We start from the raw sequence: 415,000 nt of genomic DNA, 5'->3' as shown, positions 1-415,000 counted from the left end.
CTAAAATTAAAGGTTTCTGCCACAAAACCTGAAAGACGTGTCAACTACAGTAAGAATTAGAACTGTTATAACGACAATCATAGCAAGTCTCTGGACTCCTCACATTTTTGTGAGGGATAAAATCTTGCTCTTTATTTGCTTTTAAATCTTAAAAGTCTCTCTTCAGCCTATTTTTTTATTTGGTTCCTCTTCCATGTGTTAATCTTTCAGCTACTCAAACTTAGCTTTGTATAAATCACTAATTCAGCTGAAATGGGGTGGGGAGGTGGCACATGCCTGTGATGCTATTGTATTGGAGGTGGATGCAGGAGGCGTGCAAGTTCAAGGTCATCTTCAGCTACATAGAAACTTTGAGGCAAATCTGGATTATATAATACTCTGTCTTCAAAGTATCACTAATTGGGAGACATTTTGTTCTCCTTTCTTCTTTTCCTTTCTTCCTTTGCCTAACCAAGTTCAGCCTACAAAAGTTAATTGTAGTCTCATAGTGCATCCCAGAGCCTCCTTATTTATCTTTCCTATCATATCAAGAGAAATGATGTCAATATGTCAAAATTAGAATCAGTCACATCTGTATGTAAATCCTAGCTCTGTCACAGATTTATTTTACTTGTAATTATGTGTATTTCTGTGTGTGGGTCTGTGCAACAGAGTGAAGGTGCCAGCGGAGGCCAGTAGAGGACATCAGATCCCCTCGAGCTAGAATTACCTGTGGTTGCGGGCTACCCCACATGGGCTATGGGAACTGAACTGACTTCTTTTTAAGAATACTCTTCACTGCTGAGCCATTTCCAAAGCTCCAACTGTGTGTCTTCTCTCCCATGAGAAGGGAAAATGATGCCTATGAACTAGAACAGGCATTATTGGGAAAATAGTGGGTGTTCTTTAGTGGTTTTTAGTTTCATTTTATCCTATTTATGACTGTCCAAAGACCCTAGGTAATTGTCAATACATCATTCTATTGAACCAGATGTGGCAGTGGAGCTTTATCAGCAGCTAGGGTTAAACTCTGTCCCCATTTAAAAACCTTAGACTCTTTCATTTGACTTGGTGCCTGTGGTGGGTAGAGTAATGTCACACCCCAAAGTCCACACCTTAGTCCCTAGAAACTGTGAATATATGTCTTCCATAGTAAATGAAACTTCGTATTAAGATGAAATCAAAGGTTCTAGAGAGATGGCTCTGTGGTTAAGAGTGTGTAATTCTCTAGCAGAGAGCCCAAGGTCAGTTCCCAGAAATTATACTGGGTAGCCTTCTTTCTTCTTTTTTCTTTTTTCTTTTTTCCTTTTTAAAAAAATATTGGGTAGCTTTCATCTGTCTGTAATTCCAGCTCCAGGGGATCTGATACCATCTTTTGTCCTCAAGCAATTGCTTTCAATGCGCACCCATCTCACACAGACACACATGCAGTCGCATAATTTGAAAGAAAAATAAGTCTTATTTATAAAAAGATGAAACCAAAGATTTTGAGACCTAAGGTTCATTCTAGTGAGCTCATCAAAATGACTATCATGCCCATAAATAGAAAGAGTGAGAAGAGGGACAGTGTGAGGAGATGTGACAATGGATACAGAATTTGGATTGGCATGGTACTGGCCTTCAACACAGAAACAAGGGATGCTGGAAGCCTTAGATGCTGGAAAGTGCAAGCAAATGAACTCTTCCCTACAGCCTCCAATAAGGAACATACCCCTGCTAATGACAGAATTTTAGATGAATGAGAACTATTTGGGCACTTCTAACCTCAAAACCTATGAAATACTAAATTTGTATTCTTTGAAACTACCAGGCTTGGGGTAATTTGAAGCTATAGGAAAGTAATATAGTGTTATGCTATATTTAGAATCTGAAATATGGGGCTTGCCTCTGAGGAGTCTCTGTGAGCCAAGCTACAAAATACATGTGGGATCATGATGACATTTCCACTTCCAATTCAAGTGCAGTTGTTCTCTCTTCATTTGTATGCAGAAGGTAACATAGACAAATGTATACATGAAATCTGGCTTTATATGTTTGAACTGGAATTGAGAATTATGCCTCCCCTATCAGTGAAATTTGCTACATCACTGGGAAAGAAAGATTTAAAATCCTACCTCACCAAGGAAGAAATACTGATTGATGCAATAATTTTAAAGTGAATGTCTCTGTGCTAGTTAGTTTTTGTTAACTTGACAAACTAGAGTCATCTGTTATGGTCTTGCTTTAGTTTGCATATGAATTCATAAGTTTTAGACTGTTATGAATGCTTCTTCACTCATTCTATTGTGTAGTCTGTACTAGAACTTTCTATAGATGAAATAATCTTTAAACATTATGAACATGAAAAATGAAGGTGGTATTATCTGTCTCTCCAAATATAAATCCCATAGTGATGGATAGCAATAAGTGATTAGATGAATGAAATCTCAAACAAAGAATTCAAAAGAATATCTCTGAAAATATTTAGTGAAATCAAAGAAGATATAAACAATCTTAAAAAGGAATTATAAGAGAATAAAAATAAACAACTGAGTGAAAAAGGAAGTCAATACAAGGACTTGAGGTAGGAATTAAACAAAGAAAAGTTTTACTGAAAAAAACCAAATTGAAGATTAGAAATTAAAAACTCAGTTAATCAAGTTAAAAACGCAGTAGAGGATCAAGTGGAAGTCAGAGGTCAGGAACGGGAGACAAAATAGATGAATTAGACATTCAACACTGACAAAGGTAAAACAAAAAGTATGACCACATGAGGTCTATGAAACAGTATTAAACGACCAAGTGTATAAATCATAGGGATAGAAGGAGGAGAGGAATTTAGGGCTAAACACATAAACAACATTCAATAAAATTGTAGCAGAAGAAGCCTCAAATCTTGCAAGGTCACAGTCCAGATTCATGGGACATTAGATCACCAGACAAGACTAGAAAGACACCTTCTAGATCATATTGTAACACTAAAGAGACTACCCTCTGAACCTAGAGGGAAAACCAGATGGTTGTAAGCCACTATCTGGTTGCTGGGAATTGAACTCAAGACCACTGAGCCATCTCTCCAACCCCTTATATCAGATTTTTAATGAAGAACCAATGATTCTTGAACTAGTTCATAAAATAAAAAGGGAAGGGATGCTACCAAATGCTTTTTAAAAATGAACTCATTATCACTCTGATATAACAGCCAGATGATAGAGCAATAATAAAAAAAGGAAATTATAAGCCAATCTCCCTGATGAACACAGACACAAAATTGTCTATAAGATACTTGCAAAATTAAATTTACAAACATTTCAAAAAGATCATTAACCAGAATGGAATTGTCTTGATTCGAGAGATAAAGGGATGATTCAACATATGCAAATCAGTAAATGTCACACATCATATAAATGGATTCAAGGATGATATCACATGATCATTTCAGTACATGTAGCCAACGCTTTTGATAAAATCCAACACCCTTTCATATAAAAGCCTTGAAGATACTACGAATAGAAAGAATGTACTTCAGTGTAATAAAAGCTATATATACCAAACCTATAGCTAATACCTGACAAGGAAACTCAAAGCATCTCCACTAAGATCAGTAGCAAGACAAAGATGTCCACTAATATTCAATATGGTACTGGAGGCCTTAGCTATACCAATAAGACAAGAGAATGAAATAAAAAGTATACAAATAGGAAAGGAAGATGTCAAAATACCCTTATTTGAAAATGATATGATTTTATACATGATACCCTAAAGACTCCACCAGAAAACAAATTTGATAAACAATAGAAAGATATAAAATTTGCTTGCAAAAAATTAGCAGCCTTTTTATACACCAACATCAAATATGGCAAGAAAGAAGTCAGAAAAACAAGCACATTCATAATTGCCTCAAAATACCCCATCAAAACTAGTGTAGCCAATACCATGAAAAGCTGCTATAATGAAAACTTTAAAACACTAAGGAAAGCAGTAGCTGTAATCTCAAGCTGTACCACAGAGTCATGGGAACAAAGCCACTATGCTACTGGCACAAAACAGATTCATAGACCAATGGAATAGAGTAGAACACAAGACCAGATATGAACACCACAGCTATAGCCACCAGATTTTTCCAAAGAAGTCAAAATGCGAATTGGAGGAAAGACAGCCTCTTCAACAAATAGTGCAGGGAGAACTGATTGTCCTTATGCAGAGGAATGAAACCAGATTCTTATCGCTCACTAAGTACAGGAAATCAATTTCAAAAGGAGCAAAGTTTTAAAGTAAGATCTGAAATTTGGAAAATGTTAGAAAGGAAAAAACACCGTAAGAATTGCGCACATACAAGGACTTTCTGAATAAGACTCTAGATGCTCAAAAATTAATACCAACTATTGGCAGATATGACTCCATGAAATTAAAAGCTTTCGTGCATAAAGAAAATGACCAGTATAGAGAAAACCTATAGAATTGAAGAAAAAAAATCTTTGCTGCTATACCACTGACAAAATATAACTAGTATATATAAAGAACTGAAAAAAACACAAAACATTGAGAAATTAGATAACCCAACCAATAAATGTCCCAATGAAATGAACAGACATTTTTTAACAGATAAAGTTCAAATGGTCAATAAGTATATAGAAAGTTCAATCTCACTAGCCAATAGAGAATTGAAAAGTAAAACAAAACTGAGAATGCATCTAACTGTAGTCAGTATCCCAGTCATCAAGAGAACGAAATATAACAAACTCGTGGAGCATACAGACAAAGGAAAATATATGGCTGGTGGGAATATAAACAAATTTAGCCACTATGGAGATCTGTGAAGCTGTTTCTCAGAAAACTAAAAAGCAAAATAAAACAAAACAACCCCCCCCCCAAAAAAACCCCACAGAACTACGATATGACCTAGCTATACTATGCCTGGCTGTTTTCCTAAAGGGATATAAATCAACACAGTACAGATTTGCACATCAATGCTTATTATAACACTATTCAGAATAGGTAAATTATGGAACCAACCTACACATCCACCAACAAGGGAATGGATAAGGAAAATGTGATTACAGGATAGAAGGTTTTCAGCCATGAAGGAGAAAGTGGTTTATGTCATTTGCAGGAAAATGGATGCAAAGGTAGACAGTTATAAGGCGAGTTAAACAGTCTTAGGAAGACATTTGTTGTTCCTAGATATTATGTAGGTAGATATAATCAGACATGTACATGTGACATGAAAGTAGACGCAAAACTGCCAAGGCGAACAAAGAAAGTAATGGGAGGCAGAAGGTGAGAATGGAGTTGGTGCTGAGTAGGGGCTATGCTGAATGTACAATATACACCTGCAGGAAAATGACCTTATGGCACTCAATAGAATAAAACTTTATAATTTAACAAGACATTTTATATTGGCCAGATAAAACTATTATCATTTCCTGTTACTCGTCATCCTAGTTTTTATTATTTTGATCAGTGTTTTATTCTGTTGATTTTAATAATAATAAACCATTACTGACAGTCACATGCAAGTGGGTTTCCTGGTACCTGGAAAAGTAGAGTCAGATGTTTATTGTAAACTTGACCAAGATTTGCAGAGCACCCTACTCACACCACTGATAAGACTTCCAGTGAAGAACTAATGTGTAACTCAAGACATACAGGAGGAGGTCCAGGCAGCTAGATCGTCCTAAATATTCCCTAACAAGAACTGGTCTTATTAGAGAGCGTGCAAAAGCCACATCCAAACAAACCATCTCCAAGTACCCAGACAGCAATAAGAAATTTACCACACAGAACTTAATCCATTGTAAAGAGACCAGTTGGTTTTTCTTTTTCTGTTTTCTTTTTTAAAGATTTTCTTATTATGTTTTGTTGTTGTTGTTATTGTTTGGTTTTTTGGAGACAAGAGTTTCTCTGTGTAGTCTTGGCTGTCCTGGACTCACTTGTAGGCCAGGCTGGCCTTGAACTCACAGAGATTCACCTGCCTCTGCTTTCCTGAGTGCTGGATTACCGGTGTGTGCCACTGCGCCCAGCTTGGTTTTTTTTTTTTTATTATGTTTGTGGGGGGCAGGGAGGGCGGTATGTGTATATATGAATTCAGTGGCTTGAGGAGACCAGAAGAGGGCGTTAGCTGGAGTTACAGGTGGCTATGAAATTCCTGATGTGGGTGCTGGGGTCCAGCCTCTAGTTTGGTGCAAGAGCAGTAAGTATATGCTCTTAACTTCTGAGCCAACTCTTCAGCCCCAGTTGATATTTCTTGATCAGCTAGACCATAAACCAGAGCAGAAGCCCATAGGTAATGTAGGGAAGGGGATATTAGACTATACTGATATTATTATGAATAATTGACAAACATATTTGAAAGCAGCAAGTGTAGGCCATAGGTTGAAGTGTGTTGTCGGCGAGATCAGGTTACTCAAGCTGGCAGAGTACAGAGGTTTTAAAGTCACAGTCCAAAGGGTTAGGGCCATTATTGGCAGCGTTCCGGTAAGTTGAGATAGAGCTGCCTAGTGACAGAATGCAGCTGTATTGGAGGACAAAGCTTTGGGAGGGTGTGATCAGCGTTGCCAGTTAGTAGAATACAAGCCAGAGTCCGGAGAACATCCCAGGGTCGGCTGGCGGTTAGAGTGAAGCAAGGCTGAATTCAAAAGGTCACAGGGCAGAGTCAGAGCAAGCAAAGGGAAGTCAATGTGCTCTCCTCTCCTTTCGCTCCTCCCCTACCTTAGGGCATGCCTACAGGAGGCAGAGCCCTCCCTCGCAGCTGAGCAGCGAGACATGGGGGAAAATCATCCAAAGGAAATCAGAGAGCCTTTCAGAAATGATATAAAGATGGGGTCAGATAATATTCTGTGACTGTTCATATACATGTATGAAAATGAAGAATAATAGGGCCTGAAGCAAATTCAAATGATGTTTTACCATGGCTTCCAATGGTTTAAGACCAGATATCCAGTTAGAATGTTACAGTAGGGAATATCTTGGGACTTGCTATTTTCAGCTTCCCATTACTGTTCATGTTGGATTGGAAAATAGAGATTTCTAGGGGCCGAATGGTGTCTAACGTCTATTTAGTGCTCACTGTATGCCAGGCAATATGGTAAGCATATTACAGATTTATAGCTGCATTTAATCTTTCTGGTGTCAGTATGATATAGGAATTACAGGCCCACTTTATAGATCCGCTAAGGTCAAAACGACTTAAGTAGCTTGTACCAAGAAGGAGTCTCTAAAGAGGCATAACTCTAATTACAGAGAAGGTAGATGGAAGTAAGGGTTCTAATTAAATATCTTCTTGTATCAATGTTAACTTTTATTGAACTTGTGTTTGTTCAGTCAGACATGAAAACAATACCCTGAGAGAAGTAGGTGTGCAGGTAAAGGATATGGAGAATTTGGCAGTGCAAGTTGGTGAAGACAGGGATGAAGCTAACACCGAGAATATCCAAGCGTGACAGAGATTAAAGAAACAGAACTAGACAAAGAGGCTGACTTCCTTGTTTACCGTCCAAAGGGCACATGGCGTTCAGCCTGCCGTTGGCACCAGTGTGGCCTGACCCAGGGGAATGAGTTAGCGGTGGTGCGTGGTGACTCGTTTACTAGCCTGAAGCAGCCTTACCCAGTGAAGTATGGTTAAGTCGAAACTGGAGCTGGTGAAAAAAAAAAATCCCATGAAATTGCATGCTACCTGTGCACTGGCTGGGAGTTTCGAAAAAGGTCACAGTTTTGTTTAGGAAAGGAAGCTGAAGAAATCCGGTGTCACACACAGAGCAGGCATTAGGCAGATGGGTGAGCAGCGGAGCTCAAAGGCTACTGTCCTGAGCTCAGCCCAGAGGCTTCAGGCAGAACACGCATGGGAACGGATGGGACACCTGGGCTTGCTCAGGTTTTGGCTCCTGAGCTCTTACAGGCTCCTGAGGTGACTGTAGGAAGATAGCATTCCGGAATCATAGCAGATAGGAGGAGGTGGAGCAGGGATAAATGATTAAGACCATCCAGAGAAGCTAGGATTCATGTATTACCCAGAATTCAAGCTATCCTGGAAACCATTAAGAAAACAAGCAAGCAAACAAACAAAAACAAAAATCTAAAACCAGTTCTAGCTAACTCTTCTATTTCTCACAAAACAATATTCTCTGAAGAGACAATCTTCCTTAAAAAGCTGCCAAAATTTAAGTCTCCTAGCTGGGGAAAAAAGAAAACTAAATTGGGCAGCAGGAGACTTAGCCACTCTTTTTGTCAAGATTTGGTTTTTTTGTTTTTTGTTTTTTAGACTTCTGTGGCGTTTACAGATTTTCTTTATTGAAATTCTTTCTCTTATGCACACATTTTTTCCTTGAAGTTTTGACGTGGTTGTCCAGATGTTACTGCTCCTGATTTATAATGTGTCTGCCCTTTAGCTTTGCTTTTATTTTATAGATGAACCATTTCCTACATGAAATGTATTAATGGAGGGGTGCTTTGGGACTGAATTCTGTCTTCCCCAAGTTTATGTGCTCTAACTTTGAATCCTAACATGATGGTATTTGAACGTGGAGCCTTTGGGAGGAAACCAAGTCCAGTTAAAGTCAGGGTATGCGGACTTCAGGATGGGTTTAAGCTGAGGGCGGGAGAGATCACTGTCCACGTCCACACACACAGGCGAGAACAGATGAGGACACACAAAGGCAATAGCCACAAAGCCTAGACAAGAGCTCTCTCCAGAACTTTACCTCCCTGACATTTTAATGTTGGACTTCCTGCCTCCAAAAATGTGAGAAAATAAAGTCATAGTTTTTAAACATTCAACTTGTTATATTTGGTTGTGGCAGCCTGCCTCAGTCCACTTCCATTGACTAACATAGCACAGAGTTTGAGTAATTTATAAAGAAAAGGGATTTATTTGGTGTCTTAGTCAGGGTTACTATTGCATGTGATTAAGCACCATGATCAAAAACAGTTTTGGGAGAAAAGGGCTTTTTTCACTCAGAGTGTTCCATGTAACATCATCAAAAGCAGAGATGGCAGAAACCTGGAGGAAGGAGCTGATGCAGAGGTCAGGGAGGGGTGCTGCTTACAGACTTGCTCAGTCTGCTTTCTTATAGAAGCCCAGGACCACTGGCCCAGGGATGGCACCATCCTCAATGGGCTGGGCCCTCCCACACTCTTCACTAATAAAGTGCCTTACAGTTAGAACTTATGGAGGCATTGTCTCAATTCAGGCTTGCCCCATCTCTGATGACTCTAGCTTGTGTCAGCTTGACATAAATTTAGTCAGTACATTTGGGTTCATAGTTCTGGAATCTGGGAACTCCAAGTTCAGGTGGCTGAATGGCAGAGGGCAGAAGGGCCGAGGGGCATGTTAAAGACAGCATGAGGAATGGACTTGCTTTATAACATAACTCATCTGGTCCTATGAGAGGATTAGCTCATGTACAAAAGGCCTTGATTTACTCTTGAGAGCTCTGCTCAAACGTCTCCCACCAGACTCCACTTCCAGTGCTTCTGTAGAGAGGAATTGAAAGTTCCAATCCCTGACCTTTTGGCGGACCCACCCGAACCATGCTGCAGCTTGAATTAAGAGAAGCCCTCAAACTGGGATTTTAGTGAACATTTTTGAAGATCATTGTTATAAGCTGTTAATGAAGTCTCATGCAAGTTTTGTGGTGGTTGTATATACATCTTTCCACCTTCAAAATACTTTAAAAATCCTACCAAGAGTGGTATAAATTAGCATGTTGACTCTAGCAATAGCCACATAACAGTTGGTGTTTTGTGAAACCTGGGGACACTTGAAGCAATGTTTACTTACTGCACACAGGCACTAGGAGAGACTAAATGTTCCAGTCTGGTGAACCAATGACCTTACTGGGCTCATTTATAGAGCATGGCTAACAGACTACTTAACAGGTGTGTGGGTAACTGCTCCCCAAAAAGTGTCACCCCAGCATAGGTGATAATTTCTTCACCCCATTCATCCCTCCATTTAACTTACCAATATATTCTGAGGCCCACTGAGAACATGAGAGCACATGCAGCTTGGGCAGAATGACACACAGTAGGAAGGAGTGACTGGAAGCTTTGCTGAAGGTCTAATGACCTTTCTAACTCTTTTCTTCTGGTAGGGAATATCAGGCCAATCAGTTTAAAAATTTATACTTTGAGAATTCTATATGTGTACTTTGATCATATTCCATCCTTGTTACCTACCCTCTCTTATCTTTCCATTCCCTTTGGACCCCCTCTCCTCAAAAAAGTCCCTTTTCCACTTCCAATTTTTCCCTATGATCCACTGAACTTAATTAGGGCCTTTTGCCACAAGTGCTTATTGGAACACGGACCACTTACTATGCCACCGAAGGGGAGTAAAAACTGAGTCTTCTTTCCTTGGGAGTCATTCCCTACAGATAACTCCTCTGCAAGGGAGGTTGCTGCATGAGCCCCTCCCCCATCTGTGATGGCATGTTTATAGGCTTGGTCAGGGGCAGGTCCTGTGCGAATGACCCAGCTGCTCTGGGTTCACGAGTGCAATGACCACGCGATGTGCAGGACACAGTGTTTCACAGCGTTCCTCTGCATCCACCAGCTCTCACATTGTTTATGCTCCTTCTGTAATGTATCCTAAGCCTTGGACACGGTATAGAAGTGTGTCAGTGTGTCAGTGTGTGTGTGTGTGTGTGTGTGTGTGTGTGTGTGTGTGTGTGTGTGATATTGATCGTTCATTTAGGGCCAAACAGTTAACAATCACTTCTTCTCAACACTTTCACCGGTTATGAGTCAGCATTAACCTCAATTTACTGAAAAAGAAGCGTCTCTGACCAAGACTGAAAGTAGTACATCTATGGCTATAAACATCAATATTTAGAGGGCGATTTGACACTGTTTCCATTTAGCAACATGAAGGTGGGAGGTAGGTTCCTTCTTAGAGCCTATGGCTAGGTTTATAGTACCCAGCATGGATTCCCTCCAGTGCAAAAGGCCTTGAACCTAAGAAGAAACTCTGCTTATTCTCCTTACAGTCATGCCACTATTGCCTGGAAGGTCATTCTCGTAGTATGCAGGATCCGCCCCTGGGGATGACTTGATGAATCTTCTCTTTCAGCAGCTTACATAGCACTTCCTGGCTCTGTGAAAAGTAGCCGGGAGGCAGGAAGCTTTCTGCTCAGTGCCAACATTTCTTTATGTCCTGCAACCAACGTGCGTGGTAGCCTCATGCAATAGCTTCTTACCTTATAGACTGGGGAACAATCCAAAGCAATGGAAATAGGCTGTATTGTTTTGGGGGGCGGGTCTCTGGACCCGCACAGAGTGAGTGGGTGAAGCTTATGGACGACCTGTACACAGTCACGTAATGATGAAGATAGGATAACATTCTACAACAATTGGAAAAAAAAAAAAAGCTTGCTACGCAATACTTTCCCATAACTAGAGGTAGCTGCTGGATGTGACTGACATTGTCACGGAACCCCTTCCCTTCCTTTTGCACCTCTTGAACGCAGGGTTCCCTCCAGATGACGTGACTAAGATGTGCTGCTCGGCTCTTGTTCCAATCCCTGGCTATTTGTTAGTGTCTCCTTTCTCTTTTTCTTTGACTATTTGCCTTTTCTGAGTTACATCTCTGCCACGGGTACTTGACCTTAACGATACTACTGGAAAAGAAACCAACCAGTTTAGTTTGGTAATGCCTCAGGTTTTCCCCTAGGTCAAGCAGCAAATCACCACAGCGGGGCTTCGGGTTAGAGGTAACATGTGCAAGACGAAAATGAATGTGTTGCCTTGTTTTTCTCTGTAAGGTTTTAATAAATCTCATAATTTCCTGCTTATAATTAACTGAGTTCCTTCTTTTTCCTGCTTGAAACTTCATGTCTTAGGGAAGGAGAGACCTGGCCAGCTTTGCTCTCCTTAGTATACCTACGATTCCCTCTCTCCCACACAGCAAAGAACTGGTAGAAAACAAGAGTTTTTCACAAAAGAGAAACTTGACAAATGAATGTTTTCAGTGTGTTATAAAGAGCACAACCACCTGCGCACACAGACTGACACTACAGGAGAAACAAAAACTATCAGTAGAGTATGTGTGCCTGAAGAGCGGCAGTGTCAGGGCGAGTGACACAAGCAAACTGCATTTGCTTGCAAAGTAGCCGACTGGAAAGCTCGGGCTCTCTGCTGGGTTGAGACATGACACTCCAGAGAGTTTTACCGAGATGTCTTTGGTTTGGCTTTTCCTCTGTTGATATAAACCATTTCCATATTGACTTTTTCTTGCTGGTTTGTATTCATGAGTTTCCAGCCAAATATCAATGAAAACTACTTACTGAAGTATTAGAAATATAAGCATTCTCACTAATTAGAATATATTTAATCCAGGTATTTGTATTTGTGCTTTAAAGAGTTTGCATGATTTATTGAAACTTGGCCAGGCCTGGTGGCCCAAGCCTATAATTCCAACCACGTAGAACGTTGAGGCAGGAGGGCTACAAATTCAAAGTCTGCCTTGGCTACAGAGTGCGTTCAATGCTAGCCTAGGCAATTTAGTGAGACTGTCCCAAAATAAAATAATATGAGGGCTGTAGATGTCTCAGTGACAGAACATTGGCCTTACTCACCTGAGGTAGATGGCATACAATGGTTGGGAGTGAAGAACAGTGTGTCTTGTAGCCACATGTCTTCCTTTTATTAAGCTTAACTTCATTTATTTTCTTGTACTTGGTCCTTGGAAGATTAGCTTTTTAGATCAGAGCCTTTGCGATATGTTGCTTGAAGAGAGATACGTGACTACCTAAGACTGAACAAGTATAAATCATATCTGTCTCCCCAACACACCCGGCCCCATCCCTCTAACTGTGGACTGACCTTAAGACCTCCCGAATGCTGGGTTAGTATTCTATCACTGAGTTTCAAGCCAGCCCTAGCTCCCTTAGCTCCAACCTTTCTCAGCCTCGCCAATAGCTGGGATTACAGGCCTGCGGCTGTGGTGCCTGGCTTGACTGGTTTACACAACGCTGGTGTTGTTACTCATGAACCAGTGCTTAATGAAGAATATAGTCTTCTACTCGTTCAAGGTGGCCTGGGAAGCAGATTCCGAAACCACTGATTCCAGCTTGAACTTTACAACTTAATGACTTGAGTCTTGTTTTGTGTCCGGACTCCAAGCGCATCACTAGAAAAATTGCAATAATATCGATGACACAGTATGAGCTCAGGGGATGATGACCTGAGCTCACAAAACGTGAACCAGAAGCCATTTTCTAAGCATCCTGAATCCGTGGTGTATAGCTCTAGGGGTCAGAAGGAGAACATGTCAACCTGGTCCTGATTTGTTGGCACCAGGAGGACCATCCAGACACTGTTCAAGAAGGCCTCGGCATCCTGGCTGAGCAACGACACCCTGACCGCTCTGTCCTCTTGATTCTTAGCAGCCTTTCTAAAGCTTTCCCAGTTCTCTGCAGACCTCGCTCAGACTGCCTCCCACGGCCTCGGCCAGAAACCACCAGAGACCTACAACCGCTCCCCTCTCGCGCGCAGCTAATGCGAAGGCGGGACGGGGCGGGACTTAGACTTTCTAGGTCCTGGCAGCCAATGAGCGCGCGGCCTCCTTTCCAGCCGGCGAGTCGACCAATCCGAGTCGGCCGGTGTCATCTTCGGCTCCACTCGGCTCTTTTCGCTGATGCGGGCAGCTTGGGGGCCCCTGCCGCTGGAGAGACTAGACGCTTTCCTTTTTTTTTTTTCTCTTTTTTTTCTTTTTAAAAAAAAATCCCCTATTTTCTTTCTTTCTCCCTCCCGCCCCCTCCTTTCATGTGTTCACTTCCGGGTCCGGCGCCGCTCCGGATGCTCGAGGCCGAAGGATGTTTGACCTCCGGATAAGCGAGGCGCCGCCGTGCATTCATTCCCGGTTGCATCGGTGGCCACAGCCGCGGCCGGGACGGCGACTCGGCGCTCAGGGGCGGCAGTAGGAGGCGCCTGCAGCGGCGGCGGCGGCGCGCAGAGCCAGTAGACGCGGGCCGGTCCTTCCCTCCTTCGCGCCTCCCTTCCCGGGCCTCGTTCATCTTCTGCGGCCGCCGGCGGCGGGGATGTGCCGGCGCTGACGGGCGGACGCGCGCGCCGGGCCGAGCCCGCTGCCCGCGGCCGCGCCTCTGAGGTAAATTCCGGTCGGCGGAGGCCCGCGGGCTCGCTGGCTGGCTGGCGGGCGGGCGGGCCAGGGGTGCGGGCGGCGGGCGAGGCCGGGGCGGGAGGCGCGGGGGCTGCGGCCCGGGCTTGGGGAGGGGCCCGGCGGCCGCGCGGCTGCCCGAGCTCCGGGGCGGCGGGCAGTAACTTCCCTCCACCGAGGCGGCGGCGGCGGCGGCGGACCGGTGTGCCGAGCCTTCCGCCGACTCCGAACTTGGCCGAGCCGTTCGGGGAAAGCGGCGACGTGGGTCGGGCTGGTGTGTTTATCGGCTCGCGGGGGAGGTGGCACCACATTTCTCGGGTGCAGGGTGGTGATGGAGATCCTGTGTGCCTCTGGGGTTGCGGGGACTTAGGCCTGTGCCATCCTCCTGCTCGCCCACCTCGTGTTTCAGGACGAAAAGTTAAAAAAGCCTGAGGGAGAAGTCTGAGTAGCAGCCAGCTACTGCTGCTACAGGCTGGGGTTGAGTTTTAACTGTTGTGATGAGTACCCAGGCTTAGGTCAGTGCCCCCGCTGAGCATTCTGTTCAACATGTACTTGATAGTAGAAGATGAAATACCTTTAAAAAAATAAATTTACGAAAATACACTGTTTCTGTTCTTGCAGTCACTTCTTGCGATTATACGTGACGTTGGGTCACGGGTAGAAATATGGAACTATGAAATCAAACAATTTAAAATATACGTTTCTTTGAAGAATATGGGCTGTCCCTGTAAATGCAACGCGGAAGAGAAATAGTGAAAAAGTTGTATAAGAATTATTAAGAATTAGACGTGAGACTGGTTTTGGAAAATAATATTCTGTTGCTAAAAGTCAAATGCTTTGCTACATTCTTAGTTGCTTATTTTTGAGAGGTGCTATGGTGGTTTGTAATGGTTACCCAACTTTGCTTTCAGCTGTGATTCTGACCTAAGATATATTGTTACTATTTTGTATTTTAGCTTTCCTAGCTGCACAAAGATTAATATTATAGGCCTTGGAAGAAAAGTGTTACCAAGTACATTGTGTTCTTTTCACATATATTCTTATTCTTAATAAAATGTATAGTTTTGCATTAAGTGAGTTTGCATATTTGGAGATGTATGCATCAGGTAGACGGAATTCATATAGAACTTGGTGACAGAAAGGTTTTTTTTTTTTTTTTTGGGTGTTTTGTTTTACTCATTTTGGAATTTTGAGACAGGGTCTGACTACATGGCCTGGGGTTGGGCTTGAATTCTTTATCCTCCTGTTCTAGTCTCTTGAGTATTAGGATAACCAGCTAGTAGTGTTCCATCTTGCCTTTTAATATTGATATAGGTGAGACTTTGAGATTGTGGGGAATCTTGAGTGATTATTGATGATTTATCGTACTCCATGACACCCTCATTTGTCAGATCAGAAATTAAGGAATTATACAGTTATTGACATTTTCATTTGACTTGTAGATGTTAATAATGTACAACACAAATCCTCTAAAAACAGGAAAGTCGTTTGTTAACTCTTTTCAAAATAAAGTATTGGGACTAGAATCAAGGGATAGTTTAGTGAGCTCATACCTTTACCTCTTGATGCTGTTAGAAAGTCGAGTGGAAGCATGAAGATGAAGGAGACTGCAGCTGCCTTCAAGGGAGAAGCAGGCATGCTCACAACTAATTGCATCACAGGCCTCCTGCAGGCTTTATTAGAGGTGGATGGAAGTCTGTGTGGGGAAGGTACTAATTTGAAGGGAGTTATGAATGAGCGTGGAGCTGTGATGCTGTGTTTGGGCCCTAAATATTCTCTTAGGCACAGGGGGCTGGGGACAGTGCTTTTCTCAGGGAAGGGAGTGGGCTGAACACTGTCAGGGCTGCGTGCTAGAGCACCTGTTGAGCTGGATGCAAAGCTGCTGTGGAAGAGGAAGCTGTGTCCAAGTAGGTGGAGAGCAGACTGTGAAGGGTCAGAATGCCTTGTATTTAGAAATGAGTCAGTTTGAGGTGTGAGGGTTCAAATGTATCTCTTCTGGGGTGACAGGAGGTGGACAAATAAGAATGGCATGTTAAAGGAAGCGAATTGTAGCCCAATAGTTAGCTGGCTGTCACCCATGCTACTGGGGAAAACAGACATATACAATGGAAAAGAGTTAATACGTGGCTTTATAATTTTTCTCCTCTTACATTTGATTATGGGTGTGCCTGGCAATCTGGTAATTGGTTTTACGTGAAATAAATCAGAATTGTAAAAATGACTCAGGGAGAAATGGGAAGCTCTCCAATTATTTCTCTGTTCCCTCTGATCCATCCTGTAATCTTTTCCCTGCTGGGAACAGAACAGATCATTATTATGGTATAGTTTTTGGTTAGTCCCTCCCCCAACCCCCACCCCCAAAAGAACAAGAATTGGTTTAACAAAAGGAGTGCTGAAATATTAAACAAAATGCAGGCTATTGCATAATCTGTTACTGTGAATACATTTGAAGGTGAAATAATGGTGTGGATAAAGTGTAATGTGAGGAAATCTACACAGGGAGAAAATTAACTGTAATAGTAAGATGGTAAAATGAGAATAACCAGTTATAGGTAAACACGTGAGGTTTTAGTCATCTTAGGTATCATTTAACTCTCAATAAATCACTATCAAAGTAATGTTAGAAAAATGTCACCCTCATATCATCAGTTTCTGAGTGTGTGTGAAATCGCAAATCATGTTATAGTGAGCGTTTTCTTTCCTCTTTCTGATTTGCCTCTTAATACTAAAAAGACCTTAGATTGTAACCAAATTTGTATTATATTGAAATCTCTCCCTAAAAACAAAAGTAAGAACAATTTACTTTTCAGTAAACTTTGAATAAGACTTTGAACTCTACTGGGGGATTCAGTTAAATTATGAGACTCCCATTTTGGGAAGAGAGAAGTCTAAGTGACTTTGAGTTAGCTGTTGAAATATATCTTGAGAATAACAATATATATCTGAATCTTCTTTTTCCTCACATAATAGTCCTCAGTATTTTTCTTCAACTTTCATATTCCTTTTGTCTTTATTCAAACAGTTGGCATTTAGCAGTATTATTTGATACTGTTAGTGTGTGCCAGTGTTGACTCTTTAAGAAGAAAGTTGGCACTGTCTTTGCACTTGGCAATTTTGGGTTATGTGTCTTTTTCCAGTTGCAAAGAATGTATAGGCTTGGAAAACAGAGTTTCAGTGATAAGTATTTCCTTCGTGTTGATCCACAAGACAGAATTATACTTGGGGTCTTATTTTTGGAATCAAGTATACATTATCTGTTAATATAAAATGACTCTGGAGGGCCTGGGAACTTCTTAGAAAATATGTAATAAGGCCCAAGGATAAGGCTCGGTGGTAGAAGGCTCGCATAGAAAATAGTGAAGGAGAGAAGTATGTGGAGATTATTTTTAGATACTCGCTGTTAGACGTGTTTTCCTATCTCCCTCCTCACAGTTGAGATTTAGAGACTGCATGTGTCTGAAGTTCCCTTATATTATGGGACCTGGCGCATACTGATTATGTTCTTAGGCTGTAAGTTGTTATATTTTCTTCATCCATTTCCTGCCTACCACCTTAGCATTCCTAACAATGAAGGATTTAGTAGAAAGAAATACTTCTTGGCCATTTTCTTTACTAATGATATATATAACCGAGTTATAAGCTTAATAAGTTTGTGGCTGAATCTTGTCGTCTTTTATTTTTATAGCTTTCTGTGGTTTAAGACAGAAATCTACATCAGTTATGTTAAATACACACACATATGCATGCTACTTAATGCTTTTTTCCTCTATTATAGTAATGTCAGACTTGAAGTTGTGTTCAGGTTTTTTAGATGCATTTATCCAGTTCTGGATTGCCTAGAAGTACTTTCTTTAGCTTATAGCTACATTTGGTGTGTGTGTGTGTGTGTGTGTGTGTGTGTGTGTGTGTGTGTGTGTGTGTGTGTGTGTATTGGGGGGAGAGGAGGGGAGATTGAGGATTGAGGTTGATTCTGCCATTACACTCTTCATCAAGATTCAGTAAAGGGATGTCAAAGTGCCAAGGTGTGATGCTATATAAATCCCCATTTCAGAAAGTGCTGATTGCCATCGGTTGTTAGAGGCCTGATTGGTATGTAGAATAACCAAAGACTCCGGGGAAGACTCATTATAGGAGAAGGCCTCTTAAGTGACCGCTGCTTAAACCCACTCATGAGCTTAAATTGTACTCTCTCTTCTCCCTGTAGAATTAAAGAGTAAGGCCCAGGCTGCTCGGCGTGGCAGTAAGCTACTCTCTAGTTTCCTCTTGAACTTTCATTCCTACCAGTTGTTCCTACCAAGAGTCATTTGTGTTTCTTCTCCACAAACTGTCAGTGGCAGTTACACCTGATTTTGTAGTCATGTATTGCAGTAAAACCTTGTTCAGCAAATTCTGAGGTCAGAAAAATGTTTGTATGAGAACCATTTGGCTGCTTTGGAAACAAGAATGTAACAAAGCCACTTACAGTTGAAATATGGAGGACAGTGAGATGATTTTAATCCAGAGCAATGTATAAAGACCCCATAGTAAGGCTGCTTAAGTGTTGTGAGATGCCTTTTCACATTTAAGGAGCAGAAACTGGCAATGAGAGGTGATGTACCATGGGTGTGGCTTTTGGAAGAAAAACAACGTGGAACTCTCAGCAATGAGCTCCTGCTTGAAGAAAGGAGCCTGGCTGTGCAGTCCAAGACTGCCCTGTAAATGGACCTTGTGTTTTAGCTGCACGAAATTATTTAGGGCCTGTGGTCTTTTCTTGGTGGCGTTCTGCAGATTAAAGAATTTTTTTTCTCTTTAAAGCTAACTCGCAACTGTTAATAAATAAACTAAGAGATATCTGCTAAAATCTAATCACCTAGTTACACCTCCTTTGACATTTACTTGGTAGTATCTCTTAATGACTTACTGCTTTGGTTTTTTGAGTTGATTCACTCTGTAGTGCAGGCTAGCTGGGAGTTGACTGTGTAGCTCAGGCAGATCTTGAACTTTAAACTTTCCTGTCAGCTTTCCAAGTGCTAGGATTATAGGTTTGGGCCACTCTACCAGGCTGCATCTTCTTTTGAGACAAGAAGGAAATTCTGATATTCCTGACCCTCCCACAAGGTCATTTCTCAGAGTAAATTGTTTAAATATCCAGCCAAATTATTAATGTTAGTCTCATATAGCTTGCATTACAGCCCTTGACCAGATTTCCTGTGCTATTTTATACAGCATCAACACTGGAGTAGAACCTTATCATTTCTGTAGCTCCTCAAGTTAAGTAGGGACTGCTGGGGTGAATTGGTAGGTGAGGTTGTTCTTAGAAAGTAAAAATACCACTCCCTTGATGTGTATCAGGAACACTTGAACATGGTGCAAAGCATGCTGGTCTGATAGCTTAAGATTGCTATGCTGACCTGCCTAATTTAGCTCAAGCTGTAAAGGAGACTTTGCAGCTGAAAACCTAACAAGGTCCACGTTGGGAAAGATACAGGGATATGTTATGCATGTGGGTTCCACTACTTAGAAGGCTGAAATGCAGTGTGTCCTGAAGTGCAGCATTGCACTGGGAAGGCTCAAGGCTGAGTCTTTAGTGGTTTGCTTTTCTGTGGCTTTGTGGCTGTGCTGTCTGTACTCGCATCTCAGTTCATCCTTAGGCTGTTATCAGATCACGTTGTCAGCATGTATTGGGAGAAGAAGGAGCGGGGCTTACCTGTCTGCCCCCGGCCCCATTTTGTCCCCCACTCCCAAATTAAAGAGATCTTAGCATTGGCCTAACAGCTTACTTTTCCCTTCATATTTTCTTGATCAGAGTTAGGTGATGAACCTGTTTTATCTAGTTAGGACAAGTGAAGTACTTTGGTGTCTACTAGTGAGGGTATAATATCCCTGTCCTGCGTTTACATAGTGGAGAGAGGATTTTGAAAATAGTGAAGGAAGAATGGGTGAAGTGAGTATTTGAGATGTAATCAATAGTGACCATTATATCTACTTGTTTTGAGAATGAAATAAATAATGCATGTAAATGAACCTTGAACTCCACAGTGTTATACAGATGCAGTGGATGAAAGGTTAGAAAGCTTCCATGGTGATGTCTTAAGTATGCTCATGTCTGAATATTTTCAACACTAAAAATATTGCTAGTTTTTAAATTGACTAACTTTGAGTCACTAAAATAGGTTATCTAAGTAGTAAGATTCTGTTTTTACATGGCATTCTTGATGATATTCTAATTTCAAATAAAAATATTGCATGAATATGTTTACTTACCAAAAATTTGCCCTCTGGTCTTTGTTCAAAATGCTGCCTACACCTTTGACCTCAGTGGATTATTTTGTTTCTCACACAAATGGAGAGTAAACTGAGGAAATAAAAATTGCCAGACAAACTTGGATTGTGGAGTCTCAATGACAGGAGGAAAAGTTTTTTTTTTTTTTTTTAAACCAAATTTGAGAACAGGAGTAAGTTGTGGTGTGGTGGGAAGGCTTGGGAGAATCACATAATTTTAAAATGGAATGAGCCATGGGAAGGTTGAGGGAAATATTGATGTCATGTACTTGATTAGTAGAACTCTCACAGCCAAATTACTAGCATCATACACCTCTGACCAACTGGTGGGAGGCCATAAAAGTATTCTCGTTCGCATTGCAGCTTTGGGCTGTGACTCGACTGTAAGGGAGTTAGCCAAGCATTTCTAGGACAGGTACTGTGTTCTTAGTCTTCGCAGGCATTCAGCCAGAGGTTTTTTTAAGGTAACAGATTTTTAATTTTCCTTCAAATAGCAGCAGTAACAAAACACTGAAGTGCACACCTGTGTGTCATACACTCACTGAATAATCTCAGGTTTGACTGGCTTCAGTGCGCATGCAAAGCAGAATGAGTGTACAGCCACTTATGCATTTTCATTCCGAAGAAGGTTATAGTAGACATTTCCTACCCTCATTATATGTAAAGGAAAGGCATAGCTATGTACAGATGTACGTAAATATACTTGCTATTTATCTTCCAAAAGAATATGTTAATGGCAGTTATTTATAAGTGACATAATTTAGAATTATTTACTTTTCAACTTTTGGTATTTTTCTGTATTTGAATTTTCAATTATGTCTGTGTAATACTTCATTAGAAAAAGTACCTTTTTTATTTTTGTTTTTGTTTTGAGTAAAGAGAATAGATGTCTACTGAGGGATGTTTAGGTTTTTTCACATTTAATTTATTTCCATTGTGTAATACCTTGGAATAAATGCTTTTTAAATGTATCTGCACATTTAATTTTTTTTTAAAAAAATTGAATACATTGAGATTATCTTAAAGTTTTGAGTTGATTGTTGTGAGAGTATGTGTGTATGCGTGTGTTCATATGTGTAGGTGTGTGTGTGAGTACATTTGCCCGTGAGTGCACTTGCAGAGGCCAGGTTCTCCTTCCTCTCTCTTCACCATATTTTTTGAGGTGATTGTCTCTCAGTAGACCTGGAGCTAGACTGCCTGGCTAGGAGCTCTGGGCTCTGCCTGTCTCTGTCATGTTCCCTTCACTGCCACCGGGGAGTAGGGGAAAGTGGGAGGGAGGAAGGAATGGGAGGATACAAGGGATGGGCTAACAATTGAGATGTAATATGAATAAATTAATAAAATATTTTAAAAAATTGGCCATGTGATACATGTTGGAATAAACTTATTTTATAGAAGTAATGGTTTCTCAATATTCTGAAATGATTGTATTGTGTATTTTTTTAGAATGTGATATATTTAGAGTTAAGATTAGGTTCAGAATTTTCTTTGTGAAAAGGGAAGTGAAAAATGTGTTTTTCCTGTACATCCAGTCTGTTATGTTTATTTTTTATTTCTGTAAAATACTAATTCTAACATTGAATACTGTACTTTGATATGTTTGATAATGTAATGGAGAAGAGAGAACATTCATCCTGTCCCTCTAGTCTTATGTATGCCTTATGCTGTGCAAACATATGACTCATGAGTCCTTACAATGAAATTGTAACCAGGGATTACCTAGCACTAATTTTCAAGTGTAACTACTAGATACTAGTTGTTGGGTAGGTGGCATTTGTTGGTACAGAGTTTTATAAAGCATTTTATATTTTATATTCATTCCTGAGATCTGAAAGCAATATTCCTAAGATACTTCCTAAATCTTCAAGACATGGACTTCTGTGATACCAGTTTTAACTCATGCAAATGGATTGTTTTCTGAGTTCTTTTCTAGCATGTGAATGTCATGGTACAGTGGGGCTAAAACACCTGTATGTAATGAGATTCTGTAAATGCTTATTGCTAAGGTACTACATGTTGCCAGTTTAAAAAGTCATTCTTTGTTTCTGATCCATTGAAAGCTAGTTGATCACATGGGATACCTATTGTATGCTTTGCTAATTACCTTAATTCTCTATTTATAAAAGGTAAATTTTTGAAGACTGGAAAATGATTTATGAGTATTTGGAATGAGAGAAAGAAAATACATGAAAGTGAACTTTATTCTACATGCTTTTAAACATACTTTGAGTAAAATATTACTCCATATATTCCCCCCATAGTAGAAGATAGAAGAATCTATCTATCTATCTATCTATCAATCACATTGTTCTCGTAGACTTGATTGAGAGTTCTAACACTTTGGTGTTGGAGAACATTTCCTTCTAGTGGCTCTTGGCCCGTATTCCTGTTAACATTTTCGTAGGATGTTACCTGACTAATTTATATTTGAATGTGGTTATTGGGCTGATATGTTTTAGATTTCTGTGGGCTATTCCAATTGGCTGCAATGTTGACAATCTGATTTCCTCCTTTATACACACCTTTTACCATTAAAAATTGATGACTTCACACTGTCATCATTTTACTGGGGGTGAGGTGTGAAAATGATAAAAGAAATGCATGGGGAAGGCATGGTGGATCAGCACCTATAGTCTTAATACTCAGGAGGCTGATACAGGTGGACTGCCATGAGTTTGTGGCCGACCTGGTCTACAAAATGAGACCAAATAAATAAACACACACACACACACCCAGCTATTATTCAGAGTACTAGGTTTTAAAAAGTCACCTCATAAGATCTGACCCAGCTTCCTTGGTGAGGGCCTATTCATTATGCATAAGTAAGCTTTGGCATAGTATCAAGGCTAGAACAGATTGTTAATGGCAAATTTATCAAAAAGATATTACAGGATCAACTAGGGAGTAACAAAAACAATTTCATCTAAGTCACTCATTTTATGTTATATTGATCATGTTGCTTTTTTTTTTTTTTTTTGAGATGGGTTTTGGCATGTAATCCAGACTGACCTCAGACCTTTGAATTTCTTTTTTAGCTCCTAAGTTTCAAAATGACAGGACAGGAGACGTAAGTGATCATGTAGTAGACTGCACTTCTTCATTCTCTTATGTATCATGGTGACAGGCACCTCTGCTTTTTTTCCTTAGAAATATTTTTTATCTTCAGTAATTGTATATTTATAGTATGTATTGAATATAGTTAAGAAATGTATACAGAGTAACACACTATAGGATTTTTTTTGTAGTTGATGACTACTTGAGGTTCTTTACTGTGTCTCATTTGATGCTAATTCTTGGCTCAGGGTAGCCTCAGTGATTACAGCACTTTCGGTCCCACAGAATAGGAGCAAGCCATTTTGGGTTCAATTCAGTTCTAGCACACACACACACACACAAACACACACACACACACACACACACACACACACACACACACCACACATACACATGCATGCACTGCATGGTTTAAGTTTGGATTTGGCATTATTCTATAAACCGTAAGATAAAGATTTCTAAAAACTACCCTGGTATTTGAGAATTTGTAGTAGAGAGCTTTAACATTGCGAACATAGGATTTGAGGAACATGTTGTTTGTGAATGGTATGGATGACTTTCAGGGATTATTTTTAGTTTAGGAAAATACCACAGTACCACAGTAAAAATCAACAGGCAGTAAAGAGTAATGAGCACTGTGTCTTAGGACTGCAGTTTGTTATTAATAATTTTACCATGGAAAATGTTCTGAAATACCAATTTTTTATTTTTGGCATGGATAGCCTGGTTTTAAAAATACAAAATCTGTTCTGAGATGTAATAATATTAAAATTGTTAACTGTGTTTATATGTGGTGTATGTGCAGGTTTGTGTGGTGTACGTGTGTGTGTGTGTGTGTGTGTGTGTGTGGTGTGCATGTGCTGAGGCATGTGTGTAGAGTTATGTCTCCTTCCAGCTTTTGTGTAGATTCTGGAGACTCAGTTCAGATTGCCATTCCTACACGGCAGTGTCCGTTATGTGCTGAGCCATTTTGCTAGCCCTTTAGGTTTCCTTTTTTCTTTCTTTCTTTCTTTTTTTTTTAGTGTTGGGGTGTTAAGACAGGGTCTTGTGCATGCTAGGCAAGCAGTCTACCAACTGAGGTATATATCTGATCCCTAAACTGTTACCATTATTTTATGTATTTATAGGTTTCATTAGGCCAAATGCTTGATCTCTCTTTCCTCCCTCCCTCCCTCTTTCTCTCAAGTGTGCTGTCTCAGACTTCCCTGCATCATCCCAGTCCTTACTCAGATGTCTGCAGACTCTATACCACCTGTCAAAAATCTTGAGACTTTCTGAAAACTTAAAAGGGTGACTGCAGGAACTTTGTGAAGGAATTGGATTTGTCCTGTGCTGTGTGGACTTGGATGGGTTTGCATCTGCTCCTTAACTGAAATTACCTAATAGGAACATTTGTATCTTACTTTTCTGCATAGTTTCAGTAGATGGTAGTTAACTTTCTTATAAGTTTATGCACATCAAGAGGACTTCATTTTACTCTGCATTAGTTTCTCTAACAGTTACTGAAAGTCCCACCCTTCACTGCATGTCTACTTTTTCCTCCTTTCTTTAGTCTTTTTACTGAGTAGCAGCTAACCCTGGATCTTGGGCCTGACTGAGACCCAACAAGCGTAGTGTAGTTAGGATGGAACCATTCAAGGAGTCTGGGCTTAGCTGAGTATTCAGGTGCTCTTTTCAATAGCCAGGGTTATACCAAGGGAAATAGTGTGCGTGCTAACTTGAGGTCAAAGCACCCGCAGGTAGCCCTCTTTTTATGCATTTTGTCTCTGCCCCTGCCCCACTTAATGACAAAGTCAGGGGTGCGGCTATAATGTCTCTGTTTTCGTTTCCCTGAACTTCCTTTATTTGTTTTTAAGACTTTACTGTAAATTTCTTTATACCTACTTTGGCTCCATTCCCTTTACTTCCTAATCCTTATCTTTTCTCTTGACTTGCTTTTTTCTTTCTCTCCTGTTCTTTGTACTCTCCTCATTCCTTCCTCAAAATAATGTTCCTTAAGAAACTTAAAATTGTGGCATTCTGTATCAGATTTTTCTCCTGTTATAAAGGTACAGAAACAAATCTGCATTTAATAATTCAGTAGGAACGTGCTGGGAAGGGAAGGGACGGTATCGTCAGGGAAGGACACACTGCCTGATTTGTGAGGTGTGGTGTTCTGGGTTTTGTTCTTTGTGTTTTCTTTCTCATCTCGAAGGGGATGGATCAGCCAGCACGGCTGACACCTGTTTTCTTAGCTGTGTTTTTGAATGTACCAAGATACCAGGCACTTGAAGGTGCACATCCTAGAGTGAGCATGTTGAACCTCATAGATAGCCAACTTCTCCACTTAAATGGCAAGACCTAGAACTTATAGTGGAGTTCTGTGCACTTGGCATGAGTGCAGAAAGCACTGTACTTGCACACACACACACACACATACACATATACACACACTCACAAACTCACACACATACATACATACTTTTTTTTTTTTTTTTTTAAGACATAGTCTCTCTGTGATAGCTGCCTTGGCTGTCCTGGACTTGCTTTGTAGATTAGGCTGTCCTTGAACTCACAGTGATCCACCTGCCTCTACCTCCCGAGTGCTGGGATTAAAGGCGTGCACCACCATGCCTGGTTGTACTTACTATATGTTAATAATTATATATTATTACTGTATATTACTGCAGGTAAACCTATCATGTCAAAAACTGTGTGTGTTGTTTTCACACTACCTTATTTAAACAACAAAAACTCTTGAATGTTACTTTTTAAAAAATAATTTTAATAAGCTTACTCTAGAAATAAAAATTTAAAAGTAAAATCTGAAGGGCTGGAAAGATGGCTCAGTAAGTAAGAGTGTTTGCACTCTTCATGCACAAGGATGAAGACCTGAATATGAATTCCTAATACCCACGTAAAAAGCTGGTGTAACTTCATGTACCTGTGACTGTAGTTAGTGTTGTGGGAGGTGTAGTCAGGATAGTTTAGGCTCAGAGAAACCTTGTCTTAAAGGAATAATACAGAGAGTGATAGGACCTCCCCACCTATGTGTGTGTAGGCATTTGTGCATTCATGCACACACATATAATTTTAAAAATACAAATCTTCCCAATAAAATAATGAAACAACCCACCCAGCCAGCTACATGTAAGCAAGTGTTCTAACACTGAGCCATGGCCCCTGTCTTCTTTTTACTTGTATTTTGTAGTGGGGCTCATTAAATTAACCAGGTTTCCTTGAACTTGTAACTCTCTATTCATCTGTTCACGTTGTAGGGATTTATAGGTTTAGACTAATAGTTCTAGGCCCAGCTGAAGGTCCAGCTCCCTTTTGAATCATAACATTTTGGAGAGTCAAAATTAGAGTATAAGTCACCTTGGGTTCATGAGATATTATTTCATTTCTTTTGGTATGTCTTGTCTTGGAACTGTAAATTTCCATACAGCTTTAAGATCATCATATTCCCTTTATTCAGAAAAGAAACGGCTATATCAATTAATACTACCAAATTTCTAAGAGTTTCATTGATCATTGATTATTCTTTTAAGTAGTTTGTAATGTATTTTGTTATTGGGAAGAAGAGCTGAGTAGCATGACTTGTGCCTTTGAGGACATCCGGTTAACAAATTGGAGTATCTCAATACCAAATGAAAGAGTAAAGCAGTGTTCTCTATGCTTCCTAACAGTGACAATGAAATGCAGAGGTTTGATTGGATTCAGTTTCAGATCTTTTGCTTCCATTGGAAGGATTTCAACATTCTTCTTGTGATACTGGCAGTCATTCCTCATTCTTGTTTGGTTTCATTATAATCACCAAGAGTTACGTCTTGCTGATATTTAATTCTCATTCCTTATTCATTTATAGATGAAAGTAAGTGTGAGTGCGTGTGTACACATGTACATACACCAGAGATTGACATCTGCTGTCTTCCTTAATTGGTCTCCCTCTTGTTTTTTGAGAGAGTCTCTCACTTATTCTGGGGCTTTAGGATTTGGCTAGCTGGAATGGATGGCCAACAAGTCCTAGAGATCTGCCTGCCTTCCTCCCCAGTGCTGGGATCACAGCCACAGACTGTAGTGCCTGGCTATAGTTCCAAGAGGGTAATGCGGCTTAAATTTACCATAGCAAGCACTTTAGCACCTGAGCTGTCTCTCCAGCTCTGGAATACTCTGTCTCTCTGTCTCTCTGTCTGTCTGCCTCTGTCTCTCTCTCTCTCTCTTTCGCCAAGGTTTCTCTCACTGTGTTGCCCATGTTGGTCTCCAATTTAAGATTCTCCTACCTCAGCCTAGGATTACAGATGCATGCTGCAGTGCTTTTAGCTTTTTATGTGTGTGCTGGAGGTGTGACTGCATAGTCTCCCCAGCATGAGGAGGAGTACTTTCAATGAGAAAGTTTTTGTCAGTTAGAGGAGATTTTTACTATTTGTGGCTTAAATATTTGCAAATTTTCCTACTTACTAACATTTATTTGTAACCTCAAAATTAATACTCCTCATGTTGTTCGACTGAATCACAAACACAGGAGCATACAGAAGGTAGAAAAAAAGTTTGATTTAGTTAGTGTGTTCTCCCAGCTGAGGTTAAGTGAGGTGACTCGGTCTCCTGGTTTTGCTTTTCACCGTGAGACCTTTCCTTTCTTTTGCCTTTGTGGCTTTGAGTAAAATGACCCCAGACCTAGTGCTCAATGCTGCATGATGTTCCTGAGGGTGTGTTGTGAGGAAATGCATTTTATGTAAGGCTTGTTCTGGTGCAGGTACAGTGTTTTAAAATATAAAAATACATAAAATAAGGTTGTATATTGGTTGTTGATTAAACTTTGTTATCAAAGAAAGAGTCTGGACAAAACCTTAAATGTATTTTTCTTAGGAGCAGTGGTTTAGTGTTTGATTATTGTGTATTTGCACTGACCTGAAAAAACATAACGATTGTGAATCAGATGTTTTTGACTTTCCTGATGAACAGAAAAAAATAATTTTTAATGACTATAAAAGATCTACTTGAAAAGTTGTAGGTCATGCTAGTTTGGGTCATATTCACCCCAACCCTCTGCTTGTTTCCCAAATATTCACCTCATCCCTTTCCAATTTTATGTCTTTTTTTTTTTCCCAGTAGCTTACCAAGTCCAACTTGTGCTGCCCTCATCCCTCATCATGTTCCCAAAGACAGTTTCACTCCTGCCCTCCCCAACCTGTGCTTCTACAATCTTCCCACCCAGGCTTTCTTCCTTGATCTTCCCAGAGCCTTTGGGGCTTGAGTAGCAGTGTGATGTACATTTCTCTGCTGACGCGTATTCTCTATACTTTGCTCATTTGTGAGCTTTGTGTTTACCACTGTCTACTGCAGGAAGAGACATCTCTGATGAGGCAGAAAGACGAATTCAGAGGACAGTTTGATACTGTGTCTGTTTAGCAGGATAATAGTAATAAATGCGCCACTGGGCCTATGAGCTCTGGAGCCATGGGTTCATAGCCAGATTTATGGTACTTGGCATGAGTTTTCTCTTGTGGAGCAGGCCTTAAAGCCAATTAGAACTTTGTAACAGTGCTGCTGCTATTGCACCCCTGGACATGTCTTGCCAGACTAGTTGTTGTTGTAATTCAGAGTGCTCCACTATAGAAGAGGTTCCTGTTTCATTTCTAAACTGTAATCAGCCAGTGGCTCTTACAGCTTCTAGCTCCATCTTACCTGGAAAGACAATTCTTAATGAGTCAGGTATGATTTTGAGCTGCAGTTCTCTGTATTCACAAATAGTAAATGCTTGGAGACTCTGTATTTCATACTTCTGTTCAGACATGTGGGCTTCAGTAAAGATGTATTAATACTGAGTGTTCATAGTCACTCATGGGGAGGGCTGAAGAGGTGGCTCGGTGATTAAGGAGTTAAGAGCACTTGTTGCCTTTTCAGAGACCCACATTTGATTCCCAGCTCCCATGTCAGGTGACTTACAAACTGCCTGTAACGTCACCTTCAGAAAAGCTGTCACCTTCTTCTGCCCTCTGCAGGCATCTGCACATATGTGGCACATAAGTAAATATGAAAATAAATTCACTTGTGAAATTGAAAAGAAGACAAAGAGTATACTGTGTGGACCTATGCACATGTGCATCCTAGTGTATTGGTCTGTTCCTTTTAGTATTCTTGAAGTAGGGTGCCTTTATAAAGAAAAGTTGCGCTGATGAAATGATGGAGTGCTAGCTGTGCAGCCATAAGAACCTGAGTTCATAGCCCCCAAATTCTTGGAAAAGAGCCAGGTGAGGTTGTAGCATATGTCCATAACCTTAATGCAGGCAGCTGGGTTTCTGGAACTTGCTGGTCTAGTCAATCAGTGAACATTAGTTTGTTTCTCTCCTCCCGCCCCCTAACTCCCCTCTCTCTTCTTTGGTTTTTCAAGATAGAATTTCACTGTGTAGCCTTGGCTACACTTTGTAGACCAGGCTGTCCTGGAACTCTGCCTCCCGAGTGCTTGAATTACAGGTGTGTACCCACGCAAGCTGTGAGTGAAGCACTAGTTTCAATCCATCTCAAAAAGATAAGGTGGAAAACGATTGAGGAAGATCGCCACAACCTCTGCCTCCCAAACCTGTGCACGTATGTGCATACACACATGCATAAATGTGCCCACACAGACACTACATGCTCACATATATAGTTTACCTCCACCCCAATAAAAGAAGTTGATTTAGTCTTAATTCTGGACATTCAAGGCATGGTGGTGACATTGGCTTGGTTCTGGTGAGGAATTCATTTTGAGTGGCCTTGTGGTTGTAGATGGAGAAATCACAAGGTGAGAAAGGAAGCCAGGGGGCAGGGGAGGCTCTTTTATAACAAGAATTTGTCCCAGTGACCTATGATTTTTTTCTAGGACTCTTAAAAATCAGATCATCTTTAAAAAAATATTTATTAATTATGTGTACTGTGTTCTTTCTTTCTGCATATAGACCTGCAGGCCAGAAGAGGGCACCAGGTCTCATTATAGATGGTTGTGAGCCACCATGTGGTTGCTGGGAATTGAACTCATGACCTTTGGAAGAGTGGTCAGTTCTCTTATCCTCTGAGCCACCTCTCCAGCCCCCAGATCATCTTTTAATATCACACTAGGGACCCAGTTTTCAACATGTGATCCCTTGGGGACATGATTGAACTGTATATATCATAGTATCTACTTATGTGAGAATAGTTAGACCTGGTTGACTAGAAAATTCATTCAATTAGACTTAGAAAATTTTTTCAACTGAGAAAGTTTAGAATTTAATAAAGTTTCACATTTAAAAATTGCCTTAGTTGTATTTGATTCTAAAGTACTATGATTATAAAGTACTATGTTACTGTATAGTAGCTTTAACTCTAGAAATACTTTTGACTACAACCTATGTATTTTACTTAGAATCAATCACACACACACACACACACACACACACACACACACACACACAAGCACATACACATGCACACACACACATACCCTTCACTTATAGAACTGAAGGCCTCATTAAAACGAGTTTTTGATTGGACATGATGGTGCATTCCTTTAATTCCAGCAATTGAGAGGCAGAGAGTAGTGAGTCTCTGTGAGTTCAAGGCCAGCCTGGTCTATATAGTTCTAGGATAATCAGGTCGATGTAAGACAGACCATGTATCAAAATAAAAAAAGCAAAAAAAAAAACCAGACAGACAATAACAAAGAGCAATATGGTTTTTCCTTATTACATATGTGCACTCCATTTTTTTCCTCTTAGATCATGTACCTTAAATAGCTGCTAGTTAACATGACCCATTAAATTAGTTTCATGAGCGACTAGTAGGTCTGATCCAGTTCAGAGGATGTAAAATCTAGTTCTCTTTTTCTTTTACATTTCTTGTCCTTTCTCCTTTCTTTCTCTTCTTCCTCTTCCTCCTCCTTTTTGATATTCTTTTAGGTGGTAAGATTTGAAGGCTAGACAGCCCTGGGTTTTCTTCCTAGGAATGTACAGGGACATCATTGAAATAAAATTTCAGAAATGTTAAGTAATTTTAAATGATAAGTTATAAATCTTTTTTTTTTTTTTTTACTTTATTAGCAGAAAAGATGACACTTTACCTCACTTTCTACAACTGAGAAGACTCTTAAACACACTGCACTGTCTGACAGTGACTGACATAGGACTGTTTCCTGCATGGTTTGCCTCCTCAGTCATTGTCCACAGGACTCTGAGAAGTTGTAGGAATATGCAGGTGCGGACACAAAGCCCAGCTTTCTCTCCAACGTTGTGGAAGTTATAAATCTTTTGAGGCAGAATTTTTTGTAGTATGTAAGCGAAGAAATTTATGTCCATATTTTGACATTATGGTTAATGATTTAGCTTTAAAAATAAGTGTTTATTCGTTTCTTAGACAACTGCAGTTGGAGTAATGCCATAAACCAGTAACTGGGACACTTGCTGCTAACAGAAGCATGTGATGTAGTGGCTAGCCATCACATCGCAAATGTCTTCACTCATTTAAATTTTAGAGAGGCTTCAAGACACATAATTAGTACATTTTAAAAAAGAGACTTAATAAAGCATTTAATATCCCAAATGAGCCTTTTTTTATAATAATATGTAGTTTTAATTTTCTATTTTTTGAGAATTTTATACATTAATACTTTATATCATTTCCGACCTTCTCTTCCCCTCCATTACCTCCTATGTTTCCCATACTCCATTTCAAATTCAAGGCCTCTTTATTATTGTTATATTTATGAACATTCACACACGTACATACACGTGCACACATACACATGTGCGCGCGCGCGCAGACACACACACACACACACACACACACACACACACACACCCCTACTGAGTCCATTTATTGCTGCTTGTATAAATATGTATATTTTTATTTCATGTAACAAACCTGTTGGGAAATAACACTCATAAATAAGATTTAAATATAAAATTTAATATTCACCTTATGTATTATAATTATGAACTTATTAAGAATTATTTATTATAGATGCATGAAATAATTCTTTTTCTTTTATGACAACAATATTTTTAAAGTTAGTGTATTATTTTTAAAATCTAAAATTTCTTATTCAAGTGTTGATTTGGTTGACATAAGAAGCAGAACATAACTGCACAGATGCACTTTCAGACTGTTTTTCTGTTTTATACAGTTGTGTCTTTAAAGAGGTCAGTCCTCTGTGTAAGGTCTTAAATAATTAAACCATGCAGATTATAAAATCTGATTCTGTTTTGAAGACTTATCAGTGATCATAAAATTAGAGTATACCCGTTGCTGTATGTGTACTCACAGTCAGGTTATGCCAGAGTTCTCCAAATCTAGAAGCTCTTTTATTAGTGGATGTCACTATATCAGAGTTGAAGCTGTTTATGAAAATAAGGTAATTTTTTATTCATATTTTTACCTTTGTAAAGACAATTTGCCAAAACATTCTTTTGGCCTATTCCTTGTCTTTTAACACACACACGTGTGTGTGTGTGTTTACCATTTATACACACATAGATAACTATGTTTATTATTTTTAGGTAGTAGAAGGATTAAGATTTCAGTTAAAGGGAAAACATCTGTTGTAAAAATTACAATATCCTCAAGCATTACAAATACTTTGTGTTATGAAACATTGCGAACAGGGTGTATTTCTGTGACACACCTAGTAGTAGTTGCCAGGCCTTATCTTACGATCTACCTGTTAGTTATCCTTCTTGTATTCTTTGCCGTGACTGTCTCTGTGAGCAGTCTCTCTCTGACTGTGTCTGTAGGCACAGTGCAGTGCTACAGTACTACACTTCTTTTCTTAGCTGGTTTTTTTTTTAAGCAACTGGAATTTAATTGGACACACTGAGTCACATCTACTGAGATTTGTGCTTTTTGTTTGACGACTAGAAAATGCAGAGATGAATTTATTTTGTGTGGGTGCTAAACTGAACAGTATCTAATAGTATGTAACATTCCTTTCTTATTGCCTTAAATATTTTTAGGCCTTTTATAGTGTGTCTATTGAAACTGTTTTAGATACTTAAAAAAAATAGTTAAAACCACAGATGTTACTTAGTGTTCAGAATAGATTGTTTCTGAGATTTATTTATTTATTTTTCAGTTGGGAGGTTGGGACCCAGGGCCTTTGCATGCACTATGCAATTACTTTATGAAAGAACTACATGCACCATTGTTTCCAAGAAGATGTTTATATAACAGTTCAGTGAGGAAATGAGAATATACCTTTTTAGTTGCTTTTTTCTTTTTAAATATTAGGTCATTATTTAAAAATGGTGGATTCTTGTCAGAAAAAATGCTGGAGGGGTCATAGATTTCAGATGAAGAGTTCCCAGCTCTTTCCACTGTCAGATTTTGTGTTATCTTTTAAAGTATCCACTAAGAGTAATGAGTTTTTAGCACATCTATGCTGGCTTCCTATTACTCTTTAGTCTTTACTTTATCCTCATATAGTCCTTTCCTCTGATGTTTTGAATAGTACTTTCCTTGTAAACTTTTACTTTACCTTTTCACTTTATACTATGCAAGAAACAGAAATTCTTGTCCCCCAGCAGACCAAACTTCTGCTAATTGTGGCATAACTTTAAAAGGGTTAGGGGTCATACATTATTTTATTTCGTTACATTATTTTTGTAAAATTAATTCTGAGGGTTGAACATCATTGACCTTGGCTTGTACTCTTTAAGACTAACTTTGTATCTATGCAGTTTGCTAGGTTTACCTTTCCCCTGTTTAGCATTTTTTGGATGATTCCCTTTGCTTTCCTTTCCTTTCCTCTTCTCTTTCCCTCCCTCCATTTCTCCTTTCTTTCCCTCTTTTCCTTCCCTCCCTCCCTTCCTTCCTCCTTTCCCTCACTCCCTACCTGCCTCCCTCCATCCCTCTGTTCTTTAGACAAGTTACAGTCTGTAACCTAGGCTGCCTAGAACAGTGCTTCTCAACCTTTGGGTCAGGATCCCTTTGGCAACTGTATATCTCCAAAAATGTTTATGTTATGATTCATAACAGTAACAAAACTACAATTATGAAGTATCAACCGAAGAATTTTATGGTTGGAGGTCAGCACAATGGGAGGAACTGTATTAAAGAGTCACAGCATTAGAAAGACTGAAAACCAGGCAGGGCTCAAACTCATGGTGATTGCTCTGTCTCCGTTTCCTGAGCACTGAGGTTGTGGTTGTGAGCCATCCCATCCAGTGCTCCTTTATTTCTTTTTCTTCATTCTCTCTGCCCTTCCTATTAGTAGCTATTGGTAGCTATAGACTGGAAGCATTGAAGTTTGTTGTTGGTGTTGCTTTTTATTCCTTTAAAAAAATGATAGTTTTAGCCAGGTGATGGTGGCACACACCTTTAATTCCAGCACTCGGAAGGCAGAGCAAGGCAGATCTCTATGAGTTTGAGGCCAGCATGGACTACAGAGTGAGTTCTAGGACAGCCAAGGCTACACAGAGAAACCCTTGGGGAAAAAATAAGTAGTTTTGGCTTACACAATAGGATTGTTCCCTAGTTTGTCTTTTAAAATTCTATTTACTCTAGTGTGTGTGTGTGTGTGTGTGTGTGTGTGTGTGTGTGTATGAACTGTACTTCCATTAGCTCTGAGGAGGTTTTTTCTGATTCTAAATATCTCTTTTGTTGATTAGATAATTTACTAACCAGGAGGTTTTTGGTAGGGAGAGCATTTTTCACATAGTTTTCCTTAGATGTCTAATGATTCTTGATTGTCACTTCATGTTTCTGAATGAGGGGATTAGGGTATCCATTTAGGTTTTCTTTATAAAGCTTGTAAGAGCCTGTGTACAAGTAAAGCCTAAACTTTATAGAAAAAAAACTTCACTTATTCATGTATAATATGTATAACTGTCCTAGCTCCAAGCATAGTGTTAAGGTCAGGGGTCACAGAGTTACATATAAGAAACTATATCATCAAATACTAATATTGCCTCATGAATGCTGTCATAGAGAAAATTCTATCACTGTTTAGGTCTAGCCTAGAACTTGGCAATGCTCTTTAGTCCCCCAAATGATAGAATTGCAGACAGGTGCCGTTATGCCTTCTACTGGAGATTTTGTGTATGTTAAGAGTGTGTATGTATGATGTTTCTCGGTGTGTGGCCTTGGTGCCTGTGTGGAGGTCAGAGCTCACCTTCTAGTGTTGGCCCCTTGTCATTCTACCTTATTGAAGACAAGCTCTCTTTTCCTTAGCATAAACCAGATAAGTTGGCACCCTGGAGCTTCTGGAGATTCCTATTTCTGCCTCCCTTTTCCCTATAAGGGCCTGGCTGGGATTGCAGGTAATACAGCCTTTTACATAGGTTCTGGGGAATCCAAACTCAGGTCATAAGGCTTGTGCGCAAATGCTTTTACTCGCTGAGCCATCTCTCCAGTGCCTACACGTGAATCTTAGTTTTAAACTGTTTCAGTTTTCAAAAAAGTTTTAAAAGTAAGAATTCTGTGTTACAAGTTGATGAATAGTAATAGTTTCGTGAATGTTGTAAACTGAATGAGGTAAAATAGGACATGTCTTAGTTTCTTAGTGATTATTGTTGTCATTTAAGTTCTTTACTTGGTCTCCTTAATGCCGTGGATGGTTTCCTAGTCAGTTTCCATTGCTTTATTTTTATCTATCAGAAAGTTCAGTTTGGGAATGTACTTATTTTCAGCTACTAAAAAGTCGTTGTTGTTGTTGTTGTTGTTTTTGTTTTTAGAGACAGGGTTTCTCTGTATAATAGTCTGGCTGTCCTGGACACTTTGTAATCCAGGCTGGCCTAGAACTCACAGGGATCCACCTGCCTCAGCCTCCTGAGTGCTGGGATTAAAGGCCTGCGATGCCACGCCCAGTTAAGTCTGTATATTTTTTTTAGGCTCTATTTAAAGCGACTTCACTGCTTCTTCCTGCTTCTCTCCTAACTTGGCAGGTCCGGGTGAGGGCCTTGGTTCTGGGTCTCCACCAGGGAAGGAACTCAGGGCAGCCTCTTGTCTCTGCTCCTCCTCCATCGCGCTGCCATGCTCCCCCTCTTCTAGGGTTCACGTAGGATGGAAGGGCGAGAAAGGGAGAGGGTAAAAGCTCTTAAATTTAATGCTATTTCTTTACTTTCTGTTTCTGTTATGGGACAGTTTGCATTCTTGGAAGACTTCCTATGCACCTCTTAGACAGACAGTGCAGTCTACAAGCATTTCTGTACGCAAATACGCATGCACAGGCTTTACCAAAAAGAAGCACACCCAGTAAACTGAGACTGTGAGGAGTGAGAAGTACATAAATAGCTGTGGGACATTTTTACTTCATTTATGGGTTATTTGGATTCTTATATTTAGAATATGCTTTTGGATATCTCACTACTTAAAGATAAATGAAAATCTGTACATTGAAAATGCAAAAGAATTTCTGAAAAACCTTCAATTTTCTTCTAAATGGAAAAAAGCCGAGAAGGAATTTAAAAAATGTTTAAAAATATTGCTATGTTCATTAATTATTTAGAAGAACACATTTTAAAGCTAAGCTTTATGCAAAAATAAGGGAGATATGATATACTTTTAGATATTGTGCTAAATTTTGTTGTGAGTGGGTAATATTTTATAATAATTTAATTGTATTTACATATATTTGTATGAATACATGTGTGTGTGTGGAGGTCAGAGGATAATTTTGGAACTGGAGTACTATGCCTTTACCCTCTGAGCCATCCAACCAGCCCAGCTATTATTTTAAAAGTTATATTTTGAGGTGCAATGTCCATATAATACAATGTGCAAGTTTAAATATTAAACTTTAATATTTAATATTAAATTAAATTAAATTAATATTTAATAATAAAATTAAAAATGAAATATAGTTTTATGCATTGACAGATCTATAGCTGCCTATAGCTCCTGTTAATAAAGGTACAGGACATATGTGTCCACCAGACAGTCCCTCCACACTATTTCCCAGAGGACACCCTGCATCCTAGTAAACCACTGCTCTGATTTCCTCTCCTGTAGCTTAATTATTCTGGTTCTGGATTTCAAAGACCAGAACTCAGTTATGTCTGATGTCTTTCTACCTGCTCCCGATTCACATAGCATCCTGTTATGTGAACATACCAATTTGTTTATTCTTCTATTGAGAACACATCGATTGTCCAGTTTTTGGTTATTATAAATAAGGTACAATAAAAATGGGTGACAAATCTTTCTGAGTACATTGTCATCCTATTTTATGCTTACAGCAGCAATTAATGACAGGCCTACTTTTTAAATTGCTGTTAGTATTGCCATTGCTAGTCTTTTTTGTTTTGTATTGTTTTGCTTGTTGAGTTGTTCCTTTAAAAAAATTTATTCATCTCACATCCTGATTGAAGCCCCGCTTCTCCTCCTAGTCCCCCTTTGCACACCCCTACCCCTTCTCCAGTGCTCTGATTCTCTCTTAAGATAAGGGGGAGGCCCCCATAGGAACTAGGCACCTCCTCTCCCACTGGGGCCAGACAAGGCAGCCTGGTTAGGGAAATAGGATCCTAAGAGAGGCATCAGAGTCAGAGAGGGCCCTGCTCCAGTTGCTGGTGGACCCACATGAAGACCAAGCTTAGCATCTGCTGCATATGTGTAGGGGGCCTAGGACCAGTCCATGCATGTTCTTTGTTGTTGGTTCAGTCTCTGTGAGCACCCATGGGCCCAGGCCAGCTGACTTTGTAGGTCTTTTTGTGAAGTTGTTGTTAGTCTTTTAAAGTTTTGCTTTACTTACGAGTATGAAATGATACTTTTATGGTTTTGTATTTCCTTGGTAAGTGATATTAAACAAGACTATATATTTATTGGCTATTTGCCTACATTCTTGGTGGAAGATATCTTCAATTTTTCACATAAAAATAAAGTTTACTATTTAATTGCACTATATTAATGCATATTCATAAATATATGAAATGATTTCCCTCAAATTTTGGTGTTTTTATTCAGTTCTATTAAATTTTTATCTTTAAAAATTATACCACAAGCTTACAAAGCTATTTTCCTTTATGGTTCTAATATTTGTGTTTATTCTTATGATTCATTATATAATGTTCTTTCATGGGTGGCAGCATGGTTCATTTTTTTTCTCACACAGATGTATAGTTATTTACTGACCTGTTGCTTGGGATTGTTCTATGTATAATATCAAAAATCATATTTTGAAGTATTCTGTTCCTTCTTCTTTATTTCTTTGTGTTGCCCAGTCAGGGTTTGTGTCCTGTAGGCATGTGTGACCACAGCCTAGCTTGAAGCTGTTGTTACAAGGAATGGACTGTTTAGATAAGTAGGCGTTCATGTAATAAGGCTGCTGAACTAACCATGGAATTCACGTATATTTGATAGCTGACAATGGAAATGAGTGATTACTCTTTGCAAAGCCTTTTTAGTGTTTTAGAGTTTTCATCTGTAGATTAGAAACGTCAGTACATGTGGCTAGGCATGGTAGTATATGGCTATAATCTTACACCTTGGGAGTCTGAGTCAGAAGATTTTGCATGGTTGACATCAGCATGTGATACATAAGAAGACCCCGTGTCCAAGAAACTTTCATACCCATCGCCTCCAACATTTCTTAGTTTGGTGAAATTACTTTTTTTAGTTAGTTTGAGTGTTACAAATTGTTTTCCTTGAGAGATAGGAAGACTATGTTATATTATCAGTTTTGTGACTCTTATTAATATATAAAGATTAATAAATATTTAAGTAAATGAAGATAAAATGAGAATATACTTTTGAAAAGTATTTTTAGGCTCAACTTTCATAAATAGTGAAGAAAATACTTTTAGATTTAAATATTTCAAAACATGTTCTGTGCCTCTGCTTTAAAATAGAATGTCTGTATTGATTTCCCAGACTTTGAGTACTTTTTCTAATTGCAATAACTTTTAAATTGAAATGTCTAGGCCTATCAGTGTGTATAGTTTTATGAAGCACGTTTTTCTCCTTTGTTATTTTAAGACAACCAAATCCCTGACTGTCAGGTGTTTGTGGGGCATAGGGAGACACCTCAGGTGGCAGAGTACCTCCTGCTCAGGCTGGAGGACGTGAGTTTGGATCCCAGCACTCATGTAGAGCTCCACAGGATGAGTGCCTCTCTAGCCCTATCACTGGAAGGGGCACAGGCAGGGGAGTCCTTAGAGCTTGCTAGGCTGGGAGCACTTGGTTTATTAAGAGACATCCTCTGAAAAACAAAAGTGGAGATGATTACGGAAAACAGCTGTGGCGATTTAAATGAGAACGTCCCCATAGGCACATAGATTTGAGCACTTGGTCCCCAAATGGTGCTGTTGTTTGCAGAGGTTACATAATCTTCTGGAGGCGGAGCCTTGCTGGAGGAAGTGTGCCACTGGGGGTAGGCTTACCCTACTCCTAACTTGCTTTCTCTGCTTCCTGTGTGTGGCTGAGAAATGATCTCTCAGCCTCCTGCTTGGGCTGCCTGTTGCCATGCCGTCCTCATCCCATGGCAGAAGACTCTTCTATGAGCTGATTTTGATTATGGTGTTTTATCACAGCAATAAAAACTGATAAAACACCTGTTTTTTTTTTTTTTTTTTTTTTTACCATGCTCATGGTCATATAAACATATACACACATATACCACACATAAACAATTTTTTAAAGTTAAGTTTTGTTTTTGTAATGTTTGGTATCAGGCATAGACATAAAAAATAATTGTTAATTTAAGAGTCTACTGTACTTTGGTGTCGATGGCCTCAACAAATAACCCAAGCTTTTGTCATTCAGTTTCCTAAATGTATTTGTTATCTTTGTTGACGACGATTTTCTCTTCTTAATGTTACAGCTCTCTATCAACATCAGCTTATATTGCAGAGAAGATAATTTTGAAGACATACTTTACTGAGAAGACAACTGAGAACAGTTGTACGAATGGGATGAACACGTGTCACGTGACTATCTGCTGAAGTTTGAATGCTAACGTTGCGCATTGGGTACTGCTACCTAGTGATGCACCTACTCTTACAGTACCCCATTTCATCGTGCTTGTCTTGATTAAAGAATTCAAAGTGGAGTACCGCAAACTTGATATGGATAATAAAAAGAAAGACAAGGACAAATCAGATGATAGAATGGCACGGCCCAGTGGTCGGTCAGGGCACAGCACACGAGGAACTGGGTCTTCTTCATCTGGAGTTTTAATGGTTGGACCTAACTTTAGAGTTGGGAAAAAAATTGGATGTGGCAATTTTGGAGAATTACGGTTAGGTAAGACTGTTTCATTTGTTCCCTTATATGAAGAACATTTTTTAAATGAATACACTTGTAAAAGCACTTTCTTTTTTTAGATGCTATGTTCTTTAAGTTTATATTTAGGAGCTTAAGTTAACTACTGTTTCCCAAAACACTGGTTATAAAGAATGCAGATGTTGAAAATTTCTTATTTATTTGTACTTTCATTTGTAAGGAATTTCCAAGTATCTGATTGTCTGTTTGTTTGAGGTTAACTATTCTTATTTCTTAAGAATGAGAGAAAATAAGAAAAAGTAATTTAAAACATCAAGCATCGAGAGGTTGCTCAGTGGTCCAGAGCACTGGCTGGTCTTCCAGAGCACTCAGGCTTGATTCCCAGTACCCAGGACCCAGTACCCAGTACCCAGTACACATGGCAGCTTACAACCACTTGTAACTCTACTTGAAGAGGATTCTGTACCTTCTTCTGACCTTCTTGAGTAGTAGGCTAAAGTGCATAGTGTACACACACACACACACACACACACACACACACATATGTGCGTATGTATATATGTATGTAAAACACCCATACATGTAAAAATGAGTAAATAAAATTTTACAAAGGCCATAGCTTCTAGTAAGTCTTTTGTTGTATAGTATGTTTTGGGGGAATATGTAGGTTCCATTTTCATATTTTAAAACCTTTAGTAACTGATTTAGAATCATATGAAGCTTAAAGTCAAGTTAAGATACTATGTAAAATTATTGATATTTGCATTGTTATAATTGCTTGTTTTTCTGTGTCATTCTCCCCTGCTGTGTCTGGGATAAGGTGCAGGATTGCTTTTTTTAACAAGCATCTCAGAGCAACTGCTCAAGCCGTAGTTTGGGAAATTCTGGGCTCACTGAAGCTCCTAACTGTCCATCCACTTCAGGAAACTGAGGCTCCACAGGGAAGGCACTTGCTAGATGCTACAGAGCAGTTCAGTGGCAGATTTAGACTTGAGATGTCAATCTTCTTACTCCTAGTGCAGTAGAGAAGCTGTCTCAATTGAAAAAAAGTGAGGAATGTGGCATGGTGACACAGAAATCAGTCCTTAGGTAATTAGATACATTAAGGGCTCTCCTCATTGGACTACCAAGACTATGAACTTGAGGTGAAAAAAAAAACAAAAAACAGCAACAACAATTGTTTTACAGTTCATTGGGTTCCACCTGCTGTTGAAAATAAAAGAATTAGTATGTTTCTGCTGAGAGCTATCTCTTATCATCTTGTAAAACACTCTAATTTGTAGTGTCTCTTCTATTTCATTTGTTTTGTATTGCTAATGTACATTAAATATGAATGAATGAAGAAGCAAGCTAATAAAAAGCCACTGACATTCTTTGCCCATAGCTATAAAGATGTAGCTGGAAGATTCTTTTGCATTTGGTAGGTACTAAAATATGTGAAAGGGCAAATATTTTATGGCTTATTTTTGAAACATAGTGAATTAATTTGAAATTTCTAAACTGTTTCTTATTTGAGAGTTAGAGAAATTAGATTATTTACTTTCTGTCAAATTTTGAGACCATCCCTTGAATTCTTAACATTGATCATATACTGAAAGATGTTTATGAACCACTTTTTAGGTTATTGTAAATAATAGATTTATGAATATAATATAAAAGACTAATAGAGTATCAATTAGGGTTTGGTCGTTTTTATTATAGTTCTCCACATAATTTAGAAATAAATATTTTTATAATATACACTGTGTGTGTGTGTGTGTGTGTGTGTGTGTGTGTGTGTATGTGTGTATTCACACAAAACAATTCTAGTGGGCCAACTTAACCAGAACATTATAAGACATAATGTCTCATGAGCCATATACTGAAATTATACTATATGTTGTGGAGCATTCCTTTCTTTGTATCTTGAATGTTCCACAATGTAACTACTCAGTATCTCTAATCTTAACCCATCAAATGATCATGTAGACTCTAAGTATGTTTTATATATGCATATGATGCTTAAATATTTAAAAAAATGTATTACCTATGGATATCTTGAAAAGTCAAATTAATATACTATAATAATATATGAGACTTTTCCTTCAAAGACATGATTCTACCAAAAGTGAACTTGGTAGTTTGTTGTAGTTAATATCAGTAGTCTAGGTGTGGGATTACTCAAAGGGATCTCTGAAGAACCCACCCTAGCTGGGTGCCAGCTCAGGAAAAGTTTTGTTTCTGGAGCTCCCTGCCTGACTTATAGGCGGCTTGGCGTGTTGGAGAGTGTCTTCCTTATTGGCCTCGTGGGTGGGAGAGTCTCTTCTTGAAGCAGCTGTTTATTGCTTCTATAAACTTACCCTGTGAAATTTCAGCTCTCTAGGATTTAGAAGATCATTTACTTCCTAAGCCTCATGCTTCCTTCCCCCTCTCCAAGAGGGAGTGTTTCCACATGCAACACATAAATATATCCTCTCCATTTATACGTGCCATTGTTTTATAGATATTTAAGTACCTTACATATGTACACTTATATCCATATATATAAACATACAAAGCTAAATTAGTTATTTTAATTTTTCTTATTCATAGATGAAATAAGGGGCCATTTCATTACTTTCTTTTCAAAGCCCTCTAGTTTCTCTGTTTAGAAAAAGTTATTATAAGACATTTTTTTTTCCTGGTTTGGGTTCTTTCTAACATTTTTTTAAATTAACCTTTTATTTTATGTGTGTGAGTGTTTTTTCAGGCATGTGTGTTTTAGTGCCATTTGCGTACTTACTTGCAGTACTTGGAGAGACTAGAAAACAGTGTCAGCTCCTCTGGGCCTGGCATTAGAGATGGTTGTGAGCTCTATATGCATGCTGGGAATTGAACCCGGGTGCTCTGGAAGAACAAGGAGCGCTCTTTACTGCTGAGCCATCTCTCCAGGCCTGCTTTGGATCCTTAACCTATTTTTACTAAATTCACATTAATAACAACATCCCGAGTATTGATTTTCTATATTGATTGTGTGTGTGTGTGTGTGTGTGTGTGTGTGTGTGTGTGTGTGTGAGATTTGAGTAAGAAATAATATGAGGTTTACTTTTCATAGGTAAGTGTTTTTCAACAAGGGTGCTTATTTTCCACAAAGATGCCGAGTTTTAGGCTGGAAAGTTATTTTGTAGAAAGTTGTCTCATAATTGTGGGGCACATTAAATGCTTCATATTTCTTCAGTACCTGGCTGTTATAACCTTACATACAGCTCAAAGATAACCCTACCAACCATGCCTAGTTGCCCCAAGGAGAGACAGTGCTGTCCACTGCTAGAGACTAGTCTACCAGGTTATTACTAGGTTTAAAACAACGACAACAACAACAACAAATGGGTAAAACATTAAATTTAAATTTTATTTTAATGAAGATGTTAAACACTTAAATTTTATTTTATATTTTGGTTTTTTTGAGACAGGGTTTCTCTGTGTAGCTATGATTGTCTTGGACTCGCTTTGTAGACCAGGCTAGCCTTGAACTCACAGCGATCCGACTGCCTCTGCCTCCAGAGTGCTGGGATTAAAAGCATGCGCCACCATGCCCAACTAACACTTAAAATTAAAATGATAGGTTGATAGGTTGATTTGTGGCTTTCTTTTGTGTGTTGTCAGTAAAGCTTTTGTTTTCACCTGTTGGTAGATATATTTCAAGTTCAAACAATTCAGAATCCTTAGAACTGTTTTTGACATATACTGAGTAACTTCAGACATAGATAACCAAAAAATAGAGTTATATTGTATACTTAAAACATCTTTATTTGTATGGTCTTTGGACAGTTTTTAAACATATTTTAAAATCTTCTCAATCTCATGCATATATGTAAGGTATTCTGAGTTTCCCCCCTCCCCGATCTTCTTTCCAAGTGCCTCTGTGCTCTTATTCCCAACAACTTCCCCGCCTACTTTCATGTTTTATTTTTAGAAAATGACCCTACTGAGTTTAAATTTAAACAGGACTGCCTGCCTGGGCAACTTACCAGTGCATACATCTCATTAAAGAAATGCTTTCCCTTACTCTTGCAACTGCCAGCAGTTCCTAATCTACAGGGGCCTCATGAGTCGCCCCACCCATGTTATAATGGTGATGGGCTCAGTCTTGTGAAGCCCGCCTCAGTTTGCTGGGAGGTCCTGAGGTTAGTAGTCATGTCATGTCCAGAAGACAGCATTCATAGAGCTCACCCTCATTCTTAGGCTCCTAAATTCTTTCTGTTTTTCTTCCTTTATTTATATTCTGTGAGCCTTGAGGGTTAGGGGAGTCATATTCAACAGTTACTTAATTGCAGTGCTTCAGCCAACTGGCATTAAATACAGCTCACTGCAAAAGAAGCTTCTCTGGCTAAGGTTAGTATTGGCATTACTTTATGGAGTGAATTGGGCTAAATTGAAAGGTGAAGTACCTGAGAGTCTTCTGGCTCTAGCAGTCTCGGCTTGGTGCTCTGGAGGGGAGGAGAGGTGAGAGTCCTAGTGTCTGGCGTGGTTCTTGTATTGTACATTATCTTGCCGTCTGTCTCACCGCGTTTTAGTGATGAGGCTTCTTCCTTCCCTCCCCCTTTATTTTGTGTAGGTGTCTTGCATTTACACATATCTCTGCACCATGTATGTGCAGTGCCCATGGAGGCCAGAAGAGAGTGTCAGATACCCTGGACTGAGTTACAAACGGTTGGGAGCTGCCATTTGGGTGCTGGGAATTGAACCTAAGTCCTCTGGAATACCTAGAACTTTCCTTGGACATCTTTAAAAACACAGACACACACACACACAGACACACAGACACACACACACACACACAGACACACACACAAACCCACAAACCCATTTTGTTTGAGAAGAGCCAGTTCTTAGAAAAAGAGCAGTGACTAGAGACTTAGGTAGGGGTATGGCTTGGGTATGTGAATTATCCAGTCTTCAGCCTTACTATCTTTATATTCCTGCATACCCAGGAACAGTGTTCTGTGTCATGCAATTAGAGGAACTGTGGAGACACACCAGTCCTAAGTGATTTATTTTACCCTGCTTCTCTGCCCAGAGCGCTAAGAAAGGCCTTTGCTTAAGCTTTTCTTGTGCTCTTGTCTTCTGGTACCTAGCCCAGACAAGGTGGTTCTACAATTCTCCATGGCCGTGTTTCTCAACCTTCCTAAGGCTGTGACCCTTTAATATAGTTCCTCATGTTGCAGTGACCCCCCCAATGATAAAACTGTTTTCATTGATACTCCATAGCTATAATATTGCTACTGTTATGAATCATAATGTAAATATCTTGTGTTTTCTGATGGTCTTAGTTGAGCCCTGTGAAAGGGTGGTTCAACACCCAAAGGGGTCACACACGACCTACAGGTTGAGGACTGCTGCTTTATAACATTCTGTATAATCTCTTCAGACTGGTGAATATAACAAACTTTATTTCCCCGAGCTTCATTTCTATTCTTGTTCCTGTGCTTGATTGACTTTTCATTAAAAACAAAATAAACACACAAACAAACAAACCCACAAAAACTCACAACAAAGGTATTATATATTGATTTATGAATTGCCATATCTAAAGTAAGATACTGTGCTCTTTGACATAATTAACTTTTCCGCAGGAGTTTCTATAGCTTCTTGTATTGCTCACAACTCCTTATTTTGATGCTTGTCCTTGAAATTTATAGTGCTGAAAATTCCATATCCTTATATCTCTGTGACATCAAGATTTGTGTAAATTCATCCTTTTTATGGTTATTAAGTCTTTCTTCTGCAGAAACATTCTAAAATACTTGAAAATGTAAAAATAAAGAGTAAATGGTGGGGGCGGCAAGATGAGTTAGTGTACAGAGGGACTTGTCTCCACCCTGACGAGTTTAAGTCTTGGTACTTCTATGATGACAAGTGAGACTGATGTCTCAGAGTTATCCTCTGTGCACTACATGCACTCCATGGTACATGCATACCTTGACAACGTAAAAAGTTAAAAATTGACAGTGATGCTATGACAACAAATTTAAACATTTCCAAATATAGTAATTGTAATCAAATTACTTCCTTTTCTTCCAAATAATACAGACCCGCGGAGTGCACACAGGGTATCTCTGTGTTGTCAGTGTGTGGATTTAGTGTCTGTAGGGTGATCTCACATGCTGTTACTCCTTTCCAGTCAGCCAAACAGAAGAAGGAAGAAGAATCAGGAACATATTCTATTCCTGGAAATTGGAAGTGTCATACTTCATGTCCGCTGGTGTGAAGTTAGTCACTTGACCACATTAAGCTGAAAGTGCCTGGAAAATGTAGTTTGTAGCTGAACAACCATTTTAAAACTTGAACATTCTTTGTTGTGGGAAGTGCAGAGTTAATATTGGTAGACAGCTGGTAGTTCCTGCTATAGATATATATGTCACATCTGAAGCCCGTAGTTTCCCCTAATATCTCCAATTCCCAATGTTCTTAAAACTTCTTCAGGTTCAATACAGGAGAAAACCAAACTGGAAATGTCATTTGAAATAGTGATGATACCAGTGAACTAGCTCCAGTGCTCTTGGAGGCTTACTGGGATCTCTGTATTTTCCTCATCTCACTCAGACCATATAGACAGACACACTGTGCACCATTTGGCTTCGTGTCGAACACATATTGATTAAAATCTAATGAAGGACTATGGCTGTACGCAGTGACAAGACTGTGTGTTGTTTAATCTTTGTTCATATTTATGACTGGAATCCCCACAGTTCAGCCTGACGTCTAATATTTATAAAGATGATGGTCTTTAGGGTTCAACTTTCTTTTGTTGTTTGTTTGCTGTGACATAAAAGATTAGACTATATGAACGCCTACAAAAATGTTGGTATGTTTTGGTTCTGTGGGATTTATATTTTTAACTACTCATCTTTTGAATTTTTCTGTATTTAGTTCAGAGTAAAAATTATATAAAGATAGTTATGAGAGATTATAGTGCTCTGGGAGGAAATATGTATTTTTCATCTTTAAACTTAGTTAGGAATTAGATGCTAGACCCTTAAAATCAGGTTCCTCATTGTTAGAAGCACTTTTCATTTATGTTTCATAGAAGACACCTAGATTCTCATATGTGATGGGTTCAAAAATGTGCATGAAAACATTTCTAAATGTTAAACTAGTTGCTTAAACATATAAAATATTGTCTAAACTTTGAGAACTATATAGGTTTGCTTAATGAATTTCAGAATAGAACTTAATTTGTAACACTTAGTATTTCTATTGAGTTAAATCTTTCAAATATGTTGAGTTCATGAGATCTATGCTACCCAGCATTACTACTAATGTTTCCCCCCTTTTACTACTCTTCTCTATAGAAATGCCAGGACATCTGAGGCTGAAGTTAGGAGCTGTATGAAAGATGAAAGAGTGCTGTACAGAGAAGTGCCATGCGTGAAAATTGATAAACTGCCCATTTTGTTTTTAGTAGTCATTGTAACCAGTGCCACTTTCTTGGCTTAAAAATAAGCCATTTGATTTTTAAGTAGAATAGTCACTTATGCTAATTTAAAATAGAAATTCAGAAATAATGTGCCATTTTTATTTCACTCTTTTTGATGTGCTTGTAAGGATACATATTAATTTATATCTAAAATTGTCCTTCTTTCTTTATTAGCTGTCATTTTCCATAGTATTTTCCTGGGGCTGCAGATTCTAACCATTGGAATTTTCTTGGCTTAAAGCCAACAGAAAGATAATTGTAGTTTATTTAAGCTCTTTGCATGTTAGTGACGTTAAACCTGTGTTCTTATCTGTCATTTACAGGCCTTTATATTCAACATTATTTTCAGTATTTAGAATTTTAAAGTATTTCATGTGGCCATATATGTATAAAACTCTCTGTGCATGTTTTCTTATGCCTACAGTGGTCTTCATATATTGACATGATAGGTTTTTTTTGTTTCATTTCTTATATTTAACTTTAAATAATTATAATTAATTTGGTTGTAAGTTGAGATATTAATAACTCTTTTCTCAAAGAAGTTAATGAGTTTTCTTTTTTATTAGCTTTCTTTCTCTCTTTCTTTCTTTTCATTTCTTTTTTCTTTTTGGTTTTTGAGCCAACATATCTCTGTGTATCCTTGGCTGTCCTGGAAATAGCTCTGTAGAGGAGGCTGGCCTCGGTTTTCCTCCCTCTACCTCCCGAGTGGTGGGGTTAAAGGCATGTGCCACCATTTCCCAGCTTTAATAGTTTTTTACTTACTTTTATTTTAAACACAGCCCAGAGTTTTTATATGTCTGTTACATACATCAGATTAAATATGTGGCCTAATAAGACTGTATTCTGTAATGATTTAAAAGGGAACAGTGGACGGGTGAGGAGTTTTATGTCGTTTTTTAGTACAGGTGTTCTGGCTTCAAGTGTAGCCACTGTTTACTTGAATGTTGATTACTCTTTAAGTTGCATATGGTATTATAACAAAGTAAGTTATAATTAGTAACTTAGTATTGAGTTGATAGTAAATTTAGCAATTTCTTTTTACAAGTTGGAAGTAAAAGCTTTTGCTTTATTTAAATGTCTTATGTACTTTTTTTGTTTTAAACAGTCAAAAGTTATATAAGTTAAATTTAAAAGTATTAGCAGAATCTGACTTATTTCTTCCTTTTTCAAGGGAAAAATTTATACACAAATGAATATGTGGCAATTAAACTGGTAAGTTCATACTGATTATTCTACAATTCTTTCTTTTAATTATTGGCTTATTAGTTTGTCATCTTTACATTTATAACTTGGGTGTCCATTCAAGAGGAAGAATGCTTGCATGACTAGCCTTTTGTTACAATAGCCCCAATACCATCATGTCTCTGAAGCATGTGATATTGTGCAGAGTGTCAATCAATGCTTTCTCTCATAAAAACTTTGGAAGTAAAAGTTCATAATTTGGCAGTATTTTTAATGTATAAAGGTATTTTAAAATGGATAAAAGCAAAATTTCTCTTTCAGATTCAAGCATGTAGACAAAATAAATATGTTTTTTAGCATTCAGGACCATATTGGAACACACACTTCCAATGATCTTTTAAATAAAGTTTTTTCTATTGGTGTTTTATACATTTGGTAAAGCTGGTGGATGCTTGACCAGGCTGGCTTGGTGTCCTCATTTTCCTCACCCTTGTTACCCTTGTCTGACAGTGTGACCTGTGTCATTAGGGTGATATGAGTCAGACTATTAGAGGAAGAGGCAATGGGAGGAACTTAAAAAAAAAAAAAAAAGAAGAAGAAGAAGAAGAAAGAAAGAAAGCCTTTGAACTGTAGTGGAAAGTCCCTACAGCTTAAAGTACATTTGTGAATATAAGTCCATTTCCCTTCCTTTCCCTGAAATGAAGACAGGCAGTCAGGCTGTGGCACCACAGAGATACATAGGACTGACTCTAGCATTTTCCAGATGAGTTGTCCCTGGTTTCAAGGTTTAGTCTTTGGCTTTATACTATGAAGCCTGCTAAGTAATGTCAAAATTATCAGTTGTTTTTAATTGGATTTGTGGTAATCAGTAGTGAGAGTCAGTTAATATAATCAAGCTTTTAGAGATGTCAAAACTGAGAAACCAATTTCTACTTTCTGATAAGATTTTTTAATATTAAGATTTTTAAGTGCTCAAATTAGTATATTGTTTTATTTTTTAAAATACTAGTTCAGTTTCCCTTCTTCAGCAGCCATCAACTGTCAGTAGCTCATTAGCAAGGGAGAATGCCTCGTTTATCCTTCCCCTTCATCCGTGCTGAGCTGTTGATGGGCTAGGGCTTGTGTGGGTAGCCTTAGCTGTTCTGAGTCTGTGCATAGTTGCCGTGTCCGGCCCAGAAGGCAGTGTTTTATAGCATTCCTTGCCCTCCTCTGACTCTAAAATCTTTCTGTCCCTTCTTCAAGAAGGGCATATTCCTTGAGATTGCAGAGATGGAGGGAAATATGGGGGGATTGAAATAGATGTCCCATTTATGGCTGAACACTCAGTAGTCATTTATTCTCAGCACTTTGACCTGTTGAGAATCACTACATTGAATAATTTCAAAAGGCATCTTAGAAAGCTAATTTAAAGCAGGCAAGGGAAGTTAGTATCTAAGAGTCATAGCAGAGGGACTCAGCATACAGGAAGTGTACAGTATCTGAACGGGCATTCTGATTTTGTTCAGAATTGTTCTTTTTACCCATGTTCTAGCCCATTGTATGCCATTGTCTGGGTTGGAGGTGGTGTGCCAGGGTAGAAATGGGTGGTGCTCCGTGCTAGTGGTGAAGCAGAGGGTGTGTCCTGTGTGAGACAGCAACCACTGCCAGGTTGGCTGCTTCCTAGCCATATAATTCATCAGGTGTGGCCCCTAAGTCCTGTTATTTTCAGATTTAGAACTTGTTTGTCCTGTCCCTACCTCTGGTGCCTTAGTAGATACAGATCATGCCATCTTCCAGCCTCTTTTTCATTACTCATAGCATTTTTATTTAGTTTATTTGTATATTTTTCTTTTCTGCCCTTTTATGGGGAGAAGTGGGACAGGGCACCCTTCCTTTAATCTGACTGGCTTTTTAGGTAGGGTTTCTTATAGCCCAGGCTGGCCTAGAGTTTGCTATGCTGCTGCAAATGACCTTGAATTCTGGATCCTCTTGCTGCCACTTTTGAAGTGCTAGGGTTACAGGTGTGTACCTCCACATTCAGCCTGTTTTTCTTTTTCTTTTTAAGTGCAGTGATCAGCATTACATATAAAAGTTACTATTACATATAACTTCGGGTAATTTTTACTTTTGTATTTTGAGGTAAATATTGCCCATAGCCATATTATCCTTATTTTATTTGAAGGTCAGAAATGTTTACATTTTGGTCCTTAATAACTTTTCCATGTGTTGGTTTGTTGTGTTTATTGCATCTGAGTGCAGTAGGTGAGGTATAATTTTATTTAGAACCACCCATAAAGATATTACTTGGAAATACTGTGTTTGAGCCAGTGGTGATTTAATCCCAGCACTCAGAGAGGCAGAGGCAGGCAGAGCTCTGTGAGTTGGAGATCAGCCTGGTCTACAAAGTTAGTCCAGGACAGCCAAGGCTTCACAGGGAAACCTGTCTCAAAAGAAACAAAAAACAAAAACAAAAATTAAAAAAATTAAAAATATTATGTTTATATATTTAGACATACCTTATTTCTGTATTTTGGTGAAATAAAGGCACTGTTTTAAACTTTGAGAGCAGGTCTCAGTAGCTACTTGCGGTTTTGTCGCAGCTTACAAGATGTTCGTATTTGTCTACTACTACCCTACTTCGAATGGGTGTCTTGTCTCAGTGTTTCTACTCACATAATAACCGCGATTGCTGAAAATGTCATCCTTTGGTGATATGACTGTAGCTACATGGTAGTACAGTAACATCGCTATTGCTGGTGAAGCACTGGAGTCCAGCTGAAATTACTAGACTAAGACAGGACTACTCCTCCCGCCCCCCCCCCTTTTTTTTTTTTTTTGCCTGGAGGACGTCAGGCAACGTAGATATATGTTTAACTTCAGTGTAAGGGATAGTGTTTCACATCTTAAGATCGTGTATTTTTAGATGGTTAACAAAAATTTATGAATAATATGCTATGTTGAAGACACCACTTTAATTACTTTATATATTAAGTTTTATATTACAGTCACATATACATAGACACATGCGTGCCTATATTGAGAGAAGGAGGAAACAAAAGGTTTTAGTCTATTACACAGATGAGGAACTGCAATATATGGGAAGATTAGTTAACTTTGCAATGTCACATAGCTAGTGAAGTGGGAAATTGAGGGTTTAAACTAGTGTAATTTGGTTTCAATCTCCGTTTTTAACTGCTCTATATTGCCCCTCAAAATTTAAGCTTAGTGTTTTCTATAAATAATCCTTACGACTCTAAATTTCCAGTGAGGTGTGTGTGTGTGTGTGTGTGTGTGTGTGTGTGTGTGTGTGTGTGTGTATGTATTTGGGCTTCTCAAATTTGAATCTGGGTTTTGCTTGTGATCATCACTGACCTCTCATCCAGTGTCTATCAGGGCTTCTCCACATATTGTCCAGATCTCTAGTGATGTACAGTTTCTTCTTACCCCCACTGCGCATCTGCATAGGTTTTGTGTTAACTTTTACTTCCGTTAGTCTCTGTTCTTTCGTTGTGTTTATCTTTTGTTGCAGAAAACTATGTTTTTAATTTAATTACTTTTTAAAAATTCTGTTTGTTTTTCTGATAGTATTCTGGCCAAATACTTATATGTATTTGCAGATGTTACAATGTTGACTTTTATATGGATCTAGAGACATAGGGATATCTAGTAGACTATATTATAGTGTATATGAATTAATACTATAGTTTGAAACATTTGAATTTATAACCTAGTGATTGTCTTAGAAGTGAAATGTCTTTTGTTTATTCATTTGTTTGCCTAGGAGCCCATGAAATCCAGAGCACCACAGCTACATTTGGAATACAGATTCTATAAACAGTTAGGATCTGGAGGTAAGTTATATGAATTTTAAATTTTGTAGTAACACAGATTAGCATAGCAGTAATTCTTTAGTTTCAAGAAAAATATTAAAAACTTGTGACAGAGTCATTTCTTTAATTTTTTTTTTAACTGGACCTGAAAAGATGCCTCAGTTGTTGAGAGTACTTTTTTACCCTGAGGTAATGTCTATTCTTGATGTTAAGGTGTCTTTTTTGGAGGCAGCAGAAAAATGGATCCTGTCTTTAAATACAGTCTGTTAGTCTGTATCTTTTCCTTTGGAGAATTATTAGTGTTTTCATGGTCTTGATTAAGGCATTTATTCATATCCTGTTTAATATTGTTGAGCATATTTTTTCTACTGGCCATTTTCTAGTTGTCTTAAGCTTACCATTACTTGTATGAGGCTATTATTTTCACATCTGAATTCTTGTACATGGAATGCAGTGTTTCCCAGTGAATGCACTAGTGATGCCCCAGCTAAATGTAGCTGCTTTGCAGTGCATTTCTTGCCACCAGTTGGCTCCTCTCTAGAAGAGAGGTTTCTATGCTTATCACATTATTAATCTATAACTTGAAATATTTCCAGTATTCATATGGGAAACATTGCCTTTCAAGTGAGTGATTTGGCTTTTTGCAGTTCTTTGAATTATGCATATCTAAACAATATTTTGGTGATAGCAACAGTGGCTGTTACTAAAATTATAACTTCATAGCATTGTCTTTTAAGAAGTTAGAAAAACCTCCCTTACTTTTTCGTGCTGCCCCCTCTGCCTTCTTGATCTGTGCCTTGTGAAAAAGTTAGGACGTATCTATTTTTTACATGTTTCCATATAAATGTTTGGGGCTAATTATAACCACCAGCTACCAAATATTGACATGGAGACTTTTTATTAATTTATAAAAGCTTGGTCTTAGTTTAAGCTTGTTCCCTAACTAGCTCTTCAGTTATCCCATTTATGTTAATCTACATGGCTTGTTACCTTTCCAGGGAGCTCTTAGTCCTGGCACCCTGTTTCTTCCTCCACATCTGGCTGGTGAATCTTTTCGTCTGTGATTCTTTTCTAGAGTTGCTGTCTCTGCCAGAAGTCCTGCCTCCCTGTACTGCCTTTGCTATTCAGCTCTTCATTAAACAAATCAGAGGTGTTGGTGGGGGTGTTTACACAATGTGATACAGTCAAAGAATAACAATACCGAGGTGCAGCCTGTACTCAGCTCTCTGTTGTTATAGAAATCAGCATCTGTATAATACAGTGCACAGAACGACCACCCCAACATTTCCTCCTGGTTATCGACACTTCTATTATACCATCCTTTAAAAATGATTTAGCTCTGTTGTGAAATGAATGTGAAAGATTTTATAATGTATGGACATTTTATTTTATTTTATTTTTTTATTAAATTTTATTTATTTATTATTATGTATACAGTGCTCTGTCTGCATGTATATCTGCAGGCTAGACGAGGGCATCAGATCACATTATAGATGGTTGTGAGGCACCATGTGGTTGCTGGGAATTGAACTCAGGACCTCTGGAAGAGCAGTCACTGCCCTTAACCTCTGAGCCATCTCTCCAGCCCGGACATTTTAATTATAGTTTTTGAGAAGAATTTTAGTTATTGTCTAAGTCCTATAAACATCATTGATATCCAGAATTCATCTTTTTAATAGCTTCCTGATCATGCTTTTCAGAATCATGTTTTAACAAACTTAAGAAATTATTCAAGTATATCAACACATGGCTATGATCCTACCACTCAGAAGTCTGTTAAGTTTGAACTCATCTTGTACAACACATGAGACCTCATAAGACAACAAGAAGAAGAAATTTAAGAAAATCTTTCTCTCTTCTCTCACACATTGTGCTGTACTTACAGGATTTACAGTACCAAGTTTCTTAAGGAGGCACATCTCTGACATTTTGGGCTAAGGGTCCTTTTTAGTACCAAAACTGTTGGGTGGCATATTCCAGATACTTGAAGTTGAGGGTCCTTTTATGTCTTGAAGGTTTTTGATGATCTCAGAGATCTTGTGTTATGGATTGGACCAACTGATGTATCCTATAACAAAATTTCAAATAAATAATAAAAAGTTCCAAAATTGTCAATTAAAATAATAATACAAACATTTAAAAAATCAAATTGAACTTTACATTTCAATATAAATAAATACATTTCAATATAAATAAATTTCCAGTTCAATAGAAATCAGCGAGCTGCTCATGTCTTCAGTTCATCATGATAGCATGTGTCCAGGAAAACTTACTATTAAATCAGGGCAGGATTTTTTCTGTTGTCTAAGCCTTTCTATAGTCTGATGGGTTTATTTTATAGTCTGGCAGGTTTATTTGTGGGCAGCTCTCAGGCAGGTTCACTGATCTCACAGGAGGAGGTTAGGGAAGTGGTCATGCAGATGGAGACATAAAAGTGGGGTGGGATGGGGCAGAAGAAGAAAGTACATGTAGGAGGAGGAAGAGGAGAGGAGGGGAGAGAGAGGGGCGGGGCGGGAGGGAGAGAACGAGAGAACACACACCAGAATGTCTGGATGATACACGCGCGCGCGCGCGCACACACACACACACACACACACACACACACACAGTTTGATAGTGAAGAGCGTTCAGGGTAGCAGGCCGGTATGCCGGCCATACTCTGTACTGTGTAGGGTCTGAGGGGAGCTGGGACAACCTGGAGGCCAAGAGACCAGGTCTGCTTTGGTATGTTAAATAAGCACATCAGCCACTTGTCCCAGGTCTGAAACCCAAAATAGTTTATAGAAGTATAAGACTAAAGCTTAGTAGATGAAGTTATAGAGAGATAATAAGATAGTCTTTATATGATGTACACGTTTGTACATGTTTGTAACTGGGCTACTGTGTGAACATTTGAAGTGTTAGTGTATTTCTGGAAAATATAAACTTACTGTTAAAGTGCTTAAAACTAGAAAAATTAAAATATTGTGTATTGATTTTCTAGGAAAAGGCTTAATATTTAAAATGATAACATTATTAACTTTTTGCCCCCTAGATGGTATACCTCAAGTTTACTATTTTGGCCCTTGTGGTAAATACAACGCTATGGTGCTGGAACTGCTGGGACCTAGTTTGGAAGATTTGTTTGACCTCTGTGATAGAACATTTTCTCTTAAAACAGTTCTCATGATAGCTATACAACTGGTAAGTGAAGCAGGGCGTGGGAAGTTGCTTGAAAAACTACATAGTTCTTTGGTGACAAGTTCCCTCCCTTCATCTCTTCCCCTTCCTTCCCTCTCTTGTCCATTCCTCAGTCTCTGTATATCTTAGATTTTTTGAGACAATGTCTCATGTCACTATGTAGTGTATGCAGGTCTTAAAGTGCTGATCCTCCTGCCTCTCCTCCTGACTGCTGGTTTTACTGGTGTCCACCATCTTTCTTGGTTTTCATAATTTTTTTTATTGTTTAATTAATTTATTCAGATTACATCTCAGTTGTTATCCCATCCCTTGTATCTTCCCGTTAAAGTTAAAGTTAAGTTAAAAATTTCAAAAGTTTTTTGACCTTTTCATGTGAAACATTTGAACAATATAATAGAAATTGCTTTCCCTTTTTATATTGTCTGTCTAGTATGCATAGAATATAAAATTACCAAGTAAAGTTCAATTTAATTGTAGTTAAATTAATAATTTAATTGCTGTAAGGACAGACTGCTCACTTCAAGGGGTTAAGGTTCTTCTAATACTCTTTTCGTGTATAAAATGAGAACTTTGAAACCTCAGAAACCAAGTTCTTAATCTTGGAAGTTGACTTTAGTGACCTAATAAAAGAATAAATAAACTTATGAGAGGTATACATCAGTATTTTAATTTCAGGGAACCTATGAGAAAACAATTGAGATGATTTTTAGACAGCTTTGTCATAAATGCCAATAAAAGTATGCTGCAGAAGTCTGAAATTGGTTTTATTCACTTAGTCATTAATTCTACTTCTACGGGTTTATATTGGAATATTTAGATTACTTACAGTCCTATGTACAGGGGCAGATAAAATTGTAAAGTAATGTGAAAGAACCCCCATGGTGTAGAGCTGATAGGGTAAATTTGATAGATATGAATTATTATAAAATAATATACAACTATTAAAAACTGTATTAACATTTTTTGTGACCTTGAAAATGCTCATGAGATATTGTTAATTAAGACATGGGTCTGTGAGGCACAGTTTGTTAATAAACAGACTAAAATGGCCAATGTTGCCATAGCATTTTAAACCAGGATTGTCACAAATGCAACAGTTACCTTATATCTAATGTTCTGCTTAGTTATTTTGTATGGTAAACATTATTTGAGAATCTGAAAAATGGTCAATATAATTATACTGTGTTATTACTATAGTTGGAATTTAAAATTTTCCATTTTCAAGATTGTAAAGTGCTTAATACCTAGAGGTGGAGGGAGATCCATTCTGGAAAAAAATATTGAATGATGTTAAGTTTTTGATGCTAATTTTTTAAACAGGTAAAATTACATCCTCAAGTTTCTTTTTTGGAAAATGCTTTATTGATGAACTGAGGAAGAATAATGCTAACTTTATGAGTATTTCTTTAATTTTGAGCTTGAGCTTTTTATTTTTAATCCTTTAAAGTTTTTCATCTTTATAATCTAGTGTCCTCAGAAAATGGTGATGAGAAATGCATTCCTAAAATTCAGACACTTTCATTTATCTGTGGCTGTAACAGCAAAGAAAAACATTTTAAGTCATAAATGAGTGTATGTTCTTTGAGGAACTAAAGATTGACTGACATCATGTTAACTTTAAAGGGTTAAAACAATTTCTAATTGTTGCCTTTATTATGTTCTTTTTATTGTGAAAGTTCTATCTTGGTTTTATCATGATTTTGTTTCCTAGAGAAAATGTGAAATAAAAATCTTTTTTCCCCACTAAGATTTCTCGCATGGAGTATGTTCACTCTAAGAACTTGATATACAGAGACGTGAAGCCGGAGAACTTCTTGATAGGACGGCCGGGAAACAAAGCCCAGCAAGTCATTCATATCATAGATTTTGGTTTGGCAAAGGAATATATTGATCCAGAGACAAAGAAACATATACCATACAGAGAACACAAAAGCCTTACAGGAACAGCCAGATACATGAGCATAAACACACATCTAGGCAAAGGTATGTGAACGTGTTATAAGTGTGGATGCTTGGATTCTGTGGCTGTGTCAACAGTGTAAGTTTGGTTGCTACTGTGATTCAGTGTTTGCAAATTAAAATGGCATATATTGTAACATTCATTCACCATATACCTACAGTTTCCTTTCATTTGCATTATGATAATACTGTGAAAGTAAGATCCTGCATAGTCCTATGTTAACTTGGAATGCCCGATCTTGATACAATTGAGGGATCCATTTGAGTATTTCTATTAAGTAATATGAGGTGATACCCTAACTGAATTCAGTGCATGTGAATATTTGTAATTGAGATTGTAGCTCTCTTATACAGCAAGCCAGTTACTAGCAATCTGACTGAGTATAAAGGCAGGCAGAGCTGGCTTCTAATGCTGGCTAGAGTGGTTTTCCTAGCAGTACAACTTTGGAAAAGTTATTAACTTTAAAAATATATTTTCTGTGTGTATAAAGAGTAAAAAAAAAATCAACCATTAAACATTTTAAGGGTTGTTATTTTTTTGTTTTGGTTCAGGATCTAATTGGGACAGTGTATTATTTGTTGCATAGCTTTAGTCTTTTTCTTTCTTTTTTTCTTTCTTTCTTTCTTTCTTTCTTTCTTTCTTTCTTTCTTTCTTTCTTTCTTTCTTTCTTTCTTTTCCTAACCAGGACCACTTCCTCTCCTTAGGTCTTAATCTTAGTAATTTTTAGGAGCAGAAGCATTTCTTTTAGAATGTTCTCGGTTTGGGTCTTATATTTTTTTTCATGATTAGATATTGGTATGCATGTTTAATGACGTCATGAAAAAGCAAAGCAGTCTTGTGTCAGGAGTCAGTTGGTGTAACTAGTTCAGCTGGATCTAGTTGCTTACTTAGAGGATGTCTGCTGAGTTTCTCCAGGAAAGTGTATGTTCCCTTGGTAACTAAAACGTATGATGAAGGTAGATCTTTGAAATTATGTAAGCATATTATTCTTTAAATTTGAGATAAGATCTAGCTTCATAGCTTAGACTGCCCTTGAGCTTGAAATCCTCTTTGCTTGGCCTCTCACACTCTGAGATTGCAGGCATTTGTCACCAGGAAAGGCTCTTTATTTATTTATTTATTTATTTATTTATTTGGTTTTTTGAGACAGGGTTTCTCTGTGTAGCCTTGGCTGTCCTGGACTCACTTTGTAGTCCAGGCTGGCCTCGAACTCAGAACGATCCACCCGCCTCTGCTCCCGAGTGCTGGGATTAAAGGTGTGCGCCACCACGCCCGGCTTTGGAAAGGCTCTTTAATAAATTTTTACCTAGTAGATTTAACAACTATTGATTATTCTCTCTCTGATATGCTAATATCACAACCTTTGTTTTTTACCCAATTATTGACATATCTGTGTAGACAGTAAGCTTTTATTTATTGAATTATTCAATAAATACATTGCTACTATTGCTTATTTTGATGCCCGAGGGTCTCACATTTGGCCACTGGTTGCTCCTTCAAAGCTGGCTCCTCCTCCTGACAATGTTCATAGCACTTTCTGGTTCTGTAGTTTCTCTATTCCAGGTGTGTAGCCAGTCATGCCTATAAGATATCCCGGGTCCCTTTACTTGATAATGAAGGCCCCTGGGTATGCTTTAGTATTATCACCAGGGTCTGGAAAATGTGTTAAGTTTATGTATTCACACACACAGAAGTAGCCTATACATGTGTGCATATGTACACACACACCCCAATACATTCTTAGTAAAGCTTCAAGGTTATACTGATACTTAATGAGTTTTCACTCTCTTTACTACAAAGTAGTACTCCCCTACCTCTGTTTGTTTACCTTTTTGTCTTCCTGTGCTAACACTGAGAAGTCTGCCATCACTACTTATGTACTCAGTTTCTGAAAACTAGGCTACTTAGAAAATAGAGTTGCTAAATGACATTTTTGTGAAACAAAAATTATGTTGGCATAAGGAATAACTTTTTAGGTATATAATGTATCAACAAATATCCACATCATATAACTTGCAGCTCCATCTATTTTATGTTTCTTCTAGAAGCCTTATGATTTTTGGTTTCTTATATCTGTGATTTACCTAGAATTATTATCTTTCTTGTTTTTTGTTTTTGTTTTTATTTGAGGAGAGATAGGGGATGAGGTTTCATTCATGTTATTCATTCACACTGAATTGTTTGTCTTTCTTTTAGAAATCCTTTTTACAGTGTGTTTGCAGCAAGTTTTTCTTACACCATGCTTTGTGCTTATATTATATTGATTTCCTGCTTTTAGATTCTGTTTCTAGCATCTTAATCACAAGGAGTAATAGCCAGGAATGTAAAACAATCGCATGTTGGTCATCATTGCTTAGAGCCTTAGAGTATAACATCAGATATGCACAGGTCCCCAAGAGCTGCCTAATCCAACTGCTAGCTTCTGGGCCTCTGCTCTCCAACAGCTCTCTGCATTGTTTGTCTCGCCTCTGCTGCTCAGTGAGAGTGAGGCGGCCCTTGGTATTGTTGCTGACAGCTGGCCTGATACCAGGCTCATGGCGCTTTCTCTATTACACATCTGAAATCTGTGAAAAAATGTGATCTGCCTTTAAGTACAGTTTCAGACATAAAATGAAAAGACAAGTTTTATTCAGATAATATTTTTTGGTGAATCCTTTCCATAGTAAACTCTCCTGACAGATTTAAAACACAGTTGAGTAGATGGTGTCTTCTTTTAAAGCCAGCCACACCCATATTGCATGTGCATTGTCTGTGAGAAATTTTCATTTCATGGGAGTTGTTAGAAACTATTTCAAAATAACTAACAAAATTTCACAACTATTTTTTTTTTGTAAGACATGAGGTCACAGCTTCCTTATGGGCTAATGTTTTTTTGTCTGAACAATGGTATACGTAACAGCTTTCTATTTGTAGAAAAGGCTGAGTGAGTTATTTATCATTGTTGAGAAAGGCCTTCAGAGCTTGGGAAGTGGCATTTAACTGTTATAGCAATCTACAAACAACAAAAGCTATAAGATTTACTTTTCAAAGACCTACTTATCAAGTCTAATACAGATGGATAATATTGACAGAGGGAGTGTTTGTTTGACAGACTACATGAAGTCCTAATGTGAAATAATAAAAGTGGTATGTGTTTGGGTGCATTCGTACGTTCTGTCAGTTTGTGTTACGGTGGACCTGGCTATCTCATGTTTGTTATTAAATTACATGACATGGTGAAGAATGGGGGAACTCATAAAAAAGAAAGAAGAACAGAGAAAGTATGATTTTTACTTTATATGACTCTGACTGAAGCTGACACAGTTTTACCTGGTTCTTAACAATCCCTCTTCCTTCCTTCCTTCCCTCCTTCCTTCCTTATCCCTTCTTCTTTCTTTCTTTTCCAACCTGTTCTTTCCTTCTGTCTTTTTTTATTTTTTCCAATGCTAGAGGATCAAACCCAGGGCCTTGTTTTTGCTAGGCAGGCAATTGGTAAACTGTATATTCAGTTCTTTGGTGATTACTTTTAAGGCATCAGTAATTACTTCATTCATTTATTTGCACTTCTTTATTTACATGAAAATTCAAATTTGAGAATTGGTTACTGCACCATTATATAAACTGAACAGACCATCCAATTTAATCACTAAAAGATGTTTCCAGTATATTATAGATGAATAGTGTAAAAATCACATTGCATAGCTTTTCATTTTTATTTTTATAATATCTACCAATCTTAACATGATATAAGGTCATTTATACTCAGAAGACAAATGTAGTGGTTTGGTTATATTTTTGCTTATATTACTGTCCAAAGGGAAATCTTCATAAACTAAGTGACAGGTAGGGATTTCCACTGTCCACATAATGAAACTACCACCTGCTGCTGCTTGTATTTTTATGCTGAATTGTTTTATGTCAGCTCTAATTAGATGTCTGCTTTTGAATGTTTTTTTTTTTTAAACTATTGCCAGTGCCTTTGTGGCTCATTTTTTAATCCTTGAACCATTTTTCTGCCATTTTTATCTTTTTTTTTTTATTGAAGTTAAGCGTTCTCTCTCTCTCTCTCTCTCTCTCTCTCTCTCTGTTCCTCTGTTTCAATCTCTCTCTCTCTCTCTCTTGCTCTCTCTCTCTCTCTCTCTCTCGCGCACACACACACACACACACACACACACGCGTGCGTGGGTGCGCATACCCACACATGCACATTAATAAGCTTAGAGAAAATAGATTCTTTTTATATTTTAGAGGTTTAAAATTTTTGTTTATCAACTTTATTTTGTCTTTCTATGTTCTATGCCATGTTCTATGTATGTGGTTCCTTGTGGCAGCACCTGGCTTTTCCCTTATTTTGATTTTTTTCTATTAACTTGGAAGCCAAACTTACTAAATTATATCTAAATTCAGAGGAATTTTAATAAAGAATTTGAATATTTAAGTGATTATGCACTGGGTTCTTTCTCAGAAATCTCCATGTTTTAGATATTTGTGATAGTGTTGGTTTACGTCTAGATGAGAGAGCTGTTAACTGCGCATTGGTCTACCTAATTATTGTTTCTTTTGTGTTGAAGCAGTCTTTCTATGTAGCCAGTGTGGTGTGGAATTCACCTAGTAGCCCAGGATGGCTTGGAGCTCAGTTGTATTTATAAAGCTGGGCTTGAATTAAGCATTCTCCTGCCTTAGCCTTCTGAGTGCTGGGATTACAAGCATGCTTTGCCCCTGTATTGTCATTGGAAAGACACTAAAACTCATCTTTATTATGTAATTTGAAAAAGTATGAGCTCAGTGAATTTTGTGGCAAATGTATTTTGGGATATTATGGAGTTGAGAAAACTACTAAAACATTTTATAAGGAAATATTAAATAAAACCATCTAAAAAGGTTTAACTTTATTTTTAATTATATATATGTATGTGTATTTATATAGGAGTATCTACATATGAGTAAGTTGTTTGTGGGGCCAGAAGAGGTTTTGGGAGCTGAAATTACAGGTGGTTGTGAGTTACCTAATGTGGTGCTAGGTCATTTAGGAGAACAGCAAGCTCTCTTAACCATTGATCCATCTCTCCAGCCTCTAAATATAACCTTTACTTCTATATAGTAGTTTTTAAAAATATTTATTTACAGAGAATAATTTATATTATTTTGGGGAGTTTTTAGTCTTTGAGTTCTCTTACCAGTCTCCACTTGTGTTTTGTCCTTGTTGTTTTTTGGTAAGAAATGTAGTAATCAGTTTATTTTTTATAATATATACATATATAATAGAAAGTTTCCTGCTTTGTATAATGTGTTGAAAGAGATAAATTTGAGTTCATGAAAAAAAAAAGAATGTTTTTCTGGCCAAAATTAAACTTATTTGATATGGCAATTCCAGATAATTGAATAACACTATCAAAACTAAATAGAGAATGGCAATAGTGGATTTTTAATAGAAAAGCATTGCAGAAAGTTTGAGGTAAACTTGATCTTATTGATAGGTCGTTTTCCAGATGGGCAGAGTGTACAAAGGTGTGTAGAATTGCTGCCCTGTTAAGTACTTAACCTGTTTGAACCTACACTCCAGATTTGAGATAACAATTTCTACTTTTAGTGAAGTTATAACTTTGAAATATCTGATATATGGCACATGGATATATCTGAGGCTCTTAAAATTTGTTGTGTTTATGTAACATATATTTCTAATGGGTAAAAGTTTTAACTATATAACTTAAATTGCTTTGAATTTATTTAAATAATTTCTAACTGTACTTAAATCTCCACTTCTATTTCTTTAAAAGTTACCTAATCATGACTTTGAGGGAAATGCCCATTTTCAAACAGACCTATTGAGTTAAATGCTTTAGGAAAAATGTCAACAGGTCTTAATAGGGGCCTGATAACCTGTGAGAGATCTTTTTTCATGTAACAGAACTCCTACAGACTAAGTGTGTTCCTTAGTTACTCTATTTCAAAGAGAAAGCTTTCTTGTGACTTATATTACTTCCCACTTAGTAACATTTATTTCCAGGTATCAGTTGGTAAAAGAACACAAAGAAAGCAATTATGAAGGTAAAAGGGGTTTTGGATTGAATTTTAGTTAGTAGGCTTACTTTACTAGTGTCTATTTATGGCTTGAATTTATAATGCCTTGTAGATTATGAATCTAATACTGTCCTTTGGAGTGATACAGATGAGATCAGGTTATGATCGTTTTTTGTTGACAGTGTGGTAGCTAAAATGCTCTCTGATAGAGTAGAAATAGCTTTTTCTGCTGTTCTTTCCTTAACAAGAATGCTATTGTAAGGCTAAAATTATACACACACACACACACACACATATACACACACATACACACATACATATATATGTATATATATTGTATATATGTGTATCATATATTTATCTTTTTGGGGGTTTTGAGGTTGAAATGCTCACACTACTGCCTGCATTTGGAAGGCCAGAGGACAACTTGAGGGAGTCAGGTCTTTCAGGTCTTTATAATCCCATGCTATTTTACTTATATTTACACATACGTATCCGCACACATATACACACACACTCACACTCATGTATTGGTAAAATTGTCTTTGTGTATTTTCTGCATTTTGATACTGTTTAAAGATGTTGGTTTTTAAATTTAATTTCTGATTGCTCATTGCTAGTATAGAAATATGTTTGATTTACATATAGATCTTGTATTCTGAAACCTTGATAAACTCACTAGTTTGAATATCTTTCAGTTTACTTAAAATTTTCTACATTGCAGAAAATAGATCTTTAAAAAATTTTTATGCTTACTATTTTATGCATGTGTGGGGGGGGGTTGCACATGTCATGGTGCTCATGTGGAGGACAGAGGACATCTTTATGGAGGTCTTTCTCATCCTTTTATGTAGGTGCTAGAGTCACCAGGATTGTTCCGTTGAGCTCAGTCACCAGGGCTGCTCCATTGGGCTGTCTTGCTGGCCCCCTGAGTACATTTCCATAATTAAATGGCATTCTCTCTCTCTTTTTGCTTTGTTATACTGGCAAGATGTTTTCATACTGGATAAAAAGAATAAAATTAATAGATATTTTTATTTTTTGACCTGACCCTTAGGTCTTGTTGTTTAGAATTTAAAATTTATGTTAGGCCTGGTTTAGGGGCTTCAGGAGTAGAATCCTAGCTGCTATGGAGTCTGAGGTAGCAAGGGCACAAAGTCAAAGCCTAGCTAGGCTAATGAGTGAAAATTCAAGGCCATTTTGGAAAAGCTCATGAGAACTGGTCTTAAGTAAAAAACAAAAAAGGAAAATTTTTAAAAAAAAATGAAAAAAGAGAGCTGGAAGTTTAGTCCAGACATAGAGTGCTTTTCTGGTATTCCTGAGGCCCTGTTGCAGATTTTTTGTTGTTTTTTTCTTAGGATAGAAATTTTATAACTTATTTTGTTGAGTTTTTATTTAAAATAGTATCTTGTGGTGCAGAGAATCAAGCTGAGAGTCTTATGCAAACTAGGAAATGCTCAGCCATTGAGACACTCCCGCAGTCCTTGCTGAGAACTTTTATGATGAATGCATTCTAAATTTTCTCTAATACTTTTTATATCTCTGAGATGATTGTACAATTTATATCTTTTAAATTTTAATTAGTAGTGAATGTATGTGTGTGTTACATGGGTGTGAGTGTACAAGTATGCAACACATGTGGAGGCCAGAGCTAGACATCAGGATTTTCCTTTGTTGCTCAAGACAACATCCTCGTGGAATTGTGTGCTTGCCTTTTTATCTAGCAAGCTCTTGGGAACTGCTTGTTTTTGCCTCCAAGCCTTGGAGTTACAGGCATTGGCAGCCATTTCTGGCTTCTTATATACTTGTTGGGATTTCAAACTCAGAGCAAGCACTCTCACCCACTGAGCTATCTCCCCAGTTCCCATGGAGTCACCTTTGAAAGTTAAATCAACCTTGTATTCTAAGGGTAATGATTACTTATTCAGGGAACATTACCTAATGAAGGATTGATTGTATGCCTGCTTATGAGAGATAGCCCCATAGTCTTTGTTACTTGCAGTGACTGTGCTTAACAACAGGATGATAGGATGAGTTGAGAACTCCTATTTTAAGAGATTTGTTGAATTGATACTTCTTGGCCTTTAATAGAATTTGCTGGGTATGTCTTATCTTTAGGTAAGGTTTTAAGTTGTGTGAAAATTAGTTTTTTTGGAGAGATTTAACATTCACACCATCTGCTCATCCCAGAAAGCAAACCTACAACATACCAAAGTTTACAGATGCACTGGAGTCTGAGTTTTTATTGGTGCAACTAACAGGAGTTTGGATGAGGAATTACTTTTAGAAGCAGGATGACTCAAAAGCAGCTATATTACCAAAAAGAACACCCAAACACAGATGATAACTCATGTAAGCTGTATCCCTGGACCTTTCTGCATAGCTTCCAGGCTGCTCAACAGCCTTGGCGACTTAGCTGATCAGGTCTCTTCCATAAGTTGTTTATTGTTTCCATAAGTCTAGAGGGACTCTTGTAACTCTTGCAAATGTCAGCTTTGTCAGACATGTCAGGTTTGCTTAACTCCCAAGTCTCATGAATTCCCCTCTTCTCTCATGGAAGGTTTCAGTTTAGAAACTGCTACATACAGCACATGTGTGGTAGGTACCACATGTATGTGAAGGTCAGACAGTACAAACAACGTCAGGTGTCCACCTTTGACTTCATCAGGCTTGAGATAGGGTTTCTAGTTGTTCTCTATTGGATAACATCAACTGAGTTGGCCTGGGAACGTCAGGGTTCTTCTCTGTTCATTCCGTTTCATCATTGGTTGGTATTACAAATGCATGTTATGGCATCCATTTGGGTTTTGGGGAGCTGAACTCTGATCTTTATACTTGCATGGAAAGTACTTTATCCACTGAGCCATCTCCCCAGCTCATGGTTTAAAATTTAAAGTTCTTCTATTGGTATAGAGCTATTTACGTTGTCTTGTGGCAGTTTAGTAATTAGTAAATCTTACAAGGCATTTGTCTGTTTCACCTCAATTGAGTTAGTGTATGTTGGCTTCTTTTTTTTTTCGAGACGGGTTTCTCTATGTGTGTAGCCCTGGCTGTCATTCTGTAGACCAGGTTGGCCTCAAACTCACAGAGATACCTGCCTCTGCCTTCTGAGTGCTGGGACTAAAGGTGTACACTACCACTGCCCAGCAAATTCATAATTTTTAAAATAATTTTTCAAGGTTTGTAAGATCTAATGTCCCCTTTGTTGCTCCTATTATTAGTAATTTGTGCTTTTTTCAGTCTAGAAAGAGGATTAATGATTTTATTGAAGTTTTCAAATAATTAACTTTTTCTTTTGTTTTTCTGTTGAATTTCTGTTTTCTAGTCAGTGACCTGTTTATATATCAGCCCCCTGCCATACTTATTTTGGGCAGTATTGATATGAGGACAGATGAGTGGTTAGAGTCCAGCATTTGCACACTGATGGTCAGCTGAGCTTTGAGAATAATGCAAAATCAGTTTGAGGGGGCAGGAACAATCTTGTCAAAAAGCAGTATAGCCAGATATCATTATTAACAACAGCAACAACAAAAATGAACTAGTTTTTTTATTCTATACCTAAAGCAAAAATAGATTTACTTCAACTATTCAGTAAATTTAAATAGAAGAACCCATGGCCGGGCGTGGAGGCGCACGCCTATAATCCCAGCACTCAGGAGGCAGAGGCAGGCGGATTGCTGTGAGTTCAAGGGCAGCCTGGTCTACGTAGTGAGTCCAGGACAGTCAAGACTGCATAGAGAAACCCTGTCTGGAAAAAAAACCAAAAACACAAAACAAAAAAGCCCCCACAAAAAACAACAAAACAAAACAAACAAGCAAAAAGAACCCAGACTATCTATAGTTAGGAAAAGAGAAGAAAGTCTGTGGTGTCAGGGATAGTCAGTTTTTTTAATGTGGAAATAAGTCAACATGAAGACTAAGAGAAATTGGTAATAAATTAGACCTCTTGAAAATTCAACCCCCACACAAAGTTCATGAATGATGTTCATGTTCAAGTAACACTTGAAATTCATGAGCATTAGCTTTTAGTAGGATATTGTTAATCCACAGTAAGTTTACTGTGTTTAGATATTGACTTGAGTAAAATGTAAAAGACTGACAATACTAAATTTTGAAATAACTGGCAATCTAATATTGCTGGTGGAGATCTGACATGGTGCAATCTCGCCAGAATAGATCTTAGAAGTGTCTTACGAAGTTGGGTACACCACTGCCGTATGACGATATGATGGTCTCCTAAGTATTTCCTTAAGATGAATAAGAAGGGGTGGTCGCACAAAGTCTCGGAATGTTCATGATGCTTTGCCTCCCACAATAGCCCCACACTAGAATCTACTTGGTGAATTAGGTGGACTTGTTGTGGTTGTCCTCATGACAAGCAGTGAGCTCTTGATGCATGGAGCTATACGGGTGAATCATCAAAACATACCGAGTGAAAGAATCTAGATATGAATTTGTACTGTATAATTCATACTGTATGAAAAATGAAGTCTAATCTATAATGACAGATCAGTTAAGTGGGATCCTGAGGCTAGAGTTGGAGATGGAAAGGGACATTAATAGCAGAGCTACTTGGAGTCTCCGGGAAACTTGTTGATCGTGGTGATAGTTATGCAGGTGTGGTGTCAAGGGTGTATTTTATTACAGTGAGCAAAGCTTTTCCCTCCAGTAATTATCAGCCCCATCTGTACTTCAGTAGCACCCACTAAGCTTTTAAAATGCACATAGCACTGCTCCACCATATCAAAGGAGTCAGTTCCCAGCAGGAGGCTATTTCTCTGAGCTTTTAAAAGTTTCTAAAATCCTTCCAATTCTCATCTGGAGTTTGTAGATAATGTTTTTTTACATTCCCCTTTTTAAGACTTCCAGAACCTAAGCGTCCAGAGCTTGTTCTCTGCTGACCATTTTACTGGGTTGTGAGGATAATGAGCTCTTATAACACACAGTCTAGATGACAGACACTGAGTAATAGTGTAAGCAGTATGTGTAAACTGAAGCAAGTGCTATGGGAAACAGGGTTTCCTGACCTTTCATCTTATTGCAGATCAGTCCTCTGGAAAGTTTGCTTTTCTGGAAGCACTGAGCATTGTTTAGAATAATAAAAAGTAAGGAAACACAGTTTGCATGCTGTACTTTCTTAAAGTATTTTTTCTTTTTATTTGCTAGCATCTTTGTATTATTAAAAAAAAAAACAAACCACAAAGCCTAGAATTCTCAATTTAATGTCAGTGACAAAATACTGAAATACTTATGTGCCTCCCAGAGTCGTAGTCTGTTACTGTCAGTCATTTACATACTACATATTTTGTGTTCCTCTGTGATTAGGAAATTCAGAGTAAAGGATTACTGCTAAGCACTTTAAACTCTAGGGTTTCTTGGAACCTTTAGCGTTTTCCTGTCTGACTCTTTAAGATGGAGTTATAGGGTTCAGAGGGATTCAGTTTGACCATTAAACCTCTTTCCCATTGGCCTTTATTTTCATGAATAGGTATCTGAGCAGGTAAGTAAATTTTCATTTAGCACTGAAGATATCATATGGCATGTTTTAAAGATGACAATCTGTAAAAAGTTTATGCTTTTTGTTACTTATATATGGCAAACTCATTTTACATGTATGTAAAAAACTTAGAAGTAGTTATTCTCATTTGTGCATCTTCCTGGTAGGTGAAAGTGAAATGTCATATTCGTCTTCTGTTTCAGAACAGAGCAGAAGAGATGATTTAGAAGCATTAGGCCATATGTTCATGTACTTTCTGAGAGGCAGTCTTCCTTGGCAAGGCTTAAAGGTAATTGTTTTCTCTGTTTCTTTATTGGAGTAGTTCACATAACCATAATGTGTACTAAGGCCTTCTGCTACAACTAAATAGTTTTTAAAACAACATATTCTTGTATTCCTCTTTCCTACTTCAGGCTGACACATTAAAGGAGAGGTATCAGAAAATTGGAGACACGAAACGAGCCACACCAATAGAAGTATTGTGTGAAAACTTTCCAGGTAATAGACAGTGATAAATTTCATAAATTGAAACATGTGCCTAACCAGAGAAAGGATTTATAAATACTTTTTTTTTTGTGTGTGTGTGTGCTTTGAAAAATATGAGCACTATAAAAATGTGATAAAAGTTGCCAACAATTACTGCCTAGACCACAGGAGCAGTTTGTTCATTTGCTCTACAAGATGACATTGAGTGAAGAAAATTCCACCTTTCAATTATGTTAAGACTAGCTTAAGTCATGTTTCCATTAATGATTCATTTTAAACAGGTTGAAATATATGCTAAAGACTATAAGTGACACCATTTAGTTCACTGCTAGTTATTTGAGTCTCAATGTCAGGTTTAACAGAATTTGTTAAAAATAATAATTTTATTTTCAGAGTACTAGAAAATCTTACAGGCTTTTCTAACTTAAGGGGAATTTTCATATTAAAGAGCTGTGTGCACTTAAAAATAACTCTCCTTTAAGCATTTATGGCAACTTATAAGCAAAAATTTACTTAAATAAGGTTCCTTAATCCTAAATTTACCTAAAATGGTAATGATTTGTTAATTAAAAAGGTGTATTTGAGAAAGTGGCTGTTAAGTTACCTGGGCTGTCTGTAGCCTTGTTCTATACCCAGATTGGCCTGGGATGTGCTGTCTTCCTGCTTCAGCCTCCTGAGTGTCCTGTGTTACCAAGCGCAGCTGTGGGTAGTTAGTAAACATCTGTTGTGGTTTCACAGCAACATGAAGTGCAAAGATTGACTTCCTTCAAGATTGAGGTCTTATATAATTTTGTATTCACTGATTCTTTTGTGTAATGGCATCATAATAACCGTAGAATCAGTGCTCTTAAACAGCATTTATTTCCTTATTTACTGTTAGTAAACTTTATTTTCTTTCTTGCTATAACTCTATAAAGGGAAAATTAAACAGTATTGGTAACAGTCCTAGAAGTTTCTGTGTAGGCAGATTGAGTTGCTATATTATGAAGCCTATAAGCAATTCTTCAGGAAAAATGGAGGTGCCAAGGTACTTGGCCCTGTAATTAGACAGCAGGTAGACTAGCAAGACAATCTCTCTGTAAGGAAAGTCACAGGGCACTGTTGCACTGTGAATGAACAGGAGCAGAGGGGCAGCGAAGTCTCCATGTCTGAGATTGCAGCATTGGTAACCTACCGTTTCTTTCTATCTATCCTTCATGCCTGATGGTAGAATACTCTAGTTAACAACTTTACCTATTAGATTTTTGTTTTTATTTTTCCTTTCTTTTAGAAAGTATAAACTTAAAAAAATGTGGCATGTAGAAGTTTGCATATTATGAAGTAACTGTTTGATTAGAAGTTAAAAGAAGGCTTCTATTTATTCCTGTGTCAGATTTTTGAGATGATTTTGGTTATTTCACCAGCTCAGTTAATTAAAATGCTGCTTGTGGTGAAGAGTAGAACTTTTGTCCCATGTTGGTAAGTCAGTGTACGTTGCTGAAGGAAACACAGCAAACTAATGCAAATGCTTTCATAGGAACCAGCTCCAGCAGAGTTTTGAGTACATATTAAAATGTGCATAAAGTTCACCTTGTGATTAAACAGTCATGTATCATGAGCCATTAATTCAACCTCTACTATACTCAAGGTATCTATTAAAAAATTATAAAAAGTTTTAACCTTGGGTAGTAAATGTTATAAACATAATGATTAAACTTAATGTCTCACTTCTTTTTGTTTTCATTGTCTCCTTTCCCTCATTTTTAGTTTTGCTATAATTGAAAAATCTTTAATTGACATGGAATTCTGTTAGTTTTTTATTCAGTATTATAGTGATGTGTAGTCAGAATAACTTTTATTTCCTTTCTAGAAGAAATGGCAACATACCTTCGTTATGTACGAAGGCTAGATTTTTTTGAAAAGCCAGACTATGATTACTTAAGAAAGCTTTTTACCGACTTATTTGATCGCAAAGGATATATGTTTGATTATGAGTATGACTGGATTGGTAAACAGTTGGTAAGTACTTTATGCTGTAATAGTAGAAGACTGTTTATAGTATTTTTAATAATACAGAATACTTTCATTGAATATTGTTGGAGTTTTTAAGAAGTTCCTTTTAGTTTCCTGTTTGGGAACATTTCTTCAGGGGCACCATACTGGAATTTTATACAAGTTGTATTACTGGATTTCCTTTTGGATTTTCTGTCCTAATTTGCTTCTTAGAATCAACTATGATATCTTTATATAGTATCCTTATGCTATTATGGTATTGATATTTCTCTGTAGTAACATTATGTTCTGCTTTGATCACAATTAAGACTTTTAGAAGCCTCTCTGAGTCGAGATACTAAATATATAATTTTGTTATTTAAGACATTTTTTAATTTTGTAAGAATGTTTTTTATTTATATATTAACTTTGGATATAAAATTTCTAAATAAATTTTTAATATGAAAAAGTAACTTAAAATTATTAAGAACATTAGGAGACCTTTTTTGTTTTGATTTAGTTATTTTAAGACATGGTTTCTCTGTGTAGCCTTCACTGTCCTGGATTTGCTTTGTAGACCAGGCTGGCGTTGAACTCACAGCAATCCACCTGCCTCTGCCTCTGAGTGCTGCAATTAAAGGCGTGCACCATGATAAGAGACCCTTTAAACAGTGGTTCTCATCCTGTGAGTCACAATCCCTTTGAGGGTCAGATGATCCTTTCAGAGGGATCACACCACTTTTTCACAGGAATCACATATCCTGTATATCAGATATTTACATTATGATTCATAACAATAGCAAAATTACAGTTGTGGAAGTTGTGAAGTAGTAGTGAAAATAATATGATTGGGGGTCACCACAACATGAGGAACTGTATTAAAGGGTCACAGTATAGGAATTTTGAGAACCACTGCTTTATACACATAAAAGTTAGTACACTGAAAAAAATGTTTAAATATCTTAAAAACTAGTTTGAAATTTATTTCTGCTCTCATTGATTTACCCTGGTAGCTTTTTATCAGTGTGCTTGAGAGTAATGTTTCTTGAAGACATAATTTACCTAGCAATATCATTTATTGATTTATTGATTCTCTTAAGCTCTAGTAAAACTTTTACATGGGAATTTTAAAGCAGGCCATTCCAGCACTAATTTTTTTCCCCCTTGTAGCCTACTCCAGTGGGTGCAGTTCAGCAAGACCCTGCTCTGTCGTCGAACAGAGAAGCACACCAACACCGAGATAAGATGCAGCAGTCTAAAAATCAGGTTTGATGCCTTTATGGATATGAAGTCTTTCCATTACTTTAATTATTCAGATGTGCATTTTCTTCAGTGGGTAGCATATTATACACACATATGAAAGGTCTTAAAGTACACATATTTTCATGAAACCTTGAGTTTTTGTCATTAGTTTCAGAATAATTATCAGTTCCTAAGTTATGATATGATTCGTCAAACCAAGCAGTATTTGCTGTTGTTAGAATGGAAGTGTTAGAATTATTATCACTTTTTCTTTCTCTCTATAGTTAATTCAATAAGTTAATTATTGAATTTTTATTGTTTAATATGATTTTTACACATATGTTTAGAAATATATAACAAATACAGAAATACAGAAACATAGAAACAAAGAAGACAGTGTATAAGAAGTGATTTGAAGTGTCCAATTAAGAGCCCACTCATCCCTGAAAGTAGACAACATACATGAATGTAGTTTCATCCTATAGAAGTTAACTTCTCAAGGCCTATTTTCTCACTTATAAAGTAGGGATAACGCATGCTTACTTCTACAATATAATATGCTCTCAGTAGTTCTGAACTCATGGATACTATTGCTCGCTCATGTTTTTTTGCAACAAATACACAAATAACTACATTTTGAAGTAAGTTGTACCACTTGGAATATATTAGTAAAGTGGCATATATTTGTACATTTAAAACAGAAAAGGCTATGTTTTTGTTTTGTTTTGTTTTTTGTGGTGAGCCTGCAGTATAAATGGACTTCTTTTAGGCAAATAATGGAATTAAGTCACTTTAAGAGTAATGAGCAGGAGACAGAGAAAGATGAGAAAGGAAGACAGAAGGGTTGGGGAGAGAGAAGAAAGAAAACAAAAGCAGGAAATAAGAATCACAGAATATTTGTTTGAGAAATATCAGTCAGTGTAGTTGGTTGGAACAGAGTATAAGTTGGAGGTAAGACATGTAATACTGATTGAGAGTAAAATGTTCATGTTTCCTGGGGAAGGGAGTGGACAGCTGTTGAAAACTTCAGTGATGTTTTCATGTCTCTTTTTACAGGAGGATTTTCTTTTTGATTTAGAATTCTACTATTTTCCTGAATCAGAGTGTCTAGAAATTCTTGGTTTTAGACCTGCTTATATTTTAACTTTCTGCTTTTTATTTTAACTTTTTTTTTTATCCAATTAAAGTTCAAGTGCTGGTTAAAACAAAATGGAAACTAAAAGAACACCATTTACTAAAAGCGTATAGCTAAACAAAATGCTACATATATTTAACAGTATGTAAGATTTAGCCAATTTAGAAAGATTTGTTCTTAAAATTTGGCACAGAAATAATGGCACAGTCAAAGTTCTCATGAATTAATTTAGCTATAAAATATAATTAGTTGATAACTTGAATGATCTGAAAGATAACTATTAAGTGTAGGGCTTAGAAGTTGAGATTAGGTATTACATTTTCTACACTAGAGTTTATTTCTTGGATGTTCCTGGAAGAATGTTAGTGATTGACACTCTAAACGTCTGTTCACTGTTGATACTGTAGGAAGGGAAGCCTTTAGTGTTAAATTGTGTCATAACTTCAATACTTTTAGGCTTCTAACTTTCTACTTATTTCAGACATAGCCTTTTGGATGTTAACTCTCTAAGGGGGGTGGTCTGTGTTTTATTTGTAGTTCTTTTTGCATTAATGCAGGGTAGATCTTTATGTGTGTGTGTGTAATGTGTCAGTGAATCCTTTGGGATAGAGCTATGCCTGGGATTTTAAACCTGAGTCATTAATCCCCTCATTAAAGAAAAGAAAAAGTTCTTAAATATCCATACATCAGTGAACAGTTTTTTTGTTTGTTTGGTTTTGGTTTTATTTGTTTTGTTTTGTTTTTAATGACAGCCCCTATGGTTCAGAGTCCAAAAGAGGAAACATGAATTTCTTAAAAAGGCTGGACACTTTAGTCTCTGCAGACAGAGAACAGAGTCCATGGTTGACTTCAGGGGAACTACAGTTACATGTAAAACATTAGGCACATCTTAGTATTTATGCAGAAGGAGGGTGCATAATTTTTATTACTTTCTTCCAGAGATCTGCTATCAGTTGCTAGTTGCTGCAGGTATCTGTCTCAATTTTAGCATCTTTTTTGTTTTTAGATTTGATTTCTATAATTTATTTTGATGTCAGCTATAAATATACTAAGCCTGGCTAGGCAGTTAGAGAGTGATGAAAAGACAGAACTCTCACAGTGATTTTGATGGCAGCCTTCATGCCATGAACTATGGAATTGATACAGCTTAATTTAGGAAACTTACTCCGAGAGCATTTTTTTTCTTTAATGTCCTTTTACTTACATTTAACATCTGTTCCACAAAGGTTACTCTGGCCTCCCTCTAGCCAAGCATACTTGGCACTTTTTGCAGGATTTTGTGGAATTTGGTTGAAAAAGAAAAAGCACCAGAGACTTTAGAATAATTGTAGTTAATGTCAGGAGTCAGTGGCATTGTTGAAGCCGGCTCTGGTTGGAATCCCTATTGTGCCCTTTGCTAGGTCTGTGACCCCAGGAGAGTGCTCCATGTCAGGGTCTGTCTGTGAACTGAGGATGGTTCTGTGGAAAGCTACACTTCAGAACCAGGCTTTAGGAACTCTCCCTTCTGTTGGGGCTTCTGTTAGGGCTTGCTGCATGGCCCTGAAGTAGAGAACTTGAGTGCATTTAGAAGCCATTCTAAATTCTACTAGTCGAATGCAGGTAGCCTGTGCTTATTACTTACCATGCAGATTCACCAAGGGATGCTTTTAAACATCCAGAATTTTCAGTCTGATTCTTAAAAGAAGGCTCTTTACTTAGAACCAAATTTGGGCGAAGGGGAAGGAGCAAAGAAATTCATAATTGTGGAATAGTCACTTTTAAAAAGGTTTGTTTTGTTACATTTTCATTGTAATTGTACAGTACATTGTAATACTGCTTTTGGGCACTCAAGTCAGTTTTATTTTCCGGGTTTGTTAGTTTTTTTTCTTTGAGGCAGACTTTCTCTCTGTGTGGCTTTGCCTGTCCTAGACCAGGCTGGCCTCAAACTCACAGAGATCCACCTGCCCCTGCCTCCCAAGTGCTGGGATTAAAGGTATACACCACCACCACCCAGCTTACTTTCCTGGTTCTTGATTGCAAGGAAAAATGAGCACCAGAGACTTTAGAATATTTGTAGTTAGTATCTATGGAATCTGTGGTGGAATCTATGACTTCCTAAATCCTTCTACTTCTAAAATTTTATGGTTCTAACTTACTTTTATTACTGATCATTACTCAATTTAACAATAAAAATTATCTTTTATCTTCAGAGATATAACTGTATATATTCTTAACTATTAAGAATAGTAAGGGTATTTTAATTTTCCTTTTATACATTTGTCTTGTAAATTATAAGAATGAGATGTTTAACATATTGGGTTTTTCTTCTTCCATGCATGCCACATGCATTAAATAAATGGCAGTCGGCAGACCACAGGGCAGCTTGGGACTCTCAGCAGGCAAATCCCCACCATTTGAGAGCTCACCTTGCAGCAGACAGACATGGTGGCTCGGTACAGGTATTTTCTGATTTTTGCATGAGTGATTATTCCCCAGATTTATACAACTAACCTTTTTTTTTGAGCTCATGGCATGATACTCTATCCTTATGAAAGCTTGTTGCTGAATTCTATCCATAATTCTATTCCTTTGTTACTTAACCAAAACCCAAAAATATGGTCCAGAAAGACCACCAAGGATACTACAATTTTGCCTTGGTTATTTTTGCAAGTACATGCAACAATATTTAAGTCATACTTGTGGCAAGTTAGGAAAAGTGAACTGGAAAACAGTAAGAAAAAGTGGACTGTAGTATGAGTGAAGCTTGCTTTCCAAATAGTAAGCTAAATTCCTTTATTAGTGCTTTATGTAATAGAGCACTTGCACAACCTTTTCCCCTGTCACTGACTTTGCTTCTTTCAAGTTTCACTCATAGATATTTAAACTTTTTCATCTGTACTACGTGAAAACATGGCCCTGTTTGTACTTATAGAAAATAGCTGTTGTGCTATACCTTTGTAAGTAAGCTGTGGTTTCTACACATTTAAAGCAGGTCTTTAGTTATGGCTTGCTTCTTCTCTGGAATAGCTAGCTGCAGTTAGCTAAGCCTAACTATTAGGTGTGATTATAGAGACAGAAAGCTGAAGCCTTGCAAATGTCTCTTAGGCAGCCATCTAAATGCCAGCTTAAAGTAGCTAACACACGTTAGCTTAACCTGTTTCAGTTTGAAATCCTTATGTTTTATTTTTGTTCCTTAACATATTTCCACTTGAATTATTTTTATTATAGTTTTATTAATTTGCATTCTTTCTTAATACGTTATTAATCAGCTGCATTGAATTTTTTAGCTTAAATTCTAAAAGTCAGTTCAAAATTAAGTCTTATGAGCATCCTTGTTTTTATCACCATTTCATCTTAGAAATAAATTCTTTTTTTTGAAGATTTGTTTATTTATTACGTATACAGTGCACATCAGATCACATTATAGATGGTTTTGAGCTACCATGTGGTTGCTGGGAATTGAACTCAGGACCTCTGAAAGAGCAGTCGGTGCTCTTAACCACTGAGCCATCTCTCCAGCCCCTAGAAATAAATTCTTAGCCACCCATTTTTATATATAAAAGTCTATGGATTTTTAGTAATATGTAGTAGAAATATTTGAATAGTTATATTAATTCTGGAGTGACAAGACTCAGAGGATACCTGAATTCATATCATTGGGAAAACTAGTGAGCAAGTATGTTTAATTTGCATTAAAATGCTTGTATATATTTTTACTTGCTTCTGAGTTCTCTTGCTTGTGTTGTGCTACGTGTTTTGTTAATGTCAGCGAGATCTGCAGCAGCTGAGGCTCTAATAGAAATCTGTTCTACCACTTATAGCATCATTTCGAGTCTGTTTTCCTCTCCTATTATTTGTCTCATATGTTTCCTAGGATGAATTAATTTGATGTTGTGTCATCAGTTGAGTAGTTCATGCTCTATTTATTTTCCCCATAGAGTACTTGTACTTTTTTTCCTTTCTCTAAGACTTTTCTGTCTGCTGAGACTCCATCCAGCTTCGTTCTGATGCTCACTGTGTGATCTGTTTACCCAGTAGAATTATAGGGACAAAGTAAATACATAGGTAAAATGAGAAATTGTGCTCAGTCTGTTGCTTTTATGAATGTGTTTTCAGTCTTCAATTGACTTAATACAGTGAACGTTTTAAAAAAAATTAATGAGTAATTTACTAATACCTCCAGGCTGGAGAGATGGCTCAGCGGTTAAGAACACTGTGTGCTCTTCTAGAGGTCTTGAGTTCAGTTCCTAGCAACCACATGGTGGCTCAGAACCATATATAGTGGGATCTGATGTCCTCTTTGGGCATGCAGGTGTATTTGTAGATAGAGTACTCATACATTAAATAAATAAATCTTAAGCAAATCAAAACAAAGCAAAAAACCTAATCCCTTGTGTAGCAATGCCTGAATTTTATCCCATTGTAAAATAAAGACTGACTTTATTTAATTCATTTGAAAATTATCTTATACACATTCAGAATTACTTGACTGCTGTGATTATGTATACTTAGACTAATGAAAGTATAAATTAAAGCTAATAATAATGAAAGGAAAGTACCTAAGAGCTAACTACTGTGATTGTTATAATTGATCCTAAATGAAGGTAGAAAGGGAAGTAATGTAGTATGTTATTTTCACGGTCTTATAAAGGGAAGTGGTATAGTTTTTAACAGTTCATTTTTGTTTTGGCCTTTCTGGGGGATCAAATTGCATGTGCGCGCATGCATACGTGTGTGTGTGTGTGTGTGTGTGTGTGTGTGTGTGTGTGTGTGTGTGTGTGTGTTTTCTAACGTGAAGGAGCATGGTCAGCCTTAACAGTACCTTCTATAGACTTTTCTAGTCAATGGTACACTCCTGTACTGTCTCATCCCTCATCACTGCAGTTTTTTCTGTAGAACAGTGAAGCATGGTTAAACATTTGATGCTACTTAAAAATTGACCATGATGGAATTTCTTGAACTTTTTGACTTAAAGACATATAAGATACCTCTTATTTCAGGTATGCTGTGTGGGTAGTATATGTATATGTTCAAGTGTACACATGTGCATGTATGTGGAAGCTGGAGGCCTATAACAGGTATCTTCATTTGCTTCCCACTTTTTTCCTGAAAAGGGGGTCTCTCCCAAAACCTATAGTTTAGTGACTGGCTAGGCTGACTGGTCAAGGAGCTCGAAGGGATCTGCTTGTCTATTTCAGTGATGCTGGAGGCACAGATGTTTATTGGCTGTACCTGTGCTTTTATGTGCCTCTTCCTGCTTGCATGGGGGCAACTTTACTGACTGAGCCGTGTTTTCACCCCCCTGAGGAGCTTTTAATAGACACTGTGTAGCAGAGTTGAAACTTGACCTGCCTCTCCTGAATAATAATGATTTAACAGACCAGATGTACATGCTACCAAATTGATGATTTTATGGCTAAGAGTACAATAGATTTTGTTCAAATTTTGTATCCTATATTATTTATCAGTAAAAGAGGGATATTAAAAGTATTTTTACTTCTTGGTTTTACTTTACAAATTTTATAAAAAATGTTTTGCATAAAGACTGAGGATTTCGTAGCTACCTAAATAGAATCAGTTGCTTTTGTAAATCAACAATCAACTGTATTTTATTCATTTCCTAAAAGTGAAGCATAAAGACATAACTAAGAGGAGACATTGTTAAGTTCAATTTTTTCTTTTTCTGTTCTTTAGTTAAATAATATAAATATGTAGCTGTACATCTGATAAACTCTTTCTGCTAGAAAAATGAACCAATGAGTATATCTGAAGAAATCTATTCTTGTCTGTGTATGTTTTGGAGAGCCTTTGATGAATTTAGTGTGCCTATCTCTGCTAGCCTGTAGGATCATTGTGATGAGTATGGAGAGGAAAGAGACCTACCCATTCATATTTTTGGGTATTCGTTTTTCAGAAGTATCTCTGTAAGTGATTCTTAGGTGCTAGGCCTTGTTCTGTCCTCTTGGAATGAATAGGAGAACGGAGAGATAGAAGGCTGTAGTAGTAAAAGTAGTCCAGTGCTAAGAGAGCTAGGTAGGAAATACACCTAAAAATGGCCGGATTGATGATGCAAATTTTTACGTAAAAAGTGCTGTGAGTACAAAAGAATTAGTCACAATTATTAGCTGGATATGGCAATAGGGGAAAGAGGACTGTCCTAGGCAAAGAAGATGCCATGCGTAAAGCTGTTCAGGAGAGGGATACACTGAAGAATTGAATTCAGCCGACATGGATGTGTGAAAAATGAAACCAAGAAGTATGAAGTTTGTAATTTGTGAAGGACATAATAGCCTTGTTAAATTTGAATTTTATTCAGAAGATGCTTGTTAAACATAAAGAGGATGTGTAAAGCTGGTCATGGTGGTGTATGCTTGTAACCCAGCACCCAGGAGGCAGAGACAGGTTCCCCCAGGAAAGCTGGCCAGCTAGAGTACCTGGCATGAGTAAGCTTTGCATTCATCAAGAGAACCCCTTTTCAAAGAAGAAATCAGTAATAAAACAAGATACCTGAGGTCAACTTCTGGCCTTCATACATATGTGAAAACACACATACATGCTACCCACATACATGTGCACCACACACACATATGCATTGCTTATGTCGATCTCATTTTCCTTGTTTGTTCATCTGTTAATATGCCTGTGAGTACGTAGCTGGTCAGCATGGATGTTCAGGTGTGTGGTGTCCTGGCTTATATTCTTGGGAATGTACTTACGAGTGGTACCATTGGATGGTATGGAGATTCTGCTTTTGATTTTTGAAGAAAATTCATCTTATTTCCACAGGAATTGTGCTACTTTACTGGCCCACTAGAAGAGTATAAGGATTCCTTCCTCCCCTACCTATCCTTCCTAGCTATTACTGTTGGAGGTTTTGTTTTGTTTTGCTTTTTTCAAGACAGGTCTCACTATGTAGACACAGGCTGGCATTTTCAAACTCCCAGACATCTGCCTCCTTTTGCCTCCCAGTGCTGGGATGAAAGGAGCATGCATGCTACCATGCCTGCCTTTTTTGTTTATTTGATGCTAGCTGGGGCAGCTCAAGATACGATGGAGTATTGATGTGGCTTGCGTTCACTATTCTCTGACAGCTAAGGACTTTGGATAGTTTTCTCATTTACTAGTCATTTGTATTTCTTATTTTCAGAAAGGCATTAAATTAATTTACCAGTTTATTGTTAGGATGCTTTGAACTTTTGAGATATATATATCTCAAACTATATATATATAGTTTTAAAATATAGATTCTAGACAGTTACCTTCATTCAGATGCATAATTGACAAACATTTTCTCCAGTAGGCTGTCTTTTCACTCTGCCAGTTTCCTTTTCTATGCAGAAGCTTTCTAATTTCATCTAGTCACAGTTGTCAGTTCTTGGAGGCTTTTCCAGAAATATTCTTGCTGATGTAGATACCTTGAAATGTTTTTATTTCCTTTCCTTGTTCAGATTCAGGGCTTCAGATTTGACATCAGGGCTTTGAATCCGTTTTAAATGATTGTATTGCAGAAGGGTTGGTAGAGATCTAGTCTTGTTCTTCAACATGCAGATATCCAGTTTCCAAGCACAGTTTGTTGAAGAGGTTATCTTTACTCCAAGTGTATGTTGGAGTTATCTATGTGCGTTTATTTCATTGGTTTGTGTGTCCGTTTTGTGCCAGTATACTGCTGTTTTTATTATTAAAGTTTTGTACTACAATTTGCCATCTGACCCCTACTGCTGCTCTTAATGCTTGTGATTGCTGTGGCCGTTTGAGGTCTTTGTACTTCCATATGAGTTTTATGGATGTTTTCTAGTTCTGTAGAGAATGCCATTTAAATTTTAGTAGTGTTACATTGAACTTGTAACCTATTTGGTCAGATAGCTATTTTCATAATACTGTTTCTGTGAATTCATGATTATGGGAATTCTTTTTATTGTCTATTTATTCTTAAGTTTCTCTTTTTGAAGTTTTAAATTTTTTCTTGTATTCTTTCACTTCTTCGCTTAGTTTTATTACTGGGTATTTGTGTTTGGAGTTCTTGTGAATGAGGTGTTTCCTCTGGTATCTTTCTCAGCAAATTTTTATTGGTATGACAACTACTGATTTTTGAGTATGAATTATATACCCAGGTACTTAGTTGAATTTGTGTCATAGATGTAAGAGATTTCTACTAGAAATTTTAAGGTCTTCTGAAATACAGAACTCTGTTGTCAGAAAATGGGAATAATGTCTTCCTTTCCTGTTTGTATGTCTTTTATTTCTTTCTATTGCTGTACTGATCTAGCCAAAACTGTAAGCACTGTATTGACTAGAATTTAAAGACATCTTTATATCATTCATGATGTTAGGGGCAATGTGTTTTTTCTAACTTGGTATAATGTTTGTTATTTATAGTTTTTGTGATGTAGAGGCATGCTTTTTCTAGTCCTTGTTCTTTCGGAGCTTTTATTATGAAGAGATGTAGAACTTTGTTAAAGTCCTTTTCTACATCTTGTGAGATATTCATGTGATTTTTGCACCAAGTATAGCATTACATTTATTTATTATATATATTATATAATAAATTATGAATAATGTATTTATTATTTATATGTATATAGTAAATCTCTTGTGATTCTCTGTAATGATATAAGTTTAATCATGGAGTATGATTCTTCTTAATGTTTTTCAATACAGCTAGAGAATTTTTGCATCTATATTCATCATCTTTGTTTCCTTACCTAGCTTTGGTATTGCTAACATTTTCTTCAAATATTGAATTTGGTGTGGTATCCATTTTCTGTTTTAAAAAAAGTATTTGAAAAACATCAGTGTTTAGTTCTTTTTGATTTGGTTTTTTGTTTTCTCCTTGATTAATTTTATTAATTTATTCAGATTACAACTCAATTGTTATCCTATCACTTGTATCCTCCCGTTCCTCCCACCCTCCTGCTTTCACTTTATGCCCTTCCCCTAGGTCTGTGACCAAGGGGGACCCCCTCACCCACTATATGGTCATAGGCTATCAAGTCTCATCTTGGTAGCCTGCTTATTCTTTCTTTGAGTGACCTCAGGCCTCCCCATCCAGAGGAGGTGGTCAAATATGGAGCACCAGAGTTCATGTCAGAGTCAGTCCCTGCTCTCCACATAACTGTGGAGAATGTCCTGTCCATTGGGTAGATCAGAGTAGGAGTTTGATGTTTACTACTTGTATTGTCCTTGGTTAGTGCAATAGTTTGAGCAAACCCCCCGGGCCCTGATCCAACCATAATAATGTTCTTATTGTAGGTTTCTAGGACCCTCTGGGTCCTTCTATTTCCCCATCTCTTATATTTGTCTTACCTAGAGTGTATATACTCACTTATAAGTGGGCACCAGCCTAAAAGGCATTTCCCACGGAAGTCTTCACTTACCACTAGATGGGGATAGATGTGAGGACATCCCAGTGTTCAGTTCTTAAAATTCTGGGAGAATTCAGCAGTCCAATCGTAGGCTTTTCTTTGGTAGGAGACTGTTACTGCTTCCATCTTGTTGCTTATATATGTTGCTTAAATCTTCCAGATTAAATTTTTATAGATGATACTATATACATATAATTTATTCATTTCCTTTAGATCTATCATTTAAAAATACATGCTTTAAGAACATTCCCTAAGGATCCTCTAGATTTCATCTATTGTAATACCCACCTTTTCACCTCTAATTTTATAGTTTTGGTCTTCTGCTTCATTATTTTGGTTAATTTGGCTAAAGGTTTGTCAATCTTGTTTACGTTTTCAAAGAACCAGCCCCTTTGTTTCATTGATACTTTGTATCACCCTAGTCTTATTTTATAAATGTGTCCTCTTAGCTACTTCTTCTACCCGTTGGAGTCTTAGTTTGTTTTGTTGAACATGTCTCAGAGTTCTATCATGTTGTTGTCATGCTTGTTTATTATTTTTCTGTTTATGCTTGAATATAGTATTTTTTTCCACTTTAAATCCCTGATATCCTTTCTTCTGCTTTACCTGGTCTGTTGGTGATATTTTCCACCCTTTTACGGAGTTTTTCATTTCCAAAGTCCACCCCCACCACCCCCCTCCTCAGGCTCTGTGTTCTTGCTGTCTTTATGTTCTACCTTGCTGAATTTTGTATCTGTTCCCTGAGTTAATTTTCTTATTGTAGACTTGTCCTTCTGGGAACCAGTGGTTGTTTTTAGATGAGACTTGGATTGTTTGACATTTCAGCTGTTTCACTGGCTTATGGTGTCTTGGATACACTGTGCTGCCTTGCCTTTTCCTGTTTCTGTCTCGTGAGTTTTGTGTCTGCTGCTTATCTCTCTTTTGTATTTCAGGTTGTTCTTAATGAGCAGCCTTCTCTGAGCTCAGCTCTAGCACTGCTCGGGGAGAACAGAACATGCTGATATAACAGAGGAAATTTAAAAACATACATGATAGAGATGTGCACTTAATGTCAGCGCAGCCCAGTAGTGTGAGGAAAATAGCAAGAATAATACAATGTTCTGTAAAAGTAAAGGAAGAGAACAGGGAAAGAAGAAAACAAAGGAGAAGTAGGGTTAAAATAAGAAACGTGGAGAAGAATATTATGAAGAAAGAAAAGAGCTAAACAATCTGATTTCTAATAATGAGAAAATGTATAAAAACTAGACAAATATAAGAACTGTTATAAAAATAAAAACTAGCGCCTTCTCTTAAACACAGAAAGTAAAATTCAGATATTGCTAAACGCATAAAAGGAGAACAGTGGAGATGCAGAGAGAGAAGAAGGTGGAATGTTGGAGCACTTTATGAGTCCTAAACGTGGAGTCTTACATTTAGTGGTGTAGACATTTGTAACTTACCCATGCTCTTGTAAATAACCTGTAACCCATGTTCCCATCGTCCTCTAGTTACTAATCCCATGCGGAAAGACAGGAATGTAGGAAGACTAGCTGGGAAGATTCAGCAGAAGTGGGAGTGGACGAGAGAATAATGGGGGTGAATATGATTAAATTATATACCTGGTGAAAGTGGCACAATGAAACCTATCATGCCTGATTAATATATGATAATAAAACCTTTTAAAATATAGATTAAGATATACAGAATACTGCACAGTCTGTAAGAATAGAAGTTTCATCAGAGAATACAACATTAAACCTAGACTTAATTTGGTTATTGGGAGAATGGAAGTGACAGACATTGAGGTTATTGTTAAGTAAGTACCTTCTTGTAGACGTGGCCAATCAATAAAATGCTATCCCACGTAAAAATAATAGAATTGATATCTTCAGGTAGAGGAAGGCTGGTAGGTGGGGGCGTCTCTTGAAGCTGTTGAGTCCTGTTTGTTTGTTTGTTTTTAACTCTTCAGATTGGTGCTGAGTCTGGACTGGTCAAGTGTAAGGTTCCCAACAAAACTGTCTTTCTTTTTAGTAGCTTCTATTCTTTATATAGCAGAAAACTGTTAGTCATCCTTAGCTTCACAGTTTTTGTACCACAAAGATTCTTTCCTGATCACATCTGTTTTGTACACTCTGGGATGTCTAAATGTTCTAGCCAGAGATGAAGCAAGCACAGCAGTCAGACCTATACAGCTGGACCAGCCTTCTACTAGTTGTTTGTTTTTGAGACCTGGTCTCTCTATGTAGCCCTAGCTGTCATGGAGCTGATATTACCTAGACAGTCCTTGAACCTACAAAGAATCATCCTGCCACTGCCCCTGTAGGCTGGCATTAAAGGCATGCATCACCATACCTGGCCAGCATTAAATTCTGCTGGAGGCTGCAGATACCAAGTAGTCACTGATTTTTAAGAGTTCTCAGTCCTTGTGGCAGTGAACCTTGTGGCAGATACGTGATTTCAGAGGCTGGCCTATCAGCTGATGAGTGGCTTGGGCTTCTTGGAATCCACAGTAATGCTTAAGTGATAGGCCACGCTCTTAGAGATTGAGGGTGGGGCTACTGGCCACCTTACCCTTTACTGCTCAAGCTGAGGCTGCTGATTCTGTCTCTCTCTGTGACTGCCTGCTGTAATTATCTCTCACTTAAAGCTGTGTGTTGGGTTGGTTCCAGGCTCCTGGGCCTGTGATTGCTCCTTGTTATCAGGCTCCCAGGGTAATTTAGTCTTAAACACTAGGTTCCCTCTCAAGCTGATACCTGGCGACAGCACTTTGAGGCATGGGGAGTGGCAGAAAGGACCTCTACTGATGACTTGTTACACCAGAGAAATCACTAGCTAACTACAACTCTGAGCTACTTTTGGGGTTTGTGTAAACTGTGTGTTGGTTCTTTGGGCAGGATTGCTGGTTTCCTTTAACCAAGGTGTGCTTGCTTAACTTTGGATGGCACTGATGTACCCCTCCTCCCTGGGAAAGCTGTTCAGGGGCTTTGACCCTCCTCCCTGGACTCTGTAGGATTTTCTTTTTGCTGCATCTGTGCCATTGGCCCCATCACTTTGTGATTTCAGTATTCTTCCACTCTATCTCTTTGGAATGGAGTCTAAATTTTGTTTTCTTGACCCTTCTGCAGGGAGTCACAAAGAAGCAGTTAAAATCTGTCATTTTACCCTGGAAGCTTAAAGATTACTTTGATAAAGACTTGATTAATGAGGGAGAAGTATTAGTCAGAGACAAATTATTAAAAGTTTATACATGAAGCTGGCTCTGTTAGCTCTTGTCTAAAGTTGTAACACTTAGAAGGCAGAAGGAGGATTGCCCCAATTTCAAGGCTTATAGTCTGAGCTACAGTGTCTTTAAAAAAAAAAAAAGTCTGTAGCTGAGTTGCATGAATGGGTAATGGAGATGAATGAGTAATAGAGATAAGAAAAATGAAACAATTTATAAGTAAAAAGTAGAGTTTGGTTGGGTCTGGAGGCTAGGAAAGGAAGAGTGCAGTTGCCATCCCAGTTTGATGTGTTTGTGCCTGCCTGACCATATCTCTAAAATTAGGTTTTAAAATGTCCCAGTCTTAATAGATAGTAGTGACCTCCAGTTCCACTGCAGCTGTGCGTCCATTGTAGTACAACTCCCTGAGCTCACCATCATTAAAAATGGGTTCTATAATGATAGTTGGCCACTGTAAGCAAAAGGAAAAAAATTAAAGATACTAGTGTGCTGAATGACTTCCTAATTGTTCCAAAATCCTTTATGGTTGGGAAGTTTTTATTTGAGCCTTAGGAATGATGTTATTTTGAAAACCTGGGTCAAGACAGGTATGGAATCACAAATCATGCAAAAGACGAATGAAGCCTGGTATTGTTAAGGAAAATGAAAAGAATAATAGAAATTGTTGTAATAAGTAGTGTGATGTCTTTGCATGCATAGTGTCAGATTCAAATGTAGATAATACTGACAGAAAAAAAAAAGTATGTAAACAGAAGTGTCTTGCAGTGTTAGCAAATGACCATGGTTAAATGGCAGAACAGTAATGTTCACTTCACAGACAGGTCTCAGTGATATTGTCTGTGTGTGTGACCTTTCTAAAACTAGTCTCAGTCTTCTGTATCAGGTCTTTAACAATGAAAAGTTAATAACGAACATAATTGAATGACTATTATAATTCCATCTTTTCTCTATAGTTTTCTGAGGTGCTGACATCTGCAAAAAGAGCATTTGTAGAAGGCTGTTCTGATTGTTTCTATTAAGTAAATAATTCCACCCTCATTAGTTTAGGAAGTTTCCTGGTGAGTTGCATTGGTATGAATCAGTATGATTCATTTATTGTGATCTTCTGTATTAACAATACAATTTCAGTAACCTCTCCAAAGATTTTAATACTCAGAGAAAATGTGATACAAGTAATGTCTCTATTAGTGAAAATTAAATTGAAAATCTACTTTATCTTGGTTAAAAGACAACAAAAGCTGGTTGTGGTGAATCATATCTGTGGTCCACAAGAATACTGTTTTAGTGTGGGGTTTTATGACACCTATCAAGTATATTCTACTTAGAGTTTTTAGAGTATGTAGTCAATTATGTATTTACTAGCTTAGGCTCAATAAACTCTGACAAAATACTCTTTCACCTGTATGTGTGTGCTTCTTAATGAATGTCTTTGAGAAAGCTGGTATATATGTGTTTTGGTATTTCTGGTATATTTATTCTTATGTATATTTATTGGATAGTTGGCTATCTAGTATTATGAGCCTGTGATGTACTTTCAGTAATCATGCATTTGATAAATAAAATAGAGATCTGAAAGGTAGCAGTATAAGTAGTTTTATGAATTTTTTTATTTGGAAAATATTAATTTGTTTTTTAAAATCATTGTCTGTGAGCTGGGCTAGTGATGCAGAGAGAGCCACGACTGTATGACAGACTCCTGTCCCAACCCCCTTCCCCACAATTCCTTGATGATGTAGGTGCTGCTACTTTGAGGCCTGTTCTGTCTTATCTGACTATAGGATGGCTTCTTTTGGAAGGTGCTGTAGCCTTTCTCCTCCTGTCTTCTGAAACTTGGTAGTGAAATTATAGTCAACTTAATTTCTTAAAATATTAACTAAGATAAGGATTTTTTTCTTACAAGTTAGAATGTCAGAGCAAATGTTTTGTAAGCATTTTAACAGTAAACTGTAAGACATTGGATTATGTTCTGAAATGCGAAACTTGAGATTATCTGTCATTTTTATAAATTTTCTTGTAAAGATGTTAGCCTAAAGAGCACTGATATTTCAGTCTTCTAGTTTGGCTATAGTTCTAGAAATGCCAGTTGAATAGACCCAAGCTTTAGAATTTGACTTGTGAAATTTGAAAAAAAAAATGTATTTGCTTAGTTGATTGATTCGGGCTTCTCTATAGCATTGTGCCTCATTTTTCCTTTGTAAATTACCTCTGCAAAAGGCTGGCTACAGTGGTGATAGCTACCACTCCTAATCTCTGACTATATGTATTGATTCTGTTTCAGCCTGATAGTTAAAGAGACAGTGCCATTTTCCATTTCATAGTTGAGGATGCTGAGATTTAGCAAGATGAGGGTGTGGTCCTCATGCACATGCTGTTCACAGTGCTATAGCTGGTTTTGGGGTTGGATCCATCTTAGTATGGAGTGACCAGCTGATGCCACAGGTGGAGAAATTGTGTAGGAACATGGGGAGTGAGGTAAGCTTACAGAATACAGCTTTTCAGTGTCACCAGCTGTTTTCAAAGGAATTCTCAGTTTGAAAGCAGACACAGAAAAGATGGAGTTATGATAAAGAGGAAATGAATATAAGAACCTTAGGAACAAGGAAAGTGTGGGATATGTGTATCTTTTCTAGTTTAGAATTAAGAGGAAATAAAAGAATAGGGCAATTAAATGAGTTTGTAGGACCATCAATAGTTTAGGAATTTTTGTTATTTTTATCTGTAAAGTTTTAGAATTTCACTGATTCATAGCTATATTTATTTATTCTGACAAGTAGGTAGAGTGCCTGTTCCGTGTCAGGTGTATCAGAGAGCAAGATGAGATTCCAACTCTTATGAAGCAGTTTTAGTGGAGGCAGAGTATTAAGAACACAACAGATAAATCAGGAAATAAAAACTAAAATTACACCAAGAAGCCAGATGTAGTTGTGTGCCTTTAATTCTAGCACTTGGAAGCAGAGGTAAGCAGATCTCTGTAATTTCATTCCAGGATAGCCAGCACTACACATGGCTACTGTGTCTTAAAAATAAAAACAAATTAAACGCAACACAAACAACTTATGTAAAAAATAAAAAATAAAATACAACATAAAAATTGTTTCTGCATGGAAACTTTAGATGAGTGATAGGAAAAGTGTGTCTAGAGGAGCTCTCTGGGAATCTGAGAAGGAAGAAGACAACCACAGGTGAAGTAGCGTCCTAGCCAGTGCCAGTGGATGGTGCAGAGGCCTGCTGTGTAGGAGCTGTGAGCTGAGGGGTAGGAATAAGAGATTAGTGAGCTAGGCAGACATTAGGTTATGTGGGGCTTTAGCATATGGGGAAGGAATATAGCTTTTTGTTCTAAGTTAAAGGAGAAGCCAAGAGTTGGACTTTTTCAGAAGGGAATTATCACAGCCAGGTTTATATCTTGAAAGGAGTTCTCTGGATGCTGGGTGGATAATGTAATTTACTTGTGATGCAAGTCAAAGCAGAAGACTAACAGGTTTTTGCTCCTAGGAGAGGTCATGTTGTTTTGCTGCTGGAGTCCTACTACTAATAGAGGTAGTGAGAACTGATGAGGTGGGGACATATTTGGGGAGTTTCTCAAAGGACTTACTTACAGATTAGATGTGGGGTCTAAGCAACTAGGTGAGTAAATGGTACTGTTGCTCCTTAGAATGGGCAGTGTAAGGTGGAAGTCTCAGTGATTACAAATTGGAGGAGGGAAGAAAGTCATGTGTAATGTGCCAAAGAAGGTGGGTGCACAGGAGGAACAGATGGAACTGATGGAAACCTCAGGGTAGGAATTAGTTTCTAGAAAGAAGCAGAAAATAGAAGCTACAAGATGGGAAGGAAATCAAAAACACATGTTGGATGGCTTTGATCTACTAATTGTTTTATGTTCCTCATATTAACTTTCTAATTTAAATACCTTAATCTTTACTTAGTATATATGATCCTGTATGTGTGTTTGATAGATGTATATTCTTTCTTTCTCTTTATAAAACAGGTTGTAAGTTCTACAAATGGAGAGCTAAACACGGATGACCCCACGGCAGGACGTTCAAATGCACCCATCACAGCCCCTACAGAAGTAGAAGTGATGGATGAAACCAAGTACGTTTTTGTTCTGGTTATTTTGATAATTTTTTTGGTTCATAATTTGCATGTTTGGACCTTATAGTCATATTCAGTTATTCCACACACCTCCCTCACTGTAGAGAATAGAGCACACAAAAGAAATGATGTAATTGATTATCTTAATCACTATTTAAAATAGTACTACTTTAGTAAATACCTTCTTAATACAAACATTGTTATTTAGGAACTATGCTCCAATTTTCATTTAAAATTAATAGAGTGTCAGGTTTTGATATTTAGGAACATTGCATGGATATTATTGCTGTATTATTACTTTTTAAAGTTAGTATAAGCACTTGGCATTGTAGGATGCTGCATGTTTAATGTTACTTTAAGATTAATTTTTAAGAAGTAAATTACAGTAATGGTGCTTGGAAAAATTAAGCATGAAAAACAATGTGATCATTTAATTATGGGCTATTTTTGATGACTTCTCTCTTTCTTCCTCTCTCCCTTTTTCTTTTCTTTTTGTTTTTCTGTGTATAGCTGCCAGAAAGTATTGAATATGTGGTGAGTTCTCAAGTGTAGGCAGGCAGAAATAGCTCCATTGACTATAATTGTAAATTGCAAAGATTTAGCATTATTTAATATAAACAAAGAAACAAAAATCTTTCTAACTTAGAAATTACAATTGGTAAAACAAAATTAATTGATGATAATAACATTAGCTTTGAAAAGCAAGAAATAATTGTTGAGGAGCTGTTTTGCCTGCTGCAGCTTTTTTTGCTTTAAGTGACATAGTTTGGGGCAATTCCTAACTGCGTAGATGGTATGCCAGCCTGCTTGTGCTTATGCATTTGTTTTGTAACATGGACGTTTTTGTTACTTTTTAAACAGAATGCTAAGTTTTTGAGTTAAACTTTATATTTTTTTGTTTTCAACTTTTGAATACATAATCCTCCCCCTACAGTGTCACTAAAATTTTATATCATTTACTAACCAGTACTTTAAAAATCCTAATAGTTCTTAATAATATTCTCCCTTGGAGAAGTGATACTAAATTTTTGTTACTTTTTGGTGTTTGCCTTCCACTGCAATTCTGTATTTAGATGCTTTTCTCGATTTCAAGACAAATTTTGAGTCAGCTCTGCAGTGAATAAAGTCATAGATGAGTTAGTTTTAAAATCCATCAGTCATCTCTCTTATATCTTTTTTTTAAAAACCCTCATTTACTAGTTTAAAACTGAGAAAATGCGGTGGGTATTTCTTCTCAGCAAGAAGTGATCCATTTCAATCAGTTTTCATTTTAGAATTTATTGACAATCTGACCAAATTTAGTATATTTCAAGACATAATTAGTCTGCTATTTACTTGCTTGTTATTAAATAAAAAATTGACCACAATGGCTTGTGTTTGTGAATTTTAGGTACAGTGCCAAGGGCTGTTATTACATAGGGTGGCAGTGTAGCAAGTCCGTGTGTACACGTGGCAAGTCGGAGTGCACACTCTACTGCGGTTGAGTGTTGCTTGTCTCGTTCTGCTTCTGCTGTGTGGTACTTCTTAAAGGCTTGTTTCCCTTTTTGTAAAATGCTGCTACTAGTATCCACCTCATAGGGAGTTGAGAAAAACAGTGGACGTGGTAAGACTCAGTTGTTTTGTCTATCATGTACAGGGCTCTGTAGTTATTGCCCACACCTATTTATTTCTTCTTCATTAGCTGCCAGTGACCTTGCTCATTTTGTGCTCTTCACAGGAGTATGCTCGTTCCATCACTGTTCCACAGTCATTGTTAGGCCTGGCTATCTGTGTTCACATCATTTAGAGAATAGCCTTTGATCTAGTCTATCCATTCCTTATATTTTCATTCAGTGCTTACACTGTTGAGATTTCAGAAATACCTGGTATCACAAACTAGCAGGAGGGATTGCAGTTGCATTAGTAGATAGTAGTACATGGTAAAGCTTTCAGTTTGTAAAGAAGAGGATTGCTTTCTGACTGAATAATCAGAGAATGTTTCATAGAGGTGCCTTTCCAGAATGACGTAAGTTCTACTTAGTAGTGATGCCTTTGGTATGTGTGCAGATAGGCTGGCTCTCCTCTCCAGGGGCATTGGAGGTCAGTGGTGAAGACAGTGATGGGATTGCTGTTCCTGAAGGGATTTTCCTTCACTGTTTGGAGGATTATGTCCAGATTTCTTTCTTGTTCTTTTTTAATTTATTTATTTGTGTTTTATGTACATTAGTGTTTTGCCTGCATGATTGTTTGTGGAAGGGTATCAGATTTCCCTGAACAGGAGTCACGGATAGTTATGAGCTGCCATGTGGGTGCTGTTAACTGAACTCAGGTCCTCTGGAAGCGCATCCAGTACTCTTAACTGCTAAGCCATCTCTCAAGCCCTGTGTTCAGATTTCTTGACATGACATCAAGGCTTACTTAGTCTTGTCACTTCCTGTTTTTTCCCAGCTCCAATTTAATTCTGATGCTATACATTTTACTACTGTTTGTTAATCTGCCTATTGTTTTCTTTATACATCTCTTACATCATGATGTCTTTCTCAGTGTATAGAAAATAAAGCCTTTTTTTAATCTATGGATTCCCAGTGGTTAATATAGGAATCCACAATAGGTTATCACTAAATAATTCACTAAAGCAATTTACCATACCATGAAATAAATGCATTATTATATCATACAAAGTAGTGAGTTTGAAAATATATGCCAGGTGAAAGAAACAATATTGTTACTTATTACACAGCTCCACTTACAAGCTTTGGACAGGGCAGTAGTAAGGTGCAGAAAACATACTAGTGCTTGTCTGTGGTGTAGGAGAAAATGGGAGAGACTGCAGAGAGACAGCAGGGCTCCTTTAAGAAATGACAAGACTTTGAAGTTAGGGAGTGGTGATGTTTTACAATTCTATATACAATATACTATTAATCTCTGCATTGTACACCTTATGAGGACAAATTTATGACATGTAAATTATACCTAGGTAGATTAGTGTTAAAAGGAAGCAGCAACCTTTTGTGTTCAGTAAAACTTTGTTCTAGTTGGGTTACAAGAGTCTTCAGAACTTCTCTTCATTTAAACTCTGCATTTGAACTCTCTTTAAACATTTTTTTTTTTGCCTTTCTTTTAATCAGATTTATTCTTAGCATTTCTGCTATGTATTGTTCATATCTTCTGAGACCTAGGAATATGACATAACTTCTTTTTCTGGATTGCACCCTTTTCCCTTCTAATATTTGCTGGACAAATTATTGTATGTTTGGTCGTTGAGTGATTATGAAGATGTTTCAAAGCTTACATACCATTAGAACAGACTTGAGGTACACCTTTAGTGTTTTCAGCCCTACATATGTAAGATTTTGTGTGTGCTTGTCCGTGTCCATGTGTGTTTGTGTGGGGTGTTGAATCTAGTGCTTTGTACATAGAAGGCAACTGCCTTATTACTGAGCTATACCCAGCCACTGTAACCAGTATAGAAGAGAAAAAAGGGTCATAACGGGATTTGAAAAGACCGTGTGCTGTGCCCTAGTGGGAGGTCATGCTTGCCCTCCTTCCCTGACTTGAGCTCTTGATCTTCTTGATTTAGCTTACATGGTGAGATTAGAGATGTGGTCATCATAAAAGAAAACTTGTTGAAAAGTTTTAAGTGATGGTATAGGCAAGGTGAAAATTTCTAAACTAACCTAGCTTGAAAAAGACGAGAGAAGGTTGTGTCATTTTAGATAGACAAATTAATTGCAAGTGGATAGAAAGGAAAACATAGGAGACGGGATTCTAGGTGTCTCCTTGAAAGATTTACATACATAGTCTCTCTCTGATCTGAACTCCTGCCCAGATGACAATTTGTCCCTTACGAAAATCAAGAAATGCAAAGATAAGGAATTTCACATATGTATTAATTTTAATATAGAATACTTATTCACCAAAATAACCATTAGTTGCCTTAGATGGTGTTTTTCTACATGCTCATTGAGCCAGGCCTAGAGCCTGCTTTCCGGAGCTGTGAGTGGGTGGCATAGGCTGGATGCAGGAATGGTCTCTACCAGACTTGATGCTGACGAGTCACTGTAGAGGGGTAGGCAAGACCCTCCGATCCAGCCGGGAGTCAGGCTGCGCTTTGATTGAGAGAAGGAAGTGCTGACTATAGGTCCAGGAAACAAAGCATGCAGTAGGTGACAGGCCAGTGAGGGAGGTGAGTGGAGAGGTGATGGCAGCAGCGAGGCGGAGGCTCACCGCCATGTGCAGATGAATTGTGACGGCCTGCATGTCCACATGGTGCTGTGTTCACATCTCCTCACTTGTTTCTCTTCCCATTTGTTAAATGTCCATTCTTTCCACTGTAAGTATTACTGGCCACAGCAACTATGCGAAGTGTCTTAACATTTAAAGAATGTGTTCCCAGTCAGTTTTTTTCAAGAAAAGCATCATAGTAGTCTGAAGTAGTCATTTTGTAGTCTATGGTAGTTTGTGCCTCCTGGATAATTCTGTAGATTTAGAACATTAACGACAGTTTTAATGTTCTAATGAACTCGGAAATACATTAACTTCATTCTAGTGTGAAGGGAAGTAGTAAGCCAAAATCACTTTAAAGTACATGCAGACAAAAGACAGTGATATGAGAACAGTACTGTTTCAGATTGGGTGCTTGGAGACAGGAGATAAATGCGATGACAATTTCTTCATCATCAAGACTATGAATCAGCTGGTTTTGAAGTGACTTTTATCATAAAACCCAGCAGGGGTAAAGTGTCAGTTTACTTCTTTAATACCCTTGCTTTGTGGGCTGTTGTACTCATACAGCACACGTCAATGCTGCCCTCTAGTGGTAGTTGCTTTAATAGCATGCCATCCTTTTTAGTGGGATTTATTTTAAAAGTTATGTGGATAACTCTTTAACATTGTTTTTGAACTTAAAGGACCCGTGCCATTAGAATTCATCTTAAATTTGTATTTAAATTCAAATAAATGTTTGGACATAGTATCCTATTCAGTGATACTTACATTAGAAAGAAAGGTTATTTAACAAATGGGAAGAACTTTGCTTGCATAACTAAAAGCAAAACCAAAGAAATAAGTGAGGGCAATGTGGCTACAGCACAGTGTAGACAAGTTGGCAATTAAGAGCCTATTTATCAAAACTAGTATTGCATTATTTTTTCCATTGTAAAGGCTTATATAACTTATTAGTAGAAAAATTTAGAAGCAATATTCTTTGGAGCTTGCTTGAAATGACAAATGAAAATAGATAGGAACATTTAATACCGTGACCTGGATCTTTATATTAAACAACCTGAATTTTCACTGAAATATCACTAGGTTTGTAAATTTAAGTTTAAATATTTGGTCTATTTCTTTTAAATAATTTTGTTTTTTGTTTTTTGTTTTTCATTTTGCCTTTTACCCTATGGATATTTTCTAGTAATTGAAAGGTTTACTTGGATAATATTTTACCCTCTCTATTTGAGACAGGGTCTCATGTATTCCAGGCTGAACCCAAACTCTGTGTATTGGAGGATGCCCTTGAACTCCTGACCCTTCTGTCCCTACCTCCTGCTCAGTTTAAGTGGCACTGGAGACTGAATCCAGAGCTCTGCCCACTGAGTAGTATCCTTTTTACATTTAAATTTTTGAAAATTTATGTATCTGAGATTTGAAAAAGCATTAGGCTTATATAGTTGAAAGTAAACATGGCTGATTTTTCAAACTTCTACAATCTGTGATACTTAACTGTTATTTTATGGCAGTGGCTCTGATTTAGGCCCATGAGTATTTCATCACACACAGACACAGACACACATGCACTCACGTGCGTACGTACACACACACACACACACACAGAGGCACGCGATCATTTCAATTTTTTCCATTTACCTCAGTGAGATAAAGTTCATATCTAGATACTTTTTACCTAGGGAAAAAGACAAGGACTGAATTTTTGGTTTTTGAATTATTTTTAAATACTATATATTTAAAATAAATTTTCGACATATAGTTTTTTTTAATTATACAATGGATTTGCTTGGCTGTAAAAACTTACAAGCTTTGACTTGTAAGTGCTAAAAAATAAAAAAAGGTAAGGCTAGAGGATCAAGAATTCAAAGTTATCTTCAGGTACATTGTGAGTTTGAGGCCAGTCTGTCTCTAAAATCTTAAAGTAAGTGCCAGTCTTAGTGTTGTACTTAGTCTTTTTCTATTTCTGTTTCATAAATATGGTAGAACATACTTGCTGGTCAATATTTGCCTTATTTTAGAATCTAAACTGATTTGTATTCAATTTAAATCCCTAGAAATAGGTTCATTATTGCAGTGGCCTCAGGAATCAAAACTATTAGAAATAAAGGGAGAACCCATGTAAATGAACTTTATAAAAACACGCCACAGAGAAACTGTTCAATACCCTGAGTAAAGGGTGGCAGATCAGTGGAGAGTCATAGTGCTGTGGTTTTTAGTTCTTGGAACAAAGCCTTTTGGACTTACTGACTCCTTTTTATGTTGCACAGAATGCCCTGCTGTACCCAGAAGGCATGCTAGTAGGACGTAGCCATAACTGCCATGGGGTCACTAACACCAACGCTTTGCTGATGCGCTCACTGTCTATTCTGCACGAGCCTGTTGCTTTTGATCACCACCTCAATTACTATGATAAAGTCAATCTCTGATAGCTTTAGTGTTTTTATAATAAAAGCATGCTTTCTTTATCTACAGGTGCTGCTGTTTTTTCAAACGAAGGAAAAGGAAAACCATACAACGTCACAAATGACTGGACACAAAAGATCCTGGGGAGTTACTTACATGTTCATATGCTGTCTCATGATTAAAATCATCTCTCTAGTGACCACATACATTTTCAAGGACTCACTCTTGAAACAAAATGTCACTTTTCCATATTTCATTTTGTGGTTGTCTTACATTCATTTTCTCCCCTAATTTAACTTTATGGAAGCTTTAAGATTTCATCAAAACTTGAGTGCTTTGGCCGCCGTTGACTGGAATGGACCAGTGAAGTGGTGTTGATGAACACAGTCCCACAGGACATCTTCCAGAAGCGTTTCTGCTCTAGAAACCAATACGGGTGTCCACCTGTCAATTAGTTGCACCTAATTTGACTTTTTATGTTTTCTATAAAAGCATAATCAAACAAGAAATTTCTTCCCTATGAATAATGCAGCAGAGAAAACAATTGCCCAAATATTAAAAACAACTTTCTTGAACAGTTCCTATTTTGTGACATCTGCATTGATTTCAGTAAGACTGATGGTACTGTTATTCATGAATCATATAGCCATTCTCTGTGACGTCATGGTACAGTCACTGCCCAGAGGTACCAAGGAAAAAGCATTATGGGATTGGCAAGCAGTGGCGATAGATTAATCAGAAGTGTGGGAAATAGGAGCTCAGCTTCTATTGCGCCACTGTGTGAAGTACAGTTGCAGAAGTGGAGAAGTACTAATACCATCTGTATAACATCACTTTGTGCTTCCAGATGATATATGCTAGATGGCAAGAAGTGATTTCTGGAGATGTATGTTGGAGTTTAAAAAACACACTAAGGAAGGGAAATAAATGTGAAATTTGTTGTAATGCATAAGGCTGGAGCCCTTAAGCCTACCACCGAATGGCCACATTCTCCCAGAAGCAGAAGCCTGGGGATGTGCTGTCAGTGCTGGCTGTTTGTTATGTTGCTGTTCTAGTAAAGAAAAGAAACATACTCCCGGCAATAAACACTGGGTCACTCTGGTGCCCTCTGTGCACATTAGTCTCTTGTATTCAGCTTTGCTAGCTCTATGAAATTTCCTGTCTTGATCATCGTGTCGATGACTGCAGAGTGTTTGGGAGAGAATGGGCTGGGCGCTTTGCCTCCATAGCTTTCACAGTGCCTGCATACAAACAACGTAACAGTTCTGTTATTAGCCAAGTCCATTCCACTTTGCAAGTGTGCTTTGTTTTAAGCCATAAGGATACAGGCATATATATTATTTATCACATTCTGTTAGCCAGACTGTCAAGAGTTAAAACAAAAAGACTGGCTAGAAAGATGTTGTTGATGACATCACATGCTCATCTTTCACTGGTAAAGCTGTTGCTCCTTCCATGCACTCTCTTCTCTGTCTTACATGTGAGCCTTCAGGTATGCTTATTTATTGTTTTCTTTTTTCTTTTTTTTTTCCCTTTTGTCTCAAGGTAACATTGAAAAGATATATTAAAGGAAATGAATCCACATTTTTTTACTTCATTATTGAATTTATAGGTATTTAATTGTATTTTGTAATTTATTTTTCTTATTAGCCAAAAGTTCAATGTGTTGCTTTTGATGAATTGGGCACCTATATAAACATCACAAATCAGGACATTGTTTATCTTTTTCTTTTTTAATTTTATGAGTGATCTTTTTTCTTGATTTTAAAGACCTATACTCAACCTAGAAAATATTTGTTGTATAATTTGGTCAACAGTTTTCATTCTGTTTGTATACTGTCATGATGCCTAAACTGCAGGAGTTAAATACTGAGTTTTTGGTTTTGTTTGCTTTGAGCAAGGTAGATGGATGTTTTGGCCATTTATAATGTGAAACCACTTCTTTACAGTATTTGACCAAATTTGTGTGTCTATGATATTTGTAAATACATGCAATACCTGTATTTCTTATCATAAGCCTATTTAGTTTTATTCTCAGTAGGGATTTTTGGACTGTACAGTGTTTATATGATCTGAACTCCTTATACATAAGAAGGTGTGTATATTAATCCAATTATGGACTTAAATATTTTAAAGTATGAATACCCTTATTTGCTGCAAAGGCCAGTGTGTAGACATTTGCTTTTTAGCAATATTTTTAAGTGCTCCATTTTAGTGCCAGAGAACAAGTCTTTGGTGCACAGACTGGTCAGTAATAGGTAAGGCAGGTATGTTCAGGTTAAGCCAACAATGGTTTGCATTTTTATGCTTCTTTTCTGTCAACACTAATGAAGTCAACATTGCCTGAATGTCTGAATACTGAAACACAGCCCTGTTTAAAAGTATGTAACTGAAAAAGAAATAAATAAAGGTAGTTTTTTTAAACTCGCTCTTTCCCCTTTCCTCTAACCATGAGTGAACTAATGCTATTCAGTGCTGCACAGTGATTTAAAAATTAACTTCTCTTGGTTTACTACTGTAAGAGGCAGAGCAGAAGGATCCTACTTTTGTCATTTGTTTCTGTTTTTGTTCTATTGGAGCACAGTTGTAAGGAGCACATAACAGGAAGGATCCAAGCTTGCTTTGTTTTCATTGTTTTAATGTATATTTTTTTCTGAGTTTCTTAATAGAGCAATTAGTTAAAGATGTCTTCTAATAACTTAAGGGAATAAACAATAATTTTATTTCTTTTTTGAAAATGAAGTCATGCTATTTATAGAAGTTCGCTGTTAATTAATTTTAAGTGAGTAAAGTCATTGCAGATAGGGAACATATATTTGCAACAGTAATTTGACTCCTCATTATGGTAGGTCCTTTAAGCACTTTTACCAAATGGTGTTAATGGAGTCGTTTTAAAAATAATTTATTCAGATTCCATCTTGATTGTTTTCCCCTCACTTGTATCTTCCTGTTCCACCCTCTTTCACCCTATTCCCCTCCCCTAGATCTGTGACAAAAGGGGACCTCCTCCTCCACCAATGGAGTCTTGTTTATTGAAGGATGCTGTAGGCAAGATAAGGCAAGGAGAACCATTTAGCCTGTGACTAGTATGCACATTGTGCACCAGAGATGTTATGACACAGAATGGAAGAGTGTGGACTAGGGAAATGTCTCGGCAGGTAAGAGTGCTTCCTATATCAGTGTGAGAGTGTAAGTTCAAATCCCAGGAACCCTTGTAAAAAGCCAATGTAATTAAGCATGCACCTTTTTGCCTGGCATTGTGTCCTGCTGTGACTGGAGGATCATTGGACTGGCTGGCTGCCAGTCTAGCTCTACTTTCAACAAGAGACCCTGCCTCAAATGGATGTGGGAAGTGACAGATGACCTCTTTTAGTGTGTATGACTTAGTTAGGGTTTCTTTCTATTGCTGTCATGAAACACCATAACCAAAGCGACCAGGGGAGGAAAGGCTTTATTTGACTTACAGTGCCACAGCACACCGTTCATCATAGAAGGAAGTCAGGACAAAAACCAAAACAGGGCATGAACCTGGAGGTAGGAGCTAATGCAGAGACCGTAGAGGAGTGCTGCTTACTGGCTTGCTCTTCATGACTTGCTTTCTTATAGAACTCAGGACCACCAGCTAAGAGGTGGGCTTACCTGTGGGGCTCAGAACCACAGTGGGCGGGGTCCTCCCACATCAGGCACTAATTAAGAAAATGCCTTACAGGCTTGCCTAAAACCAGATCTTACAGAGGCATTTCCTTAACTGAGGTTCCCTTCTCTCAGATAACTTTAGCATGTATCAAATTAACATAAAACTATCCACCACAGTGTGTGTAGACGACACGCACGCACGCGTGCACGCACGCAGGGGAGTGATCTGAGGATGACACAATCTTCAGACTTCATCTAGAAAAAGCAATCTGACTCTACAGTGGATTCTAGACACTGTGACTGTATTTGCATTAAAAGACCTTTTCAAATGCAAATGATAACCTGATTTAAGCAATAAAAAGCAATATTTCAGTTAATTGTAAAGCCAAGTGCTAAAACTGAGTTTTGATGCTAATCTTGGTGTTTAAGCAGGCATCTGCTCTTCTCTTGTGTCATCTCTTGGCTCTACTTTCATCTTACTGTTTTTACTTTGAGTGTGAGGGTCAAGTGGCTGTGCAGTAACATGCAGTTTTGATGGTATTGTCTTGGTAACCAAGGGAAACCAAAGAGCAGTTTCTCAGGTCCAGCAACTTCACATGTCCACTGGAGTCGTCATGGATCCATGCTTTAGAAAACTCCTTGAGAAATGACACATAAAAGGACATTTATTTAACCAGGGCACATCTGATGGCTGTAAAAACAACAACAACAACAAACAAACCCAACCAAACAACAGAACTGCTGTGTTTAAGTAGGAAAGTAGATACGCCCTAGATGCTCTAGGAATGCTTAAGAGTAGGTTAAAGGAGAAATGTGATGATTTGGACTAGGGAGTTTGCCAGCAGGGAGACGAAAGGTAATTAGCAAATTAACTCTGCTATTGTATATGAAATGAATTAATTTTAGCATTAACTCTGCTATTGTATATGAAATGAAAGTGTAAAAATCATAGACAATTAGCTCTTAAGTGTCTCATTTGGGCATTTTAAAGGATGGTGACATACTTTGTTTAGATAGAACATGGGAGGGGAAAAGATGAGAAAGACCCCAAAATTGAGTGTAGGATATGGTAAATTTGAGGTGCATTTAGTATATTCAGTGAAATATGTACTAAAAAGGTACAGGATGTTCATCTAAAGCCCAAAAGAGAGATGAATATAAAATGCATCTGCAGAAATGGTTATTGAAGGCATGATCTAGATCTGATCTATAGGGCAGTAAGCTAGGTTGGATCAGCTATGAAACATCTCAGTAAATAATGTAATAGTCAACATGTTATGCATTCTTATTTGTGTGATACCATTTTGGGCAGGCCTCAAGTGACTTACAGATGTGCATTGCCATGTTTAGATGAGACACTTAGAATTAGAAAGTATTAGTTAGTTTTGAAGGGGCAAAATTAAAAGACTGTACTTTGGGGAAGAAGTGATTCAGCTGAACATAAAAAGAACCATGCAGACTTGCTGCTATTTAACCTACCATTTGGCCTCCAATAGCAAGTGTTTGCTATTTTTTGTTTGTTTTGTTGGTTTGGCTTGGTTTTTAGCTTTTAGCTTGATGGCCATCTTATACCAATAGTTTGTCAAAAACCTTTGAACTTGTAGTATTCATTTATCTAGCACTGCTGTGGATTGAAATACTTCCTTGAAGTTTTTACTATTTTGTTACAAATTTTGTACTCCAGTGTTGAAACTTTGCAGTGCCTTTATATCACTGGCATAGTATATTTCCTAGACTGGCTGACATTCATCTTGGGCTGTGACCAGTTATTATCTTATTAAGTGGGAAAAAAAAACTAATGGGTGAAAAGATATTGTAATCATAAGGAATATTAATAACTACTAAGCAGTGAAATACAGATATCCTCTCTAATCTGAGAAAAGCAAAATATGGCATAAAGGTACAAACTCAGTTTTTAAACTTAGCATTATTGATTTTCAGAATTTTATAAATACAATTTTAGATGTTGTTAGCAGTGAATGGTTACATTTGGCTTCAGGTAAAAAGTAAGTCTCAAGTACCTGATCCAGTATGTTCTTATTCAGCCTGTCAAGACTTCGGTGATGTGTTACAAGAGTTAAAAGCTTATTTTCCCTCATACTCAAGTGAGCATGAGTATAAAGCTTTATTAATATTGAAAATCAGTAATGACTTTGTGTCTGCCTAGCTTCTTAACAGATTGACAAGTTAATAAATTAACTTCCTTATAAGAAGATATAGATTATAACCCAAGAAAAGGACTGTAAAACTCTTATCAGATAATAGTGCTAGAATATGATTTTTTTCTTTAAAGCCTTGTTCTCAGTTTATAGACTAAGCTGGCCTTGAACTCGTGATCTTCTTGCCTCTGCCTCCTAAACACTGGGTTTGTAGGAATATGCTAGCATGCCAAGTGTGAAACGGTTTTTGTTAAAACAATTGTTCAGATGGTGTTTGTTAGGTTATAATTTTTCTTAATTGGAAATTTGAGGCAAATTTGACTCTGGCCATATGCACTCCTCCTGATTGTATTGTGACATTGGTTCGAGTTACAGAGTGTGTGTGCCTCAGACATAAAGGTGCAACTGGTTGAGTTTGGAAACTGCAAACACTAACATCATCAAAGAGACAAATTTGAGGCTTTTTAAAAATACTTAACTCAATTTTAAAAACTACTGTTGATGAAACAGAATAATTAAGACTTGGCTACAGTGTTGTGTGTAATACAGGTCTGCGAGTGCTAAGCATTTGGTTATTTTTTGAGATGCTACTTCACTTAGTTGGAGTTTAAAGTTGGTCATAAATATTTACCTATTTGTTGATGCTCTTTGATATTTCATGTTATCTAAAAGTGTCTTCACATATAGATGTTAACAATTACTCTTCATCAGTCTTTGTGGCCATTTGGAAAGAGTTTGTAGAATTCTAGCAGATTCACTCTTAATGTTTGCTTTTAAACATACAGTCTCTGTAGATGAGTCATTTCCTAACACATCTGTCCATGTGCTCCAATTGATTGTACTGTGATGTATTAGGTTACAGTGTGTGCCTCAGACATATAGCTGTAATTGGTTGAGTTTGGAAACTACAAACACTACCATCAAATGGCTGTGTAGTTGGAAACGTCACCATACTAAGTTTCCCTTCCTGACAGAATGTCCAGATCTGGTAAGAAGGAACTCTTTACTAGTTAAACACAATGCTTCCATTAAATACATGCTAAGTATAAAATAACCATCAACATCCACCATTCTTGAGCTTGGTAAATTTATCAGTAGCTTTTTCCCGCCTAACAAAGTTCTGCATTCTCCATTGAAACATACCAGTGTACTTCAGGTTGTGCCGAATTGGTGTTTTCTGTATTCACAAACTGTATTATTGAGTCACTTTGATCACACTATCAAGTTCGTAGGTAAAAAACAAAACAAACAAACAAACAAAAAAAAACCTGGGCAATATTGGTAACACCTATTGACTTACAAGAAGCCAAGGAAAACTACTCAAAATCAGTTGCCTTGTCTTTGAATCAGTTATGGGTGACCATAGTGTCTTCACATCTTACTCACGCAAAGCTTAGGCACAAACAGGTTCGTTTTCTTTGGCTGTAGCAGTCAAATGCAATTAACTCCATCCCATCACTAGTAAGCAGCTTTCGTTGTTTAACTTACAAATGAGCCACTCAGGAAGCTCTTTGTCGTCCCTGTATGTGTATTCATTCATTCATTCGTTCATTCATTCTCTCTCTCTCTCTCTCTCTCTCTCTCTCTCTCTGTGTGTGTGTGTGTGTGTGTGTGTGTGTGTGTGTGTACACGCATGCTCATGGGAGTGGATAAATTCTGAGATGAAATACTCTGCTCTAGTTTCCTGATTGTCCTGGTTATTGCTTTCCTTGAAAACATTGTGATGAGTGCTTACTCTGGTAATATGGAAATATATTCTTTTAGTACTGCTAAAGGATCATTGCATAATGAACACAGCAGTGCTTTGCCATGTAATTGTATTACAATCCATATTCTACAGTGCCTTAAAAGTGCAATACTTAAAGATTACCTTTTTTTTTTTACATGATGAATATGCACTGGTAATAAAAAATAAATGTCTGTTTGACAATATGTGTGGCACTTGAAGTACTTTGAATTATAGTCATTACTGAGATTTATAGTGTTTTGAACAGCAGTGTGAAGCAATGAAAGTGCCACATATGGTCTCTGTCACAACTATTCAGTTCTGCTTTTGTGGCATGAAAGCAGCCATATACAATATGTAAATGAATGGGCAAGGCTGTGTTCCAATAAAATTTTATTTATGGACACTATAATTTGAATTTCATATAATTTTTATGTGTTTTGAGACATTCTTGTGATGTTTTTCAACCATTTAAGAATGTAAATATCATTCTTATCTCATGAGCTAACCAAATGCAGGAGATGGGCTCGATGGCCTTGCAGACCACATTCAAAGGATTTGGATGTTTGAGGAATTTTGTTTTATCTAATTGAAAGACATTACTTCCCCCCAAAATGACCATGTTTTACACAAAAGATGAAAGAATATTGGATGTGTTACCAAGAATTACAATATAAAGAACCGTTCCATGTTGGAGCTAAGAGAAGCAGACACGATAAGCCAGGCTCTTGAGTAAACTTAGATGGAGAGGCAGTGCATGATCTTGAAAAGAGAGTGGGCTTTGGGGTTAGACAAATGTAATTTATGGCCTTAGAAATCAAGCAGATGGCCTCTCCTGTTAAGCAAATGCCTCTAAGCCTCATTCCCAGTCATAGGTAAATGTAATTTGGATTCAAAGTTCTTTCAAGTTTTAAGACTGCCAGTTTGTTTGTTTATTAGCTTTAGTTTTCTGTGCATATTGGAAATGACAGCTCCTTTGTATCGTGATTCTGAAGATCACCAATGCTTACTATTATGTTCTTAATGCTGAGTTCACAGTGCTGTTGCTCTTTGGATCGAGAATAAAGTTTGCTATTTGTTAAGTGTTACTTGGATAAAGTCATCATGCCTATCTGCGTATTCTATTGCTCATTGGCATGTCATACTTCTCATTTAGTGACACTTAAAAATTATTAATTTTATACCTTGCTTAAATGGCAAGCAGAAAAGGCCCCAGGCAAAGCCCTGGGTAGACAACAGGAATCGTACTATAAGGCGCTGTCTACCCACTAAACCACTAAGGTGTCAGTGTTCTTTTGAAACAGAGGGGACCCTTCATACCTTGGGCACCAATATGTGCTGAAACTCAGACAAATGCGTGATTTCCTTGCCCTATTGTTATTATTCCGTCTATGCAGAGAAAACTAAAGCTAAAAAAGATTACTTTCTTGTTCCATGTTTATTCCTAAAGATTACCATTTCTATTTCTGACATGGATAAATGGTAAGATGCAATAGCACCTGAGCCCCCACAGACTCATAATTTGCCTGTCTGGCTGTACAGCATCTTTTCCTTCTAAAGAGATGGCTGTATTTCCTTCTGTCTTTTTTCTGTGTTCCAGTTGCCACTTGAAGGTCTCTCGTGGTGAATTTGTTGAGGTGGGTCTGGAGACTTCATTGTCTTGAAGTTTGGCACCTATGAAAATCTTTTCTTCTCATCCCTCACCTCACCCCTTAGGTGGAATATTGTTCATAATTTAAATAAAACCTATAGAAGAAAACAAAAGCCAAGTGTTAACATTTTCTCTGCCAATCCTTAGCCTTTTCTTTACATCTGGTGCTATGCATAGCTTATAAAATCCTGTATTAAATGCTTAGATAATTGGAAACTAAAAATCACATCACTTGTCATTAATTTGCCACATAGACCATTACTTTTTATTTTTGTATGTATTTTAAAATCTGAGCTTGGAGAGATGGATGTGTTTCTTTTTGCAAACACTCTTTTTTCCCCTTTTGGACTCATTCTTGAATTTTAGGATTGGAATCAGTTGTGCTTTTCACTGAGAATCATTTAAGTGTAAAGATGAGGCACTAGCATTGTCTCAGGAGCAAACACTTCATCAGTCAGTTCCTCTTACTGTGTGCGAGTGTGTGTGTGTGTGTGTGTGTGTGTGTGTTCCAGTAACTTTATCTTTTCCTTTCTGTATTCTCTGGGAGGCTGTAGTTTCAACATGGTCAGATTCCCAATTTTCTGGGAAATTAAAGGTTGGAGATATCTGGATTGGTGCAGTTTTCTTTCACTAACACATTTGGTAATTTGTGTTTTGGTGTTTTTTTTTTTTTTTTAAGAATACTTTGTGCTAGATAATGGCTTCTACTAAGTTTGATTTTCTTGGGTCTAGGATTTTGAAATATGTTTTCACAATACTGTCCCAGTTTTCTCTCCTCTCATTTGCTCAGATGCTGTGGTGTGCTCTGCCTTGGGGAATGTATTTTCCTGGTATGCTTGCTGGCTCCTTCCTCCTCAATGTGCATTCCAATCAGAAGCCAACTCTGATAGCACATTTCTGGCGCCACCAGCTCCCTACTTAACAACAACAACAATTAAAAGAATGGTTTTTTTTTTCACTATTGTGAGGACTTATTGTCACACTTTCTTGCTTAGTTTGCTTGAGCGAAGCCCTTGGTCCCCTCCAGCATGGCAGGGTCATAGCAGCTCTTGTGGTATTTTTAGCTAATATTCTCACCTCCATTTGCATTTGTTGTAGAAATCACTTTAAATGCCCCTTCACTCTTGTCAAGACTTCATGAGACTACATACATTCTAACTGTATCACTTTGGAACCATATGCTGACCTCTCTAGGCTTTGCTTTTTGTAATTAATATTGATAACATAATATTTCTCCCCCTGCAGTGTTCACACCTATATTTCAAATTTGGAAATGTGTATTTGCAAGCAGCAGTACAAACATTCATGAAGTATGCATAATTTCTGAAAGTTACGAAAACATTACTGCTACCCATACATTTCTAAATACAAAATTGACTAACATATTTTTTTACTTCTGTGTAGCTAGAGAATTTAAGTTTGTTTTCAAAACAGATAAAATTCAGTCTTTAGGTATAAAGGGTATGTTAGGGATCTTTAAGCATGCAGAAGTTTTGAACAGGAAGGCCCACAAACCAGCATTGTATTATGGCACCCAGTTAGGCCAGAGCTGGGAATGCCTCTGGGTCATCTGTATCAGGAGCAGAAGCACTTGACTTACCAGTCCTGCTGCCGTGGGTGGATATCTCCCATGTTCTCCATGTGTAATATTTGTTAAAGGTTAGTGTGATATCCTTGAATTGGTTTGAATGCTTTGCAGCACTTTCAAATAAAAATAAAACCAATGTAGTGAACAGATGAAAAGGGAGCAGCACAGCCTGAGCATAGATTCCTTCACAAAACCTTGAGGGGGCAGGGGTGGGGTCTGGTAGGGGTAGCACCATGGGGAGAGAGAGGTTCAAGAAGGATGCTCTGGTTTTAGGATCAGTGGAGCCAGCTGTGTGTTATTGAGGGGGAGGATCAGTGAGCCTAAGCCCAATACCAAGAGAGTGATGTGGAAGAAAGGAGGTCTGGGGTCAGGATAGGTGCCTGGGCTGGGTTTCCAAACTCAGGAGAAAAGGCTTCTTAGGCTCTGGAGACCTGTCTCTTAAGGGCGGGGTGGGGGGTGGGGAGGTGCTTCAGTGGCTGCCAGTCATGTATGAGGATCTAAAGGAAAGCAAACCCTAGGGAAGGCTGTCCACAATGTTATCTGCGACAGAACCATCAGGAGCATGGAGTTTATGCATTAAAATATCAAAGCACACATACAATTCAAGTGGTTTTGTTTTAATACTTGCCATTTTTAGCCTTCATTTCTTCCTTAGGCAGTATATAAAATTACCAACAGAAAGAGGATTGGATTATAATCTTCTGTTAAAAGGAAAAAATATTTCTCCTTCTGTTCTGAGAATCTACTTATATCTTTTTATATGAGAAGTGTTTCATAAGCCAATTATTCTTGTGTCGGGTCCTCAGCATTACAAGATGCATTATGCATCTAGCTGGCACTATGTGATGTTCCAAATTAATCATCCCATGTTCTTTCCAGCATCAGTGTGGTGATATGATCAGCCCAAGTTCAGTGCTAATGCAACTCTGTATTTCATTTCCAGATGTGTAGACTGTAGATCACTCTGTGTGTGTCTGTGTGTACGCATATGCACGCGTGTGTGCATGCATACATAAATACATGCTGTGCTACCATACATGTGGAAGTCAGAGAACAGCTTGTGGGAGTGTGTTCTCTCTACCAACCAAGTGGATTCTAGTGACTAAACTCAGATTTCAAGACGTGATTTCATCCATTGTCTCACAGGCCCAAATTTTTTTTTATGGAACAATTAATAATAAACAATGAAATTATAATAATATACAATATAAAAATAATAAACAAAAATTCCTGTTGACCCATCATGACAAGTATATGGATTTAAATTTTTATAGCCAGTCATATTTACTAGCTTAGACACAGATGAAAGTTACTATTTGTATATTTGTCTATATGGTAATGCCATAGGGAAGCTTCCCTGGGGAAAAGTCTGGCTTTATGTGATTTTTTTTTCTTTTTGTTTCTGTAATGTGTGTATAGTGAATTAGAGGTGTGATGTTAAATAGAAAATATAGTTTAAGGCCAAAAAGAAAGGTCAGATCAGTGACATCTCTTCATTGCTGATCTGAAGAGTGCCTCCCTTGAGACATTTTAAGTTAGAAGATACTATTCTCTATGAACAATTGGAATAGGCAAACTTATATGTGCTTCCTAACCCTTTGACCTATGTATTAGTGAGCACATTATTACTATCTAGCCATCTGTGACAGTCAAAAGTTACTCGTCATTACCAATTGGAAGAGATCTAGAATCACCCAGAGGGCAAATATCCGGGCATACCTCGGGGTATGCCTTGAAAGATGATCTAGATTACATTAAGTGAGGTTGAGCACTTAACTGTTGACAGCACCTTTCCTTGGGGGGGGGGGGTCCAGCTGAATAAAAAGGAGGAAATGAGCCAAGCACTGGCATTCACTGCCCTCTGCTTCCTGGTTGTGAAGACAACATGACCAATTTCTTCGGTCTTGAGTCAGACCATGAACCAAATAAGCCTTCCTCTCTTAACTTGCTTTGGTCAGGTGCTTGCATGTTTTGTTTTTATGGCAGCAATGAGGTAAGACACTCTCCTTTGAGATCACACCTAACAACTATTTATTTTGGTTTTTCAAGACAGGATTTTTCTTTTAACCTAGACGGTCTTGGAACTTTCTCTGTAGACCAGGCTGGCCTCAAACTCAGAGATCTGCCTGCCTTTGCCTCCTGAATGCTGGAATTAAAGGCATGTGCTACCACTACCCAGCTCAAATGTTTATCTTTTAAACTATTTTAAATTGTACAGTTCAATGGCATTAAATGGATTTACAGTGTTGTAGGATTAACACTGCTCTCTAATTCCAGAACATTTTTTATCAACTTCCTCAAACTGCCTATTCAACAGTGATTCCCATTTTACTCCTTTGACTCCCACTCCTGACAAAAGTATTTCAATCTCAGTTATTTGCTTTTTCTGGACATTGCTTGTACAGATGCCCATGTAGCATATGACTATTGGGCCTCACCCTTTACAATTAGAATGTATTCAAGGTTCATTCATCATAAACATGATGTCATTTTATGCCTGAAAAACATTCTGATTTATAAATATGCCACATTTTGTTTATTCATGTATTGATTGAAGTGGACATGGTTTGCTTCCATCCGTTGCCTCTTCTCCATGCTGCTAATGTTTGTGTACTAGTTTTTACTCTGCATATACTTTTAATTCTCTGAAAGGGGGCTTGCCAAGATAGGTGATTTCTCTTGTTTTTGTTTTGTTGTTGTTGTTTGTTTTTAATTGTGGAACTTTCAACATTTTCCATAACAGTAACAACTATTTTATATTCTCAAGCACAACATAGGAAGGTTCTAATTTGTCTGTGTTGTTTTTAATATTTAATTTATATATTAATTTAAAAGTTCTTTTCAGACATGATTTCTACCCATAGCCTAGGCTGGCATGATACTTAACTGTATAACCCAGTCTAGCCTTGAACTCATGGCAGCCTCCCTGCCTTAGCCTTCTGAGTGCTAGAAATATAGACATGAGCCACCATACTTGGCTTTAAAATATTTATTCATTTATTTATTTATTTATTTATTTATAGAAACCTTCGTGTGTATGAAATGGTATCTCGCTTTAGTTTGTATTCCTATAATGACTGATGATATTGAATATCTTTTCATCTGTTAATTGGTTATTTGTCTGTTTGAGTTCTTTGAATGTTTTGAAATTGTTTGTCTTTTTGTTAATAAGTTGAATTGATTTTTTAATTTGGGATTTTATACCCTTCTCCATTATATGATTTGCCAATTTTTAAAATCATTGGTGGATTTTCTCTTTTTTAAGTTTTATTTTATTTTAAATTATTTGTATATGTATGTGCACCAGAATGCAGGTACCCACAGAGGCCAGAAGAGAGGGTGTTGAATCTCCTGGTACTGGAGTTACCAGGCAGCTCTGAGCTACCTAAGAGCTACTTGGCTGAACCTATCAAATAGCTCTAGTAGTGTGTGCATTCTTTAGGATATATATATTAGATGCCTTGTTTTTCATGATTAGGATCATAAATTTCTTATTTGTTCAAATGGTATGTTACATTGATTTAATATCATACCCATCTTGACACAGAATCTTTTAATATGCTCTTGAGGATTAGTTTGCAAGTGTTTTGTTCATGTTTTTGGATTCATAAAAATATTAATCTGTGATTTACTCGGGGCTCTTTTTTTCTGGTGTTATCAGAATCGTACTGACCTCAAAATGAGTTAGTAAGCATTATTTGTTTTGAAAGATTTGAGAAAGTTGGTATTCATTTGAATCCATCTGGTCCAGGGCTTTTGTTGTTTGCTTTTTTAGTGGGATATGTGTAGGGATATGTTTTTTTTCTCTTCATTAATGATTTACTCATATTACTTATAGGTGTGTCACTCCATTGGGAGAAAAAACTATTTTTACCCTCTCAGAAGCTATCAATTAAAAATTTGAAATATACTCGCTATATAAGACTACCCTTCTTCTAACGCGCACCCTGTGTGGCAGAAAGGAAAGAGATCCTTGAATACGCTCAAGGGGGTGGCATTATCCTTAGACTACTTTCTGCAGATAAGGGGCATTACATTCCGTGGGGCAAGTTTGATCTTCACCATCAGGGTATCTAGTTTCTTCTTCTTGTTTCTTCTTTACGCATGACTACTCAAACCACAACCAACCCCCTGAAGGAACAACAACAACCAACAGCCAACTAACAATGCAAACACTTCTCTGGGCCCGAGCATTTATTTATTTATATATGCTCTGAAAAGTCTCCAAAATTCCAAACATCAAAAAGTAGCAAAACTATCTCCAGCTGGCAAAAGCCACACCTCTGCTAGAGCACCGGGCAAATTGTAGTCAGTTGCTGTGAAGCAGCCCCATATACCCATACCTGAGATTAAAACTAAAACATATTCTTATACCATTTCTGTGACTTTTAAAAAAAGAAAAATCTCAGTTTTCTCAGCACAGGTATACAGGACTCTTTTGGCCAATGACTACAAAAGGTATAGCATTCCTGATATTGAGGATATTTTCATTGGAACATATGTCTAGTTGAGGCATTTTATCCCCTGATAAATGGTAGCTCCATTTAAACTATATACCCATAATATATGTAATATATATATACATATATATAACTTCATTATAGAAGTTTATATATATATATATATTAGAATGTTACATATATACATATATGGAAATATCTATTTATTGACATGTAGAACTATTCCTGCACTTCTGGAATGAAGATAACTCAATGGTGGATGATACGTTCTTTAATTTGGTTTGCAAGTATCTTATTGAGAATTTTTGCATCTGTGTTCATAAAGGCTATTGACCGATGATTTGTTTGTTTTGTTTTTTGAGACAGGGTTTCTTTGTGTAGCTTTAGCTGTCCCGGACTCACTTTGTAGACCAGGCTGGCCTCCAGCTCATAGCGATCCAGCCTGCCTCTGTCTCTGCCTTCCCCGAGTACTGGGATTACAGGCTTGTGCCACCAAGCCCAGTTTAAGAGGGATTGGTTGGTTGTTTTGGTCTTTCGAGGCAGTGTTTCTCTATGTAGCCTTGGCTGTCCTAGAATTTGCTCTACAGACTGGCCTCTAACTCAGAGATCTGCCTGCCTCTGCCTCCAACTGATGGGATTAAAGGTGTATGCCACTCCTTCCTTTGATGTATGATTTTATTTTTTTATTTTGTTTTATTTTATTTTTTTTATTAGTCTTTGTGTGATTTTTGGTATCAGTAATAGTGACTTTGAAAAAGTCACTTTTGCAAAAATTCTTTGCAAAAAGAATTTGAAATGTCCATTTACTTTCTATTTTGAGGAATGATATGAAGAGCATTGACATTAATTCTTTGAAAGTTTGGTAGGATTCTATGGTAAATCTCTTTGTCCCTGGGCTTTTTTTTTTTTTTTTAAAGTTGGGAGACTTTTAATTACTTGCTTCTATTTCACTGGAGGTTGTGGATCTGCTTAGATTGTTTATTCTTCTTGATTTAACTTTGGTATGGACATATATTGATAAATTCATCCATTTCTTTTAGGCTTCTTTTTCTAAAAAACTATTTTGTAGTGTCCTTTTCTATCTCCTCAGAGTAGTTTTGAGTTGAAGTCTATTTTGTCAATTATAAACAGCTATGCCTGCTTGGTTTTTGGCTCTCTTTGCTTGGAATGCCTTTTCCCATCCTTTTACCTTGAGATGAGATCTGCACTTACCATAGAATTGTGCGTTTTGGAGACTGTAAAAAGATGGATTCCATTTCCAAGGTTACTCTGGTAGTCTGTGTGTTTATTAGAGGAATTGATATATTAACATTGGAAATATTAATGAAAGTACTAATTAATTCTTGGTATTTTGCTGTGGTGTTTTTGTGTTAGACCTTTGATTGACTGATTATCCCTTGTATTCTCTTGGCTGTATGTAACTTTCTCTTTAGGCTGAATTTTTTCTTCTAGTGTCCTCTGTGGAGTTAAATTGGTGGACATCTCCACTTCACCATGCAAACAAATAGCTTACACTAACACCTCCAAATGACCAGGACAAATGCTTTGTGATGCCAGAGCTGTACTTGAGTTGGTCATTTTAGGAATTCTAGCTCTCTCACTATCCAAAATTGTCACAGATAAATGCCAGAAGTCTGAAAAAAAGTCCTTCTGAATAACTTCTATTTGCCTTCATAGTCGCGGTGCTTGGATATATTAGGTAAGCCTGAGAGAATAGTGACTCTATTCATCTGCTTAAAAAAAAAATCTTTATGAGGAGGCCAAGACGATGTCTTGGTGAGTAATGCAATTGTTATTCAAGTGTGAGAACCTGAGTTCAAATTCCCAGCACCCAAATAAATGCCCATCTATAATTGTGGCACTCATGATGGGGAGACAGGGCATCCCTGAGGTATGCTTGTTATCTACATTGGCTGAAAGGGCAAGCTCTGGGTCCAGTGGAAAACGCTGCCTCAAATTATAAGGCGGAGAGCCATTGAGGAAGACACTCAATGTCAGTCAGCCTCTGGCCTCCATATGTATACATGCACATGTAAACTCCCCACACATGCAAATACTAACACCACACACACACACACACACACACACACACACACACACACACACGCTGTATAAGTTTGATGGCTCTTTTTAAATGTAACAAAAATTTAACATTCATTTTATTTTTACCAAATGCATCTAATTAAATAATCTAAATAAAAATGGTGTTTGTGTAGTAATCCTTCAACAACATCATATGATAGCAAGATGTGACAGTTTCAACTTTGCTTCAGAGTGCTCATAAGGTAAGTTTTGTAAAGCTGTTAAAGAGATTATTGTAACTCTTGATATTTAATTTAAACCTTTATTTGAAGTGGAATCCTTGAGTTCTGCTTTTGATATGGCTGAATGAACCCTGGAAAAACAAAGCAAACAAACAAAAACCAAAACAAGCGTAGCTAGATAAGGGCATACATAAGCCTCAAACAAAGGGTAAGTCAGGCTGCCATAGTGACAAGAGACTGGAGTCTCCCCTGCCCATAGGACAAGCCCACACCTCTCACAAGCCTCACATCCAGTGGTGGGTCTTACTGAGAAAGACTGCTCTGGAAAGATGGGTCAACATATGCAAATAAATAATGTAAGTGCTTCAGGATGATAGGGAACCCAAAACACCAATAACATTTTCTGTATTCTTTGAAAAATTCACACACACACACACACCTTCATAAGTAATGCATTTGGATCATATTTACCATCTCCCTCCAACTCACCCACCTGAAACACTTCCCCAGCATGTCCTCCTCTCACCTTCCTTTTTTTCAATAATCAACAGAGGCCAGCTAATGCTGCCCATGTGTGCATGGTTATGGGTCATCTACTAGAGCATGGACAACTTAGCAAATGGCTATATTTCCAAAGGAAAAGAACTCTCCTTCCCTCAGGAGCCACTGACTGCCAGAAGTACCCATATCTCTCTCTCTCTCTCTCTCTCTCTCTCTCTCTCTCTCTCTCTCTCTCTCTCTCTCTCTCTCTCTCTCTCTCTCTCTCTGTGTGTGTGTGTGTGTCGTAACTAGGGCTGGGCACTCACATTCATTTTTTTTCAGTACTTTGACCAGCCAAGAGTCTCTATAGTTAATAAACTGACTAATGCAGAAAGAAGTTTCTCTGACCAAGGTTGAGACTGGCACAAACCTATGAAAAATCAATGCCTTTTATGTACATCAATAGCAAACTTGCTGAAAAAGAAATCAGGAAAAAATTACATTTTAATTTTTTTAAATAACAAGAAATAAACCTAAGCAAAGAGGTGAAAAAGACAGATGAAAATATTAAATCACTTAACAAAGATATTGAATAAGACACTAGAAAATAGGAATGGAAGAAGAATTTATGGATAAGCAGATCTAATATTGTGAAAACAACTGCATGACAGAAAATCTAGAGAGCAGTATAATTCTTCTCAAAATTCCAGTGAAATTCTTTATAGACCTAGAGAAAAATCCTAAAATTCACATGGAAACAAAAATCCCAGCTAGCAAATGTATTCCTAAGCAGAAAGAGCAATGGTTGCAGCATCACAACACACAATCTCAAATATTACCATAAAGCCATAGTAACAAAAACAGGACCAGTTTATATGAAAACAGGCTCATTAGAAAAACTGCCTATACATCTCTACCTACCTACTCTTTGACAAAGGTATCCAAAGCACAGTGGTGATAAGCCTCTTCATCAAATAGCATTGGGGAATCTAGATATCCACATACACAGAGAAAAACCATAGATAAAGCATTCCCAATACACAGGCACAAAGATTTTCTGAAAAGGACTCAGCATGGAAAGTAGACCCAGGAATTGACAAATGAGATCTCATCATATTAAGATGCTTTTGGACAACAAAAGAAACAAGTGAAGACAGTAAACAATAGGAGAAAATCTTTGCCAGCTACACAGTAAGCAGGGGATTAGTACCTAAAATCTATAAAGAACTCTAATAATTACATAAGTAAAATGTAATTATTTGTTTAATAAGTAGGCATATAAATCGAATAGATAATTCTCAGAGGAAGGTGAATGTATTCTTGAATGCTTGAAAAAGTACTCAACATCCTTAGCCATCAGAAAAACATAGGTTAAAGTGTTATGAGTGGAGAGATAGCTCAGAACTTAAGAGCACTGGCTGCTCTTCCAGACAACCCAGATTCCATTCCCAGTACTCACATACTAGCACATAACTGTTATTCCAGCTTAAGGACCTGATGTCTTCTGGCCTCTGATGGCCAGGCATGCATGTGGTACACAGACATGCATGTGGACAAGACACTCCCCGCCACTCCCCTCTTTTCCCCTCTCCCTCCAAGACAGGAAAATAGAAAAGGGTCCTTAAGCAAGGACAGAAAGCAGGAAGGTATAAGGAAGGGAGTGAAATGGATACTATATTCTATATCTATTCTATATCATAAAAGACAAGTGTCATAATTAATGTCATTTTTATGTATGCTACCAAAATTTAACAACAAAAAGAAACCAAAAAATATGTTTGCATCTCAGAGCCTAGTATAGGGATGATATCAATAAACTATTGTCTGTTCTATTTTATTGGAGAAGCTTAATGAAAAAGAATGTTTTTTCAATTTATATGGGGAGCAGATAAAATTGGATTTTGTTAGAAAAGAGAAAAGAGAAAGAGAAAAAGATGATTGACAGAAGCCCATTAAACTAGAAATGTGATTTTTACATCACTGTATGAAGTGGGTAGTTGCTAGATTTTAATATATTGTGATAGTCTGCTTCTTTATAATTATATACATATTCTCTAATATTATCTTAGGATTTCATTGCTGGGAAAAGATACCATGACTAAAGAAACTCTTATAAAGGAAAACATTTCATGGGGGCTGGCTTACAGTTTCAGAGATTTAGTCCATTATCATCACGATGGGAAGCATGGTGGCGTGCAGACAGGTATGGCACTGGAGGAGCAGAGAGGTTTATGTCTTAATCTGCAGGCAGCAGAAGGGGACTGTGTGAGTTTCCCACTGGGCAGAGTTTAATAATTTTAAGACCTAAAGGACCTGTCTCCACAGTGACACACTTACTCTAATAAGGCCACACCTACTCCAATAAGGCTACACCTCCTAATAATGCTACTTCTTATGACCAAACAGTCAAACACATGGATCTATGGGAGCCAAAGCTATTCAAATGACCACATTCCACTCTCTGGCCCCCTTAGGCTTGTAGTCTTATCATAATGCAAAATGCATGTAGTCCAATTTCAAAACCCCCTAAAGTCTATCAGTTTCAACCACATTTAAAAGCCCAAAGTTCAAAGTCTCCTCTGAGATTCATGCAGTCTCATAACTGTCATCCCCTTTAATATCAAAGTAAAAAACAGATTCCATACACTTCTAACATACAATGGCATAGGATATACATTGCTGTTCCAAAACGTAGGGAAGGGAGCATAGTGAGGAAATACTGGACCAAAGCAAGATTGAATACCATGAGATAAACACCAAACTGCATCTCCATGTCTGATGTCAAAATGCTCTTCAGGTCTCTAACTCCTTTCTCTTGGGCTGATTCCACTCCCTGTTAGCAGCTTTCCTTGGCAGTTATCTCAGGGTTCTGGCATCTCTACCCTCTTGGGGGTCTGCAAGGCAATCCAGGCTTCAGCTTCATACAATGACCTTTCACAGCTTTGTACAGTGGCCTCTCTGAGCCTTCATGCAGGGACACCCCCGCCACACACCTGGCCTCAGCCGCTTTCCCTTCTTAACTCTGAAGCCAGAACCACATGGCTGAAGCTGCCAAGTTCTGCTGCTGCTGGGGCTGGAAATGGCCCGTTTGTTCAATTACATCTTCACCAGCTTTCTGTTTTTGATGGTTTTTCTTCCCTGCTTAAGCTTGGCTGTCAGGGAACTTGCTCTGTAAACCAGGCTGACCCTGAAACTCAGAAATCTGCATGCCTCTGTCTTAATATCCACATCATAATGTACTTACCATTTCTGGACTGTAGTTTATTCCAGATATAGCTAAGTTGACAACTGAAAATAGCCATCACAAATATATAACTGAAAATATGTATTATGGTTATCTTTAAAGTACATAGCAAACCTGGCACTCGTTAGTAAAATATATACAGATTTTACATTGATTTTCTACCATCTATCACTAGAATTGTCTCTGAAACTCCTGTTTCAGTTTTGTTGAGCTCATAAGGAACCTGTAGTCCAGCTAGAAAGTGACAGGTTCTTAACCTTTGAGAGATTTTCAAGAGCTTTTTTGATAAATAAACTACATCTAAATTGCAACCACACCCAGAATGTCTCTGTATCTTTTACCATGTGCAATGAACTATCATCTGCCCTAAGTGTGCCATCGTATTCAGCTGTAAAATACCTCCAGACTATGGAATATTTAGCTCACAAATTTGCATGACTGGGTGATTATGTCATTCTCATGTAGGCTACACTACAACTTAACTTCTTTTGGCTTAAATTAAATGTATGAAATTATAACTCTGGATTAATTTTTGTAAGCCTGAAACTTAAAGACAACACAAAGAATATACAAAGAAAGTTGTTTTATATGTGGATACTGTGCACAAAGAAGGGAATCTTCAAGCTGCAGAATCACTAACAATGGACACTCAGAAGGACATTCAACCCCAAAGCAGCAGCCAATGATATATATTTGTGAAGAGTGTCATGCCAAGAATGAAATAAAACCCTGGGGTCCAATCAGATTCAGAGAAAAGTAGATACAGAGTAATATAGAAGAAAAGGACTAAAAGATTGGTGGTTTTTGATGCCCCATGAAATGGGAATTTAGGAGTGTCTTCATTCATACATTTGCCCCATTGATGTTTCTCTTTATTGTATAGCTTTTGACTTAGCTTACTTAATGAATACAACTGTATATCTATGGCTTCATTTTAGAAATGCAATTGTATTTTAATACTTTGTATAAAGGAATTTTTGGTTCAACATAAAAAAAAGTAAGTGGATACTTAATTTCCATGCAATATGTGTACACTGATTGGGAAAAAACTTTATTTAAAAACTTGACCACCAAAGAATTATCTTGATTATGGACCTGTATTTAGGGCCTCAGACAACACTAGATAGTTTCCATTGTTTTAACTATGCCTTGAAAGTCAAGCATCTGTTCTCAAGTAAAAGGGACCAAACTTGCTAATGACATCAAGTTCTATAATTTTCCTAAGACATATCATATATTTTAGAATGTAAATAAGGAATATGATGCTCCTATCTTCACAGTCCAATATGAAGATGGTTAGGTCAGTGATTGTGAGTGAACTGTGGATAGATGATGTTATGACTGTGGTAACAAGCACTCTGATTATGCACTGTGAAAACAGAGGTTCCAGGTAACCAAAATTTTTGTGTACTTTTTGGTTTGTTTGTTTGTTTGTCTCTTGAGACAGAGCCTTAACCATGTGGCTCTGCTGGCCTGAACTCATGGTGTAGACTAGCTGGCCTCAAACATAGATCTATCTCACTTTGCTTCCTGAGTGCTGGGATTAAAGGCTCATGCCACCATTCCTGCACCAATCAAATATTTTGTAACTTGCATCAAGACTGTTTGTAGTTTGTGTAGTGAGTCTGTGTGGCTACAATCCCAGCGCCCTAGGATGTACAGTACATGCCTACTTTCTCCATCCATTAGGGCTATCTGGGTCTTCCAAGTATCTTTTTGTTAATCCAAAGAGCAATATATGCCAAGGAGGGAAATCTAAGCAGTATCCACAAGTATACAATGAAAAGGGTGATGTGATGTCAGTTGTGCAGTTAAATGACAGTTTTTTTGGTGGAGGTAACCATTGGTTGACTTCTCCCAGGAAATGTTTGGTGGCATGTAAGCTGTGTTCATATGCATATATATAAATGTTTCCTCATATGATTGCATGCACATTGGGTATACTCTTAGGTACTTTGCCTCTTAATTAAAAATACATTCTGTATATTGTTCTGTATTAATATATACATTACTGGCAAGCACATAAACAGAATTTTTCTAAAATTAGAATTGCTAGTTAAAAGAAACTATGTATTTACAACTTTTAAAAATTGTTGCTCTGTTTAGGATTAATTTTTCCAAGACTGAGGACAGAATCTAAGATGATCTCTTTCTATCCACATGGCATCTGGTTTCCTCAAAATGTCATTGTTATTGCACAATGTGGTACATTTTTGCATCCTATGTAAAAATATTTTTATTACATTGTCTATGTGTATATTATACAGATTCACTTTACAAATTTTAAACAATCTTGGTGCAAATAATAAAATATTTGATCCAAGAATGGTGGCATGAGCCTTTAATCCCAGCACTCAGGAGGCAGAGTGAGATGGATCTCTGAGTTTGAGGCCAGCTGGTCTACACCATGAATTCCAGGCCAGCAGAGCCAAATGGTTAAGACTTTGTCTCAAAAAAGTACATAAAATATTTTTACTGAATATTTTATGTACTGAAACTTTATTATTATTCCCATTGTGTATGAATGTGTGTGTGGTGTGTGTGTGTGTGTGTGTGTGTGTGTGTGTGTGTGTGTGTGTGTGTGTATTACTGTATTTCATTCTGTTTAGCAGATTTACTTTGGATTTTTAAATTACCACAGGTTTAGAATATAATTTGATACCCAACTAGGTCATTCATTTAGGTTTGTAGAGTTAGCTTGGTTTTCTTTTCTTTCTTTTTTCTTTTCTTTTCTTTTCTTTTTTTTTTTTGAGACAGGGTCTTTCTGTGTAGCCCGGGCTATCCTGTTTTTGACTCCTGAGTGCTGAGATTACAAGTGTGAATCATGTCTCTTTTTGACATAATTCTTACAAATCAATTTTGTTCTGAGTTTAGCAAAAATGATTTTCCTGTGATCATATTGGGTGGAATGGTTAATGGAAATTAATATCATTACAATCATATAGTCTCATGTGATAAATTTAACTTACCTGGTTGTGTTCTGTTTGTTTTTATTTCTGAGTTTGAGATACGTAGTGATAGTTCATGTTTTGGCTACAAGATGATAAACTGGGAAGCAACTGGATATTAAGGGAATGGGACATGATGAATGCATCAATCCTTTGATGTTTCCTATAATGTGATGGCGTTGTTGGGAGGTGATGAAGTGGATCATTTGGGATGTGATTGAAAGGATGTCTTTTTGACAGCAGTGCCTTCCTCTCTCTGTTTCTCCTCTGCTATGATGTGGACAACTTGGCTACAACTCGCGCTGCCACAGGGCCCAAGATAGGGCTACCAAAGTTCCAGCATTGATACAAGTGATACTCTCAAGGCCCCACCTCTTAATGAGGAATTTTTGGCACTTGATAATTACTTGGGGAAAGAGAATTGTTTTGTTTTATGGTTATGTTCCTACTAGTATATTTTCTGTGCTCCAGTAAGTGGCCCACAGCCATGCACGTAAGGTTAGTACTAATTGTATGTGGGGGATTAGCAGAAAAAGCTTAATGGAAGCCCAATGAGTAGTTCCTGTGGGATCATCTGACTCTTCAAAATAACATAGAGTATGAAAAAAGTTATTTTACCCAAGAGATTAATTTCTTGATTAAAGAAACATACACAGTCTTTTTTTCTGAGACATGTTTTATGCTTGTCCTGGAACTCACTGTATAGACCAGGGTAGCCTCAAACTCAAAGATCCGCCTGCCTCTGCTTCCTAAGTGCTGGGATTAAAGTTGAACACCACTACCGCCCGGCATAACCACTTTATTAATATGACTTTCTTAATGGTTTTTAAAAGGCTACTTTGGAATTAAAATTTAAATGGCTGTACACATTACAAATTTTTATAAGTTGTAGAGCATGAGAAATAATATCAGTCAGTTTAAATGACACAGATGAGAGGGTAGGGAGAACAAGTTGAAAAACAGAAAAATGACAAATAGGGAAAGGCGCCAACACAATCGGCCAGGAGCATGTTTAAATTACACTGGATGGCCTGAAGACACAAAACATTTCATTTCTTTTTGCATGAAGCTGGTCTGACCTTCACAATTCTGACATAACAGGACGTGTTACTACCTTGGCTTACTGCATTTGTGACTAGCAGTTAAGCAAGTACTCGCCTTGAATAAATATAGTTAAGAGATTGTCCAGGAAGAGTCTGTGTTAACGAGTAACAGCAACATGAGCACTTACAGCAAAATGGGACTCATAATGTAAAGGTCAAATCCGCCTAAGAGACACTTTCAGGTAGACTATTAGGTTGAAAAACCAATTCTCATTTTGTCTTAATAGTGACGTATGGTAGCCGAGGTGATGGGTTTTGGTTGAATGCAACATGCAGCAGTATTTCATGCTTGATTCAGCAGAAATGTGGATGACTTCTGTAGGACCATGATAAATGCCTGATTTCCCCTTTCCTGAAAGTGAAATGAATGACTAAAAACATCATCAACAAGATAGGTTGTCAAAAAATACCGAAGGTAATTTTTAGCAAAGATGTTTTTCCTTAAACACCAAGGATATTGTGTGGTACATAAGTTAACTTAGAAAAGATCCAGAAATGTTTATTTTTTAAAACTCTGTCACCCGACACTTTGAATTGATTCCACAAAAGAGCTTTAACTTAAGGCAGAACTTGGAGGAAGGTTTTAGGAGGACCTACAGTTTGAGGAGGGGTGCTTGCCAATCTCTGGGCCTGTTTTTAATTTCGCAAAAGATAGGAAACTATCACCTGTTCTTTGGGCTCATGGAAAGAGTTTCCCTGGGTCATGCATGTGAGCGCTTGGAGCATGAAAAGCACACTGAGGCCATCCACATAGTGTTTTGCTTGCTTGTTGTGTGTTGCCTTCTATTGTGTGGATTCTAGAATCTGAGTAGGAAAGGTAACAAAGGTTAGACCAGTTTAAGTCTGGCTAGCTGTAGGATTTATTCTTTCTGATTACAGTGGATTAGAACTCTGACATCTGAAGTCAGCTTTGCAAGGCTGCAGTCCTGGAGGTTCAGGCTGGTTTCTACTGTGGGGGCCTAAGAGAGAATATTCCTCTTCCTTTCTTCCACATCTGGAAGGTGATGACATTTCGGTGTATGTCACTACATTATGGCCAGTGCTTCTATGACCATGCTAGCTTTTCCTCCCTCTGAATTATTTTTTAAAAATAATTTATTTATTTTTATTTTACGTGCATTGGTGTTTTGCCTGCATGTGTGTCTGAGGGTGTTTAGTTCCTGGAGGGACAGACAGTTGTGAGCTGCCATGTGGGTGCTAGAAACTAAACCCAGGTCCTCTGGAAGAGCAGCCAGTGCTCTTAACTGCTGAGCCATCTCTCTAGCACCCCCCAGTCTGAAATTTTAACTTGTTCTTTTGAAGGATTCTTGGGATCACAGGCGTCTCAGCTACTTTTCTACTGCCATGTTAAAACACATGGCCAAAGAAAAACAACTAAGGGAGGAAAGGGGTTATTTCGGTTTACAACTCTTAGGTCATACCCAATCTCTGAGGACATTCAGGACAGGGACCCAAAGTAGGAACCTAGAGGCAGGAAGTGAAACTGAAGCCATGGAGCAGTGCTTGGCAACACCTACCGCTCTGCTGGATAGAGAGGCTGCCTGAGGGCTCCACAGCTTCTGTGTTAAGACCCAGCTGGGCACTCAAGTGAAGGGTGGATATTTTTGTCATATGTTTCCTACCCACAGAGATGCATGTCTCACTCAGCTCAGGCCCTGCAGAGACTATGTCTCTCATAGAGCTCTCCTGTCCTTGTACCATTTCCCCTTCACTTGTCACATGTGGTTTAGTGTTGTGGTTGTTTTTCATGTGTTGTGGTTTAGGGTTGGGGTTGTCTTGTAGCGTGTTAATTATACATTGTTAAGTAGCAAAGCACCCCCCTCCCCAACCTGCTGAGTTAGCCATAACTTACTACTTCCTTGAATCGGTGAGCGGATGGGCGGTTCTCCCAGCTAGCCTCCTTGGGTTGTTACACGGCTGTGGTGAGCTGAGAAAGCTGAGACAGGTGTGTGCTGGCATCTTTGATTATGTTGCCATTCATCCTGAATGTCTCCCTGGAGTGATAACTGTCAGCGTTCCAAGTGGGTGAAAAGCCACAAGGGATGCAGCATCAGTTTTGCGTTTTGCTGTTCAAAGCAAGGCTGATGAGCAGGTCAGATTCGAGGGATGGCAAAGTCACATCATCAGAATGTGTTCATCCAGCAGCAGCGGAAGGAATTGCGCCTTTCTTTCGGCTAACCATCTAGCACTCGTTGCTTCATCACTTACGTTTCTTGAACTTGTTTTATTTGGTCTACAGTAAAGAAAAGAAGAAAACTGACTCTGCTGCCGTCGACAAGAGGTTAACTGGCGACACACACAGAAGGCAACTCTGCTGATTAATAACACAGAACCACTTCCCTTTTACGTTTCAAAGCCCATAGAGCTAGGTAGTGACTCTATTGAGTGTGGGAAATGGCTCCAGCCTCAGCGTCAGGGCGCTGAGACCTTAAAGAGGAAACCACAGCATTAGCATACTATGAGAAGATGGAGGTTGCACTAGAGGCCAGGAAGGCTCACTTGTTTCGATCCTAGCTTTGGAACAGTAAAAATGGTACTCACCCCAGACTCTCACTCAGTTGAGGTAGTTCTTAAATGATAATCTGAGAGAAGGTTTCTCAAGGGATTTTGTAGACATTTACATTCCTGGTAATTTTGGTAAATTTACCAAGAACTTGATAAATTCTTATACAGGCAAGAGAAGGACTTGAGAATCTAACTCTGAGGGACCTTGTTGTGGGTGTCCTGTTGACTATACTTTGACACGTCCTATCGGGAAACTTCAGAACCTGCTCAACTTCCTAAAATTCTATAGATAATGTATATCTAAAGTGTTCATTGAGCAGCAATGAGCTGTTTCATTACCTGCATCATATAGAATGTCCTTAAGAATAAGCCTTCTAGTACGCCTTTAATCCCAGCCCTCAGGAGACAGAGGCAGGTGGATCTCTGTGAGTTTGAGGCAAGCCTGGTCTACAAAGCAAGATCCAGGAGGCCAGGGTGCGTGCGCGCGCGCGCGCGCACACACACGCACACCCACACGCACACGCGCGCACACACACACACACACACACACACACACACGCACGTACGCACATGAAAAAAACCACTAGTTTTTCAAGAGCACCATTAAAATCTATTGACTAAGAAATATTGCATAGGGTCTGGGGAAGATGGCTTGGTGATTAAGAGCAGTTGCTGCTTTTGCAAAGGACCTGGGTTCCCACAATCCACAGGGAAGCTTACAACCATCTGTGTGTAACTCAAGTTCCAGGGGATCTGAAGTTCCCTTCAGGCCTCTACAGGCATTGGGCACACATATACAGGCAAACATTCATATAAATAAAATACACCTTTTCAAAGTATTACTTTTTGTGATTCTTTTTCCTATGTATCATACTTTTCTTTCCTGTTATGAAAAGTAGAAGTGAATAATATAATTAATCTTTAAGACATACAGTCCTATGTTTAGTAAGCTGGAAACCTGCATCCTGGGAAATGTTTTTCACTCAAACATAACCCATACGTCAGAGTTCTGAGAAATGAATGGTGAAAGTGATAAAGACCAAATTTGTATAAATTCAGTGCTGAGACTGTCACAGAAATTTATTTTTAATATCAGAAAATAGAGTTCAACAATGTCAGCAACATATGACCATGTCATAGACAAGCTTGAGATGCAAACAGCATTTATTATTAAACAGTTTGCCGAGTTTTATTACTGTTAGTTTTACTTAATCTTTTGTGGGTCACTTAGTAACATGCAGGCCATATGAAAAAAGACTAGTGGCTGCGTTTGGTCCTCATTTATGATTTAAAAATATGTGAAACTACAAATAATATTCATTGTAAAATTTAAAGGTCTTAGCAATTTAGTTGATAGCTTTATTTTTGTCAGGACAACTCTCGGCTTGACCACTTGATGGCAGCATGTACTATGTGCTAGCATTGAACTTTTTCTTTCTTTCTTTTTTTTCCCCCCTCCTTTTTCTTTCCTTTATGTTGTTCAGCCTCGTTTAACATTGGTGGTGGAAAAGATTGATAGCAATGCAAATGTATTTATAACCACGAGAGATAGTCACCTTCCACCCCAATTAGCCTTTGCATTGATTTACTGAGGAAAAACATCTATTACTGAAAAAGTCTTACAGATTAGTGTTGCATTATTTCGTTACAGTTGAAATATCTGCAGGAAAAGTGATCTCACAGATCTCACTTTAATCTAACCAAAACGTACTTTCCCAATAATTAAAAAAATAAAGAGATCCATCACCGAGAATGCTGCTCCAGTTCAGACTTCTGCACCACAATGTTTCCCCTTAAAGCCACATACTCAGTTATTTGAATATATTTTTAATAATGAGCTTGTGACATATTTTAGATCTTTAAAAAGAGATTTATTCATGAGCTGTTGCTTGCATAAAGCCATTGATCTACCAAAAAAATAAAAAAGAAAGAAAGAAAGGAAAAAAAAATCTCATTTCTCAACTTCTTTGTGAGAATATAATTATGATCTGAACTAAAGTCTTTTTATTTTTTAATATAAAAAAGCTTCTGCCTTTTGAAATACCCTTTTGTACCCCCAAAAGAATGGAGCCGAAGCTGAGATGTTTCCCGTGGAGAAAAACCTGCCAGTGAGGATTCCATAAACATGCTGGCAACTGCCTTCTAAGGGAGGGGTCACTAGAACCCCCATTTGAGATGTACATGGAGCAAATTGGGAGAGATTTACAAGGCAGTTACCATTTAGTGCTTTTGGCTTGGAAGAAGGGAATAGGGTTTTGTTTGTTTTTTAAACCAGCCCCTCTTCTCTCCTGGCCCCTATTTGTCTTAAAAAATAATGGGGCTTGGAAAACTTTGGTGGCTTTCTGTTTCTCAAGCTGTTAGGGAGGAAGATTCCTATAATTATAATTCATTGCCATTTGAATTTATGTGTCAGAGCAAGCTGAAGATACTCAACAGTGGGGTTGTAAAGGAAGCGCTGCTGAGGCCACCAGGGCTGCATAAATGGCAGGAAAGTAACATGGGAAGCCTCAGACAGCCAGCTTATATAAATACCTTCCGGGCTGTATATAAATATTCTGGGGGAGGAGATTCCGGTGCTGCTGTTTTTGCAGGCTCTACTCTGTTTTTCCTGAGCTTGTATATATTTACTTACACACAATTGTACATTTCCTGCTGTTTATATATTCTTGGGTATTCTGGGCCTGTGTGAGGGAGACTTATGTTCCACACATATTCTTCCTACAGCTCATCTCATGCTAGTTTTTAAAAAAAGTCTTTATAACAAAGGTAATTCAAGATTACTACAGAAAACTTAGAGAATATGAATACAGGATAAAAAAAATACCAGAGCTTAATATGTTATTGTGCTGTTGCTTGAGTCTTACAGGTTTCCAGTATAGGGGTGTGTGAATATCTATCCATGATTACAAATGTTTATTCATTGGATTTCATATTAGTTTTGTATAAGTGTTCCCAATCCATGTGAGCACAATTTCTATCGCTACACCATCTACTTACATTTCTTTTCTAATGCAACATACTTTCATATCTTTTATTATGTGGACTATTATCTGGGTTTGATCCCCTAGAAAACAATCCTGAAAATGATGCTGCTACAGCCAACCACTGGGCCTGATTGTATACATACAGGAATTTATGCAGAGGACCTGACTCCAGATGGCCTGATGACAACAGGGGACTATTTTCAAACTTGTACAGGAAGTTTAAATCTTGACTTGACAGGCATAATTGTTGATATGTTCAGTCTCAGATGAAATCAATATGGAAAAGCAAAAGGAAATAACAGCCTTGACAGGTCTTCCAATCTAGAGCAGTGGCTGTCTGTGGAGTTCTGTTAAAGTCAACAGCACAGGAAAGGAAGCTTACAAGGACACCATGAAGAGGATCTGCCTCTTTGTGGAGGGCTTTGTTTTCAGTGTTCTTGGTGCTCTGGATATAGAGTCCTACAGAAAAGGCTTCTTCACTGGCAATGAAAGAAACTAAGAATTTATACAAATGGCAACTGCAAAGTAGAAGCAAAGCAGGAGAGTCAACACGGCCCTTTCATCAGGTACTCGGGTGCGTGGGTGTGTGCACGTGTGTGCACAGCCATGGGCATTCATGAATCCCAGGGTCTCTGATTAGCACAGTGCAGTCAAAGCCTGGCTCTGGGAACTTGATTCTATGTACTGGGCTTCCTGGTGTGGGGCACCTCATCTTACTGTAGCAAAGCATACTCCATTATGCTCATCTGGGTCTCATTTAAGGCAGAACAAAAAAGTCTCAGAAAAGAGAAGGAAGCAAAGATTTGTTAGTGGTTTGATCTGGTGTTAGGCAAAGAGAAAAATGTTGAAATGATTAAGGGGTTCGTACCTAGCATAATATTTTGGAACTGTCCCTAAACTCTGAAGCAACTTTAAGGTCAATTAAATCCTGCACCCTGCAGAACCTCCCCGTGTTTGGAACAACTGAGAGCTGTGCTAGATTTGTGCTTCCTTTGTCTGTTCCATGTGCCATTTTATTATCTGCACAGGCCCATCCCCGGTCACATTTTTTTATTTGTTCAATAAAAAATTACCTAGAAAGCTGAAATCAACATTGATTTTTAATTTATACAGAAGTTATTACAAATATTTATCAGTGTCAATTAAAACAGTTGCATTGCCTACAACATATAGGAAATCAAATTCCATAATTGCATTTCACACATGGGGAGCAGTGCTGGCTTTGGACCTTCAAGGCCAGGTGATTAGGCTCTAGGTGTAAGTGAAATTGTGCTCCATCCTCTTCCTCCTCCCAAAAGACTGAAAATGTGATGGTACGATGGACAGAAAATACTGACATGAGGTTAACATTAATCAGTCAAATTAATTAATTAATTAATAATGGATGTCCATTTTTGCTTGCTTATGTTTGTGCACCATGTCACCCAGAATTGCCAAAATAGGCTTGAATGACCAATGCAAACAGAAATGCTGTAGTCACCAATGTGAGTGGTAACACACAAGTGGGACCGACATTGGCTCCCATTCACAAAAATCGCGTGAATGACTTATTTTACATGTGGCAGTTTAGACAGTGTTCTCAAATTCATGTTTCTCTCATCCGGCTTGTGCTGTGAGATTCTGCCTCTAAACTCCGCTTCTCTCTTGATTTCCTCATTCTCTTTATCGTTGCTATCCCAAGTTAGTTGGAAATGTTTTTTTTTTTTCTTTCTATCTTTGTGAACTTTCCACAGTACATGCAGAATTGGCTCACTCAGCAGTCTGAGAGAGCTCCGGCACTCGCTGCATCATCTCCCACACGTGCAAGCTCTGGACTACAGATCCCTCAATTGCAACATTACAGTAATTGAATGGCTTGGTTTCTGTAGTGACTTTTAACACTAAGTCTTATGGGTTTCCACGTAGTTTTCATTGTCTCTATCAAATGAATTTCACAAATTTTGCTCAGTGATCCTTTTCTCTTTCTCTCCCTCCCTCTTCCTCTTCTTCTGCCTCCTTAGCTCTCTTTCTCCCCCATCCTTCCTCCTTCTCTCTCAAAATATGGTAAGAAAAACTCCACCTGTTAAGTACAGAGATTTTTCCCACAGAATGTGTTTTATCAACAGGCATAGAAATGTTTTCATTTTCTTAGGGGACATGGGAGTATGACTTATAATGAAAAGAATGCTCTTTGTCATGATGTGGTGACTTTTCACTACACATACTGCTTTGGGAACTTTGATATTTCAACTGTTCAAGAAGAATAATAGTTTGCTTTCTGTTGCTACCACAAAATGCCCACAATGGTGAGAACATGTGTGAGTATGATGAGACAGAATGTAAGAGATATTCCTGGCCAAACCTACTCTTTTTATAATGATCTATTCTAACTAACTGAGGTTTCATGAGCACTATATTAATTCCTTTTGGAGGTGATGTGTTAAGGACTTAATTGCCTCATGAGGACTTGCCTTTTAAAGTTGTCACCATGATTGTTTCAGTAGGGACCAAGCCTCTAAGAGAGGAGTCATTGGAGACATGCTTGACCCACACCCAAACTGCAGCAAGTGGTTTGTTTATTATAACATGGGATGATAAAAACGGCATCATCTAGCGAGCAAAGTAGGCGTGTGAGGTTATTAGATAAATGAAGTCAATGATCATAATAGCAAAGTGACCATAATCCACTGGGGCTTCCAGTGAACATACATTCTTGCTTTGCTTTATTGGATTTTGAATTTTATCACTGTAGAAGACATCTTTCTAAACAAAGTATCTAGAGGGTGTTGATGTTGTTATTTGATATCTAAAGCCCCAGAGAACAAATGCAAGAGTAGATTTGAAAATATTCCAGAGAGCAAGTAATTACAAACTGCATGATTTAAAACAGTAGTAATGGGGCTGGAGATATGGCTTTGGGAGTAAGCATATATACTGCTCTTACAGAGGTCCTGGGTTTGGTTCCCAGCATCCATGTCACAGTGAGTGAGTCACCACTTCAGTTTCAGGAGATCCAACACCTTCAGGGTTCTGCAGACACTGCACTAGTGTGCACTAACCCACATATAGGTACACAAAATTTTTTAAAAAATCCTTTAAACAATAATATCATTATGAAGAAATGCATACATGTAATTGGAAACATAGATGAGATAATTGATTTTTGAAAATGTCAAAATTGGTGTTAAGAGAGAAAAAATCCTTAAGATAGCACCAGTGAAGACCAAAGACCAAAGATCCTCTCCTTAGATCCAGAATATTGCTATTAGTATTTTGAACAATGAAATACCTCTGTATTATGTGGCTTGTTCTAGAAAATAGAAAAGTATGAGAGTCACCAAATTGATGAATTCAAAGCCAAATGGAGCCCAGCAGTGGTGACAGATGTCTTTAATCCTAGTACTTGGGAAGCAGAACCAGGAGGAGCTCTGTGAGTTCAAGGCCAGCCTGATCTAGGACAGCCAGTGCTACACAGAGAAACCCTATTTCAAAACAGAAACAGAAACAAATGAAAGGAATAACAACAACAAAACCAAAACCAAAACACAAACTAAAACAAAGAAGCAAAAACTCTAAACCAAATGGAAAGTATATTATGAGCCTGTTTAGGATGAAGATGACAAATTCTAAGTGAAATAATTTAAGAGAACTTAGCAACCTAAGAAAGCCAGTAATAGCTAGCATTTCATCTCTCTAAAATATGGTGAAAACCATCCTACGACAAAATACGTTGGAAAATAATGTATCTAATTTATGCATAAGTAAGCTTTGAAAAACTGAATGGAAACCAGTAGAGACCTGGATTGGAAGTAGCCAAGATGTTGAAAGACAAAAGAACAAGCATGGTTGCACGTGTAGCTGACCTAGAGATGGGCACTGTTCTCCGCATCTAAACTATTTGGTGCTGGTGGCCACACATGACAGACCATGTGAGATGAGCAACTGGAGGGCACAGATGGTGAAAGCAAATCTTCAAATGGCATACCCAAGGCTTCTCCAATGCAGAGAACAAAATTACCTTTTTCACAGGGGGGGGGGGACATTTTTCCATAAATATGCCCAAATACACAAATACATTTGTAATTGACATAAAAACATCAGCCCTAATATATATCTGCCATGCTTGGTGGGAAAGTATAAGCACACAGACCAGGCACATTGCATTCTAGCTACTCAAACATCTTGGAAAGAGGAGAGTATAGCCTCGAAAGTAGAAACATACGTAGAAGTAGTTAACCATAGGTAAGATTCAGTGGTCAATATAATGAAAGCCCTTAAAAAATTCATATATGCTTTTTAAAGAGGCTTAACTTATAAAACAGTATACTTTAGATTCTTAAGAACTTAAATGTATGAAAAATGGGAAGAAAAAGGAAGTGATTAAGCAAACTGTACATTGTAAATTAAGAATGTAGTCATTAAATTATGACAGCTGGAAGGAGTGTAAAATAGTGAATCACTGTAGAAGACTTGTGAGGGCTATGAAAATTAGAAGTAAGCCAGAACACAATGCAATGTAAACAAATAGAACCTAAAATAGAGAGGAACTAAGAGCTACAAAATAAATGTAATTAGAGAGTTCAAAGAGAGCTAAAACGATAAAATAAATATTTTTGTGGCCTCAAATATCGTAATTTTAATATGGGTAGATATAAACATCATAAAACTGTATGGCATGTAAACTATATAACATATACATTATAAAATGAAAAATAGAAAGTAGCCTGATATATAAAAGCAATTACACTTTGATAAGCAACATTAACATAATGAACATTTAGAATAAAAGGTTATAGTTTGTGTGTTTTACTTCTAAAATCGGCATAGTTCAATCTGTATGTGGGAATGCCACTCCATGCACCATTGAAAATAGCAGCTTTGGGCTGGAGAGATGGCTTAGAGGTTAAGAGCACTGTCTGCTCTTCCAGAGGTACTGAGTTCAATTCCCAGCAACCACATGGTGGTTCACAACCATCTATCATGTGACCTGATGCCCTCTTCTGGCCCTCAGGTGTACATGCAGGCAAAACACTGTAATAATAATAATAATAATAATAATAATAATAATAATAATAATAATAATAATAATAATAATAATAAAAATAATCGTTTAAAAAAGAAAATAGCAGCTTTAAGAGCAGAAAAGTGAAGAACAGAAGTTCATGTAGAGAAATTGTGCCTGTTAGCTCAGCACCACATGGAATCCCCTGAGGAGAGAGGAGACTCGCTACACGGACTGCCTAGATAACATTGCTCTGTATACCTGTCTGCGGGGTTGTCTTCATTGCTCTAACTGCTATGGGAAATCCCAGGTTAAGAGCAGGCAGCACCATTCCCTGGTTTGCAGTTCTGGTCTAGGAAGCCAGCTGAGTACACATGCGCACATTCATTCCTTGCTGCTCTTGACTGGACGTGACCAACTGTGTCAGGTTCCTGCACAGTGATGGCCTGTAGTATGGAATTGTGAGGTAAAATAAACCCTTTCTTCCTTAAGCTGTTTTTTCCTGAGTATTTTATCACAGCAACAGAATGGAATAAGTGCAGATATTATTCTGCAAAATATTGGTGTATGAATAGTTTGGAACATTAACAAGCTCAAGGGAGTATGCCTTTGAAAGAAAATATCTTATCCAATTGAGACATAGCTGCAATGCATATTACATATATTCTGTTGCAGAAACAAATATGTAGACTAGCATAGCAACACACACAAACATACGCGCACGCACACACACACACACACACACACACACTTTAACAATGTTGGGATGACACAAGTAGCAAAAGTTGAAGGGGAAATAGAGAAGAGGTAACCTGAGAAATGACTATGCAATAACATCTGTCTGTAACTGCTGAAAGTTACAGCTGAGCACATGAAGTCCATAAATGAAGTAGGACTCTTCTGTGCACTTGATAGATGAACATGTGACATGTACACGAGGAAAGCTGTGATGAGTTTTGAAAACATATATAATGGAGTAACCGTCTGTGCGTATGCAGTCTGTGTTGTGATGCACAGTACCTCTTCCAAAGAGATCTATAGAAGGGACCCAGTGCCTGCCCGTGTTTCTGCAGGCTTTGATGTGCAGCGGTGGCTGAGCATGGGGTGGGCAATAAGTGGATTAGCTGCTACTAAAACTCATGCGCAATTGGAAGTGGCTCTGAACTGCCAAAGCAACCTTGAAAGCTGAGAACAATTTGTGGGACTCAGGTGGAAGATTCAGTGTTTATGTTCCTGGAGGCCTGACGTGAGCCAAGAAAGGAAACAGTAGCTCCAGGAGCTCTGGAGCATCAGTAAGAAAGAAAGAATATGGGTGTGCATCAGGCTACCATCCTTTGTTTCTCAGGTAATGCTTGATGGTGACGGAGGACAAGCTATAACACCACCTAGGAAGTTCTAAGTAAGAAGGAGGTAACATGAGGTGAGGTGAACTGGTGAAATTAATTCTCTCCGTCTCTGTCTCTGTCTCTGTCTCTGTCTCTGTCTCTGTCTCTGTCTCTGTCTCTGTCTCTCTCTGTCTCTCTCTGTCTCTCTGTCTCTGTCTCTGTCTCTGTCTCTCTCTGTCTCTGTCTCTGTCTCTGTCTCTGTCTGTCTCTGTCTCTGTCTCTGTCTGTCTCTGTCTCTGTCTCTGTCTCTGTCTCTGTCTCTCTCTCTCTCTCTCTCTCTCTCTCTCTCTCTCTCTCTCTCTCTCTCTCTCTCTCTGTGTGTGTGTGTGTGTGTGTGTCTGTGTGTGTCTGTGTGTGTCTCCAAGGTTATAGAAAAACTAAAACAAGAATGGCAAATAACACTATTTGGTCAATATATAGACAACACTTGCCTAACAGCAGCAGAAAATGTAAAGTTTTTCCAAGTGCTGATAGAACATACACCAGCATATACCATACCCTACCATACCAAGCAGAGATTCCAATGCATTTAAATAATTGAAAATTTCTAGATTGCGTTCTCCAATCCCAATGGGTTAAAGTGTAGATAAGTTTGTCAAAAAGAAAATTCTTTCAAACACTTAGAAACTGAAAGGTGTTTCCTAAATAATCCTTGACCCAATGGAGCAGTCTCAAGAAAGAACACATGGAAATGAATGAAAAGAAAGTAACAGCTGTAGGAAAACGAGGACATTGAGAAGGAGTGAAGTCTTGAGTCAGTGTATGCTGTTGACTTTCGCATGCCATGTCAAGGATCTCAGAGCCTCAGACTCATGGAGGAATGACAAAGCCTTCCACCCAGGAATGAGTCTCAGACAGAAATGGCAAAGCCTTCCCTTCTGGTCCAAGTGAGGATGTTGACCTTGAGTGCAGAAAATACAACAGCTACTCCCCAGCGTGTTTACAGCCTGAAGATAGCTCCCTTACAGAGACTTCTTCCATGGAGGTTAGCTGAACTTGTGTCCTGAGCCAGCTGTACACCATAAGCCCTGCCTTTTTGTTTACCTGTATATAGTAACCCTACCTCCTTGTTGAGCTGGGTGCAGTGTCCCTATGTCTTGGTTTAGCTGTATATGATAAACATGCCAAGCTTCCTACGGGTTGAGAGTCCAGACCACGTGGTTCCAGATTCCTGCCTGTGTCTTTTCTTCACTCCTTCATTGTCATGTCAAAGTCCCTGGAGCTGGGCAAGGATATGGCATATACTGTATCACAAATGGGTCCACAGTTAAATGAGTGTGAAACTGACCACACTAAGCCAAGTGTCACAGGAGTCACCTAAGCTCTTACATGAAAAGCAAGAAGAAGAAGAAGAGAGATCAACCGCAAGTAGGAAGGAAGGATGCAGATATGGCTAGAAACCAATGATACTGCCAGCAGAAAAATAATAGAGAAAAATCAATGAAATGGAGACTTACTTCTTTGGAAAGATCAAGAAAATGGGATACTTTTAGCAAGGCCAACTGTTTTAGTGATGGTTTTCCAGAGAAACAGAGCCACTGAAATGTATATTAAGGAAGGGAAAATAAGAAATTGATTTTAAGAGGACTGACTTACTACATGTTATAGAAAACAATGACTGTAAAACCTGCTGAGTAGGCTGGCAGGCTGAGACTAATAGAAGTGTTGCCTGCTGTAGTTCAAGTGTGAAGAGTACCCATCTGCAGAATTCCCCAGGGGTCATCTTTTATTCTCTTTGGCCTTTGCTTGGTTGACAAATTTGATTATTTTTTATTGCAATCTGATATATTCAAAGTCCACCCATTTAAATTCTACTTCCACCCCAAAATACCACCACAGAAACATCCAGAATAACATTTCACTGAATTTTGGGATATTGAGGGTCAGTAATGTTGACACATAACATTAACCACCACATTGATAAAACAAACAAACATTTGTGTAGACAAGTGGTCATAATTAGGAATGAAAAATGGATAGATGTCACTGTCAACTCTATAGACATTAAAAAGATGGCAAAAAGGATCTTAGGAAGAACTTGGTGCAAATTGGACAAAATTGATGACATGAAGCACTTCTTTGGCAACCAGGACTCTCCCCTTGTGAAACAAATGATTTCAGCAGTCCTGTAACTATTAAGGAAATTGAATTCATAATTGTACCCTTCTAAATCACTAAGACCAGATGTTTTCACTAGTGACTTTACCAAACATTTAGAAAATAATTAAAATGAATTCTACATAATCTGCAACAGAAAACAGCAGAAGTGCAAACATGTCCCAGTTCATCTTATAAAACTACAAAACCAGAGGCAATAGAAAAGGAAAACCACATGACAATATCTCTCATAACTATAGATGTGAAAATACTCAACAAAAATATTAGAAATGATAATACTGCAATGTAAAAAGGGATCGTACCTCATAACACCTTGGCTGTATTTTGGGAACAAGGCTAGCTCAGTATTTGAAAGCAAAATCTGCAGTGTAGCATTTTTTATCATATTAAAAAAACCCCATGGGATTATATCAATCATGCAGAAAATACTTCATAAAGTAATTTTTATGATTAAAACTTAGAAAAATAGAAATGAAATAGACCATTCTCAATTTGATGAGCATGCATGTATAAAAACTCTGTCACTGACATTATACTTAATGTTGAACTATTTAGGTTTATCCTCTCAAAATCTCATGGTTAATGCAAGTGTACTGAGGTTTCAGCCACCAGAGTAAGGGAATCCTAGGAGATCAAAAGCATGCAGATCAGAACAGAAGACACTAGACTATTCCTGGTTCTTGGGGATGTAATTGTCTATGCAGAAACTCTATGACATAACAAAAATAAAATGGGTCAAAGCAGAAAACAAGCTTGGGACTCATAACTAAGTCCAGCAAGGCTGTAAGATAAAAGATAAATACACAATTAAAGAAAATTAACTGTATTTTCACACACTGTCCACAAATATAGATATTTTTGTTACAGTTTGTAATTGCTTTAAAAAATGAAACATTTCAATGTAGATCTAAGAAATCTTGTACCAGGATTGTATGCTGATAAGTATACAACAGTGATTCTCAAAATAAAAGGTCTTCATAAGTGGAGATGTGTGGATATGAATTCTAAATCTTAAAAACATTATGAGAATGTCAATTCTCTTGGACTTGATCAACAGATTTAATGCAAGTGCTATAAAAATCCAGGAATATATTTCTGCAGATACAGATAAGATAATTTTAAATTTTATGCAGAAAAGAGGATATATGATAGTAATAGTAATTTTGGAAATACAACGACAAAGTAGGAGTAATTTTCCCAATGCAAGAGTGATATTCTCCTAATACCTCACACTGTGTGGTATTTATTCACACAGGAGCAAATGGGTGAATAAAGCAGAGAACTGAGAAACACACCGACATAAAAAGGCTTGGCTGAATTCTGACAAAGTGTCTGAGGCAGTTAACTAATGTAGAGTTTTCAACAATGGTTCAGGTACAATTTCTCATCTATAGGTTGAAATAAAAACGCAACCCACTCAGCCTAGTCCTCGTGCCCAAGAAAAGAGAAAATGAATCTCAGGGTTAAGTGCAAGGCACAAAACTCTAAAACTTTTAGAAGAAAATGCGAGAAAATCTTTAGGATCTGGGACTGAGCAAACACTGTTAGGCTTTTCACTGAAGTACACCACACAAAAGGAAGAACGGGTGGATGGGGTTTTATCACTATAAAATGCCTTTGCTCTATGAGAGAGAGAGACTCAGAGATGCAGGTAGGCTACAGAGTGAGAAAGAACCCAAAACACCACACATAGTTGACACAGGACAGGCTACAGAGCAAGACTAGCAATACACACACAGACATATTAGTAGTATTTAGAATATATGAAGAATTCTCAAAATTCACTGTAAAAGAACTCACAATTCATTTCACGTCGTGGGGGGAAACTGTAAATAGATATTTTACCAAAAAAAAAAAAAAAAGATGGAAAACAAGCATGTGAAAAACTTAGCCTGTATTAGTAGCCAACAGAAAAAAATTAAAACAAAAGCTGCCACGGTGCTCACTGCTCGGGTTTCAGAATGCTTAAACATGACAGCTGGGAAGGCAGAGAACTAAGGCCTTCTCCGCTGCGGCTGAGAATGTGAAATGTTAGAATCCTTCTGGAAAATACTTTGACAGTTTATTTAAGGAATTAAAAGTGCAAACAGCACAGCAATGACGCTTTTGGAAATTTCAACCAGAAAAATGAAGACAAGTTCACAGGAAACAGCTTGGCTTGTGACTATTTATACTGAAAGGTCATAAACTGGAAATGAACCACGTGACTGACTTAGAAAACACAGCGCTCAGTACAGCCATGGCACAAAGTAGTGTGCGCTGAGGGAGGATCTTCCACCGTAACCTGGCAGTGTTTCCAGAGAGTGGTGCTGCAGGAGAAACCCTTGCCAACAGGTGACAGGTGACAGGTGACATGGACCCGTTGATATGTGCCTCACGGAAATGACAAAATTGTGGCTATGAGCTGAGGGTTAGCCACAGAGTGGAGGCAGTTGCTGCTGTAAAAGATGACACGAGAGACACTTATGGTGCAACAAGTCACAATGTAGCTGAGTCAATGCTGTGATATTGTACTATAGTTTTATAAAATATCGTATTGGGAACAGAGGTGTGGGATGCCTCTTGGCTCCTCCAAAGAGTGCATGGCTTTGCACTGGAGCTTTTGCTTTCAGTTGAGTTTTGTATACAGTGAAAGGCAGAGCTTGTCTTTCCTCCTTCTTCATGTGCAACCTGTGTCCCAGCACTATTTAATGAGGCTGCTTCCTTTTTCTCTATGTGTATGCTGAGAACACACATGTTCCGGGTGCATGTTTCCTAGGCTGTGGATGCATGGGCTTACCTTTAGGCTCTCTAGTCCTTTTGCTGTTTTGTTTTGTTTTTTTTAATTTAATACTGTTTTGGTTATTATAGCTCCCTAGTCATCTATCTTGTTATGGCTTGCCCATTGATTTGTCTGGTTTTATCCAGTGTCTCACTATTTTAATTAATTCTGCTCTATATCAGTTGCTTGACTTTTCCTGTTCTTTGTGTGTGTGAGTGTGTGTGTGTGTGTGTGTGTGTATGCGCGCGTGCATGTGTGCATATGTGTGTACATGCGTGTGTGTGTGTGCATGTGCATGTATGTGTGTGTGTGTGTCTTTTAGTTACTATGGATTCTTTTATTTCCATATATAATTTAAGTTAGTGGGCTTTTTTCCCCTTTATTAATTTATTCTTGTTACATCTCAATGTAAGAGTTATCCCATCCCTTGTATCCTCCCATTCTTCCCTCCCTCCCATTTTCCCCTTATTCCCCTCCCCTATTTTCTGGGACTTATACGTATGTGTGTGGTATATGTGAGCATGCATGTGCATGTGTATTACGAGTGCTTGTCTATGCGGCTGTGCAGGGAGGCCAAGGTTGACCTTGGAAATGTCCCTGTCTATCACTTGCCACAGGTATCTTACTGAACCTGCATCTTACTGGCTAGATCAGTTGACCAATGAGCCTCCTGGGATCTGCCTGTCTCCTGCTCCACAAGCACTGGGGTCATAGATTCACAGTGCTATGGCAGACGTTGTGTGGGCGCTGGGGATCCTAACTCAGCTCTTCATGCTTGCACAGCAAGTGATTTACCAAGTGAGCTATCCCCAGCCTGGTTTGTTGGGGCTTTGCATGCAATATGACTAAATCTATAAATCTATCACGGAAACACACATTTTCAGAATAGTAATCTTACTGAATCTCTCCATACTCTCTTTGAGTTTAAAATTTTTCCTTTAAGTGATAATTTGTGGCTGTTTTTGTTTTTATTAGTTTTTTTTTCACTCAAAACTTTTAAATTTGAAAAATAGTATGTTTTCAGGCAGGGGCTCATGTATCCTAGGCTGGCCCTGAACTTGCTTTGTAGCCAAAAAACACCCTTCTGGTTCTCCTGCCTCGACTTTCCAAGTGTGGGATTATGGGTGTGTGCTGTCGTGCCTAGTTTGTGTGGTACAGGGGCTTTATGCATGCAAGGCAGGCACAGCTGGGCTGCATTCTCAGGCTTGATATTTTTTAATAATTCTTAAATTTTGAAAAATTTAATTCTATTTGTTGACTGCTGTCAAATGGACAGTTTTATGATTTTTTTCTTTTAAACTTTTATTTTCATCTTGCCCTTGCCAGGACTATTGTAATCACTAGTGGTGATAGTCCTCTGTTGTTAAAATAAAAACTTTCAGTGTTTTACCATTAGTCATAGTATTGGCAGGAGTCATGGGCACCTTTCTAAAATACAACAAGTTGTCCTTATCTATTTCTAGTGTTGCTATATTTTTTATTATGAATAAACACTTAATTTAATAAAATCATTTTCTTGAGTCTACCAAAGTGATCATATGGGTTTTTTTTTTTTAGTTTAATCTTTTTGCATAGTCAATTACATTGATTTTCAACTGTTAAATCGGCCTTGCGTTCCTAGAATAGGCCCAGTTTCATCTAGGAAAGGAAGAAAGAGATATAAGCCTTTTGTCCTTTTTGAGATTATTTATTTCTAAAGGAAGAGGACATTAAGATCCAAAGCCCAGTTGTCTATTGTCTTCCTTTGGTCAGAACCGGGTTACACCCGGAATCCCAGAACAAGCACTAGGAGAAGAGGGTAGACTGCACATGACCTGGTTAGACTAATCCCAATTCAACTCTTGAGGTTTGTGGCTTGGGAACCACTTTCCCCAGAAAACACCAAGTTCATACTTGCTACACAGTTTGTGTTCCATTGGCCAGTGAAATCAGGGAAGTGATCAAAACTATGAACAGTTTTAATAAGACACGACTAGACTGTCACAAATATAGATACAAAAGCATTATATGTTAGGAAGCTAAACCCAGCAGCAACAATAGCAAAAAACATGGTGCAGGTTATCTGAAAAGTGTCCGTCAGAAATTGAGACCATGCTTGAAATACAAAGCCACAAAAATGGAGAATTGGCTGCCCAGAACCAAGTCTACGTGTGCATAGGATCCTGACATTTCATAGACATGGGCTTAATCACACTCATCCTAAGAAAAGTTTTCCTTGTGTGTGTGAGATGATATTGGGAAAGCAAGCCAGTTTATAGAGACAAGTAAGGTTAATTCTTTAAAATAATTAATTAAGTAATTAATTAATTCACTTTACATCCTGATCCTAGCCGCCTCCCTTCTCTCTTCCCAGTCCTACTCTCACCCCTTTTTCTCCTATCCACATCCCCTCTTCCTCAGAGAAGGGGAACCCCCTAACCAACCTACCTCAGCTCATCAAGTGGCATCTGAACTGAGCATGGATGGCCTCTTCCCCCGTGGCCTGGCGAGGCAGCTCTGCCAGGGAGAAATAATAGAAAACCCAGTAACAGAGTTCATGTCGGAGACATCCCCTGCTCCCCTTACTAGGAGACCCACATCTGCTACATCTGTGTTGGGGGGACCAGTCTATGAATGGTCCTTGGTTGGTGCTTTGTCTCCACAAGCCCCTCTGGGCCCTGGTTGGCTCTCTTGGTCTTCTTGTGGAGCTCCTGTCACCTCCAGGTTCTTTCATTTCCCCCACTCCCAACTTTTCCACAAGACTCCCCATACTTTGCCCAGTGTTTGGCTGTGAGTCTCAACATGTGTATTTTCAAGGCGCTGCTGGGTGGAGCCTCTCAGAGGACAGCTCTGTTTGGTTCCTGTCTGAGAGCATAGAAGAGTATCGTCAATAGTGTCAGGGGTTGGCTCTCTCCCATGGCTGGGTCTCAGGTTGGGCCAGGCATTGGTTGGACACTCCATCAATCTCTGCTCCATCTCTCTCCCTGGATATCTTGTAGACAGGGTAAATTTTGGGTCAAAGTTGGTGGTCCCCCTCCTTCACTAGAAAGCCTGTCTAGTTAGAGGGTGTCCTCTTCAGTCTCCATGATCCCTGCTACTAGGAGTCTCAGCTAGAGTCACCCCCATATCCTCCCAGAAGCTGATCCTGTCTTAGGTCGATAGCTTGTCACAGAGATGCATCTGCCTGTGGTTTCTCCTCTTTCTGCAGGCCCTCTGTCCTCTCATGCCTGATCTCCCCAGGTCTGATCTGCACCCTTATTTCTCTCTGTGCTTTTTCTTCTACCCTGTTCCCCCTCTTCAACTGCTGCTGCTGTCTGTTCTATTTCCCCTTCTGAGTGAGATTTAACTATCCCTCCCTTGGGTTTTCCTTGTTACTTACTGTCTTTGGGTTTGCAAATTGTAGTACGGTTAAACTGTACTATATGGCTGAAATCCACTTAGGAGTACATACCGTGTGTGTCTTTCTGGGTCTGGGTTACCTCCCTCAGAATATTTCCTAGTTACATCCATTTGCCTGCAAATTTCAAGATTTCCTTGTTTTTAACAGCTAAGTAATATTCCATTGTGTAAATGTACCACCGTTTTTTTTTTTAAATCCATTCTTCAGTTGAGAGGCATCTAGGTTGTTTCCAGATTCTGACTATTATGAATAAACCTGCTAGGAACATAATTGAACAAGTGTCCTTGCTGTATGGTGGAGCATCTTTTGAGTATATGCTGGGAGTGGTACAGCTGGATCTTGAAGAGAGCAATTTTCAATTTTCTGAGAAAGCACCAGATTGATTTCCAAAGTGGTTGTGCAAGTTTCCACTCCCACCAGCAAGGGAGGAGTGTTCCCCTTTCTCTGTATCCTCGCCGGCATGTGCTGTTTCTTCAGATTTTTATTTTAGCCATTCTGATAGGTATAAGATGGAATCTCAGAGATGTTTTGATCTGCATTTCTCTGATGACTAAGGACTTTGAGCATTTCTTTAAGTGCTTCTTGATAGTCCTCTGTTGAGAATTCTGTTTCACTCTGTATTCCGTTTTTTAAAAAATAAGTTGGATTATTTGGTTTGTAGGTGTTTAGATTTTTTAGTTATTTATATATTTTGGCTCTATAAAGGATGTAGGATTGGTGAAAATCTTTTTTCAATTTGTAGACTGCTGTTCTGTTCTATTGACAATGTCCTTTGCCTAACAGAAGCTTTTCAGCTTCAAGAGGTCCCATTTATTAATTGCTGATCTTAGAGCCTGAGCTATTGGTGTTCTGTTCAGGATATTGTCTTGTGTGCCAATGAGTCTATTCCCCACTTTCTCTTCTAATAGCTTTAGTATATCTAGTTTTATGTTGAGATCTTTGATCCACTTGGATTGAGTTTTGTGCATGATGATAATTATGGATCTATTTGCATTTTTCTACATGTAGACATCCAGTTAGGCCAGTACCATTTGTTGAAGATACTTTCTCTTTTTTTTTCTATTCTATTGTTTTGACTCCTTTGTCAAAAATCAAGTATCCTGAGGTGTGTAGGTATGTTTCTGAGTCTTCAATTAGATTTCATTGATTAATCAGTCCATGTTTATGCCAGTACCATGAAGTTTTTATTACTATTGCTCTGGAATATAGCTTGAAGTCAGGGATGGAGATACCTCCAGACAATAGGACAAACCTATTATATAGGATTGTCTTAGGTATTCTGGGTTTTTTGTTTTTCCATATGAAGTTCAGAATTGTTCTGTCAAGGTCTATAAAGAATTGTGTTGGTATTTCGATGGGAATTCTATTGAATCTGTAAATTGCTCTGGTAAAATAGCCATATTTACTATGTTAATCTTACTGATCCATGAGCATGGAACTATCTTCTGATATCTTTTTCAACTTCTTTCTTCAGAGAGTTGAAGTTCTTCTTATACAGTGTTTTGACTTGCTTAGTTAGAGTTACAACAAGATGTTTTATATTGTTTGTGGTTATTGTTGAGTGCGATTTCCCTAATTTCTTTCTCAGCCCATTTTTTTATTTGTAAACAGGAGGGCTACTGATTTTTTTAAAATTAATTTTTTATCTAGTCAATTTGCTGAGGTGTTTATTGGCTATAGGATTTCTCAGATGGAATTTTGAGGTCACTTATGTATACTATCATATCATCTGTGAATAGTGATACTTTGATTTTTTTTTCCTTTCCAATTTGTATCCCCTTAATCTTCTTTAGATATTTTATTGCTCTGGCTAGGATGTCAAGTACTATATTGAAGAGCTACAGTGAGAGTGGGCAGCCTTTTCTTGTCCTTGATTTTAGTGGGATTGCTTTAAGTTTCTCTCCAATTTTGTGTTGGCTATAGACTTGTTGTATATTGCCTTTACTATGTTTAGGTATGTGCCTTATATCCTGATCTTTCCAGGACTTTTAACATGAAGGTGTACTGAATTTTGTAAAAAGTTTTTTCATCATCTAATGAGATGATCATGTGGCTTTTTTCTTTCAGTTTGCTTATATGGTGGATTACATTAATGGATTTCCATATATTGAACCACTCCTGCATGCCTGGAATGAAGCCTACTTGGTCATGGTGGATGATGTTTTCAATGTGTTCTTGGATTCAGTTTGTGAGTATTTTACTGAGTGCTTTTGCACCAATATTCATAAGGGAAATTTGTCTGTCTTAAATTCTTTTCTTTGTTGGGTCTTTGTGTGGTTTAGGTATCAAGGTGACTATGGCCTTCTAGAACGAGTTTGGTAATGTTCCTTCTGTTTCTATTTTGGAGAATAATTGGAAGAGTATTAGGACTAGGTCTTCTTTGAAAGTCTGGTAGAATTATGCACTAAAACCATCTGTCCCTGCGTTTGTTTGGTTGGGTGACTTTTGGTGACTGCTGCTATTTCCTTAAGGGATATACGACTATTTACTTTGCTTACTTGATTTTGGTTTAACTTCAGTAAGTAGTATCTATCAAGGAAAATGTGCATTTCATTTAGATTTTCAATTTTTATGGCATATAGGCTTTTGAAGTAAGACCTAATGATTCCTTGGATTTCCTCAGTGTCTGTTGTTATATTCCCCCTTTCATAATGTTAGTTCTTAAGTACACAGCTTTGATGACAAAAATTAAAACCTTTAGGAAAATTAAAACATATCAGAAAACATCTCTATGATTTGAATTGCTGAGGAATTACTGAGATGCCAATGTATAAGACAAAATATAAAATAATGAATTTGATTGTAGGAGATTTTAAATTCTATTCAATGAAAAGTAGCATCAGTGAATAAGCTATCAGATAATAGATTGGGATAAGTTATTTGAGAAATAGAAAAACTGACAAAGGACCAATGTTTAGAATATAATAAGATTACATTGCATATATATTACTAATATAATAATAACCCTTAGAGAAACACAGGGAGGCAAGAAAGACATGGTGAAAGCAGATATGTAGACTCAATGTATCAAAACAGTCAATCTGAGAGTGATCTAGTTGAATTTAATAGGTGTAGGTCCTTAGAGCCACCCATCACTTTCTTATGGACCTGTGTTAGGGCTCGTAATGGGGTATGGGTAGGAATATTTGATTAAGTGCTATTTGTGCAGCTAGGTGTAGAGGCTAACGTAGATTTCCATCGTAAAGGAATACAGCCTCGTAACTTTTGGTTACTTCCTGAGTCTTATGTGCTTCTCTCCTTCCTTGAGGAAGGAGTGTCTCTATTTAGAGGGGAAGAGCTACATGACAAATAAGTGGGACTTTATCATGAACTCTAGAGTACGGCCAATTCAATACTCTGTATTTTAGGCTATACGTTTATTACCCAAGTCCAGTAAAAGAATCAGAGTAAAAATAAATAAACATTAAAATAATAAAATCAAACAATAGAAAGTAAAAAAATTAAAAAATATTAGCAGAGTTCTAGTGATTCTAACTTGTATGCTGGATTCTAGTTAAACATGAATAGCAGTTCAAATAAATGAGAGACTTCTATATAATTATTTAATTAGTCAAAATCACTGAAGAATCAGCCCTAGAACTACTGGAAACAAATGAATATCTTCTTCCAAATCACATTTTGAAATTATCTGTGGCAATGTTACTGGGGGTTGGTGTCTGGGCTGAGGTTTCCCATGTTCTTGGCCTCTTACTCAAAGACTTGAAATAAAGCCTTATACAGATTGCACAGTAGCAAAATAGTTTTATTCAAAGCAAAGAGTTAGCATAGACCAAAAAAACCCTAGGCTGTTAAGAATGATGGCAGGCACATGAATGACTGTATTCAAAAGCCATGATGTTTGTTTGGGGCTTTCTTTCATGGGGGTTCATGAGGGATAGTCTGATTGCCAAGGAACACAGTGTAAATGACTCTCTATTTGACTGAGAGATGATATATAACTAGTTCTCTATGTGCATGCTTTTCCCATAATGCATCTGATTTCAGTCATATGCACACCCAGTTACGCACAGCATTAAAATAGTAAATGTGATATACCCCATAAAAGCTTATTTTGGGGCCACATTTTCCTTTATTGTGCATGAACCCCAAACCAGTCTAGACTGGACTGGCATATTGCCTACCATTCCTCAATGTTATTTGGGGTGCATCTGAATAGAAATGGGGGTATTATCGAAGGGTTGCTTAGGAGACTAAGCTATTTCCAGTCTTTAAAATGGGTGTGCATAAAGCTCCATGCCTGTAAGCTTACATGCATGTACATGTATGTGTTCTAGATTGCTAACAACGCTAGGAGCATTGTTCGGAGGGTGTGTGTGTGTGTGTGTGTGTGTGTGTGTGTTTGTGTGTGTGTGTGTGTGTGTGTGTGTGTGTGTGTGTGTGTGTGTGTAGTATATTCAGGTAAAGGCCTCAAGCTTCCAAGTGCACTAATAGAAAAGGGGTATGCATACCAAGTATAGTCCCAGGATGCTAAGCTATTCCTATGCTTCCTGCCCCAGCAATCCTTGTTATTTGTTCTGGTTTCAAGGCTTTGGTTTCTGGAAAACTACAAGCAACTTCAGTTTTATTCTGTTTATTTAGTTTTCATTTTTACTCTTCATTCATTTACTCTTTATTAACAACCAAAAAAAAAAAAAAAAGAAAGAAAAGAAAAAAAGAAAGAAAAAAAAAGAAACATTAAAAACCTTTTTGGTCTGTCTGAGAGTATCCTGACATAGGTTAAAAACAAGAGGACATATTTGATACATTTTACAAAATAGAATTTAAAATGATAATGGTATGAGTTCACAGGGTTATGGTACTGAGAAGTCTCAGGGTTTTCTACCTGCCAGATGAACACCTAGGTAGACTGGAAGATTGAGAGCCAGAGGTGTAGACTGAGCCTCAACCTGAAGATCTGAGAACCAAGAGCAGGATGATGTCTTGTCTGACCTCAGTTTCCGGCAGAGAGAGTAGGTCGCCAACCATAGTAGACTGGGTAATGGTCACCACACAGGGGCAAGCCTTCTTCCTTCAGTCTGCCAGTTCAACATTGGGCTTTTTCTAGAATCACTTGATCTATACATGCTAAGAAAGTACTTAGTCAGACACCTGGGAGTCTTCTGGGTCAGATAAATTAAAACATAAAGCCAGTTGCTATTATACAGTCTAGTGACTGTGTTGAAACTATTTCCCCTCATTTTTGTTGAGAAAAAAGTTAGTAGAAAAGTTTGAAGAATTGTGCTGTGGTCTGAATACTCTTTATAACTGAAGACTTAGTTGGTGACTCCAAGTCATACTGCAGTGGCTTTCATGGACCCTGCCAAGGTCCGTTCTGACATTAAAAAAAAGGAGACAGCCTTTTATTGATTTATGCAAATCAAGTTCATTCCCTTCTTGCTTAAAATCCCATTTTAATGTTTATTTAGCCATTTTGTATGATATCAAGTATGATATCTGCTTATTGTTTATTTGTCATGCGCTGACACAAATAGGATTTTATTATCAGTGGGTAAGTTTTGAGGACTTGAGAACTTCGCCAATATTCTTTTAAGTTTTATTTTTAGTTTTAATTAGGTGTGTCTGTATGAGGGTATGTGCACATGCGTCGGTATCTGTGGAAGCCAGAAGAGAGTGTTGGATCCCTTGGGAATGGGGTGGTTATAGTTGAGAGCCGCGGGGCATGAGTGCTGGAAACCCAATTGGAGGCCACTGCCCGAGCAGCGTGCACCCTTGGCAATGAGTGGTCTCTCCATCTCCATTCACTGAAACTGTAATGAAAAGGGAAAGCAGATGTCAGAGGCGAGCAGGACTTTGCCGTTCACAATGTGATGTCAGCCAACAGCATCATTTGGGAGTTGTAAACACAGGCAGAACCTCAGGCCTAGCCATCCGCTGAATTAAAGCTTGCATTCTGGCAATCCTCAGGTGACTCTTACATACCTCATCTAGGGAGCAGTGAGAACCATTTCCTGGGATTCACATAGTGGGGTCGAGGGAAGAGCAAAGCTCTTTCAAAACTGAATCTATTACATGGATGTCTGTGATTTGCAATAAGCCTATTTTACTTACTCACTGATGGACACATATTAGGGTTTGGTGTATGGAGTACAGAAAGCAAACAGGACAGGCTAAGGCATTGCTGATTTTGAATGAACAAGAGACATAGAAGCTGAAGTTTGAGTGAAATATGCTTCTGGTCCCCTGGGAAAAGTCCCAGCTGCCCAGCAGCTGGACAACGGCAGCACAAGTCACAGAGGAAACCAACACACACCCACACAGAGGTGATGGCCTGAACGTATCAGAAACAATCAGGCACGAGCCAGGCTTGCTGAGTGATGGGGGACACGTTTTCTGGGTTTCCAATCAGGCCTGGCCTAACTCCGGTTCCTGTTCTCGGAGTCGACAGCTGTACTCATGTTACTGTCTGAGAGTTGTGGAGTCTGTCCTGCTGTGAGCCTGTGCTGTCTGATGATAGCGCTGCAGGAGAGGCTTCAGGTGTGGGGAACAAGGGAGATGATTTGGTGTATTCCCACTGTTTAAAGCTGTGTCTAAGCCTGCCCTCTAGGGATGCTGACAAAGGAAGGGCCCTGGGCAAAATCTTTTTTTTTTTTTTAATAATTAAAGTTTTTTTAAATTAATTTTTTGTTTCATACCTCATTATTGTATTTACTTCATTTCCATTTCTTCTACTCCCCCTTTGACTTCTCCAGTGTCACCCACACCCTCTCAATTTTGTGACATCCTCTTTTTAAGTGATTATTCTTACAAATGTACACAAATGCGTGCACAAACACACACATGCACACACACGCACATGCACAGACACACTTTAAATCTTTTAATTCAGGTTCACATATGACAGAAAGCATGCTGTGTTTGTCTTTCTGAGTCTGGTTTGTTTCTGTTTCACATAATGACTTCCAGTTTCATTTTTTTCTGCAAATGTCATTATTTCATTTTTCTTTCAACTTGTTTGAATTTTATCTCAGTGTTCTATCCTGTGAAAAGACAACATGTCTATGGTAATTCTTATGAGAGAAAGCATTTAATTGGGGCTGGCTTACAGTTCAGAGGATTAGCCTATTATCATTACGGTGGGAAGCATGGCGTCGCACAGGCAGACATGGTGCCGGAGAAGGAGCTGAGAGTTCTACATCTACAGGAAGCACTAGGAGAGAGTCTTCATGACTGGCTTAGGCTTTTGAAACCTCAAGGCTGACCCCCCAGTGACACGCTTCCTTCAACAAGGCCACACCTATCCAATAAGGCCTTACCTCCCAATTCTTCTCAAACAGTGTGCCACTTCCTGATGACTAAGCATTTAAATGCGTGAGCCTATGGGGGACATTCCTATTCAAACCAGGACAAGATCCCACTGTGTACATGCACCATTTCTTTATCCATTCATTTGTTGATCGACGTGTAGGCTGGTTCTATTTCCTGGTTATTGTGAATAGAGCAGCTATATGCATGGGTATGCAAATATCTCCATGGTATGTTAACTTAGAGTCCTTGAGGTGCCCAACAATGATATCACTGTGCCATATAGAACTTCTGTTTTTAGTTTTCTGAGGGACCCAGCACTGGTTTCAACAGTGACCACCATAGTTTATATTCTCACCAGCGGTGAAGAAGGAAATTCTTGATGGTTCTTCCTAAGTTCCATGGCTGCTCCGACAACCCCCTGTAGGCAGCTGTTTCAACTCTACTTCCTGGTGCACATATCATCATGCTAAATGCGAGGTTTTGTAGGAGGCTTCCTATCTGTGTGAGGGGAGAAGAATACTGCACTTTCTATTTACCAGTGCAAGTCTGAACTGTTTAGATTCTCCCTCACTTCACAGGCTTTTGTTTTTCCTTCTGAACTGTGAGTCAGGAACCTCAAGTCTGAACAGTTTTCTTTATCTTTCTGCTCAGTCCTCTTGCCCTGACGCAAAGGAAGGTTTATTGTGCCCTGTGCGGCAGGCACTTCTTTATGTCACCCAACACGTTTTGTTCTATGGATCACTGTAAAAATTCTATGGCAGTTGTTCATGCTTAGGTAGTCTATCTAAAGCTTTAAATGTCTCCAAAAAATTCCTTTCTCTTGCCTGTCTATTGTAAACAAACAAACAAAGAAACAAAAAAGGAAAAAATCTGTGAAGAAAAAGTCATTCAGAAATTCATATACTAATTATGCAGTATATAGTAATTAGTGCTATAATCAAAAGATCAAGTCAAAGCTGGGGTTACTGGTGTGTTTACCATGCAGACCTCACCCTCCAGTATATGTTTGCTGTAGACATGAGCAGGCCCATTCTATGAACCCTGAATGTGCTGGGCCTTGCTTCTTGGCATTCATGTGCTAAAGAACAGACATTGTACCCTTCATTTCTATAGCAGAAACAGTTGAACTTTTCAGAGTTGAGGGCAGCCTCATGACAAAGCAACACAAGCCACGACCTGGTTTCCTATTACTGGGCAGCAATGTCCTCTGAATTGAAACATTCCATCTGGGAGGGAAGCAACCAGCACCCAGGAAGTTATAAAGGGAAATTCATTTGTACTCGGGGAGTTAAAAATTCACACGTCCTAGGGGATTCCGTACCAGATTCACAAGACCGGCCTCTCCCTAAGTGGAAGAGAGAAGACTCTTACCCGTTGAGTCACCTGGAAGTCCTGCAGAGAGCTCCAGAGTTCCAGCTCTGTAAGTCACCATCTTTCCTGGGATGGGCTTTTGGTGACACATGGGACTTTGAGTCATCTGAGCTTCTGTAATTAGCTCCAAGAAACTCACTGGTGTCCGAAGTTGAATTTTGGTGGTATTGTTATTTTGGTCTCTTGTCAGTGCCCTACCCGAGGTGGGTAGATATTCATTCCCGTTTCCCCAACAATGCTGTCACACAACACACATATCCTTCCTATATCACAGGAGATGGTACAAGCTTGGCAGAGACTAGCTTGGTGGGTAGAGCTTGTGCTGTACTGGATGCTAGAGCAGAGTCGTGAGCTGTCAGCCTTTACTGTGAGGTGTATTTCACAGGGTCTGGCTGGAGATGGGAGGGAACTGAAAAACGTTACCACAGGAGGAAAGATCAGATGTCTCTGTGAGCAGGAAGGGAGGCAGGCAGAACTCGTGTTTGAAGTTGATGTTTTGAAAACATTTGCCACTTAGGTTTATTTCAGATTTTATTTCCCTGAAAGGTAGCACTTGCATAAATGTTCATGAGTATAAGCTTTTGGATTACCATCAGGAGCAAATCTCACTCGAAGTCAAACAGCTGTGGTCACCTGGTCTCTGGCGAGTAGCTTTTCCTTTTATTTAAGCCTCAGATGTTGACTAATTGTCATTTCATTCCATGAGCGTTTAGGGTCTATGTACTGTGGTAAGACATTTTGGTTAATAGCAAGAGGGTTTATGTGCGTTCCACTGTACTTACCAAGTCATGAGACTCTATACTAGCTAAGAAACTTAAGAGAAAGAAATGTATTATTTACAAAACGTCTAGGAAGGAGCATAAAAACAATGCCCCCAGCGAACAGCATGCTTGTGAGAACTGACAGGAAGGCCCACTGCGCTGTGAGCACGTGACGCTGGGGTTCCGTTTTCCATCCCCACACTTGTTGTGCTACAAGCTCCATCCTACTAGCTCTTCAGATTATCCACACCATTTCCCACAGCTGACCGGAAACTTCGTCCACTCTCTGCCATCTGACTTATATGAAGTTGGGATTTTCTTGCCTATTTATGACTCACCTCCGCCAGGAGAGCCAGCCATGTCCACTTGACTCTTCACACACAACCATATCACTTTGTTTTCTGGCACTCAGGAGAAGCATCTCTTCTTCTGTCAGAAACCCTGGCCTTACCTATAGCATTTACTCCACCACGCAGGACGAGGATGTGTGTTGGATTCAATGAACAAAGTAGGTTGGCTATGTGTGGCATCTTGTCACGCAGCAAGCTGAGGTGCGTATTCTAATGTGAGTTAACACATGTACCGAATTTCCTGGACCCATCAAATCTCTCTCTGGTTAGTATGTGCTTCCTGTACTGGGTCGTCACGGCTGTGTGGGCAGGAGAGCTGTTCAGTAGGTGAAGAACCAAAGATTGTACAGACCAAACTCACAAGTCTATTCAAAAAACCAAAAACCCATGGGCTTCAGAGGAAATAAAAATTTCCATGAATAGTTCTTCCTCTTCCATGACAGAGGCCATGCTCTTTGTCCATGGATACCCTTTGAAAAGTCTGCTTTCCTGTGGGGGAGGGGTGGCTTATTGACACCATGAGTCAGTTCTCAAAGTGAAGAGTGCAAAATGGTTGATTTACACAGTTTGTTAGGTACAGAGTACAGTGCTAAACAGCAGAAATATGTCTCAAGACCCTGTGCATCTTAAGGGCACTGGTAACAGCTGGTGCTCTCTAGCCTATCCTGTGATGACTTTGCAATCTGCTTCGATTGCCTTAATTTGTCACCTGAATTATTTTGGTATCTGCAAATTCCCAGAGGACAAAGTTTTGCTGTATAAAGAAGATGGTTTGGTTTCTTAACCTGTTACTTAGATGCATCTTAGACACCGTGAGAGTGTATGACATAAGTAAGACAAGACAAAAACATACCTCTTTGGCCTCATTGCTTTCGATGCCGTTTTCCTGAAGCTTGAATTTCGCTTTAGGTTGTTGTGTTTCATTTGACATCAGTGACATACAGGTTTTGAGCAAATCTGGCACAGCAAAGACCAGTAAATAACTCGATTAATTATTGTGATGGCTCAGGCAGCAGAAAGTGTGTTTTACCTGTCCCCATTTCAAGTTCTACGGACCGAACCCAGGGACTTGCATATGCTAGGCAAGCGCTCTGCCCACTGGTTACTGCCCAGAGCTTTTCGGTTTTGTTTTGAGACAGGGGCTTTTATTGTTCAGGCTGGCTGCTTGAATGGTCAGGATTGTAAGCATGTGCCCAGGCCAGGCTTGCATTTACCTCCTAATGATTGGGTTAGGGATAGATGATTATTGTGGTTAGCCATGTGTGTTGCTGTTAGCCTATTTTGCTTAAGGATCTCCATTGTAAGAGCTAACCTGTGTTTACTTTAACTTTCTAGCATTGTAAAAAAAAACCAAACAAACCCTAGAAACACGTAATAAATGAAATGTCGACACAGAGAGTGAAATGAGGTATTGGATACTGAGGGCTAGCATGGCAGACCATCACCTATATAATCAGAATCCAGTGTAGCTACTGGTCTCTAAGTAGATCCATTTAGCATATGTGTGAACTCAGATTTCTGCACCTTAATGTATTTAAATGAAATCTAGATATTTTTAACATATTTAATTATTTTGGTTAATTTATTTTTAATTTTCACAATTTATTATTTTATGAATATGGTGTTTTACCTGCATGTATTATACCATATGTGTGTGTTGTTGATAATTCAAAAGTATGGTCTAATAATGCTTATTATAAAATTAGCCTATAATTATTACAGTGGTACTAGCCAATCCACCACCACAATTAATAAAGATACATATACCTGTTATATTTTAGAATAGCCTCATTTAACCTGGGACTGGGCAGATATTAACCCTCTAAACTACCCTTATCATTTCCCATCCCCCATTATAGACCACGTTTTAATCATTCCTGTCTGGGCCACGTCTTATCCATAATCCCAAAATACTTGCTAATATTCTTCATCTGGGGTGCTTTCCTCCATCCACATCCATCCTGCCACGTGCTCCTCTCCACACTAACCCATAGTGACCTCTATACTTTCTTTATCCTTCCTGGTCTCTCTCCTTATTCCCAAGATCCTTCTCTCCCCCAAACCCGAGAACCTATCTCATTTCTGCCTTGTCCAGGTGTAGGCATTTTTTATTAACCAATCAGCTTTAAATAGGTAGAGCAAGTTTTACTGAAGGACAGGTGTAGGTGAGACTGCTCATGAGGGCAGCAGCTACATCTCGGGAGCAGGGGGCCAGTAATTAGCATCAGAATCCATAGTACCAGATGAACCTCCACACATGTGCCTGGTGCCTGTGGACTCTAGAAGAGGACTCTGGGTTCCTGAACTGGAGTTATAGATGATCGTGAGTTGAATGGGGCTTTCAAGACCTGAACTGGGTCCCCTGGAAGGTCGAATTGTGCTTTTAACTATAGATCCAATGCTCCAACTCAACTTTAATACTCAGAGCCTTAGTTTTCCTGTTCAGAAGACACAGGTTTTATTTTATTTTATTTTATTTTATTTTTTGTTTGTGTTTTACATGATGAGTGGTCTGAGGATTGGTCCTTAAGTGATGTTTTACTAACCTAAATTCATAATGTGTATTATAGACAAGAATCAGATATAGCAAAAATCTGATCAATAACTAACAATAACACTTCGTACTTTTTATAGGAGCATCTTTTAGATCCTCCTGTAACCCCTGTATAATACTACTCACAATAAGATAGCTTCAACTTTCTAAACTATCATCAATTATAAAGTGTAGTTTTCTTGTTGGTAGGGCTCCTGAGCTCAGACTCACTGGTCATAGCAGTTCCACAAAGGGAGAAACTTACAGTGTTAGAGCTGAAGGTAAGAAATGGGCAAGACTGATACAAAAGTCAGTGTGATCTGGAAAGGAAACCTGGGAGTCTGGGTTCAAGTGGATTTTCCACATTAATTCTTCCTTTATTGGTGGCTTCAGGTTCCCAGGAGAGGGATAGATGCTATCCAGGGGCCTCAGGACTTCTGACCTTCCAACTCTGCCTTCCCCACCAATCTGCCTGTGGCTACCTTAGCAACTGCCTTTATACTCTCCACTTTCTGCAATAAAATATCTTCTCAGGATGAGAATTGGAAGTTTTCATAAAAATAGAAACTCAAGAAATGAATTAACATTTAGCCATTAATCAGGAAGTAGATAGGCATGTGATTTTATCATATACGCATGCAGACTAGACCTCCAAAGTAGAGAAGGTGGGTGAGAGAGACCATGTGCAAATAAATAATCCATATTAGAATATACACATGTACACATATGTGCATGCACACATAAAGTCCTAAAGTGACTCTCTAACTATATAAGTATATTTAATTTTTAGCACTTTTGACATGTGTAAAATATAAAAAAATGTGTGTGTGTATGTATGTGTGTCTCATGATCAATAATCATTTTAATGACCAAGCAAACCATAATGACTTAGGAACCCTGGTTCCATACTCTATCACAACAGAGTGTATCTCTCCAAGTGAGGGCTAGTTTGCAAGTGCCTCTGAGCTGGAGTCTGAGGTTCTGAATTTTTGAGACTTCTATCACATCTCAGTTAAGGCTCTAATAAGGGTTTAGTTACATTCCATCGAGTGTGTCCAGGAATTTAAAATACATCACATATATAATAATCCCAGAAAAAGTTGTATTTCAATTATAATAAATTATTTCTCATTATTCTTGTATTTCATCCTAATAGTTAATTAATAAGTTCCTCTTTTTTCTTTTCTTTTTTTTTCTTTTTTTTTTTGGACAGGATTTCTCTGTGTATCCTTACCTGTCCTGTACTCGCTTTGTAGAACAGGCTGGCCTTGAACTCACAGAGATCTGCCCCCTCTGCCTCTTGAATGTTGGGATTACAGGCATGCACCACTGTGCCAGGCCTTCATAAGTTCCTTCTTATTACTCTTATTTTTTTTTAATTCTTAAATACTGTCACCTACTCATCCTTCTAACCAAATTCAGTTTTAATTTTGTTGAGCTCCCAAACAAATTTCTCCTGAGATTTCACTATGTGTAGATTGGTACCAGGACTATATACACTTCTAGGAATATTCTTTATTATTTTCTCCTACACCTCATCAGAGACTTACTCTTTCTCATACATCTAAATTTCATAACCTGTAGTCTTGACACCTATTTATAAGACACAGCTACAAAATTGAACATACTTGAAGATAAACATACATATTCAGTGCTTTATCACCTATTCATTCTTCTGTTAATCCATCAACCTGTAGTTTATTTTTTTAAAAACACATTTCAAGATAAATTACAGATCACAGTGTAACCTTCTTCCAAAGCACCAGCACACCTATCATTTACCAGAATTTAGTATTGTCTATGGCTTGAATTAAAAAAAAAAAGTAGAAGTAGGAGCTGGGGAGATGGCTCATTTGATTGATCCCTCATTTTGAATTGCCAGCATCCATACCAAAAGCCAGTGCTGGCGGGTGGAGACACAGGTGTCCCTGGAACTTACCAGTTAGCCTGCTCTGTTGAATTGATGTGTTCCAATTCAGTGGGTTAGCATGTGTCAACAAATAAGATGGCAAGCAATCAAGGAAGATACCTAAGCCTCACCTCTGACTTCCACACACATGCATGTGTACTCACACAGCACGTACCCTCACATGGAGATGTGCATGCACCAAACATTAGGTCTTTGTTATTAGAGTAGGCAGCTAATATGCTTCCCTTTTGTCCAGGGGAGACACATTGAGTGGGATAGAACTAGGTGGAAGTTATTACAAATGAGTCACACAAGCCAAGGCGACTTTAGCAGGTGAGATAATTTAGTATTAGAGTCCATGCCTCGTCTCATCAAGGGGCAAAGGGAACTCAAGCTGTCACACCTAGAAACGGGGCTCTTGCTTCTCAGAGAGAATATGTTATAGAGTAAATGTGTTTGTTATAAGGTTTCGGGGTGGGGGGGCATGTTTGTCATAAGTTCTAAGGAAAAGGTGATCTAGACATACATGGTGTGATTAAGTTTAATTGCCCATTTAATTGAATTAAGACATGCTTAGGTAAATGCTGGAGAAATGGCTCTGAGGTTAAGGGTGCTCTCTGCTCTTGCAGAAGATTTCAGTCTGATACCCAACACCCATGCTGGAAGGCTCACAACTGTCCGTAGCTCCACATTCATGGGATTTGGCCTCTTTGGGCACCTGAGCATATCCACACACAAATATAGATATATACATATGATTTAAAAACAGGATTTTCCACATGTCTTATGAAGCACAGCGCTGGTAGTGTCCATGAGAGGGTGTCAGCTGTAAGTGAGCTGATGTAATGAATTCATTTATCCTTTGGGGGATCTGCAACATGACAGCATTAGTGGGAGGTGAGGAAAGGGAGGAGGCAAGCGCTAGGTAAAAGGAGCAGGTCACTGGAGATTGGTGGCCCTGATGTCTTGCTGCATTCCCTTTCTCTCTGATTTTAGGCCAGCACACAGTGAAGACTTGTGTAACACATGCTCACACTGCCATGAGGTCCCCATGCAAGCACATGGGGCCGAGTAACCACACACTGACACCTGTGAAACTGTGAGCCCAAATAAGTCCCTTTGTTTCCCTTAAATTATTATGTTTAGTCAGATGTTTAGTCCTAATGACAATAAATAAATAAATAAATAAATAAATAAATAAATAAATAAGTCTGTCACAGAGGAAGAGGCCGGAGAACTCACTTATTCTTTCTTCACATAGAAAGTCCTAAAAATGCAGCAAGAATGAAAATTCATGAATCAGCCTGAAAGCTGTGTTCTCCTTCTGTTTTGGGTCATTGGCTGGAGCAGTCCCAAAGAACTCACATCACTAAGAGCTGCAGAAGCTGACTGAGAACTTCAGCATTTCTTTTTCCAGTTTTCCACCCTCATCATGGATGCTAGTCGATCTCTGATCTGTGCTTTGGGTACTGCCCACCCCCTTTCTGCAATCTTGAGAAATAAATATTTCCTTACAAGTTTTCTTTTGGGTTGTAGAATGTTTGCTTTGATAAGAATAATTGAAGATGTGGGAAACCCTTCATTACCTTGCAGAGTTCCATAAATAAAGCACACATTCCATAAATATTTGTTGAACTGAACGGTGTTTAATCAACATCTGTTTAAGGCAAATAAATGGAAAACATTATTCACTGGTGTCCAAGACATTTCTTTCATTTGACTTTGAATGAGAGTGAGTCATGCTGTAGTCTAAAGAAGAAACTGTATTTAGCAATGACAACATCTTGTGGGTCTCACTTTTTAAAAAAGCATCTCTGAAAAGAGGTTGTATTCAAATAACTCAGTACTTCTAAGTATTAAAAGAGGCGATAAAATCGTAATCTGTACTTGGACTTCTATAGTTAGTTTTTTAAAATATTAATTATTGAAATCATAGTCCATACTTGGATTTATATAGTAAGCTTTTGGGTGGCCGTGGATGGAGAGTAGTAAGAACATGTTGGATTCCCTGGAGCTGGAGATACAGGTGCTGTATCTGAGCTGCTGCAGTGGGTGCTGGAAGTCATGCTTAGGTCATCTGCAAAGATAACACATGCGCTTTGTTTTGAGCCATCCCCTCTGCCCCTTGTTACTCCCTCCTTCCTCTGAGTTTAGAGATGTGAAATACAAGGTGCAGGCTGCATGAGTGTAGAGGTGCTTTGGAACCCTCTTACACGATCAGTGGACATCGTATTAAAGTTTTCTACCCAGCTCTGTCAGTCATTTGGAGCTGATCATGTCGGAGGTCATGTCTATACCATAGAAGTAAGCAAAAGCTGCTGCCCAAACACTAGGATTTCTCCACGTAGAGAGTGTTTGTGACACTTGTCACTGCATAGCTGCAATAGTCTGTACTGAAATAGACTGTCTGATGGGCTAAAGACACACCATGGAGGGTTGATGTTCTTGGCAGGGAAATAAGAACAGCATAATATTTTGACCTTGTAAGTTGGCCATTTGTTATGGTCCATATTTCTTTGTAGGTGTGTGTGTGTGTGTGTGTGTGTGTGTGTGTGTGTGTGTGTGTGTGTGTGTGTGTGCGTGAGCGTGTGCAAAGGCTAGAGGATAACATTGATGGCATTCATTTTTTTCTTTCTCCTCCTCCTCCTCCTCCTCTTCCTCTTTCTCTTCCTCCTCCTCCTCTTCCTCCTCCTCCTCTTCCTCTTCCTCCTCCTCCTCCTTCTCCTCCTCCTCCTCCTCTTCTTCTTCTTCTTCTTCTTCTTCTTCTTCTTCTCTTCTTCTTCTTCTTCTTCTTCTTCTTCTTCTTCTTCTTCTTCTTCTTCTTCTTCTTCTTCTTCTTGTTCTTCTTCTTCTTCTTGAGATACAGTCTTTCACTGTATCTGGAACTTGCCATGAAGGTTAGGCTACCTGGTTGGCAAGCCTGAGGGATCTGTCTGTCTGTCGCTTTCTCCCTAGGGCCTGGTTTATACAATGTATGTGTCACATTGTCTGGCCTTTTCACTTGGGTGCTGGAAATTGAATTCCTGTAACCCATTCTCCTGTGTTAAGTCTTTGACTGGCTGATCTGTCTCCCCAGCCTTCAGGCCTCACATTTGTTGTTGGGTCCTGTGATACAATCTTCACATCTCCAGCATGACGCTGGGTGTGAAGAGACTCTAGCCCCTCTGACTTGACTGGGTTATTGAACTTCAGATCCTTGGTGCTCAGCTTTTTAGCCTCCCAGCTGCTGTTGCCAGCTGTGCCTTCTGTAATACTTTCCTGTACACAGACAGCTGTCAGAAGAAAGATCTGTTTACAGATCTCAGGCTCTTTCCGCTATCGTGCCCTGCTCTTTGAGATTTTGCCTTTACATTTCAGCCTTTTGGCTGCCAAGACGCGGATCTCTGCTGTATTGCTCTATTAGGCCCACTGCTTTTTCTTTCTTTCTTTCTTTCTTTCTTTTTTTTTTTAAAGCTTCATTTATCCCTCATCTCTGCAGCATAGGAAATGTTCTTAGTAAGAAAAAAAAGCCACGATGTCTGGAGACTTTATTTGCTGTCACATAGTTGCTCCCCATTCCCCTGAAATGCCCTGTCATTGGCTCTCTTCAGGGTCTCTAAATAGTTTCCAATGGTGTCCAGCCTCAATAATTGCTTGGAGGAAGAGAATTGATCCAATACCATCTGCACTGCAATAGGCAGACTTAGAAATCCGACAGAAAGATTTTAGGCTAGAAACTGCTGAATTTTTAATGAAACTAATTTCAAAAGCTATTTTGGGGCAGAGACATAACTCACCTGATAGTGCTTGCCTAGCATTCAGGAAGCCCCGAGTTCAATACTTAGCATGGCATAAAACTCAACCTGGTGGCACATGCTTGAGAGCTAGCAGGAGGATTGGAAGTTCAAGGTCATCACCAGCTACATTGTGAGTTTGAAGCCAGCCTGGGATATGAGAATCTGTGTCAAAGGAGGGAAAAAAAAAGCCATTCAGTATTTGTCAGCTATAGTTGAATGTAGTTGTTTAGAATTATTTTTAGTTCCATTTTGGCCGAAGAATGCATGTTAATTTCAAGTCTTTTAAATTTATTTAAGCTTTTTTTCCCTGTGTGATCAAGATTATAGTGTATCCAGGATAAAGTCATCTGTGTGTTCTTGATATAAATCTGTGTTCTTTTGTTGGGTTCTGTGTTCTGTGGATATCTGTTAAAGCTAGCTGCTTCACCATGCAGTTGATCTGTCTGCTTGTTCTATCCATTATTGAAAGTGTGTCATGGAAGTCTCCAGAGACCCATTTTTAAATGCTTCCCTTCAATTATGTCAGTTTTTAAAAACATACTTTGGGTTTGTGTAGTAAGGTAGAAATGTCTTCATAATTTTGACTTACTGATATATGAATCATCTTATCATTATAAAATGTCTTTGTTCAAATGAAAAAATATTTGTTTTAAAACATTTGTTTGATGTTAGAAAAGCCACCATAGTATGTAGTTTATTTTATACAGGTATAATAATATAAATGTATTTGTAAAATATTTTAAAAATTAATTTAAAAAAAAAGAGAGAAAAGCCACCCTAGCTTTCTTTTGGCATCTGGGTTTGTGTGGTACTATTTCTCATCCTGTTCTTTTCAACAGTTTTATTTTATTCTCAAGTGTTTTACACAGTTGAGTACTATTTCTTTTTTATGTATCTAGATGTGGTGCATGTATATTTGTGGTGTGTATGACGTGCATGTGGAGGTCAGCAGTGGACACTGGGTGTCTTGCTTCCCTTTTCACTCCCCTTTTTACTTTCTGAGAAAGGCTCTCACAGTGAACCTGAAGCTCACAGTTTTGTCTGCACTGGCTGGTCAGCGAGCTTCTGGGTCTCTCTGTCTCCCTCTCCCCAGGGCTGGGCTACAGACCTGTGCCCAGGCACGTGTTCACATGGGCACTGGGGATACGAATGCAGGTTTTCGTGCTTGTATAGCGAGTGTTCTACCTACTGAGCCACTTCCTCAGCCCCTGTGTTCCTAAAATTCCATTCTACCAATATGTGCTCCCCGGACTAGAGCATTAATAGTTTCATATAGTTTCTGTATGCAAGTATGCAACTTGGTGGCTCAAAACAAAAAGTTTATTCCATTGTAACATGAAACCAAGAAATCTGAAATCTCGCTGGCTGTAGGGGGAACAACGCATTCTTTGTTTCTCTCAACTGAGGAGCATCATCATTCCTAGTTTAGTAACCATATGGTTTCATCCTCCAGTTTGTTCTCCAGTGGACACCACATTCTCCCCTCCTTTTTATCTGTAGGGACTTTAGCAAAGGATTTTATTAGCCTTATTTGACCTCAAGATCTTTACTTAGTTTTCAAAAATCATTTTTCCAAATGGGGTAACATGCAGTTTCTGAGGATTAAGGCCCGGCCACAAACATTTAGGGTTACCATTCTGGCCACTGTAACTTTCCTATGGATCCCTGAATCCATGAAGCATGGCAGAAGTTAAAATACCATGACCTCATCCCCACTACTCCAGGACTCCCAAGGCACTAATCACACAAAGTCTAAGTCCCACATCTCATTTAGACAATATCATCTTAAAACTTCCAAATTCCTTCTCCTCATCTGTAGTGATCAGCTGAGACCATGAGTATGATCCATCCAGGGGCAGATTTTGCTTATAATTTCCATATATATATATATATTTTGTAGTGTTTTCACTCCTGGTTAAAATGAATAGCTTAAACAAAACAAATCCACTTTGCATTAATGCCAAACTAATTTTAATGGTATGTAGTCTTTGTACAACTCTAAGTCCATTCTTTGCACGCTTCTGTGTGTAATCATTGTACAACAAAATATACCTTTGCATAATCTAAGTCCATGAAGATAGTTTCACAATCATTGCTTTGTACAGTTGTCATATAAATCAGATAGAGGAAGAAAAAGGTTATAAAAAATTTATTTTTATTGTCTGAGATTTACCTGTGTAATCATCTTTTCCAGAGCTCCTTTCTTTTCTTTGTATGGATTTAAATTTCGCTCCTGTGTTTTTTTCATCTAGTTAAAAAAAATCTTCCACCATTTCCTATAGGGTTCCAAGATGGACTGTGCCTGGGAGGCAAAGGCAGGAGGATCAAGAGTTTAAGGCTAACCTCAACTTTATATCAACCTAGAGGACTTCTAGGGATACAGCAATGAGGTGATCTAACAAAGTAAAACAAACAATATCCCTTATTCCCTTCAGTATGTCCATTATGTTGGTCCAATAGCTCGAGGTTTCCAGGTTTCTGATGGGAAATATGCTGTTATTCTTATTGGGAACCCCTTGTCTATCATGAGCCTTTTTTTTTCTATCTTCAAGATTTTTCCTTGGTGTTTGTCTTTAAGAGTTTGACTATGATATATTGAGATGTTAATATCCTTGAGTTAATTTACTTGAAAAATTTTGACCCCCTTGGGGTATATATTAATATTTCAATATTTCTCATTAAAACTGGGAAGTTTTCAGCCATTATTTCTTTCCAGATGTTTTCTGACCCCCTCTGTATTCTGTCTCTGTGACTAGTTAGGCATATGCTGGTTTGTTTGGGGGGTTTCCCCAAAGGTGTGTGACAATCCATTAAGTATTCCTTCTTTTTCTCCTGTTCTTCAGACTAGATATTCTTTTAATCCAACCAACATGCCCTTTTAATTTTCCTTCGCTGGGCACTGAACCTAGCCTTGTGCATGCCAAGCAAGTGTTACATCATTGGTTCAAATCCATCCCTCACATGAAATATTGTAAGGTTTGCTGATTCTGTCTTCTTGTCAGCCACAATGTGCTGTGAAGCCAACCTACTGAAGCTTTTATTTCTACTTACGTCAATAATAGAATATGTGTTTTATTAGATCTTCTTAACAGCTAATCGTTGCTGATATTTGCTGATAATATTGTCGTTTTGCTTTCCATCCCCTTTCTTCCTTCTTCCTCTTCCCTTTCTCCTCCTCCTCCCCTTTCTCCTCTTTTATGCTCATAATCAAATCCAGGCAGGCCCTCATGTATACTAGTCAAACACATTACCCATTGAGCTACACCCTAAGATCAATGTGTTCCTTTTATCTCTTTAATAACTAATTTAATTTTAATTAATTTTTTTTCAGGATCATGGACTGATCCTAGAGCCTCCAGTGTGCAAAGCCACTGCCTCTGAGCTTTGTCCTCAGCTTCCTTTTTAAGTTAGTTTTTTGGGATTATGTCTTTCTGTTTTCCAGGTTGCTTCAACCTTCTCTCTACACTAGTCAAGCTTTAATACTGCAGTTCTCCCTCAGCTTATTGAGTAGGCCAGGGTGTGTATGTGTGTGTGTGTGTGCATGTGTATTTGTGTGTAGTAGTAGTAGTAGTAGATATAGCTACTTTGTTTTCTTGGATTTTTGGTTCATAGTAAAACTGAGCAGAAACCACAGAGAATTCTCTTATACCATATCACCCTTTTTACACACTCTCCTTGACCATCAGCATGCTATACAGTATGGTATAATTGTTAGAGCTCAGTGAACCAATAATGGTGCGTCATTATCACTTACAGCCCACAGTGTATGTTGAGGTTTATATATGGTGTACATTACCTACTCAAGGAGTCAATTACTCAAAGGGGAATTGTTTCAAAATAGCATATAGAAGAGGCCTCAGAAGGCCAGACTGAACCAGAATGGAGTTCTTGTGCCAGTGCCATGTAATGAGATGTAAGTTTGGAATGGGCCAGCGTTCCAAAAAAGGGAGACTATAGCTAACCCGAGTCCACTCTGTTTTAACCCTATAAGGAAAATAACCTTGATACTACCCATCTGTGGTTTTGTTTCTGTTTCTACTTTCTTCAGCCCTTTCTGTTTATGACAAGCTCCTTGGCTCAGGTCATTGGAACCCATACTGTCTAAAATTACACACATACACACACACACACACACACACACACACACACACACACACTTAAGGATTTCTTTCAAGCATGCACTGCATTTTTATCAAATCCACCCCCTTTCCCTCTTCTCCAGTTCCTCCTATAGCCTCTCCACAACTTTCCGCTCCACATCCACATGCTTTTTTATTTCTTAATTTTCTTTAATCCCACCAAGCCCACTTAGTGCAGATAATACGTGCGTAGGTGTAGTGCCATCTAATGGAGCATGGGCAACCGCTCCTCCTGAATACTGATTCTCCTTCCTCAGAAGCCATTGGTTGTCACAGCGTCTGAGCCAGGTACAGGGCTTCCTCAGCCTTTCCCCCAACCCATGCTGAGATTTTGGCTGGTTTGATCTTAGCCACATCTTCTGTCTGCAGGCCTAGACTCTATGAGTTCATGTGTACAATAAGGGCTGTCATGTCAAACAAATACCACTTTACTGTGGAAGTCCGCCACCCCTCTCTTCCACAGTGATACATGAGCCTTGGGGGAGAGGGTATGATATAGATGTCCCATTTATAGCTGAACACCCCACTGTCTCATATTCTCTGCGCTGTGACCAGTTGTGGGTCTCTGTGATAATTGACAACTACTGTGAAACAAATTTCTCTGTTGAGCACGGAGAGATCTGCTTATCTATGAGTATAAGAACAAGTCATTAGGAGTCATTGTAATACTATTTGCACTTAATAAAATGATAAGCATTTGGTTCTTCCCTAGGGCCTATGACCTGGCCCTATGGTCAGACAAGAGTGTTCTGCCCAACCAATAGTAAAAACGTGAGTTCTTTCTTGTGGTACAGTCCTTAAATCCAATCGAAAAATATTTGGTCACACCCATAACATTTCTGACACCATTGCACAGTGGGCATATCTTGTTAGCCAGTCAGAATTGTAGCTCAGGTTGTTGATTATTTTTTCCCTTCAGCAGCATGCATAGCACCTCCCTGCACTATGAGAGCTAGCCAGTAGGGATGAAGCATTGAGATCAGTGTCGTCTTGATTTCGTCATGTCCTATGACTCAGGTATGTGGTGTGTTCAGCAAAAGGATGTTACCATCAAATTCTGGAAGGTAACCATGAGCAATGGCCATAGTATGTTATTTGTGGGGGTCTGTGGGAACCCACGGACAAACAGTTAAAAAATAGGCAACCTATACCTATAGCTGGGCTTTTTACTTAATAGCCTATTGAGGCTGGAGGAGGTGCTATGCTCTGTTATGGGTTAACTTCATTTAAACTCTTTTCATACATACATATTTTTGTGTATATATGGTAGGGAGTGTCTACAGCAGTGGCTTTCCATATGGCGTTTTCAAGGTCGTTAGTATCAGTTATTCCTTCCTCTACACTGTTGTCCTGCCTTCCCATCTCGCTTAACCCTCCTCTTTTTATTGAACAATTGAAACTATTAATAGTCAAATTATTATTGTAATATGTGTGTTACTTGTTGCCATATTGATTTTGTGACATCTCTTTGACCTCTCTTGATTGACTGTCTTGGTATTGTTCATTTTTTTTTCTCCATGACACCTTGGCTGTGTTTATGCAGCAGACTATAGGAGTCCTTCCAGTATTCTCTGTGAAGCTAGCTTAGTGCTTATAAGTTCCTTTGTTCTGTTTTTATCAAAGGAGTTTTTAATTTATCTTTCAGATTTACTAGGTAGTTTTTCTGGGTATAATAGTCTAGCTTGAGACATGTGCTTTTTCAGAACTTGGAATATACCCTTCCATCCCATTCAAGATTGAAAAGTTCCTGTCAGATAATCAGATATTAGTCTGATGACCTTGACCTTGTGAATGATTTGGTCTTCTTTTTCTTGCAGCTTTTAATATCCTTTCTTGATTCTGAGTTCTTAATGTTTTTAGTTTAATATGTAATAAAGAGTTTCTTTTTTGGTCTGTTCCATTTGGAGTTCCTCTATGTTTCTCACACCTGGATGGGCATCTACTTCCCTAGGCTCTGAAAATTTTTCTTCTATGATTTTACTTGAAGTATATTATATGTCTTTGATATGGTATTTCTCTTTCTATGCTCACAATATAAGGCCTTTACATAGTGTCCCAAAGCTTTTGTGGTGTAATTTTTCTACCTTGCCTTCTAGCTCTGATACTCTGTTTTCCCACATGATCCATTCTATTGATAAAGTTTTTGGCCGAAGTTTTATTTGGCTTATAGAGTTTTAAATTTTTTAGCATCATTTCAGGCTTTTCCTTAATAATTCTCTTTATTAAATTCTATTTTTCACACCTTGTATTGACTTGCTTAATTCATTCATCTTTTTGTCTTCTTTGAGTTGTTTGGGCAAAGTTATTACATTTTCTTGAGTTCTTTGTTGGAAAGTTCTTTGAGAGCCTTTTCAAGGCATTCTTCTGTTCCTTTGGGATTAGTAATTTTTAGGTGAGACATGTTGTCTTGAATTATCAGGTTTTGTGTCTAGATTTTCACACTTGGAGTTAGTGGGTTGAGTGGGAGCATGGGCCTGGGGCTGGTGCTCTGGAGACTGCTTACCTCTCAATGCCAGGATCTAAGGAAGTCGTGGAGGTGTGGGCAGGAGGTTTGCAGTTGGAGATTCCTTCCTGGTAAGCACTGGGAGCTAGATAGACCCGGAAGTGTGGGCCAGGTAACCACAGCCTGGTGGGCCCTTACCCATTGACAATGGGAACTGGACTAACTCAGATTCATGAGCCTGATGTATTTTGATGTTAATTACTGCTTGCTGTCTCTGTGTCCCAAGACTGCTATATAATCTTGCCTAACAAACTTCCTGCTTGACTAATAAAGGGCCAACACAACTGGCCGGGGCAAATGGATTAGGTGTGGCCAAGGGTCTGGTCTTTGGAAGACAGAGAATCTTGGGAAAGAGAAAGAGATTGGAGAAGAGCAGGAAGAAGGAGGCTACATCATGGGTTAGGAAGGAAAAAGCACATGCCAGCATGGATGGAGGGTTTGGCCCAGATGAAGAGCTTTAGCAAGTATTTGGGATTATGGATTGGAGGTAGCTTGATAGAAATTATTAGAAGTAGATGACATGGGATTGGGGCTCGGTATGGGATACCTGCCCCAATATGGGAGGTAGTTCAGAGGATTAATATCTGCCCTGCTCCAGGTTAACTAAGGCTATTTTAAGATATAACAGGTCTCTGTGTCTTGATTGATTGCCAGCAGGTTAGAAAATACTGCAGTAATAATAATTATTAGGCTAATACCATACATTACTAGGCCATTCTGATAAATTAGCCACAGCACAAGTGACAGTCTATTTTGTAAATGAAAACCAACCAGATTTTCTCTGTGTAGCTTTGGCTGTCCTGGACTTGCTCTATAGCCCAGGCTGGCCTCAAACTCAGAGATCCACATGCCTCCGCCTCCCAGAGCAATGGGATTACAGACGTGCACCACCATGCCTGGCTGCAATCAAATCCTTAAGTGAAATTTATTTTTTATGTTTTGATAGCTGCATTTCTTTCTTAATCCTATTCATTTGCCTCAAATACAGAAATATTCACCATTACAAATTAATGTCTTTCATTATAATGATTTAAAAATAATTTCAGGCTGGGGAGTGATTGTGTATGCCTTTATTCCCAGCACTTGGGAGGCAGAGGCAGGAAGATTTCTGATCTGAGTTCAAGGCCAGCCTGGTCTACAGAGTGAGTTCCAGGACAGCCAAGGCTACATAGAGAAACCCTGTCTTGAAAAAGCAAATTAATAATGATAACAACAACAACAACAATTCAGTCTAAATTAATTTTTGTATAAATATACAATATTTTTGTAGAATTTGAAAGTGTATGGCACTATACTGGGTATAAGTGTTTCACTCAATTTTAAGGTTCTATGATAACATGGATCCAATTTATTAATTTTCATTATAGAATATGTCATATTCAGTCCTTGATTAATGAGCATTTACTTATTTTCAAGCCTTTGCTCCTACAAGTAATACTGCTAGGGATATTTTTATATAGGTTTCCTGGGGCCTGTGAGCAATTGTCTGCAGAGGACTAGATAGTATAAATCTGACATTTAAAAGCTGAATACATCAAGTATTGCCCACTTTTTTTTATTATATGTTGGTATCAAATCTCCCATCTAGACAGTGTCTAAATCTAATTATTCCACATTATCATCAATCTTTGGGGTTGTCTGACTTCAAAATGCTTGCAATCTAATGGATATAAAATTATATCTTGCTGCTGTTTTAATTTGCATTTGCTTCTAGCTTTGGGGATAAGCTCATTCTTAGAACCTTGCTGGTTACCCACATTTTCTCTTGCTTTTTCATTCTTTGCTCCTTTTTTGGAAAATTTGCTCCTCTCGTCTGTTTATGGGAATGGTCTACGTCTCTCGAATACGAATTCTTTACTGAGCATGTGCCATCCCCCAATTTTGCAACTTGATTATGGTTGTGTTTGCAGAAGCTTTTAATTATTCTGTAGTAAAAATAGCAATACAGATTTAGGGTTGTATACTGTTTAAGAAATTCTTTTCCTCTTTAACCTCCTACAGGCAATCTTCTCTGCTTCATTATTCGACCTGTTACTGATTTTTATTTTTAGTGTGAGGTAAAGAGCTAATTTTCTCTTATCTCAAATTCATGAACGGCGTCTGGATCCATTTATTGACTGGTTCGTCTTTTCCTCTCGTAATGTGTCTTGTCTTCAGCCTAGTGTGACTGTGCTAGACTGTGATGTGTAATGACAAGGATCTTGCTCTGTTTTGGTCACGTACACGTGCCATGCACCGGAGGCAATACCTAGACCCAGAAGCTGTTAACATTTACTAGTGAGTGAAGGAAAATGTGGATGGCATCCTTGCCATAGAGCATAAGCAAGCATGGCTTCTAGGGCATTTTTAGGTGCTCGGTGTTTTTCCTCTATTCTCAGGTGCAGTCAGGTCTCTGAAGGGTCACAGATACTGCAGACTACTTCACCTGAGAGCAATAGCCACAGAAACGCCATCTGGTCTAGTGACAAGAAAAAAAAACTGCTTTATTTAATTAATAGCTATTGTAGAATCCATTACGTAGGCCTTTGCAATAATATCCAGTTCTACAAGAGAGAGGCTAAAGGATGAACTTGGTCAGGTGTGCCAAGTATATTTCACCCTTTCCCCTTTCTTTCCTTTTTGCTTCCTTTTACTTTAAAAATGTGTGTGTGTGTGTGTGTGTGTGTGTGTGTGTGTGTGTGTGTGTGTGTGTGTGTGTGCATACTCACTGCATATGGAGGGACCAGAAGACAACCTTGGGTATCCAAATTCAGGTACCTTTCACCCTTTGCTGATATAGGATCTCTGATTAGCCTAGAATTTGGCCACATAGGCCAGGATAGCTGGTCCACAAGGATCCAAGGAACTGCCTTCTCTACCTCTCCTCCAGCCAGGCCTAGGGTTATAGGTGGGCTCCACTACACTTAGATTAAAAAAAATTAATATGTATATTTTAGGTTTTGAAATTAACATGCAATTACATCATTTTCTTTCTTCTTGTTTCTCCCTCCAAACTCTCCCAAAATTATGGCCTTTTTTTCCCCTAAAAGTGTGTATGTGTATTTCTAAATATATAAATACATTCTTCATTCTTCTCAATCTATACAATGTTACATGTATGTGGCTATACACATAATAAAAATATAAAAATAAATATACACATAATACATAACTACACACACACACACACACACACACACACACACACGCATACACTTTCAGGCCTGACCGCTTGGTATTGGAGAGCCAATTGAGAGACTTTTCTTTGAGGAAGACTGTTTTTTCCTGCTCTCAGCACTCACTAATTGCCTGCAGTTCTTTGTCTATGGTTAGGGCCTTGTGAGGTTTCCCCCTTTCATGTTAGCCTGTCTGTTAGGTGTTGTCCTTGGTCAGGTCTTGTTGAGGCATCCAAGTTGCATTGCTGAAACTCCATGGGGTGTGTAGCATCCCTGACGTATCCCTGGCGTGCCTAGGAGGCTGTGTTTCTCAGGAGATTGGCTTTCCCGGAAGACCTCTTGTTCTTTTTCCTCTTACATCGTTCTGCCCCCATTCTGTACTGTTGCCTGAGCCATGCGTGTCGGAGTTGTGTTGTGGATTGATGAGGTGAGGCTTGGCACCACATGATCACTTATTCTCTGCGTTTTGATCAGTTGTGGTTTTCTGTAATGGTTTCTGTCTGATGCAAAGACAAGCTTCTTTAGCAAGGGGTGAGAGCTACGCTTATCTGTGGGTATAAAGGTAATTAGTATGAAGTTAGGAATTATTCTTGTTTATTAAAGCTGCAGTTGTAGGCTCTTCTCCGAGATTCATGACCCTACTAGCCCTGGCTTGCTGGCTAGGTTTCCAGTACTAGGAAGATTTCGCTCTTGTTGAGTGGGCTGTAAGTCCAGTTAGACAAGGGTTGGTTACCGTCAGGATGTGCGTGCCACTTTTGCAGTGCTAAGACTACCATGCTATGCTGGCCATTGCCATAGTTCAAAGCTGTCACAGCTGGGTAGGGCTGGTGCTTGTTCTCCTCCCTTGGCAGCTTGCACGGCACCTTCTAGCACCATAAAATCTAGTGCTCAGGGAGGATGCTTTTGGGTCAGTCCAGCTTTAATCTTCCAGGTCCTGTGTCCGAAGTGCTGGTATCTTCAGCAATGAGGACTTGTCTTTCTTCCAGGAGGCAACTAAGAGTAACAGCAACCACCCACAGTGTTTTAGGAGTCACGTGCTCTGTTCTGACCAACAACCCAAAAGAGATTTCTTATGGCTCATATTTGGGATTTCTTATGGCTCATATTTGGGGTTAGGGTTAGGGTTAGGTGGAAATTGTTCCTACTTTCTCCTTAATTAAAGTCTCTTTATTGTTTTTCATATTTATCCCTTCAAATCAATATATCTTCCTCTTTGTACTTTCCTGGTTTTTGTGGTTAATCCAATTCATATATTCATATCTGCAGATTTGGAGTTAGGAGCCACAGATAAGAGAGGACATGGGAGTTTTCTTTCTGGGTATAGGTTGCATTGCTCAATATTATCTTTTCTAGATCTATATATCTACCTGCAAATTTCTTGATTTCATTTTTAGAGCTGTACAGTATTTCATAGTGTATATGTGCCCCATTTTTATTATCTATTCATTAGCGGAAGGACATTTAAGTTTTTTTTTCCATTTTCTAGCTATTATGAAAATCTTAGTAATGAATATGGATGATCAACTATCTGTAGAGTATGATGTTGAATCATTTGGGCATATCTGAAGGAGTGGGAGATCTGGGTCATAGGGTAGATTTATTTTTAGCTTTTTAAAGGTTCGCACACTGATTTTCAGAGTGGCTGGAGCAGTTTTCAGTTTTACCAACAGTGAATAAGTGTTCCCTTTCCCTGATGTCTTTTCTAGGATTTGTTCTTTTGGTTTTTTTTGCTGTTCTGAATGAGGTAAGATGAAATCTCAAAGTTGTTTTGATTTACATTTATCTAATTTCTAGGGATAACAAAATTTTTTGAGATATTTCTCTGCCATTTTTATTTCTTCTAGTGAGGACTCTTTGTTTAGATCCATAGACCATTTTTAAAAATGTGTCTTTTGATTCTTTTTACTCTTTGTTTTTTATGTTTTTCATATAGTCAGGATATTACTCCTGTCAGATGTTTAGCTAGCAAAGATTTTCTCCCACACTGTAGGCTTCCTCTTTACATGGTTGATCGTCCATTTTAGCTGTGGAGAATATTTTTAGTTTTATGAAGTCCCACCAAAATTGACAAATTGTTGGTCTTAATTCTTGGACAAATGGAGTTCTATTCAGAAAGTCTTTTCCTACACCTATGTAGGAAGTAGGGTACTTCCTACGTTTTTATTTTTTTTCAAGGAGTTTCAATACTCAAAGTTTCATGTTTAGGTCGTTGATTCATTTGGGTTTAGTTTTTGTGTAAGGTCTAATTTTATTTTTCTGCATATGGACACCTAGTTTTCCTAGCACCATTTGTTGAAGATGGTGCTTTCAGCCATCATATGTTTTTGGCATCTTTATCAAATATTAAATGGCTGAAGTTATATGACCTCATATTTGGGTCTTCAATTTTGTTTCATTTGTCTATGTGTTTATTTTTGTGTCAATAGAGCAAAACATCAGCCTACAGATTGGGAAAAGATCTTCACCACATCTGACAGAGGGCTAATATCCAAAATATATAAAGAACTCAAGAAATCATACACCTGCAAGCTAAATAATCCAATTTTTAAAATGGGGGAACATAGCTAAACAAAGAATTTACAACAGAGGAATCTCAAATGGCATTTAAAGAAATACTCAACATCCTGAGTCATCAGAAAAATGCAAATCAAAATGACCTTGAGATTCCATCTCACACCTGTCAGATGGATAAAATAAAAAACTCAAGTTATAGCACATGCTGGTGAGGATATGGAGCAAGGGGAACACTCCTCAACTGCTGGTGGGGGTGCACACTTGTACAAATCAATTTGGAGGTTTCTCAGAAAATTGGAAATAGTACTACCTCAAGACCCAGCTATACCACTCCTGGGTATATACCTGAAAGATGCTCCATTATACAACAAGGACAGTTGCTCAACTATGTTCATTGTAGCTTTATTTGTAATAGCCAGAAACTGGAAGCAACTTAGATGGCTCTCAACTGAAGAATGGATAAAGAAACTGTGGTATGTTTATACTCTACTATTAAAAACAAGAACATCAGGAAATTTGTAGACAAATGGATGGAACTAGAAAAGATCGTCCTGAGTCAGATAACTCAGACCCAGAAAGACACACTTGATATGTACTCACTTATAAGCTGATATTAACCACATAGGACAGGATAACCACATTACAATTCACAGACCCAAAGAAGCCAAGGAGAGCCCAGGGGAAGATGCTTGATTCTCACTTAGAACAAGAAATGCAATAGACATGAAAAGTAGATGGAGGGAGAGATAGGGTAGAGAGGATAACAGGAGTGGGGTTCAGGTGGGGAACAGAGAGGAGGAGGGTGGGTTAGGAGAACTGGCTGAGAGAACAGAAATTGGGGGGCATCTCTAGGACAGGGAAGGCTCCTGGGAATCTATGAGGGTGATCCTAGATGAGACTCCAAGCAATGAGTGTTAAGGAGCATAAAGTTGGCACCTCTTGTCTCCAGGTGGGACTCCCATCGTTGGGAGGGGTGTAAAAGTAACAATCTCCTGGCTCGATCATTGTCTGAGAGGCTTACTGCCTCTTTCTGCTAACCCAGGCCTAGTGCTGGAAGCTTCTAGCCTCCCTACAATCTTACCTAGGCCTAGAATGTTTTCAGCCTCTGAGATTTACTGCTTAAAAATCTTACCCTTACTTCTTCTTTCTGGGCTGGCTGGTTCAACTCAGCTGTTCTGGCACAAACTCTTCTCTCAGCTGATTAATTTAATCTGGCTCCTGTCTTGGCCCAGAATTTCTCTGCTTGGCCTCAAACTAACTCAGCAATCTGCTCCAATCTTCTGGCTTCTCATTTTCTGGCTCATTCTGTCTTCATCTGAGTTCTCTCTCTGCAACCTATCTCTCTATTACTGTCCTGGTAAAACTGCCTGTTCTCTCTGTAAAACTGCGTCTTAAGTAGCTTCCCTTTCCTCTCTCTTCTCATGAGAGTTGGACATATCCTATTCTGTCTAATCTTCTCTTATTCATTACCTTTTTTTGCTACCCAATTAAACATCACTTTCAAACATGGGTGCTTCCTTATACAAACTAACTTTATCTTTGTTTGGGATTAAAGGCATGCATCACCATGCCTAGGTCTACGCTTTTCTTTCCCCAATACTTGCTCTATACCAGGCTGGCCTTGAACTCAGATCTGCTTGCCTCTGTCTCCTGAATTAAAGGTGTGTTTGTATTCCAGCTGGATCACACAGACCTAGAAGATTTTTGGATGTGATCTCTTGCCAGAACAGCCATGCTATGAATTAACATATCTTTACAGAGGGGGACACTGACCCACACATAGAACCTTCTGCCTAAAATGTGTCCATCCATTCATGGAAAGGATGTCATCCAATTTGCCATGGCTGGGATCTTTGTTTACTCTCTGGCAGGAAAGGTATTGAGTTCCTCTGCTATGAGGCTGTCTTAATTCTTCGCTCCTTTCTCACTTCCTATGGTGGATGAATGAGATTTCCCTCATTCCCCACTCTCAAGTCTTTCCCAACTCCTCAGCCCCTCCTACCTAAGCACACACATGGCAAGTTTCATAAAGCTTTATGGTTTTCTCATTTAACTGACAGAGATGTCTTTGATAGTCCAAATTTAGCTTCCTTTGGCCTGACAACTGTGAGCCTAGGACAGTGCCCCGAGCCAAAGGGAGCAGAGTGTGTCAAGTAGAGTGAGGCAGAAGCATGGTGTGGTCTACTGATCGCTGGTAGCACAACATCAGCTTTCCTGTCATCCACACAGCAGTCTGTGATGAATGTTTCCTTTCATTTCGGTTTGTACATGGACTCTTTCATTCTTGTTTGTTTTTATGTGTCTCCAAAATTTCAAATGTTTATAGAAACTGGTAGACTAGGCATAAATGTCACTTTTAAAGAATGACAATTTATTTAAGGCTCCTTCTAGGCCCTTGCCTGGTCTGAGTCATTGGCTCAGAGTGTCAGGACAATTTATAACTTTAAGCAAGTGCTAGGTTCTAAGTGATAACTCAGAAGGCATGGTGAAGGCACATTGGTACATTGAGGTAGGAGGGCATGGTGAAGGCACATTGGTACATTGAGGTAGGATCAATATCACGGTTAGGTTCTATGACCAGGTTATCAGAATGTGTCTGGGGCTGGAGTGGCAGGTGGAGAGAGCAGTGTGAGAACTCAGCAACATTACACTGAGCCTTTACTATGAGGTGTGACATTGCCTCCAAGTAATGATTTCTTTTGAAAAGATGAGCAGTTAGTTATTAGACATCCGTCAATGTATAAAATGCCAAAAAGGGAACTGTAAACAGGACATTTAATTTTTCTTCCCCCCCCCCCCACTTTGCTGATGTGATATTTTCTTTGATGGATTATATTTCTGGGAGAAAGAAGGTTTTGAGATAAGTAGCATGTTCTTTCAATTTGAAAAATATGAAATGTGTTAAGAGCTCCTGGGGACTGACTGAGTGATCAGTTCTGGGAGCTTTGTCTGTCTATAAGATGCACATTTGCTTCTCTGCAAGAGTGGATTGGTCCTTGGAGCCTACAGGAAGCAAATGTTGACAGCAGCACTTAAATCAGCATGCCGTTCTTTACTGCAGGCATTTTTGCCTTGTAGAGACATCATGGCCATGGCTATTACACCCCCACCCCCACCATAGATTACATTTTCCAGGTGAATGGAACTGGAAGCCCTCAGAAAATATGGCATCCCTGTGAGAAATTATGTAGCCAGTCCAGAGACCTAGTCCCAAACAATTACCAAATACAGCAGCCTTCAGAGGCTTCACCACACTCCTGCTCACTCGGCCAGCTCCTATCACCTGAACAATTTGCTAGACAGGACACACATAGTTTTTAGTGTCATGTTATGGGCTCCCTCACTACCCATTCAGTCAGATGGACTTTAGGTGTTGGGCCTGACAAGATTTCTTTGTTCTTTCCTCCTTCCTTCCTTCCTTCCTTCCTTCCTTCCTTTTTTTCTTCTTCCTTTTTCCCCCCAATAGTTCATCTAACATAAGCCGTTTTACTTTGAAGGAAGGCTGTGAACACTTGTCTCATGGTTCCTCTCCTTCCCTCCTAATTTATAGAGTTAAGAGCCTTAGAAAAGTCAGCCTTCCTGTGTGCTCTAAGTCAGTGCTGACTCTTTCTTTTTCGAGGGCAAGCGCTTCTTGGTTTTTGCTTACCTTGCTACACCATCATTTTTAATGTTCTGGTCACTCTTTCAAATGCCTCAGGGAAGGAAGCTGACAGTTTGTATGGAGAGAGGAAGAAACCTACAGAAATGTTTGCTGGTCTGTATTATTTATGAACACATTGGGGGTATTTATTATTTTCCCAATAGATGGACAGTTTCAATATCTCAAAACTGTCATTTTGATATTTTGTTCTAAGTAACAAGCTCATATTAGAATGTTGTGAACAAATACTGAAAACACTCTAAACTGATATGTAAATAAGCATAGCATTAATTTGCTGATATGAATAAACTTAATACTCTGCATATAACTCAGTAAAGTTATAGGATTTTAGCTCAGTTGAGAAAAATCATATTTGCTCAACACTAATTCCTTTTTAAAATATTTATTTCCAATTATCTCTCAGGATGTGACTTTGTGCACTGTAGTGTGGGTGACCTCAGAGCCCAGGGACATCAGATTCCTTGGAGCTGGAGTTGCAGGTTGTTGTGGGTCACCTAGTATGCAGTGCATGAGCTTAACTGATAAATCATCTCTCTTGTCCCCGAATACCTTTTTAAAAACACTCTTGACACTCTGCCCAGATAGTTATTCAGTTTGAACAGATAAGTGTTAATTAAATTTCAAGGAGATGTGAGTCCTTACTAAATAAAAATAGTTTCATACACTAGTTGGTAATTCAGCCTAGTTTGTGCATTTAGTAACTTGGACGTGGCTTAATACTGGTGGAGCTTTCCACACTGAGCAAACATCCTTAAGTACCCTTGCTATGAGGAGACTTTGCCATGCTGTGGGGAGACACAGCCGTGCAGGAGGAGCAAAGGAGGCCCTCTGAGTTACTCTATGTACATTGCTGGATGTGCACCTTGCCTTTGCAGACATTGCATTTTCTCCCACATACTGTGAGCAAGGTACCAGGACCACCATTTTAGACATGAGGGAATACATCTAACTGCTTGGCTGAAGAATAGAAAGATGAAAAGCAAATAGCCCCAATCTACACTTTTCTCAGACCAAAGCCCTCATCTTTTGCTAACTGCAGCTTTCCGAATCAGTTTCCTAAGGTGAGGCAGCCCTCCTGTGCAGGTCTCACTGCCTTGCCTTTCTGAATTCATTTCTGGTAACATGACAGATACTTTTCCACAGTCCTCAGGACTTGACTGGAGAGTTCAGCCAGGACAAAAAGGAGGAAGACGGTTTTAGAAATGTCTCCTAGGCTATATTACCTAAGAATGTATGTCTCAGATTCATTACCTTTCCAGTAAGTTGAAAGCGTCAGTGTCTCCACTGTTACTTTGAATTTTCTAGGTTAAGAAAAAAAGAAAGAAAGAAAGAAAAAACAAACAAACAAATAAACAAACAAAAAAACCAACGCTCAGCTCAACCTCAGGTGTTCCAAATAATCTGAACATCCCCCACAAGGCAGAACGCATCTCAAGTCTGATCATTCTGCCCTTTTAATTTGGTAGGGAAGCACTAGCCCGGACAGCCTGTGAAATAGTCTGGTCCTTGCTTTGGGTGTGATTCCTCCGTCCCATGTGGTTATCAGCAACTCCTATTAAAACGACTCACCTGTTCTGTGAGCTGACCTTGGGTGGCGAGCATCACAGGTAGAACGGGGGCTGTGGCTATTAGATGACGTGGCGAACTCCATCCGTTCTCTTCCGGCTTTCACAGTCCTGCAGCCAGCGACCTTCAGAAAGGAGGCAGACAATGCACAAAGGCATATTGGCTCAGGAGCAGGGACTGCCTACCAAAGGGCAGTGAGTAAGTGGCAGATGCTCAGGGATATTTTTGTTGTTTCTTACAGGAAAGAATATGAAGCATGTTTGCTCCAATGGAGAGAGCTGCGTCTATTTTGCCTTCTGAGCTGGATGAGTGGAGCTCACCCTGCTGGCAGCTGCAACGCATTCATTTTTAATGCAAGCCTTAAATAAGGATGATTAGTTTTGGCTGGAAGTTAAAACGAGCTTTTAAAATGTATAACTTTCAGATGTTAACTTTTTATTTATTGATTGTGTGGTACCCAGAACTGAGGCCAGGGCCTTTCCTGTATTAGGCAGGTACTGTACTGCTGAGCTACAACTCCAGCTCTCAATGGTAGCTTAAAATTAAAGAAGAAGAAAAAGAAGAAGAAGAAGAAGAAGAAGAAGAAGAAGAAGAAGAAGAAGAAGAAGAGGAAGAAAAAGAAAGAAACCCTACTTTGTTTTTCTAAATATATTGTTTTCCCCAATTCTCTAATCCAAATCTCAGAATCTGAACAGCCTTGCAGACTGTAAATAAGGACATCAAAATCTGGACACAGCCTGGAGACAATGAGAGGCAAATGATTTGATTTCCATGTTCAGCTTGGGGTCAACAGGTATGAATCATCCCAGTAGGACTCTGGTTTACATCGGATGTCTCCACATTCAGTGTGTTAAACTCATGTTTAGACCTACTTTCTTCACTTTAGGCTGGGAACAACTCTAAGTTAACCTTTAAGAAATGTGTCTTGGTGTAATCTAATAGTGTAATGTGACGTAGCAGAAGACACAGGATGCTTTAAAGGGAAGCGTGAGGATTGTCGTCCATGAATTTGTTTTCTTTTGCGGGGAGGGTTGGGGAATCATTTGGTACTTTGTCATTTCCAAATGTTTATGGCTGCACTCACCCCAACATTTTCAGCACATTTCCTGGGAATTCAATATCTCAAAGAAACCTTTGACCTGTACCTAGGGTCACCAGGTAGAAAAAGGGAGATTAGAAATTTGTGTACATATACCTAAAATTTCACCACGGCTTATTATTTTAGTCTTTAATCAATATTTTCTAGATAATAGAAACCAATGCCACAGTTGGTCAGATGTGTCATATTTACTTCTCTTACAACTTGGTATCAAATTGGTATCCTGTGACACTGACACAAGTAACAAGTCAGTGGAAGTTTTATTTAGGTTTTTCTTTGTAAACTTCTTCAAGTGTTTATTTTGGATTCAACTATAACATGGTTCTTGAAAGTTGACTTAAATTTGTTCACAGCCTTAACGTGAGTTCCATTTTAGAGTAAGTAAAATCAGTATGTGAAAATCCAATGGAAAGTTAGTCTGCAGAATGGCCCATTGATGCTTTTATAACTTTGGTTCAGCTAAGTGCTATAGCAATTTCTTTTATGAGTACTGAGATATGTAGATTAGAGAACTCCTACAGGGGCTGATTGTAGACTCTATCAGAAACACTAAGAAAAGTCAGCATGGTTTTCCACTTATAAAACAGATACAAATTGGGGCAGAACAGTAGTAAGCTGCACTATGGGAAGAACATGGGAAGCAGAGCCATCAGCCTCACGCCTTAGGATCCTTTCTGATAGACACTGCACGTGCACGGGCCCGCTCTCACTTGCGACTCTGCTGTTTGGATGACTAATCTCATTTGTCAGCTCCATTGTAATGATAAGACTGGAAATCTAAAGTGTAGTTACCAAAGCATTCAGTTTCCACCTTATGTTCTGTCATAAAATGTTGTAGTTGTAGTCTTCATGTATTTTGTGATTTTACCCACACACTTTTAGCATATAGCATATAAGCATGCTATATTATTTCCCAGTATAATAAAGAATGCTAGTTCACAGTGTATTTGAATTGTTTAAATTTCAAGTGAAGGGGGCTGGAGAGGTTAAAAACCCTGGCGGCTCTTTCAGAGGACTCAGGTTCAATTCCCAGAAGCCATATGGTGGTTCACAAGCATCCATGACTCCAGTTCCAGGGGATCCAATGCTGTCTTCTGACCTCTGCAAGCATGAAGCCCATACATGGTATACATACATACATACATACATACATACATTACACGCGTTCATGCATGCATATATACATACATTCAGGCAAAACATTCATTATATAAAAGTAATAAATCTAATAGATTTATTTTGTCTTAAAAGTATTTTACACGTTAACATAACCCTGGGGCCTGGAGAGATGCCTCCTTGGAAAAGAACTCATGCACTTGTTTTGAGGAATCCAGGTTTGGTTCCCAATACCCATGTCAGACATTCCACAAACATGTGCAACTCCAGCTCCAGAGACTCCAACACCCTCTTCTTGTCTCCCTGGGCACCTGTACACATGGGCACATACCCCAACATGGACACTATAATTAAAAATAATACATATCGTATGATATCATATATATGGAAGAATGTTTGTAATGCTCTGCTGTTGTCCATTAATGTCTTCTGGGTTTAGTAACAGAATATTGCTGGATTAGGAAGGGAGCTGGAATGTCACTTCCTCTTATGTTTTCTATAAGTGTCTGCAAGAAACATTTAGTATTTCTTGTTTAAAAGGTAAGGTGGTGTTTGCTTTGACTGAGTGAGCAGAATAAAGAACAATATCTTCTTTTATGGACTATGCTAAGAGACTTCGAAGCCTCTGTTAAGGCTTGTGCAAGGATCAGAGTGACGGATTGGGAGAATCCAGAGTTTAGGGAGAAGAAGACAAGGTTGTGCGATTCCATTTTTTTTCTTCCAATAACCAGAGGGGTCTTTAGTTTTGAAAAGAGATGGTTGCGCTGATGGTCCAGGCTTACTCTCCACACTGGCTCTCACCAGGAAGGCCAGAGGCTAGCCATCACCACCGCGGCTGCACACAGAAGCACATGGGTATAGTCTAGGGTTGGGCCATCAGGACACTTTGGCCCCGCTGTTCTAATCCCAGTAATAGCTGTTGTATTAAAACACAGTGTCTCACAGCAGTTGTTGGCCCAATAATGTAGCATGCTTCCCCCTACTCCCACAGCTTCTTTATGGAGCTCTCTTCCCATGTTCCCCACGGATGTTGGAAATAATGTCTGAGTTTCCCCCCAGCTTGTATTCTAGTTGTCAAAAAGTCAAAACACAAACACTAACTGAACAGACTCAGTTACATCTTAACATGATAATTGCTAAAGCATTTAGGAGAAAACAAAAAAAAAAATCACACAAGAAGTTAATATTATGCACATGCATTTTTAATGCCTGATTCTCTGTATAACCTTAAATTACAATGCAGGTTAAATTTCCCTTGCTGATTTATACCCGTAATGTAAACTCTAGACACAGTTAATGATATTGCAATGTAAAACTGTTCTGTTGCAGACTAAAGACCTTGCTTAGCACTGCAAAGCTCTGGGTTCATTTCAATGTGATCATTGAGGCACTATGCAGAGATTATGCATTTATTGTATTTTTTTCATGAATACATGAATGAATAATAAGTTCAACAAACAAGAGTTTCCTACTGGGAATGTCAAACAAATCATTCTGCAAAGTGCTCTGAATTTCAATCAATCACCCTCTGTAACACTTGCCCCACTGATTCCTTCAGCTTCAGCAGAGTCAGCAGTTGGAATTAGAGCCGTCTTGGATGGGGAGATACAGGTCACTGGAGCAGGAGCAGCAGCATGTCCTCGGTCTTCTCAGGTCCAGCAGGCTTCCTTGCAGGGCTGGCTCATCCTGGTGACCTCAGTAAATGCCCAAGGAGGTGATGAGTATCTTCTTACCGTTCTGCTTCAGCCATGTCCTCACTGATCCTCAGAGCGTCTTGGAGGAGCTCTAGCAGCTGGTCCACTGGAGGAAAATGTGTCTGCTGGAGGTGAATGCATCCATCAGCAGAGCACCAGGAAACAGGGCCACAGAGGCTTAACCTGGATGGATGGCTTGAGCTAGGCAGCAGTGTGAAGACACCAGTGCAAGATTCAGTGTGGACACTGGAGTCTGAGCGTTAGGAAGAATCTCTCGAGGGTCTGAAGTTGAATTTTAGCATCTGCTGTACGGCATCACTAGTCTCGTCTTGGGAGTTCACTATTAGTGTTATACCAAGCTTTGATCTGCATCAAAGCCAGAGAAGATGAGCCTGGCGGGGACAGACAGTTCTTTATTTAGAGTTGTTTGTGCAGTTGTGGTTTTGGGACAAGCAACTCTCTGGATGAAGTTATTTCTTCCTCCCACTTCTACATACTTTGTGACCTGAGGCAAATTCTAGTGTAAAAGCTCCCTGGTGAGAGATGCCTGTTTGAGGTACATTGTCTATAGCTTGGGGCAGCTTGCTTGGTCTGAAATTGGCCCACCTACCAAGAGTACTTGCTATTCATCACCTACCAGATCAATGAATATGTAACAAATTTTGAGTGGATTCCAGAAGCTGTGATAATCAGATTTCTACTTCAGTATAAATGAATGTCCAAACTCCCCTGGCCAATTAAATGTTACTGAACAATGCAGTTGCTTATGTTTTATTTACAGCCTCCAAAAGAAGAACATTATTCTTTATTAGTTCTAATTAGACCCACCTGGGACAGGACCTATCTTATATCTGCTGTTACTTGTCAGTTTCTGTTGTATATAGCATAGTGGTTATTTAATAAATGCTGGCTGCTCTCCTTCCCGGTCTCACACATTTATCGTAAAAACAAATATTGCAAGTTGCAGATTTATCAAGGTTTGTTATAAAGATGCCATTGCCACTATGGATCTGGTATGAATAGATAACATATTTCATTTTATTTTCTATAGCTACAAGTGACTGAGTAAAATATGGCCATTGTTTTAAGCCTTGAGGGCAGACATAAGCTTATGAATTTGTGGCTGGAGAGTGGTTCCAGTTGGGGAGTGCTTCCAATTTCCACAGTGGGATGACTGTCCTGGCCATGGGCAGATCGATGCTGCCGCCATTGTGAGCCCCAGCTTTCTCTTTTGTAAAATGTAAAATTGTACAGATTGGTTTCAAAGAACCTTCTGGTAATGTGGTGTCGATGTTAGTGCACAAAATCTGCAAAAGGTTGAAGTCCTTGGTAAATTACTTAAGCTGCCTTAAGGTGCCTGGGGAACCTTGTTTATGAAATGACAATTATAAAGAGGAAAGAAGTTCAAAAGCTATCAATATTTGAATATCCCAATTGTGATGGCTGATCTTTACTGTCAACTTGATAGAATTTAGAGTCAGCCTGCAAACACATCTCCAGATCTCTTTGAGGGCATTACTACAGAGGTTGAAGTGAGGAGGGAAGACACACTTTGCATGTTTTTAGAATTATCCCATGGGGTAGCGTTCCAGACTGAGTTGAGAGAGAGAGAGAGAGAGAGAGAGAGAGAGACAGAGAGAGAGAGAGAGAGAGAGAGAGAGAGAGACAGAGAGAGAGAGAGAGAGAGAGAGAGAGAGAGAGAGACACACACACACACACACACACACACACACACACACAGAGAGAGAGAGAGAGAGAGAGAGAGAGAGAGAGAGAGAGAGATAGTGACCTGAGCACAAGCACCCATCTCTCTCTGCTTCCAGACTGTGGCTGCCATGTGACCAGCTGCATAATCCTTCTGTTACCATGACTACCTGTCATGATAGGCTGCGTCCCCAAACTGTAAGCCCATATATACCTTTTCTTAAGCTGTTTGTTGTCATGTATTTGCTCACAGCAAGTAGAAAATTAACACACCAGGTAATCTCTACAAGTTGCTGATCTGTATCTTAGCTATTGGGTAGGTAATCTGTTACTGGCAGGAGTGGATGACTGAATTATTTCTTATAAAATATAATAACAAATATTTGATGATCACACTGTTTGGAGATGTAAGAAGTGAGGTCAAGTGTTAAGATAATTGCCCATGATGTGTATGTTAGTCGGCAACTGAATGGGATTCTAAGTCCAGCACAGCACCGACATGGTTTCAGCCCATCTTCTCCCTGGAGGTCTCCTTTGGAAGCAGGCCAGTGCTGCAGTGTTTCTGAAAGACAAAGGGAAGGAGAAGAGCTCTTTTTAAAATTGTGTGTGTGTGTGTGTGTATGTGTTTACCTGTGTGTATACGTGTGTGTATGTGCGTGTGTTTGCTTATTTGCTCACACATGTGTTGAGATCCTGTTCATTTGTCCATCACTCCATCTTATTTTTTAAAGACATTAATTTTTTATTCAATTGATTATTTGGTGTATATATGTGTGGTTTATGTGCACAGGTGTGAGTGTGTACACGTGTTTCCATGGAGGTCACAGGCAGGTGCGGGGTGCCTTCCTCTGGCTCACTCTCTCCCTTACTCCTTTGAGGCAGGATCTCTCTGCACAGGAGCTTGTGGTTTTGAGTTATGATGGTAGCCAGCAAGGCCCAGGGATCCTTCTATCTTGGCTCCTTCAGTGCTGGGGTTACAGATCTTCATAGGACCACACTGTCTCATTGGCACTGGTATCTGAATCCTCATACTCCTGGCTGCAGAGCAAGTGTCCTGGGCCACCAACCCATCTCTCTGGCCCCTCCTTATTTTTTAGGTCAAGATTTCTCACTAATCCTGAAGGTTAATGATTTTGCTAGACTGGCTGGCTAGCTTCAGGGGTTCCCCACCCTATTAGCACTGGGATTGCAGGCGTGTGTCCCTACATCCTGCTGTTTACGTGGGTCCTTCTGCCTGCACGGCAAACACTTTATACACAAAACCATGTCCCCAGCTTGGAAAGGGATCTTTTGATGTCTCTGCTTCGCTTTATGTCAGTTGATTTCTGTTAGTTTTGCTGCTGACTTTGACACTTGGCTTCTCATTTATCCAGTTATATCTGAATGAGTTCCTTTTTCACGTGGATCCATAATGCTGCTTTGATTCCAAATCCGCTGCTGGTTCAGGTTGCTGATATGGTGACATTCCTCTTGTTTTGCCCCAGTTGCCCTTACTGTACTGTTACCTTTCACCGTGTTTGTCTTTTCTTCTTTGTGGTCTAGGCTGCTTCCTGGGAACAAAGGGGAGAGTGGCTACCTCCCTCTGACTCACATAGAGCACTCAGAATTTCCTGTGTTCCGAGTCCTCTTTATAGTCTCTGTGTGCGAGTTCACATGCTCATGTTGGAGAGAGCCAGAGGCTGCTCAGTTCTCTCTTTAGACCACCCACCAGCACATCCTTAATGCCTCCAATAGGCTTTTGTGATAGGTACCAAAACATCCATTTCTGACCCAGGACTCCAGCAAGCACTGAATTCTGGTAACAAGAGAAAACCTTGGCAGATTTTCTTTCTTGTACATAATCCCTTTGCACCCATATCTTTGAAGTCCATATTTGATGTCTCAGAGGGGTGCCTTACTCTCTGACAGCCAAGCAATGCAGTTGCTCCTGTTAGGTAGTTGACTGACAAAACCAAACAGTTTATTATAGTATTAATTTTAAATAAAATTCTGCAGTCAGTGCCCCATCAGCTCAAGTCTTGTATGATTCTCTTACCTGTTATAGAGAGGCAATTAGCATACTAAAGACCATTATATTATCCAAACTGGGTTGACAGTTGCATGTGTAAACCAAACAGACCTGATATTTTACTCCCTGTCCCAGCTACATAGTGAAGGAGAAATTTATTTCTTTGTCAGAAATTACAACAGGTGTTCATCTCATTTTCCATTTTCTTTTTTTTTTTTTTTTTTTTTATTAATTTATTCTTGTTACATCTCAATGGTTATCCCGTCCCTTGTATCCTCCCATTCTTCCCTCCCTCCCATTTTCCCCTTATTCCCCTCCCCTATGACAGTTCCTGAGGGGGATTACCTCCCCCTCTATATGATCATAGGGTATCAAGTCTCTTCTTGGTAACCTGCTGTCCTTCCTCTGAGTGCCATCAGGTCTCCCCATCCAGGGGACATGGTCAGAGGTGTGGCACCAGAGTGTGTGAGAACGTAATATCCCACTCTCCACTTTACTGTGGAGAGTGTTCTGTCCATTGTCTAGATCTGGGTAGGGGTTTAAGGTTTACCGCCTGTATTGTCCTTGTCTGGTGCCTAGTTTGAGTGGGACCCCTGTGCCCAAATCTGCCTATCATAATGTTCTACTTGTAGGCTCCTAGGACCCTCTGGGTCCTTCTACTTTGCCTTTCTCTCATGAATCTCACATCTAGAGTCCCACTAGAATGTCCTCTCCTCTGTCTCTGTTTCCTGGTAAGTGAAGGCTTTCGTGGGACATGCCCGTTGGGCTAATATGCAGATATAAGTGAGTATATACCATTTGAGTCTTTCTGCTTCTGAGTTAACTCACTCATTATGATCATTTCTAGCTCAATCCATTTATCCACAAATTTTGGGAATTCCTTGTTTTTAATAGCTGAATAGTATTCCATAGTGTATATGTACCACAGTTTCTTTATCCATTCTTCTACTGAGGGACACTTAGGCTGTTTCATTTTCCATTTTCTATACTCATATTTGGTCAGGTCCTTGTGTATTGATATCCAGAAATATGTATATGTGTTAGCATAGTGAGACGCGCTAATGGACAAGAAGGGAACTATTTTAGTTTTTTGCCACTAGGATCGATATCAGAGGGCTCAGTTGATGACCAGTTGGTCCGTGTGCTGGAGCAGAACACCACGGTCTTGGAAGTGGGTGGCAGAGTGCCTTCCTTACTTTATGATGGACTGGAAGCAGAAGGAGAGTATGGTGGTTTGAATGAAAACGGCCCCCATAGGCTCATAGAGAGTGGCATCTTTAGGAGGTGTGGCTTTGTTGGAGGAGGTGTGGCTTTGTTGGAAGAGGTATGTCACAGGGGCTTGGATTTAAGGATTCAGAAGCTCAAGCCAGGCTCAGTGTCTCTCTCTTCATTCCTGCCTCTGGATCCAGATGTAGAACTCTCAGCTCCTTATCCAGCACCATGTCTGCCTGTGCACTCTTATGTTCCCAGTCATGATGATAATGGACTAAACCTCTGAACTCCAATGAAATGTGTTTCTTTATAAGAGTTGCCATGGTCATGGTGTCTCTTCACAGCAATAGAAATCCTATCTGAGATAGAGAAGAACAGTAAGAGCGTTAAGGCAAGATAGTCACAAGGTCCAAGTGACCCACTTCTTGAAGTTTTCAGAATCTTTCCAAATAATGCTTCCATATGGGGATCAAACCCCCAACATATGAGCCTTGTAGACATTTCATACCCAAAGCTTAACAAGGTCTTTATAGAGAACTGGGGCACTGGGAATTGTAAACATATTTTGTTACTTTTTTTTTTTTTTTTTTTTTTTAGTTTTTTCAGACAAGGTTTCTCTGTGTTAGCTGTCCTGGACTGGCCTGGAACTCACAGTGGTCTGCCTGCCTCTGTCTCCTGAGTGCTGGGATAACAGAAGAAGAAAATGTAAGGTAATTTGACTTCACCCAGCTGTAGAGATAAGACACATTGTAATCATCAGCCCCATAAGTTTAGAGATGATGGATGATGGTCATTATCAACCAGAGTCTAGACCCAGGAGAACTTTCTACAAGCCCCTCTATGTCTATGGAACATGTCTTTGTGTCAGTCAGTAGAGTAACTGCTCCCTGCTGCTGCCATTTCTCTACTTTTGATTTCATCACTTCTGTTTCCTCTGTCTTAAAAGTTCATACTTACAGTTAAAATAATCTTGGCCCATTGCACTTGCAATGACCTCTCTGAAGTGCCTGTGCTCATAGACCGTCATCACAAGCCCTCCTTCCTCTGTATGCATCCTACATGATGTCAGCACATTCCATGTAAATCCTAGGGGTTTACTAGTGTGTCCCTCAGCTGTCCTCACATCTGAGGGAGAGATCTTCATTTTGATGTGTCTATTAGTATCATCGTTTTACCATCCTCCTGCTGCTCAAACTCTGTGCTCAAAGTGGGGCTCACTATCTCTTCCTCCAACTTCCTCAATCCCACTATGGCTATAGGCTACCCAGGCTGGTCAGTTGCCCTACTAGAAACTTTTTCCCTCCCTCCCTTCCTCCCTCCCTCCCTCCCTCCCTCCCTCCCTTCCTTCCTCTCCCTCCTTTTAGTTCTCTCCTGTCTTTTACTCTTTCTCCCTCTCCCTCTTTCCTCTCTTGCTTTCTTGCATCTATAATTGCTTTCTTGCAATTATATGAACATCACTTCTACAAATTTAGGACCTTTTAAAAAAGATTCAGTTGCACATTTTTAACTCTATGTCTGTGTGTCCCTGTGTAGGTATGTGTACTTGAGTGCAAGTCAAGTCAAAAGAGCACTTTGAATCCTCTGGGCCTAGAGTTATAAGTGGATGTGTAAATGTTGCTTTTATTTCCTCAGATGAGGAGGGGATGAGGTGAGAGCCATACCCAAAGTTTATGAATACATGGCTTGGGCTAAGCCCAGATCATTTCTTTTCTTTCTTTTTTTAAAATTTATATTTATTTTAAAAAATTATTCCCTTTACGTTCCAATCATAGCCCCCTCTCTCATTTCTTCCTGGTCTCATCCTCCCTCTTTCCTCCCCCCTGTTTCCCTCCTGTAGTCCTCAGAGAAGAGGAGCCCTTCTCTTCTATTAACTGACCCAAGATCATTAAGTCTCATCAGGACTGCCTGCATCCTCTGCCTCTGTGGCATTGTAAGGTACTCTGTCAGGAGGAAGTGATGAAAGTGCCCACAACAGAGTCCACAGCAGGGACAGCCCTTGCTTCCCTTAATAGGGGACCCATATGGGGACTGAGCTGCCTATCAGCTACATCTGAGTGGGGGGCCTAGTCTCACAGTCAAACTTTGGGCAGAGTGCAGGGAGGTCTATGGATGAATTGGGGGATAGAAGGACCCAGAGGGGACAGGAGCTCTACAAGAAGACCAACAAAGCCAACAAATCTGGGCTCAGGGGTCCCAGTGGAGACTGATGCACCAAGCAAGGACCATGCATGGAGATGGCATAGACCTGGATGCTTCTGACCTCCACACAATCTAATCTTCTGCAAGCCTGGACCTTAAAGGCTTTAGCTTCTAGCCTCTGTCTGTTAACCTAGGCCTAGAATGTTTTTAGCCTCTGAGACTTACTGTTGAATAAGCTCACCTTTTCTAGTTCTTTCTGACCTCTGGCAGGCTGGTTCAACTCAGCTGTTCTGGTTCAAAACTCCTCTCCAAACTGACTGATTCAAACTGGCTTCTCTCTGTTTCTCAGTGAATTGCTCTGCTTGGAAAAATTGCTCCTGAATTCCACAAAGTGAATTGCATGAATCAAACTCAACTGTACTCAACTGAATTGTACTGAACTGTGCTATACTCCTGAATTATACTGTACTGTCTCCACAAACTCTTCTGCTCTCTCTGCTCCCCCTCTCTGCGCTGCTCTTAAGTAGCTACTCCTTCCTGTCTGTTCTTATGACAGTTGGACAGACCCATCTCTGACTTATTATGTCAAATCTTTCTCTGCCTCCCGAGTGCTGGGATGAAAGGCTTGTGCCACCACACCCAGCCTGAACTGTATCTGTTTTTCACTTGTATTTCCTTATACATCTGCTAATTTTTTGCTTCAAATGTGTAAATAAGAAGCTAAACTTAAAAGATTATGTCTGTTTTGTCCTGTATTGAATTCCAAAGAACCAAAACAGCATCAAATACAGTAGAGTTCTGAAGAGGTAGACTGGTGTATTAAAGGACACAAAAAATACTAGACAAAAAGAGCTAGTTTTTTAAAATATACAGTATATTCTGATAACAGTTTCCCCTATTCCCCACCTCTCCCAGATCCTCCCCACCTCCTTACCCATCAATCCACACCATTTCTCTCTTTCTTATTAAAAAACAAGCACCTAAAAACATTAGAATAAGATGAATGTATAAAATAAAAACAAACAAACTAGAATAGGACAAAAAAACCAAGAACAACAACAACAACAACAACAGAACAAAGAGGCAAAGAAAAAACACACTAAAGACACAGAGACACACATTCACATATATGGAAATCTCATTAAAATCATAAAATTTCAAACCATAGTATGTAAGCAAGAGACCTGTAAGACTTTTTTAAGAAGGGGAAAGGGAGGGAAACACAAAGCATTATGAGACAAAACCCTCCAGAATTACCACTGAGTTCATTTTGTGTTAGCCACCTGCTGCGGGGCATGGGGCCTGTCCTTGAGAATGGCTTACTCAGGGAGGCCATTGAAGAAAACTAATTTTTCCTTTGCAAGTGGTTGTCAATTAGAGATAGCTTCGGGGTTGGGGATTGGAGCTTGTGTCTGCTTCCTGTATCAACCCTGGGGCCCCTGTGTATCCTGTCACAGTCTCTATGAGTTCGTATGGACATCAGTTCTGTTTTGCCTAGAAGTTCATGCTCCACGGTATCTCCTCTTCCCACGGGCTCTTACAATCATTCTGCCCCCTCGTCCACAGAGTGCTCTGAGTCTCTAGGGGAGGGAGTTGATGGAGACGTCCTATTGAGGAGTGAGTATCCCAGGGTATCTCAGCCTTTACACATTGTCCAGCTGGGTATGTCTGTAATTTTTTTCTATTTGCTGCAGGGGGAAGTTTCTCTGAGCAAGACAATGACCTATGAGTATAGCAGAATGTTGTTAGGAGACATATTGCAATTTTCTTTGAGCAAACTAGTAGTAGTTGTTTTTCTCTAGTCCATAGCTTATCTAATCCCAGATTCTTGGCTACCTGAACAGTACCAGGCATAAGTTCCTTTTCATGGAGTAGGTCTTTAATCCAGTCAGATAGTGGTTGGTTTCTCCCACAAGTTTTGTGTTATTATTGCACCAATGTATCATGAAGATAGGTCACCAGTAGATTGAAGGGTTTGTGGCTGGGTTGGTGTTTAGGTTCTTTCTCCTTTGATAGTGTGCAGAATACCTTACAGTACCTGAACTCATGTTAGTAGGGATGATGGCTCTAGGTAGGTACCAGCTTCACTTCTCCATGTTCAAGAGGTTGTGTCGGTATTGCCTTCAGCAGTATGGCATTACCATCAGTTTGTGGGGGGAACAAATAGCCTTGTAAATAGTCTAGGTTGTTTAGAGGTTTTCATGGGGCCCCTTTGACCGACAACTCAATTAGATATAACTCATTCCCAGCACTTGGGGATCCCATTTGATATTAGGTTGGGGCTTTGTCTCCTTCATTATTTGGTGATTCCACTTAGATTTATTTCATATATGTATAGATTTTAAGAAACTTTTATCGCGTTATGTTTCCATAGAACCTCTTAAATGACTCTTTGTTTAGCTGTCAGTCCCCTTATTCTCTCCTTTACTTCCCTCTTTGCTCCACGTTTCCCATTTGGTTTTCCTGTTCTAGACCACCTTCTCCATCCACCTGCTTCTGTCTGTTCTGTTACCACTCCTAGGGGGATCCTTCCTGCCTCTTACTCCAGCCCTATATTCTACACCTAACTTCTGTGGTTATATCATTTGTGGAATGCTTATCAAAGGCTTAAAAGTTAACATACAACATATAACCTATGAGCAAATATATGTCATATTTGTCTTTTTTGATCAGGATTACTTCACGCAGAATAATTTCTTTCTAACTCCTTTTATCTACCTGTGGCTTTCATAACATCTTTGTTTAATGGATGAGTAATATTCTATGCATACATGTACTACACTTTGTTTATTCACCGTTCATTGGTGAACCTCTCTCTAGGCTGTTTCTATTTTGAGGCTGTTATGAATAGAGTGGCAATGGACATAGTAGCACAAGTGTCTCTGTAGTAGGCTGTAGGAGTGCGTTGGCTCTATTCCCAACTGGTATATCTGTGTCTTGAAATAGATCAATTTCCAGCTTCCTGAAGAGCCATGACACTGATTTCCATAGTGGCTATACAGGTTTTCACACCCACCAGGACTAGGTGACCGTTTCCCTTACTCTAGATCTTCACCAGCATGAGATGCCATTTGTTTTATTGATTTTGGCCATTCTGACTGGTGTAGGATGACGTCTCAATGTTTGGCTTACATTTCTCTGGTGGCTAAGGATATTGAACACTTCTTTTAAGTTTTCACAACCATTAGTCTTTTATCTTTTGAGAACTGTTTGTTTAGATCTCTACCCCAGTTTTTAATTGTTTTATTTGTTTTTTGATGTCCAATTTATAAGTTCTTTATATATTTTAGATATTAGCCATTTATTGGATGTGTAGTTGGTAAAAGTCTGTTTGTGGTCCAAATGATGGTGTCCTTTGCCATATAGAAGCTTTTCAGTTTTATAAGTTTCCATTTATTAATTTTTTTCTTAGTGCCTGTGCCATCAGGGTTCTGTCCAGAAGGTCATTTCCTGTGCCAAGAATTCAAGCCTACTTCCCATCTACTCTTCTATCAGATTAATTATAACTGGCATTATGTTGAGGTCCTTGACCCATTTGGATTTGAGTTTTGTGATAAGTATGGATCTATCTGGATTCTTCTATGTGCAGCCATCCAGTTTGACCAGAACCACTTGTTAAAGGTTCTGTCTTTTTTTCTATTCTAAAATACTTAATGAGCTGGTGATGTAAGAAAACAGATTTCCCAAGTGGTGTCAAGGAGATGGCTTTTACTTGTTCATCCGTGAGACCTAATTAAATATATGCCAAGAGGAAGTTTATGTTTTCTTTGGCCATAGGAAATAATATAGATCTTGTAGAAGGTCTGATTTTTCTGCTTGATTCCAACAGCATTAAAACACAATGCATTAGTGTTTCTCACACGTGTCATCCATACAGACTACCTGTGGGGTCTATTGGCTCATGTGAGTCTGCATTTCCAACACTTTACCAGGGGGTGGTTGTAGTGCTCATCCCTGGGCTTCACTTTACACAGGGAATTGCTAGATGACCACATAGAGCAGTGGCTCTCAACCTTCCTGATGCTGTGACTCTTTTATACAGTTCTTTATATTGTGGTGAACCCCAACAATAAAGTTATAGCTGTACTTTTGCTGTTATGAATCATAATGTAAGTATCTGATATACAGGTTATCTGATATGTGACCCCCTAGAGGCGTTGAGACTCAAGGGTTGAACCACTGGCTTAGAGTGAATGCAGATTCTTTTCTTAGACAATTTGCTGTCTTTTTTTTTCAAACTAATGATTTTATTTCACTATAGTCACCAAAAATAGTCAATTATTATACTAATGTTTAGAATCAGTGGCCTCAGTCTTAATGCAAATCAAACTCTAATACAGATAAACTTGACACTAGCCAGAATTAATATTCAAATATAACATGTATCTTCCGGGGTCTCATTTTAGAGGAGTAAGATAGTTCTAAATTGTTGATCAATGCTTTGTAAAGGATGAACTCAGTAAATACCAACCTACACTTGAAGAATGCACCCCGGGGACATTTGTAAGTGACTTTCAGTGGAGACAAAGCAGCTCAGGGTGTCAGAAGTCAACTTCTAGCTCCATCAGTAGATGGTTTGCACGACTTCCAGAATCTGGAAAGGCTAAATCTAGACTCAGAATCTCCCTGTTATTTCATGGACTTTGAGGCAAAGAATCCAAAGTGTGGCTGAGCACATACCATGTGAGCAGAAGGATGACAGCTGTCATTCAGTGAAAGCGCAGACCCAGGTGTCAGTGTCTTTGCATTTCTGCCCTTACGACAGTGACCAGTGTCTCACTGCTGCTCAACACCACGAAAATTGGCTTATGGAGCCATCACAATGCATCTGTGATAAGATGGGTGCATGCTTTAGTCATGTAATTGTGACACCTGCAGGTTATTGATTTTTGTGTTTTAGGAAGCTGACAAAAAAAAAAGCTGGTAAATGACTTGGATCATAGCTGTTTCTATGCGCTACATTTAATCTGTTTAGAAGTATCGTGTTGGTAGTTCAGAGAACATAGGCCAATTTTCACTGTAATTGGATCAATGGGCATGTGGGGGCTCATTGAGCTGGAAAGAAACTGGGGTGGTCAATCTGGGGCCAGAGTCCCTTTATGTCTCTGGATAATGGCAGCACTCAGAACCCAATGTGCAATGCTGCACGGGGAGTTATTAAATGGGATGGTGGAGAAATAGTTTTAAAATGTAATGAACACACTCTTCTAAGTCTTTTAAAGGACCCCCAACTTCAGCACTCCATAGAAGACCAAACATTTCCATGACTGATATAAACACTGTCTGTTTTGATAGCATTTTAAAAGAGTATCTTTTCCAATCTCCAAGCCTAAGCTGGAGGCTTTTTGGCGTTAGTGTTAATGTTGGAACAAGCAGATCCTCTGAATTCTTCTAATACCATTTCTGAAAGAATGTTCCTAGTTGGCTCTCTGACTCTCTTGAAATGAAAGAGAAGCTATTTAGGGTGAAACAGCTGCCACACTGATTTTCTCTATTAAGAATCTATCTAGATGGTCGACATTTCAACCCCCAAAGCTCCCAGGGTTCTTTTGGGGGAAAGAAGTGCGCCTTGAGTAATTTGCCAGCTTCCTTAGAGCTGGTATTTTTAGGTATAGATCTGGAACTCCCACCGGATGATGTAACACTTCCAGGGTGATGGGGGTGAGAGAGGCACCCCTCTGCAATACTGGGGAGGTGACGGAGGAGGCCGGCAGAATGTTGAGGTGTGGGGTGGAAAGCCAATACATTCTTTGTCAGGCTTCCGGCTCTTGCTCTTCAGTTTCTGCTGGTGGCAGGGGAAAGGCTGCTTTGGCACACATTCATGTGTTTCTCAAAGCACTCTGGAGGCAAAACAAAACATCTTCAAAGGCTTCCTCTGTGGAGTCTATTTCAGGATTAAACACTTCCAACTCTGTGATGACTTTAATGAAGCCATGTCTGTTTTTCTATCAAGGTCAACATCTCCCCGTCCCCCCCCCCCCACCACCACCCTGCTCCCCAGTGGATTCAAGGGAGGTGTGAGTCAGACTCCATGAAACCACACTGAGAATAGAATGGTGTTGTTATACTGTCAGACCCAGGGCAGGCTGTTTCTACAGATGACTGTTGTACTGGGCAACAGAGGAGCTGGTGAGAATTAAAAATACACGCATGTGTGTTTTGAGAAGGAATTGAGTTTTCCCTGGGAGCCTGGCCTGAGAGTCAGGACATCTGAACTCTGCTGCTAATGTCTCAATCATGGGAGAACAACTCAACATTTCTGGACTTCAGTTCTTACATTAAAGAAAATGGTACCACATGATCCTTAATGTCCCTTTTAGCAGGATGGTTCTCTAATTTCCAGAAAATGAGCCAGAAAATTCTCTGAAAATTTGTTTAAAACATAACAACGATCTGATAAAAAGCAACGATGTAAAAATGTAATCACTGATAGATGCATATGGGATTTGGGGTAGTATGTGTTTCTTAAATGCTAATCCTCAGTAAATTGCTTGATCATTTGGTATGCAGCATGCTGTGGTGCATTACATATTGTATTTATATTTTATATTTGGAAGTGCCATTGAACATTGCATATGGCTGCTCTGGCTCTGTCAGTAACATTCCCTGTGCATTCCATATGGGAACAGCATTACAGCCCTTATATGGTAGTATCCCTTTTACTCTTGGTAATGTCATTTTTTGATTTGTACAATTGATGCATATGTATTTCATAGTTTTCTACTTTCCTGCATTATTTCCATAAAAAAGGAAATAGTGTTTGGAGCTGTTCTATATGGCAAAAAAGTCGTTTTTAAACCACCCCTCGCTCTCTCTCATCTCTGTCTCTGTCTCTCTGCATCCTGTCTTTCTATAAATACTTAATAGAATCTGAATAAGATTATTTTTCAGGGGAAAATCTGTAATATTGTTAACTTTCAGGAATAGTTACATATATGCATATATATGTATATATACACACATATAACTCATATTTTAAAAACTCAGTTAAGTATAATTTCGAATACTTTACATTTCAAACGTCTAGTTTTGACAAGGGCACATTTTAATTGTAAATACTTACTTTGCATATTGATAGCACCATATCATAAAGACTTAAAAAAGATTAAAGTTTCTGTTTGTTAATAATCCACATCCTGCTGGCTCCACTCTCTTTGGTGTAATTGAGGTGGAATGTATTAGTCCACGCTCTGCCTTGAGTAAGAGGCTATCGGGTCTTTATTGTTATGAATCAGCCAGGGAGTATCTCATTTTCAAAGAGATACACAGGACATATGCTTGCACATTCTGCTAACAGCTAGCGGTCCAAACGGGGGGGGGGGGGGACATTTCTATGGACACAGAAAGCCATATAAGGCAAAGGACCTTCATCATTGCGGCAGGACGATGCTGCTCACGCTCACTCCAGACTGTCCTCTGGATGCCATGTGTTCTGTAATGCTTTGGATGAGAGGTCTGCTCTTGGCAGAAGGGCGTTTGTCTTTAGCCAATGACCTAACCAGTTTGTCTAGGTTACTTTCTCTAGAAAAATCCTCCCCTGCTCAGGAAAGCATGCTTGCTGGAGACAAAGAGGCCCTTCTCTCTTGCTGTGGGTTGGAGCGTGCTGTATGTGCTTAGCTGATACTTGCGTCTCTTACTCTTTTTTTGCAGGGCAGGGGTGGTTAAAATGCTTATTTGTTTGACTATTTGAAAAAAAAAAACCTTCCAATATTTTTTTCTCATGTCTGAAATGGTTCATATTAAGGTTTTCATAATACCCTTCAGTTTCTGTGTTAAACTGATGTTTAAATTGGAAAGAAAGTGGGAAGCTTGGCAGTTCAGATAATTTGCTTCATCTGGTGGCCAGCTATGCTAACAATCACATCATATGCCAACACTTAGAGGAGATGAAAGGAGCCCCCAGGGCACTGAGGCTACACTTCAGGAGTGGAAGCAGAGTGCAGTTAGAGCTCTTTGTCTCATCGTTTTATTCTATAAAATGGTAAATTATTTTGACCGGGATCCCGAAGTGTTAAAGGAACAATTTAAAGGCTGCACAGTAGCTTAGCTGTGAGGCAGAAGGCTGCTTGGTGATCAGCATGCTGGACGGAGAGCGCTGGGCCCTGTGTCAGCAAATGACGCCTTTTATTCCCTTTGCATTGAGGGCTGGAAGGAAGTGGTGATACTGTTAGCATATGAATAACATCAAAGCCTTCCACTGGAAGATAAACGTCCATCTTCTGACAGAGAGAGCAGCCTCCCCTCACGCACTAACATGCCCACTTTCCTAGCTGTGCACTTTGTCCAACCCCAGCGCAGTCTCATCCAGAACAGGCCGGTTGATATTCAGCAGCAAGTGGCCGATGCAGGACCACACGTACTCTCCCTTAAGAGCAAATATTTTCATTATCAAATTGCCGTTCCACATGGAAGGCAGGGACAATCTTCTTCTGAGTTTATTGGAGGGTGGGTTTATTTGGGCGATGGAAGGCATGGCTTCCTTAGAGGTCCCAGAAGGTGCTCGGAACCTGATGGCTGTTGCCCTAAATCAGAGAGAGTGATCTAACTGGATGACAAGCGAGTGGCTAACTGCCTCTTCAGTGCTGAATGCAGGCATGATTCCCGGGGCTGCTGGATCCCTCAATCAATACTGATGTGCTGGCCAGACACAATTTCAAAGGAACGCACTGCTTCTATTCTTCTCCGCTGGGCGCATTATTTGAGCGTGATAAGCTGCTCTCTTCAAGCGCCCTCTGTTCGCTCCTGTCTGGGTGATCAACAAATGCGACTGCTCACTCAAAATGGAATTCAGTGCAGCGGCGGAATTGCTGGGGCTTTTCTGAGCACCGGCCGCGTCAGATAGGCCCCAGGCTGATGAACTGTATGACAGCCCATAGCCCAGCAAGGAATTCCAGATGCCTTGGATGTTTGGTCTATTAATTCATGAGGACATGTTGGAAATGGTCAGTTTCCATTAATGTTCCATTTATTATTGGCCAAAAATGCTTAGGGTGCGATGATGCTAGTCGTTTGTGTAACAGCTTTATTTACAGGGAAGTCACTTCTGAAAGGTACGTGGCTGGGGCTTCATTTCTGAGCTCATACATTATGCTGACCAAAAACGTCTGTTAAAACCGACATCAGTGTCATGTGCTGTATTTTCATTTTCATGACTCTCGGACTCTTTTTAAAAAAAAATCATGTTGCCAGTTGTTATATTAACATCCAGCAAAGTTTAGGTTAGCTGAATTCCAGCCGACGGCTGAGAAATAAGCAGAGCATAATGTTGACATGATTGACATCCGGTTACTTGGTGTGGTTCCTTTTGTATGCTTAATGGCATATCTGTTTACAAAGGCAGAGAAACAACACACCAGTGTTTATGAAGAGCTGACTGCCCTATTGAACCAAGGCTTCTCCGCCAGGACTGTAGTGGGTTACCTTATCTTCCTTTTAGTCTCCCATCCCTGTACACCGTTAGTGTTCTCAGACCGTCAGTGAGTGACAGCCGTTGGGAATCTGTCTTCATTAGTCACTCAAACTTGTCTGATGGGTTGCTTCCAAATGGGAGGTTGGAGTAAAAAGAAATAACGCTAAGACTTCCAGGGACCCACTAAGACTTCCAAGGCCCAGCTTTTAAAATTAGTTTTCAGAAAAAAATGAGCAGAAGTTACAACAATGTTCCTGATTCAAACAGAATATATTTTTAATAGGAATTAATGTTCTTACTTTCAGATATCTGCATGTTAGGATTTGGCTTATTTCATTTTTATGTTTAAGCTCTAGGTCATTTGAATACTCTCTCTTTCATTTCTCTCTCTCTCTCTCTCTCTCTCTCTCTCTCTCTCTCTCTCCTGACACACATACTTATTGGGAAATGCCTTTTCCTCTGGGCTGGATTCATTTCTCTGAAGAAACAGCTTCTTTTATAGCTATTCAAAGAAAGTGGGAAACATAGCTTATTTCTTTCAGTAATGGCTAGGCATTTATTTATGTAGTGCAAAAGAGCGTGCTTATACTCTATTAATCCTTTTTTATAATATCCCTTGGTAATTCTTTATATATCTAAGAGAATGCCTTTATGAACAAGTTAGGAAAGAGCTATGTAATTTTACTGATTGTGGTGGTTTGAATTAAAATGTCTCCCATGAACTCACAGGGAGTAGCACCGTGGGAGGTGTGGCCTTGTTGGAGGCAGTGTGTCACAGGGGGTGGGATTTGAGGTTTTCAGAAGTTCAGGCTAGGCCCAGTGTCTCTCTCTTCCTGCTGACTTTGGATTTGGATGAAGAGCTCTCAGCTCTCAGCTCCTCCAGCCCCATGTCTGCCTGCATGCCACCATGAGTCCCACGATGATGATGATGATGATGAAGAAGAAGAAGAAGAAGAAGAAGAAGAAGAAGAAGAAGAAGAAGAAGAAGAAGAAGAACTGAATCTCCAAACTGTAAGCCAGCACAAATCAAATGTTTCTTTTATAAGAGTTGCCACTGTCATAGAATATCTTTACAGCAATAGAACTTTGGTTAAGATACTGATCAAAAGGATAGCCTCACTATGCTGAGGCAGGAGGATCACTACAAGTTTGAGATAAGCCTAAATTACATAATGTTACTTAGTGACACTAGACTTCAATGGATTGGTAGTCTTACATGTCAGGGATGTCAAGGCATCTAAATTACTTTGAAGTTGTCACTGGTGATCCTGATTGTTAGCTATTAGCCATCACACGTAGTCAGTAATCTGAATGCCAACAGCAAGATGACCAACGTGACCTCCGAAACTAAGAAATATCATACTAGAAGACTTAAAAAAAATCACTTTGTCACATGTTTCAAGACTACATAAAGTATCAAAATATTGTTTCTAGTACAGTTGTGTGTTGCTTGATTTTATATCAACTTGACACAAGCTAGAATAATTTAGGAGGAGAGACTCTCAATTGAGAAAATGCCTCCATAAAATTGGCGTATGTTGAATTATGCAACTTGGTTTTTATATTAATATAATCTTACAATTATGATATTTAAGATTTTGAAGTATTGGCATTTTTAAGGATTTGAGGAACTTTTTAGTGAATTATATTTCTAGTATAAAATAAACATGAGACTTAGAGGACATAATTATGGTTTTAAGTTTTATTTTAATTACTTTATTTTTAAATTTGCTATTTATTTATTTATTTAGTTTTTTTGAGATATGGCTTCTGTGTGTAGTCTTGACTGTCTGTATTTTAATCACTTTAAATATTTATTAATTTATTCATATATTTAATATATAAGCTTATATGTTCACGTAAGGTTATTTTTCTAAGTATTGTACTTATGTGTTAAGTTAGGAAAGCTTTCCTATTATTTATTATTATTATTATGCTTGGTTTTAAGGTCACCTTGCTGTAAATTAGAGTCACCTGAGCAGGGACCTTCACCTGGAGAACTGTTCTGATGATTGCCTTAATTGATGTGGGAAGGTTCTGGTGCCTGCTCAGATGAAAACCCTGTTTCTGAAGGACTTTTTTTTTCTCCTTCACTCTCTCACTTGGTTTTCCCTCTTGCTGCTGAGTGGATTTGCCCTGTTGTTGCTGCTGCTGACTCCTCCGTCTACAGTAGAACTGGCTTTTCTGTCTTCCATTGTGGGACAGAGACCAGTGGTTCTACAGGAAACGTCTGGGCTTCTGGTGTGGGAGAAGGACTGCTGAAGCACCCTACCTTCAGACTGCGTCTCTACCACTTGGTTGTTGCCCCCGTGAGAGACATGTCGTGGAATTACCCGAGTATTGACGCATTTGCTTCAAGGACCAAGTAACTACCAGGTTCTCAGCTCAGCTCTCAGGTGTGAATTAGTGGCTGTTGCTATATTACCTATAAATCGTACACACATATTATCACATATAGGATATATATGTATACATATATGTCATATATATATATAAAATCCTCTGGGTTCTGTTTCTCTAGCTCAGCAGTTCTCAGCCTTCCTAATACTGTGACCCTTTAATACACTTCCTCAACCATAAAATCATTTTCATTGCTACTTCATAACTGTAATTTTGCTACTGTTATGAATTGTAATGTAAATATCTGATATACAAGATATCTACTGTGTGATTCTCCAACGGGGTCATGACCCACAGGATCTCCCCCCAACCCCCTTACAAGGTCAAAGCAAACCCCTTTTCTTTTTCTTGAATAACAATTGGATAAAATCATCTTTCTGCCCTGGAACTAAGACTTGGGTATTTGATAGTTTGCCAAAGTCTAGTGAATAAGGGAGGATCTCTGATGTAGCAGGCAAAACATCAGCTATAAATTGTAAATTTTACTGATAATCATCTTCCCTAGATTTACCTTATCACCTCATTGACTATGCAAGCATTCTTTGGAAGTCTCTAAGCAAAATTTAAAGTACAGACTCATAAAATGTGTGTGGGTACATATATATGTGCATGTATATTCATGTTTCTGTACATGTATGTGTGTGTGTGTATGTGAGATAGATAGATAGATAGATAGATAGATAGATAGAGAGACTATATTTCCATACCCATAGGGATTAGCAATTATAGTTGAACAGTGATTTCTAAGGAATCTCCTGAGTATATTTTTTATTCAAAATGTTGGCTGTGTTGTTTGTAATTGTCTCACAAAGTATTTCCTTTCAATTTCTACATGTTAGTCTGTAGTGAACACTTGAGAATGAGTCCACTGAATTGCGTGCTAGCAGACTGAGAGGTACAGCTTTTGAGGAGTAGCTGTTTTCCCTGTCTCCACATTTTAAAAGGCATGTGGATTTCTTCCTTATTAGAATTGTGTATTTGGTAAAAATAAATTAATTTAGGAAGTTAATAATTAAGAAATGAGTACATAAATATCTAGATACTTGTGTAAATGTTAATGTTATGTCTATGACTAGAAAATATCCCAAGATTCAAAATGTACATCACATACATTTCCAGTATTGTATTATATGTGTTAAGTATCACTTAAGTAAGTTTTCATTCATAACATGGAAACAAATGTTTCACGTACTGAAATACTTCATAATGATGAAATTGTTTTTTTCTTATTAGATATCTAGGAGGGTCATGAGTGTGGAGAATTACAAACAAGTCTTGGTAAATCGAAGTCGGTAGTCATCCCTTTGTTTATTTGTTCACCTTACCAAGCATTTATCCAAGGTACCATGCATAAAGATGAGGATAAGTCATAAAACATCAAACAGCACAGTGCCTTTAGAAAGAACTAGCAAAGAACTAGCCTCCATTGGGTGGAGGCAGGGCATGGAGCATTAGATGTGAGGGACTTTGTAAGCTATGAGGAGAGAGCCCTGGGCTACAACCCTGACTGTAGGGTCTCCAATCTTCCCCCCAGTTAATGCCAGATATATGTGTCTGAGACAGGTCCCCTAGCTATTTCTGGAAGCAGGGTCCTACTTAAAATGTGCCTGAAAAGAGGCCACTTTAGTTCCTTTCTGGCCCACCCCTGCTAGCTCAGGGTACCCTTCTAAGGTCACTATGCCTCTGGCATAAAAGAGTGGTCTTCCAGCAAACACCAAGTGCTGTCACATGTTGGATATAGAAGAGGTGACATTTTAGACAAGGAAATACACTTTAAACTAAGATATAGTCACAGGCACCTTTCTACTTCACCAGAGTGTGAGAATTTTAGTTACAACACTGAAATTATGTTGCTTGTGAAAAACACAAGGGGAAAAAAAACCACTGTTTTTTGGACAGGGAGTTCCATGTAGCCCAGGCTAGCCCCAAAGTCACTGTTAAGGTGAGGCTAGCTGTGAACTTCTGACCCTCCATCACTTCACACACATTAAAGTTCTAAAAAAGAACCTTACCTTCTTGAATACATTAATGTAGGGGACTCATTTTGAAATAGCATTAATGTTTTTTCCTCTTCTTCGATTCCATATACAAGGTTATTCTCTGATCTCCACATGTGTAGTGTGGCATGTGTAACCCCCCCTACCTCACCCCCAACCCCTACAAGATGCAAAGAGAAGAAATTAAGACTACATTCAGGAAAGGAAGGGCCATGGAGGGAAAGCAGGGTCTCAGGACTGCTCTCTCTGATGCTCCCTGTGGACTGTGGTGAATGGTGGAGGGCGTGGCAGAAAACACTGGCAGCCAGGATGCGACTTGCTTCCTTCTTTCTGAGTCTTTTGGTGTCCTTGGGTAGAAGGAGGCGAGTCAGTAGAGGGATTGCTTGATCTTGGCTGAGGCCTCACTTTCCCTTATTTCAGGTTTCTGCACTCTATGCTATAAGCACGTTGTAAACTCAGCAAAGCAGATGGGAGAGTAAGAGTTCCGTCTCTGACAGCGCTCTGCGGTTTTAACAAAGTCATCTGTCCTCCTGTGTAGAGGCATAGAGCTGTGTTGGCTGCGCCGAGCTCGAAGGTTCTTCTCTGGTTTTGCTCACGTGTTCCTAGGTTATCCTGGCTACAGGCCTAATGCTTTCTTTTTCCAGGTTTGACTCATTTTGTTTCCCAGCCTAGGGATGTGGAGAGGAAAATGCTGTGAGTCTGTGCATACAGGGCTTACACTCCTCTCAGAAGAGAAGGCTGCTGCTACTACAGTCAAAGCTAAAGATAAATGCAGATATCAGATCCTCTGGTGGGTAAATACTAGTTGTTAAGCCTCACATAGTTCTCCATAAGTATGTGCACCTACTATATCAATTACAATAAAATTGACTCACCAACGTGGGTGCAAGAGCAAATCTGCCCTTTGTTGATGTAGAAAGAGACAGAGTGGCTCTTGATGACATCTTTTAAACAGTCCTGTTGCATTAAAATAATGTGGTGGCTACAGTTATAGAATAAGAGAGATGTGGCCCTATTAACTCATGCGTCTAATATGGAAGATCTTCAAGAACATATACCGTATTGCTCATTTGTATTAAGGGAGTACAGTCTTAGACCAGTGCACTTCAAACCTCTTGAAAAATGCCTTCTATGGCCACCTTAGTTGCACACCCATGACTTTTGTAATTAAGCTATCCCCTGAGGTATGAAAGAATCATAAGAATTTTGCTTCCACTTGTCCCTGTCATATGGTATGGTGAGATAATGATATTTCTATCATTATCAGTAAATGCAGTGAATATCAGTCCCATGGAGTCACTAGGGTTATGTCTTTCAGTCACAACTATTTTTTATGTAAACAACCAGAAACTGATAAATGATCATATAACATATTCAATAGTTTATTGTTTTGCTTTTTCAGATGCCCACGTTACTTCCAGTCAGGCAGCCTAAAGATTAGAGATATTGAGTTTGAAATGAGTTGAAAGAGCAACTTGAGAGGGCCTATGTTATGACAAGATCTTATATTCTTTCACACGGAAATGGAAAATCATGCCATATTCAAACTCCAAAGAGTTGCAGAAATACAACATAGTTGGATGATTAATAAGAGAAATGTTCCCCCAGATTATCTGATTGTGGGACAATGCACTGAATTTTATTACCCACGAAGTACTTCAAAAGTCCACCAATAAAAAGAAAACAGAGTGACTGACAATTTTGACTGTGGCTTCTGTTTCGCTATGCCTAGCAACCTTAAAAATAAAGGAGTGTAAATGTTAAAATGAAGAAGTTAATGTATGTAGGGACCCCAGAAATAGTCCTACTATTTTGGAAAATGAAGTTCAGAGTATCTACTGTGGGAATTTAATAAAAAATTTTTGTCTTCACTATAAGATAGACCATAAATCAATGAAATTTAAATAGCTCTGCTCTCTTGAACACCTGCTTATCTGTCTTGAGAAAATTCTGCAGTGTTTTAACCATCATTTTATAACATTAAAAAGTAATGCTTGCTAACGTACTTCTTGAAAAGGCTATTAAAGTTAAGGGTCTGTCAGCCATTCTGTTAGAAACCTGATTTCCAGGAGTTTAATATAAAGCAGACATCACATGTAATAAACTTTAATGCAGGAATCTGAATCTGGGACCATCATTTTCTCTATTTAAAGACCATTTCCCCCACCAAGACTGTCTTTAGCCTTGGAGAATATCTTTTGGATAAGTTGTAATTTTAAAAATTTACCAAATGCTCTTTTTTTTCCTTCCTGTGATATTTTACCTCTGATTTGAGATAAAAGTCCTAAGGAAGAAAGGCTTGCCTAAAATAGCTTTTGAATGGACTTAATCTATGTATTAGGAAAAAAACTCTCAACATAATTTCTTGCTTCTTTCCCCATAGAAGAACCTGTGGTCCCTGTATGGGATCTTGCTTCTAAATTTTTATAACAATGACCACAAATGTAGCAGATTAGACTATTAATTCTTTTGTCATATGGTGCTGGAGCTTAGACATGCAAAGTCAGCCTCACTGGGCTAAAGCCACTGAGTCAGCAAGGGTGGCTCTTTCTGTAGGTTGTGAAAGTGGGTATTTCTGTTTTTGTTTGTTGCTCTTGTTGTTGGGCTTTTTGTTTTTGTTTTTTGTTTTTGACACAGATTCATTCTTCTGGGTCCTTTCCTTCATCTTTAGGTTCTTTACTACAGTTCATGCTTTTACCAGAGGGCAACTGAAGCTAGAGTGAAGGTTCTCAGCCTATGGGTCATGACCCCCTTGGCAAACCTCCATGTCCAAAAATATTTATATTCCTAACAGTAGCAAAATTATACTTATGAAGTTGCTACATGGTTTGGGGTCACCAAAACATGAGGAACTGTATTAAAGGGTCACAGGGTTAGGTAGGTGGAAAACCACTGGCCTAGAGTAATGTGCCCCATTTAAGTAGTCATGTGAAAGGCATTTTAATCATTTAGGAATATCCCTGGGGATATCACAGTCCTCTACCATGGTGCTCCTCCACCATAGTACTCCTGTACCACAATGCTTCTCCATCACATTCCTCCTCAATCTTAGCATCCCTCCATCATAGTGCTCTTGTACCACAGTGCCTATCCTTCAACGTCATCCTCCATCATAGTCCCCTTGATGATAATGGTCCTTCTGCACAGTGCTCAAAACATCAACAGTGTTAGTGCCTGATGTCTGAGATTCACTCATGATCTTCGAGGCTCCAAATGCTTGGGGTCTTTTCCTCTCTCCGGCTCTGGCATCTTTAGGACATACTCATAGGCTTAGGCCAGTTCTATTCCTCATTGGCTGCTGTCTATGGGAGTTGTCCCATGGTCTTGGGGTCACCAATATGCTGGGTTTTTCTCACATAATTGAGGCTGTATTTTCAACCAATGGCCTTCTGGTCTCTCTTTGGAGACTCTGGCCCTGCCACCTGGTGCCTTCTCACCATAATCTTTTCATTCTCACAGCTAACATGCTGTCAAAAGCAATACCCAAATGGAAGATTTATACACTACCAAGTTCTGCCTCTAGCTGGAGATGCAGCCTTGGCCTCCTTTTGACCACAGCTGCTTTGTGCTGACCTGAAGAAATACCTCCCAGAAGATGTTTTCTCAATTATCCTGGTCACTTATTGATCCATCATAGCTGATTTTTTTTTAGCCCCAGATAATCAGCATCGATTACCTTAGGAAGGGTTTAACTGTAGTAGTTCTGGCTTCCTGTTAATTGGTTTTGACTCTGTAGCCCCAGCTGACCAGAAATCACAAGCTTTTTAATAAAAAGTATCACATAATCAGTCTCCACGGGGGTCTTTGCTCCCCTCTGTAACTTCACCTGCCAGGCCGCCATTGCTTATACCTCTCTCGATATTTCTATCGTCCAATTTCCCACAGCAGCTCACTACTCTATGAGCACTCAATGGCTTTTCCAGTTCATTGTACCAGACAATTTCATAATCCTCCAACAAAAGGTCATGGTCAGGTTCCCTCACAGTAATGTTCACTGTTGTGTACCAATTTCCATCCTAGTTTGGTTTCTTCATTGATGCGACAAAAGGCTGAATGTAACCAACTTTGAGGGAGGAAAGGGTTTATATCATCGTACAACTCACAAGTCACAACCCATCACTAAAAAAGTCAGGCCAAGGACTGACGGCAAGAACCCAGAGGCAGGACCTGATGCACAGGCCATGAGGAGTGCTACATACTGGCTTGCTCCACATGGCTTGCTCCGCCTGCTTTCTTATACAACCCAGGACCATCTGCCAGGAGTGACACCGCCCACAGTGGGCACCACTCATCAATGATTAATCAAGAATATGCCCATAGACTTGCCCTCAGGGCAGTCTGATGGAGGTATTTTCTCATCTGATATTCCTCTTCCCAGATGACCCTAGGTTATATCATAGGAAAGTGGGACAGAGGGGAAGACTCCTATTTGGACTCTAGGTGAGAGAAGCAGGGGAGAATGGGGAAATAGAAGGATCCAGAGGGTCCTAGAAACCTTCAAGCAGAACATTATGGTAGACAGATCTGGGCCCAGCGGTCCTGCTCAAACTATGGCACCAGCCAAGGACAATACAGGCCATAAACTTCAAACCCCTACCCAGATTTAGCCAATGGACAGTACTTTCTCCACAGTTGCGTGGAGAATGGGGACTGACTTTCAAACGAACTTTGGTGCTCCATATTTGACCATGTCCCCTAGATGGGGAGGCCTGGCGGCACTCCGAGGAAGGATAGCAGGCTACCAAGAAGAGACTTGATACCCTATGAGCACATACAGGGGGAGGAGGTCCCCTCAGTCACAGTCATAGGGGAGGGGAGTAAGGGGAAAAGGGGAGGGAGGGAAGAATGGGAGGGTACAAGGGATGGGATAACAACTGAGATGTAATATGAATAAATTAACAAAATATATTTAAAAAACTAAACAGCACAGCCAGTGTCCTTTAGATGCTAGGCCACTCTTTTCTTGGTTGTTTGAAGTTGAGAAGCTACTGGATTTGTTGCAGATGGACCCATGTGAAGGTGTCCTATTATTTGCCCTATTATTTCATTTTGGCTAATTATAAAATACATATTGTCAACGAAACCACATTGTTTATCACCGTTTAAAAAGCTTAGAATTCCAGGGATGCTTGCCAACATAGCAATGGTTAATCCCTGTTGTAGCCAAAATATTTTAAGGGATGAAGCATAAGGAACAGAAGGAAGAATAAGACGTAGTGATTGGCAAGTGGTGGCTCAATTCAAGGGGGGGAAGCATCTTTTAACAGTTTGTATTATTGGGTTCTATTTTATGATGATTTAAGTCAGGCTTCTCTATTTTATTTTTTGAGCTGCTGAGAAATAGCCATATACATATCATTGTTTCCTTGAGTAAAGTCTTTTGTAAGCATGAATAACAATCAAATCAATGTTGGGGGTGCCCCCTGTTTGGAATACTTATCATTATGTGAGAACTCTCAGGGGCAGACTTCTATTTCAATATGGCTAGAACATGGAAAGTGACATTCCTAACTCAGCAAAGGGAATGCACTTCGGCAAAGGCCAGGAGTCAGCAGGCACAAGCTTCCTAGTGTCCCACCTCCGCTCCTACCCAACAGAGTCACAGGTAGCCTCAAGGTTTAACTCTTGGGAAAGCAATGACTGTGGGAACACAGGTGGAGGCTGAGCATCCACAGGAGCTCGCTCACCGAAGCTGCTGTTGGAACATGCTGCATTGGGTCCGCTGCACAATCATAGGCATGAATGCCTGTGTGATTGACTCTGATTAGCTACCTTCTATCCACTTGTGGTCACAGTGATTCAGATGGCCTATTGCTCACACACACACACACACACACACACACACACACACACACACACACACACAATCACAGTTTCTAGAAGCCACATTTTTGCATGAACTATTTCACCAAGTGGATAGAAGCCTCAGGCCTATGATTAGAGTATGTCAGGCAAGGTGTTTCAAGGTTTCAGAGGCCATTTCTCTGAAGCCAGTAGAGGCCAGGTCTCCAGAACACCAGGCTTTCCTATGAGTGAAGGGTCTGAACAAATGGAACGTGGTGTGATGCATGTTTATTTCATAGTCCTTTTTGATGGAGCGAGATGAAAACACAGTGATGTTTATAGCAACAAACCTGCCGGGGTCAGCAAAGAGACAGTAAGGCAATAGTTAGCTTTTGTTTTTGTTTTCATAGAGTGAAAATGAATCATTTGGTTTTAGGCTTTGCTTGTTGCAGAAGTTGGGAGAAAGGATTTTGCATAGGACTCTGTAAAGTGAGCACAGGACTGTCGATTGGGATGGGCTTTGTGGCTGCATGCACCACTGACAAACCAGTGATGAAGTATTTCCACATAGTCATTAAATAAACAATATCTTCATTCATTTCTGTTAGACCAGTGAGTCCCAGCCCTGCTTTTATGTTCTTATTACTTAATGTGGGCTTCTGAAGGTCCAGAAGCCATCTTCAGAGGTACTGAGTCATTGGCCTAGGCCATCACTTGAGAACTTGAAAAAATTGGGGGAATGATGCACTAAAGACCATGGAATTGATTTAGAGGGGACAGAATTTGGGAAATACTAACTTTTCAACTTACCAACGGCAACCACAATGTCTTCCTTTCTGTCCACCAGACACAGTAAGTTCTCTCACCTCCTTTGCCATGACACTCCTGGGCTGGCCGTTAGACTTGAGTGAGGTGTGGACTTGGCATATATGAAGACTGACTCCCATGTTCTGCGCATGGGTAAATTTTTTTTTTTAAAAATCTGGGTTTGAGTAATGCCTAGGCAACATTCATTCTAATGTGCAGGCAACACTGAGTCCCATGGTCTAAAAAAAATCATATTCCTGTAGTTTTAATATTCAGTTGAATTAAGAAATTAGGCTATTGTAGTTAGGAATCTCAGGGAATAAGCACCACATCGAATGCTCGTGCTCTCTGTGCTGATAGAAAATGCATAGATAAGAAAACCTAGAAGAAGGGCACACACTGCTGAACGAATGTCCAAGCGAAGCAGGTGAGAGAGATTACCGTGCTGGATGGACAGGAAGGGAGACACTGCTGCTGCTGGTTACATTGGTTTAGAATCCATGTCCTAAGGGAGCTGCAAGGTTAACAGTGGGAGGAGAAACTTTGAGGTGTTGACAAGGAAGGGCCCAGAGCTTAGGTGGCAGGAGTGATTCTTGAAAGGCCGATCTCCCCTCATCTCAGGAGGAACTATAGCAAGAAGCTGCTACACATACCTCACTTAAGTCAGACAGCCACTGTCCTTTTCTAGCCCTTTTTATCTTTGTAAGAATATTTCATGCTTCCTCTTTAAGTTAGGTGCACACGTCTCTAATATCAACTGTAACAGCATTAGGAGTTGCTTTCCCAGCATTACCTTGCCTTTTTTTTTTCCTTTAAAAATAAGAAATTACAATTAAACTGTCCTAGCTACACTTGCCTTGTCTTTCCTTGGCTGATTTTACTTACTTGAAGACCTATCTTCCTCAACTGGAACATTCTCCAAGTTTCTTGTACTGGCCTCCTGCACTGCCCAGCCATTTGGGCCTCCAGAACCTTCTCTCTAGTTCTCTGCAGATCACTAGCCTAGACTCTCTTTTCTGTACCTTGTATTTAACTCACAGCTACTTTATAATATTCTCCAGGCATCCTGGGTTCTGAAGCTCATATCATGTTGCACACATTGATGGTCATCAGGAGAGCAGGAGTTCTCCGTTGGCTTCTCTTAACTCTTTGGCTTAATTGAATCAGCTAACAGAGAGCTGATGGATTTTTAAAATGGAGACATTGTTGGCAATGGGTCACATTTATGTTTATCGTAAGAATTCTTGACTTTTTTTTTTTTAGCACAGCTGTTTTCAGCTTTATTCTCTCTCTCTCTCTCTCTCCCCTTACAGCATTTAGATTTTGTTATTTGAATCCTGAGTGTGAGGTTGCGTAGGTTTTGTTTCAGATGGAAAGACACGTCTATCTTGGCCACAAACAGAAGTCTACACTTTGTGTTTTAAAACATGTAATTGCATCCATCCGAGACTACATTAATGTGACTCAGTGGCTCACTTAGTATCTATTCCGGTTTCTATAATTACATAATTTAAACTCTTAAACTTCTGAAAATCCTGTCTGAGTAGCTACTCTGAAAAAAAAATTCTTTCTTTTCTTCTTTCTTTCTTTCTTTCTTTCTTTCTTTCTTTCTTTCTTTCTTTCTTTTTTTTTAGGTTGGGAAAATAAAGGCATAACCAGAGCTCAAGGGAGACAGAAAAACAAACCTTAGCCCAGTTCTGTCCCTTCTTCCTCATGCCTCCTCCATCCCCTCAACATTCATGATGACTTATTGCCCTGAAAAATGAGGATGCAAAGAAACAATGGCGCAATGTCTGTGTGGCCACAGCACTGTCCATAGTGCTACCATGCACTCTGGAGGAGACGTGTGTGGAATAGTCTTACATGTTTATCAGCCATGTGAATTGCAATGTCTCGGTTTGGTAAAGGAGGTAAGTAGATTAAACTTCGCTGCCTCTAAAGGGGCCCTTGGATGGAAAGCCCTCTGCTCTTAACTTGAAAGTGGCTTGTTTGGGCTGGTAATTCAATTCCTTTGGCTTAGGTTATTATTACAGGATTGGGTTTGTGTGTGAGCCTCGAGCCTTATGGATGTGATCGTACCATTATGTCATGACGTTCGAGCCGTTTGAAGTTAACTGCTTATTTTATTAGAAAAATGTCTGGACTTTTGGAAGAGAGCCAGTGTGTCTCAAATTTCATGTATTGTGAATAATGGATGTCTTTTCTCCCCTGTAAATACACCCAGCATGGATTTTTTTTTTATTGCTAGTCACCAAATTTGCAATCCAGAGAGCTCTACACATTCAGCACAGATGTCTGATTGTGGTCCCTTCTCCATTGTCATGGGAGTCTACCCAGTGGTGTGCTGCATCAGCCTGGAACCCTGAGTTTTTAATGCCCCAGCCCCAAAGGAAAGGGGCCTGCAATGCCCCCTTCCAGGCTCACAGCTACTGTGTCTGGCACTCCCTCAGTCCTGTGGGCCTTCCCTTCCCTCCTCCTCCTCCTCCTCCTCCTCCTCCTCCTCCTCCTCCTCCTCCTCCCTGGGGATCTGGCACTGAAATAGTTTCCATGCCATGCAAGACAGGCAAACGCATTATTCAGGATCAAAACAACCTGCTTCCTTTTATTCCAGGATCCTCTCTGTAAATCACTAACATCTGTCAGCAACATGAAACCTGCAGGCTTTATAAGAAAGCATTTCCGTGAGGACTCTTGTAGCCTTCTGCTTCTCACTGATCTGACATAATTTAACCTGGGCACCGCTCTGCATCTATTTACCTTGAAGTTTCAGTCCCTTGTTTACAGGCTATTTTTGCAACCACCGTGGGGAAATTTCCCATGAGCAGTGCACATCTCAGGAAGACCATGTGTTTCTCGTGAAGCCTCAAACAAAGCCCTGTGATGGATGCTAATGTGAGGACTCTCTTTCTCGCTCTTCCTTTCTTCTCATTCCTTGCACCCTGAACCAGGCTGCTGCCTGGCTTTTCTTTTTCCTTTTCTTTCTTTTTCTTTTCTTTTTTTCTTTTTTCTTTTTTTTTTCTTGCCACACGCTGGAGGCTGAATACTAAGGTTCTCTCTGGCTGCCAGTCAGAACAATAGTAACTGGTGAAACAGCCAAACAGCACACCTGTCGGCTCTTGGCAATCAGGGATGGTAAAATGACTGTTTTCCCAGCTTTCTTTGCCTTGATGAGCATGTCACCTGCTACAATTCTTTCTCCCTTGGTTCCGCAAAGGCTTGTATTCCTCCCTAAAGGTATCAAGGGAACTAAGCCACTTTTACTGCTGGGGCTAATAAAACAGCTTCCTTTAGGGAAGGTAAGTTTTCTTGCAGGGCATGATTCACTGCTGCCTCTCCCCCACCCCTTTTTCTCCACACTGGTCCCCTTCAGCCTCCCTGGCAACTGACACCGAGTCCCTCTTTTTCTAATTCTTGCTTTGCATCTGTAAGCGGTTTCCTTCTGCAGCCACTCTGGTTTCCTAGAGGCAATCCAAAAGCCCTTCAGCTAATGGCTCATTTAGCGATCAATTTGTCAAATAATGTTCACAGATGTTTTTCTGACAGAGCAGCATGCAGGGCAGGTAATGACTGAGTGAGTGATCACTTGTGGTAGGTGACAGGATCAAGGCAGTGCTTCACCACATGGCTCAGAGGTTGAGGTTGCTGGTCAATCCCCAGAGAGGACAAATTTCTTTTTTTTTATTTTTCAGACATTAAAAGAGCCCAGCGATGCCATTTCAATTGAGACTTGGGCTGGCTGCCTAATCAGTTCCACACTGGAAGAGCCGCACTAGCATGATGTGTAGGTGCAATTTAAAGCAGTGTCTCCTTTGACTGAGCTTCCTAGTTTGGGAGCTTTGATCAGAACTCTGGGGCTGGGTGCATAAAAAGCACACAAAATATTATACATGCCATAACATCAGAGTTGCTTCAAACAGTCTTGATACCTGTTGACATATTTCAGCTTCAAACACACTTCAGTATCAGCCCAAAGAGATATGGGTTTTATAAAAAACATGGAAAGCTTTGTAGCTGTTAATCTAGAAGGACGTGTCAAAGGTCTAGAAGAATGGAATCCCGCTGAACTTTGCCTCAGCCAGGCTGGGACTCTGAGCCAAACAGTCCAAGGGTCCCACAGCAGTACTAGCTATGATTGCTTTTGTGGCCTCGAATTGTTTCCATCAGCTTGAAAAGCATTATAAAACCTACAATCAAGTTAGTTTCCGGGGCACTGTGTTTTGAATACTGTTTAATAGGGTGTGACAAAGCCACATACTTTTTCCACATGTTCTTACACTGCGGGCAGGTCTTCCATGGTGCTGGGCAGTGCACCACAAGTATTGTAAACAGTACCGGAAGCATTGGAATCAGAAAGAAAGCAATAGCCACAGACAGCTGGAATGTTCAGAGTATGAGGAGAATTTTAAATTTACGTACTTACCAAGGTCTCAATTCTTTACCTGCAACCCAGTTTGGAATTGGTGGGAGATAAACAAATCTAATTATTTCATATGCAAAAAAGAAAATCTTGTCTCAGAATAAAAAAGATGGGCTTGAATACAGATGGACAGAAGACATTTAATGAGAACATTAATAAGCGGAGATGGGCTGGCGATCCGCAGCTGCGGGCCTTGTAGAGTGAGGATTTCTGTTCCCTTTTGATGAGCAGAAATTGAACGGCTCTTCCAACTTGATGCCCCCACCCCCTCTTTTTTTTTCCTCCTCAAATGAGCAGGCTCATTTATTTTAATGAGAGTTTTTGACTAAGGAGAGAATGCTGCTCAGCCCCGCAACTGCTCTTAATCTATTTAGCCACTGTCTGAATTTTCCCTTTGGTGGGTGTGCTGTCTTCTAAGGCTGTATTGGATGGCTATGGAACAGGTTCGACCAGGGCTTGTTAAAATCGCTAAATTTGCATGCTCTGGACATTGCATTGATCAGCCTGCGCTCGATTAGGGGTATTTTTGGTGACTTACGGGGAAACAGACTGCTCAGCTGTAATAGATTGTGTGCTAGAACAGGTGACCCAGGGATCATCAAGATGTTTGTGCGATGTGCCAGCCCCTAGCACTCTGCTCAGAGCTGGAAACGGTGAACTCTTCTTCCACGATTTGTCTGAAAGTGGTGTGAGAAACAGCCAGGACGCTGTTTCCTTAGCCTGGCCTCTGTGTGCAGGGTACCAGGCAGCTGTAATTTCTTATTAGCCTAGATGTTGAAGTTTTCACTTGGCAATTTATCAAGGATATGTGAATAACTTCGCATAAGCAAATTCATATTGGTGTTCTTTGGAATCATTTATTATGTACTATACTAGCACTTTAAGGATAATTAATTCATTTCTCAAAAATGGGTCTATGTGTTAGGTTAGGGTGCTCTTCTTTTTATTAAGTGAAGTATCTAAAGGTTGGAGAGATTGAAAAACTTGCCAATACAAGCAGTGATCAGAGTTGAAATCTCTGAAATTCATGTTGCTATAATATTTAATTAAAAGTATTTCATTAAATGGAAGGGGGACTCTCAACAGGTCCTACCCACAGAGAAAGACCCACAGGCAGCCAAGGAAGGCTGAGTGGGAGAACTATTTTTCTCAAGTGATGAGCCCACCAACTCGTCATCCAATACCAAATGGCCAGCCCTGACATCATACAAGTACCATCATGTGGACAGAGCAGACTTTATTATTTAAGTGTACATATGCACACATACACATGTGTGGGTTTAACAGTAACAACTTAAAGAGAAAGGCGCCATGGTTTCAAAAGGAAGCCAGGGGAAATACATGTAAGGAAGAAGAAAAAGGAAGCGTGGCAGAGAATGATATAATTAAATTTTAATTAGAAAATAGAATAAATGCTTTAAAAAGTATCTTATTAGAAAGCCAAATAGCCCAAGAATCTCAAAGAAAACTAATTCCCCACTATCATACTCATTTTATTAGATGTATTTTAGACATCTTAACTCTGTACACACATACCAACACCAAGGCCAGGCTTCATATAAGTGAGACTATAATAATTATACTTTATAAACACTTTTCAAGAAATGCTATATTATAGATATATTTTCAATAAGTATTGTGTAACATTGTAAGGTACACATCAAGAAAATCTATCAAATTGACCCCTATCATGGACATATATAAGGTTTCTAGGTTTTGTCTATTTTATTTCATCATTATTTTTTAAATCTGTTTTTAATTTATATATTCACTTTAGATATCCCAGTTACAGCTCCCTCCCTCCTCTCCTCCTAGTTCCACTCTCCCACTTTCTCCTCTATCCCCCTCTGATTCTCCTCCCAAAAGGGAATCCCCCGCCAACCTACCCCAGCACATAAAGTTGCATCAGGACTGAGTTCAGCCTCATTCTCTGAGGCCAGGCAAGGCAGCCCCATTAAGAGGAAGTGAACAAAAAGCAAGAAACAGAGTCCATGTCATAGACAGCACCAGTTCAACTTACTAGGGGACTCATAGGAAGATCAATCTGGCCATTGGTTACATATGTATAAGGGGAGCCTAGGTCCAGTCCATACTTGCTCTTTCATTGGAGCTTTAGGGCCTAAGTTGCCCTAGGCCTACATTAGTTGACTCTGTTGTTGTTCTTGTGGAGTTTTTGTCCCCTCTGGGTCCTTCTAACTCCCTCCAACTCTCTCTAAGCTCCACCTAACGCTTGGCTGTCTCAGCATCTGTTTCTGTCAGCTGCTGAGTGGGGCCTCCCAGTGGACAGTTATGCTAGGCCTCTGTCTATAAACACAACAGAGTATTGTTAATGGTATCAGGAGTTGGCTCTCTCCAATGGGGGGGTGGGGTCTCAGGTTGGGCCAGGCATTGACTGGACATTCCCTCAGTCTCTTCTCTCTATCTTTATTTCTGTGCATCTTGTAAGGAGGGCAAATTTCAGGATGAAGGTGTATTGATGCTCTCCTCCTACCACTGTAAGTCCTGCTTGGCTAGAAGGTGGCCTCCTCAGTCTCCATGTCCCCCACTGCTAGGAAGCTCAGCTAGAGACATCCACATATCTCTTCCTGGAGCCTATCCTGTCACTGGTCTCCAGCTTGTTGCAGAGATGCCCCTGACCTCGGTTTCCCTTTTCTCTCTCAGCCCTCTCCTCTCACTCCCATATTTGATCCCCACCACCTCTTTAACCTCACCACACCCTCTCCTACACCCTCTCTTCATCCACTTCCACTGTCTATTCTATTTTCCCATCTGAGTAAGATTCAAGGAGGGCCTCCCTTGGGCCCCTCTTATTACTTAGTTTATTTGGGTCTATGAATTGTAGTATGGTTATCCTATAATATGTGGCTTATTTATATCCACTTATAAGTGAGCATATACTATGTGTGTCTTTCTCAGTCTGGGTTACCTCACTCAGGATGATCCTATCTAGTTTCATCCATTTGCCTGCAAATGTCATTATTTACTTGTTTTTAATAGCTGAGTATTCCATAGTTTAAATGTATCACAGTTTCTTTATCCATTGTTCAGTTAAGGAACGTCTAGGTTGTTTTCAGTTTCTGACTACTATGCAAAGGCTGCTATGAACATAGTTAAGCAAATGTCCTTGTTGTATGGCAAAGCATCTTTATGGTATTTGCCCAGGAGTGATATAGCTGGGTCTTGAGGTAGCACTAGTCCCAATTTTCTGAGAAAGCCCAGATTGATTTCCAAAGTGGTTGTATAAGTTTTCACTCCCACCAGCAAGGGAAGAGTGTTCTCCTTTCTCTACATCCTCACCAGCATGTGTTGTCACTTGAGTTTTTGATCTTAGCCATTCTGATGGGTGTAAGATGGGATCTCAGAGTCATTTTGATTTATATTTTCCTGATGACTAAGAACCTTGAACATTTCTCTAAGTGCTTCTCAGCCTTTAGAGATCCCTCTGTTGAGAATTCTCGGTTTAGCCCTGTTCTCCATTTTTTTAAATTGGATTATTTGGTTTGTTGGGGTTTAATTTCTTGAGTTCTTTGTATAATTTGAATATTATCCTTCTGTTGGATGTAGGGTTGATGAAGGTCTTTCCTCAATCTTTAGGCTGTTGTTTTGTTCTGTTGATAGTGTCCTATGACTTACAGAAACTTTTCAGTTTCATGAAGTCCATATATTAATTTGTTGATCTTAGAACATGAGGTGTTCGTGTTCTGTTCAGAAAGTTGTCTCCTTTGCCAATGAGTTCAAGGTTGGTCCCCACTTTCTCTCCTAATAGATTTAGTGTATCTGGTTTTATGCTGAGGACTTTGATCCACTTGGACTTGAATTTTGTGCAGGGTGATAAATATGGGTTTATTTGCATTTTCTACATGTAGACATCCATGTAGACTAGCACCATTTGTTGAAGATGTTTCCTTTTTTCCATTGTATGGTTTTGTCTTCTTTGTCAAAAACCAAATGTCCACGGGCATGTGGGTTTATTTCTCGGTCTTTGATTTGATTCCATTGATCTGGCAGCCTGTTTCTGTGCTGGTACCATGCCGTTTTAATTATTGTTGCCCTGTAGTACAGCTTGAGATTGGGATGGAGATTCCTCCAGATGTTCTTTTATTTTACAGGATTGTTTTTAGCTATTCTTGGCTTTTGGGATTTTTTTTATATGAAGTTGAGAATTATTCTTTCAAAGTCCATAAAGAATTGTGTTGGCATTTTGATGGGAATTGCATGAATCTGTAAATTGCTTTTGGTAAGATGGCCATTTTTGCTCTGTTAATCCTACTGATCCACGAGCATGGGAGATCTTTCCATCTTCTGATATCTTACCCATTTTCTTTTTTTAGAGTCTTGAAGTTCTTGTCATACAGGTCTTTTACTTGCTTGGCTAGAGTTACACCAAGATACTTTATATTATTTGTGGCTATCATAAAGGGTGTTGTTTCCTTAATTTGTCTTTTCTATACAGGAAAAGTTTTTTTTTGTGTGTGTGTTAATTTTGTATCTAGCCACATTGCTGAAGATGTTTATTACCCATAGGAGTTCCCTGGTAGAATTTTTTGGATCACTTATATACACTATCATGTCATTTATGAATAGTGATACTTTGACTTCTTCCTCCCCAGTTTATATCCCTTTGATCTCTTTTAGTTGTCTTATTGCTCTAGCTAGGGCCTCAAGTATTATATTGAAGAAATTTGGAGAGAGGGGGTAGCCTTGTCTTGTCCCCTGATTTCAATGGAATAACTTTTAAGTTTCTTTCCATTTGATTTGATGTTGGCTGCAGGCTTGTTGTATGTTACATTTATTGTGTTTAGGTATGGGCCTTGTATCCCTGCTCTCTCCAAGACTTTTAATATGAATGGGTGTTGGATTTTGTCAAATGCTTTTTTGACATCTAAGGAGGTGATCATATGGCTTGTTTATATGATGGATGGCATTGATGGATTTCTGTATAATGAGTCACCCCTGAATGCTTTGAATGAAACCCACTTGGTCATTGTGAATGATATTTTTGATGTGTTCCTGGATTTGGTTTATGAGTGTTTTATTGAATATTTTTGCATGAATGTTCATAACAGAAATTGGCCTGAAATTCTCTTTCTTTGTTGGGTTTTTGTGTGGTTTAGGTACCAGGGTGATTGTGGCCTCATAGAATGAATTTGACATTGTTCCTTCTGTTTCTATTTTGGTGAATAGTTTGAGGGGTATTGGTATTAGTTCTTACTTGAAGCTCTGGTAGAATTCTGCACTGAACTATCTGGCTCTGGGCTTTTTTTTTTGGTTGGGAGACTTTTAATGACTGCTTGTATTTTCTTAGGGGTTATAGGACTATTTAAGTTGTTTACCTGATCTTGATTCAATTTTGGTAAATGGACTCTATCAAGAAAATTGTCCATTTCATTTGGATTTTCCAATTTTGTGGTGTACAGGCTTTTGAAGTAAGACCTAGTGATTCTTTAGATTTCCTCAGTGTCTGTTGTTATATCCCCCTTTTCATTTCTCATTTTGTTGATTTGTATACTGTCTCTCTGCCTTTTAGTTAGTTTGGTTAAAGGTTTGTCTATCTTGATTTTCTCAAAAAACCAGCTATTGGTTTAAATGGGTTTTTTTTGTATTGTTCTCTTTTGAATTTGTTTCTAATTTATTGATTTGATTATTTCTAGCCATCTACTCCTCTCGAGTTGGCTTCTTTTTTATCCTAGGGTTTTTAGGTGTGCTGTTAAGTGGCTAATATGAGATCTCTCCAATTTTTTTTGTAAAGGTATTTAGTGCTATGAATTTTCCTCTTAGCACTGCTTTCTTTGTGTCCCATAAGTTTTGGTATGTTGTACCTTCATTTTCATTGAATTTAGAAAATCTTTAATTTCTTTCTTTATTTCTTCCCTGACCTAGAGTAGGGAGTTGTTCAGTTTCCATCAGTATGTGGGCTTTTTGTTATTTCTGTGGTGCTCTGATAAAATACAAGGGATTATTTCAGTTTTCTTGTATCAGCTGAGGCTTGCCATGTGACTGACTATATGGTCAATTTGGAGAAGGTTCCAGGTTATGCTGAGAAGAAGGTAATTCTTTTGTGTTTGGGTGAAAAGTTCTGTAGATACCTGTTAGGTCCATTTGATCTATGATGTCTGTTAGTTTCATTATTTCTCCATTTAGTTTGTCTCAATGACCTGCCCTTTGGTGAGAGTCAGGTGTTAAAGTATCCACCATTAATGTGTGGGAATTGATGTGTGATTTAAGCTTTAGTAATGTTTCTTTTACAAATGTGGGTGCCCCTATATTTGGAGCATAGATGTTCAGAATTGAGATGCCCTTTTGGTGGATTTTCCCTTTGATAAGTATGAAGTGTCCTTCCCCATCTTTTTTTTTGATTAATTTCGGTTGAAAGTCTATTTTACTAGCTATTAGAATGGCTACTCCATCTTGGTTCTTGGGTCTGTTTGCTTAGAAAACCTTTTTCCAGCCTTTACTCTGAAATAATATTTATCTTTGTTACAGAAGTGTGTTTCTTCTATGCAGAAGAATGATGGGTCTTGTTTATGCATCCATTCTGTTAGCCTCCATCTTTTTATTGGGGAATTAAGTTTCTTGATGTTGAGAGATATTAATGACCAAAGGTTGATAGCTCTTGTTACTTTGATATTGGTGGTTGAAGTGTGTTTGTGTGTTTTTCTTCTTTTGGCTTTGCTGCAATGGAGTTATTTTTTTATTTCCTGAGTTTTCTTGGGTATAATTAGCCTCCTTCGGTTGGTGTTTTTCTTCTAGTATCTTCTGTAAGGCTGGATTTCTGCATAAACAATGTTTAAATTTGGTTTTGTCTTAGAATATCTTGTTTTCTCCATCTATGGTGACTGAAAGTTTTACTGAGTATAGTAGTCTGGGCTGTCATCTGTGGTCTCCTAGGGCCTGCAACACTTCTGCCCAGGCCCTTCTGGCTATTAGAGTCTCTGTTAGGAAGTCAGGTGTGATTCTGATAGTTTTGTCCTTATATGTTACTTGGCCCCTTTCCCTTGCAGACTTTAATAATTTCCTTTGTTCTGTACATTTAGTGTTTTGGTTGTTACGTGGAGGGAGAATTTTCTTTTCTGGTTCAGTGTATTTGATGTTCTGTAGGCCTCTTGTATGTTTATAAGCATCTTTTTCTTTAGGTTTGGGAAATTTTCTTCTATGATTTTGTTGAAAATATTTTGTGGGACTTGGAGCTGGGAATCTTCTATTTCTTCTATTCCTATTGTTCTTATGTTTTGTCTTTTCATAGTGTCCTTAATTTCCTGGATTTTTTGTGTCAGGAATTTTTTAGACTTAACAATTCCTTTTACAGATGTATCAACTTCTTCAGTTGCATCTTGTACACCAGAGATTCTTTCCTCCATCTCTTATATTCTGTTCGTCATGCTTTACCTCTATAGTTCCTGTTTTATTCCATATGTCTTCCTTCTCCAGGATTTCCTCAGTTTGTGCTTTCTTTATCATTTCTATTTCCATATTTCCATTTACAGTTAACCATTTTATTCATTTCCTTTACCTGTTTGTATTTTCCTGTATGCCTTTGCATGATTTATTAATTTTATTTTTAAAGACCTCTATCTGTTTGACTGTATTTTTCTGCACGTCTTTAAGGGATTTATGTTTCCTCTTTAAAGGGCCCCATCATCTCCATAGTCATAGATTTAAGGTCATTTTCTTGTATTTCAGTTGTGTTAGGGTATCCAGGGTTGCTTGCAGTTGGATACCTTGGGCTCTGGTGTTGCAACTTTGCCCAGGATTTTGTTGATTCCATTCTTACCTGGCCTTTAGCCATCTGGTTGTCTCTGGCATTGTTCCTGGTGCCAGCTGGATTTCTCAAGAATGTGGTAATATCCCTATGCAGTAGGCTGGATGTTCCTGGAGCAGCCCTCCTTGGCATGGTGGTATGGTTGTGGACTAGTGGATGGATCTCAGGGAATAGCCCACAGTTCTCCCCAGGTGTTTATATCCCAGTATGACCCATAGGCAGGGGACTGGAGTGGGAGTGTGCATATCTTATACGATGTTGTGTACTGGCAGGTCTCCTCAGGAACCAGGGATCCCTCTTCTCATCTACTGGGGAAACTCTTGGAGACAGCAGCACCATCACTCACTTGCTCAAGCTGTGGTGTCTGAGCTCAAGCTGTCCAGACACCTTGTGCACTAGGCACTGCCATCTTGGATCCTCTCTTTCATTATTATTTTTAAAGATTTATTTTATATATGTGACTGTGTTGCTTGTATCTCTGTCCATATACTGCACATGTGCCTGTGAAGACCAGACCAAGGGCACTGTATCCACTAGAAATGGAGTTATCGATGCTTGTGAGCCTCCCTGTGCATTCTGGGAACTGAACCCTGATCCTCTGGAAGAGCAGCCAGGGCTCTCAATTGCTCAACTATTTCTCCAGGCCATTTCCAGAGTTTAATAAGATGAGTAACACTTTAGTCAAAATTTCCATGAATACTATCTTCCTTTCTCAGTTACGCTACTATCTCTCTGTTTTTTAGTTTCTGTGGCTGGGGTTGAAGATTACATATATTTAAATATTGAGGTAGAACAAAACCCTCCAATGATCAGTGATGTTAGAATCAATTAGAATGGGATTGAATTTAGATTCCTCTACATTGCATGTGTTAAATTATTTCTGGATTTTTAAAATTTTTTTTTCATTTTTATGTAAGACAGGGTCTCTCTGTGTAGCCTATTCTGACCTTGAACTCTGGATCCTATCAGCTCAGAATCTAAGTGGTTGGATTGTTCTTGCATATGAATTCTTAAGCCTTTAGCTCAGCTTTGTCTTTATAATATAGTGATTAGAAAACCAATATTGTGAAGGCTGGAGAGATGGATCAGTGGTGAAAAGTACTTCCTGTTCTTGCAGAGGACCTGGGCTTAGTTTCCAGTATGTACACAAGGTGCCTAACAACTGACCTATAACTCCAGTTTCAGAAGATTTGATAATGTTTAGCCTCTGAAGACATCTGCATGCATGCATTGCAAATAAACTCATATAGGCACACAATACACATTAAAAAAAAAGAACCTCTATTGAAACCAATGAGTATCTTTAAATTTTCTTGGTCATTAAAATCCATGTATTCTTGAGCTGGAGAGATGGCTCAGTGGTTAAGAGCACTGACTGCTCTTCCAGAAGTCCTGCGTGCAATTCCCAGCAACCACAGGGTGGCACACAGCCATCCATAATGTGATCTGATGCCCTCTTCTGGCCTGTGGTTGCATATGCAGGCAGAACACTGTATTCATAATAAATACATAGCTTTAAAAAAATTGGTGTATTCTTAATAATTCGGTAAGAATATCCCTATTGTTTGGCTTATTTTCTTTTAAGCTTGCAAGTGTTTCTTGTTGGGGTACAAAATCATTCATTGCAAACATATTTTCTATTTCCTCTACTTTATTTACTTACTTAAGCATGCTGTTCGTGATGCTGACATTTTTGTGTAAATTGCTAACTGCAGAGGTTCTATTTTCCAGTCATCTTCACTGAGGACTTTCCAATCACTCTATAGAATGTAGCTAAGAATTTATTTTAATATTTCACTGGTTTTGTTTTTATTTAAAATTATTTCCAACCTATAATTAATTTTTTTGTAATAAAAGAAATCATAGAATTAAAAAAAATGGCCAGAAAAATGTTTAGATATTTCTTCACTGTCATGGCATAGAGGATAGCAATGACCTCCCACCATGAAATGTGATATTAGCTGTGATCAGCAATCAAGCTGTGGGCCAACCCTTCAACTTCTGGTTACTGAGTATTTTATCATGACTGGTAGTTGAATCTTGTCATTTTTACCTTTTCAACACTTCATATTTTTATTGTCTTAATACAATGCACTGCAGAGTTTGACTTTTTAAAAGGGTAAACCCTCCTTGCATTCTTGACATCCTTTTGCATTTTAAGTGTATGTGTGTGCCTGTGTGTCTCTGTGTATGTGTGTGTGTGTGTGTGTATTCATGAACCCAAGATACTCATATTAAGGATTTTTTCTATGCTTATGAGATATTTTTGTCTATAGGTCATTTCCTTGAAATTTATTTTGATTTAAGTTACAATACTTTAATTTTATGAAACATGCAAAATTGGCATTAAGGATTTCATAAAAATTACTAGTAAATTTGTATTTGTGAGTTTTTCTTCTGAGAATGTTTCCAGTCACCTAGCTTGGGTATTTTTTTTTCTTCCAAATTCAGTTCTAATCACAAACCTTAGAGCTCAAAGGGACTTGTAACAACAAGCTATGTGGGTCAATATCTTGTGAATCTAGGTGCAAAGAGGCTTATTGCTTTGGGCACTGGATGCAATGTTCAGTTGTTAGCAGCAGCCGGTGGTTCAGCAGTTAGTTCCAACTGGTGCTACAGTAACAAGGCCTTGGGTATTGGTCCATGGTTTCCAGAGGGGTTTCCAACTATTGAGCCAAGGGCCCCGCTTCCTGGCATTTTTTAGAGATAAGGGGCTACAGTTTTTATTTTTTGATATCAGAGTCTTCCACTTCCCAGATAGGTCATTTTCCATATCATCTTGCCTTGTTTACATCATCCTTTGTCTTTCAGTTGCCTTTGCTTCCAGCAGTTTCTGACTCTAATTGCTCTCTGAGACTCTTGAGCCACCGTTTGGCTGTTGCTGCTGCTGTCACTGCTATTGCTACTGCTGCTGCTTTTTGTCATGGCTCCAGGCTCTTCTAAGTTATGCGCTCAGCCCACTCTACCTATGAAAAAGATCACAAATAGACAACAAAAGTACTAGGGAACTTCTCTGGTCCTTGGCTAGCTAGCAATATGTAGTCCAAGACTGTGGAGATAGATAGCTTGGTGGGAGATGTTTGTTGTACAAATAAGAACATTTGTTGTATAGATAATTTGAATGGAAAGTTCCATTATGTATGTAAAATCTAGGGATTATTGACACACCTGTAACACACATGTTGAAGGGGGAGACAAGTAGCCCCTGTGAACTTTTTTGCCACGAGCTTAACTGAAATGGTGAACTCCAGGTTTATGAGAGACACAGTCTCAAAAAATAAGTTGGAAAGCAATAGATAGATACACTCTGAACATCCTCCTTTGGTCTCTAAATGCATGCATTCTGTAAATACCCCACTGACACATACAGAAAGATACATACATACATACATACATACATACATATGTAGTTTATGAATGTTTGAAAACTCATAGTTATTAATTTCTAACTTAGTTTAATAATATTAGATGACACATGCTGCAAGGTTTCAAATGGCATTATTGTGCTATTGATGCTAACCTGTGTTAACTTAATCTTTTATTCGAACATAAAAAAAGTTGTTAAATATGATTTTCTGTAAATGCTAATTAACTTGGTGAGAGTTTTTTATATCCTTATTACTGCTACCAATATTTTTCATATCAATTACTAAAAAATACTTTTTATGTTTCCAACTATAATTGCAGATCTTTTTCCATGCCTTACTTTAATATTGTGATTATTATTTTATGGAGTTTGAGCCTGTGTTATTGGAAGCATATGAATTTATTTTCTTTTCTTGATACATTGATATTAGTATATTTGTGAGATATTAATTATAAATATGAACTACTCCCTCTCCATCTCCAGTAATCCTCTCCTGACATTTGCCTTGTTAATATTAATAGAGGCCCACTGGCTTTTTAATGCTTTCTGTTTACGTGGGCTATCTTTTTGTCATTTTATTTTAAACTGATCTTTGTTTAATAAATTGTAGAATATAGAGTACCCAGACATGCAGGTATTAATCATTCATTAGCAGTCCACAGTTAAACTACGTTACTCTTTAGAAATGCTTTCCAACTTTTATCCTTTAAAACCCACAGCACATCGGCCACATTCTAAGTTGCTACCAAGAAAGAGTGATGAATTGGTTGAAGAGAGGCCATTGCATTTCCTCTGTCATGGTGTTCTGAGAAATGGAGAGAAACACGCTGGCCAGCCATGGTAAAGGCAAAGGAAGCAGTTAAAGAAATGTGCTCTATGAACCTTGGAGAAAGAGAGAAAATCTATGTCAAACACAGCTAAGAGATAAGATTTTGTTTGGGAAGGGGGTCAAATTTATATAAAGTAAATGAATTCAAGAGATAGAACTACTTTTTTTTTTTTTTTTAAAGTAAGGGTCACATTTGAATGTTACTTGAATGCCTCCAGGGACACAGGGAAACACTGCGCATCGATGCTGATGGAGAAGTCAGTTTCTTTGGCTGCGTTAGTGGATTTGTGGTTCTGCGCAGCAGCTCCACACTGTTCCCAGCAGCAGCAGCAGCAGAAGCTGCTTCTGCTCTGGAATGCACAGAGGAGCTTCGGGAGAAAGTCAGAGCTGGGGCTTTGAGTCAACCGATTATGAAAAGTCTTTTTGTACGTCCCAAAAGAAGGCCAAAATGCCCGCATATGGTAACATTTGCTTGGGTTCATGACTTCACTTGGATTTGTATTGCCTGTGATTATTTTCTCTAGGATACTGAGGGAGCATGTTATGATACCCTGAAGAGGCATAAGCAGATAGGTCAGTATCCAGCCAGAGGTGGGCAGAACTAGAAGCGATGACAATGAATGGACAAGCCAGCTCCACAGTCAACAGTGTTCTCCTGGGGTTAGGTGAAAAACTAGAAACAGAGGCAGCATGGGTTAGGAGTAAGACGACTTCAAAAGGTAGACAACGAGCTGCTATTTTCTTCTCTGATATGAGTTGCAAGGTGATCTGTGCAATCTCTTAATGCCTCTGAGCTCTGACTAGTCTTTAGACATTAGAGACATTACTTGGCCCTATTGCATAGACTTTGAATTGTGACTTACATAAAGTCTATGCAGGAAAACTGGGGGCTTTAGGTGCATTCATCCGCTGTGCACTCACCTGTGCTGTGCTTGGTGCTTGAACAAGAAGGAAGGGAAACTCCCACAGTTGAAGGGAAACCCTTGGGGAAGTTAACTATTCAAGACTTACTGGTGTTTAAGGCAGGAAATAGCAGTTCTCTGCTTCTGAAAGTATAATAATAATAATAATAATGCATGTTCTTTTGAAGAAAGACAGGAAAGAATATGAACAGGAAAGGAAGGAATATTAAAACACTTCTCAATCTGAAACAGCCATCTTCTCAGGATGTGAAGCTTGAACTTGTGGCTCATATAATAATACACCGTGTGTGTGTGTGTGTGTGTGTGTGTGTGTGTGTGTGTGTGTGTGTTCATTCTAGTGCTGTGGATAATCCTGACTGGTACACAAATCAATAACTTTCTACTTTCTTATACGTTCCTCCATACAACTGTCAGGCTTAAGATGTCTTGCTTTTGCTGCTGTATTGCTCAGGTATCTTTCTAGTCTATAATCAAAGTTTCCACAATTGCTTAGTCTCAGTTCTATCTATTTCCAAATATATCTCATTCTAAATACATCTCTAGGATAAAGTGCCCGCGCTCGCGTGCCCGCGCGCGTGCACACACACACACACACACACACACACACACACACACACACTTGTTTGGAGGAACCACAAACATGCTTGCACATCAGAGAGAAACCCAGGCAAATGAGTCCTGAAGGACCAGTGTCTTGAAAGCAATCAGCTCTGTGAGACCAGTGTTCCCAAGTGCTTCACTAGATTCTTAAGGCTCAAAGGAGCCAAGAAAGATGCACGTTTTTAAAAATAAAAGAGCAGAATTTTAGTTCATAATATCATGATATGACAAGGAAGAAGGCCTCTAGAAAACACATTAAGAACCCTGCAAAGACTCATCCTAGAAATTAAGGGAAGATAGACACCAAAACCTCCCAAAGACCAAAATGGAGCTTGGTCAGTGCAGTCTCTGCTTAAGCCAAAATAGAAGGGATGTCTTATTGACCTGATCACCAGAGACCAGGGAACGTGCCTGCAGGCAGGCATAGTTGAAGTGGCTATGTTTTCTCACTTGTTCTTCATGTATGTTTTATAAGCAATGCAACTGCCTAGTAAGATAGCCATAAGCATCACAAAGTGTAGCCTGAAAAACATCTGGGAAAAGTAGATTTAGATGTCTTGGATAGGGAGGTGATCAGACACAGGTGATCACATAGCTATGATTAACATATTCAGAAAAACATATCAAGATAAAAATGTTTACCAGAAAAGGGAGCCGTATTATAAAAAAGAGAATCAAATAGAAATTATAACACCAAAGATGTCTCAAACAAAGGGGGCTCTCATCTGTCCACTCCCATCTCTAATGGGAATCCGTGTTTCTTTTAACCGACTTCCTACTTCTTTGTCACAGTGATCTCCTCTGTGAAAAGAATAAACACTCGGAAGAAGATTAATTATCGTCAATTAAGTTTTTTTTTTTTTGGCTTTTCTGCCATCCTTGTCCTTGGATAAGTGCTGTACCCGGTTTTATCCTACAACTGTTTTCATCATGGCAACCGGGCCAGAAAGAAGTGGTCCGATCTCAGAGCAACTGATGACAGACCAGCTCTCCATCGTTGCCTTTTTTAGCTCTGGGACTGAAGGCTCTCTGACCAGTCCTGCAATCAAAACCTTTAGGAGTGCCGAAGGTCATAGTGCTGCCTCACCCTCTGAAAATACAGTTGCAGATGAGTTACAAGATACCCGAAAACAAATTCATGAGATTACAAGGAATGTGAGTAAGGTACTTGCCCAACAAGAGGAACTGACAGAAACGCTCAACAGCAGTCTCAAAGATCTGAAAGCAATAGCAGCCACGGCTGAGATGGTGGAGGGGATCAGAAACTGTCACGCTGAGTTGCTTGCTAAGTATGATTCATTAGTAACGACCACGGGCAGGTTGATGGCTACAATGGCAGCAAGCGAGGCCTCCTTGGAAGAGCAAGGAAGTGCACCCACTGTCCCCTCTTTGTATAAGGTTGCCGTCCTTGAACAACTGTACTGTGACAAAGACTCCAGAGATCCAGATGTCAAGTCCACCTTACATGCCCTGGATGAGGCTTACACCTTAAGAGAGGAGACATTTGCCAAGCCTCAGATGTCAGCCAGGGATTTTGCCAAACGGTTATATGGTCACCTCCCGGGCAACGACACACCATTTCACCAATTGGCCCAGGTTATCGCCAAGATAGCCAAACGGTCAGAGGCTATCGACATCTGCGATGCAGAATTCCAGGCAAGTTTGGCCCACGGTGCCTCCCCTCAAGAAGCCCTGGTACAAATGATTCAACAAATCCCCTGCTTGAAGGAGGCCAGTCCCCCAGAAGTTGAGATCAAGAGCCAAACGGAAATCCCACAAGCCTGCCAGAAGAGCCTGCGTGCACTTCCGCCCCATCTGCGGCTTGGGCAAGGCTGGATCTGTGTTTATTGTCTCCCGGATGGCAAGAAATTGGGTCTGAAGGTTTAGAATAGTCCTGCAGATGGTATCTGTGTTCTTTACCAGGCATAGCTACTTGGCCCCTGATTGCTATCGCGATACTCTGGAATTAGACTAAGAAAATACATCTGTACTAAAGGAAACACTTGCTAATTGGCTTAAGTGAAAATGAGGAAAAGTAAGTTACCCCAAGCTGTCCTCAGACACATTTTTGTAGTATTTCATACTGCTCTGTCACCTGGAGGTGATAATAGCTAACTAGCAACGCTGGTGTAGAAATTCTGCGTCCTCGGGGCAACAAACTGCCTACAGCCACCGCTCCCTCAAGGCCTCTCACCTCTCACTAGCTGCAGGTCCAGTACCCCTAGACCTCTCAGTTAGCACACAACTTTCACGCCTGAAAAACACCTTAGGGCAGTTTATAGGGCTCCACACAGCCTTTCACTTGACTATGAGGCAGTGACAGAAGCATTAAAAGTTGCTGGGGCTTAAAACCATCGATTTTCAACCAGGTTCCACTTAGGGTTGACTGACACAACCGCATGTCCGGCTGCTGAAGCTACTGTAGCCCTCCTGATAATCCCCCCTCCCCCCAACGACATAACTGCATATCAAGGGGCTCCCTCCAATTCGCTCACCACCACATCACATCCCTGACCTCTATGGAGTCCCCTCAACAAGATCCCAAGCCCCACAGGATCGTGAGCTTGAAGAAATGTGTGTATAATTAAAAGTGTGAAGCAATATCTAAGACTAAGGTGAGGAAAATGAATTAAATCTGAGCTCCACTCATGATTACCCCCTGCCCATTCCCTGCATCCAACATTCACCATTGATCTCTATGCACAATTGAAAATACATCCATCTGCCTGCTACGACGAGACACAAAGGCAACCATACTGAGAATCTTGCTCAACCATACACTCCAGCCTATCCCTCAGTGCTGTGGAGAGAAAGCTGTGCAGCCCAGGGCCCAGACTGTCACAACAGCACATCTGACCCAGGACTATGCAAAAAAGATTGACCAAATCAAGGCAGAGGTGCAGCCCGAGAACACCCCAGCTTTCTCAACATGGGTTCCTCCCTGCCCCGGAATGGAAAGGCCGGTCACCAACAGGCCCAAATTCCACCCCACTCTCCCTGAGCTCAATGGCCCTCCTTGGCCCACCTGGATAGGCCATGAGTTAATTGAGTGCCCCCTCAGACTTGTGAAACTTTATTACCTTACAAAAGGAAAATTAGAGATGGCACCTGACTTGATTGAATATATGCTTCCGAGCTGTTTTCCTTAAAAACCATCTTTAGTATTCCTGAAGTGATAGTGGCATTAAGTCTTCTTTAAAAAGAGCCATCTTCCATTTGTGCAATTCTGTGTTTTATTGTTTCTCAAATAAAGGCATAATTTTGACCTAATTAGAGACTGGGCTGGCCAGCCTTAATTTTTGAATATAAACATTTCTATGATGGCAGTACCATATTTAAGAAATTTGCAAAATAGCTAAATTATACATTGTAAGTTTGTTGAAAACCCAACATTACCTTCTGATGTCTACTATGTTTCCCATGTGAAATCTAAAGGAAAAGAAACCTCACTATTATGACATTATATATATATCTCGAAACATCACTGACTTTTATATTACTTTTCTGTTGGTGTGATACAATGTCCATACAAAAACCAAGTTAGGGAGGAATTTTTTGGCTTACAGTTGTAGATGGGATATATTTCACCATGGTGGGAAGCCAGGGCTGGAGGAGTGTGATGCTAGCCTGACAGGAAGCAGACTGTTCACATTTCATCCATACACAAGGGAGAGGAAGGGCCTCTGTATGTGTGTATGTGTGTGTGTGTGTGTGTGTGTGTGTGTGTGAGAGAGAGAGAGAGAGAGAGAGAGAGGGAGAGAGAGAGAGAGAGAGAGAGAGAGAGAGAGAGAGAGAGAGAGAGAGAGAGAACAGGAAGTGGAGGTAAAGTATAAAACCTTAAAGGTCACCGCAGAGGGACATGGTTCTTCCAGCAAGCTTCCACTTCTGTAGGGTTCCAGAACCTTCCCAAACAGTGGTGCCAACTGGGGACAAAGTATGCAAATTCCTGAGCTCGTTGGGAGTGTTTCTCATTCAGGCCACAACAGTGACTTATTTGTAATTCATTCATTGAGTCATCAGGCACAGAGTAACTAAAATGACAAGTGTTCTCACTCCAGAGAAATCAGACGTCTAGAGGTAGAGGCAGACCTTTTTAATTAAAGAGAGAGACAGCAACGGTTGTGTGTCTGAGCTAGAGTTTCTTATCTCATAGAGGTTGAGAAAAGATTTGGGAAAGCAGTCTTTAGAAACAAAGGGAAGGAGTCTTGAAGGTTAATAGGGTGCAATGAAGTAGAAAAATGGAAAGGGACCTGCAAATAGGAGAGTGATGGTGGTCTGTGGGAGGTAGGTGTAGCCTTGACAGTGAAGTAAGAAACTGGCAACTTAAGGGTCTCCCAGAATTCCCCATGGCTCCTTGCTGGCCATCTGCTTCATGAAGGTGAGCTGGCAGTGCTCTGTGTTCTACACTGCCTTTCTCCCAGACCCAAGAGTCCTCCCAGCTCTTGTTCTTTCCTGAGGATGCTCCTCTGTGGTGCTCATCTCGGGGATGAAGAAGGCTGAGTGCAGATATCTCCTCAGCACTGAGCTTTGCACACCAAGGGGAGGAAAAGACAAAGAAGAACTACCCAGGGAAAAGGACACTTCAGATTGAGCGTGCGGACCAATGGGCACTCTCAGGTTTTAGTGCGCACCAAGAATAAGAGAAGGGCTTGATAATGTGCTGATTCGCAGAAACGATAGCTATGCATTTGGGCTGAAGATATGTGCAAGTTTCCATCTGGGTAAATGAAGAGGAAACTGCTTGTCCACTGACTCTGAGAACCTCTGTCCAAGGGTAAATTTTTTTCTTATCGGTTGGAAGAAGTTGGGTTTCAGGAAGGAAACAAATAACGAACAAAACAAATTGCAGTAAAAGAATCAAGCTTTATGGTAGTATCGAAAGACTTCATAATTCCTGAAAAATGTTGTCCTTTATTTGGTAAAGTAGGGTGTTAAAGATATATTTTTTAATAAAACAGTATTTCTTAATCTGGCTATCACATAAATAATTAAGACTCCATTATATTATTTTAACAAGCTTCACAGCTTAAGAACTGAGCAGTTATTACTAATCTATTCTTAGTCCTCTAAGCTAATTTGGTTTCCACCCAGTGTACAACCCAGAGATACTTTCACTTTATTGCTCTCCTACTCTGGCTCCTCTCTCCTGATGTGTTCTGGACCTCTCCCATGGCTGAATCCCTCTACTTCCTCCTCTTCCTCCTCCCTTGGCTGGCCAGGGCTGGCTGGTCCAGCCCTAGTCTCTCCCCTGCTCAGTGATTAGTTGTAAGCTGCTTTATTGGCATAACAAGGGGACAATGGGGGAGCAATGTTTACACAACATGGACACAGATTCTCAGAGCAAGGATTGCAACCAGATATGGGGGCATACAGAAATCAGCATTTGAATCACACAATAAACTTATGTCTGCCTTAGGTTGTGAAGGTAAGAGTTTAGCAGTTTTGGTAGCTGTGAGGGAAGATGGGTGAAAATTTTGATGCTTTCAAACGCGAACTTCTTAAAATACAAAGAAAAGAAAATGTACAATATGAAGAAAAAAACACAACTCAATGACATCCAGCTTAATTCTCCTCCTTTTGGTAGGCAATGTTCTTTCACTGTTGCTTTAAACACTAGTTGAGGGGCTGCAGAGATTGCTCAGCAGCTAAAAGCACTTGTTAATCTTGAAAAGGGACCTGTGTTCAGTTCCCAGGACCCACATGGTGGCTCACAACTGCCTGTGACTCCAGTTCCAGGTTTTCTGGAACCCTCTTCTGGTCTCTGGGCATGTAGTATGGGTATGGTATATGTACTTCCTTGCAGGCACTCACATGAAACAAGATAGAATAAATATTTAAAAAATAGCTCAATTTTAATTTCTATTTCTTTGGATAAAGTAGAAAAATGCTTCATGAATAAATATATACATAAATATGTGCTTGAGTGGAATAGAAAGGATTTAGTAATGACAAATGAGAAAAATTGGTTAAGACAATTTTTGGAAGGTCTTCAATATTAGAATACTAGCATTTGTTAAGTGTCTTTTCCATGATAAACACTATGCTGTGTCTTCACATGCATCACTGTAATTTTTTTAAAAAAAATGACTGTTTTAGCCAGGTGCAGTGGCACATAGACACTCTGGATGCAGAGGCAGGAAGAGCTCTATAAGTTCAAGGCCAGCCAGGTCTACATGGCAAGGCCCTCAGAAAAGAAAAACAAATTGTCTTGAGATGCTTCATGTGGTCTGGGGTGGCCTCAAGCTCCATACAGAGCGGAGGATGCTTTTGAACTTTTGGTTCTCCTGCCCTCTCCTCCAGAGCTCTGGGGTTACAGGCATGTACCACCTCACACAGCTGTTTTGTTTTGAAGCATGTATTTTCCTAATATTGCTCAGTCCCGTTTTCTACAGGTGGTAGCACGGACTTGTAATCCCAGCACTTGGGAGATAGAGGCAGGAGGAAAAGAAGGGAGTTAAGTTTAGTTACATGGGGAGCTCAAGGGAACTGCGCACAGGTCCCCTGCAAGGTCAGCAAGGCAACAGAATCCCGTCATTCCAGATGACAGAACTGGGTGCTAGACTAAGCTTCCCAAGCCACAGTGTGGCCAAGTTATTATTATTATATTTTATGTCTAGTTTCTATTTTTGATGCTCCCAAGTAAAGTAATCTAGATCTTGGGATTATGCAAGTCTGGGGGGGGGGTACTATGAAAAGGAGGCCCACGTCAGGTGGGAGCTGTATGATTTTCCAGACTTGCACCTGTTTGACTTCTTGTGGACTGCTGATTTGGATATTCAACTCTGCCAGACTGATTTGTAAATCCTTAAGTTTTTTATACATCCCTTAACAAATTCATATTTGAATGATTTTTGTTTTCTATTTTTGTTACTAATTGTACATAATTATATACATGCCATGGATAATAATAGCATTATAATTTCATTATGCATATTTCAATAACTTCAATTTCATTATGACCTACTAATGCATATATATATATATGTATACATACATACACATTCATTATATATATATGTATATATAATGGATTTTCATGTTTCCCTCCTGTTTCTCTCTCTTCCTCTCCCACTGATCCCATTTATTCTAGCTCCATCTACTCTCTCTATCACTTCCTCCCTCCTTCCCTTTCTTTCTTTCTATAAACCAACAAGTGTGAATCAGGAGAATGGATGAGGGGCAATTTACAGGGGTATAGACAATTTATCAGAGACTTCATCACTGAAGAAAACTCCGTGTCTCCAAGAACAATGGGATGCCCTTAAGTCCTCAGGGAGTGCCAGGGCCTTATGAGCCCCTCCCTCCTTTGTAACAGGAGTTCAATCTATCCCTTGTAGCACAAACAATCACCCCTGCTGTGGGTTCAAGAGTACAGCAGTACGCTGTGTTCACAAGTCCATGTTACAGGTTTGTTCCCACCCCATCCTCCAGTTCTTGCATGCTTCCCGGTCTCTAAAAATGGTCCCTGAACTTAAGAGGAGGTAAAATAGATGTCCACTTATGCTTGAGAACATCACAGTGCTTTGGCAAGTTATGAGTCTCTGTAGTAACTGCTGGCCCTGGCAAGAAGTTTTGTCTTGCATTTTGTTTTGTGTTGTTTTACCAAAGCTAACCAGAGAACCAGCCTATGAGGATAAACATAAATGCTTAGGACATAATTTGATGGATACATAATGTCCACTTAGAAAAGCAACAGCTGTAACTGTGCCACTAAGACCTAGTGCTTTGCAGCCACAGATTTATCGTACTGGATAGAATCGTTTCCCATGAAGCATGCCTGACATTCAGGGAGAAGTGCTTGGTTACTCACCTCATAGCCACGCCATCATTGTACCAGTGAACACACCTTGCCTTGCATACGAGGTTCATAGCTGAGTAAGACTGGTGATGATAGCTCCTGCTCCGACATTATGAAACTTAGTCAGCAGGTAAGAAGCTTCTAGATCAAGTCCAGTTCAAAATGAGTTCCCTGTCTTCCAACCAAATTGAATGGCATCTTCAGCATTATCTTATTGCTGTATTTTTTTGAAGGAATAGCATAGCTTACACTCATTTTGAACTCCCATATATCCCAGACTGGCCTTGACCTCCCGGAAATTTTCCTGCTTTAGCCCTCAAGTATTAGGATTATAGGCTTGAGATGCCAGAACTAGTTAATGGATATGTTATTAATAAATACTAACTGAGAAGAAGAAATAGTATGATTGCTAGCTCTATTCAGTCTTGGATGTCTCTCTCAAGTTTCTGTTAAACATGCTATTTATTTTCTGGCCTTGTTATTATCTCTGAATGAACATTGGAAGCTCTTTTTGAATCTGGACTCTGTATTTGTTGGTTTTCTGTTTCTGTGATTTAAAAAAAAACTGTGACTAAGGAAACTCATATGATGAAAGGTTTCTTTGACTTACAGTTCAAGAAGAGGAAGAAGAGTCAGCCGTGGCAGAGAGGCACAGCGGCAAGCAAGAGACACAGTGGCTGAGTGGAAGCTGAGGTTGATATCTTAAACCATGAGAAGGAAGCAGAGAGAGCAAACTGGAAATGACCTATGGCTTTGAAACTTTACCACCAGTGGCATCCTTCCTCCAGCAAGGTCACACCTCCTAAGTCTTCTCAAACAGTGCCACCGACTGAGGACCACATATGCAACTGCCAGAAGCTATGGTGATAGTCATGTTCAAAATACCACAGAGTCTGAGCATCATTGTTCATTTAATCTCTCCAGGTGAGTCTAATGTGTATCAAGAGTTGAAGACCCTGGGCATATCTCTGAGCTGGAGCTAACCTTTGTATCACAATTCAAGATTTGATTGACTTTCCTATGAAGCCCATAGGAAGTATATATGAGAGCCTCGATGAACTGTAATTTCTTCAACTTTGGTAAACAACAACAACAAAAAAAATCACAAAATAATGCTGTGTGCCATTTACTGTCAGCTGATACAGGAACTATACTTCTCCTTCTAATGAGTTTCATTAGGTATGCAGATTAGGGACTGGTTTTAAGAGTGACAAGTCATGACTATGGGGAGAGGAGACAGATCACGTTTCAGCAACATGACAGAAATGATGGAAGTTCTCTGAAACTTGCTTGGCAGCCAATGCTTTTGTCGAGAGTCACAGATTAGGCTGATGCCTTGTTAGCTGTCGTCCTGTTATTTAAATCTAAGGGAGCTTCAGATTAGGAGGATGGTCTAAACCACACCAAAGTGGAAGTGGGTCTTGAGAGCTGGGCTCTTCTTCAGAGAGAGGTTGATTAGTTGCTTACAATCTTGACTAACTGTGTGGTACCCTGTAATAGTTCTTCATGTTGTGGTGACACCCTCGGCCCCAAACCATAAAACTATTTTTGTTGCTACTTCATAACTGTTGTTTTGCTACTGTTATAAATCACAACATAAATAAATGTGTCTTCTTATGGTCTTAGGTGACCCCTGTGAAAGGGTCCTTAGCCCTTTAAGGGGGTTGCAACCCACAGGTTGAGAACCAGTCATATAGAGGAGCCTATATTTTTTTTTGTGCCACAGATTGCAGTTTAGAATCCTAGAAGTTATAGGAAGCTTCGCCAATTTATGGTTTGCATGAGCTGCTAAATTTCAGGTTAAGTTGTCTCAGGTTCCCAGGCCTCACAAATGCATATGTAAGGGGCCAAATTAAGTGTGAATTAATGTTGAAAATTAATATAAATAGGTTTTAAATGTAGAATGTCCCCAAATTCTCATTTTTTTTTCAAATCTGAAATTAGCACTTAACCACACTTTATCCGTCAGGTTTTTTTCTTACCCTCTTCTCCTGGGGGATTTTGGCAGAGCTGACTTGTAGGAAATGATTCTGACACTGCTCTCTAAGATCTGTCCTGTAAGGTACAACAGCAAAGCACGTGTCTGTGCTTTACTACTGTAGAGTCAAGAAAGTCATGGGTAGAAGTGAAAAGACACAGCCAATGATCACCCACGTACTTTCTTCCTCATTATCTGTTAAGCTTGTCCTTGACATTTTGTCAAAAGCCCCATGAACATGACCTCGCCATAGTCTCTAAATTTGTAATCCCTTCCCATGTCATTGTCTCCATTTTCCTTCTCAGACTGGATTCCGTGATTCACCTTTTAAACTCTCTTCTCTATCACTCTTTAGCATCTTGATGTTCTCATGATGTGTCTAGTCATGGATCCTGATGAAGGGAATACAGGACCTGGGAATCCTTCGCTGCCTAAGGGTACCTCCCCTTCCTTCCCACTTTCCCTGTACTGAATACCTAGTCCGGTGTTGATGAATGAGAGGTGATGAGCTGTTTTCCTTAAGTCTTCACTGGCAGCAGCTAGCCCTCTTTATTGGCTTTGCCTTGAGCTGTGATTTAAATATGAAATGCTTGCTGCAGGCCCTTTGAACACGTGGTGTCCAGCTGGTGGTGCTGTCTCGGAAGGTTCTAGATCTTTTAGGACACCTAACCTCCCTGGAAGAAGTGGGTCACTGGGAGTGGCTTTGAAACTTTGAAGCTAAAGCCCACTTCCTATTGGCTCTCTGCTTCTGGATTACACATGTGGGTGACCAGCCACCCCCTGTTGCTTAAGCCTCCTCTTTCCCTCCCTGGCCGACTGAATCCTTTGGAACTGTGAGCCATAAACCAACCTTTCCTTTCTTACGTTGCTGTTGTCAGGTGTTTGTCACAGTCACAAGGAAAGTTGACTGCAATACCTCCCCTACCCTCACCCCACCGCACAACAGACTGTGAAGGGTTCTGTCAGCAAATGTGCAGTTCTGATGACCAAGAGGGTTGTGTTAGCTGCTGCTTTCCCGCCATTCTCATGCTTGCCTGCATGCGGCGCTCCACCCATCTCATGATGTTTCCCCGCCATGTCATCTGAGGTGGAGCGACTTCCATAGAGTAGGCTAGTGGGTGCTTATGGAGTGCTCACCTGTCACTAGGCACTGATACAACAGCCCCAGAATTGCCAGTCACCCAGTTGAAATTCATGACGACAGAATGTGAGCTGCCAACCAGATTACCATAGATTTACCATTGGGTAGATACTTGAGATGAAAAAAAAAGTTACAAATTATAGTTTTTAAGGAACAGGATTTCCTTTTTACCTCTTTAACAATGAGGATTATTTGTGAATATTGAAAAGTTAAAAGCCTTTTCAGCACAAGTTAACTAAATTTAGAAGTCATGTAATCATCTGTTTATCGAATGCTATGTTTTATTTACCCTTGATTATTATGTATAACTGTTCCTGTCTTCGTCACATGTGACAGTTCACTCTTAACTGAACTCAAAGCAATTTGGAGTTCAGAAGAATATTTTGCTGTGCTTGTCAGACAAGCAAGTTGTTCATGTAAAAACAAGTTAGAATGCAGGGCTTTTGGTTTGGGGGAATAAAAGAGATAATTGACATTGCTGTCATATTACAAATTCTGGAGTTAGCCATTTGGATGCAGATCAACTCAATCTGAATTTTATTATTATTATTATTATTATTATTATTATTATTATTATTATTATTATTATTATTTACTCACTTTACTTCTTGTTTGTAGCCCCCCTTCTTCCTCTCCTCCTAGTTCTATCCTCCTCCCTCTCCCCCCCCCCCATTTCTCAGAAAAGGGGAGCTGCCCTTCCCCCAGCTCATCAAATAGAATCAGGATGAATGTGTCCTCTTCCCCTGTGGCCTGGCAAGGCAGTCCCAGCAGAGAGAAGTTATAAAAAAGCAGGCCATAGAGACCATGTCAGAGATAGCCCCTCCTTCTCCCCTTACTAGAAGCCTGAGCTGCCCAGCTGCTACATCTTTGTAGGGGGCCTAGGTCTAGTCCGTCATCCTTGGTCGATGCTTCAGTCTCCACAGGCACCTCTGGGCCCTAGTTAGCTGTCTCTGTTGGTCTTCTTGTGGAGCTCTGGTCACCAAGGCCTACTCCATGAAAGAGAGCCGACTCCTGACACTATTAACAACACTCTGCTATGCTTGCAGACAGGAGCCTATCAGAGTTGTTCTCTGAGAGACTCCACCCAGCAGTGATTCAAAACAGATGCTGAGACAGCCAAACATTGGGCAAAACTAGTGAGTCTTGCAGAAAAGTAGGGGAAAGGAACGAAGGACCTAGAGGTGTCAAGCTGAATTCTTGAGAAGCAGTTTTGAAGGTGCCCTGCGGAGCAGTGAGGCCACAGACCTGGACAGGCTGGTCCTGCTGAGTTGACAGTTTAACAGGATGCTTCAGAAAGCACCCAGCCTAGTGGACTTCTTAGAGCAGTGGCTCTCAGCCTGTGGGTCGCACGCAACCCCTCAGGGGAGGTCAAGCAACCCTTTCACAGGGGCTGCTTAAGACCACCCTGCATATCAGATATTATATTACATTATGATTCATAACAGTAGCAAAATTACAGTTGTGAAGTAGCAACAAAACAACGTATGGTCTAGGGGTCACCTACAACATGAGGGCCACAGAATTAGGAAGGCTGAGAGCCACTGCCCTAGAGAATGTGCCCATGCCTTACAGTGAGGGTGAAATTACACCTCCAAATGTGGCATGGCAGTGGCATGACAGGAGTCAGTGTCCCCGAGACACTGACGTCCAGTTCTCAGTTTTCACTGGAGTGCAAAGCATCCCGCGTGAACCTTGCTCACAGCTATCTTGCCGGGGCATGCCGCTGTAAATATGGCACCTTGGCGTTTGTAAAAGCAGGAAGGTCTGCTCTCATCTTTCCCTCCCCTTCTCCTTCTGAAGCAGGACATGGGCTCTCGTGTGACAACACAGAGTACTCTTGAGAGAAGGACCTCATGTAGCCCAGATTGGCCTCCCACTAGCTGAGTAGCTGAGCATGACCTTGACCTTCCCATCCCCCTCTTCCTGCCTCCACCTCACGAGAGCTGGGATTTCAGATGCATGGCACCACGCCAGGCTCATCCGGTGCTGGGTGTGAATCTCAGGCTACGTCCATGCTATGCTACCTCCATGCCAACTGATCTATAGCCCCATGGCATCCCGGAAGACACAGGAGTGCACACACACAGGCTAAGCTAAGATCCCTCTCCGTTTATTGCCATTAGCTGCTTATCTACCTTCTGCCCTTTGTCTGCCATCCTTCTTTCCTGTATTCATCACCTAAGTATATACTATGTGCTGACCTTCTCCTTTGCATTTTCATTTCCTTATAAGAGTTCTTGTGTTGCAGAAAACCTCTTATCAAATAAATGTGCTTGCTTTGCTCTTGTGTTGCTATAAGGTGCCTGACCCAAGAACCTCATTCATGAAAAAGAAACCATCTAGGGTTTCCCCTAGAAACCCACAGAACCCATAATTGCCCCATTGTCACACCAAGGTATTTGCCTGCATCGGCTGCCTGCTTGCAGCAGTTCAGGTGGTAACCCTGCGGATCCTGGGACTTCAGAACTTCCCCTCTAAGTGTGTTACAGAATTCCTGACAGAAACAGCAAGTGGGAGTGGGATGAGTTGCCTGTGGCTGAGAGGCCTGCAGGCAGGCACTGCTCCTGCTGAGCAACACTTTGAACAGGGAGCTTGCTGGAGCCAAGTCGGGGAGTTCTGTGACATGCAGGCTCCTGTGGGTTGCTTGTGCATTTTCACAAAAGCCATTGAGATGAGTCAAAGTGTTGCTCTAGCTTAGAGGTGTTTGTGCCCAAACAAGATGCAAGTAAGCCCTCCAATATACCCAAAGAACATTTGTCCTTGTGTTGGAGATAGCACAGGGTGACCACTATTGCCATAAAAAAAAAAATGCACAGCTGTGTGTACATGTGTCCAAAATGGCTGTCTACAGGGTGGCCCTCTGCAAACCAATCTTGACCTTTGTTGTTGGAAGGACCCTGCTGTTTGAGGTTGCAGTCCTCCTTTCCGGATAGACATTCTGAGCTCCACCTTAAGCTTAGGACTCCCTCTCCCCAGCAGGGCCTCCAGCTCTCTGCCTGACTCCATCTGGAGAGCGTCTTTAGACATAGATGCCCCTAGCCACATTTGATATATGGCCCTTGACACAGCTCCCTGCCAGCTCTCCCCTTGCTGCTCCTATAGGATAATTATGTACTGTGTTGCTGTTCACATGGTAGGACAGTGATAGCAAATGTAAAACAAGCATCATTAAAGCGTCTGGTTTCAACCAATTATGGACAGCTATCCTAGAAGCCCCACCCACTCCTCAAGGGCTATATAGCCTTTTTTCCTCCCTAAGTTGAACTAACTAGTCCTTGGAGTGGTTCCTGAAGTGTTTGATCTCCATCCTGCTTTTGGCCTTCCAAACCCTGTGCCTTCTGCTCCTCTTGCTTTGGTGGGCTGGTGGCTATCAGCTGGCCCCCCAGGGAAGAGGAGAACCATACTTTGAAAAAAAAGCTTTATATTATGGGAAGCCATTTGAGTCTAATTTGTTTAAGTTTTTTAGGGTTAAAAAAATGAATTTAATTCAATGGAGGGGGTAAATTGCAGGAAAGCTAAATATTCATTTCATTAGATAGTGGTTCCAAAGACTCAAATCTGGTGAACTTTGGGGCACGACTATGAAGTGAGACTATAGGTCTTTGTCTACTGAGAAGGAATTCTGTTTATTTAATGCAAATATACATTTTTATGTTACTGATATCAAGTAAGTCTTGTAAGAAAATGGTTTCATGAGAGCTAAGCATATCATTTGCAACAAAAAGGCAAAAGAGAGATCATGCTATAATGTGTTACACACTGTAATTTTTGCAGGGAGGTGGGGAAAACAGGTTCCACTCTGCAGCCCAGTCTGGCCTGGTACTCACTACTCTTGTGTCAGTCTCATAGCTGCTAGGGTCACAGACATGAGCCACCATATTTGTATAACAACACATAATGTATGATCTTTTCCTGTCCTTTAGTGATGGACTACCATGTAGTCATTTTTATCCTAAAATGTAGAGATGTCACTGTAAGTGCCACAATGTTTACCCTTAAGTGGTAGCTTATGTTAGGGCGAAATTCTAAAATCAACAAGCAAATCAGAAATAAAGTCAGAAATAAAAAGCCATAACGCCATAAAAAAATCCCTTAAAAGCTTTTTTTAATTTTTATTTTTTGGTCTTGGAAATCTCTCTGTAGACCAGGTTGGCCTTGAACTCAGAAATCTGTCTGCCTTTGCCTCTTGAATGCTAGGATTAAAGGTATCCACTACCACCACCCGGCTAAACACTTTTTAAAATTAATTTTAAAAGTAGTCTGTACAATTTTTAAAAAACGTGTGTATGTGTCCCTGTGCGTGCGTGCACACACACAGGCGTGTGCACACACACATTCATACACACACACACACACACACACACACACACACACACTGTATGCATTTGTGCTGGAGTCTGTTGGTGTGCTTGCCTGTACAGGTGCATGTGGGAGCCAGAGGTTGATGGGATACCTTCCTCAACTGCATCTCTACCTTTTTATTTTAGACAGTCTCTCATTGAGTCCAACTGGCCAGTGAACTCCTGGGATCTTCCTTCTTACAGTAGGCTTTGTTCAAGTTAAAGTTGAGGTATGTGTAGGAGAGACTGTTGAGTGGATGTTTACAGTCTTCTCATTTGACAGAGATAGCAACCACCAAAGCCAACTCTGAAGTCCCTATAGGGATGGGGTGGGTGGGAAGATAATTTTACAAAATATCTGCCTTTTGGCAAGACTTATCCATTGTATTTTAATATTAGGGTTCTGTACTCAAAGCTGTAAACATGTCTAGATTTTCTTTCATTATGATGAGAAGTGAATGGAACAGGCCTGTTTTGTCTCACAGGGATTGTTCTCCAAAGGTGATGCTGAATGCCACAGAGTTTCCCTCCAGTCTCCTGGTATTTGGGGACACCAGGAAATGGAGACTTTGGTTCCTTTCCCTGTCTCTGTCATTCTACCGTGTGATACCTTCTGCTATGGGATAACAGAGTAAGGATTTCCTCGTCAGATACTAGCCACTTGATCTTGCTTCCCTCCCTCCAAGGCTGTGAGCTGTAACATTTTTATCATTATAAATGATCCAGTCTCAGATAATCTATCATTAGAGCACAGAACATATTTGGTAAAGGGGATGAGAATAGGTTTCAACTTCCTAGGCTGAAAAAGTTGGTTCACCACATTTTCCATGCAACTGGTTTTTATAGATAGTTAAATCATGTTAGTTTGTTCTTATATTTCATTTTGCATATGTGGGATATGTTGGAGTGTGTGTGTGTGTGTGTGTGTGTGTGTGTGTGTGTGTGTGTACGTGTACATGCAAGAGTGTCTGAATTTTCCAAGATACCTGGTATAACCCATTGCTGGTACTTGAGGAGTAGACCCTGCCAAGCCATTCTAGAGCAAGGTAGAGGGACTGGCACTTGGAGTGTGGTCAGGAAGGAAGGCTCAGTTGTGGTGGTGTTGGAGGGGCAAACCTGAGGGCAGTATTGAGTTTTGCACTCCAGCCCAGCCTTTGCTGGACTCTTTTGTGATACCTTTGGAGAATACGGTGAGTGGTTCTGAAAACTCTGAAGACACTGTGATCCTCGAATGGAAGACCTTCCTCAAAGGACAGAATTGGACAGAAGTTGTGACTCTTAGGAGACAAAACACCTGACATAAGTAGATATGCCAGCAGATCAGAATTATTTATGACACATGAGTCCTGTATGTAGACTCGGGAAATGGTGAGCCCATAGAGCACAGACATTTCTGTTATTATTATGGTACCACATCTGTACCCACAGGACGGCGAGGCCAAGAGAGAATCTTGCTTTCATCTCTATTGTTATACACAGAACAGTCCTTATTTGTTGACACATCTGTTCCCCGGCTGTGTTCTAAGACCCTGAAGGCCTTGAGACCACATTTTATTCATGTTTGCATTCTAGAGTGTAGCCTTTGCCTCTGGTGGATAGTAATTGTTCATTAAATATAGTTTATAAGAGTCAGAAGAGAGATAGAAGGGAGATTTTGTATTTGTTCTATTGAGGATTATAGGAATAACCATGGGAAATGTAAAGTTCTTTGGTCAGGTTTGGGCTAGGTTTTGTTTTGTTTTTTCATGACAAGGTTTCTCTGTGTAGCCTCAGCTGTTCTGTATGGGCTAGGTGTTTTCTTTCTTTCTTTCTTTCTTTCTTTCTTTCTTTCTTTCTTTCTTTCTTTCTTTTTTAAACCATTGTAGCATCTTCGCTCCCAGGTTAGTGCTATGGATGGGGGTAAGACTGGTAACTGAGCTCCTCTTTCCTGCCTGATAGAAAACTTCCAAATTAGAAGGAATTCCAAATATCCCATTAGATTAGAGCAATCACTTAAAAAAAATTAGAGAAAGATAAACATATCAACATCTGGCTTTGAAAGCTTACAAATGGGTGTGGAACAATATGAGCCTTGGTTCCTGAACACACTGGGCTCTCTAGACAGTAACCTACACGTCTGCTTTCCTACGGGGAGAGGACCAGTAAGGTTGCCTGGAGAGGAGGTGGCTGGGTTTTTTAAAGTAGAACCAGTGTGAGAGACTGGCGGGAGGTTAGCCATGGCTGGGCTCAGCCACTTACACAGCTCTGCCACATTCCTCAGAACAAACAGCTATTAAAATCCACGCACACAAAGCCTGTAGCTGGCTTAGTAATGACAATCGCTGTCAGCACTCTATAATTAACATGGGGTGGTATAATTTATAAGGAACGCACTATGCAGCTGAACGCCAACACGGGTGTGTATGTGTGTGTGTGTGTGCGCGCGCGCGCGCGCACGTGTGCATATCTGCTGCTAGCCTGCGGAATCCAAAGTAGCCTTCTTTTTAGATGTTAAGAAGCTTTCCTTCCAAACGCTCTTTAATTAATTCTTTTTCACTCCCAGAAGCCTTTTTTTGCACACCGAATTCTGTGCAAGGCTGGAGCGAGCCTTCTAGGTGACCCTTCCCCCGCCCCTCCCCCTCCCATGTTAATCAAGAAGGGACGTCTCAGCAGATTGTCTTTACTGTACATAATTAAGCAATTCTGAATGCTCAGTGAAACTCAAATGGGATGGCACAGAGCCTGGTAATATGACAGTTAATGGGATGAGACTAGCACTTACTCTGCCTCTATAATAAGCACAGGCTTTTTGCTTTCCAACCGAGGGCAGGAAGAGAGGGAAGCAGTCACAAAGGAGACTGCAGTGACGAAGACATGTGCTTGTTGGGCACCTCTCTGCCTCTGAGGATTGGTTCCCGAAAGGAACACATAGCCTAACTGGAACAGATGACCTCCTAATTGTCCTTATTCAGTGGCTACACTAAACGGAGGCTTTTTACTTCTTCAGAGCCATGAGTTGGTGTGAAAATGGTCCCAGAAAATAGCTGTAATGGGAAGGCTTACTCACACCTCTCTGCCTCTTTCTGTCTCTGGCAGACCGTTAAGCTAGCTGAAAAACTGCCTCAATCCCACTTCCCCGATGAGGAGGCTTAAAAAACAAGGATGTTATCTTACTTTCAGAGGATGGTTACCACAAGCATTTGTCATAAAGGATCCTTTGCTGGGTCTGTGCTTTCCTCCCACACAGGCCTACCCCACAACCTCTTTACTCTTCTTAAAGAAGGAAAGGAAGTGGGGGACCTTGCACATGAGAAATACAGTGACACATGTCCCACAAATATTTTCAGCCACATAACCTTGCACTGCAAATTAAACATGCTCATTGGCTTCGTCCATGGAAGGACTTCATGAGAAAACCCAGTGCTTCCTGAGCAGTGGGAATAGCAGGCGTAATGTGCTCTTTAAATAATGCTGCTCAGGAGAAACATCCTAGACATTGATCTGAGACACAACCAGGCAGTGCCCCACATCTGCACTCTGTGTTGGGAGACATCCATGGGAGCAGAGACACAGGGAACACCCCACCCCAACCCACATACACTACCCAACCCTGGGATTCAGGAGCCAATCCTGGTGATGGCTCAGAAATCTTTAGAACTGCCTTCCTAGTTCTGGCACCATTTAATACAGTTTCTCACATTGTGGTGACCTCCACTAACCATAATGTCATTTTCATTGCTCCTTCATAACTATTTTTGATACTGTTGGAATGCAAATATCTGTGTTTTCTCAGGGTCTTGGGAGTGACTCCTGTGAAAGAGTTGGTCCCCAACTCCCCCAAAAGTGACCCCAACCCACGGGTCCAGAGCTGCTGGCTTCGAATGTAACTGTCTGTCCAGAGATGATGGACATCTTAAAAGGACGTCTCAGGTTTAGGTTTCTAGGAGGGAAGGATGGGGGCAGCGGCCCAATGGACTTGGCTTTACAAAAAGGCTGTGGTTTGTGGTTTGGGCTTATATTACAGGCTCTGGCGGCTTCCTTGAGTCAGTCCCATTATTTCTTGAAGAAGAAACCAGAGGGACCATTGAGCATCTCGAAGCTTTCAGATGCAAGGTTGTTGTGAGACGCTTGGTCAGCATCCCAAATTCTGTTTCTTGGGGGGTTATGTTCTTAGATTAAAGATAGCATCTGGCTCCTCGTGTGTTTGCTCTAGATTTCACTGGGAATGCAGGTGTTTTGCTTGGGAAATAGGCTGAAAACAGTGTGAAACCCTCTGTTTTTGAAAGGCAGGGCTTGGAGAGCTGGAAGCCTTCACTTCCTCCCCATAAGGATGAACATAAGTCCTTTCATTTACATCCATCATATTTTATCTCAGAGTCAGAAGCCTTTTAATTTCAGCTGAAATCTCAGCATGTTATCTTGCTCCAAAACAGCAAACGGTGGCTTTAAATATACTCATGCATTTCAAGTGCTCACTATCCAAACAACATACATATGTGTGCGTGTGTGTGTGCACGTGTGTGTGTGTGGGTGTGTGCGTGTGTGTGCACGTGTGTGTGCACACGCATGTGTATTTCCCCCTCCTCATACAGCACATATTTCAGCAATGCCGTCGAAGGTTTTCGTTCTTCTTTCTGTCGCTTTAAAGCATTGAAAGCACAAAGCAAATGTAAAGAGAATCCAAGAGCATTTTGTAATCCTTGAAAGGTTAATTGTACTATTTATAGACCAAACTGCAAAGCAAAAACCCCTCGGCATGACCCTTCAGGGTCACCGTTAGTAATAGCAACCTCAATGGAGGCCTGACCAGTCATGAATTACTGTCTGTGATACTGAGGATGCTGACAGTTCAATCACAGCACTGTTTCAATAGAGAACTCCATATATTTAAAGCGCTGATACTGTTTTCCCTCTAAATGACAGCCTTGACAGATGGGCCGAAAGCACCGCAGACGTTTGAACAAGGAAATAGAGAGGGAGCCTGCTGGAAGCTGAGCTTCATGCAGCCGGGCGAGAATGATGAATAGAGTGTGATTGTGTCTGACAGGTAGTAATATAACTATTCATTCACCACAGAACACCTGGAGCACACTATATTAAATGGTACAAGATGGAGAGATTCTGTGACAAGAATAGGAAGTGTGAATCCCAGGCAGAGTTTAGGCACAGCAATATAAAGGGTCAGGGGTCAAGCAACAGAAACTGCCTGGGAGAAGGCTGTAATTAAATGATTTGCTTACTAAAGTGTTTCTAATGTTTTGCTAACATGTTGCCAGGATCATTACTTCGGCATGTCTGAGCAGTTAAAAAAAAAAAAAAATCAGCTTCCGCCTACTTTTTTCTTTCTCCTTGGCACCTCGGGTTATTTCTTTTTCTCATCTGGCCTCGTTCTCTTTTTCTGCCTATGCGTGGACTGGAGAAGACAAGAGAAAGGTTGAGTGGCCACACGGCCATCCTCCTGATGGGAGCATGGCTCCTGATCCAGTCAGCTTCTGCTTGGAGAACATATGGAATGGGGGCAGGTTATCACTGGGTCACAGCAATGGTGGCTTCCTCCAGGTGTGGGGGCAGGGGAAGGACAGCTGGAGGGGCAGTGGGCTTCAGAGAGGGAAAAGGGCCATGCCTTCTAGTTTTCACTTTCTGTCTCCACTGTCCGTCAAGGCACTGAGATGCTACTGAGCAGAAAAAGAACTGTTTTGAAAGCCCAGGGCAGGGCTGGGGAGGAGCGGGCTGGGAAGGAATACTGGACTGCTTCCAGAACACCCCTCTTCTTTTCTGAGCTTCCAAGGCATGCCTGGCTAAATATTTCTATACCTGCTTTGGAATTAATTTTTAATTGCTCTGTCTGACCCGTCGCATTCTGAAAGCTTTGTTTCTAGAAAGTTACCAGATGAGCTGACACTTTCAGATTTGGCCCTTTCTGATATCTATGTGTGAATGCCTTATGGACCACACATACATGCAAAGGTTAAGAGAATACCAAGTTTCATGTGTGAGAGAAAAATGCACATACATACTTTCTAATCAGAGTCCTCCTACCCAGGAGGTTGTTGTGGGGCCCAGTTTTATTCTAAGACCCTTGGGAAGGAATACACTCGGCAGTGGCTTTTCCGTGGGCACATGTTCATCAGCTGCCACGTTAAATTAGTTTTGCTTGTCACTTTCTTTATTCACAGGATCCTGCGGCAGCTAAGGGAGGTTACAGGGCTTGTATTACTGTACTGTTTGAGGGGTCCCTCTGGGACTGGGAGTCTGGTCCCTTCTGTCTTTTAGAATCCCATGCTTTCCTTCTTGTATTTGAGACTGATTTGCCTGCTACCAGGAAGCTCTGACAGCAAGCTCACTGCTCTGTGAACCTGACTTCACAATTTCAAATCTGCCTGCCTCATGAAAAATACATTGTAAATAGGTGCGTTTCCTGTTTCTCGGCCCGCCACTGAGTTGAGACCGTTTGAGTTAACACTTACAAAGGTTTTTGCGCATGGGAAACAGAATCCAGATAAAGTGCCCACGTGCACTCCCCTCCCCTCCCCTCCCCCCACACCCCGCCACCCTGCCACCCTGTACCTTCCAAATCTAATCCTTCACCTCCAGAACCCTTGTTCGGAGCCTCCTTTATCAATTGGTGCTACCCAGCTGTCTTAATTACCATAGGCTACTGAATTACAGGCACAGCTATGTTGTGTCTATATTCTGTCTTGTGAAGGACTGTTTAACAGCTGATGGCTCTGTTCTTACCTCCAAAGAATAGGCTTTTGAGAATTGGGCCAATGTGCAAACATCTTATTTGGCAAGTGTTTTATTAGACTTGAAACGAAAGTTTATCAGAACAATCTCATATTTTTTCAACCTCAGTTAAGATTTCTCTTCCGCATTAGATTTCTTGTGGGCATTTGGTGCACCAGATTTTTTGCAAGCACACAACCAAACACTTCTTATCCCTGCCTACCTTCTTTGAAAGCAGTCTCTGTCGGCGGAATTGTGCAAGTCCCTATGTAGGCTGGTGTCTAAGGCACACCCTTCACTCCCTCTAGCTGAGAGCCTGGATGTTGCTAGTGTAGCCAAGAAGGGGAAAGGGGCTGTTTTGCAAAATAAGCAAATTGGATTATTCAGTGTGTAAATAGGCACTTGCTCGCTCTTCCCATGTAAATCAGGAGGAGCAATTTGCTTATGTAGGGGAAAAAAAAACCTGCACTGCTGTTCACAACTCCCCTATCTTGGCTGGCATTGGGAGTTCATTATAGGCGAGAAAAAGGAATTTGCTAGCATCCATATGGCTAGAGACAGTAATTAACTAATTTGCTTCCATTTTCTACAGCTTAAACAAGGTACTATGAAAACTATTCTGTTGAGTAATTTGAAATCTTGTGTTGTATTCATAGTAAGAATATGAACAACTAGGTTCTAGACTCTTCAGTGTCCATTGGAAGAATGAAACAACACACAGCTTTGAGCAGTAATTTATGATTTGTGTTTTGAGAGTCAGACAGTGCAGCAGAAGGCCACGTTGAGGTTCAGCTTGCTTTAGGAAGCAGCAGGTCAAGGCAACTGTGGTTAAATCAGGCAGCCTTTGAAATAGGGAGCTGCATCGCTTCATTTGTGCATAGAAGAAAATTGCTAATTTTTAAGAACTGGTTTCATCTCCTGAGAGTAAACCAGAAATGTGGTTAAAATTAATATAAGCAATTTAGCAGTCTCAGACCCATGCTTATTAGGATTCCTTTAATCATCGCTAAGAGTGTGGAATTATAAAACAGGAGAGTTGAAAAGAGTCTTGGTGTGTGTGTGGTTTTTTTTTTTTTTTGTCCTGTTTTCTTATTCTACACACGATCAAGCTCACAGTTATGCTTTTCAGTGCTGCATAGCGGCTGGTAAAGCAAGAACTCACGTTGGCTTCAACTTAAATTAGGGCCTGTTTCCCTCACTGTGGCAGGGAAGAGGCGAGGCGTGAAGGCCGCCTTCCCAGGTGTTGCACAGGGCTGGAAGGGTCCCTGTGGCCTAAGGTTAAAATGGCTGCGAGTGTTTTAAATGTATAATGAGCGTACGTAGGAATGATCCATACATATTCTTACCTACTATTTTCTTTTTAAAATGAGATCAGAGGTGGGTGTGGCTTTTTGTTTTTGTCTTTTAATTCTTGTCTTGTATTTGTCTGGATGCAAGCACTGAATAATTAAACAAAGGAGAATGGAAAAAGCATTCAAAAGCTCTGTGTGTGTGTTGTAGTCTTTAAGTAGGGGAAGAAGGGACAAGGCCGACAAAAAGGAAAAGAGGAGGAGGGAAATAAACAGGGAAAGGTCAGAAAGGAACTAAGCACTGGAATGAGGAGTGTGTGTGTGTGTGTGTGTGTGTCTGTGTGTGTATATGTATGTGTGTGTGAGTCTGTGTGTGTCTCTGTATGTGTGTCTGTGTGTGTATATGTGTGTGTGTATATTTGCATATGTGTGTGTATATGTATGTGTGTATGCATGTATGTGTATGTATGTGTGTATATGTGTGTGTATGTATGTATATGTGTGTGTCTGTGTGTATGTATGTGTGTGTATGTGTGTGTATGTATGTGTGTGTGTGTCTCTGTGTGTGTATATGTGTGTAGGTATGTGTGTGTATATGTGTGTGTACATATGTGCATGTCTGTGTGTATGTATGTGTATGTATATGTGTGTAGGTATGTGTATGTATGTGCATGTGTATGTATGTGTGCATGTGTGTGTGTGTATGTGTATGTATGTGTGCAGGAAGGAGGAGACAGAGAAGACATTGGATTCAGGGGCAAATTCTCATGTACAATGTTCTGAGCAGTATTTGACCAAAGATTATACTTTTGTCACACATTTCTGAACTGCTGGTACTTGCAGCCTTCCTTGACCCAGCTAGGACAGGATGCTCTGAAGCAAACCACAGTGTCCCTAGGCAGAATGAAGTCAGGTCTATAAAAACAAACCAAGCGTACAGTCAGTAAAATGGCAAAATCACATCTTCCCATAGTTTTAATTTATGGGGGCAAATTATAGGGGATCAACTGGCGAAAAAGCAGACCTAATGAAGCATTTTGCTTAACATTGTATTTGAAAGTGCAAATGGCATGCTTACAATGGGGGCGAGAAGTGGAAACACAGGCAGAGATGCTCGGCCAGGGTCCGTGGGTAAATACTAGGCTTGAAGATGAAAAGCTGCATTTTGAAAGTGTTATTGATTGGAATTTTCTCAGCAAGTACCGTTTTAGGACACATCTACAGGATTTATTCCATACAATAGAGGCTTGCAGTAACCATGGCAGGATCTACCTTGCTTGGCCATCGGACGTCAATGAGATAATGACCATGGCAAGGAGAGAATAGTCGGAGAGTCATTCATCTTCCTCTGTACATGATGCAGTGTGGTGGGCGTTCCTGACTCTCCGTACACATCGAATTAGGTCACTGCGGAGTCTGCTGGCCTTTGAGAGTGTGTGTGCATTTTCATGCGGTGGTGTCACCCTCCCTTTCTCTCTCCTTCCTAGCAAACAGTAGCTATTGTTTCAGATCCCATATTGTACTGGGACCTGAATTTATGTCCGTGGATTATAAGCAAGGGACACCGCCACAGTCCATAATCAGCTCATTAGCATTCTGCTCATGTGAACCAGTGTGAGTACAGTTTTCAATAGCCTAATGTGACAGGTAATCATAAATTAGTGTTTGCTTTAGAACAACAGCGGAGCACACAGTCTGCAGCCTGCTGAAGGAGAGCAGGTCTGTAAGCGGCGCAGCTCTGTAATGAAGTGGGAACTCATTAAACAGATGCCACCCTCCTTCCCTGTGCTGCAGAAGCCGCAGACAGACCAAATGGAAATGTTTCCACAGAACACTGCAGTCAACCAGGACAAGTTCAGGTTCATTAGCTGTGGCACAATCTACAGGAATTAGTCAGAGTAATAATTAAATAGTTGCGTGCTAATTTATCATTTTACATTTGTTACTCCATTTGCATAATGTGTGTCCCTACCCCATCTCTGGTTACATTAAAATGCTATCATCTATGTGTGAGAAATGAAAATGCTGTTGCTTCCGCCCCCCCCCCCCCCCCCCCCCGCCTTGTTCTCAAAGACTTACCAAAAGCAGCCTGTCTTTGGCAGTTGGTTGGTGACAGCCGTGTTGTTCAAGCAAACATTTCATTTGGAAGCTGGGTCCCTATTATAATATATTGGCATTGTGTCATTTTGACACACACTACTTAAGAGGCCATCCTGGGAGGAGCTAATAGCCCAGCCTTGTCTTTAAACAACGAGATGGTGCACTGGCTAAAACAGAAACTCAGCCGCCAATATCGCTAATTTAGCCTGCTGTTAAGAATGAGCTTTGCATGCAACTCTGCAATTTTGGTATCCAAACATAGCAGAGCCATAGAGTATGACACGTAATGCTCAACTGAGGTCAGGAATGGGTACTCTGGAGGTTCCCTGGGGTCCCGTTGCATGATCTGCCTTTCTTGAGGGGCGGAGTCAGACCATTTCCTTTTTGCAGGGAAGCAGTTGTGCGTGAAACTGTTGGAAAGCGACAAATGTCGCTTGACTTGGTAGATGCAGGCTTTCAGGAAGGAATTAGGAAAAAAAAAATCATGAGATCTGCGCTAAAATGTCCTTATAGCCAAAGGGTTCAGAAGATGGGGGAGTGGGGATGGTCGAGGGGCAGGACTGGGCAGGCAAAAGCAAATTAAAATTGGAGGGCGACACTCTGCTGCATAAGGGTTCTGGCTGTGTTTGGCTTGGTTAATGATGTGGTGATAAATTATTCAGTGGAACAGCACAGAACAGGGACAATTTTCAGGGTTTTAATTAATTATCTCTTATTGTTATTGATATGAGGTCCCTTTATAATGCAAAACAAGCCAAGGAGTGCATTCTCTGTTTGTTCTTGTTCTTCTCTCAAAGGAAGGGACCTTTGGTGCCAGGAGGAGCCTAGAATCCCCAGTCCTTGAGAGGTGGAAACCAAGTGTGGGGCTAATGCCGAAGGTGACCGCTCCTTGTCTGCTAGCGTTTGGTCAGAGCTAGACCAGAACCGGAGGTCACTCCTCCTTCTCCTTTCTGCATCCTCAGCAAGACCATTTGCGCCCCTCATGCTTTTAGTACCACAGACTGATGAGGTGTTCTGTGACTCCCAAGTCTCGGAGTGTATGTACACATCACTCACCTTCCTGCTATGCTCTGAGAGAAGGTGAAGACAGAAAAACATTAGTGGCCAATTAAAAATGAAGAGGTATAAGCTGAGAAGGGATGTGAAGCGCATTATGTTTATGACGGAGCAAGCAGGCGACGCAGACTGCCATTCAGTGTGTTGGCAGGGGCCATTAAAACTTCCCCAGTAAGTCAAAACAGCTTTGTGTAAGGAGTCACAGAACGTATATATATATATGGCCTCAGCTCTGTCAGCGGGTTTAGGATATTAATTTTTAAAAATGTAAAATAATTCATGCTAGAGCCTGTTCACAGACTTCTATCTGTGCAGTTGCATTTTTTTTTTTCTTTCACTGTCTAGGGAAGCTACAAGTATGGGGAGCCCTATTCTGTGTCCTAGGAGTTAGACGCTACCTGGGCTGTGTAGTGGAGTCTGTCATTCCCCTGACTGCAGTGATTAGGACATGTTTGGGCACAGGACCCAGCAGACTGTTTGCTGGAAGGCTCTGCACCCTGGGCAGTCTTTGACTGGAAAGAGCTTGTGTAAGACAGAACCCAGTGCCGAAAAAAGCTGAAAATGAGAGCGAGCCCGGTTTCCCGTTCTCACCTAAGCCATTTTGCATGCGTTTCCCAGTGCCTCTATCTAAGAGAATATTGCACATTTCAGTTACCTACACCTTCATTTCATGGAGGAAACAGGTACCATTCACAGAGAGGCATAGTCTATTAACTTATAGTCCAAATGTGGCTTTTTTCCCCCTTTTGTAACAAAGCCAACATATCTCAGGTTAGCTCTGCAGTTTGAATGAGCCCTTTTCAATGGTGGTGGCTTACAATAGCGAATACTAGTGTTTTTACAGTAATGCTAACAACTAACCGAATCCACAATAGAAAGCCTGAAAGACAGATTGTTGGGTTCATTTTTGAGAAAACCAAATCTTCACAGTCCTCATCTTCAGTCATTTTAAACATCCCAAATGGCTTCTGTCTGTTGTGCAGTGCCATTCTAAGGACTTTCAAGGCTGATGGAATCAGCTTAAATTCGTCTCCAACTCCACAGACACAGGGAAGCCGTCTCTCTGTCCATGGCTTGTATTTACTTCAGAGTTCTGTTGCCTTTACCCTCAGCCTCAGCTCGTTTGACTCATGTTGTGTTTCTTTGTTACTTGGCTTAAGCTTCTTGGAACAGTAATAGTATTGGTCACTTCCTGTTGTCATCTGTTGGGCACCCAACAGAGACACTAGAACTGCAGATACGTATGGAAAATTATGTATGTATATGTGAAATGAGTATATACATATATCTTGAAGGGATCATCTATTTGTGTTGAACTTCAAGCTTAAATCCATGCAGATGCAGCTGGTGTCTTCTGCAATTTTACATTTGCAACATTACTTGAATTTGCTTGATAACTGCACCGTGTGTCTGGCAAAGCTGGGTTAGTGGGTAGGAGAGTTGCCAGCAAGGTTCATGACTAGAGTTCTGCCCCACATGGTAGGAGTGACCTGACTTCTGAAAATTGTCTTCTGACCTCTACACCTGTGTCCTGGCAGTTGTGCTCCCCTACACAATAAATAAGTGTAATAAAAATAATTCTATAACAATAGTAGTCATAGTCCAATGGAGCATTTAGTTAAGGTGCAGCTGAGGGCTACTGACTGGGCAGTGACAGGGACATGGGTTGAACGCCATCTCAGAAATAAGAGCCATGGAGTAGTACTAACTGAGCCTGAACTAGGGGGACTATTCTAGGAAATATAATTGGTATTGGTCTGGATTTTTTTTTATCAATAAGTACTTTAAGAGATGAATTCTAATAATTCAATTTTGTTGCATAAGAAAAGGTATAATGCTTGAATTAGAGCTAAAGAATGTTTAGTGAACTGGTTGGCTGAAAGAAAGGATAAGTGTGTTTTTAACAGGCTTAACTCCAATAATTCAATAATTCTCAGTCTCTACTTGGAAAATCTCACTAATATTGCTTTTGGTAGCCTGGGGATGTAGCTCAGTTTGTACAGTGCTTGTCTAGCTTGTTCAAGGTCCTGTGTTTCAACCATAGCATGGTATAAGGCAATTGTGGTGGCATGTGCTTATAATCCCAGCATCTGGAGATGGAAGCAGGGGGTTCAGGAGTTCAAGGTCACCCTCAGGTATATTGCAAGTTCATAGCCAGCCTGGAATACTAGACCCTGCCTCATAACCAAAACCAAACACACAAAGCCATTTTATGCCATAATGGAAGTTAGGAATGTAAATCAGTTAGTCTTTAGTAATAATTTTTAACTTCCACTTGGACATAAGCCATGACTACAGACCCTTGTTTTCCTCATACCTGTCTGCCATCAAAGGGAGACTGTTTAATACGAGGCACTCATCTTGTCTCTGTTCTGAAAATGTAACTGGGAATGTGAAGTCCTTGAAAATTGCTCCTGGACTCCTTATTGTGGCTATCTATATTGAATTAACTTGTTAGGTCCCTTATCTTTCTACCTTCTGGACCCACCAAGCCTTGGGTGGGAAAGGACCACAGTAAGAATAGTCTCAGGGATGTGGGTGCCACAGTAGGGGGTAGTGAGTTGGCACACAAAACACACACACACACACACCACCACCACTACCACCACCACCACCACCACCACCACCACCACCACCAGACACAGAGAAATATATTTCATCATCATTGAATGTGAAACATAGCACAACTCATATTGAACAGAATTAAAAAATTATTTTATCCTGAAGGTCAGGGTCTCTCAGTCATTGGCAAGTTTCTCCTTAGTGCTAATTTAGGGCTCCCTTGAAGGCAGGGGAGCAGCAGAGCAAAGGCCAAGATTATTATCTTCAGGAGTTGTAAATTTAGACATGCCTTCATCTTCCTTGGTCTGGTTCTGTATTTTCATTTTTAATCATCTCCACATGCTTTCTGCAGAAATGGCATTTATTAGTCTCATAAATGCTATATAATACAGTGATAAAGACCACCTTTTGACAGATGTAAACATTTAAGTAGCTGCCACTTACTCGGTAAGCTGTGAATGTGGTCATTGTTGCCAAATACAAATTAGGAGAAAGGCAGAGCATCTCTCGTCGCTCAGCAGCACTGAGTCACGGTTACCATTTAATCTTTATTTGTTGGGGTTTGGTCTTACTGAAGGAATTTTATGACTACTTTGTAAACTTTCTAAAGGAGAAATTTTAGGCTTGGCTGACTGAATATATTTGGCAGCTGGTCAAGTGTTTCAGAGCAGGGCTCTGAAACTATTTTTTACTTACAAATCCACCCTTTTTAGTGATGGGAACCCAGGAGAATCTGAAATTACAGTGTACTGGTTTGTGTATCACAGCATATTTCAAAACATGAAAAAAGCCAAATGCAAGATCAACTACTACTGAAGAGTGTTTCTCATGTGCAATCCAACATTTCCTTATGCTACCATGCAGAGGTCACAAGTCACATTTACCTACAATTTGTGTGGTGCCTGGTGTACTTTGTAAGTAGACTATCACTTAGTAAGCAGGTGGCATTCTCTTCTACTTTGAACTGAGCTCTTTCGGATATGACGACTATGCCAGTAGCCTGAATTCCTGATTCTCTAAATTGTAATCATTACAGTTTATGGATTTGCTTCATTTGACAATATTAAGTCTAAAAGAGCAGTTGGAAAAATAGCCAAGACAACAATGCTGTTTAATTACTACCTTATAGTGATTTTTAAGATGAGAAGGGTTATCAATACCAACTCTGATAATTGTGTTTATGGAAGCCATGTGTTGGTCCTCACCTTTAAACACCCATCTGGCAGTGAGAGGTCGATATTGTTGTTCTGTTTGAGTTACACATGTGCAGTAAGAACACTGAAGCCTGCATTATTGCGTTAACTAGCAGCACATCCCACCTTTGCTTTGCTGTTATAATACTGCTCCCTTTGTTTGCTATTGGGTGGTGTCTTATATGTGAATACACGCTAGGGGAAAAAAAAATCAATGTCTCCATTTCTTTCACTCTACACTTTAGTATTGGACAAGTGCTGCAACGTCAATCCTTGTTCCTAAAATAAGCCACAAATTACCTGATGTCCTAGGAAAGAGGATGGGGCTTTTGGTCTTAAGATGTCATCTAAAGGGCCCTAGCCAATCAATTCTGGGCTACCCAATTTATCTGCCTTCAAAGGGTGAAGGACTGAGTTGAAGCTTTTCAGATTGGAATCTGTAGTTCCAGAGAAACTTGAGTATCCTGACCCTGAGGTCTGTACTGCTAAAGCCAGTCTTCTACCATCTGACAGTTCATATTTGTTGAATTTCATAACCTTGCTCCTGGTCCTGTTTCCCAGTGAAATGTGTCATCATTTTTGTTTGCTCCTTAAATGCACAGCATATGTGGCAAAATAGATTTGTTTCTCAATAGGAGGCAAGCCACAGGGATTCTGAAACGTTTTTTTTTCTTTCTTTTTCTTTTTTCTTTTTTTTTCTGCAGTGTCATCTGCAAGCAGCCTACATTAATAGCTTGTACATGAGCAAGCCTGTCTAAGTGCCCATATAGGCAACTGGAGCAACAACAGTTTTTACATTTATGCAGATAGCTAAGGTGCATTTCAGATATGCTAGTCACTTAGTTCATTACTTAACCTCTTCTCTAATTATTTTGACCACTTGCAATTGTTTGAATTTTACACATGCCTTTCAAATTCCCATGTTCAGACTCAAAGCGAAATGCAACAGTGTAGTAGACAGGCCCCTTGGGAAATGGGTAGGCCGTGAGAGTGCTGTTCTTGTGAATGGGACCAGGGTACTATAAAAGCGCCTTACAGAGAGCTTGTCCTTCACTGCTTTTCTGCATTCTAACATGTGAGGACCAAGTATTTGTTCTTTCTAGAGGATGCAGTATCCTGTGCCATCTTGGACGAGGCCAGACCCTTACTGAACCTGTAAGTGATTTAGCCTTAGGCATCTAGAATAACAAACTATGAAAAATTAATTCCCATACTTTATAAATTACCTGTTCTGTGACGTCATCTGAAAACACCACAAACATCACAGGCTGAGACATCATCCTAATTCATCATGCCAATGGTAATTCAGTAGAGATCTGTCAGTGTCAATAATTACACATATTTTGTATCCTCAGCTTGAGGGATCTCCCCCCCGCCCCAGTTATTACCTACAGTCTTTTAAACACCTCCATCTAGCCCCAACTCCAAAATTAATTTCCAACCTACTTACGGCCTACAATCAGTCAACTCCTGCTGTCCTCCAACCCCTTTTGCCATCTCAGTTTTCATCTTCACTAATCTTTAGCTCTGTAATCCACTGGTAATGTTCTAATTTCTTTTCTGTTTCAGAATTATAACACCCCTACCAAAAGAAAAGTAGAGGAGGAATATTTTAAAGTCCGTTATTGAAGGTAGTCAGGATAAGAGCTCAAGCAGATGCATGAAGCAGAAGTCATAGGGGAATGCGGCTTGCAGATCTGCTCAACCTCATGCTTGGCAAGCTTCCTTACATAGCTCAGGGCCAGCTGTACAGGGAATGGTGCTGCCCACAGTGAGATGGTACCTCCTACATCAATGACTAGTCAAGATAATTCCCACAGACATGGCCACAGGCCAATCTTGTTTGAACAATCCTATTCTCTTGTTTTAAGTTGACATTCAAGGCTAAAAAGGGCATATTCTCAACTCCTTTCCTCTTCTCCCTTTGCATGCATGCCTGCTAAAGCCTTATTCTGGGAAATCTAACGCTGACTAATTCACCTCATGCCTGTTCAGAGGAATATGGCAAAACTACAAGACAACAAAACCAGAAAACAAACAAACAAAAAACCCTCAAGGCTTTGCTACTCATCCTTGCTTTACATGCATACCACCGACCTCAGGGTAACTGCACATTCCAAATTCCACCCTCCTGTTGCTTAGATTGTCATTAATGCTCTCTCCATTTCCTCAAAGCTCCAGTGAATTCTCATTTGCCAGCCTCGGTGTGCCTTATTCATCTGAGAACACAGAAACATTACTATGACATCATAGTCATGGCTGCTGTACCTCCGAATTCCTCTTTTCACACCATCCTTATGGATTTCCCTTACCTACTTGGTCATTTATGGACTACACTGGTCATTCACCACATCAATGGTTTCCTACTCTTTGTCATCATTACCGTTTCTTCCATCTTTCTACGGTATTATTTCCTTTAGCACATATATATATATATAGTACATTTTTCCATCTTAAAGAAAAAAGAACCTCAATTATCTATCACCTTCAGGTTTTGACCCTTTCTTTGCTTCTTTGTGCGCTAAAAGTTCTAAAAAACCTATGTCTCTATTCATTTCCAGTCCTTTCATCTTGCTTCCTTGGAGCCCCCATGATTAAGGCATCGTCTCCTGGAATTCCCTCAAAGTCCACCTTTCGATGTCACCGATGGCTGCTTTGCCTAAATTGACTAGAAAGTCGGGCTCTTCACTATATTTGGCCCCTCATCAGTGGCCTCAGAGCTACATGCTATTCAGTTCTTCCTACTTGGTAAGAAAACAGCACCAAGAGGCTAAGACGTCACCTTAGTTCATGCCATTTGTGGTTAGTAGAGATCTTGTCATCATTCCTTTCCGTCTCCACATGCTTACAACTGTCTTGGGCTCCCCATGAGATTACCTGCACCCCATCCCCTCCCCCCCACCCCCCACCCCCCCCATCCCCCGCTTCTCTTTCAGTTGACTTTGTCCTGCTGGGTTTCTTTTTACTTAGCTTTAGACATTGCTAGATTCCATTTTTTTAAGTATAGTTTTATCTTTTCCGAACAAGTGAGCACTTAAGACAGCACTCTGCACACCTGTCATGGCCTCTTCACCGGTACAGTTTCCATATTAATACCTTGCATCGGTAGAATAACGCAATCGATGAGCTGACATGTGAAGAACCGTAGTTTTTAATTTTCTGTCATGTCCACTTTTGGGGCTCTATTCGCACTTAGATGATTTCACTTAGAGGTTTTGTTTTGTTTTTTAATCTTTAAAAACAGTGTGAATGTTTTCTGCATTTCATCAAATGCTACTTTGAATTTCAGTCCGTCAGGGGCACACAACCTGTGACATGGCATGCTCTCTCTGGGTTGGATGGCACAGATGAGCTAAGGTTCCCAACGATCTATCTGATCCCTTGAGTCAACAGTGTATGATTTCCACGTGTACTGTATGTGAGCTGTGATGTTTAGGCTAGGCACATTGATGTAGTTTAAAAAAAATACAATGATGTGTTGTCATTGTGTCATTCTATGAGTAAGGTACTACCCCATACTAAGCTAAGGGTTTTATAATGCCTGATGACATTGAGACAGTCAGTTCTCTTGTCTTAATTTTTACTCCAAGAACGGAGTGAATAGATAATAATTGATGAATGACCAGTGATAGATGAATGAGCTAGAGGGACTTGTGTTTGTTATGTGGGAGTAAGAGTTCCAGCAGTTAAAGGGAAGGCCTAAATTCTTGGTGACTGTGGGAGCTACAGTGTCACAGTGGTGAATTGTCAATGAGCTTTGAGATGCCAACTGAAAGGTTGCCAGGCAGTGTTAGAGTTCTGAGCTCTTGGCAGACTTTGGGTTGCCAACTAAGACACAGCAGGTCCCTGCTGAGGAGCAGCGGAAGTGATGGGGTCTAGAGAGCAGGAACAGTAGACCTGTCTTGATGCAGGAACCAGATACCTGCCAGCGCCAGGAGTGGATCCGAAGGTAGGAAGAAGTTCTCTGCCTGAGCAGCAACTGTCAGAAGTGGGACAGGAATAAGTTCTCCAGTGGGCCAGTCTCTGACGGGTCTCAAAGGCAGTCTTTCCTCTCTTGTGGTCCAATGAGGAAGTCCTCAATCTTTTGTTAGAAGCCAGAAGGCAGGAGGCAGGAGGCAGGAGGCAGGAGGTAGGAGGCAGGAGCCATACTGGTAAATAGGCTGTGCCCAAGGACTTGGGTAGATTCAAGTAGTCTCTGATTGGATGAGTATGTTTGCAAATGAGGCACAGAATAAAGGCCAATCAAGAGAGAGCCATGTTGGGAAGCAGGAAGTAAAACTCTTGCCCAGAATGCTGCTGGGCCTCCACTCTCTCAATGTTACAGCAGAAATAGGGAAAGTAGGAGGAAGACCCTGGGAAAACTTCCCTGTTTTGCAGGTCTGTTCCTGGATCACTTTGTCCCTGGTTAAAGGCAGCCTACTGCAACTTAGGTATTGGTGCCTTTGGAGCCCTGGCTGCTGCTGCTAGCTTCAGTTTTTTTCTGGGTGTTTATGACGGCTAGCTTGTGGGGTGCTGCAGGGTGCTGTGTGTGGGGGCGGGTTGTGCCTTTTTCTGGTTGCCATTCCAATGGGACTTCCTTACTCCTATCATGTGGATCCCTAATTATGATTTTCATAGACGAACTCCTCTGCCAGAACCTATTTACTGTTTTTGCCCTCAGTGCTCATCTTTCTATTGCTCCCATAATATTGCCCTTTCTAGGACGTCACAGATTTGAGGTGATAGAATCCTCTCAGATTACTTTCCTTCGCTTAATAGTGTACCTTTAAATTTCTTCCATCTCACCAATTGCCAGGTTGGTGGCTCATGACTGTAACACCTAAGGAGCTGAGACAGGAGGATTGTCAGATATTAGAGGTTAAGCTGGGCTAGACAATGAGTTCCCAGGCCAGCCTGAGCTTGAGTACAACCCTGTTTTATAAAACAAGACAATTAACAATATCCTCCAAACCAGAATTAATACTGAAAACGTTTCCTCTGTGTCTTTTCATGGATTGAGAACTCATTTTTAAATGTTAAATAGTATTTCATTGTAACACTTTGTTTGCTTTTAATCCACCCAAATCATTTAAAAAATATATCTTAGAGAATGACTCCTATAGAGTCACTTATTTGAATGTCTGGGTCAAAGTTGGTGCAACCATTTGGGAAGGATTAGAAGGTGTGGCCTTGTTGGAGGAGGTCGGCCACTAGAGGTGGACTTTGAGGCTTTAAAAGCCCATACCACTTCCAGTTAGCTATCTTTTTCTCTGCTGTGTACTTATAGATCAGATGTGAGTTCCCACCTATTGCTCCAGTGCCATGCCATGCCTGCTTACTGCCATACTTCCCACCATGAGGGTCGTGGACTCACCCTCTGAAACTGTAAGTCCAAATCAAATGCTTTCTTTTTGGTCATGGTGTTTTGTCATGGCCATAAAACAGTAACTAAGATGTTCCTATTAACAAAAATCTTCTTCTGGTATGTTTCTCATCTTAGCAAATATAAACTGTTATTATACGGCCTCTTCTAAAAGCAATTCTTGGGTCTCCAGTAATGGAGCCCAGGATCATATTCACTAGCATTTCTGTGCTTCTGTGAAATGCTTTAGGGCGGAATTGGCATTGTGGGAGAAGGGCAGGGATACAGAAAAGGCAGAGGCAGATGGTATGCCTGGACTCCAAAACTATTGTACTATGGCATTAACAACTAACAAAAGAGGAACTGTGTAGAGACAGAAGGATTGCAGTATTACAGTCCCCAAGGGAGCATAAAGTTAAAGAATAGTAGTTTCAACCAGAGAGCCAAGAATCTGCTGTACTGTGTGGATTCACTTGACTGCTTTCAGCAGGAATGTTCTGTATGAGACAGCTAGGGAAGGTAGCCTATGGCGAGACAGTTATAATTAAGGAGACCATATGTCTCCTAGGACCATCCCAATTTATACCTACTGCAGATCAACTGCGTATTTATTTATCTGTTTATTTTCAGTACCTTTCATTTTCACCACTGTCCCGATTTGAGTCATATGGTGTTTTTTTTTTTAACTTATTTATAACTCATGGGATATCAGAGAACACTGGATAGCAGCTGAAGATGATATTTGCATATGGGAGATTTGTGGGGAAGACTCAAACCATCTCCTTGCTCACTCTAGGCTCTCAGGCTGGCAGCTTGGAAGAAACAAGGGATTAAAGTTTACTGGACTTTTCCAAGTACTAAAACCTCAAGGGTATTTCAGTGGGTATAGAGTTGCTGTTGGCAAAAGAAGAATAATGACTTACAGGATCAATTAGAGACAGGTACATAATTGGAATGCTACTGACACTGAAAAATTCAACCATATTGTGGAGAACCGAGTAATGGGAAGATGTCCAGCGGAAGCCCAGGCTTCATGCTAAGAATTTACTTGATAAGGATGGGAACGGAGGGACAGCTACAGGAGGTGCTGGTAGTGTTGGGCATTTTTATTTCCTTCTGTGGCCTCTGGAAAGTTGTTCAATCTTCACACATAAATATCATCTGGGAGGTGCAAGGAGCCTAAGAATTTGAGAGCAAAAGCTCCCTGGCCTTTGTGTGTTCAGTTGAATTTGGACAGTGAGAACATACACACCCCCCTTTAAACAGAAGTTTTAAATTCTGGTGCATTTTTGGGCTTCTCTTTATTGTACTATACAATATTCACATAACAGGCATGTGTAAATATAGTATAAAATACACAGTATATTCTGTATGAAATAGAAATACAAATGCAATATGCAGAAAGACAAAAGTATAAATGCATGTGAGGCATTGCTTGCCTATAATCCTGTCACTTGGAGGGAGGGGCAGAATGATCACAAAGTCGGTGGTATTCTTAGCCATATAGCAAGTTCAAGGCCATCTCAGGCTACACATGAGTTCTTGTCTCAAAACAAAACACAAAGCACAAGTGCAAATACACAAATGCATACTGATGTGTACAAAGTACAAGCATCCGCATACTATGTTTACTTTAATAGAGTTACCTTTTCAGTATATTTGATAAGCCTTCTTCTGAAACACCAGCTGTATCATCACTAGACAGCATATACAATATGGGAACATTGACTGACAACATTTCCAGAACAAACTATTTGAGTTTATGTTTGGCTGGGGTCAAGAAGCAGCCATAAGCAGAGACACAGGTGGAACTGCGAAAACTAGTGACAGCTGAGGCATGAGAAGACCCTCCTTTTCCCTGAGCTCTTAGCAATTAAAGGAGGTGAGGGGGCTGGTGTTGAGAAAACCTGGGGAATAGGGCTTAATGGCTTCTCAGCTTTCCTAGCGTGGTAGGTGCCAAGTCTCCCCTCGGAGTGATCAGGTGCACTTTCTCTGAAAAACCGACTCCAGAGACCTCGGAGTTGAAGCTGTGCCTTCAGAACACTTGTCTCAGATAAAGAGACTCATTATACCACAAGCAGAGGAGGATTGTGCCCAGGAAGGGATGATCTTATAATTCAATGTGGGCCCACAAACGCACCCTTATAAGAGAGTATGGAGGAGTTGATTTCTGAGGCAGGACAACCAGCCTGGTGTTTGGACCTGCAGACATCTAAAGATGGCGTCCACTAAGCAGGGTCACGAGAAAATTATGCCTGTGTTCTCGAATCTTTAAATGTGTCTGAGTGGGTGGGTCCCAGCAGGAAGGCAATGAGTAGGAGCTGGCACAGCTGCTGAGAGCCGAATATATTTATCTTCTAGCTTTGCATTTAGTGATGGCATGTTGAAAGCTTGAAGTCAGCCATGGTGGGAGTATTTATGTTATGCAAAGAGGCAAATGATGTAAATCAGAGTTTTGTTTTGTTTTGTTTTTTTTTCCAAGAACTCTTCCTTGGCACTGGTTGCTTTTGTCAGAACACCACTAGGTTCTTGAGCTAGGTATTTGTGCATTGCCGAGAAAAATACTCAAACAGGAGTGGCTTAAACTAGGAAGGTTTTACTTTGCATATGGTTTTAGGAGGCTGTCATGGCAGGGGCGGTGTGGGAAAGTAGCTTATGTCATCACAGACAGGAAGCTAAGAGGCGCAGCAACAGGAAGGGGTCCGGGCAAGATACACACCCACCAGAGTCATGCCCCTCTTTGACCTCCCTCTTCTGCCTTTTTCAGATCACACAATCCACAATCCCACCAGCTCCCAACAGTCTATTCAAATGTAGAATCTACCCACAGGTTAAACTATTCATTAAGCTAGTGGCCTGTTGACTGTTAACTGTCTTTGAAATAATATTCAACAGACACTTTCAAAGGAGTGTCTTATTAATTAATGGCAGAGGCCTCTTTACCTCTAACCAAATTCACAATCAAAATCAACCATCACTGGTCTGTACTTTTTGGTGATAGAAGTAATAAGCTTCCATGATGGATAGTGTTTATCATTTCTAGTGAGCTGGAAATCTTTGCTGTTGGCTTCCTTTGTTGACAGAGACTGGGACGACCTACCCGGAGTAATTGAGGGAGATCTGTCCATCAGACTCCAGGGCCCCAGTGTTTAATTCGGGGCCTGAGTCCAACACTTCTCCTTAGGGGTTAGCTCAAGCTGCAGAATAACCCTGTCATGAACTTAGTGCCCTGGGTATTTTGTTGCTTCTAAACTGCCAAGCTGTGATTCTGGAGGTGAAAGGTTGAAGAAAAACATAGTGTTGCCTTTGTGCATTTCCTTGCCTGTCTCTCCCGGGATAACCTGAATTTCAGAACTATCCAGAGAACCCCAAAGCCCTAAATACTCTCTATGAATCTGATCAAATGAAATTTTTTTTTTTTTTTTTTTTTTTTTTTTTTGTTTTTCGAGACAGAGTCTCTCTGTGTAGCCTTGGCTGTCCTGAACTCACTTTGTAGACCAGGCTGGCCTCGAACTCACAGCGATCTGCCTGCCTCTGCCTCCCAAGTGCTGGGATTAAAGGCGTGCGCCACCACCGCCCGGCGATCAAATGAAATTTGAAGCTGATAAAATCTTGCCAGAACTTCCCAGGGTTTCTGCTCCATCTATGGCACCAACCAAGGACAATACGTGCAATCACCATCAAACCCCTACCCAGATCTAGCCAAGGGACAGAACATTCTCCACAGTTAGGTGGAGACTGAGGACTGACTTTCACACGAACTCTGGTACCCCATATATGGCCATGTCCCCTTGATGGGAGGCCCCATGGCACTCGGAGGAAGGATAGCAGACTACTAAGAAGAAACTTGATACCCTAACATCATATTCTAGGGGAGGAGGTCCCCCTCAGTCACAGTTATAGGGAAGGGGAATGGGGTGAAAGCGGGAGGGAGGGAGGAATGGGAGGATGCATGGGATGGGATAGCAATTGAGATGTAATGTGATGATTTTATTTTTCAAAAAAATTTTTTTTGCCAGGACTTTAATCCCAAAGGATGATTTTGATATTGTTGTTTAAACACTGGAAAAAAAAATACAGGACTGTAATGGTTAGTTGTTTTTTTTGTTTTTGTTTTTGTTATGACACATGCTGGGGTCATTTGGGAAGAGGAAGCATTAGTTGAGGGTTTGCCTTCATCAGAGTGCCTGTAGGTAAGCCTGTGGGACATTGGTGTGGGAGGGCACAGCCTACTGTGGGCGGCGTCTTCCTTGAGTAGGTGCTGCTGGCGTATATAAGAAAGGCAGCCTGGAGAGAAATCCAGTAAGCTGCACTGCTCCATGGTCTCTGCTTCTGTTCCTGCCCCCAGATTCCTTCTTTGAGTTGCTTCCCTGACTTCCCTTATGATGGAGACTGTTATCAGGACATGGAAGCCCAGGAAGCTCTTTCCTCCTCAAGTTGGTTTTGGAGAGTGCTTTTATCACAGCAACAGAAAGCAATGTAGGCAGAGGACCCAGAATAACTCTAGCAGTTCTAATATAATAGGACACTATTGGTGGTTTATCAAAAAGAAGAAAACTATATCTTTTGCTTATGAAAGGTGAAAATCAATGTTGAAATATTTATGTGTCTAAATTGACGCCTGAAGTAATAAGCCTTGTATATGGCCACTCCTGGGGGATGGAAAGTAGCAGGGTGCCTACTTCACTTAAGACCTCAAATTACTTGATGGCTCTTGGATTTTTATGGAACAATTTGATGTAATTTGTTTCTGAATACAGACATTACAACATATAAGTGTTACTGAACACCCCTGGAGCTGTGGAGATGAGACTAGTCATATTTGTCCTTGATTTCACCAACCTGTGTGTTCTTGGCATAGACTGGAAAATAACCAAGGTTCTGTGACTTTTTTTTTTTTTTTTTACTCAATGAGGTCTCCAATGCCAAAGTTGGCACATAGCTATTATTCTTGCCTTCCATTAGTCCATGCGGAGTAGTTCCAAACTGGAAAGGGATGAGGGGACATGGAATCGGAATGAATGGGATCCATGGCCTATTTCAAGTATCTGCAGTTATCTGCATCAAGTCATTTATCTTCTTCCCTACCTGTTGTAAAACATCTTTTAAAAGAGATTTAAAAATGTAAGCTACAACATGTTCAAATTAAGAAGGGTGAAATAAAGCAATAAGAACCAGCAGGGTGAAGACTATTAGTGAGCCATAGCTTCTGTGTGCCCAGGGGAAGTGGAACACACAACTATCTGTTCCCCCAAGAACCAGTACTACAGGCAAAACACAATTGGCTCCATGTTGTAGAATGCCCATAAAACTAACGCAGAAACAACTGCTAAGAAAAAGGCAAGCTCTTCCTGCCAGTAAGAGTGATTTCTCCTCTGGGTGCTTTTACTGAGGATGTTGCAAAGCACTGAGCATCCTCCTCAGCCGAAGGCTTGGAGCAGAAGAGCCATGGTCTGTGTAAGGCCCCAGTGGCATCCTCCCACGTGCACTGATGCCTCACACTGAAATGTCATCTCTGGGGGGAGAGTATTGTGATGCAAACACGCCGAGCTTTTCTGATAATTTGGCTTAATGTGGGGACAGATTGTGGAGTTTTGCGTAAGATGAATAGATGATAGAACGGGTAGACTCCATACCCTTTGGGAAATTATCCATAAATAATGCAAGCGAGCTTCTCTAACACACACTTTGACTACAGAGACTCTTTGAATACAGTATTGCATTTAGTTTTATCTTACCACTAGCCCTTGGAGTTAGATAGTAAATATATGGGTATATGGAATAGTAAATTAGGATTCAAATACATTTGATAATTTGCTTAAGGTTATTTAGCTTACACGTGCTGCAGCAGCCATCTTTATGTTTGAGGCATAACAGCAGGACACAGCAGAATACCCCGTGCCATGCCAACAGCACGCAGACTGTCTTTCAGAGTCATTTATGTATAGAATCAAACTAGAACCCAACAACATGCAAGAAGGACAGTGCCAATGACAACTGCTGTATGTCCACTCTCTATGTGTCATGACACGCGTGCTGAAATGTCAGACTTCCAGGCATTCACTATGGTGATGGCTTACTATGAAACAGCATCATCAAAACTGAAAGACCATGTCAGCTGCATACCATACAGTAATGGATTATGAAGGTAGCTTGTAAAGGAAGAAAAAAAAAATCAAAAGTGTACTCAAGGCCAGTAGAGAAGTTACTGAAAAGAAATTAGTTATTCTACCTGAGATCTTTGACTTTATTCACAAATCCAAAATTACAGGAGATGAAAGTTGAGGCTGCCCTCCGAGGCTGGAAAGAAGGAGGAGGGGAAGAGGGAACTATGGTATTTATTGGTTTAGTTTGTTAAGAGGTCTTTGGAAGAAACACATTGAGTTCTTGAGTTGAATAGTCATGTTAACCAGAGAGGTTGGCATGATGTGGGTCTGCGACATCCTCAAAGAGCCCTGGGGCAGGAACACTGGAATCAAGCAATAAGAAAACAGAGGAAGCCCAACAGCCAGGAGCAATGGGAGGCATGTGCTGAGAACTGAAGTCAGGGGGGCCCTCCCGCAACTGCAAGTATGAGTCACCATCTGCCTGTGGTGGAATCTCTTATCATCAGAAGTGTTGAATGAATTTTGTCTATAAAGGCAGATTAACAGCCAGAGTTATCTGATGGTCACTTGAAAGCAAATTGAATTTAACTGAAATAAGCCCCATTTATACAACATCGTTTTTGAAGAGGAATCAGTAAATAGGAAGAAATAGCTAAATGGGCTGTAGAAACAGGAAACATCAGGGCTAAGGGAGTGTGACAGGAACCTTTCTCCCGACCACTGCCTTTGCTTGGTGAATAGGGACATGAGTGTGGAGAGTGACAGATGGGACAGGAGCAAAGAACTGGGTAGGAGTCAGGCCAGAGCCCCAGGCAGGGAGTTTCTGGAATGCAGTACATGAAGTGAAGGGACTGGCTTGCCCATGTCTTTGTCTGCTCTGGCTCCTATAACAGGCTATCACAGGCTGGAAAGAAATGTATTGCTCACAGTTTTACATGCTAAGAAGTCCAATTTAGAGATCTGATAGATTTCACGTCCCAGTTTACAAGTGGTAATTACGAACCTCAGACCTCAAAAGGAAAGAAGAAAAAGAAAACCCTTTTATAAGGCCTGGGACCCCGTGATCCAACTTCATTATTTTCACATTTGCAGATGCATTTTCAGAATGTGACTTGTGGAGGGACCAGCCTGTAGCATCCATCCATAAAAGCGCATTGAGTAGCTTTGAGGGTTGTGTGTTTCAAGGCTATCCTTGCGAATTTTATCTGCCCCCCCCCCCGCCACCAACTCACAGTTTCAAACTACTAATTTTCAATACTTCAAAATGAAACCACATTTGCAAATAAGGATGTTGCAGATGTAATTGATTAAGATGAGGTCACCATGGGGGGTAGTGTATCCTCCTACTCCTATATAATTGGTGTCTTTATTATTTTTTGTTTAAAGAAAATCTGGACACACACACACACACATACAGAATGGCTTAGAAAGGTCAAAGTTATATTGTCACCAGCCAACTGGAACAGTCCCATCCCTATTTCTTGAAAGAGGGCAGGCCCTGCTGATAATATGTCCTCAGACTTCTAGACTCTTGCGTGGAGGGACAGACCCCATCTGAGGTTAAACTACTCAGTTAATGGTATTTGTTACCACAGCCCAGGAAACAAATACAAGCTCCCATGGAAATTCCTGCTAGAGCCTCCAGCTTCCCAGCTTCCTAAGAGGGCCAGGAGGGGACCTACCGGCACATGTCGGGAAGGTGGCAGGATAGGAGGGGGGTAGTGCAGGGTGAAGCACAACAGGCTGCATATGACAGACCGCGGGGTCCTTGTCTACAAAAGCTTGTCAAGAGGGAAGCAATCAGACACCCAGAGGAAGCCGTGAGAACTGAGGGGTGAGGTTTTGCGGTTCCTCAGAGGTACTGAATAGACAGAGACAGCATTTTTCAGGAAATCTGAAGCTTGATTTAAGTCTTTGGAGTTACTGAAGTATCTTCATTCCACTTTAATATTTGTTTAATTATTGATGTAGAATAAGATAACGAAATTTAATGATTATATACCAAACCCAGAACATGTGCTGATGTGATTTAAAGACAAAGAAGTAAAGACCCAGGGCATTCCTTCTAGCTGTCAGCTCAGCTCAGCAACTTCCATATTACTGGATGTTGTACCTCAAATTGACTTTAGATTTATTTTTGGACATGTTGCCCTTTAATAGGTTTCCACCTCATATCCTCCAGTCCTATCTTTGATAAAATAGAGACTTTGAATTTTTATTTTATTTTAGGGAAGCTGTGTTACCTCTTATTACTGGAATTTTATGCTTATTGCTGTCCTGAAGAGTTATATTTTGGGTTTCCATTGGAATTAAATCCTAACATTGAAAACATGCCTTTTAATTATCAATTTATGGACACCCTAGAAGTATATATGCTAAAATACCAGGGAGGTAGTATAAAGAAGACATGTTAAATGGTCACAGGGGAAATCAGTTGGAGTGTAGTAATTCTCAGAGTTTATGCTACAATACTCCATTTCAGCAAGGCTGCAAAATTTTACTGCAAAAGATAAGACAGGAAGAAATGGGGGTCTGGATGCTTACCTCTGTCTAATATATGCAGGCCTAGTTTAGAGCCTTGAAAGATTAGAATGTTAAAGAGGGAGAAAACAATGAGTAAATAGAGCTTGTTCTCTGGAGATGGAAAAAAAATAATCAGTCAACAGGTCGAAGATTAAAGAAGACTACAGACCATTGAAATTAAGCAAGAAAAAGATGACCTAAAACAAAGCAAAGTGAATATTGTGTTTCAACAGTTGTCAGCCATGTTATTCTGCACTTTGTCTATACATTTAAAAATACCGTCTAGAAAACACTTATTTCCAGCATAAGTTTCAATAGCTGTTTTTAAACACCTACATGACTAGGCAAAGCTTAAAGCTATCCTTGTTTCTTCAAGGTAGGTAAAAAAAAAAAGATGAGGCTAAATGGCTTCTTGATTACTTGTCAATCACAAGTGGCCCAGTGGCAAGACATCCTTCTCTTCCTGCCTAGCTAACTTCTGTTCTGCCCTGCCCCCTCCACTGGACAGTCACAGGGCATACCAGCTCTCCTTACAGTGAGGAAGTAGGCCTGGAGAGCCCTCCCAACCTCACAGAAGTGAAAGGATATATGTCTGTCTTTTACATTTCTCAACCAAATACATCTCACGTTTCCATTGCTGCGACTAATCACCATGACCAAAGAAACCTGGGGAGGAACCGATTTATTCAGCTTACACTTCCATAATTCTGTCCATCATCGAAAGAAGTCAGGACAGGAACAGAAGCAGGACAGGAACTTGGAGGCAGGAGCTGATGCAGAGGTCATGGATGGGTGCTGCTTACTGGCTTGCTCCTTATGGCTTGCTCAGCCTGCTTTGTTATAGGACTCAAGGATAGAACCATCTCCACCATCAACCACTAATTAAGAAAATGCCACACAGTTGGATCTTATGGAGGCATCTTCTCACCGGAGGTTCCCTCCTTTCAGATAACTCTAGCTTGTGTCAAGTTTGACCCAAGACTGGCTGACCTAAGACCCAGCTTCCTTACTCTTCAGGGGTGTACTGTGAGATGTTAGCCTCTGCTGCCACTCTTACAGTATGCATATGCACTGGGTGATTGTAAGGGCTGAAGGAGATCGGGTGCACACAGACCTGAAAATGAGCCACATTATGCTTAACCTTCTAGGCTCACCAAGAAGACGCTAGTTAAGGTCATTTATAACATTTGAAGGAGAAGAAAATTATAGTTGTGACCATCACTTACTTAAATATCCCCACTTTTTTTTCCCCTGGTGTTCAGTTTGGAGTTTGGTCACAGCTCTTTTTATTTATTTATAGTTGCATTTCACTGCAGCAATAATGATTTTTTTGAAGGCATGAAGTCCAAGTTGCAGTTTCAATTTTTAATTCTGATTATAGTTAAAATAGTCAAAGAGGTTTGTTTTTAACTCATTGCCACTTATATGTTAGGTTAGACAGCATTTTTACTACATTTATTATTTATTGTATGTGCGTGTGAGTGTAGGGGCACACATGTCCTGGTACATGCGTGGAAGTCAGAGGACAACCTGGGGGAGTCTCTTCTCTTTCTACCATGGAGACTGAACTCAGGTCATCAGGCTTGCAGGCAAATCCCTTAACTCACTGGGCCTTCTCAAGGACCCAGATAATTTCATAATAAAAAAATTATAAGCTGGGCATCGTGGCACATGCTTTTAATCCTAGTACTCAAAAGGCAGAGGCAGGTGGATCTCTGTGAGTTTGAGGCCAGCCTGGTCTACAAAGAGAGTTCCAGGGCAGTCAGGGATATTATACAGAGAAACCCTGTCTCAACAAAACCCAACCAAACAAAAATTATGTGTGTGTGCCTGCACTTACGTGCTGGAATACACACTTTACAGCATGCATGTGGAGGTCAGAGGACAGCATTTAGGTGTTAATTCTCTCCTCTCACTGTGTTTTCTAGGAGTCAGACTTCTTATTAGGCTTGTATGGAGCATGCTTTTACCTCCAGAACCATCTTGTTGGCTCTGCTTTTATAGCCTTTAATTGACACTCAGTACTTGCACACACTTATGGGATTCCAGGTGATGCCTTGGTTCTTGTATAAAATATACAACGATCAAATCTAAAGAGTGAGCTTGTCCGTATTCCCTTCTTATCAATTCTTTGGTGAAAGGAACAGAAGAGTATTTTGTTAGCAAATCCTGTGTGAGGAGGTCCCCTATCATTGGAAGATGCTTCTGCCCACTACACTTCGGTGGTGCATTCCCCTACCCAACAGTGATGGTCAAAATTCCTTTTAGAATCATTAGTTTTCTCCTCTTTGGGGGTCAGGAGCACCTCTGGTTGAGAAACCCTTATTCACGGAGAACTTTGGAGGGGGGCGTGGTATAGACACCAGACTATTTAGCAATTTGCCAGGAGACTTTAGTTTAGAATCAAACTCGAACTTGGAGGGGTAGAACAGGAAAGCTGAACATTAACTTGCATGGTGCCTTCTTTGTAATTCCGAGCCACAATTCTTTAATAAGTGAGTCAAAAAAGTTGATGAGAGTAACACTGACTTAGGATTGTTTTCATTTTCATGGCCACTGGGATGGAAAATATTAGAAAAAGTATATGAATTAAAAATGACCACAAAGTACATTTGAAAACATAAGCAATGGTGAAGAAGAGACAACGGAGCTACTAAAGAAGTAGGAAAGCAGCTTGCAGACCATTTTTATTTAATAATATTTAAAAATTCATTTGCTACAAATGATCCCAAGTCTGTCTCCCTGAATTAAAAATGTATTTCTCCCCAGCAACCTTGACATGCTTTTCTTTGCAATGGGTCATTTAGTTTAGAAATTTAGACTCGTGGGCACTTAACTGGTATCAGAGTGTTAGGGTACTCTCATTTCTGAAAATAACTATACATCTTAAAAGTAATCAGGACAGGCAAGGCTAAATATGTGATTGTCACTATTACTAAAGTTAGTTTAAATTACACAGTGTTTCCCATTTATCTCTGAGCACACAACCAGGTGAAGTAATGTCCCCCCCCCCCATAAATATGTTCATGGGTTCACCTCCAAAAGCTATGTATGCCATGCTTCATGCAAAAAGGGCTTTCATACGTGACTGAGTTGTGAATCTCAGTTTGAGACATTATCTGGTTATGCCTTGTGTAACCACGTGATCCTAAAAAAGGAAGAAGGAGGCTAAAGAGCCTGAGATGGGATGTAGTGAGAGAAGAGAAACAGCATGACAACGTGAGAATCACCAAGCCTGGCATGGCTGGAGCTGGAAACAAGATGGGTGCTTGCTGGTTTTCCTTCGCTGGAGCAAAATGCCTAACGGCACCCACTTGGGAGAAGGGTAGGTGTCAGAAGTTTGGCCCGTAGTTGCTGGTATTGGAAGGGCAGGGCAAAGGAAAGCTGCTCAGAGTTGTGGCTGGGAAGCTGAGAGAATTATGTCCAAAAGATAGACGCGAGCATGTCCGGGTTCATTCGCCTCCTTTCCCCAGCCATGTTCCTCCTGCTCAGCTTTCAATATTTGAGTTACTGGAGATCAATTCAAATCCAAATCATAACGAGAGTCATGAAATAAGTAATGTGGGAAAAAGAGACGTTAACACTATTGCCCGGCACTCTCAGCGCAAATGAAGCCCCGCCCAAAACCTTAATCTTAACTCAGTGAGCTCCACCTGGGTTTCTGACCTTTAGAAATATAAGACAATAAACTTGTGTCGTTTGCATCTACTAATCTGGTGGAAATTTGTAATGAGAAGTCAATACCAAGTGCATTAGGTCCCCTCCCACACACACGCACTGGAGATACTGAGAACACAGTTGTTGCTCAATCCTTCGGGCTAGATGCGGCAGCAGTCCTAATCTTGCACTAAAGACCTAAAGGATCCCTGGAGCGCTGCTGGTCTTCAGTCCAGGTTGGAAGAAGCCAAAGAAACTGCTGTCTGATGCCAGTGAAAGAGGGATGTGATAGCAGCAAAATTGCGTAGTGGGGCTGGAGAGATGAATCAGTGGTTAAGAGCATTGCCTGTTCTTCCAGACGACCAGAGTTCAATTCTCAGCAGCCACGTTGCGTGACTTAGAACTATCTGTTGCTCTAGCTCCAGGGGATCTGATACCCTATTCTGGCCTCTGTAGTTAACACACACACACACACACACACACACACACACACACACACACACACACACACACACACACAACTAACTAAATGAATGAATACATTTAAAGTAAGAAATTAATTAGAAATATGCATATTTTCCCAGAAAATCATCTTTGTAAACATTTTTAAAAATTGATTTAAAAGACTTATAAGTTACCTAACAACATTGCAACCCAAGATAAAATTATCTCATTTAAAGGATGACCTAAGTTATTAAGAAAACAAACCTAGATATCTATACATATTTGTATGTGATTAAATAAAGGAATTATAAAAGTGCTACAGTGTAACTGTTATTTGCTGATCATAAACTTGTGCATTATATTTATATCATATATCAATAGATCAACTTGATTTTTTTATTTTGTCAAAAATAGCATTCCTTCTTTGACTAAACTAGTGTGCACGCACATTGTTCACAATTATATTTTAATTTCTTATATACTGTGTTAAAGGCAGGAATGAAAGGCTTTCTTTCACTATTAAGCCATATCTTCTTACTCATGAGTAGACGTTACTACTATTTATTAAAAGCACTGTAACTCCTCTTTTCTTTATTATTATTATTTTTTTTAGCTTTAGTGCTTGTCTGTTCTCTCAGGCAGAATCACGTGTTGTTCAACTTGCAGAGTGTTTAGGCCAACTACAAAGTCAGGAGGACCACAAATCAGCCAGTGAGAATTAGTCCTTTAGCACAAAATGGCGAGCAATCCTTTGGGGCTAAGTGATAAAAACTGCTAAGGTTCTGCTTACCACCTCAGAACACCCACTCTTGGTGCCAGCACACAATGTCACTGAGGAAGCCAAGCAGCCATAGATGCAGGTCACACACATGAGTCCTAGCCATAGTCCCAGCTAAGGTAGAGCCAACGGCTGGCACCAACAATCAGATTACAGCGAGTGAGCCTTCCAGCGATCCCAGACTCCAGACTTTGATATATTCCTATTGATACCAACTGGAGCTATACCAAGCTGTCTCTAGCAAGCCTGGACCAAGATACGGATTGGTGAATACAATACATGTCAATGATTTTAGTAACTCTTTTCACCTAGGTGAGATTGAGCACACAACAATAGCAGGACATTTGAATAGTGTCCACGTTTCTCAACCAAACATGAGTCGGTTTTCTTCTTTGGTCCTTCCTGACTCCTGGATTTGGCACACTTTCCTAATCTGATCTCTGCTGCCCTGTCCCTCACACACAGCTGTATCCAAATTAAGCAGCTGTTCATCTTTCTCAGCACTTTCCCTGTAGAGCCTAGCAAGGCTCTGCTCCATCTCTGCTCATCTCAGGCCTTAGAAGCCCATGAAAGCCCGTGTAATGTGCATCTGCTGTCTTTCTTCTGCTGTATTGGAGACCTCTGTTCCGGTTCCAGCAGGCTGATTTTCTTTCTGGCAAACCTCTTTTCATCCTCTGTCCAGAAACTTCAGATACAGGAAACTTAAGCCTGCCTTTAGCCTAAGGTGGGCAGATGCTTAGCCACTTGGAATATTTCAGCATCCTTGCCAGTGTGTTCAATTCAAGGGTGAGAGCCTGCCCTGAGTTGGTCCAATGAGATTCAATCCTGGCCTTCTCCCAGGAAAATCTTCCAATAACATCTCCTGAGCTGTGAAGCTGTCAGCCCAGGTCTGTGAGTGTCCAATCCTGAGAGAAAGCCTGCCTGCAAGTATAACTAACCCAGAGGAAGACAGAGCCAAGCATCCATTCATAGCATCATGACAACACCTGGAGCCAGCCAGGCCAAATGACTGGTCTGTCTCTACCCACAACCTCATAATTTTGTCAACAAAACAATTCCCCTTTTGGATGGAAACTGGGTTGTGCTGATATTACTTTGGTAGCTAAAGATTTGTGGGCCATCTAGATGACATTCTTTCTTGATAGTATATGGCAAAACATGGCTGCCCACGTTACATGATTCTGTACTGTGACTTGGGGGGCGCAATTTGAGTAAAATAAGTTCCATGAAGTTTGACCTTACCTACTACCCCACCACCACCTCAGGGGCATTCCTCATAATGACATTTGGTAGTTCCTAGAGCCATTCTACAGTGTACTAGCTGTGGACATATCATTATGAGCTTTCCACGGACAGGAACTACTTGCTTTAACTGACTTTATAACAAAGGTACCTGGCTTATAGTGAATACACCACGCTATTACTTCCCGTCTTTTCACATTATATCTAGCATGAATCTCCATCCAAATTGCTGAATGAAATGTGTATTTGTCAGTATTTCCAGCTACACAATACTTCTAGAACAATAATTAGGCACCAGGCATAAATGTTGTCTCAACTAATTCTCGTGATAACATGGGGTGTGAATTCTTCTTTTTCTTTTCTACGGGTGTAAAAATTCTGACAAAATGAAACTGGAGAGTCAAGTGAACCATATCCATAACTTCTCTGCTAGTTGGCTGAAAAATAATGCTCAGATCTCTTTGATCCTGACATTTGGTGCACGCTCATAGCATATCTGTCATATGTGGAATTTCCACACTGAGAAATGTTCTACACACCTGTTCTGAAGCAAGGTAAACGTTCCAGGTTAAAAACTTTGAAAGCAGGGGAAATCAGTCCTTGAATTAGTGAAACGACACGGCCAAGGCTATGGAAGCAACTTAGCAGTATTTGGGGACAGGGAGGAAGTGAAGGGAAATTTGGAAGGCATTGCTATCTGCCTTATAGCAGGAACACATGTTCTAAGCTTTGTTCTTCCCACATCAACCGCAGATGTGAAGAAATGACAAGAGTAGAAACTGCAAGGGATTTGCTAAAAAGTGTTGCAAATTTCATGGCTGTCAGCCAGGAGAACACCCCGCCCTCCCCCATCCCGTTGTTACAAGTACAGAACTAAACAAAGAATCCAGGCTGCAGGGGAGAGAAGAGGGCCAGAAAGAAAGCCTGATGGGGGAAGGAAATATCTAAGCAAGGGTGAGTGAACAAGACTGAGCCTTGAAAGTTGCTAGGAGAGCTGTTTAGAGTTTGCCTCTGAAAATGGAGGGCAGTGGGGTATTTGTGGAGCTGCAAGCGAGGGCCTTTCCCCACACCAGGAGGAGTAGGACGGGATCCCTATTTAAATTCCGACAGCTCTTTGGCAGGAAGAAATGCATGCACCCACAAGCAAATTGAAAAGGATGAGCATTATAATCTGATTTGCTCTTCTAATTCAACGAAGAATTAAATATTTATTATAGATTGAAAATACTTATGAAAAAGGCAGTTTTCGAAGTTCCATCTTCATGTCTTCTTGCTGGGTTTTATATAGAGCTCTCGGGACGTACAGATTCTCAGCTTGAACTGGGATAGAGAGTTAGGGTTTGCAAAGGAGGATACACTTCTGGGGTGCTATTAGCTGGGGAGATGGGGCCCAGCATTTGCATTTCAGAACCTTAGGTTTGATCTTAAAAACAAGCCATGAGAACATCTTCCCTCTGGCTCTTCGGCAGGGTTATGTGGGTGGACAACCAAGTGGGAAGTCTGTGCTGTCCTCTCCCATAGAGACCACAGGCCATGTGTCTGTTCATTCCTAAGCCACTATTGTCTGAAAAAGAGGAAAATGCAAAAGTAAGTTTCTCTCTCTAATACATCCACTTAATAGTCATTCATGCCAGTCAGATGCTTTCCCAAGGTTGATAACATTTGCTCCTAAGCAGCCTAGGAGCGTTGAATAGGCATTAAAATGACTTTCATGACAGAAGCCGTGAACAACAGTTCAATGTCTCCTCAGAACTGATGGAATCCTTACTAATTAATACATGGTATTTAGAGACCACACTTAACTGGTAGCCATTTTGTACATGACTCTCGTAAGGGTGACAGGCAGTTAGAAAAACACCTTGCATGTTTGTATTTTCAATGTAATTTCGTAATGTTTGCTTAGATTTGTAATATATAACAATTAACCTTTATATGTTTAGCAAAATGTACACTGTTTAACTTACCACCAAAAACACAAGAAAAATTATAATTTGCTTACTTGTAAATGTATAATGCTGTGTTACATCTGTTTTTTATTGCAATCACAATTATATATAGTTTAAATGTGGGTTATAATATTCATGATGAACAAAAATTGCCTTCATATAATATTTGGAAGTTTTGAATTTCTTATTTAAAACTCAACTGGCTCATTTGATTAATTTCCCCTGTTTTATTTCTAAATAACAGGCTAAGCTGAGAGATGGTAGGTTTCTGTGTACAATTGTTTATACACAGTAAGGTACCATGGATCATGGCAGTTCAAGGAAACAGTGCAGGCCATTTGTGTCCTCACTTGGAAAAGGGGGAGGGATATTCTTCTCATTCTAAGAGTAGCCAACCTTTCCTCAGAGCCTGACTTCATCTCAGCCTAAATACTCTCCAAGGCTCCCATGTCCACATGGGAGGGGCGGGGCTTCAGCATCTGGACTGGATGGATGCCTTACAAACATTCCTCTCCTGTGAGAACTCATGTGTAGACAACAGCCCCGCCCCCCTCTCAGAGGCCAGCTCTGGATTTGTGGAGGATGGGCACCCTCAGAGGCCACACTCTTCTGGGTAACTGCTTTGAACCACATAGCATTCTCTCCCCAACACTCATTGTCTGCTACTGGACAGTGCTCTCCCACCTGAAAGACAGTCAGCTCACCCTTGCTCACAGGCGCTTGGCAGTTTGCAGGCAGGAGAAGCACGGTTTGTTGCTGTGGGGGCCACAGATGGAATGGCAGATGGGATGGAAGAGACGGAAAAGAAAGAGGGGGTTGGCGCTGCGAGTGTTGCCGCTGGACAAAGTGGAGGCATTCCATGTGCAAGCCTGGCTTTCCTGGTCATGCTCTTTCAGGGCAGGAGGAGGGCACGTGTCTTATTTATGTTGGCTAGGTAAATTGTAACTTTTAAATATTTGGATGATTGATGCGTGGGCCCCCGTTGGTACTTTGGTTCCGTTCTTCACAATTATTAAGGCCAGGCCTGACAATCATGAATCGTCGTCAACGTGAGTTGAAATATTTATCATCTTTTCATATCCTCTGCTGAATATTGATACAAATAAGGTGGCAAATGTAAACAACTATATACTGTGTGCTGGTCAAACCTCCATGGCTAGAGGACTTAGCTGGGCCGTGAGCCAGCTGCCATAGTCCAGCTTGCTATTCTGAGTCAGCTGGCCAAGAAGCCAGGAAAACAGCCGCCCCCTGCGTATCACCCAGTTTTGAATCTGTCCTTAGGAGGAAAGAGAACAACACAGCCATTGACATTCTCAAGGCTTTGCTAACGGCCAGGAGGATTCACTTGTTGTGTAGTATGTGCCTCCCAGATCACTCCATTTCAAAAGGAAACTGTGCTATAGTAATTTGGTTCATCAATTATTGAAAGGTTTCTTTTTTAACTCCCACTACTATTGTCTGCCTCCCCCACACCTCATAGGCTGCCCTGCTGAGGAGCTTCTCAGATGTTCTGTGTTCTGTGTATGCTCAGCAAAAGCAGACCCAGTAGGTTGTATTTATATCTTGTGTACACACACACACACACACACACACACACACACACATATATGTGTGTGTGTGTGTATAACACATATGCACATAACAAAAATAATTAAAGAAAGAGTGGCTATCACTTTGAGAGACTGAATCTTACTATGTAGCCCAATTGGGCTTACACAGGCCACCAACCTGAACCTTCTGGGAGTTGGGATTATAGGCGGACACAACTTTACCTGGGCTTAAGGTATTTTAAGATTTGCTGAACTTGAATAAAGTCTACACATAGAAAAGTAATGCCCAAGTGACAAGAATCTTCACCAATTACAGATCATATCTTCCTTGGTTTGCATATTATTTTAATGGTTGTGGAAAACAAATAATATGAATTAAAAATTTTTTAATGTATAACTAATTTAAGGGACTTAGAACTTACATTAAGCCTGTGTGGCCTGCTAGCTTCTCTATTAATATCTACTTGCTGGTTCCATTTTCTTTCTGTTCTCATATAATTATCAGGTTTCCATCTTGCCTATCACCAGCAAGGAACAAATAGGGTTCTTCATTCATCACAGTTATCTTCGAAGTGCTTTTCTTATTAAAAAATACATACATACATACATACACACACACACACACACACACACACACACACACACACACACACCAACACTTACAATAACAACAACAACAAGTAAACACAGACCAGAAGAAGCAAAAAAGTGTAGTCTCATCTTCATTTTTAGATCATCTGATGTAAGTTTATTTTCATGACTGTTGTAAAATAATTTATCTATCTGTTATGTTTTCTTGGGGAAGAAGGAGACAAATGACTTCTCACTGAGGTAGGGGATGAGTGAGGGACCAAGCAACGGTTCCATGAAAGTCCAATGAGTTTATTGGGGTTACTTTCAGAAGTGTGGGTAAGGGGTATTTTCAAGGGCATGGATGACTTCAAGGCCATTGCAGCACTGAAAAGCCTACCCTAGCCTGAGTGCTGATCCAGGAAGCTGCTGTTCAAATTGTAATCAGCTCTACAGATCAGACTATTCTTCTCCGGAAGCCCTTAATGCTTCTATAACCACGGTCAGGGTGAGTTGGGAATCTTGTACATTTTAGGAACTTCTTAAGACTTGTGAATTGTTTGCTTCCTGACCAGAAGCCTCCACTCCCACCAGGATAAATGTTTCAGTTAGAAGGAAATTGCTATACAATGAAATCTATTGATTAATCATGGTAGAATTTCGAATGTCTGGATGAATTAGCAGGACTTGCCTCATACTGCCTAAGAGGATGTGATAGAAGATTGAAATTTGCCCTCTCTCTCCCTGGTGAGTTCCCTGTCCAGCTCTGATCCTGTTAGCTGCCATATGGATCCCGCAATAATATTTTGCTGAATTTGCTAGTCATTTCCATGTAATTGTGAATGTGTTTATCAAACATTTCCTTAAGGGAGAGGCAAAAGGAAAGATAAGCTACACAAAGGTGTTCACTGTAGCTTCCAGAAGAATGAATTCCAGACACACTTCGACCCTCGACCTGGACTAATGGAGCCTTCCATGTTATCTCTTTTCTTTTGCTTGTAAAAGGCCCACGTGGTGTTGCTGGTTATGGAGCCACTAGCCTTTTACTATCTGGGATTCAAGTTTTAACTCTGAACTGATTTGTTGTTTCTTGTTTTACAAAGTTTAAATAATCTTTGTTTCATATAAACTGTCAACATTTGAAAATGTAGTAAGTGGCACCATTAATGATAAATGTGCAAAAATATTTCCCTATTAGTAAAGTTCGGTTTTGGACATAATATTTTCCAGCACAGCGTGTGGAGAGTCCCTTACTCATCCTTTGCGAGGGATCATCTCAAGCTCCCTCTGTCCCTTCTTGTTAGTGTTTTGTCGTGCCTGGTTTTTTGTTTGACAGCACAGAGAACTTGGCTGTTATTGCTTTTCTGCAGTTGCTACTTGTCATGTTTTATGACTTTGTCCGTGACCTATATTAACATGTGTATCCTTACCCATAAATGGATAAGAAGATGAGGCATTCTATATGTGGTGCTTGCATGAACTTCTAGGAATGCAGGAAGGAGATTTTCTTCTGTGTAACTATAATGTCCATAGCACGTCTCTGACATAAGAATTCAGTGGGCATTTTAGGTCAAACTGACTTCCTATTGAAAACTACCATATAAAGCAAACTGAAAGAAAGAAAAAAAAAACCACACGATGATCTCCTTAGATGCTGAAAAAGCATTTGACAAAATCCAACACCGATTCATGTTTAAAGTTTTGGTCAGATCAGGAATACAAGGCACATACCTAAATATAATAAGGGCTATATATAGCAAGCCAATGGCCAACATCAAATAAAATGGGGAGAAACTCAAGGAAATTCCACTAAAATCAGGGATCAGGCAAGGCTGCCCACGTTCTCCATATCCCTTCAACATAGTTCTTGAAGTTCTAGCCAGAGCGATAAGACAAAAGGAGATCAAGGGGATACAAATGGGAAAGGAGGAAGTAAAATTATCCCTATTCACAGATGATATGATAGTGTACATAAGTGACTCCCAAAATTCCACCAGGGAACACCTGCAGCTGATAAACACCTTCAGTAAAGTGGCTGCATACAAAATCAACTCAAAAAAATCAGTAGCCCTCCTGTATACAGGTGACAAGGAGGCTAAGAGAGAAGTTAGGGAAACAACACCCTTCACAATAGCCACAAATAATATGAAGTATCTTGGTGTAACTGTAACCAAGAAAATGAAAGATTTGTATAAAAAAAAAACCTTCAAATCTCTGAAGAAAGAATTTGAAGAAGACTTCAGAAGATGGAAAGATCGCCCATGCTCATGGATTAGGAGAATCAACATAGTAAAAATGGCCATCTTACCAAAAGCAATCTGCAGATTCAATGCCGTTCCCATCAAAACACCCACACAATTCCTTACTGACCTTGAAAGATCAATTCTCAACTTCATATGGAAAAACAGAAAACCGAGAATAGCTAAAACGATCCTGTACAACAAAAGATCTTCTGGAGGAATCTCTATCCTGGATCTCAAGCTGTCCTATAGAGCAACAGTAATAAAAACAGCATGGTACTGGCATAGAAATAGGCTGGTTGATTAACAGAACCAAATCGAAGACCCGGAAATAAACCCATATGCCTACAGACACTTGATTTTTGACAAAGAAGCCAAATCCATACAATGGAAAAAAGATACAATTTTGTAGGTGTTATCAGCAAATGGAATTCAAATTATGAACATGTTATATCCTCTGTTTTCTTTATCTCACTATAATTTTATTCCATCAATCAATCAATCAAGAGTAATTTCTAGATCAAATCCATTTTTTCTCAATTTGTTGGAATGTCTTTCTGAAGAACAAGGGTATTTTCTTAAGCTATCAGGATGCGAATACTAGTCTCAAGAACTTAACACGATGCTATTTTCTAATGTGCAGTCCATCTTAAAATTTTGCCAGTTGTATAATATATCCTATAGGTTTTTATATAGCCAAGAATTCAATCAAGATGGCATACCATGTGCAGTTTTCCCTGCTGTCTTCTGACATCTCAGAACATTTCTTAGGCTATGCACATGTATCTGTGTGAAGTACAGGTAGATGAGCGACTGGGGATTTGGAAGGAAAGACCTTCGACTTTTTAGTGAGTCCAGGCTGCTATTTTGTAGACTATCTCAGGAGACTAGGGTGCGTTTGCTATGCTCTCATGATTAGACTGAAGTTATGCATTTTGGCAGGCCAGCCAGAGCTTTTGATGATACATTTTAATGAAGGCATTAAGAAGAGCAGGAAGCAACATCACTCCAAGACTTGAAGGGCAGCGGTGGGAGAGCTGCCCTGGGGCTTTGGTTGAGAGTTGTACTGGCAGAAGGTTCCCCAGGGCTGTTCAGGAGACCTGCCACTCACTGCCAGAGCACTTGCAAAGTCGGAGGGAGGAGGCAAGAATTCTGATACCCTCTTTCTGCCTCCGCGTATCTCCTGCTTGCTGGCTGACTCCACGAAGAAGCAAAGAACAAACACAATCCAGGTGACTCAGGAACCATCTGCCAGTCCCTCAGGACAATGAGAATGATGCAACAGTACCAAAAAAGGTCCTGAAGGGGGTCTGGGGGAGCAGAAGATAGCGATACGGTCAGTGCAGTGAAGGGAATAGTCATGCAAAGGAATAAAGGGTCAAAAGGTTTTGCAGGATGTGTTAGAATGTTGTCAAAGAGCTTAAGCAGCCAGATGGCCTCTAGTGTGAGAATCTACCTACATGGGTGGGCTCAGGACTGCTTCGGGACTACAGATTATGAAGCAGGGGAGTCCCCTGATCAGATCTGTGCTTTAGAAAACAAAATGGCTAAAGTAGCCACGGGGCAGAACTGTGTCAAGAGAATGGAAGCCAGGACTGAGGGCTGCAGCTTAGGGCAGAGATAAGGAAAGAGCCACTAAATCAGATGCACAAAGGGCAGAGAGCAGGAGACAAAAGAGACATTTGGGACCTTTAAAATCAGAAGGAGGAAGGGGTCAAACATGTGTGAGGCTTAATTAATAATAATTAGTATTATTGATAATGGCAGCTAAACGATAGCAAATAGTTACTATTTAACTCTAAATTAGAGATCGCATTAATCTTCAGGGCAACTCAGTGAGGCAGGTGTAATAGTCACAGATTTAATTACAGGAAATAAAAATGATTGGGTGGCCATCATACCAAGAATTGAGGCCCGATACATGAAGAAGTCACCAATGACACACCCCATGAGCTGTAGCCAGTTAAACTACGGGGAAGCAAAAGATGAAACTAAGGAGACACCTCTCCTGGGGTGTCTCCTGGGGTGAAGCCGTACTGAAGAAGACTCAGAACAACTGAGCCATTTTGTTGTTGTTGTTGTTGTTGTTGATATAATTGGATTTGGCTCGGACAGTCACTGTGTTCCAGCCGGCTTAAACTTGTAGTGGACACACAGCTGATGACTTAGCTGTTGTGATATTCTCTGGGACTGGGACAGTCACTCCAGCTCAGTATGAATGGTGCTGTCAACTTCACATGTGCTTCCTGTCTGGGCTGGGCTGGGTCACTATTTTGTCATGTGACTTCTCACCTACCATTTACCTCCTATTTGGGGGATCAAGCAGTTTTGGAATTCCTAAGGAAAATGTCATTTTTCCCCCGTGAAGAAATTATTCCAGGAAAACATTTTAAAGTCCTCAAATTATGAAGGATGGATTTTGAAAGCATTAATCTTATACAAGATTACCACCAGATCCTTATCAAAATATAATGGTCCCTTCTATTAAATAGTTCCTGAACTAGTGTTTCTTAATAGACTGAAGTAGATGTATTGAACATTTTTCATTTAGGGGAACAAAATTGAAAACATTTGCATGTGGAACAGAATCATTTAGGAAACTATGGAAACCACTAATCTAGCTTAATGCCCTCTATTATTTTGGAAACATTTATTTTATCCCTTGGTTACTGGCAGTTCTATTATGGTTTACAGACAACAATAGAAGGTTTTATGTTTTTATGCTTCGATTGCAGTAAAATGGTTCTCAAATATCTGGCTTCAGATAATTGTGAGTCCCAGTGATGATATGTACTTTCTGAGACTATGATTTTTTTTTTCTCAAACCCACAAGAAAGCTTGTAGCACAATTTATCCTGGGATCTTTTCTCTGGGCTCTACAGTATCTTCTCATGGGCTGTTAATATATACTCTATATGGTTGTATTGTATATTATATCTCTTATTAGCTCTACTGCCATCGCTAATGTTTTAATATATAACTGTATGTGCCTCAAGGGAGCAGTTTATGTGTTTTACTGGCAAGGAGCACAAAAAAAATTCTCCCTGCTGTTTCCCTCTATTATGAATTAATATCCACTACCAGGGGACTACTTATGATATAAACTTGTCATCCTGTGAGTGGTGTAGGTGAAATTACCATGGAGAAAAGCTGAGCAGTAACCAGAGAATGAATATGGCAGCACCTTTTTTGCTCTAAGTGGGAACCCTGGTGTCTTATATTAATTTATGGCAAATAATTTACATTGTTAATTGCTAAGTTTAATAATCTGTAATATCTTCTCAGTCACAGGATTTTTTTTTAACACAAAGCAATCCGCTGTGCTGAAATGGAACATTCTAATAACATGGGATCATTTCTGTTCGCTCCAGAGTCTATTGCAATCTCTGCAAGAAAAGACTTAAGCAAGTAAGAGCACCTAGGGGAGGGAGCCTTTTAAGAGATACTGTTGTCTGCATTGCTTCTTGTTTTGGCAATAAAGGAGTTAAAGGAGAGAGATTGATTCTTAATGACAGTCCTGAGTGTTGTGTGGTGGTTGCCTGGCAACTGTACCTGTAGGAACTAAACATTGGACATGTATCTGTACTAATCCCCTCTTGTCAAGGTTTGGAGGTGTTTAATATCTTAAGCTTGGGAAATACTTAGAAGCAGAAAAGTTTGCTCATTTGACGATCCTTGGAAATTGTGTAAGATCACTGGATGTCAACAAATAAGGGTCGGGAGAGTAAATGATGTACGCTGCTGTGAATAGGTCTTGAATGCATTTGAGCATCTCTTAAGTGAGATTGAGCCCAGTCCTCACACTTCTCCTTTTATCTCTTCCGAGGACGTATCTCTTCACTTAGGGAACATTTATCGACTATCTTTAATGGCTAGCATCTGTGGCAGATACAGCCCGGGGTATTTACGTGAGATAAATGGAGTCTTCAGTCCTTCAGTCTGGAGTGGAGACAATCATCAATGCAGGGGGAGAAGGAAACTTTCTCACTCAACAGCCCTCAGAGCACAGACTCCGAGTATCGGCAGCTCTTTGGGTTCTCCTGTAGATGTTAACGTAAGCTGTGGCTTGTGTCCTATGCTCAATCTACTACTTACAGCCGTGCCCATTCCGAGAGTTCCACAGCACCCGTTATCGCTGTGCCCTACGGCACTTCGCTTGTCATCCCTTAGCTCCAACTTCCAGAACCTTCGCTAATCATGGTCTGATTATGAACTGCTCTCATTTTATCATTGATGTTCCCTCTAATTACACAGAGAAGTCAAGGACAGACAGCTAAACATGACTTAGGTGACTGAGACTATGTTTTATTTTTTTTTTCTCAAACCCACAAGAAAGCTTGTAGCACAATTTATCCTGGGATCTTTTCTCTGGGCTCTACTGTATCTTCTCATGGGTTGTTAATATATACTCCATATGGTTGTATTGTATATTATATCTCTTATTAGCTCTACTGCCATCACTAATGTTTTAATATATAACTGTATGTGCCTCAAGGGAGCAGTTTATGTGTTTTACTAGCAAGGAACACACAAAAAACATTCTCCTTCAGAAATTCTCTTTCAGAGATTGAGGAGTACCTCATGTTTCTAGGAATGGACATAGCCTTAGTATTATTATTAATACATATTATAAGCACGTATTTCTATGAAGGGTTACATTTTATTATGCCAGGCTATTCTACACAAGGACATTTTGTCCTTGGCAAATGCCATCATCTTAGTAGATCTTTCCTACTAAGAAAGATCCCACTTAGAACCTTGTTACAGTAAATTAGTTTCCGATGAGTTGTAAGATGTTTTAGTGACCACCAAAACACCCAAACCTTGGTCAGCTATTTAGCTGGGATTTTTCTCCTTCCCAAATCAGTACATCAAGTCATAAGATTGAGAGAAAACAGAGTCAAACCACAATGTCCCATCTGCCCTACTTCTGTCAATAGCTACAACAGCCAACACTCTGGCTACAGCTCATAGAGAAAGGGCGCACTTAGTAATGTGCGACTGAATCCAGCAGCTATTCAGGAAACAGAAACAACGTATTGTGGAACAACACTTTGGTGTAAGAGTGAGAGCTTGTGTGCTTGGGACATTGGGGGGCTTGGGGATTCAGGAAAGAGAGGTGGCAGAACAGTGAACTCTCTGGAAGTCTCTGTGAAATATGCCAGAGCTTGCAGGCAAATGTAGGAAGGGTGAGTATTAGGGCAAGGCTGCTCAGGGAAGCAGGGCTAAACTCTTTGGAAAGTTGTCATCGTTGGGTCCCATTGCTTCTGTAGGTGTTCAGTCATGTGTGTGGTAGGGAGCTCGGGCACTGCTGGTCAGCACTGCTGGCAGACATGGAAAAGGCTGAGCACCAGCTGGAGCCAATGAGGACAAGCTGGCTTCCATTTGCAGCTTTCGGTGATCTCCACATTTCATTACTGACACCTATGGAGAGAATGGCTCCTGTTTCACTTTTCTTGTTCCTGTATAAAGTTGCCCAGACTTCATGGAAAGGGTATTCTGGGAAATGTAGTTCCAAATCATCGAGTTTCAGTCTGTGTTGAGACTTATCTTCTAGAACAAAGTGGGGTAATGCTGCTGAAATCACTTTGGAAAGCGTGAAACACCAACTAAATAACAGTTGTTAATATCAGTGACAACACAAGTGCTCTATAATAAACCAATATTGATAACTGGACACAAGAAACTTTGATAGATAAGTCTTTAAAACATTGTGTTTGTTTGTTCTCTCTCTCTCTCTCTCTCTCTCTCTCTCTCTCTCTCTCTCTCTCTCTCTCTGTGTGTGTGTGTGTGTGTGTGTGCACCTGTATATGAGAGTGTGCTTGTGTGTGTGTGTGTGTTTGGCGTGTGCAAATGAGCAGACAACTCAACTGACAACTTCCAGGAGTTGGTTCTTTTGTTGTTGTTGTTTTGGGTTTTGGTTGGTTTGGTTTGGTTTGGATTTTTAGAGACAGGGTTTCTCTGTGTAGCCTTGTCTGTCCTGGACTCACTTTGTAGATCAACTTGGCCTTGAACGCACAGAGATCTGCCTGCTTCTGCCTCCCGGAGTTCCGGGATTCCATGCCCAGCTAGGAATTGGTTCTTTACATCTATCAAATAGGTTCCTGGGAACTGAACTCAGCCTTGGCAACAAGCACTTTTACCTGATTAGCCATCTTACAGCCTCCTCTGTAATACTTCTTGGTCAGGAATGGTCACAATGTCACCATAATATTTAAACAATGGCCCTTTGGTAGAACCTTGCAGCTGCAAAAAGTGTAAAAATCTGTACAAGAATTATTGTCTGAATTTCTTGGTGGCATCAGAACTTCCATGCTCTTTAAGGTAATGAAATGTGAGTCCCCTTTATTCTCCTAGGTCTATCTTCTCACCCCTTTGCCTTGAGTTTGTTTCTTTGATTTTTCTGAGCAGCCGTTTATGTTTTCCTAATAGCAGTAAGGGGTTACAGATCATCGCTGGTAACAGCAAGGGGTAGGAACAGAGCCGTGCAGCGTAGCCAACCGCGCTGACAGCCTAACAGTTGACAGGAAGGGAATGCAGCCTCCACTTCAGGTCACAGCTCTGCAGCAAATGGCTCCATGGCTAATAAAGATAAGCTGGATTGCAGGATGATCTGGCAGAAATAGTCCTGTCTTCCTTTAAAAAAAAAAAAATGTGATGTGTGATGGTGGGAGGGGGAGGGGAGGCCCTAAAACTTGGCTCCTATCTGTCAGAAATCATCACTGGAGAGAGTTTTATTATTAGAGGAGTCAGACCTCAAGCCTTTGCTTTGACCGCAGAGGCCAGAGGTGTTTATGTTTCTTTCAAGATATTGAGTCCAGAGTTGAGGTCTGGTATTTGGCTGGTGACTGTTCAAGAGGAGGATTCGGCTTCTGGCAGAACATAAAGCCAAGCGACAACAAAGCCTTCCTTTCAAGCTATCCAAATGAACACATTTCTAATCTGAAATTCAAATACTTGACAACAGAGAGCCTGTGAGCTGGGCTTTGAACAGGAAATTGCTTCATGGTTTTAGCATAATGAATCAGGCAGTTAGACTAAATCCATTTAGTAGGAGAAGAATGCTTTCACATGCTTTGTGAAAGGAAGGGGGAGGGGCGGACCTTTTCCATTCCCCAAATTTCTTAGGACTTACAGACACAGGCGCCCTGTAGAAATTGTGTCCGCTGTGTCCTCTGATTGGTATGTCGGGAACCAGTTTTCAAGAAGCATCTTTGTTAGAAGATGCAGTGTCTTGGGAGGCTCGAGGAAAGGAATGTGATAGATATAGGCCGTCTTCATGTTTCTTGTTTCCCCTGCTGGTGGAGGGCACATTGTACTGTGAAGGCCTGGTTTAGTCCTGCCCCCTCTCCTCCCCACCCCTCACCAGTGTTAAATCAGACAAGTGCAGTGTTCTCAAGGCGCTTGGGAGAGACTCAGGGTGGAGGAAACTGCAGGCTTAGGCCTGGGTTCCAACTCTCAGCCCTAAGTCAGGAGCAGGCTCCTCTGTCAGCTAGGCTTGTGGTGACAACAGAGATTGCAACCAGACTGTCAGCGTGGAGTAGGGCTGAGGAACCAGAGGACTGGTACCAGGAGAAGGAGAGTCAAACTCTAATGCTGTAGAAGGGTGGTCGGTTACGTAGTAAGTCTGACCCCAAGAGATGCTGGCATCCCTGGGGAAGGACAGAGCTAGAGAAAGTGGAAGAAGGAAGTTACAAAAGAAACAAAAAGTAATAGTCACAGGGGTGGTGCAAACAAAAAGACATAGATGGGGAGGTTGTGTCTTGTTCCAAGCAAGAGGAGTGCTCTGCAGCAGCAATAGAAGCCACACGCCCCCAAGCCTGGGCCCTAAGAGCTAAGGCCACGGAAAACATCGGGCCCAACAGTGGACAGATGTGTAACTAAGTGTGCCTTTGCTATATAACGTACCCCTATGCTTTTTCCTTTACTCCCAACTTGGATGGAAAAAATAAGTAAATGCAATTTCTCTTTAATCGTTGTTCTGAACTTTCCTATCAAAAGGAGCAGTAAAGTTCTGAGAGTTCAGATGAAGACCCTTGAGACAGATGTTAGAGATGTTAAAACAAAATGAAACAGCAGCCACAAGCCCCCAACACATGAGTGATGAGCTTCCAATACACGCTCACGGTTAAAGATAAGAAGGGTAACACACCAGCTTTGCAGAGCTGGACAACAGCCTTCCTGGCAGAGTGAAGACTGTGACGCGCAGGTTGGCTTAGTATGGCTGTGCCTACCTGAACAGGCCCATAGTGAACAAAGCTGAGAAGAAGTGATTTCAAGCCACATTAACCTGGTTCTGGAGTGCAGTACTAGTCTTCGCCCCAGGAGCAAAACTCGAGTGTTCAAAAGACACTGCACCTTGTGAATTGTGCTGATGTCCCAACCGGATCTAGTCAAAATGTACTCAGAACATATTTCAGGCCAACGAGTGTGAACTGGCCAGAGAGGAGACCTTTATCAAGGCACGTAGGTCAAATTATCCAGATAAAACGATGCAGAATTCCCAATCTAAGCCTGTTGTCTGGCAATAGATTTTTCCCTTCAGAAGAATATTCCAGAGTCTAGGGAGTGGAGATGGGCAATTCTGATGGAGTGATCTTCACAGAAACAGGTTCAAAGGTAATCTCTCTCCCGTGCACTGGAGATAGGAATTCTTTTCTCTAAGGCACAGCATTTCATTTCATGATAATAAGTATGAGTGAGCTTGGAGGAAGGATCAAAGCTAAAATAAATAACTCATGTTGAAGTAGAAAAGACTTAATGTGTGTTGTGTTACAGGATTCACAGAAAGCTCCCATGGAGAGTTCTTCACTATGGGTCCAGAAGCTGGGGGTATCTCTGCAGACCCCCAAGACTTTTACAGACTCAAGGGGGTCCAAATTCCTAAGAGATGACAGTGACATAGATGAAGGATATCAGGAGCACCAGAGACAGTAGAATTTGGCCACCCAAGTCTTTCTAAGACAAACGGAGGAAAGAATATCTGTGTGTCTAGCGAGGGGGCTTAGGGTTACCTTTAGCTTATGAGGCCTATTTATGGCTCAATAATTCTTTCAGATTCGATGTTTTATCTTTAAATAAAAACTTTCATGGTTTATTTTAAATCCTACTATGTGTTGACATTTGTCTTCATATAAATGTGGTCTGAGGTGATCTTTTATCAAACCCCAATGAGCTTTTGCAAGAGATGTGCACTGACTGGGAGGCTCTGAGGACGCCTGGCTCCCTGGCTGTGACTTTCATCCAAACTGACAAGCGGAGACCCAGGTTCAGCTCTTGACAAAGCTGTTATGGAGCAAGTTGCTCAAGACTCAGCTCTGCCTCAGGCTTTTGTATTCAGTTCTGATTCAAAAATAACTCAAACAAGACAGCCCTGGCTTTCCCATGTTGCCTTTAAAGCATTAAGTGAGCAGAAAGCTCAGGAAGATTGCTTTCCTCTTTGTCCCTATCCCAACTGTTAGGAATTGTGTGCATCCCTTGTGGAGTGATTTGTCCCCCTTCTGGCATATAAAATATAAGTTCAACACAAATTGCTAACAATAAATGCAAAGATTTTGTTTCTTACTACTGCCTCCTTATGAGAATGCATTCAGAAGGGTCAGGCCCCTTAATAGGCAACATATTCACACACACACACTTCCTTTTGTATGATCCTTGGGCTCAGGCTATCATAAATTTTAGAAATAGTTGTCAAAATTAGATCTTCAAGTTGAGATTCTATGTAGATATCTCAATAGTAAAAAAAAAAAAGTAAAAGCTTTAAAATGAACTGTCCATTTTTTAAGTGACATTTAAGGTTTAGTATGAAAATATATCTCATAGCATAGTGCCCGGTGGTTAAGCTACATAGTTCTAGAATCAGACACCTATGGGTTTAAATCTACCCACAGGCTGCGTGACCTGAGGCAAATTATTCCTTAAGCTTCTGTCCCTTCACATATAAAATGGGACCAACACAACACACTTGATGAGATGAGCCATGCAATGGACTCTTTGTACAGTGTAGGTATGCTATAAATACCCAATAAAGGTTAGCGAATGAAGAAATAAACACACATTGTGCAATTTTAATTTATTATAATAAATAAAATTTCATTCAACACAAATATTTATATTAGGAGTCCTTATTCCAGCTCTTCCTCAGAATGCAAGTTCACCAGGTGCTAAATTTGTATCTTAATTTTCAAACTGATAGGTACCTTCTAAACTGTCTAAAATGCACATTTCCTCCATTCCAGCGAATAAAAAGCAGGCACATATCCAGAGTTTATCTTCTCTACCGTGAAAACACTTGTGGCTTAGAGATTGCTGTTTAACATTATTTTTTTTTTTCCTTAACATTTCCACTCCCGCCGTCATCTAATAACTTCGAAGCAGATTAATCCATTAAAAGGTGTGTGCCTGGTGTTCAGTAATTGCCAGTGAAGTCTAATCAGATAGCAAGTGCTATGGAAGAGCCTTCAAGAAAGACTATAAGATAATTAAAACATAAAGGTTATGCAAAAGTAGCAAATCAATAGAGACAGTAAACATGGTTTATCAACAGTCCTGAGAACAATTTTTTTTTTCAATTCTAAAATGCAAATGGACTCGGGATAGAGCACATGATAGGATGATAGATAGGGTTCTTCTAACTGTTTAATTAACTTCAGTTTCCTGCATGTTAAAGGTTGCCTCAGCCCACTGGCTCATGTAACAAACCCTCTTAGGATTTCGTTAGCCGCTGTCTGGTACGAAACCCAGGCCGCCTTCCTTTCTTCCAGGGTTAGGTTTTGCCCTGCTTCTCTGGAGACCTTATCAAAACACAGCCCCCTGTTTCCTCTATAAATACAGATATTTTCAATTTCAGCTAAAATGGTTTGACTTTGTAATCAAGGTTAAAGACACACACATACACACACACACACACACACACACACACACACACACACACACATACACACACAGCCTAACTAATGAGAAGAGGCTGCTGAAGAGAACTGCATAATTAAAATTATGTATTCAAATTCACACAGACAGTGTGCATAGAATTTTAGAAAAACCATGGCAGCTCTCTAGATGACTCATTTGCTGTTTTAATTTTTCTGTAATACAGGCTATTTTATAATTAGCCACCAAATTGTGCCACTTAGTTCAAACCGATGAAAAGAATAATAAGGAATATTTACATTTTTAAACCACCACCCTGGGCACGAAGCAAAGGACAGTGGTATACTGTTCTCAGGTCCTCATTTGAAGTGGAATGTACTTTTATTTTTTCTTTCAATCATATATTAATTCAAACTGTATGAAGAGATTGAGGGGGCTCCTTTGAAGACTTGCAATGTTTATTTTTTAAAAATGTGAGGGCTAAGTATTATTTAAAAGAAAAAAATCTTTTTTTTTCCAACCCAGTAGGATTAGGTTTCACACAATTAACTTTATCATTAGTAAATAAAAGAGTTACTTAACCTTTGCCCCCACAGAGGTTCTTGATATTTTGCTTAGTAAAGGGCAGGAAACCCATTATGGCTTATTTATTCTCTTTGTTAGAAGGTTATTTCTGAAGACTGTGATACAGAAACGCATAATCCACTGTTTGTTAATAAAGATCTATTTACTCCAGTGTTTAAGGAGCTGGAGATTGCGCAATGCTCATTAGCGCCATAAACAGGAGACCTTTCCTCATCTTCCCACGGGAAAGGTTATCAAGCTGTCAGCGAAGGACTCATTTTCTTTAAATTAAAAATCACCGAGGTGTCCTGGGTAGAGGATATTAAAGCCCGTGCAGTCAAGCCATTTTATTCCATGATGAGCTGAAAGGACGCATACATACAGCCCACGCTTCTGAAACCAAAGGTTTAAAGTGACAGACACCTATGGTTTTTTTGTTTGTTTGTTTGTTTTGTTTTATTTTGTTTTGTTTTAAAATGCCTCTTTTCCAAGAGTTAAGGTTTTCATACTTTAGGGGGAGTTGAGCTTGTCTTTTTAAACAATGCTTTAGAGAAGAAATTTTGTGCCCCTGCTCGAAACATCCATTTTTCAATAAATCTCTACCTTGTCTGCCCTCTTCCATGTTATGGGTCATCCATGTCCCAGAGGAAGCACTTCAGGCATGAGGTTAAATTAAGGTCCTGTCTCTGGGGATTCTCTAGGCATTGTCTGGGAAGCTTTCTACATTAAAAAAAAAAAAAAAAAAAAAAAGCAAAAAACAAAACAAAACAACAACCAACCAACCACCAACAACTACAAAAGCCACACACAGAACAAAACAAAAGATAAAACCAAAAACCCAAAAACCAACCAACCAAACAAAAAAAAAAAACCTCCTCAGCATCAGAAGGCTTGATTTTGCTCCCTGTTGATGTCAGTGGTGGGATTACTGCTTGGCGGTTGAAAATGAAAAGAAAACAACAATTACAGTTCACTATAAATTATAAATAGCTTGAACTTCAGTATATTGCCATGGTACTGAGCTCGACGTTGGATGTGAACATCCTACATTCACGCTCCACCCGGAAAGAGGCTAAGGAGAGCATTGTCTGCTTTCCCTGAGAGCCCAGAGACATCCTCTGCGTTCATTTGAGAGAAGCATAACATCTGACAGTCGTATTATGTTACAGCATCTTTCTTAGTATCCATAAAACAGAAAAGAACACATCCATTCTAAATTGGTTTTCTAAATTGATATGTCTTAGATATTAGAATTAACGAAGGCCAAAAGGAACAAAATTATCTGACAGAAGCATTAAATGAACACAGAACACACATACACCATTTTTTTCCTCCCTACATCCTCAAGCTAAGTTAAGTTAAATATTGCTCTATAAAAGTTATATAAAATATTTGTCTTTATTAAGTCTAGTGAGAAGAAAATAATTTCCAGAGGTTTAGGGGTTAAACGAGAACCGATTTTCAAAATGAGAGCAAACCTGAAATCACGTACTATAGGATCTCTGGAGGGGAGAGGTGCAGGAAGGTGTCACAGAGAGCTAACTGGAGGGAGGATACTAGCTTATTCCAATCTGGCCATAGTAGGAGAAGGGCAGTAACATGTCCTTATTTAATAAATATGTATTGGGCATATATTATATGACACATACTTGGGAGCCACATACTTTAGCCACTGGAGTATATAAATTAGTGATGGGACAAATCTATGTCTTAACAAAAGAAAACAGACACGTGTGTAAGTGTATTTGTGTAAGCTAAGGCATCTTGTATATAAGAATGCATGTAGACAGATGTAACATATTCATTTTGTAAACATGCCTCATGGTGGAGTAGGAAGGGTTATGTTGCAGAATGCTCAGATCTTACTAATAAGGTGGGCACTGGGCACAGAGTACTGCAAACAGAGCAAGCAGCCAGCATGAAGTTGCTGGATAACTGCTCAGCAGCACAAGAGATCCCAAGTGCCTGGGTGAGGATAAGGGTGGAAGGGGATGAAGGAAGACGAGCTTTGAGACATATCTGAGGTAGATCACGTGGTACCTTGGAGGTCGTTTGTGAATACTTTGAAGATTATGATCAAAGGAGTATTGTGACTTGTTACCTGCTTTCTAGAGCATAGCTGACTCTGCTGTGTGCAGCCAAGATTAGAAAGCATGTAGGGGAAAGCAGGGTGGAAGACTGGGCACCATTGCAGGCATCTAATGTGGCTTGCACCAGGACACTGAGGACACCAAAGGTGAGAAGAAAATTCAGATATGTTTTGAAATCACATAGTGGTTGAATGACTCGCCCTGAAGGCACATGATGCCAAGGATTTTGGCTGGTAACTTTGGAAAAACCAATTATCCTTTATTTACTGATATTGATGTGATTTTTAGGACGTACAGAGCAGGGTAGATAGACGTAAGTAGCTGCTGGACAGCCTACATTTGTGGTGAGAAATGGCTGTTGGACTCAGCTCCTGGAAGGTCCCTGGTGGTCTTGACAAGAATTAAATCAGTGAAATGATGTGGAGGGATTCCTGGTATATCTATATTTTAAAAAAGGAGTAGCAAATGCATTTTAGAAGTTTGGTAGTCAATATGTATGGGGAAATGGCAGGTATCTGGAGAAGGGTCTTGGTAGAGTTATTTTTAAACTTAGAAGATGGGCTGGAGAGATGGTTCAGAGGTTAAAGGCACTGACTCCTCTTCCAGAGGTCCTGAGTTCAATTCCCAGCAACCACATGGTTCAAGTCTCACAAACATCTATAATGTAATCTGATGCCCTCTTTTGGCCTGCAGGTGTATGTACAGCCAGAGCACTGTATACATAATAATGAATAAAATAAATCTGAAAAAAAAGTTAGAAGATGATGGTGCATTTGTTTATTAATCTGTAGTAGGAATAAGGATTCATGCTTTTACCAGTTGACAGCTGGAACTTTTTTTGTAAATCTTACTGTGTAGGTTGTAAACACATGTGCCAATGATGGTAGGTAGTACTAGGAAATTCCAAGGCTGTCACTCAGCTAGCTGACACCAGGCCATAAATTACATTCATAAATGTAAATATATATCCAAACACAAGGGACTCATTCACTCTGTAAAAGGAAAATGAATACATCAAAAACATCACAGATTTAATACTCTCACTTTTGGTTGGCAAAAACAATTTCAAAGTAAACAAAGATTGCTAGGTGTGCTTGCATAGTGAAAGTATATGTGAGCATTTCAGGCCACCCATCTTTGTGTAAAGATGGCTCAGTGTAAATAGAAGAATGTGAGGACATTAGAAATTTGTATTTCCACAGTGTCATCACAGTACTCTAGTTTCGTGACTCTGTGGGGTGAGATTTCTGAAAAAGTCTAAAGTTTCCAATACATGTGTTAATGAACAGAGTTTGGTATATGGCTCCCGCCAAGCTTCCACCAGAGCTATATAAGTGAGGCCCATTTTCTGTGCTTTTACCAACACAGTCCCATTATGTGCAATGCCCTCTTCTCCCTCAGGGCACCCAACTCACGCTTGTAATTACAGCCCATTTGTGTGACCTTATGTGGAAATTATCTTAATATAATCTTTAAGGTTTGGTCCATACTAAAATGCTGTCTATTCAAAAAAGAAAAGAAAAGAAAAGAAAAAAGCTCTTCGAAGAAAATAAACTCTCATAGTTTTTATAACTGTGCTATTTCTTCACCCAATTAGATTTGAGAACTTACATACATTCTTAAAGAAAGAATTCATTCATGTTGTCTCAGCATTTATAATTGTCGTCTGTTTCTAAAGCTCAGGTAGACTTCCGGACAAGTACAAATCCTCCATGTTTCTGAACTATGATGGGCATGTGATTCTGCTGAGCCTGCCCTTTGTAGACACGGAGCTAGAAAACAGACATGCTTGAGTAACTCTGGCTGAGAGGAATTCAGGGAAAGGATCTGGGAGACACGGAAGAAAAGGTTAACTTAGGCAGTTAGTATCCGGGTGTTGGAAGACTGCAGTGATGTCTGAAAACATGAGCACTGCCTAATACAACCCACTCGCCAGTGTGTACACATCCCAGCCGTGTTTTCTCAGCAGCAAACATGACATGTACCACCCTGGTTTTATGATATCTCTGTCCTTCTTTCTATGGCATCCAGAAAGACCTTCTTGGCACATCTCCCTCTGTAGCCTGTGCTTATACAAGGTGTTCTAGCCACGGACTTTACTTGCTCTCAGGCTCTTCCAACAGTTATCCACTCTCATTGTAAGCAAAACCATGACTTAGTTTATCTCTTTAATTTGCTGCTTCTTGATGGATTCATTTCCAGATTGAGAATGTTTCTTTCTGGCTATTACATGTGCAGTACTGTGAGCATCGGTTTCAGTGTCTATCATTTGCTTCCCAATTTCCCTTTTCAGCAAAGGGTGTTTCAGCAAAGTTCTTGGCTTTGGCTAACACCTATGGCCATATGATCATGCCTACTTAATTGCTTCCCCTCTTTAAGACACCAGCTCGAATATCAACCCAAAGAGCCATATCTAGCCAGACATGTCTTCCCACATGAGTGTTTTCTCAATAATCCCCTGTGACAGCTACATATTTTACCCAATTTGGAAAATAGGTTTTTTCTACTAAATTGTGAACATTGTGAAGGTAGAACATTTATTTGTTTCGATTAAGAACTAGCTTAATCACCTTGCAGAGTGCTTGCTAATTTGTACTTGGTACTTCTCAGGAGCTCAAAAGTTAACTAATGTTGGATTTGTTGAATATTTTATTTAGTTATTTACCATTGAACAAAGTTCTGGCGTTAAACAATCTTAGAGGCAAGGCCGTGATCACTTTATTGGAGAACTAAAGTCGCATTGAGGAAAAATAAATGCACGTTTTCTTTTTCTAGAGTCTGTGGAAGGGATTTAGGAGGTGCTAGACTTAAAGGCAGTTTCTGACATATCAACTCTGTTCAGAACTTAACAATTCTATTTTTTTTCTTTATAAGGCCAAATCAGGAATCAAGCGTATGATGTATATATAGTCTTCACCCTTACCCTTAATAATATAGTCCTGAGAGACCAGGTTACTCAGTGACTGAGTACACCTTATAAGTGTGTTTACTGACGAAAGAAAAGCAAGTGGGTGTCATGAAAAACAGAAGATGGATGGGGGAGACAGGGATGAGGCGGAGATACTTGAGTTTTAGAATCTGGTTTGCTTACATGTCTCTATTCTATTCAAATATGGAAGGGCAGCATAAGAATGTCAATTGCCTGATATTCCTCAACACTCTTACTGTGTGGGAAACATCCCTGTTCACATTGCTGAGTTCTCACATTTTCCCCAAATCTTTTGAGTATAGAATTGGCTTTGTTTCAAACCCACCCTGGTGTTTTGGAAATGATTAGAATTTTAAAAATTGTACTAATCAAAGAAGTACAAATAACTCATAGTTGATGGTTAGAAATAGTGCCTTTTCTTATAATAATAATGTGCTGTATTATTGATTCAACTTTAATTTCCAAGGTCGTATTTTCCCATAGACACTTTTGAATGCCTCAGTTAAGTGTGATACACACATTAAAAAAAGACAAGTGGCTAAATTCTAGATCACTTGCCAGTAGTGTGGAAGACTGCTACTTGAAGACGAAGCTTGTTGACAAACCCAGTGCTGTACTTGAAAAGGCACTTACTACTTGCCTAATTATTACTTTTGTTTTTGTACTTACTTTATTCATGACACGGTATCAACTATACAAAATGATTTTTTTTAACTAACCGGATACAGCCATCTAGATTATATCAGTGGGGTGATCTGATGGACATAGGCACAGACAGATAAAAGCCATATGGAGAAGTGTAAGCAGAGCCTTAGGAAAACAGCAGGTCCCCTGACAGTTTAAAAGAACAAACCACAAGATGAATTTCTTTAATGGAAAACAGAAGTGAATCACAACCACATGCTTTACATGAAGAAGATAAATAATGACATCAGAGTTCATTTTAAAAGTCAACGTCTCCCACTTTAGAGAACAGTTGCCCATGAGCTGCTATGAAAGACTCCTGGACACACGGACTCATTAAAACTTCCCCATCACTCATTTACTGTTGAACTTTGGAGTTTGGCAGTAACATTTACATTCTATTGTGTCATCATCATTTTTGTAAGTCTCCTGGTCCTCCCAATTCAGCATCTCAAATGCTGGGATTACATCATGTACTACCGTGCATGCCTGCCTAGATAAGAGGTTCATTTTTGTTGTCCGTTGATTGTTTATATTGTTCTGGTGCCAAGGACCAAAACCAAGGCCTTGGGTACCATCAAACTTCATTGAGGCTCATTTACTTATTCTCAAGTTTATAGTATGATTGACCTGTATTTATATATAAGCACTCTTTATTTAAAAGACTACAGTTGCTTACTGCCCGAGTTTCTACACTCACAAGAATGCCTATTTCACACACATTCAATTGAAGTCTGTTAGAGAAACAGGGAATTACTGCAGGCACTTCAACAAGGAAGGAACGTGAGGAGCACCTAGGCACTTACCAAGCAGGTGAACTAGTTGAAGAGTTAAAATCATAGAAACCAACACTCAGGAAATAGGTAAGCCCAACCATCACCAATACCCCAGTGGCCTCAGATACCTTAAAGGACAAATTCCAGGAAGATGACTGAAGCACTTTTTGTTCATGCACTGCCAGCATCAAGCCCCAAGAGCTTCTACAGGTCTCCTGCATCCCAAGTCACAAGCAAGTTGCTCTCAATTTGCTGACCCAACCCGAGCTAGAAGAAAAATGGCCTTCCTACTCTTAAATACAGAGTGGAACATAAATGAGATAAAATAATCCATTTACCAACAGGCAGTCTGGACACGACTTGATTCTTTATAAAACCCTTGAGTCATGTCTCCTTTCCCATGGAAATGCTTCTCCTGACTACTGGCAGTAATTGCTGCAATGTAGCCTGATCAGTTTTTTCCCTGTCCCAGTCCGCTGATTCATTTAAAACCTACTGTAGTCCTCACTTTTCTTACTGCACCCGAAGGAAAGCAGAAAGAGTACAGACCATCAAGGCAGAGAAACACGAACACAGATGCTCCGCCCCGTTTCTTCTTTGTTCCTCTTTAATGCAGTCTAGGTCCTAGACTCTAGGACATCAGCCCACGGAATGGCACCACCCCTATTCTGAGTGGGTCTTCTCTTCTCACTTAAACCTCACACTTAAACACTCAGAGAGCTGTCTCTTTTAGGAGGTTTTAAATCCAATCAAATTTAAGGAAGATTAATTATCACGCCTCAGTATTAATGGCCATTTTTTTTCTCCTTCATTTTTGGAATGTGATGATGTCATTTAGGATGCTAGTATTTCTAGCGAATGGCGGTATACCTCCCTGCTACTGCTTTCCCGTGAGAGAAGACGCTTTCTCATTCCTTTTGTTTGGCTGTGTGACTTGTGGCTTTGGTACATGGAATGTAGCGGGGAGACCCGAACAGTTCCGTTCTCACCCGAAGTGTTTACTAACTGGCTTGTTCTTTCTCTTGTCGAAAAGAATTGCTTATCCTAGATCAGGCCTTTCAACCTGGATCCCAGAGCAGAAACAGAGGTGGAAAAGAGCCCAACTCAATCTTGAATTGTGTAGCACGGACTAGGGAAATAAACCTAGTGTTACCGAACACTAGGAAGCTGAAGCAGACGCCCGCGCAGCAGGATTGCAGTGGCTGATCCTCCTGTCTCAGTGTTCATACTGCGGTGCCCAGCTTTTGAATTCTACTCTCCACCGCCAATGCAACAGTCCTTATTTTTCTTTGAGACTGAACACACTGCACTGATGGGGGCTAGGGTGGCACAGAGGGTGGGCTTGTGCCCTGGAAATCTACTCTATCAACTTTCCCACTGGCTTCCCTTTTCTGTTATGGCTCAGGTTTTGTATGTTTGTTCCCTAGGCAGAGTGAATTGTGTTGTTGTACAGGGACTATCTGTCTTTAAATGGGGACACACATTGACTAGTAAAATAATATGTGCAGACAGACGGTTGTTTAGTGAGAGTTAGTAGACTCGTTTCTGAATCTGTTAAGAGTTTCTCAGATGCTGTGTGTTTCTCTTTGGCTATGTGTGTTTTCTTCTAGTTTCTGCCATGAGTTAGTCTTCTTTGGTTAGAAAACTTGTTAGTAGATGATAGCAGAAGACCAGAATCTCTGTGGGCTTTGGGGGCCCGCAACTGTGATTTATTCGGTCTGACAGTTATGAAACTGTACAATGTGTTTTCACTGTTAACACAATAATATCAATATCTAATTTATCTCCAAATTTTGAAGAATTGAAGGCGCGAGGTCTCCATTTATCCTTGATTCGAGAACAGGATTGGAACAGAATAACAGCAGTTTCCACTTCACAGAGAGGAAGTGGTTGGCAGTTGACCCCGGTTCCTACTTTGCTTTATTGTACCACTGAGCTAAACATAATGAGGTGACATCAGCCATGGCCTGTGCACGTGTCTCATAAGTGCAAGTAGCACCTGTGGCTTATTTCTAGAAGTAGGACATGATGCAGGCAATGGAGTATGTATCTCTACTCTTCAGTCACTTTACAGAAATCCCACCTTAGCAGACCTATGACAGAGGTCTCCTCATCCTGAAGAGGGAAGTTGGCGTCTTGTGAGAGGAGTGGTTTAAATGTTTGTGAGAGGGACACTGAGCACAGCTATGGCTGTTAAGAGAAATCCTCAGTTGATTGACAGTAACAAAGTGGGTTCTTAATACCACAGCTGTCAGAAACCGAACTGTACTAACCACTGTATGAATTCCTCAGTTGTATAAAAGAACATGACATGAAAAACACAGTGATCACAGCCTCCCTTGAACAGAGGACTCAGATAAGCCATGCTAAGCCTTCTGGCCCAGCAAAAGGACAAATGTGCATTGTTTTAACTCACTAACTCGGCGATCATTTTTATGTATCCAAAGAAAATATAAATTACCCACACTGAGGTCAAATGTCAGTCATCAGTTGTCATTGGACTTGGATTGGATTTTTGTTCAAACTGGACCAGTAAACTTAGATGGTTTATTTAAAAGGCTTATCTTCTTCTAGAGCAACTAGAAAGGAAAAATCTGATGAGTTTTGTAATGGCATTAAAAATAACTAGAGAGCAGGGGGCTGGAGAGATGGCTCAGCAGTTAAGACTGCTTTGGCTGTTTTTCTAGAGGACCTTGGTTCAGTCTCCCCATGGCAGCTCACAACTGTCTGTAACTCCAGTTCCAGGGGATCCAACACCCTCACACAGATGTACACACAGGCAAACACACCAACATACATGAGCACAAACAAAACCCCAAAGAATTAGAAAGCAGTAAAGTCAAAGGAAAGTGGCTACTATAAAACGCCAGGGAGAGGAGCTGTCCTCTCAGTTCATCTGTCTACTAGCGTGTAACAGCGTCTAACCTGAGCCACAAACAGAGGGTCTTCCCAGCTGGAGCAAAGTCTCTACTGGGAAAGGCCTAACGTTGAGAGGCTCTTACCAGTCATATGTACCGAACTCCAAAGCTAGAACCAGAACAGGACTTTAGGGCATAACGAGTTTCTTCAGGGACTAGTCATTGTACTCTGACTTTGTGTAAGGCGCATTGGCAATTGAGCACAAGTTTGAAGCACTTCATAGCTTTTGTCTTTTCAGCAAGCCCCTAGAATAATAACTATGAAGAAATCACAAATCCTGGGAATATAATGAGAACATTTCTAACTGCCAAAGGCAAAAAAATATAAAAGTAGCTAAAGAGTAAAAATGGCTACCACATTCAAAGCAATAGGTTCGAAGCTTGCAGCTGACTGCTTGACAGAACCGATACAAGTCCAGTAACAGTGGAATACACTTCTAAGCTCTGAGTGAGAAAAATCAATATATGGGATTGTTTACCCAGAGAAAACAACCTTCAAAAATATAGGTTTAAGAAAAGAAGTTACTTTCCAGGAAAATAGAAACAAAGAAAATGTAACACTATTGTGCCTGAATTAAAGAAAGAAAGAAAGAAAGAAAGAAAGAAAGAAAGAAAGAAAGAAAGAAAGAAAAAAGATGTTTACTTGAAAGTGGGGTCGGCCAGAACAGAGTCACTAGTGGGTGGTGAGGAGGGCAGGCTGCCTGGGTCGGGGGCCCTGCTAAATGATGGACCGCAAGCTGCGTGGGCAACAGGACCATAGCCATGGCATCAACTATTTCCCCTAGGTATAAGAATGACAGTTGTGGGGCCCTGTTGCCTGGGTGCAGAGCCTCCCGGGATAATTACTAGTCTGGTACCATGAGGCCTGGACAGACTGGTGCTGTGTAAGCCCTGGTGAGCAGACCATGCCCCAGATGGCCCCTGTCCCTGCCCAGGTGGGAAACTCCTGAGACCACTCCTGAGATGACTTCAGACACAAAGAGGCTCTGGACACCACTAAGAGGAGCAAGTAAGTGCTGGAGAAATAGGAAAGAAGCCGAAGGATGTGTGCACAAGGAAGAGAGGCAGCGCTGGTAGTGAGGAACAGCCAGATGTGAGTAGGCAATGATACCACCTTAGGCCATGGTGACATCCTGGACTGTGCTGCCACTGAGGGTCATGTCTGGGTCTATGGCCCTGTAGCAGCAGGGTTCTGATACCACCAAAGGCTAGGTGGATGTCCCTGGTCTGGGCTGCCACTTGGGGCCATGTTGATGTCTGAGGGCTGTGTAGAACTGGCGTCACCCCTCACCTGGGCATCATGGAAGAGCTGGTCCAGAAAGTGTGAGAGCAGGAGAGGTGACTCTGCCTTTAGCCAGCCGCAGTACTCTAAAGAGCAGTCTCAAAACATTGCCCAGGAAGCACTAGCCAATCCTGAGGCTGCGGGCCTGGGGGAGCTGGCCCTGCCCCCTGCGGCAAGCAGGAGACCTAGCCCTGGGGTCATGAGAACAGAAGCGTTGTCCCTTTCCCTTCTGACTGCAGCACTTGGGAGAGCAAGCTCTTCACCTTCACCTGGGCAGCACAGTACAGCTGAACCTGATGGAGCGGGAGGCATGAAGCAGTCTCTTGAAACCAGGAGAGCTGGCTGTGCTGATTGCTGCTTTGGATGAGCTAGCAGGGCGGGGCTGGGGAGCCCACCTCAGTGGGGTGGGGTGGGGTAGGGTGGGGTGAGCAGGCTGACCAGTGAGCAGGGAGATCCAGGGCTTTGAATTGGCCCACCCTAATGTCTACCCCGTGGATGAACTGCTGGAGAGCATGAAGGCGGCCAGTCCTACAGGTGCAAAAGTGCAGGATCTCCACGACACAAGGCCACAACAGGGTATCCAAGAGGAGTCCCAGTGAGGCTCCCATATTGCTAGTGTAGTACATGCCAGAGGCCTCAAACCAGACCAAAGACTCATTGCAACGAACATTTGCAAGCAAAGAAGAATGGATGGATGAAGGAATATACTCCAGGACACACCGTGACACACTACAACTTCCAAGGAAGATTTTCTTTTCTTTTGGGGGGTGGATTGCAAAGGTGCAGGTAGGGATATGAGGATGGGGAGATGAGAGGGATTGGGGTGGAAGATGGGAAATTCACAAAGACTCAATGAAAAGTTAAAAAAAAATAAGACTGGTAGAAAAATGGCAAGGCAGGAAGGAATGAAGAACACTGAATAGACGCATCCTGAAGGTAAAATGGGATGAGATGCGTACAGACTTTGTAAAAAATAACCACTGTAATGTTCTAAGGAATTTAAACATGCATACACTTAATATTAATGATAATACAGTTTACCTATTTACATAATTGTTATACTCTTACAAATAGAAAAATGAGATGAGCGTAAAAGGAGTTAAAATGTTCAGCTTTAACCAGAAGACCTGAATTGACTGTTATAATTATAATTTGTAAACAATTTGAGACATTACACTTTACTTTCATCTAGGAAATAAAGGAATTTAAACGAGTGACAGAGGCAGCTTTCGTTGTCAACTTGACACAAACCTTAGAGGCATCTGGGCAGAGGGCACCTCAGCTGAGGGTTGTCTCTATTGGACTGACCTATGGGAATGCCTAGGGTATTTTCTTCATTGTTAATTGAAGTAGGAGGGGCCAGCCTATTGTGGGCATTACTGCCCCAGGCAGGTGAATGTGGTTTGTACAATAAATCCAACGGAGAAAGCCAGAGAGCAGGTTTTCTTCACGGTCTTTACTGTAGCTTCAGCTCTAAGCTCCTTCCTTAAGTCTCAGCCTTAGCTTCCCTCAGTGAAAGACTGTTGCCTGTGAGCCAATTAAACCCTTTCCTCCCCAAATTGCTTTTAGCCATGGTTTTTAACCACAGAAATAGAAAGGAAACTAGGATAACGAGGAAAACTATTTTAGAAGGCAACATAATTTTAGTAGTACAAGAATATGGTAACTTTGCCTAAAGTGAAAGGACAGTCAAGAGCAAATTGAAGAGGGCTGTCAAGCAGTCACTAATGTGTGATGGCCACCCGTCCTGTCCTCCCTCCTTGCCACTCTCTAAAGTTCAGCTGTTCGCCATCAGCATCTGTTAGACGTTATAACGCAGTGATGACTATAATGTAGCTCCCTCTGCAAATACTTCATCTTCCGGGATGTGGTGATACATTTGTTTTTTCTTAAAAAAAAAAAAAAAAAAAAAAATATATATATATATATATATATATATATATATATATATATATATATATATATATCTTGTCTTCAAAGAGAAAGAACTTGTGCTTGACCTTGCAGCCAAATTAACAATATGCCTTGAGCTTATTTAAGATTGTGTAGCTAACCCTCTGTCTTACCGTGCAGTCGGCCTGCTTGAAGTTGATCTGCCTTTAAGAGAGCAACTTGCCCAACCTCACTGTGCTTTGGATTTCCCATGTAATCAGATTTTACAACCTAAGCTAAATGCATCAATTTAACCTTAAGTTATGTACTCTTCAGTACCCATGACTCAGAATAATATGTGTGTGTGTGTATGCTGTGGTAATCACTTGTTGAAAGCAAGCCACAGGTTGGAAACAACCTCAAACTAAACAAATATCACATAAATGTTATAAGCAACATGTGGCTATAGGATGACATCACTTGCTTGCAGTTTTGAGGGTTATTCTGGGTCAGTAAAGTAACTTCTTGCATTGTAAGACTCTGTAAAGATTTATGTAATGAATTCTTCATCCCTTTCCTGTATCGTGTTTTCTGTGCTAGTCAATAAATACAGAACAAAGCCTTTTTAGTTGAAGACAGTGACAGATGAAATGCAGGCATAGATTAGGCACGTCATGTAGGCAACAGGGACAGACAGACCATACAACAGATAGACCACAGGCAGGCCAATAACCACACAATTCAAACAAGTGGAAGATCGGGGAAGGAGCAGAGAGTCCAAATGAGGCTTTCTTGGTTAAACTAATCCAAGAGAAAGTCCATCTTTTCTTTTCTTAACGTGCTATCCACACAGTTTGGTGCCTTCTATGTGGTTACCTTTGATGCGTTAACTGATGTACTTACTGTTTTAGATGACTTACCCATGAGATCTAATAGTTTTGACAGGATGTAATATGTGTACCTTTCAAAAAGAAAGAGAGAACGAAAAGCCTTTGCCCTACAAACATAACTTTTCAATGCGTCTTCATTTTCTTCCCAGCTTCATCTCCCTCAGGCCGCTGAAGAACTGGTACAGGCAGAGGAGAGAGGCCTTAGGTTGGCTCAGCAGCTCATAACATTTCTTAGCTGCCAACGACTATTTAAAACTAAGCTGAAAATGTTCTTTTCTGGCATTCCTATTTTATTTATAGCTCACCAAGGATCATTTGGAGGCCTCAATAACAGCAGTTTTATCAATATTATGACATTACCCAAGACCCTTTTACTAAAAATCTCAATAATTTTATTGATTTTGTTATATGCTATTTGTTTATAGTTTTGAGATACTGGTATTTTCTGAAGAAGAGGAAGAGAAAGATTAAGAATATTATGGACTAGGTGTAAGAGCACAAACCTTTAATCTCATCCTTTGGGAGGCAGAAGCAAGTAGATCTCTGTGAGTTCAAGGCCAGCCTGGTCTACATAGTAAGTTCCTGGACAACCAGAGCTACATAGTGAGACTCTATCTTAAGAGAGAAGGGGGAGGGGAAGGGGAAAGGGAAGGAGAGAGAGAATATTATGGGCTATAATTTGAGTGCAAAGGCAGCAAAATACCATGTGTAACTTCTGATTCTTCAGACTAATGTTGTTTATAAATAATGGCTAAATTTGATGCTGAGTTCATAGTTATTTTATCAAAGCTTAACTTGGAATCCACATATAGTAATCAAATATAAGCATAATAATATAAGAGAATATATAATTTGCTATACATCATTAGATTGAAATGCAATAGTTTAATTGAGTCAGAGAGTTGACTGATAGTCTAAGTGAAATATTTCTCTAAGAGAACCAGTTCTGATGCAAATTTTAAAATAATTAATGTTTCTTTTTATTCGAATTAGTGACAAAATTAGATGAAATACTTTATCCTTGCTCCAATATTCTACAGTTTTATTTAACTCTAGTTTTCATATATTTACCATGATGTGAGTATGGTATTTAATCTCTGTTATCTAACTTTTATGTCCAAATTGTATTTTGTTTGCAGTCTCTATGCAAATGACGCATTCATTATAATATATGTGATTAAAAAGACACATATACCTCTTGAACTTCTTCATAAAACCAAGTTGGATATGATGACAACAATTCTATAAAGCATTAAAAAAGATTTAAAATTTTTGATAGAAGAGGAACTAAGAATGTCCCCAACATGATGTTGGTATAAATATGAGAAATGGCTTATTTGGAGGAAGTATCAAAACTTCACTTACTCTGTTAAAGGGCTACCTGAGTAAATGTAGAAATTTTACATTATTAAAAATTTTGATGTATAGTTTTGATCTCTTAGAGAGCTGAAGGAGCTATTTTCAGCTCCTTAACAATAGTAAAAAGTTTAAAGAATTATCTTTTAAAAATCCGTTCAACTCATTACTGAGCAAATTTAAAGACATACTAAAATAAGTTTCACTGAAAAATTCTACTTTGAAAGGAAAGGCTGATTGGAATAATTGACTGTAAGTGCTGTTTTGAGTAGCAAACCAGTGACTTATTAATTGACATTAAACAGGAAAAGTTTGTGAAATGATGTTAACATCTACATTAATTTATAAAGAATAGTTTGGAAGATGAGAAAGAACTTTCCCATTAGTGGGAAATTCCCACGAATAGAGTCGATATTAAATGAGCTCAATAATAGTTGATAAGAAGGAAAGGGTGTCTAGCTGCCTACAAGTGAGAATGAGAGACGGAGGGAGGGAGGGAGGGAAGGGGGACAAAAGGGGGAGGGAGGGAGGGAGAGAGAAATAGGGAGAGAGAGAGGGAGAGAGGGAGGGGGAAGGAGAGAGAGGGCGAGGAAGAGAGGGAAGGAGGTAGAGAGAAAGAAGGAGTGAGACAAACAGAAAGAAACACAGAGAGACAGAGAGGCAGAGACAGAGACAGAGACACAAGGAGAGAAACAGACAGAGAGAGCCTCAGCCAGCAGAGAACTGCTGAAGACAGTGGTAGCCCCAAGGAGACTACATTTGCTAGAGAGGTAGTTGCAGCCATTTGCACAAAATGTGAATGTAAAAATATAACCGACATCTATCTGTTTCAGAGACCGCAGAAGAGTCTTGATAAACTGCATCCTTTAACTTATGGTTGTTGTTGTGCTTTGAAAAGTGTGGATTTTGGGAATCGTTCAACAGGAACTAGAAATGGGTTAATACTTTCGACAGGTGTGGTGTAATGAAACTATTTGTAGATATGGTTTCAATAGAAGTTTCTCAGATTTCCTTACAGGAGTCTCTCATTAAAATATAAAGCCTCAATATTTATCAATCTATGTGTTTGATTATTAAGCCATCAGGTGGCTCTGAATGCGTTTCTAGAGTTACAGAAATGGGATTACCACCAGAAAGAGAGGAAAATAGAACTTAGTTTAAATCACTACCATTCGAGTGCCCGAGCGTGTTTGAGGAGGGCAAACCAGAATTCGCTTTGCAGACTCAATGAAATTAGGTTGAAATTGCTGTTTCCCCACTAGTATCATTAAGATGACATAAGTGATAGGAAGACTGATCATCCCAACGACTGATCATTTTGTCACACTGCCAGATCAAACGCAGGCTTTCATGTGCCAGATTCCAGTCTTGATAGACCAATCAGATCAACTCAAGCATGACTTTCTATCTAAATCCTGTGTCAGAAATAATTACATATGGAAGGACATGTTTTTGGGCTGTGGGGGCAAAGACGTCAGCACCCCTTACCTTAGACTGCAATGCTGCTCGCTTATGAGGGTGGCCTATGTTCTGGAAGAGGGCCTGCTTGGTGATGGTGGCCGCATCTTCAGTGCTCGTGGCCGTCACGTGACTGCCGCAGTACCAGCTGCGTGGATGGTTTCCTCCAATTCTTGGCCAGTTTGTCCAGCATTCTCAACAATTCTACAAATTAGAGTTGTGGCAAGTTCCTTCTATTTTTTTTTAAAAACAACTCTGAATCAGTGTTTGTTGGTCACACACATAAGAACCTTGACTGATTTAAGTCAACCTGGGCCAAATTGCTTTGTTTATGGTGCATGATGGACTCTCAATAAACATTTGCCAAATGAATTGGATACATGAATAAGCCTCTTGGTCCTCAGATTCTGCATCTTGACATTAGTGCCACCGTTAATAGGTGAAAAGTTTCAAAGACATTTACAAATTGCTTTTGAGATACTCCGACCTAAGTTGGTCAGCTTTGAGTGTGTATAATGCTAATGGCACAGAAAGCTACAGTGACACTTCTGTGGGAACAGTCACCTTGAAACTCTTACTATCTGTAACTCGCCTGGTAAGGGATGTGTGGGTAAAAGCAAATTTGGGAGGCAATAAAACGTGTCTCCTTTCATGGCACACCATCTCACTATGAAGGACTATGTTTTAAATGTGGCTTTAGTAACTTTGTTTTAGGAAAACGCCTTATCCACAGCTCTTAATTTTCACCTTGATTTGTTGCAGTTTTATTTATGTTGCCGTGGTAAATTATTCTGACAAAAAGCAGCTAATCAGGGAAAGGGTCTATCTTAGCTAGGTTCCAGCCCATGATGGTGGAAAAATCAAGATGACAGGAGCATAAAGCAGCTGGCCAGACACATCCACAGCCATGAAGGCAGCAGAGAATCAGCGCTTGCTACTTGCCCTGCCAGCTTGCTCTACTCTTACTTAGTCCACAGTTCTAAGACTGGGGTGGAGCCCGCTTTCAGGCTGGATCTTACCACATCAATTAACACAATCACTACCCCCCCCCCCCCACACACACACAGCTGTATCTGCAGGCCAACCCGATCTGGTAGTCTTTTATTGAGACTTCTGATTCTAGGATGCATCAAGTTGACATTGAAAACTAAGCCGGGCGTGGTGGCACACGCCTTTAATCCCAGCACTCGGGAGGCAGAGGCAGGCGGATCTCTGTGAGTTCGAGGCCAGCCTGGTCTACAAAGTGAGTCCAGCATGGCCAAGGCTACCCAGAGAAACTCTGTCTCAAAAAACCAAAAAAATAAAAATAAAAATAAAAAAAGAAAAGAAAAGAAAAAAGACATTGAAAACTAAGCATCATATTTATCAAAGACGCATGTCAGTACAAAGATGACTGCCTTTCTATTGGCAAAGAAATGATGTGATAGAGTTTGCAGTGCACGTGTCCCTTTTCTTTTAAGTTATCTTGTCACTGAAAACATATGAAGTCACTCCCTCATGTAGTAACTGTTAGAATTGTCCTAGCTTAGCACTGTATCCACCTCACCGACGTTTTATTATTTAAAGAACACCTACACTAATGAGCACAAGCCACTGTAGTTTTTACAACTGTTCCTTCTGTAATTTCTGCTGCTGTTACTGATGAGAAAGGACTTTGTCTCTGGAGCTTTTTGTCTCCTCAGAGGGTGAGCAATGGTTCTGTTAGAGATCTCAGAGCCTCCCTGAGAACGCGTTTGCTCGTTACTGACGACTCTCTTCCATTTTAGGAAATACTGTCACCAGGCAGTCAATCTGAAAACTGTGGAGTCAGACACTGCCCTGAAAGACTTAAATGTGGAAGCTGGGAAGGAACAGCACAGCAACCGGTTGTGCCGCAGTGCTGTTGTGAACTACAGCAATGGATGTGAGGAAGAAACCAAGGAGCATTAGAGCAACCAGAAGTCATCTCGACTGAGTGAGAACTGCACTACATGAACTCCTTTAGGGGAGACTCAGCAGTACAGGGGTGCCAGTGTGTGGGGTTATTAGGGAAGGGATGGTCAAAATAAAATTAGAACAAATATCACTGGAATTTCAAATTTCATTTGCCCCCAATTCATTTGCCATTCAGAAAGAAATTTTAGATAGTGGGCTAAAAAAAAAAAAACCCAACCAACCAACCAACCAAACAAAAAAACCTCACCTAATTCTACTAAGAATGCTTTTTTGTAATCCAGTTTTATAGATGAGGAAAAATGGATGTGAAAGAAAATATTTGGGATTCCAGGAAGCAACAGAGTCCCTAGGCGCCTTCGCGCAGAAGGTTCTCAAGGCAGTGTTGCTGAGATAAATGCCAGCAAGTATAGCTGCCGCTGTGAGTCGGTCTGAGGACCCCTGGGAATAGTGGTGGAGGTTGTTTTCAGCCCTTTCCTCTTGGAAAGGTCAACCAATCACAGTTGCTAGAGATTCTTCTGTGGAATCTTTGTTCTGCTTGAGGAGCCCCGGAAAAGGTGGTCCTCTCAAGCCGGGTGTGTTGAGTTAGGAAACAGTTTCAGGTTCGAATCTTACACATCACTTGCTCTCCTGAGATTGATTTTACCGTAATGCTTTTGACATCCATCGGTAACGAAAGGCAGACCAAACAATCGGCATTGGGTTAATCACGCTAAATACATGAACACTCAGAGACCGCAGCCCTCGTGCAAGACCCAGCTTCTCAAATGCTGTTTCGGAAAAACGTTCCGTGAATCTTACTTTCCAATCACCATCAGTCTAAACGATCGCTATTCTGTGCTAAAAAGCAATTTTCGGCTGAGTTTATATGGATATGCGTGTCTGTTTATCTAAAACATAAATTGCAAAGACTTAATTCTTTGCAGAAAAAAAAGAGAGAGATTCAGAGAGAGAGAATGCAGCTGGTGGGCAACTTGAGCACTTACTGAGAGACGGTAGAAACAGATTTCAGAAAATGATTCAAGAGGAAATGGAAGCTTGGAGACTTCCCACCAGCAATTTCGGGCCTCTACTTCTGTTTTCTCAGCAACACTCCCTGTGGCCCCTTCTCTTCTCTCTCGCTGGCCCCTGTTTAGATTGATGCCCCTTTCTGAGCCGCTTTCCAGAGCTCCTCTTTTCACACTGTAATCCTTTATCCCCAGGATATCCTCGCTCCCGCCTCTGACAACATTTCTCCAGAGAACTTAGCAGCGCCTGGCATGCTATCTGTTGTCGTTATTGTCATTCCCAAATGAAGGTGAGGAGTGCTTGGTTTGTTCTTGTTTTATCTTCACATCTTGAAAAGACCGAGTAAATACGTAGGAACACAAGCGCTGACTGAATGCGGAAGGAGAAAGAAGCGGGTTGAAGATTGCGGACTCCATAGCTCTTCTTGGCGTTAGAAGCGGACTGTGAACGTAAATGCGGGCGGAGTTGACGTAGCTATAACCGTGGTGTTGGTAGCCAGAGGGAAGCTGACGTCCTCCAAAGAAAACAATTGTACTGTATCCTGGGACAGCAGAAGGTGGTAGAATGACAAAGAAAAAGCAGCAATCACAGAATACATCCTCTATCCGAGGGCAAAATTCCCATCCTTGAAATTTCCTTTCTTCCGTCTGGCATTATTCCCATGCCTTTCCAAGCTCTAATACAGACAAGAGCTGAGGTTTCTGTCTCTCTCTTCAGGTCTGATTCTTCTGCATCTCCAGTTTATGTGGCAAGTAAAGGGTACTATCTTATGATTCCTCTATCTCAAAATCTAATTTTCAATTTTAAAAATCTTAATTTCAATATTCTAGAGAAGGGTTCTACTTGACTCAAAATGACTATCAGTGAAATGATGGGCTCTACCCAAGAAACCTAAATTAGGGAGATGAGAAAAGCCACTGCCCCAACTGCATCCTAGCATAATTTCAATTATTGAGCCTTTTGAAATACTGTTTATTGACCTATAAATTGGCCTCATTGTGAGGAAACCCATTTAAAAATAATCTTATTCAACACTATCCAAAGGAAAAAACTCAACTTTGCTTTTAAAAGAAAATATAACCTCCCCCAAAAGAGGAAAGAATGACCATCAGTTATTTAAACACTGAAACATACTCAATAAATACTTGTTGGATAACTTGAGAATCTGAATTTCTTTTCCTCTTAACTGATGTGGGACAAATTCATCAAAAGTTATCAGGACTTTTATTTTAACCAAGCTGGTGTGTTGGCCTCAAGAATTTGCTAACATTTCTCTTTTAAACAGTGTGATTGGGAAGCAAGGAAGGCCTTCTTGACACTAGAGTTTAATGTGTCTCTAATTCCTTCAGTGTTAGCTCCTAGGCATCCCATCTTGCAGACCACTGGAAAAACGACAGCTTTTTCTACCTAGATTTTTTTTCTCTCTGTCTAATGTGTGTCCCCATGAAAACTGGCTTTTTCTTTAGTAAAATCTCAATTTAAAAAATTTTAAATATGTCTCTTAGATGTTTTAGGCTTTTGTCAAGTTGCATTACTAAGCTCCCACAATACTCTGCACTTGGCAGCTATTTAATAAATAGACTTTGAAAATAGATTTTGAATCTCTTTCCCCCAAATGGCCACAATATTTACCATATTCACTCTGTGTGTGTGTGTGTGTGTGTGTGTGTGTGTGTGTGTGTGCGCGCACGCTCACACTTTAAAAATATCTTGAACTAATTTATTTCTAAAAGCAGGTAAGAACTTTTTTTTTTTTTACAGAAAACAGGAATTTGTTGCAGTCAACATTTATAATAATGTACACATCTCCTTTACAGGAAGGATCATATGGACAAGTTCACAGATTGTCAAAAGAAATCTACTGGTGAGGCCAGGTAGGGAGGGTGGATCCCATTATAAGCTATGTAGAACACCAACCATACGGCTAAAACCTGCATCATACAAGTTCAGTTCTAGAATTTCTTTGGACTGAAGTGACAAGTGATTTTTTTTTAAAGTTATATTTATCACTTGAGAATATATATGCAATGTATTTGAGAATATCCACTCCTTACTCCTCCTTGTGGTGGTTGAATTGAGAATGTTCCCCATAACCTCATATATTTGAATGTTTGGTCCTCATGTGGTAGAATTGTTTGGGAAGGATTAGGGGGTGTGGCCTTGTTGAAGGAAGTGTGTCATTGGGGGGTTGGCTTTGAGGTTTCAAAAGCCCATCCCAGGCCCAGTCTCTCTCTCTCTCTCTCTCTCTCTCTCTCTCTCTCTCTCTCTCTCTCTCTCTCTCTCTGTCTTCAACTTGCATCTGCTCCAGTGCCGTGCCATGCCTGCCTGCTGCCATGTTCCCTGCCATGGTGGTCATGGACTCACCCTCTGAACCTGTAAGCAAGCCCCCAATTAAATGCTGTATTTTTATAAGATTCCTTTGTTGAAGGACAAAACTATTTCAAGGCTGTACAAATGGCTTGGCTCTTAGAGAACACACCACTCTTCTATAAGCTTGATTCCCAACACTCACGCCAGGTGGCTCACAACTACGTGTAACTCTGGCTCCCAGGGGACCAGACACTCTCTTCTGGCTCCTAAGGGAACCTACACTCACATGCACATACCCCACCCCCATATGTAAGGCAATTAAAATTTAAACACATGTATGTTTTAACAGAACATTTGCATTGAGGCTTTCTATACCGCACGGCCTCTCCTATGTCCTTTCCATTTGCTTTGCTTTTGCAGGTATTGGTTGCGGGTCATTTATCTGATTTTTGTCATGTGCTGAGTGGTAACCTGTCTCTTCATTGGTGGTCCCTTTACAAAATGCTGTGTGGGAACATGGCAGAAAGTCGAAGCCTGAGGAGAAGTTTTCCAAGCTATCCTGGCTTTTTTTTTCAACATGGCTGTTGATAAAGATACCTTATGATCCAGTGGAAAACTCTGGACAAATGATTACCCTAATGATATAACAGAGGTAGGCAAGTCTATCCACAAAGTAGATTTATAGACACCGCAGTTAGGAAGGAGGCCCCTGTGAAAACCATGTGTGTATATGGCAGGGGGGGGCGGGGCGGGTTGGGTCCTGCAATAGACATGATGCTCAAATAATCCCAGGGAACTCACTGGGCATGCTCCTATTAGGAAAGGGACTAGAGGTCAAAACATCAATGCAAATCAGTCCTACTCGAGAAAATCATTTCCAAACAGTGCAATGCTCTGCTGGCAGTTGTTGGGAGGGATGGGGGGGGGGGGGGGTCAGTCGCCATTGATCTTTGAAACGTCTGCCAGGCTTCTCGTGCATTCTTTGTAGAAGTGGTAAAAATATTATGTTGGCACTGTCAGAAATAGATGAAAGATGACAATTTATATGTTGTTACCACTGCTGTAATTCTTTTGTATTCCTGTCTCAGTGGCATTTAGTTTCATTTCTTTCTCTCTCTCTCTTTCTCTCTTGTGAAAATGTGGCAGCAAAATAAGCTGTCAGGTGTCAAATGTGGAAAAGTCTGAGCTTCTAGGGAGATGAAAGATGTCTAAGGCTATGTCCTCACTTATACATTGTAAAATGGAATGGCTACAACCTTGTTTGGGCAACAGCTAAAACAACACCTTCTACAAACTTCATTGCTAAGAAGGACGTTTCACAATCTCTGTCTGCTAGCTGAGACCACGTGTATCATCTGCCTTAGATATGGTCACTTCCCTATTAAAATGCTAGCCTAGAAACACATCAGAAAGCTTGCCTCCTTATTATTTTCACCCAAAATGAGTAATACAAGGATTGCTGCTCCCTCTCACTCCTGTGCTAATTTCAATTATTTTCAGTGCTTTGCCTGTTCCATGCACTGCAGTAAATATTTTACGTATATGATCTCATTTGACCCCTATTTCAACCCTGAGTAGTGGGTGTGGCACTGCTCCCAGTTAAAGAGTAAGAAAATTGACTCTGAGTGGTGGAACATTTACTTATTTCAAACTTAATTAGAGCAAAATGTTGGCGGAACCAAGAACTGATTTTAAATCTATTTGACGCTAAATCTTAAACTAACACCATGACTCAATTTACCTTCTTGGTGGCCTATAGCTTTTATTTTGGCCCTGAAAGATGCATTGAGTGGACTAAAATAATCCTTTGGCAATCATCAGGAGACATGATTTGAGTGACTTTCCAATAGCTGTAGTTGTATTAATTTCAGCAACTCATCTGCTCTGCAGATTTGAACCACAGTTCAGATGCTTCTCTGAACTATAGGTGAGTTTATTTCTAGACTGGTCTACCATTAAAGAACTCAGAGTATGAGGTGAAGTTTTTCTCTTTCAAATTGTTTTATAAGCCCTCAAACCTTTTAAAATTAGTTTCTATCTACTTTCATATATCCATATTTCTTGGAAATTAATAGAAAACACCCAGTTCTTGTCATATTTCTTCTATTCGTTTCTTTTCTATTAAAAAGAAAAGCTCTAGCCATGTATTTTCTCTTCTACTCTGGTGCCAATAAACAAATCTTATTTTCCACCCAGAGAGACAGTTGTTAGAAAGTCAGTTTTGTTTTGTTTTTTTCTTTCTTTCTTTCTTTCTTTCTTTCTTTCTTTCTTTCTTTCTTAAAAATCTGTTCCATTTATGAGATTACAATTCTGGGTCTCCCTGACAGGGATTTCATGTCACATTGCTCTCAGTCCCTTGAGAAGACTTCTTCATTCTTGGTCTGCTTTTAATGAGCTAGAAGGTTTCGGTAAGGCCAAGCTCATGCCTACATATCAGTTTGCTTTCTTGGATACTGTCCACAGCAGGACTCTGTCACCTTTGTTAAGTGGATAAACTCTGGTTATTAAGCTCTCGGCCCTCTCACTTGAGTGATATCATGTGGCGTGGCCCTTTCTACACATATTTTTTCTCCTCTATTACTTAAAATAATCCTCTGAAGTAGACACAATTGCTCTCATTAAGGAAGAAAATATTGAAGGGTACAGTACAACACCCTGGCTGAAGTAAGCCCTCAGTGACTACACTTTCCCTTCCCATCTTCTGGTCTGAACTGCTGTGCACAGCAATGAATTAATTTTCCAGCATCAAGTGATACAGGGCTGAACATCATCTACTAGCTGTGCTTTCAAAACTCTGAATCATTTTTTGAAATTGAGTCATTTGATGCACTCCATGTCCAATACAAATAAAAGTCTCATTTTATAGTTTATGAATTAAACTCACATTTACTGACTTCAAAGTTAGCTACAGAGAACAGAGACTTTGAGACTGAGCACAAAAATGTTGAGCTTGGAGTTGAAAGCATTATTCTTAAATAATATAAAGAAATATCCAACATTGGCTTCCTTCTGAGTTACATAGGACCTTGCCTTCCTGATGCTGCGACCCTTTAAAGCAATTCTTCATTGCTTCATTGTTGTGGTGACCTCCTCCAACCATAAAATTACATCATTGTTGTATCATAACTGCAATTTTGCTACTGTTTTAAATTGAAATGTATATATCTGATGTGCAGGATATCTGATGTGATCCCTAAAGGGGTAGCGACCCACAGGTTGAGAATTGCGGTCTTATAAGTTTAGCTTGTGACTGGAGAATCTTCACCACACTGATGAAGTGACGCCACTGGGACTATCCTCTGTGAAAATTGAGTCACGCAGACTGACAAGTGTGCACAGTGCTGTGCCCTGTAGTCAGCCAGCCAGCCTTCAACTATTACCTCGGGTCTAAGAGTGAGATCTTGGGTGAATTACTTAGATTTTTGTCTTTTCTTATCAGTGAGGTGACTACACTGCTAAGAGTTTATAGACTTCAGGTGTTATTTATACATGTGAATACTGTGTAACACACAGTACAAGCTTCAAAACTGTTAACGACACATAAAAGTATGAAGAGTTAGTCATGACTTGGCGTTGATAAACTCTTGAGGTTACTGGCTGGCTTAATTTATTCCCCAAGCTCATCCCCTTGCGTGCCCCTCTCCCTGCAGGAGGGCATCCGAGATCCAATGTTACAAGTATAAACATGCATTGTTCTGACATCTGAAAGCACAAACTTCCCAACACATTATATATTTGCAAGTTTAAACATGTTCCTTGTATGATGGGTAGAGAGTTTATTAAAATTTGAATAAAAATCAACGTGAAAGTTAATGCATATGTTATAGTTTCAATCTGAAGAATTCCATCAACAGCCACATCGTAGTAAAGGCTTGGGGGGGGGGCGGGTGGTGAGGCCTACTGGAAGGAAGTGAGGCCATTTTGGGGAGTGCGTTTGAAGAGGATAAGAGCCCACCCAGTCTCTTCCTGTCTGGTGTTGCCTCCTGTCCACTTCCTGTCTTACCACATGTTCCCTGTCATGTGCTTCTTCCAGACCCAAGGAAAAAAAAGCCAAGAGACAGTAGAGATCTCTGGAGCCATGAGCAAAGATGCATATTTTCTCTTTATGGGTTGAATATCTCAGGTGTTTTGTTACAGTGACAAAAAGCTGACAAATGCCCTCATATCTTAAAATGAAATAAATGAATATGTATTTTTGTCTAGTATCTTGGTTGATATGTATCTCGTATATGCACACGTAGAGTTTTTACATCAAGTATGTGAGACAGTGGAAGCACCTGTAAAACATAGCTTTTCCTTGTTCATCAAAAATTACCTTTAAAATAAACATATACTTGTTTTTTTCAGCCTCTCCACCTGCCACAAATAGATCACATCTACATTGTTTGATTGGGTGCACCACTAAGTATCTATGAGCTTATTTCGTCATGGATCTTAGAGCCGTTTTGACAAGGTTACAGAAGAGTGTAAGAATAGTATTGTGATAGCTTAAGCATTTACCCACAATGTGGTGAGCATTCACATAATGGTGCCTGTTTTTTTAAATTATTGATTCTGTTTATTTACTCTCTTCTCATATTAGTTATGTTCATGTGTTTGAGTTGTGCAAATTAGATAACGTTGGTCCTAAAAAAGGAGATGAAAAAGGACTCCGCTACTCGGCTGCCTCTTCAGAAGCAAATATAATTAATTTTATTAGCTTACAACTGAACCTTCACAAATTAAGAGAGCCAAATATGGGAAGCTGGCTTCAATTATAAGTAGGCAGATGGTTTTATAATTCAGAATATCACCCATGTGGGAGAATTTGGTAGGTGAATAAAATCAGAATTTTAATGACACGATTGCTTTTTATGTGACCACAGATTTAAGTAATTTAAGATGCTTGGCTCTTGGTGGCTTGATGAGGGTAGAGTAACCACTCTGACTAGAAATCGATTTTGCCTCAGTGGAAAAGCATGGAGAAACATGCTTCGAATGCAAGTATAAAATCCCCCTAGAAGCCCATTTTTACCTGTGACACAGTAATCCTTGCTGGTAAAGGGATCGCCTTTGTCTTTCAAACCATCTCATTTTAAATATTTCAAGCTCACTATTGGTATGCTAAAAACCAGAGCTAAAAAAAAAAAAAAAAGTAACAAGCACTCCTAAATAATAGTGTAGAAAATAATTCAATTACAACATACTTTAATATAATCAGTTTGTACAAAAACATGTATTAAAATAGACAGTCTGTCTCATTAACATTCAGCAGGCATCTCCTTCAGCTGGAACCAAACTTATTTCAGACTTATACACACAGAAATCTCAGATGGATTACAAATACACGGGTGCACACAAAATTAAACAGAAAACGGTTCCTGAGTTTAAGGCATTGATATTATAGTGGATGCATCTGTGTGTATATGTATATATACATGTGTGTGTGTGTGTGTGTGTGTGTGTGTGTGTGTGTGTGACGTTCAGTGGTACTGCTTTTTCGAATTTGAATAAATTATAGTTTTGCAAATCATAATTACATTGGTTCATACTTAATGGTCATGCTTTATATTACTGAGCCAGTATTAATCAAGATTTTGTAAATTTATGCTTCATTCCCTGTGTGGCATGTTACTGCTCATGTGCTTTGGATAATTCCACTCATCTATTGCCTTCTATTATGTGGTCAGGAACCACTGCCTTCCTCCATGGCTTTCACCTCTCTTCCAGTATTCACACTGTGGTTTCAACCCTCCCCCTCCCACGCCCCGCACGACCACCTTTAGCCAATACTTGTTGTTTAACTGAGTGATTCTTTCACTTTTCTGTCCACCATCCTTCCCACTCATCAAAACCAGATTGCGTTTTGATGCAGAAGAAAGATGTGCTCAATAAAACCTGACCAAGGAGATGGTTATTGATAAGTCTTTGAAAGGCAGCTGGTTTGCTTATGCACCACCGGGGACAGGAGTAGTGAGACTCAAATTGCTTGTGGTGCCAAGGAAAAAAGGAAATCAGATTCCTTGCAACGTAAAAATCTGAAGGAAAGTAATCTCTCTGCGTTTTCACATTTGAGAAAAGACTTATAAATAAAGGCATGGTCCTTGGAGATAGCCTAAGGTATTGTCTATTACTATGGAAAGTGATGTGCACAGGACATAGTGAAACATTTCCTAGCCACGCCCTTAAAATGTAATTAGATTTAAGGCTAATACAATAAATTCACCCATAACTGAATTTAAGTTAAAAAAAAATGTCTCCATAAAGATTGGGTTTGAGAGATGGCTCAGTGGTTAAGAAGTGCTGGATGCCCTTCTGGGGATCAGGGTTCAATTCCCACCACCTGCACGGTGGCTCACAATCTTTGCTAGCTCCACTCTCTGCTGAGCCATCTCACTGACCTATGGAACGTTTGATTTTAGAAACATTGAATTCAGATTGGCTTTGGCCAGCCTGCATATGGATTGTTTGAGATTCAAAGAAGGCATGACTAAGCGCATTATTAAAGAAAAGAAAATGAAAGCTTATAGATATGCTGGGAGCCCAATAAAGTTCATTGAGAACATACACAGATCAGTTACATACAGTGTGGCTTGGGACAGAGAGAAGTGGACTGCAAAAGATGCCTTCTTTGGTGGGAGCCTGTGGTATGACAATCACAGAGATTTGCTCCCAGTGACCACTCTAGCATGTAAGGATGCTTTCCTAATGCATAGCGGGGAGATACAGAGGCTATGATGTGGTCATGACCTGAAGAGGTTTCCCTTTTAAATGTGGGAAGTTGTCTTGTAGGTAGATGCTGGTGTTCTTGCCCTGTGATTCCTCCCCCCCCCCCACACACACACCCTTTATAATGTCACTGGACATACAAGTGAAAAATTCCAGGCAACTTGACAGACGGGGTCCAATTGTACATCTTCCTCACCTCTTCTCCAGAGTTAATTAATGTCCAGGGGAATTGCAGAAGGACTCAGCAGAGATAGAACTGGAACAGTCTGGTGAATCCTTTACTCCTGCCATTTGGGAGGCAGAGGTGCGTGAAACTCTGTGAGTTTGAGGCTAACCCGCTCTATACCGGGATAGATAGCTTGTCTCAAAATAAATAAACAAATAAATGTATTTAAAACGAAAAAACAGACAACAGATTGAATTTTTAATCTGCTCTCCTGTGAATCTCGTAGGAATATCCACTGGACAATCTTTAGGTGACAGTTACACAGTGCAAACACCAGAGCAACAGAGGTGGGGAGACAAGTTAAAAACAAAAAGACAGTAATTTCAAAGGTGGGGCCATGACATCAGTGGTTACATATTGCATATAAAACAGATATCACAGGTTTGGACCTGGTAAGTTATCTAAACAAAATGAGATTTTTAAAAAATCTCCTCTAAAAGCCACAATCTGCACTACTTGCAACTTTGGGAAAGAAAATCAAGATGTATTGGTGATGTGATGTATTATTAAAGTATACAGTTTTCAACAACAACAAAACTAAGACTTTGAAGGATGAAGCAATTTATTACAGGGCGGCGGGGGTGGGGGGTGGGGAGGGGAAAGCAGGAAGTGTCTTTACTTGTAAAAGTTAAGTGTGAGCCTTTGACAAACCTAAGAAGAATGCACAAAATCAACCTTAGTTCTGGCAGTGGGGAGGGTGGGGTGTTGTGGGAGTGGGGGCTGAGGTAAGTTTCTGCCCAGGAAGGTCACAGATATTCATAGGACTTCTGCTATTTTTCTCTTTTATCTCAACCTTCTTAATAGCTATTATGATACTCTGCAGTAATAACATATTTGCTATTTTTACTGGTAAATCCAAACCATATTCTGATGACAGAGACAGTTTGTATTTGATGTTATCAATGTGAAGAGTTGATGTGATGGGGTCAGGAGGAATTCTGGCAGCCTCGGTGCCTTGTTCTAATCTTGGAGAAGGTCTGCTGAGACTCCCTACAGGCTGCTCTGTAGGCAGAGGAAGGCAACCAGAGGCAGTCCTTACGGGGCTGGGCGGCAAGAGCTGCAGGCTACAGATTTTGTGTCATGGACTTTTCATCACTTCCTGTGCTCAGAGGTTGTGAGTGTGGTCTTCGAGGTTTTGCAATTTGTATATTTGACTCTTTTAGGCCATGAGGAAAATGATGAAATTAATGTGGTTCCCCCAACCCCAATAAAATTAAATAGGTAACCTGACTTCTTAGGTCAGAAGTAATTTAGGTGTGCTTATTTGTTTTTAAATGGCTACAAGGACATTCTTTATTTCTCTTTCTGTCACCAGGAAGTCATCAACTCTGGCCTGGCGTATCCTTTTCCTTCCCTCAGGAAACTAGGTGCAGGCATCACATGTGTCCTATAGCTAATTTGTGTTGCAGGAAGAAACCAAAGAACTAGTGAATTGTAGCTGCTTAAAAAAAATTGGGGAAAAAAATCAATAATAAATTATCTTCCTCTACAGCAGTTTCGGATCTTTGCGCAGCCCCTCTGACATGTAGATGGGGTTATAAATTGATTTAGTTGAGGACGCTAAAGAATCTCATGTGCTCTGGGCTGCCTGGTGAATGCAGGTTAGCGAAATAAAAATAACCCACCTTGTCAGAGAGCCTTTGTAGGAGCTGCCAAAGCCAGCAAGTTATTTTTACAGTTTAATGAGCGAGGCCCCAGCTTCCACAGGGAGACACAGCAAGTGGAGTATTTCATAATTTACTGCTGTAAAATGATCAGGATTCATGTTGTCTATAAAACATGAAAAACCTTCTTCATTCCTTACCAATTAGATCATAGTTACAACTCACAGTTCCTTTGAGCTTAAAAGAAAAAAAAAATTAACTGCTAGACATAAATGAATGCTGTGGTTAAATTAAACCCTTCAACAGCCCAAACAGGCTTGAAAGAAATGCCTTCTGGATGTTATTAACACGCATATTTAAGTGCTATTTTTAAATTTTAACTGCAAGCCATAGCAAGCACAAATGTTTAGAATAGCTATTTTGGCATCATAGCCTTGCGTTCACAGTTTTTCATCTTTACTAATTCTTTCCAATAATTATTTCACCTTTCACTACTTAATTTTTTTGCAGATATAGCAGAGTCATTTTATGGAAATAATTATATTTGAGGAACAATGATGCCGATGCAGCGCTGTCATCAAAAGTTCTCTTCAATTATCATGTTAGCGGGATCGTGTTTTATTTTCCACGAGTACATTAAAATGTGTAGCGATTGCAATTTGAACTTAATAACTTTAAATGTTTAATATATCTATGCTTATTAAAGTAGGTTCACTATGGAATAATTTAAACACAACAGTCAAGCTACCTGTATCAACCAAAGTAAACCTGGGGAATTTGCTATGAGTATGTGCGAATGTGTGAGCAAGAAGGAGGCAGAGGCAGACATAAAGATGGATAGACAAAGATTTAGCACCGTATTACCTATTCCATTCAGTGTGGCATAGTAATTTGGATATATAGAGAATGAGTTTACTAAGCCTGCTGTACCAAAATACTTCACCGCAAGCAGCTTGTCCAGCAGAGGCTTAAAATCCAAGATCAACATACTGGTGAGTTTGGATGCTCCTGTGCCATCCTCTTGTGTTGCTGAAAAGGAGTGGAAGTTCTACAAGTTCGGGGAATGGTCTGTGTAAGGAGTAGTATTGTAGGGGTAATGATAAAAGTGTGCGGGTTCAAGGTGTTAAGAGGTGGGAAGTGTTCTTTCGTTTGCCTTTCATAGGTCAGTTGTTGTTTTTGTTGTTGTTGTTGTTGACTGGAGAAAGATGGAACGGCGATGTAGATTTGATTTACATAGCCTGATGAGTAAGGATGTTGGCTATCTTTGCATGTATTGATTGGCCATCTGTACATCTTCCTTTGAGGACTGTCTGTTTAATTCATTTGCCATTTACTGCTTGGATGGTTTCCTTTGTATAGCATCAATTTCCAATATGTGGGGATTATTTCTGGAGTCTTGGCTGTATTTTTCTATCTATGTATTTCAATATAACAGAGCATTGTCTTGAATACTGTAGCTTTACATTAAGCCATGGCATAAATTCTTCAAACCCAAACTTAGTTTTCAGGTATTTTAGCATTATCCTAAATCTTTTGCATTTGTATATAAACTTTTGAATGTCTGGGATTCATGTATGTAAAATTTATAGATCTTTAGACTTCATTAAACTTGTTGATCAATTTGGAAAGGTTGTTTTTAGTCTTTTTTAAAAGTTGTTTTTCTATTTACAATTATGCATTCGCTACCAATGGGCTTATGCTCTGAGAGATGTGTGACCATTAAGTGCATTTATAATTTATCAGACTATATAATCTTGTAGTACAGCTGTGGTATATATGGTCAGTTGTTCAGTAAAACACTAATTTTGTTCATGACTGCATTTAGATGTTCCTTACAAATATATGCTGATATTTTACTTTTTTATTTTTATTCTTATTTTGGTTTTTTGAGACAGGGTTTCTCTTTGTAGCCTTCGCTGTGCTGGACTCATTTTGTAGATCAGGCTGGCCTCAAACTCACAAAGATCCACCTGCCTCTGCCTCCCAAGTGCTGGGATTAAAGGCATGTGCCGCCGTGCCCAGCTGATATTTTACATTTTAATATGCACATTTTATTCATACTTTTCTAGAATCATATCTTTTTAAACTGTTTTAGTTATCATTCAAAATGGTGGGCTTCAAGATGGCATTTTTATACCCTTCCCTATAACCTCTTCCCCTCCTCCACTAAACAGCATACTAATCTACTTTCCTCATCAACACAGTTTCCTTTATGCTTTCATGTCATACATAATAACTGTGACATGATATATATGAATTTATAGATTCTGCAAAGGAGACAAAGTGTGATTCTCCGTCTTAGCTATTCTGCCATACCCTTCCCTGTGGACCCTTTCCTCCTTCACAAAACCCCCTTCTACTTACACATCTCTTATTCATCTCTGTGTGGAGAGGGAACACTTAGGTTATAAACGTGAGGACCTAAGTCTCTTACCAGTGCCTACTTCCCCCTCTTTTTTTAAAGATAGCTTCTTTTTTTCATACAATACATTCTGGATACCCTTTCCTTCTTCTACGGCTTCCAGTCCCTCCCCATCTCTTCTCCTACCCAGGTCAACTCCTTTTCTGTCCCTTATTAGAAAACAACAGGCTTCTAAGAGGTAACAACAAAGCATAACAAAATAAAACGTAAGAGGATAAAACAAAACAAAACAAAATATCGAAACTGACAAGCAAACCAACAGGAAAATAAAAGAGCCCCAAGAGAAGGCACAAGAATCAGAGACCCACTTGTTTACACACTCAGGAGTCCTGTAACAGGACTAAACTGAAAGCTACAGTATGCACACAGGGAACCCGGTGCAGACCTGTGCAGGCCCTGTGACTGCGGCGTCAGACTCTGTAAGCTCATATAAGCTCGGATCAGTTGTTTTGAAGGGCCTTCTTCTTGTGTCCTCCATCCCATCTGTCTCCCCAACTCCTGCTTCCTCCTCTTCCATGGGATTCCCTGAGCTCTGGGGGCTCAGGGATTTGATGGAGATATCTCATTTAGAGCTGTGTTTTTAAAGATCCAGACTTAGTAACACGAAGTTGTAATCCTGGCAATGTAGAAATGGGAACTGGCAGACCCCTGGATCACACTGGCCAGCCATCCTAACCTACTTAAGGTCAAGGACAGTGAGAGACCTTGTCTTGAAATTCTGAACAGATGGGGCTAGAAAGTGTAGTTAACAACACTTGCTATCCTTCCAGAGGACCAGAATTTGATTCCCAGCATCTAACCAGGGGGCTCACAGTTGCCTTTAACTTGAGCTCCAGAGGGTCCTCTTCTGGTCCCCTGCAGGAACCCTTTCACATGTGGCATACACACACACATACACACACACACACACACACACACACACACACACAGAGAGAGAGAGAGAGAGAGAGAGAGAGAGATGTACATATACATATATGTTATAGAAATTAAATCTTTTTTTTAAAAAGTGGTTAGAGAATGACTGTAAGAGTCTGAGGGGAAGGAGGACAGCAAGGAATTAAGGTCTTCTAGACACAATAGGTCTGACTCACAAATAAACTCACAAAGTTTGTGGCGACACACACAGGGCCTGCACAGGTCTAAGTCGGATAGTCCCAGTGCTGAGAGAGAAAATGGACATAACCCCTACTCTATCCCTAACCCAAACTTGATTTTCAATTGGTGACCTTTGGCAGAAGAAAAATTAGTTTTCTTCAATGGAGTCTCACTGGGTATACAAACCTCACTTAAGGCCCCATGACCAGCAATAGAGGGCCAACACACTCAAGGAAAAAAAAAATGAACTCAGTGATGTTTTTGAGGGGTTTATTTATTTATTTTTAACTTTCCCTCATAATGCTTTGTCTGTTTTGTTTCTCCATCTCCCCCCCCCCACCCCACCTTGAAGGTCTTTGGTGTTTGTTTATACGTTACAGTTTCCAGTTTTGTGTTTTTGGAGATTTCTCTATGTGTGAATGTGGGTGTCTGTATCCCTGTATATTTCTTGTGCTTGTTCTATGGCTCCCTCACCCCGTTTGTTTGTTTTATAAGAGTCAGGTGCTTTTTTTTAATGTTATCTTATTATTATTAATATTATTTTTTTAGATGCCAATTTTTTTCCTAATGAGAAAGAACAAGAAAAGGGTGTGGACTTGGGGAGATGGGAAGAAGTTGGGAGGAATCGGAGGAGAGGAGACCATGCTTTCAAAAAAGTAGTTAGCTCTCGAGGGATGAATTACACCCAAGAACCTCTGCTCAGTGGACCCAGTATCACCGCATTCAGCCTCACCTAGCTTTCTCTTCACAGCTGCTCATTCTATGAGACTGGGAGTCCCAGTAATTCCAGTATGGCATTTCAGCCTCAAGGGTTTTTGAAGAACAAGTGGTCTTAAGTTCATCTTGGGAGGCTGAAGAAGCTGGTCAGCAAAGACTGATGGCAGTGGTGGCAGCCGCGGCAGCGGCAATGGTAGCAGCAGCAGCAGCAGCAGCAGCAGCAGCAGCAGCAGCAGCAGCAATGTACTTCCTGGTAAGAAATGAAGACAAGCAAGTTAAAAAGCTATAGATTTTCCCAGATCTGCCCTAAGGCTTGGCCACTGCTGGAAGGCTTTCCCCCTTCAGTTAATCCTTCCAGGATATACACTTACCAACCTGGCCAGAGTTATCTCCCTTAGGTGACTGGAGTGACAATGAGAGTGACAATCAAGATTAGCCACCACTTATGCTACTTGATCATTTTGTCAAAAGTTGGTGTCTCAAAATATCTGAATTTAATATCTGAAACATATTCTAGCTCCCATGTAAACTTTTTTTTATAATTTAACTTGGCTCCCATTTTAAACTATTTTTCCCAAACTTTTAAAATATGGTTAAAAATATTTGCTTTCAATGGCATTTTGGTATGTGAAAAATTGAGGGGAAAATCAAATATTTAATAATAATGAATGATTAAATACATCATAATTCTTTTCTGTGTTGAGATATTTAGCAATGAAGAAAATGAATCGTACCGTTGAGGCCTATATAATACAGTTGAAAGTGTTTAGATTCCATTCTTTCTGGAAATATTTATTGAACATTCATCCAGTTCCAAATATTGTAGTGCCAGGGGCTGACTGTGACAAATAAGATACACGTGAGTCCTGCCTGAATGGAACTTAGAATCTCAAGGAATAGCAAATAAATCAATAAATATGACTGCAAAGGTTGATGGAATATGAAGAATATGAAAAGCATACAGATAACCAATATCCAATGGTCCAAAAGGGGATATGGTAGTTCAATAAAAGGCAAGTCAATAGAGCAACGTAGTGTTACAGTGAAGGGCAGGAAGAGCTGTGCAGGCCAGGGTGACAGCATGCGGGAAGAGTCCAGGAAGAGCTAGTCCATGGAAGTGCACGGAACTGAAGCAACCTCACCACACTGGGGATCTGAGCCATCGGAGGCTTCACTGTGTAACTGCGAATTCACAGCATTAATGGTCCTCTGCAGGGCCTTGACTTGAAAGCATTGAGATTTGGTTTCTGTTATTCATACAGATTTTTTTTTTTTTAGAACAATGTTGCTCATGTGATTGCCAAAAGTTATATCTCTCTTGAGGAGAAAAAAAAACAATCCATGGAAAACAGGCATAAAAAAGTAAACAGAACAGACTCTCAAAATACCCAGCGGTCCAGATGAAATAGAAATTGGAGTTCTGGAGATTGACTCTGTTTCTACATGCCAGCCATTTCAAAATTTGACTGTAGGTCCTCCACAGACTCGGAGTTTCAACACTTGCTCTCCCACTGGTGTACTTGGGGAGGCAATGCCAGATGAAGAAGTGAGGCCTCACAGAGGGGGCGAGGCTTGAGGAGAGGGCCTTTGAAGGTGCGAGTCAGACCCTCGTTCCTGTCAGTGTGTTCAGTCTGGTCTCCTCTGCTGTGAACAGCCTCCGCCACATATTCCTGCTGCCGCATGCCGGAGCTGTTGCGCCACACCTTCCGCAACTTGAAGGACTGAACCCTCAGAAACCGGGAGCTCAACCGAGACTTTGCACTCCAATTGTTCCGTCAGGCGTGTTCCCAGCTACAGGGGAGTAGCTAGTACAGCCAACAGCTGAGATGTATTTTGGGTTAGCTACAGATTTTTCATCATTTGGACGGTCTCAGGAATGGGAGGGGAAACAGTGAGTCAAGTGCAGAGTGACGCTTAACAAAAAAGCCAGTGTGTGTGTATGTGTGTGTGTGTGTGTGTGTGTGTGTGTGTGTGTGTGTGTGTGTGTGTTACTAATTTCAGAGAGAAAAGATGGGAGGAGGAGGAGGAGGAGGAGGAGGAGGAGGAGGAGGAGGAGGAGGAGGAGGAGGGCTGTCTATGTAGATCAGGTCCTTCGTTTAGGCATTTTCATCTTCCTTTCCCTGTGGGGACGCCAGGCAGGAAGTTGGGTTTGAAGCTGGTGGGGAGGTCTAGACTGAGGCTAATTTAGGAAGCTGTTGGAGCATTCATGTAAGTGGTGAAAGCAAAGCATAATGAACTATATGTTCTGGCATCTTAATTACAGGGAAGGCATATGGGACTCCACGCAAAATACAATGCTACTGGCAGTTGCCTCCTGAGGAAGTATGCGATTATGACTGGGTTTATTTATTTGTGACCTTAAATATTTACTGAACATAAGAACAAATATCACATTTTAAAGGTAACATCTTAGGGCTGAGGATGTAACTGAGCAGTAGAGTACCTGTCTAGCATGCTTAAGTCCTTACATTGTTTCTTTCCTGTCATCTCCATCTCTCTCTCTCTCTCTCTCTCTCTCTCTCTCTCTCTCTCTCTCTCTCTCTCTCACACACACACACACACACACACTAATTTAAAAATATTCAGAGACCACTCAGAGTTCAAGCAAAGTTATTTCTTTAAATAATTATTTCTTTTTGGTCATTCTAAGTATTGTACTTTAATATGGAAAATTGGGGCTGGGGATATGACTCAGTGGTAGACTGTTTGCCTGGCATGTACACATCCTGGATTTGGCTCTCAGCATTGCAGTGTGTGTGTGTGTGTGTGTGTGTGTGTGTGTGTGTGACTTAGGAACACAATAGGGACTGAGAGATGCCTCAGAGAGTAATAGTACTTGCTAGGAAGGGATGAGGACCTGATTTCAGACCCTTAGGACCCACATTAAAAACTAGGGTGTGGCCATGGCCATGTGTATGTCACCTCTGCCCTGGGGGACTGAGGGTGTGGATGGGGATGGGGATGCAGGGAGGAAGATTACTGAAACTTCTGGGCATCAACCTTACCATGGACTATGAGCTCTGGGTCTAGTAAGAGACCTTGTGTCAAGCAAATAAGGCAGAAAACTAGCTAGACCAGCTACCTGAAAACAATGACACAAATATGTCCACAAACACACAACACTCACATATACACACACATGTACACACACACACACACACACACACACACACACACACACACACTTTGGTCTCTCCTCGACGTTTTTTAAGTTTTAAAAATTATGTTACTGCTTTTTTTTCCCCTCTCTGTGTATTCACATCAGACTTTCCTTTTCCTTTTTGCTGCCCAGGACGTTTCCCCCATCTCTCACTATTGAAATTATGTCTTAAGCTTTGCAATAGACTTTTTATATCTTTGCAATCTCTTCTCATCAGAGCTGATTTCTCCCTTATCACTCTGTCATTTTAATTTTAGAAAATGAATCAAATTGAAAAGAAGAGCCCTTCTGGGGCTTAAATGGCCAAGAGGCTTTTGTTCCCTTCCTGCTGTGTTTGTTTCTTTAGGAGAGACCCCATCCTCATCCCTCCTGGTGCCGAACCCGTCTTTGTCTCTTGCCTTTCCTTCTGAAGGAAGCCACTAACACTCCTGGTGATATTTTGCTCCATTGGGAGATCAGTTTTCAGTGTCTTCAGTTGCAGTGGTCATTCCCCTAACTCATGAGGTGTGGCCACCTGTATTAGATACTTTTCCTGTAGCCGTGCTAACATTTCCTTGACAGATAAGTGCAGCTTTCATACCTCATCAAAGAAGCCTGGTTTTGCTGTAGAAGAAGACTATTGCAAAAAGCCACAGCTAGTCAAATGGAACAACAGCTGATGACAATAGGGCATCCGTCTCCAACTGACATATCTCCAAAACAACTCCTGCACCTAAGGCTCAGGGAACACAGCAGAAGTGGGGATGGAAAGATCCTGAGAGGATGAAGAAGTTGACTGGGAGACTGTGTCTTCTGGCTATGACAGGGAAATCTCAACTACGTGGCTATCTAAACAATACCAGAAAAATTCCACCAACAGCTGACATCCCAGCACAGATGGGGAAAATATCATGGAGCCCCACCTGTAGCTGAAGAGCTCCAAGCAGTCAGCAACTGCTGAGAGAGGGAGAATTAATCTTCCCCAAGGATGAATATCTGGCTTCTTATCCAATACCAAGTGGCCAGTCCTAGAAACATACATATAAAGGCAACTAAATAAAATAGACTCAACACTTTGTATTTATATATTTGTTCATGTCTAAGCATGTGTAACAACTATGGGTAAAGAAGAGGAGGCCATGCATTTGGGGAGAGGGGGTTACAAGGATTAGAGGGAAATAGTATAATTATATGTTAGCTAAATAAAAAAGAATACTTATATAGAACTATTCTATGAATATTCCTGTATCTATTATCCACATACGTCACATGTTAGTAATTTGCTTCATATTTTAAAACAGAGTCTATACATCTCTTTATATGTTTACAGGTGGAATTATATGATGTTTGGAATTTGTTTCAGAATATTGTTCAAAGAAAAGTGAGGATGGGGCTGGAGAGATAGCTGAGCAGTTAAGAGCACTGTCTGCTCTTCCAGAGGCCCTGAGTTCAATTCCAGAGAACCACATGGTGGCTCACAACCATCTATAATGTGATCTGATGCCCTCTTCTGGGATGCAGGTGTACATGCAGATAGAGCACAGATGTACATTAAATAAATATATACATCTTAAAAAAAGAATTGTCCCCCTTTAAAAAAAAGAGAGAGAACAAGAGAAAGAATGAAAGAAAACTGAGGGAAAGATAAATTTATCAAGAAGTAAAGAGCAAATGAAAAATGAATGGAAGGATGCTGGAAATACAGAAGACAGATAGTGAGAACAGAGGCTCATTAGACCACTTTACCTGCTGTTGTGTGTGTTTGAGATTTCCTATAATATATAGATTTCTATTGTGCATTTAAACATTCATTATTGGTTTTAAGAAAAAAATCATGGAATTTAAAAAATTTTCTGGAACAGTGATTCTTAACCTTTCTAATGCTGTGGCCCTTTAATACAGTTCTTCATACTGTGGTGGCCCCCAATCATAACATTATTTTCACTGCTACTTCATAACCGTAATTTTGCTACTGTTACAAATCATAATGTAAATATCTGTGTTTTCTGATAGTCTTAGGTGACCCCTGTAAAAGGGTCGTTCCTCCCCACAAAGGGTTGGGGCCCACAGGTTGAGAACTGCTGCTTTAGACCAAGTATACTTGGTAAGTTTCCTCCTTTTTCTTAGAAAGACCCTAGAGCATTGATACATAGCATAGACCTTGAACAGTTTTAGAAAACTTGAGGGTACTGAAGAGGTCAGGAAAGGCCTTTGCAAGACCCCAGAAGGAGTTATCTGGAATGTTCTTTCCCCAGTCAATAACTCATTTCTCTCAACGAAGACTTTTCTGTACACCCTATCTAAAGTTTTAGCTTTTTGTTCATACCTTTTTGTATTTCTTCGGATTCAGTTTTCCTTTAACACTTATCATTCAAAAGTCACTTACATTTAATTTGTAATTGTGTTTAATTCTTGCCTTCTCCTCTTAGGGTGTAAGAGAACACTGCACTCTCTGGCCTAACTCTAGAGCCTAGAACAGTGTTGGCTGTACGCGAGCACCCCATAGCTGTTGTTAAGTGCTCAGCTACTGCATCTAGGAAAGGAAGGCAGAACAGAGGCAGGCATGAAGCATCCTCCCTAACTGGAGACCGCCTTCCCCTACAGCACGGAGGAAAAAAAAAAAAAAAAAAAAGAGCAGCGTGAAATCCAGGTCATAGATCACAGAGTTTTCCAGCACACAGGGGAAGAATAGAAAGGGTTTATTAAAGCACCTGTGGTTGTTTCAATGAAAAAATTCCCCCCCCCCCCACGCTCCAGCATCTGAATTCTTGGTCCCCCAGTTGGCGGTGCTGCTTGAAGACGGTTACGAAGTGGCCTTGCTGGCACAGGGGGCAGACTTTGAGAGTAAATAGCCTGACCCGACTTCCAGTCTGCTCTCTCTTCTTTATGCTTGTGGTTCAGATATGATCACTTAGCTTCCTCCTCTTTCTTCCATGCCTGCTGGGGCTGTGCTGCCGCTCTGCCACTAGGAACCCGTATCCCTCTGGAAATGTACGTGCAACTAAACTCCTTCCGTAAGTTGCTTTGGCCCCGGTATTTTATCCCAGCAACAGAAAAGTAAGGAACACCATACCACAGAGCATTTGCCCTGCTCCTCTAGACCAAATTAAAAGTCAAGAGAAAGATATAATTATTCTCTGAGATTATCTAAGACAGATTTTTTTTTCAACCGCTCCCTGCCTTCTGTATAGCGATTGAGTCAAGAACCATTTTCACACGTTGAAAGGGTTGGAATAAGGAAGATATTGAAGAGAAGAAGGAGGAAAGAAACAGATGCTCAAATCTATGAGCCTCCCTCAAGCAAGTGAGCTCACCTTGTGTGCTTTTTGCTTAATTTTGCATGTAAGCGATGTCATTGGCGCAAACAGTGTTGTGCCGAGAGCAAACTCGCACTGCTGTCTTCAGGAAGCAAGCATCAGAAGACTTTGAAATTCAGAGGCGTTCTGCTCTCATGCCTGGCCTCCATGGAGAAGCAGGGCCTCTTCAGCAGGCTTGAGTCTGTCCTTCATGTCTGCTTCCAGCTGGAGACGTCAGTGCTCTCTGAACGGGCCCTTTGAAGAACAGGCTGACACTGCGGTGCATTTGGGAAATGGTGTTTGAGAGACAATAAAGAGGCCCCGGCTTAAACTACATTAAGGGATCACAGGAGTACATCTTGACTGTATTTTCAGATCTTTTGATTCAAAGACACACATTTTCTTATCTCCCAAGGGGAGAGGCCAACCTAGTACAGGATATAGACAGAGCCTCACAAATAAGGTTGCCAACCATACATCAGAGATAATTAGTGAGAATACTGCAAGGGGCTCCTTTGCTGCCTCGGGGCAGGGCAGAAATGGACCATGGAGGAAACCCCGGGTGGAAGGGCTGAGGCACCAGGCTAGACTAAAGAGTAGACACGTTCCATGGTGTACTGATGGGGTTAACTGGTCCTGCTTTGGACTACCTGGGGGAGATGAGGTACATATGCTCACACCGCCTGGTGGCTTTGCCTGCCCACAGCTTTCAGATGTCCAGAATTCTTTCCATAAAGAAAGAGGAGGCTAGAGCACATGGGCTTGCACAGAAAGTCTGTAAAACAGCACCAACTTTGCTTGTGTGTGCAGAAGACTCGAATTTACCCAGTTCCACCGTATGCACATGTAATTCGTATGCGCCACTTTCTGAGTCTAATTTGACATACTCATCCACAAAGGGCATATGCAGAATGGAATTAATGAAAACAAATATGCATGATTATAAAAAGGGGAAAAAAGCAAGTGCAGGAAAACAAGGGCTTTGGAAGAATTTTTTCAGAGCAGCTTTCAAATTTCCTGGAGTCTACTGTGAAGAAGCTACAGTTTTTCTGATGGAGACACCCAAGTCCAGCTAGCATCTGGTCAGTCTCTGTAAGTCATTAATGAAGCCCCAGAGAACATTCTCCTCGAGTGCCCGGGAAACTCTTGGAATGATTTTCTTCAGAAATGCTCTGGCTTCTAGAGATGTTTCTCCTATTTTAGATATGTCTATTTATTTTCCTGTGAAACTTTGATTAGGTGATGATGTGAGTTGAAGCACACACACACACACACACACACACACACACACACACACACACACACACAGAGAGAGAGAGAGAGAGAGAGAGAGAGAGAGAGAGGAGAAATGGTCAGAAAGGAAACAGTATAGTGCCTGCGTTTTTTTTTTTTTTCTTCTTGTTTTTTTTTTTTAACTCTCTTCAGACTTATTTGCTTATCAGAGACAGTGTAGGTCTTCTTCCCTGCTCACTTCTACCATCCTCCCTGACAGTTAATTGGACTGCTTTCTCACCTTATGCACACTGTTCACTCACTCGGCATGTCCTGCCTTTTCTTCCTGCAGAAACAAAGAGAGATAGGTGAGGCTTTCTTTGAAGTCGTTTCAGCTCCCATGAGAGTGCACACACTATCTCATTATCCAAAGAATCAGAGTTGTACAATGCTGACACAGCCGCGCACATTAGCTACAACTCCATGGGCCTTGGGCTTTGTCTTTGCTATTAAAAATTGTGGTTAATTTAATTATCAGATGACACCAACAAGACAGATGTCAATAGCCCTGATATTGAACCACACACACACTCTGCCATTGCTGTCCCTACTTTGAAGGATACCTAAGGATTGTTTCTATGGTCGTTTTACCTTAGTAAGATATTTTAAAGTAGGATGAACTCATGGCTTGCCTCCCCTTAGAGCTCTGGACTGCATGTAATGGCGTATCCAATAAGTATATCTCAATATCATAAGACCGGTTCCAACTTCAACATGTTTAAAAATAAGCCAGTATGCTCTGCTTCAGTGGCATTGTCTCAGTGAATCATGTTGCCACTCAGCCACCCACATAGGCCCTAAACACAAAAATTGTGTCTGGAAACCCTTCCTATCAACTGGATCTCTAAGTCCTAAGTTTGCCCTAAATGCCCCTTGGGACATTGTTTTGTCCTTAGCATACTTGTCTATGATGCTATCATAGCTAATGTGTGTTCTGCTCAACCAACAAACTGGTTTTTTAATGAGGGTGCTAGACTTATCATTGAAATATACAACTGAGGGTTCAGATCCCATTGATATACACACACTATCCATCCAGCTCCAGTTTTCCTTTCCTCTTAGGCTTAACGCCAAACTCCTCCACATGTGATTCATGGCCCTACAGTGGTCAGCCCCTGCCTACATCGGCGTTCTCAACCCATTCCCCAGTCTCTTAACTCTGTTTTGTGACTCAGTCATGGCTCTCTCCTTCAGTTCTTCCAACACACCAACCTCATTTCTGCCACAGGACTTTGTACACGCTGAGGTTCTGCCAAGGCTCCCTCGCCCCAAGCCTTTCTGATTACCTACTAGATTGATTCCTCCACTCCTTCTTAGCTATTCACTTTTTCCAGTCACTCTTAGCTAAGTGCCCTTTACCCAGGGAAACTCCTAGTCTAAATCACTGGCACCTCTACTTTCTCTATACTTCTTCTTCAGATTGCTTGTCTGGCTGTACAGCTGTGTTACTTGATTCATTTGTGTAGTTTGTTGATAATCATCTCTCCCATGAGCTATAAGCCCTACAGTGACAAGCCCCAGGATGCTATGGTTCTGTCGTAGTATCCGACAGCATGACTTGTGCTTGCAGTTTACTGGTTGAAGGTCTGGTTATTGATTTTAAAATTTACACTTGTGAACTGCTTCTGACTTGCGGAAGTGTGGTCTATGGATTAGTAAGTCATTTTAAACTCTGATTAGGTGTTTTAAGTGTGAATGTGCAGAGTATGGGGCAGGGAAAGGGATGATAGGGAGTTATTGCATTAGAAACATCACAATGCATTCTGGGGTTTCTGTCAACAATGGGACACATACAACAGTGGTCTTGATAGACCATACCACCTAGTGATGATGTCACCTTATTAATTTGTGCAAATACTCTGTGATGGTCACCCATAGATGAGGTCACCTAACAATATATTTCTAATAATGTATTGTTGCCCTTGAGTGTCATGTGACTGTATTTCATTTGGAAAGAGTTGTCATTGCTTGACATTTCATTAAACGGAGATAAAGTAATAAATCTCACTTTACTGGCTCCCACTTTTCTCTGGAGTGGTCTAGGCTGGTTTTTAGTGTTCCTAACTTTTAATGTTGGAAGCATTTGTATTGTGTTTCATGTTTTCTAGTTACTAAATGGATCCGGATCCTTCAATAGTGCTTAATTGGCATGATTTGCAGATTCCAGTCTTCTCTAGACACAATCTTGTTTGCTAACATGTCTCTTAAAGTCATTATGCAGAACAAGTCATGCCCTAACATCTTCTGATGACTTCAGTCTTCAGACTTATAAACCATAAAGACAACTTATTCTTTAACATGAACAAGCCTCTGAGGCACTACTTAGTGGCAATGAACACTTGACATGGTTTTTCATATACTATACATCTGAATTTCTCTGAACCAAATCATATGTTTTATGTATGTGCTATATTCTAATTTGCTCCTCCAGGTCCAAGTGACTTCATACTGATTTTGAGTTACTTATAAATCTTATATTTGCTCTCTAGTTTTTAATCAGAGTCTTATCAATTATTGTAAATGTAAATATAAGAGCTAGGGACCTCCATGGGGTTACTACTTGGGTACTCTCAGAAAGTTGATATTAACTGAATAATTTTTCAGTGGGTATTATTTAAAAAGCTGTGCACTTATATGGTCTTTAATCCAACTATGGGTTAAAGTTACAAAATATTATGTTTCCCAATGTTCAAGAAATTATTTATTCAACTGAGTGGAATTATTTTCAGACCTAGAGTGCAAGTTTGCTTTCTTTTGCTAGGTAAGATATTCTGTCAAAAAACAACTTAGTAATGAAAGGGTTTGTTTGGCTCACATGTGCATGTCATAGTCCATTATTGGGGGAAATCAGGGCAGAGACTCCAGGAAGGAACCTGGAGGCAGGAACTGAGACAGAAGCCATGAAGGAATACTGTTTATTGGCTTGCTCCTGTTGGCTTTCTCAGTCTGCTTTCTGACACAACTCAAGACCATCAGCCCAGGGATGGCACTGCTCACAGTGAGCTGGACTGCCCCATGTTAATCCCTAATCAAGAAAATACCCTATAGACTTACGTTAGGTCCATGAGATGGAGCCATTTTCTCAGGTGAAGTTCTCTTTTCAAAGATCAAGTTAATAAGAAACCACTCGCACACCTGTGGCACAGTATTTAGTAATCTTAATTTCATGAATTTGTCTTTTTTTTAATTTCTTGCTTCTCTTCTAAATATTGAAACATGTAACATGAGTTCTATTTTACAAATGTCAACACAATTTCTTGCATTAAATAAACTCACGAGTCAGAGTACTTCCCTCACTTTGCTGTAGTTTGTACTGGGTTTGCACGCTATAGTCATTGGTACTTTGTAGTGAAAGGTTTGGTTTATATGTAACACGTTTTTGTTTTAATCCCAGGTGTGCGATATGGGAGGTGTTCCAGTTTGTCCACTGCTGATAATTGCCTGGGAAGGCACGTGATCTTTGTCAGTGGGAACAAATGCCAGACCTAGAGTGAGGCTGGGGGCTCTGAGAAGGCTGCTGCTGCTTCCCCTGTGCTGCTCCTGGTTGCTGCTGATGCAGTTTGACAAGAATGAGTTGGAGATATCCTGAAATGAAGATTGGATTTGCCCCAAAGAACCCAACAACCCTAAAGAGCAGCTAGCAGCTAAAGAAAACTGTGTCCCCTCTCCCCACTCACCTTTTTTTCTCTCCTTCCTGGTGTTGGATGTTGGAAGGGATTGGGGTGGAGTAGGGAGAAAGAGATACAAGGAACCCAAAATAAAAAATAGATTTTAAAAGTATGCCAACAGTTCTCAGCGGCATGCCATGGTGTACATCATCATGTTGGCAATGTCCTGCTCATGAGTTTAAGTAGGATGAGGCATGATCACTGGGGAGAGACTGCACAGACCCCTCAGTGTTGCATTTCACAGTTCAGTCTCATTGCATTGTTCCCGGGAAAGCAGCTATAGTTCTTAAGGGTGCTGAGAGGGAAACCACATGTATTCTAGGAAAAAGATGGAAGAGGGAGTGGAAGAGAAAGGTGATAGGATGGGGGAAGGAAAATAGGCACGGGGAAGGAGAAAAGGATCAAGGAAGAGAGGGAGGGTAGGGGCAGAATGCTTTACTTTTCAATACCTTACCTAGGAATACTACTATATTTGGAGGGATATTTTAGTATTTTGGGAAACTTTGTTTTCAAGAAGTACCCTATCACTTGTTATTCTATGAAGATGACAGAAGTGTGCTATAAAGTGTGTGATAGAGAGAGTGATAAATTTGATATTGGGGTCTGAATTTGAATTGCTATGCTCTAGAGAGGAATGTGACGTTGACAAATTAACTCAATCTTTCTCAGCCTCAGCTTTTTTTAAAATTTGAAGTTATGCTGATTTTTTAAGGGCTCTTTGGGCAGATAAAGGACTGTCTGTAGCAGTGCATGAGGAAAATAATAATGCAGACTGAATATAAGTCATTAACCTTATAAAGAAAATTGTTAGAATGACAACGTTGGAGAATATAAGAAAGTTCTGGGCCTGGGGTAATGGTGCATGTGATAAAATGTTTGTTTTGCAAACATGAAAATATCAGTCTATCCTATAGACAGGAAATGGTTAGGCATGGTGTGGTGGTGCAAAGCTTCCAATCCCAGCACTGGGAAGGTAGAGATTGGGAGATCACTAATTAGCTAGCACAGCCTACATGGTGATACCAACCAATGGCACACTCTGTCTAAAAGCATGGAGCAGGGCATCTGAGGAACAGCAGCTGAGGCAGACATTAGTATTCCACATGCACATATGTATAGATGTCCTTTCACACATGACCACACATGCGCACACATACACATGTGAGAAAGTTCTCAGCTATTTTGATTTATTCTTTAACTATTTTTCAACAACGTGGGTGGTAAAAAAAAAAAAAGCTGTTCAGAGCCCAAATTTACAGCATTAGTGAAGACCAGAGAAGACTGAACACTCATTGTAGCATAGCAAGGTCTAAACAGCCCGAGAGGAAAGGTGTAGAAAGTGTGTGGAAAACCAGAACAGAGCAGAATCTCATGTGGAGAGAAGACAGATAAACCACTTCCCCTTCAGGAAGAAAGCTGCCCCATTTTCCACCTTACAGCAGTACTGAGCCCTGAGGCTGGGGCTGCTTAGGTGCCAATGGAGCCTGGAGAATATGGCGGACCAGAGGGAAAGGCACAGCTTCTGAGGACCAGGAAATGACTTGCAAGGGCAGGGCTGTGTCTGAAGATAGGTAGCACACAAGAAGAAAAATGCTAGTCTTAGGAATTAGGGTCCAGCAGAAAAATAATTTCCTCAAGTCAGAAGATACAAATTGCTTCCCTCCCTGTAAAGGTCATGTGCTATTAATTTCTAAACACCACTGTTTAATACACAAAAAGAAGGTGTTGTGAATAGAATCTTAATACACTGCTCCCTTCAGCCCTCAAACACCATCATGACCAGTGAAATAAAAGACATTTCAAAGTCGGCACAAACAGCTGTGTGTTGACAGACAACAGCTGTACAAAGTCATGGGGCATAGGGAGAAGCTGCTTAGAATTCTACAATAAGAATAAGGCAAGTGGAAGCCATAAGGTCACACTTACAACATAAACTAAATGTTCCCAAGCAAGCATTTGTAGATGGGATTAAAAGTTGTTAACTTACAGGGCTGGAGAGGTGGCTCAGGGCTTAAGAGCACTGCACTGGCGGCTCTTCCAGAGGACCCGGGGTCAATGCTCAGCACCGCATGGCAGTTCACAGCTGTAAGTCTGGTTCTTAGGAGCCTGACACCCTCACACAAACATACATTCAGGCAAAGCAAAATGCATGTGAAATAAAAATAAATATTTTTCTTTTTCTTTTTCTCATTTTGAGACAGGCTTTCTCTGTGTAGCCTTGGCTGTCCTGGACTCACTTTGTAGACCAGGCTGGTCTCAAACTCATAGCAATCCACCTGCCTCTGCCTCCCTGAGTACTGGGATTACAGGCGTGCACCACCACACCCAGCTAAATAAATTATTTTTCAAACTCAGAGAGGGAGATTGAACTAGGAAAGGAAATTGAAGAAAAATAAACCACAAGGTTAAAATATATCAACTGATCAATCACACCAGAGAAAAGCCTGAATTGGAAATATCACCCAAGGAAATGAAGCAACTCATGAATAGCCAAGACACACAAAATGATATGAAAATAAGGTACAAAAACAGAGAGAGCATGGCTGGTGTGAAAGACCACAGCAACACAACCATTGGAAGTATGAAGAAGAAAAGCAAAATAATGGAATAGAAATAATATTTGATTTTAAAGTTATAATCTAAACTTTCTGAGGGTAACAAATGATATTAGGCAAGGAAAAAACCTGCCTCATGCATGCCTCAGATAATCTAACCATGGAATTAGGGGAAAATGTTTTAGATTTCTAGGTAGAGTATGTTCTTAAAAATAATCGGTTGGCATAAAACATTTAAACAGTATTGCAGAAAATAAAATATGCGGAGAGAAACACTTTAAAAAACAATTGGAAGAGAAAGTGCGTGTGAGCTAGGAGTCTTACTTTTAGCACAACTGTTGTTGAGACACCAAGGCCAGATAACAAGCTGAGCATGGAAACACACACTGGCCCTGGCCTGGTGTTCCATTCTTACAAAATCTAAGAAAGCAAACAACTGCTAAGACATCACACAAGCTTCATCTACCCTGGAGAAAATAGGGCAAGCAGCACAGGACAAGTTACCTGGAGAGCTACAGTGAAAGCAAATGTAGAGGGCAAGGGTAGATGCGGACATGAAATAAGAGCCAGCGCATCTGCCATGTTAAGTCATGCAAGATGGACTCACTTCACCTGTGTAAGAGCATTCAGCTTGGTTCACGGAGAAGCAAGCTAGCGCGTGCTTATTTGAGAGGCATATCCAAGAGTGAGTGAGAGAAGCTAAAAAGAAGACTGGGCAATGTGTTCCATGGAATTCCAGGCAACGTGAGACCTAGCAAACATGGCAGGGTTCAGACTGAAAGGTGGTAAGCCTGGCGGAGACGCCAAGCACCCGGACTGGCAGTGAGCAGGTAATGGCTGGGAACGAAAGCTGTTTCTACTGACAGGAACTTTGAAACACTCTCTGCTTCCCTTTTCCCCTTCACATATAGCCTCCACCTTTCAAGTCAACCAGTGGTTCTCACATGTCTGTTGTACAGTGAGTTCACTTAAGGACCTCGCAAACACTGTTGCTGTGGCCTCTGATGCAGGGATTCTAAGATTCTAATTAAATCTTCTCCCCTCCCCCCGCCCCCGACCCCTGTCTGCGTGTGTGTTGACGACATGTTCATATGTATGTGTACATATCTGTGGGAGGGAGTACATGCATGTGTATGCCTATGGAGGCTGTATGTGTATTTGTGTGTATGTATATGTACATGTGTGTTGTGTTCACATGTGTGTGTATGTATCTGTGGGAGGACGCACGTGTATGTATATGCATCTAGAAGCCAAAGGCTGAGATAAGATGTCTTCCTACGGTACTCCCTACCTTATTTTTTTGAGACAGAGTGTGTCACTGAACCTGATGCTCTAATTTAGCTGCTGCACTGCCTGGACAGTGAGCTGACTGCAGGGACTGGCCCATCTCCTCTCTCTTGTCTCTCCAATGTCAGGGTGACAGCCACTTCATGCTCTTAAAGTGAGTGCTGCAGACCCAAACCCGGGTTATCATGCTCTCATGGCAAGCACTTCACCAGCTGAGTCCTCTCCCCAATGCCAGGAGCCTCAATAATTGTTAAAGTTTCGCAGATGATTCCAATATACCAAGAAGGTTGGAAAGCCCCGAAGTGAGACATAAAAGCAAAAAACTAACAAACAAATAAAATAAAATAAAATAAATAAATAAATAAAAAGGAAGGATTTTAGAATTAGCTTTCCTTTTGAGACACAGTCTCATTCTGTAGCTCAGGCTAACAATCCAGCTGGCGTTGTACTCATGGGGCTGCCTCAGCCTCTCCAGAGATAGGAACACAGACGAGTATGAGCCACCTCCCACGGCTCATATAGCTTTTCTTTTAGAAGGGGAAGATAATATTTATAATAGTAAGCAGCTAGGTAAAATAGAAGAAATGTACAAGCAAGATGTATGCATACTGAATGACTGAAGTGCCGTCTTATCAACGAGACTCAGACAAATCGCAGCTATTCTTTTCTTAAAAATTTTTATTAATTTATTCATATTACATCTCAATTGTTAGCCCATCCCTTGTATCCTCCCATTCCTCCCTCCCTCCCACTTCCCCCCCTACTCCCTTCCCCTATGTCTGTGACTGACATCCTCCCCCTGTATATGCTCATAGGGTATCGAGTCTCTTCTTGGTGACCTATTATCCTTCCTCTGAGTGCCACCAGGCCTCCCCATCCAAGGGACATGGTCCAATATAGGGCACCAGAGTTTGTGTGAAAGTCAGATCTCCTTCTCCACTTAACGGTGGAGAATGTCCTGTCCATTGGCTAGACTGGGTAGGAGTTCGAAGTTTACTGCCTATATTTTCCTTGGCTGGTGCCATAGTTTGAGGAGGACCCCAGGGCCCAGACCCGCCTGTAGTTTTCCAGGACCCTCTGGATCCTTCTCTTTCCTCATTCTCCCAGGCTTCTCACACTTAAAGTCTCAATAGGATGTCCTCCCCTCTTACCCACTTTCCTGGTAGGTACAGTTTTTCGTGGGGACATACCCCTTGGACTAGTGTCTTGATATAAGTGAGTATATACCATTTAGCTCTTTTTTATTCTGGGTGAACTCACTCATTATGATAATTTCTAGTTCAATCCATTTGTCCACAAATTTTGGAAATTCCTTGTTTTTAATAGCTGAGTAGTATTCCATAGTGTAAATGTACCACAGTTTCTTTATCCATTCTTCTACTGAGGGACACGTAGGCTGTTTCCATGTTCTGGCTATTATGAATAAGGCAGCTATGAACATGGTTGAGCATATATCCTTGTTGTGTCGTAGTGCATCTTCTGGGTATATTCCAAGGAGTGGAATAGCTGGGTCTTGAGGAAGCCCTATTCCCATATTTCTGAGAAAGCGCCAGATAGATTTCCAAAGTGGTTGTACTAGTTTGCATTCCCACCAGCAATGAAGGAGTGTTCCTCTCTCTCCACATCCTCACCAGCATGTGGTGTCAGTTGAGTTATTGATCTTAGCCATTCTGATGGGTGATAGAAGGAATCTCAGTGTCGTTTTGATTTGCATTTCCCTGATGACTAAGGAGGTTGAGCATTTCTTTAAGTGTTTCTCCACCATTTGATATTCCTCTGTTGAGAATTCTCTGCATTGCAGTTATTCTTAAGGCAACAGTCAGGTTAGTGCAGCGCTGGACACACTCCAGCTGCTTTCCCAGAGCGACACTACAAAACAGCTCCAACTTTAAGAAAATGTGAATAACTAGGAAATGCTTTAAAGAAGACAGGAGGAGAGATGAGGGCTGAGTGGCCCTAATAATGTTAAAACATATGATCAGAACTGTGATTAGAAGGACGCCCTGACGTCGACGAAAGAAGAGGCAGGAAGACTGAGCACCAGGGCAGAAAGGGACCAAATGATGAGTAGAAATGTAACACGAGTGAAGAACGGATGTCAGAGCACGAGAGGAAAGATGAACTGCACAGTGCTTGTTCTTGGACCAGGGTCAACAGTGACTTGGCTCGTCACTGTGAATAAACACCTTACACAGTCACTTAATGGAGGAAGGTACAGACATGAGAGGGGAGGCGTGGCTGCGTTTACATGGGAGCATGCCTGTAGGGCTCCATACATCTTGGGGAGAGATGGAAGCAGACCACCAAACTCGAAGTGGGCTAAGTTACATCATTCAAAGGATTGCCCCTTGACCAATTTCTGCCAGGAATACACCTGCCCTGGCTAGTGTGCTGCTTTCCATAGCATCTCCACCAGCCCCAGTGCGGTTCATACATGCTACCCAGTACAGAACATGTCATATTCAAACAGTAACACCTGTATAAATTGACAAGCTTTCCATGTAAAGGGGAATATAGAACCCCTAGGGTAAAATACAGGTGAATTTGTTTACAGTCTCGATGTAGAGAATTGTTTCTAAGTCCAACTGAAAATCCATTTGTGAACTAAGATGAATAAATTCTGCTGTGCTAGATAAAACCTCTTGCATTGCAAAAACTTCCGAGTAAAAGAATAAAAGAAAGAGAAAATTGTGGCATGTATTAAGGTAAAAATTAATTTTATTATTAAATGATGAATTGAAATGAGAAAAATAACCTATCTAAAAAAATGGGCAAAATTCCTGAACTGTTCACAGAAGAATTAAAACCTATATGTATAAAGCTATTTATGAAAGTTTCCCATTTCATATGAAAAAAATCACACCTACCAAGGAGGAGCTAAACTGAGATGCCAATTTTCCATAAAACTCCTAAGTCACCTATGTAGGTTTCTCAATGTCATTTTCAACTAAAAGAAACCTTTGGCATTCAATGGTTAATTCCAGGTTTGGGGACTGAAAAGGTGTTAACTCTAAGCATTATGGTCCAGAAATTAAGGAAGAGCTCTAAGACTGACAAGACAACTTCAGATGGGCACAGGAGTCACCTGAAGTTGACTAGTGATCTGATTTCAAATAAAGGCCATTATCTAGGTGAATTCTGAAGTCAAAGAAAAAGGTCTATGAATTCATTACAGTATTCATGACAGAAAGAGGCAGAAAGAAGGTAGATTATCTTTCAAAAGAATGCTAGAGAATATGATGAAAACATTTATAGAATGAGTAAATAATATTTCGCAACTTCCATTATAAGAATCAGTGAAGCAATGGATGCCTGTGTATGCTAAATCACCAGATACAATTCTATAGCATGTGTTGGTTTCCTATGACTATTGTAACATTAACAAGCATGTAGTGCTTTGAAACATGAAAACATGTTGTGGCTGTGTAGGTTAAATGTGTCACATGGGTCTCTGAGGCTAAAGTGATGCATCAGTAGGGTGACATTCCTTTCTGTAGACACTGGGGATAAATGTCTCCTTGTGTTCTTCAGTTCTAAAGATTTCTGGAATTCCATGGCTTGTGGCCCCTTTCCCTTCTCTTCGAAGCATGCAGTGCTGAAGTTCCGATATTCTTCCTTCATGGCATAGGGACTCTGAACTAAACCATCCCAATACCTAACGTATTAACAAGGTGTAGGAACTTGGACATTGCGAAGTTAGGAAGAGGGTACTATCCTGTGTGCAGCAAGAAAGGAGGGAACTTCTATGTGCTCAGCATTTTATACTTCAGATTACCTGATGGCTACAAAGGGCCAAAGGGAAGAGTCTCAGACACTAACTTAAGTAGGAGTACAGATGTAGCCTCGGCAGTGATAACGGGTTAAGTTGACATTATGGTCCTATGATGTCGTGAACTAGAACACCTGGAAAGAAGCTGTGTCTAGAGAGACTGACTGGCTGATGCGAACTGCAGTGTTGTGGGCAAGTTGGAACACTGCGTGTCTAAAGCCCTATCTTATCTCTGCCAGCTTTAGTCCCTAGAACAGCCATTGCTTGCCCACCTCTGTGCCAGAGCTAACATCCTGTGCCAATTAGATGAAAACTTTGTGATATATATTAACTTAAGAGATGACTAGTCTCCACCAACCTAAACATCAGACCATGTCATCAGACAGCATCTGGGAGCTAGGGAGAAACTTTCCCATTTCCTTGTAACCACCTCTGTGATGTGCCCACTCATGTATTTTAAACTTGCCTTGATTCATACATTTATTTCTTCTATAAAACTATAAAATATCATGACACTGTTCTATGTTGGAGCATGGAACTCAAGGTTACCTGACTCTGTGTTCTGGGGCCATGGCTATTCAGAATGGCTCCAGAATAAATTACCTCTTATTCCCTTTAATAACAGGAGAGCTACAGCTGTGCTTCTTACATTGACAGCGTAAAGCAGTGGCAAGAACATTACTTAAAAACATAGAGCCATTCTTAACAACATTAATTTCCATGTAAACCCAAGGAAGTAAATGAATGACTTCAAGTTGTAAGGCATTTTTCAAATTATCTTTCTGGAGTTTTCAAAAGTTTCAAGCAGGAGAGATTCCTTTGTAGTTAAGAGCACTGGCTAATTTTCCAGAGTATACTCAGGGTTGACTCTCAGCACCCACATGGCAGCTCACGACCATTTGGAACTCAAGTCCTATGGGATCCAGTGCCTTCTTCTGGCCTCTGAGGGCACCAGGCATACATACATTTGCATGGGAAGCATCCATACACATAAAATAATTTTTTTTAATTAAAGATATTTCTGTGTGGTGGTGGTGCACACCTTTAATCACAGCACTAGAGAGACAGATGCAGGCAGCTCTCTGAGTTCATGGCTAGCCTGGTCGACAGAGTGAGAGAGTTCCAGGATAGCCAGGTCTACACAGAGAAACCCTGTGTGGAAAGATTATCGAACCAACCAACCAAGCAAACAACTGAACAAAGAAACAAATAAATAATGATCCTTGGCTACATGGTAAATTTGAGGACAGGTTAGATCCATGAGAGTCTTTCCCAACCACCCCCTTAGCTCCCAATAAAAACTAAGAGAGAAAGATCCTCTGCAGCAGTATTCAAGATCCTGTATCTAACAAGAAAGCAAGAGACAGGAACTGCATGGGTCAGAGTAGACAAAATTGTCCTTACTTGCTGATGACAGTGGTAACTGAATCAGCAACATTTTTAAAACAAAGGGGGTTGGGGGGGGGGAATGCCCAGCAGTGGTGGCACATGTCTTTAATTCCACCACTCAGGAGGCCAAGGCAGGCAGACCTCTGTACATTCAGAGCCAACCTGGTCTACCGAGTGAGTTTCAGGACAGCCAGTGTTTTATTACAGAGAAACCTTCTCCTCTCAAATCACCAAAAAATAAATAAATACACTAAAACTTTTTAAATGACAAGAGAGAGAGAAAAAAAATGCCATCAAGTGAAGAACTGCGAATTAGAGACAGCAAAGGAACAGGGAAGTTAAACAAAACGAGTTACACCTGATTAGATCCAGACTGTAGGAGAAACTGGGCGAAATGGTATTTTGGGAACTGTAGAATATTAAGAATGGGTTATATACGGAATGCAGAGTAATTAATGCCTATGTGTGATTCTGAGATGGCGAAAGAAAGCCGTTTCCTGAAGAGACTTTTTGGGGGTGCTGGGATGTCCCGGCGTCTTAAGTTTATTTTCAAATAGTACAGAAGGAGGGGTGTGGGTAAGATGGGTGTGGGAAAGCCTGTAGAGAAAGAAAGTACACGGAAAGATAGCATTAACCTGTGGTGAGATGAAGTGCTGGGTGGGACTTCCACTTGAAGTTTCTGTCTGTGCTGTCTGGACTGTTCCTTTTGCTGAAGAAATCAGCCTTTAGCCAACCGCTCTGAATGTTGACACTTCAACCTTTAAGCCCACAGGATGGAGTGACACCTTTCATCTTAGCAGGTTACCTCTCTGAGTTTGAGGCTAGCTGGCTCTACATAATGAGTTCCCGGCCACCCAAAGTCACATACTGAGAGCTCATCTCCAAAAGAAAAAAAAAAAAAAAAAAAAAAAAGAAAGAAAGAAAAAAAAAATCCAACTACTAATATGAACACCTAAAACTTCCCTTGTTGTATATTTTAATGGTGATTTATTGGCAGTGTTTGAAAGCTGGCTTAAATGCTTTACAATGTAGATTTGGTCCCTGGCCACCATGGATGTCTCTAGTGACGTCCCGGCTTCACTTCCTTCTTTTGGAGGTCTCTGAAGCTTTGCTCCCTCTAAGTAGGTCAGTGTGGTCAGATCTGTGTGTCATCTTCCCTCTTCCACACATAATGAAGCATCTTTAGTCAGAAAAAGAAAAACATCTGCCACTTCTCTTACAGCGCCCAATGCATGGGCTTGGCGACAACCTGGGAAACTGTTCCCTTAAAGGAGAGAGCCATTCTTGACCTAAATAACTCCGGCTGCATGTGGCCATTTTCCATATGGTACAAAAGAGGAGTTGGGTTTTTTCACACCAGACTATTGATGTGTCCTTACGCATAGCAGACATCTCTTTATCCTCCTCTGAGGGTGCAACTGATTTCTTAACAGCAGCCCGGATGTAAGCAGAAAGCCAAAGCTCACAGGAGTGTACCTTACAAAGCCAAGGGAAATGGTGAAAAAGCTATTCTCTTCCTCTTCTGGTGAGCTTTTTTTTTTTTTTATCCTTGTCATTGTAGTATTGTATGACCCGATGAGCCACGCAGCTCCTTACTATTCCAGATGATAGGCAACAGGGTCTTGGAGAACTCTTTATTAAAATGCCCTTAAGTTAGAAAAGCACGCTTTGAAGTAGAACACTAGGCAGCTGCTTCAGTAAGCTGAAGATCAAAGATGTTGCCATCCCCGCGGCCAATGAGAATGGAGACGTGATGTCAGGGCCCAAGTGTTTGGAGGGAAGAAATGGTATCTTGCTGACAAAAGCAAGCTGCGAAGGGAGCCAGGAGGCTGAGGGCCTTTCTCCTCGGCTGCCTGGCTCACGCGGTTCTCCGATCGCCTATCAGACCTTGTTTGAATCGGCCTTTTAAAATGTACAACCTTTTAGTCTACTCATCGCTCTTTCTCAGCTCAACAGCTCACCTGCTTATCTTTACCCTTGAAAGGGAACATGCTGGCTGCCCCTTACCGACAAGTCCTCTGAGGCTAGTGTCGGCCTGCTCTTATTCTTACTAGCCTTGTTCTGGTACCAACCACCCCACATTAGACTGTATTTCTTCCTCATTATTTTTCCATTCATGTCTGTGGAAAGCCTACAATGAGACTTCAGAATATAAAGTGCTCACAGCAGCCACTTGGCGAAGCTTTGGAGAGGGACTATTGATCCGCATTGGCTTTGTGTGATACCAGGTACCTGTCAGTGAGTGAAAAGTTCAGAGCCTCCTGGGTTTTCCTAAATTCGGAGCAAAACTGGTGAGTGGCTCTCAGCACACAATGAGAGAGAAGGTAGCAAGGGATGGAAGAGCCAGGATCTTCCTAGTATGAGTTCCCAGATGAGCATCTGTGCTGGGCTGGCCTTCTGGAAAGCCCTGAGAGAGACCTACCTCCAGGAATCAGAGAACAAAGGCACAGGCCAGTGAAAGCCAGTTTGTGTTCATTAATGTACCCATCACACTGTTTGATATTTCACTTATATTCTAGGATGATTACCAAGTCATGTGAGTACTATCTCTCAAAAGCAATTGGGAGTATAGCCTAGGGAGCCACTTCTTTTCAAATGTACAGAAATATTAGCATCCATCTAGGGAGCAAATGGGGGTGATGCTTAATGACCACAGCAGAGTCCAGTGCTGACATCACCCCCTGTGCCAGATGAGGACATGGTATTTATGTAAACCAAAAGAGGGCATACTAACTAAGAATTCATAATGATTTCCTATGGCAGAACTAAATTCTTGGGCAAGCGCTCTCAGTAAGTAAACAGAGTTCAGAAGCCATCACAAAACCACAAATGTCTGTAGTAAGTAGACTTTTCCCTTTTCGTGTAATTTTCTTCAATACTCTACAAGTGAAAGTTAAAGTGAGGCAATGAAACAGCAAAGAAATCACTTGGCCATGCAAGTATTTCCAGCACTGAATGGAGATTTCAAGGAATTTCCATGCACACCCCTTCTAACGGTTATGGCTTCTCCAAGTATCAATGTCTCCCCTCAGAGTGAAAAGAGTACTAGACAGCCACACACTAGGTGGAGTTGGGGAACTCAGTGGAAGAGGGGAGGCAGGATTGGAGGAGTCAGAGAGGTCAAGGATGCCACAAGAAAACCTACAGACTCAACTAACCTGGTCTCATAGGGGCCCATAGAACAGCCAAACAGAGAGCATGCATGGGACAGAACTGGGTCTTCTTCACATATGTAACCGTTGTGCAGCTTGGTCTTCATGTGGGACTTCTAGCAGCAGGAGCAGTGACTGTCTCTGACACTTTCGCCTGCCTTTGGGTCTCTTTCCCTTAACTGGGCTGTCTTGTCCAACCACAGTAGGAGGAGACGCGCCTAGTCTTACTACAGCTTGATATGCCAAGGAAGGTTGGTATCCATGGGAGGGCATCCCTTTTCTGAGGAGAAAGGGAGGACAGGAGAATGGGGAGGGGGCTGAGAGGAGGGGGAGGGACTAGGAGGAGAGGAGGGAGGAGATGATGTAAATTAATTAATTAATTAAAATAAAAGAAGATAAGCACTAGAATCAAAGATCAATTGCCCACACACTGTTATAACTCAGAGCCTGCTGTTTACACAAGGCCTCACTCTTGTTCTGTACACTGCATAGGTCTGCACCAATATAAAGTGATGCATATCCACCACTGTGGCATCACACAGAACACTTTTACCAGCCTAAAATCCTCTGTTGCATCTATTCACCCTTCTGTCTCTTTCCCCCAAGCCTCTAATACTTTCAATGTCGTCTAATTTTTCCAGGACATCATATAGTTGGGACCATATGTTATATTCCTATCCCCACATTGGTCTCCTTCATAAAACAGTATGAATTTAAGTTTTCTATCACCTTTTGAAGACAAAGTACTATTTCACTGTATACATTTTCCACAGGCTTTTTTTTTTTATCTACTGAATGATTGATGTCTTGCTTATTCTCATATTTTGGCAATTATGAAAAGGTTTTATAAACATTTGAGTACAGAATGTTTATGTTGAAGATATAAGTTTTCAGTAAATTGAATCAGGTGGAGAGAGAATGCTTACTGTTTTTAGAAGCCACTCTTTCCAAAGGACTGTCTCATTTGCATTTCTAACAGCTGTCAAAGTGTCCCTGTTGCTCCATCGTCTCCAGGGTGTAGGGTCAGAGTTTTAAGTTTATCATAGGTGTATTAAAGCATCTGAATATGGTTTTAATTTATCACTCCCTAATCGTTAGATACTGATTGTGTTTTCATGTGTGCACTTGACATTTGTATGCCTTTTCTTTCTCTTTTCTGAGACAAAGTCACTTATAGCCAAGGCTGGCTTGGGATTCATGGTACAGCTGTGGATGCCCTTGAAGTTTAAATTCTCATGCTTCTTCCTCCTGTGTTCTCCCTTATGTGACACGTGGCTCTGTCCCGGGGCTTTGTGTGCCAGCAAGCACTTACCCCATCCCCACGTGCCATTTTTGTCTATTCGGAAATAGACACTTTTCAGTCATTTGTCACATATGTCTTTTGATAACATTTTCTCCTACTGTGTAGCTTGCCTTTCAGTCTTTCAACTATCCAAACATACACAAAGGCCAAACCAGACCCCACCCCCACGTTCTCCATCATTGCCTATGCAGTCTTAAAGAAAGCTCATCACTTGGGCTCACATGCGTGATTCCGCCTAAACCCACAGGAAGGCCTGAGTCACCCAGGTCTTGGTTGTTGCACAGTGGTAGAACATTTTTCTCACTTCAGCTACTGGGATGTTGTGTTTCAAAGTTGGTTTGTCTCTCTTGACCTTTGCTGGAGTAAGCAAACCATCCGGGCGCCAGCTACTTCCCTTCGCTACATTATTCCGGCCTACAGTTTCCTGGTGTGTATAAATTACCACCATTTCAGTGCGTAGCATAGTTTTATACATCATTAGGTGGCCATGGGAGTCTCTGTTTAATGGCTCTCACATCAGGGAATCAAGGGAAGAATGAGACGAAGGGAATCGTCCCGGTGGAGAGATGCACTCCGTACATGGCATGAGGCAATGGTTTCTGAAGCGCTGCCTGCTTCTAGTGACAGAGGACAGCAATCAAAGAAAAAAAAAATCACTCTGCTTCACGTGAGAATGTGTACAGGCCTAGCATTTAATTGTGCTACAAAAAGATACTGGACACTCCTGACACAATACCCGAAACCTAGCATTTACATGTTTTATTCAATGTGCATGCTTAAATCCAAGGACGTAAACAGAATTATCTGTGTCTTCAAAACATGTGTGCATCTATTGCACTCCTATCCTCCCTCCCTTCCCTCTCCCTCCCTCCCTCCCTCCCTCCCTCCCTCCCTCCCTTCCTCCCTCTCTCCTTCCCACTCTTGGTTCTAGGAATAGAAGCGAGGATACATGCTTTGAAATTCCCAATTCTTTGACTTCACAGGGTCTTGTCTTTTTTCTCCCCACTCTCTGAAAGGGAGGAAACTCTCTTGTTGCTGGCTGAGTTGGGAAATAGCAAATCGGTACACGGCGTTCTCTGCCCGGCCTTTAGCTATTACACTTGCCTAGATGGTTTGGGGCCCGCAACTCCTCATCCATCACTTATAAAGCCAAAGTGATTGGGTGCTATATCGAAATGATTAAAGCGCATCTTCCCCTTGACTTTTGGAATAAAAGTTATCACTACAGTTTGTGTTTTGTTATTGTTGTTGTTCTGGTTTGTTTTATGTTAGAGATATATTCTTGTTATGTGTTAGAGACAGGGTGTTGCCACGTAGCCCAGACTGGCTTGGAACTCAGGATCTCCTGCTCAGCCTTCTGGGTGCTTCTAGTTTGTCATTATATGGGTGATTAAAAGGGTGAAGAAATAACGTGTTTTTAAGTATGCAGATTTACATGTCAGGAGGGTGGGCCCATGTGTAAAATCAGGAGCCATATAAGCCTGAACACCCGAGTTCAATCCCTAGACAAGACAGTAGACTGAAAGACTGGCGTATATACAACAGCAACAGAAACAAGGAATAGAGAGACCCTGCCTCAAAAACAAAGCAGGTGAGAACTGACTGGAAGCTGTCAGTTTTTTCTCCTCCCCCTTCCCCGCCCCATGCTGAGAACTCTGACTGATAAAGAGAGCGACTACATAGTATGTACTGAGTAAGTGCTGTTGGCCAGATAATGTCATCAGCACTGGGGTTTCCTAGTAAGACAGGAGTGATCTGTCCTCAGCAGAGCTCTGTCCAGACAGAGATTTTTCTTGAACTTTCTTCTCTCTGGCTGCTGTATGCTTCAGAGTAAAACTTAAAATAGAAAATAAATTTTAAATCTCTCCATAAGTACCACTTTACAATACCTTACCACAGCACTTGCAGTGCACATATTTCTCAATGTGTTCATATTCTAAATTGTGATCAATTACAATACTGACTGTTAGATACAGTTACATCACCATTTTTTTTTGTTTCAGTAAAATGATCCAACAGGTATTTTAAATGGAGGGTTTTACCACCGTTTCTTTTATTGAAAAAATTTACTCTAAAATAAACAATGGGTTACATGGAAGGAACAAGGAAAAAAGTCATATCTGTAGTTCTCCTTGAAACAGCCCTTATTAATTCTCTGTCTCTGTCTCTGTCTCTCTGTCTCTCTGTCTCTGTGTCTCTGTCTCTCTCTGTCTCTCTCTCTTTCTGTCTCTCTCTCTCTCATATCTGGCTTTGAGATTACATCTATGAATACATATAACATTAGTTACTTAGGCCATTCGAACACTAATACAGAGGCACTTTTGCTTCTTTTGTTTCTGAAGGCTGGTAAGTCCAGAATCAAGGTGCCAACAGCTGAGAACCTGGTGAGAACTTACTTCTAGGATGGCACTTTGGGTATCTTTTCCTAGCTCTTTGATAGGGGCAGCAATCCCATCAATGAAGCCTTTCCCTCTATGGCTCAGTAATCACCCACGGGTCTCACCAACCAATCCATCACACTGGTGATTTTTGCTTTCAGAATTTAAATTTGTGCTTGATATAAAATTCAGGCCATGGTTACTTCAGTGTATCAAAACAATGCAATGTTTTCTTTTTAAAAATTTGATTTTATATGTATGTGTGCTTTGTCTGTGCACTATGTGCGTACCTGCTGCCCTTGGAAGCCAGAAGAGGGTATCAGATCCCTGGAACTGGAGTTGCAGACTTTTGTGAGTAAGTGACCTTATGTGGGTTCTGGGAATCAAACAAAGAAACCACAAGGGATCTTAAGTGCTGAGCCATCTCTCCAGCCATATATGTTTCGTTGATTAAAAGCTCGGGAAAGGGCCAAGAGGCAGCTCTGATGTTTCTGTTCTTAGGGCTATGGTCTAACTTGACTGTAACTGAACAGCTGGAATCCAGCTGGGCATCCACTTTCCCCACATAGCCCAATGCTACATGAGATCTTTCTCTGCAAGCCTTTGGACTGCCTACCAGCATGACAGACTCAGGGTTGTCCATCTGCTTGCATGGTGAATGAGGACGCCAAGAAGAACAACAATAAAACAGAAGCATCTTTGCTTTTGTGAATCAACCTCAGAAAACACTTGGGGTCTTTCATAATCTGTTATGAGCAAGTGGTAGCCTGATAATTTTGAATGGAATGTAACTAGACCCTGCCTCTTTATGAGGACGCACTGAGATTTCAGAGGCTAATGTAGTATGGAAGCCCTTTCGTCAGCATCTTTGAAAATACATCTGCCACCGATATATTTCATTCCCAAACCCATGATTTTTTCCCACAGCAATTTGGTGAAGTTAAAATAAAAACCTTTCTCATGGGAGGAGTTAAAATATGAAATGTAGATCAGAGAGATTTATCATGAGTCTTTTAGGGTGAGCTGAGATATGTACCACTCCGCTTGAGGGGGTATAGACTTGTAGAATCTGTGTCCAAACATATGACTTTAACCCTCTTACTTAAGTCCTTCCAAGAGAGCATGGGGCCTGGATGCCCAGGTGATGGGGTCATCCATGTAGTTCTAATACTATAGAAGAGGCCTGAGCCTAGCATTTGTATGGAGGGGATCTAACCCACAGCTTAGCTATGAGCATCTTAGATCAACCTCAGTGTTCCTTCAAGAGCAGAGGATAGACCACTGGGCTATGGGTGTTGGGAGTAAGAGAGGATGGTGTTATATAGGAAGGTGGCGGATGGCAGGGACTTCACAGACTTGCAGTGGTGCCCTGTGTAGAGTATGTCTGGGTTAAAACACTTTGTAAAGATACTGAAGGGGCAAATTCTCTATCAGTGTCATAGAAAAAATGCAGTAATAACATTATTTTTCCATACTGAGAAGAACCTTAGATGTTCACATTGGAGGAGAAATAGCACAAGTCATACCTGTTGGTCCAAAGGACATTTTTTATTTCTTTCTACTTTTGGGTAGGAAAAGATCTCCAAGGATGCGTATTTTTCATAAAGAATGTTTTCTCCCTTTGTGCTCCCAAAAATGATAAACATAAAATTGGTGGTTTTGTATTCCTAATGCTTTGGCCTCGTCCTTGATAATGTCAAAATATTAAGAGTATTTAAAGAAACCAGTTTCAACAGATTGCCTTTAGTTTATGAATACTGAGGATATCGACAAGAAACAAGGAAGCTGCAGATGCTCAGCCCTAAATGGGGTGTTTGTCACACCCATCTTCCTGAGTATCAGGGATCTTTATGGAAGATGGGGCAGATAGACTGCATGCACCTGAGGCCTTAGATAACACTGAGGACACAGTGCTTTCCAGACACAATAGGGCTGTTGCACATATTAACTCACAGCAATTGCTCAGCATCACAAGACTCTTGCAAGCCAAACAAATCCAAGAGTGGGACAGGAGACATGTGCATGCAAGAGCTGCTAGGAAAGAGCAGAGAGGGAGAGCCAGTTTGTTCAATGATGTGACTCCTGATAGGTTGATCACACCTTAGGGCAGGCCCCATACCCAAGAGAAACTGGACAACAGAAATTGTACTCTGGGTTGTGTATAGGGAGATGAGGGTAGATCTGAGAGGAGCTGAAGAAAGAGTGACTATGACCAAAACACATTATCAAAGGGGAAAAAAGCATCCAAATTACTATAATTGTTGTTGCTGATACTTTTGTAGTACGGGTCATCAGGGTAGTGGCTAAGAATTCAAGATCAATAAAGATGATGTTGACTCCTGTATCTTTTTAAGAGAGAGAGATTCTTTAAGAAATGGAGATTTTTAAAAAAGCAAACCTGAGAGAATTGTGGAAATAGCAGAGCAAAATAAAGTGAGTTAAGTGTTTTTAATGTCCCCTAGTTCATTCATACAGTCAGTGCTGCCCTGGTCCATCTAAGCTGCTGTTTGTTAACTCAGTTCTTATCAGCAAAAACATTTATTTTCAGTTCTGGAGCTCACAAGTACAAGATTGGGATGACAGAAGATTGAATTCTGGTGGGGACTCACTGCTGTTACGGAGGATGAAGCCCCTCTCATGGAGCAAATGAAAAGGCAATTGGCAATCTCATCCTAGCCTTCAGGAAAGTCATATCTCAGAGGTTCCACCATTTAACAACGAAATCACCTACAGCCTGGACACACCCAGGCACAAATTCCTTCAACAACATCCTTAAATTGTCTTTAAGAAAAACGTTCCTGGGGGACCTGCAGGTACTGATGCACCAACCAAGGACCATGCATGGAGAGAGTTTAGACCTCTTGCTCAGAAGACAGTGATAGGCAGCACAGTCTCCACGTGAGTTTTATAACATGGGGAGTAGGGGCTACCTCTGACATGGACTCTGTTGCCCACTCATTGATCACGTCCCCCTGGCAGGGTAGCCTTCCCAGGCCACAGAGGAAGAGGATGCAGGTGGTCCATGCAGATGAGATTTGATAGGCTGAGGTCAGATGGTAGGGGAGGAGGGCTCCCCCTTTCTGAGGGCTAAGGGAGAGGAAAGGAGGAAAATGGAAGGAGGCTGGGAGGAGGTGAGAGAGGGGATAAGTTAAACAAATTCAACAACAACAACAAAAGAAAAAGAAAAGCCTTCCTGATTTGGTTAAGGTCCAGGTTTGCAGCAGCTTTTCAAAAATGGATGAGCACAAAAGAAAATTGTTAAGAAGTCCCAACCCCATGAAAACAACCTAACTGACTCTCTTTGAATATGTGTAGAGGTATGACGGTTATCTGTGCATGTGCAATGAACTCTACCACTTACTCCTTTTGTTGTTGTTGTTGTTTATTTTATTAATTTATTCAGATTACAACTAAATTGTTATCCTATCATTTGCATCCTCCCATTCCTCCCTCCCTCCCGCTTTCATCCTATTCCCCTCCCCTAGGTCTATGATCGAGGAGGACCTCCTCCCTGACTATATGGTCATAGGCTATCGAGTCTCATCTTGGTAGCCTGCTTATTCTTTCTTTGAGTGCCATCAGGCCTCCCCACCAAGGGGAGGTGGTCAAATATGGGGCACCAGAGTTCATGTCAGAGTCAGTCCCCACTCTCCACATAACTGTGGAGAATGTTCTGTCCATTGGGTAAATCAGAGTAGGGGTTCGATGTTTACTACTTGTATTGTCCTTGGTTAGTGCAATAGTTTGAGCAGGACCCCCGGGCCCCGATCCACCCATCATGATATTCTTCTTGTAGGTTTCTAGGACCCTCTGGGTCCTTCTATTTCCCCATCTCCTATATTTCTCTTACCTAGAGTCCCAGTGGGATGTCCTCACATCTATCCCAATCTGCTGGTAAGTGAAGACTTTCATGGGACATGCCTTTTGGGCTAGTGCCCAATTATAAGTGAGTAATATGCCATGAGAGTCTCTCTGCTTCTGAGTTAACTCACTCCGTATGATCATTTCTAGTTCCATCCATTTGTCCACAAATTTTGGGATTTCCTTGTTTTTAATAGCTGAGTAGTCACTCCTTTTTGTTACCCAATCAACAGTGTCTCCTCTTACTTCCTACACCTTCCCTTGCCCTCCCCCCCACTACCAACTGACTCAGGTGCTGTATTTGAGCTCACTTTTTTCTTTTGGCTTTCTTTGCTCACAGTAAATAAAGACATTGCTTGAGAAAATCCAGTTCCCCAAGAGGGGCCTCTATGCTTGTAGCTGGCACAGTCTCACTCAATGTCAATATCAGCACATTTACAGTAGTTTCAGCATAGTGAGTTTTAGTTGGTTACAAATGGTCACAACTTCCTTCATGAAATGAAGAACTGCCTGAATCAGGAATGTGTCACATAGAACTGACTTCAGAGCAGAGGGAACCAGCCTGATGAATTAGGGATCACATCCTAGACTGCTGTCATTTCCTTTCTTTTCCAATTTCGAGGAGATTTTCTGCTCTTGGCAGCAAGAGTGTGACATCTTTTGAACCTGACTTTCCCCTACACACAAACTTGCAGTTGTCACTAGAGCACACATTGATCGGGAGTGCTGTGGCCTGCCGACTTTCGCCTTGGGGGAGGGGTGATTTTTATTAAATATGTGGGAAAGTGAAAGAGAAAGGCCAATCTATTGGAATATTTTTCTTCTGAGCTCACCACATTCATTCCCGTTAATCTTTCATTGTGGAAATTCTTGCCGGAATCTTCCTTCTTGCCTCCAGCAACCCCAGTAATGCCGGGTCACCTGAAGGAGCACCGGCAACCTCAAGTGCCTGTAGTCTGAGGAAGGTTTTATCTCTATCAGAGAAGATTGTACTTCTCTAGCTAGGGGAATGCTTTGGGAAAAAGAACACCATAAAACTCGTGGATTCCGTCTCTGTGCTCAAAGGAGGGCCAGCTGACCCAGCCTAATTACTGTGCTTATCATGAAAGCCGCTGCCTCTCTAATGCCTTCCTGCTGCTTAACCTGGAGCACTTTTTAATAACGCAACAGCCGGCATTTTCCTAAGGAGGATTGCCTTTAGAATTGCTTTCCCTAGAAGAGCCACATTTACAGATTTTTTTTCCCTCATGTGTTTCAGTGTCCTACAGATTTTGGAGTAGAATTCAGAAGCAAATTAATGAGAAAGCAAGCTGTGTACTCACCTCGGCTGCAGTTCCAAAAGGAGAACTGAAACATCGTTGGAATAAGTTGGCAAGATGCAAATTGGTTTCACTCCTCGCAGTGGCAGCCTGTCTGTGGGGAACACTTTGGTGAATCACACACCAACTTGCCAAAAGCTCAGTCCGCAAATCAATAATACATGTTGTTCTGCTTACCAAGAATAAGAGACTTCATTTAATCATCTAAATTTTAAAGCCTCTAATTTGCTTTCCAAGATATTCTCCCATTTAGAAGATTGCAAAAGGAAATTGAGAGTGCAAACTGGAAAAAAAAGTGGGAGATCCTTGATTATTCATTTATCTACTCTTTTATAGTGACATTAATACGTGACTCCTTACATGCAATTTCTTGTAAGTGAAGCCATTGACTCTTTCTTTTAGCTTTAATAATAAAAGAACAAGAATATTTAAAGAAAATATGTTAAAGGGCTATAACTCATTAGGTTTTATAGAGCAGCCATGTCTGAAGTTGACCCTGAATGACAATCTGTTTGATCAACTCTTTGCCATTTTTGTTGTGGGAGGCAACTTAAAAATAAAAGGTATTTAGATGCAATACTGACCTTCAAAGACTAATTTTGATTGAATTGTCTCCTTTAACTTTAGGAAACCGCGTAGTTTATTTATTTAGACAAGGTCTCATTATACAGGCTTGAACTTGTGACCACCTGCCTCAGCCTCGCAAGTGCTATGATCGCAGATGTGTACCATCACACTTAACAGAAACAGAGCTCAGAGAGGTGTCCATACAACCTCCAGCCAGAGGGCCCTCCAATAGCATTATCTCCCAACACTCATTATTAATGTCTTCACTCTTACTCTAGCAATGATTTTGTTTCTTGGCCAATGAATTGTCACTTAAAAGTTGTCTTCATTACCATTTATAACTCATCAGGAAAAATCTTGAGACTTCTGCATTTAATCACTCCATCTTCCATGGAATACTAGGAAGTTTTTGATGATGTTCTATATATCAGGCCCTGGACTAATGGCTGTGCACATTTATATGTAGTATTTATTTAACACTCTTAATAAGTTTATGACATAAATCTGACTAACTCAATCCATGACTCAAAAGTTGACGCTAAAGCACACTGCTTGTCTGTACAGTGTCATGGACAAAAGGTAATAAAACTAAAACTTGATTCCAGAGACATCAATTTGTCTGACACTAGAATGCACGCTCCAAAGGCTGCATGATCATTCGAATGTCAGTTACTGAAAGAGTACTCCACGATGTGGTCTGCACTGGACACTTTGTTCCCTCCAGGTAGACTGACCAAAATTCTGAGATGCTAAATAGACATCCGTATCTGGTCTCATAACTTGTGAGTGGCAAAGCTAGAAACACTCCCTTTAAATTACAAATTACTACCATGCTTCCAGATTCCAAGTGGCTAGCATTTCTCAGAATTGGCTGCATGCTGCGGGTCTCGGTCTCCTTTTCCCTCAGAGGCCATTGGCCACCAGCTCACGAGGGCGGGGGAAGCAGAGGCGAGGCGCAGGGCTCAGAAGGCTGTGAACTGGCCAGAAGGACTTCCTGGACCAGCTGCAGGGAGACAGAGTAACTTTATCCCAGGGGTGAGGGGAATAAATAAGAAAAGGGAAGCATCCAGGAGGCACTCTGACAGGTGCCCACAGTACTTTAATTGAGTTAAACAGTACTACCTAATTATATGGGGAGATGGCATTCTTCAGGAAGCTGTGACAGAGGCTACTTCTACCATAAGCTAGGCAACTAGCTCAGGGACATCCTCCAAATAAATATAGGCAGAGAGTAGGAAGCCCCGCTAGGGGAAGGGATTCTTCTATCTTGTGCCAAGCTCAGAGATCTGTCCCTCATGGTGGCTGTAAGCTTCAGCAGTAGGGCCCCGCCAACAGCATACATTACTCTTTAGAGTGTTTAGTGTAAGCTAGGATTTGTAATAACAACTTTTATTCTCCTGGCTCAGTTGTCTCAGAGGCTTACTGCCTCCTTCTGCTAACCTAAGCCTAGTCCTGGAAGCTTCTAGCTTCGCACAATCTAACTTAGGCCTAGAATTTTTCAGCCCCTGAGACTTACTGCTTAATAAGCTTACCTTAACTTGTTCTTTCTGAGCTCTGGGCTGGCTGGTTCAACTCAGCTGTTCTGGCTCAAACTCCTCTCCCAGCTGACTTATTTAATCTGGTTTCTCTCTTGGCCCAGAATTACTCTGCTTGGCCTCAAACTAACTCTGTAATCTGCTCTAATCTTCTGGCTTCTTCTCATTTTCTGGCTCATTCCATCTTCACCTGAGTTCTCCCTCTGCAACTGATCTCTCTATTACTGTCCTGGTAAAAACCATCTGCCCTTTCTGTAAAACTGCCTATCATGTAGCTTTCTTTTCATTTATTTTTATTTTTTGAAATATCTATGTTTCTTTCTTTCTTTCTTTCTTTCTTTCTTTCTTTCTTTCTTTCTTTCTTTCTAAATTTGAGTCTCGCTGTGTAGCTATTCCTGGCTTGGAACTTGCTATGTAGAACTGGATGGCCTGGAACTTGCTATGTCTGGCCTTGAACTTGCTTTTGCTTCCGGGCTGCTGGGATTATAGGTGTGCAGCACCATACTAAGCAGAATGCCATCTCTTTCACTCAATATTACTACTTGCTGTCCAATGACTTGAGACGATCTAACACAGCTTGGGAAGGAATGGTACATGGACCTGGAGATGGCTCAGCAGTTAGGAACTCCCCATCTGGAATCCTGAAGGACTACAGTCTAAATCCAGGCACCTGTATAACAAACCAACTATCCACACAACTGCCTGCATTCTCGGCCCTGAGGTGAGCAGAGACAGGAAGGTTGTTGCTGGCTTTCCACCTAGCCAGGAAGGCCTGAGCTCCAAGTTGAGAAAGAAAAGGATGGAGGGAGAGAATAAGAAGCTTCCAGATGAAAGCCATGACTCAAGGAAGAGATACAGAAAGACAGCAGTGCAGATGATGCAGGAAGCAGATCCCGCTGTGTGGAGACAGCTTAACAAGCCAGCCGAAGACCTTCTTGGTCTGTGGGATATGACTGGAAAACAAACATAACTTTAATCCAGGAGACAGAAGCAAGCAGATCTGAATTCAGGGCCAAATCTAATATCCCTGCTTAGTTTGGCTATTTGGATAAACTAAGATACACATAAAAGGTACTTAATTTTAATGTTACTAAAACTACAAAATTTTCACAAACCATTAAGAATAACTAACAAATGCAACAGTCACATAATAAATGATCAAATCTTTTACTATGTTCAGAAGTATATTTGTGGTCAAGGCATGCTGAGAACCGATGCAGTTAATTGCAAGATTAAGCTTTATCTAGTCTCTTATGTTTTCATGGTTGAGCCTAGGATGAGGAACTAAAAACAAAGCTTGTTTAGTTCACTCAATAATTTATGGTCCTCAAACCTGTCAGAGAATCTGCAGAATATGGCATTTAAGTGTTTAATGAAAAAGCTCACTATGACAGAGATCTCAGCTTCTAGCAGTGACTCTAATGCCTCCAAGAAGTTAAAGGCACAATGGGAAATGACTCCACCTAGTTTATGGTAAATTAGCTACTAGGCAAGACTGCCCCAATGCCTCTCCCACTATGAAGGCCTTGCCTGAACTGTGGAAAAATAGGACACCCAGAGGGTTGACTGCCCCATTTTGCCTAGACAACTTAAGGTTGTCAGTCTCCCAAGTTCCTCCTCCACAGAAAGGCCTCTCAGATTTGCTGGGCCTGGCAGCTGGAGACTGATGCTACCTGGGGATGTGTGCCCACAACGAAGCTATTCATACCACAGGAGCCTTCTGGGAAGTCTGCCTCGGTAATGGGTAAGCCTATGCCATGCTAATCGATACATAGGTGGTTGGAAGTATTACTTCCTGCTGTAATTTATCTTTCTCGGGTCTCTGATGGGTCTGAAGATCAGTTGAACTGTACAATCAAGGGCTTCATCTGCCTTTCTCAGAAAAAAATGTAAAGTTTATGTAAGTTATGAGGATCTTAGAAAGTGTTTGAGGGTCTAAGAAGCTGTTTTAAGGTTGGTTAATGCAAGTTATGATGGAAAGCTTCTAAGAAAGCGTTGGAGGGTCTGAGAAAGTGTCTTAAGGTTGGTAATAAGAAAGTGATTTGAGGTATGTTTTTAAAAAATGAAAAAATGCTTCAGGTCTCATCTCCTCACTATGGTACCTGTTGTATTAAGACGCTTTAAAGCTTTAACATTAATCACATTTTAAGCTGTTGCCCAAGTCAATTTGCCTCTTTTTGTAAACTTAAATTCTTATAAGCTTCAGGGAATCCACAGGTCAAATGGACTCCAGATAAGAACTGTCAACCAACAGCCTGTTGCTCCACCTAACTAATCCTGAGGGTAGGGGATCCCCGGCCCCCGCTTTTAGGACTCTCCCCTCCCCAATTACCAAGAACATAGGCCTAACAGTTTCAAATGCACCCCCAAGGGGAAAAATTCTCTCCCTAAACTCCTTACCTTCATCTTTAGCCCCTAATATATGCTTTTCCCAGAATCCTGTCAGGTCCAGATGTTTCCTCAAGAGCAGCATCCAGAACATAGGTGCACTGGCCTAGCTAGGTCTGCACTTTTCTAGTCGCTGATGGTCTCACAGATCCTGGACAGCAAGTAGAACAGCCTACTCTTCCAGGAGTTGGCTAACATTCCAGCTTTTTTCCTTCCTACCCCCAATATTGATGCCTCAATGTCAGCAGGAAGTAACCAAAGATGATTACGTTGCTTCTTATCCATTAATTATCAACAAAAGGCTAGGGTGTTTGGTTTTAGATTTTCCTCGGTCTCCTCCTGCTGCAGAGTGTGGCTGGCATACCCTTTCCTCTAGCCTAAATTCCCCAGCCTAGGTAGGGCTTTCCCTCTCCCACAGGCCCCTCACTATATGATCCAGACATTTTGTCCCCACCCCCTTTCTCACCTCTCTCTTTCTGTATTTCTCATCCTCTTCTTTTTCTCTCTCTTCCCGCACCTCCACCCACGCCCTCACAACCAAGAGCTTTTCCCAATAAACCAGCTGTTATATATTATAACTCTATCTTGCAATTAATTAGCTCATTCTGACATTTCAATCAACCTGACTTATTTCCTTGATGATTTTCCTACAAAAAAAAATGTCTTTATAGGCAAATAATTTCCTGGTTTTTCTACTTGTAATTGTAGTGTAGTTTTTTTTTCTTGTAGTATTTATTTTTGAAAATGTAAGTTGGATTGTTGTCTAGGTTTGTGGCTTAGAAGAAAATCCTTGAAGAGAGAGGCTTAGAAAGTACCAGGCAGTCTTAGAAACTGCTCCTCATATTCTGTGTTAACATTTATAAAGTGTGGGAGGTTATGGAAAGAACAAGTGAAATAGTCTTTGTGAGTTTTTACCTCAATGCCTGGGGCACAGTAAACACAAACCTTGAGAGCTGCCTTGTTGTTATTAGTAAGGAGGTGGGAATGACCGCCTATATATCATACTCTGCCGTTATAAAGACAGAAAAGCCCAAAACTGCACAGGTTACTGAGGCCATGATGAGCCTCTGAGTAACCTTGCAAAGAGCAGTTTCTATGGAGATGTAATTGCCGTTGGGAGAACTGAGGGCTGTTTCTAAGTGGGCCGAGAACATATCACAGTGAATGAAAGATTAAATAAGAAATAAGACAAACCATCATGTTTCAAATCTACAGCAAGCTGAATTATGCCCTCCCCTGAATATATCCATATATTGGTCTTGGGAACCTGATAGTTATTTCATGTGGCAAAATATATTTTGCAGAAACTATTAAATCAAGAGTCTTAAAATGGAGAGATTATCTGAGATTTCTCAGGTTGTTCAATATGATCACAAAGGGGATAGAAGGTTCAGTTAAAAAAAATGGGATATGTTAACAGAATCAAGTGTATCAAGTGTTATATAATATAGCCTTGAGCCATGAAACGTAAGCAGCCCATAGATATTGGAAAAGGTAAAAAAAAAAAAAAAAAAAAGAATCATCCTACCTTAGGCTTTGTATAAGGGAGGTAGCTGTGTGGAGACTTTCATTTTGACCTCCCAAGACCCACTTTTGGTTTCTGTAAGAAAACCTGGGCTGTTTTTCAACCACTATGTTCAGGATGCTTTGCTGCAGCAGGAGTGTAGTTGTTTCTCCTGCATATTGGTTACTTTTCCCGTTCCCGGGTCAAATACCTGACAACAGTGGTTAATTAAGGCTTTGTTTTGGTTGAGAGTTTGAGAGGTCAGTCTATCATGGCAGAGAGGGAATGGTCTCAGGAGCTTGAGGCAGCTGGCCGCAGTCAACATCTCCAGTCAAGAAACAGAGGTGATGGCTCAAGTCTTCCCTGGGCTAAACAGTTACACAGATAACCTTCAAGTGCCTGGCCAACATGGCTGTGATTAGAGCCTATACTATACCCTGAAAGGAAGGGTGCTCAAATAATATATGCTGGTGGTCTTAGTCCACTCTTGCTGTGCTTAATACAACAGGCTCAGTAATTTATAAACAACATAGATGAGCATAAATAGCATAGTATTTTCATGCCTATAAAGGCTAACAAAGTTAAGACAAACAAATATGGTATGTGGTGAGGGCATGCATCTTCTGGTGTGTCCTCATAGGGTAGAAGAAATGGAAAGACCAGATGCTGTGTACGTGAAGCTTGATCCTGCTCATTAGAGTAGACTACCACCTCTCTTCCCCAGTCTAACCGCCTCCCAGAAGTACCCCCCTTTTTAATGCTCCTACCTTGGGAGATGAATTTCATCATACAGCTTGGGAAGGAACATGTACTCTTAAATCATAGTCCAGGATGAATTAATTCATAGATCCGTACTGTACATTGGTATCACTTCTGTTTTTCCAATCTTTCCAAATGCTCATACAAGAGCCAGACTTCAAGGTCTATTTTTCCCCTCTCTATTTTTTTTAAATCTCATACATTTTGTTGAGTGGGAAACAGGAAACTGAAGTTGAGGAATTCTGGTTCATTCATGTAGAAAGACCAGTCCAAACAATCCTTCCCTTACATCTGTTTCCCTTGAATGAAAGGTTGGTCTGAACAAGTCAATTTGCATTGAGATGAAGTAGAAATTCACAGCTTTCTATGCTAGTTTAAGACACTTGGGAATGTGTCATTACATTTTTTAAAAACAGGTTTCTTTAAAGGACTAACAATAAAGATTAAAAGCAATAACCAAGGAAAGTGAATATTGGATGTAGAATTCAAAGAACAAGTTCCTGCTTAGGAAGAAAAGATCCTGAGGCTGAGGGCTATGGTCTACTGTACTCCCTCTTTACTCCCTTGATAGTCTTTGAAGACAGCAAAGACCTCCTTTAATTCCACATTCAAAGAATGTACTGTTAACCAAGTGGCCTGCTATGATAAATTCAAATGGGTGTGAAATTTCTCCCAGGAGGTGAAGATGGGATTGGCATTGATGTTTTTCTTCAGCCTCAGCATTTCTTTCCTTAAGATGCTTAGTTTGAACTCATGACATGCTTTCTTTCTTTTCTGGGCAATCCCCAGATCACGTGCTCACTAACCAAAGGATTCTGTTTGAAAGTGCTGCCATTGCTAGGGAACAGTGTATGGTGACATTGTTTTCCTCAAACATTTTACTGCATGTTTCAGAAGATTATGGGCAATGAAAAGGAGACATTAAGAAAGGAGGTTGGATAGTTGGTTCAGTGGTTAATAACACTTGCTGCTCTTGCAGAGAACCCAGGTTCAGTTCTCAGCATCCACATGACAGCTCACAACCATCTGTAACTCCAGTATAAGAGTATTCAAGGCCCAATTCTGGCCTCCGTGGGAATCAGGCACTCACAAAGTATACTCACATGCACGTAGGTAGACAAGCACTCCAATACACAAAATAAAAATAAAAAAAATAAATATTTAAAATAATTAAACAATGGAACATTAAGTATTATGACCACAGGATCACAAACACCATCTTTCTGTGAATCCATCCCTGGTTCATGCTGTCTACCAGTTAAGATTGCATTGTTGAGCTCCATAGCAACTCTCAGAAATTGCTCTTACATCAATATAGTCATTATCAAATCTGCCAAGAAAGATTGGTCATCTTCTCAGAAGAGAAAGAAAATAAGAGTGGTTGATGGAACATCCGAGAAAGATACGTCACTAGCTTGGAGCTTTTTCTGCCACTTGTAGGAACAGTTCTTACTGTGATCGTTAGTTTTGAAGCCAAGTGAATTCCTTCTGGGTGCGAAAGTATGCTACAAAAATACATGATCTTCCATGAGCGTGGGTAGATAAGCCCAGTTTATAATGCTGGCTGTGCACGGGACTTTTGCAAACATACTGAAGAAATAGGGTAAGTTCGTACATGAAAAGCTGGTTTGCCATAGCTTAAGTCTTTGCTGGCCTCTAACATGGAATCCTTCAAAATAAACATTGGTTGCTTACTATCTATATTCGTGAATACGACAGTAAGATATGAAACATAGGGGGAAATATGTAAAATGGACCACTGCTTCCCAGTGGCACATTTCTCAAATGCTCCGATGGTAAGCTGGAGCTAGAGAGAAGCAGGCCTCTGTATTTAATATTTTTCTCTTGTGTTCATCATGTGGGTATAACAGAGACATGCCTACTAAGACTGGGATTTGCAGCTCATGCACCTCAGTAGGAGCCCTACTCTCTCCTTGTACTTTCCATGGGAGAGTCTCACATCACTCTAGAAATATTATTCTTTTTGAGAATCTACTGTGAGCCAGGACTATCACCGATATTTCTGATTAGTGTAATATTATGACTTCTTAATTTAATTATTATTTTATTTATAAGAGTGTTTTTTGCCTGCTTGTACGTAAGTACAGCATGTCAGCATGTACATGCTACGCCCATGATGGTCAGAAGATAGAATAACAACCACTGCAACTACAGTTACAAGATAGTTGTTAGCCAGCATGTGGGTGCTGGGAGCTGAGCCCAAGTCCTCTGTAAGAGCAGCCAGTGCTCTTACTTGCTGAGCATCACTGCAGCCCCTGGTATTGTGACTTCTAAGAAACAACAACAACAACAATAAAATTTTTTTCTGGCTATGGATAGAATGCATCTACTCAGGGGACCCAACTAGATCTTGCCTTCAATGTGTAAGCTAATTAGCCCCAAATCTTCCTTTCTCTAGATCAGTGATACTCAATCTGTGGGTCACAGCCCATTGCAAGGCATATATTGGATATCTTGCATATCAGATAGTTACATTATGATTCATAAAAGTAACACACGTACAGTTATGAAGTAGCAACAAAAATAACTGTATGTTTGGGGTCACCACAACATGAGGAGCTGCATCACAGACTTAGGAAGATAAGAACCCCTGCCCTAGAGGACCTTTACATACTGGAAGGCACTAACTCTGTGCTTTAATCATCTCAGGGCCAAAGCCCAGCAGCTGGGGCTAGATCTTTTGTCCACAGTCCCTCACAACAACTCCAACTTCCTAAACTGTTCCCTCGCCATGCTTTGATTTCCCCAGTAGCTTAATGTGCTCTTCCATTCTGCCTTCTGTCCCTGGCTATCACTGTATCTTTGCCCCTTGGCTGTGTGCGGCAGTTTCCCCCCACACCCCAGATGACTCCATTTTCCATCTCTCCTGTGACTCCTTTTGCGATCTGTCCTGTCTAAGCATCTTTCAAAAGAATACAAGGGTCACCCTGTTCTGTCCCCACAGAGACAGCCGTGAGCAAATATAAGAGTCTCCCCTGCTCTGAACCAGGCACTGTCTTTGTCCCCCACAGAGACAGCAGGGAGCACATGAAGTTAACTGTTGACACTCACTTCTGGAAGGTGGTGGCTACTTTCAATCCAGGAAAAAATATGCCGTGACACTGGATGGTAGACATAAGAGAAAATAGAGAGAGCGGGTACTAAGAGGAGAGGGGCCATATCATATGGGGTGGCCAAAAGAAGGCCCAGATGAGGAGGTGACATTTGAAATCTGAGCAGTCTTTAAAGGTTGGGTTTTCAGTATTGCTGAACACTTTCAGATTCCTACACTCCTTTCAATAACTCCATCCATGAAACAAACATCTGCCAGATGAAAGAAGAAAGAGGGTAAAGACAGGAAACGTGCGTGATAAATCCACACCAACCCAGTTTCGGGACTAATTTATGTTCCAAGATCATGTGGAGAAAAAAGTTAAAAAGAAAATCCCCACGCCGAGACTCTTTGATGAATTGCCAGTAGCTAATTGTCACAGCACATCCCACAGGCGCGACATATCATTCGAAACCTGGGCGGATTTCAGAAGAGAAATGTTATTGCATTTTAAACAATACCATTAGCCAATCTGATCCCACTCGCCGACGTGCACTTTGTTCCAGCCTTCCAGCCAAAAGATGAATTGCCCGATGGTTCTATTGTCAAAATGACAGCGTGAAAAGAGAAGCATGTGGTTTGTAATAATAATGTGGTACATGTGTAGAAGGTCAGGGAAGCAACAGATTAACATTCCTGGGAGAGATTTCCCCTGGGACACCTCTTAAAAGTATCAAAGGCCAAAGATCAGGACACTGATAGCGCGTCTGGCATTGGTGGTGAAATGGTTGTATGCCTTTAGCTTTGCTGGGGACAGAGCGGTTGTTCCTTTCAATTAGCTGATGAATTCTCTCTCCTAGAGGATGGAGAAACCAGCCACAGATGAGTACAGATGAGTGAATGGAAATGAGGTTGCGTAGAAAGATGAGTTGCTTACTTCAGATTAATGAAATAAAATGGAACATGTTCCCTGGAGAAGCAGACTAAATACTCCGCCATCCCGGAGACTGAAACAAAATATCTCTAGTGTGACATTTCTTTGTTGAGTTTTATTTATTTATTTTTTATTTAAATAGTTTATTCAGATTACATCTCAATTGTTATCCCCTCACTTGTAACTTCCCATAACCCATTCCCTCCCTCTTTCACCCTATTCCCCCTCCCCTAGGTCTGTAACAAAAGAGGACCCCCTCCCTCACCATATGATCACAGCCTATCAGGTCTCCTCTTGGTAGCCTGCTTATTCTTTCTCTGAGTGCCACCAGGACTCCCCACCAAGGGGAGGTGGTCAAATATGGGGCACCAGAGTTCATGTCCGAGCCAGTCCTGCTCTCCACACAACTGTGGAGAATGTGCTGTCCATTGGCTCAATCTGAATCGGGGTTCCACGTTTACTGCATGCATTGTCCTTGGTTGGTACAGTAGTTTGAGCACACACACCCCAATCCAGATCTGCCAGCCTTGATGATCTTCTTGTAGGGTTCCAGGACCCTCTGGATCCTTCTATTTCCCCTTTCTCTTTTACCTCTCTCATCTGGAGTCCCAATAGGAAATCCCAGCATCCGTCCCAATCCTCTACTAAATGAAGACTCTCAGAGGACATCTCCATTGGGCTAGTGTCCAATTATAAGTGAGTATATACCATGTGTATCTTTCTGGGTCTGGGTTAACTCACTCAGGATGATCATTTCTAGTTCCATCTATTTGCCTGCAATTTCAGATTTCCTTGTTTTTAATAGCTGAGTAGTATTCCATAGTGTAAATGTACCACAAGTTCTTTATCCACTCTTCGACTGAGGGACATGTAGGTTGTTTCCAGATTCTGGCTATTACAAATAAGGCTACTATGAACATAGTTGAGCAAACGTCCTTGTTGTGCGGTAGAACATCTTTTGCGTATATTCCAAGGAATGGAATAACTGTGTCTTGAGGTAGCCCTATTCTCAGTTTTCTGAGAAAGTGGCAGCTTGATTTCCAAACTTATTGTACAAGTTTGCACTCCCACCAGCAAACCAAACTGAAGATTGCAGCTGTTCTGAAAAGTGGGCTGGGGATTATGGGTTGGAAGAAGCAGGCATTTCTTTCTAACTTAAAATGATTTGAGGCCATGGAAGTGGACGTAGGCTTTGCAGGTGAGGACATCCAGTTTAAAGTGGATTTTGCAACTCACTGCTGTGGAATGGTAAATCCCATTTTCCTATGTTTAGAATGGGAAAAATATGTGGCATCCAGATACATTTAGGACTATTTGAAAAAAGTTGACATTTACAATGTATATGCTGAGCTTGAAGCAAATGGGAGTTTACCATTCCATTTGTTGCTTCACTGGATACACCTATGTCCCTTTCTATGCCTGCCATGGTAGACGACTCTTGGGTAACTTGGTAAGCAGCAAAAGGAACAGCATATTCTGCTTCAATTTCTAAGTATAAACTCTCTTTAACTTCAAGAAGAAAGACTTGGGCGGTGGGTGCTGATATGGCTCAGCAGTAAAGAGAAGTAGTTCTTATAGAGGACCTGAGTTTGGTTCTCAGCGCTCACGTTGGACATAAACATCTATAGTTGCAGTTCCAGAGGATTCAATGCCCTCATCTGGTCTCAGCTGGAATGCCCTTCCCCCAAATATGCACATGAAAAAAAAAAAAAAAAAAAGACAAGGAAGAGTGTTTTGTTTAAAGACTTTACTTGCTGGACTGGAGAGATGGCTCAGAGGTTAAGAGCTCCCTCTGTCTGCCCTTCCAGAGGTTCTGAGTTCAATTTCCTGCAGCCACATAGTGGCTCATAGCCATCTATAATGAGATCTGGTGCCCTCTTCTGGTGTGCAGGCAGAAAGCTGTCTATGCAATAAATACATTTTTTACTTGTTCATTGTGAAAAGTGAAGACTTCAACAAGCAAGGAGATATTTATTGGGAAGTTATAGGAAATAAGCAAAACACAAGTGATTTATAAGATTCAAAGGAATCTTATCCTTTATCCTATATCCTTATCCTATGTCACAATAGCTATTTGGGAGGCAGTGGTTAAAAAATGATCTGTGAGGTGGAATGTAGTTCACTGGTGGAACCCTTACCTTGCATGATCCTGTCCCTGGGTGGCGACAGTGGTGAGAGTGCCATTGGACCCAGTGCAAGGATGTACGTTCAGTTCCACTACTAGAACCTGGGTAACCTCCAGCAAGTTATTTAGCCTCTCTGGACTTTGTGTTCTTTTTTATAAAACAAGTAAATAATAACAGCTACTTCCTAGAGCTTAACGTGAGCTTAGCTGAATTTCAAATTGCTTAAGATAAGGCTTCCTGATATTCCTAATTCTCACTCAAAGTGGCATACGTGTAGTGCCAAGTATAGAATCTCTCTAAGGAAACAATACTATTTTCAGATGAAAACTTTTGTTGCGATTTGCAATATTTTATTGTTACCTCTTATGCTGGCTAGGGTTTGCGTCAAGTTGGTAGAGGCTGGAGTCATTTGGGAAGAGGGAACCCCAACTGAGAAAAATGTCCCCACCAGAGTAGCCCATGGGTAAGCTTGTGAGACATTTTTTTTGATTAATGATTGATAGGGTGGGGCCATCCTACAGGGGGCATTGCAACCCGTGGGTGGATATTCCCGCATGGTACAAAAAATTAGGCTGAACAAGCCATGGACAGCATGCCAGTAGTCAGCACTCCTCCACGGCCTCATCTTCAGTTCCTGCCTCCAGGTTCTGGCCTTGAATTCCTTCCCCAATTTTCCTTCACAGTGGGCTGTGATTGTGGTGTGTAAGGTCAAATAAAACCCTTTCTTCCCAAGATGTTTTTTGGTCATGGTGTTTTATCATATCAACAGAAACACTAACTAAGGTACTTCTTTATTTGTGTGTGTGTGTGTGTGTGTGTGTGTGTGTATGTGTGTAGATGTCATACTCATGCTGTATTAGCCTTGATTTCTGAGACATGATCTCACTGGCCCGATTGCTCGCTAAATCAGGTAGCCTGGCTGCCAGCACGTGCCAGGTCCACCTGTCTCCACCTGTCAGGTGCTAGGATTACGAGTCTACGCCATTATGTCTGGCTGTTTTTCCTGGATTCTAACTCAGGTCTTCATAATTGTAAAAACAAGCACAGATCGAGCTATCACTCCATGTCTGCCATAAAGTTTTTAATGTGGCTCCCTAGACAGCTATAAGACAGCTTTAGACTCAGCTGAATTGACCTTGAACCACACCGAGAATGCAGATTTTTTTTTTCTGTCTTCTGAGTGAAATACCATGCTGTAGTCTTTGGAGCCTCTCAGAGCCCCAGAACAGAATATCTCCACGCCGACAGGAAAGCCACAGTTCCCAGCTCCACTCCCTGTGCTCTCCTTCTATTCTAAACTGCAGTTCCTGAAAAATCAGCCTTGTCAAACAGGCAGTATCCTGAAACTCAAAAGAAAAGTTCCATGAAGATATATCTCAGTGTAGGTGTACAAATCTAAAACAACAACAACAACAACAACAACAAAAACAAAACCATAGCTCTGACTCCTCTTGTGACTTTGATAGCCAGTGGATGTTTGGGTAAGCTGTTCAGAGCCATAGCAGTGCAAAACCGCGGGTAGAGCTCCTAATCTTTTTAAGATTCCCTGACAATAGTGTCAACTCTTCTCTGCTCTTGACAATTATGACCTGATAGTCTCTGAATCAACAATAAAATGGAAATGGAAGAGAGTCTGACCTGGACCCTAAGAAGAGGCTGTCAAGGGCTTGCAATGACTCCCAGAGGCAGATGCGGGCTGATGGGCACACAGGAAGAGGATTAACAGAGTCAATAGCTGTTTCATGAATTTCTCGGCAGAGAGAGGCCTGAAGGACACTGGCAGAAAGGAGCGCAGGACATGTAAACAGCTGTGGGAAAGAGCCAAATAGCCTATTGCTGTTTCCTAAGAGACTGAGTCTCCCAGGCCCCAGAATCTGCGGCTGCTTATAAAAGCCCCCGGAAACGTACTTTCTTACCAAAATTCAAAGCAGGGCCACAAATCATCTGTAGAAGACAAAAAACAATAAGTAGTGTCAGCACAGAGGAATATATTTTACTCTGCCCTGCCATGAGGAATTATGGTAGGTTGTGATGAGTGGAATGTAAAGTAGCGTAAGTTGCCTGTTGACAACAGAGTTTGAAATTATAAAACGCCAAACCAATATATTTCCTGCACACTATGAAACAGCTGGGGTATTTTTATGGCTTCCAGCACGATGCCATGTCATCTCTCAAAACCCTATAATTCTGTAAGCACGTTAAGTGCAGTCTGTTATTTATTTAGTTTGTTTATTTGTCTTCCAGGAATTCATAGGCGACACAGAACAGAAACAAATGTACAGGGAATGCTGAACCTTGGACTGTGCCCATCTTCCCAAATGACCAGTCCAGGCTCCCTTGCAGGGTGGCATACCTTCAATATGAGTATTGTATTAGGATGCCGTCTTTTTCTCTGGAGGAAGGAAGGAAAAAAAAAAAGATTCAAATAAAAAATGCTGCAGGAACATTTTCCCCATGGCCTCTCCAGAATCCAAGTCAAAATTTAGTCTTTTATGAGGTTGACAGCAGTGGAGTGTAGACACGATCTCTTTAAGTGACAGATGGCGATAAGCAAGTCAAACGCTTCTCAGATGATGGTTTATGTGCTAGACGTTAGAGGTGTTGTAACTACTGACCCATATTAATGCAGTTCGCTGACAAAATGAAGGCAGGGGAGCTCTGTGCCCAGTCTCCCACCCTAAGCAATAATTAATTTTATTGTCTTCATTTTGGATGCTTAATTTAAGCCCTGTGCGTGTCAATCAATCAGTACAAAATACTCTGATTGCTTTCAATGACTTGGCCATTGTGTTTGTTGGGTTTTTGTGTTTTACTCACAGATCACATTTTCAATGATTATTTATGGGCTGAACTCTGGTGATAGAGAACTGGCTGGAAATTTAGTGAGGCTCTGGCAGAGAAAGAGAGCTGTGATGGAGTCTGTCTGCATAGAAAGCTGATTGGGTGCTGCTCAACCGGAGGGCTAGAAGGGCTGGGGGTGGATACTAACGGCTCTGCCTGGGGCGGGGCAGAGCCATGGGACCCTGAGATGGATTCCTGATGAAATAAAGGAGCAGAGGGCTTTTCTTTACCTGGTGGGCTCCTAAGGCCAAGAATCCCTTTCACACAGCAGTTTGTCAGCTGTCAGCAGTGCCTGACACGACAAAATCCCAAGGCTCGGTGTGGGGCTGCCGGCTGAATCCAGCAGAAGTGCCCAGTTGTTTTGAGCTGAAAAGAGAGGAAACATCAGATGTTGCTTTTCAAACAAAGACACAGTTTCATGCTTAACACCACAAAGATGACTTGATTTTTCTGTTCTTAGGTGGGGGCAGGGGAGGGGGGAAGCCCAAAAGGGGAAGAAAAAAAAAAAGAAGCAAAAGAAATAAAATCTTTGTTCCTTTGAAGTAAGAGCAAGCTATGTGAAATGAATTTTAACCAGGTTCTGCCAATATCTATCAGCACACAGCATTTCATATTACAGATAATAAGAGCCTGGAGAAAGTGACAGCTGAGAGAAAGGGAATTCTGGAGACAAGTGCCAGAGTTCTCAGTGTCCGGGTCAGACAAGGCCTGGGGAGGCCTTCTGGGATGAAAGTTGTGGAATTAAGAAAGGAAGGAAGAAAGGAAGGAAGGAAGGAAATAAGAAAGGAAGAGAGAGGGAGGGAAATGCATTTAACCAAGAATTGGAAGTGGATGATAATTTCTCTTTTAAAGAAGCCCACTATTGAAAAAAGGAAAGAAAAAAAACAAAATAAATAGATGAAACAACCCTGGAGTTGGTGCGGAGAAGACTAACTTAAGAAATGAGTGAACTATGCGAGCCGTTACGTATGCACGGCTCTCATTGCACAGCATTTGGTTAGAGAGTTTATGAAGGCATCCTGTGGGTGAGCCAAGGGGGTCAGAATTCCTTTTCATGCAGATAAGGAAAGAAACCAAGACTGTAACAAGTAAAAAAGACATTGTCCTCCGCCAAAGACTGCACGTTAGAAGGCTCGGCAACAGCTACTGAGGGGGAGAGAGGTAGTGTTTGAGGGGCTGGAGAGATGCTTCAATGGTTAAGAGCACTGACTAATCTTCCAGATGGTCCTGAGTTCAATTCCCAGCAACCACATGGTGGCTCACAACCATCTATAATGAGAGCTTGTGGACAGTTACACATGCAGGCAGAACATTGTATACATAATAAAAATAAATAAATAAATTTTTAAAAAGAGAGAAAGCAGTAGTAATTTAACCAGGAGGCCTCTGTGGAAGGTTTTGGTGTAGCTTTCCTTCTTACAATGATGGGGTTTTTTGTTGTTGTTTTTTTTTTTCCAGTGGCATTATGACACAGGGGAGTTTTAGAAGGCCAAGAAAAGAAACTGCCTCTACGAAAGAATGAAAGAAACAAATTTGGTGTTTATAAAGCTGGCAGCTGTTTCTGGGAAGTGGAAAAGAGACGTTGAAAAGGCAGAAGCAATCAATGAATGAGCTGCTCTAACGTGAAGCCTTTTTTTTTTTCCTGGTAAATTCTCCACCAAGGGAAGTCAGGGTTAGAAACTGAGATTTACTGTCCATACATCAACCACGTCTACATTTCCCCCACGGTTTATCTTGTTCTTTTCTGTGCTCCCCCACCCCCATCCCTTAGTGTTAGATGTGCAGAGATTTAAAAAAAAAACAACAAGTTTAGATGAAGGAGAGGAAGCTAGTGTGCTAGAAAGTGTGTCAGAGTGCGCGTGAAGAGCAAGTGCAAAGGGAATAGCAGCTTGCCTGGCCCTGGGATCGCTTTGCTTAGGTCTTCATTCCTCACCAACGAGCAGCAGGGATTTGCACCAGGCTAATCTAAGACTCTTCCTAGACCCAGCACTCTACAGACAAAAATGCTTTCTATATTTATCTCACGGATGACATCACTGATGGCACATGCCTAACCCAGGGCAGATTTTAACCAGCACACACAGAGAACGCTGATGGTTTTAAATGCATTTTGTTATGCTTCCTATTAATCTCAGCATAGAGCTGTTGGGGGTTCAGGCCAATGTGAATGATACAGCAGCTCAGAAAGCAATTATTGTGCAAGCAAAATTCCACTTTAAACCTTTAACCTCACAATTGGTAGTAAGGTAGTAAAGAGGCCAAATTATTTCTGAATTTTGTTTTCTTTAGACCAGGGGTTCTCAACTTGTGGGTCGGTACCCCATTGGGTCTTATCTCAGATATCCTGCCTATCAGATATTTACATTATGATTTATAACACTAGCAAAACTACAGATATGAAGTAGCAATGGAATAATTTTATGCTTGGGGGGTCACAGCATTAGGAAGGTTGCAAACCACTGTTCTAGATGTAGTGATGTTTCTGGACTGCATCACTTTCAGGTCAGAGTCACAAAGTCCCTTAGATGACTTTGACATTCTTGTTTCCTGATGTGAAAGAATGGGTAGTGAAAAAAAATTGAGATTATTTTTTTAATATATAGCCACCTCCTTGGGTTTGGATCACTGCTCCATGACTGGGTAATCACAGACAGGTTGTCATTCTAAGCTAATTCAGGGTGATTCCAGGCAAGGGAACTATGTAAGTGAACTAGGAAATGGAAGTGGTCATTATGCAGCCTGCTCTGATTTTTGAGTGACTGTAGACTCATGGCCCCACAACCACTTTTGTGGTTTATATATACAATAACCTTTCTGTAAAGTATCATCCGCACATTCATCACAGAACCGAAGCCCTCTGATTTGTGTGTTAACATCTGAGTTTAAGTCAAAACCCTTATCAAATCTGTTCAGGACTCCTAAGCCCTTAGAGACTGTCCCTGCGACTGGGTTGGCAGGAAAGAGCAATGCCAGAAATACAGTAACTTGTACAAACCAAACCTCCAGGGATATAGCTCTACCTTAGCTGGGAATCCATGTAAGCTGAGGCTGACTCCTGAATAAGCCAAGAAAATGAAACTGCTCTAGGAAAGGGATCCTCAGCTGCCTGCTGGAAGCAAGTCAGCCGCGCATGCGCTCACTGCCAGTGATGCCCTTTCCATCCAAACTACCAGCACTCTCCCACATCAATTCTGCACCAGTAATTAAATGAAAAGATTGAGGATTTAATGGGGGAAGAGATAAATAATTACAGCTTTAATCGCTCAGCTTGTTTCCATGCAGACATTGGATTTGCTGTACATTTCTGGGGCAGAAAATAGAAACAAAATGCCAATTTCTGATCTACAGAACTACGGAATATAAAATAATACTTGATCCTAATTGTATGTTTTCATATGCTAATATATACAGTACTAATTTGGAAAAATTAAGCATAGAAGAAAATTTTGAGATCATTTATTTTAACATCATCTTCGGTAGAGGAGAAAACTATTCTAAAAATAGTTGCCTTTTCTTCAACTCTCTAAAATTTCTTGAGTCTCTCCATGGATCTCAGACTTGTGGTGTGTGTGCGGGGGAGAGGTGGGGGGCGAGAGAGGAGTGTGTGCATGCAAATGGAATTATCATGTCCTGGGACCATTTGCAGATAAAAGGACTCCTAGGTTGACTTCTTGTGCATGGTACCACCTTCTCCTGTACTTCTGGTGGAAGACACCTGGGTTGATAGAAGAATAAAATTTCTTAGACGTATTTGTTAATATAGTAAATGTTGTATACTTACACTAGCATTCCTGGAGCTTAATTTTTGTCAATATCTCACTATGAACTGTGCACTTTTTTATCATTAAAGTGTAAGAGAAAGAAAATCTTGACTTGCTTGTAAGCAATGAAAACCCTGTGGATAAATAGCGAGGCTCCAGGTAAGGCACCACTTTCTTTAAATGTAAAATGAAATTTTAACCAGACAGATCTGAATTATGTTTAATATTCAGGAGTAGAAACATTTTTTCAAAATTAACTGTCTAAATATATTAATATATGAGAACTTTTATTTAATTAGAAAGCTCATCAATGTTTCCCCCTTAACTTGAAGATCTGACTATTCATCTGTCATTTGAGCACAATTATTAATGCCGTACACTTTCACTCACAGAAATGTCCTTCCCTAGGCAGTAAATTAAAGCCAGTTTACCAAAAAGATGAGATTCATTCATGAGACTTGTGGGAAAGTAAAAACAAAACAAAACAAAAATACCAAAACCAAACCAAACCAAACCAAACTAAAACAATAACAACAAAATAAAAGCAAACAAACAATCCAGGCAACTGTCTCAAGCACGCAATGGCCAGGCATGATAAAAAGAGTTTTAATCAGAACACTGTAACACTGTAGCAAAATAGTTACCTTGCTAGAGCCAGACAGCAAATATTAGTACACCTAGATCTGTAAGGAAAGTGTTAGGACATAAAATCAACAAGAAAAGTACCAACAAACCCAAGAAAATGTTAAACAAACAAGTATTGAGGATTGGAAAATGTTGATGCACTTTTTGTAACAGTGAAATAATAGGGGTTTATAGCAGAGTCCCACACACACTCAATACACTGCTGTGCTTTGCTTAGATGCTGTTCAAGAAGAGTGTTGAAATATATTGGCTTGTTTGTTGTTGCATTTTAGTCGTGTGTGTGTGTGTGTGTGTGTGTGTGTGTGTGTGTGTGTGTGTGTGTGTGCGCAGACAATGCAGAACAAGCATCTGCTATACATGTGGTCAGAGACAACCTTGAGTCCTCACCCTCTTTGTGTAGGGTGGGATGTAGTGGATGTAAACATGTTTTTGTTTTGATCCAAATTGTGGGATGTGAAGTAGACTTGTGTGAGGACACATGGTATTTGTCCTCTAGAAGAGGAACTCCCTCTTGTGAGGGCATGGTCTTTGCCAGCTGATAAACATCCTAGTATAGACTCCAAGAAGAGATTTATATGACCCTCCAAAATCAGTGGCAGGGCTTTTTGTTCTTTTGGTATCCTTTGGCTGTTCAGTGATTCACTTCTAGATGCTCCTAGAGAAACATTCCAGAGAATGCTTCAAGGTTCTGGGTTCTGGCTGCTGCTCTGGGTTCCAGTTGCTTAGTTGCAGTCACTTTTGCTGAATTTCTGGTTTGCTGTTTAACCAGTCTGTTGGAATCGTGATGAGTCTAAAAAGGTCTACGTCTCCTGTCCCCGTTAACCTCTTTTCTCTCCTCTCTAGGGTAGGTGGGTTGGGAGGGAGGTATAGCCATTACAAAACACAAATAAAGTAGATTTGTAAAAAGATCAAAGCCAACAGTAGGGTCGCTTATGCACTGCTGCATACATCAGGGTGGCTGGCCTATGGAGTTTTGGGGATTCTCTTGTTCCCAAGTTCCTCTCAGTGTGGGAACATTGGGGCCTCAGCCCTGTCCTAATGGGTCCTGCCTCATGTACATTATAAGGATTTGAATTCCGGTCTTCATGCTTTCACAGTAAGCACTTTACCCCATCCTAACTCCCAAGCCTCTATTTTGAAAATTCCTTTTTAGCAGCAACAGAAACACTGTTAGGTTTTACATGTATTCCTCTGTCCAGTGTTGGCTACTGTCTGGTGTAGGGAAGTTATTGTTCTGTATGTATGCATGTATGTATATTATATATGTGTATATACATATATATGTATATATATATAGTGTGTGTGTGTGTGTGTGTGTGTGTGTGTGTGTGTGTGTGTGTGTGTGTCTGTAGTGATAGGGTACATTTGATCCTTTTTTTTTTCTCCTCATAAAAGCCAAATGTGGTGTTCTTATTATCTTTTGAGTTATATAATTTCAGAGAAGAGATCTGCTTTCATTCTTGCTTTGTTTCTTTGCAGCTTTTTTTTTTCTCTCTCTCTCTCTCTTTCTCTGGCCATTCAGAAGGTTTCCAGGCTGATTTTAAGCAATTAGATGTTCATGTGTCTTGGCAGGGTTTTCTTTAGACTTCATTTTCTCAGTGCTAATTGATCTTTCAGATCTGTGAGTTTATAGTTTACAACAGATCTGGGTAATTACACATTTAAATATTTTCATATCGCTCCTTTCCAAGGCTGTATTTACACGCCCATCAGCATATTGCTATTGTATGATGTATCCTTAGGCTGTGTTTATTTTTCTTTAGTCTTTTGCTTTTTTCACCTCTACTTATTTTGATTAGCTATTATTTGGTTTCAAATTCACCATTGTTGTCTTCTATGGTATCTAACTAGTTGTGAACTCCCTCCCATACATTTTTCACTTCGCTAAATTTTTAAATCTATTTTTGGGTCTTTTTATATACATGATTTTCTATGAGACTGAATACAGTTGAGAGTATTTCTCAACTCATTTGACCATAACACCCATTAATACTGTTTTTTACTTTTAATCACCATGCAAAGTCACAGGTTTCCTTATGGCATTTTCATAATACTTGTGTTCTTTCCTGGTCCGTGGCTCCCCGATCTCCCTGCACCCCCTCAGCACTTGTATTGATCGGTCTCCTTTCTACTTCCAAATCCCATCTATCCTATAAAACCCTCCCAGACCCTTGCCTTTCTCCCTCCTCATGGGCTCCTTTCTAGAGTCCTGATCTTTACCCACACTCACTCCCACGTGAATTCACATACATAAAAATTAGAAGTATGAGATAGAACCTGTAATATTTGTTTCTCTCACATTGTAGCATCTTCCAGTTACCTTCTTTTCCCTACAGTTTCATAATTTCATTTTTCTTTAGGACAATAAAATTTCACTACATATATATATGTAACATAGTTTAATTAGCCATTCATCTGTTGATAGACATTTACACTGATTCAATTTCCTTGCTGTCATGAATAGAACAGAAATGAATTTGGATGTAGAACTTGTGGTAGAATATAAAGTCATTTGGGCATGTGTCCAGGTGTAGTATCGCTGGATCATATGGTAGATACATACGCATATAGGTATATTTGCAAATACAGATAACAGATATAGATAGATAAATATAAAATTTAGGATTTTAAAAATAAGTTTCCACACGGCTACAGAAGTTTATACTCTCACTAGAAATGTTAAAGATTCTCATATCTCCACATCCTTGGCAGCATTTGTTACCATTTGTTTTCTGGATGATAGCCATCCTGACTGGATTGATCTGTAATCTTAATGAAAGTTTATTGCATTTTTCAAAAGACTAAGAATACTGAGCACTTTGCTAACTGATCACTGGCCATTTGCATGCATTCCTTTGAGAAGTTTTTTTTATTTAGCTCATTGGACCATTTGTTGATAGTAGTGTAGGATTTTCCTGCTCGATGCCCTGCAGTTCTCTTTGTTTGAAGTATAGCTGCCAAAGATTCTCCCCCATTCTAGAGGCTGCCTCTTCACTCTGATGACAGTTTTTCTTGCCTTTGGAACTTCTGATTTCATGAAATCCCACTTTTCAGATCTTGAGCTGTATCTTGGGCTAGTGGAATACTATTCTGAAAGCTCTTTCTTGGCTCTATGTCCTGAAGTGTTTGTTCCCTCTATGTTTTCTTTTAGAAGTTTCCAATGTCTAGGCTTTAAATTAAGGTCTTCGATGCACCTTTAAATGTCTGAGCAGTAAGAGCTGTGGATCCAATTCAATCATTCTGCAGGTGAAATTCCAGTTTTGCCAGCACCATTTAATAAATAGGCTGTCCCTTTCCTAGTGCATGTTTTTTACATCTTTATGATAATTCAGCAACAATGAGTGTATAGGTTTATTTCTGGGTCTTCTATTGTTTGTATTTCTGCTTTGGTACCAGTGTCATACTGTCTTTGTCACTGTGGCTCTGACATGTAGCTTGAGGTCAGGTAAAACAGCACATTTTAAGCCTAAACCACAAACTACCTTGAAAACTAGGGTCTGGGGCAACATGGTTTGGAAAATAGTACTCTACATAGAAGAAAACCTCTTTACCCTTTCCTCTTCTAGGGACAGTGATCACTGGGTGCTATATTAGCTGCATTTAGTTTTAAATCCAGTGTGAACTAATTCAAAGGAGTGTCCTTCTGACGGCTGACAGACACACAGCAGAGCATGTGGTAGAAATGTAAACATAGATGCTTTCTACAGTTTAAGGCCAGAGAACAGATGCATCTAGTTATTGCTCACAATGTTTCTGTATTGTTTCTTTTTTGTTCTTCTATGAATAGATAGCTACCCAGTTTCTCTGTAACCACCACTACACAGTCTATATTCATACTCCTATATTAGGAACTCCAGTGTACCTATATCTCTTATAAAATATGTACAAATGATAATAGCTATCATTTGTGATGGGCTAAAACTATGATTAAAAATGAAGATGTCTGACATAGAAACCATTTCTGATTCGTGATTTTAAAAAGCCATACACCGTGTGCCTATATTCTTTCTGATAAAACAATGGAAATAAGAATAGGTCCACACTCTCCTGACAGATGATTATACTGATTAGTTTACATGTGTTCCTCTTTTTAATTATTACAATTGAACATTTAAAAGCTACATTATTTTTTGCCACTTATAGGGCCATTGTATGTATGTATGTATGTATGTTGTATGTAAGTATACTGTATATTTTTGTTAAATAGAACAAAGCTAATTCAGTTTTCAAACTATCTAAAATTTATTGTCAGTGAAGTACTATTCCTAAATAGATGTCCTTGTGGTATTTAATGATCTACTTTCCTTTGTTATTCTAATTTGTTAGAAGATTAAGAATATACCAGTTTCTCATAATATAGTTAATTTAAATATGTGAAGAACAGTTCTTTGGGGCTAGAATTTTTCTTAGTTATTTAATATGCCAACTAGATTCACTACACTCATATGTTGTAGCTAATTTCTGGTCTACAGATAAATAAAAATTATAATATTAAAGACAGTTTACAATATTTTTAAAGATTTTATTTATTTATTATTTATACAGTATTCTGCCACCATATGTGCCTACAGGCCAGAAGAGGCCACCAGATCTCATTACAGATGGTTGTGAGCTACCATGTGGTTGCTGGGAATTGAACTCAGGACCTTTGGAAGAACAGACAACGCTCTTAACCTCTGAGCCATCTCTCCAGCCCCCAGTTTACAATAATTTAAATGATCTATGTGACATGATTTCTGATAAAACAAGCAAACAAACAGGCAGTCTAATTGATTGATTTTTAGGCTACGTTATCTTTAGTTTCAGAACAAATGATTAATCCTCAATTACCAAAGTTGTTGTTGTACTTTCTCAACAAGACATTTTAATTTTCACATTGACAGCCAATCAAAAAGAATCTATTGCAAATGATCAAAGCACAAACTTCATAGGCCAGTTTTCTGAAATGACAAGTTGGACAGCTTTGTGTGAGAGAAAAGTTGATGTGTGCTTTAATCTCCACATCTTGATGCTCAGCACACCATGCTACCTAAGTTGAAAAGCAGTTTGTTCTCAGGGTTCTCAGTAAGTGTTTTCTCTTTAAATACTTTTTTTTTAACCAGAGAGTAAACTCTGTGAATGGGAGGGATTACTAATGGCGTAACAACTGCTTTGCTACCTAACACAGTTACAACTGACTGGCTTTCTTATGTCTAACCCTAAACTCTAGTTCATAAACTGAAAGACAGGTGAAAATGAAAAGAATAAAAATTAAGATTTTTCCTATTGATAATATTGGCATTCAAAGATAGTCACTACAGGAAAACTTACACACTAGAAGGGAAACCAACAGATCAATAGTACATAGTCAGAGTTGCCTAGGTGTAAGTGTGCTGGCCTGGAGATACCAGATGCTCAAACAAACCATCTCCTGAAAATATCTGAAGCAGTGGAAAATTTCCTTGGTCATTAAAAGTATGGTAGATAGATGTTTCCATATTTGTAACATAGGTTATAGCAAGCTCCAAGCTGCACTTCCTATGGTTAAATAAAGGGTTAGTTTTTATGGTTCCTTCGGCCTAGGACTTCACAGCTCATGTAACTCAGAATGGTGGAGAAATCCATGATGCTGGTTCTCAGTGACTACTACTGAGTTGGCCATTTTCTAAGCTGAGGTGGGTTTTATAAAGAAAATGGAATGAATCTACTGCTGACACAGCCAGCTCATTCACAGGGCTCAGCCCCAGCTCTTTGCAGAATGTGTGGGTCAGAGATACTCCTGAATGGGGTCATGGCTTCTCCACTCATCAGAGCATAACCAATCCATGCAACTCTTGGCAACTCTTGGCAACTCTTGGGTCCAGTCATTTGTCCCTGACTCAGCCACAGGGATGCAACTCATTCTTCCTCTGTAGCCAGAGGTTTCCCTCTTCTGACTACCCAGAACCCAACATATTTACGTAAGAAAAGTCAATGTTGGCTTCCTCAGTTTGCACAAGAACTTTGGAAACAAAGCCTCACTGCAGTTATTCTGCAAGTACCAATCAAAGTTACTTGCTAGGCTTAAAACACAAAAGCTGGCATCCCTTCTGGGTATAGGGAGCTAAGAGTGCATATGACACAAGTATATCTTTATGTTTTATTTTGAAAAAAAATAACCTTGTATTTTTTCTTTTTATTAATTTATTCAGATTACAACTCAATTGTTATCCCATCACTTGTGTTCTCACATTCTTCCCTTCCACCTTGTAATTTTTTGAAAACAAAAAGCTTAAACATAGACATACACAAAATTGCTGGCTCATTTTTGATCATTTATTCATTAATTGGAAAAATAAAACTTCCACTAGAGTAAAGCATACTAGGAAGCAAGAGATTCCAAATGAGTAAAAAGGGTTTAAAGTGAAATAAGGCTGGAGTATGCATCAGGGTTCTACTAGAGTTAGGAAGAGAGATGTTGAGACCAGATGTGACTTCTCTTCTGATGCTGTCTCTTCAAAGTGATGTGATACTAATGTTTCCTCAGATTCCTTCCTAAGGATAACAGTAATAACAGTGGTAGCCATATTTAATTGAGAAATTAATCTAGGCACCTCATGAGAGTAAAGAAGTATTTTTGCATTTGTTATTTTTTTTCTATTCACTACAAATCAAACATGTGTCTGTCCTTGTTACTTTTCTATATTGTCATAAGACACCATGATCAAGGCAACTTGTAAAGGAAGAGTTGATTTGGCTTGTGGTTCCAGAGGGTGAAAGTCCATGATGTCAGAGAGGAGACAAGGTGGCAGAAACAGGAAACTGAAGGCTAACATTGTGGACCACAAACACATAGCAGACTAATCAAATTCAAAATGGCAAGAGTCCTTTTATTCTTAAAACCTGCCTCTAGGGGCTGGAGAGATGGCCCAGAGATTAAAGGGATTGACTGCTCCTCCAGAGGTCCTGAGTTCAATTCTGAGCAACCACTTGGTGGCTTCCAACCATCTAGAATGTGATCTGATGCCCTCTTCTGACCTGAAGGTATACATGCAGGCAGAGCATGGTATACATAATAATAAAAAATATATCTTCTTCAAAAAAAAAACCCTGCATGTAGTGACATACCGTCTCGCACCAGATCATATCTCCTAAATCCTTTAAACGAGGCCATCCATTGAATAACAAGGACTCATACACACACACACACATACATACGTAATTCAAGATATATATGTATATAGTTAGAATACATATATAAATATTTATAACTTACCCTTCATTATGGATCTTGTGAATGCTTGCAGGTGAAACTAATTGCATGATAACCAAAAGTGGGAATGTTGAACAGCTTTAAGAATATCAATTCCTCTTCTTCATCAAGGGCCATTTAAGGCTTCCCATCATCTTTCATAACACTGGCTTCATACACCCCAGTGGTAAAGAAAGCCTCCATCTATGGGACGTCATAATTTCTGGCCTGTATCCTGCCTGATGTAGTCTTTCCTCTGTGTCTTGTGGATCTCATGTAGTACTCAGCAGCATAACCATGTATGTTAGGGGAAATAGTAACCACATAATGATGCTGGATTTCAATGGCAGTGGATCTTATACTGGCCATTTTAGCAACTGAACTGAAATGCTCCAAAGTTGTAATTTACCCAAGATCATATGGCCGCAAGGGACAGTGGGGATGCCCATCTGGGGACTACATACAATCAGCTTTTATAATATAGCAAGTAAGCACATTCTGGAAGTAAGAGATGGTTCTTGTATTCATTCCTCCAGAACAAGGTAGGCAGGTTGCCTTTGAAAATTCACAAATGTCTTTGAAACAAGTGCTAATTCTTAATTCTTGCTGAATAAAGTGACTCAATGGGGTATAAAGAAGACTGTCATAGAGTCAATATTTCAGCAAACGGTGGATGGGGATTTTGAGGGAGAAAATTGAACACAAGAATCAAAAAACGATCAATAGTTTTCATCACTTCCAAGGCTTCCAAGTAATAGTTTTCCAGACCCCTTATGTGATGCTTCTTGAGTGTCAAGAGTAAATCAGACAAAATGCTTTATTCTCATGTCCTTCCCAGGTACCTAGGCTGTCTTTGATTCATGTAACAGTCTTTCGTCTCCTGGAGAATGTGTTAGAGGCTCCTATGGGGACAAGCAGGTTCTTTCCAACTATATTCAGTAAAGTAAAGATGTACAGGAAATTGCATCTAATAAAACATCAAAAAGTGGCCACCAAAAGGATTTCACAAATTTGTAGTAGGAAATCCCAACTACAAGAGTGATCGCTAAGTTTTAATATTTGAAGAGGTTTCAATACAGTGTGGCTCTCAAGACTTGCTTGGTTTTCTTTGTGATAGTTATTGGGTTGACAAAAATCTCACAGAACTTCATCAAAAGTAGATAATTCAAGAGGAAAATGTGCCCATTTGTCAAGATGTTTTCTTCTTCTGAGGAAGGGAGTCTCCATGTCAGCAAGCTAAAATGAAATGAAATTATGAGATGGGAGTAAAGATGGTTAAATACATCTCCTGTGAGTGTGAATCAGCTGCAGAACTAGTCAAGGAAACAAAGGAGAAAATATGCTCTGAAGGGAGAGAGAGAGAGAGAGAGAGAGAGAGAGAGAGAGAGAGAGAGAGAGAGAGACAGAGAGAGAGAGAGACAGAGAGACAGAGAGACAGAGAGAGACAGAGAGAGACAGAGAGAGAGAGAGAGACAGAGAGAGACAGACAGAGAGAGAGAGAGAGAGAGAGAGAGAGAGAGAGAGAGAGAGAGAGACAGAGAGAGAATGACCTCTAAGTGGAGAGTAAAAGAAGTGGCAGAAACTATAGAGTACATGATGAAAGATAAGGAAAATTTAATTGATACTTTCGACTCTTGCCTCCCAGTGTGGACAGCTACCCTCTAACCAAACAGGACTCCCTGTAGAGAGAGGGCAACACCAGCCCACCCACAAAAACTTTGGCTCAAAATGTAACTTGTCTACAAGATATGAAGGATAAAGATATAGCAGAGATGGAGGGAATATCGAACCAATGCCTGGCCCAATCTGAGACTCAGCCCATGAGAGAGAGCCAACACCTGACATCACTAACAACACCCTCCTATGCTTGCAGATGGAAGCCTAGCATAGCTGTCCTCTGAGAGGCAACAGCAACAGATGGAAATAGACACTGAGACTCACAGCCAAACATTGCGTGGAGTGCAGGGAGCCTTGTGGAAGAATGGGAGGAAGCATAGAAGGACCCAGAGGGGACGGGAGCTCCACAAGAAGACCAACAGAGCCAACTAACCTGGGCCCAAGTGGGGCTTGTGGAGAATGAAGCACCAACCAAGGACCATGCATGGACTGGCACTAGGCCCCCTACTGATATGTACCTGATGGACAGCTTGGTCTTCATATGAGTCCCCTAGTAAGAAGAGTGGGGAACGGACTCTGACATGGACTCTATTACCTGCTTTTTGATCCCTTCTCTCTGGTGGGGTTGTCTTACCTGACATCAGTGAGAGAGGATGTGCTCAGTCCTGATGGGACTTGATGTGCTGGGGTGTATTGGTGAGGGAGCTCCCCATTTCTGAAGAGTAGAGGATGAGGAATAGAGGGAAGAGGAATGGATGGTGGGACCAGGAGGAGAGGAGGGAAGGGCTACAATTGAGATGTAAAGTAGATAGATGGATCGATAAATAGGTAGATGATAGATTGACAGGAGTATATAAAGTTCACTTGAAGAACAGACATATGAACGTAAAATAAAGAGAATTAAACCTCAGCGTGAGAGAAAACAAGTAAATCACAAAATAAATAATAAAAAAGTAGAAAACCAAAATAATCAAGAGAGGAGGAAATGAATTAACAAAAATGTAAGAAGGAAGTTTGTTTTTATGAATAATAACTTTGTATGTCAATGTATTAAATTAGTCAACCAGTTGAGTGGGCAAAAGAATAAAACTCAACTATTTACTATCCGTAAGAAACTCTCGGAAGAGGATTAAAAAAAAAATTAAAGCATAAATGGACATGTTTTATAGAAACTAATGAAGTATATACACCTCCTAAAAGTTCTATAATCTCTTCTAAACAAAGCCATCCAATGAGGACCAAATGTTCAAATGGGGTACATTTCCCATTCAAACCATCACACAAATCAAAATAAATAAATAAATAAATAAATAAACAAACAAACAAGTAGAGGAATTCTGGTTCTTCTTTAGTGCAGCAGAATAAGTATGTTTAATGCAGTCATAGGTAAGCATATTATTTTATATTTACTTAAAGTTGTATAGAATGCACACATAAGTGAAATTATACCACTTAGGATAATAATGCCATCCACAAGAGCAATGGACAAAAATACCAATATCTGGCACAAGAAACCCTTCTGAGTTGTTTTCTGAGTTGTTTCTGGGGACCCAGAAAACTCTCAGAACACTGTGAGCTACTGCTGTTGTGCTTTGTTGATTCTAGAAGTGGAAGGTAGGTCCCTATTGCTGAAAACATCATATACTTGAAGAATTTGAGCTGGATCTGACTCAACAGCCTCCTCCTTGAGAATTAGCTTTCATATTACCAGAAGGTACTATATAAGATTCTAGCAGAGAAAAACAGTCAACGGTTCTTCCTGGCTGTGATGTCTATGAACCACAAAAATGACCTGCAAGGCAATATAGCCCTGAAGATGCAATAATGGCACCTGTGCCTGGTGGTGACCAACAACTGACTGTCTAACTGGATTTACGATTCATTCAACTGGAGGAAAATTATGCCTGATACTGGAAATCTAGGCAGCCACCTCTGGCTAGATCTTCTAAGCCTACATTTTAAAGCTGATCACACAAGGCAGTTATCTCCATAGGGTCCCATCATGGCCCCCGGTGTATTAAAGGACATTGAGAGGGATGGCTGATTAATCAAACAGTCTGAGGATTTTTTCACAAAATATTAACTTTATTATTTTCCTAAAATGTGATTCTATAAGTAAAGAATGCAATAATACTTCAAGCATTTGTCGTTTTATCAACATGACCGCAAAATCTGATAATATTCACCATTTTGGAATTCAAATATTAGCTTAGCATTCTCTGATTAGTGCTAACATACAGCACTTAAAGATTGAAACGTAGCAGATTAAGTATGTATTACCAATTAGCCACTTACATTTTTGTGAAAAGTGTAAAACTCTTGGTCAAAAAAATCACAATTATTTTGTGAACTCACTCGACAAAAACACATGCATTTCAATTATTATAGATCTCCTGATATGAGTAAGTTTTCATTTTTCCTCACACTTTGCTGCAAAGATTATAGCTATTGGATAATTATTTGCTACATATTATGATTTCTAAAAAATGGTTTTATATTTTCCTAAATGATGTTTAGGAAAGTAGTGGTTAAGCTGTCACAATACAGCTTGACATTTTCAAACAACTGGTTAGACTGAAGAACTTTCATGATTAGAAATGTTCTATAAAAATGCTAGGGAAAAACTTCTTCCCTTCCACATTCAATGATAGGAACTAGTTCAGGTGAACTATATATCAGGCATTTCTTGTTCTCAATCATCTACATTCAAAGCTAGAGGCTCGTAGACATGACAATTTAAGAGGTTAAGCTAAAATATTGTTTTTCTAGTATGTGAGATCTAGTAAGTAAGATAATTTGTGACAACACACTTGAGAGGCAGGAGACCCCATGAGATTTCGTGTTGCTGACTGGAAACACAGAAGAGAGAAAGGTACAACCAAGTGGAGGCACCATGTTTGCTTTCCCAGTCGTCTTTGGAACAGGGAGAATTACTTGGTGAAGCCTTCCTTTTTCTTTTCTGTGACTACATTTTAATTTCTACTCACACATCCGTGCCAAGTGAATTGTACTCCAAGTTTTAAAATAATGCACAAAATATTTATTGTAGTAGAATGTTTTCTTCCACTGCTTCAAAAAAAGCTTAAAGTGACCAAATAAAACTCATCATTCAAACTGAAGCCATTTTGAACAGGCCATAAAAATGACTGATTCTATTAACTGTTGAATCAATAAAGTAGAGTCTCCTTTGGCACTATGGGAATTACATGATAGAGTTTTCCTTTTCATCAATAACTCTGAATATATCTGTGTTAATAAATGTCTCATATTTCTCATCACATCCTGTCAGTAAGGGGAGGAGAATCTCAGCCCTGATTTTATTCACTAAGAGACTCAGTGGACAAAGATTATGGAATTCTTCCCCAAAGGCTAAGAAGGTGGCTCACTAAGGAAAATACAATTATTCTGAATAAATAAAAATCAAAATTTACTTCTTCCTTATCTTCTATCATTTCTTGCTTACCTAGTTTCATAGGAGCATTGTTCTTGATGATTTTCTGGGGTTTTTTGTTTTTTGTTTTTTTTGCATATCAAGTTTTCTATTCTTTCTCTATTTATTCTGTTCCCCTTTATCTGTCACAGATGTAATTTTCAGTTAAATCTCTTGGATACTTTTCTGTAAATAAGTCATATAAACAAGATAAATATATACAATGCTTAGCTTATTAGTTTGTGACCTTTAAAAATCAAATTTGTATCCTAGAAGCCTACAAGTAGAACATTATGATAGGCAGATTTGGGCATAGGGGTCCCGATCAAACTAAGGCACCAGCCAAGGACAATACAGGCGGTAAACCTTAAACCCCTACCCAGATCTAGCCAATGGACGGAACACTCTCCACAGTAGAGTGGAGAGTGGGATATTACTTTCTCACATACTCTGGTGCCTCACCTTTGACCATGTCCCCTGGAGGGGGAGACCTGATGGCACTCAGAGGAAGGACAGCAGGTTACCAAGAAGAGACTTGATACCCTATGAACATATAGAGGGGGAGGTAATCCCCCTCAGGAACAGTCATAGGGGTGGGGAGTAAGGGGAAAATGGGAGGGAGGGAAGAACGGGAGGATACAAGGGAAGGGATAACCATTGAGATGTAACAAGAATAAATTAATAAAAAAAATTCTAAAAATAAATAAATAAATAAATAAATAAATAAATAAAAATCAAATTTGTATTTGAGGCACACACACACACACACACACACACATACACACACTTCCAGGAAAACAAAAAACTTTAATATGAAGATAATTTCCTTTTATACCTTCAAGATGTGAACTATTTCAACTCATTAAAAACTTTTGTTTTTTTAACAACCCTTATGTGATGAGTTTACTAGTGACAAATATCAAGGTTGATAGAAAACAGTAAAGGTCAAAACTCTTCTTGTTTGCATACATGAAGCAATTTTTTTTCTTAATGAAACTTGTTTTGGTTTGCTTTCTGTTGCTATGATAAACAACATGACCAAAAACAACTTGGGGAGAAAAAGTTTTATTTCAGATAACAGGTATAGTCCATTATTGAAGGACACCAAGGAGGAAGCTTAAGGCAGGCACCTGGAGGCAAGAAGTGAAGCAGAGACCATGGAGGCAGTGATGCTTACCAGCTTGGCCTCCTCACCCCCTTACTTGCTCAGATACTCTCCTTCTATAGTCCAGGCTTGCCTGCCCAGGAATAGCATAGCCTACAGTGGGCTGGGCCCTCGTACATCAATTCACAATTAAGCATGCCCCAGAGACAGGCTCACAGGCCAATCTGATGGAGGCGATTGTTCAGTTTAGATTGCTTCTTCTCAAAGGACTTGTGCCAAATTGCCAAACACTAACTGCCACAAAACTCAAGATAAAAACTGAGACCAATTATTGTAAAGACCGATGTTTAGAGGTATCGATCTCTGGTTCTCATTTTGACCACTCTCATGGCTCTGAATAATCTTTTTGGGCATTAACTTTCTATTTCTTCATTTACAAATGATGCTGACTACTTTGTCTTGATTTTCCTGGCCGTTCTTGTATTCCCTTCTGTTGGATTGTTTATTATTGATTTACTTACACTTGTTAGATATCATATACTTTTCATATGTGTATATAATTTTCATATTCTTGTCCACTCTATGTTTTGTCCATTCATTTTTAAGTTTTTTTTAATGAGCTGGAATTATGAATTTGGATGGGATGCAACTTATCAGTGTATAACTATCATGGATCCTGTGTGTACTCTAAGAGAACTTTGTCTGTTCTAAGATGACATGATTTTGGTGTGTCCCCTACAGATTTAGGTGCTGAAATTTAATGACAAATGTGATCCTATGAAGGGAGAGGACGTTTGGAAGGTAACGCTGCTGTTTCAACCTCAGCCGGGCCAGGACACAGTGTACTCCTCCCTGTGGAGTGCAGCAGCAGGGTGCCATCTTGGAAGAGAGGATCTGCCCTCCACCAGACACCTAGTGCACTGGCACCTAGATCCTGGACTGCTGTCCAGGCCCATTTCTGGATGACCTAGTGTGTGATATTTTGTTGTTGCAGCATAAATGGACAGGATGCTAGCTGGTGGAGGTGCTCCTCAAAAATTTCCTACAAAGAGCTTTGTGCTTTCGAGTTTCACATTTGCATCTCTGACTGCTGAAAAATTCATGTCTGTGAATGGACTGAGTAGGCCATTCACCTCTCCCTGTGTCAGCAACACCACGAAAAAGGCATTAGTGCCTGCCATGGAGGTTCTTGAAGGTTCTTAAAAGTCGTGTGTGTGTGTGTGTGTGTGTGTGTGTGTGTGTGTGTGTGTTCCTGCAGAGAGTAGAAGTTGATGTTTGGTGTGGTTATTAATACCATTCATCTTTTTTTAAAATTTTATGTGTGTGTGAAGAGAGATGTGTGGTGTATGACGTGTGTGTACATGTGTGCATACCCATGCACATGTATGTAGAAGCCAGAGGAGAACATCAGTCTCTTCCTTATTTCTTTGATACAGAGTATTTTACTAACCTTGGAGCTTGCTCTTTTTCAACAAGGCTGGCAGCCAGCAAACCCCAGTCATGCTCCTGACTCTACCATCAGCCTGTGGATACACCCAGCTTTTACTGAGGGTGTTAGGGGTCTGAACTCAGGTCTTCACCTTTGAACAGTAAGTGGCCTGGAGCCATCTGTCCAGCCCATCCACCATATGTTTTGAGGAGTCATCTCTCACTGAACCTTTCTTGCTGTTTCACCCAGACTGGCTAGTCTCCAAAGACCCAGTCTCTGCCTGTCTAGAGCCGAGGTGTGCCACCTTGCCCATCTTTTGCATGGCAAATGGGGATTTAGACTCAGGTACTCCTGTGTGCATGACAATCACTTTACCTACTGACCCATCTTCCCAGTCCCACATATGAATTTTAGAATCAGCTTGCTTAGTACTTTAAAAATTATTCTAAAAATTTGATAGATTATCTATAAATAGCTTATTAATCTATATATCAATTTTTAGGAATGAACAATATTGATTTTACCTATCAAACATTTTGCATTTTTCCTTTGAATATCTTCAGTTTTATTCAGTCATGTCTTTTTCATATTTTATTACATTTATTTTTATAAATTATATGAATTTTGGTGTTATAAATAAGATTATTTTAGAATCGGTTATTGTTATGTATAATATAACTCTTTTTAGTTTTGTTTTCCATTTATTGAATAGATTTTTTTCTCATAAAATGTATCTTGTTTTAAAATATAATTCTTACATATTGATTTTATCCTGAAATTTATGACTTCTTAGTAAAGTGGAATTATAGCAATACAGACCATCATTTTTTTAATCTGCAAGAGTTCTTCTCATCTTTATATTATTTGGCTATTAACATATTTACCAGTTTTACCTATGTTCACAATAGGGACTGTACACAACCCCTCCTAACTCCTTTTCCCTTTCTGATTTCCATGAGATAAGCAGTTTTCTCTACCATCCATCCCTGCTGTGATGTGTTCCCAAGCCATGGGCCCAGAATTCATGAGGCTGACTGATCACAAACGGAACCTTCCATGCTGTGCTGGCTAGTTTATGTCAACTTGACACAAGTGAGTGTCATCAGAGAGGTGGGAGACTTAATTGAGAAAATTGATCAGGCTATAGGAAAGCCTGTAGGACATTTTCTTAATTGGCAATTGATGTAGGAAGACTCAGCCCATTGTGGGTAGTGCCACCACTGGGCTGGTGGTCCTGGAAAGCAGGCTGAGCAAGCCATTGGGAGCAAATCAATAAGTAGCTCATCAATGGCCTCTGCATTAGCTCCTGCCTCCTGGTCACTGGCCTGTCTTGAGTTACAATCCTTACTTCCTTCAATGATGAACAGTGATATGGAAATATAAGTCAAGTACGCTCTTTTCTCCCCAACTTTTTTTGGTCATTGTGTTTCTTTGTAATAATAGTAACCCTGACTAGGACAGAAAAAAAATCAGCCAAAATAAGAATTTTCTCTTCTAAAGTTGACTTTTTCCCAAACACCACTTATAGTGACGGGAAGCCAGCACAGTGTGTATTTTCACATGTTTTTTTCTTTCTAGTTTTCTGTGTCTCCTACAGATAGATGATAGTTGATATTGTTTTTAAATTTAATCTAAAAATCTGTCTTATAAATGGACTATTATTTTATAGCTACATAATAATTTTATTTGATTAAAATTTACCAACTTAGTATTCCTTTTAAATTTATTCAAATTCTCGTTATCACTGCCTTTTTTTAAGGGATGAGATAAATACATTTTAGAATATTAATTTGTTTCATGTTCTGATTTTAACTTTCAGTTTCAGTTCCTTACTAATGGAGCCAAGCTAATATACAGCTTTAAATTATTTTATCTCTCAAAAAATATTCATTAATAAACAGTATAAAATTTTAAATGTAATTTGTGCACTTATAATTTTCTGTTATGTGTGGTATAAACTCCATTAAATACTGCTATAGTTTATTTGCTTTAAGATATTGATATTTTAAAATAATAAAAGCATGTAATTCAAACACAAAAGAAACAAAATAAAAGCTCCTGGACTCTATTCAGTGTCACTCTCTTCAGCCTGAATATTTTTTTTTTGAAGTTCTTCTTGTGGAGGTCTTTTGGCAAGAACTCACTTTGCCATTTTGTTACCTGTAATTATTACTTTGCCTTCCTTTTTACAGGGTTTTTATAGTATACAAAATTCTAGTGTGACAAGCCTATTTTGGTTTTCTTGGTGCTTCTAGTATGCCTTTGCTTTGTCTTTGGTGAGAAGTTACTTCTATCGCCTTCTTGTCTACATATGTCATTTTCTTTGGCTAGTACTACTTTTATCTAGGTTTGTAGCCACTGGAAATAACTTGCTTTTCTTTGTGCTTATTCTGATTAGGCTTGCTAAGTGGCTTTATTTTTCATCAGCTTTGGAAAATCCGTAGGCACTCTCTTGTTAAATATGATTCCTCTTGTCCTTTTTCTTATGCTCTCCTTCTGGGACTATTGAAACTACTTCACAACTCTTATATAATTTTGTTGCTTTACAGGAATGATTATATTTAATTAAGTATTTTTTTATTGAATACTTCATATTCTGGATAGTTTCTCTGCTGTGGCCAATATCATCCTAGCTCTAACTGATACGTTCTTCAGACCTGATATAATTGCTTCATTTTGAGTGTTTCTATTTAATTTGGTTTTTTTTTTTTTAGTTGTCTCATTTTGTTAGCTAGAAAGACTTTCTTGCTTTGCTGCATGTTTTATACTCTATAAATGGACCCCAGATCTTAAAGAAAATATAATGTAAAGTAAGTAATATTTAGCTGGAATAATTGCCTCTTCCTGTCAGTGTACTAGAGGAGGAATGGGTCAATCTGCTCTATGGGTTATCTGGGTCTGGAGCTTACTGGAGTTTTTATATAATTAAAGTAATTAATTACATTATCTATCTGTCTATCTATCTATCTATCTGTCTATCTATCTATCTATCTATCATCAGCCATCTATCTATTTGCTGTTTGTTTGTGTTTGTGCTGTTGGGGTTAAAACCTAGGACCTTATACATGCTCAGTAGCACTCTGTCACTGAGCCACATCCCAGCTCTTTTTTGTAGCCCTAATTTTATTGCGTTGGCCATTGACTGAGAACATTTGTAGAGTCAGAGTTTAAATTTACATTGACCAGCACTGGAGTCTTTGCACTGGCAGCTGTCAAGAATCTGTTGATGTTGCACAAGCAAACCACTAACTTCAGACTTTTTGGAGCCATCACCATAATTTCTTGTTTCACTAAAAGATTTTCATTTCACTTTGCTCTCTCTTCTCTCTTACCCTAATTACTATCTAGACCTAATGAGATCTACTTCAACCTTACTTGTCCCTTCTCCACTTCTTAGAAGGCTGACAGGCATATATTCATCAAAGAGCTTAAGTCTCCTGTCCATTTTCTGTCACTGACAGAAGAAGCACGAAGCAGGGGGACCTTCCTGTGAGCTCTCTGCCACTCCTAAACCTTTAGTATTTAGAAATCTAGATTGCCTCGAGGGGTTTAGCTCAGCTGCTTAACTAAGTGTTATCTGAACAAGATGGTTTTAGATCCTCTTTGTAGAGATAATATTACATCAGTACTTCAGAATAGACCTGCTTTTGAACATTATACAATCAGCACAGTTTGACCAAGTATAGTTTGAATGACATAGCTTTATTCTGTGGACCAGAATGTATTACAATATCATTAGTAAACACTCTAACTCTATTGCTTAGATAGCTTCTTGGCCCAGTGGAACTACGCCGCAAGGCGATTCTTGATCCTGTCTTTCTTTCCTTCTTCGTTGCTTACTAATGAAGCCTGGGAATATCACGTGACTCCATTACTTCAATTTTCTCAGTCAGTTCATTATCCACTCTAGGGAAAAATGTTAGAATTAATAAGTCTCTAAAGTACTTGAAAACTTTTAAACAGGTACTATGTAAATCTAAGCAGTCATTACCATACACATTTTCCATTTAAATATTATTTTTGTAATTCAAAATAACATAATAGAGTTTTCAGTTTTATAACATCCATCACCATGTAGGGCAAGGCCAGCTAATGGCTTACAGACCTAGCCTCTCAGTTTCCAAACAAAACACTAATAAAATGCAAACCAGGTTCCTTTTAATACTACGGTGTAGTGATCAGAATGCATAGGAACTTGCTGTTAATATTTGAGAAGGAAAACAAAGTTCATAGAATTCATGCTGGATCCTCTTAAATCAACACCAGCACTTGGATTTATATTTGTGATTGTGTCCCCACACTAACGATGGCTAAAGGAGACATCTCTCATAGTGTCACAAAGTGTGGTGTTGCTGTTGGATAAAATGTACAATGAAGTATTTATTCTTTCTGAAGACAAATTTAAGAATGCTTGTTTCCTAGCACAGAGGGGCCATTAAGAACACTTCCTTTCAAATGCCTCAGTGTGTGTTCTGAGTAGAAAAATCAAGTTCTAAGTCAAGATCAAAACTTCAATATTTGAGGCACCTTGGCAAGCTACTTTATAGGTGGGCCCTTTCAAACTGTGATAGAAGTGAAAAAAAATTCTCAAAGTGATTCTGGCTATTTGAACTCTCTGATAGACAGATAATAAATAGTATACCGACCTGATAATAAGCCTTTGGATACATGATAGTGCACTACAGTGTGGGGAATAAGCCTTATGAGAAATAAATATGTTTTCAAAAGCCATGCCAACCTGTCTTTATTCTCAGAGCTATGAGAAATGGGACTCTTGATGTTTTATTATCTTAAGAAAAATTATTTCTAAAAATTTACTAGGTCAAAAGTACCCAAGTCACTATTTCAGACATTTAGATAAAACTCACTCGAGAATTTACTTATTAATTTATCTGCTTATACTATAGCTATTTATTAGCATCTAAAAGGATCATGGCTGGCTCTAAGGATAATATGTGCAAATCTGTATTTGAAAGAATCTTCTTACTAATGACAATTTAATAGGCTAATTGCTTGCTGGCTTTTTAATTGTGTGTTTGTGGACCTTGTACATATGTATCTGCATGCGTGTGTGTGTGTGTGTGTGTGTGTGTGTGTGTGTGTGTGTGTGAGAGAGAGAGAGAGAGAGAGAGAGAGAGAGAGCTGAGAAGTGGCAGTGGCAGTTCTAATAGAACCTTTAGTCTGTTTTTTCAGCCAGAATATTTTCAAACCACTTGAACTCCTTAATGAGGAGGATCCTTAAAGTGGAGACATAGTGGACAGGTTTCCTCAAGCAGGTGCTGCCATAGGCCACAGTAGGCAGAAGAGTCCCACAGCACACAAGACAGGGTGACATTCGAACTGGATCAGAGAGCCTGCGTTCTGTTCGCATGTCAAGTACTAGGAACACATTTATTTCCCACTTTGGGTAAAGAGGGAGAAATTCTAATGCTTTCATTTCGTATTCTGTCCTGTTCATCCATGGCAATATGTCTGCTTTTCTTTGGAGCTCAGAAGCCCAAATGATTCATTTTCGAAAATGGAAAAACAGAACATGACTAAAGCAAAGGAAAGTGCTATTATTAATTCTCGAAAACATCATGCTCCATGTAAAAATCAAATTGAAAAATCATGAAAAAAAAAAATGACAACACAGGCAAGGATCGAATTACATTAATTTCTGGCGATCTTTATCTAAAGAGACCAGACAGTCCTTCTCCCAGAAGAAAAGAAGCTGGAGCGACTCTCACGGAGAGAGGCAGCTATCTGCGTGTCTTAGCGGCGGGCCGGGGAGTGATAGGCTCGTGGCGAGAGCATTAAAAACGAATGCAGGAAACACTCAGACCGACTCACAGAAGACACTTTGGTTAAAAAACCAAAATTGCACACTTAGTGGGAATCAAACTGGGAAGGAGAGAAAATTCTAGTTATCAGTGAGCAGAAGCGCGGTTGCTTTTGTTGTCAGATAAAGCTGTGATAAAGGCCAAGGAAGCGGAGTTGGAGAGATGGCTCAGTGGTTAAGAGAACCGCCTGCTCTTCCTTAGAGGTCCTGAGTTCAATTCCCAGCAACCACATGGTGGCTCACAACCGTCTATGATGTAATCTGATACCCTCTTCTGCAGATAAAGTACTCATGTGCAATAAATAAAATAAACAAATGTTTAAAAAGGCCAAGGAAGCTATCTTCGTATCCAGGGCACTCCATCACTAGCAAGATCAGTTCAATGCCGAGCCTCTGTTGTTTAACCTATTCCTCTGTCCCAGAACCATCAAGCCCCACCCTTAGCTTCTCTGCACCATCTCAGGAATTGCCGTCGTCGTCCTAGTCATCACATCTTTGCCCTTTGCCACCCAGCCCAACATCTCCTAAGTATCTTAGAAAACATTCTTCTGGGACCATAGAGATGGCTCAGCAGTTTAGTGAGCTTGCTGCTCGGTTCCCAGCACACATGTTGTGTCCGCCACAACTTCCTGTGACTTCTGGAAGACCCGAGGCCACCTTCAAGACTCTGTGGGCACCTGCACCCCCACCCCCACCCTGCCACACATACCACACAAAACAAACAAAAATACAAATCTTTTAAAAAAGAAAGCAAATGTCTTGACCCAGCTGTTCTTTCTGGGTACTGCGCTATTCACCCCCACCCCCTTCGTGTAAAATCTTTCCAATGAGTAGTTACAGCAGCTCCTCTATGTTGTTTGACCTTGTCTGGAATCTCTGATCATTACTCGGCAAATCAGAATTGCCCACTCCACTCACCCAGTGATGTCATACCCAGTGGACAGTTTTCATTGGTCCCCTTACTTTTTGGCTGGTCACAGCCTCTTTTATTTCCTGTCACTAGTCTCTCCTGTCTGGCGTCTTCATTTTAAGTGATGGTATTTCCTGTTGATTAGCTTGATTGTCACTGACTTTAGGGCAGCACCGTTTTTCATTTGTGGATCTTGGACATTGAACCCAGAGCTTTGAGCTTGCTTGGCAAATAACTCAGCCACTGACCTACATGCCTTGCAGGAGACAGAACTTAAAATTTCTCAAACTTGCTTTTCTGTTTCTCTTACTTGCTTGACACATCATCACTTGTTGCAATTCAAGGGGCTGAATGAATGAATGAATGAGTGAGTGAACAAATATTCCATGCCCTGCTCTATCAAAACCATAGCTCTCTTTTATCTTTCTTACATTGGCAAACTTTAGCCATTTAGGTTTGATAGGTCTCTATGTCACTGCGCATAATTAAATATGCGGAGTCACTGGAATTGGAGTCGGAAACCTGGATACAAAGCATAAGGTGTGTGGTTATTACTTTTAGAATTGCATGGACCAGTGGCTCATGGATTCTAACGAAGACTGCATAGGCGTACATTTCTGCGTTGCTTTTCTTACTTTAATTTTCTTTATTACTAATGCATAGTAAAGATGAAAATTATCAATAAGACTATACATTAAACAAGAGCTCCAAGAAACATAATGTGTAATTAAATCAAGCTGAAAGATTGCAAACCACAGTAAAAGCTCTTCCCTCCCTCCCAGCTCCACTGATGATAAATTCCATGAGTTTGGTTGCTGGGTTGCCTGAAGCCTGGTGTGTTGAAGCCTTTTAATTAACCAGCTAATGTATCTTTGCTTCTTTCCAAGCCCGACAGTCACTCTTTTCCCACTGCACCTGCTTACTGGCCGATTGCAAGCCCTGTGCAGGACGATGATGTCGCTTTTGTACTTGCCTGGCACTGCTGCTGGCCTCCTGGGAAAGCGTGACATGCCCGAGGTTCCCACTCTCCTGCCATGTTGCGTCCCTAAGGTTTGATTTGTTGATTTACTGTCAGGCCAAGCAGAGGTGCCTCCCTACTTCCTCCTGCCTCTATTATTGTGCTCAGTCCCGTGACTTCAAGGTGAGACCCAATAGCTCCAGCCTTCTCTTTAGCTTAAAGGCCCTAACCAGACAGTGTGGGGACTGTTGTCAGTAGTTTCATAACAGGAAGTTGTCCATGTAACAACAAAGTAAATGTAATGAAGCATGACACAGCGTTATGACATAATTTACATAATATTTCGTATCTTTACATAATACTTCGTATCACTTGCATTGTTTTTCAGTTCTCAAACTACCCCCTGTTCAGGAAAGCCTTTATTAGTTATAATTTCCATACTCTTTCAATCTATTTTGCCTCTAAACCTTTATAGAAATTAACATTTTTCCATCCTGGATTACATAGTACATGTGCCTTCTGTTGTTCTTGTTAGCCACTTTGTTCGCTTTGAACTAGGAAATATACGCCTAAGTTTCGCTCTCTACCATCTTGCATGTGGTAAATATGATGTGTCTATTCACCAGCTCACGTACAAAAAGTGGGAGGGAGCATGGAGTGTGATGGGAGGGACCAAAGAGTAACAGAATTTCTTTGAGATTTCCAAATGGCAAATGACGTAGATCGAAGTCGTGCTTCATTGTTTCTTTCGTTGTGCATACGTGACTGAGCACCTCCGCTGCGCAGATGTAGAAACACACAGAATAATGCACGATCCCCACAGCTCAGGAATCGCACTGAAATGGAGTGAGATAGATGACGTAAGCATAACAAAAATATCAATTATAGTATGTGGCGAGATGCTATGATAGGGGAAAGAACAGGATCCGCGATGCTGGAAGGTTGCTGATGGGGGGCATTGGGTCAGAGGACACCTTACTATGAAAGTGAGAGGTTTGTAAAGAATTGAAATGAGAGAGAGAGCCAGCCATGCTCTCATGGCCATGTTCTGCACACAGGAAGTTCAGTTTAAAGGCTCCATAGCATAAACCCCCCCTGACACGACAAGTTCAAGCTCAGACAGAGTGAGTGAGGAAACGGGGCGCAGAGGAATGATATGAGTTAACGTTCACTTAAAAAGATTTATTTTGGACTCATGTTGTGACAATGTTGAGGAAGGAAAACTAATTGATGGTTTATTGTAATAGCACTGATGAGAGACAACAGTAGCGCGAGCCGGTGTGACATGATTTAGTTCTAATAGGTAGCTTATATTAAAAATATATTAGCAAAGTACAGCCAAGAGAATGTCGTGATTAGACGTGGGTGTGTTGTGGACCAAATTGCCCCTTTCATATGGTGAAGCTCCGATCTCAAAGATGATGAAATATGGACAGGAGAACTTTGGGAAGAGATGTAAGTAGGAGGGACAAAGGTAGTGACAGAACGTATTGGTCAGAAATTGCCAAACTGTGAATGACATTGTTCCAACCCACACTTAATCTATTCCTTCTGTCACTGAACAAATCCCCGTAGAGCCTCTTTGGGAGAGGAAATCAGATTAGATGAAGTCATAGGGATGATGCCTTGATAAGAGAGCTAATACTCCTGAGAAGAGACACCAGAGAGATTCTTCCCTGCCCTGTGATCACATGTCACCATGACTACCACAAGCCAGAACAAGGACCTTCACCAGAAACTGGCTACACTGGCTCCCTTCTCCTACTCTCATAGGTCCCAGGACTATAAGAAAACGCATCCCTTGATTTAAATCACCCAAGTCTGACTACTTTCAGTGTCAGCTGAGCTGACTAATACAGGCTACGAGAAAACAGAGGAGACAAGGATACCACGGGCTTGAGTGACTACAAGGTTGCCCTTACATTCAGCTGGGATGGCGATGATAGGTAGAGGGAGGGCCAGAGGGAAACCTCTGTACCTCAGTTCCGGACCTAGGAACTGTCCAAAGAGATCTCAAAGAAACAGCTGGATAAAAGCTTTCAAATGTAGATATGAAATAGTCGCTGGGGTGCAACTGTGGGCTTTTAAAAAGCACAGCGTCTTGCAAGGTTGCTGTTTGTGTTTCTCAGAGCTCACCACACGGACTTAGTTGAGTCAAAGCATCTGGGCTAATCTGCTGGGATCTCTTCCTCCAGCTTCTTCATCCATTACAAGCACCTACCAAATAGGAAGATCTGCTTCTTATCACTGACCTACAATCCTTAATTTGGATTTATTTTCTTCAAATAAGTGGCAATCAGGCGAGGGAGTATGATAGAAAGTTCCCTGCGCGTGATAACTTAGGCTCCTGTGATTCAAAGAGGCGAATAACAAGTGCCACCTCGCCTTGGTCAGTGTTTTTGAGAGACAGAACTTTGTGTGCCAGTATTTTAATCTACTGATATTTTTTTTCTCTGTATGTGATAAATATCTGTGATTGGAGACAAGGCTTTAAAGTCTAACTTATTATAGTCAAAACATTGTCACAGTTGGGGGAGTAAAACTGTGATTTCTCTTAAATGTACTTGTTCTATGTTACTAGTTCAAAGAGGTTTAGTATAGGTTTATCAATTTTTGGTTAACAGAACCCATAGCTTAATAGAATAAACTAAACCAGCAGACAGTAATTTAAAATTCTTACTGCCAATTTCTTCCATTGTATTTCTACAGAGCAGGACTTTTGAAATTAAATAATTAGAAACACAGAAAATATTAAAGCAATGCACAACAGAGCAATAAACATTTCCTGGCAAAGAAATGCTGAGAAAAAATAGTACACTTATTATGACCTAGTGCCAGGGAGTGAAGGCTGGATCTGGTGACATGCAGTTTGATAGCCTTGAAATAAAGATAGACTGTTAAGGGGCACGTTGAGACCTCTGAGGTGCGCTCAGTCTAAGAACTGCGGTTTCTCTCTACCTTTGGTTTCTTCTTCTGGAAAATTGAAAAGGATATGGAAGGTAAACGCTGAAGGTTCCTTGGAGAATTGTGGGGCACCAGCCTAGCTAGCCATAAGGTTCACTAAGAGACCATGTTTCAAGGGAACAAGACAAAGTATGACAAAGCAAGACACCAGATGTCCTCTTCTGGCCTTTGTGTGCTGTGGTTACTTGCACTGGTACACACAAATGCATATGCACACATGTACTTCACACATAAACATACAAAATAAAACAAGAGAAAATAAAAGTACATTTGCTAAAATGCTATGTAACTGCAAGGTAAGAGTTACTTTATTTCTGATGAGTATGTTTTCCAAAAATAATAATTCTGGTATGGAATAGAAACTTTAAGTTTCTGTGTCAGGATGCCTGACCAAAGCCTTCTCAATGATTCTATAGATGTAAACCTTGATACTTACACATAAGGACATGAAAGCCATTCCTTTTGGCCACATAAAAGATGCTTTATGACCAGTTCACTGACCTTCAGGCACATAATTTTACAGAGCATAGATGGTGGCTTGAATAAAAATGGGCCCCTTAGGCCCATATGGATTGACACTAATACAGGGTGTGGGTTGGTTGGAGGAAGTGTGTCATCACTAGAAGGTGGTCTTTCAGGTCTCAGAAGCTCAATCCAGTTCTTTTCCTGCTGCCTGCTGATCCAGATGTAGGACTCTCAGCTCCTTCTCCAGCACCATGTCTGCCTGCACGCACCATGCTCCTCGCCATGGTCATAATGGACTAAATCTCTGAAACTGTGAGCCAGCCCCAATGAAATGTTTTCCTTTATAAGAGTTGCCATGGTCATGGTGCCTCTTCACAACAATAGAAACCCCAACAAAGACAGCATATATTTCTTAAGGAATAGGAATACAAATTTCAAAATATGCACTTTACTGCACCTGTGGATACTGACACGAAGCCTTTGATTACAAGCATCCTAACGATGGTAGGAGTTGGCCAACTCCCTCACCATATGAGGTCAAAAGCTGCTTCTAGGCTGGTAAAGATTTCTCACTGAACACTAGGCAACGCAGCTCATGAAAAATTCATTATTTTGCCCTTCTCTTCTTGTGACAAGACAGATGTATAACCAGGGTCCCCCTCCCATGGGATCCTTCTCCTCGCATTTAGGAAATGAACTTGGAAGTGCACAGGTGCACACTCACAGCTGACAGAGTGTTGAGTTTGATAAGAGCACTATAGGTGAAGCATGGCCCACGCCTCGGATCAAAGGTGCCACACGTTCCCATGACAGTGTCTTTAAATGCAAAAGACCATCCTGCAGCATGTGCCAGGAGCTCACACTGCTGACAGGGTTACGGGAGACGCTGGGGGAATGTCGACTGTGTAGAAAATAGGCTGGTAATTATTCATGAAACTTCAGGAAATAAACATTCCCTTTCAAGAAATTGTTTTCAGCTGCTTTAAAGGCAAGTGGCAGCTAAATTACAGTTCGGGGAAGGAGAGGTTTCCATTTTCTAATTTGATGCATTCTGTTGCCTTGCACAACATTACCCAGACCCTCGGCTGCCACATCCTGTCATGCTTTAAAACCCCAGGCTGAGCACAGCTGAGAGGTCTACGTGTCCAGTCACACTGTGGGCTGAAAGTGCTGTGAGAAAAGTGCCCCAGAACTTGGGATGACTCTTTGCACTCTCATTCTTAGGATTCCCACAAGCGCTTTTGGCTGTACACACTGTGGCTGTTCTTTCAACATCCTCTTCACGCCAAGTAGTGACTTGGATGGAAAGTGCTGGCCCCGCTGAGGGGCAGCCTCAAACTCATCCTACCATGGCTTTGCAGGCGAATCAAGACTGGAGGGTTGAAGGAAGAAATGATGTGAGTCAAGACAGAAAGTCTTAGGTGCTCGCATGTTGACCGGTGGCTGTCAATGAAATAAATAAGGCACTGATCTCAGACAGTATAAGAGAGAAGAAAGGAAATTAAGTTTTATTAAAAGAGATAGCAGGCGTGCTATCAGGCTGGCAGCTTCCTATTGCCTGCTGGGCCTCTAATGAGGATTCTGAGCTCTGCAAATGATAAAGTGTCAAAAAATGGCTGTGGAGGCTCAGGGAAAGTCATAGAAGATTCACTTCACTTCAGGGGTGTGTGTTTGTGTGTATGTATGTGTGTGAGTGTGTGTATGTGTTTGTGAGTGTGTATGTATGTATTTATGAGAGAGAGAGAGAGAGAGAGAGAGAGAGAGAGAGAGAGAGAGAGAGAGAATGTAGAAGACACAGGTCAATGTAGGGAGTTTTCCTCAATTGCTTCCTGTGTTTTTTAGACAAGGCCTTTCACTGAACTTGGACGGCCCTTCACCTGGAATGACTGCCCAGCAGGCCCCAGACACCGTCCGCTCCCTGGAATGACTGGCAGACACTGTCCACTCCCTGATCTCCTACATCCCCAGTGCTGCAGGGCAGGAGTGCATCTCTTCCTCCCAGGTGGAGATCTGAACTCGAGTCCTCACGCTTGAGCGACTAGCACTTCACTCACTAAGCCATCTCCCCAGTATCAGGTACTATACACTTATGAAACATTTCTCTAATAGACTCCCAGAAATGGATTTAGAAGCATACATGGGGCCAGTGAGATGGCTCAGCGGGTAAGTAAAGGCACCTACTGCCAAGCTTGACTATTTGAGTTAGGGCCCTAGAGGAGTGACTCCTGCAGATTGTTCTGTGACAATGTGACAAACACAAATTCCTTCTCTCTCTCTCTCTCTCTCTCTCTCTCTCTCTCTCTCTCTCTCTCTCTCTCTCTCTCTCTCTCACCATTACACGTACACTTTGCTTTAATTTCAGGACTCACCCCAAGTTGTTTTGCCTTATGAATAAGAGCTATGCAGTCAAAAGGGAAAATGTTTAATGCAGCAACAATTTTATACGCAGTTAAGTTAACATTTCTGGCCGAGGTTCATGTTTAGTACCTGAAATTTAAAAGAATATTTTCTAATTCTTTCTCATTAAGAGCTTATATTACTATTTATTCTGCTGCCAGAGAAGGTAAAAATGAAAAAAAAAAAAAGAAATTAAAAGGTATCCAGAGGGCAATGTTACAAGGTTTATTTGTTTTTCTTTTGTGTGTGTGTGTTTTGCCTGCACGCATGACTATGTAGCAGATGCACACCCACTGCCGCCAATGGAGGCCAGAAGAGGGTGTCAGAGCCCCTAGAACTGGAGTTACGTGATTGTGAGCTGCCATGTGGGCGCTGGGAATCGAACTCGGGTCCTCTAGCAGAGCAGCCTGCAGTCTCAACCACTGGGTCATTTCTCTAGCCTCATCCCCAAGTATTATAAATAAAAAAATAAAATAAAATAAAAGGACTTCAGATTAGTCTCCATCTGCCTTTCAGAGTTTACAAAAAATAAAAACCCCAAAAAACAAAAAAACAAAAAGAGCTGGTTGACTTAGACCATTTTAGACACTCTGAGTAACACCTCTGTCTCACAAGGATTCCATCTTTTGAAAAGGATGAATGACATGGCCCAAATAACGGAGAATGAAACAAAATAGCAGGCGAAGGGGGAGGAGTGGTTCCACCTCCCCCTTACTGCACGGATTAAAGATGCTGGTGAGCACCTGCTTGCTCCAGGGCTCTGATTGGGGGAAAAAAACCAGAGACTCCGAAGGACACCTCTTTATATTTCTTAAGCCTGGTGTGAAATGTTCCTGGGTTGCATTGAAAATTGATTTTTTTTTTCTAAGTAGATTTTCAAATTCAGATATTTTGGACTGCAGTTGGCTGATTGCACGGTTCACCGTGGTGAGCCCCTGAATCCTGGTGAAGTGGTAGATTGGCAGGCGTCAGAACAGTCAGGGGACAAGCACAGACACTGCAATTCCCAATGTAATAGGTTATTTGGTGTGGAAAGGGCTGCGGCTGGAGTGAGAAACCGGAGAACATTATTATTTGAGGTGTGAGAGCTGAGGACAGCTGCTTTGGATCTTGAAGTTATTTTTGTGGAACCAAAGGCCACATTTCATATTCTGCCAAAAAATAATTATTGATTCTGAATTTACTTGAAAAGCTCTCAGAAAGGAAAATACAACTTGTATCACACTTATATTGCCTATACAATTTGCTGGTGAAATAATGTTTATAAATTGACAGATTTAGTTACTACATCTAATTTTTACTGTAATGGAATACTTTTTTTTAAAAAATCAAGATTGTCGCAGAGTATTGGCAAAATATTTTACTTATTCAGCAGGAAACCTTTGACCAGGAGTTATTAAATTCTCTGAGATATAGAAATATAAGACATTTAAATAAGTCTCAAGTAGATTCTGGTTAGGATGTCTCTCTAAATTTACACTTAGCCATGCTAGTCTTTTGGTAGGGTGATTACGGATGGGGCCACCTGGTTTGTGTGCACAGCTCAGCTGATTGAATGGCTTTGGGCAGCCACTCAGCTGCTTCTGGGGACCATAGGTGAGTTAAACTTCAAGACGGCTCTGCACAGTAGAAGCCTAAATGGGGAACAGGAATGTAGCATGAGCTGGGCTCTTGCTCTGGAGCCTAAAGCAGAGGTTCTCAACCTGGGGGATCAAACAGCCCTTTCACAAGAGCTGCCTAAAACCATGCTGCATATCAGATATTTATATTACGATTTGTAACTGTAGCAAAATTACAGTCATCAAGTAGTAATAAAAACAATTTTTATGGCTGGGGGTCACCACAACATGAATAACTATATTAAAGGGTCGCCGCATCAGGAAGGTTGAAAAGCACTGGTCTAAAGCAATGCAGTCTGTGAGGTGGGGTGACGCTTCTTGGCTGCATCCCAATTTGTATTCAGTGTCTGTAAGACTTCTCCAGTAGCAAATACTTCAGATGACTGTGGCCATTGTGGGACTTTCTGGACTTCCTGTTTCCACTTTTTCCATCCAGTAAAGAAGTCATTAGCTCAGGGGAGATCTCAATTAGAGCGTTAGGATGGTGGCACCCACCTGCCTGGTTCTCTTCATTATAAGTCTGTCATGGGTCTCCATGTTCTTGAATTTTTCTACTGAGCACTGTAACACTGTACTGCTCTGCTCCATACATTCTTGGCTTTAGTAACTTAGTAACTTCGTTCCATTGCCTGCTTACATAATTCCCTTTTGTAGGGATCTAACCCAGGACTTCATGAAAGCCAGTCAAGACTAGCATCACTGAGCTATGATTCAAACCCTACTCTTGACCTTTCACTGAGGCACAAAGCACTAGGTGCTCTAGATCACAGTGAATGATCAGGGAATGAACTTGGAAGCCATGCCCGTTCCACCCTTAAATAGGCAGAGGGTCTTGGGAAGGAAAAAGAAGGTGTTTGGGCATAGCAGAGCCAAGGTAATAACTCCAGAAGCAGGACTGCTGATGAATATATGTGCCAGTCTCGACTCAAACATCATAGAATAATATAATGACAGTTTTGGTTTGGCCTTCAGTGGCCTGGGTCAGTACTCTAGAGAGTCCATTGTTATTGGGGGAATTTTGTGGTCCAATGTGTAAATTGTTCTCAAAGAAGCCATAGCATATGTTAAGCATGATTAGCTAGCTACAATGTTGGGCCTCTTCATTTTTTAGACATCTTAATTTTTAACCTACTCAACTGTCACAGATTTTTATTGGGTAGCTCATTCTTTTAGAAGGTTTTTGTGTTAACTATTATGGTTTTAAACTAAAATATTCAGTACAGCTTCATGTTCTGAGAATTTGTTCCCCAGGTAGTAGAACTGCTTTGCGATGTTGTACAACTTTTAGAACATTTTCTGGTAGAAATAGGCTACTAGAGGTATATATTTTTTATCTATCTAACTATCTATGTATCAACTACCTATCTATCTATCATCTATCTATTATTTATCTATCTATCAATCATCTATCTATATCGTTTTGTTTTATATGGGTGTATGTGTGGTCAGAGATCAAGGCCGCATGTCTTCTTCAATTGCTTGCTGCTTTATTTTCTGAGACTGAAGCTCATACGTATGTGACAAGACTGGTTTGCCAAGATGCTTCGGGGATCTTCATGCATCCACCTCCCCAGAGCTGAGATTACAGTTGTGCACTGAAATTCCTGGCGTTTGACTCTTTTGCATAGATGTTGGAGATTCCAACTCAGGTCATGCTTGAATGGCAGGCATCTATGACCATAACGCAGCCCCATGTCCCAGGCTCATGATCTTCTCTATCCATCAGAGTATCAACAGCCATACTCTGTGCCATACACTTCTCTTGCCATGGGTCATATGGTTTTCCATGCTTTCTACACTCCAAGAGGCTGAAATCTACTGACCCAGGGGCAAGAATAAAGCTTTCCTCCATTCATTTGTTTCTATCAGGTACTTTAGTGTCCATGATGACCAACACAGTGGGGTTTCTTTTTGGACTTCCTCAGATAAAGGTCAGTCATTACTACAAGTCCTTGGTGCCCAGTAACTTTGCAGAGAAGCTTGTTTCAGGCATAAGATCAATAATAACTTCTATTCCCTCTTCTTGCAAGTCAGTGCCCTCTGAGCCAAGTTGTCACATCCTTCATGAAATCAGCTGTGTCTTTTTTTTTGAAAATCCAATTACCTGGCTTATGGACTGTTGACACTCCCTTGTTAGACTCTCAGTTGAGTATGCAGCCACTCTCCATCCATTTTTATATGACTTTGCCCTCATGTGGCTTCAGGGCCTAGGGTAGGTTCAGGCAAGACTAAGCAGAGGGAGTGACACCTGTGTGTTCAAGGGGAAGCCATTATCCATTCTGGGTGAAGACTTACCTGCAGTGGATAGAAACATATCTTTGTTTTGATCCCAAGTGAGAGATGTCAAACAGACTTGTGTGAGGGTGTGTAGTGTTTTTTTTCCACCGGGAACAGACTTGTGAAAAGAACAGGAGATGTTTGTCCAATAGAAGAGGAACCACCTCTTGTGGGGGCACGGTCTTTGCCAACTGATAAACATCCTAGTATGGA

The 415,000-nt window shown here is 40.1% G+C and overlaps 2 protein-coding genes and 3 long non-coding RNA genes across 6 annotated transcripts; 2 read left to right on the top strand and 3 right to left on the bottom strand.

The window, feature by feature from the left end:
- Nucleotides 1-13,614: 13,614 nt before the first annotated feature.
- Nucleotides 13,615-183,219, top strand: CSNK1G3 (casein kinase 1 gamma 3). Of its 2 annotated transcripts, XM_084780853.1 has the most exons (19): nucleotides 13,615-14,062; nucleotides 40,134-40,555; nucleotides 49,144-49,184; nucleotides 52,915-52,984; nucleotides 55,998-56,146; nucleotides 57,892-58,126; nucleotides 69,804-69,889; nucleotides 70,014-70,098; nucleotides 71,936-72,084; nucleotides 73,228-73,323; nucleotides 76,777-76,872; nucleotides 90,960-91,066; nucleotides 91,577-91,600; nucleotides 97,745-100,833; nucleotides 145,115-145,235; nucleotides 163,296-163,403; nucleotides 164,345-164,419; nucleotides 178,793-179,344; nucleotides 182,325-183,219. In XM_084780853.1, exons 2-14 carry the CDS (start codon nucleotides 40,378-40,380, stop codon nucleotides 97,797-97,799), a joined length of 1,371 nt encoding a protein of 456 aa, XP_084636979.1. In that variant the 5' UTR covers nucleotides 13,615-14,062; nucleotides 40,134-40,377; the 3' UTR covers nucleotides 97,800-100,833; nucleotides 145,115-145,235; nucleotides 163,296-163,403; nucleotides 164,345-164,419; nucleotides 178,793-179,344; nucleotides 182,325-183,219. The 2 variants fall into 2 exon arrangements, with proteins under 2 accessions (XP_084636979.1, XP_084636980.1); XM_084780854.1 differs by lacking the exons at nucleotides 163,296-163,403; nucleotides 164,345-164,419.
- On the bottom strand, nucleotides 146,385-253,497 carry LOC311596940 (uncharacterized protein). Its single transcript, XM_084780855.1, has 4 exons — nucleotides 253,146-253,497; nucleotides 178,555-178,675; nucleotides 153,649-153,752; nucleotides 146,385-148,815 (listed from the first exon to the last, which is right to left on the bottom strand). Exons 1-4 carry the CDS (start codon nucleotides 253,206-253,208, stop codon nucleotides 148,807-148,809), a joined length of 297 nt encoding a protein of 98 aa, XP_084636981.1. The 5' UTR covers nucleotides 253,209-253,497; the 3' UTR covers nucleotides 146,385-148,806.
- A 3,429-nt stretch (nucleotides 253,498-256,926) lies between these two features.
- Nucleotides 256,927-260,188, bottom strand: LOC311596941. Its single transcript, XR_014779041.1, has 3 exons — nucleotides 260,075-260,188; nucleotides 259,428-259,559; nucleotides 256,927-257,130 (listed from the first exon to the last, which is right to left on the bottom strand). It is a non-coding gene; the product is annotated as an uncharacterized lncRNA (long non-coding RNA).
- A 1,571-nt stretch (nucleotides 260,189-261,759) lies between these two features.
- LOC311596942 lies at nucleotides 261,760-316,872 on the top strand. Its single transcript, XR_014779042.1, has 5 exons — nucleotides 261,760-261,926; nucleotides 263,244-263,341; nucleotides 313,830-314,017; nucleotides 315,198-315,292; nucleotides 316,821-316,872. It is a non-coding gene; the product is annotated as an uncharacterized lncRNA (long non-coding RNA).
- Nucleotides 316,873-329,709: 12,837 nt separating this feature from the next.
- LOC311596944 lies at nucleotides 329,710-338,118 on the bottom strand. Its single transcript, XR_014779043.1, has 4 exons — nucleotides 338,034-338,118; nucleotides 336,539-336,795; nucleotides 334,148-334,252; nucleotides 329,710-330,335 (listed from the first exon to the last, which is right to left on the bottom strand). It is a non-coding gene; the product is annotated as an uncharacterized lncRNA (long non-coding RNA).
- Nucleotides 338,119-415,000: the final 76,882 nt, after the last annotated feature.

The sequence above is a fragment of the Acomys minous genome (genome assembly GCF_964271855.1).
Source record: "Acomys minous genome assembly, chromosome: 4".
Taxonomy (NCBI): domain Eukaryota; kingdom Metazoa; phylum Chordata; class Mammalia; order Rodentia; family Muridae; genus Acomys; species Acomys minous.
Note: the sequence above shows the minus strand (reverse complement) of the source record. Positions and strands in the feature narration are given on the sequence as shown.

Bases quoted from the DNA above. Each gene is read 5' to 3' on its own strand.
- CSNK1G3 (XM_084780854.1), top strand. From the start codon at position 40,378: ATGGATAATAAAAAGAAAGACAAGGACAAATCAGATGATAGAATGGCA. The intron at 72,085-73,227 runs GTAAGTACTTTA...TCCCCCTTGTAG, and splicing joins ACTGGATTGGTAAACAGTTG to CCTACTCCAGTGGGTGCAGT. The intron at 91,067-91,576 runs GTACGTTTTTGT...TTCTGTGTATAG, and splicing joins GAAGTGATGGATGAAACCAA to CTGCCAGAAAGTATTGAATA.
- LOC311596940 (XM_084780855.1), bottom strand. From the start codon at position 253,208: ATGAAATGTTTGCTTGAACAACACGGCTGTCACCAACCAACTGCCAAA. The intron at 178,676-253,145 runs GTAAGTCTTTGA...TCCTTTCTGAAG, and splicing joins CCAAAGACAGGCTGCTTTTG to GTCGCTGGCTGCAGGACTGT. The intron at 153,753-178,554 runs GTGAGTCGTTTT...TTGCTGTGCCAG, and splicing joins AAGGTCAGCTCACAGAACAG to ATTTGCTCAAAACCTGTATG.